The following is a 576716-nucleotide window of genomic DNA, read 5'->3' as shown; positions in this document are numbered from 1 at the left end:
CCTGGGTTGTGAAGTCGGTTAAGCATCCAACTCTTGGTTTCAGCTCAGGTCATGATCTCAGCGTGAGATGGAGCCCACATCAGTATATATATATATATATATATATATATATATATATATCAGTATATCAGTATATATATATATAAGATATATGTTTCTGTGTATGTTTATATATTAATAAAAGAACTTGTACAAGAATTTGCATAGCAGCTTTATTCTTAACAAACTCAAGCTGGTAAACAAATTCTAAAGTCTATCAACAGTAGCATGGATAAATATCCTGTGGAATATTCATACAAATGAATTACCGATATACTCAACAGGATAGATGAAATGTAAAAAAAAAAAAAAAAAAAAAGACAAAAACACATGCTGAGTGAAAGAAATATTTCATAAAAAATGCATATTATATGATGTCATTTATATGAAGCCCTAATTAATGACATCAATGAAGACATCTGTGCTCAGAAGTGAGATATACTGATGTCTGCAATTTGCTTTGAAAACTTAAAAAAGATAGATTTATTGTTGGACAGATGGATACATGGATGAACAGACATGTAATAAAACAAATGTAGCAAAATATATGTTGCAGAACCTAAGCAATGGGTATTTGGGTGTTTATTATATAATTGTTTCCATTTTTATATGTTTGAAATTTTTCATAATAAAAAATGAAGTAATGTGGGGATTTCTAAAGCACATATATAATCACTTGTTATAGGCATGTTGATTATATGTTGGATAGGTAATCAATGGCAAGATTTCAATATGAAACAAATCAAGGAATTGTGTTGATTTTGTTCCCCAATGTACTTAATCTCCTTATTCTTTGTTTATGTTTCTCACATTTCCCAATATCTCCTGCCGCTAAGTATGGCAACGTTATTTTAGGACTAATGAAATGGGAATGGAAGTAGAAGGTACCACTTTGGACTTGTAACATGGCTCATACATTTCTCTAGTTGCTTTTTCTCTTTGTTTTAAGTTAAAATGCTAAAGTCCCAGTCACCCACCTTCAACCATATAGACTGAGGCAGCAACCTAGAGAAGAAATCTGTACCATGAAATCGTTGTCTGAAATCTAATGATCCTTCGCCTGATTTTAGATAAAGTCTTATTGGAACACAGCCACACTCATTCAGTTATATAAAGTCTAGGGCTGCTTCCACACTATAGCGGCAGAATTAAATAGTTGAAATGGAGATGATATGGCCACAAAGCCTAAAGTATTTTCTATCAGACTTTTCACCAAGGTGAAAGGTACATATATATGTACGTATATCTATGTATATATACACCTTTGCTCTAGAGCATGAAAATGATTGGATCCAAGGTCCCTGAGTGAGCTCTTGGAAAAGAACTGTGACACCAGAAATGACTGGCCAGACTGTTTTGTAAGAAAGAATGAAACTTCTACCTATTTAGCTGCTGTTTGTCATTTGTGTATTTGTTCCTTTGTTGTTCTTTTTTGTTGTTGCTATTTTTGGCTTTTGCTTATATGAAAGTAACCATTATTTTAACAGATATCAGTAATATTTTTGCATATTATTTAAGTATCATCCATGCTGCCATCAATGCATAAACTAATTTTAACATCTTCTTATTAAAAAATAGTCTTAAAAAATCACCTGGAGCTCCCAGAAGTTAAATTTTGGTATTTGGCTTTTGTTTTTTTTTAAGATTTTATTTATTCATGAGAGACACAGAGAAAGAGAGAGGCAGAGACACAGGCAGAGGGAGAAGCAAGCTCCATGCAGGGAGCCTGACGTGGGACTTGATCCCAGGGCTCCAGGATCAGGCCCTGGACTGAAGGCGGTGCTAAACCACTGAGCCACCTGGGCATCCCAGGTATTTGGCATTTTGAAGCTGAAGAAAAATGACTTTGATTATGCAGATTATTGTTTCCCTCCTTTAGTGAAGTCCATTGGCTTTTGGCATTTCAAAGACAGACTTCTGGATCTCTTCCCCACAATCTAAAATGTTATTTTTTCCCATTAGACTTTTAAAATAGTTTTCAGTGGGGACAATAAATTTCAATGTCTGTCTGTTCTAAGGGGGCACTAGGTCACGTCTCTGACGAGTTGCTCAAAAAGCTTCTATTTTCCCCCCTCTTCTTCTACAATAGATCTACCTAGAGAATATCTGTTCCTCGTGTTCCAAAGACTCTTTTAGCAGACATTAAACCTGTTACAAATAGAGAGAAAATGTCCTACTAGAGAGGAAGCATCACACTTGGATCTGAACATCTGTAAGTGAAGTCCAGGCCTAGCACATAGGTCAGTGGAATTCCCCACCTCACTCTTCTCTGGGGTTCAGATCTCCAATGCATATGAGAAAGAGTCAAATTATGAGATAATTCCTAAGGTCTCCTCCAGCTTTAAAGATTCCATGACTTAGAATCTCTGAGAAAAGGCCACATATAATCATTAGTATCACATCTCCATTATATGTCACGGTTTGTTCTGTGTGGATTAGAATTTCTTATAAGAAAACATAACCAACAGATGAATTTTAAAGCATAAAAGCTGTTAGGTTTATACTTCCCACTATGTTTTGTTCAGTCTCAAACCCTTACATTTTCCTATCTACACCAATCAGCATTAAATAGAGCACCATAAGACTCCAATAAATATTTTTTCCAGCCATGCACACTAAACTGTATCACCAACACATCACAGGCATCTTTTAAAGATTAGGAAGTTAGGCCACATCATTCCGGTATTTGAGACCTGAATGTATGTCCCATTTCTCTCAAAATAAAAGTTAATGTATTTATTATACAACTACAATGTGATCTATAAGAAAACCTGCCGCCAGCTGTACTATTTTTTCCTTCATTCATTCTCCCCCTATCCTCCATGCACATCGTTGCCAGAGTCCATTGTTTGGATTTTCCCCCACAAATCCACATGGCTAACTTCCTCACTTCCTTTAAAGCTTTACTCAATCTTCACCTATCCCTAAAAGCTTATTTTAAATTTTCACTATCCCCACACCCCCCCACATTCCCAGTCCTCCTCTCCCTTCTCTAGCTCTTTCCTCAAGAGCATTCACACCACCTTATAACATACTACATAGTATACTTCTTTTGGAGTTGCTTATGGTCTGCCACCCCCCCCCCCCCCCACACACACACACACTAAAATGTAGGCTACATGAGGGACAGAGCACGTTAGCTCTTCAAGGTATGTCGAGCACTTAAAAGAGTGCCTGGCACAAAATAATTGGTTAATGGTATTTGTTGAATAAATTGGAAGAATAAAACATATTACTGAATTTATGAATTTTTTTTTCTCATTAACTGTTTACTATGCCCAATGTATATTCTTTAACTATGTCCATTTACTATATCTTGGATGCTAACAATGAAAACATTCATAGATGTTATGGAGTGAATGGTTGTATCTCTACAAAATTCATAGGTTGAAATCCAAACCCCCAAAGTGATGGTTTTAGGAGGTGGAATCTTTGGGAAGTGATTATGTCAAGAGGGTGAAACTCTCATGAATGAGAATAGTGTCCTTATGAAAGAGATCCAGAGAGCACTCTCAGCCCTTGGAAAAGTCAACCATTTAGTCTATAAACCAGTAAACAGGCTGTCCCTAGAGATCAATTCTGCTGGCAACCTTGATCTTGGACTTCCCAGTGCCCAGAACTGGAAGAAATAAATTCCTGTTGTTGATAAGCCACTTAATCTATGGCATTCTGTTACAGCAGAGCAAATGGACTAATGGGCAAATGGTAATTTTAGTATGATTGAAAAGTATTTTTAAATAATCAACATAAATGCTAGAATCAACTCAATAAAAACATTTTCAAAAAAATAGTAATCTTCTTTGTTATAATGCATTGTGTTAGATCTGAAGACCACAAAAGATGTGTTCCTGCCCTCAAAGATTTCTAAACTTCCTGATAAAACAGGTAAGTCTGAAAATCTTATTAAAGAAGACATAAGGAAGGCATAAGGGAAGGCAAGGAAGAGGTTAATGTGGTTCTACTCAGCCTTCAGATTTTGAGTTGGGATGCTGATGCTATGAAGTGGGCCTCTTTTCAAACCCATTGGCAGTAAATACTTTAGTCCTAAGAAAGTACAGGGGCAGAAGAGCGGATCAGACTGAAGGGATTTTAGTGGCTCTAAAGCCCCAGTGCAGTGTTTCACAGCTTTCCATTTGGAAGAATAGCCCTTGTTGAGCACTGAGAACATGCCTTTATTATAAGAAACAATTATCTCTCCAGCATAGAGTGCCGACACCACACACTCCCCTTCTTCTGTGACCAGTAGAGTGTGTCTCTAGTTACTGGCCACATTTGCCATCTCCCTTTAAATGGCACTTAGGAAGGTCCTGCTATTGCTTTATAAACTTTTATTTCCACATTACTCTTTGTTTTTCCAAATCATTTGCCATTAACGCTTTGAAAAGCCTTTCTCAAAGGAAAATTCTTTCAGCCAGCTTAGCCCAAGGATTGAGAGCGGTTAACCCACGATTATTTTTTAAAGTCCTCATGCTGCTTCTGCGGTTATAATGGTCCTGTTAGGGCCTCTAGATTATGTTAATATGGAAACTCTCTGAAGCCTAACAGTCACAAAGCATGCCTTTGTTCAGCCTGCTGCAACCCATGCATTTACTCCTGGCCATAAATCCAATCAGAGTGACAGATTTACACTCACTCCACTATCAGTCAGTACATTGACTTTAAAATTTGGCTCAGAGTTTTTCATTACCTCTGTGGAACTTCCCTTTCACTCCTATCAGAATTGGCCTCCATTTATACGCGCCCTCAGTCCCTACTTTCTAATAATAAATCTCAAATTCATCAACCCCCTTGTCAGGTCCCTCATCCATGGGCAGCAGAGCATTCACCTGGTGTGCCCTAGAGCTATGGAATTCCCTCACTGAGCACTCCTCTCCAAATCCCCTGAGCTTTATAAATCCCTTTTTGAGTCTCACTTATTAAAATTTTCTTTTAATATTTGATCTGCCACTGACACATGCTGCAGGCTTGGCTGATATATATATATATATATATATATATATATATATATATATATATATGAAAAGTATTTTTATTTCCCTCACCATTTGTGAGAAGAACTGAAATTTCCTCTGCATCTCTGACAGTATTTTATATTTTCCATCATTCTTTCCCTTCTCCCTTTCATTACCAGGAGAACAATTGCCCTGCAGGCTTGGGTCAGTAACCAGGGTTTAGAGTTAAAGATTGCATGTGTTATGGAATTATAAATAAACTAGTCACAATATCATTAATTAATTCGCACCCTAGAGATCAGTATAGATTCTTTCTTTTTTATTTTTTTTTGGAGACAACATGGAGTTTGGATAGAAAGGGTTCTGTCCTTATAACCACCCTCCTCCCTCACCAGTCTTACAGAACAGCTTTCTCTTCTAGTTTTATTTTAATTAATAACTATTCTGGCCCATCGTCATTCTCTTGTCAGAGAAAACAGAAAAATGGATTTTGTGGCACTAAAGGACCCATGGCTTTTCGTACTGTTCTAGTTAAAAAACAAAACAAAACAAAAGCAAAACAAGAACATCAAACTTTTGGATATAAACAGTCCTTTTCCAAAGTAGTCGGTTCCCAGGATCTGCCTGTATTTGCTTCCTCCCTGACACGCAGCCCAGCACTACGTGCACAGTAGGCATTGCAAAAATGTTTGTATAACACTGAATCGATTATTTTTATCTCAGTTCTTTTTTTTTTTAATCTCAGTTCTTTAATTTTATTTCCATTCCCCCTTGAAAAGGATCCAGTTTTCTGGTTCCCTACTTATCAGAGTACAGTTTCTCTGCTACCCTCAGTCTCAGCGCTTAATGTGCTTTAAACCCCTCATTCAATTGGATGGCACAAGCTATGACACACAAGTGCCACCACAGAAAATCATAAGCTCATATCTGAGAGATACAGAGAGAGAAAGGCAAAGAGTAAGTTAATAGGACATTGTCTGTATGTTTGGTAAATCCTGTGGAGTTTGGGGCTCTGGGTTAATATCAGAGTGCCAGGCAATGAAATTTAAACAGCAGGTAGATTTCAATAGCACAAAATACAAGAGAGAACACAGTACAGCTTGATATATTATACTGTGATTTGAAATGGCTACTGTGTAAAATTCAGCATTCCCCCTGAAACATTTTGAAGATGATTTAGGCCATTGAAAATAATGGCAAAGTTAAAACTTTTTTTTTTTTTTTTTTTTTTTTTTTAAGGTTAAGGTAATATTACTAAAGTAGGTGACATGGAATTTCACTAACTGGCAGAGTTCTGAGAGTTCTGAGGCATTTCCAGATAGAAGAAAGCACGTATTCATCTTTGTGGAGAGAAAGATACAATGAACCTCCTACAATATAAAACTTAACATATGAAGATTATTAGTTATTTTGTGGGATGGTAGTGGATTTTACATAAGAACAAAAACTTGAGGGTTCCTGTCTGCTACTGCCTGCCCTTTCACTGGGAATGCCCAGGGCTGGTGAAACACAATGAGGACTGCTTTTAGCTCCATTCACCCCTGTCCCTGGTGCCTTTCTGCACACACTTAGAACAGTACCTGACCACCTGAAAATGTTCTTACAATGTTCTTATGTTCTTACAAACATAAGCTGACTAGAAGATCAGTCTCATCATCTATTCCAGGCAACACCAAACTTTATGACTACAATATAACCTTTACTTACATAGCAATAGCTGATATTTAAAGCAAAATCAATAAATGCCAGACACAGTACTATAGCCTTTTCTGATTTCAATTAATTTTCAAACTAACTTTATGAGGTAAATTTCTTTTTTTATTTTACAATGAGAAAACTCAAAATGAGACATGCAGTTTGCCTGATATCACACACAGTTAGTAAGTGGTGAAGACAGGATTATTATCCAGACAGTATGATTATAGAGGGCTTAAAGATGATATAAACTACTAACCTAAAGCATATAATAGCATTTGTTTGGTTTATTCTTAAACAATACTTATACTGTCTAAAAAAATTAGAATCAATCTATCCAAAGAAGAAATTAAAATCACCCATAATTTCATTACAAAAAAAGTGCTATAAATATTTTGGAGGATATGTTTTCCATGTTTTAGATGATTTATATGTTTTGTGAAACCAACTTTTCCAACAAGAAAATTTTCTACTTAAATAATACTTCTATGACATAATTATTTACAGGCACACATGCACCTTCTATGAACCATATTTTATCCGATAAATCACATAGTATTAGTAGTGTTTCCAGCTTTATTTATTTGCTATTAAAGCATTTCTGTGAATATATTTATCACTAAAAATTTAGAATCAGACTTATGCTTAATTATTTCCCTAATATTTTGGATATTTTCTACAACTAGAACTTTTTACAACTACAGTTTTGCCCTCTGCAAAATTATACCAAATTAAACTTATTACCAGTATGTATTAATACTCATTTACCCACACACTAACCAACAGTATTATTTTAAAACAAAAAATCAGAGGCACCTAGTGGTTCAGTGGTTGAGCTTTTGGCTCAGGTCGTGATCCTGGGGTCCTGGGATCAAGTCCCACATCAGGTTCCCCACCAGAGAGCTTCCTTCTCCCTCTGCCTATGTCTCTGCCTCTCTCTGTCTCTCATAAATAATTAAATAAGATCTTTAAAAAATAAAATAAAACAAAACAAAAAATCTGCCAGATTGATAAAACAAAATGGCATTCCAATGATATTTTTATTTCATCAATAAGTAATTTAGAACATTTTGTCATGTTTATTGGTCTTTCATATTTCGGTGAGCAGATTGCCAGCTCAATGTCATTATTAAGGTATTTGTCATTGTCATTCATTTGCAATATCGCCTCATATTTAATAGTGTTGTTACTTTTCCATATGTGTTGTACCTATCTTTCCCATTTCATCGTTTTTACTTAATATTGGTTGAGGTGTTTTTGCCATGTGTAAATTTTCATGTCTTATGGTCAAATATCTCAATCCTCCTTTTTTATGCCTTATAGAGCTGTCTTTTTCATGCTTAGAAGTCATGGCAACCAGAAAGTTGGATAAATATTCAAGCCTTCCCTAAGGATTCATGTTTTTATTTTTATATTTACAATATTAAATCCATGTGAAAATTATTTTATATAAGATGAAGTACAATTTTTAAAGGGAGGAGGGGCAGAGGAGAGGGAGAGAAAGACTCTTAAGTAGGCTCCATGCCCAGCATGGAGGCCTCCTCCCCACCACCCCCACCCCTGGACATGGGGCTCAATCTCACAACCCTGAGATCATGACCTGAGATAAAATCAAGAGTTGAATGCTTAGTCAACTAAGCCACCCAAGCACCCCTGAAGTAGATATTTTATTTTCATCCCTAAATCATGAATCACTTGACCTAACATTGTTCACTGAATTATCTATCATTTGCCCACTAACTAGAGATGCTACTTTTATCAATTATGTAACTGTCATATGTTTTAGGGTCAGATTCTGATTCTTTTGGGCTTTCTCTTTTGTCGTCTACATAGATCTTTTTACTGACTACTAGAAAAGACATTTCAAATAGATTATTTTCAGAAAGTTCCTTGGTTACCCAGATTCTTACTTTGAATGAATTAGAAATTAAAAATTCTTGATGATTAGAAATTTTAAAAGAATGAAAATAAGAAACTCACGTATTGGTGTCCAGCCATGTAGAATCTGAAAGGAATGACTTCAATACTGAGATTTTTCAAAAATAGTTTATTAATATAAAAAGTCCAAATAGATGAGATATTCAGGCCCATTATTTGGATGATCTTATTGTTAGTACTTTTTTTTTTTAAGTGTGTAGAATTATCACATAATATAAAAATTATCCTGGGACCTACTTTAGAATTACTTCTGAAGAGATATATGAAATACATGAGAATATTTTACTAAAGTCACTGTGGCTACTATCACCTCTAATAACAAGTAGATATTATCAGTGTTGAGTAAAAGAAATTAGACAAATGTAATGAGAAATCAGTTGACTACAGAACTCAAAGTTTTCAGGTTTTTTCAAGTGTAAGATTTTAATTGAGATCAAAGAGACAATATGAAAATTCACCTGAAATAGATCTCCTGACATATCCTTTTATTTTTTTAATAAAACTTTCATAACAGAAGCAGCTATTAAAGTAATTGACTTGAATACATCAGGCTGCAAAAGGTTCCTGAGAGGTTCACTCTATGGACCAGAGAATATGTTCACACTTTGGATCCCTCAGAAAATACAACTCTATAATAAATGGCAATCGTTCATTAGAAATGATGTATTTCTCTTATTATCCATGTCGGTAGTGGGAAAGATATTTGAAATTTTTACCAAGGTTAGACACCAGACTGTCAGAGTTGTTCCAGGAAAAAGACGAGCAAAGAGAATGTGCATCTTTCAAGAGTACTTCTACTTTGCAGCCACTTGAGAAATGTAACACCTGCTGCCCCCAAAGTGTTTCCCACCTGCTAAGGTTGTAAAACAGACAGATTGGTCAGCCAGCTTAGATTTCACAGGACAAGTCTGGAGTAAATAAGCCATTCTACTTAGCTTTGAAAAAAAAAATCTTTTGTGTGTGTGTGTGTGTGTGTGTGTGTGTGTGTGTGTGTGTGTGTTTGTTTGTTTTTTTGTGGAAAAAAAATCTATTGGAAATGACAGAGTAGTTGGTGAATAGAGATTATTTTGAAGGGTGCTGCAGAAATTGGCCTTGGCCAATTTTACACAGGACATTTTAAAAAGGACACTCTTCTGTTTTATTATTAGAATGTAGGAAAATGGTACAATCTTGCCATAACCACTTGATTCTCTTCCTCTGTTATGGAGATGGAGCTTCCCAAGAAGGGAACCACTCTCATGATTCACAGCAAGGAAAGAAAAGTCACTCTTTCTTCACCATAGTTTCCTTTCATGATTTAGGAAGCTGCCAATCATTAATGTGGCAATTCTATTCCTGTTGGAGAAGAGCTCGTTCTTAATTTCCCACCCGATGGGTAGATTTGTATTTCATTGATCACTTCAAGGATAACAGTCGCAATTCATCAGGACTCAAAAATCTGCCCAGGTAAATTCCTCTTCTTCAGGGATGGTGATGATAATCAAACTAGCAATAACATTTAAAAATTGTATGTAATATTACTATAGCCAGGTCCCATTCCAAAACTTTATGCATATTAACACACTTAAGTCCCTACCCCTATAAGATAAGCACTATTATTCTTTCCATCTTATAGACAAAGAAACTGAAAAAAGATTAGGCAACCTGCCTGAGATCGGAGTAAAAAGTGCAAATGGTATAGAATTCTCACACTTCCTAAAATATAGAATGGTATTCCTCTATACAGAATAGAGAAAACTTCTAAAATGTCTCTCAACTTCTTCATGCCCTACAAAGAACACATATTATATGATTACACTCATATTAAATATTCATAAAAAGCAAATAGAGAGAGAAATATATTGAGACAGAAAGTAGATGAGTGAGTTATCACCCAGGGCTGTGGACAGAAATGGAGAGTGACTTTCTAAAGTTAGATGATGATGATGATGATGATGATGATGATGATGAATGTATGAACATTCACTTAACCATACACTTAACCAATTGAACTATACACTTAACACAGGCGAATCTTATAATATATAAGTTATATGCCAACAAAGCTTTTTTTGAAAAAAATTAAAAATCAGCACACTTTATCCCAACCACTCTACAGGAGAAGGTAACACAGCAGCTCTTCCCCAGTCATGAGGCAATGTTCTTGAAAAATCTCATCATAGATGAAATCAAAGTGGAACAATTTTACACCTAATTAAAGTAAGGAGAATTACAAAGAACAAAGTGTGATGGTGATGCAAGCATTCCCTTAGTACTGTTTTACATTCTCTAAATTAATAAACAATTGGGAAACATGCCAAAAAGAAAGTGTGCTGCATGCGTGCAGAAAAGAGAATATCAATGTCATTTTATACAGCCTGTTTAAAGCAGTTATTATGGGTAATTTACTATTAATTTGTATTTACCACTCTCTAGTTCCTAGAAATTTCTTTCTCCCACTTTTTACATAAAGCTTGTAAATGTGTTTTGTGTTGCTTTAGATAATATGCAAATAAAAAGGCATCTTTCTGCGTGTGGTTCTTCCTTTAAATGTACCAGTTCAAGTGGCCAGTTAGTGATTTGTAATTCTAGAAGTTTAAGAACAGAGATGCTTGAACAAAATCACCATAACATCGAATGGATAGCCACATGGCCAATAATATGATTAAAAAGGTAATATCAATCCCTCTGAAGAACAAATAACTTTATGTCATATCATCGCATTGAAAATTTCCTTTTTTAGCATTTGCCAACCACAGAAAAGCAGTTTCAATGATGTGAAATGTCCTGAGTCTTTTTCATCTCTCTTCTTTCAGATGTTCTAATACCCTGCTTCTCTGATTTACTGCATGCAACCAGCACTTCCTTCATTATCAGTAATATAACCCTTAGAGAATTTAAGTCAATGAGTTACCTTTTTTAGGAAAATTTTTATTTTAATCTCTGACTAATCGATCATCTTTTACTAGAGAGAGAAATCTGAGTCAACATGCATCCCTAGAAAATGTATTATGCAATTTTTATTTGCCAACCCCTGTTTCACATTGTCATGTTCCTTTATGATCCCCTCGATTAGGTTCACATCTAAGGCATCTAGGTAAGTGAGAAATTATCTTATTTTAATGTTGTTCTACCAGGATTTTCACTACCTGCTTTAGTAAACCATTCTAGGACGAAAAAATTGTTATGCTTATCTCACAATTAAATTAGCCGTACCAGAATGAATTCCAAAGACACTAGAGGAGTTTTTAAAGACTGGAGGACTGGAGATGAAGAACATAGCAGATAGTCTATGTAAATCACTAATAGTCACATAAATAGAAGCAAGAAACTAGAACTCCATTGAGGGAACAAGCATAGTATACAGGTTAGCAACATAAACTTGAAATCTAGAATATCTCCACTCTGCCTCTTGCTTCTGCTACCAGTGACTTGTGTCATTTTTGGACAAATTACTTATCTTTGCTATAACTTGCTTTCCTCATCTATAAAATGGAACTAAAAATTGTCCCTGCAACCAAAAGATAGTTATGAACACTAAATGGCTAGACACATATAAAGTATTGAAATATTGTCTGATGTAATTGTTACCTATTATTATCTTGTAGGTCATTGATTCTCAGTCCAGGAAGGGAGGCATGTGTCTGAATCACTTGGCAAGCTTTGCACCCATTCCACCTATCATTTCCCACTCCCAAGCAATGTACTATGTGATAGGGAGTCTCAAAGATTTTTAAACAGGGAAATGGCATGATATTTGCCTTTTACACAAATCTCTCTAGGGGCACTGTAGAGGAAGAGAGAAATGACATAAATCAGGAAGTCTACTGCAGACATTGAGATAATTCTCTGAAAGGAAGCTGCAGCTATGGAAATAGAAAAAGACAAAATAGTTACAAGATAGATTTATCAAAGTAAAAAAGAACAGAGTTTAATCACTTGGTGAATGTAGGACAGACAACACCCATGTTTCCTGCCCTAGGGACCAGAATGGATAGAGCTACCATTGTCCAAGAGGGAATTAGATATGGAAGAGGATATATAGCACCTGTCTTCTTCATAGCTACTAAACTAGTAAACAGGTACTCAGAAGTATACTTATTAGGAATAACTACAAAGCAGACTCAACAAGAGGGAATATTGCTTATGTCTCTCTAAAGGAAATGTACATCTTTTCCATACAGAACCCCAGATCTATCAGTTTCTCTTCTCCGAAATCAAAGGTATCTGTCCCATGCCTCTCATTAATATCAAAACCCTAGCATCAGTAAATCTAGCAGCCACAGACTCCTAAGGTTCTGCCAGAGTCTTCAGCTGCTAAGTAATGGCTCTGAGTTAATATTCTCAGTTGCTGTTTAAAACTGAAATTCAAGAGACAGTACACAATGGAGGGATGATACTGAAAATGTACACTCAGCCCAGACCCAGTTCTTTCCAGTGGACAGATAATCTTTATGGGATGAGAGAGGAATCCCAAGTAAGCCCAGAAAAGATGTGGAAAAATAGGTCATTTCAGGACTTGAGCTGGGGAAAAGAGTCAAGAAACAATGCATTTCCACAGGTCACATGTCATCCCACAATATACAAGATCAATTCATACAGCAGGGTAGCAAGATCTGAAATTCTGAGTAAGTCCAGGGGGCACTGGTACCTAGAAATTGTACACGATGCTTGGAGAAAATTGAGGTAATGTGGCACATCGATGGAAGAGCCAACAAGGTTTTTATTTTAATGATAGAATTGAATTCTGAAATTAAGCACAGCGGGTAGGAAATGGATCTAGCACAGATGTCAAAAGCTATCATTGGCTTTTGTGATAAAACATTTTTTTTTCCCTTAAGCCCAGGCTAGTGGCCTATGTAGGTCATTGATGTTGAGCAGGAAAAAACAAACATCACAAGTTGAGTGTCTTTCTGAGGAAATTTTGAAACAAGTTACTGTCATTCAAAGATTCTTTTATTTTAGCCAATAGTTCATTATCAAATAATAGTATCAGAGGTATCATATTTTCTAACAATCACATTTTACTGCAGAATATACAAAATAAGTAGTCGAAATTAAAAAACACGAATAAACTGACACCAGAATCCTAGCCAATGTCTGACATCAGGCACAACTTGCATGGCCAAGAAGATAGCCGTGATTTTGTGTTCTTGTTTATCACACAATTTGAATAATCTTTCTTCTTGTATGTAAACTGTTTCCTCAGAAATGGCTTTTTTCTCTCCTATTTTCAAGCTTTTTACACAAGAAATGTTAGAGCTATTTAATAATGGGTTTTTCATTTCTTTTTGAACTCTGTTTATCTTAGATACTGCAATCTCATATTGAAGATTGAATGTCAAATTCTTCAGGCATTTATCATTATTTTAAAAGAGGGAAGCAGCAAAGTTGAAGTTTTGTCTTTTAATCAGAATAATATTCAGTCACAGGAAATCCATGCATCATTCCCCATTATAAGGCTACACTTGAGTAAATAAAAAAAAAAAAAAAAAAAAAAGACTTCATTTGAGTTTTCATTACTAGTGAAAGCATTTACCTATATGGCATAATTCATAGGATAATAGTGAGCCCCATTGTCCCCCGAAATCTTCCAAATCACCAGTAAAACACTAAGCCACTTCATAATTAGATGTTCTGTATTTTAAGTTATGGAAGGGTCTTCTCTAATGTAATGTTATATGTAAGTAACCCTGGGAAAGGCAGTATATTAAAGCGGTTATTTTTCATACTTTTTGTACAAGTCATTGCAATTGCTCCTTGGATTAAATCATACATAAAATGCAATATATAAATAAGGTGGAACAAACAGGATTAGAAACTTGTCCATATTTCTATCGTTACCTCTCAACCCAAATTCACATGGCCCCTGAGGCACTGCTCTGAAATCTCAATGATTCCTGAGAGCAAATTTGAAAACTGTTAAGTTCAGAGAGGTAGACGGAAACAAGATCACAGTATGAGAAAGTTGGTTTCTTTTGGTAGTCATATATATTCACATGATCACATCATTACTAACTTTATTCAACAATGAACAGAGCTTCTTTACGTACCAAGTACTATGACAAGTAGTGTATACACAATGATAAAAAGATATATTTTCTGTTCTCAGGAGCTTATAGATCAAAATAGAAAATTCAGAAATAACCTCACACATGTAAGGTCAATTGATTTTTGACAAAGAAACATAAAATTCAGTGGAAAAAGGATAATCTTTTAAATCAGTGATCTTGGAATAATTGAAGATCTCTCTGACAAAAAAGAAAATTGAAAGATACCGAAATCTAACTCAAAATGGACCACAGATTTAAATATATAACCACAAATTATGAAACTTCCTAGGAGACTTAGAAGTAAATTTCTGTGCTCTTTAAAACTTTACAGAGTTTTAAACATAACACTCAAATTACTATCCATTAAAAAATGATTAATTGCACGCCAAAAAAATTAAGAACTTCTGTTCTTCAAAAAAATACTGAAAATCCAAGTTGCAGCGTAAGCCTGGTTAAAAATATTCACAAATTATATATCCAATAAAGGATGTATATCTAGAACATACAAAGGACTCTTAAAAGTCAATAATAACAAAACAAAACAAAAATTGAGCAAAATATTTAACAGACATTTTATCAAAGATGTTAGGCTGAAAAATAAGAGGATTTGAAAACTGCTCAATATGTCCAGTCATTAGGCATTTAATGCAAATTAAAATTTCAATGTGCTATCTCCACAAACCTAAATATCTAAAAGCAAAAATATTTGCAAACAGCCTTCAAGTGAATGGCCATACAAACTATGTTATTCTGCATAATAAAATATTATTTTGAAATATAAAGAATTGAACTATTGATTCACATAACAACGTTCATAAATCTCAAGATAATTATGCCAAGTGAAATAGCCAGAAAACTAATATGTATTTTATATCTCATTACTAAAAAATTCTATGAAATTAAAACTAAAGTGATGGAAAGCAGATCAGCAGTTGCCTGGAGTGGAGGGAAGGTGCAGGATAGAGGGGTTACAAAGGGATAAGAGGGGCCATTTGAAGGCACCGGATATGTTCATGATCTTCATTGAGGTAATAGACTCATGGATACAAACAGATATCAAACTGCTCAAATTATGCTTTCCAAATGTATGCATCTTATTATACATCTATTACACCTCATTAAAGCTATTAAAAATTCCACATGCATCAAAAATCCAAATACTAAATATAAAACTAAAAAAAATTTTAGAACAAAATGATTAAAAGAAAAATTACATAAGCAAGTTAAAAGTATTCTGTGGTTCCATAAAGGTGACATGCACTCATTCTTGTGGGTTCATGGAGAACTATTTTAGCTCCACCAAGTACAGACTTTCCAGGCTGAGAAAGCAATATGTGCTCATATAGTAGAAGCTCCAACTGAGTTTATACAGCAAAGCTGGCTAAAATATGACAAAGAAACATCAGGGATCAAAAACTTAAGTATTTTTCTTCCCATTATGCTTCTCTGACATTGTAAACCCTGATTTCCAGGACAACTAGATGCCAATGAGGCAAAAATATAATCTCAGAGAATTCGATTAAACACAGCTAGGCTCAATAGAAAGGAGCTGATGTGCATAGGAGGTTCAGATGCAAATCCTACTGGCAAAGACTATTTCACTGCACCATACCTTTGGTTTTGCACTATTTTTATACTTGCCTTCTTTGAAGAAGGGAAGAGGGATGGTTAGAAAATGCATAATGGAGGCTATCAGGGTACTGGGATACCAAAAAGTATGCTCAAGGTCTGATGCATAGGATTATAGATACAGATCAATCTATAGATATAGATAGATAAATTTATATAATTTATATATTATAAATATATAAATATATATATAACTACATAAAACTATATAGCAATATAAGTTCTAATCTTTTCTCCTGGTTCAAGCCTTCTATGACAAATGTGCCTCATTCTGGACTACCTTCTCTATATTCATTTGTGTCACAGTGAGATCCCTGAGTTAGTCAGAAATACCAGAAGTATTTATTTTTAAATATTGGTTGAGGCCTCCTCCCTGGACTTCAGAAAGAATGTTCAACCCCTGCCTTTAAAACGAAACAAATTTTTAATTACTGTGGTTTTTATTAATAAGTAAATGAAAGTGGATGTGAAAGGGAAAAAAAATCTTTATTCAAGATTCCAAATGTAGCTTGAACTCTTTTTTTACAAGCTATGATGGCAACAACAACAAAAAAAAGAGCTTTCTTGGGAATGTGGACAAGCAGGTGAGAACATATCTTCTCAGAGAGAAAATTAACTGGCTCCCTAAAATGTCAAATTTGGATTACTAGGAGATGAGGAGAAGCAGGTGGGTCTTATCAAATATGAAGCCCATGTAAAATACATGATGGCAGTTACCAAAGTCATAATGAGTTTCACTGTTACTGCCCACAAATCCTTGTACATATGCAAACACCCGTTGCTAACTCTTTAGAAGAGCAAATATTTGCGAAGCAAGGCTTATGCAAACTAGAAACTAATTACCAATGTTTGTTTCCAGCCAATTTTTACAAATTAAAATTCCAGCTCAGCCAAGAGAGTGTCTTATAAAATAAACTGGATTATCAATATTTATAAACGATTAATCATTAGAAATGATATCACATGCTCAAACTGTGCCCCATCTAACTTTCATCCCATTGTACAAAATGTATATTCTTCGTGCAACATTCTAGCAAAGTAGCCACAAATGTCTTTAACTTTAGGAACATCCCTAACTCTAACAAATGAACATGTATTCAAGCATTTCATATATGCCAAAAACATAAAATCTGGGTTCTCCTCTTTAACCTATATAACCATGACATTTCCATCAATTGCAAACATAGTAATTACCACTTATTACCACCAGTGTAATGCATAATCCCTAACTTGCCGTTTTCATTGCATGAGCTTGGCAGGATAGCAAAAGAAAAAATTCTGTGGTAGTAGAGCTAGAGATAATTCCACACTTTGGGTGAAATGGAGTGTACCAAAGAAGTAAGAAAGGGTAGAGGAAAGGGGAAAATGTAGAAGACACTAAGCATCTAACTAATCATTCCCTTAATTCATTGTGTGTCCTGGTTTGTATTTAAGGAAGAAAAATTGAATTTACTTCTTGCTCTTTTTGTGCCTAATATTGTCAAATAAGTTTACATTTTCTAATTTAGTTTTCAAAACAATACATGACGAGAAAAAAAAAAAAAGAGGTGAGGTGGGGGTAAAGATGTCTAGAGCTGGTCTGTGTTCTCCATGCCAGACAACCTCTATCTTTTGATTTCAAAACCAATTAGTTTTTCTCTTTTTGACTCTCATTAAACCATATAAATCTTAAGTTTTAACTCATCTCTCCATATGGCATTTTGTCCTACCTGTTTTAACCCTAAAACTTCAAAAATATTTCTTTTGACTTAAAGGAATTAGTTAGAACCTGCTAGGGATTCTATGGAAATACAAGAATGCTGTATAAAAAATAAATAAGTAAATACAATCGGAAGATTGTATTTCAACGTCCCAGAAAAACCAAACTGCACTCTGCAGTGAAGTTTGTTCGACATTAAAAAAGTAGGCACTACTGAAAAAGTTTAATGCAGAACACGGTAGAAAGATGCCTATTGCCAAGTCCTTCACGGCTCACCATAAATGTGAACAGCAAAGTGCTATCCATTTTAAAATCAATCAAGGTGATGCAACGCTTAAAACACAATTGATTTTGGCTAATTTGCAAGTAGAAAGGTTTGGAACTTGAATAATTTCTTTCCCACTTTACCTGGTTCAACAGCCTAGTCAATGAGTTGCCTAATTATTAGTCTTGTTTATTTATTTATTTACTTTAGATAATTCCTGAATGAGACAACTTTTTATTTATTTCCAACTGCCCCCAGGTAGATGAAATAGGATGCAAACCAAAATCTGAAAAAAAATAAAAAAAATAAAAAATAAATAAATCCACCGGTCAGGGTGAGCAAAGTGAGGAAAAGCCACCAATCACAAACGACAATCTCCAAACTGTGCGTTTGGAATTTGTAAAAAGTGAAAAACAATTAAGAGACTCCATTTCAGCCTCCTATTAGTGATTAGGTTGAAAAACAATGAAAAGAAATAGGAAGAAAAGCACCACAAATTCCATTAGGAACAGATTAGAATGATCTTTAAATTACTCTTTCTGTCTGCCTCCTCAGTTCAGGCAGCCTCAAGAGCTTACCACCTTTCTGAGGAATCAGCAGGCCGCCTCGGTGTCCTTTTAAATAAGCATTCATTGCATTTTTTAAAATACAATGGTGTATTTGGATGATATGATAAGGAGTCTATATTCTCCAGGCACTTGAGGTCCCTTTCATACATTTCTCCAAAGTGACTCCTGCAGGAGGGGAGGCAGCGACGTTCTAAAATCTGTCAGAATCAATCTACCCGGATGGATAAGTCTTCCCACACACCCAGCCATAGGGTGTTGGATCCTTCCTACATATGCATACCTGTGTGTGCCGAAGAGAGAAATACACAAATACCTAGGTAAAACTACATGCATGCATGCACACCGCAAATATAAACATTTGCAGACTTGAATATTTGTCTCAGCTAGGAAAATGAGAACTCAGTAAAACGTTTTCAGCAGATAAGTGGTTCAAAATATCTGCTGTTTTCAGAAATGCCTAATTAATCGTGTATCTTCCCCCCCCCAAATTGTATATTATGCAAAATAATTGCCCTACTTTCCTTTGATAAAATTACTGATTTATCTGAATACAGTTAATTTAAAATCTGCTGGTGGTAGGGGCGTTTGCACCTTTGTTTTCAATTTAATAAGGTTTTACTGAATATTCACATAATTATTAAAATATTTTTGTAAAGTTATACTTAGTGCTATTATAGCTGAAGTTCTAACAGTGTTCAAATGTTTTTCTTATAGAAATTTAAAAACCTGGTGAATTGTTCACAATTTCCATGCTGAAAGACTGCCTGTCAAACTAAAATAGCAACACAATGCAAGCCATTTTGTGACTCAGTTCTTGATTGCAGACAGCTGAGATTCAATAGCTGGAGGGGGAATTAAGGACACCATCCAGACGTCTGTAATAATTCCTCTACTTTTTTCCCCCTCACTTGAATGCCGCATCAGTGTGTCTGCCTATTTCTTGTCTCTATAATTAAACAGGACAGCAGCACTGATATACATCTTGATCATAAAAAATTTATCCATTCACTAAAAGACTAATGAACATACCAGCAGAGTTATCTGGTCTGGAAACTTTGCTTACTATAATTCCCGGGGCCCTGGTTCTGACATTTACAAATGACCCACTAAAGCCAATGCAGCTGATCATGATGACCTCAAAGTTATCTTGGTGACATGGAGCACCCTCAACATGAGGGGAGAAGCAGAAAATACCAGAACCGGTAGTGGAGCCTTCTCCATAGCCTGGACTGGATGTCTCTGAGATTCGCATCGCTTACAAATACACACACGCATGCACACACACACACTCATCCATTTATGCATATGCAATTCTTTGAGATGAATCAAGTAATTGTACCTTAATATAGATGGCCCATTTCTGCAGCACTAGGCTATATTTTCTGAAGGATAAATAGCAGACTAAATGACATGGTCAGCAACATAGCTGAATTCACAGCAGATGAGAGTTACAGGATTGTCCCGGGTCTTAAAACAATTAAACTTTCACCCAAATACATACAAGCACTCAAAAATATCACACACCTGCCAGCACATGAAGGCATGCTGCTCACATACCAGTTTTGCTCACAGCAATCACCCTGGCACCCTGAACCATACATACTCAGTCCGTTTTCACTGTGATCAACACTGCCCAACACTGATTTGTGACTTTTATCTGGAGGCATTTGATTAGGTCTATTTTGAGCATTCCAGCCAAGATATTTTTGCTTTGTCCATGTGGCTTTCAATGCCCAGGGCAATCTCCTGTTCAGAGGATCACGATCCCATTCCAAGTCCCTGACTGTGGGAGGGAACACAGATAACATTTATTTCATGCTGTTTTCAGGTTCAACCACAAACAAAAATTCTGAGGCTTCTGTGAGATGTTCCTAGCATCTTGTTCTACTGTGTCCCATGTCCTTGTTCTGCTCACCAACTGTCCCCAAGCTACCATTCAGTACCATTAGTAGAATTTGAATCCCCTGTCCTCAAGCCAAACCTTATTTTCTTACCTATGTAGGGCACACAGATACAGGCAATCATGGTCTCATGTCTGCAGGGGATGTGCTGATTGGCTCATGTGCAGAACCTCAGTACAGAATGATGACTGAATAATTCTAGCTTTTCATGAAATCACCTCATGACATTTTGTCATTTCACAAATGACAAATTCCTGCCCAACTGTGGGTGTGGAAGATTTTTCCATCAAAACCATCAACCACAGTTAACCTAATACCTGGCAAGGAATTAGAAGTCCAACCACAATAGTAGTAGGTAGAGTTTGAACTTCAGCACTCCAACAATTTGGGGTATGGACTAGATGAATTTCTAGACCTTCTAAGCATTCAAGTTAGAATTAGAACTTACCTGAGCCTTGTCTCTCTCACAATTGGGCTTTAGATGATGACATCTATTGATCCAGACAGAAACATCTAGTATGAATATCACTATGTCCTGAAATCCCAACAAATTTGATCTATAATGTACCAATATAAAAAACTGATCCCTTTCGGAAGAATATGACCATACTTCCATTCACAGGTCAGTGCCTCTATTCACAGCACTTCCTGACTTTCTAACAAAGTCTGTTACTGAAATGCCAACACTACTCATGACCAGGTCACAGGGGCCATCGCTCATTATTGAAGGGTCAGAGATACAGCTATAAGCAAAGAACATATCTCTTCCCTCACGGAACTGGTCATGTGTGGAGAAGGAAGAAAATAAAAAAGTTTTAGAAAATAAAATAAATATATAAGATCAGGTGGTATCGAATGTTATGAAGAAATACAAAATTAAAGAAAGAAAACATAGGCATACTATTTTAATTTACTCCGTGGGGACGTAACATTTGATCTCAGGCTTGAGGGAAATGAGAATGCAAATATCTGGAAAATTGTTTCAGAACAACTATAAGAACAAAGGCCCAGGGATACTTGAGCCACATGGGAGCAGTGCTATCCTAAATGACTGTAATTTCTTCATCATTTAGGACCATGTGCCACTTGGAATCCAAACAATTGGTTTGAATGGAATTTCCTTGAAAAAAATTTTTTAATAGTTTTTCTTTCTTTATTTCCAGTGTCACGCTCTACTTCAGTTCTTCATAACCTCTTACGCAGCACCATTTCAGGGGCTCATAACTGGACTCCAAAACTCCCAGTGCCTCTACAATTCAGCTAAAATTATCTTAAAAAGTAAAGATGGTGGCAAGACACTTTCTCTTGAGAACACAATGCAAATCCTGAGTCCTGGCCTTTAGGCTCTCCAAAATTTGCACTTGCCTCCCTTTGCAGACTAATTTACGAAGTGTGTTTTGCCATGTCAGCTTGCCTTAGCTGTGACTCTATTTTCAAGAATCCCCTTCTTTCATATGCTTCTAAGTTAAACTCGCCACATTTGGAAGGTGCAGTGAAGATATCGTCGTTCCTCTCCAAAAGTCCTTGCAGTGGGATATGAGAAGAGACAGGCACAGAAGTGCTGGCAAATTCCCAGCTTGTCTTCGATCTCCCTGTTCTACATGTAGCTCTTCCTCCCAACAGCCAATTCTGCTGATAGGACCTCAGGACCCCTGCCAGATGCAGCGGTGACAGGCCTCAGCAGCTCTCCTGCCCTGCCCTGCTCTGTCCTGCTCCGTCAGCAGCAGAGACCAGCTTTCCCAGATCCCTTTGCAAGTTTCTATTTGTTTACCCACAACAGCATATCACAAGTCTTGGGGACTAACTTCTCTGTAATCCTCTGCAATTTCTCTTTTCAAAAGACCCTTGACATCCCCAGCATCTCTGATTGTGTAAGGTCTTATTCTTCTCGTAAATCCCATATTCCACAAAACTCACGGTGATTCTGCCTCCTTTCTTGCACCCAGACTCACTCTGTCTGCCTCTCCCTCTTCCTCCTTCTCTCGTTCTCTCTCTTTCCCACGCATTTGCTTCCAAAGCACTTCTGTGTTTACCTCTATTAAAGGACATACTATGTCACAGTCGTGAGAAAGGGTTAATTGACTTGATTAGCTTTTGATATTTTTTTCTTCTGAATGTGATCATAAAAATCCACAGGCATGAGGAGAACACAATCCGATACCACTTGCCTCGTGTGCAAACATAGTCTGTTTCTCTAACACTGTGTGTGTTTCTATAACACTGATTACCTTATACATGATCAGGACTTTGGAAATAATGGAAGTTTGCATGGAAGTTTTTTCTAGAAAAAAGGGAGCCAGAATAGCCAGAGTAGAATTAGAACTGTCATCAGCAAAGGAAAAAGCCCTCAGTTCAGCTGCTACCCTTACAGCTGTACTTTAAGAAAAAAACAAGTACCTGCATGAGGAGCTCTTTTCCCAGAGAGGCTCGCCACCAGCTTCGTACAGCTTTCAGCTCCTGGCCCATTTCTCTTCCTCCCATTACCCTTAAATGGCAGCCCCAGCAGCTCAGGGCTCAGTTGGTCTGCAGCGTCTCAGTGCCCACAAACCAGCATTTCCAATCCATTGTTCTGGTGGTTTAAAAAAAAAAAAAAACTAACTCCAGCCACACAGAGGCTGCCTGCCTCTGCTCTTTGTGTTATAGTCCCAGTTACCAATTAATATTTTAGTTAATGCTTTAGTTAAAAAGTTACATCAGGTTTGAATCTCTGCCCAACTCTATTTTTTCCAATAAGCCCTGTTATTTTCAGTGCACAATTTTGCAGAACAAAAATTACCCAAGAACACATATGTTGTACATGGCAGAAATGCCTGATATACTGCATAAATTGTATATGAAATTATCTCTGTACAGGAGTCTCTAGCACACAACACTGATATGTGCTAAACTAATGAATGTATATGCATATTATGTGTCGTACATGTAACTGTGCATATTTATATCTTGTGTACAGATTTCAATGTTTCCTATATGAAAAAATCTTTCATTCAATTAATGGAAATGATACTGAGTGAAATTGACAAAATTCATGCTTTCACAGAGCCTATAACTTGTAGGAAAGGTAGATAATTAAAAATCAAATAGAGTCTTGTTTGTGTGACAGTAGAGGTTCAAGTTTTCTTGGAAAGCTGCTTACTGAGGGGGTCTAACCTGGTCTAATGGTCAAGAAAAATCTCTTCCTGAAGAAAGCGGTGTCTGCCACAAGATCTGAAAAGTTGAGGAGGTGTTCCGGGATTTCTTTTCCTCTGCCCACAGTCCTTGGTCACACTACTTGGAAGAATGAAGAGGTAAACCAGACACAGTGATGCTTTCAGTTTATCGAGCAATAGTACAAAGCCCCCAAAGCCGGAGCTGACCTAAGAGGGCTCCACTGGAGCTTCTAAGACCAGGGGGTTTGGGAGCCTGTTTGGCAGGCTGTTTTGATCTGATTAACCCTCTGAGCACCTGTCACCCAATCAGGTTTTTGTCATCCAATTCTCATGTGGGAAAGGGTGGAGGGCTCTTCCAGAGTGGTGTAAAATCCCTTTAAGGGTGGTTTCCTCTTGGGTTGGGGGGTTTTGTCCCTGCCTGCCTTTCTCCCAACTATCTTCATTAAAGGTAGTCAGAAGAATGGGGTGGATGGAGGTGAAAGACAAACAACAGGTGTGAAGGTGGTGAGATAAGAGACAATGTGAAAAAAAATAAAACAGAGAAGTGAAAGAAATCAAAGTTTGAAGCACTGAATTTGAGGGGAAATATTACTAAGGATGGGGTAAGAAGACAGAGGGCAAAATCCTGTGTAATTTTACCAACCACCTTAAAGAGCTGGCACTTTAATCCTGGTGACAATAGGAATTCCTGAAGGATTTTAAGGATGAGATTGTCTGAATCAGATTCATGCTTCTAAAAGATCATTCTGGCTTGACAATAAGTAAATTGCAGATACAAAATACTAAAGTTTTGGAGACAGGAAACTATTGCATACATTTTTTTTAAAAGACAATAGCCTGATCAAAGGCAGTAGAAAAAGGGATAGAAAAAAAAAGTGGCCTTTTAGATGGTAGAATCAATAGGCTTTTAGATGGTAGAATAATAGGCCTTGGCAATTAATTGATTGTCGTTAGGAGGTAGGGATTTAAGGCTAAGGTGGAATCAAGTACCCTTAGGTATTTTTGTCTGAGTAATTGCTGGGGATGAAGCAATTAAATGAAATGGGAAATAATGGAAAGGGAATAAATAGACTGTGAAAAGATGAATTCAAGTCATGGGTATGCTCTATATGAAGGTCAAAAGAAAATAGCGTGTATTTGGGTATCACTAGTATATTTGTGGTATTTGAATCTTACAATTGCCCAAAGACAGTATATAGAGTGAGAAAAGAAGAAACCCTAGGTGGATATTGATCTAGGAAAGATGTTAGGGTTCAAAGTCCGACGGCCAAGAAATAATTCTTGAGATGTCTTTGTTGCAAAAAGGTGATTTTATTAAAGCACGGGGACTGAGGCACCTGGGTGGCTCAGTGGTTTGGTGCCTGCCTTTGGCCCAGAGCGTGATCCTGGGGTCCCAGATCAAGTCCCACATCAGGCTCCCTGCATGGAGCCTGCTTCTCCCTCTGCCTATGTCTCTGCCTCTCTCTGTGTCTCTCATGAATAAATGGATAAAATCTTTAAAAAATAAAAATAAAAAATAAAGCACAGGGACAGGACCCATAGGGAGAGAGAGCTGCGCTGGGGGTCATGAGAGTGGCCCATTGTATACTCTCATTGGGAGGGGGTTAGGGATAATGTAAGCCTCCCAAGTACTTTGGAAACAAGGTTTCCAGGATCCTGAGGGGGGCTAGCTATTGTTAGGAAAGGTCATTTATTACTATTGAGTAAAAACTCAGTCGTGAGATCCTTCAGATGTATCTCAGTGGATCATATGCTTGGGGGCTGATTGCCAACATATATCTGGGGTGCTGAGGGTAGAGATAATAGAAGATTCCAAAGGAATTTTTATATGTTAAAGTACAGGGTCCTGGGGGTCAGCTAAGATTGCCTTTTGCCCATAGGAAAGTATCAACATCTGAGTCCCTAGAGGAATGTCACTCTGCCTGTTTCAAGGACTTGTCAATGGGCTGTAGGTTGTAAGGAAATTTAATAATTTCTCCTCTGCCTTTGTTTTCCACATCAGAGATTCCAATAATTAGAATGTAACTCTAAGGAAAAGAGTTTGCAAAGAAGATGGGAAGTAGGAAAACCAAAAGAGCATGGCACCCTGAAAGCTGAGTGAAGTGTATCTCAAAAAGGCAAAGTGGTCACTGAAGTGAAGAAAGGTATGCATTTGCAGAATCCATTGTGTGTGGTTTCGTTGTCTACATAGGACATTGGTGATTTTAATGAGGTCACTTTCAGTGCAGGGGTGTGGTGGAAGCCACAGTGTAGTGGCTAAGGAATGAGCAAGGAAGCCAACACTTGCAAGAGGGATGGACCATGACTAGTTAAGTGTGATGGTGAAAATCGAGAGTTAGATGGTGGTGGTGGGAGGAGGGGCGTGGAATACAGGGAAGCTCTTATAGATGCAGTTATGTTGGTCTTTGGATGTGCCTATGCTTGTCTTGCTGCCTCAGGGCATTTCACCTGGGAGGAGCAATAATAAATTAATGGGACTTCACCTCTCCTTTCCACGTCCTTGTACTACAGATTGTCGACCCAAATTTCAACAGCCTCTGACACCATTTTCTTTGCTTCAGTGCTATTTGGATTTGCTCATAGGCTGCGCCTTCTGTGCTTATGTCCTAGGTTGTCTCTTGTCCCGTGTGCTTACCACTCCTAAATATCTCCAAACATCATCATCATCATCATCATCATCATCATCATCATTATCATTAATTTGCTTATTTGAGAGAGAGAGAAAGTGAGTGCATGAGTAGGGAAGGGGCAGAGGGGGGAGGGAGAGGGACGGACACACTGAGTGCAGAGCCCCACCAGCCCCAGTCCCACAGACCTAAATCTTGATCTGAGCCTCGAAACGGAAACCCAGAGTTGGTCACTAAACTGACTGACCACCCAGGCACCCCCTAAACATTCTTGATACTTTCTGATATCTTTTCTGCCTTCTCTATTGCTACATGACTATCATTAAGAAAAATATCTTAGTGCCCCAATAAATGGAAATAGGTCCTGAATTTGATATAAGGCCTTTTATGTTAGAACTTGGGACATTTGATTATTACTGACTGTTATATTTAAAAATCACTGGTGCAAAATAAATAAATAAATAAAAATTAAAAAGTAAAAATCACTGGTGCATACAAAACATGGACTTGAATTCAGCATCTGATTCAGCACATGATTTCAGCATCTCAGCATTCTTCTACCTTAGAGTGATTTTTGTTGCTTTTTGGAGAAACCTACCCCACCAAACCCAACCAAAATTACTTACAGAAAACCAGTTGTCTCATTCTCCTCTCTGTGTCTCTAAATCCTTTTAACTCTTCCTCCCATAATGCCTAGTGGGTAAGGCGGTGCCTGTGTGTCCTACCGTGTGCCCAAGGGAGACATAGAAATTCGGTAGAATTATTCCCCACTAACCATTGCACATTCATGCTCTTGTAAGTGAAAGACATATTACTGATATTTCCCCCCACCTTAACTGCCCCCTAAAATGAACCTTGAAATCTGCTTTAAAGAAAATCAAGAATAAGTATCACTCGAAAAGGAGTAGCAGAAAATGTGCACCATATTTCTAAATATCTCTTCATGGCAAAAAATAATCATAAAAGGAAACCAGTCAAGGTTAAAAGCAGCACTGAAAAGTGATTCATTTGGTAAACAAGAGTAGGTGTAATTATCACAAAAGCAAACTTTGCTAAGGGGATAACTGTCAGAGCTCTTGCAGTAAAAGGTCTCTTTACCGTTTTAATCCGACAGGCTGAGAGTTCCCTAGTGAAAACAATTCTCAATAAAATCACAAATGTAACTACGGTATACTTTTAGAGTTTCATTTCAGCCATGGCTACCAAAACAAGCTTAATATTTACAATTCAGATGGCGCTAGTAGATTGGTTGATAATACGGATTATGAAAAATCTCTTAGCACTGTATTTTAATGTATTGAACAATACTGTCTTATCGGCAGTGACACTTTAGAGTTTTGTTTGTTTGCTTATTAGAAGCCAAACAGGCCTGACCCCTGAAAGAAACCAAGGTCAAATTTCAGTTTGAGAGGGAGTTATTCATTCAGACCTGAAAGAGGTCTGCTTTCAGGATGACTCTCAGCTCTATTCTGTGACACAACCTTACAGTATTTGTGCATCACTGCTGAAGAGACCTCGTGGGCTTTCAAACAACCTCCTCATTTGAAAAAGAAATTGAATTCGGGACAGAGGAAGTTTCAAGCCACACAAAATAGTGTTAAGCCTGACTCAATCCATGGTCTCTTAACACTCAGGCCAGTGCTTTTTTATTATTCTTATTATTCTAGGACACCTTACAATGCTGCCCAATAAAACTTTCTGTAATGACAGTAATACTCTATCTTTGCTCTATCCCATGCAAAATCCACAGGCCTCATGTGGCTGCAGAGCACTTGAAATGTGGTTAGTGTGACTGAATTAAAATTTGAATCATTAATGGTATTTAATCTTAATTAATTTAAATTTAAGAGGCCATATGTGGTTAGAGCATGCAGTGATCAGCTCCCTAAGAAATATCCAGGGTACTCTCTGTCTCTACCAGCTCCTAGTTAAACTGACAGGTGTGGGAAGGATTTGAGATTTGCCTCTTGCCTCTTTGAAATACAGGCAATGTCTTGTGTTCCCTTTTATTTCTCAGATTCCAACACCTGGCTTTATACAGAGTAGGCACAAAACTAAAATCTGTTGATGCTATAAATATTTATCTGCTTTAACAAATCCTGGGGCAGAAAAGAACACAACTTTAGAAATTGGTTCATAAAAACTGCCTACTTGTACCTCCCTGCAGTGACGGAAACCTGTTCCTTTTAAGCTGAGGAAACCTTCCAGGAGAGGGCTCCCACCCACAAACAGCTGTCTAGTTGGGGCTCAATTCACGTGATACACTCACTAGTGGTATTCAACCCCCCAGAGGACATGGGCATGAAGCAGTCTACTGCCCCCACTGTCCACATCCTAAGAAGCACATCCCTCTTTGGAATAAGCCATTTACCTATACCTAGAGAAGAAATTCAGTAAGGTCAATTGACTTTTTAAAATGGAAAAAATATTTGAAAATAGTATTGATTTTACTTTTCACATGGCCATTTAAATGGTAAATGTAAGTTTTCCTTGATTAACAACAGGAGGAAAATTGGTAGGAATGTTAGAAACAGAATGTAGCCACCGGCTGACCTTCAATTATCACTTCTTTTTTATTATAAACACTTTTATTTTTTTCTAGCTCTTATGTGGCTCCCCTTAAGACCCCAGAAACACAAATAAAATCAGCAGTCCCTGAGCATCAGGGTTTTCTCTGGTTTCTTTGATTTGTTTGTTCATTTGAGTCATTTCTAGAACAGCAGGGCCATTTGGTACCATGTGTCATGAAATAAATACCCTTTTCCAGGGCATGTCTTTCCTTTCCTGCCCTTCTTTTTCTTTCTCTTTTCCTTTAATAAATAGAAACCTTCTTAAAGATTTAAGGAAATGGATGGCTTAGAACAACTACCATCAGTCAAAAACTCTTGTTGAATATATCTCGAGGGAGCCACTTTACAAATCCTGCAGTGCATGTCAAATTCCATCGACTTCTTAAGAGGCCAAAAGGTCTTTTGACAGGGTCTCAGGATTGTTTCATCTCCTTAAGCTGTCCTCTTTGAAGCAAACAGTTTTGATGCTCTGAAAACCAGCATTTATATCTATTGCTCCCAGTCCCCAAGGATCATAATTTCTTTGAACTGTAGAATCAATGATGTTACCTAGATGGTTTATTTAAAGACAATTTTGTTGTTTCTATGTAATTTTAGTGCTGTGTCAGAAATTCTCCTTTTAATTCAAATGACTATTTTGCTCTCTCTCAGTTTAGGCTTTCGCAAATCCTATTTTTCTAAATTAATGAAAAGCAATTCTTTGTTAACTGGAGTTTGTCCTTAGCAGTTGAACCTTATGCTGTACGCCATTAGTAATGAGCTTTGGATAACTTCATTATCACCAAGGAAACATATCCCCATACACCCACAGTAAGAGAACGGCAAGGCCATTGTCAGTATTTATAATAGGCATAATCTGGCCTTTCTGATCAATGATTCAATTAATTAATTATGAGTGGAAAAATATAGATGCGTAAGTATCTTCTATGTTTATAGGCTACACTGTTACTGGTTGCAACAGCAATGAGTTTTACAGCGTTGCATTGGGAGATGATCCTAAATCACTGTGGCAATTACTGAGATTTTTTAGAGTCTGTAGTCTGCAGTACCATAATTTTCACTTAATAGGCTTAAGAATTGGCCTGTCATCCATCCTTCAGAGCCTTCAACTGAATGATTTAAGCCCAAGATACCATCCTTTAGATCTCAGGTACAGCCCTGAAGAGTGTGTGTGTGTGTGTGTGTGTGCGTGTGTGTGTGTATTCCAAGATTTGGGGCATTCTAAGCTTATGCTTAGCACAGTTTCTAAAAAGGACTAACCCTACTGAGCTTTCTAAATCCCCAAGGCCCAATTATATTTCTTTGCTTCAGCATCATTTTTCAGATGTTTTCACCACTGCTGGTGAACACAGATAACATTTGGGGTCACCAATGAAGGAATGCTTGAAAAACAGGTCATTGAATACTAAGTTAATTATAATTTATCAGTGATCACCATCATTGTTTCCTGAAGACATTAGCATTGATCACAAAATGATATAATCTCAGAATTGAAAGTTCCTTAGATGTATAATAACCTAAACCTCCTGATGCAGTTTTATCCTTCCATATTGAAATTCTCCAACTATTTCAAGACAGCTATCATACCTGCCCCTAGAGTTTTCTCTCCTTTAAGCTAAATATCCTTAGTTTCTTTCTACTGTTCTTAATATATGGTTCTTCCCCCTTCTCCCAACCCAGCCTCCATCCAACCTCAGTCACATTTCAAAGTTAATAGAGTCTTCAAAGGCATTAGCTTTTCAAGGCAGGCACATCACACTTGATTCATATTGAGCTTACAGTCAAATTGAAAATCCTGAGTCTTTTTTGCATGTGCTTCAGCTATAGCTTCTCGCATCTTATTTTATTCAATTAGACTTTCTGGCCTAAGAGCAGTTTTCAGTTATCCTTGTGAAATGCAGATAGTCTGTTGTTTCAGTTTGGTATATTCACCTGTATCTTAGTTTGAGTCAATAAGCTCAAAATGGTATTTAAACTATGTGTATCAAAAAGACAAAAGCATGTGCAATAAGTGATATGAAATTATGGAGGAACAAGGAAAAGGTCCAAATTCTTTCACTTACTCTTCTTTTTATCTACAGGTTAACAGAGATTTATTGATCACAATAAGCAGAACTGTATGGTCAGAAGTTCAATTACGTAAAGATATAGTCAAGCTAAAGTTTCTAGTGACAGTAAAAAAAATCAAAGAATGATTTTATTTAACAAATTTCAAGTCTTTATTACCAGAAGTAAGTCTCATTTTTAGGAAGACATCAAACTATTTTTAATCAAAGATTATTAGATAAAGAAACCTAGAAACTTTTATTTTCTTTCAAGAAATTATTTCAATTTAAATTCATGTTAGTTAACATACAGTGTAATATTGGCTTCTGGAGTAGAATTTAGTGGTTCATTCCTTACATATAACACCCAGCGCTCATAACAACAAGTGCCTTCCTTAATATCCATCACCCATTTAACCCATCCCCCACCTACCAGCCCTCCAGCAACCCTCACTCTGTTCTCTATATTTAAGAGTTTCTTGGGGTGCGTGGGTGACTCAGTCAGTTAAGTGTGGGACTGTTGATTTTGGTTCAGGTCATGATCTCAGGGTCATGAGATTGAGCCCCATGGTGGGCTCCACACAGCATGGAGCCTACTTAAGATTTTCTCTCTTCCTCTCTTTCTGCCCCTCCCTCTCCCCTGCTTGCTCACGTGCATCCTCTCTCTTGAAAAAAAAAAAAAAAAAGGAGTATGGTTTGCTTCCATCTCTGTTTTTATTTTATTTTTCCTTACCTTCCCCTATGTTCATCTCTTTTGTTTCTTAAATTCCACATATGAATGAAATCCTATGGCATTTGTCTTTTTCTGCCTTATTTCGCTAAGCATCATATACTCCAGTTCCATCCACATTGTTGCAAATGGCAAGATTTCATTATTTTTGATGGCTAAGTAATAATCCATTGTATATATACCACTTATTTATCCATTCATCAGTTGATGGACATTTGTGCTCTTTCCATAACTTGGCTATTATTGATAATGCTGCTATAAGTATCAGGCTGCATGTGTCTCTTCCAATCAGTATCTTTGTATCCTTTGGACAACTACTTAGTAGTGCGATTACTGGGTTGTGGTATAGTTCTACTTTTGACTTTTTGAGGAACGTCTATACTGTTTTCCAGAGTGACTACACCAGTTTGTATTCCCACCAACAAGGCAAAAGCATTCTCCTTTTTCCGTATCTTTGCCAACAGCTGTTGAGAAATCTAGAAACTTTTAATTTAGCTTACAATTATGTCAGATGAGTAGTTTTAAGACATATGATTTTCATACTGTTAGGAAGGACTGATAATCTCCATTGTAATTGTTCCAAGAGGATTTTTCATAAGCAACACATTTTTAAAAGACATTTATATATTCCCTAAATATATATACATATATATATATTCACCAAAGATTAGGTCTAATCAAATGATTACATATTCAAAGTTACTAAGATACCCATTAAAATAATCCTTATCTTAAGCAATCTAAACGTATAAAACATTATTTGCTAATTTAATGTTATGAAAAGCATATAACTATTTTAACTGGTGAACATCTTTAATAAAAAATGTAGCTGATCCTCTAAGGAAAAAGAAAGAAAGCATTAAGCTAATGTTTATGGCTGAATTCATATAATATGTATTTCAAAATCAGACGAATTCAGATGTTTATTTTATTAAATAGTTAATCTATCAATATCTAAGAATACCTTTCAGGCTTGAAATCCAAGTTTAGTTCACTCCTTGAATATGTTTCACTTTATTATTTGTTATTAGAAGCTTCAATCATCACCGATTGATTTACTTACCCGCTAACTCAAAATTATGCTAGATGCTGATATGTCACTAAAATTTCAGTGGATAAATGTCTCTAATTCCCCTATGGAAATGTGATCCATGAGGAATAGATCCAAATTTTGCAAATTAACATATGTTTTTGGGAAGTGTGTGGTGTTTTGTCAAACAGCAACACTTCCTTTGAAAAGCCAATGATAGTTGCTCTTCCTACTCATTTTAAATCTGCTCTATTCAAGTTTATATAATTTATGCAATGCTATTTGCAATATCCAGCTGCCTTGTAGTTCCATATATTTAAGCAATATAAGGAAATTTTCAGAAACATTTTTACTTTTAGAAGCACTACATTGCACATAAAGACCTTATTTTTCAAAGTATTATAAATTACTAAACAGTCCTCCTATTTGGGTTGCATTTGGAAGCAAGTAATATTCTTAATGCATAAACTATTTTCAGATATGATCTTTTGTAATGCTTATATTTGAAAATAAGCAGGCTTAAGCAAAAACAATTCCTGCTAATCATTTAAGCGAAGTGATAAAACATTTCATATGAGCTGGTAGTTCATTTGAAAGCAAAAGAAAGGTTAGCAAATCATATAGTCGGGCTTATACATACAGACAGTATAGAAAAAGATTGGTCATACATAACCATGCAAATAGGTACAAAACTAATCTGTCCTCTCTTTTCTGGGTCTTCTAGTTTCTGCTATATTGTTAGCAAAGTCCATAAAATTAACCACATTGTATTTTTTCAAACTCTTCCTTATCCATATGGTCATAATAATTACTACAATTTTTTAAGCCTAGAACTACCAAAACCAACTTCTGAGAATCCTGGAACTGTTTATAGCCAAACAATAATTCAGAAGTATGTACACAAAGTATTTTTAAAGTCAAAATTAATTAAAAATTCATAAATAATACATCTGCATTACTTTGGGCTGATATAACAAAATACTATAGACTGGATCAGTTATAAACAATGGAAATTCATTTCTCACAGTTCTGAAGTCTGGAAGTCCTATATCAGGATGCTAGCCTGATTGGGTTTCTGGTGAAGGCCCTCTTCTGGGTTGCCCATTGCTAATTTTTCCTTGTAATCTCATATGGTAAAAAGCAGGAGAGAGCTCTTTGGAGTTTCTTTTATAAAACTACAATCCCATTCATGAGGGCTCCACCCTCAGGACCTAATTACTTCTCAAAGCCTTCACCTTCTACATTCCTCCCACTGGGGATTAAAACTCTAACAATACAATTTTGGACAGACACAAACATCAGGTTCTTAGATATAGCAATATCTAAGGAAGAAGGGTAATACTATGCAAAAGTACAAAGAGAGTTTTAACTAGAGACACTGCAGCAAGATTCCACTTCACTCATGTGGAATCTCCCACACACAATCCCCTGAAGTCCTGGCAGCATGAATAAGTTGAATCACAACTAAGATTTATTGAGTGCTTCCCCCATGCCAAGTACTATGTTTAATCTGTGTGTGCATTAATTCATTGGATATGTAGAATTTTACAAGGATTTGTGTTGTCTCTAAATATGGTCAACATGTCACATTGAGACCCAGTCTGAACCCCTTTAAAAGTTCAAACTATATGCTATCTTACAGATATCTGCACCTTAGCACCTAACACCCAATGTCACAATACCACATACTCAGTTCTTATTATAAAAATTTATCATTCCCATCATTTGGTTCCTGGCAGAAAATAAATCTATTTGTAGATTAAGTAATGAATTCAATTAGAACATTCTCAGTTCAGGTCATAAAACAGCATATTTTATTTTCAAAAACGTGTGTGGGTGTGTGTATAATGAAAGCAGCGATTGTTTTTATTTTTGGTTTTGGAGACTCCTAACGATTTTACTTTCTGTTTTTTTTTGCCACATTTCCTACACTAACTATGCATTACAATAAAGAAATGCATAAGTAAAAGTTATTACCAAGTCCAGCAATATAATAATAATAACCCTACAATGAATCAGCAGTGAAGGCAGTAAATCTAAATAACAAAGTTCTGTCTTTCCTTTTCATACATTTCCATAGTAGCTGATAAATTTTTGTGAAATATTGAATTGCATCGTAAAGCTTTTGCTTCTCTATGTCCATATGCACAGAAATGCAGAAAGGAAAAAAGAGCTCATGTGATGTGTTATGAAAACTAAAACAATTTTTGACTACAAAAGAATTACCTGTCATGCAAAACAGCACTCAGGTTGCACAGCAACAGTAAAACTGTGTTTAAATAAACTACCTAGGTAACACCATTGATTCTTCAGGTCCTTAGGACCAAGAGCAGTAGCTATAAGTATTGGTGTTCAAAGCTTTAAAAGTGTTTGCTTCAGAAATGACAGCTTCTGCAGATGAAACAATTCTGAGTCCCCTTCTAAAGATTCTTGGCCTTGTAGGAAGTCAGAGGATATTTGACATGCATGGTAGGGTTTTTCGTAAAGTGGTTCTCTCGAGTGGTATATAAATGAAGCTTTTGCTAGATTTCTCCTGAGAGGGTGTGGACTTGGCAGCTGGGATCCAAGATCAGACTCCAGTACTAAAAAGATAACTCAGGCATAGAGAATCATGAGAGAGAGTGAAACCAGGCCCCACCAGCAGTGTGCAGAGTGGGGACACAGAAACATTTGAGCCAGTGACAACTGCCGAGGGACAAGCACTGAGAGAGTGATCCAAAAGGCAGGAGCATCAAAAAGTCCTCTACTACTTCTCAAGAATTACAAAAACCTTAGACTTTAGGAAATGTTTCTCATTTCAAATTGACACTTTGTAGTCCAGAGGGGTCAGTCACTTGTTAGTGTTTTCAGCTTATTGGTTCATAATTTTATTTAAATGGCATTTGTTGTTTGTGAAATATGATTTCCTGGAGCATTAAGTCCCCATTTTATAAGTACTAGAGCATAAACACAACAACGGTGTGCTGGAGTAGTGTTGATGTTTCTTTTGTTTTTGTTTTTTTTAAGATTTTATTTATTTTTTCATGAGAGACACAGAGAGATAAAGAGGCAGAGACACAGGCAGAGGGAGAAGCAGGCTCCATGCAGGGAGCCCGACGTGGGACTCGATCCCAGGTCTCCAGGATCACGCCCTGGGCTGAAGGCAGGCACTAAACTGCCTAGCCACCCAGGGATCCCCTGATGTTTCTAAAACAGATGAAACCTCCCCAAAAATGGTCTTCATAGGGTCCTGATATACCAACCTTAGGTCAAGACCTGGGTATAGACTAGAACCAAAACATTACACGATGCAGTCTAATGTCAGGAGTAGACATGGAACATTATTGTTACAGAATGAATATTTATTCCTCCCCCCAAAAATTCATATGTTGAAATCTCAATCCCAAATATGATGGTAGTAGGGCCTGGGGCCTTTGAGATACAATTAGGTCACATGGGTAGAGCCCTTAAAAATGGGATTAGTGCCTTTAAAAGTGGAGGCCGGAGAGCTAGCTTGCTTGTTCCTGCCATGTAAAAATAAGATAAAAAGTCTGCAACCTAGGGGATCCCTGGCTCAGTGGTTTGGCGCCTGCCTTCAGCCCAAGGCGTGATCCTGGAGTCCCAGTTTCGAGTCCCACATGAGGCTTCCTGCATAGAGCCTGCTTCTGCCTGTGTCTCTGCCTCTCTCTCTCTTCTCTCTTTTTCTTTCTCTGTCTCTCATGAATAAATAAATAAAATATTTAAAAAAAATAAGTCTGCAACCTGGACATGGGCCCTGGGCCCTCACCAGAGCACAGCCTGACTTCAGACATCCAGCCTCCAGAAGAACTGTGAGAAAGATTTCTGTTGTTTAGAAGTCAGCCAGTGGATGGCTACTGCAACTCAAATTGAGAGACACCTTGTCTACTTGTTCTGCTCACAGAGTTACTCAGAGCAAAAAGAAACCCTAGGCATCTTTGACTCTTCTCACAGTTACTCAGAGCAAAAAGAAACCCTAGGCATCTTTGACTCTTCTTCATTCAATCCAGGCTATTAAGTAAGACTTACTTTTCATTCTATTTTCAAAATGCTGTTCAAATCCAGCTTATCTCTATTCCAAAACCTAGTCAGAAACCTCAAAAAAAAAATCACTAAATTTCAGTAACTGACATAGTCTTTTCCATCTCTAACCCATCCTACATGATGTTAACATATTATTTATTTTCTGAAATGCAAACTGACCTATCCCTTCACCTATAATTCCAGTGCTTACAGGATAAAGTGTAAATTATTAGTGAACATTCTAGTTTTATCTCCTCTTCTCACCCACTAAAAATCCCTGAGAAGGGATGTGCTTATCTATTTCAATAATAGCAAGGAGGCCATAAGCTAAGTGAATGAAGACATTCACTTAAATGTCAGAAAGAAGGCATTTCTTATGCCATTAAGAAATGATGTTAGAGATGGAAAAGAGGAGGACATAGTGAAGGCCATGGGAAAGTGTGAATTTGGTCTGGGTATGATGGGAAGCTACTGAAAACACTTGACTAAGAGTGACTTGGCCTGTCAAGATTAAACAAGATTGCTCTAGCTACTGTGTAGCAAACACAGGGGAAGGGGTGGGAGTGGCATAGGAGAAAAGAATATCTTGGACATATTTCTGAGGTGGAGTGAAGAATTTTCTAAAGGATTGGATGTGATCTTGGGGAGATAAGATGGTAAAGGCTTGTGACAACACCCTCCAATTATTTCCATTTTCCCAACGAACTAAAAAGCAAAGTCTTATGCTTAAAGTGAGGCTAGAGAGTTGGTGTTAAGGTTTAGTGATAAAGGAAAGGGTATAAAAGAGTCATGGGGACAGTCAATGATTGTTCAACAGTACTAGAGACATATTTCAGCTACAGTCATAGATTTTTTTTTTAAGATTTTATTTGTTTATTCATGAGGGACACAGAGAGAGAAGTAGACACATGGGCAGAGGGAGAAGCAGGCTCCCTGTGGGGAGCCCAATGCGGGACTTGATCCTGGACCTGGGATCACTCTCTGAGCCCAAGGCAGATGATCAGCCACTGAGCCACCCAGGCATCCCACAGTCACAGCTCTGATGTGAGGCTACGTAGGATCATTGGGGGTTTCCATCCATATCTGTTCAGCTTCAATTATACAAAAATGGAGAAGATAGGTAAATACATTTAAATAGAGTTGAAGAGGCACCTGGGTGGCACAGGCAATTAAGCTTCCAACACTTGGTTTTGGCTCAAGTCTTGACTCAAGTCATGATTTCAAGGTCATGGAATTGAGCACTCAGCACGGAATCTGCTTGAGATTCTCTCTCCCTCTGGCCTTCCCCTCACTCGTGCTCCTTCTCTCTCTCTCTAAAACAAGTTAACAAATCCTTAAACAGAGTTGGAGTTTTGCCTGATGAATAAGACAAAGTGAGAGAAGGACAAAGGGGTAGAGAATGTATACAAAGGAGTGATTACAAGGGACAATGACATTTAAATTGGGTAAGGAAGATTGAGCACAGGAGTGGCTTAAAGAGAGTGAACAGATAAGTAGATCAATGCATGGAGTGGAAAGAATACCAGAGCTGGATATTATACTTAAATATAAGAGACAGTAAACTGCTTGAAAATTGAAATCACAAAGGAATTGGAGGTGTTATATTGGCAAGCTCTAGCATATGACCATGATAGGAGTGCCTGAGGGAAAGTTGAGGGGGAAAAAAATAATATATATATATACTGAAAAAAAGAAAGTCAAGGAAGTGAGAGACCATATTTGCTGAAAGTTTACTGCATGAATCTTGTAATCACAAGGACTTTATGACAGAATATTGGAAAGAATGATAGTGAACCAGGAGCTAAAAGCTTTTAAAAAAGAAAAAGAAAAAAAATGATACAGTGAAAGAATATGCTTTGGGGATTAGTATTTGACTGTAGACATTGGAGGTAAAAAAGTATAGCAAGTGCCTGATGATATGAGATTAAATGCTGGGAATTTTGTGAAAGGAAAAGAGAGTGTGAATAAGTAGTTCAATAGAAATATAAGAAATATATAATTTAATATTTTGTGGTAACCTCATTAAAAAGGAAAAGAGAAATAAGTAAAATTAAGCAGAATAATGATATTTAATTTAATATATCCAAAATGGTATCATTTCAATGTGCAATCAATATGCAACTTATTAATGAAATATATTACACTTTCTTTCTTTTTGGCACTGTCTTCAAAACCCTGTGTATGTTTTTCAAATACAGCACATCTCCATTTGGAACTCACACATTTCAAGTGCTAAAGAGTCGTATATGGCTAGTGACTACCATATTGGAGAGTGGAAATCTAGAGATACCAATTATATAAACATTGTGGTAGAGATTCAGAGGTTTTACAGAGTCACCAGTTCAGAGTTTCCAGTGAAATAATGTATTCAGGGAGAAAACCAGATTTCATTAGATCAAGAAAGACATTCTGAAAGTGAAGGAGGAGAATATAGGGAATTTTGTTTATGACAATCTGTGAATGCCAGAGGACACAGTGGAAGATTTTCAGGTATTAGGCAAGATGATAAAGCCAGTAATGTTGAGGAAGAACTTAGGATAGAAACCCACTCATTCAAACTTATTTGGGATTCCCAGCTAACTCCCAAAGCAGGTCTTCTTGAGCTTTCTTCTGGTTCCTAAAGGCAGTAATGGGTGACGCGGGAGTGGAGTGTAATATTTTGCTTGTTTTAAGAACCTCCTGCAATACATTACTTCCAATTTCTCTAAAAACAACAGCATCCTAGGTAGTACTATAGAAATATTAGATTGGCATGCTCCCAAGTTTTCCACTAATACTATGTATATAAATATTATATTTTATTTCAAGCCCACCATATTTGCTAAAGAAAGAAAAATAATAATAGCTACTCACACTGACAGGGTCGTTGACTCCAAGGAGAAGCTCTAAATCACTATAACTGAATGAATTCAATGATAATACCTTACCTTTATATAGGTATGGGAATAGATACAAATAAGCTAAACCCTGAAATTGCTAAGGGATGGTATTTCTTGGAAATTGACCCTAAATATATAGTTTCACTAAAAAATGAACAAACTAGAGTTGTCATCAGTTATTCTCAGCTGTTAAGCCAGCAGGTAAATAGCTGGAGCTAAGAGAAAATAACTGGGAGGAATCCGAGAAGTATTGAAAAATTTTAATGGTTCTAACACATAATGGAACTACTCAAAGGGCTTTCGAGAATCCTCATCTCAATCAGTGATTTTCCAGATAGCAGAGGACAATCATTAGCTGAAGGCCAGGAAGCTCCAAGGGAATCACTGCGGTGGATTCTGCTCTGTGTATCTATGTGTAAAGTAAACTATTGTCATTTACTTATTCTGTTATGGCCTGAATTGTGCCCCACACACCACCACCACCATCAAAATTCATCTGTTGAAGCCCTAACCACCAATGTGACTCTCTGGAGACTAGACATTTAGAGAGCTAATTAAAGTTAAATGAACTCATAAAGGTGGGACTCCAGTCCAATAGGACTAGTGCCCTTACAAGGAGAGAATAAAGAGATCTTTCTCCCTCCATGCACACACACAGGAAAAGGCCACTTGAGAATGTAGACAAAAGGCAAGCATCTCAGGACACCTGGGTGGCTCAGTCAGTTAAGCCTCCACCTTCAGCACAGGTCATGATCCCAGGGTCCTGGGATTGAGCCCCACATCTGGGTCCCTGCTCAGTAGGGAGTCTGCTTCTCCCTCTCCTTCTGCTGCTCCCTCTGCTTGTGCTCCCTCTTGCTCCCTCTCAAATAAACAAATAAAATAAAATAAAATAAAATAAAAAAATAAAAAAATAAAAAAATAAAATAAAATAAAATAAAATAAAATAAAATAAAATAAAATAATAAAATGCAAGCATCTACAAGCCTGGAAGACAGGGCTCATAGAATCAACCCTGGGGCACCTTGCTATTGGACTTCTAGCCTCCAGAACTGTGAGAAAATAAATTTCTATTGTTTAAGACACCCAGTCTCTAGAATTTTGTTATGATAGACTAATTAATGCACTCAGGAGTTTATAGTGTTTTTCTGTATCTGCTGAAATCCTGTAACGAGTCCCCAAATTTGCTCTATAGTAAAAATTGTTTCCATGAACATTCTTACTTAATTCTTTTTTTTTTCTTTAAGATTTTAATTATTTATTCATGAGAGACCAGAGAGAGAGAGAGAGAGAGACAGAGACACAGGCAGAGGGAGAAGCAGGCTCCATGCAGGGAGCCCGATGCGGAACTCGATCCCGGGTCTCCAGGATCACGCCCTGGGCTGAAGGCAGGGCCAAACTGCTGAGCCACCCCGGCTACCCTCTCCCTTAATTCTTATATTACAAACCTTCCTAGGTTAGGTCTTCTTAGGTAACATATCAAAGAATGAAATTCAAGACAGTTTGGCAAGAATAAGATGTCTATACAGAAGACCCAGATGAAACCCAAAGACAGAAAGGGTCATAAGCATCAAGAAGGCATGGAAAGCTGTCCAACCTCTTGCTCAGGCCTCATGTGTCTAGATCTGATTTGTTTTTCTCTCTCCCCTAAGTCTTTTCCACTTCTGCAGTCCATACGGTGAGTTTAGGAGTCGTACCTGGAGTTGCATATTATAGGTCCAGGCACAAGCATTTGGCATCAGTGAAACAATCAAGTCACTCCCTGTCTCTCACAACTCCAGATGTCCAATAATAGAAGTTTCATTGGCTTACCTTGAGCCACATGCTCACTACCATCCAGTCAACTATGGTTGAGGGATGGGCAGACCTACAGAATAGCCAGTGTCCTACCATGAATGGATGGACTGAATAAGGTGTCCACCACAAATAAGATGTCCACCAAGTGTCAGAACAAACCAGAGAAGTTGCCTTATCCTCATCTCGTCTTGCAGGCACCGAAACCCTCATTTTTCCAAGGGCACACAGGTTTTCAAAAGAATCAAAACAATTGCCTCTGATTCCAAGTCTGTCAACGTCATCACCTGACTAAAGTGATATATTGCCTCACCTTCAAATATTTTTAACTGAACTGAGGAATTAGCCTTCAAAATTCAAATATAGATGAAACTGATGATTATTTTAGAAAGATATATTTCATTCATTGAATTTATGAGACTGATATTCTTTCAGCAGAATCTAAGTTGTATAAAAATGCAGATTTCTCTCTTAAGTTTTAAGTTGTGAATTGTCACATTATATGTGAAGATAGCTCATTTTTAAAATGCACTGATGCTCTATCTTTGGGATAGTGTAAAAAGAAGTACATTTCATAAAAATATGAGTGATGAACTAGATACTCTTTCTTTTGCATTCCTAGGACACGCTAGCAAAGAAAAACAGTAGGGAGTCCCCATTACTGTCTCCCTTCTATTTATTACTGGAAGTCAGTGGAATTGCTTTCATTTAATTTATGTTCAGTTCTATAGGAAAAGGTTGTCATTAGTTACTGAAGACAACAATAACAGTAATAGTGGAAGTCACCTTGATAATTCCACTTAAACTCGTTTACTTTCAAAACGAATGTGATTTTATAAAACCCCATGGGATGTTACTTTTTCTAGAATGTGATATTTTTCAATAGAATTTTTAATAGGAATAATACCACTTTGAAACACATACAAAAAAGTTTTTTTTTTCCTTTTTTTTTTTTTTTGTTTTGTTTTGCAGGGTGTCAAATGGACAGTATCACAATACTTTCAATATGCTGGTTATAATACTATCCTTAGCATCTGTACAAATTTTCTAACATCAAAGATTTCTGAAACATTTTGCCCACATAATTTTTATATTATATCCTCAATTAGGGAATGGAGACGCCAGAAAGTCTATAACAAACTCTCTTGAGAAATCTATTATATACTATACAAAAGTATGTTGCCAGTCCTTTGTATAGTGTATGAGTTAATATTCTATCCAATAAAGAATTAAAACTGAAGAGGTACAGCAGAATCTCTTTTACTAGTATTCACTTTTCTTAAAAATCATAAGAAAACCATTCCACGTTCTGGAGGCACCTAACATGGCCATCCATCCCATGGTCAGTGAAGCGAACATTCTCTGTGTCACTTTTTTCTTGTCTTTGTTGGACCTTTCTATCACTCACCATCAGCATTAGATCCTGCCCATATAAGCTCTGTGCTGGATGAGAAACTGAGAAAGAGATTGTGAGGTAAAGGCAAGAAGAGAATAACGTTTTCAAATCCAATGTGGTGTGTTTGTACATGATGATGGCATATCTACAAGTCATTTTACACTATTACCACACTTCCTCAGACTTTCTCTTTACTATTCTTAGGTCTCCAATCTTTTTCTTAAAACATTACTCCTTCCCTTTCTCTTGTATGAAACCAGATGAGGAGTTGACAGGATCTCCAACTAACGATTCTACTAAATGAAAATCTTGCTCTCCAGGGTTAAAAAAAAAAAAAAAAGATGGAGAGTTTTTGCATATCAGTCCTCACCCTTGATTCCCCTCACTCACTGTCCCACTGTTGTTTTCTTCCTGGAACTTATTTTCTCTTTCGTGGACCATTACAATCCAGCATAGTCAACTGGATACACACACATGTACTCCAACCACATAGTACTCAGATCTTTGTGAATATTAGCTTTGTGCAACTGAGAAAAATTATCTACATAGCTTATGCTGTTTAATCAACTTAACATCTCTAGGCAGATTTACATTCCCATATTGCTGTGGGTGAGATATCTTAATGTAAAAGTACAAAATAAACTCTCCTAAAACTCAAAGAAGTTAGAACTCAAAGAAATTCAAAAGTCTTATGGTTCAAGCTTCTCATTTTACACATAAGAAGTGAAGCCATGAGAGGTGAAGTGATTTGACCTAGGTCTCATAGTTCTTCAGTGTGTGTAGAGGGACAGGAGAGGCGCAAAATGAGTCAATAGCTGATATGTTCACATCAAAAGCTGAGGTAAAAAATAGACTGCATGAATTAACAAACACTCCATTATTATATATTAGGTAGGTGATATGAGGCCCAGGAGGGACAGCAGCAATAGGGGTAGGTACTAGGGATAGGCAATAGGGGTAGATTAGGATCTATAGCATGTCATTCTACTAGAACCCTTTGAAACATCAAAAATAATTTTTGCTCCTCCTCTTCCTCTCACACTTAGCAGAGAAGGAGCTGAGTGTCAAACTATTCCATCATTTCAAGTCAACACTGTCCACCTGTGGGGTTCTCCTTGTCCTTGTGAGGTTATTCAATGTAGTGAGTTCCCAGCAACCTCTGCAGGAGATGGTACTTTTTGGAGGACATAAGCAAAAAGTAGTCAGGGTAAAAGTCTTGGTAATGCTCAGGATATTAAGTTGGTTGGTATGGTCACTGATGTTTGGTTTATTATCATACACTATAATTTAAGTTGTATTACATATATATTTTGTTTTTACTAAATATTTAAAATAAAATCAACTTTCATAATATGATGAAAGATTCTTATGGACAGTGAAGTTATTCAAGAATGAAAACCATAGACAAATGCTTTCAGACATGCAAGAATTCAGGCATATAATCTGCAAACCCTTCTTGAAAAAAACAATTTGAGAATGAAACCCAACCAATTAAATCATGAATACAAATACCATTATCATCTTTTTTAAAACTCTGGAAAATGGTATAGAGGTTACTCAAGAAGTTAAAAAAATAGAACTAACCAATTCTAGGGAATGGAGCCCCATTAGGCCATGTAGGGGCCTCCAGAACGTGGAATGGTTTTCTTAAGATTTTTAAGAAAAGCGAATACTAGTAAAAGAGATTCTGCTGTACCTCTTTAGTTTTAATTCTTTATTGGATAGAATATTAACTCATACACTATACAAAGGACTGGCAACATACTTTTGTATAGTATATAATAGATTTCTCAAGAGAGTTTGTTATAGACTTTCTGGTGTCTCCATTCCCTAGAGCAATTGCACTACTAGGCATTTACCCAAAAGATACAAATGTAGTGATCCGAAGGGGCACCTGCCCCCCAATATTCATAGCAGCAATATCCACAATATCCAAACTGTGGAAGGAGCCACGATGCCATCGACAGGTGAATGGATAAAGAAGATGTGGTCTATGTATACAACGGAATATTACTCAGCCATCAGAAAGGACGGACACTTACCATTTACATTGATGTGTATGGAATCGGAGGGAATAATGCTGAGTGAAATTAAGGCAATCATCATATGGTTTCACTCATAAATGGAATATAAGAAATAGCACAGAGGAACATAAGGGAAGGGAGGAAAAACTGAACAGGAAGTCATCAGAGAGGGAGAAAAAAACCTCAGACTCCTAACTACAGGAAACAGAGGGTTGAAGCAGGAAAGTGGGATAACTTGGTTATAGGCGTTAAGGAGGGCACATGATGTGATGAGCATTGAGTGTTATGCACAACTGATAAATCATTAAAGACTACATCAGAAACCAAGTATGTACTTTATGTTGGCTAATTGAATTTAAATTAAAAAAAATACTGGTGAGCATTAAGACCTCTAAAAGAACCACAGCTAAACAATTATGAGAATGATGGTAATATTTGATTTTCAATTGAATATGTAATTTTTTGTACAATCTCCTCCACAATATTGGGCCAGGGGAACTATCTACTCTAATTGCCTAGGAACTATATACTCTAATTATCTGTATTTGTTCTCTCAGGATTTCATGAATCATTCTTAGTGCAACAGGGCATTGTTTCTGAGGAAGTAGCAACTTGTGCTGCAGACTTCACTAGGTATTGTGCTTGCTCACTCCCCCTTCTCTCTCTCTCCATCCCTCTCCCATAAGTATCTACATCTGTATCTATATGTACATGTGCATGCACGTGCACACACACACACTTCATTAGTTCTTCTTTCAAGAATAGAACTCTCGTTTTTTAGAAAAGGCTTCAATTAACATCTTTGAAAGGATTCACTTCTCAACACTGTGGTTTCTAGTTCTAAATTTTCCAAACATGAGTCATCCTCTCTCATTGTGACAGTAAGGATAGATTTAGAATTAAATAATTTACAGCTTCCCACACCACCCGCCCAAGAACCTAGTCCTTTTTCTTCCCCTAAATAGCCTGCACATAATGGCCAGAGATGCTATCAGAGACCTGAAATTAACATTAAAGCAACATAGCTGTGGTACTTTTGTGCTAAGCCAAGACTGATAATAAATGTTGTCATTAGAGGCTACAAGAGCTTCTCCCCAGGAGAGCTTCATAGAACCCAATTTAATATTGCAAGGACACTAATAAATGGTTATGTCACCCCACACCTAAAAGTATCTTTCCTCTTCATTCTTTTTGCTTCTATTTGACATGGCTGATGTTAAAATTAAAATGTCTTCTTTGAGTGTGTTGTATCTTACCTGGCCAATGGATAGGCTGGTTAGTGAAAAGCACAAGATTAATTTCTCAAAAGTTACCTTTTATGTTACCCCCTTCCCACCATACCAACATAATGAATGTGTATATATTTACATACACACACATACACACATACACACATACACAAAAGCTAGCATCAATGCATAATATAAAATTCTCCTGGATGTAAGAAAAGTCAACATAGTCAATCACTGGAATCCACTTTTTTTTTTTTTTTTTTTTTTTGGAAACAGAAGTGCGAGTTTTCCCCACCTCCCTCCAAATGTTCTAAAGAACAACAGCTCTGGCCTTCTCTAGTGTCTGTAGTAGCATAGTAGCAGGATTGTTCCCTGGAAATACTCTGAAGCCCCCAGGCTCCCTTTAATCACATGGCTCTTACCATTGTTGATATTACCAATAAAAGAAAACTCCTAACAAGAATATTTATGTGCTGATTCCCAAAGAAAGTAACTAAATGGTACTTCATCTATAGGTCAAATTCTATTATGACAGAAACTATTTCAATAATATTTCCCTTATCACAAAAATACCCAGCTGATTACCCTTTATTTCAGAAAATATTTCAACAAAATTGTAGAATGAGGACCACAGTCAGTCTCCTGTAGAGTTCACTGTAATAGGACCTGATTTATTATGAGCCTGTAAATACTCTCATTCACAGAAGCCATTTATAAGCAATCCTCTTTCTCTGTATTGACAGTTTCTCTATCAGGGATAGATACATCAAAATTATTATTCTCTCTGTATCGTTCCAAAACACATAAAATTCATTGTTTTAATCAGGCCATTTCACTTTCCAATTCACAGAGTCTTATTTGCTAGGAGTCCTGTTAGTCATTAGTATAAATTAGGATGGGTCTACAGTTGTAATGATCCATGCCTTATTAACCTCCCCCGTTTATCAAGCATTGTGATTTAAGAGATATCAGTTCAGCCTACACAGTCTGCAAAATTAACATCAGTCACTCTGGAAATAATCATGAAACAAAGCATTGTAACAACAGAGAAAGAAATCCTGAGCCATATAGAGCCATCACCAATTCATAAATTTAAAACTCATGGAAAGATAAGGGAGTAGAGACCCATACACAAATATGTGTGCATCTATCCAGGAATATGCTACTTCAGGTGTGTTGGATTTAGTTACTCCAAACACTGAATTCTAAGCATGTTAAGATCTGGTAATAGGTTTTAAATGGAGGTAGCATGGCTTAATGGACTAAGCTCTAGGACTTAATGGAATCAACGAGTGAATTTTAAAACCTGGTCTGCCACTAAAAGGTTATATCAACTTTAGGAGTCACTTAAATTTTTAGTAGTTTCAGCCTCATTACTTCCAGTCAGTAACATCTGAAATATTTTCTGCCGAAATCTAGCTTCTTATCAGTTGGAAATTTACTAGGAAATGTATATCTCAATATGTGTCCATATCTGTACCTTTTTATACTGATATTTTCTCTTTACCCACATGCTTGACTTAAAGGACATAATGGTTAAATGAGACTGTACTTTTTACTTCTATTGCCTTTCACACAGTACCTTTGTAAACCCGTGGTTGCTAATGAAAGATAACCCTCTTTTCTCACTTAGAAAATGGTAAACATTAAATCACTTAGGTATTTAGACTAGAGAGCATACAAAAAAGGTGGATGTGGTCTGCCTCTTGGAAAAAAACTCTATTTTGACAATCTATCAGTCACATTTCCTGGTGTACTAATGATCAGTATAGAAAGACCACTGAATGTTGAACATAGCCAGTAGGCAACTTCCAATCATCCTGTCTCTGGATAGTCACTTTGTAATCATATCTGATTCCTCATATTCTCTGCCCTTGGATTTATGCTAACACATGTCATTGAACCATTGCTCCTATCAATAGATCTTCTAGACCAAAATAATAAAAGATGGAAATTGTAGAAAGTGAATGTGGACATCATGAATAAGACACTTCTTCTTTGCTTGTTTATAATTAATTCTCCAAAATAGCCATCCAGTACAGTTCTAGCATCCTTTCTCATATTGTGACTTGTCTCCTGGAGTTTAACATCTCAGTGGAGTAGTTATGCACTGGCCTAAATCATCTTTCCTCTATTCACTCCATCATTCATTTAGAAGGACTAGTGATACAGAAGTGGCTGGAACAGAAGGAAATCTTTATCTTTTGGGAAAATAGACATACGACCAAATATATGTTAACATAATACAAAATATAACAAGTCATCTTTTATTAATTACTTTTAAAGAATCAGGCACTTTGCTGAGTGCTTTACATGGATTTTCTCAGTATATCCTCATATAGCCCTATTGAGAAAGGTACTGTAATTATATGGCATGGTGCAGATAGGAAAACCAAGGCACAGGATAAATCATATGCTAGAAAGAAGCTAAATATGGATTCAAATTCTTGTAATTCAGACAAAAAGTCTGATATGGGAACCCAAATGGAAGTATGCTAGATAGAGCAAAGCTGCTGTAATTGTAATAAACCATATTTATTTTCAGAGAATACAGTCTTTGCATTCCAAATGCCTCCTTAATTCTGACATAGGTCTAAACCAATCTTCTACCAAACCTATCTTGCCTAAGTAGTATTATCCTGGGGATTCATTCTTTAGTAATGTGAACAGATTCCTGTCCTATTGTGTCCCATATAGAGGAAGAAGATTTGAGGAAAAGGAGAAGGTAGCTAGCATTCATTGGGTACTTATCTTTTGAAGGCACTAGGCAATATATATTAACAAATACTTAAACAACTCTAATATATAAGAATTGTCAACTCCATTTTACTGACGAGGAATTTAAAGCTTTGAGAGGTTAATCAACTCCCAAAGATAATCCTGGTTGGAATTCAAGTCTACATTTTTTTTAATTTAAAAATGCTCATGTTCTTTTCACCACCTGTAGACACAATATCCCTCCTCCCTCCTTACCATCCCCAGCATACAAATTAAAGCTATTTGCTCATTTGAAACTCAAGTTTTGTTTCCTCGTGTAGGTTCAATAGACTTATTCTGAAGGAATAATTTCACTGCTTAAGATGTAGTGTCTCAAATTTCTTGTTATAAAAAGGGTTAAGATGAGGGTTGGGGATCAAAGAGTTCATTTGACCATATAATCCCTGTTATCTATTAAAACAGATTACATAAATTGCACTCAATCAGACAAAGCTTTACCATTATTTGATTTGCAACAACAACACATGTTCACCCTTCAAAACACAAAAAGATGGCATGGGCTTTGGCAGAATTATGTGCAGATACCATAGCTAATCCTTTGAAAGAAATCCAAACTGATCACAAAGCCTTTTAGAAGACCATAATTAAAAAAAGAAGAAGAAGAAGAAGAAACAGAAGGAGAGAAAATCAGCAACGTTAAGGGAGATGAAAAATACACATGCTGATCAAATTAGTCTTGGAATCTAGTATTTAGTTGATAAAATAGCTTTATTTGAGAAACCCTCAGGAAATGAATGGGTGGCAAGGGTTAATACAAATGTGACCTTCATTAATAGAGAAGGACAGCATCAGCTCTCTGGACAACTAATCTTTTAACTGTGTTTAAGTAAGGCGACCCCTTTCAGTCCATACCCTTAATAATGCTGGGCAATGTTCCTATGTGCTACTACCAGTGCTTGATGAGAATGACTAGGAAGATCTGCCACTTTCTATAACATCAACCTTCATCAGACAGCTGGAAATGGAACCCTGACTGGAATTTTGCACTGGTGACCATGAATCAGATACATTGCCTTTGGTAGTGTGACAAGCATAAGCATGGCCCTGAGTACATTATATGTGAAGATCTTAAGAAATGAGAACTTCTTTGCTTTGATAAAACCTAGCTAACCAAAAGGCTGGCTGAAACCTCATTTTTTTCTAGAACAAGCACAGAAATTTCTTAAATCCTGAACAGTTCTCTTTTAAAAGCTGGGAAAACCAATAAGGCCCCTAGAAACTGTGTCAAGCCACAAGCTGTGCGTGAAGTTCAAAGGTAGTAAGATAAACCCAACTTGACATTCATAATTCAACGTCAGAAATCATGCATCATATGGACCCAAAACACCCTTAGGCAGTTCAGGGTGGTACAGGAGTTGAGAAGGTATATCAACTCAGAGTTGACAATGTAGGCCGCTAAAGTTTTCTGGATAACAGTACAGGGCGATATTCTAGGAATACGTTGTAAGAAGATGGATTATGGCAACTGGTGATGCAACATATCCTTGTCCTTTTGTTCTTGACAAATCTTTCTTTTGGTAAATAGAACTCAACATATCGTCAAAGGAAAGGCACTAGGCTTCCCATTGTAGAGAACCTCCCAGGAAAATTATAATGTTACAAAAATATAAGTTGGCCCTTCTTCTAAGGATAATGCTATCAGAAACATGTGTGGCTGAAAACACTCTGGACTAGGATAACAAAGACCTACATCTATGCTCCAGTCTGCCATAGATTGACTTATTTCATCATTGCATTTCATCATTCATAGTAAATGAATGTATTCATGTAAGCTTTCTTGAAACAAAGCATGGCAAATAATAAACATATATATGCATGCATGTACATATACACAAATATATAATATTGTAATTGCTACTTCAAGAGAAGCAAAAATGAAAGGGTTTTCATTTTTTAAAACTCCTCTATAGTTTTGAAGACTCCTCTATAGTTAGTCTCTAAGACCTCTCAATAGAGAGTCTAAGGTAGCTAAAAGGTATTTGAAGTTGGTAGTATTATTTACAAATGCATTACCATAAGACAGTGAGTTTATAACAATAAAAAACTATTTCTTTAAATGTGACTTTTGATACCCCAACTACACTGGGTATACATAAAATAGTAACTTTCTGGGGGGAAAAAGTGTTGGGAAATCACTGAATTCCTTAGGACATTTTAATCTAATTCTACCGGTTTAATGCTCATTAAAGGAATCACAAAATTTCACTGATTTATAAGAGAAAAATAAGTGGGATAAACCAACTGAACCATAACTCTGAATGTGAGTGAATTCAGTACAGGATTCAATCTTTATGAAAAGGAAAATAATTAAGAGAAACTTTCAAAATTGGCCTGAAAAGAATAAAATTACTTGCAGATAATGTCAACTCTTCCAAGAAAAGCAAAGTCAGACCTACTCCTCCCTGTGTAGTGTTTCAGAGAGGGAAGGATATTGTATCTCCTGAGTGAGTAGATGAATTTATAACCAGGTGAAATCCCTTCACCTGAAAGTAGGGTCCTTTATCCCACCTGTGCAAGTGGAATGACACAGATGATTATAATTGAAGGCTTATATTAGCAATGAGAATGTCTACAAGGTTCGTTATTCTCAAATAATTAGAGAAAAATAAGAAATTATTACACAGGCCCCTTCAGAAAGGTAAAAAAAATAATTCTATAGCATTATTGGGGATGTCAAAGTGATTAGTCACAAAAGATCTACTATTTATTATATACAAGTAACAGAAATTATGAGGTTGTCCTGGGCATGTGAGACCCAAGAAACATAATATACAAAATAGCAAAATGGTAAATGCAATAACAGGATAAATCCTGATCATCTGAGAAAACTAAGTAATTACATTGTGATGGGAGATTTATGAAACTTGAAAAGGAAGAGAAAATGCAAATTTAGAGTAATTTCATTAGTAAAAGGTAACTAATCCCCAAGCAAATACATCAATTATATCCTTGGTTTTGCTAGATTGTGGGCAAACTTAAATGATATTCTAAAACTGATTTGCACTAACTTTCGACCTTTGCCTAAGTGTTGATCTTCTCATTAAACTAGAAAAGTTTTTTTTTTTTTTAATCAATGCCCAGAGGAAGTTTATCACTATTTTCAGCATGTGAAAATCTGATTTAACATAGGTACAGCTCCTTACTCAAGGCACATACCTTATAATTACTAATTCATTAATTTATCCTCATTACTGTCATTTCCATTTTATGTGTGAGGAAACTAAGAGACAAAGGTTTCGGTTCACTTGTTTAATACAGCATATGGTATATGTGATGTCAAAAGAAAGACATTCCAAGAAGGTAAAACATGAATTGAATATTAGAAAACAGAAAGAAGATAGCCTGGCTGAAAGGATAGGGCATGATGAAGCCTTTCTGGGCGGATGGAGCTGCTTCTAGGCTTTTGAACAGAGACACAGAGAGTCAAGAAATAATAACATTTCAGAGGCTGAATGTTGCTGGAGAAAAAATATTAAGGTGTAGCAACAGAAAAAGTTAGAGTTAGGCTATTTCTGTCATGAAGTGTCTTGAAGACTGTGCTTGGAAATGTATACTTTTCACTGTGGATCACTGAGGAAAAACATTACTAGATTTTAAGCAAGGGTATTTGTATTTCCAAAATAATCTTTCCAGTTAAATGTTGAAAATGGTTGATAGGCAACAATTCTGAAATTAGGAAATTCCATTATAGGGTTCTTTCCTTTTATCCCCCCATCTTCATTCAGAAATAATGTGTATAACATTGTCTCAGTTTAAGGTGTACAGTGTGATGATTTGATATATCTCCATCACCTCACATACTCGCCTGTGTGTGTATGTGAAAACATTTAAGATCTACTCTCAGCAATTTTCAAGACTATAATACATTACTGTTAACTCTAGTCACCATTCTGTGCAGTAGACCCCCAAAACATATTCATCTTATAATTGGAAGTTGATAACCAATGATCAACATTTCACATTTCCCCCCAGCCCTTGGCAACCACCATTTGATTCAGTTCAAATGAGTTTGGCTCTTTTAGATTCCACATATAAGTGAAACCACACATTATTTGTCTTTCTCAGATTTTTTTCACTTAGCATAATACCCTCAAGGCTTATCCATGTTCTTGTAAATGCCAAGATTTATTTCTTTAATGGCTGAATATTATTTACCTATCTTTCTATCTATCTACCTACCTACCATTCATCATCAGTGAACACTAAGGTTATATCCATGTTTCGATCTGTTGTTAGTAATGCAGGTCAGCTGCTGGAGAGGAGCTCTTAGCACATGCACGGGCAGTGGGGTTCAGCTGCAGGGGTCTAGGCTGGCATCTTGCACTCACACCAGGCCACTCCCAATGTGTGGCTGACACTGGTAGCCCCTGGCCTTTTTCCTTACTCCAAGCCATCCCTATTTATCTCAGCTTTAATGGTCTCCATGTGGGGTGAAACTGAACTGGGTCCTTCATGCACCGCCCCAAAAGTCTGGGAAAGCTGGTTGCTCACATACTCTCCATTTCTGGAGAGGGAAGCTCTTTCCAGCCAAAGAATTCCTTCTTGGTGCTGGACAGTACTGGCCTAAGAAATGAGATGATACAAGCAAAATAAAACTGCTCCTTATTACCTTTTTGTGCAGTTATTCTCTGTTTTTTCTGTCTTTGTTTTTTTGTTCCACTGTGCTGCTGAAGTTTCTTAAGTGGACTCCAGAGCTCTCCCAGAGCTATTTTTGTTTGTAGATGATTGTCTAATTGAGGGTCTTTGTGGGGGAACAGTCTGTAGTCTCCTATTCCTTCATCTTCATGAGATCACTCCATACCATGTTTACTGATTTGCACATATAGAGCAATCCTTACAGCCCAAGGATAAATCACATTGATTGTGGGGGATGGACTTTTTAATATGCAGCTAAATTTGGTTGCTAATCCTCTGTTGAGAATATTTGCATCTATATGTACCAGGGATATTGGCCTATAATTTTCTTTTTCTTGTAGTATCCTTATCTGGCTTTGGTATCAGGGTAATCATGGCCTCACAAAGTGAGTTTAGGAATGTTCCCTCCTCTTCAACTTTTTTGAGGCATTTGAGAAGGATTTGTACTGATTCTTGGTAGAATTCACCCATGAAACCATCTAGCCCTGGGCTTTTCTTTGTTGAAATATTTTGATTAGTGATTCAATCTCATTACTCATTGGTCTGTTCAGATTTCCTATTTCTACATGACAATTTTGGTAGGTTGTCTGCTTTTAGGAATGTATGCATTTCTTCTAGGTTGTTTAATTTGTTGACATATGACTATTCCTACAGTTTCTAATGTTTTTCTTTTTTTTTTTTTTGTATTTGTGTGCTTTCAGTTGTAGTGTTTCTTCTTTCACTTCTGATTTTATCTGAGTCTTTTCTCTTTTTCTTTTTCAGTCTAGATGAGGGCTTGTTGATTTTGTTTATCTTTTCAAAACACCAGTTCTCAGTTTCATTGATCTTTTCTATTATTTTTCTAGTCTCTATTTCATTTACTTATGCTCTGACCCTTGTAATTGCCTCCCCTCTGCTAACTTTGGACTTAGTTTCTTCTTTTTGCAATTCCTTGAGATGTAAATTTACTTTGTTTAAGATCATTTTTTTTCTTAACATAGGCATTAATTGCTATAAACTTCCCCCTGAGAACTACTTTTGTGGTATCTCTTAAGTGTTGGCATGCTATGTTTCCATTTTTGTTTAAGGTATTTCTTATTTCCTCTTTGACCCACTGGTTGTTCAGAAGTATAAGGCTCTATCCATATATAGATATCCATATATTAACAATTCCTGATTTATGACAGATGCAGAAAAAGTGACAGAATTGAAATGTATGGAAAAAACAAAATCAATAGGATTTAATAAATGATTTGACTTTGGTAAGAAGGTGAAGCCAAATGTGATTACCAAAAATCTTGTTTCTGTTACTGAGTAGAAGAGCAAATTGTATAACAAGAGGAAAGTACAGATTTGGTGTGACAAAAATGGTAAATCCAGAGTTTAGGCACATGAGTCTGATAAACCTCATTGCTCTGGCAGGTGGCTTGCTGTTACTTTGTTAGCCTCTATAATTGATCTGGGAATTCAGAGCATGATTGGATATGTTGACCCCATGTGACCCTATCCTTTGTGACCCCAACTAGGGCCTTTAAAATGGTGAGCCAAAAACGTAAATAAGAACTACACTGTATTGTGGTCTCTTTAGACTCTTGAGTAAATGGCTGCTTCAGGGTCTCTCCACTCTACATGTTCAGCATTCTAGTCTCTACCATCACTGTTCAATTCATAGAATATTTGTTCAGCTCACAGCTCCTGGTAACTGGCCTCTCAGAGTCTTGAAATATCATTCAAAGACTGGAGGCACCCTTATGCTAGTTTTGGGACCACTCTCTGTGATAACTTGCTGATAACCTGTCCTGAAAATTAAAGCTGCCTCAGTAGCCCAAACTGATAAGTTTCTTCCATCCAATGAAGCTACAGACCTCAATCTGGGCTCCGCTTCCTGGACTAAAGTTTGAGAAGTGCCTCTAGGCAGAAAGCAAAGCAAATATGGAGTTTATTTTCTTAATTCCCTCTCTCTTAAGGATCAAAGTCCTAGCCAAAATATTGTCTAATATTTAAAACAGTTACTTTGTTTATTTTGTCCAGATCACGCCCTGGGCCAAAGGCAGGCACCAAACTGCTGAGCCACCCAGGGATCCCCCAGTTTCATAGTTCTTAATGTCAGAGAGTAAACCCATTATTTATTTTCAGATTCCCACATTATAAAAATTTTAACAAAAACTACTCAATTACTCCCCCCAAAAGTTCAATAGGGATTTAGATAATCTAAGGACACAGACTTTTAAAATGCAAGAAGAACAAAAGGATTTTTACATCAAGAAAAGTGTAGTTCAATAATTATGTCTCTTTAATATTATTATGTAAAAATATTAATACTAATTAAGTTTTTTAACTTAAACATTTATTTTATACCTGTGAAATGCTGCAGGATAGAAGTGTAAAGAAGTATAGTGCAGGGACTTCTCAAAAATACATATAGTCTATTTGGAAAGGACACATCCACACAAGCAAATTAAGGAAGTGATTGAAGAAGACAGGATATGAAGTAATGCATGGTGGCTGATAAAGAAAGACGAGATTAAGCTCCAAAATAGAAGGTAATGTTTATATGTAATAGGATTAATTTTCCATCATATCTCATTCCTAGAACATCCTCTTCAATCTAAGGATGGAAGAACAGGCTGGATAAAACAGGCTATATTTAAATCTTCTCTGTGTCACTCCTAGGAGTAGGGAGAGCAGGAAAAACATTACGCCAGCATTTCTCAAAGTCTGTTTCACAAAACGCATGGTATTCTTCCTGAAAAAGTTTCTAGATATTCACAAAGGATTTAAGATTCTCGAAATCAGTGAGAAACCCTATGATAAAATGCCCTGATCAACTTGTTTTAATGTAGCATCTTACAAAATTGTACAACTACAGAAAAAATTATTCAATGGTATCAATTAATATGATCTATATTGTTACAGGATTATTATGGCATTAAAATAATATGAGGGATGCCTGGGTGGCTCAGCGGTTGAGCATCTGCCTTCGGCTCAGGCCGTAATCCTGTGATCTGGGATTGAGTCTGGCATTGGGCTGCCTGCATGGATTCTGCTTCTCTCTCTCTCTCTCTCTTTCTCTCTCTGTCCCTCATGAATAAATAAATAAAATCTTTAAAATAAATAAATAAATAAATAAATAAATAAATAAATAAATAAAATAATATGAGTAATCTTTGGAACGCACTTTGAGAAATCCTGAGCTATGTTACTTAGATGTGCTCAAGGGGACTTTGTAGAGAGATGCTATTTTTTCCTGAGTCAAACTGACCAGTGAGGCTATTGAAAGATTCTATATAAAATGGTCTTCAAAACTAGAAAAATAAAGCCATTGACCCTGTAACCATACATCTCAAAAGGAGACACAAGAGAACTACATTTAAGAAGATGGACACACTGGTCATAGAGTTACTTGGAAGTCAGTGTACAACTGAGGTCAGGACATATCATTCCAGTACTGAAAATTCAAAGGTCACAAACAAGAAGACAAATTTCAGTATTTGGGTGAGACAGAGCAGTAGGCCTCTTAGTCAGCAATATTACAGAAGTTCTATCTGTACTAATGGAAAAGTCAGAAATGGTATAGTCAAAAGATCAGTATAGTAGCAACATCAGCAGCCCAGGTAGGTGTTTTTATTAAGAAGAAAATATAATAGAGACTTAAGAAATACAGAAAGATTGTAACAGGATCCACTGTTGTACAAAAAAAAAAAAAAAAAAAAAAAAGATTTCACAGCATACATTACAACCATCAGATGCATTTCTACCAGCAGAAGGGGATGGCCAGCCTGCCTGAAGAATAGTAAGAGAATAAAATAAAGAAGATTTTTCCTTGTAAGAACCATTAGCTCAGAGTTTATCCATTAATCATCAAAGGATTAGTGATTAACAAAAAGGAGTCTAACCACTATTGATTACTTATAGGTATAAATTATTTGCAAACCTATATTGCTTAGCTAATTAACTCACAGTTATTCTCTCTCATTAATTCATAATTTATTATTATTTATTGACCAATAATATGTAATTCTGATGTAATTCACCTTTAGATCGATGTTAAAATGGAAATGTTTAAACTTTGGTGAAGTCAGGTCATGATCTTGGTGCCTGGATAAAAACCCAACTTTGTGTCTAAGAAATGATAGTCAACCAGGCAACTCCCTGTGAACACCTTCCTACCTGCTAGATATTGTTTCAAACTTTACCATTAAGCAAATAAAATGGTGATGTTGAAACATCTCCTATAAAAGATGGGTTGAAAAGCATTTCAGGGTGGTTTTCTTGTGCTGAGTTTTGGGTTTATAGGTGTAAAATATGATAAATAATTTAGCTATACCATTTAAAAAACCAGACTTATGTCCTAATTATTAGTGCAATACTCTAAAACAACCATGGACCAACACAAGAGTTGTCTTTGCATAGGAAAAAGCTACACTTTCTAGGAAACATTTGTTGATCTTTTGTTTTTCATTGACTTTTTTTCAGTTACACCTGTTACGAAATAGAGAAGGAAATGTTATGCTTGTTTTTTGGTTTTTTTTTTTTTTTTTTTTTTTTTTTTTTGTAAATTTCAATCTGGCTAAATGTATCTAAAATATTCATAAAATTAAGCTGTTTCAGTAAAAAAAAAAACATGGTTTCCTAAATTGTTTACAAGAGTGACTATATGCCGATGGAGATATTTTGAGCACAAGGTGCAGCAGAATTTTAAATAACTTCCTCTCACTCCTCATCAGTGTCTATATGATTTCTAATCATTCCTCTACACATCAGCTGTGATGAGAATGAATCCAGGTGTGATGAACATGATGTTCTTGTTATTCTGAAGGACGTTTATTTTTATTTATGCCATTGTGTTTAGGTTTTTCAAGCAATATTTAGAACAAACAGGCATACAAAGCTTCTCAGTTAAATCTCTGCCAGCTCTATTTCTGAAGTGGGGACAGGATTTCTTCCTGTTTGGATAAAGGTTTCCAACTGGAATAGGATGAGTGAGTTCACAATACTAATTTTCAAATTGCCCTTCGTCTGCTGTGGAGTAAGGGAGTATTTTCTCAGTGGTTCTATCTGAAGTTCTAAAGCTCTCTAGAAAAATTGAAAAGAAGGAAATACATATTTCCCAATGTCAACTTCTGTTAAAAGAAAAACTTTTCAAGAACAGATGTCGATCCACAGATAGAGTTGTTATGGCAAAAGGAACTTTCGGTAATTATAGGTAATCACACAAACCCCCTTGGAACACAGATTCCATTTCATTTTTTGTTCCTGAGATTACAGAGACTTGGGAAAAGAGGTATTTTCACTTATCAAGCTAACAGCAGATCTTCTGAAAAGCTAAGCATAATATATTTTATTAAGCATATATTTGCTCATAAAACAAGTCATTCTTGTTTATTTCCACAAGATAATAATTTTGAAGCTCAATCCATCCACAAATCTAATGCTTTATATCTGCTGCTGTGCAAATAGGAAAAATGAACAAGAGCTAACTAAAGAAACAAAGCTGAATGTTGGGTGCCCACACCCAGGAAATGGTCATATTTGGTTGATATTTATTAAAGCTGCATGTTTAAGTCTATTAAGATGCATTTCATTACCTCTGCCATATGCAAATAGGCTTTCAAACTTTCCAGAGCAGCAGGATTTATTGTACAGTTCAAAGAATGATTGTATCTGCCTTCTGGGCTTGGTATAGTCTAATTTCATAATATATACACAAACAGGATTTGTTCTTAGAGTAATACTGGGACAATTTCAGAGCTGTAAGTCAGGTGCTTGATGAGCTCCTGAAAATATTTGTTTAGTATTCCAAATAATACATATAATTTACAGTGTTATCCTGAGATAACGAGGAAATGTTATTTCAAATAACAGCTTACTTAGTAAACATGGGTTCCAGTGGAGATACTACTCAGCTATCACGAGACACCATACATTCATTTTAGGTAAGCCCGTATCTATAACTCATGCCCCAAGAAAACTATGAATATTGTTGTGAATTGGCTGACATTCTGCTCAAATAAGATTTCTCTAGCAGCTACAAAAATGCAAAAGAATTAATTGCTTTAAAAATGATTTATTGCATTGATAAAAATTACATTTTACTTAAAGAGAAGCCAGGGAAAAATAGCTCTTAAAGGCCACTAGCAAGGTATAATCGAAATATGTTTGAAATAATTATAATGTAAATCATTAAAAATATGTCCACTTTCATCAAAGGTTAGGTTATACAAAGATGTTACTTACACATATCAATATTCACTTGAATTTTTAAGACTTTATTTTTTAATTGATTTATTCTCTTCCATGAAGGATGAAGTACAACTAAATGTCTGATACAGTTTATTTCAGCAGCTAGCTTTGAAATTTAGGTGCCTGCATTATTAGTTCTATTATTTTAAAAATTCATTAATTATCAAATCTGCATTTGCTGTTTTTTCTGCTCATCCAAGTTTTTTATTAAATTACAAGATTTCAAAATATAATTTCAATTAGTTGTTTATCTACCTGCTTTTGAAGTACCTGTCACCAATATGATTAAACATGAAAACATATTTTTCTACATACAAAATAGATATGTATATATATGTGTATACATATGTGTGCAAAATCCAAAATAAATACATACTAATCCAGTCACTGTAGAAATGAGAAAAAGATGTAACTCCTTTCATTATTAAATTTGTATCTCCTTATCATTGTTTTAGTAAATCAGGGTAGCAAATGTTCTCTACATTCTGGGTTTGTAACAGAGAACATATAAGAAGATGCCTGCTCTTAGCCAGCTTTATTCTTTTGAGGTTAGTGGACAGACAATATAAAAAAAAATAAACAAGATAATTTTAGCATCCTTAGCCTCAGTTTACCCATTGTAAAATTATTCATTCACCCAGTCATGAAATATTTATTGAGAGTTTATGATGTGCTGAGCACTGCTCCTTTAGTTATGAATAAACACACAAAATCCAGTCCTCATGTACTTATATTCTAATGGCATAGATAATAAACTAAAAAATCAGACAAAACATGTACTATGTTAAATGCTAATTTGTACCATAGAGAGAAAATAACCAAGGGTAGTCTGTAAGGAAGGGCAGAACAATGTAGGTAAGGGTGCTAGGTTTCACTTTAAATTTGGGTAGTGAAGAAATCACTTCCTGGAAGTGTGTTAGGTGAGCAAAATTCTGAAGAAGGTGAAGAAGCAAGGCCTGATTTGCTTGCTTGACTCTGGTCAAAGCATTCTGGAACCCTGGTTTGTTCCAAGAATAGTAAGAAAGCCAGCTTGACCAAATAGAGCAATCAAGAAAAATCATAGTAGGAAAAGAGGAGAGAGAGAGAAAGACATGGATTGGAGAAGAGTAAACTGATGGTGTAGAACCTTATAGACCATTCAAAGGATTTTGACTTTTAATCTGTGGAAAGTGAAATCAATAAAACATTTTGAATGGATAGATTTCACATGATCTGACACATTTTAATAGGCTAGACACCAGAACACAAATTAGGATGTTATCACAATTAGCTGGATGTGAGATGAGCATGAGACATTGCTAGCATTCCATTAAAACTGTTGCAGCGGGGGTGGAGTTACTGAATTTGGAAGGTAGTCAATGGGATTTACTGGTTACTGGATTTGGGGTATGAGAGAAAATGAAGAAACAAGGATAACCTTAAGATTATTGGTCTGAGCCCCAGAAGGAATGGAGTTGCCATTAATGGAGATAGAGAATCAGGGAAAGAACTGGTTTTGGAGAAAAGATAAAAGCTCTGTTGTGGATATATTTAAGGTGCTAAATAAACATCTGGGACATCTACATATGGAGATGAGCACCAAAATTTGGTGCTCAGGAGACAGCTCTAGGTTGGACATACACATCTAGAAATCATATTTAAAATTATGAAAATAGGGATGCCTGGGTGGCTCAGTGGTTGAGCATCTGCCTTTGGCTCAGGGTGTGATCCTGGATTCCTAGGATCGAGTCCCACATCAGGCTCCCTGCATGGAGCCTGCTTCTCCCTCTGCCTATGTCTCTGACTCTCTGTCTCTCATGAATAAATAAATAAAACCTTTAAAAATAAAAAAGTAATAAATAAATAAATAAAAATAAAATTACGAAATATATGAGGAAAGTATGACAGTCACATTGAACTATACCTCAGGACATGGCTAAAGAGGATATTCTCAGATATTTGCACTGCACCTAATCAAGTCAAGCCTTTAATATATGTTAGCTATTATTATTGTTATTCAGGATTCTGCTTTATGTACAACTACTTTTTATCCATAATTATATAACATTTAGTAACTACCAGAAACTATAGTATCAAGTCTAATTAAAATGTGCTACTACCTTGTAATTGAGGTAGTACGACACAGATTCAAAAACTGGTGGAAATAAAAATGCATTCCTGGAACTGCATGAAGATAAAACACTATATATAGTCAGTGGTTTCATGGGTATTAGCTCTGAAGCATCTCCTCCTGATAAAGATTAAGTAGGTGTGCATGCCAGATTGATACCTCCTCCAAAAAATAGGTTTAATTGTTCTGTTCTGTGGCCATTCAGACCAAACTCAAAAGCAAGTTGATTGACCTATGAAAGACATGAAAACTCTAATTTGACCATATTCTAAGAGGGTGTTAAATAAAAAGACTATTAGAAAATAGAGAAAATGCACAGAGGGGAGTGCTCCATTACCTTTTCTTTGCTTATGTTTTTCACTTGAGGACTTCCATTTAATTAGCAGGGATAAGACATTCTTAAGCATTTTCCAGTTATTTCAAAATATTACTATTTTTAAGATTGCTTTGAATCATAATCTTAATGAGCTATACTACACAAATAAGAGGTGATATTAAACAGTAATAATTGTTCTTACAACACATTGCTTTGATCTTTAAGAATGGGCTTTATGGGTAGCAAGAGATTAAGAATGCCTTAAGTCCCATTCCCAAGAAAACACTAATAGAGTCTGTGGTAACATTTGCTAGTCTTTGCATATTTTTCCTTTATGTTTCAACCAAATTTGGCAAAGCAGGTTTTCACACTCAAAATTTTGAAGTCAGTGTCAGTTGTGGTTTTCTTATTTTTCTCATGTGAATCACTGTCAAATCGTAGAGCAAAATGAAAATTAGTATTTTCTTGACCAATCATTATGTTTCCATACCAGTCCCAAGATGCAAGGCAAAAACACTGAAGTGAGCAGTCATGAACAAACCCTCCTGGGCCAGCATACTTACATTTATGTTGTCAGTTAACAAACAACTAAGATTACTAAGCACTAAAACATGTTACACAGCCACCTACACCTTCACAGACATTGAAAAGCTGCATCTATTATGTCACCTAGTGGAATAAAAAGAAAATAGCAAGACTACTCCTGTAACGGGTTTACAGTACTAGAAAAAAACTAGAAAAACTAAAAAAAAAAAAAAAAACAAAAACAAAACCTAGAAAAACTAGAAAGTCTGTAGAAGCAACTAGATGGCGGGTATAGTAGTTTCTCATCTTCAGAGAAAGAGGTCATTATTCAAACACAAATTTATCTTCAGTATTAAGATAGAGAAAAAGTAAGAATTTGGTGATTAGACTTAAGCAGGTTTTTATGTTTTTCATAAAAGCCAATCCAAGTCCCGTCCAGAGAGAAATGCGGCACACACACTAATAGAAGATATCATGCGAGCTACTTCTAATTTTATTTCTATAAGAGTTGACTCAATATCTTTTTTCCAAACTAAAAATTTTAGGGTGATTTAGGTTGATTTAACTTCATGTATTTTGAATATGTGAAACATTATCATGAATATCATTTTTTTTTTTTTACTTTCAACAAGAATCATGATTTCCCTAAGAAATCAGGAAGTAAAGCCAGATCCTAATATAGCAAAATCATGTACAGACATGTTTTGGGGTTAAAAACCGTCTTCTAAGACAATTTGTAGACTATTCAAAAAACCAGTTATTCTCAGGAATAAATGTGATTGAAATACTTTGCCATAGAGAAAAAGAAGATGACTAATCAATGTCAAACATACATTTAATTGATAGTCACAATTTTAAACCCCAAGGCTTAATTATTAGTTAAGGATTTATATTCATATTGAACACATCTTAATAGCACTTGACTCTCCAAATTCTGAACCCTATGTTTTCCTAACAGAAAATACACGTGACCCAGATTTGAAGCTTAAAACTTGCGTAGCACAATTTTCAGAACTGACAGATACATCATGCAGTTGCTTTTTTTCTTTTTAAATAAAAAGATTAGCTGGTGTAGGAAAATTTTACTTACTAGAGAAACAACCAGAAAACTAAGGAAAGAAACCTCCCACATTCCCACAGAGCCAACACAAAAAAGATGCACATATTCTAATCAATTTGTATGAATTTTTCTCTCCACCTTTCTGATGAATAGTTATGTAACTGAAAAGCAGACATAAAATCTGTCAACAATTTTAACATGATTAGTTAAGGAGAACTGCTGCTAGTTCCTTTTACACTGATCTGAAGCATTAATATAGTTAGCTTGGGCAAGCTTGTCAACCAGGTCATCTGCCTTAGGCATGAACTTGGCATACAGCATTTTTGATAATCCTTTACTCGATTCCAACTGTCAAGCGACTCTAATGCTATTTTTCTTAGGTGTCAGTGTAATTGCCCCTGACTGAGGAGTGACTTAGTTTCTTGGTGTTCCACATATCTGTAGCTTCTTGCCCAAGGGACTTGTCCTAGGCTTCGCTCATGTAATGTTTCATTAGCTATGGTTAAGCAGGAGTAGACTTAAAAAGCCTGAATATATTTTCTTAAAATGGGAAAAATAAAAGAATTGAATTTCAATTAGTCCTAAAGGTTTTTCAGGTGGGAGGGTATGGGTGGGAGCTTTTGTACATGTGTACATGGGTTGGCACTTGCTGTTTCCTCCCCCAATTGCTATTGATAAAAATAAGCAAATGATAATGACAGATCAGTACCTCAATATTAGCAGGAGCTCTGGATCCCCAGTAGGCCAAGCATAAAACTTCTGTTTTCAATACCAAATAAATCCGAGCAGATACTGCTACAAACATGAATTAAAAATAGTGCTAAGGCAATATTCTGGAAACACTCTATTACATTTACAAAGCTCTTAATCATGTCTTTATAATAGTAATGAAGGGAAAATAATTATATAGGACTGTTAAAATCTTAAAGTATGAAAGAGGTCTAAAATCATTTAAATAGGAAAATGTTCACAAAATACTGTTAAGTGAATAAGGAAATTATATAAACTGTATATATCATTTTGTTCAGAGGGGGAAGGGTAAATATCCTTTAGTGGGTATGTAAACATAGAAAACCATCTCACACATATACTCCCAAAATGTTAGTGGTTGTTATTCCTTGATAAAAGGATTTTAGGTAAGTTTTGTTCTTTCTTTATTACTTGTTATATTGGCAAAATTCTGGTATATCCATATAGTAAAATACTACTAACAGAAACAAGGAAGTAATATTACATGAAACAGTAGGACTTAATCTCAGAATAATTATGCTGATCCATACACCAGCCAGGCTGATTTTCCAATCTACAGATCAGTAACCAAAGGTACACTTACGTGTCATCTAAGTATCTGAGTCTTCTGGGAAATTTAGTGAAGGTGAAAACTATTCAGTTTCTTCCCTAATTGCAAAGTTTTTCTCATGATAATAGGATGTTATGTATTGCTAAGCTAGACTGGGAGAGTCCGGAACAAAATTAACTCAACCTTTTTAGTCAAAATGAGTACTGCTATTAGCTGAGAACTTCCTCAATCCCTTCAAAAATTATGTATATTATGTTTCTTTTTTTTTTTATATTATGTTTCAAGACCAAGTAGGATGCTGACAAAAAAATAATAGAAGTCGAATCAATAAATTAGTGTTCTACTTATTATTCCATTATTAAAACAATTTATTAATTTTCTGTAAGACTATATGCTATAATTACTGACATAAATACATTTGAGTGTTGACTCAGCTTTGGTCCTTTCTACAATACATGTGAAATTAAAACATTGTTGTACTGTTGATTTTATGATTTAGATAATTGGACTAGGGCATGCAAGCTATTAGCATAAAGGAAAGTTATGTGAATTCTATACTATTTTACAACTTTTCTAGAAGTCTAAAATTACTTAAAAATAATTTTTTAAATAATAATAATACCAAATGAAAAAAGCCAGACAAAACATGAGTTATGCAGCATGCTTTTACTCATGTGAACCTTCTAGAAAAGTAAAATCTACAGCAACAGAAATCAGATAAGTGGTTGCCCTGAACTGGGTCAGAGCAGAAATTGACTGTGAAGAGGCACAAAGAGATTTTTTAGATATGATACAAGTACTCTAAAATTAAATTGTCATGATCTTTCCATGATTTTACACATTACTAAAACTCATCAAACTGAACACTTAGAATGGGTGCATTTTGTGAAATATAAATTATATTCGATAAAGTTATTAACAAAAGAATATATACAGATATATTCATACACATTTGCAAACAAGTATATACAAGGAAGTTCATTGCAGAATGGTCATAAAAAATAAAGAAGAAGAAAACAAACACCTTGCCGATACCAAAATATCCAAAAGCAGAAGTTGAAGGTCATGGTTAATTCATACAACTGGACACTGTACGGCCATGAAAGAATATATACAAATAAAATAGAGAAAAATAACATGTGCATGTACTGATATGGAAATATTTTGAAGATGCATGAAGTAACAAAACACAAAACTATATGTATAGTAAGGTATACTTTAAGAAGGGGGGGAGTGCTATCATCTGTATGTTTTTCCATGAATATTGTAGAGAAGGAAAAAGTTCTCTATACCTCCTTAGCTTCTGTAGTTGGGCCTGAAAATTAAACTGACATAAGACAGACTAATAGGAGAAAACATATACATCTTATTTAATATTTTTATGTGTACTTGGGAGTCTTCGAAAGGAAAATGAAGACATGAAAGAGCCATTAGGCCCAAAAGAGCTAAAATGTCTTTTGAAACAAAGAACAATAGATCATGAGAATGTGACAAACATAGTGGCTTGGGCCCAGGACAGTAAATTGTGGGACAGCAACAAGGAAATATATGGGGGAAACTAATGGAAGACAGGGATTATTTCAGTAGATTTGTTTGAACAGATCCATTTTGGGGCCGACTCAAAGTCTCTGGTGTTAAAAATGTTCTCTTCCCAGTACAAAGGGGGCACCTTTTTCATAGGAAATTTCATGACCTGCTTTTAGGTAGAAAGGAAGAGGTTAGAGAGCCTTTCCGGCATCCACTGTTGCTCACATGCCTTCACCTCAAAATAGTCAATATGCCAAAGGGCATATTGTGGGGTGGTATGTTCTGGACCCCTTCAGCATAAAAGTACCTGAAAAGCACACAAAAAAATTAGCAGTAGGACTGGGGTGCCTGAGTGGCTCAGTGGTTAAGCATCTGACTCTTGCCTTTGGCTCAGATCATGATCTCAGGCTCCTGGTATCGAGTCCTGCATCAGGCTCTGTGCCAGGCATGGAGCCTGCTTGGGATTGTCTCTATCCCTCTGCCCCTCCCCTCTCTAAAATAATAAAAAAATATATATATTTTTTAAAAAAATAACAGTAGGACTAGGAATGGATAACTTATTTCTTCCAATTTAAACTCATATTTAATTTTAAACATATACAACAAAAAACAAAACAAAACACTATTATTCTCCAGTATTTACTATCTCCCTCTTCCTGCTCCTTTGCCCAGTTCTATTAAGGTTTATAGTAAGCTGGTTAGAAACTACATTTCCCAGCCTCTCTTGCAACAAAGTAGGGTCATATGACTAAGTTTTTACAGTGGAAAGAGCAGAAATCAGGCATGCAATTGCATGGGCACTTCCTTATAACAAAATTGCTTGTTTTGTGTCCCAATCTTTTTTTTTCCAACAGGCTGTGGGATAGACTTTAGCCAGCTTTGGCCATGTAGATGAGGCTAGCACCTGGGTGATAGTGCATTGTGAAGCTGAACTGAGTACAATGGAGTCCATCTATCTGATTTTTATCTATTCTTTGGAACTGTTCCCAGAGAGAGAAATAAATTCCTGTCTTGTGTAATTTCTTGCATTTTGAAATATCTTCACAGCAGCCTGGCCTATCCCCTAACAAAGACAGCATATTTTCTATTTTAAATATAGTTTAAATTTCAAATTCCAAGATCAAGGAAACCAGTATATTTTAAATTAAGGTAATCCAAGTGTCAGTGTTATTACTTATTTGACCAATATGAATATTTCAATAGTATTTGTAACTTTTATTTTCGAATGGCTTAGTAACTTAGCAGTTGATTTTTCTAACTCCTATATTTCAATTCCCAGATTGTCACTACTATAATTATACCAAAAACAAACAAACAAACATGACCCATTGTTATGTCCAAAGAAAAAGGCTAGTTCTTTTCATTTCATTTCAGAGATTTTTTTGATATTCACTTTTCTTCATTTTCCTAGACAACCCTCTCACAGGAGTATACTTCATTTTGACAGCTATGATATTGTCACTTGTTTACTTCTCATCAGATAATGGACTTTGGTATCTGATTAGTTTTACTCTATTCTTGAAAGAAAAATGACATCCCCAGGCTAACATATCTTATTGATAGCTGTCAGTAAAATAACCTTTGGCACCTTCCCAACACTATTCTAACAACTTCCACAAAACCTACTGCAAACAAGACTACTAACTGGATTCAAAAGCAGCATTCATAAGTTGCAAAAACTTCCCAGTAATTATAGTCAACAAATCTGTAAGATTCTTAATTTGCAGGAAACTTACATGGCTTGTGAATAATCAGGTAATAACAGTTCTCACAACTAATGTCAGTTTCAAAATTATTAGTATTGTGCCATTTACTCCCATGCAATTCCTTGAAAGATGAAATATTTTCTATCTAAAACTCCTTTGTATGGAGCCTGGGTGGCTCAGTGGTTGAGTGTCTGCCTTCAGCTCAGGGAATGATCCCCAGGTCCTGAGATCAAGTCCCACATCAAGCTCCCAGGGGGGAGCCTGATTCTCCCTCTGCCTATGTCTCTGCCTTTCTCTCTGTATCTCTCATGAATAAATAAAATTTTAAAAATGAAAAATAAAACTTTGTACAGTGATTTCAAAGCTTTCAACATTAACATTTAGAAACAGAAATTTGTTTCTAAAACTCAATATTCTGTAACAAGATAGACCATCACTATGATTAATCTTATAACCATAATGTATTTATTATAGGTTTTTTTAAAAGTATTTATTTATTTATTTATTTATTTATTTATTATCTATCTATCTATCTATCTATCTATCTATCTGAGAGAGAGAGCACAAGCAGGGGACAGAAATAGAGAGGGAAAAGCAGAGTCCCCGCTGAGCAGGGGGCCTGATGTGGGGCTTATCCCAGGACCTGGGATCATGATCTAAGCCTAAGGCAGACACTTCACCAACTGAGCTCTCCAGGTGCCCCTATTTATAGAATGCCTTACATCTAAAAGTAAATTTTTCCTGAAAGCATTTACATAAACCATTTCTATCCTTATCTTATATCAATTTTACCATTAACTTGTATAGCCATGAGAACTATTTCCACTTATTGGAAAAAAAGAAAAGAAAAAAAGAAACATAACATTGATGAGCCTGGTATAGGGAGTTGAGTCCCTTCATGCTTGAATAATCCAATCCAGTCTCTACAACTCATTTAAAATTTTTGAGGTTTTTGGTATTCAGTTTATTTAGGAACTCTCATCAGAAACTTTTTAAAAATTTTGGCAAAGAGGGGTGCCAGGAGGCTTGGTTGGTTGGGCATCTGTCTTTGGCTCCGGTCTTGATCCCAGGGTCCTGAGATCAAGCCCGGCATTGGGTTCCTTCCTTAGCGGGGAGTCTGCTTCTCTCCATCCCTCTGCCTGCTGCTCTGCCAGTTTGTGTGCTTGTTCACACACACACTCTCTCTCTCATAAATAAATAAATAAATAAATAAATAAATAAATAAATAAAATAATTAAAAAATAAATTTGGCAAAGAAAGATCCTCCAAAGAAAGGCAAAACCAGTGCACATTAAATAATAATGAAAAACCAATGAAAGCTATTAACCAACCTAAGCTTAGCTGATGCCCAGAACCAACGTATGGCCAACAGAGATGCAAGGGAAGGTACAGATGAGAACTGCTGAGCAATAAACATCTATAGTGAAGGACAACTTACTGAATACAGCTAATGAGATTAGGAAGAAGTGAAGGAAAGAGGCCTTAAGTTTGGTAAATTCAAATGATGGAGGAAATGTAAAATCACTATCGATGAATGAAAGTAAAAGCCACCTGGGTGGTATAATCAATTAAGCAACAGACTCTTAATTTTGGCTCCAGTCATGATCTCAGGGTCCTGAGATGGGCCCCCCCCCGCCCCCCGCTCAGGTTCTAAGCTCAGCGAGTCTGCTTGAGATTCTCTCTCTCTCCCCTCCACCCTACCCCTGCTTGCATGTGCACTCCCTCTCTCTCTAAATAAATAAATAAACACATAGATAAAATCTTGGCTTAAGTTTAAAGTAAAATGGGCAGGCACATCAGGTCTGATGCACAAGGTCAATAAACTCGAAAAACTGTCCATCATAATAGATAGTTAAACTCTTTGGTTTGATTTGCTGGGAATCATTCTTTCAGAAGGCATTTCAAAAACACCAACTTTGATGTATGCTATTTTTCTCTGTTATAATTAATTGTTGCAGAAAAGGGGGGGAAACAGGCATGAAACATCAATTGTAAAACTATTTCCAACAACAGATTCAATGAAATTGCAATTCAACAAATATTTATTTGAACATTTAGTGCTGCAGTTTTCCTCAAAGGGAAATTATAATTATTCAAGAACTCTAATACAATTAAGTCAATTGTTATAAGAAAAGTAACAACATTGAACCACTACTTTCCAGTAAAGGTTAGATCACTGTTACTTAGAGAGATACAGAAAAAACATTGGAGCAGATAGCATTTGTGACAAAAATTATGCCACTGCCTCTAGTCATTGAATTGTTTGTTACTGATTTGTGAAGACCTAAGTTAAGAGATTCAATGGGTGTAGAGACTTTTCGAGCCATTTGAAAATATGTTTTGAATATAATAACCAATTAAGGCTTGTATTTAACAAGCCTTTATAGTTATATCATATGCCTAGCGATTAGTTTTTTTGTATTGCAACTTTGGAATGTGACCAAATAGGAACTTTCAAAAAACTGCCCCTTTACCACAGAGAGGTTAAGAAGCAGTGTATTCAAGGACAGATAACAGTTCTACACAAACATGGAAGGCAGCCCAAGGTTTGTGCAATGCAAAACACCACACCTGTTCTAGGATCAAGAAGTATTATGTAGTCTACACTTCACTGAAGTGTAATGTATGTGTATAAAGGTTTTAAAGGTCAAGAGGTTGTAAATTAATTTTAGGTTATAACTCTAAAAAGTTTTGAATGCTGGGTGCCTAAGTGGCTTAGTCAGTTAAGCATCTGACTCTTGATCTCAGCTGAGGCCTTGATCTCAGGGTTGTGAGTTCAAACACCACATTGGGCTCCAAACTGGGAATGGAACTTTAAAAAAAAAAAAAAAAAAGTATTGAATGCTACAGTTTAGTTAAAGAGAATTTTCCTGAACTTAAGGCAAGAAAAGTTTAACATAAAAAATCAAACCATCACATAGATAACAGGTTAGTTCTAGTTGATACGATTCTAACCAGTGATCTTTCCTTTGTGTCCTCTAACTTTCTCATCACGTATCTATACAAAGCCAGAAGGAATGACCAATGCCAAATAGTAATGCTACCTTGTATTCTGGTATATTTCCTTATATAACCAATGATTTGAGAAAAAGCATTACCTTCAAACCCAAATTTCATCAAACATCTCAAAAAATGAGGTTTTGAACAGTTACCCATCAGGTATACAGAAAAGACAGACCAAAAAAAAAAAAAAAAGCCTAATAACTTTGTCTTGCAAGGTTTCATTCTGGCTTATCAAGAGATTATATTTGATAAGTCCAGGTAGAGGGAAGCAGGACTACCAAGAGAAAAAGAGAAAAGCCTTTAGGGGAAGCCAGATTCCCAAGGACTTATGACATGAATTGAAGCATTCCATATAAATCTCATTCAAGTGAATACTTTGGTATGATATGAACTTCAAAAATGTGTCTAAGATCCATTAGCTGAACTCAGGCCTTTCCTTGGTTCTTAGTCAAAAATAGCTATTGGAGGGTGTGTAAACTACAATGAAGCAGACCTATTCTAAAGAACCAAATCAATGATCTCCTAGATTCATTTGCTTTTCTTTTGTTCGATTACAATGTTCATAATAGTGAAGTTGCATCAAAGGATACAAATAGAAGACTTGATTAGAAGCAATCATGGAGTTTCTTGCCTAAGCTACTCCTTACTTCCTGAAGGACGAAAGGGAAAAGCAATCTGATCCTGTATCTTGGCTACCCAGTGATTTTCATCTCCATCTCCAAATCTATGTCCTCAGTCTAAAATGACTTTAAAAGAGACTCAACACAGACATTATTTTGATCCTGTACAAAAACATACAAACAACAAAAGAAAACCAAATTTCTATTTATTGCATGCTCATTTGATTAAACATTAAGATCAGACTGATGCTAAACAAAAGACAACTGTAATATATCATTTTTCTATTAAAGGCAGCTTGATAGCTTTGTTCCATTAATGGGCATGTGGCATTTTCAAGTCACCCTCCAGAGTTATTTGTTGTTTATTTTCTCACACGAAGTAGAGTGGCAGTAGTTTCTTTTGGAGAACTTTTTTTTTTTTTTTAATTTTTGTATTTTATTTAAATTCACTTTGCCAACAGATAACACCTAGTGCTGATCTCATCAGGTGCCCTCCTTGGTGCCTGTCACCCAGTTACCCCATCTCCCTACCCTCCTCCCCTTCAGCAACCCTTTGTTTGTTTCCTAGAGTTAGGGGTCTCTCATGGTTTATCTTCTTCTCTAATTTTTCCTCACTCAGTTTCTCCCCTTCCCTTATGGTACTTTTCACTTATAGCCCTCATATGAGTGAAACCATATGATAATTGTCTTTCTCCAATTGACTTATTTCAATCAGCATAATACCCTCCAGTTCCATCCATGTCGAAGCAAATGGTGGGTATTCATCCTTTCTGATGCCTGAGTAATATCCCTTTGTGTATATAGACCACATCTTCTTTATCCATTCATCTGACGAAGGACATCAAGGCTCCTTCCACAGTTTGGCTCTTGTGGACATTGCTGCTATGAACATTGGGGTGCAGGTGTCCTGTCATTTCACTACATCTGTATCTTTGGGGTAAATTGCACTGCTGGGTCGCAGGGTATCTCTATTTTTAACTTCTTAAGGAACCTCCACACTGTTTTCTTGAGTGGCTGCACCAGCTTGCATTCCCACCAGAAGTTGGAGAACATTTTTAAAACTATAGTTCTCCTTAGTATTAATTTAAAAATAATCCCCTGAATTGATGTTAATGATGAATATGTATTTTTAAATTAATATCATAATTCACGTAAAATGAATATGTGCCAAATATTTTATTAAGTCATTAACTAATAAAAATACTGTAAGATATTACAAATGGTTCAAAGAAGAATTCAAACTACTCACACATATATAGCAATCAAGAATGATGAAATGAATTTACAAATAGATCTAAATTTGATAAATATGCACAGGGCAATGATCAGTTGAACTTTACTGGACCAAACTCATCTTCATTTCTATGTTTAAGAATCATCTACAGGCAGCCCGGGTGGCTCAGTGTTTTAGTGCCGCCTTCAGCCCAGGTCGTGATCCTGGAGACCCGGGATCGAGTCCCACGTCGGGCTTCCTGCATGGAGCCTGCTTCTCTCTCTGCCTCTCTCTCTCTCTCAATCCTCTCTGTGTGTTCTCATAAATAAATAAAATCTTTAAAAAAAAAGAATCATCTATATTAATATATATTAATATATATTACATATATTAGTCAAATATAGGATAAATGGACCAGGACCAGATAAAATCAGATAATCAGGAAAGGTGTACTACCAGGACACTCAGTGATTTTTGTGTTTTGTCCATTTCAAAGCTTTTGGCAAAGTTTCTCTGCCACTGTATCAACTAAAATCTTCTGGTTTTGTATGGTGTATTTTACTGGTTTTGTTGCCATTATTTTCCCAATTCATCCTAAAGTAAAAAGAAGAGAAAGATAGTCAAGTTCCCATAAAAGTGGGGTTTCAAGTCAACTGCTTTTCAAAAAATGTAATTGCCAGGCATTTAAGAAAGGGATGTATTCTCTATGCCTAACGTGGTAGCACCCATAAGTGGCCATGGATTGTACAGCTTCCTTCTAATTCTTCACTTGGAAAATTCATTTGTTTTAATCCATTACCATTTATTGGCACGTACAAGATTTTGTTTGTTTCAGGAAACCTGCTTGACAGCCTGCAGTGTAGAAGAAAAATACAGTGGACATTTTGTTATACCACAGCAGTAGAGTGTAGAGTAAGCATATAGCTTCTCAAATAAGTAACTGGGAGTGTCAGCAAGCAGTGGGATGTTTAACCAGCAAATGGCTTCTGTGGGGAAGGCCCATACCTGACTATGGCTACTCTACCTTACGCTGTCAATTTAAAGCCCTATCTGAACACAGCTGCGGGTTGATTGGTGCCCTCTGAACAGGAGCCAGTAGTTTCCAGAAAGGCCCTATTAGGCAGGCATCAATGCTTCCTGGAAACTTGAAAGGGCTATCACAAGCCTGAGGGGCTTTCCAGTTTATTCCTCTGAGCCATGTTGGTTGATTAAGTATGAGGGTCTCGTGTGAAGTGCTTGGGAGAGTCCACACTGTGAGACGGGCAACACAATACGTCTTTTGCTGATTAACTTCCCCAGGGCTCTCGACTCAAAACCTTGCACTTGTACGCATTGCACTTAAAATTTTCAAAAGCCAGAACCCCTGAGGTCTCATTGGCTTCTATTGAAATTTGCCTTTGCTGCCAAAAATTTATCTTCTTTAACAGAGGCCTATATCCTCTCCACTATCTCTCCTTCAGAAAATTGTCCAGCTGTGGATCACACCTCATATGCTGTCCTTGTGATAGCCAAGATAAATCGGACTCTGTGTGTACGATCATCCTGATTCAAATAATTACATGCTTGGCTTAATAGTGGGTGCCAGGCACCAACGTGATAATTTCTTCTCCCCACAGCCTCACACAAAGAGGTAATTTGTTCTATGCCCCCCAGCAACAGGTGAGTGGCACAAAACATGAGCAATGCGTGCATAGAGAGAAAGGCACATTTTATGGATAAAATGGGTGACAGAGAAATGATCCATGTGCACAATTACTAAATTTGCATTAATCATTTTGGGATGGATGCTCTCATTGTATGAGTCTTGGGAAATTTGGCAGAGTAAAGCTGTTGCCTAGAGGACAAAAATAGCTTTATTCTTGCCGTCATAAGCCTGAGCGCTGGGGGATTCAATTCCCTTGCCAACTTTTTGAAACTCCAGCCCAAGGCACTAGTGTCACTGAAAGCCCTCCACTTCTTAATCAAATTCCCAGTTTTTCTTTTTCCAAAACTTGGGTTTTATTTGCTCTCAAACAACAGTATCAAAGAAGCTTGGCTTCCACTTGGCAATTATGTGCTGTTCCTATACTGGTGTGAGACAAATTAAAGCTATCCCATAGGTTAAAGAAGGTGAAATACAGCTATTAGTATATGTTTTTTTTTAAAAAAAGATTTTAGGCTTCTTACAAACCATTCATTCTAGTTCATAAATTGGCAGGAAGAAATGGTCACTCATTTGAGAGTCACTGAAACCAATGGTTAAGCCACGGGTGAAAATGAAAGAAAATCTACACCAGGAAAGTTGTATGAAGAAAACTATACGTCGCCAGCTGTGCTACAACTGCAGATAAACATTGAAAGGCTTGGAAGAAAACAAATCAAACATAATAGATGGTGAATCAGGGAACCAATCAGTATTCATACATCCACATAAATGGAGGTTATATGGTTCTATTAATTATACCTACATTCTAGATTTTACCCAGGGAACAGTTGCTTCTGTGCCCACAGACTCAGACTCACTCTTTCTTCAACAGCTAGCTGCTTCTCCAACACTCCCCCGAACTCTAAAAGCCTCCTCATGCCTCACCAACTACCCACCCCCTACAGACTCCTTGAAGATTTCTCTAGTCTCTACCTCCTATATCTGCATGTACCATCTGTGTGCGTGATCACTGCTATAAATCCTTTCACTGGATCCTGTTCTTGTTCTGGAGGCAAGTTCCTTAAACAAGTATTTTAAACTAATCTTGCTGCTCCTGAGGCCACTCTCACTTGCAAAATGGACTTCTGTTTTCCTTTGTTCTATCTGCAGATGATATCTGGAGTAAGTCAAGGGGATGTGGAGTATGCCTGCAACATATGTTATGAACTCCTACTCCAGTGTATTCTGTCTATAGCATTCCCATCTTTCAAAGTTGTTGGCAATTTTCTCCACAAAACTAGCCTAGATAAGCAACACACCCTGATGGCAAGAGAGACAGAGAGAGTGAGGAAATGCTAATATTTCACAGGAGATGTTGGACTGCTAGCCATCTGTGGTAGGCAGCGTAATGAACCCAAGTCGACCTATTCTCAAAGCTGATGCCCACAGATAGGCCCAGCTGAAATCAGTAGAGCAGCCCACCCAACACCGGTGACAGAGCCCAGGGAAAACCAGATGACCACCTATCTAAGCCTCACCTAAATTGAAAAACTATAAAATCGTGATCTAACTAAATGCTCATTGTTTCAAGTTGCTAAATATTGGGATGACTTACTGTACATCAATAGCTACGCCACACTTGCACCTCCACCATGAGACTTCACAGAGAGAGTTTGCAATCCTGGGTACTTGCATGCCTGGATTCCGTCACAGGCAGGCTCTGCGACTGCTGCCAAGTCGTTCAGTTCTGAAGCATTTCACGTGTAAAATCAGAAGCTGCTACCTTGTGTAGACAATGCCACATTTAGCTTCACGACTCCATCAAGGATAAAAGAAAGAGAAAGATTTTTAAATATCCCTTCTATTAAGAAGAAGCAAACAAAAAGTATGACTGGTATGTGCTCCACAGATTAGCACTTCTTATTTGACTGGGAAAATGAATTTTAGCAACTCTGAAAGCCAGGTTAAGCCCCGAGTTTAATATATACATGTATTTCACATCTCTTCTTATTCATATAGCACCACAGCAGAGGAAACTGAAGGAAAAAGTTCAGTAACAATAAAAATAAACAGTAAAAAAATAAAGAAAGGAGTGTTTGAATCATCAAGCATTAAGCCCGCATTACTAGACCCTTATCAAAAAATAGCACATTGTTCTCTATTTCTATATACCTTAGTAACTTTACTTTTATACTGAAAACAAAATTTAGAGAGCAGCTCTATGCTTTTTGAAACAGAGCTAATCGCTACAGCAAAATTAAATATTTGCTTTATTTTAAATGTAAGATAAACAGAATTGTATCTATGTTATCGATTTATTCCCTCTCAGTTCCAAATCTACTCTCTTGACTCTGTGGCATTGAAGTTGGACTTAACATTTCCCTGTGCCACTTGGCACCATGTCAGGCTTTGTCAATAGAGGGTGCTGGAGGGATACTGTAAGACCAAAACAGAAGAAGCAGCTTCTCGTCCAAATTGAGGAAACTCTTGCAAACAGAAAGAGTTAGGGGTCCCCAGAAAAAGAAAGAGGAGACCTAGCTTTCATGGCACAAAAGAAGTGATTTTAGCTATTTTTGTGATCTATGCCCCACTGGTACTACTTGCCCTGGCATACAACTTGCAGAACTTCCTAAGAAGTGTTAGAATTACAAAGGAATGCAAAAACCTCAGTATTAAGGATTTTCAGGAAACAAAAGGAATGCAAAAACATAGTCTCTAGAAGACCGGGAGGTAGCTTAACCATGTCGGACACAGTAAATCAGTGGTGAAATTCCAAGTGCTTTTTCAAAAGGAGAGATTGACCGAATTCACATTCTGCAGTTGTTTTTGGCAGGATTTGAATCCTCGTGAACACTCCAACAGCAAACTAACTGGAGCCAGAAACCTGAGGATACTGACCCTTCCTGGTCTTTGTGACTTCAATCAAGTAGGACACTTTGTCAATTAAGGATGACTTTTGCCCCAATGCTATACTGCACTTTCCTTTTTGAGCTCCTCCATGAATATGCATTCACCCTTAGCTTAAAACATTCCCAATTTTGTTGCTTGGGAGGTCACAGCTTTGGAAATTATTCCCTGTGATTTCCTTATTTGCTTCTAACAAAGATTATTTTGTGTGACAATTCCACCTGCTGTAGTCTCTACCTATAACTCACTAAGGAGTGAACTCCTGTTCCTTTGGTTACACTCTTATGTTGCAGCTCTCAGTAGATGGGTATATAGGTCGCCCAGTGGCAATAATCTTCTGGAAGTTTCCTCAGCTACAGTGGATGGCTCCTATGGCCCAGCTCAGTCCTCCAACAATGCAACAAGTTTCTCTGCCTGGAGCCGCCTGTTTTGTATGGACAAACTCCAGCTCTCAAATAGCAGTCAACTATTATCACATCAAAAACCTGTCATATCAAAAATGCATAACAATTAATATTTCATGTATTATTTCTAAAGTTTCAGAAATAAGACTGCCTGCTTTTCGAAGTAGGAAGCATAACTACACTATCAAGAATAAGCAAATTAAGAGTTATATTCAGGCTGACATTTTTTCTTGAAGAATATAAGAAGTTCACTGATTATGGTCAGAAGAAAGTCAGTAGTCTTATTCTTCAGTATATAAAATATCAGCCATGGTATTAGAAGGGTATCAGTGTAAATAATATCTATAGTGTCAACATTCACACAGTCTCAAAAATATTGTGAAATTTTGCTAAAGAGGAATAAATTCTCTTTAGAAACTTATTATGAACACGGGCTGGAAGGAGCTCACCATTATGTGGCATATGGTTTATCCTAGGTCAAATTCCCCAGAAGCAGAATTTAAGAAGAAGATTCTGGGTGGCCCAGGTGGCTCAGTGGTTTAGCGCCTGCCTTCAGCCCAGGGCGTGATCCTGGAGACCCTGGATTGAGTCCCACGTCAGGCTCCTTGCATGGAGCCTACTTCTCCCTCTGCCTCTCTTTCTCTCTGTCTTTCATGAATAAATAAAATTTAAAAAAAAGAAGATTCTTTTGCTAATAATATATATTAAGGAAATAATCCCAGGAGAGATCACTAAGGAAAGTGGGAGGAGGGAGGAGACAAGAGTGAGAAAGGGAAGAAGGTGATGAGGGGTGGATTTGCAGACCATGACCCAGAAGAGTACCTCCAGCCTGCTACTGCAGGACTCTGGAGTATCACACTTCAGATTTGTCCCAGCTGGCTGATCATAGTCTCCTAAAGTCAGTCATTGGCTAAGGGCCTGTTAGAAGAAAGTCCTCTTTCCCCTTCCAAGCATTTCAGGCTCCCTGGGGTTAAAGGTAGCCCCAAGAGCAACTGAGCATCTGAGTGAACAATACCGTTTGCTGCTTAGCAAAAGAAAATCATCTTTCTGGCCTTAGTATTTTTATTTCAGATGATTCTAAGAACTATCTATCTTGAACAAGCTCTACTAGAGAAAAGACCTAGAATCAAAGAAGTTATCAAAAGATCATGGATGGTGCCAAATAGTGATGACCAGAGATAGATTTAGTAATCCCATGATACTCTACAAGTCAAGATCCCTCTCTTGCAAAATAAATAGTAATATTCTAAGGAAATACAGGGAATCATATAAAAATCAAAGATTATATTCTGTTTAAGTATAACCACTGGAGACTGGGAGAGGTAAAAGCATTCTCCAGGGGCCTGACAGCCTCTTTTCTACTTTAACAATGTCACCTTATGTTATCTATTTGAGACTCCAGGCTGAACACAAATATTTAGGTGTGCTTTCCAATTTGGGTTCAAAATATTTCTCTTTGGTTCTATATAGCCTGAATCTGAATGATATCCATCCTCTGATGATGTATAAATACTGAAAGTAAAAAAAAAGTGAAGGATAAAAAAAGAAAAGTGAAGGATAAACTGCTGAGCCAGAAAACACAAAGAATGCAGAGAAACATGGGTTTTTAAAAGCTGCAGCCAAAAAAAAAAAAAAAAAAAAATTGGCAACTGATCAAATTATCTAAAAATCTGAATTCCACCCTCATGAGGAAAATATAAGGACAAGCAAGGTGGCTTCAGAATTACTTAATTGACTAAGCAAGTATATATAAGGATTACAAAGCACCAGCATCTGTATTTATGCCAGTTAATGAAACATCACTCATATCCAGAAAGTGTATATACCTGAAAATAAATCTCACTTTATAATGACGTTCCAAGAGGGTAAGATACACAAGGAATGCCAGCAATGATGTGTGTTACAGTATCAAATTACTTTTTATTTCTGGCAGATTTTACCCTACTTATGGTAAATAACATGAAGTATGGTTCCATCTTTGGCAAAGAATGAAATAGACAAATCAGATTCCACTCCTTTTCAAAAAAAATAAGAATATGGCAAGATTAATCAGATAAGCCAGAATAATCATGAAAACTCTTTCTCAAATTTAAAATAAAAGAAACATCAATGTCCCAGGAAACAGGAAGGGAGGTTGGAATAGGAAAAGATAAGAACAGCAAAAAGAAATCTTATAGTAAAATTAGACATCTTTTTTCCCCACCACTATACCCTCTCTTGCTCTCTCTCTTGCTCTCTCTCTTTCTTCTTCTCCCTTTCCTAGTGAGGAATGAATTATATACGCTACTATTTAGCATACAGTTCAATGACTGACTTTTTATACACACAGATGTATAGAGCATTTCCAGCACCCATTCTCCCAGTTAAATCCCCCAGAGTAGCAACTATTCTAATCCTTATCACCACACATAAGTTTTGTCTACTTTTCAACTTCTTGTAAGTAGATTCATACAGTGTGTATTTTTTTATCTGACTTTATTATAAGTCATTATGTATTTGAGATCAGTCATGCAGTTGCATTATAGAAGTTTTACTGATGGTGATGGAATGAATCTAAAATTAGGGTACAGGGATCCCTGGGTGGCGCAGCGGTTTGGCGCCTGCCTTTGGCCCAGGGCGCGATCCTGGAGACCCAGGATCGAATCCCACATCAGGGCTCCCGGTGCATGGAGCCTGCTTCTCCCTCTGCCTGTGTCTCTGCCTCTCTCTCTCTCTCTGTGTGACTATCATAAATAAAATAAAATATTAAAAAAATAAAATAAAATAAAATTAGGGTACATGGGCAGCCCGGGTAGCTCAGCGGTTTAGCACCACCTTCAGCCCAGGGCGTGATCCCAGGGTCTAGGGATTGAATCCTATGTCAGGCTTCCTACATGGAGCCTGATTCTCCCTCTGCCTATGTCTCTGCCTGCCTCTCTCTCTCTCTCTCTCTCTGTGTGTGTGTGTGTCTGTCTGTCTGTCTCTCTCTCGAATAAATGAATGAATAAATAAATAAATAAATAAATAAAATCTTTAAATTTTTAAAAAAATAAAATAAAATAAAATTAGGGTACACAATAGGATTTCTGTTCCTTCATTTTGTTTCATTTCAATTCCTCACTTGACTGTGTTCAGCAAAGGTGCAAATTTCCATTTTAACTTCAATATATACAGTAAACTTTCTGTAATGAGCTGGGCTAACTAAAGCTCAAAGAGAAACTTATAAGCATCACTTACAAGAAACTTACAGAACTTTAAAGTTAAGTCCTCAAAATGTATTAGTATTTAATGCATTTAAATATAAAGCATTTTGAGTAACTTTGGAACAAAGATTTAATTTACTCTAATAACTTAATAATCATTTTATTTAAGTGTATATGTACATTTAAAGAGGAACAGTATTATATATTAATACATTTTGCTCTTATGTTCAGTCTTTTGAAAATCTAAAGAACTATTAAATACAAAAACACAACATACAAATCCATGCACTTTCCTCTACTAAATATTGGAACAAAAGTAATCCCCTCAGATAAAAGGTTGATACAATCCAATAAAACAATATCAGTATATAATAAAGACGATTGGTAATGATAATGGTCTGATGATTGTTAAAATGGTGATGATAATAATAAAATTTTCTAAAACTATTGGAAGCTAAACATATGCCAGTATTTTACATGTTGCATCACTTATATCTCCTAAAAGCCTTACAGGTTATGTATGATTATTACATCTTCTTTTGTGAAAGAGAAAATTCAGGCACAAAGAGTTCAAGTAAGATGTTCAAAGTCATACCAACAATTTCAGAACCAGAATTTGAACCAAGGGAGAATGATTTCATGCTGATACTCTTAACTACAGGCTATGTTACCATATGTACCATGTTATGTTACCACTAACTGTGCTAACTTGTACCTGTTATCTTCAGCCAAAAGATAAATAACTAACAACACTAGCCAAAGGCATCTCCCGTTGGATGACTTCTCATAGGAAAGGGAACAACTGAAGATTGTTTGACACATACATGTATGTGTATACATGCATTTGGGTGTGTATATGTGAGGTGTTATAAGAATAATATGACCTCTATCTGCCGGGTTTAGAAAATCAAACACTGAACTCTACTTAGGGATTTAACAGCCTATCCTTTATCTTTTCTAAGCTTGGGAAAAAAATATTTTTTCTGTTTCCCTTCCAGGGGTGAGAGGTGGCCTTTTTACTAATCTCCAAGAGTGTTTATGAATTAATTCAAGCCTAGCAAAACCTTTCACTTGGAAGAATAGAGGTGGTTATGTTATGGGACCTCTATTAAAGAAGCAGGCTTTGAAGGTACTGCCCCGTCTCCACATGTTATTTATTCTTAGGAAGAGAACATCAAAACTGTTCCAATTCTTTTCAGAAAAAAGTGCTTCTTTTATGTGTTTTATTTTGAGAACCAATCTTCCCAAATACTTTAATCTTCTAAATCATTCTTAAAAATTTTTTTAAATGTAAAATCTAAAATATTCTCTTTGGAAAAAAAGGGGAAAGGGTTGCAGGTTGGTAGGCTATCAAAGGAACCTCCAAACAGGGCAACCAGGGACACAAATAAGAAATACTGCACAACTCAAACCTTATTGACCTGAATTTTGTGTTCTTTAACACTCTCATTGGTTTAGAAACTTTCACTGAAAAATAAACATGGGGGCACCTGGGTGGCTCAGTTGGTTGAGCATCCAACTCTTGGTTTCTGCTCAAGTCATAATCTCAGGCTCCTGAGATTGAGCCCTGCATTGGGCTCCAGGCTCAGCAGGGAGTCACCTTGAGATTTTGTCTCTCCCTCTCCCTGTGCCCCTCCCCCCACTCATGTCTTCTTTCTCTCTCTCAAATAAATAAGTCTTTAAAAATCACTTTAAAAAATAAGTGTGGGGCAGCCTGGGTGGCTCAGCAGTTTAGCACCTGCCTTCGGCCCAGGGCGTGATCCAGGAGTCCCAGGATCGAGTCCCACGTTGAGCTCCCTGCATGGAGCCTGCTTCTCTCTCTCTGCCTGTGTCTCTGCCTCTCTCTGTCTCTCATGAATTAAATAATAATAATAATAATAATAATAATAATAATAATAAGTATGTATAAAGAATTGAAATAAGATTTTTAAAAATACAGTTAATTGAAATTCATACTTAGGGAAATTTCCCAGATTCTAGGGCAGTTCGTGTTTAGTGGGAATTATTATTTTATTCTCCCTCTGAATGACAAAAAAATTTCTACATGCCTAGTTTTAAACTGTGAGAAAAACATGAATACTTCTGTTTGATGCTAACCATAACAAAAAGATAACTACTTTCCATTTTCAACATTAGATGTTTCCTTATAGCTATGTCAAGTGTTTTGGGCAGTAAATCTATTCTTCTGAAACTGAAAAGTACCCCCATCTCCTGGGTATTCACAAAAATTGCATAAATGATTACAATGCTAGTTGTAACTCCCAATATGTTCAATACAAACTTGGTGATTCTTCTGCTAGGAAGACTCATCTCAGTGAGCAGAGGCAAAATTCAAAATCTTTGTTGAGACTTCTCCAACTTTTTCAGCCAGCCCTAAAGTGAAATGATTCCACAAGTTTCAACTCAACAAACACTTCTAAGCAAATCAGAGTATAAAAGGATCATTTTTAATCCGAAGACATTTTCAGGTCATGTAAAAATTGTTTGTCAAATATAATTGTTCTCTGTCCCTTTTTAAACATCATGATGTTTGGCTTTGAAATGTATTTGACTATAGTAAAATTGACAGTACACAGCAATTTATATGTAGATTCTAAAATGGTGAGTACAAAGAGTCAGAATCTCAAAGGGAGCTCGCAAAATGTAATTATAAACTGGAACAGAAGGAATCCTTGGTTTCTGCATTCAACCTACAGATATTACTAGTAGAAATATAGTATATAATGTTGTGAATATTCCAGTAACTACTCCTGAAAATTGACTAATATTTTTAAGCCTCCTTTCCCTACCAGTGAAGAAATCATTGCTTTTCAGGCATAAATTATTTACAGAAAAATAATACTCTTCTCTTTTTCATTTAAAATCTTTTATATCACTTATATATATGTTTGAATGTTAAGCAAACTACTTTTCTGAAAGTTCACATTATGCCACTTGGTTTTTAGGAAAGACCGACATTACTGCCTATTTTCCACTAACCAAAAGAAATCCAAAGAGGATTTCACTTTTACCAAAACAGGCAAAAAACAGAAGTAGAATTTAGTATTTGTCTTGCAGCAAATCTTTACAGAAGCAGTGTATACCCCAAGCAGTGAAAGTGGCCTCACCAAGCTCCTTCGCTGGGAACTGTCCTCAGCATCTCAACATCAAGCCACCATGGCTTTGACTGTGTCTGTGAGCATCTGTGCTTTTATCTCAAAATGTTTTGTACATCCATCAGTAAGATGTATCCTAAGATATCATGGAAGTCTAAGAGAGGTTATTTTGGGGGTCTGGGAATGCTAAAAACACTTTTCCATATAAATTAATGCTCATTGTTTCCTTGCTTTATGCTACCTCAGCTTATGAAAGGTTTCATAGTACCACTACCTTCAGATAGAGAGGAATCCTATAGATAAAAATATATACAATATATCATATGTATAATACACCATGTATGCATACTGTGAAGAAACTAGTCTAAAATTGAACAGAGGATATGAAATAGAAAATCTCACATATGCACCTTACAGAAAAACAGAACTTAAGAACTGAGAGACTGATTTTTTGTAAATGCTTGATTTGGAGAAAACTGAGACTGGTCTTTGTACCAATGAATATCTGCCAGGAATCTCTCCCCATTCTCAAGCCAATGAGCTTGGACTCTGGCTGGACTTCTGCCTTTTTGTTCTCCTCCCGGTAAACACAGCCACCTCTAATTCTCAGTGGATTGACCTATAGCTTGCTACAGCATGCATTTCCTAAATTGCAATTCTTCTGCCATTCCCAAATAAACTCAGTTTCTGAAATTTGAGCTTGCCTCAGTTTATCTCTTTATTTAGGTTTACAATACATATGCATAAAATTTAGAACTCAGAATTTGTTTGAATATTATTAACCACATCTTTATATGAGGAATCTAAGGCTCATGATAATAAATTGGCCAAGGTCACATAATTAGCAAAAAGTAGAACTCTGTGCAAATGTAATCCTTCACAGTAGAAGTCCCACGCACTTTCCAGTACACCAGGAAAGAAAAAGTATCCTAGAACTATTATTTCAAAAGGTACCATACAACTAAAATATTGAACACTAGAATGTAAAACCTAGGGTTTCTGATGGCTGAAGTGTCCTGGTGAGAGCACCTCTTTTTCTACATCCTTATCCTTCCTGCCTTCAACCTGAAGTGATTAGTCAGAAAAGTAAATGAGATAAGTAACTTCTTAATACAGACCACCAGATGAAACTGCATAAGTGACACTCAGAGGTTGACTATCACTTCTGGGCAAGACTCGAATCCCAGAAGGGATTTGAACACTCTAATATATCACAGATTAAACTCACGCTTTTGAAATTGCAGTGATTTTCTCCACCCAAAGATGAGCTAAATGGCAGAACACCAGAAGAAACAAAAATAGAAACTGGATTTACCCTTCTTTTAAAATAAAAGTATTTATTCTGCAAGCCTTTCACTTAATCATCTCCCATTGAAGAATATAAAACTCCTAAGTACTGCAATGCAAGTCATGTTCAAAAAATTCTGAATATGCCCTGGTTTCAGGACATACCGTTAAGTTTCACATTATTCATCATCTTTGCTATCAGGAGTTGCTATCTATTAGATCATCAGCTAGATGACATTTATCACTCAGCCGCTGTTTACGTTAGAACAACAGACGAATATCTTTCCCAGCTGGCCAAAAGAAAGAGATCTAAGACATCTGAAAAAATGCTGGAGCAGCAATGTATCTAAAAATGTACCAATAGTTTGACAATTCCCAAAGTTGTGTTAAATGATTCTGGTAATAGCCAAGATGAAGTAAGCTCACTGTAGCCTTCAGCTCCCAATGATAGTAACCAAACCTAGATAAAATACACACAGAAACAAAGTAAAGACTCAAAAATAAACAACAGATTGAGGAGGGATGTCAAAACTTGAAGAAAGTCCAGCATAGTGGTGAGTTAATGGCTTTTTTCCCTTCTTTATTGCTTATGTTTGATCTGAGACCAAGCTGAACCCCAGAACTGACAGAGGATCAACTGCACATTGATAGGAAGCTCTCCCAGAAAAACTCCATTTTCAAAGTTCTAGGACTGGGAAAAGGAAACTCTGCACGGGGAGAAGGCAGGAGGAAAATCTGGTAGGTTTTGTTGTTGTCTGGTTTGTCTTTGATATTTGTGCATGTTGGTTTTTTTAATTTGTTTCTTTCCTACACCTGCTCTCCACTCAGCCAATGTTAACTAGTAAACATCAGGAGACACACCTAAAGCCTGAAGAGAAATTACTGATAGGAACGTAAAGTGGTACAACCACTCTGGAAAGCAGGATGGCATTTTCTTACAAAACTACACGTGTGTTTACCATACAACTCAGCATTTGCACTCTTGAGTAATCAGCCTGAAGAAATGAAAACTTATGTTCACACAAACTGCACAGAGATAGTTCTAACAGCATTGTTCATAATAGCCCCAACTTGGAAACAACCCAAATAACATTCAAGAGATGAATAGTTACACTGTGACATGTCCTTACCAAGAACACTACTCCATAATAAAAAGGGGGAAAACAAAGTAAATGCAACAACCTGGATGGAACTCAAGGGAATTATGAAGGGTGAAAAAGACAATCTCAAAGAGTCACATGTTGCATAATTTCACTCATGTAACATCTTTTAAATGACAAATTATAGAAATGGAGAGCAGGTTAGCAGTTGATCGAAGTTAGACAGCAGGTGGAAGGGGGACTGAAGACAATGGCTATGATTATGAAAGAGGCAGACGACGAATCCTTGTCAAACAATTGTTCTGTACTTAAGTATTATGATAGTCACACAAATCTATACACACATGATAAAATTGCCTAGAATAAGCACACACATGCACACACACACACGACCATACACAGAAATCAGTGCATGTAAAATGTGACATCTGAATAAGTCAGTAGATTGCATCCATTTCCTAGTTGTGATATTGTTACTCTAGTTATACAAGATGCTATTATTGGGGAAAACCAGGTCAAGGTCTATGGTATCTCACTGTGTTATTTCTTATACCATGTGTGAATGTACAATTATCTCAAAATAAAAAAGTAGGAAGACAAAACACAAAAACCGTGAGAGAAATCCTATCGAGGCATAGATAGCTAGAAATTTCCCTTGAGCATTGCTTTCGCTGAATCCCATAAATTTGGGTAGATGTATTCATTTTTATTCATCCATAAGTATTTTCTAATTTGTTTTGTGATTTGTAACTTGCTCATTTGTTGTTTAAAAGTGTGTTGTTTGACTGATGGATGCCAGAAGGGAGCAGGAGGGTAGATGGATAAAATGGGTAAAGAGAATGGGAGGTACAGCTTCCAGTTACAGAAAGAATAAGACACAGGGATAAAATGTATGACATAGAAAATATAGTCAAGGGTATTATAATAGTAGATGCTCACAGATGGCAGCTACACCTGTGGTGAACAAGGCATGATATATAGACTTGTCAAATCATTGTGTCATATATTTGAAACTAGTGTAACATTTCATGTCATCTGTAATAATAATACTAATAAAAGACGGAGTAATTGTTCTTTAAAAAGAGTATTGTTTGATTTTCACATTTTTTTAGTTTTCCAGTTTTCCTTCAGTCATTGAATCCTAACCATTGTGATCAGAGAAAATACTCAATAAAAGTTCAATCTTTTAAAATTTATTAAGACATGTTTTATAGCTTAATATTTAATGTCTTTAACATTATATTTTAAGTGACCTTCTTGTGACAGCACATATTTTGTCCAATATGACAACTTCTGTCTCTTAATAGTGTGTGCTTCATGCATTTGCATGTATTACAAGCCAATCCTCTAATTCCCATGGACTTGCAAGAGCCCTGCATAGCTAAAACAATCCTGAAAGAGAATAAACCTGAAGGAGTTAACTTCTTGATTTCAAAACCTACTACAAAGCTACAATAATCAAAAATTAATGGGATACCAGCATAAGGATAGATATATAAACAAATGGAATAGAACTGAGAATCCAGGAATAAACCTATGTCTTTATAGCTAACTGATTTTTCACAAAATTGCCAAGTCCATTCAATAGGGAAAGAATAGTCTCTTCAATAGATGATTTCAAGACAACTGAATTTTCACATGCAAAATAATGAATTTGCATTGCTACTTCACAGCATGTGCTGTACAAAAATTAAGACTTAACCAATGATCTAAATATAAGAACTAAATCTATTAAACTCTTAGAAGAAAACAAGGGTAAAACCTCATGACCTTGTGTTTGGCAATGGATTCTTTTTTTTTTTTTTTAAGGTTTCATTTATCTATTTGACAGAGAGAGAGAGCACAAGCAGGGAAGCAGCAGGCAGAGAGAGAGAGAGAGGAAAAGCAGGCTCCTGAGCAGGAAGCCGAACTTGGGGCTCAATCCTCGGACCCTGAGATCATGACCTGAACTGAAGGCAAATGCTTAACCAGCTGAGTCACCCAAGTGCCCTGGCAATGGATTCTTAACATGACACCAAAAGCATGAGTAACAAAAGAAAAAGAAATCAGCAGTTTGGACTTTATCATAATTTAAAATTTTTGTGCATTAAAGGACATTATACAAAAAGTAAAAAAGACTTACCTAAAAAATAGAAAATTTTGCAATCATATATCTAAAAAGGATTTAATATTCATAACATGTAAGGAAATTTTAAATCACAAGAATAACAAAAAAACAACCAACCAACTTAAAGAATGGGCAAAGGGCTTGAATAGTCATTTTCCAAAGAAGATATACAAATGGTCAATAAGCACATGAAAAGATGCTCAATATCACTAGTTATCAGGGAAATGCAAATCAAAATCATGATGAAGTATCACTTTACACCTACTAGGATAGCCATCATGCAGACAAAAAAAAAAAAAAAGGAAAGTAAAATAAGTATTGCTGAGAATGTAAAGAAAAGGGAATCTTTGTACATGGCCAGTAAGAATGTAGAATGGTGTAGCTGCTGTAGAAGCAGCTGATTCCTCAGAAAGATAAACATAGCAATTCTGCTCTTAGGTATAAACCCCAAATAACTGAAAGCAAGCACCCATGCAGATATTTGTTTGTTTTTTAAATATTTTATTTATTTATTCATGAGAGACACAGGGAGAGAGAGGCAGAGACACAGGCAGAGGGAGAAGCAGGCTCCATGCAGGGAGCCTGATGTGGGGTTCTATCCCAGGACCCCAGGATCACGCCCTGGGCTGAAGGCAGATGCTCAACCACTGAGCCACCCAGGCATCCCTCATGCAGATATTTGTATACCATGTTCAATAATTCACAATAACTGAAAGGTAGAAATTACCAAAGGGTACACCAACAGAATGAATAACAAAATTTGGTTTTATACATGCAATGGCATATTATTTGGCTGTAAAGAAGAAGGAAGTTCTGATACATGCTACAACATGAATGAGTCTTGAAAATACGATACAAAGTGAAATAAGCCATTCACAAAGGAAAATATTGTTTAATTCCATTTATATAAACTACCTAGAATAGGTAATTTCCTAAAGACAGAGATTAGAGATTACCAGGAACTGGGAAGAGGGAAGAGGAACAGATTTGTTGCGTTGGAAGATGGGGCAAAGTTGTGGTTCAAAGGACCAGCATGAGAGACTTTTTTGGGATGATGGATCTGTGATCCACAACTCTGCGTGTCCATATTCATAGAACTGTACACCAAAGCATGTGAATTTCATTGTATAGAGATTTTGAAATGTAACTCACCCCCCAAAAGTAAAAATGTTTTAGAAATAGTCAGTAGAAATAGAATGTTTTAACCAACTAAAATGATTGATAGGATTCAATAATTTTCCAGGAAGTTGTGATTTTTGTGGATATTCTTTACTGGGACTGTTTCCTTACAATTGGAAAATATTTCCAAATTGTATGAAAAAAATATAAGTGCTTCATTTGTGGGGACCCCTGGCTATCCATCCAGGTTATAACTATAATTTACAGAACATGCACCAGTATAGCATTCATGAAAATTGAACAAGAATATTATTAAGTGCCTCATCAAATAGAAGGAATTTCATGATTTTCTGATGGAATGGGTTGGCTCAATCTTTAACAACTGACAGGCCAACCCCATCATTATATTTAAACCTTTACTTTGTCTCAGGTTCAATTCTGTTCCTGTTAAAGGACAATGACCATTGGTCCTTTGAGTCCTGCTGTTAATCATTTCCGAAGTTATGCCACTAAAATGTTTAGTAATTTTCATAAGATTGAAGAAGTGCTCTATTTTTTCCACTAAGATAAAACTCTAGCTATCTTCTTTATTCTGTTTCTTCCTGAAGATTCATGAATCACATTATCTGTAACTATTTCTGATTTTTCGTATTAGAAGTAATCATTTTTCTCCCAATGTATTTTTAATAAGTCCAATAGTGAGGAGTATTATCATTTCAGTTCTTTCAAAGTGACTAAAGTGAATAGTGGCTATGCTTGTCATAACTGTCTCTCAGACTTTGAGTTCTTTACCTGACTATGACTTCAGCTGCTAGTAACTTCCAAAACACACCCTTTTCTTCAGAGAATCATTCCACATTCCATCTTTCAATTCCACCAACTCCCCCTGCCTGTACTACTAATGCAGAGTTCCTCTAGAACTGCCCTCTTATATTTGTTATTTGTAAATACACCACCATAGGCAAAAGTTCAGAATCAACACAATCCATTCTTTATTAGCCATGATTCCTGATCTCCCGAAATGAAACAACAACAAAAAAACTCATAACTCACAGAATTGCACTGAAGTTACAAACATTCCATTCAATGCCATATGGAAACACCACTCTCATTATTGATCTCACAATAACCATACAAAATGAGATTTGTAGTTACCAGTATGAACTTGGATGATCTGTAGTAAGTATGCCATCTTTATGGAAATCCCATTGGAAAGAAAACTCATGTGTATTTCTTTCCAGTATGTAAGATTGCTTTTATTTGAAACATTGTTCACTGAGCTGAAACCCTGCACTGTGATTTATTGTACTTCATATCTGGATTTTACAGTTATAATCTAACAGTAATCGAAGCAGAGTTATCTACATGCACTAAAGTTCTTGTAATATTCTCCCCTGTGTTCTGAGGCAAGGCCTATTACAATGTATTTACATCTTATATTTGAAATCTTTTAAGTTACACATTACATATTCACAGGTTTTAAATTATCCACATCTACTTGAAATAATGTTGACAAATCTATGGTTTCTCTTGGGTCTTTAATAGATCTTCCTCCTCCCCACCATCAGGGTTTAAACAAAGGTCCATGAGTAAAAATAATGTTTATATCTTTTCTGCATTTGTCATGCATGGACACACATATACCATGGCACTATGAGGTATAAATGTAAAATGAAAGAGGATTTAATGGGAAAACTCACAAGCAGAGAGGCAGCAGTGTTCATGACTCCTCTATCCTCTCAGCACTGAGTGGAGGGGCATGCTTGGGTAGAGCACAGTTGGAGAGCCTTTGAGCTTAGCTTCTGGTATCAGGCTGTTTTACCATTGAGCTAATTCAAAACTGCTGTGCTAGCTGCTTGCTAAGCTACCAAAAAGAGTGAGTTGGGGGCAGGGGGGCGGGGGAGAATGAGCCCCAGAACCATCCAAATTTGTCTCTTCTCAGTCCACCCCCGGTCCTTGGTGGCTCATTAAGTGTGAGTCTTTCCATTAGCTCTCATGGATACTGGTTCACAGTGATTCTTGCATAATTGTCTGGAAGGTCTCCTGCAGCTGGGACAGATAGCAAGCCACTGCTTGAAACAATCGTGAAAGACAATTTCAGCCTTTTCATCCATATCTGAAATAGGAAATCCACAGACACCAGACACTTTCTGGGGCTCCGAGGTGTTCGTGCATGACTAATTAAGGTCTGTCATTCCTCTCTGTTTATAAGTTAGGCTGTATATCCAGTTTACTTTTTTTTTTTAAGATTTATTTATTTATTTATTCATGAGAGAGAGAGCGAGAGAGAGAGGCAGAGACACAGGCATAGGGAGAAGCAGGCTCCCTGCAGGAACCTGATGCGGGACTCTATCCCCAGACCCGGGATCATGCCCTAAATCAAAGGCAGATGCTCAAACCGCTGAGCCACCCAGGTGTCCCTATATATCCACTTACTTACTTACTTACTTTATTTATTTATTATTTTTTTTATGATTTTATTCATTCATTCATGATAGACACACAGAGAGAGAGAGAGAGAGAGGCAGAGACACAGGCAGAGGGAGAAGTATGCTCCATGCCGGCAGCCCGACATGGGACTGGATCCTGGGACTCCAGGATCACACCCTGGGCCAAAGGCAGGCACCAAACCACTGAGCCACCCAGGGATCCCCTGTATAACCACTTTAAAAAATTACAAGATCTTCCACAATTTAGGAATTATTTTTTGTCATCAAGGCAATTTCTGGACATAGAAGATTTTTGTACAACCATGAGAGCAAAGTCACTATTCAGAATTATGTCTTTCCAGATGTCCTCAATCTGGACTATATATCTTATCCGTCCATTCACCAAGGTCATAAATTGTTCATCCATATACCATCGCCAAAGCAATCACCAATCTTAAAGATATTGAAGATGGCAAAAATGTTCTTCTTCAAACTTACTCAGCTTTTTACCCCCATGACCCATGACTTCTGGGTGCATTGCTGTGCAAGGCAGATATAACAGTATACAACTTTTAAAGAACAGCAGCCAGCAAGCCCAGACAGAAATAATTAATGGAGAGGCTAAAATAAGTGACAAAAACAGGGTTCTATGAATGTCTAAGCTTTTTCCCATGGGGCATTATCATCAATTATTCCCGTTCAGTTCAGATTTTAACAATTCTATTCCACTATTAAAATATACTAAGGAAAATATTCAGTAGGAGCATGGCAATGGATATGGGGAACTAATGTAATGGGAACTTGTAGAAAGAAACCAGACTCAAATTCAAATACTGCATTGGCAAAAGGAAATTTGTAACCAAAGAACAGGGTGAAGGTCCATGGATAAAGAATTATCATGAGCGGGGGAGGGGGGATTCTTGCTGAAATCAGGCCAGTGTGATCAGAAACTACCTGGGGCATAGTGGAGGATGAAGAGCTTGATTAGTTATTGAGGGTGAGAGGATACGGATAAAACATTTTTTTAATCTGTAAAAGTACATTTTTAATGGCCAGCTAATTATACCACTACATTTTTGTGGTAATACAGTATTCATTTTAGCAGTTAAAAATGGAAAATAAAGATTAAATTACAACATGGTAAATACTTGGGTTTTATACAAATAAATCTCAGGGCCACACTGTTGACATGTGATAGTGCTATGATACAACAGATAAACCTATAAGCCTACAAAATAAGTAAGCTGTAATTAAATAAGAAACAAAGTTAAAAAGAATATGTTAAACAAAACTGGTACTAGCAGGTTAGAATTCTAAGTAGCAACAAATGTATTCACTCAGCTCCTGTGTATTTCAAATTTTACAGTTAGATTAACCAACCTAGTAGGATTTCGCTAAAAATGGACAACACAGAAACAAACATGTTAGTCTAAAAATGAAAGTCCAGTTAAAAAGTTCAGGGGAGCCTGAGTGAAGTTTGGTCCAGTAGAGACTCTTTATCATATACTATACATCTATGAGGATGTTTATGTCAATTCTAGGAATGCAACTCTATCACATAAGGACCAAGGCACCCAATTAGTGGCCAAACTTGACTGGCAGGCCACAATCTTGAGAAGAGTTCAGATAACAGGTCCTTATCAGGACCATAAATTTTAGGAGGACTAAAATTGGCAGATAGCCAGGGCATTCCATAGGATTCCCTCACCTTGGCGGAGGGTTATGTCTTTTGTTTCATTTTGTTTTGTTTTGTTTTGTTTTGTTTTGTTTTGTTTTATCATCTTTTCTTATAAGACATGATTGAGTGAAGATGCTTTACAGGAAAAACAATCTTCTTTTAGTGAGAATAATTTGCCTTCAGTAGGACCCAAACACAGGCTAGCAACTGTTGCTAGATCTCAGAATAAAGTTTTCAAGTACAAAAGCCCAGAAGCCACTGAATACCAGTGGAGAGTTTTATTTGTTTGTTTTATTTTGATCTGATTTTGGTTGTTTTTGTTAAGGCTTATTATAGTCATAAGATTGGTTCTAAGAATCTGAATTTGGGATCTAAAGTAATTGATAACCCAAGGATAGAACTTGTCTTACTGTTATCTGAACACTTCTCAAGATTATGGCCTGCCAGTCAAGTTTGGCCACTAATTGGGTGCCTTGGGATGGAGATTTTAATAAAACTCCATGCATTTCCTCCAATATCCAAACAGGTCAAACAATTGGTAGGAAGCAGCAATTCCTTTACAGTGGGAGACAGAAAGACTAGCAAATTATACTTAATAGGTCATGAAATGTCTGTAAAGACAGCAGTCCAGTTAACCTCCAAAGTTAGTTGTATGGCAGAGCCTTAGAGTCTGCCCTCATTTAAGGTTCCATTCATATTTACTCACTTGTGTTTGGATGCTATGTCATGTAACAAGACATTTCACAGTGGGGACTACTATCAAAATATCAACAATATTCTAGACTGTTTAGACCTCACCTAGAAATCTACACTGTATCTAAGTTTGTCCAATTCCTGATGACACTTCCCAAGAAGGTTTGGGTGAGTAAAAACATACTGTGTTACTTGTCAAGTAATGAACAACTGATTTGGGGGATTTTTAGTTAAGAACTACGGAAAAGAGAGCATTAGCAATGCCTAAGGTTACATACAAAATATCATTCATTGGTGACAGCTATTTGTTTAGTCACTGTAATGAAATGCTGCATTACAAAACAGCAGTTCCTTCTTAAAAAAATGATTATATTTATTTATTCATGAGAGACACAGAGAAAGAGGCAGAGATAAAAGACAGAGGGAGAAGCAGGCTCCCTGAGGGGAGCCCAATGTGGGAGTCGATCCCGGGACTCTGGAATCACGATCTGAGCTGAAGGCAGATGTTCAACCACTGAGCCATGGAGGCACCCCCAGCAGTTCCTTCTTTATAAACCTCAACACTCCAGAGTAAGTCTCTAAGTACCAGTGACTTTTAATGACTTTTCACTGGCCAGAATGGGAGGTTGTTTTTACAGCTTCCAATGATACTTGTATGAGAAGAGTAAAATTTGCTGCTTCTTGTGAAAAAGGACATTATTTCAGTGTCACACCCTTGGCAACCTTAAATATTACAAGTAGATGCAAGCCATGCATTCAAACACTTGAGAAGCCACCAACAAGAGTCACAGTGAATGTACCTTGATCAGTAGGTCCAGATACGCATGTACTCATAACATGCATATTAATTAAAGGTAGGATAATACAGAAGAACAAGCATAGTCCAGAATCCCCTTCTCTGTTAGTCCAGAATACCCTCCTCCCAACAAAATGATTGACAACTTGTAAGAATGAGATTTCCTCATAATTTCCTTAAATCCAATCATCCACATTTTCACACTAATGCATTGGGTTGTTTACATTTTTCTCTGCAAATGTAGCCAAATAAATTCCAGGTATTGATATCTGCCAATCAGCCTGGATGTACTTCTGAGCAGCCCCTACCTTGTTTTATCCCAAGTATTTTTATTCTCTAGAAGTTTCTGTCTTTCCTTCCCCAGAGTGCTAATATTCTTAAATCTCTTTTAGGCCCCTTCATCCTTAAACACAGCCACTGGCCCCAGCATTGCTCCTCTCTGTAATAGTATCAACTCTCTGACCATCAGCTCATTTACATTGAATGGGACTCTTCGCACTACCCAGTTCATCCTAACCCACCCAGTCTCAATCCTGCCTCCTTCCCACCTTTTACTGACAGCTTCATTACAGCTTTATTTCCCGGGAAATCCATCATTCTGAGATTTCAGATCACGGGATTTTGCTGCCATCTTCCCAACCACTGTATAGATCTGAAAGACACCACAGAGAACCTATTGTCCTTAGAGCTTGGGATACAAAGGGTAGCTCACCTAATCTGGGTCTATGTTACTCAGTTTTGAGCTCTCCCACTTTCCTTAGTTTGGAAGGGAATATAGCTGAGCTCCTCTATTCCCCAAAACACAAAACCCAGAATGGAGTGGTATAAGTTCCCTCAAGGTTGCTTGCTATTATGTAAAAGACTCATTCACCCACCACTCCAAATGTAAAATAAAGTTCTTTTAGAGGAAACTCAAAGGCGATGAGATAGGTGGGATGGGGAATCAGAGGTCAGCTATAATTGTTAATTTGCTTTACCCAGAGGAAAAGCAATAATGGGAAGTAGTTTCACAATTTAGAGCAAGGTATCCCGCCTAAATTAAATTCTTACTCTCCTACAGAGACTGCAAAGACAGAGGCGTTATGTTCCTTGATTACATTTCAAAAGGATGGCTCTCAGGTCCTTGAGAATGACTATGTGGGGTTGTAAAACTGGCAAGAAGCTTTTTAAAGATTTACACCTCAAAGGGGCAGGGAAAGAATTTACCATTTTACTAGTTTTCTAAAGTAATTGTTCTAAGAAAGGGGAGATCAGAGACTTGGAGATTAGAAAAAAAAACGTATCTAAATTTATTCAAGCTGAGGCAAACGTTAAGGTCTTCTTGGGTACCAGATGTCCTGCCTAGACCTTACAGTCACCAGCCTGGAAACTGTGAATGAATGGACAGTTGGCTTTAAGCTCTGACTCTGATCTATTCAAGTAAATATCTATTATTCAGAGAGATACTATACGTTGAGCCAGGAACACTGAGCCTAAGAAATAAAGTCAGAAGTAATTCAGGAGTGGAGGATCCAAAAATTACCCATCTTGAATAAAACATGGGATGTGTATGACACACACATTTGGCAAGGGAGCCAAATATCAATGTGACATCTCCTGGCTCAGGACATGACGTTCTTCTGCCAGCCATTGAACACCTCAACCTTGGCATCTTTCTTCAAAGACTCTGGCATCAAAATAGTTTTTCCAGGGAGTCTGTGGTCCACTCTTGTAACAGCTGCATTCTCCTTAATTTGAGTGCCCTTAAAACATACTTTAATTGGTAGTTCAAATTCATCCTGATTAATGCCAATTAGCTGAGTCTCACACATTTTTTTTAAAATTTTTTTGCAAAGCTATCAAGTCTTAGAGACTGATGCTTTCCTTTTAGGCCACTCAGGAGGTAAGCACAAGTCAACAGGGCATGTGGATGGAGTCTCCAGAGTAACTGGGGAAAATAAAAGTAGCAGATGGGCATGTGAAATCAAGCAGAAAGGGAAGGAGAGAGGCCAACCTTCTCCCTTCCTTCTACCACATGCGCTATTACCTGGAATTGAATCAGTTGATACATTTGCCATTTTTCACCACAAAAATATTAAACACATTTAGTTTCATCTTATTTCAAATGGAATATTGAAATTCTCCCTGCCTTCAAATAACACTTGATGCTGCCATTTAGCTTTTTAAAACTGAGAAACACTCCCATCATTCATTCCCTTAAAACTCTTAATGGCTCTTCCCAACTTTAGAATAAATTCATCAAATTCCTTCCCCTAGCAAAAAGGATAATGCATTGCAAACATTTCTTCTTCCCCATTCCACATCAGTGGGGCCTTGCGTACTGGCCCCGTATGAAAGGTGGTTGCTGGAATTAGACAGTACACTGAAAATTTGCAACAGTTCTGTTCAGCTGTTCCCTGATTGAAGCTGCCCTTCCATCCCACAGAAGACATTAATCACACACTAATATCATTATTATTTGAAGCAAATAATGGAATTCTCATCGATGGAGTCAAAGTGTTTCATTTGATCTCCCTTAAAAGCAGAACATAACCTTTTTAGGGATTAGCTCGATTGCATTCATCTTTTGTCTATACTGCCTTTAGTGCAGAGCTTGGCTCATGGTTGACCCTCAATAGGACTGTGCCAATTGAATGAAATTAATTAATCGTGAATGAATGAGTGGATAACTAGTTAGAATTAACTTATAGCTCTGGAAAAGAGAAATGCAAATATGCACTCCAAGGAATCAAATTAATGATGTTAACCTGCATTAACCATGCTGGATAACTGAGTTAATGAGCCACAGATTCACCCTACACAGATACACAAAAACACCCATATATATACACGGAAAAGAATGGCACAATGCCAAGAATTCTTTTATCTTATTCTCCTACTTTTTCGAAAAGCAGGAAAATGCATTTTGTTTCCTGAAATCACTTTCCCTGACAATTTTTTTTCAGTCTGTTGTATTGATTGATCTTCATCAGTTTTAGCCTTGAAATGATAAAAAGGGTGGAATATAAACAAAGAGCTGCCTGCACAATATTTACGTGGAGAACATTCATCAGCGTGAACAGCTCTTACTTAAAGGCAGTAAGAAGAGTATTCCCCCAATGCCCAAGTACAGTTCTCAGCTTTAATGAAAAAGAGACAATTAGAACAAAGGCACTTGCTCACTTCAAGTCACAATTCATCAAGCTGTCAAAGACAATAAAATGCTACATACCTAATCTTTCCTGTTAACCATAATGTAGGCAATGCAATTACATTGTTGCAGCAAATTGGCAAGAATTAGAGGAAGAATTAATGTAAAAACCTTGTGAAATTTTCTGTTCCAGTAAATGGTGTCATTTATATTTTAAAATCTGGTAAAGAAATATTAAGTATTAAGTGAATTAGAGATAAATACTTCTTATTAAGCCCATTGTCTTGCTCAGAAGTATTGGAGTTTTTTTAAGTACATAAGCAAGGAAAAAATCAATTAGGACTACCAAAGCCATCTATTAAAATTAAAACCAAGAGAAAATTTTAGGTGAAATGGAAAGTAGCAACACAAACACTTTATAAAGCTTAGAAATACAAAAGAATAGATACATTTAATCTCAAAGATGGTCAAAATGCTTTAAGTACATTTCTTCCAAAAATGGTAGATCCATATTCTCACAGAAGAAGAAGCTAGAGACCATGAAATCATATAAATACAGAGCTTTCTCTAAATGACCTCTATTTGTGAAGCTCAGTTCTTGACGCTGTAAGGAATACAGAAAAGGAAAACAAGTCCCTTCCTCTAAAGGTGCAAACATTAACTGAGGACCTATAAATGCTGGGCCCAGGAACAAGAAAGATGAGGAGGGGCCATGTCTGACCTGGAAGAGCCCACAATCCCCTAGAGGATATTAAGTATAAAAACCCATTGCAATTTATACTGCATTCTTCATGTATGCCAAGAAAATGAAGGACATTTATTTGTCATGTCTGATCTAACCTTGCTTCAAGTCTGCAAGACCCTGGTGCATAACAGTGACAAGACTGGTTTCTTGAATTTGGTTGATATTTTATTAATTATTCAGTTAATTCAAAGTTAAACATCCATCTTTGCTGTTTCTCCTACCTCCAGTTCTTCATAAGAAACCAGTGCATATATGGAGAGGTGGGGCTTAAAGGACGAGAATTTGGACATCCTCCAACTTACATCCTGTCCTCTGAATCCTGGCTGCTCCCTGCTGAACCCAGCTCTCCTTTGCTCCCCCATCGACACCTGAATTCTTGTTGCTGTTTGGGTTCTCCCTTGGTTCTCAGTATTGCCTTGGCCATGTTTGTACTCTGCCCCACCAGATCAAGCTTCCTTCCTCATCCTCCTTCAAGCTCATCAGCCAACAGTGCCAGTCACCTGCTCATGGAGGAACATCTCTACCCATTCTGCATGCATACCAAGACCACCACTGGCTCCAGCTCCGTCTCTCTGCTTGATCAAATAGGATAGACATGGATTTCTACTCTGATATAGATGCCTCGTGTGGAATTTTCATCCTAGATTTCAAATTAGAAGTGGGAAAAAAGGGCACTCCCTCTATTCTTTTTTGTTTTTCCTTGACAAAACACTTGACTACATCTCTCGTGTCTATTCTGTAAATCTCACACTCCTCTAGAGAAAAAGAACTTTCTTACACTATTTTCTGTTGGCAGATATTTTATTCTTCTCATGTTACTTCCAAGAGGCATAAAGACACATACTTTAACCCTAATTATGGACAGATTTTAAGAAGAAGAAACACTTCCTTCCAGTAAGCAAAACACATACAGAAATTTTTTGCAAGTATTATCCCTGTTAGGACATAATCTCATCATAAGTATGGCAGAAGAAGACAATGTCAATGCTGTGAAAGAAAAACAGAATAAGGGGCACCTGGGTGGCTCAGTGGTTGAGTATCTGCCTTTGGCTCAGGTCATGCTCCCTGCAGGGAGCCTGCTTCTCCCTCTTTCTGTGTCTCTGCCTCTCTCTCTGTGTCTCTCATGAATATATAAATAAAATCTTTAAAGAAAGGAAAAACAGATTAATTTATGAGTCTGAAGAAGGTTTGGGGGCAAAAAAGAGCATTTAATTACAATGCTAAGGATGAGCACAATTTCCAAAAAATGAAATGACAAATATTAAAACCCAAAGATCTACTTATATCTATGCAAGTGTATTTATTGACTGACAAAATACAGTAAGAGTTGTACGGAAGACACAAATATGTGTTGCCAGAGGCATTTCTTCGAGAATGAACTTGCTGCTAAACTACAGCATATTCAACAAGTAGCCTTCAGTTGTTAGCTCCTCCGGGATCTGCCTCTGTTTCAGAAATCACATCATTTTTGAGCCCATACTTATTGACTGAGCAAAATGAGGGTATAAAGTCCCAGGAATTGGGCCTGACTCTGGTGGTCATTACTCACACCAAGTTGGTTGGGGTTTTGTAAGCTTACATCACAATTCAGTGACTTCCATAGCAAGATATTTCCTCTTCTCCCTTTCATAGAAGTTGATCCTTAATAAACACTTTGTACCCCAAACTCTAAATCAGCTCCTGGAGTACCCAGAAATGGGGTCCAAGTACACAGGCCATAATAAGAAGCCCTGGAGCTAGCTGACCCAGCAATGAGGACCCATCACTGGTGGCAAGTCAAGAATGTTCCTCCAGAAAGGTGGCAGGTAATGCTTTCCAAGTGCTAAAATGGGAGGCTATACCAGGGAAGGAGGGAATACATTAGTACAGGTGAAGATCAGGTGCTACAACTTAGGGAGGAACCGGCAGCTGTAAGGATAACCAGATGAGGTGGCTATGGCTACAGGCCACCAATGCTCCATTTAGGAAGGAAACAAACAGCTGAGGTTACAGGCAACCAAAAGCCAAATAGGAATGCCAGAAGCCTACAAAGTCACTCTTATCATTGCCTACAGAGGCAGTCTTATCATCTGCTTGGCAGGGCAGAAAAAGCCAAAGACCAAGTACAGGATCTAATAGTCCAGTGGTGAAATGCCCAACAACTGACAAACACAAAATGCTCAACAAAGGCAAGTCAGTTTCACTCCAGTCAGGGCTCTGACTAGGAAAACCTTGGACCCTGGCACATGAGATAGAGCTTCTCTCTGAATATGTACAGAGTGGATCCTGTGGAGCAAGGGGACAGGGGTAGATGTGGAGATGAGCCACCGCATCCTCCTTGAAAGAAGACGTGACATGGGGCGTAGACACTGGCCACCAGACACTGGCCAGCTGTTATAGGCTTCAGGTCTGCCTCAGTAGTAAAGAACAGCCTACCCTGAGGTCACACTCACTCCGGGCAGCCCATAACTGGTTACTACATGAGGAGGGGGTGCAGAGAGTTCAGCCTGATGTGCGACACTCGAGCAGGTGAACTTGCTCCAGAGCCTGCACTGGTCTGGTGGGAGCCTGTCTAGTCTGACTCTCCGTCTGCCCAGTCTGCCTTCTGCCTTTTGCCCACACAAGTTTCCCTCTCTAATATACATCTTGAATCCAAATTGCATCTCAACTGCCTCCAAGATTACCAGACTGCACTCAAACAGTTCAAATAGAAACCGGATCCAAGAATTAACGTGCAATTAGAAGGTATTTGTTTTGTTGCCTGTAGTTTATAGTAGATGCATATTCGATAGGAAGTGTTTGGGCTGATTTTGGGCACTTCTGAGAAAGAGTTTTCTCCTGTGTAAAGCTATCCAATGCTTCAGTGGTTTGTAACCTCAAGAATTTCCCCCAGTGAAATCTGAAACCAGCCCCGAGACACGGAGGGCAGAGACAGACCAGAGAAAGAATCAAGCCCCCACCGCCCAGACTGATAGGCAGCGGTTAACAGGAACTTATTTGCAAGTCTTGTGCTGGGCAGCCACGTGCATGAGGAAATCTGCGCACCTGCCCACCAGGATCTTGGCTTTCATTTAAGAACCATTACTGTGTTGAACCACATATACTGGCAAACAACACCCTATTTTCATAAGGCCGTATCCTTGAAAATGGTTCTCACTGTGGGAAGGGAGGGCAAAATGTAACTCCCAAGGATAGGAGGGGCTAGGAGGAGCCTCCAACTGCTCTCAGGTCACCACAGGGTCATGTCCTTCCAATGACCTCCTACCACACTCCACCCCACGTGCCCAACTTTTACCTTCCCAAAAGCTCCCCACAATGGTCCTGAGCATCAGTGAGGCATCTTATTGGCATGGAGGCGGCTCTGTGGCGGCCATTTGACTGCAGTGGAAGCAGATGCCACAGTAACAGTGTAAGTACAAGCAAGAGAAAATACAGAAAAGATAATGATTCCCGATGTAAGTAACCACTTTTTTTTTTTTTCTACCAAGAGTGCCATGATCCGAACCATTGATTTACTGAGTCCCCTGGGCTGGGGTTTTCATCACTCAGTGCATTCACTTGGGTCCTTAGATGATTTAGCAAAGATGATGCATTGGCAGGTTCACCAGCTATGAACACACAATATTCGGTTTGGATAATGGCATAGGTTCCTCTTTGAGAGGCAATAATGTCCAAGTCCATTTTATTTTAGAGGACAGTTTTTCTCATTAGAGATATTTCAGTGTTTTCAGTAAAGACAGGCTTTGCCAGCTATCATTTAAGGCTTGCTGGGGGAATGGAGTAAAGGCATGCACGTGTACTAGAATGCCCTTTAGACCAATGCAAGGGACAAAGAAGGTGGTCAGTGCAATACAGAATGTGCCCATCTGGCCTTGAGCAGGAAGGTTGAAAATTGTTACTTGTGGGGCAGCTTTTCCCTGTGTCCAAGGGAAGCCCATAGCCCAACCACTCACGTAGAAGCCATGGTCAAAGATTTGTGCCATACAATACTGGGCCCCTTTTGGGTCTACCTAATAAATGCTGGCACAAAGATGGGTCAGTGCCAAAGTAGTAATAATCCTTTAATATGACAGACTGACTACATGGTTCCAGTGATATCCATTCCATATTCCTGTACCATTGAGTTAGCTCTGTTTAGAGTGATTTTTCAATTCCCAACATAGGGGTACCAGGGTATTCAAATGTCCATAAGCCAGGCCATATGAACCCATCCCAGATCAGCACACAGCCATGCATAACTCTAATGGTGATATGTTTTAAGTAATATTTTTTCTGGTGATATTTTTCCAGTCAGTAGTTTGATGAGCTGCCTCTGTAGTTTGACCAACAGAAAAAGAATACTCATGTCCAGGGTTATTAACCACACTGTTAATACCACAGGCCAAGTTTCTGAATCAGCATTGACAATATCTCATGAATCAAGAGTACCGGACCTACGTTGTTCTCCCTTAATGTTCTGCTTTAGGGCCTTTCTGGTTTACAGATGTGGCCTTATAGGATATCAGTGCCTGATGTGTTCTCTGGTGTTGGAAAGATAAAAACCTATATTCATGGAGGAAAATATGCCTGGTTTGAGGTTTCTGACCATAACCATTTGTCCTCTGTAACCATTGATGGCTCTGAAGGGGTGAGGAAACTTCTGAGGGTTCCATGAATAACCCTCATTAGAGTACATTCAGCTGCACCATCAGCCAGAACCATCCCTTTTAATTTATTTCTGAGGGACCAGTGAATATTGAGCTTAACATTAGGCCTCTGATCACCTCCAACAGCACCCACTGGAGTCAGTTGTGGCCTGCACCCTATACGCAGGGTGTGGAAAGCATCCACCTGACCAGGACTAAATCTCTCAGGCTTCCACTGGAGCAGGTAGGTCATCAGGTGGCCAGCCAAACCATGCACAGTAGAGGCCAGCCTGCTGTGGCAATCATTCCCTTCTTTGTCACAGGGTCCTACGTATATTTCCTCAAACAAGTGAATTAGACTTGTGTTTTCAGGGTGTCCCTGCACTCATGTGGTAGTTCGCAAGCATCTGATGTATGTGGTATCCCTCCCGAGCCTTTCCCTACAAATCCCTGTTTTCCAAGATTCATTCCTTCAGCCTCCTGGTTGACTCACCAACTGTTGCTTTGCAAACTCTGGAATTTCTTCGATAGCATCTGAAACTGGCCGCCATTCAGGAGGGCATGGAGAGACTAAAGAAAGAAGTAGGCCTAGGCCACTCCAGACTGATAGCTGGCAGTTTTAATAAGCAAGGGAACTTAGATTCAAGTCTTATCTTTGATAGCCTCAAGACAGGTAGATCTCTGAACCTGCTCACCAAGACTGTTAAAGTTTATACAGAGGTCTTAAATGGGTTCAGTCACATATACCAACTGGTTGGTCTGAACAATACATTGCTCTCTTTGCACTTTTGAAACAGCTCCCAATGTAAGATGATGGGCACCCACTGTACATTCCAACAACAGGGGAGGAGATAAGGAGTCTCTGATTGTCCAGGTCCCACTCTTAGGTCAGGGAGTGGTCACATCTTGTCAATGGCCACCTCCAACATTCTTCCAAGTACCAAAACAAAACATTTTATTATAAGCTTCCATCTCAATTGTCCTTTGGGGTGTTTCTATGTCTTTGGTTTAGTCTTAATATACTATCTTCATTCTTAGTCTTAAGACTGACAAAACTTTGTCTGGGCCTTGAATTTTATACGATTTCACTGCCCATCCTCTCATTTACAGATATTCCAGCAAATTCCTCAGAATGCTCTGCAGCACAGGCAAGTCTTTGCTTGTTAACATTATATCCGTGACAAAGTATATGGATTCTCTCGTGTTCCTGAGATAAGTGAGATAAAGTGCATATTTAGAAGGTAGATAATGCATATGAATTGACCAAGATGAATATATATTTAATATAGCATAGCTATAACAATAATTATTATTATTTTATAACCATTCACTCTACCTTTGTTAAGGTTCAAAATAGGAAAGCCATGAAATTAGACATGATGAAGGAGTGAGTATAGAAAGAAAAACGAAGATGTCTGTGGGCTTCCAACATTAAAACGTCAGGTTGTTGAAGAGGAACTGAATGAGCAGCCAGTGAGGAAAAGGGGAACCTACTGAGCACGTGTGCCATAAGCCAAACAAACAAGAAGTACAATTAGCAGTTGATTTTGGAATGTGGAGGTCATTGGTAGCCTTGGTGGGGCATTTTTTATCAAATCAGAGTTACAACATTTTTACCAACTAAGAATTACAATTAGCAGTCGGATTTTGGAATTCGGAGGTCATCGGTCGCCTTGGTGGGGTATTTTCACAGTTGGCACTGTCGACAAACCTATTGGAGTGGATATAAGAGAAGATCAAATAAGGTCACATCTATAGCTGACTCCTTTGAAGCTCTTTGTTAGAAAGAGGATGGAGAAGTTGGAGAGTTGCTGAAGATAAAATGGAGAAACAGAATGGATGAAAAAGATGACATAAATGGCCTCTAGGCTCCCTTTGAACTTCAAGATTCATGTCATGATCAAGTGAACAACAGCAACACAAATGCACTATTCTGCCTGGCTGGATTAATTTTTTTTTCATAGGGAGCTTTTACCAAAGACTTTAACGCATAAATGCCATTAAAAAGGATTCCTAGTTTTCAGTCGAGCACTTTAAATTATGATCCACTTCCTTAAACACCTGCTTACTTATAATACGCTTCAAAACAACTCATTGTTAAACACCCAAGTTAACTTATAATATCTTAACTGGTTAAACACTAGCACTTAACTCCCAAAGTATATTTGCTACAAATTGAACATTAAGTAAAAAGCACTCAAGGCTATTTAAGGCTTTTGTGCCTTTTTATAAAGGTATGGTATTTGCAAACAGATATGGCTTTCATCAGCTGTTAGGAAAATAATCCAGAGAACAATGTTTTTAATTGGCATTATAAGATAATGTTTCTCTTGGAGCAAGAGCTGAATCAAGATGAAGATTTGGGTTAAAGTAAATGACTCCCTTATTTCCTGGGCCCATTTATTTGTATCTCTCTCTGGTTGTTTGGCCAAGTATAAGCAGGGACCCTGAAATGCAGGTTATATTTAATTGACTCTGCTAGTAGCTGTTTGCTTTGGGAGGCAGGTGAGTGTCTGAGCATCACCAGCACCCACTGCCAGAATCAGTAGACCTCTAACTACTCCTTTGACTCCTGGCAGTAACTGCATTACTACTTTCCTTTCCAATTCCCTGCCCTGCTGCCCCAAGATGAGTGTTAAATGCCCAGGGCTCAAGGTGAAGAGACTGAAGCTACGGCGAAGAGTTATCCCAATTTCCAGTGAATTTGTATTGTTAACAATTTAACTTTTCAACGGATTTTGGAGTAAAGCAATCAACTCTCTGCTGGAGTTGGGCAGGACACAAGGCTGAGTTTGCTGAATCAATATGTGGAAACCTGACTGACAACTTAGGTAATTTGATGCAGGATTTGGGACAACAACTGGAGATAAATTACTTAACACAGTTAGGAACCAAAATTGTGTTCAGAAAGAGATTCGCATTTCCCTGAGAGGAGTGAGGAGAATTGTACTGACAGGGAAGTGATGGGCAGGAACTAAACTCCTACAATGATTCTATATGCAACTGTGTAAGTTCTGATGAATCTCTTTGAACTGTGAATCAGTATTGTGAAATATATGGACATCAACAGTGGTATGAGTGCCCACTCTTTAAAGTATGGAACTACAGAACAGTTAGGGCTGAAATATATGGAAGGACTTATTTCTTGGAGAGAAAAAGACAGTATATATAAAAGCCATATTTTTGTTTCTCTGCATCATGAGGCAGTGCTTTTAGAATTCAATTTGACTATGACAACCATGTAAACATACTTTATTAAAGTTTATTTGTGCACTTAACCTGCTTGTATTTGTGTACTAAAAGAAGGTTCTTCCCACCACTCAAACTAACATCCCTCTATAATGCAGAATATTCAGTAGCTGCGAAAATCAAGATGAATAAACCTGGCCAACCCTAGAACCTATGAAGTGAAGACAAAGGAAAGGAGGATGCAGAGAGGGATAAGCTCAATTAATAATTCAGTCACGGTCACTGCCAATTAAGAAAAGATGCTTCCTCTTAATATGAGTGATCAAGCAACTGTTTGGAAGGGTTGCTTCATTGCTGCATTGCTTCAGTGAAGACTTAAAAAAGAGAAAGGTAAATGCCTTCCAAGGTGTAGGAGAGCTTAGTTTTTGACTTTTCAGATTTCACTTCCCTTTTTGAATTGAATCTTGAGATCCTTTTGAGAAATTATCTTCTCCACTATGATCTGCTGTTGCCACATTCAGTAGATGACATACACCATGAGCTAGGTCAATCAGATATTTCTCCTGAGCCAACAAAGACACCAGAGATCATTGGAATCCATACACTCTAAAAGCTATAACTCACCCAGATTGTTACTATCCCTAGACTTTTGTTGTGCTTCTTGCTTTTTGGGTCTCTGGGGCTACTTGATCTGCTTAATTTCCAAGTCCTATGTTCACATGTAGCATTCCATGAATTCTGTAATCTCCCATTATTTGGCCAATAAATTAACTTTTGCTTAATTTAACCTGAGTTGATTTCTGTCATTTGCAATCAAAAGTTTCAAAATTCATAACAAGGGGCACCAGCCTGGCTCAGTTGGTAGAGCATGCAACTCTTGATCTTGGGGTTGTGAGCTCAAGCCCCACATTGGGCAGAGAACTTAAAAAAATTTCATACACAAGATCATAATTGGCCCCAATGCTGACAATTCTATCTCAATCCTCGAATAACATACGTGTGTGGGTGTTCATGTGTGTGTATGAAAAACTCAGTATGAGTTCTCCAACACTGTGCTACATCTCAGCCACTCCCTTTAGTGTCTCTAGCAACTTGGGCATATGATGGTAGCAAAACTGACCCTTCTTCTCAGCATCTTTTTTCGATGAAATTGGTTAATAAAGAGTACAATTACAAGTGGCAAATACCTAGGAATTATCTAAAATACCTCCCTCCTGTATTATAAGTGAAATAAGTCAATCAGAGAAAGACAATTATCATATGATCTCACTCATATGATATGTGGAATTTAAGAAACAAAACAGAGGATCATAGGGGAAGGGAGGGAAAAATAAAACAAGATGAAATCAGAAAGGGATACAAACCATAAGAGACTCTTAATCATAGGAAACAAACTGAGAGCTGCTGGAGGGAAAATGGGTGGGAAGTGGGGTAACTGGATGATAGATATTAAGGAGGGCACAGATGTAATGAGGACTAGAATAAGACTGATGAATCACTGAACTCCACCTCTGAAACTAATAACACACTATATGTTAATTAATTGAATTTAAATTAAAAAAATAAATTAAAAAAATACCTCCCTCCCTTTCACTGCCTTTGTCGGATACTTTACCAAGTCTTAATGATTATAACTTTTAAATATCTCTCAGATCTGTATAGAGGACTCCCATCACTACTGCCACTGCTCTGCAAGATGATTGTTTCTCTTCTGAGATATTGCAAGTATTGCCTGAAAGTTCTGTTCATATTTACTTCTGTAAATCTATTCTTCATATATGACCACAAAAACAATCTTAATGAAATAATGATTTAAATGTATCACATCACACTCTGCTTTGAACACTTCTGTAGCCTCTCAGAAGTCTTGGGACAGTGTTCAAAATCTTTAATATGCCCTTCAAGCCAAGTACCCTACCACCCCTCACTCAGCCCTTTACTCCACGTACCATCTGTACACATTGCTCTTTCACCTCCAGGAAAGATCTGTTTCCTTCCATCACAGCATCTTTATACTTGCTCCCACCTATTTTGCCCACTGGTCTCTCCCATCTTTTCTAATTAAATTTTAAGCATTCTTCAGATGTCAGCTAAATATCTTGTCCCCAGAAACACTTCCTATCCTCACCAAGAAGATTAAATCCCTCTACTATGGTCTTTTTGGAACTATGAACTTTTCTTGACACCACTTATCCCAATAGTATTTGATTAATTACTACTCCTTTTCTCTCTCCCAACAATGGAGTCTAAGCAACATGAGGTCAGGGACAAAATCATTGGTTTTCATCATTGTTTCCCTAGAACTAAGTGCAGGGTCTGACATATGTTAGGCACTTGATAATTCATGAATAAGGTCAATCTTCCCTGTGAAAATATGAATTCCTTGAGAACAAGAACAACGTCTGATATAAGTGTCCAAAAAATCAACTATTGATGTAACTTCCATTTGGGCTCAGTAAAGGAATTCTTTATTGTAACCACTGATGAAGCTTACAAATGTATTTATTATTCAAGGTCACATACACATTTTGACCACTTTCTTATATTGCATAATTTTAAAAAGTTATTTTCAGATTCCTTTTGATTAGTCAGACTCCAATAAGCCAGGTAAGCAGTCACTAATCTTTCAACAGTCCATGATATTCTTCTTTGACAGAGAACATCTCAATCTGAAATCATCAACTTCAGCAAAACAATTAAATTTTCCATTAAAAAATTACTTTATTTGAAATGCTTATTAAAAAGCTCTTAAGATATCTATGTAAAACCTCAAATCAAATATCAACCTTGTCCCAATTAACTGCCATTGATGTATCTTTGATTTTCTGGAGGCAACCTAGAAGTATAGATTCAAACTCAAATCCCAATCCCAACCCCAATATTCACAATCCTCCCAAGAATCCCTGTGCTTGATGAGCCTTGGTCTGCTCTTATTTTTCAAAGTTTTCCATGATCCTCAAATGCTGACTAGCATTGACAATTGTTTCTGACTGAAGATGAGTCACACTTCCCACAAAGGTGACACTGTCTTCACAAAGGGAATAGCAAGTCTCTTTTTCTGGGAGCATTAGTTCTCACCTGAACTTCAGAAAGATCCAAAAACAACAAAAAATGTTTCAGTAAACCAAAAGACCTTAATATCCATTTGATATATAAAGCCAGGAAGCATATTGCTGTTGTGTATAGTTGGTATATAGTAGGCCCTTAATAAATACTTGTGGGATTAATAAATAAACTGTAGTGGAAAGAGATTCATTCTTCTCCAGTCATATTGTGTTGTGCCCTGGCGGGAGGGTTTTAAAGTTACTTCATTTAATCTAAACTAAGAGAGATAGTCCATTTTGACACAAGAAAGTTTTATTGGCCTGTAGATACTCTATTCTGGAAAAAACACACACACACACAAAATCAAAAACTACATGTCTGATCTTCTGCCTACTAAGGAATCGCCAGGGATTCAAACATGCTTTCAGAAAGCACCTATAATATCACACCTATCCCTTGTCAATCCAAACATGCTCTATTAGACTAGTTATTTCCTAATCCTTAGATTAAAGAAGATGTAGAAATATGTCTTTATCCATTACACTTCAATAATAAAACATGCTCTGGACAACTTTGAAGCACTAAACACATGTTGGGGTTCAGTAGTCATCATAGCTGATCTATCAAAGCTTACACTGATATCTAGCAACCTGGCATAATTTCATTAGAGGAAATCATCCTGGAGCTCCTTTGTGTCAGCAGGAGCCAGGCCTCCAGATCATGAATGCATTCTTGAAGAAGACATCCAGTAGGTATTCATGAAAGTAAACCTTGGAGTATTTGGCTGTGCTGATCTACAGGAAACCTGTGGACTTTATTGGTTAATGTCTGCATGGCATGAGAGTAGTTAAATTATTCATAAACTGGGTTTAAGCTTTGATTTGATCAGTAGGAAGTATGTATAGAGGGTATCTTTCAAATGTGAATTGAAAATAACCCTCTTTTCTAGGCCCTTACCAGGGCTGAATTAGACCCTATGGGAAAGCACTAGAAGAAGACTTTAACATTCTCTAATTTTATAATTCATTATCAATCAAGATTAAGCACTATCAGTGCAGATTCTCTGTTTCATAGGCCTCAACAGGCTGCTAAAAAATGTGGAGATGGGCTGCCAACCATCTCCCAAAAATAGAGAACCATTTCCTTTATAGGAGAGGCCTGGCAGCCTAGGGCCATCCCATGCTATATGCCACAAAAGGGATGATTTCACTGTCCCCATTTATCTTTGCCCCTTTCCACCCTAGATGAGGGAGGTCGATGGATAAAATGTTCAGGAGTAAGATTCAGAGTTGCAAACAGCATAACGAAGCTAATCTTTCAGCAGATATTCAAGTGTTGGGACTTTTATTCCCCCAAGACACAATATATTAACCACAGGGTTTGGAGTATTGGAAACTCCAGAAGGTTGGACAGCCATCTTGTGGCATTTGAAGCTGAAGAAGGAAGGCAAAACTAAGAGAAAGAAGTAAAAAAAAATATAGAAGATATTTAGTCCATGATGAAAATGTTTCAGCCTCAGACCATATTTATTCAATTATGTGAGTCAATAATGTTTTTCTTTTACTTACATTAGCTTGCTACATTTTCAGTTCCACGCATAACTGGCCTAAGATCTGCCAAGTATGGTATGTGGTGCTTAGATATTTTACTCCAACTCCCAAAACACAAGTCCACTCAATGAGAAAAGATAAACAGTGGTATCTGTTCCAAAAACTCAAGGAAGACCACTAGGGAAAGAGAGTCTCAGGTAGAAGTTTTCTGCTCTTCTTATTCCTTTGCTTTCTCACACTTGATGATAAGGAAGTCTTTTGATATTTCACTGTGATTATGTTGAAAGACTTAGGCCCAATTCCTACCAAAGACATGAGGACATAGTTGCTGTCAAGTACACCTGAGCCTGCCCAGGATGGAGCCAAGGCCTTAAACCTTAAACCTCCCTGTCAGGATGGAGCCAAGGCCCCAAGATCCTGGTGAAAAGGGCACAGATACCTAGAAAAATGCAGAAGAAACTAAGGCATCGGAGTTGGGAAGCAGTGGAGAAAAAGAAAGTATGTCGGAGAAAGATGGTTTCTAAATGCCCATTTTACCTAGGTACAACCTGTGTACACTGAAAGGTGGAAGGGTAAAAAGAAAAGAATGTTTTGTATCATCTACAGTCTCTGTGTGCTTTCTTTTTTTATGAAGAATAAGATTGTGCTCCCTCTACTAACAGACTGTTCCTGCAAAGCCTTTTAAATTGTGCAAGTCATAGCAAAGCAGTTAGAAAATAAACAGTCCTAGAACATGTTTAAACATTTCTTCTCCACTCTTTCAGCATTGAGTCCCACTTCTGGCACCCTTTGAGAGTGTCTTTGACTCTTTTATAATAAATCAATAAATCATTGATCTGAAGGCTATATATATCATTTTCACAAGAGAAGCTTTAAAATGAAAAAAATACCTGTTGCATATATATATGGATAATTGTAAAAAGTTATATATATATATAATATATAATATATATACGTATATAATATACATATCATACAATTGTCCATTATAAAATTTGTGCCAGAACCTATACTTGGTCTAACATATGAAGGACCCATTTTTCTATGTTTTGTGCAAATTTCTTCTTGCTTATCTGTTTCTTTAAATTAATTAATTAATTTATTTATTTTTGGCTTATCTGTTTTTATACTTCTTTTCCACCTCTCCCTGACCATCAGAATTGTTGTGCAATGAGATTTTACATAGAAATTGTGGCAAGAAGTCAATATTTCATTGTTGGTTTTAAATAGCATAGTTATTTATGATTAAATTAACTATATATGAAGCACATTAATAGCTCAACATTTTACAGACAGAAAATATTGTAAATTGTTCTTAAGGAGCGGTAGAAATTCAAATCACTTCCAAATACAGATACCACCGATTCATAAAAACTTGGAGTGCAAAGAAAGGAAATGGGGATATATTATCTACCCTGTGTCTGGAGGGCAATTGTTTTCTTCCGACTTGCCAAGGAGAGAAGTGAACTGAAAAAAAGCTGCTTACCCAAAGCTGCCATGGGTATGTAGATGCTTTTGGAATTTTTCCAGAGATTTTAACCAAATATTCAACCCATAACAAGTATTCCCTGTGGCACTGTTGAAGCATGCTGCAGTTACACATTATAAATGGAAGCCAAATCACACACTTATGTAAAATGACTGGTATAGCAGAAAAACAAGTTATGTATTTAATAAGCACTCTCAAGCTTGTAATGTAGTGAAACCCACTTGTAATTTCTTTCATAGTTGTTTTCTTCCTCCCCGCACATACTGTTCATTTTTAAAGTTCTCTACAAGGCTTTTATAAAAATCAACTTAGTCAATATAACATCACTCCAATTTCCTTTGCCCATTGCTCTGAAAAACTGTGCTCCCATTCACAAATATTAGTCATATCAAAATGCATGAAATGTGGTTGTACGACATGCCTTAAAGCATGGCTTTTACTTACAAAATATGCACATTACAGGAAGAAGCCCTCCATACATGCTTACACTCCCTATAGGCATGCTTTCTATCTTCCCAATCTGTAGGTTACTTTTACACACAAAAGCCATTTATCTGTTTTGTCTACCAAATGAAGGTTGTTATAGTTTATCATACTGACATTTACTACCCCATGATTCTGAGTGCCTTCACAAAGAAGCATAATGGGCATTTTTGCCAATTAAACATAAGGTTATTGTTAAAAATTAAAATACTGGAGAAGGCAATCAGTTCTGAAACAACTACACTGAAATTCTGCCAGCAAATTTAAGCTGTCCATTCAGAGGGGCACCTATTCATTGTGGCTTTCTGCAGACCTTTTACTAGTTGGGTTCCCTCTCTCTTGAATTGCTCATTAATTCCTGTGACATTTTACTTTTCTTTAATTAGATAATTATCTAATTCCATTTTAGCTATTTGTAAATGTGTTTTCATGCATCCAGATCCTCAGAACACATTGTTTTCCATCAGAGAGGGGAAAAAAATTATATTGATAATTAATTTCCCCCTGGGACAACACTATAAGAAATTTTCTTTCATCAACACTGATTGAAAAGAAAACAAGACAGTATTTTGCCAGTGAGTGCACATTGGCTTAGATTTATGGTGTATTTTAGATTTATTTTTAACCTTGGCTTTCTGTTTCAGCCAAAAAAGATCATCTTCTTCCTGAGGATTTTTCTCCTTTTTTGCTGATTAGCTATAGAATGAGAAGAAGCACCTGACAGGCCCACATTAAGAAGGATGCTAAGCGGTTTACAAGTCTCAGTAATTAATGACTATTTTTATCACAAAGAATATAGACTGGCTTCTTCCATCTATCTGAGACTCAATGTAAGCCCCTATAAGCCTCAATGCAGCATAATTGGTGCAATAGAGCTGAAAATGAGATGGAGGATATAATGCAGCTTCAGTAATCCTGTCTTTAGCTAAAAGGGAACAGTAGAAGCCCCTGGCAGCCTCCAGTATGGTTGCCACTAAGATTTAAAGCCAACCAGCTGTCTAGTGCTCCTTGTGAAACCCATATCACTGTTTATATCCCTAAATAGAGTTCAAATGTTCTAAATAATTATATTTATGAGAATGATTCACTGTGGTAAACAATTTGTTTCCAGCCTTTTGGCTCTAATTTGGTGTTTTCTTCGATTAGGAACAATCATGGACCATGTACTTGTGTCAGTTTTTATTCTGACCACCCTGTGCTTATAATGTGCTCTCAAACCTCTTTGGATGAACAAATGGGTTTTGCTTTCTCAGTGTTGTTATTTAAAAAAAAAAAACAACCCACTCTCTTGTAAATCATAATGCTAATAATAGGTCTGGGCACTCAATTGGGAAAATGAAAAAAGCTACACATTCATGAAGGCAAGCTAAGTGAGAGCACAGTAAGTGCTGGGGAATGTGTTCATTTTAGATTTGTGACCATCCCTTCTATAGCCCGGATGGCACTGAAATGTGCAAACCAGCCATGATCACAAATAAACTCCTGGTAGGTTTCTACAGTATGACTGGAAAGAACACTCAAAGCAAAAAAGCAAACAAAGGAAGGGGATGGAAATACCTTCTCAGAGATTCAGAGTCTCAGGTATTTTCATAATGTGTAATGTGTTTCACTCATGTTCTTCTTCACAACGCTGGCACTACCAACTAGAAAAATAAAGATTGTTGTCTTCAAAAGAGGGCTATGTTTGGAAATCTAGTAGCAGCATCTTCCATGAATATCCTATGGCAGTTACATGCCACCTCCCTGTGGATATCAAAAGTTAGAAAGTCTTTCTAAAAGCATCTCTAGAGGATATGCCAGCTATCCAGAAATCAAATGATTCACTGAAGAAGCCAAATGGAAGGAGATTAATCAGGAGCGTGGTTAGATTTAACATGATAATACAGATAAATCTAACAGAATAGAGATATACATTGTAGTTCAAATTATTACTGATCTACTATAAATTATTATATAATAATTGCAAGAATTATTGTAGATGATGAAATCCTATGTTAGGATGGAAGTCCCAAAGGCTACCTATTCCATTATCCCATTACGTATAACGTGATGGTTCCAATGTGAGTTAGAGTCTTCCAACAGATGTTTTCTACTACCCAGTTCCCAGCCTTAGTAGAGGAACAAATTCATGAGGACTTGTGGAAGAAGGTCCAAGAATGACTCCAACTGTTGAATGAAAAATGAAATTTGAATTCACTCGGCAAAAAAAAACAATCATCATAACAGAACACATTAGGTTTTATCTAATAGAGGTTAGAGATTATTTTCCTCTATTCCCATAAGGTTAAAGACTTTGGCAATCTAAATTACAGTTTCTTGTGATATAGATAGAGATGAGCACACAAAATTTCATTCCCTTTAAACATAAACCCAAATAGTATTAAGATTTGAAGTTTTTTTTTTTTTTCTTTTTTTTAGCCGCAAAGTTACAGCATCCAGGCAATATTTACAGCAGTGATATAGCACAACAGTCAAGATTCCTGGACTCTGGAACTAGATTACCTGGGGGTGATTCTTTTTTTTTTTTTAAGATTATTTATTTATTTATTCATAGAGATGCAGAGAGAGAGGCAGAGGGAGAAACAGGCTCCATGCAGAGAGCCTGACGTGGGACTCGATCCAGGGTCTCCAGGATCACACCCTGCGCTGCAGGCGGCGCTAAACCGCTGCACCACCGGGCCTGCCCCCTGGGGGTGATTCTTATTTCTGCAAATTTCAGTTGTTTTATAAACTTGGGCAAGTTCTTTACTTAATAACTAAAATGTAAATAATAAATTACCTTAATAGATTCTAAAGATTATTAAGTAAGTTAGTGAACAGAAATAGAGTATTATTTAGTAAAAGAGTAAATAGAAGCCCAAACACATAGGTCACCTTCCCAAGATCACATAATTAGGAAGTGGGGTGGAACTGGTGATTCAGAGATGCCTCCACCAGAACCTCCACACTGACTTTATAAAAGTACTGATGATTCTGATGAGAGTGATTCTGGTGATGGAAGTATAGGTGAATGTAGGGACAAGTAGTCAGAAGAGGAAGATACAACATAGGTTGTGAACAACTGAAATGAAAGATGAACATAGAAAGGATTAGAAGATCAAAGGAAGGTACTAAATGTTCCACAGCAGTGCCCACCCAGGTAGTTGATTGGAACTATTATATATTATATCAGGCACTTCCACTAAATCAATGTGAACCATTGCTTCAGGTGAATCATGTACAACCTGTATTTGCATTTAGTCCTCTTCTGCCCTGCACATCTATGACACTTTACATACAGGGTTCCGAAGAACTGCTAATCTCTCAGTCTCTTCCAACTTCAGTACAGTCCTGCAACTGGTTGGTCAGTCTATTCTAAACACCCCGGCATTCCTTTTAAGCAGATTTTCAATAATATAAAAAGTAAATATCATGTTTGCCTCCTTTTTAATTGTTTAGTTTTGTAAACTATTCACACTATTAAAAGCTACTGGCTATTCTGCATAAGAATGCTGATAATGTGGAACATGTCATATATTTGACTTATTCATCCTTCCAAAGCATTTTCACCAAACACTGTCTATGCCAGAAATGTCTTCTTTATTAAAAAAATATTATCAAATGTCACATGGAATGTTTTGAAAAAAATTATTATTATTATTATTATTATTATTATTATTATTATTTTGCCATTTGGCACTTCTGCATCTGATTTAAAATGATTTCTTTACCAGATAACCTTGGCTACATCTGACTCAGGACAATGCCCCACATTTTCTACAGGATTATCATAGTTCTATTGCTACAGTAATATTGCATTAAAATAGTAATGCACCCCAGATAGGATTCCAGATTATAAATTTTTTAAGGCAAGAAAATAATTCATTTTCCCAACCATCTTAGGATTTAATATTTTCATGAACTTATTGTTATTTGTGTTTAGAATACCTATACATCAAGCTTTACTTATTCTCTTGCTTACTTCTTCAGTCTCAGACTTTCATAGAGACTTTTGTTACATATTTTGGTTACTGCAGAATTGGAATTGATAGGTAGCTGTTAATAAAGACAAATACCTACTCAATAATAGAGTATTAAAAAATTACAGTGGTCTCTGATTGGTGTAGATGCACAGATGCCTTAAAAGAATAATACTTTACTGCTATTAGAAACATTTAGAAGAAGCAACAGATCTATCACCAATATTGTAGAGAGGATTCCTGAATCAAATGAAAGATTAAACAAGGGCTTATTAAGATTCCATAATTGAATGAGCTCACAATAGATCAAAGAAAAAAAAGTTAAAAAAAGAAGTACTAATTTTTAGTATATTTTCTACTTGATATTTGGAAATCAACTTATTAGGTTATCATTGTGTAAAAGCAAGTCTTGGACTCTGGAGACCTATGGACTTGACTTTGAATGACAGATTTGACATTTATTACTTATGTAATAAATAAATTAGTAAATTTACTTTACCCTTGGAAAGTACTTTTTTTTTAATTGGTAAAACAAGACTAATAATACCTATTACATAGGCATAATGTAAGAAATCAATAAAATAACCTTAATACTAATATAATTCTCAGCAAAGAGTGAGTGCACAATACATAGCTGCTATTACAACACCTATAAATCAGTAGAAATAAAACTTATAAACAGCCATATTACTGAAAATATTTCAAAAAGTTCTAAAATGCAGCATGCCTGGCTGGCTCAGTTGGTGGAATGTGGGACTCCTGATATTGGGTTCATGAGTTTGAGCTTCAAGTTGGGCATAGAGCTTATTTAAAATAAATAAAAAATAAATATATACAAAAAAACAAACAAGTTGTAAAAGACAATTACACTATGGCTGTGCATAGAAAGGATTCATTGATAAAATAATTAAGTCATTTTTTAATTAGATCAATGTTTATTCCTGTGTTTCAATTATGACTTCTTAATCTGTTAATATTTCTTTGTTTGTTTATGTCATCTAAATTGTTATCTTGACAGCCTTTGAAATCAGTTTAAATGAATCAAGTAATATGTTTTTGTCTTGTTTGGCAGATTTACCTTTTTGTAAAGCTATAAATTCAGAGACCATTAGCACTGATGGATTTGAAGGAAGTTGGGAGGGCAGTGGAAGGCAAATAGAAGTACTCCCTGAGGCTGTGGACTGTGGGCCGCCGGGGTCAGTGAAGGATCTCAAGATGGCTGGGTGAAAACTTGCTCTAAAAACCATTGACTAGGTAGCTTTTGGGGAGATCATACCCTGAAACCAGAGGCCATTGCCAACTCCCTGAAATCCTGGAATGAGATGCTTACCTCCAGTTTGGCTACTCTTCCTGAGAAACCACCTGCTATCGACTGGGCTTACTACAAGGCCAATGTGGCAAAGGCTGGCTTGGTAGATGACTTTGAGAAGAAGTTTAATGCCCTGAAGGTTCCTGTGCCAGAGGATAAATATACTGTCCAGGTGGATGCTGAGGAAAAAGAAGATGTGAAAAGCTGTGCTGAGTTTTTGTCCCTCTCAAAGGCCAGGATTGAAGAATATGAAAAAGAGCTGGAGAAGATGAAGAACATAATTCCATTTGATCAGATGACCATTGAGGACCTGAATGAAGTCTTCCCAGAAACCAAATTAGACAAGAAGAAGTATCCCTATTGACCTCACAAGCCAATTGAAAATTTATAAACTTGAGTTGAGGAGAAAGCCCTGGCCCTCATATTATAAACGTTGGACATTAAAAATAATGATATGGAAAAAAAAGAAATACTCCCTGAAAAGAACCTGTTTAGTACTGAATACAGAAATAAATGTTGGCATATAGAGAATAAAAGCTTTAAATAAATGCAAGGAGAAAATCAACCCTGAGATTCTAAACACTAAATAGAAAATTAAGAAGCCAAGGAACCCAACAACAACAACAACAACAACAAAAACAAAATAGGATTTATGAGAAAACTAGTTTAAACTGGGGATAATGCCTTTATGAAATACTCATTTTAAATTTATACGTTTTTATATTTGGACTATAGAATCTTAGCATGGAAGAATGAAGGGAGCATAAAGTTATCCGGTCAACCTCTCTGCCTATATCAGGACTGAAGCATTTCTAGAGCATAATGAAGACAGGCAACACAGATAGTGGACTACACAAAACACTTTCCTTGATCTTAAGCTATTTCAGGAATTATTTATTGGAGAAAAGCTACTTAATCATAACTTATAAATTACCGTCAGACATCAGTTATTTTTTTATTTACTAAGGCAGTGGGCAATAAAAACTTATATTTATATTTCATTGATTTAATTGATCAGTATCAATAAAATCAAAAGAAAAAGAAAATTAGTATCACCAAACAACAGAAATGTTGAGTAAACTGCACTCAGCCAGAATACAGAAATCGGTTTCAAGTCTTCTTAATTCATACATATATATGTTTGTATTTACTTATTTGTATGTTTATTTTTATTTTGGCAGAGTTGACACACAATGTTACATTGGTTTCAGGTGTGCAACATAGTGATTCAAAAGTTAAAGCATTATGCTATGTTCACCATGACTGTGGCTACCACCTGTCCTAAAACATCAGTATTAACCATTATCATTGACTATACTCCCATGCTGTGCCTTTTATTCCTGTGACTTATTCATTCTATAACTGGAAGCCTGTGTCTCCCACTCTTCTTCAGCCACTTGGTGCCCCCCTCCTCCTCTCTGGCAACCATTAGCTTATTCTCTGTGTTTATAGGTCTGATTCTGCTTTTTGTTTCTTCATTTGTGGGGTTTTTGTTTATGTTTTTTTTAGATTCCACTTTATGAGTGAAATCATGTTGTTTGTCTTTCTCATTCTGACTTATTTCATTCAATATAACACCCTCTAGGTCCATCTATGTTGTCTGAAGTCTTTTTTATAATCTCTAAAATCTGTTTCTGTCAGAGTTTAAGTCATAAGACATTAATAAAGCAGAAACATTTGTCTCCCTTTGATTCCCATGTTACTTAAGTTGCTTCACTACTCCATTGACAACACTCACTGTCCAACATACCTCTTTGGTTCTTCTACTCTTCTTTCTGCCCTATGGTAGCTGAAGCTTGCAGATTTAAAAACCAAAATAAAAATACCAATGGTTTCAGCCTTTCTGTATCCCCTTGTCATGAAAGATATTTCTTGCTCTGCCTACTAATTTTCTTCCTTTTTCTTAGATGATGAAGAACATTCTGAAATTCCAAACATATCTTTGTATTATTGTGATACAATATTATGGGGAAATTGGAAGAAATTGCACTAGAGGCTGGAAGGATGGGGAAGGTACTATTATAGGTGATTCAGATGTTGGGGTTTGATATTGGTTTTGTTGAAGGTAGATAGGAGAGTAACATCACAATGAGCCTTGTATCTTTTTGGGAGTTTGAGACATGTAATCAATTTATGTTGATATTTCTTTTTTGTGGCTAGTGTCTGTTTTTTTTTGACCAACACAAGACCAAAGACTAGATGCTTGAAGTGTGGCAGCATTATCTACACAACATTTTACTACCAGTTTATTGAATTCTTACAGTCACAAATGAAGAGAACTGTAAACAATGTGGAAGATGAAGCATGTTGGTACTGTTTTCAGCAAAATCTGCCCAGTATAGGATCCACCCCCACTTACCTGGCAGTGGTATTCAGCTGTGAGGTAGTGCTATTATAATGGTGCTTGGAAATTAAGTGTATAATACAGGTTGAATCACATGAGGACATTTAGATCTACCTTGGGGATTAGATTTTGAATCAGGTTTCATAGGCGCTTATGTTGCAGACAAGCTGGAAGGTCACGAGGAGAGGAATTTGAGTTAATTTCAAGTACGATGAATTACGTCATAAGTTCACCTGAGCTCCAGAACACTGCATACCATTTGCTTTGCCTACCGACGCTCACCATATGAGTGTCCATAATAAATGACCTTGTATACCCACAAAGCTCTTCCTGGCCTACTGGTTGGCACATCTGTCTGGAAGAAAAATCCAAGAACTGGGAAATGGAGAAATCTCTCTTCCGAGACTTAAAGTGGCCTAGGATGAGAGAAATTGTTGCAGCTTGACCTTTCTATCCCCTAAAAGGGTAGTGGAATATAATATAAACGTTATATTCCAAGCTCATCACATATATCATCTCCTTTAATGCCAACAATGACCAAATGCAGTATGAATTATGTTTATGTTTTATTAATGAAGAAACTATGATGTTCAGAACTAACATTTTCCAAATCACACAGCGAGTTTGTTTTAAAGCCAGGATGGGAATAAAGCATAACAGGGTGTTTTGTTTTTTTTTCATATTACAGTACATCCTTTCATACTTGCTTCCCTTTTTCTCATTGTTTTTCCATCTATAATAATATGCCTTTCTACACTTTCTACTATTTGTTTTTCTATCACAACTATTGTAAGAACAAGGGCAGTATTATCATTATTGAAATAATATACCTTATAATAACTTGTTGGAAAAAAAAAAGTCTAAAGCTTTGGTTTATATAAAACAAATTACCCTAACAATCAGGCTTTTGTCCTAAATTCAAACAGCCAGATAACTTAAAAACTAATTTTTCCCCAAGATTGCAATGTCATTAATGAGGATCCTAAATTGATGCAAATTTTCTAAGTGGCTTTGAAGCCATTAAGGAAATATTAAAATATCTTTAGTGTGGTATTGGTGTTGTATATTTTTATTGCATTATAATACTCAGAACAATTTTCAATTTATTTATGGTGCATATTGTTATTCTTGGCCAATACCCTGATTGTGACTTATAAATGAAAGTTTAATAGAATTATCTTTATTCAAAGCTACAGGGTCACTGAGCTTCTCCACTGCTTTTCTGTACTAAAATATTTACCTTTAAAGTCCTAGAAATTATAGTACGCAGTGAGAAGAGAAATATTCTTTCTACCAGGGTTGCAGAGTTTCCAAAATAAATTGAAGTAGAATCTGCATAAATATTTAAATACTCCTTGGCCTATTAGTATCCTTGTGTTCATAGTATAAGATTCATCTGTGAAAGGAATCAAAGGCTGAATTTAAATTCTCTAGCAAGATAATTACCCATTGCATCTAATTTTGAGGGTAAGTTATTAAAGAAACTGGGGTCATCTACTTGTAGAGGACAGACGTTAGCTAGAATCAAGGTATGACCCTTCCTGTCATATCTTAAGATTAATATCTTTCCCTCATGGTCTTTGTGCTTACTTTCTTGCTGCATTAACCAAAGAGTTTCCAGAGTGTCCATTGAGAACTGATGTTTATTTGCATACAGATTCTTACTGTGAAAAGTTATGTGGTCATGATGGTCATGATTCTGAAATAATCCTGGTGGGTGAATGTGGATACACCAATATTCTCTGGTGATGTTCTTAAAAGATTCCAAATGGATCAGATGGAACTCAGGCTTTTAAAGAATTTCGAATCTGTATCTACTCCTGGATGCTAGCTGCCAGCATCAATTTCTTTACTTTAAAGGACTAATCTCCTTTTAAGGAAGGGCATTAACTCACCAAAAAGGAAATGGTGTGCTTGTAATGACAAATGAACATGACTCTTCTTTTCTATTTGATAGAAGGGCACTTGTTCTGTCTAAATTGTATATTCTTTTGTAAACAGACTTTCCAGCCCTCTGGCTAGAGGAATCAATGCCCTGTGCAGATGGTGCCAGACCTTTATTCAGAAATGTATGCACTTGATTTATATTAAAGTTTTGATATTTAACCTTCTGTCTAAACCTTAAATCAGGGCCCTAGGGCAAGGACAAATGTCTTCATCTTTTTAAATTTAAAAATTTGTTTCAAACTATAGAAGAGAAATTAAAATCCCAGAATGATGTGAGTCTGTGAGCATAAAAATAGCCCTCTAGCATAGTATGCATTTATAACGAGAGTCATAATCTAAGGATCAGTCTCACAAAATGAGAATGAGAATCAAAAAGAATTAGAGGGAAAAAGTTGTGTCTATAGAAGGACATGTATAAAGCCCTATGCATATAAAAACCAAGCCAACCCAATTAAAATTCAAGCTTATTTAAATACATCTCTATACCCTGTTCTCCAACATACATACAAATATACACATAAAAAATACAATATAACCTAAAATTATGCTATTTAGAATTTTTAAAAAGTAATTACAGGACTTAACTCATACGGCAGCTAGGGAAATTATCACAGGTTGTAGCTACTGCCACCATAAGAATTGGTTTCAATTCAGCCTTTAATGAGATCAGCTATTTCTATTCATTTTCATGGGTACCTACTTCTGTAATGAAAAGGATTAATTTGAAGTTCCTAGAAATGCATCATCTAGCTCATGTTGGAGTTGCTAGTCTGCTGGCCATAAATATAAATTCTTCAAGTAGTAGGTTGACTATTTCATTAAAACTGATGATGTTTTAGTATTTCATATGCAGAGCCATGCAAAGGTTGTATAAAACAGGGTTTTAATATAGAATGTATTTGAGGAGGAAAAGCTGTTATAGAAAGGTGATTGTTAGTTACTCAGAGATGTGTAAGTGAGGGTTAGGGATGCTTCCTTTGTCAAGCAAGTGCAGAGTTATCTCTGAATCTCAGATGTCTCCTATGGATAGGACAGGCCCACAAACCATCCCCACATTTGACACACCCAATACAAAGGCAGAAGGCCTCTGTGATCTGGCTACCATTCAAATACCTATGGTATTAATTTATTTCACTTTCCCCTGAGTAAAAATAATAATGACTAGAGGGCAACATTTGTGGTTTGGGAGAAGACAGTGCACATAGTAGGGTCACCCAAACCTCTGGATGCGGACATTTCCCAGCAGTCCTCCTCCAACCCCTTAATCAATGCCTGTCAGATAGACAGCATTGGCAGTGGCAGCTCACTGTCATGCTAAATAAATATGGAGGAAGCTGCAAAACTGGCATTGGATCTGTAACGCACAAGTTCAAGTTTGTGGTTAAATTCCCAGAGAAGCCTGTTGTGACTCAGAACCTTGTGTCATGTAATCGAGCAAGGAATTTAGCCCCAGTTCAATCAATTCACTGGGGAATAAATAAATAAATAAATAAATAAATAAATAAATAAGCCAGTCTCATACAAAATCAGGGGTAATTGGTGTCCTGGACTTTTCACCAAGAGTGTTACAGACATGTTTTCCAGATTTCTAGTTTCCAGGAAAAAAAGGAGTTGACTAGGATTTTGAGAAGTGACTAGTAAGGACATTTAAATATCAAAACTTATTTATGGAATAGTGATTAGCCATCTACTTTGTTAAACTGGAAATTTTGTAGAAAAATGATAAAACGTATATTTCTTTGAAAATTCTTTCCAGAAGAATCTTAACATAGCATGAATCTTAACATAGCATTCATCATGCTGCAAGTGGATAATAACCTATAATGATTCTTGGCCCTCCTGCAGAAATCCCAGTTCGAGACCAGCATCTTCTGTGACATCCATAAACGAATGACAAGACAAGATCACTGATAATGATGTCCTGGACAGCAATCAGCCTTAAGGTACTAAGCCTATCTGGGGTTACTCTCTTCCCTTGCACCAGACAGGTGAGGAGGGAAATTTGTAAATGATGTATGAATCCCTCTGTTGTACCTAACAGATGCAGAGTGTTTATCTTCCTAAATTTTTGTAAGACTCCTGTCACTTAGATATATAATACCCCAGGAAAACAAAAGGGAGAGGAAAAAAGGAAGCTTAAAGAAATGTATCTTTCAAGCCATTGTACGTAGGAGTATTGGAGGAGGGGTGACTGCCGAGTCTGAGTAGCTTTTCAGTGAATGTGTTGATATGAAATGAAAACCATAAATTAATTCAGTGAGAAGAAGAGAATGAAAAGAATTCCAACTTCATTATTTCCATAACACAGTGCAAAACACTGACTGACTTTTTCATGCTCAAGTATTCATTCATTGGTTGTTTTGTAGGTGTCAGAGCAATTAAAACCACAATTGATAGAATATTATATGAAATCAAAGAGCATTCATTTTTTTCAGCTTTATTGAGGTATAATTGACAAATATCACCTTCTCTTAAATATCCAACTAATGTGGATTTTAACCTCTAAAAGAAAACATTTATTCAACCTACAGCTAAGCACAACAACACTTTTATCTGTTCACAAGAGAGACTTATGGATGTTAGAGCTTGAAGGATCTATACAATTCACCAAATCCAATTTGAATATTTCAAAGACTAAAGCTAGAGTTGAGAAAATGGCCCCATCTAAATATAACTTCTAAAATAAATCATGATTTTATCTCATGATATACAATGAATAAAGCAAATACACTTTTCTTAGTTGATAATTGTGTACATGAGCAGCAACCCATTCAACATTCATGTCCCCTTATGTGCTATTGTGTTTACTAAGTGGTTGAGGGTAAGGTGTGTAATAAGAGCTGGTTTATGATGTTATACCCAGTTCCCAAATATAGTGCCTCTATCTCCTAGGACTATAAACAGGCAATTACTTTATCACTCTCATCCTGAGTTCCATCCATAAAATGGGATGGATAATTCACTCGATGGCTATAAAGATTAAGTGAAGTAACATATGTAGAGTGAGTAGCATATTACAAGCACTAAGTAAATATTAAATGTCATTATATTTTCACTTCTACAAGTACAAAATGGTTTTAGTAAATGAATTGGTAAAAATCAACTTTTCCTTAATTCAGACAATGGAGCAAGCATTAGTTACAGTTTGAAAAAAGTAGAACAGAAGATTACAAGAAACTGAAGATCCAGATAACTATTATTCACTATAATTGAATTTCCATTTGTGATTAAACTTCAGTTTCTTCATAACTATGAAGATACTAGAATAATAGGTCATAACATCTGTTGTGGACATCCCCACATGTGAAAAGACTGATTGTTTCTGACTACAAGACATCAGAATACTTATAGTGCACTTCACAATTAGGATCCCAATGTCAGTTCCTGATTTCATATGTGAATACAGTGGAAAAAGCCTGGGCAATTTGAAACTCAGTGTATAAACTGTATTTTTGTTTTCCTTTAATAGCTCATTTTCTTATACAGTTAGTTATTAATTTAGCAAATATATTTTGAATAGCTACCATGTGGCAAACACAGTGCTAGTGTTAGCAGAAGATACTAAAGTTAATAAATATGATTGAAACACACATTTGCAATTTGTTGAAAATATTGAACAAGATGGTCAGCCACAGATTCTAGAGTTCAGTGGGATTTTGATAGAGATTAAGGAGAGAGAATTAGGGGCAGAAAGAATAACACAAACAAATAGCCAGAGAATGAAAACATCATATCTGATTTGTTCTTTTGTTCTTTTTGTTTTGTCAGCTAAAATCCCATTCTTTCTTCAAAATCTAATACAAATTTTAAACTGACTACTTATTTTCTCCCTTCTGTTCTTGATTGTCTTCTTCCCATAACAGTTTTCACTTTGCATGAGTAAGACTTCTCCAGATCAGGAACAATGAATTGGCAGGGTTTCCTCCTCCAGGACCTTATATAATACTGGCACATAATAGTCACTAACACACATGGTCAGGCTAGAATAAGAAGAGTGAGGAAAAATGAAAACTTGTCAAGTCGTTATTTATAAAATTATAAAATCTATCTATCTACCTGTCTGTGTATGTATGTATGTATCTATCTATCTCTCTAGATTTGGTCTCCCTCCACATTTTAGGCACAGAGCTCCTAGAACTCTTGGAATTTTCTAAGTGAAGAGAATGATCAAGGTTTCTTTTGTTATGTTAATGAGATGACTGGTGGACCTCACCTAAGGATGGCAGCTGGTTGCTTGGAGAACAAACCATGTAATTAGAGAGTTAGAATGTTCTCTCCCACCCCCAACCTCCAGGGAAGGGCAGGGGGGCTGGAGGTTGAATAAAATACCAACGGCAAATGATTAATCGATCATACATATGCAGTGAAGCCTCCATAAAAAAGTCTGGCTTTGGAGAGCTTCCTAACTGGTGAACACATGGAGCTGCTGGGAGAGTGATGCACCTGGGAAGGGCATGGAATCTCTACACCCATTTCCCATACCTGGCCCTATACACCTCTTCAGCAGGCTCTTCCTCAGTTACATCCTTTTCTAATTAGCTAGTAATCTAGTAACTACAAGGTTCCTCTGAGTTCTATGAGCCACTCTGACAAAGTAATGGAACCAGAGAAGGAGTTTATGAGAACTTCCAACCTGTAGTCAGTTCATCAGAAGCAGAGATAATAACTTAGACTTTTGACTGGCAGCTGAAGTTGAGGATGGGGGGTAGTCTTGTAAGACTGAACCTTCAACCTGTGGTATCTACTGTTTTTGGGTAGATAGCATCAGAATTGAGTTGAACTATAGGATACCCAGCTGGTATCTGGAGAGTACTTGGTGCTATGTGGGATGCCCCCAAACTTCTCACTTTGAAATTTGTACCAGAAGCGGTTTAGAAGCCAAGTTGACTTCTAGAATTTAAATTTCAATGATGGGTGGTAAAAAAAAAAATAATGAGGTATCTTAATTTGAGAAGGGGAGTATGGTGACTCTAGTTTTGATGACCTCTGAATGGCCAAGTGAAGTTTCTGGCCAATATTTGCATATATAGGAATAGAAATAAAAAGGAAGCCAGGATTTTAGAAAGTTATTTGAGGGTAGTCCACATAATGCTGTGTAAAATGAAATGAGGAATGCTCTAATAAAAAACAAGCAAACAAAAACAAAACAAAAAGCAGAAACATTAAAGAACACCTATTTAAGGGATGGAAAGAAAATGAGAAAACACATGATTGAAAAAATTAGGATAATAGCTAGAGAAGTTTATTTATTGTCAGAGGACCAAATGGTAAAAGAAATAGAAGAGAGATCAAGAAGAACAGAATTATGAGATTTTTTACTTCTGTGCTCATTGCATACTATCAAAAAATATTTGGGGTCAGAATGAAGGGCCTTTTAGCAGAAGGAAAGTTTTTTTCCCATGTTGGGTATACTTAGATCTAGGAACATCATATCACAGAACAGAGTCTATAAAAAGTAATATGATATATCAATAGCTGTACAAGGAGTGAAAAGAAAGCATTTATTCAAAGCAATTTCAATATATTACTATGATTTGCACAGTGACACCATTTTAATAGTGCATTAGATAAAGATTTTGCACTTTCTTATGACTTTATAATAGAAATTTTTTTAGAAACCTATCATTATTAACACTCTTAAAAGTCAGAAAATTTACACCAACTATCACAATTAACTACAATGGGAAATCATTCTTGATGCAGGAATAAGAAGCCTGCATGCTATTTTGGAATCAGTGGTTACTATTTTTATGAAGAAAAGTAGATGGACTTATAAAATACAGTAGGCGGAAAATCAGACTACTTACAGGTAATTTCGCCTGCATGTAGCCTGAATGTTTTGCATTTTGGAAATTGTGTATAGCTTGAAAGGGTAGGAGTGTAAAAAGTGAAGAAATGAAAATCTATGACCAGCTACCCAGACAATCTCCCTGACCTAGTTTGCTGTAAGTATGTAATTAGATGTTTAGATTATTACTTTTAACCTTTAAATTATTTCAATTCTATTGAAAGTGGAAGTCAAATTACAAATTGTAGGATCTGGTTAGTTGAGCTAGTTTAAGACAGAAAAAAATCACACTGAGCATGACTTTCTATACTGTTATATAATGAGCAAAGAAAACATTTTCCGTAGTAATATAAAGGCGAGTACATTTCTGCAGTGAAAGCAACTTAGTAATCTAGATTTATGTCCTGTGAAACCACGTAGAAGTCAGTATATTATCCTTTTCCCCTTTGGTGTAGATATTTATTCAACCATCCACTGATTCATCCATTCAAATAATAATTGGATGTTTATTATATGTCAGGCATTATGGTAGGCAGTGTTCGTATGGTTATGAACAAGATTCATCTTTTACTCTCAAGAGCTGAAAACCTAGAAGTACTTCCTAGATTTTTCAAAAATTGTTAAAGAACATTAATAGAACAACCTTTAAAACCCAATATATATGCCATACGACTACCATATATCATCCTATTAACCAACATTCTTAATTAGTTCTGTGATGATGTACCTGATGTCCATAGCATACCAAGTGCTATGCTTGGCACTTTGACTCATCCTTTAAAAACTAAAAAGCAAAAAACAACTTTGGTCTAACATTTAAAAAATGTTAATGAACATATATTTATAGGTTTTAGCTTAATAGAAAAACTTTAATGTATGCATATAACAAATTATCTCATGATTTCTCACTGTAATCAACTTTTTTAGTTAATTGGCCTACTTACTACCTACACTGCTTGCTTCTGATGGAAGGCTTTTTGCTATGCTAGCCACAGACAATCCTAAAGGTACACGGATATGGCATAAAGATGCTATGTACTAACTGCTTCTATAGATGGATATTACTTTGTTACTTTAAAACAGAGAAAGATGTTTTTACTTCCCAGTGTGAACAAAGAAATGGGAAGTTATCATTCAAATTACAAAGAACTCACAAGGACCATAACTGCTTCACACACGAACATTTGTCAACTACTTTATAAAAATGAGTACAATTTAACTTGTCACATAATACTACCCAACTTCTAGAAAATAACCAAATGTGTTATTTAAACTCAGTCTGCGCTTAGGGGAATACTTTCTTTTATGAAAACACTTTTTATTGGGAAAAATAAGAACTTAGAACCTCATAGCCCTAAGGTCCTATTTTATGCTTTCTTCTTAGAGGCACAACACTTCTCTCAGTTGATGGATAAAAAGTTCACGTAGGGGAGCCATGAGTAGGGTAGCATGTCTCTAGTAAGAAATGAGATATGATAGCTTGAAAATTGAGTTTTCTATTGAAAAAGTTGAGTTATTTAATTCTCAGTGATTCAGAGTATTGGTAAATGTTTTTACTTGGAATGCACATCCTAGAAGGTTATGTTGTAAAAATGTCCAGAAAATGGGATCTGAACACCATTTTTCTTCCATTACATACTAATAGAGCAAAGAAAAACAAATGTGTTTATATACTCTATGCTTTATTAAACTATCATGACTTCAGTTGTTGCCTATGGCATTTTTATGAGAAACTTTTCTTATTTTACTCACACTTAGGTATTTACTGGTCATACTTATTCACCACTTATTAGCTGACTTACTGACTTAGTTACAACATAAAAACTAAAATAACAGTTTAAACTCTAAAAAATGATCCTCAGAGGATGAAGATTTTCTCTTGTGAATCTCTTTGGAAAAGAGAGAAGCTCTAGTGTACTACTCATTTGGTCTAGAAAAGATATATAATTCAAACTATGACTTTTCTTTCCCATTTTTTCTTTCTTGTTTTATCCCAGTTGCTGACTTTAATAAAGTCGCCATTTTATTTAGCTATCTCCACCATTTACTTTTAAATCTAATTGTTTAAACATCAAATTCTGTCGATTCTTCCTTTCCCATTTCATTCATGATTTTCAAAGCTGCCACCCAAGGCAAGGCCCTCTTTAGTTTACACCTGACTAGCTGACATGAGTGTGCTAGGAATTCACTTTAGCTCATTTCCTTTCGCGGTCCACACCGTAGAGCATTTCCAGATGAATCTTCTTCAAAAGTTGTTTTTATCACTTAATTCTGCTTAAAGAATAAATAAAGCAATCTCCTGACAACATCATTTATCTAAATGCCTCTTTTTGTTATTCAAAGCCTTCTGTAATCTGTTCCCACTCAAGCTGATATTACAGTCTCTTCTAATCTACTTTTAATTAGTGTGGGTTTTTAATATGTAATTTCTTAACAGTAGCATAAATCCCATAGCTTAAAGCAGGGATCTGCAAACTATGGCCCATGGATCAAATCTGGCCTATTGTCTGTTTTAGTATGGCCTGTGGTCTAAATATGGTTTTGATGAGTTTTTAAAGTTTTTATTTAAATTCCAGTTAATTAACATACAATGTAACATGAGTTTCAGGTATACAATAGGGTGACTCGACACTAACATATAAAACCAGATGCTTATCACAAGTGCTTTCCTTAATCCCCATCATCCAACCTCCCCGAGGTCCCCAGTGGTATCATTTTGTTCTCTATAGTGAAGAGTCTGTTTCTTGGTTGTCTCTCTTTTTCCCCCTCTTTGTTTTGTTTCTTCAGTTCCACATATGAGTGAAATCATATGTTATTTGTCTTTCTCGGGCACTTATTTTGCTTAGCATAATACTCTCTAACTCCATCCATATTGTTGCAAATGGCTGGGTTTTACACTTTTAAACGCTTGGAAAAGAACTCAAAAGAACGATATTTCACTATATGTGAAAACTGTATAAAAATTCAAATTTCAATGTCCATAAATAAAGTTTTATTGGAACATAGCCATGCTCACTTGTTTATGTATTGTCTATGGCAGATTTCACACAACAGCAGAGTTGAATAATTGAAACAGAGACCATATGGTCTACAAAGTCTAATATATTTACTGTCTGGTCCTTTACAAAAATATTGTCAACTCCTGGCCTAAAGAATATCATGTCAATTGATAGTAGACAATTACAGCATATACGTATTTCCCTTTATTCAAAACAATGTGTGCTAGCCATTCTTATATTCTACTTTGTGAGTAATTTTAAATATGTTTTTTTTTTTTTTAATTTTTATTTATTTATGATAGTCACAGAGAGAGAGAGAGAGGCAGAGACACAGGCAGAGGAAGAAGCAGGCTCCATGCACCGGGAGCCCGACGTGGGATTCGATCCCGGGTCTCCAGGATCGCGCCCTGGGCCAAAGGCAGGCGCCAAACCGCTGCGCCACCCAGGGATCCCGTAATTTTAAATATGAATCTCTTTTCAGCAAACTTAGAAAAATGCTTTCATCAAAATGCTACTTTGGGTTTAGTAGAAAATAAGAAGGAAAAAAAGGGAAGAGAAGAGAAAACATTCACATGGAATAAGAGGAAATTTAGTGAAAGAAAGAGGTAAATAAGTAGGGCAACAGAGAATAGTTTTTGTAGACATAGGAAAATAGAATCAGAATTGTTAAGGGAAAGTCAGAGCAATATGCCTACATGTAGCCAACTCCTACCATGCTGCCTTTTCTCCCTATTAAAATAAAACCTCTACTTATTAGTTCTTATTTATTAAATTTAATTATATTATCTCAATTAAGCCTCAAAACAGCCCTAATTAAGGAAATTACATTATCCTAAGTTAAAGATGAGGAATGTAAGACGTAGAGATGCTGGCCAAAAATGACAGACCTGTAATTGTAACTCAGGTATGGTGCTATCACCCATTGTTATAACACCACACTGACTTTCATTATTTTTCAGTATTGTGCTCCTTATTCAAGAGTGTATATTTAGTTCTTTAGAAAATCATGCATTTTTAAAATTACTGCGGAATACTGTCAAATTGAAACTCAGCTTGCCTCTTACACTTAATAACCTCAAAACCTTCTTGTAAAATCCAGGTGTTGATTTTTACCTAAGAGTCTCTTGTCAGAAAGAGTAATCGAGATTTTGTTGACACAGAGAAATAAACTAGACTGGTAGGTTTCAAGGCTATTGACTGGTGATTAAATATCCATCTAACAGTGATTATTTATTGGCCTCTTAATAGGCTTCAGTCATTCTTTTCTCACAATAATCCTAAAGAGAAGGTACTATTATTATCCCTATTTGCATCAGATAATCGTATAGCAGAAAGGTTTTAAGTAAGTTACCCAAAGTTACAGAGCTCGGCAGAAGCTGATATGAATTTAAGTAATCTAATTCCAGAGCCATGAGATTAACCATTAGGCCAGGCTGAGAAAATCTTTAAAGGAGTTAAATATGTAAGACTCATGAGGACCTAAATCCATGAGACGTATATTAGTGGATTCCTTTTTCAAAAGAAAATGAATTACCTTTCCTTGATAAGGCAAGAATTTGAATATATAATAAGACTTTTGAAATATATACAACACTATTTTTGAAAACAAAGCAGCACAGCATCCTGACTAAAAAAAAAACACATGCACACACACATATATACACTATTAACAATCGCAGTGGTAAAATGTACTCTTGTGGTCAGGAAAATCCCTTGTGGCATTACGCTTACCAACTTACTAGTAAATAGACTCCTGCTATGATAAACTGCGTGTTTGGACTGGAGTAAGAGGAATTGCTTTAGGTTCAAGAAGTGTCTGTCCTTCAGGCAACACTCCAAACCAGTTTTCCTCATCATCAGATCTTGATACTGTTAACATAAAATGTTTGCTGTCATTAGTGGGCTGTGAATGGTGCATAATGAACAATCTGCCACGGGAAGCCACAGTTCATGTAGTCCCCAAACACTGATGAGCACAGAGATTGAGCTATCTGTTCAACTTTATTACTGTTTTTAAGTCGATTTCAGGATATAAGAGGTCTCTAGAATGAAGTGGAGGAAGCTCACTGCTGCTGACATACCCTTTTATCGGTAAATTGCCTCGGATATTTTATCAACACAATGCGCTGCAATTCACAGGAACTTATACAATTTAAAAAGACAAATGTTAAAATTATAATGTAATATTTAGCCACTCTTCTCCTGGAGGTCATTGTGAGGACGTGGAGTAATCACACCATAACATGAGATACTTAATTACAGAGGTACCTATTACCTCCACTGAGAAAATCATTTTTATCATAGTAATTTCTTGTTCCTAAGACACACTCCCTCCTTCCCATATAGAATGTCTGACACCAGAATGCATTTTAACATCCTGAAATCAGATGTAAATGCAAACATTTAGTGAGGTGATACCTATCCCCAAATATTGATTATAATTCTAAGGTCCATCTTACCTACAGGGCTTCTTAAAACTGAGGGATGTTGGGGGGGGGTGGGGCGGAGAAATGAAATAATCCAATATTGGTATGGTATAGAAATAATTTCTAAAAATCTAAAGAAAGCCCTTGAGTGTTTTCCACTGCTGCTTAAAATTAAGCATGTTTGTCTGTATCACATGGAATGTTCACACCTCCTCCTGACTACCGAAAGCATCGATAGTGGCAGCAACCATAACGTCTTGCCTCTCTTACTGCCAGAACCAGCACCCTGGGACGTAGTGAGAATTAAAAGTTCCCAACCTTCAACTCAGTTGATTGGAAAGTTTTCATTAGAAGTAGGTTGTACTGCGGCCCCATAACCTACATTTTAAAGCTCATTATCCTCTGTTTTAGCACTGATAAGCTGACAACTGTAAAACATTCATGAAAACACAATTGCAATCTTGATAAATGCCTCCACTGTGTAATCTATTGTGGCAATGATCTATGAATTACAATTACTTCTTAAAGTACCAGAGATTCACAAATACACATTGTTTACACAGGCGCACATGAGAGCCTACATACACGCACATAAGGATAGAGTTCTAGGCTTTAAAACTTGGCTTCAGATTATGCCTTTGTCTTTCTTTTATGATCAAAGAATTTTGCATTCCCTACCCTTCCAGTTATTTAACATGAACAACTTTCTTTCCATCCATCAAGCAGTAGTACTGACCAAGAATACAAATAACCTAAAGACAGTCCACCCTGATAGTCAGGAAAATGTGAATCATTATATGCGCCTTGGTACATTTACCAACCTGCAATGTATTATTTCCTTTTTTCTTATACGAGGTGAAGAAATTTGTAATTGGTCTCAACTAAAAGGTTTCTTATAATGTAACTACCAAAATGGTTATATAAATAAAAAATAGAAAGAAATGTACTTTCATTTAAGTTTTAAAGTTCAAAATTTAAAATATCCTGTGTAGATTCAATAATAAAGTAAATGTTCTCCGTTTACCTTAATCTTTATCGTATTAAGACATTAAACATTTAAATATCAGGACTTTAGATTATAGAAAAAGCATCTGAAAATACTTTCCAAAATATACCCCTAAAGGCCTCTAGATGGCAAGCTTTAGCAAATGTTTAGGACTGGATTCAGTTTCTTACCAATTCTGTCTAAACCACCTATTGAAATGATTTTCTGTTTAATAATCTGCTCAGATGTATTTGTGCTCTTATGGAACAATGCATGAGAAACTGAATTATAATTTTTTTTCTAAAATTTAAGCCTTTATTTTTGGAAAACCTAATTGTACCAAAATGGTATCCTAGTCTCTTTGGTACACTGCATAGCCTGGAAAAGTTTGACCTGACAAAGTATTTCAGCTGGCTTCTAAAATCAACTATTCCTTTATAATTTAAAGATTAGTTACAGTTTTTATTATAGAAGTTTCAGAGATCTCAAATAGCAGTAACAAGGTCTTCTTAGAAATATAAAGTAGAAGATAAGTGTATGAGTCTTATTAGAACCCTTTCCAACCCAAGCATGTCCTTTACAAAACATATAACACAATCAATTTCCAAAGCATGTATCTTTTTGTGATATGCCATTCATGTCTGTTTAATTCTATAATCATTGTTATTCCTTTAGTTGAGTTAAAAAATATTTATTTTAATGCCAGCTATATTCAAGAATTGTTGTGGAATGAATAGAAATAAAATTAGTAAGAGAGCTGATCATTAACAAGTATGCAAGAGGCATTGAAAAGAACAAGTCTACTTTGCATGTAATATTGTCAGCAATAATGTTGAAGTATAAAATCCAGTTACAGCTATGATACACATGTTAAATTTTCAACGGGAGCTTGAACTAATACCCTAAAGCTACCACTAGCTATGAGAAAATCCATTACTTAGTGTGCTGGATATTGGAGAACCCCGTTTCTGAAAGAGAGTTACTCCTCTATACACATAGGAACTACGATGTAATATTGGCTGACAAGAACTGGGCATCTGACCTAAGTGGCATAAACATCTGACAAAAGCTGGGACAAAGTTCTTTTCAAATTTCAACTTCTGGTTACTAGGATGGTTCCCTGATCCAAGATGAACCAATAAGTGTCTTTCTCCAAGGACTATAAAACTAGACAAAGGAGAACAAACCTCTCGCTAGTGTCTGAAGCTATGCTATACATAAAGATGTGAGGTTTTTGAGTTAGAGGCAGTCATTTTGGATTTGGATTGGAGAGGTGGGGGAGGTTGAACTGGGAAAGACAGGGAGAGAGGCAGATAGAGTTCTGAGGGTATTAGGCCCCTGATTCCAGTTTTTTGTGAGGCTGAGCTCTCTTCTTATCCTTCCAATCTGTAAGACAGACTAGAAGCTTCCATTAAGTTTGCATTTTACTTAAGCTTGCTCCAATTGTATTTTGAACACTTGAAACTAAAAGAATCTTAAGTAATCTTCTTTATGATTTTGTAGTTACAGTTTTGAAGGTAAATCATTTTAGAGGTAAATTAAATTGCTAAGTTTTAAATTCTTATTTATGCCAATATTAACTGAGAATGAACCCACTGTAAAATATGACAAAAGCAAGATATACCATCTTATAAAATCCAAGTATATTAGTTATTAGTTATAAGCAATGAAATAATACATTTAACTTAGGAGACTTCAATATGAAGAAAAGTTTGTGACTATAGAAATGTACAGACAACCCAAGTGAATAAAGATGGTAAGGTTTTGGGGTGCTTGGGTGGCTTAGTCAGTTAAGCATCGGCATTTCATTTCAGCACAAGTCATGATCTCCAGGTGGTAGTATTGAGACCTGCATCAGGCTCCACACTAGGTGGAAAGGCTTCTTGGGATTCTCTCTCTCTCCCTCTCCCTCTGCCCACTACCCCTCCCCACCTTCAAATAAATAAATAAGTGTTAAATAAAAAAAGATTGTAAGATTTTCTTTCATTTACATTATAAATGTCAATGAGTTTTTCAGGGGATACATATATGTAACATCCTAGAAAAACAAAGACAGAATTTTTATAGCTCTTGTAAAATATTTTGAGCTAGATTGTGCATGTTCAACTAAAACGAGGCATAAAGGTTGAGCCCTGGTTTGAGTACAGCTCTTCTAGTCACAAACTGGGTGTTCTTTCAAAAAATTTTTAAACTCCTATTATTTTCAAGTGATAGAATTCCTCTTTTCAACACAAAACCTTGAGATTTTTTTTAGATGCTCATGGATTTTCTCTTAATTTTGGATGGTGAAAAGTGCAGATGATTTCCACTAGGGACTCCTAAAGCCCTGCAAGTTGGCAAACAACTGCCTGAGAGTTATGTCAATTCACAGAAAGAAGTAGAGTGGAAAGACCATGCCCTGAAGATATCACTTAAGCACATGGATCCAGTTGTGCCTAAGTCAGTTCTGTTCTTTGACTACATTTATATGAGCTAATAATTTCTTATTTTTATCAAAACCTTGTGTATGGTCTCCTTAGGAACCAAAGGAGTCTTAAAAAATAGTCAAATGCCACTTTTCTGACTCATAGTTTTCAGTGGAATCTTTTATTCTTCATGGCTCCAAAGAGCAGAATCAGAGCTAGATGATAAGAGAGAAATCAAATGTGTGTGTTTTTATTTTATTTATTTATTTATTTATGATAGTCACACACAGAGAGAGAGAGAGGCAGACACATAGGCAGAGGGAGAAGCAGGCTCCATGCACCGGGAGCCCGACGTGGGATTCGATCCCGGGTCTCCAGGATCACGCCCTGGGCCAAACCACTGCGCCACCCAGGGATCCCTGTGTGTGTTTTTAAAAAATATTTTCTTTTATTTATTCATGAGAGACACACAGAGAGAGGCAGAGACATAGGCAGAGGGAGAAGCAGGCTCCCTGTGGGGAGCCCGATGTGGAACTCAACCCCAGGACCCTGGTATCACAACCTGAGCCAAAGGCAGATGCTCAACCACTGATCCACCCAGGTGCCCCTAATTGTGTCTGTTTTTTTTTTTTTTTTTTTTTTTAAGATTTTTTAAATTTACTCATGACAGAGAGAGAGAGAGAGAGAGAGACAGGCAGAGGGAGAAGCAGGCTCCATGCAGGGAGCCTGACGTGGGACTCCATCCCAGGTCTCCAGGATCATACCCCCAGCTGAAGGCATTGCTAAACCTCTGGCCCACCCGGGCTCCCCTGAATTGTGTTTTTAAAATCATTCTTGTTATGCTGATGGCTAGATGGAATTACAAATGTAGATGCTGCATAAAGATACATCAGATTACATATCCAGACATTTGTGTTCAGAAAAATTTTATTGACATATAACGATTAATCCAATAAGGTCTTTAAAAATTTTGAGAAGCTAAAAGGAAAAAGTGGTCGATACTTGAAATATGAAATCTCAAAGATATTTATTTTATAACATAAGATTAGTAAATCCAACCTAACACATATTTTCAAGTGAAAAACACAGAGGGTTTTTTCAAGGAGCTGAAAAGACCTGCACTCTGAAAACTACAAAACACTGATGAAAAGAAATTGAAGATGATATTCCACGCTCATAGATTGGGAGAAAAAATATTGTTAAAATATCTATACTGCCCAAAGAAATTGACACATTTAATGCAATTCTTATTAAAATGCCACCAGCATATTTCACAGAACTAGAACAAATAATCCTAAGATCTGTATGGAACCGCTAAAGACCCCAAATAGCCAAAACGTCTTGAAAAAGAAAAAACAAACCTGGAAGCATCACAATTCCAGATTTCAAGGTATATTACAAAGCTGCAGTAATCTATTATCATGACAATAGACAGAGGAATGGAACCGGATAGAAAGTCCAGAAACAAACTCACAATTATATAGTCAAATTAAACTTCAACAAAAGAAGCAAGAATATATAATGGGAAAGAAATCCCATCAACAAATTGTGTTGGGAAAACTGAATAGCAAAACAATGAAATTGGACAACTTTCTTATGTATACACACACAAAAATAAACCGAAAATAGATTAAGGACCTAAATGTGAGACCTGAAATCACAAAAATCCTAGAAGAAAACATAGGCAGTAATTTCTCTTATATCAGCTGTAGCAACATTTTTCTAGGGATGTCTCCTGATGCAAGGGAGATAAAAGCAAAAATAAACTATTGGGACTTCATCAAGATAAAAACTTCTGCACAGAAAAGGAAACAATCAACAAAACTAAAAGACAATCTACAAAGGGGAGAAGTTATTTGCAAAGAACATATCCAATAAAGGGTTAGTATGCAAAATATATAAATAACTTATAAAACTCAACATCCCAAAACCAAATAATCCAATTTAAAAATGAGCAGAAGACTTGAACAGACATTTCTCCAAAGACGACACACAAAAGGCCAACAGACACATGAAAAGATGCTCAACACACTCATCTCAGGGAAATGCAAATTAAAACTACAATAAAATATCTCCTCACACTTGTCAGAATAGCTAAAATCAGAAACACAAGAAATAACAATTGCTGGTGAGGATGTGGAGGAAAAGGAACCTTGTGTGTTGTTGGTAAGAATACAAACTGGAGCAGCCATTGTGGAAAAAAATATGGGGGTTCTTCAAAGCATTAAAAATAGAACTACCCTTTGGGCAAATAATCACACTATTGGGTATTTACCCAAAACATACATAGCCACTATTTCTAAGGGATACATGCACCCCTATGTTTATTCCAGCATTATTTACAATAGCCAAAATACAGAAGCAGCCCATGTTCATGAGTCGGTGACTGGATTAAGAGGTGGTCTATACACACACATACAATGGAATATCATTCAGCCATAAAAAGAACGAAATTTTGCTATTTGCAACAACACAGATGGACCTAGAGGGTATAATTCTAAATGAAATAAGTCAGTCAGAGAAAGACAAACACCATATGTTTATATGTATAGAGTTATCGAATCAATATGTTGTATACTCAAAACTAATATAAAACATTATATTAGAGAGAGATTTTCCACTTAGCTATTCCAGTTAACTACACTGAAATTACAATTAAAGATGTAATTAAAAAAAAAAAAAACACAAAGACCACAAACCTCAAAAAAGAGGGGGGGAAGGTTTAGATTATTGCAGATATCCAAAATGACTAATGTGGCTTAATGAAATAATAACAGTTTAATAATGACATTAAAGGGAATATTTTGTCTATTTTCCTTGGTTTCCCTTAATCTGTAATATAATTTTGCTAAATTCTGAGTACCAAGATATTCATAAATGGAACACTTTCAGAAAAATGTAATTGAAAGATCACATAAGGACACTTAGGTAAAAAACAGAAGTAATGCAGATTAGAAAAGAGAAAACTGTGGGGAAAGACCAAAAAAATAACATAATGTCAAAAGACCTGCAGTTTTTGGCCTGTCAATCGCAAGAGAGCATCTTGAATAGATTGCCTGATATCTCTATGGATCAGTGTCTCCATCCTTAGAATGAGATTGCTATAATAGATCATAGTGTGACTGTTTTCCCAACAGCCTGTCCGAGACACTATCCACCGTCCATATGGCAACTGTGACACAACCTTGTGTATAAGGGACCTTGGGAATTTCCTGGGTGAAATCTGAAACCGACCTCCATACACAGAGCATGAGGAGAAACCAAAGAAAGAGGCAGACCACTCCGGGTTGGGTAGGTGACAGTTTTAATAAGGAACTTATATATGAGTCTTGTCTTGGGTGGCTGGAAGATGACTAGATCTTAACTAGATCTAGAGAGACCTTAACTAGCTTTAGTTGAGTGTACCACCCAGATGGTCTCAACATCGTACCTTCTCAAGGCTATGTCCTGGAAACAACTCCTAGTGTAGGTTGTCGGTCTACTTTTTGAGTGGGACCCTAGCAGCAATGAGATCAAACCACATTTACTTCTGAGTGACTTTTACCAGCCCCTTTACAGCTAATTGGGATCGGCTTTGGCTTTTTGAGCTCCCTTTCTGCCTTGAGTCTTTCTCACAGTTTGTACCTTCCTAGGATTTGTCAGTTTCTAACAGATCTGCAATGAATTGCTCAGATCAAAAATGTCTTGTCCCAGGACACCTGGGTGGCTCAGTTGTTAAGTGTCTGCCTTTGGCTCAGGGTGTGATCCTGGGTTCCAGGACTCCATCCCACATCAGGCTCCCACAGGGAACCTGCTTCTCCCTCTGCCTGTGGCTCTGCCTCTCTCGGTGTCTCTCATGAATAAATAAATAAAATCTTAAAAAAAAGTCTTGTCCCATAAGTGGTCTCAGTATGGATATAGGCATCTCATACCAGATGCTTGGGCTTGACTCCAGACTATCTTAGCTTTCATTCCTTCAGTAAATACAACATGATCAAGGCATTCAAAGACAGGAGCATGGATGGCCTGTCTCATTCCCAACTACCTTAAAATTTGTTGAACTTTCTCTATAGATTTCCAGGAGTCCATGTGCCCTGGGAGATTCCTTTCATTGGGCCAAGCCTTTCTGTGGACTAGAAAAATTCACTCTATAAGACAGCGTGTACTTTAATGCCCTCAAGTCATAATGTGGGCACTGCCAGACAACAGGATATATGATGATATTGCTCATTTTCTCTGCCTTCTGTCTGGTCAGAGAAATACCAGTACTCTGATACTGGTAGTACCAAAAGTAGAAATACTACTTTTGTAAGTAGTTTCAAATGGTAGCACCAGGGGAAATGATTTGGTAACATTTAAAGGGAGAAAGTTCAGCTCAATACAAGAAATAAGATTTTAAAAACTGGAGTTTTCTTCTAGTTTTCTGGCGTTCAACCCTAAAATTCTATGACATGAAATCTCCATGATTTTATCCCAATGGCTGTGCCCATTCTAGCCTATGACAATTTTTCCTTTGCTCTATTTTTCCTTAGATAAAAAGCTATCGTTTTAAGTTTTCCATCACCTTTGTTTAATACCCACACAGATATTAAACATATTTTGATTTCCTCTCTATATGATATATGTATATAGTTTTAAACCAGTGATTCTCAAAAAAATAGTGTAGTCAATGATTGTTATTCCTTTTCCAGCACTAATCACCTTTCTTGTGGCAAGAAGAAAAGGTTAAAATTTAAGGGAACCATTCATCCCCATTCTATGTCCATGTTTTTCAGTCGAATCTGAATATTGGGCTGGGATTATTCAGGACTAGAGAATGTGCCCTCAATTAAACCCACCCTGTATTGAATTTCCTGCTCTTAAAAAAAAAAAAAAAAAAAAAATCAGTTAAGGGACAGGCCCATAACCTAAGCTAAGTCAATTAGTGTGAAATCAGAAAGTTGCTCTGGACCAATCAAATGCGCCATCAGGAATTTTGCTGGGAATTTGAAAACCAAGTTTTTCTTCCCTCTGTTGTAGGTGTCTGGCCCTAGAATCTCCTGACAATCTTCATATACATGACCATGAGGAAAACTCTCACAGCCTAGGAGCTTATTCCCTTAAAAATGGAGAGGAAGAATAAACCAAAACTGTGTCCTTGATAACCAGGTTGTCTGTGGATTGAACCTAATATTAAACCCATCATAGGGACGTCTGGATGGCTCAGTGGTTGTGTCTGCCTTTGGCCCAGGGTGTGACCCTGGAGTCCCCGGATCAGGATCCAGTCCCACATCAGGCTCCCTGCGGGGAGCCTGCTTCTCTCTCTGCCTGTGTCTCTCCCTCTCTCTGTGTGTCTCTCATAAATAAATAAAATCTTTAAAAAAAAAAAAACTATCATAGAGTTCAAATTTTATATTTCTTTTTATTGTTTAAGACAGTTTGAGCTCTTTTGTCTTTATCTTGTAACTGAAAGCATCTTAACGCAAGTGAGGGGAATGAAAGAAAGTCAGAATAGGCAATACATTGGTATATTCTTTGGCATATTGATTACTTTGACCTAAAAGACTTTGAGAACCAGTATATGTGGGAAAAGCTACAAAGACAGGGCACAAGTTTTCCTTTTGTAAAAGATATTTACATTTATGAAGGAAATCTCCATTTGTAAAGGTTTTTCCCTCTCCTGTACCATAACTGTGGAGAACTGGTAACAGTTGTTCATTAGAGAAGGTAAGACAAATCTGTATAACAAACCTTACTAACATCCCTTATTTACCATACTTTTCCTAACCACCTTCCTAGAACTTGCCACCCTGGGACAGAAATCCAAAACCTTTTTTCCCTTTGTTTAGCCTAAATTGATAATGAGCCCAAATTCTAACCATCCTTTTGGGCTACTCATCACTAGATGCTTCCATGTGTATGTATGATACATATGTTAATAGACTTCTCTTAGTTTTTCTCTTGTTAATCTGTCATTTACCAGTGTGTGGGTCAAGGACAAGCCAGACCAAGATGGGCCACTTTGGCATGAAGATTATTTTGAGTGAAAAAGCATTCAAAGTGGTGCCTGGGTGGCTTAGTCAGTTGAGTCTGATTTGGGCTCAGGTTGTGATCTCAGATCCCTGAGATTGCCCTACATCAGGCTCCCCTCCCCTGCTGAGGGAGTCTGAATCTGCTTGTCTCTCTGCCCCTCCTCCACCTCGTGCTCACTTGAGTGTACACACTCTCTTTCTTTCTCAGATACATAAATGAAATCTTTAGAAAAACAAAAAAAAAGAAAAGCACTCAAAACCCAGCAGATTCAAGAGAATCTCTTTACCTCCCCTACATTTGCCTAAAAAGAGTATAGATAGAAGACCTGCTCTAGGAAGAGAGCTATCACTATCGATAATTACATTATGATATAATTAGGTATGGTAGATAAGGAGGACCCTAGCAAGGCCTGTTTGACCAAAGTTCTCTGTGTCCCTTTGTTTCTCAGTAGCCAGCAAACATTTACTTACCAAATATTTACCTTTCTCATCTTCTGTGAGTTGCATTTCTTCCCTTTGAAGTGTCAGACCACTACCCTCTTCTCCTTAGTTCAAAGTAACATATATACCTCTTTTTGCTGTCTTTGCAATTTCCATGTCTGTGTGAATTCTGCATGTGTACAGGATTACATTCGGTTTTCTCCTGATTATCTCATGACAATTTGATTCTTAATTCAGCTAGAAGGCCCTTAAAGGGGACAGAAATTCTTGCTCCCCACATTCTGTCTAATTTAGCTATAGCTGGAGAAACTAAGAAGGTAGAGCAAAAATATTTTTTATTCCTCCCTTACATGACAACACTGCCCCCACTATCTTGGTACAAACCTTATACACCTGCACAGTCTGACATTTTATCTAGTGACAACATTTACAAAATCTACCAAAGTAAAGGTTGAGACAGTAAAATTTCAAAAATAAAGTTAAAAAGTCTTGCATAAAATACTCATTCACATGTCCATGGACTATGAATTGCCTGGTAAATGTGACTGAGAAAACAACAACATCTGGAGTTCCAAATGAACTTATATAATACTTACGTGTTGTCAGGACCATATTCCTCCCCTCTCACTCTGAACTTATGCCTTCTTCTCTGAAGAAACTGTGAAGATTAGTAATGGGAAACCTCACTAAAATGGAGTTGAGAGGTTAGGTGGGGGGAGCTCATTCTCTACCACTCCTAGTCAATTGCAGACCCAACAGGAAGAGACAAATTTGACCTACATAGACTTGACCTTACACATGGATTCTACTCTCCTTCTCCAGGGGCAGAAAAAAGATGCTTTACTGTCCCCAGTGCCCAAACAGCTCAGCCTGTGAGAAAGCACCACACTTCAAACTCCCACTTTACACTAATGGATTTTTAGTTTCTAGCAGCCTTCCCAATGTATTCCTTTCCTCCTCATAAAAGCACACTTCTCTTCTTGTTCCCTGGACTTGGCTACAGTCTTGCCACAGCTTGTTTGACCCAAATAAAACCTATCCTTTGCTGATAAAACAACTGGCAGTTTTTGTTTTCAAGGCTAACAAAATATATACCTAGAATATACACGTTGCTCATCTGTAACCACACATGTGTATTGAATACTTCCTGGATTTTGGTATCTCTTGTTTTTTCTGCAAGAACTACATGTGGATGGGTATTGGGGTGGAAAGGACTTTATATTTAGCCACATTCTAAGACAGTATGCCTGTGTGAGCAAACAAAAGTAGAACTCCTGTAATAATGTTTATAAGAACAATTATAACAACATAACTGAAACTACTATAAGAGATACAGATCTCATAGTCCACAGATGCAGGTGAAAAAAACAAAAACAAAACTTGTTCATCACTTAATTTCTATCTACTCTCCTCATTTTCTCTTATGACAAAACACATCTTTGCCTACTCTCTGCCTTCTATTATTATCTCCCTTCTGGGAAAGGACAAGGAGATTACAGATGCTGAATTTAATTTGGAAATGTAAAAAATAAAATTCTGTTTCAAAATGTTGTCTACCACTGTTTTTACTAGTAAAGTTCTAAGAATTGAGAATTCTGAATTGATCTGATTGCTATATGTAATGAAACTTTATCTTAACCCAATCTTAAAGCCTCACTTTACCAAAATAATATTAGTTTGTGGGTATAATTGAAAAGACAGTACTACAGAAAGCAGAATGAGTGGCTAATGGTGAAATCTCCAACATCAGTGATTAGAAGACAGGAAGCAGACTATTTACCCTATGCTAACAAAAGGATTCAGAAGAGGGGAGAGATAGAAAGGAATTTTTTTTTCAAAGAAAGTGTCTGATAACCAGAATTTGCATACAGTTTCCAGAAAACGGATCTGATAAAGCAAGAAGAGAAGGTAATGAGCTGGGACATTTCTTCCTCTCCTGCAAGTCCGTGCAACATTATCAAAATTAAACATAACCTGGCCTGGCTACAAGTCAATTGGTAAAATAAATTACCAAAAATATAATTAAGCAAGCAGAGAAGCCTGGGCAAGCTTCTTGGGCTTTTTTTTATATCAAAGCTGTAAAAATGGAGTTTCCTGGGGTCATTCTATCAAAATCACTAACAAAGCCTACATCTGGCTTGACTCTGACCAAAGATCTCTCCTCAGAATCAATTAGGACAATTACAAACTAGTCGTGCACAAGGGCACATCTGTGGTTAATTGAGTAAAACATAGTTAATCAACCTTTCTGAGTAATAAGCATGTAGGCAATCAAAATCTCTGGTGTCTGTTGGCTCTAAGTCCTGCTACTTAAAATCCAGCTCTTTTATGGATATAGGGAGGAAAATGTTTGAAGGAGGAGAATGAATGTATCAGGGTGGCTTTTCTGGCATAAGAGAGAATTGGAGGAGTCCTCTTCTTATCACCATTAAATGCTTTCCAGTATCAGAAGATGCTTTTCTTTATGTCCTAGTGAGAGCACTAGCTCTAGCACATGTAAACACAAAATTAACCAATCAAAAGCAGCTAATCTATAAATTGCATTGGTCAACAAGCTAAACATGAACCTTGATCCAAAATTCTAGCCCTTAAACATTTTTGCAAGGATCCTAATTTGTTCTCCCTCCCCTACTGATGACATAGTCTGAAAATTAAGTTTAAAAAAAAATGCTACCAGTTTATTAACTTAGCTCAGCACTCCTATTTTCAAGCTATTCCAAGAGGCAAGGCCAGAGAGTGCCTGCTTTGGCAAGATAGCAGAAAATATAACTCATGCTGGAATCCTGCATTCTCCAAATAGAACATTTCAGAATCAATCTCCAATATATCTATCTCATTTTTTTGAAGATAGCTCTGTTATGAAAAGGATAGCCAAAAACCATTTCTACTGGGCATGGGAGGAGGAGCCTAAGAGTAAAGTATGAAAGAATCAGGGTAAACCATCAAAGTCCAGAGGTAACACATTTCTCACCTCAGCTATTTGAAGAGTGAGCCCCTTGTATCTATGGAAAGACTACCCTCTAATTGTTATCTAATGCAGTGGGCAAATAAGCAAGAACTATTTTAAAGAATCCAAACAGCTCACATTCTCCTCCTGCTGGGCACACTTCTAACAAGTTGGCATTAGCACACACCTTTCTCTGAATGGAAGAGAACAAAGAGAAAGAACAAACGAGATATAAAACAGAAAACAAAAATGCCCTAGGGTTGTTCTGAACTCCAGCGGCTCAGACTAGGTGAACTGTGCTTCATCAGCACAGTGGGAAGTTCCCAAGCAGGCAGGTCCAGTGCCCTAGAAAACACCTCTGATGTGGATCTCCAATCAAACTAAACAAAGAATTTTAAAGAGAGGATTGGAAAAAAAGAAGAAAAAAGTAGCGTGTTTTTGTGGGAAGAATATTATGCTGCCTTACCTTCTCTGGAATCCGCACTCTGGCACCACACAACTGTGTGGAGCTTTCGTTCCCAGCAAAACAGGGCCCAAATTATTTATGTTTTCATTGTGTCACATTACATGAGGCTACAATGCAAAATAATCAACAAAAAGAAGCCTCAGGTGACACAGATGGTAGTACCAATTGTTTAAGGAAAAAAAAAAAAAAAAACCTGATCACAAGCTTTGCATTAAAACTACTCTGACAAATGAAATCATCACAAGAGGAAAATAGAACTTTGATTGAATAATAATTCTGAGTAAATGTCAACCTCCCCCATATCCTCATTCATCTTTGGCATTAAAAATGGCTTTGGAATAAAATGAGAGGGACGTTGTTTCTTGTTTCACATGAATAGACATTAAGTACTAGAAGAACCAGAGAGAAACAAGGAGAATTCCTGCCAGGTACAGATGCGCTCAGATTTTAGAAAATAAAGATACAGGTATGTGCTGCCTATAAACACACCATCGTATCTTCACACATGTACTGTTTCTTCGTGTTTAATATCTCAGATTAGTGGAAATAGGGGCCAACACATTAACAGAAGAAGAGAAGGGAAGAGGCTAACCTAAGCTGAAATGTATTTTCCCATTTTTTTCATGGCCCACATGAGGTGGCAGTGTACATAAAAATATCTGCTACATAGAGCACTTAGACAACCTTTTCTAAAATGTGTATGGCTGTGATCTCATGTGGAGAGTGTCATTTGGATAGCCTTCATATTTAAGATGTCGCTACAGCTCTTTAGTTTTTTGACCTTTATATTCAACAATGACACAGATGACACTGACAGTATCAAATACAGCTGTCAAGTTTGATAGATAACCCAGGGATCCTTGTAACCCTGGGTTCAAATGACCACAACCCTGCATTTACAGCTGCAGGCACTCTGGGCAGGTCTTATCTCTGCGTTTGACACGGCTCCTGCATCCTCAACGTGGATTCTCTGTTCTCTTTTCTGTCTGTCTGCTTCTAGGGAGCTAAGCCAAATACTTCTCTTCTGTGAGTCTTTTTAGGTCTTGTTGCCTGCCGTTCTCAGGCTGCCCCCCTTTCTCATGCTATCCATAAGCTATTTTGGCATCTGGCTGTCTTCTCTCCCCTGTGCGTGACTTGCCTTATGAAGCTCACTTCCAGCTGCACACTTTCCATGCTGGTTGGCAGGCTAAGCTGTAGGATTTCATTTTTCGTGATTGTTGTGGTATTTCATGTCCCTTCTGATGTAAATAGAGCACCACTGTTCAGAAAAAAAAAAAAAATTGGAGCATTCCACTTAAAGCCTTGTAAGTAGAGGTAGAAGGCTTAAAGGAGATTAATGAATTTGTCCCACTCTGGATGAGTTCCCCCAGTGGACCCAGAGTGAAAAGTTGGTATCCATGACCTGCTCTACTGCCTCATTTTTCACCGTATCAAAGGGTGGCCTTGAAAAAGGGGATACTGTTTAATAACTGCCCCCAGTGAATTCTCAAGCTATTTTAGCACCCCCAACCAAAGGTTAGATCTCTTTTCTCACCTACTGCTATTAACAATAATTTGTCAGAAGGCTTACAAGTCAGCAGGCAATACCGACAGCTTTCATGTCTGCATCTCCAAGGATTATCCTTGGCCTTGAGAATGGTCATCGTGGTGCAAGGTGATGATGTTATTTCAGTTTTCCAAATGAAGACACTCTCCTCTGTGTTTCTGCTGTGTGTGGCTGGCTCTGAATTTCTGGTGAGTTATAGTGTAGGCATAATGGTTCTGAATGTCATAAAGATGTCCATAATTTTTTGAGCTGGAAGGGCTTCCCCGGAGGCCAAATTTATATTCTAATAACATAATCCTCATTTCTCATCTCCCTAAGCAGACCTTCAGGAAAAGATGATCCTGAAGCCAAATCTACAAGCTATTTATACTTCTATACCATTAGCAATGGGCAGTGGCTCTAACACAGCCCTCAATTGTCACCCACAAGGCCATAACCTCCTGTACTAGCTTTGGATCATAATTAATTCTATTCATACCCATATCTATTTAGAAGTACCACAGTTTTGGCCTGCTAATAATTGAAAACAGATCCATACAAAGTTCTGAGACACGTTTCTAACTATTCAAATTATTTCTTGTATTTCCCTCCTAGCAAGAAAATACTTTCCTATTGCAGGCAAGAACTACCAATGACTCTGACATAGTTATTTCACCCTGCACAGTAACTGATCGAAAGCAGCCCATTCAGGGATTGTGCCACTGCTGGAGAGAGATGACAAGTCCTGCCAATTGCTACAGTCAGCATTTCTACTCTCTTCTTTACAGATGGTGGTGGCGGGCATGCTGCATCCCGAAACACAGTACCAGTGCTTTATGGGAAGAATCCTGGAAATGTCGAAGAAGCGCCTTCTTGTTTAGAAATCCTTGGCAAGGATGTGGCCAAGTCCGATGGCTTCACTATTTTCATACACCTTCCTTGTCAGCTTCTAGCAAAGTTTAAAATTATCCTCAGCAGCTTCTTGAGTTTTCTGTGTAACAGAGAGCCTGATGCATGATGGTAGAAGCCTTTAAGGAGATTGATAAATTATTACTATTCAGCATTCCTTCTCCAAAGGCCCTCACAGTGAAGGGGTAAACCCCATATCATTTCTGTCACTTGCTCCCATAAGATATTTCAGGGTACCAAATCAGGAGGAGCCCAGCAGAGGTGTGGGAATATAGAGAAAAGCCAGAAATGGCTTTTCCCTCACAGTAGGTGTGAAAGTTTGCTCCTTTTGACCCTTAACAGTCTGTCAGAGCTGATCTTCCATGATGAGTGGTTCCTCTTTGAAAGGAAGGCAACTTAGGCTTAGTTTCAAGCTTAAAAGTTTGGAGTTTGGGTCTGAGCTTTGTCATGAATAGGTTTTACTTTCTTAGCTTCTAATTTTCTATATTTTATTAGGAGATGTTGTGTGACTATCACAGCAAATCTGTCATGTGTGGCTTACAATTTAGGGTTTTTCTATTTCTGAGTTGAAAGAGCCATGTTGTTGAACAGAATGATAAAACATTAATATTTTGATATTTTTCGAGGATGTCCAGAACCATACATCATAGCTAAGAAGAGCATAGCTCATCACAAGGGAAAGAACAAGAAGGAAATTCATTAAGAAAGGTTTTTTTTGTTTTGTTTTGTTTTGTTTTGTTTTACGCACAGGAGCAATAGCATTTCTTGAGCGTGCACCTCATGCTAGGCACAGTTCTAAGTGTTTTTCATATTTTCACAACTTAATACTCATAACAAAATTTGTGAGGTACTTGCTATTATTTTCCACATTTTATAGATGAGAAAACAAGCCTATCATGAGTTAGTAGATCATTGAGGTCAAATTATTAATAAGTGCAAAAATGAGGTTAAACCCAAGTAGCCTGGCTTTAGAGCATGCTATTTTAACCATTTACTCCATACTGTCTATGGTCAACACTAATTATGGCTTTGTTTTTGCCAGGAGTATAGCTTCATTAAGATCACCAATCATCATAGGTGTGTCACTTCTGTATTGTGACAACATTGCATAATAAAACACCCAAAACTTCAGTGGCCTATAATAATGAGCATTTATTTGTCATGCATCACTGGGATTCAGCTGATGTAGGATAGACTTGACAGGGTTTGGCTGGGCTCATTCATTCTTCTGTCAAGTGGTTCTTGACAATTCCTATGCTTCTCCACAAATCTCCGCTTATGTCTTGTGTACCCACATTTCACTGTCCTAATGCAAGTCACAGGGCTGAGTTTAAGAATCACAATGTAAAGGTCATATCAAAAGTATATGATGATAGATATGGACACAGGGAGAGCTAAGGAATCAGGCCATATGTCAGTCTACTATAGTTTGTAACAAGGAAAGTGAATTGGATTGGGAGCAAAATTCTATTCATTCCCCATTCATCCAGTCAGTAAACTCCCTTCAATTTCATATAAGCACTGTCCTTACGTCTTAGGCATATCAAGGTAAAATTCAGAATTTCTCCTTCAAAAAGGCTTGTAATCTTATAGCCAAGTCAATAATTACAACACGCCATAGTGTTGCCATGAATATTATGACAACTAAGACTGAAGCTCCAAAGAAAGCCTATGTTTAAACAGAGGAAAGAAGAAAGGGCGAGTGACTGCTACGATAATGTTTGTGGTGGACCTTGAAGTGTAGGTAGTTTATAAGAGATCAAGAATATAACATCCATTACATGCTGCAGGATGTCATGAGATGAAGATATGGAAGTCAGATCATGAAGGGATTTACATATCACCCTAAATAGCTCAAACTTTATCCTGAAGGCAATAGGAGGTTATGGAAGATTTTTGAAAAACTATTAAACTTTGCATAAAAACTATAAATAATGCCTGATTATTTTTGATGGATACTTTAGAAATTAATATAAAAATAAGTAAGTGGTATCAAACCTTCTATAACATTTCTTCATTTTGAAGTCCCCAAAGACGCTGTCTTATTAATGTCTCAGAATGGGATCAGGTCCTGAATGGACTAGTTCACGGTTACTAATAGACAATATGTAAGATAAATACAAAGGATAAACTTATTTATATGTACTGAGAAATACAACAGTCACACAAACTATATATATTTGAGTTAGTGTTGGCACATTGGCTCCCAGTGGCCAAACTATATGGCCATACAATAAGCATAATTAAAGTCTGTTTTATTGATTTACTGTGAAATTGTAGTGACAGGACTGAAAAACAGAAAAGGAGAAAGATATGGGAATCAGATTTCTTGGTGAGTATGAGATCAAAACTAGTTGTCAGATGATTTCAACGCTTAATGGCAACAGGTGAGAATAGCTGTTGTTCCATCTCAAAATAAACTTGGATTATCCATTCAGATCAGAAAGACTTGAAGGCCCTCTGGCTCCAAATCTAAGGGCCAGCCTTGCTAGTGGGATATAAATAACTTGATATCCAATGACTAAGGTCCTCTTTTCATTTCATGATAGGTTACCATTTGCCCCAAGACATTGCTTTTCCTGCATTTCCATGGTTCACTGATGCCCCTTCTGTGCAGCACCTTCTTTCTTTAAATATGTTAATACTTCATCCAGAAGCCATCTGGTCTCTCATAAATCTGCTGACTGTAATCTAATATAGATTTTATCATTTACCTCTCTGAGAGCCAATTACTTCCTTCATTGTCAACATCCCTAGTGGGCTCCTTATTGTAGCTTCTTAACACTAAAAAAAAAAAAGAAAGAAAAAGAAAAAGAAAAGAAAGAAAACAAAATAAAACAAAAGAACAAGAATACTAAAGTGTATTGTTGTATTCAACAACTATTATAAAAACACACTTATGCAGTCAAATTGAAAGGATAAAAAGACATTTTATGGGTATTTAATGATGGAGCTTCACTGGTGAGTTTTGGCCTGCAATAAAAGCATATGAGTTTCCTCTAAGTTATTTAGATCAATATATTCATGAAAACATGTTTTTTATTCACCAGAAATTTTAACTTCAAGTAATGCATCTTTCTAATTATATAGTAAAGGGCAACGGATACCTCCAGGTAATCTTTGAAATAGAAGAAACAACTTGTTTGTTCTGTGATTTCTCATTCTCTTTCTTATGTTCTTTATTACAGTGAGCAAAATGTTTGAATGAAACAGGATTTTTGTTTATAGATGACTGTCTTCTGTTAATGTGGAGAAACCCTCCTGACTCCTCAATAATACTTTAATTATATTCCATATGCTTCCCTGGCAGTGAATGAAGAAAAGAAAATAAAGTAACCAATCTCCAAATTGCTCATTGAGATTGACTATGACTTCAACTATGTCGCTATGAGATAAGCAATTAAAGTAAGGTATTGCATTATCCATGATTTACGCATAGGCGATCAGAAGACAGTTTCCACTTCTATAGAAATATTACTGCTTACTTGATCTGTTCCTGTTTCTCTTTCTTCTTCTTCTTTTTAAAGATTTATTTATTTATTGGAGAGAGAGAGAGAGAGCATGAGAGGGAGGACCAAAGGGAGAGGGAGAGAGAATCTCAAGCAGACTCAGCACTAAACACAGAGCCCCATGTGAGGCTTAATCTAACAATCCTGAGATCACGAACTGAGCCAAAATCAAGAATGGGATGCTTAACTGACTGAATCACCTTGGTGCCCCTTTCTTCCTCCTCCTCCTCTTACTCCTCCTCCTCCCCTTCCTCCTCCTCCTCCTCTTCTTCTTCTTCTTCTTCTTCTTCTTCTTCTTCTTCTTATTCTTATTCTTATTCTTATTCTTATTCTTATTCTTATTCTTCCACATATGATTTAGGGATTAGAGAATGGAGGATTGTCACATTTATCAGAATGCTTTTGTTTGCAAATAATAGAAAACACAACTTACATAGGTTTAATTAGTGAAGGTACCTTATTGCTTTTGTTGCTAAAAAGTCTTTCACATAGTCTTGAACCACAGCTTAAAATGTATTACCAGAACTTATTTTATTCATTTTGTATGTCACTATTCCTTTATCTCAGTGTGTCTTTCACTCATTAAAGGCTTCTCTTCTCATAGTCCAAGATGGATGACAGTGAATCCTAAGAAATCATACTCTGCATTCCTAGCCAGTGAAAGAGAGCAGCTTTGCTACAATCTCCAAATAAATGTCCAGAGATCATTCTGATCAGACCAGTTAAAGTGCAGATCCATCTCTGAATAAATCACTATGCCCAGGGAGCCCATGTGCCACCTCTGTACCTAACAATAGAGTCAGCTTCTTTTTTCAAAATTAATTAATTAATTTGAGAGAGAGAAAAAGTGTATGCAAGAGCAGATGATAGAGGCAGAGAATCTCAAGCAGACTCAGCACTGAGCCCCAAGCTGTCTGGGGCTCAATCTCACAACCTGAAGTTGGAGACCTGAACCAAAACCAAAGGTTGCTCACTCAATCAACTGAGGCATGCAGGCACCCCTAGAGTCAGCTTCTTGAACACACAGTCTTCGTGGGAGCAGGAGATGCTCGTTAAAATCAAAAAGAAAGGAAAGAAATTCAGGAGTCCAGTAAATGACTTCATGCTCTGGCTTTAACATCAAATACACATGCGAAAATATTACTACTGCTTGTAGGCATACATTTGAGCAACATGAGTAGGGCACACAAAGAAAACTATTTCAATTAAAATTTTTTAAAAAATTCACTTGTAAAAAGGATTAGTGGGAACAATGAGAGAACTTCACTGGGCTAGATTGAGGTCATTGATGTTTACCTTCATCTACAACAGAACTCCATAACCATTTCCATCAGTCTTTAGGAGATCCCAGATTACCACTGCTAATCAATACCTGTTGCAAGCTCAGTTCAACTTTTCTTTTCATCCTCTAAGTATTCACAAACCCGCTGTCCAGTTTTGCTTATTATCTTCTGCCATCCTCCTTCTCTACACCATAAAATGATGAATGATAAAAAGCCCCTAGTCACTGGCAAGGAACAAATGGTTCACCTAACTCCAGGGTGTTGAGTTTGCATCTGATTAGGAAGTTTGGTTGTTTAAAAACCAGAAAGCATCTATTGCATGAAAATGGAGACATATTTCTGCATTGTAATACTTTATAGCTGTTTGTTGCTTGCTTCATATTTTACCTTGCTTTAAACTGCTTCTACTGAGAGATTTACACCTTAAATTTTTCCTAAAGAGCTACTAATTTTCCTGAGGTAGTGACTAAACTAAAAGTCTGAATCTCTGTCTTCGGGGCTATTTAAACCTGTTCTATCTTTATTTGTTTCCATTTGCCAGGAAGCATTTATTCTATTTCAAGTGGCACAGAAACCTTACTGGTTCCTGCAAAAGTAAGTTCTTTTGCATGTAATCTGAAAACAAGGTAAAGTGACTTGACAGGTCTCCTCTTTATCCTCTTCCAAGATGGATTGCCATTTTCCAGGTACTTCTAGCTAGGAGTGGGGGGAAATTTTCAAGATGCCCACTTCATAGCATCTAGACTTCACTGAACTGAACCAACAAGCTGTTCTGTGCATTAAATAAATTGCATCTTGGCAATGAATATTTCTGTAGTCAAGGTTGGTGTTACAAGGATTTAAGATGCAGAAGCTCGGCAATAAAAGTGAATATATATAGTCAATAGCCTTGGAAAATAATTGATTGAATATGGGTTTAAAAGCAAGTTTTACACAATCTCACGAGTGCTTAATGAAGCATTAGGTGTTTTATTCTAACGGAAACTTGACTTCTATGCTAATCAACTAAGAGAAGATGTATTTGCTTTAGATTAATACTTCTATATAACTTGATTTACTTTCAAAAGTTCCTCTTTTAACTTTTGCCAGCTTATACATAATAAAGGAAAAAATCTCGTAAGTCACTGTTAACTTTTTGAACTAGTAAGATAGTCTATTGCCCTAATCACAACATAAAACTCCTTATCCATATTTATTATAACCATAGCTGACTTCAGGAGAGCTGTTGATAGTAAAGAATGCTTAATTAATTGCATATATTAGATGAATAATTGAGATTAAGAAAAAGGTGAATGGAAAAGGAGGTTCCGTGTACGTTCTCATAATTCATATTCAAATTGTTTAATTTGTTTTCTCTGTCCTTTCTGCTCAAACTGTCTTAAATATTCCTAACTCAGAATAGAAGCCGCTGCCAGCAGACTGGTCTTTCCAACAACACATACTGATGATGCAGGGGTGCTGCCCACAGGCTTCCCCTTCAGGAGCCATACACGTACTCCCCAGTTTCTGAGAGTCTAGACTGCTGGCAATTTTCAGCCAAGTCTCTTTCCAAAATTTCCTGAAGCCAATGGTTCTGAAACATTAACTTGTATTAGAATCACAGAGAGAGTTTAACACACAGATGGCTGTGCCCCCAGACTTCTGATTTAGTAGGTCCACTGTGGGGGCTGATATTCCACCTTTCTACTAAACAGCAAGGCGATGCTCATGCTGATGTTCTGGGAACCACACTTTGAGAACCACTGCCCTAAGCTGAAAAGAGCTGCCTCATCCAAAGTCACACCTTCCTCCACAGAAGCTGCCCAGATCCCAGATTGGGAGTATAAAAAAGCCAGGCTTCCTTGCAAATGCAAATTGCATTACCATTTCACTATTCGCCTTCTCCCCCTATTGGTGTTGATCCTACATGTTCTGTGAGACCAAAATTGATCTATTTAAAATACCTATCTAACAGTTTTTTTGTTTTGTTTTGTTTTGTTTTGTTTTTGATTAGGGAACATGGGGACTGCAAGAGTAGGATAATGTAGTTCAAATAGCTTTGAGGGAGTATGAAGGAGTGCAAGGCCAATAACTGGTATGAGGTGGAGGTGGTTAGTGAAGGTTTTTGTAGTGGCCAATTCTTTGAATTGCATTAAAATATTAAAATAGTTAGGAATATGCTTGATTTTCATCACTTGGCTACATACACACACACATCTTTAAAATGCCACCCAAGCTTATGTGTATCTTTTGCATTCTCCCTAGTTCTGGGTTAATAAAACTACCAAGCTCCTACTGGCTATTGAATACCACTGGGGAAACCATGTACAAATTCATAAGGTCTGGTTCCAGATGAGCCCGGCACCCTGCCTGTTAGTACTAGAATATGTGTAGGTAGTTTCCTCTCCCACGGTCCACATTAACATTTTTTTTCTAATTTCTCCCTACCTCCTACCTCACAATTTTCTAACACTCTCAGAAGATCATCTTTTCATCACCTTACCAATTACATGAACCAGATGCCCACGTCATCCTCCATAGCCCTCTCCTTTAAACCCCAAATCGAGCCCAATATCAAGTTCTGATGAATCTGTCTACAATACATCTTTCCAAATTTTCCACATCTCTGCTTCTCCACTACTCTATTCATATTTAGTGGAGGCAAATACTATTTCTCACTCTGCTAACATTAAAGTTTTCCTGACCAGACCCAGGCTTTTGTCATCTTCAACCTGGTTCTCCCTTGGTGAAGTTTTTAAACAAAACCTTTCATTTCTCTCTTTAATGAACTCTCTCTACTGTCTTCTACCATAAACAGTCTCATGACCCACCCCCACTGCACACATATACATATTGATCTTAGGATAAAATTCAAAATCCTTAACTTGGCTTACAAGGCTGTTTACATATACATTCTGCTGATAGCTCCTGTCTCATTCTGCATCCCCACACAGTACGACGTGTTTCAATTTATACTGAACAACATGAAGTTCTTGAGCCCTTGCATAAGCCACTCATCCAGAAAAGTGCATCCAAGTTCCCAAGGCTATGAAAACAAGCAAACAACAACAACAACAAAAAAAACTTTATGGCAACAAATTTTAAAGCTTTCCAATCCTTGAGTGTATATCCTCAGACCCTGAAAGGCTGGTCATGAATCCCAGGTTAAGAAACACTGTCATAGATGCAATACTCTAATATAAAAGCAAAAAAAAAAAAAAAGAATTTTAGGGATAGAATTGACATTAAATAAAAGCAAGTCTAACTCTCTTATTTTCTAAATAAAGAAAATGATGCTCAGAGAAGTTCTGATGGTTCAGAGAAGAACCATGTGCAGTGGAGGTTAAAGGAGTCAGAACTAGGTTTGGAGGAGGGTGGGAAAAATTGAAGAAAATTTATAAAATAAAATACAAAAGAACTAAAAAAAGTTGCAAGGGTGTCACCATCGATTTTTGAAATCTGATAGAGATAAATTCAATGTGTATCTGAGGTACAGGGGACAGACGGGGGGGCAAAATTCCAAATGGTCTCCAAGACTGATGCCCTTTCAGAGGCATTGTTGCCAATGCTTCCTTGTTAAAGGCCGTGGAGGCTTGGAACGAGAGGATTTACTGACATCTTTATCTTTTTGAGTATGCTGGGCATGGCTCTAATACTTGCTGTCTCAGGAAGAAGCCTCTGTTGTATTATGAACTGGTATACACACACATGAAGCAAATATGCCCGTGCTCACAACTAATAATAAAACCTTTCACGAAGCAATGTTCTGTTATTTTCTACCTTGTTTTGTTCTATTCTAAATCATTAAGAGGAAGGATAATTATGACCTACTTAATTGTCTTCATCATCCATTAATGGGTTGTATCCTACTGTTTGAAAAATAATGTATACATAATTTCTCATTATTTACTCTGAATTTGAGGTCTTCTTTGCATTCTTCTATCCATAACACCAATAATACTTGATAATAGCCCTAGCATATGTTGCTTTCTTGGTAAATTGCATTTAGTCCCCCAACAATCCCTCTTATTAAGATTAAGCCATGCAGTAGTAGGAAGAAGATATAACATATCTTCATCAGCTTTGGCTACCATAGTAGAACACCAAGACCAGGCAGCTTAAATTTATATATATATATATATATATATATATATATACACACACACATATACATATACACATATATATATATTGTCTTACAATTCTAGGGGCAGGACGTCAGAATCAGGGTGGCAGCATGATCAGATTCTGGTGAAAGACCTCTTCCTGTCACTCAGCCAGCAGCTTCTTGCTGTGTCCTCCCAAGGTAGAGAGAGAGAGAGAGAGAAAGGAAGCTTTCTGATGCCTCTTTTCATGAGGACACTAATTCCCATCCTGAGGCCTTTTTCATGACCTCATCTAAACCTAATTACCTTTCAAAGGTCTCCTCTCCAAATACCAACCACATTAGGTTAGTGCTTCAACATATGGATTTGGGGAGGACATAATTCAGTCCATAGCATAATGTGAAGGGATACCCTTCCTAAAAGAGTCCTTCTAGTCTTGGTGGAAAGGAAGTCATAGGGAAAGGGAAAGATAATCCTTTGAAACAAAAATCCCATCTGCCTGAGGAATCAAAATTCTAGGCTAGATTGTTAAAATTACCCATATTCAAGGACAAGGACTTATTCCTCATTTTTAGATTATAACCTACAAAATTTCAAAGTTCTTTGAAGAAGCAGCCTGACAATACAAGATAGTATGGTGACATAACACAGATAGGCAGTGAACAGATCCTGAGATGGTGACACCTTCATTCTCCATAGCCTGGGAAAAGTATGAAAGAAATCTAGAGGTTTTTGGTTGACGTCTCAGTGGTTGCATGGTAGATAACCCAAAGTCAGAGAGTTTCACATCATAGTATCAGAAATCTTTGTGAGGATTTCTGTTAGAATTAACTGAGGTGTTTGTCACGGATAACAGAAGGAGATGGCCAGCATTCCAGGAATTTTCTTGTGCAGAGAGAGAGATACATTAAGACACTTCCAGAAGATACAGCAAGGACAGGAACCAGATCTGGAAACCAGGCAAGATGATTTACATCTCAACTGGCACAACCCAGAAGCCAATGGGGAAGGACGACATAACATTACATCTGTTCTGTGTGCCTAAATGTCATCCTGAGAAAGGAGTGAAGTAGGGGAGATGGAAACAAAGCATGCAAATCTGGATAGATACCACAAAGATTTTGAAAAAAGCAGAAAGAAATTGTTAAACTGAAATCGACTGTGATATATTTAATTGCTAAGTTTGTGACTTAAAAACGTGACATTATTATACTTCACTTTTCTTTCATTGCTCAATCTCCATTAAAGTATTCTGACTTGTCATTATAACTTAAGAAAATTATAAGGTGATTCCTAAAAATATAACATAGGTTATCATAAAAGCTTGGGTCAAAAACAATGTGATTTTATGCTAATATTTTTGGAACCAAGTAGTTAACTCCTCATTTCCCTTTACTTCAAAGATGGTGATAGATTGATCTATGTCACATGTGAATATTACAGGTGTCACACAGATTTTCACACAATTGTCATTTATAAAGCTGGTGTTCTTTGTATTGTTCTCTATAAAAAAAAATCCCTCTACTTTTGAAAGTCCTTCAAAATGTGCGAAAAGATAACTGTATAACAAAGGCTATATCCAAGATAAATAGTGTGCCATTTCTGGATAAATTTGTAAATCAGAATACAAGAACTCCATTTGGTCATGGAACACCATAATACTTCAGCCAAGTGTGCAACATTTAGCTATTCCTAAGTCATCACTGACTTACTTACACCTACTAGTACTTCCCGCTGTGGTAAATAGGCACTGAGGATGGAACTGACCAGGACAGAATTCCTGCCCTATCAAAGTGGATTGCCTAAACCAAAATAAGAGAAAAATTAAATAGTTACAAACATGAATATTGTAATCTGTGGCATGTTTCATGTGCTAAGGGAGTGGGAGGCAGGGTCTTGGTTGTGCAAGGGGGATGTGTAGGGAACATTAGAAGGGACATCTTCACAAAGAGGTGGGTGATAACTGGACTAAATTTTATGTTATGGAAAGGAATGTTGTGGTAATATTTTTTTGTCTTGTTTCCTGTGTGTGTGTGAGTGTGTGTTTTAGTGTTCCTTTTCTACATTAAAGAAATTTGACAGAATAAAGTGAAAATATTAGAATGAGGTAAACTGGTGCCCCCAAAATATGGAGATTTAATTTTGTGGGTTGGGTGCTATGACAGAAAAGCCATGTGAAGATAGCTTTTAAAATCCATGCAGTAGGGGTGCCTGAGTGACTCAGTCGGTTAAGCATCTGCCTTCAGCTCAGGTCGTGATCTCAGGGTCCTGGGATGGACCCCACATTGCACAGAGCTCCCCTGTGGCTGCTCCTCCCTCTGCCTGCCACTTCCCCCGCTTATGCTTTTTCTCGGTTAAATAAATAAATAAAATCTTAAAAAATAAAATTCATGCTTATTTATTTTGTTATTTATTTTGAGGAAACTGCAATATACCTTATAAATATCAACAAATACCAATGATCAGAATGACTACTTGTAGCGCGGATAAAATATCAAGCAGCCACATTGTGCACCACTTCAAATATTTTTGTACTTTAAAATATGTAGACAGATGAAGATAGGTAACCTAGAAAACTTTTTGGTGATTCAAAAATGGTTCAGGTAATGTTGATAAAATGTGATTATACATGAGTAAGACCTTGACCCAGGTTCAGCCAATCAAATTCCCTTTCTCAAGAATGACCCAGGTTCAGCCAATCAAATTCCCTTTCTCAAGAATGTTAAGTCGGAACAGATTCTATTTGGCTTTGGGTGCTGGCCTCTGCAGATCCTGTAAAATTAGGACTGGGATGATCATGCCTGCCTACCAGCTTTGTTGGGCAAGCAGTGAAAGTCGAATTTCAGAAGAGTAAAGCACAGAAGAAAGCAGAATGAAAGGGCCACATAGTCCCAAAGGGAGGGAGGGAGAGGCAAGGATTTCTGGGTTGTCCTGATTGCCTAGGTTTCAGGGTCTGGCTGCACTCCTCATGCTTGGATTTCCTGAGATATGGCAAGATTGCTCCAAGTTTTGCTGGGTAATTATGGTTGGATTTTGTTCCATCTAAGCAAATAATACACTATGTCTTTAAAATATATAGATATATACATAGAAGGTAGCTCAAGAGCAAGCAAGAGAAGGCAACAAATTGTTCAAAGCACAATATATGCAACCTCCCTATCACTTTGTGTTATTGATGCTGCTGAATGAAAAGCAATAGAATATAAATAAATTCAAATGCTGCCTTTATAGTCCCTTGGGGCATACAGTAGAGCTAAAATCATATATAATCTTAGTTGAATGAAATGGCTCCATAATTTTAGTCATATTTAGTTTAGAGAAAAAATATTCATTTTATCATCTCCATGTTTATTCTTTTGGTAAGTAGATTAAACAAAAATGCTCAGATGATCCCAGAATTTCATTTAGGATTATGGTTCTTTCCATCTGGAAAGAAGGTTGAAAGAAGAGTGGTTGATTAGTCAGTTACTTCCAGATACTTAAATATATTGAGTGTCTAACTGAATTTTCAATTATCTAGACGTTGGATATACATAAATCTTAAAAATAGAATAAGCAACTGCCACATGATAAGTCATAGATTAGGGCAGCATTGCGCATAGAAAAAACTTTGCAGAGGCAAATGTGGTCTTGATGACATCAACGAATTTTCCTATTGAGTGGCTACCCTCACGATCCTGTTCTATTATTCAGGATCTTTGTAGAAGCTCTCCTTGCCACTGGCTCCCTCTAAATTCCTTTTCTTATTAGCTCTTCAGAAATGTATTCACACAAAAGGGATTGATAGTTGCTCAGTGTAAGCCCTCCCAGGAGAACTGTCACTTTAAGCCTTTAATTAAACAGAACAATCTTTCAGTGCAGGATTTTTCAAAATGTAGTCGATAGAAAAGGGAGTATTTGAGGAACAGGGGAAGTTTCCTTGCTGCCTCTGACTGTGCCACAGAGGTGACTGTCCACTCCATTTCTCTCCTTTAACAAATCAGGCCTTGTTTGGCAGAAAAAAAAAATATGAAGCCGAAGGAGTTCTTATACCAATTCTGTCTTATCTTTGTAACCATTATTATTACTATTCTCATTCATGAATCTTTTTTTTTTTCCACATTGAAAGTTTATATATTCTCCCCTAAGGAGAAGAAGAAAAAAGTTGCATTCAACTCAATGAAGGATTAAGCAGATGGTATCAAGGAGCTATGGCACCAATGGCAATTTTTGTGAACACATATAAAATAAAATTATACAAACAATAATGGTAATGTACATAGAAGGTATGAAGCAACTTATTCAAATCTATTTCCTGCATGTTGGTCCCTTGCAAAAGTTCCATGAAACCTGGCGGTGCGGGTGCTTAAGGCAAATAATGCTTGTAGAGGGCTGAAGCGGTACTCGGCCACTGTCTACACCTGACTGTAACTGTAACAGCGGAGAGAAACTCTGCTCCGTGACTGCATCAGACAAGAGCTGGTACTCCTCTAACCCAGACGGCTGAGCTGGCAGGACAGGCCTGCGACCAATACATCACAGAGCTATAACCACAGGGGTTGGACCTGTGATCATGACTGTTTAAAAACCCCACAGCCTAAGAGCTGAGGTCTCTCTTCCAAGTCTGATCTCTGTTTCAGCCAGAGTGGAATGGGCAGCAGAAAAACCCACATCTGCAACTCCTATTGTTTTGTGAATGTTCTAAATAAACACTTCCTCAGGTCAGGTATGTGTAAGGTCTGACCACTTGCATGTGTTTTTATGAAAATAGAAAAATATAAAATGTAATATAGAGATTTAATATATGTACATCTCTATTGCTTTATCAAGTACTTACTCTTCACCCCTCAACAAACAATTTCTGTGCCAAAAACTGTGTTTCATACAACACATATAGGCACTGGAACACATGGCAAAGAGCAAGAATGGGCTTTGGAATTAGGGTGACAGGGTTAGAGCCCCAGTGTTGCTGGTGACCGACTGTATGACTTGAGCAAGTCGTACTCTCCAAGCCATACTTCTTGTTCCATACAGTAGATATGCTTGCAAGGTTGTCATGGGGATTAATGAAAACTTATGAATAGCACCTAATGTTAATATGATAGCTATGGTATTGCATCTTGATCAGTTTGTTCATATTATTACATTTTACTCTGAAAAAGAATTCTGGTAATCAGGACATGTACGTAAATTCTTAATTTCAAAAACATAGGTGATCAGACAACAAATTAAAATAATATTGGATCGGGCAGCCCTGGTGGCGCAGCGGTTTGGCACCGCCTGCAGCCTGGGGTGTGGTCCTGGAGACCCGGGATCGAATCCCGCATCGGGCTCCCTGCATGGAGCCTGCTTCTCCCTCTGCCTGTGTCTCTGCCTCTCTCTCTCTCTCTCTCTGAATAAAATATATAAATCTTTTAAAAAATAAAATAAATAAAATAAAATAATATTGGATCAGATTAAAAAATAACTCTTCAGTAAAACATGGGGGTGCTTTTTATTGAATTAGTCTATTAGAGCATAGATGCATAAAACTAAGAGTATTTTTAAATAGTTTCTTTCCAAATTCACGTTGCTAACTGTTAATTATTAGACCATTAATCAGTAGGAAATATATCCATTCTTAGTAATAAGAAAAGAGAAAGAGTGGGGGCTTCTCAGAAAGCTCCTCACACACAATTCCATAGAACACATCTAAATAAGTCAGTAGTGTGGGTGGGTTGCTAGGGAATGCTGTAACTTAAAGTACTTATTTTATAACTTAGAAAACATGGGTCCATGTGGAAATTAAATTATAGGAATTAAGTGGTCAAAGCCATCCACACGTACATATTTTGGAGATATTGCCTACTGTCAGATTGTACAAACTATCCCACTTGTAAGCTATAATAACCAGGTGATTTCTGCTTGAAAACATACCCAGGATAGAGCAGAGAGGATGTTCACTGTTTAACAGGAATGGTCTTTGTCATACCTTGCTCTAGTTACAGCTTGAAGATCCTTAAATTTAAGCAAACAAGCCCAAAGCCTCCAGTCCAGGGCTCCGAATTCAAAGATCCCTCAGGGATGTGAAGTAGCAAATTAACTAAGTTGATTTATTCCCTCAGGAATTTACTGTCTAAAAGTATTCCTATTCCTATCCATTCCTGAGGAATTTATTTCCTCAAATTATTGTTATATAATGAAGTTAACTTGGAGTCTATTTATAAGAAGGCATAAAGAAAAAAACACGTATTTTTAACAAAAAAAAAAATGCATTGCTTGCCTATTTTTATGAGCCAGACTTACTTCAAAACAGGACCAGGACATCTTTAGCATCCAGTGAGTACACTGTCAGTTAAGTTAGATGTTTTGAATACAATGTAGACTAATAGTATAAGTACAATATTTATAGGTGTTTTGTGGGAAAAAAAATAATTTAAATAAGTAGAATATATAATCCTCAATTAAGTATTTAGAAGCATAAATAAATAATAAGCAAAAAAATAAATCATCATTGTTCAATGCTTTAAGCATATCATATTTTTCCATCTTCACAAGATTTCCAATTCCGAAGATCTTCTCCATCATTTTACAGATGAGGAAACTGACACATTGTGAGCCTTTCCTACACCAGGAGGCAGTGATGGAATGTCAGTATTCTAGTTACGGTTACACCCTCAAATCAATCATCATTGCAAAGGGTATAGGTGGAAATCAAAGGACTATTGAGGAGATACATAAAATGTACTCATGCAATCTGATCATGGAAGAGAAAAGGTGACTGAAATGTATTTCCTGTTACTGAGACTAAATAAAGAAAAATGATCTAGTAGGTGGCATCTAACTTGATTGGTGAGACACAGAACAGGACTGAAGTAGTTGAGCTTCCATGTGAAGGGACATAGGCTAAACTTGTAAAGGGATTAGGTATTGTTTTTAAAAACAGTGAGTTTCACCTTGAGGCATTGTCATCTCTATTTCTTCCTTACCTGAAGATAGTTAAGCAAGTTAGTACTTTTCCCTAAATTAAAATTAAATTCATAGATGGAATATATTTTTGAAATTAAGATCTATAATAAAGAATGGATTTTACAGAGCTTCTATAGTTTTGCCACCATTTTTAGAGTACACAATTGAATCAGCTAAAGGCTTGGAAAAAATACACTTCAGGGAGCCATTTAGTATTGGCTAAAAAATACACTCTGTTTTAATGGGGTTTTGTTGTTGTTGTTGATTTTATCACTTATTTTGAAAATGCTATGATCAAGCCCTTGGAAATCCTGACTTCTCAGTTTCTTACATGGATTCTATGGGAGTGCAGAATAATTTAAGCTTTTCATCTGAGTTAGGATCTTCTGTAGTTCATCAACCTTATCTGTCACGTATATGTCACTGAAATGAGAAAAACCTTAGAAGGCAGGAAAAAAATTAAAAACAAATTAATGTGGGAAGATGATATAAATCAAGTGGTGAAGCCAAGAGTGAATTATCAAAAGATCTTTCATCAGGAGTGAATACATTTTTCTTTCTCAAGAGGAACCCATTATGTGTTTTTGTTTGCACTATTATACATCAAGTGGCATATTAAAGAAATAGATTTATTAGGATTTAGAATGTGTTTTACTCTGATAGGAAAGAACAGTGGTCCTTCAAATTTAATTTGAAAAGGCTTAAACCGTGAAAGTCCACATAGACCCTGTCTAGTAATGAATGCTAAGAAAAACAAATACTATTTTTAACTCAAAAGACATGAATGCCAATTTGAATGCCTTTAATGTCTTTTTGTTGTCTGATTGCTGAGGCTAGGACTTCCAGTACTATGTTGAACAGCAGTGGTGAGAGTGGACATCCCTGTCTTGTTCCTGATCTTAGGAGAAAGGCTCCCAGTGCTTCCCCATTGAGAATGATATTTGCTGTGGGCTTTTCATAGATGGCTTTTAAGATGTCGAGGAAAGTTCCCTCTATCCCTACACTCTGAAGAGTTTTGATCAGGAATGGATGCTGTATTTTGTCAAATGCTTTCTCTGCATCCAATGAGATGAATGATACTCTACATAGAAAACCCAAAAGTCTCCACCCCAAGATTGCTAGAACTCATACAGCAATTCGGTAGCGTGGCAGGATACAAAATCAATGCCCAGAAATCAGTGGCATTTCTATACACTAACAATGAGACTGAAGAAAGAGAAATTAAGGAGTCAATCCCATTTACAATTGCACCAAAAAGCATAAGATACCTAGGAATAAACCTAACCAAAGATGTAAAGGATCTATACCCTCAAAACTATAGAACACTTCTGAAAGAAATTGAGGAAGACACAAAGAGATGGAAAAATATTCCATGCTCATGGATTGGCAGAATTAATATTGTGAAAATGTCTATGCTACCAGGGAAATTTACACGTTTAATGCAATTCCTATCAAAATACCATGGACTTTCTTCAGAGAGTTAGAACAAATTATTTTAAGATTTGTGTGGAATCAGAAAAGACCCCGAATAGCCAGGGGAATTTTAAAAAAGAAAACCATAGCTGGGGGCATCACAATGCCAGATTTCAGGTTGTACTACAAAGCTGTGGTCATCAAGACAGTGTGGTACTGGCACAAAAACAGACACATAGATCAGTGGAACAGAATAGAGAATCCAGAAGTGGACCCTGAACTTTATGGGCAACTAATATTCGATAAAGGAGGAAAGACTCTCCATTGGAAGAAAGACAGTCTCTTCAATAAATGGTGCTGGGAAAATTGGACATCCACATGCAGAAGAATGAAACTAGACCACTCTCTTTCACCATACACAAGGATAAACTCAAAATGGATGAAAGATCTAAATGTGAGACAAGATTCCATCAAAATCCTAGAGAAGAACACAGGCAACACCCTTTCTGAACTCGGCCACAGTAACTTCTTGCAAGATACATCCACGAAGGCAAAAGAAACAAAAGCAAAAATGAACTATTGGGACTTAATCAAGATAAGAAGCTTTTGCACAGCAAAGGATACAGTCAACAAAACTCAAAGACAACCTACAGAATGGGAGAAGATATTTGCAAATGACCTATCAGATAAAGGGCTAGTTTCCAAGATCTATAAAGAACTTATTAAACTCAACACCAAAGAAACAAACAATCCAATCATGAAATGGGCAAAAGACATGAAGAGAAATCTCACAGAGGAAGACATAGACATGGCCAACATGCACATGAGAAAATGCTCTGCATCACTTGCCATCAGGGAAATACAAATCAAAACCACAATGAGATCCCACCTCACACCAGTGAGAATGGGGAAAATTAACAAGGCAGGAAACAACAAATGTTGGAGAGGATGTGGAGAAAAGGGAACCCTCATACACTGTTGGTGGGAATGTGACCTGGTGCAGCCACTCTGGAAAACTGTGTGGAGGTTCCTCAAAGAGTTAAAAATAGACCTGCCCTACGACCCAGCAATTGCACTGCTGGGGATTTACCCCAAAGATACAGATGCAATGAAACGCCGGGACACCTGCACCCCGATGTTTATAGCAGCAATGTCCACAATAGCCAAACTGTGGAAGGAGCCTCGGTGTCCAACGAAAGATGAATGGATAAAAAAGATGTGGTTTATGTATACAATGGAATATTACTCAGCTATTAGAAATGACAAATACCCACCATTTGCTTCAACGTGGATGGAACTGGAGGGTATTATGCTGAGTGAAGTAAGCCAGTCGGAGAAGGACAAACATTATATGTTCTCATTCATTTGGGGAATATAAATAATAGTGAAAGGGAATATAAGGGAAGGGGGAAGAAATGTGTGGGAAATATCAGAAAGGGAGACAGAACGTAAAGACTGCTAACTCTGGGAAACGAACTAGGGGTGTTGGAAGGGGAAGGTGGGCGGGGGGTGGGAGTGAATGGGTGACGGGCACTGGGGGTTATTCTGTATGTTAGTAAATTGAACACCAATAAAAAATAAATAAAAAAAATAAAAAATTAAAAAAAAAACAGAGGGCTTGCAACTGGCATAAAAAAAAATAAAATGAGATGTGAAAACAAACAAACAAACAAAAAAGACATGAATGGATCCTCTCCCATAAGAAAGAAAAATACCAAAACAATACCATTTTAGAATAAGCATTGTTTATTTTATCTAAACTCCTCAGAATTTATTTAGTCAGATATGGTAGTCTAGCGTTTTTGTGGTAAATCATGCTCTGTTTACCGAAAGGGGAAAGAAACAATTAAAACAAGGATGTTCTAAGCTTGTTTCTCCTCTGGGGCAAACGGATTGGCTTTACCAATGGGTTCTGAAGGATGCATCTATGTAAAATGGAGATCTCAATAAGGGTTCGAGATGGCCAAGCAATTTGGGAGAACATCAAAGGGACACAGAAATTCAGAGATAAAGAAAAATTTGCTTTTCTTTGGTAATCTCCTTGTAACTTGCTCAATCACCACACCTGTTCTTTTATTAGAGAAATAGAAATAGCCATATTGGAGTCTTTCTGGAGAAGAGTATGTGTGAAGGGTGTGTGTGGGGGGGAGGGTATGTTCACGAGAGATTGAGAGGGAGGAAGAGGATTGTTGGGGAAGAAGTGTGTAGACATCTGATTTGGTCTAATGTAAAGATTAGGGTCTATCACAAACAGGAGAATGCTCTAACCAGATATTTGCAAATGTCTTACATGTTAAGCAGAAAAGGGATTTTCTTTTCCAGGGAGAAGGAAACAAGCTAGAAAGCACCAGGTGTGGTAACGTAGGATTGGGTTGTCCTGATGGGACAGTGGATCAGAGAATGTTTTGCTATTCTTGACCAGCCTATTCTTGACCAGCTGCCCTTCGGTCTGTTCATATGCTCACTCAGGCTGAAGGTGAGTCAAGGTTCAGGTACCTGGGGGAGGAAAAATACTTAAGATACTTATGTTTAGTTAACCATCATTTTGTTCTGATTGCTCAGAGGTGACAAACAGTTCAGCTAAACAGGTTTGAGACAAAACAAAAGTCTGAAGAATCTGTCTGGCCTTGTTCTAGGTAAACAAGGGGATGTATATCAAAGTCGTATTTCATAGCCTCGTTCTCTGAAGGACATTGCTCTCCGGAACAAAAAGGGGAGGGGAATTTCTTTAATCCCCTCTGTGTTCCAGGATCACAGGGGCTGGGGTAAAACTTCCATCCTGTCAGTCTTGATGTCACTCTCAACTCAGCCTTTTTCCTTGAACTTGCCCTAAAGAAGAAAGACTCTCCCTCATCCTCTCCTGCCAGAAAGATCCTGGAAGAACCAGTTCCCTCTACCAAAGTGCTAGGGGAAAGGTCAGGAAAGAAGAAAGACATTGGAAAATCTTTACAGAGGAAAGGGACTCCTTGGGACAACAGTAGCTGAGCTGGGAACAGCCTCCTAAAATAATCGGGGTTCCACTAACAACACACAAAAGCCTGAGGGACCTATCATGTCATAAAGTCCCCTCAGCTGATCAGAGGGTCGCTGCTGGGGTGTGTGGCTTATTTCCAGAGCTCTGAGCATGGGAGGCATTAGATGCAGCCTCTGGGCAGGCTGGCTGAAGAAAACACAGCATACAAGGAGTTAAGTGGAGGTTTGAAGACTCTTCCAGGCACATGTTGGTGACCGGGTTTGGTCTGAACAGAAAGAGGTAACATCTGACAGGAGATTTCATCAGAGTGAGAAAATATATACCACTGATTCTATTATGTCCCAGAGGCTCAGAGAGAGGAGGCATCTGAAATTAAGCAAGTGGTGATACTTTTTTTTTCCCTCCTGGGAAATAAATACTGCATAAACTTGAATAAAATTCATAAACCTTTGAACTCCTTGTGTTTCATTTTCTTAATCAAGAACCCTATTTACCACCTCGATGACTAGTAAGCTCATTCTGTGAATTTATAGGCACCTAAGAGCTTGAGAAAAAGTTCTTCAAAGTAGAACACCCAGGATTGTGATAGTTATATACACTACTACCACCAAAAGCAGCAAAAATGCATCGTTCCTTACATAATTAACTCCATAAGGGTGAAAAGAAATTAGTTCTGCTCATAGTAACAAAGAGCTGATAACGCTCAATCAATTTTGCCGTTTAGGAGCATTTAGACCTTTTATCACTATTGTGATAAATTAGAAGCAGGAATGGAGTCTGTGTTTTTTGTAATTTTGCAGTAATAATGCCATTTCTGACATACTTTGTTTCTGTCATTAGGTAATATGATTTGCTTCTTAATTACATTTCTGGGTGAAGGTAAAATAACAAAGAGCCACACCAATGAATTCTTCTCCCTAGAATACGTGTTACGATGAGCCTTGGTTAATGCTAAAGAGATGGAGCGGAGAGAGGCTCAGGGAACCAGATTAGATTTTCCCTTTTTTTCTTACTTGTCCTAGTTTACAGAATGTTATTATTCTGCATTCAATAAATTAAATGTAATTACATTTTACTGTCATCTCCATTTCTCACAATGTTGCAGTGTTCATTTCAGCTTACCCAGAAGCCTTAAATGTGGTGCACGGGAAGTCAGAATGACCAAAATCATTCCCATCTGGTTTTCTGTATCCCATTATCAAAGAAAGCTTCATTTAACCGCTCTCCTAGAGGAGGAGCAGTCGTACCAGAATCATAGCACCCGTTAATGGAGATCACCTAGAGAAACTCCAAGTCTCACGCACAGTAATTTTTAGAGATTTTCCATTATCTTTTAATCAGAAATATTCACAATACCCCTCTTAGTGATGGGTGAATGATTACAATTCTAAGCTTCCCTTTCTCCCCTAATCTCCCCTTACCTGCTGCAAGGTCAGGAAAGTTCTAGTACCCTCTAGGGCCCCTCTTAAAGCTGCCCTATCTTTGGACTGTTATGGTGTAGACTTGAGCAGAACAAGGAGCACCAGAGACTAGGAAAAGACCCTCTTCCTTGGCCTCACCCCCAACCTGGAAGAGCCAGCTGAGAGCAGTACTACAGCGCAAGCTGACCTCAGTTGGCACGCCAAAAACATTTATTTAGCACTGCACTTGATGTGAATAGAAATAAAGATAAATAAATACAAGGCCCAAGCCCTCCAGAAGCTGACAACGTATTAATCCACTTGGGAAGATTTGATAAATTTATTCGCACTAAACTGTTATTAGCTGACAAGTGTTGGTTCCATCAGGTGTGATTGCAACAGGTTTCTTAGCAACACAATTTCTCTTTCCTCCATTGGAACGTAGCAGGGGGAGAGGCTGGGTTACTGGGTATTGTGCAGGAACAGCTTCAGAGAAAATCTGTCAGAGAATTATAAAGTTGCCCAACAGAGACTCCAGAGAACCGGCTGTCATTTTATTTCATCCTGGACCTTTTACAGAATTGGCTCTCTGAAATTTCCCTTAACAGATTCTCCGCCAACTAAAAGGGCAAGTATGCAGAGCTGACCTTGGAGCCAGAAGTCTCAGGAGACTCATTTTCTCATTAAGGATTTTATTCCCTTTACAAGCACCATAATGTAGCTTGAAAAACTACTTTCCTTTAAAAGCTTGGTTCACAGCCTGATGTTCTTTTCAGGGTAATGGCCATAGGATTTAGGTTCAATGGGCAGTAAGCCTAAAGGCCACCATGTCCAATGTTCAAAACATTGGGAATTTCAGGCTGGAAATAAAGTGGTCTTCTGAGTGAATTTCACATTTCAGTGAGTAGATCATGAGGTGTCCTCAAATAAAGCTTTTAGGGGAAAAAGTCTAGGTGATCCTTTCTATGAGAAATATCTGGATTTCTGTCTGTCTATAGATATTTTTAGATCTATATACCCAAAATACCATATGTGTGTATATATACACATATATAATCTCTTATATACATTTATGGTAATTTAACAGTTAAACAAAAAATGAAAACCAGACGCCAACCTGCTTACACAAAATTAAATGATAAGATATTTCTTTTTTTTTGGTCTATAATTATAAGAGAGTAAAAATATATAACAATAATAATGATAATAAAACTAGGGACTATACTACTTATGTAAGTTTTCCTGAAAAAAATTTACAATGACTTCTATAATTTAGGGAGGCCATTGAATGCATATGGGTTTAAAATATATAAGATCTGCCCTGCTGGTCAAAGCCTTGGCCTGTTTTCTTGGAATAGGATTATTTCATCTCTGAATTTATAGATTCAATAAACTATTGTTTTGGATAGTATCTTGTCTTCCTATGCCCTAATACCAAGGTATAACTCATATTAAATAAACAGAGAAGAAATGAAGACTACGGGGTGTTCTGTCCTCTGCATATTTTGTAACTTGTCATGAAATTTTTCATGACAAAATTGTTACCATGTAACGTCCAATAGCAGATACAAGAAGGCTCACTTCTCAGAGGCTCCAGAAAAGAAATAAAGTGCTGTAATTGAATATTTACATTGCCTGCCATGTCAAGTACAAAGATATGAGATAAGTCATCTCAGGAGCAGAAACCAGATGTTTGAAGGAACTTGAGGATGTCTGAACACTCTTGTGAAGGGGGCTGGATGAGTGAGGGGTTGAGATGAGATCAGCAACTAGTTCCAGTTCTTGGAGCCCTACCACCGCCAGATTAGAATCTAATATATAACAAGTTGACTATAGTTGATAACACTGTATTGTAGGATTGAAATTTGCTAAGAGAGTACAACTTACATGTTCTCACATACAAAAAAAATATATATAAATATATAAGGTGATGGATGTGTTAACTGATGAAGGGAATTCTTTCACATTATATACATTAATCATCATATCACACATACTTTAAATACTTTACAATTTTATCTGTCAATTATCCATCATAAAAATTTTTTTGAAAGAAAATAATGTGCACTGTATTTAAATATTAAAGTTATCCAGAGGAGAAAATGAAAAGATCTTGTTAGAAAAACTTTTCTTTTTTTTTTTTTTTAAAGGTTTTAGTTATCCACTCAGGAGAGAGACACAGAGGGAGAGAGAGGCAGAGGGAGAAGCAGGCTCCATGCAGGGAGCCCGATGTGGGACTCGATCCAGGGTCTCCAGGATCATGCCCCGGGCTGCAGGCGGCGCTAAACCGCTGCGCCACCGGGGCTGCCCAGAAAAACTTTTCTGATACCTAGCTCCTCAACTTCTGAAGGTTTCACTCAATCTTTAAAAAATTAAGTATTGGCACCTGCGTGGCTCAGTCAGTTAAGTACCTGACTCTTGGACTCCCTTCTGGTCCTGATCTCAGAGTCATGAGATTGAGACCAGTGTTGGCTCTGTGCTCAGTGGGGAATCTGCTAAAGTTCTCTCTCCCTTTCCCTCTGCCCCTCCTCTGCCTTGCTCACTCTAAAATAGATGAATAAATCTTTTTAAAAATTTTAAGTATTAATGAATCAGAACCAGACAAGAAGGGAGGGGCCCTGAACTTAATCAAAACAATAACATACCAAAATAAATAATGTAAGGTAGGCATTCAACAAATGTTTTTATTGAATAATAATGATAATAAACAATGTCTTTGAGGAACTTATTATCTGTTAAACACTTGGCTAAACACTACATTCATGTGGTTCCAACGTTGAAACATATATATTATAACTCATTTGATAGTAACACCTGACCTAAGCTTCTATGTGGCTATTTCTAGTCTTGGTATGCATATCCATCATATCCATATGTTTTCTGACAGAATTGCCAATACGTTTGACTATGCTACCCAATGCCAATGGGGCATTGTGTAATACATTGTATATACTTCATATAAACTTCCTTTAAAAAATAAAAATTTCTTAATTCTAGGCTACATCTAATCTCAAGGGTTTTAGACAAGAGTTGTAGACACTAAGTGCTTCCGATCACCATTGATTTAGTATTACTATTATATTTATTTTGTTGAGAAATTGAAGCACAGAGAGGCTCAGGAGTTTCTTTTAAGGTCACGCAGCTAGTTGGAGTTCTGAGCTCAATTTAGGCAGTTTGTCGCCAAGACCTATCATTTCTATCCACTATTTTATTCTGTTTCTTATATAGATGATGAAATAATCAGGTTTAAGAGTAAGACAATGGAATGCCTATGTGTAAGCAATAAAATATTTTATGAACACATATTTCTACTACACGTTTGACAGTCTAATGTGTTGATTAGGAGCTATAGGCACCTTAAAGCAAAGCTAGATAGAAGAGGAAGTTGTCAGGTAGCAGGGCCTGGGACACCCAGGAGGTCAAAAAAGAAACAATTATCGAGGCAAGTCTTAGGGACCTTTGTGTTAGAAGCTTAGAGAAACCTCAAGGCAGCTGCGGAAACGCAGGGACCCGAGCAATCAGGAGAACCACAGTCCACAGAGGTCCAGGAGAGAACTGGGAATCTCCACTTCCTTTTTCAATGTCTTGTGAACACTCCTGGATTGCAAGGCTCTGAACCAGCTGGCTACTGAAAGCCTATCCTCTTACTTCTCATTGACAGGCAAACACATTCCAAGTCAAAGAGCGATGTCACTATGGGATGCTCCCCACTCCCTGTATAAATGTCACAACGGGTGGAGGCTGGGGTAGAGGTTACAAGGGAAAAGTGAGACAAAGAGAAATAGCTTGCATGAGGTTATTCATCTTGAGAGCATCTCTTTGAAAACATGTCTTCAACCTGTTTTTCATATTTAGGAGTATATGTAAAATGATAAAAAAAAAAAAGGAAGATGAGATAGAAAGATGGAAAGCAATACCTACAGCAACAAAGGAGAGAAAAAGGGTACTTGGTTATGCGTGAAAGGGGCTGAGGCGGCAAACAGGTACAGAGGGCATGCAAGGGGAAGCTGAAAAATCAGATGCTAATAGCCATTAGATAAATGAATTTTCCAGAGAGTTCTGTTATATCATGGTATGGTATGTTCTGGCGTTATTAGGGAACTATCTGTACAAGTAAGAAAAGGGTAATTGAGTCTGCTAAGTGCTGGCCAATAGAATGGATTGCCTAAGGCACTGTCTGGAGTGGTGTCCAATTTATTCTGGGACACTCAGGTCCTGACTGGAATTAGGAAGGCAAGTTCTTAAAACCAAACAAAGATAGTATTGAAGTACATGGCAATTCATTTTCCAGCATGTTTTTTATTTTTTTATTTTTTATTAAGCCATGGTATTTGAAGATAACCCCTAGAGTATCCTAAGGACAGTGACGTATTGTGGTAGTCACATTGATCCACAGAAATGCAAAGCTATTTTGTCAAAATAAGATCAAAAGGTGATGTTAAAACAAGTTTGCTAACCTTGAGATAATGTTGGAGTTAATTAATATGTGGACTTTGGATGATTTGAATCAGAGACTGAAAAATAACTTCAGAAAGATTTAAACTCTCCTCTTCTTTACCCATATAAAATGCCCTTCTCCAAAGACTTCCAATGGGTTTCTAATATCAAGTTCTTACAAGGCTGAGAAATCAGCTAACTGGACTTTTTAATCACTGTGAAGATGAAGCATACTTGCAGAAATCAGAATGCCAATTATTTTATCTAAAATTTCTTTCAGAGAAATTACATTGTAAACTATCAAAACCCAGCCTAGAATTGATTATAAAAGATCAATGGATCCAAAAAAAAAAAAAAAAAGAAGATCAATGTATCCATACTACTATTGCTACTGGCCAGAAATGTTATTGAACAGTCAAAAATATCCATTGTTTGATATCCAATCATACATGTCACAAGTTTTTTTTTTTTTATGTCACAAGTTTTAATAAGATAAATGTGATACAGTTTCAATGTTTTCAGATAAACTCTAAGTACTCATTGTACATCAGAGATACCTTGAAATATGTTGCAAGAAGAAACTGGATGTTTTCTTGCTCTGGAACAGAAGGGAGGTGAAAAGTAGAGAAGAAAGTTATGGAATGAGACTTCTTTTAAAAATAAATGCTTCAGCATGTTTATCTAATTTGACTACTTGATATCCTCAAACTGCAGTAATAGTCTTCATTTTGTCTGCTTAGCATGCATTGTCCCTTTTTCTGGAAATGAGCAACTCTATTTTTCTTTGCAAATTAATTTAGGTAAACCTGGCTCTAATCCATCTTACTCTGAGGGATGGGAAGTAACCTATACCCAGTCAAACAGATTTATAATGAGTAGCTCAAGGACAGGCATGTGGCTGAGTCAGGGAGTTAAGGCCAAGACTTTAAGTAATAAGAAAAAAGAAAAGAAAGAAAGATTTTAGGGGCATCTGGGTGGCTCAGGGGTTGAGAGTCGGCCTTTGGCCAGGTTGTGATCCTCAGGTCCCAGGATTGAGTTTGCATCAGGCTCCCCACAGGGAGCCTGCTTCTCCCTCTGCCTCTCTCTGTCTCATGAATAAATATCTTTAAAAATATATTTTAAAAAGATTTTGTTTACTTATTTGAGAAAGCTAGAGAGAGAGCCCAATCTGAGGTGTGACAGAGAGGGAGAAACAGACTTTCTGCTGAGTGGGGAGCCTGACATGGAGCTGGATCCCAGGACCCTGGGATTATAATCTTAGCCAAAAGTGGATGCTTAACCAACTGAACCACTCAAGTGGTGCCTCAAGACCAAGACTTTTTTTGAAGAAATAATTGGAAAGAGAAGCTGAGGGCCACTGTATGGTGAGAACCTGTTTGAGAATGAAATTAACATGGAGAACGAAAGAGCTAAGAGATGGATAGAAGTGGTCATTGGAAAGAGGGGTGGGAAATGGGAAGAAGCTGATGAAGGCCTGAGGGTACTCTTCAAATATATGGAGCTCTTCCTCAAGCTGGCTCTCTTCCTCTGAATTTTTCTGTTATATAAATTAATAATGATCCTCCTTGTATTTATTGTTATTTTAAGCAAGTTTAGGATTGAGATTCTGTCATTTACAGTTAAAAATTTTAAATGTACAGAAATTGATACTTGCAGGGGGTAAAGTGCAAACTTTTGAATTAGCTGAGTTAAAGTGGAATATGAGAAAGCTCGAATTTGTCTACCCTAAGGAGATGATTGACATGATATATTATGCAGTAACAAAGTGTGGTTAAATTATCTCTAGCGATCTTTCAGGAGTCTGGTGATATATACTGTAGCTGGAATTTTAGGTCACTAGGTGTAAAAATATCAGGAAGACAACTAAATCTTTTATCCTGTGTTCTTAAAGATAAAGCACGTGACCAAATGTGGCATACCTAACCACAGGCATGAGGAAAAAAGAACACTGCTCTTATTTGTTTATTAGTTTGTTGTTATGAAATTATAGTAATCAAGACAGGTCAGTATTGGTAGAATGACAGACAAATAGATAAATGGAAGAGTAAGGAAAATCCAGAAATAGACTGATTTTTTACAAGGCTTATCCAAGCAACTCAATGGGGAAATGGAAAGTCTGCCAGCAAATGGCCAGGAAAATGGCATAGATGTCTGAAAAAATATGGACTTTTAAGCACTATCTCATAAAGTAAAAAAACAAGTTGAGATGTTCATAGACCTAAAACATTAAGCCAAAACCATAACATTTTTAGAAGTAAACAGAGACAAATATTTTCTGGGGACCTTATGCAGCAAAAGATTTCTGAGAGGAGATTTTTTTTTGAAAAAAAAAAAAAAACCCAAAAAACAAAAACCAAAACACTACCAAAAAAAGAAAAAACATGCAATGGACTTTATCTAATTTAAACGTTTCTGGTCATTAAAATATACCATAAGAGAATGAAAAGGCTAGGAAAATATTTGTAACTCATATGTCTAACAAAGGATTTGGGTGCAAAATACAACTCAAAAGAAAAACAATAGAACTGAAAATGAGCGAAATATTGGAAAACACTTCACAAAATAACAAATCTAAGTTGCTACTTAAGCCCATAGAAAGATACTCTATATCATTAGTCATCAGGAAGAGGCAAATTAAAACCACAGTGAGCTACAGCATCCGGTCAATTAGAAACAAATTGAAGGAAATGGTACCAAATGTTGGCAAGGGTGTAGGACCTCTGGAATCTCACACATTGCTGGGGGAGACAGTAGAAAGTGGAACCACTTTGGAGATATGTTTCACATTTCTTATAAAGGTAGACATTAACTTATGTCAAAACAATTCCTTCTCTAGATATTTACCAAAGAGAAATGAAGAAAAATTTACGCACCAAAATCCATGCAGGAAGGTTTATAGCAGCTCTAGTCAACTGTATCTCAAACTAAAAAGAGTTCAAGTACCCCTCAGCAGGAATTTAGAAACCAGTGTGTGTTGTAGTCATACGCGGGGTGGGAGTGCTATTCAACAACAACAACTGTAGCAACTACTGATACATAAAATGCAGTGAATGATTCTCAAAATATGTTGAGCAAAAATATCCAGGCACACAAGATCACCTAGTTCATGTTTTCCTTCCTATGAAGTTCAGGAACAGAGCGTGTTCTGAAGCAAACCCCAAAGCACTTAGCTTAGCCCTAACCCTGTCCTTAATAATATGGCTTCCCCAACACCGGGCTTTCCTATATCCAAGACTTTCTGCTGCCTTCCAAATCAAAATGTTCCATACCAACTCCACCTACACTCCCAGATTTCCTACCCTAGATAGGGTAAAGGAGAAAAGGAAATGCTTTGGTTGATGCATTCTATGACTAAAAGTTTTTAAGATGAGGGGCAACAAAGAGCCTTTACTCTGCACTGAGTAGATACTGGTTTTTTGAGAGGGCAGTGGTGAATGCTGCTACTATTTCTGACCTAAAAACTTGGCAAGAGGGGAAGACTATGATAATACTAACCTATGGTGGTAAAATAAGAGCAGTGGCTGCCTGTGTTGGGTAGAAACAAACTCGAAGAGAACTGGAGGTGACTTTTTGGGGTGATGGAAAGATTCCTGACCTTGACTGGGGTGTTGGATACATGAGTGCATACATTTAAAAAATTCATTAATTTGTATACCTAAGGACTTTTCATGGCCTTATATATAAGTTTTCCTTTAGTGAATAATGAAAATTGATGTGTTTAACAGTGTTTTTGTTTGTTTAACTGGAAAAAACAAAAAGATTTGAAGGTCATAGGTTGCTTTGTGGCTAATAATCTGTGATGCCAGCAAATCAAGTGATCGAGTGTTATAAGACTGAAAAAGCTGAATTCTGTGTAATATGTTAGCTCCAGCGGGAAGCAGGATATAAGATTGAAACCAAGGAAACCAGAACTTGAACTCTCATACCCATTCCTCTGTCTCCTTCCTGCTCGAGGAGTTGGTGGAGCAACGTTTTCACACTTGTGATGGAACAGGGCTTTCAACCTATATTAGACTCAGCACACTTGTTAACAAAGTGACTAGAATAGAAACATTTTCAGAGGCAAAAAAAAAAAAAAAACTCAAAGAATTTTACTATGTAATATTCTTAGGAAGCTCTTGGAGGATGTGCTTCAAGCAAACAAGGAAGTAGATGAGGAGATAAGAAGTCACCACTCTTAGGAACAGGGAATCCCACTGGGATCAAGGAAGGGACACAAGGAAATCTCAGAATGGTCACTGTGTACTACATGTGACCCGAATGGAGGGTGGGGTCACAAGACATCATCAGACAGTACTTTACTCAATAGAGGCAAACGCGCAGATTGGAGATCACCACCAAGTCTCCATGAAAATCTCTAATAGGATCCCCCAGAGAACCAGGCCATTTATACTTGCCGCACAAAGGACTATAAATCATACAGAAATTGCAGTGGCTAAATTACAGAAGTGCCAGTGACATAAGGCCCTTGCCGCTTTTGCCCTTGACCCCTTTTGCCATCTCCTTCTCCTCCTGCAGGAGCCAGCAAGTATGTGGCCTGGGGTGAAAGCTGGAGAAAGAGAAGGAGCAGAGCATACAACCCCTTTCCTTTAGAGCGTCTGAGCCTAGCCCAAGGCCTCCTGAGTTTAAGGCAGGAGGAAAATTGAATTAGAGGTCATGCTGCAGATTTGTGTTGGAGTGGTGGGGACGTGTTACCCAAGAGTGGTCACAGTTAACTTGCTCTTACAGATGAAAGTGACTAGAAGGAGATGGGGTAGGAGATCTGATATAGTGGGCTTCAACATGGTGATAGGGAAAAGCCATCTCTCCTCTGTTTTGAGCTTATTGAGTCTGGACTGTGCGATAAGCTACTTACAGCATCTGCTTCTTGCCTGTTATGATGATTGAACATTTAGCTTCACATTTTTGTTATCACCACCTATATCCCGTCCCTAGTTACCAAATGGACTTCTACCCTAATATTTGATTCAGTGTATTTACTGTTTACATCATCATGACTATGTGAGAGGATTGTTCAACGTGAATCCAAATAGACTACTATGATCACATTTGTAAAAAAAAGTTTGCATTTTTTCTGAGTTATATCTTGTCTTGACTTTTCAAAACTCAATCAGAAAATCAATGACTATGTTTTTAGCACAATAAAGATCCTTAATAACCTTTGGAAATGTGTGTATATTTGTTAAAAATACTAGGTATGCATCAGTTACTTGTGTTCATTTATATTGTTTGAATTTCTTTCTTTTTTTTTTTTTTACTCTTTCTTTTTGAAATTAAGGTGTTGTGTATTCTGAGTATAGTGTGGTTCAGTCCTACCATTTTGACAGTTTTTTGCTCATGCTTAACTTCTGGCCATTTGCATTGGTTTATTGAATGAAATAGAGTGAGTCTTCTTACGTAAGCTGCACCATTTTTAAACAGTTCGGCATCTACCTATTATTGGCCATAAAACAATTAGATAGATGAAAAGAAAGATAGATATAAATATATATGACAGTAAACAAATATTTATTATATATCTAATATGACTTGTGTAAAATTGAGATTAATTACTTCATGATATTATTATAAGGATTTACTGAAATAATTTATATAGAAAGTATTACTTGTCAGGTAAGTGCTCAATAAATACTTTTTACTGTTTTTAGGATAATATATCTAAAATCATTTTCTCATACTGTAGCATATTGAGAAATATGGACATATTCTAATTATTTAAGAAGTACAGAACACAATATTGAGGTTTACAAAACAAGATTTTTAGTCCTAACTTCTACAACCAGCTACCTTTGTGATTGTTACTAAAATGTTCCACCTCTGTGGGCCACAATAAACTGAAAGTCTAATATACCCTTTCTCTTTAAAGTCTACTTCAAACTCTAACTTCCATGATTTTCTAACTTTAATAGCTTTCCAACCAGGGAAGATTTGTAAAATTGAGAAAAACTAAAGGGGAAAATTAGAGGCAAGGAATAAGGCAAGAAAATGCATTTTGCAGTAGCCAATCATGCAAAAGACTCAGGCAGAAGTCAAGCAAGTTTGGGGTTGTTACCTTTAGTACTTATGGAATACTTCTCATTAGCAAGGCTTCTTTTGAAGCACTGGACTCAGGGCTGGGACACAAAAGGATTCCTGCCAATTTAGGAATTATATTGCAAATGATATTCTACATTTATTAAAATACATCTTAAAGCAATGAGTACAGCAGCTTATTTATACAACTATTGCATTTCTTTTTTCTTTTCTTTTCTTTTTTTTTTTTTTTTGAGAGAGAGAGAGAGAGAGAGAGAGAGAAAGGTGGGTAGGAGGCACATGTGCGGCAGGTGGAGGGGTGGAGGGGCCGGGGAGTAAGAATGCCAAGCAGCCTCCATGCTCAGTGCAGAGTCCATTACAAGGCTTGATCCTGTGACCCTGAGATCATGGCCCTACCAACTGAGCCAGCCAGGCACCACCAACTGTAGCACTAGCTCTAGCATCTTCAACTTAGACAGGTAAAGGACCTTAATATGAAATTCTAGAATTTGTTTTTCTCCCTTGTGACATTTAGATGCAAGTCCATCAGCCATTGGCCGACTCTGCAGAAACTGGAAAACAACTTTGGGAACCAGTTCCTGCTTCCAGGTGGATTTCTGACAGATGTCCTTGCCTTGTGAATTCCACCTCCTTACTTCCACTGCCCTCCTTGGCACTAGCAACAGGAGTCACCCAGGCACCAAATGCATCTGTGGAAAGCTATGTAGATCAGTCGATGGAAACACATCCAGATTAGGATTGCATTTCTCCCCTGACATACAAGCACAAAGTACTTCATGTGGCTTACTTTCTCTGTTTCAGGGTTGTTTGTGAAGGGCCTGGCAACTTGAGAGGTTTAACACAATGACATTCTAAACACAGGACCACAGGACTGACATTAAGGCATCAGAATGTATGAATGTATAAAAGCTGTCACCATTGAAACACTTCATTAGTGGCCACGCAAATTTTTTCTTTTTCTTTTTTTTTTTTTCTTTTTTTTTTTTTAACTTGGGATAAATAGTGTTCTAGTGAAGGGTCTGAACCATTCAGGAGTAAATCACATCTGGTCCCTTTGGAATTACACTGTACCTGCAATCAGGATTCTGATTGGAACTGATTTCAAATACTCATTTTTAGGAAGTTCTCATTAAAATCAACAGTGGTGGGCAAAAAGGTAAAATAACACATGTTTATTTCATAGGGTAGATAATTTTATCTGATAAATGCTGTGTACTCACACAGCTTTTGTACGATAAGTACAAAGCTAAATAAAAATGGAAATTATTTTGCAAGCCTTCCTACAACTTAAAAAAATGAAAGAAAGATACCTTGGGACTTATTTTCGAGATACAGATTCTTGAAATTCTTTATTCTTTTATCAGCTCTGTTGCCCAACGGGAAATCTGTACAACAGACATCATATGTCTTTAATAATGAAGCAAACTACTGTAGCTCAAATCTTTGGAGCAGCTAAAAAAACCAATTGTGTGTATGAAATGCCAGAAGAGTTTGTTTTACTAGAGCTATAAATTCAGTAACATTCAAAGGGTAGGCTCATTTCAATCGAAGGCAGAAAGGCAAAACTGATGAAAACATTTTAAAGGATAATCCATATGGACTGAATCTGAGAGAAATTTCCCATGAAGCAAATACCGTCCATATGAACCAGAGAGTTCTAGAATCTTCCCCTTTGTTTAGAGGTTCAAACTCCACAGGACTTCACCAAACAAAGTTTCATCCCTCTTGAAAAAAAAGGAAAAGAAAGATATTTTAAGAGCTTCTGGTTAAATTTCTCCAAGTGAAATGTTTTTTCCTTGATCCAATTTATATCTGCATTTCAGATCGAAAACTGTAAAATTGGAGTAAGAAAATTAGATATTAAAGATTTTGCTTCTAATAACACTTTGTTACACCAGACAGCACATTATGTGTCTTCGCTGGAGCAAGCTGCTATTAAACAAAGTAGATACATTAAAGATAACCGTAAAAATAAATGTATTTAAAGCTTTGAGTAAATATTCTAGTCATCATTTCCATATGGTCTTCTTGGAGTTTCAAATTGATGTCATATTAAATACTATCCATTGAAAGCCAAACTCAATCCGAAGATGTTCATTCAAAGTATTTCAGATTTAAACAGTGTTTAGGCCAATAGTTCATTTTTCTTTCAGAAATATTCATTCAGTTGAACCAAGTGTAATTTTCGTGAAAGGAAAGGAACATTTTACTCGATGTTTTTGTGTGGGGGATCAGGACACTGTGGACAAAGTGGCCCTGCTAACAGACCAGCTCCGTCATGAGCTGGGAATAGCTAACAGAAACCCATGACAACTGAGTGTGCATTCAGGAGTTTGAAGGATCAAATGAGATGGTGACTAATGTGCCTTCTAGCTCAGGATTCCTCACAGATCTGAAATTTACATGTCAGTTTGGCAACAAGCCTACTTCAGGGCAAAATCCAAATTAATTCAGTGCAAATATTACTCAAAACAATCCCTTCAATTTTAAGAGATTTAACAGAAAAATCCCTTTCACACACAAGTGAGCTCTTTATTTTGTAATTAGCAAATGGTAAGATCGTTTCTCCTGACTCCCATCTGTCCTGACGTCTTTAAATAGCCCAAATGAAATAACTCAATGTCTTTGTTCCAGAACTTGGTAATATTAGACAAATCCTTTCCTAAAAACTCTTGACTTTTTTTTTTTTTTTGACACAGTTCTAAAAGGCGTGCCGATTTGACTTTCTAATCTAGAACAGGTTAAAGCAGAAAATTAGAAGGGGGCATGACTGTATTGGTGGGACATCAAAGAGCAGCAAGAAATGACAAGTGACAGCCTGACAGGGAGGGGGCAAGTCAGAGGAACCGTGAAAAAACAAAATAATTACAAAGAGTAAATACAACCCCCTCTAAAAAAACAAGAAACAAAAAAACGAAACAAAACAAAAAAAAACACAGAATTTAAAAGGCAGAGCACCTGGATGCAAATGTCTCCTCAAATAGTTACTTTACTACACACTGTACAATTGGTGCACAGGTCAAGGGCTCTGAGTCACCAAGGAAACATGAAATTGTGCATCCTGCCCCAATAAGGCAGGAAGTATTTAACACCTCAGACAAAAATTCCTATAAAAATACTTAGCTTATTTAAAAAAAAAAGAAAACAAAAAGAAGAAAGCTTGAGTATTCTGGGTCAGCTTCCCAGGAGATAGCTCATTCCCAGTGATGTCAGGCCTCTGAGGCCTAAGCACATTCATACCAGAATATAAAAATTTTGATATGACTGCCAGATGCCCCTTGATAGCTCTGGTAATGAAATGTGAACAGATCATTTATTTTTCACCTGAAAAGTATCCTATGTAGATGTGGGATACATCTCTGTAGTCTGTAGTCTTTATGGACATAACATTTAATGTCACCCAAATATTTCTTTGAGTGAATATTTAAACATTTATTTTCCCCTCCTCTTTGGTTGGTCATTTATGTTGTTTGCAATGATATTGTAATTAAAGCTCCATGTCTCAGGGTGTTTTGTAACATAAGCAATGCAAGGAAAGGCAAGAGATAACTTAAATCTGAAGGACAAGCATTTGTTTAGATTGTTGTATATACAAAAATAAGAAAACCTTCCATGCTTTTAATACAATGGTGCTGATTTCATTTCTCTGTGACTTCTCAGCTGTGCCCTTCCAGGGCCATCGGCCACAGGACTGGCTTCTTCAGTGCTTACAAAATGCCTCCAGTAGTACCAGACTCCACAGATCCACAGATCAAGATAGGAAGCAGAACAGTGAACTTCCCCCAGCCCGACCTCTCTCATGTAAAAACTCAGTAGACTTCTTTTCTGTCACTCCCAGGAAAACTCCCTCCAATTTCATGGTCGTGAGTTACATAAATCCTGGTACCAGAGCCCTGTGGCCAGCAGAAGGCTCTTCACTGATTGACTTCAAATCTGGGTCCTTGAACTGATCACGAGGACATTTCCTTCAGAAAATGACCTTGAGTGCAGAGGAGTCAATACCTACATGAAAATCAGGTTACAAAAATGATGGGGGAAAAATGAATTTTAGGTGGTAACAAACATTGACTGTTACATTAAAATGGACAGTGTATGAAAGCACTTTCTCTTTTCTTTGGATTTTTTCTTTAGTATGGTTTATTATACATAATAAAAAATAATAATTTAAGTCTTTTTGGTCACAATGACTGGAACCCAGTTGAGTCTGTTTAAGCAAATGAGGAAACATTTTGGATCATGTGAGATACATTTGTATCTTGTTTTTCCAAAACAGTACCCTATCTCCTTCCTTGGGAAAATTTTTTGAAGGGAGCAGGTTTATTAGTCGTTTGCATGCTTGTACTTTCCCAGCAATAGTGACTGGTTGAAAAATGAGTACCTGATCCAGGTTCGGCCTGTCCTAGTTCCCTATCTCCCTGGCTAGATTGTGATTCATCCAGGGTATAGACATGTGGTTCAAGCCAGTTTAGGACATTTTCCCAAGAGCTTTGCACCTAGGTTTTGTAGGTGTCAGGGGAGGGTGGTGAAACAAGTGCCCTGAAGGCATTGACAAAGATTCTCTCCTCTACCAAATTCTACTCAGGCTCCCTGAACTTTTTCAATGAGGCCTCCACTTTGGGGCTTCCATGTTCATCTTTGCCTCATCTAATTTTAGCAAGAATTCTACTTATCTTTATCTGATCACCTTTGATATCTCATTGAGTTCCTCATCCTTCACCGTTCCCCAGAAAATGTCTGATCACCCTGGCCTTCCTTCATCAAGACGCCTCTTACGTTGGTTTAGCCAGAATCTTCCCTCACTCTTGATGTTTCGTCTCAGCAATTTTCCATACACACTTTGCTCCTTTTCCTATGAATTTTCAATTATCTATGCTGTATTTGGAGTTGAGGCCAATCTCTCCCACTGCAAGACCCCATTGTAATGGTTCCTTCCTTCCTTCCTACCTTCCTTCCTTCCTTCCTTCCTTCCTTCCTTCCTTTTTTCTTTCTTTCTTTCTTTCTTTCTTTCTTTCTTTCTTTCTTGCTTTCTTGCTTTCTTGCTTTCTTGCTTTCTTGCTTTCTTGCTTTCTTGCTTTCTTTCTTTCTTTCTCTTTCTTTCTTTCTTTCTTTCTTTCTTTCTTTCTTTCTTTTTCTTCTTTCTTTCTTCTTTTAATTAAGATTTATTTATTTGCAGGGGTGCCTGGGGGGCACAGTTGGTTAAGCATCCAATTTTTGGTTTCAGGTCAGGTCATGATCTCAGGGTCCTGGGATCCCCTGCGTGGGGCTCCAAGCTCAGGGCAGAGTCTGCTTGAGAATCCCTCTCCCTCTCCCACTGCCCCTCCCACTCATGCTCTCTCTTTCTCTCTCAATAAATAAACAAATCTTGTTTTTAAAGATTTATTTATTCTTAGAGAGGAGGGAGGGGCAGAGGGAAGGAGACACAGAAAGAGAATCCCAAGCAGACTCCCTATTGAATGGGGAGCCTGATGTGGGGCTCGATCCCAGGACCCCAGGACCTGAGCCAAAATCAATAGCTAAATGCTTAGCTGACTGAGCCACCCAGGTGCCCCAATTTTCCTTATTTCTATCGTAGTGAAAGCCCTCGACTAACATCTTCCTTATCATCTTTAACAGTCTCATTGAACAATTTGTCTTTTTCTTTAGCAAGATGCAAGCACCTAATTCTAATTGTGTCCAGCAACATTCTAGCCCTTCCCATTTATTGAGGTAGGCAGTTTCCAGAAATTTTGTCTTCAGTTACTTAAATAGATATCTGCTATATACTGCCAATTTACTTTCCCAAAATGTCATGACTCACCAATGTATTTTGTCATAAATCAGCATGTACTGGTTATTTAAGAGATTACAAATAAATACCTCTGAAATGCACATAGAATCACAGAAAAGTAGAAGAAGAAATCTGTTAAGGTGAAAGGAGTATAGTTTTCAGAATCAGGCAAACCTGAATTCAAAACTCTACTCCTGCTTATTATTAACCATATAATTTTTGGACAGTCATCATCAAGCTAAGTCCAAGGTGGTAAATGCATGAGGTTTTGGTATTTCTCAGAAAACTGTCTCCAATCTTTATATTCTCTGCTCCTTTTGATAATACTTGGTTGCAACAAATTTATATCTTTGGGGATTTAGAGGGTACATTTAGAAAAATGGAAGATCTACCTGTGTGAAATCACTGGCTTTGTGAAGTTCCCAATTATACACTCAAAATGTATACAATCATATAAATTTCATGTGTTAATGAAATTTTATAATAAAATAATAAATCTGATTTATCAGCATTCTTATATTGGTATCTATTTTTTGTAGATTTTTTCAAGTTAATTTGCAAGCTCGATAAGAAATATTCATTAGTATATATTCTTGAAGTTTGAATTATTTTTAAAGATTTAATGAATCATTTCAGCAAGTTCTCTTTAATTCAAAGAGAATACTTTATTGCTTGCCTTAAATTTTAAATTTATATGTATGCTCACTTCTGGAAAGCACCTTAATTATTTAAAGCTTTCCTTAACATATGCAGATATAAAACAATAGTTTTTTGAAGGCCGAAATATTTTTACATCAGAAGAGACCAGTAAAAAATGGATAAGAGTAGAAACACTGCTGTTTTTCATTTCCTTACATGCTTTGTCAGCTAAAGGTTACTTTTCAGGTCAAGAAAACTTGTACGTTAATCCCTTCTGATGAGAGAATCAAGGAACCATGTTGGGACTCTGGTTTTCTTAAGTAAAAGAATATTGTAATACTCAGAATAGTAGAGACGTGCAAACATGGTGTTACATTTAATCTAATTTCTTCCTTATCTGTATATTTTGGTTGGCTATAAGCATCAATAATCCACACACACACACGCACACACACACACACACTGACACCTATCATTATTTTTATCTGAAATTTTGTTTAACAGTTTTCAAGACCTAAGTACCTTTGTAATGCCTACACTGCCACACATAATCTGGAAAGCCTGTAGGCACACTTATTCTAGGGGTAAAACGATCAGACATTGCACAAAAGTGGACATGCAAGGGGAAGAAATTTGAGAAGTAAAAGGATTAGAGGAAATTGAAGGGGGGTGCAGAGTGTGAGGGTTGATTTGCATAAAGTGAGCAATTTGATTCTGCTTTCACTTGATCTATATTATTCCCTAGGAAGGAACACACACATCTATACCCACAAAGGTGCGTACACACAGAGCTCACTATGATTAGAGAAACAGTCACTGGCAGTTTGTTGTTTTTTCAGAGAGTGGACAGAGATATTAAAAATAGAAAATATTTGTCATTTTCTTCTCTAGATGTATTCTTGAATATAAGAATTCACTAAGATTAAAGATTGTGAATATTCTTATACTGAGTCTCGAATAGGTAAGAGGAGGTGGTAGATTTTGGCACAAATTCAGGAGTGGAGTTTTGCTTTGTTGGTATCATGGAAGGTCAGCAAGGGAGTTGAGAGTGTAAGTGTGTCACTAAGTATTTTTGGTAAAGGCAAAAACAGCTGTCATTGGGAAATTATTGATATCAGGAGTGAAGGTATGAGAGAGATGGAATGAAGATATATTGTGGTTATACCAAGACATGCCGGATTTCAAAATTTCAGAGGAGGAATAGTAGCTCTTCATGTCAGATCTTGGAGAAAGGAAGCAATGATTAAGGTATCAATATCTCAAAAATGTTTAAGGGTAATAGATAATCAAAGAATGACGGGGTAGAGTGTGGCACGAAATTCAAAAGAAGAAGAATCCCTTCTGTACAAGGGTAGGAGAATAAATGTTGGGTAATTGTAATGCTTTCTATCATAGTGAAAAAAAAAGATTTGATCCCTCTTTGGCAGTCTCGAAGGGGCTTCTGTAAAACATAGTGGGTACGCATTCCCTCGGCTGCGAGCAGTATCAGGTGAGGCCACTTTCCTGTTATTCACTAGCCTCCTACAGACTGGGTTGACATTGATACATTACTTTTTAATGAATAAATTCATTGAACAGTCAAGGTGGCAGAGCTAGGTAAACACACCGAACATTTTATTACTCATTAGAGATATTTGGTCATTTGTAAGGTTGGCATATTGCTGACTGTGTTTTCACTTCCATTCTCTTCAACTAAGTCATAACACTCAATTGTTTTTTTTTCCTGAAACTCTCTTACATTTATACATTCCTCTCAGTCCTTTTTCTCAGCAGTCATTCAGAGTTGGAAACCTGTAACTGTTTTTTCCAACTGTCACCTCTCTCCCTTTTCAATCATTTTAATGCATCAATCTGATTAACCTTTGCAGGAGGGTGATGTCACTAACTCACTTCCCTGCTCAAACACACACACAATATTGATTCTCCACCGAGTACGGTATTTAGTTTTTTTAAGTCCTTTGCAAGTGGATGTCTTCAGCATTATTCCCCCCAAACTCCCCCCAAGCATGGTCTATTCTATGCAGGCTGATGCTCCCTCCGTCCTCTGACATACAATGTTCATGCTCACATTTGTGCCTTTGCTGGTGTTGCTTCATTTGCTTCACTTGACCTTGCTTTTCTCATAGATGAGTCCAAATTCTGCCCTACTCTGTGCCCAAATTAGAACCCAGTTTCAAGAAAAAAACTTTTTAAAAAATATTCCAGCCTATTATAACTCCTCCCTTCTCTTACTTTTATACATATAACCATTCTCTTATTTTGTATCTCCAAATTGATTTTGAGCTATTTGAAGGAAAGTGTCATATACTTCTTGTCTAGGCCAGTGTGTCCAGGAACATGATATTGGTAGTCTATGTGAATCACACCCAGCTGTCACTGTGCTTTCAGTACACCACAAAAAAACTCAATACATCTCTTGAATGATTACCTTGACAGTTTTTTTTTTTTTTTAAGATTTTATTTATTCATGATAGACACGGGGGGGTGGGGGCAGAGACACAGGCAGAGCGAGAAGCAGGCTCCATGTAGGGAGCCCGACATGGGACTTGATCCCGGGACTCCAGGATCACGCTCTGGGCCAAAGGCAGGCACTAAATAAACTGCTGAGCCACTCAGGGATCCCTACCTTGACAGTTTTTAAAGAATTTCATCAACTGTTGACTACTTAGTATAATACTTTTTACGTTGCTCGGTTCTTCTTTGTATCAGAATTTGCCCCAAAATACTGCTAACGTCAGCTCATAATAAAGTCACCACTGAAATTATTGAGGCCAAAGACAAATGGACTTTGATTATAGCTGGACATTAACTTTCAAAGAGCAAGCTTTGACTATTCAATTCTTAAGTTTCCATTAAAAGACACCCTGTGACCTCAGCCTTAAGCCCCGAGAGAATCAATCTAATTTGTACTTCATAACCTAGGAAGGCCAGATGCTGGTCTACTCAGTTCTGTGGCAGAAAGATATTCAGAAGCATCTGAAGGTCAATCACGAGGAAAAACTCAAGCTCAATAAAAGAAATTAAAAAAATGAATAATTTAAAGTGATGCATAACACACCATTTCGTTGCAGTTAATTCTATTTTCCACCTCTTTACTGTAAAACAGTCCAAACATAAGAAATTCTAATTCTTTTCATACCCCGGAAAACATTTTTATGAAGAATTAAGTGTGAAAGTGACTCAGGTTCAAAAGTAATGAAATTATTCCTATGCCTCAAATTCATATTGTAGAAAATCCAAACAAATGAAATTTCTCCATTCAGGTCAGAAAACAATATATTTCAGGATAGACAACAATCCCTGCATAAATGTTATGTGACTTTTGTCTTGGTTGTTGCTACTATTTTCCTCCAATGTCTTTAGGACATTAAAGTCATCTGAGTAAACATTCTTGCTCCCTCACCTGCAAAATGAAAGAGCTAAATCCAATCAGCCCTCCTAGTTTGCGCCACTGCAAAATGGAAATTAGATTATTGTCTCAGTATATCAGAGTCAGTGACCTGCATTACACGAGCCTTTTGTAGGCAAAATATTGACAGAAAATTTAAGACAGTTAGGTGAAAATTCTCTCTTCTATTGGAAAAACTATTTGTTCACACAAAAAATTGAGCATATTCTCCTGTCACTGTGTGCAATACGTTGCATTGTGAGTTGAGAAAGGAAGGAAGGAAGGAAGGCAGGCAGGCATCTCAATATTAGGAATTGAATTTCAAGATTTCATAATACAGGGGTCCCTGACTTACAATGGTTCAACTTAACAATCTTGCTACTTTACGATGGTGTGAAAACAATACACATTCAGTAGAAATCTTATTTTGAATTTAAAATTTTGATCTTCTAGGCTAGTGATATGTGATCCGTTCCTCTATCATGACTCTGGGCAGTGGCATCTAGCTGCAGCTCCCAGCCAGCCATGGGATCCTGAGGGTAAGCAACCCATACACTTAACAACCACACTGTACCCATACAACCATTCTGTTTTTCACTTTCAGTATAGTATTCAATATATTACATGAGATATTGAACACTTTATTATGAAGCAGGCTTTATGTTAGATGATTTTGCCCAAACGTAGGTTAATGTAGGTGTTCTGAGCACATGTAAGGTAGGTGAGGCTAAGCTATGATCTTGGGTGGGCTAGGAGTATTAAATGTATTTTTGACTTACGATATTTTCACTTTACAATGGGTTTATCAGGACATAACCCCATTATAAGTTGGGAAAGAGCTGTAATATAGGTAAGGAAACAAGACACAAATACATGAAATGCTCATAGCAATGAACTATTATACTTAAATTAACAGACGTCACTAGGAAATGTTAAACACCATGAGTTCAGGGTAATTGGTGAGTTAAGAAATCAAATTCATTTCAGCTGTTGTATTGAAAACCACTACATCCCATATGCTAGATGCTCTTCATACATTATTTTCTTTAAGGAAATTCAGAGTGGGTTTTGAGCAAGCAGACTATGGCACAAGAGGAAGATTGAAGTCAGAAGACTGATGGGACTGCTGAACATGCACAGGTTAGCAGGAGCAAAGATCATTCTGGAAGTAGAGGCATATTGGAAATTAATCTAGGGCTGTACAGAGAAATTGAGATACCTTCATCCCTTCATAGCTACCAAATTATTGTCTTCCTGAGACCCCTTCACCAGTTCATTGTCAAAGGTTTAAAGGTACTTTTTTGGGGGTTTCAAAAGCATTGTATAGTGAGTATTCTTTCCTTGTGGCTTGACTCAGTACATCACTAGCAAATGCCACATAAAAGCATTTTTTATCCAATCTTTTGATAATTGTGAACTGCTATGCATCCCAGTGCCAATAAATATAAATAAAAAATATAAATATGTTGCATGCACATATTCATGTGTAGATTTATTTCTCAGCCATTTCTTGTTCATGCTCAGTCTCTTGGTTGGCTGTCTCAGTTCATGCAACTTTTCTTCTCCCTCTGTCCTCTAAGTGTGCTGTTGTCAAACTTCATTCATAGGCCAAACACCTTTTGGGAACAGTAGTTAAATCCAGAAAATTACTGTTAGAACTTTGCCAATCATGCAGAGTCCTCAGGTCTATTGTGAATTCACTTACACCTTTCATGAATATATTAGGGTTCCAATTTTTATCTTTAATACATGTACGTTGTATGTAAGTTAAGTTCTTTGATTAACCTCCATTTAGGACATTATATGTAAAAGAATTAATCTCTCTTTATCCTCATAAGCTCAAAGCTTCATCCCAGTTAGGTTTTCTCTTTTAGTCAAAAGTTTTCTTTTCCACAGGGTTCCAAAGCAAGAATGGCAAATTCACTGCTAAAACTGAAGTGCGCACATCTACACCAAACTCTCAACACAAACAGATATGGCTCATTTCCTTGTTTGTGGTCATCAAACACCATACTCAAATGAAAATAGTCCTGTGGAAGGAAAGATAACCTGTAACTTGTTCCGTCCAGTTCATGTACACAAAGCTATTAGGTGTTCTTAAAAACAAATGAATGAACAAACAAAAGGCAAAATCTCTCTTTTCACACAATAGTAAGTTTTTTTAAAAAGCTCTGGAATAATCTATTTGATAGAAAAGAAACTAAAATGAAGTTACATTGAATAATGTCAGAAGTGAATCTCATAAAGAAAAAAGCTTCCCAAGAAAAAAGCAGAAGATCCAATAGTCTGACATAATTTTCTGAAAAAGAGATAAACACATGCAGGGCTTGAACAGGCAGGCACCCTAGAGTTGTATGAATATTATTATGTATTTGAACTTGAAGATAAAGTATTTGACATTGGCGAACGTTCACTGAACACCTGTAAAGATAAATGCTTTTTTTTCAACAAACAATTGCTTGCCACTCCTTAATAAACTTGATATTCCCTATCACCCTGTCTTATAGTCAACATACATTCTCAGTTCTTTCACACCGGCTTTACACTTCTCATTCAGACATCGTTTTAAAAATGTTTCCTAACACTAAAAGATCACTTTCTCACTTAACTTCCTGCTATATCACTATCCCTCTAGGAATACTATTGTTCCTTTTTTTTCCAATTCAACTTTCAGGTAGCTAAGAACTGAAATTAAAAAAAAAAATCATAAAAATTCAGCTTATCTGTGGGTCAAAGTCATGTGATCTGACCTATGAGATAAGGTTAAAGTAATATTGAACAACCCCTTTGGCTATGTTTTACCAGCTCCTATAATGAGTATTATAAACCATTCTCAGCTCTCCACAAGTTCTCAACTAGACACCGCACTATTACTTTTCAAGGTGAAGAGAGGAGCTCCACCTGTTTCCTTCTTTTTCACCTAAGAATCTTACTTGATATCTCCTTTTTTCTCTCTCAAGAAACATTACCCTTACTCAGGTCCAAGTCATACTCAATCTGTTCTCGACTCCAGACATCTCCACTTCTTCTGAACCTATATCTTCAATTTTTCTCTTTCCACTGGCTCCTTCTCTGTAGTAAAATGTATCCTCTCCTCTCCTAAGAAAAGAGACTATGCTTTCTTGTCCAGGTGCATTACCAAACTCTCCTTTCTTTTTCTAACCAATGTCTCAAAAGTATAACCCACATTTGCTGGTCATCAACATCTACTGCTCATCTCTCATTTTTTTCCAGTCTCTTTCTCCTCCTACTCCTAGCTTTTTATTGCCGGTTTTCTCTTAAAGAATCACCATGGACATTCTAAATGGGAGATCTAATAATGGGTTTTTACTTAGAACTTGTCTTGCTTCAGTTCTTACTGTTGCCTACCTTTCGTCATTGTTGCTGTTACTTCTGTTCTAAATACTTACTTTCCTTTGTGACATGATTTTACCTTTTCTGGATCCATATTGTCTGTTAGAATGCTACTATCTTCCATTCTCTTGGTTTGTTATTTTTTACATACCAGATATGTGTCAGATCTTGGAAAGGTCTGCGTTCAGCAATTTAATCTCCTAACTTCATTTACCATCTCTTTATGGATGGCATTCAAATTTATATCTCTGGTTCCTAAATCTCCTGAAATATGAATTGAAATTTTAATAGCCTGCTGGCTACTTCCACATGGATTATTCTTCAGGATCTAAAACTTAGGGATTTCAAAATCAATATTCTCATTTTTTCCTTAACTTCTCTATCATTTGTTTCTATGTAGTTGTGTTAACATTTTTCCTCTTTACATTTTTGAAGTCGTCATTGATGTTTTTTTTCTTTTCAACGGTTACTCCCCACATCATTACAGGACTCCAGTTGATCACCAAGCCAGGTAATCTTCCCTTTGCAAGGTTCCAATATATAAGAATTTGGGTCATTATGTTTTAGCTAAATAATACCAGTTCTAAATAAGGTTCAAATTTCAGTTACCATGGTATATTTACTGTGTAATTGCATAAAGTCTGAACTTTCTGATAGCTCTTCATCATTAAGTAAGTAACGGCTTGGCATCATGGCTAGTGGCCAGTAACAACACTTCTTTCAAAGTATGTTGATTATTGGTCACTGTACGTCTGGTTTTCCATTCATGCCCAAATCACACGTAGTTGTGTTGACTTCTGTCTTTCATGACAAATCTATGGGCTATTTTACAGAAATGAAGAGTTGGAAAAGGGAATTGGCCAACAATGGTGAAAGTACAGTAAAGAAAAGGTAAGTGATAATGACGGAAGGAAAATTAGAATCAAATGCAAATGATGTTATAGAAAAACATTGCTGACTGTGGGAAAGTTGCCACCACCGACATTCGAGAGACTCTGGATATGTAGCCAGATACTCACTAGTCTACTACAGGTGGCTTACTGACATAAATGAGGCAAGTGGTTGTGATGAAAAGGATAAAGGTGTTCCAGAGGAAGTGATGCTGGCAAAACAACAACAACAACAACAAAACCTACATTCAAGGAATTTTCAGATATTTCATGGCACCGAAAGTTCAAAGCATAAAATGTTGGAAGCTGATGTAAACCTAGAAAGGGGTACAATTCACCCAGGCATAGAAAAGGTGTTTTTGCCATACAGCACATTACATGACACAAAGGCAAGCCCTGTTCAAACTACTCATCAAATGTTTTACAGAGAAAAGTCAAACACACTCATCTTCAATGTTTCAAATGTTCAAAATTACTGTGTACTAAATAAGTATTAATTTTGCTATTTTTTCCACTTCCCTTTACATTTATAATCTAGAGTAAGAGAAGTTTTAATGCTTTGATGAACATTTCGAAAGGCTGTATAACAGTGATAATTTTTTCTTTCTGGATTAGGAGGTCCTTTTGCATAGTTTCAGCGTGTACAGTCATCTTTATGATTTCTTATTAGTACGCAAAACAAGAACTGCAGACACTGTCGATTAGGTTCCAATAGTTTTTGCATGTGTCCTGTCCTGTATTTTGGTATTTTTGCTCAGGAACTTCCTTACTCTTCTCACAGAAGGGCAGCAACAGATGGCACAAGGGGACGTTTGCCAGGGGCTTCTAGGCATTCTCCTGAGAATTACCTACTTCAGTGCTATAGGCAGCTGCAATAATCAACAGCAGCTTCTAGCAATATCTGGGCATCCTCCTGAGAGTCACCGGCTTTGGTGTTGCAGACAGCCCAAGTTTATTAGTAGTGGCTTTTCTGTAAGTCTTGTATTTCTGGAGTTTCTGAAAGCCAGAAGTAGTCTTTCTTACCTTTGCTTTACCAGTCCTTTCATGTTCTTAAAATAAATCGCTTTGTATTTTTTTAAAAATATATATTTATTTACTATTTATGATAGACATAGAGAGAGAGAGAGAGGCAGAGACACAGGAGGAGGGAGAAGCAGGCTCCATGCCAGGAGCCAGACGTGGGACTCGATCCCGGGACTCCAGGATCGCGCCCTGGGCCAAAGGCAGGCGCTAAACCACTAAGCCACCCAGGGATCCCCTGTATTTTTAATGCCTGTAGTGATGTCTGTTTTCCTGACTGCCTCTGACTGATTCAATATTTGGCATCAGAAGAATATCCTAGGTAAAGAGCCACCAAAAGTTGAGTCTCTGTATTAGTTATCTTGCATAGTGAGAATTGAAGGTAATAGTGACTCCATCATTAGTGGAAAATGAGATGGTAGTCCATAAGATACGGTGAAAGACAGTTATTTAAATTATCACTGGTAGTTATCAGAATGTGAAGCCCAATGAAAGCAAATAAGGAGACTCCAGGTGCCTCTTGGAAAACAATGACATGATACAGATGAGCATGAGGACCGTGGGGACAATATCTATGTCCAAGCATACTAAGATTAAGAAAGAAAATTCTCGGGGTTTTAGAGTCACAGGTCAAAATATGATCAGGAAATTAGCTTGAAATAATCTTTCATGTCTGATAGCCTCAGGACTGAAGAGTCCAAATATCGGACTGAAAAATCGAGGCTCCAGTTCGCAAAGTTACAGTACAAGCTCAGTTTCCTTCACTGGTTCTCTTCAGTAGCCAGTTTCCCAGCCACCAACATTTTTCCCCTGCAAAGTATACTTCAGAGCATCTTCCCGAGGCTCAGCTCTCTGAATACCTTAACATAATGGGGAGTGTGGCTAATGTTCTGTACACGTGTGGTTAAGTCCTAACTTGCAGTGGGATCATGGGCAAAAGGCTCCTCTGAGTCAAAATTTTCCAAAAGTAGAACGAAGGGTTTGGTTGGTAGATTTCACATTCTTTTAGCCTTGTAATAGTCTCTTCAAAAAAGCACCATGTGGAATTACAAACATAAAAATGGGTGTCCCCCATAGCACATTTTAAAAAACACTAGAGTAGCCAATTTTAAGGTCTATTCAGCTCTAAATATTACTTTTTCTTATTTTGTAAATAATTCTAATGACCATTTCATAAGTAAAACAGAAACCAATCTTCTTAGCTTACGCATTGAAGGCCATTTAGAAACCGGTTCTAACTTATCATTCCTCCGTTCTTCTTTATCTTTTTCTTCATAGACTCTGAACTAGTAAGTCATGTTGAATGAATTAATGTGTTAGAGAATGCTCAATGTAACTTCCTACTTCTAATATACTAATACACCTTCTCTCTGTGTATTGACAGCCTTATTCACCTACTTACTGGAATCTTATACACACAAGACCTAACTCTTGATTTTTTTTCATCAGTTAGATCATTTTGTTTCACTAGAAGTGAATCATTTATGTGTTTAGCTGCATGTAACAGAAAATCTTAAATATATGAGTAAATATGTAAGGGCTTATTTTTCTTTTCAAAAAAAAAAAAAAAAAAAAAGAAAGAAAGAAATCCGGAGTAAAGGTGGCCCACGGCTGTATAATCATCAAGAATCTAGCATCTTCTTTCTCTTCTATCATCTAGCATGTAAAGGTGTCTCATGAACTAAGAGGGATGTAGACCTCCAGTCATTTTGTCTACACACCAAGGAGCTGGAGGGAGAAGGTAGAGGTTGTTATTAGGAAATACCCTAATTTTCTATTTTCCATCTTAAGAAGTCTTCCTGAAAGTTCTACCCAGCTTCTTGTTTTTGCTTGGAAGTTAGTCACATGCCTGGGAAGTGAAGTCTTTTGGCACCTGAATAATGATTCTATTATTATGGAAGACAGAAGAATGGACATTGGATAGAAAACCTGTAGACTCTGCCACAACGACAATCTATTTGCTCCTTTGAGACTACAGTCAGCATACTAATTTGTGAAATTCTATTACTTATTTATCTTTACATTCCTAGCACCTGGCCCAGTATCTCAATACATGGTTGAATAATAATGAATGAATAACAACCTTATCTTTTTTTAAACTGACATTTGGCTAGCCAGCCAGAATGTCAAGAAGGGGCCCACATCATGCTAGGACTCTGAGCAGTACCAGAAATAACTGGCCAAGGGGGACAAGAATGATTTTTATTTGGGAATGCTCCTTCAAAAGACAGAAACTAAAGCTGAATATTACTAACTTCATTTCTGTAACTGCCTGTCAATAAGCATATATTATTTTACCCATTTAATTTTTAGTTTTGTCCAATATTGAGTTTATCCTAACTTTTTACATTACCTTCATATTTCTACTATAATACATTTTAAGAGGTGTGTGTGTGTGTGTGTGTATGAAGTTTGATAAAGTACACAAAATAATTTATTATTTTTGTCACACAAGGAAAATTCATCATTTTTTCACATATATTTTAATATGTTTCACACATCATAATTAGATTTAACATTCTGCTGCCACAATACTGCATAGAAATCTTCATGAATCTAGAAAATCCAAGTTTTAGACTAATGAAATATCAAGGGAAGCTCCTATACTTCTCATTAACTCTAAGTGGTTCCTCAGCAACTAGTCACAAAATACAGAAACACATAGCTACAGACTGTGCAATCAGAACAACAAAAGCCATATTTAAAATATTTATTCATCTGTCTACCTGTCTATCTAATCTATGATCTATCTACAGATCATCTATTTACTGCCTTACCCCCAAAATGATTTAGGTGGCTTACAAATGCATACTATGATAAGTGATATAAAAATGAAATTTAAATGTACAGGTAAAAATAATCAGAGCAAAAGAAAACTAAGAGTAAACCAATTCAGGAATTAGGTAATTAAATGACATGCATACCATGAAATTTTATTCTCTTTCTAGAAGAAGTCAGCCATCAATCTGGTTCTAAGATTTCTGAGAATCTGGGGAAACTGGCTTCACAGAACTGTGAGGTCAGGAGAGGCAGACCTTAGGGATATCACAGGTGCAGGCACAGACCATTGCAATACAGCTAGTATTTCAATAATGTGAGTCAAATTAATTTTTTGGCTTTCCAGTGTATGTAAAAGCTATGTTTACATAATCCCGTAGTCCATTAAGTGTGCAGTATCATTCTTTCTAAAAAAAAAGTACATAATTTAATTAAAAATACTTTATTTCTAAAAAAAATGCTATCATCTGAGCTTTCAATGAGTTGTCATCTTTTTGTGGTGGAAGGTCTTGCCTCAAAGATGATGGCTGCTGACTGATCAAGGTGGTGGCTGCTGAACGTTGACATGGCTGTGGCAATTTCTTAAAATAAGACAACAGTCAAGAATGTCACATCAATTGACTTTTCCTTTCACAAATGATTTCTCTGTAGCATGCAATGCTGTTTGATGATTTTACCTATAGAACTTCTTCAAAATTGGTCAATCCTTTCACGCTTGGCTGCTCCTTTATCAACAAAGTTTATATGCTATTCCAAACCTTTTGTCGTCATTTCAACAATCTTCACAGCATCTTTACTGGGAGTAGATTCCATCTGAAGAAACCACTCTGCTCATCCATCAGAGTCAACTCCTCATCTGTTAAAGTTTTATCCTGAGATTGCAGCAATGCAGTCACATCTTGGAGCTCTACTTCTAATTTTGCTTCTCCTGCTGTTTCTACCACATCTGCAGTTACTTCCCACACTGAAGGCTTGAATCCCTCAGTCATCCATAAGGTTGGAATCAACTTTTTCCAAACTTCTGTTCATGTTGATATTTTGACCTCTTCCTATGAGTCAGGAATGCTCTTAATGACATCTAGAATAGTGAATCCTTTCCAGGATGTTTTCAACTGACTTTGACCAGACCCATCAGAAGAATCACTTTCTAGGCCAGCCATAGCTTTAAAAAATGCACTTCTCACATAGTAAGACTCATAAGTTGAAATTACTCCTTGATCTGTGGGCTGCAGAATGGATGCTGTACTCCCAGCCATGAAAACAATATTAATCTCATACATCTCCATCAGAGGTCTTGGGTGACTGGGTGCATTGTCAATGAACAGTTATATTTTGAATGGTATCATTTCTTCTTAGCAGTAGGTCTCAGCAGTAGGCTAAAAACATTCAGTAAAACATGTTGTAAAGAGATGTGCTGTCATCCAGGCTTTCTGTTCCATTTATAGAGCACAGATAGAGTAGATTTAGTATAATTCTTTCTTTTTTAAGGATTTTATTTATTTATTCATGAGAGACAGAGAGAGAGAGAGAGAGAGAGAGAGAGGCAGAGACACAGGCAGAGGGAGAAGCAGGCTCCATGCAAGGAGCCTGATGCGGGACTCGATCCCAGGACTCCAGGACCAGGCCCTGGGCCGAAGGCAGGCGCTAAACCACTGAGCCACCCAGGGATTCCCAGATTCAACATAATTCTTAAGGGTCCTAGGATTTGGAGGATGGTAAATGAACACTGGCTTCAACTTCAAGTCACCAGCTTCATTTAGCCCCCAGATAAGAAAGTCAGCCTATCCTCTGAGGCTTTGAAACCAGGCATTGACTTTTCTCTAGGTATGTGAGAAAAGACTGTCCCATCTACATTGAAAATCTGTTGTTTAGTGTAATCACCTGCAATAATGATCTTCACTTTATGTTCTGGATAACTTGCTGCCACTTCCAAGAAAGTTAGGTCTTTGCTCTGGATTAGACTTTAAGGAAATGTTGTGGCTGATATGATCTTCCATCCAGACCACAAAAACTCTCCCTATTAGCAATATTGCTCTTTTGCTTTCTTATCTATCATTCATGTGTTCCTTGGAGTAGCACTTTTAATTTCCTTTTAGAAGTTTTTCTCTGCATTCACAACTTGGCTAATTGGTGCACAAGGCTTACCTTTTAGACCATCTCAGCTTTCAATATGCTTCCTTACTAAACTTAGTCATTTTTAGCTTTTGACTTAGAGAGATATGTGACTCTTCCTTTCACTTGAACACTTAGAAGCCATTGTGGGGTTATTAATTGGCCTAATTTCAGTATAATTGTGTCTCAGTGAATAGGGAGGTCCAAGGAGAATAAGAGAAACGGAGAAACAGCAGGTCAGTGGAACAGTCAGAACACATACAATAGTTATTAAATTCACCATCTTTTCGGGGTGCATCTCCGAACAATTGTTTGGCATCCCCAAACAATTACAGCAGTAACATCAAAGACCACTGATGACAGATTACCATCACAAATATGATAATGAAAAAGTTTGAAATATTGTGAAAAGTACCAAAATGCTACAGACATGAATTAAGCAATTGTCGTTGGAAAAATTGCACTGATAGATTTGCTCAACTCAGGGTTGTTACAAACCTTCGATTTGGGGGGGAAAAAAAAAACACCGCCACAAAACCAACATTGTATCTGTGAAGTGCAATAAGAGGATGTATTGGAGGATTCTATTAAATACCTACCAATCAGGAGATTTCTGAATCTAGGGAAATAAAATTGTCCACTAGTGGTTAAATTATGAGATCAAGAAAAGATTTTGATGGTAACATTGACTCCTAGATAAGCTGACTTGGAAGTGAAGTGAACACACACACACACACACACACACACACAGATTTTGAGAAGAATTGTTGTACATTGAAGCACAGAAAAAGGAGAGCTATGTATCTTCAAGTTAGTGCATCCAAATGGGGCTTAAGCAAACATAGTGCTTTTTTTCAAGATATTTATTGATGTTCCTTGAGGATAAGAACCGAGCTAAACAATGTTAAAAAAAGTTTGGGAAACAATGTTAAACTAGTTTCCTTACTATAGAAATTCACAGGGTATTTAATATTTAATTTGCATTATAAACCTGTAAGGGAGAACTAAGCATGTAAGATTTTCCAAACTTAGTTGACAATTCTGGCAGATGCAATGTTATGTTTTTATTACACTGTTTCCCCTTCCTGGACACAGAAAGATCCAGCCTCCTCAGCAGTTAGGTCAGGACAACGTAACTCAATTCTAACAAGGTGGGACAAAAGGAGCACAAACTATTTCCAAACCTGGTCTTGTTTTTGCAATTCTTCAGTTTTCTCTTCTTTTATTATGACTCTGGAGGCCACATATTCCAGATAGCATAGCTACAAGATGGAGGGTTACCTGTCCTGCACTGAAATGTGATATGAGTGAAAAGTAAACTTTCATTTGTCTAGTGATTTTTAGGATTTATGTGTAATTTCAGCCTAACTTTGTCCAGCCTGAGGATTGTAGTAAGCTCTTAATTTTTGGAGGACATTCATAAGCATTTTATTTCTTAACATGAAATATTGTTCTAAGAGAGATGGTTGAAAGCTATATGTCCAACCAGCTAAATGAATGATTTTCCCTATAGCATTGCTAACAAGTTATTTCTGAAAGACATTTTACCAAGAATCCTGAGTATTGGTTTCATAATGTTTTATTTGTGCCCTTGGAGGGCATGACCCATATAAAAAGTAGAATGTCTCAGAGGAAATAATCCAATAACAACCAACAAGACGTAAGTTTTAGACATTTACTTCCACATAGTCATGATTTTAGACTTTTGCTTTATCTGTTGGTCAGGAAAGAAGATGGTGAAAAGACAATTGGCCAACACTATTTCTGTCACCTCAGAGTCATGTTTTTAGGCTCCTACGCTTGTCAGTGTTGTCAGTGTTGGTTTGTCTCCCAGGGAACACTGGATGTGATCTGTTGTAACACTACCTTTCCACTATAAAGAAGAATTTATATAAGAATTTATAATAGTGTATAAAAATTATGTAAAAGAAGACATGTCTGTTTAGGCATCTGTCTTCTTTTACATAATTTTATTATACACTATTAACTAAGCTACATCTTATTTGAATTTCACTAGTTTTTTCCCCAATGTTTCTTTTGCTTCAGAATCCCATTTTGGATATCAGAGTGCATTTAGTTGTCACACTTCTTTAACCAACTCTGGACTGTGAGAGTTTCTTAGACCTACCCTGTTTGGCATTCCTTACCTGGGGAGATATCTCTATGATGATTACTCTTATATTAAATCAACTTGGCTAAATTATGACACCTGGTCATTTTTGTTAATAAAATGTTCAACATCTTCAGGGTTGACTTTAAGTAAAGATTACTTGATTATGTGGGTGGGGCCTCATCCAATCAGTTGATGACCTTAAGAGCAAAAACTGAGATTTCCCAGAAAAGAACTCTGTTTCAAGACCACAGTATCATTTCTTGTCCAAGTTTCAAATTCTCCAGCCTGCCCTGAAGGTTTCAGATTTGTCAGTACCCATAATCATAGGAGCCAATTCCTCAAAATAAAACTCTTTATATATGTTGTACATATTATACACAGGGATATACACACACGTACATGAAATCTAACACACACAATCTTATATGCATAATCTCCTGATATATAATTGATAGACACACTAGCCCCCAAATTTTTTATAATTTTTTTTATGGTAAGACTAGAGTTACAGGTTTGGAGGACTGTATTTTTGTCATTCTCCTCACTTCATCACATCGTATCAGGAGTACATGCTACCAACATGACTCACTGATGATGCTAACCACAGTCACCTGGCTGAGGTAGTTTTTCAGCTTTTCCCACTGTGATTTATTTTTCTCCTTTCTTTGTCTTGAGGAGGGGATCACTAAGGGCAGCCCACACATAAGGGAGAGAGTTGGGGTTCAGGTTAGGGAGAGTCAAGCTCTCCCTTTTATAGGGGTACAAATTATTTAGCATTCTTCTGTGCAGGAGATTTGTCCCCCCCCCCCCCCATTAAGTTATTTATTCAAGTATTTATATCAGTATGAACTCACGGGTACTTATTTTATACTTTTTGCAGTAATATATTATTTATGTATTATGTATTATGTTGCTCAAATGGTTTCAGGTGTAGCTGTTGGGTGCCTTTCAATTGGCTCCTGTGTCCCTTTGACATGCTCCCGTTCTTTTGATTTGGGGGCACTTCTTCATTTTCTAGCACTACAAGAAACCTCAGGTTCATCTTGTATATTCCCTGTAGCTGTAGAATCAGCCATCTCTGCAAGGAGTCCTAGTTCCTTTTATTGGAGAAGAGCATTAGAAAGCAGGATCTGGGAACTGGGTTCCCAGATTTTTTATCTTTTTTTTTTTTATGCAATTCATGACAAAAATAATTGCTGGAACTTGAATACCATCAAACAGAGTGTGGGGCATTACACACCCCAGTGTGATTTCACAAGTCCCCCCATTCCCTCGTCAAAGACATTCAAATCCAATCAAAGACAAACTAATACAAATGGGAGCCAAATTTCGGCTCCTGATTTAGACATTGTCAAGGATCTGCTGTGGAATATGGCAGAGGGTAATAGGATGAGGAGCAGCACTGACGCAAGCAAGGGTAATTATAAGCATTTTGCAGAGTTTAAGAGACTCAGTGATAAGTATAAAGTACCAGCACAGGGCATGGGGTAAGAAGAAAGCACTTAGTACATGACAGCTAATACGGTATGTCTTAATATATATTTTACAGAATTAGGCATTCTTCTTCTTTTTTTTTTTAAGATTTTATTTATTCATGAGAGCCACACACATAGAGAGGTAGAGACATAGGCAGAGGGAGAAGCAGGCTCTCTGCGGGGAGCCTGATGTGGGACTCCATCCCAAGACCCTGGGATCACGCCCTGAGCCAAAGGCAGATGCTCAACCGCTGAGCCACCCAGGTGCCCTAGAATTAGGCATTCTACTGCAGTTTTGATATAACTGAGTGATAGAGGGGATTGAAAGTACATATGTTTGGGGGACTTCTGTATCACATGACTGGTTTTAATCAATAGTTGACAACGCAGCTAGAGGCATTTATGAAATGAAATTACATGTAGTATTTTTCACCATATATATTGCTGGAGTGAATGGAAAGTGACATTACAAACTCAGTTAAAAAGAAACCCTAGTGGACATACATAAAGAAGTAATAAAGGTATTTCATTCCCCTCCTCTTCTTTTTCTCGAGGAAAAATAAAAGACTCATAGCCAAGTAGTCTGAAGTGACAAATTCTAAAGGGATTGAAATACTTATGGCATTTCATCCCAAGATTTGAAAACTTCTTTAAATCCAAATAAAATCACATGTTTAGATTTGATGTTCATATTATGACCAGAAAAGTAGCCTACATTACGTAGTATCACACAAAGATCACACAATTCATTAGTTCAAGATAAATATTAGAATCAGTAAACTTTGTGGATTTTCAGTTTACTTACAAATTCTGCATGTATGACTGCATGTATTCATGGAGCCCTATATATATGTTATAAATACATATATAGGTTGGATCGCTTTATTCATGCATTTACAACTATTTCCTGTAAGACCTTAGGCAAGCATGCACAAACAGGTTGAAGACATGTCACCTAATTTACATCCTCATGTGGTAAGATAATTTAGGGTGGTAGCTTTTTTGCTAGTTTTCTGCTATGCATTGTCTTACTGTAAGTAGCAAAACAACTGTGGGAATTGCAGGTCAAGCTCCCCCTTCTTGAAAAAATTACTATTTAGTTGTGCAAACATTTATGTAATAAATATGCGTATGTCTGAGAGAGTACAGACTTTCAATCCCAAAAATGATGGGCCAAAGTGTTTCTAACCTAAGCTCTCTTGTGCAATTCTTAAGAGTTTCCTCTGCAATTAATTCCCTCTGTTAGTAGTGTGAGCAGAAGGGGAAGAAGGAAACACAGACCCCTTTAGCACGTGGTTGCCATCCCTCACTGGAGGGCACCTGTGGCTATTTCATTGCATATACACTTTCCCTTGCCCTGTTGGGTACTAGAAATGGGCTGTGAACTTCCATTCACAAGGCTGAGTTATGCAAGTGCAAAGTTCAGAGGGTAATGGACCACTAAGGAGGCAGAACACTGGCTGCAGGGGAATGGAATTCACTGGAATGTCCCAGTGCACTCAGAGAGAAAGCTAAAATAAGCAAAGGAAAGCAGCGGTGGAGGAGGATTGACATTTGGTCACTTGCATTGGGGGAGGAAAAGCAAAATGCCTTTCTCTTTAAAGCAGCCCACACATTCCTGCCTGGGGGAGGGCGGATAACTCAGTGCAGAAGCTTTGAAGGATAGGCAGGTGATGGTGAGGTAGTGTGTCCCTGACAACGAACTTCAGACTTCAAAGATGTTCACCATTCATTTGGCTGTTGATCAAACAATAGCATTTATAAAACCGATGGTTGTTGTTGTTTTTTTCCCCTTTGTCTTATTGCCCTAGATAAGAACTAAGAGTCAGTGAGTGCTTTCTGACAGGAGGCTCTGAAAGGAAGAGCTGTAACTGGAGCACAGGCCTTCTGACCATTGTATCGCATGGCTCTTGTAAAATACAGTGCAGGCTTCTAGGTGAAGTGGTCTATCCAGAATATGTGAGGGCCAAATAGCTCTCTCTGGTCTGGCACAAATCACAAGAAAAACTGTAGATCATAAGCCAACTTCTGAATGACATGCCCTGTAGCATAAGCATATCTATCACAAAATACATTTTTTCATGTAAATAAACATTACATTCTCTACACAGTTTTTGCCAAGAGTTAAAATCCAGATGTAATGTTTTAAATTACAGAAAGGCAAAAACACTTAGAGCTACTGTATCTTAATTTCTCACACTACCAATTAAGAAATGCTGCCCTTAAGTATGAATGTTTCTCTGCAATTCTCTACAAATCACCATTAATAAGATAATAGAGCAAAAAAATTAGTAGGGAGTTCATTTGATTTTTTCCCTCCTGAAGGCTGGCTTTAGTGGGGGAAATTTATCTACATTTTAATTCTAACGCATCGTGAATGATAAATGAACTCTGCTGAATAAAGGACATGACATTGCTAGGCTTAGATTTCTATTTTCTTTCATCAAATATTCTACGTAGCAAAGTTCTTAGCTCAGGGCTTGTTTCCCTAAAAGGAATCTACAGATTAATGAAACCCAAGACTCTAAAGAACCCCAGTTCAGGATATGACTCAAAAGAGGCAAAAATAAATCGTCTCAGAGGTGTGAGGCCAGTCAGAAAGCTGCTTTACTGTTTTGGTTTCTATCAGGTATATCTGCTTTGGCTTGCTCTAAACAGGAAGAGCAACAGGAAACCTATTTTATGTTGCTTTCATCACAGGATTCAATGGCTGCAGGACCAGAGACAGTGAAAAGATATTTGCCCTGAAGCCGCAGCTGAACATGAGAGGAAAACATATTACCCTTCATCGCTTCCCCGAGATCTGTCTGCATTCTCTTCTGTATTATTTGAAGAATAGGCTCCTTATTCAGACAACCTCCTGTATGATCCCGCATAGCAATGGCTGTAACCCTGATGGTTGACAAATGTTGAACCGATATTGCTAAGGGGAGTGCTCGAGTCAAGAGGAAAAAATACATGCATTCTTTCACAGTTGCCTCAAGAAAAGTCAATTTATTGTCACTGGTTATTTTTTGAACTTGAGGAACATGGTGGCTAAATCCCTCATTTTATGTTAGAGATGAATGCATCAGCAAAGAATGGGACAATGTAAGAAACATCAAATGTACAGGAAAAAATCATATGAAAGGAGTTGACCCTCAGAGTTCAAGTGATATCAAGTGGGAAACATTCTAGGGAAAATGTTTACAGTTCAGTTTTTGATTATTAAAGACTGGTATTTTCCACAAGAGCTACTGTTAAAAGATTCAACATCATTGGCATTAGGGGTAAATTCTATTTTGGATAAAAGAGTAATTACTAGCCATTCACTGATATTAAAAAACAATGGAAAGATATCTGTAATCATATGTTTTCTAGAACATACAGGAGCAGAATGGTAAAAATATTTGCTCTAAAACAGTCAACAAAGAGGACTCTCAGTTTTGGTGTGCGTGATAATCATATTAGAGGACAAAAAAATTATAAGGCATAGAGAGTAAAATTTTGTATCTCTCTGTGGTGATTGTTGAAAATGTTTCACCAGTAAAAACACAGAACTTCTCACTAGAGTACATGATGAGAAAGTTTTTGATACAAAAATGAAGACCCATATAGAGAAATGCCATATAATATTATTAGAATGTTCTAAAAAGGCTGTCTGCTCTGATAGGAAAAACACTAACAACAAAACTACATTCTATTTTGAACTCTTACTATTTTGTTTGCATGTATTATAGTTTCTACCTCGCGACATCTTTTTATTGTTCTTTTTTTTGTGGGGGGGGAGCATTTGACAAAGGCAACTTAGATTACATTATTAAATTTGAACTTTAGACCAATAAAGTCTAAAACTCATATTAGTAAAGTCAATCAATATAATGAAAACATAGCATTATACTTTTTCTGGTCTTTTTGATTTTGCCGCAGAGGTCACAAGGGAATGAAAATGGGCTCAAGGTGTGAAGCAACTTCTTGTTATTTTCAAGGAGCTGTGATAGAAAACTCCCAGTCTCTTCAAACAAAAGATATGCAAAAGTAAGAAATTATAAACTAGGACACAAAACATCTTGGTTGTACATTGTACTGTTATCAATAATGGGTATAATGTACACAGATCATGGCAGTGCTAACATATTCATAACATTCCTGTAACAGGCAAAGCAACACAGAGGCTTTCAGCAATGCTTCCTAGGATATATAATCCTCAGCTGGCATCACTGATTCTTTCAGGAAATCAAACTATTATTCTACTTTGAAGTTATAGCAAACAACATGTTTCAGACCTAAGTTATAAGAAAAATGGTAAATATATGGTAGGTTTAGCTACAGAAGTCTCTTTTACTAATCTTTTCTAGTACTGTATAAGTTTTTAATAGACAGACTTCCAAGTACTGTTCATTAGTCACGAATAATCAGGCTAAAAGCAAAAAAAGGAGCAGTCATTATTAATGTATTATTGTAAAGGGAAAATAAGATCTTTAAAAATGTGACAGACACTTTGTCTTATAAATGCATCATAATTTTTCAGTTATGAATGAATTATGTATCAATGATTTTAGACCTGTGTAGCCTTCTATTTAATGACTTGACTGGCAATTTCATGATTGAGTATCCCACTGAGTTGAGATAGTAAATTCAACTTCTACAAGTGCTCAGGTTTACAGCTGCAGGGTAGCTTGGATATCTGAATTAGTATGATTTTACATTACAAAATGGTACCTAAAGAAAACATTATTAATCCCAATGCCTAGTCCATTGGGCAGGTGTGCATATATGTGGGGAAGGTATCAGAGTTAAGATAAGCATTTTAACATTCATTCCAAATCCATCCCTGCGGTAGTACAGCTAAGTAAACATTAGCAAAGGCAATTCTGCATTTTTTTTAATTGATCCAAAGTAAAAGACATTTTCTGAAATGTTACAATTACTAATTCAGGTCTTCAGAATGACGGACATATCAGCATCCACCAAGATACTAAGTGAAGCAGAGATCACAAGACAAAACTTATGCAAAATGAAGCATGGATGAGTTTATAATGACTTTATATTATCTTTGATCCAATTCTTTTTATATTATTACTACATATTTATTACAGTATTTCTAAACACAATTTGGAAAAAAAAAAACATAGTAGCAACCTTGGTGCTTTGTATTTTAAACCAAGATATACTTAGAACAAATAAAGTCATCAAATGTTCATCTTAAAAAAGTACTGTGTACATTCAACAGTAATTATCATACATGACACATGATTCAAATTTGAACTTTAAGTATCATATATCGACCTAGAAAGTAAAGTTGTTTAAAGACATTACATATAATACTTCATTTGGGAATCGTAGCTGCTCAGATGCCTGGAAAATACAGTCTAGCTTCCTTGAAATTTCAAAAACTATTCCCCCCTGCACTTCTTAAAGCAAAATGTGACATTCATTTGCATAAACCAATATTAAATTTCAGACATCTGACGTTTCGTCTAGACAACTGTATTTTGAAAAGCTTGCACACTAGAAGCTCTGTGACAATGAGAAGACGAAAACAAGCGCACATTTTCCTGGAAGCTGAAATCCCGTGGGTTCAGTTGGGCATATCCACATTCTGCAGGATGAGGCCCACTCGGCTCGGAATGTACACCTAAGTGAACACAATCATGTCAGTGCAATAGGAAGAAATACCGGACACGACAACGTTATGTCAAAAGGACAAGATGCAGTCTCACATTTGCTTCAGGTTACGGGTTCTTTAGGAGTCTTGGGGCTCCCAGGAGGCATCTTTACGATCCTGGCGTCCACCTGAGTCTCTTTGGAGGCAGTCACCCCAGAGGGCTCTGCAGTGTCCCCCCCACCACCCCAGCCTGCAGAGGAGCACCCCCTCACCTCCACCCCTTCACCCCCCTCTAGAGGGCTCCGCATGTCCCTTCCCCCCAGCCTGCGGAGGAGCACCCCTCACCTCCACCCCCTCACCCCCCAGAGGGCTCCGCAGTGTTACCCGTCCCCCCGCAGCCTGCGACGGAGGCACCCCCTCATACCCACCCACCCTGCGGTCCGGCTCAGCTCTGTCCCAGAACCCGTCTCCCATCCTGGCTCGAGGTGGGGGACGCATCTCCTCCTCTCCCCTCACCCCTCGCTCCCTAAACCCGGCACATCTTCCCAACTCTGGTCTCTGCTCCGAATGCTCTTTGCTGTGCTAGCCCCTTAGCTCTTGCATTTTAAAAAGTTTCAGCTCCACAGAGCTGTTGTCCCTTGACAACGCTAGACAGTTTCTTCACTTCGTTTGCTATTAGTCCATTTTTGTTTGCTTCCTCCTCCTCCTCCTTTTTCATTTTTATTTTTATATTTTCCTTCTTTTTTTAATCTGGGTCACCATGGCTATGTTGCTTTGCCTCCCGGGTCCCAGAGTTCCCTTCTGTAACGTGAGGATGCCAAACGATGACAGCAGCTAACAGTTGCTCAGTACTTGTTTGGGACACACGCGACATTAGTCTATGTGTCTTTTTCTTTTAAGTCCTAGTTCGTTCAATCCTTACAACAGCCCTAGGAGGCAGTACTGCTATCACCTCCGTTTTTCAGATGAGGAAATGGAGGCATGGGGCAGCTAAATAGTTTTCCCAGTGTCACACACTTGGTAAGTGGCAGAGACAAGAGTTGAATCCGAGTTCTCCAGTTAAAGGGCATTGTAATTTCTTTCTGAACATCTAACAATTGTGATTTTTTCACATTTATGATCGGTTCTCCCCATCAGACTATGAACTTTACAAGGGCAGAAGCCCTATGTCTTCATATTTCTAACTCTTAGCAGGTGCCAGTGGGCAAAGTAGGTGCCAATGATGACTAACTAAAAGAATAAAGTGGGACCAATAAATGCATATATCATAAGATATTCTTTAATATACTTACTTATATATGAAAAAGTTTCTTATAAAATTGAGAAGTGATCTGAACTGCTTGATATTTATGTCCTATTTTACATACAACATGTTTACTATTAACAAATAGCCAAAACAGGGACACCCACGGCTCAGTGGATGAGCGTCTGCCTTCCACTAAGGGCGAGATCCCAGGTCCAGGGGTGGCGTCCCACATCAGGCTCCCTGTGGGGAACCTGCTTCTCCCTCTGCCTGTGTCTCTGCCTCTCTCTCTCTCTCTGTGCCTTTCATGAATAAATAAATAAAATCTTTAAAACAAAACAAAAAGAGCAAAAATAATGAGACTGCTGTTATTGTGACAGTATCTCTCCATTTCTAACACTGCTGGCATTTTATTATTTCAGTCATCTTATCTTTAAGGGAAAGTCTGACTGATGAGTTAAAAAAAAACTTTATAGTTTAAAATCAGGATGAAAGATGCAAAGCAGGCAGAGCTTAAGGAAGAAATAAATAAAAGAACAACAGCTGATTTTCACTGAATGAGACTATGGTATGTCCCAATACATCTCAAGGCTGCAAATGGACACAATGTTTTCCCCTAAGATTTTTGTGATAAAGAACTCTCACAACGCTAAAAAAAAAAAAAAAAAAAAAGAAAAAAAGAAAAAAAAATCAGATACACTAACATAGTTGGTTGGTTTTGAACAATAGATTAAAGTGGTTGTAAAATGACAGCACTTTAAGAAATTTATATTATGATTGTAATAACTAGAGAAGAGTTTTTCTAATCTTCAGTTAATAGTGATTTAGAAAATGATCATCATTATCTGAGAAAAATTTCACAAATGCTAACAGCCACTGGGTAGTTCAATGTCTCACGGTTTGATTTGCTTCCAGTACTCCCAAAAGACAAACATTATATCCTTGAAGTCATTAAGTGTGGAGAAACCCTGTATGTCAATGCCATAATTTGTTTCCCTGTATTTTCCTTATAATTTATAGGTTCAACCAAATCTCTCTCCAACTCTTATCAAAATAGGCAGCAGTTGAGAGATAGTGTTGTGCCCATTCAAAGGAGTTTGCCATGTACTTACTGTATTCTATGTGGGTTGTTTGGGGAATCATAGGAACTAGGAGGAACTGATCAGTGGGGCAGCAGGTTATAAGAGAATGATTCTGAACTAAGCATTTTAAAACAGAAGAGCAATCTACATTTTTCAGTAGCACCAAAGACTGGACAAAAGAATCTCAGTTCCCTTTACATTAAAAACATGTCTCTGATTTTAGATATGGTCTTATATGAATATGAAAGGATTCTGGTAAGTCCAAGGCTCTCTAGGCAGGTGCCATGAAACAAACAAGTCAGACCTAAACAAATAACGACAGGTCTCTGCTCAGTGTGGCCCAGGGATCTATCAGGACAGGTCACATCAATCTCCTGTTTGAATCCTGCAGTTTTGGTATCTACTCTGTTGGATGCATAACCTCGTAACTCATTTCATTAATAAAATACAGATGATAATTATAAACCTGTAATTTAGAAACAATCTTACCTTCTGTGATCTTTTGGTATTTTAGCCACCTCAAATTTAGGAAGAAAACAAAAGGGATGACATAAGAAGTTCAAGGCTTGCAATATATGCATTGAATTTCCCTATTTTGGCATTTGATGGTTAAAAAATGTTCTAAGAACTCTTACTAAATGAGGCCAGTCATTTTATGTAAGGAGCTTTCTGATGCCAATTCCAGTCACACTCAGAGACCTCTTAATATTATCTGCTCAAAAACCTTCAGTTGATAATTGTATAGTATCATTAACGAGAATATTGTGTAATTATATTTTTCACCACAGTATTAATTACTAGAATGTGTTTATGTTGCTCTAGAGCCCTTGCAGTATAGGCAACATGAAAAAATTTCCCCAAGCAAGTGATTTTTCTTAACTATGGCTGTTTATGGAATTTTGAGTTTTCTTTTTTATTAGGGTTCTGAGTATGGAAATCAATTTTCTTAGTGGTTAGGAAATGACTAGCAATTATAGTAAAGGATTTAAGATAATCAGAACTAATCCTTATGATGAGACAATTACAGACATGAACAGTTTGGGGGCTCTATAATTTAGTGCTAAGTATTGGCTCTGTAACTCATTTTATAATTTTAATTCTAAAAATAGTTTTGATTCATACAGCAAGTAAAAAGAAATATGAACATAATATAAGTAGGTTTAAACATAAAAATGTTTAAGCATATTTAAATATAAACAATTTATATTTAAGTACATGTACATAAAAACTGTTTAGTAGGCATATCACAGAAAATATATGCTGATCAACATATTTACCATGCCCATGTGTTAGCATTAAGCCCTAAAGATTTTATAGTTAGGATCACATTAAGGACATATGAGACAATGTAATGTATGGCCATGAATTTAATTTTTTTTTGAATTTTTTTGACTTTAATTTTTTCTAGCTATATTTATAGTCAACACTTCAGAAGGAATCAGAATGCAACAGTATAATCCAATTCATTTATTAAGAGAGACAAAATGCATACTAATCTATCCAGTTATTTTGACTACCTTAATGACTTAATCACTATGCTGAACACTCACATGGCCAAAACAACAACAACAACAACAAAACCAAAATGGATCACACAATAATCTACTATATTATAAAGGCAAAGTATTATGTTCTTCTAGGATTGCAAAATTGAGTCATAAAAAGTAATTATACAGTTTTTGAAAACAGGTGTCACAAATTTGAAAACTAAATTTAAAGATGACTTTTAAATAAAAAATAATTTTAAATTTTCTTAGAAATTGCTAAATTTAGTAATAGCACATAATTCAAGAGTGAAAACATCATTTGATGAAAAGGGCATTAGACCTTTAATAGTCTACATACACATATTCATCATAAAAGAATTACAAATTATTTTGAAAAATAAGTGTGATATATAAAATAATTTTAATTTTCACATATGTGTTTTAGTTCATAAAGTGTTTTCTAAGAAAAAATAAATCTTATTCTAATTCATTATTTTGCATTAAGAGAAAAGTGATGCTAATAAATATTTCTGTTTAGAAATCTATATTATCTAATTTAGAAATATTAAAAAAGAATAAGCTTTAAGAATCAAATTTGATTTTTTTCTTATCTGAAAAACCTAAACATGTTTATGATTTTGGATAGAGCAAGAGACACTTCCCAATTGTTAAACTGTATGTTCAATACCTAGGACAATAAAAGATACATCTACACCGAATTCCTTACTTAAACCAAAAGTCTACTTTTGAATTCCCAAATTTAGAATAAGAATAAACAGATCTACTTCTTAATGATAAGGAGTCTAACTGGCAAAATAATAAATGCTAAAATTACTGCCTTATTTACATATCACCCTTGAGACTACTTGAGTTACTATAAAAGAAACGAATTCATTTTAGGTTCAATAATCTGTTCTTCCATTTGTGCCATGGAATTTGAATTTATGAACCAGAGAAGGGAAAGAAAACCTCCCTGCTTCCAGTGCACTGACTGACACATAAGTAACATACAAGTTCCTCTATCAGAAATCAAGATATAGAGAAATGGGTGTGCTAAAATGGAGTTTTCAATAATTGCCAGTAAAGCAGAATGGAGAAATTCTGCCCTAATGCTTCTTGGCATTTGTGGGATACTCTGACCTTAGCAAACATGTCTCAACAGTAGTACACATACAGTTCTCCTCTGGCTTCATAGTTTCACCTTACGGACTATATAATAAGGAAGATGCTAGAATGGTACCTGCTGAGGCTGCAGCTTGTATGGTTATTTTAAGATTCCTTCATATTTTAAGATTCTTTCAAGCTGTATTTGTTACTATCTTTGAAGACAGATTTGACACATATTCAGCAGATCCTTTGGATTATTGAGCTTGCAAATTAAGCTTTAGTAAATACTGCAAACTTGTTTTGATGGGCAGAAATTTCATGGAGGAGGAAAGAAGGCTTTGTTTCTCCCCCTTATTCCAGGCATGTGAGAGGCAAAAGTGATCTCACAATGGTGGTGGAATAAAAGACCTGTAGTGCCTACAGTCGTGTTCAAGAAACCTGACTGGATCCCAGCACATATGACCCAGTTTAATAAAGAATTCTATTATAATGAGGCATTCTTAGAATAGGTTTGTTCTTTAATGTGATTTTCCCCCCTTTGGCTCTTCAAAGGATAAGTCTGGCAAGAAGGAACATGTTTTATTGGATTTTCTGGTCTATTTGGGCTCCCTTATTCCTATATTAAAGCCAGTAATCATTTCACCTAGAGCCCAAAGACATTTAAATGAGTGTTTCCTGAATGCCTGAAGTTATTATTTTTTGAAAGATTTTATTTATTCATGAGAGACACAGAGAGAGAGGCAGAGACACAGGCAGAGGGAGAAGTAGGTTCCCCAGAGGGAGCCTGTTGTGGGACTCGATCCCAGGACCTTGGGATCATGACCTGAGCCAAAGGCAGATGTTCAACCACTGAGCCACCCAGGCACCCAAGCACCTGAAGTTATTGAAACAAGATGCTGCTGCTGGGAAGGACAGAGCTAATTATCACCTTTGTGGACCAAGTTGGATCAGAATTCCAATGCAGGCAGTGGTTAAGCTATGTTCTATTTTTCGTGCGTTTGCAGCACTGTATTCCTCTAACTGGTATCAAGGCTTATGTGATTCTCTCCACTCCACCTGCTAATTTAGAACTGTGCATTCCTTATTTGCAAGTAAATTCAATAAGTACTTGCCAAATAATCTCCTGACTGTTGCTGCCACTGGTTAGTTGGCTTGCTTTAATTATGATAGAATATTTTTACTCTTACAAAAACTGAAAGGATGGCAAGATATTTTCTGCCCATCTCCAAAGATTGTGAGCCCTTGCCTAAGATTATAATTTCCCTCAAATTGGGAGAAAGTCTTTTTAACTATGTGTCCTCAAAGCACCTAGTATTTTGATGTGGCTTAAAATACTTAAAAACATAACTGAATAGCCATGACAATTATAACTTTAAAAATACATGTGCAATAGCATGTTGCAGTTTCCAAAAATATTGGCCATATTAATGAGTTTATGCTGCCTAAGAATCTCTTGCTGTAGAAAGTATACTATTACTGATCCTCACTACACAGGTGAGGGAAAAATGCAGCACAGAAAGGTGAGTTCTCATAGTGACTAAGTAGAAGACAGGGGGCTCGATCCCAAGTTTGCTGCCACAACATTCTGTGGTCTTTTCAATGTACTACCAGGCCTCTCTAACCTACAGAATCTTCCCTGGATACACGAAGCTTATAAAGTTTGCTACCTACGAATTTTGCCTGCCTCTTCCAAATTCCTTTCAGCCTGGTTTGATTGGTTCAAGTTCCACTTTAATGCAGCCAAGATTCCTCTTTGCAAGCTGAATGATCTTCCTTAATCCCTCAGGGGTTTCTAACTCTTGGTTATTGCAGAACTTTAAGATAATTTTCCTAAGATCTTATTTATTTAGAGAGCGAAAGCATATGAATGGGGTGGGGAGGGACAGAGAGAGAAGTAGAAAATCTGAAGCAGACTCCATGCTGAGTATGGAACTGGACTTGGGGCTTGATCTCACTACCCTGAGATCATGAACTGAGTTGAAACCAAGAGTTGGATGCTTAACTGACAGAGCCACTCAGGACCCCTCTAAGATAATTTTAAAAATTCATTTCCGAGGGAATTAGCTTAGTGCAGAATTAGCTTGGGATTCTCTCTCTTTCTCCCTCTGCCCCTCCCCCTACTCATGTGTTCTCGCTAAATAAAGTCTTAAAAAAATAAAATTCATTTCAAAAACTGTGTTTTATCAATCTTTATATGGCAAAACTGAATATTCTGACAAACTACAATAATTATTCTTTGTGGAGAAAAAATCTGATAGTACCATTAAGTCCTCCCTCTTAAAAATGTGTATGTATCTACACCTGTATCTAAAGCTATATAAGTATCCCCATCATCACCACCTATATGCACACACACAGAGGATAATACGCAAGTCTCCTGTGGCCATTACACTTTCCTCAGAACCTGCAATCAGCAATTCAATTTTGCTCATCTCTGCTCTTTTCATTTATTTTATGCCACTGTCTTTGGCAAGCGAATTCTGTATATAACATGGTTGACTTACAGAGTGATGTACTTGCCACCATTTTAGGAGGTGGGAATATATAGAAAAATGAAGGAACCAAGGGTCCCTTACAGATGCTCCCTTTTGACTTATACCTAAATTTTTGGAAAATGAAACAATTTAACAGCTGTGATAAAGCTATCTATACATAGGTTAGATACATCCTGGCCTCACAAAAGTGAAACAAATCTTAATCCAAGACCTCTCATGGTGAAAAAAATGCAGATCTGAAGCAGAGTGACAAAAGAGGAAAGGGACAAGAAAATGAGAGTTGCAAAAGATAGGGAGGGAGGAAGGAAGGAAGGACGGGGAAAGAGAGGCAGAGGGAGGGAGAAAGAAGGAGGGAAGGAGAGGGAGGGAGAATGAGGAAGAGAGAGAGAGTAAAAGGGAGGAGAGAGAGAGGGAGAGGAAAAGAGGCATAGGACTAATCAGGAAAAGGAAAAAAAAAAACAAAACATAATGTAGATATATAGACCTTAGACCTGAGCTTACTGTCTGGACGTAAATTAAACAAATTTTCCTCCAAATCTGGAGAGTTTCTAAATTCTACATTTTTAAAAAAAATTGAAACCTTCTAGTTTAAAGCAATATTCTTTCATATGTGTTATCAACACAAAGTAAAAGTTAGTCATATGATTTAAAGTTTTCCTTAGTGACATGAGGAAATTAGAAACTTTTTAAGTAGAATAATTTCAGTCTTTAATTACTACAGGAAAGAAAAAAAGATTGTTTTAGACCCTCATAAAGTTGTTTTAAATCAAACTTCATTAGAGAATCAGTAATATAGAAATCTGCTGGATGTAAAATATTATACAGAAAGTAACAATAGGGGCACCTGGGTGGCTCAGTGGTTGAGCATCTGCCTTTGGCTCAGGTAGTGATCCCAGGTCTGGGGATCGAGTCCCACATTGGGCTCCCCACAGAGAGCCTGCTTCTGCCTCTGCCTGTGTCTCTGCCTCTCTCTGTATTTCTCCTGAATAAATAGATAAAATCTTAAAAAAAAAAAAAAAGGCGACAATAGAAGGGAAATAAACTATTGCATAAAAAATAGAAAAAAAATGCCTTCCCTTTATTTTTTGAGAAATAGTTTTTAATCCTATTAATGTCCAAACTTCCTCAACTGTCCACCAAATACCCCTTAGTTTCCAACACCAAATTCAGCACAGCACCGTATTTCAGCTCACTTCTCCATCAACCCCACCGAGTTTTGATTTGGTTTTGTTTTTTGCATGCCACTTTGTTGAAGAGTTGTTTCTTTGAACAAAAACATTGCTTTAAAAATAAAGGGTTAAATGAAAATGCAATGAAAAGATCTTTTTAAAGACCTTACTTACCAAAAGAGAAAAGGGACGCTCATTATGTTTAAAATCTTCAGAAAAAAAATCGGTATTGTGGTCCAATCTCTGGTGTCCTCCATATTCTGCTGCGTCTGTATCTAGCACAATTCTGAATGTACAACTTTTAAGGAATCACAATGGTACAGTAGTGAAATGAAACACTATAAATTTGTTCTGAGATAGCAATTTAAAAGCGAGTATTCTGAACACTGCGAAATCATGATTTGTGTTATATACCCACGCCTTTTCTAACATTTCAGATATACTCATGTTTGAAAGGGGTGTTAAAGACCATCTGGCCCAAACACCCATGGGATCCTTGCTATCCTATCACAGCTTATCACATGATCATCCAACCTGGGACTGACATACCTATTAATAACAGAGAATCTACTTTTCTCTTAATACAGCCCATCCCATTCATTAGAAATTCATCTCTATAGTGAATGGAAATTTGACTTCTTGAGACTTTTCAACCCAGAAAAGCCAACAAGAATAAATTAAAAAAAAAGTAACCTTTCAAATATTTAATAATAGTTATGCTATCTCTATGTGTTCTCTACATATACATACGTATTATTAAATACATACTAAATGCAATCCCAGGACCTTTAAGAATTTCTCATTTGATATGGTTTTTTACTCCTTCTTTATCTCCAAATTCATTACAGTTTTTTGGTTCCTGGTTATCAAACTGAGGAACACAAATATGAACCAAGGGTCCGTGTGTGGTCTGAAGAGTGCAGAACCAAGCAGGCCTCCTCCTGCTAACACACAAGATCATGCAAATATACTATCCATCCATGTTACAGGTAGATTCATGTTGTAATCATGTGGTCTGCTACAATTTAAAACCTGGCTCTTCAGGTGAGTTATTAGACATGTTTTATACTGTATTTACAACAAAACAAAAGTGATGGTTATTACATTCAAATTTATTATGCTCTGAACGTCTAGACATGATATTTAATACAAAACTGCTTCAGTAAATGTACCTCAATACACTGAAATCTTACCTTTCTTCTAGCTTCAGGAGGGATACAAAGAGATTTAAGTGCTCTGTGTTTTCTTCATCTGGTACATAAATTTTTAACCCAGAGATGTTTGTATATTTTCATTAAACAATACCACATTAAAAGTACACGTGGTGACAAACAGTGACCATCATTTTCACGCCTAGGAAACACGTCTGTCTGGATAGGGGATGTAGACAAACTCCCTAAAGGAACTTTTGCTGGGAGTGGGTGGCTCCATTTCACTCAATTTAGATCAGCCTGCTCTGACTCAAATTTAAACTGGTAATTTGAATGTTAGTATTTAACAAGAGAGGGATAAAGAGAGAAAGATTGGGATTCAAAAGATGACTACTGGGCACAGGCACCTTTTAAAGTCACTCAATATAGCTGAAAATTACCTGAGTGTACCAAATCACTTAATGGCAAAAAACAGATAGTGAAAATAGATAACCGGAGACATTGTAAATAAATGAAGCCATGTGGGATGAAAGAAACAATTAAAATAAAAGTTTAGCTTTTGTTCTTTTTACCCTAGTTTGTTAAATACTTGTACAAGTATTCAAAATGCAAAAGCAAGAACAAAAACAAAACAATTCCAGAGTACTTTCAAAACTTTTGAAATATAGTATCAATTATTAAATTATGGGGGATCCCTGGGTGGCGCAGCGGTTTGGCGCCTGCCTTTGGCCCAGGGCGCGATCCTGGAGACCCGGGATCGAATCCAACATCGGGCTTCCGGTGCATGGAGCCTGCTTCTCCCTCTGCCTATGTCTCTGCCTCTCTCTCTTTCTATCTCTGTGACTATCATAAATAAATAAAAATTAAAAAAAAAAAAACCACTTGACTTTAAAAAAAAAATTATTAAATTATGAGGTAAGGTCACAGATTTTTGGTAGTAGTGTCTGAAGAAAGCAAGTATCTCATCAGAAGCAGGGGGTTCCAACCTGTGAGCTGATATTCACTGGTAGCTGTGTTATTATGAAATCTCACCGAATGAGTAATTATGTTGTTATAAGGGACTGAGAATCTATATTTGCATCAGGCACTGTCTGAAGATTAAATTATGTTATTATACACATTTGATACTGTATTTTAAATAACATGCATCTCTTTTGATTACTAAAATACAGACTCATTTAAAAAGTCACAAGTTTTAGAGTAAACTAAAACTATATATTTTTTCAATAAAGGATACTGAAAGAACAATTGTTATAAAAGAGTCCCTTTCAGGGATCCCTGGGTGGCGCAGCGGTTTGGCGCCTGCCTTTGGCCCAGGGCGCGATCCTGGAGACCCGGGATCGAATCCCACATTGGGCTCCCGGTGCATGGAGCCTGCTTCTCCCTCTGCCTGTGTCTCTGCCTCTCTCTCTCTCTGTGACTATCATAAAAAAAAAAAAAAAAAAAAAAAAGAGTCCCTTTCTTTTTGATATTGAAAGGGATTATCACACTTAAAATGGTTGGAATCTAACCACTGAATATATATAATTTGTAGTCCTAAAGCAAAAGCTTACAAAAGCCATAGTGAAAGTTTTAGAACATCAGTTTGGATTTGTTTCTCTGATGTATAATTAAAAAAAAAAAATTCTGCTGTGGCCACTTTTGGAATTACCCAGCCCTGTGTCTATCTTACTCAGGGAACATAATAACTTCCTTTAGAAAAGCAACCCTTAAACTCCAGAAGTTACAATAATTTAAAACACAAGATTAAAAGTAGTAATTGTGGAAGAGCCTCATATTTGTGAATTACTAACCATGTATTATTTGAGTATTAGAAAACCGTAAGGGACACTGCTTAGAACAATTTTACAGTGGTTATTTGAGCAACTGGATTGACTGATTTCTGGTCTCGCCTTCAAGCATTCCCTTATTCCTTCTCATGAACAAACACACAATAGGGTACCCACACAACACTCAAATCCCTGCAAACCCCCATCTTTCACTGAAGAATATCTCTCTGAAAATATAACTGAACCAACTTACACCTATTTTAAATTATTTTTTTAAATATGGTTTCCAATTCCATAGCAGACAGAATAAATTTAGCAGGATAGCTCAAAAGCCTCTCTTTCATTCATAGCTACCTCCCGACACTTAGCAGAATGTCTTTTCATAAAAAGTTCTCAATACATCTTTGAAACATTCAGGAAAATTCTGATTCACCAAGAAAGGTCAAATTCCATATCTTACATTTTTGTATTCGAGGAAAGTAGAATAAGTTATCTTTACTCCCCCACTCATTTACTAAATACACACAATGTATAAGGAACTGTGCAAGATAAAAAAAAAATGACTAAGATATGGTCTTAGTTTACATACAACTTACAGCTGTAAGGAGAGATAACACATGCTCACGAATGTCAATAAATAAAGCAGAAAGCAATATGCAATGAGAGCTGGAGCCAAGGAGGAAAAAGGTAGGATTGATTGTCTATAAAGAGTTTTCAAGGCTGGGCTAGGATGTTAAGATTTAGTTTCGTAATTAAATATGAGAATGTTGACGATTGGTGAGAAAGAGTATGACAACCAAGAAAATTAACCTGGAAGTCGGGAGTAGAATAAGATGGACAAGAAAAGGACCAGGTCAGGGAGAAAAATCAGGTGTCTTACCATGGTAAGGAGAGTAGTATGGCTAAACTCAGAGAGGATGAATGGAGAGGCACAGAAACATCAATGAGATTTGGGATGGAAAATATGGACATTGATGCACAATTTGGGGAGACAGAAGCAGAAGGGGACAATGTGTGTGCCCAGAGACACACAGCTAGTTCAGTGGCAGAGGTGGGACATACTCAACAGTCAAATGTAATCTAATTACCCTACCCTCTACACCTGGGCACCTATTCTATATGGAGACTCAGCCAAAGTCCTTTCATAAACAGTTCCTTGTTTAATTCTAAAGTTGAGATTCTTAGGATAAAAATGCCAGAATGACATGAGAGGAATACAAATTTAAAAAGCAGATAAAGTGATATTCATTTAAATGATTTAATCTAGTTAAATTCAAAAGACTGATGTTAAAAAACTGAATTCTTAACATTCCTTATGGAGTCTGGATATCTGAAGTTTATTGTATTTGTTCTAGATCCATTTTTGTTCATTAGATTCATTTGGTCATTTTATTGGTGAATACAAAATATTGGAACAAAAAGTTTACCTCGTTCAATTTGGGAAAATACAGCAAGAAAAAAAAAGAATGATGGAATTATCTTATGATGATTTCTTTTTTCTACAAGAGAGATCAAATAGGTCCTTATCCATTTGAATGTCATTTAAAATATTATGATTTCCTCTTATTTTAAATTCAAGTGCTTCCTAAGTATTTGACACAGCTATCAACAGGTTGAAATAGATAAGAAGTTTTAAGCATTATTGTATAATCTATGTCCTTAAATTTGAACCAAGAAAGAGCCATGTTCTGAAGACCTGTACTAATAAGATTAAAGCAGAGTGAAGGCATGAAGACTCTTAAATTCAATGGCTCTTCAAATACTTCAAAAGCTGCTGTGTTTGCTCAGCCACTTGATAAAGTGTCTGTTCAAAGTATAAGGATTTTGCTGTAAGAAGTACTATCATTTATATCATTCTGCACTACACTCACTTCACTCCCGCTGATGAAGCTAAGGAAATTTATTGTAAGGTACAACCCCTGAGGTTTCAAATTGAGTGACAATGAAAGGGGTTCTCCAGCCACAAGGTGACCATAAAGATGGCAAAGATGGTAAGTTACCATCTACCTTTACATCTAAGGCCTCATCAATTTTAAGATGAATTATTTTATATATCCCCAATAAAGAGAAAAAAAAATATCACTACCATGCCATTCATTGTAGGACACATCCCAATTGAAGACATGCTAAAATGTGAAAAAAATGTACCTTAGAATATATGTATTTATTATGTCATTTTCAGATCTGATTCTTTAATCAACCCACCCATATTATAATAATTGTAATTTTCTTCTGGGATCTCAAAGACCCCAGGAGAGAGAAACTATATCACAGGCAGGAAACATTCCATATGAAATTTTAGGGAACTGGTAAAGTAAAAACAGGTTGCTGGAAAGCAAAGACAATTTTATCTTTTTACCAGTCTAAAAACAATTATCAGCACAGCACTAGCTCCAGTGTTCTAACATAATCCTCTTTTTATGTATCATGAGTTGAATTTTATTTATTGCCAGCTACCATACACAAAATCTTCAGTTATAACTGTATACTATCTTAAATAGATGGCCCTTTACTTTATAAATATAGCTAAATTATGCCTAGGCAATACACTGGGCCAAACATTACATCTCTTAGCTGCTCTCTCTGGTTTTTTTTCCAAATGCAAAAGTAGCAAAGACTTGTGATGTATTGCTGTATATTTTATGAATCTGTATGTGTGTTAATGTGAGGTAGGTGTGTGTGTGTGTGTGTGTGTGTGTGTGATTTAGGCATTCCCACATCTACTTCTGTCATCTAAAATATATATATGAACTTAAAAATTCATCATTGAAAAGGAATTCTGATATTTTAATTATTTTTCCCAAACTATTTTATGGCAATGTGGCAATTGTGACTATGCTTTCAATGGAAAATATGCATTTAAAATTTTTCTTGTCTTGACTGTAGTTTTAAAAAATCCCAAATATTATATTTTTAAAACAAAATTAAAACAGAGAATAATGTGAAAATAAATAAGGGAATTTATTACTGACTATAACTAAAGTGTAATTTAAGATTTTATAAATGCCAACACAACTTCTCTCAAGAGAACACTTTTTTTTTTTTTAACTCTTATTAGTTCATATTAAAATTTTGGTGTTTTTGTAAAAAGCTACATATGCATTCAAGTTTGTGAGCAATGTCTTAATTAAAAGTTTAAATGACAACCACATGTTTTAAATAAGTACATAATAGAAGTATATTTCTAGTATATTCTAGGATGTGCTCGTTTCATCAACAATAGGTTTCTGCAATTAACTACTAATTCCTTCAAGTTTACTTTCTTGGCTGTAAATTTTTAAGAACTGTATAATGCAGAATAGCAATAAAACAAACTCAAAGAATGAGGGGCTCAAGTATTATCTACCATGTTAATTAATGATTGCTATGTTTTTTGAAACAAATTTTCATGCAAATTATTAGTTTATGCTTAGGCATGCTTAATGACATATACCAGTAAATAGCAAATTGAATGACAATAGCAAGTATCGAGTACCACATATTTCTCTATGCATATAGAAAAATTATTCTAAATGTTCTACAGAATACTTTGACTAACCCGAGGAACTTTTCTTTATCCTAGAAGATTATATAATTTGAAATAAACAATGTCATTGTTTTTCAATACTGAAGAGAGAATAATAATGAAAAAATGTGCCCACAGTTAAAGTATAATAATGAAAAAATATGCCCACAATTCTAGCCTAACCATCTTCTAAAATTGTTGCTTTTTGTCTGTGCCATTAAGGATTAGCTAAAGAACTTGTAAATTCAGTTATTTGATGAAGCAATAGCAATTATTTAGAATTGAAAAAGAAAAAAAAATAAGATTTTCTTCACCTTATAACCACCTACTTTGTCATCTAAATGAGTTTTGACCATGCAGATTCAACACTTTTTACAAACACATTGTGCTTTTGAACTCAAAATAATTTTGACTTAGGCTATAAAGAAACGTCTTTTCCCAAACTTACTTTAATATAGCCTTCAATGGAATCCATGAAATATATATAAATGGAAAAAGATAATTGGAAACTTCAAAGTCCCTAAAAAATAATGACAATTATAAGCAGTAAGAAAGTATCATCTGAGCTATGTCTTGCAGACAGACTGCAAACCTACAACAGGAAAACATGGTGGGGACATCTGTGTACTTTGGAGTCAACAATTGCATTCTAATACCAATTCTGGCAATTGCTAACTATGTGTCCCTAAGAAAGCTACTGAACTTTCCAGTGGCTCAGTTTCTCATTTGTTAAAACAGGGGTGCCCATAGCAGAGGGTTGCTGTGAAGCAATGTGTATCAAGTGGTTGGCACTGTGTCTAGTGTGGGGGAAAATTCTCAAGTTATTAGCTGCTATTTATATTATTATTATTGACCCTGGATCATTTCAACTGATATCTTAAGTGATGAAAATATAAAATGGGTCTATTTATTCTTCTACTTTTTTACACTGAATTTGGCGTCTTTTTCTATAATGACCCATACTTCTGTGCCCTTCTTTCCTTCTCTTTGTTCCACTAGGATTCAAACATTTTTCCTGTTGTAAAAAATTTGTAATATTAAAGATTAATAGGACAGAATATCAACTGTTTGAAAACTAGATGCCTTTTAAAATTTTAGTTTTTTTTTTTTTTTTTTTAAAGAAAAATCTCCTTAAGCTACTGAGAAAGGTTGAGAAGCTATCTCTGAATACCCTGAGAACTAAATACCTCCCCACACCCTCTTCGTACATGTCCTGGGTTTTTACCACATAATTAGCAACCTTTGACACACTATAAACCTATTTCATTTTCCTGTCTTCTTTTACTAAAATACAATTTCCATGGAATTTCTGTCTTCACCCATCCCACCCCTCACCTCCTCGCTACTTAGGACCTAGATTAGTAGCTAGCATATTTATTGAGTGGGTCTTTTCATTATTGGGACATAACTGTATCCTTCTTGGGTTTTATCTATGCACGCTTTTGCTAAACCTGAAGAAATAATTTAATACTACTTTGGTTATAAAAAAAGCAACCTTGATTTTCTTTCCTTGTTTTATAGAGTTAACATTTAAGATCTGTACAATATCCCTTCTAACACAATCCCATTTCATAATCTATACAGTTTTACTTGGACATTTTAAAAGATTTCTTTCCTTCTTTTTGGAGAAGTCACAATAGTAAAAACAAATGCATATCGGTTTGAAGTAGTTAATTCTTAAAGTGAATAACTGTGATTGGTACGAGCCCTGGAGATAGACATTTTGTATATGTGGTTAGTTGAACTGGATGACTGATTACACATTTACTAAAGTCAGCATATAAAGACCGGCATTATCAACCTGGTCAATTAGCTTTCTTTATACAGATGATTGAACTTAAGCATAGAACATCAAAACGAGTAATCAAAAACCATACATATACTTATATATATATGCATATATATAACAAAAATATACAAAATATAAAAATATATGTATAACAAAAATATTTTTAAAATTATTTGGAAGGGCCAGGATGTACATCTCATTATAATAAGTTCTAGCACTCTACCACCATCTGCCATTGAATGACTGCAAAGTTTGTGAACATTAAAATAATCATTTGAAAGCTGATTATCTTAGTAATCAGCTTTCAAATGATTTGGTAGTAAACATTTTTTTTTAATTTGAAGTCATAACTTACACGTATAGTTAATAGATATTCCTCTTTCTCTTGTAAGTTTCAGGCCAAAGAGAAAATCATAATACTCTAGGGTTCACTCAGTGCTTCAGAAAATTGATTGAGAATGGGCTGAGCTAGCTTCCTATGAAAAATTATAAAGAAAAGACTGCAGCCGTGTGTGTGTGCATGCATGCACCCATATGCACCCCATCACCCCCCAGTTATTCCTGAGCACTTCTGGGCACCCAGCCCATAACTCTCATAACTGTATCTAGATTAATGATTGTGAGGGAAAAGATTCAAAGTCAACATTTCCCCATAGGCACTAAAATAATGAGTGTGAGAGCTTTAAACATACATGTGACTGCTAATAAATTTATTTTCCAGGGGCCTAATAAATATAATATGGTAGTTTGCAATCACCTTTAAAACAATCATATTGGTTTAATCTTACTTGGTAAACATGGGAAGTAATACAAGCAAAGAGTAAAGTTGCTAAGTTATTTCTGCAAAGTTCATGTTTGTACCGTTCAAAACAAAATCAACAAATATTTTGGCTATAGTCAGACATGAAATGACCTATAGAATTCAAATGAGCAAAATTTCTGGAGGTTTTGAATCAATTTCTATTTAATTATTTATTTTCAAACTTATTTCAGAAATGTATTATTTAGATTTTATTTATTTTTTTAACAATTTTATTTATTCATGAGAGACAGAGAGACAGAGAGAGAGAGAGAGAGAGAGAGAGAGGCAGAGACACAGGCAGAGGGAAAAGCAGGCTTCCTGTAAGGAGCCCGATGTGGGACTTGATCTCGCATCCCGGGATCACGCCCTGAGCCAAAGGTAGACGCTCAACCGCTGAGCCACCCAGGCGTCCCTATTTAGATTTTATTTAAACTATCCAACTATTATTAAATTCCAAAGTGATGAGACAATATGGTCATGAGAGAGTTACTCGAATACAGTGATATGATTCTATGTATCCTTTAGGTAAATTGCCTGAGGCAGCCAGCAGACAAAATGTCACCAGGGATGAATTTCCTACATTCAAAATTAAGGTGAGAAAAGGAAATATATACAGTTATATGCTTCTAATATAAATCGACATGGAGGCTCGTCTCCCTAAATCTGTCGTGGACCACTGTGTGTGGCTAAAACAAATTATAGAGCTGTAAACCTGTGCTGGTAATCTGGAACTAGCACACAGATCATAACTCCCACTACTCAAGGAAGAACACAAGCAACAGCTTATCAAGAAAGCTGATGAAAGCAGAACTCTTTATCTCTCACCTCTTTGCAAAGTGTTCTTTTCTCTGTTTTATGGGATGTTTAGTCCCCAAACCCTTTTGTCCTCTAATATCCTTCAGGATCTACACTTTCCCAGTCAGCGCCTGAAAGCTGAAATACACTTAAGTTTATATCCTGGTTTAATAAAAAAAATTAAGTAGCCATCTTTTTCCATAAAAAGTTACTTTATCCTTAAAAAGTTTGTTTCTTTATTTGTATATGAGAGAGAGAGAGAGCACACAGGAGTGGGGGGCGGGAAGGGGAGAGAGGGAGAGAGAGAATCTTAGGCAGGTGCCATGCCCAACGCAGAGCCCAATGCTCCATCTCAAGACCCTGAGATCATGACCTGAGCAGAAATCAATAGTCTAATGCTTAACTGACTGAGCCACCCAGGCGCCCCCCCAAAAAGTTTTTAAAATGAGCAATTGGTTTAAAAAGATCCCATTTAAACTGATCTGTGTTTATGAGTGTGTTAGAAACTAGGAGAGTATAACACTTCAGAGAAATGACATTTAGTCAGAGGCATCATTAGCTCTTACAAAGAAATGCAAAGAAAACATAAAATTATAAGTAATTAGTGTGAGACATGCTTTACCTATTTTAATGGCATTTCAACAGGGCAACAAGTGAATTATCTGGTGCTCACATGAAAAACTAGGCTGAAATTAGGGGAAGCAGATTTAAATAGTATTTGTTCACTTACTAGGAATATGATCTTGTGAAAGTTTTTAATCTTTCTAGTGCTCATATTTAGGTTGAGGATAAGAATACTTGCCTGATCCGTATCGCTAAGATGATGTGAAGATAAGCGGACTCAATGTAAATAAAAGCATTTACACACCATAAAGTATTATGCAGATTTAATTTTTGGTACTAATTTGGAAATCATGTCCTAAAACACATGTTCTAACCCAATCAATTTGATCTAATTTCAATGGGCTAAACCAGGTCACGCTAGAGTTCTTCCCCTTGTCAGAAAGCTACGATTCCATGCTGCTGGGTATTTCCTAAGGGGCATTAACTATCACAAAATTATAGTCGGTGAACAGGGCACACCTCCAAGGAGGAGGGGTGATTAGGGCCCATCTTCACAGGGCTGGAGCTATGAGTATGAGTGAGTTGTGCAAGGAAGAAAAAAGAATAAATAACTGGATTTGGACCTGAGAGAACAAGATAGCACAAGAGAGGAGAGGGGGCTCAAGATAACGCTGCAGCATATGGAGCAAGGGGGTAAGGAAGAAAGGTGAGCCAATCATGCAAGTGTGTGGGAAGGATTTAGCCAGGAGCAGGAGACTTCATTCCAAGACTGTGACAGGACAGAAGTCACCTTGTGGTGGTGAACTGGTGAATAGGAAATGAACAAAGCAGGACCAGAGAATTGTAGGTAATCGAGAGGATTAGGATCTACTCCTCTCACCCCTTCCTTTCCTTCCTTTTATTACAAAATCTCTAAGGCACTTTTAGAGCGCTGATGAGGGCAGTAGTGATAACCACAGCAGGCAACACTGCCTGAGCTTACAGAATGAGCAGGACACTGCGGCTGAGCCTTTCACAGGCATCAACTCATTTAAGTCTGACAATAATTCTACAAGAAGGTGTTTTGCGGATGAGGAAACTAAGAAACAGAGGTTACTTCCATAACATGAATAGGTGGGAGGTTTAGAACTTGAATGCTTAGACAGTCTGGTTCCATCTAAAGAGCCCATGCTTTTAGCCACTATCCTAAGTAATGTGAACAAATTCCTCTATGTTCACACCTACAAGAACTGGAAACACTTATAACTACTGAGCCTCTGGGAGACAAAAATGTTAGAGTAAGACAACAGACTGAAGAAAATACTGTTTCAGAATCAGAAAAGAATGCTACCATCAGAGAAGCTTCTTTTTCTTTTTTCCTTAGCTGGAAAGACAGGAAGAGTGTTGAAAGGGAAGGTACTAAACTGAAAATAATGGACTATCTCCAAATATAAATGTATGAAGAAAAAAATTACAGTGATGTTTATCATTTAACAGACAAAATATTTTTCTGTTCTAATGTTCTTTAATGAAACACTTATTGTGTGTCAGTGAAAGCTAATGTGATTGCATTTCATTAAATTACACGTTAAATATTTTTTTCAATAACATCTAAAGAATACTTTCCTTATTCAATACCATATAGCAACTGATTTCACAAATAAACTTCACAAACATAATAGGAATTAATTTGGTATTTTTCTACCATTTTGCCAAGAAATACTACATTAATAGAATTGGAAATGATTCTCCCACATGGTTATAACTGAAGTCATTGTCTCCAAGAACACATTGTTCATAGCTCTACATTTTCTACTTTTCTCTGGAGAAGTGGAAATTCTACCTTTGGTTGCAGCATCCATATATTCTTGGGAGGACTTAAATAATTATAGTGTACCAGTAATTATATCATGGCTTCATTTTATGAATTTTTTGGAGAATTCAGGTACCATTTGCACATATAAGTGAAACACTGACTACTCAGTTTGGCCCTGTGAGATTCTGAGTTAGAATAGCTCAACAGAAAATAATGAAAATGAAAATACCTCATTTATAGAAGATCTAAACAGTTTTATGGCAGGCAGGAGATAGTTACTAAAAAAAAAAAAAAAAAAAAAAAAAAAAAAATTGGCTATTTTCTACTGAGATCCAGAAGTAAAAAGTAATTTAACATTCAATATTAGAAAATTTATTTTAGACACAGAATGCTCTATTTAAAAAACACTGGCGGGATCCCTGGGTGGCTCAGCGGTTTGGCGCCTGCCTTTGGCCCGGGGTGCGATCCTGGAGTCCCGGGATCGAGTCCCGGGATGGAGTCCCGCGTCTGGCTCCTGGCATGGGGCCTGCTTCTCCCTCCTCCTGTGTCTCTGCCTCTCTCTCTCTCTATGTCTATCATAAATAAATAAATACATCTTAAAAAAAATAAAAAACACTGGCATCAGATATAAAGAAAGGTGATGAATAAAATTATATAATTATTTTTCCTTTAAACAGTAGAGAATGATGTATTTTGGACTTTTTTTTTTAAAGGACTATTTTAAAGAAAAGGTTAGATATGGAATTTTTTAGGTCAATGATTTCATTGTAGATTTTCTTTTTCTTTTCTTTCAATTAATCAATCAATTAATTTTAAAATATTTTATTTATTTGAGAGAGAGAAGGTGCAAGTGCAGGAGCAGGGAGGAGGTGCAAAGGGAGAGGGAGAAGCCAACTTCCTGCTGAGAAGGGAGCTCGATGCAGGACTTGATGCAGGACTCCATCCCAGGACCGTGAGATCGAGATCTGAGCTGAAAGCAGATACTCAACTGGTTGAGCCACCTGGGTGCCCTCATTGCAGATTTTCATATTTGCAATACTATTTGCTAGGAAATGAAAAGGTCTACTAAATGAGATAATGAGTGTGAAGTGCTTGCAGAGTGCAGGCATATAATAAGTCTGTAATGGATGGTAGACCTTATTATGAAAGTCTGCTCAGCAAGTATTCTGACAATACATTTTAGTGTATTAATTTTGAGTCGTACAAAATCATGATGCATCTTATTGATAATATTTCATCAATTTTTCCTTTCTGCCATTTAATTAAATATCTACTTTAAGGGAAACCCAATAAATTCTAGCAATTTTTGTGCTTTAATTATTAATTTTAAACAACCCTAGGGGTTCTTTTGCCATTAGGTAGTTGTATCTTCCATCTATCCACCTCATCTATCCGTCTCTGTTCATACATTCATCTCTCCAACACCCATCCGTCATCTATCCATCTGCTGCTTCTGTCTGTCCATCCTATTCATCATCCATCCAACAGAAATTTAGCTTTATGTGTGAGAACCTAATACATTTTAACTTGAGATATAATTGCTAATGTGCAGGTAAGACTCTGAGTCTTACGTGTATCTCAGAGTCAATTTCCATATACTCATACCTCTTTTTACAAATTGGTAATAATAATCAACCTAAGCACAAATGGTTTTCCCCCTATTAGCAATACAATTGTTATGTAAGTGTGTATTGTTTTTAAAAGTTACCATAATGTTTCTGATTTCTTTTTTCCCATAGAAGGACAAGAAATAGAGGGCAGAGATCTTGACTGAGCTATTGTTAGATGAATTTCCGGAACCTAGGAGACCATTGCCAGACAACTGAGCTATGAAGCAAAACAAACCCAGAAATGCTGTTGAATACCGCAGAACACTGAGACCCTGGAATACTACTCAGATATTGAAGAAAAAAAAAAAGGAAAAAAGCCTCACATCTAAAACCATTTGCGTTTTAAGGGTTTGCTCATTATTCATTACTGCCTATAGTCTTATGAATATATATTAAGCCAACCTAAAACTGTTATAACTGTAGCAATATTTTTTTTTTTTTTTTTTTTTTTTTTTTTTTTTTTTTTTTTTTTTTTTTTATTTTTTTTATTGGTGTTCAATTTACTAACATACAGAATAACACCCAGTGCCCGTCACCCATTCACTCCCACCCCCCGCCCTCCTCCCCTTCTACCACCCCTAGTTCGTTTCCCAGAGTTAGCAGTCTTTACGTTCTGTCTCCCTTTCTGTAGCAATATTTTAATCATGCAAAATATTTTTCTCATTTTGTGATTCATCTTAAATTCCTGGGTAGAAAATGATGTTAAATACAGGCTCTTTCTTGCCAGTGGAGGTGGGGATACACATCTGTCATTATCATTAAATCACAGGGATATCTGGATAGTGTTTAACAACAAAAAAATGATCAAAAAGACCTCTAGATAATGTTTAAAAGTATTACTGTCTTCTTGAAACTAAAGAGGGCTAACCTGGCAAAGAATACACACCCACTTGGAAGCTAGAAAAACAAAAGTAGGACCTATATTAAATATGAAATTGTTAGTAGGATCATCTCTGTTCACATAAAGAATAGCATCATTAAATTGTAGCATAGAGTAAAAGCAAACATACATACACAAGGAAAAGAAACATGCTTGCATCTGTTCAAAGTGATTGTTGTAGATCTTCTTTGAGAAAATCTTGTATTTTTTTTAAAGTTTTTTTTAAATCAAAACATATGTAACCTAGAAAACTAGAAAGTTGAGATGCTCTATTTTTTGTTGTTGTTCAGAAATTAACCTTTATATATAAATTCTGGATGGAATATGGCATTTAGCTAATCCTAAATTAAGACTTTTGTTTTTATTTGTTGCATAAAGCATAGATTCTAATAAACACAGGGTGTTATATAACCATGCTTCAAAGGCTTCTGTAAACTAAGCAACTCACAGCAACATCTCTGCCTTCAGCAATCACACTCCAGTGAATCATCCAAGTGACCTTATTTGCTCATTAGAAACTCTGTGTACAGGTTGCAAATGTCAGAGTCTGAATTTACATTTTAAAAAGTACATCTTGAGGCAGTTTAATGAAAATATTTCAAAGATCTCAGGTCAAATTCAACTATTTACTCATCTGTTCCCTTAGCTTTAAATATTTTTGGCTGGGATTCACATATTTTTCACAAGACATACTTTATGATCACTCCTCTTAACATTTCAGTATTGTAACAGTTTGAAACGCCATTTGGAAAGGGGGCTGCTATTACACTATTATTTCCACCCCCATCTCAGCATGGTGACAAATAATTTAAAAACATTTGATTTTAGTGTTGTTTATGTTCTCAGAACAGTATGAATCTGCACATACCCAGACACACACCTTACAAACAAAGTGTGAAGGCTTAAATTTCACTTTAAATGTTATACAATATACTTAAATTGATGTGAAGGCATCAAAGGGGTCTAACTTTGGACATGGAATGAGGATACATTTATATTCTACTCTAGAATATAGAGAAATCACATTGACCTGTACATGTACATTCCAGTTTTTTTTTTTTTTTCTTATCTGGTGGAGGATGATGTCAGGGATCATAAGGAAGAAAGAATTTCTGGGGAGGAATTTGTGTGGGTTATGGTGGGTGCTGAGAGAAGTTAGTTGAAGAGAGAGAAGCTTGCCTGAGCCATGAACTTGTGTATTTGATACGCAGGATATCCAGGTTCATTTTCTTATGCTACCTATTGCCCTAGAACAATACAAAAATTATTTTAGCATTACAGAAATAGGTCATCATCAGCAATATCACCACTGTTACCACCACCAACCACACATAGGCACCCATGAACAGAAAGAGGCTTCAGGTACAGTACAAAGAACTCGAGCTTTGCAGTACACTGCTCAACCTTTGTGGCTGTGTCCTGGAGTGAAGTTAGGTAGTTACAAAGGCCTTGGCTTATTGACCTGTTCCATGAGGCTAACACAACCTACCTCATAGGGTCACTGGGGATATTAAACTAGATACTTATTAAAAATGGCCAGCAGGGGATCCTTGGGTGGCTCAGCGGTTTAGCGCCTGCCTTTGGCCCAGGGCGTGATCCTGGAGTCCCGGGATTGAGTCCCATGTCGGGCTCCCGGCATGGAGCCTGCTTCTCCCTCCTCCTGTGTCTCTGCCTCTCTCTCTCTCTCTCTCTCTCTGTCTATCATAAATAAATAAATAAATAAATAAATAAATAAATAAATAAATAAATAAATAAATAAATCTTAAAAAAAAAAAAAGGCCAGCAAGCATAAGGTCCTCAGAATAGGTCCCCTAACACCCACTTTCCTTTGTATCACTCAAAATGTGGTACCACCATTAATGTTCTTCAAAAGGGATTAGAAAGATAGGTTTGTCCTTGGGGACTTAGCAGTTCTCTGTTTGATTTGATACCGTTCTAAGCAAAGAAATGCAATGGAAGAAAGACAGTAATGATTCTGATAATATAAAGGGCATTATGTTTTTTTCCCTTTCTTTCTCTACAGCTAAAAAATGTGAAATCATAGGCAAATGATACACTAAGAAAGTGTGCTGTATCTTCATAGTATGAAATGTGTGACCTGCCTACTTGTCTAGGATGTTTAGATCTGAGTTCTGCATCACCTACATTGATATTTACTAATTAAAGAGTGTTGGTGGGTATTACACTGAAGATTAGTAGCAAAAAGACCAACATGAGACAGTGTATAAGTAAAGGGTTTTGCTGTGTTTTTTAAAAAAAATTCTAGATTATGAGCTATAGATTCTTTTTCCACAAACAATACTGTCTTTTAGCAGTCACCACTAAGACCACATTCCAAAACCTTAGTGATACAAATCAGACTTCCCTTTTAGCTTTCCAAAATGTATCATCTTATTTTGAAGTGATAGGTAAAGGTATCCTTAAAGTGTTTCTTCTACTTTACCTGGCATTATTCCCAAAATAGTTTACCTTACAACAGTTTCTTGGGAAGATAGTTACCACCTATTCTCCACAGATTTGAGTGAAAGTTGATGCCTTGCTATTGACATACAGGATATACAGGTTCAAAAAATGGAACTCCTCAAGAATTCAGATATGTTACCCATTTGCAGTTTATATTTCACAGTGACAGAAGATGTTCAAATGACTTCTTTAGAAACTTTCATTTTGTTCTGGCACCAAATCCTCTTCTCCAGAGAGTTAAAAATTTGATGAATTTCTTACCTTGATTAATATATCCCATCTTGCCACTGTGTATTTTTCACAGTGAAAAATCTGTATTCAATTCACTGGCTCAGTAGTTGGAAATACCAATGGCACAGAACACTTTGGCAAAATGAGAAAATACAGCATAGAAATCCTAATTTCTTGTACTTTCCATATCTGAAATGGTTCTATAATGCTGAGCTACAATGTCATATAAAGGTATAAGAATAAAGTCAGAAAGATGAAAGACCAAAAAGAACTGAGACTTGTAAAATGCTAAGGATAATAAAAAGAACTCTTAAAGCTAAGCTTGGAACAGAAAGAACAGCAAGAAAGCACAGACGTATCTGCTATTATGGAACATGGTACAATCATAACAATAAGAGAGAACTGTTGCCTTCCCTGTTACTAGGTTAGAGGCAAAAAACAACATCTCTATTTTTTTATGTTCAATGTTAAATTTCAGGTTTTAGGCTAAAGTTATTAGCTGAATAAAGAATAAGGGAGCTTGACATCAGAGAAGTACACATTAAGAAAAACTAAAGATTTTTATTTGATTGCAGATACAAGTAGAAAATGTGATGGCTGCCAGTATAAAGCTATTTTCACTTTGGCCGTATTAACAAGAGAGTAGCAAGATAAAGGGAGGTAATGAGGGTACTCTACATCATACTTGCCAGACCCTCCCTGGAATATTGTGCTGTTAGTTCTGGAGACATGTTGTTAGAAGGATGTGCACCATGCTGAGTGCATTTTGATCAGAGACGGGATGGTAAGAGGTCTGGAAAATATCATGAGAATCTGTTGAAGAAACCAGAGGCATTTGGTCTGGAAGAGGAAAGACTAGGGAGGCAGTTACTGTGGGCAGCATGCTAAGTGCCTTTCTGACTTGAGTAGCGGCATGTACAACAGGTGTTGGGTCCAGAGTACAGAATTTATGCATTTCTTTCAATACATTTAAAGCAATATTTAAAAAAATTAAAAAATACCCACTTTGAATTGTTTACCTTATGAAACAGTGAGATTCCTAAGACTGGAATGTGTTCTCATGATGGTTAGCTATCACATGTGGGAGGAACTCTTAAATGGTATTTCTGCACTGAACTGGGTTACTGGAGTATAGGACATCACAAATCCAGGAGATTTTAAGATCACTATAGGAGTTAAAGCTGGGGTTATAAACTTTCAGCTAATTAGGTATGGTTTAAGGTATGTTGGAGATCCTCTCCTGCTCTTCTCCCCTCAAAAAAAAATCTTTGTTATAAAAAAATTATTTCATTAAATAACCAGTCCATCAGGTCTTGTATATTTCTTGAGTTTTCAAAGAGACCATTATTAAAAGGTATGTATCTTCAGAGGAAGCAGTAACTTATGGGAATTAGTTACATACAGCTTGTCGACAGAAAGACAAGAATGAGAAAGGTAGCAAGAACAAATAAGGTCTAAGTGGGCACAAATCGGTAGAAAACAAAATCCCTATAGGAAAAGAACCAAGAGTATTTTCTGCAAGGTTTTCCTGGAGATCCAACTGATAGAACCAAGGTTTCAGGTATTACTTATATATTACTTATATGAAAGTATGGCCCAATTTTCCAAGGTGTCTATATCATTAGAGCTTTTAATAGTACAGTTTCTGAAAGGGGTCACTAACCTAAAGCATTCAGTGTTTAATACAGAGAATTTCTGTATAACAGACGCCTATAGACATTTAGATAAATAAACCAAATTTCAGAATACTCAATTTGTGACAAAGTTTTATCAAAACCAAACCAGAGGGGTACCTGGCTGGCTCAGCTGGTGACTTCAAGTCCCATGTTTAGTGTAGAGATCACTTTAAAGCAAAACAAAATACAAAAAAGCAAACTAGACTTTCATGTATAGTGTAATATTGTATCATTAAATAAAATTAACTTTGGAGTGGGTTCTACTTCATAAAATGTGCTATATTATTATTTATATTTTCACTTAATAATATTTGTTAAAGTTACATAGTTACATAGGAGATGAATGTAGCTTGAGTCAAGATTTTTCTTCTAAATATTATCATTGAAATTGTATGTATTTCCATTTATCAAAATTCTAAATTAAACTTATATTTTAATATATATAAATAAATATATATGTATATTTTTAAGTGAGTTCTGTACCTAACATGGGGCTTAAAGTCACAACCCTGAGATCAAGAGGCATATGCTCTATCAACTGAGCCAGCCAGGAACCCCCAAACTTATATTTTTTATTCCTCTAACTGGTTATTCCTCCTTGCTTTCTTGCTTTGGTATCCTAAGTAATAATACCACTACCATTCTTCCCCTTGGTCAAAATGAAATCTTATATTTTCTCTTTTACATCCCAAGTCCAAACAATTGCTGAGTTCTTTCACTCTAAGAAAACGTTCATATACCTCTTTCTATCCTATTGTCATTCCTTTAGCTCATGCCTTAATTATCTTTTACATGTACTGTAATTTCTCATAATTAATATCTATACTTCCAATCTCTTTCCTCAAGAAAGCTCTCCTACACTCTGGGTACATGAGAACTTTTCCTAAAGCATGCATTCTTATCAAGTAGTTCCACAGCTCAAAAACCTTCAGTGATTCAATATAGAACTATGGAAGAAGTCTAAACTAATTAATATAGCATTGAAATCTTCTATTATGTGATCCCAATCTATCTTTTCAGCTTTATCTCTTATTCCTTTTTAGGGTCATCATTCTCCAATTAATACATTGTGCTATTCATTATCTGAGAATATTCTATGCTCTCCTACAGCTGAGATAGCCTTCCTCATTTTTTTCTACTATGATTTTTATCTATTTCTCAAGGTCCAGGCTTAAAGGTCTTTTCTAAATCAACCCATCAATCAATTTCTGGCTCTCTGGCTGTCTCTCTCTCTCTCTCTTTTTCTTTTATTTATCTCTTCTTTGCCCATGGAACATTCTTATCCCCTTCCCATTTATTGCATGATGCCGTAGTTTGGTTCTATACATCTCTTCTCTCTTACTGACTTAGGGTCAAGGATAATGCTTAACAAAGACTGCAGGGTAGATCCCAAGTGTACTGTAAATGTATTTTGGTTTGATTATAAAAAATTATTGACTGCAAATTGATTATATTAAACTTCCAGGTAAATAGGCATTTAGTCTAGGGGCATTACTTCAACAGTTTGGAGCTGAGAGGGGTCACGTAGAGTGGCTACATACCTAGCATGTATTTGCATTTCTTTATAGAAACAGTGAGTATATCTGCTTCCTGGAACAGTGCAGCTCTTCTTTAGTGCAGGTAATCCCATCACACCGAAGGGAGCATCCCCTGTGTTACCTGAGGCACATGTGGGCCATCAGCCACAGCCACAGCCACCTCACCCAGATGCTCTGATGCCACATGACACTGTGATCTGCCGGGCAAGAAAAGGGTAGGGAACCATCTCTCAGTGCCTTCACTGAGGGTAGGGGGAGGTGCTGCCAGCTACTTAACTGGATGGCATGGGCCCCTTCTCTTTTACTGTTGGAGAAATGGTCTGTCTGGGGAACCACTTCTCCAATGACTTCACTTCCTGAGCCCACTTTCCACTTCCTGGAAACTCCAGGGTAATTCCCGTGATTCAGCCAGTCATGGCAATACACTTCTCCTTGCTAGAAATTTCTTTGGGGATATGTAACTGAATTCTGGTCAACAGAAAAATGAAAGAAAATTTGGTAAAGTGATTTTATTCTTAAAAACAGGGACACCTGGGTCATTCAGTGGTTGAGCATCTCCCTTTGACTCAGGTTGTGATCCTGGAGTCTTGGGATTGAGTTCCACAACTGGCTCCTTGTAGGGAGCCTGCTTTTCCCTCTGCCTGTGTCTCTGCCTCTCTTTGTGTGTCTCTCATGAATAAATAAATAAAATCTTAAGAGAGAGAGAGAGAGAGAGAGAGATATTGAGAGACAGAGAAAGTCTATTTGGCTTTTGTCACGTCTGAAGGTTCCATCCAGAACCATAGCTGCTCTTTGCAACTCTAGCAGGTGCCATCCCTTGGACGTTGGTGGCACCCTGAAAGTTGAAAGCAGAAAGACAGAATGAACCAGGGAACTGGATAACATTGTCACAGTGCAGAGGTCACCCTACCGTAAGACTTTTTCTTGTGTGGCAAAATACATCTTCCTCACTCTTTGAGCCAGTTGAGCAGACGGTTTCTTTTTTTTTTTTTTTTTTAAATTTTTTTTAATTTATTTATGATAGGCACACAGTGAGAGAGAGAGAGGCAGAGACACAGGCAGAGGGAGAAGCAGGCTCCATGCACCGGGAGCCCGACGTGGGATTCGATCCCGGGTCTCCAGGATCGCGCCCTGGGCCAAAGGCAGGCGCCAAACCGCTGCGCCACCCAGGGATCCCCCGAGCAGACGGTTTCTATTATTGTAGGTAGAGATACCCTGACGCATCAGACTTCATGTTGGCATCAGGCACCTTGCTCAGGTGGCAGACGTTAATCATTGTCAGAGCGTCAGGGGAGAAGGACATTGTTTATAGGGTCTGCTTAAAATTTTTTGCTGGGCTGTTGCTAGGTCCTCGATCTGGTAAGTTATAATCTTAAAATACACTGCACTTTTCCTTTTGCAACAATTATCAAACCTAGAGTTACTAATGCTTTTCCTCTTCACTAGTTTAAAAGCTACATGAGGGCAGTGACTAAGTGCACCAGGACAGGGAGGGCACACAGGCGTTCAGTAAGAAGGTGCTCAGCAATTATCTGTGAAACACGAATGAGTAAATGAATATACAAAATAACAACAACATTCTCCTTATTTCCTTTGCTCACACTCCCATGCCCTGATTCCTACTCAGTTCATGCCTTCAAAAATAAGCTACGTCCTGCATTTGAGGAGACAGGAAAGAAGAGGGGAGGAAGTTACCTTTATAGCTACTCTCTCGGTGGTGAAGGGGAAAGGAGACAATTCTTAAAGGTAACCTATGAAATAATTTCATAAAGAAAAAACTACAGTTATCTCCTGGATTGCATATTGGCTCAAAATATTGTTTTAAAAAATGTTCAGAATCATTTTAGAACCGGAATGAAGCTTAGGATTGATTCAGTATAACCAAGCAGAGCAAAGATTTACCAATCAACTATCTCAAGGCCCTCATTTTTCAAAAGAGGAACTGAGAGCTACTGTCACCAAGATCTGCACTGGTCTTTCTTATTCTTCATGATGTAATAAATAATTGAATGCAGACAGTTACATTCTACAGCAACAAAAAGGATATTTTCCTGGCAATGTCGTTCCCACTCGGTAATCAGTGTAGCTCTTGCTTGGATGAAAGTTGAAAATAAAAAGAAGACCTGCTCTCTCAAAAGCGATGATCTTATTGCCTTCATGCTTTTCACTCACATAGGCCTGCAAGAATTAACACATATATTACATTATGACATTATAGATGCTGTTATAAGCAAATTAATTATAAAATTGTTTGTGTGCTTATTAGTAACCTTGTTATTAAGCCAACAAATGAAAATGTACTATATTTTTTTGAAACTGTTGCAATTTGCCCTATCAAACTCTACACTAACAAAAGTCTCAAAAACAGCTTAAAGAGTCTAAAAATCTCACTAGCCATTGACAACTTCAGACAAAGCATAGAGGATTAGCATTGTGGCTCAGGTTTTAGAACACAGTACCTATTACATATAAAGTGTGTGTGTGTGTGTGTGTGAGTGTATACTGGATCTGTTTACAAGTGAATTTTCTTTAAGATTTTTAGTCCCCAGATCAATGAGGTAAGGTACATGAAATTACTTTAAAAAATGTAACATTGTTATTGTACTGAGATTTCTGAAGTTGTAGTTATCTTAAAAACTTTACCTTATTGTTAGATTTGTTAGATTTTGTTAGATTCAATGGCGACCTAATGTTCTTTACAATATATCTTTTTTTCTAATAAAAGGGAAGATCTGAAAAGAAATTATATCTACAAAGTCTCCCATTTTATAACCCATGTTTTATAGTAGGCAGTGAGAAGCCTTTGCTTTTTCAACACCACCCTCTTGCAGCTCCAGCTTTGAAAGACTTATTTCCATGCATATGAGCACCACCACTCTTAGTAATTTAGCAATGTGAACTAAGGCTCTAGAGTAAACAGCATGCCTTTTGGTATTCAACATTGTTCCTGTTGAAAAGGAGCATCATTTTGCTCTCTCTTCTGGAAATTGCATTACTAATAAACGTGATTAGGGTATTTGTGTCATGTAGCCAATCTTGGTGAATATATAAGTACCTTTGTTCAACCATTAAAAAAAAAAAATCATAGATACCAAAGTAAAAACACATCAACAGTAATTTCAAACAGCACCAGTAAAAAGTAAATGGATTATAAGTAACACATACTATATGCTAATTTTTGCAAGGGAAAAAAAGCCGGTATAAAATTTGCACCTGTTAATTACATTTTCTAAACTTATTGAAAACTGAGACTTTAATTCCAGAGGAGAGTCAGGCTCATGAAAAATACAAAACAGCATGCAGGTCTAACGGCATCTATTGAGATGACAAGTTAGAGACCAGTAAAGGAAGGGGCAAAAAAAAAAAAAAAAAAAGGAATAAAGAAATCTACATGTTGTCAAAGTAGTCTCTTTATGACAGCAAAATTATTTATATAAAGAAAACCAGTCAAAACAATTAAGATGTTTCCACAGCAATTTCCAAAATGGACTCCATGCTGAGCTTTTGTTATTTTAACCAATTGAAATAAAAATTACTAAATTTAACCAACAACAAACTAAACAGGAAAGTAAGCAGGGCATTGTGCTTAAGATTTTCATTATCTGTTGGAGAGACTTCAGTGACATGTTTTGACAACCTGAAGTATGTTTCAGGGCACTACACACTGAATAATAAAGTAGTGTTTAAAAGATCCGCATATAGATTTAAATCGATTGCCATTCCAAGCATGTACAACACTGGTGACTAAAACATAACATTTAGAATAAAGAGCTTACCTGTGGAGCTGAAAGCCAACCACATCTTTCTTCCAATTTATTCATATCTCTGTCAAAGTTATTTAGGAACTTATAGCGAAGGAGGTCATCGTCAGTTAAATGAAATTGCCTTCTGGCATAATGATAACTCTCATTATTTCCTTTTCTTGGGAAGTCTAACCATTCAGGATGCCCAAACTCATTACCTGTGTTAAAAAAATAAATAAATAAATAAAAATATATATATATATGCGCCTCACCCAGTAATATTGCATTTCTTATTAAGGTGACTCTGTAATTTTACATGTTAAAGTCCTTAAAATCTGTTTAGGTTATAATTTACTACTGCTGTGCCCTGTGAAGGATATACGACCAACCTCAGTTCAAAAACAGCACAGCGTATCCCAATGAGTAGTGACCGCATCTGAACTCAGAATACCAGGGGCCAGTTCTAGCCCAGCCCTGCGGCCTGTGGGACACATCTTCTTCCCCTCATGCATGAACTGAGAAAGCTATCTCTATCATACTTAAATCCTCTCTGAAACAATCTCATATCTCAGAGTAATTTCTGAAATTGCTTTTCCATAATTTCTGTAATGTATACAATGCTTTACAATTCCCCAAGGCTTTTGATCCTCAGTGGGACTCTTCATTATATCTAACTCACAGATGAGAAATCCAAAGTTTTAGACAGTTAAGAGATTTGCCCAAGCTCACACAGATAATAAGTGCAAAAGCAACCATTAAAATTTAGTTCTGATTAAAATCCAAAAATTTTAATGAGGTTCTTTCTACTTCATCCAGAGAATAGACAGGTACATTTTAAACTTCAGGTGCCAGGGATCCCTGGGTGGCTCAGCAGTTTGGCACCTGCCTTTGGCCCAGGGCGTGATCCTCAAGTCTCGGGATCGAGTCCCACATTGGGCTCCCTGCATGGAGTCTGCTTCTCCCTCTGCCTGTGTCTCTGCCTCTCTCTCTCTCTCTCAATGTGTCTCTCATGAATAAATAAAATAAAATATTTTTTAAAAAGTAAATTAAAAAACAAACTCCAGGTGCCACAGAAACCCAAGTTATCACTCTTATTATTCATTTTTCCTATTTTTTCATTTTTCCTATTTCTTTCTCAGATCTACATGTTAGCATTAGATGTGTATCTTTAATTTCAAATGTATCTGCATGTATGTGCATGTGCATGTGTGTAGCTAGGACACTTGATTTGGAACCATTTAAATATTGTTTATCACTATAATGATAAGAACCAGAAACTCAATACATTGAAAAAAATGAAATAAAATAGTAACACAAAAATATTATCCATTGTCAAAATTAAATTTAGATATTGGTTGTCTAGTAGACTGGATCCTATTGTTGTCCCTAAGATGGATTTCTAACTTTACAGTTTCTTTTTTCCCTTACAAATTAAATACTGCTTTCCAAAATCTACTTTGATTTGCCACTTTAATGCTGCAATTTTCTAAGCCATGAACTTCTCTTTTGTGTCAGAAAGTATAGCCAATATAAGAATGTCCTATTTTATTTAATTTAAAGATTTTATTTATTTATTCATGAGAGACAGAGAGAGAGAGAGACAGAGACAGAGACAGAGACACAGGCAGAGAGAGAAGCAGGCTCCCTATGGGGAGTCCAATGTGGGACTTGATCCTGGGACTCCAGGATCATGCCCTGAGCTGAAGGCAGATGCTCAACCACTGAACCACCCAGGAGTCCCAAGAATGTCCTATTTTAAAGAAGCTAATGTATTAATATTCTAATAAAAACTAGTAAACTAGGGTGTAATTCAAAATGATTTATTGTAGGGTTGCTTTAAATGGTAAACTTTGCTAAGAAACACTGGAATTTGCTTTGAACTTTTTGGGACTGTAGTCATCAAAATAAAAATAGCATCCAAACAAATATGTCTGCTGCAGTTTCGTAAGAATTCAAGTATCTACAAATATTTTGCTAAATTCTAGTATTTCAGCCTACATAACGCTTCTTGCAACTTTACCTACTATGTGACAGAGGAGGGGGATGAAATTCTGACTCTGTTGACTTGAGGATGCATTCTTTACCTCTGCCATAGGGCAGTCATAGCCAGCCTGCTCGCTCATCCACTCCACTGGCAAACTCATACACCTTCAGGATGGTAAGGAGCACATTCCTTACTGATAAGGAAAATTGTATGTTTTAAGTACTAGTGAGATTTCAACTAGTGGAGAACTTTAGAAAGACTAGAAATGATACGAGGTAGCTCAAGTATAGTAGCCTCCAAAGTAGGTCCAGGCTTTCTATTAGTACAATACTTTTATTTTGGTATGACCATGAACTCTGGGTTGACTACAGAATTAAACATTTTTTTTTTCTGATTTTATTTATTTATTCCTGAGAGACACAGAGAGACACAGGCAGAGACACAGGCAAAGGGAGAAGCAGGCTCCATGCAGGGAGCCTGATGTGGGACTCGATCCTGGGTCTCCAGGATCAGGCCCTGAGCTGAAGGCAGATGCTCAACCACTGAGCCACCCAGGTGTCCCTGGGTTGACCACAGTATTAATAAGCAATTCCTTTCGCCTTTTCTGGGGGAGAATGTTACATCACTGTCATCATGATCATCACACTAGAGGCAGCAGGCATATGCTTAATGTCTGCTTAGTATTTGTTAGGCACATGCATTGTACGTCAATTTATTCTTTCCATCTTCAGCAACACTAAAGTAGGTAGTATTATTGTTGCAAGTTTCTAAGTAAGGAAGCTGAGTCACAGACATTTATTCAGTACTGGGACCAAGAACCCAGACAGTCTGGTTTCAGCACCCTGACTCTTACTACTCCAGCATATCATCAGAAATAAATACCATGGAAATACCATGCAAATAACGACCAGCCTCCCATACATGGACAGAGACTCCAAGCTAATGGAAATGTCATGTGCAGAAGTAAGAAGGTGAGATGTAGTGAGGAGTCTGGTTTAGCTATCTATCAAAAAGGGTTAGTGGTGATAAAAGATGAGACAAACAAGATGAAGTTAAATTAGGATAGGCCTCAGAAAATTAGGACATTACATTGCAGGCAATAGGGAACTAAAGGCTATTTTCTAAGTAGGGGAATGAGAAATTCAGATGCATTTATTATTAAAACAGCTATAAAGCTGTGAAAAGACACTGGATATTGAGGATGGTTAAACAGAAAAGCTAACATGGAATCCAAAGTATAAAGTAAGAGATGACAAGATGCAGTGGGAATGAGGAAAAGAATGATTCAAATAACATGTCTTGTACACAGCTGGCAGGAATGTGAATTGGTATAGGCACTGTAATAAACAGTATGGAGGTGCGTCAAAAAATTAAAAGTAGAATTACTGTACGAGCCAATAATTCTACTACTAGGTATTTATTCAAAGAAAACAAAAACACTATATCTGAAAGGTATATGTGCCCCTATGTTTATTGGGGCATTATTTACAATTGCCAAGATAAGGAAGCAACGTGTCAATTGATAAACGAATAAGGAAGAAGTGGTATATGTATGTATGTGTATGTATGTATGTGTGAGTGCGTGTGTGTGTATGTGTGTGGGGGGAAACAAGGAATATTATGCAGGCATAAAACGGATGAGGTTGTGTCACTTGCAACATTATGGATGGACCTAGAGGATATTACGCTAAATGAAACAAGTCCGATTGAGAAAGACAAATACCATACGACTTCACTCAGATGTAGAATGTGAAAAAAAAAGAAGATATAAACCACAAAAGCAAAATCAGAAATACAGAAGTACAAACTAATGGTTGTTGGGGCAGGATGGGCAAAATAGGTGAAGGGAATGGGAGATACAGGTTCCAGTTATGTAATGAATGAAAGGCACAGCATAAGGAACAGAGTCAATGATATTATAATAGTGTTATATGGTACTAGATGGTAGCTAAGCATGTGATGAGCACTGTATAATGTATAAATTTGTCAATCACTACGTTGTACACCTGAAGCTAATGTAACATTGTGTGTCAACCATACTCAACTCAAACCAATCAACCAACCAAACAAAAAAACAAGTGACATTTCTGAGGAGGCAAACAACAGAATTTGATGACTGCCTGATGAATGTAGGTTGTAAAGAAAAGGGAATTCTGAGTGCAGTTGTAAAGTTTCAAGCTCACGTGACTGAGTAGTGCCTGCATTAACCACACTGAGGAAATACAGTGATGGGGGAAGTGTGTGGGAGGAAGATAATGAGTTTTTTGGGCATGCTAAATTTAACATCGGAAGAATACGCAAGCATTCATGGATATATAGTACCATTGATAAAAACAAGGTACTGCAATTCAGTAGAGAACTGGGGATGAGGACCGAGAGCAATTTGTTAAGGCCTCCATAAGAAACAGTGGTTGCAGCCACAAAAGGACAAAGGCAAATGGACAGCATCCTAAGGAACTGCAGGCAGAGATTAATTAGAAAAGACTGAGTAATGATGGTTAGCAAAGTCAGGGGGACATCAACAACTATATATTATTTATATTTATATTTATATTTATATTTATATTTATATATGGATGGAACAAATATATATGTTTATATATATAAAATTTGTTTATATATATAAAATATATATATCATCCTTTTTGAAATATATATATAAAATATATATACCATCCTTTTTGAAACTCTTCTTAGCCTTCTATATATAGAAGAGTTTCAAAAAGGATGGTCAGTGACAAATGCTACAAACACACACAAAACCCAAAACCCAGACCTTGCTATATTACCACCCATTTGGTATAGGAATGAAATAATGTACAGCCGTGCTTTTCAACCTATAGTATGCTCCAGAGCAAGCATACAGATTCCAAGGAAGCTTGTTAAAAATGTCATCTTCCCTATGAACATTCATTACCTGATTCATTCCCTTTGGAGACAGTCCCAGGCAGAAATCTACATTTTTATCAATTTCCCTGTACTGAAAGTAGGTGGGCTAAAGGCCATTTCCTGAAGGTAGGAGAGTACAGATTTGAAAATTGTTTATATGTCTAAGGAGAAGGCAGTTAACGTAACATGATGCCCATAGACACAGCGAGATTTGGGTTTTAATTCGAGTGAGCCACTTACAAGTGAATTTAGGCAATTTAATCTCTCTGGTGCTCAGTTTACTCATCTATAAGATAGGACAATATGTTTCATAAAAGCTCTTTTAAGATTCAAACATGGTAAATGAGGCACTGGGCACAGGGTCTGGCACCCATCAGCTTTCATGTATGGAAGCTTTTATGTTACACATGTCTACTTATTACGGATATTGTTCAGGAAAGAATTACCTACAGGGTAATAGATGAGAGTTATAATAAAGCTAAAATCAGAGTGAAGGAACTGACCAGCCCTACTGTGCAGCAAACATACAAGTAACTGGGATGAATTCAACAGGCAACTAGTGAAGTTGGCTCTTCTTGACTTAGTTTTCATAGTGCAACTTTATTCCTTCCTTTAAAGTCCTGAAATGGTACACTGATGCATTTATTCATATTTTAATAATACAAATAAATTTCCCTGAGCCTAGTGTTAATGACCTTTGAGTTATCCACTATTTTAGATTTTTAAGAGGCATAACTGAATGTGAAAATAATTTTGCTACAAGACACCCACAGGGACGGAGCAAACCAGATTGCTACGTTAGGAATCTCCTCTTCAGTCTCTTCCTTCATTATTCTTACATGTTCACCTTACAAAACCTCTGAACAAGCTCTCAAGGAGAGAGTGTATTTAAAGTATATATTTATAGTATATATATTCTTAGTATATGTATTACATAATACTATAGATAGCATGTACATTTATATACCTTACTTATATGGCATATTTATTACTTACTTTCTATATTATATATACTTGTATATATGGTATATAGTTGATTATATTCCACTTAACATTTTAGGAACCTTCTAAAACTAGAGTTCTCCCTCAGCTGGAACACTACTGACATTTGAGGCTCCCCATCTTCTGATTTCTCTCTACCCTTCCCGAAAATATGACCTCAGGTTATAGCTTTTGTTGCTTACAATCTTTTCTAACTGTCTCAGGTAGACCAAGAAGGTAAAAATGTAAATTCTCCACTGTATGGTTTACTTGCTCTCTTGGTATTCCTCCTTGGAAGTATAGTTTTCATTAGTATAGAATCGAATAGTTAGTTTGACCAAAACTACTTAGAATGGTATGAACCCATCTCACAATCTGATTAAAAGCTAAGTATCTGCTCTCCAGAAACACACACACGCGCGCGCGCACACACACACACACACACAGGATAAAACCTTAAAGGTTCACAAATTCCACAAGAAAACTAATACAATGTGAAATCACATTGTTACGATTTATCTCTAACATTCTAGCATGAAAATTCACATCCTTATGATCTATAGCATACATTAGGACTTAAGAATAGTGCAATTATAATGAGGTAAGATGTACAAATTAGAAGAGTATAAAACACAAGTATGTGACAATAAATATTAGTCACTATTATTATGGTATTATATTTTCTCTTATTTTATTATATAAGTAACAAACACACAGACATTTTTTTAAATATACACACACAATCTAAAATCTTATAAAACAGCTGCTTGCTATGGTCTGAATGTTACTGTCTCCCCAGAATTCCTGTTGCAATCCTAATCCTCACTGTGAGGGTATTAGGAGGTGGGGACTTTGGCAAATGCTTATGTCATGAGGGTGGAGCCATCCTGAATAGGATTAACGTTCTTCTAAATAAGACTCCACAGAGCTCCCTAGAACCTTCCACAATATGAGGATACAACTAAAAGTCTGGGAATGGGAAGGGGGTCCTCATTCAACCATCCTGGTCCTTGGACTTCCAAAATCCATAAAGCATGAGAAATAAATTTCTGTTTTTTATCATAAGCTACCATGTCTGTGGTATTTTGTTATAGCAGCCCAAGTGGACTAAGATACCACTGCTTTCCTTCTGGTCAATATATTATTTGTTTTCTATATCTAGAACTATAAGCCTACATTTCTCTATCCATACATATCCATCAACCCATCTATCTTATCTACAACTTGTTTTGAACAAAAATAGAGTTATATTGCTATTTTGAATTTTGATATTAGCATTTTCTATGTCAATAAGTATATCTCCTCCATGATGGTACCTCTTAGGTGCATACAACACAATTTTATTTAATCATTTTCCTCATGTTAGTCATTTTGGCTTTCTCTACTACTTTAGTATTATAAAACATTGGCAATCTTATAAATCCATCTCTGTACACTTGTCTAGTATCTCCCTAAGAAAACTAACTATGTAGAATACTTGTTGAGAAGGTAAAAAGCAGATATGATTTTAAAAGATAACATTTCCCATTTTGAACATTAATCATTTGAAGACACAGGTACAAGTTAACAAATTGTTACTGGAAATAATGTTCAACACACATGCAAAATTATATTCCTTAATGTATATGTTCATTTTTCATCATTTAAACTTAAGATTTCATTTTATTGCACTCTAAGACTCGTCCATTTTAAACATTCATCTTTTTAATAGCATAACTAAACATTAGTAACAATAAAAAAGCTTATTACATGAGATGAAGTTAAGTGCTTGGAAAAATAAAGGAAAAAGATGAAAGCAAGACAAATGTTTGGTGTTATAATCCAATTTAGGATTTTTATGTATTTTGATTTTCACTTCATTTATCCTTTGTTAAGTATAAAGTCACTACTTTAATATATATACCAATATGCATATTTATATGTTATGGAATACAAAATTGAAATTCTAAGTTAGAAAAAAGAGCTATTTAAAAAAATTCAAGATATGATGAAGACCCTATTCTATTAGAGAATTATTTATTAATCTCTATTAGAGACTAATTTAGATCTTCTGAAAATCTTTTCCTGGAGAGGCTTCTTTTTAAACTGGAAGACATAGAAAGTTGCAAACAACAAAGAAATAGATAGAAAAATTACATTAGTGATTGCAGACAAAACATTCTACAGGGTGGCTTTGAATGTTATCTCTGTTGTAAATGAGCTGACAAGGGGCAAATTAAGTTTAATGTAGACAAACGCAACATTAAATTTCATATTTGGTTCAAAACTGTAAACACAAGCATAAAATAAATGGAAGCAAATCACAGAAAGACTTTCAAAGTGACCTTGGAATAATAGTGAACCATTCTCAGACTGAACAAAGAAAACTGGAAAATGCCCGTTAGTATCTTATACTAGCTCACAGCTCACAAACCTAATGAAGAAAAATACTATCATTAAAACAAGTTAAGAATGTTCTTCTCAGCTATGGTCTACAAATTACTTAGGAAATGTGGCAGCACTTGAGACAGTACAGTGAAATATGGCCACCCAAATAAGCTTATAACTAAGGGCTGCTATATAAAGATAGATAAGAAATCTAAATGTATTCAGGTGATGGCAAAAAAAGGTAGTTGATTTGTTTTAGTATAGATAACTTGCTGGAATAGGAAACACATAATATGAATAAGTAATTTAACAAAACAAAAAATATATGTAGGTATATATATTTCTAAATTATATACAAATGTTATGTAAACATGCATATATAATATATGTATATATTCCTCAATGAATGCAACAGGCATTTGTAACTTGGAGCTCATGTATTGATTTCCTGATATTTCATGTGAAACACTGTATGCATGTTCATCTGTGTGCTTTTCTGAGGACAGAGAAAGGTTTCCTTTACATTTGCCAGGAACCTGAGCCTTAAAAAGGGTAAGTACCACTTATTGTATTAGAATATTAGTAACTAAAGAATGGGTCAGAGGTAAATTTCTAAGCTATATAAAAAATTAAAAAAAAAGTGAAAGCCTAAATTGAGAGAAGCATTTTTCAAACCTTGGGCTGGTTTATTCAACAGATAAGAAGCTTAGAAAAATCACATTTAAACTAACTCTAGCACAAAGAGGCAAAGACTGTGACATTTGGGAACAATACTTCCAAATCAAAAATATGCATTGCAAGTAACCTGGCACTAACCATCAAAGGAGATATTTCTACTTGTTAAGTTATGATTATGATCACTAATGTAATACATAGAATGTTACTTATTTCAGAATGAAGGGAAGACAGTAATTTTTTGAGCTGTCACTTGGGATACTTTGTAAGAAAATTCACAGTTCATGCCGTGATTCACTGCATTCACTATAATAACAGAACTCGGTGCTTCCAGATATGAGAAGACAGAAAGCTCTGGGTAATAAGTAACCTTAAAACCAAAACAGGGAAGCAAGTGACTAACATTGCTATAATTAATGATTCCAGAAAATTCTACCGAGTTTCTTCTCTCCATTTCCTCTGTAAACAGCACCATTCGTGTCTGGTTAATTGTGTAAAACCTCTAGGCACAAAATTCCTATTGGGATTGCTTTTCCTGTAATTAATTTTTTGTTGTTTGATGTAAAGGTCCAAACTATAAATTGACATGAAGTCAGCTGGTACAGTGATGGAATTCGAGACAATACAACTAATGAAAAAAGCCCCAGCTCTATTAGCTGAACATTTTGATTAGCAGGTTTGTGTGTTTTGTTTCTCCAAACTGTAATGCATACTAATTTTACCTAGGAATTAATTAAAGCCTATCACAGCCTCCATGCTGTGGATATGATGCAACTTCTTGTTGAAACTATGCTTATGTATATATGAGAATAAGGTATAGTCCTCCCAAGAATGTATAAAACTTTAGTTCCTACTCCTCTTAACTGTACTGAAGACCAACTCTTAAAAGGAAGTATCTGTTTTCAAATCAAATGCTTTGGTTTTCCTCTAGTCTTTTACTGGGTGTTCAACTCTTCAAAGGGTGGGGCACAACATAGAATATTTTTCCAAATCAGAGACTGTGGTATTCCTTTTTAGAAAAATCAACTTGCTATCATTCCTCTGACCCACTTTTGATACTGATTAATATGGCCTCTGAGCAGGGGCCACACCTAATTTTTTTTTGTTTCCTCCATAGTATGCTCCACTACACTAAACCTACAACAGGGGCTGCCTTAATATTTGTTAAAGTTGGATTATTCCCTCTGCAGCTGTTAAAGAGCTAACATCATCTCTTTTGAGAAATAGAAACAAAATAACTCAGATAAAGAAGATGACATAAAGGTGGCCTGTCACCTGAGGCAAGCAAAACAAAACTCATCAGTGCTGCTGAGAGCTTAAACATTAAAGTCTACCACTGCCTCTGTGCTGTGGACTTGCAGTAACTCATTGTTGATATCAAGTATATCTACATATGCACTTTAAATATTAAACATAGATTTGTGTAAGAATATATATGTGTGTGCATGTACATATGTGTATGACAGTCCTGATGAGAACAGTAAAAACAAACTTCAATGCCTATTCCTCTTAATATCCTGAAGACTATTTTTTAAAAATTAATTATATAATTAATTAATTCATGAGAGACACAGAGAGGCAGAGACATAGGCAGAGAGAGAAGCAGGCTCCCTGCAGGGAGCCCAATATGAGACTCGATCCCAGGACCCCAGGATCACGACCTGAGCCGAAGGTAGACGCTCCACCGCTGAGCCCCCCAGGTGACCCTCCTGAAAGACTATTTTGAAATCAAACGCTTTGGTCTCTAGGTCTCCAGGTTCTCTTGTGGGGTCCGTCTCGTGCACATTCCTCCTTTAAAAAGTACAAGTCATTTATTATATTCTGAGCCCTAGGACTTGCTCTATTGGTCATATGCACAACTATAATAAAAGATTATAACTTCAGAAGTACTGAAGTGCATCCTGCGTGTCAGACAACCTGTTTGATGTAGGTCAGCATGATCCCTGCCCTCATAATGCTTATAATCTAATAGGGGAGAGAGGCAGAATTGAACAAGTATAAACATACCTATTTCCTTTTGAGAGGGTATGGAGGAGAGGGCTCGAAAGACAGGATAAAAGTAAAAACAACTAAGGGTTTGTAGGGGCGGAAAGGCGAGAATACTAGTAAATCTCATGTTCATGCCTCTAACCACATAAAGATGTGGAGGCGCCTGGGTAGCTGAGTCAGTTAAGGGTCTGCCTTTGACTCAGGTCATGATCCCAGGGTCCTGGGGCCCAGCCCCAGGTCAGTGCTACACTCAGCATGGAGCCTGCTTCTCCCTCTGCATCAAACCCCCCTTCATGCTCTCTCCCTCAAGTGAATAAATAAAATCTTAAAAAAAAAAAAAAATAGAAGAAGAAGAAGAAGATGTGAAGGCATTGAGATGGTGGCACAGAAAAGTAGAGAGGACAGGCCTAGAACTCTGCTGGTATGCAGGCGGCAGGGGAATGGCCGTCTTAGAAAGTCCATCTTGGAATTCTAGAAATTACTTGTGGTGTTAAGAAACAAAAAACACCTTTGCATACTAGGCACGTAGTGGCTTTTACAAACCTGTGGGGTAACTGATGCCCCGGGAGTGGATGGAATTGCCTGGGAAGAGCAAGCAGGAAAGAGTAGAGTGGGACAAAGCCCAAGGAATCCTCCCATGGCAGGTGGGGCAGAGGAAGAGAGGCCTGGAAGGAGGCCTGAGGAGAAAAGGCCAGTGAGAGAGAAGAGGATCCAAGAAGAAACGATGGTCAGTGGTAATAGGAGCTGGTAGTTGAAGTAAAACCTAAAGAATAAATACACTGAGTAATAAGGGAACATTCATGAACTGAAAGGAAGCAATGGCAGTGATGTTTGGGGCAAAACTAAAAAATTGAAAACTGTGTTGTGAGTGCGAAGTGCTTTGTTTTTCCTTTTTGTTTATTCTAGGATATTATGACAGGTAGTATTTAACTAAATTCCTGGGAGTGGATGGTCTGTCCTAATCATAAGTAAACTCTGTATTCATGAATTTTGAATTCTGAGGTGTCTTATGGTATATAATACGGGCCATATCTTAAGACTAGTACACTATAAGGTTTCCTTAAAATTCCTATAATAAATTTACAAACTAATATTTTGAATAAAATAAAACACATGATAAGTTCCAGTTCTTCATCCCCTTGACAGGGGTGGCCTGAGTCACATGTATACCTGTTCTCCCACTCCACCTGGCATTACCAGCCATGCCTCCGACCCTGTGATAGGTGGTAAGAGGCCAGGAACGTTGCTAAAGGTTAAAGCCACTGTAGCAAGGCTGGTCAATACCCTCCTTGTGTTCTGCTCTCCCCAGTTTTCCCCTTGATAAATTATGCATAAAAAGTCTTGAGGCAATGGCCAAATGACCTCTGAGAACTTTGGAAAAAAAAATAAAATTCCAACTTGAACTATGCTTGGACCACAGCCAAATCCATCAATCCCTTTACTTATCTACAAGATTACAACTGCTTTAAATGGTAAGTTCCTATCAGCAAGGAACAGGGTAGTAGAGGAAGTAAATACTCCGGTCAAGCATACTGATGAGAAGGTTGTCAAAATAAAGCAAATGTAAAACATTTTTAACTATCAATGTCCATAAGTACAAAATAAGAATAATTTTATATTGCAAATATATGCAGTAAAAAATGAAGACACACTTATAAACCAGTTTTAGTGGAAACACTAAAGAATTAGCCTTATTATATGGAAGGGTCATGATATATCTCATAATGCTTTTATTTAAACCAAGACTATGGAAGAACATTTTAAATAAATGAAATCATAAAACTATCTTAAAATAATAAAAGCAACAGTAATTCTTGAGGGCCCTCTATGTACATGGACTCTGGGCTAGAATTCTAGCATTTCAAATGACAGTCACGAAAACCCTTCAGTTTGGGAGGGGACATTATTCCCATTTTAAGACAAAGATCAGGAAGGTAATGCGACATTCTACAGTTATGCAGGTACAAGGTTTCAAAGTCAGCATTCAAACTTAGATTTGTCTGTATTCTTTCCATGGTATCTGGCGCTAGGTACTTGAGTGGAGCAACATTAGCTGAAACCTATTACAAATACATAGACATTAGGGAAGATAATAAAAGAGCTATAAAAAGATATATAAAGATGTATATCCAGTTTTACTATGACGTATACAAATAAAGTATATTTATTATGGACCTGTGCTCCCTTTGTGCTTTGCATGTTCTGCTATCTTGATGTTATTACTCCATGCTACAGCTGTTCGGTCTCCATGAGGCCTTTTTAAAATCTTGCAGGAAAACTTTGGTGTCTGTGTTTCCACTTATACTTAGGTATATTTTTTTCGTTATTAAAGCAATTATTAAATAGTGTGATTTTTGTGTGTTCGTTGCTTTTGCCTGTCTCTACTCAACTGAGGATAGACACACTATGTTTTTATCTTTTATCCTTACTGCCTACTTTATGTAATTGTAGGCACACATTCGAGGATTTATTAAACACGTGTTGAAAGAAGAAAATGAAGGAAATCATGTCTGCTTCCTATAGCAGACTATATACTACTTAGGGAAAGTTCTAGCTTATTTTTGAATACAAAGGGGAAGGACTCAAAGAAAGTGTAACAGATGCTTCCTCACTGATTGCAAAATGAGGGCTTTAAAAAACACAGAGGAAAGTGCTAAAGGATAGAAAGGGGGGCAAAGGAGGAGTCCATCGATACGTGGGGAGAAGAGGGGATGTAAATCAGGAGAGAGAATATAGTCACTTGGGTCCTGTATTCCTGAGGCTTCCTTGGGTGCTTTCCTACTCTGAATGCCACGCCAATAAGAGGTAGAATTTCAAAGGGCTCATGTTACTATGTGTGCTTTGACCTCATGCAATTTTTGTGGCATGGTTCTGATTTAAAACAAATAATAAAAGTATAATCAAACCAAGTAAAAATGAACAAAACAAACAAGACTAAATTGAGAAAACCTGTCATTTTTGGACAAAAGTAATTTCTTAAAAACTACACATTATTTTCTTAAAAAAATTCACAGTAACAGTGGTGGACTTTGTCCTTCATTCTGAAACCATTTTGATGCTGCATGAAGCAGAAGACTCAGAGTATTCTTTAAGGGGGAGAAGAGGGAGAATGACCCACACTAAGGAAGAGAGATGGTGGGAAAGAAAAAAAAAAACGAGGTTATTTAATACAATCCTAACTGAATTTGCATTTTTCACAAGTAAATTGCAAATGCCTTAGAAAATGGTTTGCTAATGGGCAGCATTGTAAAAAGGGTAAAAGTTTTGCATGTGAATAGGGCACCAGCTGAAAGACTCCACACCTTTTTTGGTGGTAGAAAACAAGAAAACAGGAATGTGAAAAATAATATATGTATGACTACAAAATTGATTATACACATGGGATTTTATGGCTATTCTAACTTTAGGCTTAGACCCCCAAATCTAGTAATTGAGTCGAATTGTGCTATTTTTCCCTAAAATTTACCTATAATTAGGATAAGCTACCACTCACTGCCTCAGAGTTAGTTCCTTTTATCACATCCAACATACATAGTGATAGAGAGTAACAAATTTCCCTAATGGATTATTGAGAGCGAAGCAGAGACATTTAAAGGGGAAGCATATAACCACAGGAAATATGACTGGAAAGAAACTGTTCACTTAAATCCTCTGTATGGCATAACTGACATCAGGTTAATTCAATCCTGATATCATTCCAGGCTAGATAGATGAGCCTAAGAACCTCAGGCTCTTTCAAGACACAGCCTGCTACAGCTTTCCTAGGTTTCAATCTCCCACAGTCCTTTCTTCTGTAGTCAGCAACTCCAACCCCCTAGTAGAGAGACTTAACTACCTGCTTATAACTTAATCAAAGGGCCAGTATCAGTTTGCCTTTGGAAGATGCTTCTATTGCTCCAAGTTCCTGCCAACAGCTAGTTAGCCTTCTCTGCTTCCCTGCTGTCAGCTCTTGCTTCCTCTCAGGCCACTGGTGCCAAATAAATGAGAAAAAAGTTCCAGAGCAGCATGATGGCTTGCGGCGAAACACTGTGAACTTCTTCCCTGAGTAAGAAGAAAAGTTCTCAGTATTTGCACTGACTTGCTTCAGGTGTCTCCCTTTGCTCTGGCTAACCCTGATTTTGAATATCAAAAATAGAAGGACGTTATGAATTAGCCTATCAACTGTCTTTGAAGGCAATTAAAAAAGAGAGGCTTCAAAACCACACAAACAATTTTAAGGTCTTAAAAGTTAAATTATCATACACAAATGTCCCAGAGAGATTTGATACAATGTAAACTACCGCCACCTCCACTCTCCATATAAACCAGAAAATTTTCCATTGGTTTAAATCATTCTCTGCACTTCCATAAAAGTTAAAATTCTAAATGAGAGAAACAGTTTGGTAAAGAGAAGAGAACACAGAAACAAAGCAATAAATTTGATCAGCTTTGTATTTATATCCAAGAATTTCATTAAACCATTCCATTTAGAGATACTTATTATTTGTCTCTGGTTGAGGACATTTCTGTGCCTTTGAGCCTTATCTCCCAATACACAGATCTTGCTTCAATCAAAAAGATGACCCAAGTAATATGATCATGGCCAGTGTTTCCTGCCTGTACATCTTCTTTCTAGTCAGTCCTTGACTTGTAATGCTTGTTTTTGCCTCTAGAAATCCTGTCTATTCTTCAACAACCAGGTTAAATGTCATCTCCTATGTTAGAAATACATCTCTCCTTCAGTCTGAGAAACAGTTTGTATTTTTTTCTAAACTGCTTTCAAGAAAAGACACATTTTTCTAACTTTCCTTTTTGGCTCTGGATCTAAGTTTCGTCCAGTGATATACAAGCAGAATTGTTATGAGAAGATTGTTTTAAGAGAGCTGATATATATGGGAGATATTCACTTTTTGTTCTTTCCTCTTCCTGCTTCCTTGGAGGAAAGGGTGTCTTGGCAATTTGATTGGACCATACAGGAAGGGCAGCATTTTGGTTTTGTGCCTTTCATTCTGTACAGTGAAATGTTTGTACATACAGGCATACAATTGGGTGAATTTAACATAACTGTACCAAAAAGCCTAAGGGTGTAACAGATATCTATCTAAGTGAACCTCCATTCTTCAAGTTATAAAGTATTTGTATAGTGCAGAGAGAAACAATATAAAATATGCTATTTCCAAAGAACATATTAAAGTCAGTATGAAACAAATATATTGTATTAAATTTTAAACAACATAAAGAAAGCTATTTAGAAATAAATGCTACAGTTTGCCTAAAAGGTAAAGAAATATCCAAGAGACTCTATACTAAAAAGAAGATTAAAATAAACATCCAGAATTATGGCACAATAATATCTGGATCCTTCATGAACTGTCAAAGTTTTCCCCAAACTTCTTGGAGCTGAACAGAGAATCATTTAATGAAAAAAAAAAAAAAAAAAAAAAGAATCATTAAATGTGTCAGGTATTTGGGGGGGAAAAAGAAGCTTTTAACATTCCAAGTGACAGATGTCAAGACTCATGAATATTTAAATATTCATAAGTTAGAAGACATTCTAAACAACCATGTAGGAATATATACATATTTGCTTTAATGCTATTCTTGCGATCCATTATAAAAAGTTTATAGGAATAGTGGGAGCACAGAGTGATAACACATTAAAAAGGTAAAATCTACTAACTGACGTACAGAACTACAAATTCTGGGATGCCTGAGTGGCTCAGCGGTTGACTGTCTGCCTTTGGCTCAGGGCATGATCTCGGGGTCCTGGGATCAAGTCCTACATCAGGCTCCCTGCATGGAGCCTGCTTCTCCCTCTGCCTATGTCTCTGCCTCTCTCTGTGTGTCTCTCATGAATAAAGAAATAAAAATCTTTATAAAAAAAAAGTCACTTAAAAAAAGCTACAAATTCTATTGCTCGGATTTAGGCTTTCAAACACTTTTCTGACTATAAATTAGGCCATCCAATAAATTAAAAAATTCTCTTTAGAAAATAGACAAAATTATGTGTCATTACAGTATGGGAAGCAGGAGATATGGGTACAAAAGATATGAATTTTAGGACTCAATTTCTCACTTATGATACCTTGTAACTTTCTCTTACTTGTAATATAGTTAGAACTTACAAATATAATATAGTTTATCACACATTTAGTACATGTTAGACATTACTGAAAACTCTTACCATCATTAAATATTTTAATTCTTTACAAGTGCTAAATAAAATAGTTATCATTATAATCCTTATTCTCGAGATTATGAATGAGGTACAGAAAGATCAAGTAATGGGCCAAAGATGAAACAATGAGGAAGTAAAGTAACCAGGATCAGAATCTAGGCAGACTGTCTCCAAACCTCAACTCAACCATTATGTTACACTGCCTCAAATTGACATTATAAAAAGGATACTGACTTCACAGGTGTCACTGTGTGAAATCATGTATGTGAAAATGCCTGAAAACTTTAAAAGTCTAAACAAATGCAATATACATAGAAAATCATGTGGGAATGCATATAGAAAAAAGGAAATGGATAATAAGGATGCTGTGACTTAGCTACTGGCTGAATGTTAAGAATAAGGAAAAGAAAGGAACAACTGAAATGGGTCTTAGAGTTCAAACACCGGTTACTGGAAAAAGATAATGATACTAATAGTAATAATAATTTTAAAAAGGCATTGTAATTTGTAGGGGGGATGATTTCAGTTTGGGTTCAGTAATTTTGAGGAGCCACAAGATACCATGCAGAGATCTCAGGCACATAGTTTCAAAATTTATATTTGTTGTTTAGAGCAAAAGTTTTGTTGGATTTTCAGATGTTGATTTGAGAATGATCTATTTAAAGGGATGTCCAAAGTCTAAAAGTAGATGAGCTTTCTGAGAAATAAGGAATAGGGCCGACATAATAGAGGCCTGGGACGACAAAGGAGCAAATGAGAACATGGCAGGAGAAACAAGATGAAAAGAAGTGTGTGAGACAGGGAGGCACTGTTGGTAGAACAGAGAAGGCAGGGAAGGAAAACACAAGGAAAGTCAACCAAACCAGGTAAAGAAGGGAGTTCAGGGAGTGGGTGCAAAGACCTGCAAGCCAATGATGACCTTGGAAACCAGATTTTCCCCCTTTGTAGAGAAGATAGCAGGATACCTGCAATGGTCTGAGTGTTGAATATGAGAAAGCAGAGTTAGCGTACGTAACTACATAATGGAGTCTGGCAAAGTAGAGGGAAAACAGATAAAAGATTAGCTTCACATGTTAGTAACCTATTTCTCAATTTGCAAAATGTGCATTTTAAAGTAATGTTTCTAAAGTTTCTAATATTTTCTCAGATTCATTTCTTAGTTATTTTATTATAATTATTAAGATAATTAAATGTGTATCAAAATCATGGTAAAAAAAAACACATCCAGTCCAATGCCTACTGTTGACATTGCATGTTTAGCCATATCATAAATGGAAATATTTACTGTTTCATTTAACTACAATTTAAAGACAAAAACTACTTAGGTGTTGCTAATGTGTATCACCAATTTGCAGAGGAAATGCTGCTCAGTATAAAATATCTTGTGTTAAGGTCAGAAAAGAGCAAATTGCTGCTAATTATTAAAATGCAAAAAGATTTTTTCTACCAGTAAGTCATAATAATTATACTTGCCTTTCATACTTAATCTTTCCAAGACAAAACAAGGTATCACTTATGAAAATATTCTTGACTCATAAGAAAACAAGCATTTTATGTACCAAGTTTACATAGATAGAAAATGATATTGGGAACAAAACTGTTTATACAAGTGGATTTCAATATTAAATGCTAATGTGTACAATGATTACAGTATTTTCATCTCTAAGAAAGTAAATAAGTTTTACAATATGCATATAATAATATAGAGATATTAGAACTGCTTCCAATTTAAACATGTGACCTTAAAGTCAACTGATTCAATATGAATGGATATCTTTTTCTTTTACTAAAAAAAAAAATGATGGGTGTCTACAGGAAGGAAAATTAGAATTTAAAAATTTCCTTTCTTTATCTTAAATTGTATTGGCCTTTGATGTTATATTTGCTCAGGCAACTCTTGCCCTCCTTCAGTCAGTGGCAGCAGATGCTAGTAAGGGAAGGAGAAAAAAGCCAAGAAGAATACAAGAATTAAGTTGGAAGTAAACTGGCAGCCCCAGAAAGACCTGCCCACCCCTTCCCACCCCCCACACTTTCAAAAACATTTAAAACCTAAACTTGTTCATTTATAGTTAGTTGAGAAATATTTTCCAAGGGAATAAGATCTCATCAATACCTACTGGGAAAAATATGAGGCCAAAGCCTTTGTTTTATTTTACACAATAGAACATCTAGTTGCATGGGAATGGCTGAGCCAGGATTAAAATCTTACCTGTCTATACTAAAAGTAGAAACTACACATCAAACTGGAAAATGGAAATGATTATCTCTGAGATGCTATTTTAAGAAACAGAACCTGATGGGCACTACTTGAGGAGAAGCCCCAGAAGTGACAATGAAGAAGTGTTCAGTGTTTCCCAACCTTTCTGCCACTGTTTCTCTTCCCCTCCCAACTCCACACACACTGAGGAGCCTTTTCAGACATTTTGTTCCTAATAGCTTCCACCCCATGAAATTTAAATACTACAGATGGTGTTTATATGCAGAGGTGTTTATATGCTGTGATGCTCTGAAGGACAAATACTGTCAAAATATATAAGATTATCATTAATTATGTTTTCCCTCCCTTAATAATGGATTTTTATACCCCCTTCAGTGATATCACCCCTGCTGAGAATGCATGTAAAGGCATGTTTATGAAACTAGGAAGCTAGACATCTTCCTGGAAATGGGTACACATATTCTCTATGTATAGAAGGTACATGCTATCTGCCTCAGGTAGTCAAGAAATTGTTTGATTATGCGTCTTCAAAGAATATATAAAGGGATCCTACCTCATCCATGTGATCACTGCCCCTGGATTTTAGCCCCATCAAGCTCTCTTGAAGAGCTGTTGTAAAGGTCTGGATCCAAAAATACTGAGATTGACTAACAAATATCATAGTAGTAGCTTTCCAATTTTGTAGGTAAAAAAATATGTTCAACTATTTTTATTTATTCTGTTAATATTTATTCGGTCTCATTTATAAGAGAATTCGTATACACAGAATTTAAGTCTCCTACTTAAAAGACAGATTATTATTAGTTCGCATAGCTTTCAGAAGACTCTGGCTTTAAGAAATAAAATGTCTTTCAAAAAGTCAATAAATGGATTTTTAAAACTATACCAGGGTTACAAATGTTTATTTGCTCAACATGTAATAATTAAGTACCCACATCATACTACTATTTTAAAGTCTAAAGCTAGGGATAAAATAAGCTGATCTGGGATGCCTGCCTTTGGCTCAGGGTGTGATCCCGGGGTCCGGGATGGAGTCCCACATCAGGCTCCCTGTGAGGATCCTGCTTCTCCCTCTGCCTGTGTCTCTGTGTCTCTCTGTGTATCTCTCATGAATAAATAAATTCTTTAAAAAAAATTAAGCTGATCCTTAAAAAAATATTTTTAAGTGCACAGCATTTTCACATTATAATAAAGAAAAAGGAAAGACAATATAAGATGTGGGGTGAATTTTTAACCACATAATTTAATATTTTTTATTAAACTGTATATAATTGATTTTAATGATAATCCAAGATATCTAGATGTTTTGTTTGTGGAAAGGTGTGATTAAGGTTGACTAGTGTGGTGGGAAGGCAAGATCATGACAATAAGTCAGTATAACAACCTCACAATAAATTTACTTACCCACGCTATCAGTTTGTTACTAAGTGTAACATGAAACTTTAACTCATGACCCACACATAATCAAGCATGACGTATACATGGTTAAAGTATCAAAAAGGTGTGGATTATCTAGATTTTCAGACTTTTATTTTTCTCATCTCATTTCTTCAACACAAAATGGTCATCTCAGCACGTGTCAAATGATAGTGGTTTTGTGTGTGCTGATGAGGCTCAAACACCTATCATTTGTTTTTATTAAAGGTAAAGTCAAGAGTCTATTAGACAATGGTGTGCAAGCAAAGTTGTAAGGTTTGTTTCTGGGTTATTTCTCCCAAGCTATAAAATTCCTCTATAAAATTGAATGTTGGCTTATATTTCAAGAATAATCACATAAGCTTTTTAGTTAATTGTCAACAGATTTCTTAAATATAGTTCTAAAGGGAAGATAATTATTGTAGGTGTTTCTACAATATAATTAGAAGCTATATTTCTGCTTTAAAGCTATATTACTCTTTTTCATTTGTAATTTATGCTTCTACAGGTACAACCTACTTTAAACAAATGTATGAAAGTGTTTTCAGGAAAGATAAATCAGGTGATAACTCTTGACTATATCACAGAATTCTTTAAAATATCATTTTCATTTATACCTCAAATTATTTGTTATACAACCTCAATATTAAAGAAAAAATTTCCAAATGATAGTTACTGTATAATATGAGTTATACCTATACTACTTTATACTTTCAAAATTACTTAACTAGCTGGATCATTTCTGAGTTATGAAATAAAATGCATATGTTGATTCAAACTTGCTCAAAGAAACATGTCTCTTACATAATCCACATTGGACAAAAAAACTCCAAACAAACCAATATTCAGCATTCAAGTGTTTGGTTACATAAGAGGGAGAGAGAGAGAGAGAGAGAGAGAGAGAGAGAGAGAGAGAGGAGTGTAAAAATAACTTGCCTAAATAATATAATGTTATTTTTATCTTGTATTACATAATTTAGGCAGAGTTAACCACTAAATATCGCTTTCATTTTGGTTCATAATCAGCTGGATCTTAGTATCTGTGTGACCCTAAAAAATGGTGACTTTATTTTCCCCATAATCTTAAGAAAAATCTTACTTAAAAAAATAAATGATTTTGAACCCATAAAATAAATTTAAATATATTCAATTTATGGAGTTATGTGAACAGTGTGGAAAGAATTTAGACCTGCAATTTTATACCAATTTTAAAGAATTCCAGTAGCAGAAAATCTTGCAGTGCTATATTTAGTTTGAGGTGACTGCCCCTTCAAATCTATCTTTCACATTTTTAGTTGAGTAACATATCTAAACTGTGGCTCTGACTCTGTCAATCTCCTATAAAACCCTTCAGTAGCTTTCTATAACCTGGCCTCTGCTCCCGTCTATAGCCTTCTCTCTCATCATTCATGTTCTAAATTAATGGGTCCCTTATTCTGTCTCACCTTCTCAGCTTTGTGTAGGTACCAGTCCAGTGAGGGATCAGGATAGAGGAGAAAGGGATAGTCTGAACTCAAGCCACTGCAGTAAGCCTTCTCTGACAGCCCAAACCTACTCCTTTCCTGAGTATCAGTTCAGTGTCTTCTAGAATGTGCTCTGTGCAGATTGTGAAGATGACACATGTCTGTCTGCTTTGTTTGTCTCTTTCCTGGACATGGACCCCTTGAGTGAATGGCTAGGTCTTCTCTTGCTTACTCAGGTCCTTGGCTAGTGCCTGACCCAGCAGTAAGAATAAGCAAAGAGGACTAATAAGTGATTTGTAAGACTGGCTCAAACTTTGGCAATAAGTCACTTTCTCCTTTGATTCATGTTACAGATCACTACACAATACAAAATTTATTTTGCTGTTTTCCTCTTTGATTCATCTCTTCTTCGTGGATATCTCTAGTTAGAAATTTGCTAATACCACAGACAATCTTAGCACTCATTTCAGATAAAATAATAATGTTGGCTTATATGGGATGGTGTGTTTTGGAGGCAGATAGACCGAGGTTCAAATTCTGACTTCTGTATTAAAGATTTATCTTCCATTTTCCTCATGTGCAAAATGAAGGGAATCATTCTTACTTCTCAGGGCTGCAACTCAATTTAAATGAGATATAATAAATAAAGCAATTAGCATACTGCCTTGCACAGGGTAAATATTACAGACGTAGCTATTTTAAGAACAGTACGCTCAAAGATACTAATTTGACAATAGCATGAAAAATTAAGACAGATCACACAAACAATCTGCATTCCCCAAATGCTCACCGAAAATATATTCCCAAAAGAGAAACTTAAGTTTCTCCAGTAAAAAAGTAAAAAAAAATTATGTTTTCCAAGGAACTCAGAAATTATAAATTACTCTTCTCTACTATTAACTGAGATTATTGTGTATAGTTCATCTTTCTGCTTTGTTTTGGGAGTGAGCTGGGGCAAGGTAAGACTCAGATAATGATTTAAAGTTTTAGAGGCAGAGGAATTTATTTTCTAAATTCTTGTCTCCTGTTGGCAAGTGGCTCAGGAGAAAGGTTGCCAGAGCAGATTATTTGTGTTTAGAGCACTCACAATCACATTTTAAAAGATGACAACCATATAGCTCACCAGCTCTGGCAATGTAGAATCAATCACATTTTGCATCCTATGGTCACAAGGATCTTTACAGCCTGCTTGAATAATACTGGAAGAATCAGCATGTACTCTTTTAGCTAAAAATACTCCCTGATCAATTCTTTTTGGAAAGAAAATCTGTGGTTTTCTTGATAACCTCTAGAAACCTATGGAAACTTCTAAGAGACTGTGAGCCAAATAATGAAACTTAGTACACAGTGAAACTAGAAAGGAGAGAATCAGTGAAGGTAAAAAATAATCCAAGAGCCCAACACCACAGAAGAAATACTAGGAAAGCATGAAGAAAATACACACCATGGGATGGGTTGGAGTGAGTGCGATACTATTCATTCACTGGCATCTTATTTAGGATGATTCCACCAATGAGATGAGCTTATCACTCAAATGGGTCTTTGGAATTAGATTGGGAGGAAGTTTGGTTGAAGATGTAAGACTGAATTAGGAACTCAGGGCTGGGCAGCCTGGGTGGCTCAGCGGTTTAGCGCCGCCTTCAGCCCAGGGCGTGATCCTGGAGTCCTGGGATCGAGTCCCACGTCGGGCTCCCTGCATGGAGCTTGCTTCTCCCTCTGCCTGTGTCCCTACCTCTCTCTCTGTGTCTCTCATGAATAAATAAACAAAATCTTAAAAAAAAAAAAAGAATTCAGGGCTAGGTATAATGCCTGTTACATATTAATTTATTTTTACTCACATCTCCTAGCATAACATCCTATTTTTCCTTCCTTAGGAAGACAAGCTATTTGACAGAGGATCCTGGACCTAGCTGACTTTCTGGATTTAGGAGAAGCTTCTGTGAGATACTGAAGTTCATGAAGTGAGGCTCTGGAGTTCTTCCAAAATGCTTGGTAATAAATAAAGAAGGTTTGATAAAATTTCTGTATTTCTAAACATTTCCAAAAATTGCTAAAGTACTACAAATGCAACTGTTTATAACTCAGCAATGGAGCTGGTGAGGTTTACATACTATGGGTCTCCTTAATCCAGGGCTATGTAAAAGTGAGTCCAATCGATGGTGTGTCTATGTTTTGCATATGTGTGCACATATATCTGCAGTGTGCATGTGCATGTGTGTGTGTGTGTTTGTGTGTGTGCTGGCCTAAGAGCAAAGAATTCAGATGTTAACTTTAGAAAAAATTGCACTCTCTTCATGTAGCTTATTCTAAGATCCAATCCCACTTTATCATTTTGTTAGATTAGGAAATATGCTCTGCAGCCTCCAGGTACAAATTCCTATTTTTGATGACCTCATCTTGAAGAGACAGAGCTGAAAAGAAAAAAAAACAAAAAAACAAAACAAAAAAAACAAGTGCTTTCCAGTATATAGGGCTTTTATTTCTTTATGATGATATGATGATATACCTTCACTAGGAGAAAAATCAATGCCCTAGATGGTAGGTTTTGGTTTAAAATCTGTGACATGTGAGGGATCATATAGAATGGGTTTTGCATGTCCTGCACAGAAAAAAAAATTATTTTACCAACAGGTCTTTATAATGAAGATGAGAAACTAATAGCAATAATTATTATCTCCACTTTTCTGGCAGGCTTTTACAGAAATAAACCAAAGAGAAAGTTCCTGCTTTTAGAGGCTTAGAGGCAGCAGACCAGATGCATGGACCTTGCTTAGATGAAAAGCTGTGGTGGGTCCCATCCCACTGCTCTCTTTCTTTGGAACTTCAGTAGGAGGTCATCCTGCTGAATAGCAGTTCAGGAGGAGCCATTAACACGCACACATTGAGGGCCAGAGACAACCACACACATCCCAAAAGAAGAAATGCAGGGACCATACAAGTATCCTACCCTGAGACCAAGGCTGAAAGAATTAAGGACAGAGAGTTAGGTTCAGTTGCTTCTTTTTTCCTCTCAACATTCAGATTTTTAGTAGACCCTTTTCCTATTGTAAAGGTGTGATGTATTCAATTTGATCAATGTGAGCAGGCCAGAGAAAAAGGTAGATTAAGTTACATCAGAAACATTCCCTACTAGTTTAACACATGATTTCTCGAAAGTGACTCCGCTTCTAGGTTCTGATTGTCAGCAAAGATTTGAAGGTTCTTTTATGAAAAGTAACCTGGCAGAAAGAACACATCCAGTACTAAGGAGGGCATTTAAGTCACATGGGGAGACGAAGAGGAGATTCCATCTGCTAACTTCCAGTGATTCTAGATCTATTTCTGTCCCGGTGTTTTTGTTTTTTATATTTCCCTCCATCGATGGAGTGGATCTCTATGTAGTAGGTCCACATATTAAAATCACTGGGTGAGATTTTTAAAAACTACTACTGCTAGAACCTCACAAGAGGGATCCTGACTCAAATGGTTGGTGTGGGGCTCAGGCTTCAGTATTTAAAGCTCCCCAGGTAACTGTAGCAGCACTTCCTTAACTCTTAGCACAATGTCAAACTCACGGTAAGTTCTCATCTAATGCCAGCTGATACTGGTTATCAGTGTGCTGTGAATCAAACCAGAGCCATTACTTGTAAGTCCTATGCCATTTAAAATAGATGCTACTTGTGTCTCTTGAGCACTTTAACAGGGCTTCACGCCATTCACAACTGCTCATATTGAGAATTTTGCAGTTTTTCACAGCTCAGTTTTATAGACATTTACTAGTCCTGTTACATTCAGTAAACTTGCCTCAACAAGCTATGAGAAAATGCCAAAAATTAGCACTCCTACTGTTCAGGAGAGTGTATTTTGTCTTCCTATAACTGCTTCAATTCCAGCACTTAGCAGGAAGGCATTTAAATTTTTATTGTATTCCCATCTACTAGAAAAAAAGGATTTACAAGTCTGACACTAAACAATCATAGATGGAAATGTGAAGTAAGATCACACATTTGACCCTGAAACATAATGGAGCTATCACTGGATGCAGACGGACACTTTAGGACAAAATCCATCCAACTTTCCCAGGTGACTTCAGTGAGAATGTGACATACTCATTAAAGAATGTCCCCCAGAATTTCAAATGTCAAAATACAATATAATCATATTGAGAAAATCCTTCAAATTTAGTCATAGAGATTTCATTATACTGCTGAGAGAGAAAATTGCCAGTTTGTAATTATGCCTCTTTCTCCACAGGTATCATTCATTACAGAAACTAGAATAACATCACGGTAATGAGATTCCTAAACAAGAAAGTAGTAAAAACACATGTGCACCTATCAGATGACCCACATTATGGACAAAATAGAGTTTGTTCTCTATTCTCATGATTTTAGTTTGTTCGTAAATAGAGCAAGTAGTTTAAGAAAAGCATAAAATGCTGCTGATTTAAATTTTATCTATTGATAAAAATGTATTTGAGAAAGCTTCTTAATACCAACCAGGAAAACTCCAGAAGTAGCCCCAATCCTGCTTTGTTTACTTCTAGGAAATCCAAGTCTAGCCTTCTGGTCATTGATTGACAGTTGGCACCCATGACACACCACCATCTGTCCCAGCTGGCCTCTTCCCCCTGCGGCCTCCTCATGTGCCTTCTATGGTTTCTGTCCTAGAACCAGGGGACTTTCCTGTATCTTTTATGTCATCTTGGAATTCTCTTCACATCGTAGCCTTAAGAATCGCCTGAGAATCTTTTAAAAATTCCAAAGCCCAGGCTATGTCCAACACTAATTCAATCACAATTTCTAGTTTGTTTGTTTGTTTTTTAAACTCCACAGGTTATTTCAATGTGCAATTTTAAGAACCAGTTGCTTACTGGTTCTAGATTATGTGAGTTTCTTTTCCTAATACCTTCAAAATGTGTCCTTCTTTTTGACAGATGCCTGACAAAATTCCTATTTTTGATTAAACATGCCTTCTAGAAAAAAGTCACACAATCAAAAGGCTGATGCAATTTACAGCCTTGATTCAATATTACCTAGACGTCCTACTATGGTTCCCTAGTATTTTCATATCCTGGAGTGGTTTATTTCATGCTTCTACTTTTTTTCCCCAAGCATCAGTTATTCCTTTCCACTCCCAGATGATGACCTCACTCGAGAATATAAAGCTATCAAACCTGAACTTCTTCGCTTTCATACAACTCCACTTATAACTACCCTATACCTGTATCCAGAAACTGAAATGAAAATGAGTTTAATTTGAGTGAATGAATGAGCAAATGAATCAATGAGTCCCACTGATTCCAGATTATTTCTGACATTTCAGTTTAGGCATTAACATCTGATGTCATGGAGAATATGTGTTTTATGATTATGACATGAGTTTTCAGTTTTCTGGACTATTGTGCTATATTAGTGAAACATTACCAGTTTTGTTGATTTAACTCTGCTAGTTCAGTATTTTTTAAATGAGAAATTTGAATCATTTATGTTTTGAGAGTTATATGCAGCATTAATATTTCAAGTTGAATGAAGGTGTACTCATTTAGAAAATGTTCTTCTATAACACTATCCCCAAGAGGAGGAAAGAAAATGACAACCGAGAAAGCAAAGCTTCTGTTGCAGGAATAATTCTTACTTTAGTTCAAAGGCTTTCTGAACAAGTGGATTGTGAACATGACAGTACTGAAAGTGATGCATTCACTCTGCATTTGAATGTCTATCTATATGTGATAAAACTAAAGAGGATGAAGTCAAATCAGGGGGGAAACGAAACAACTTTCTTTGAAACAAAACTGGCACTTCTCAATAAAAGTTCTCAGTAAAAGGATTTGCATTCTCTACCCCCCAAAAAAGTTATTTAAAAGGATTTTCTTAAAGTTATTAGATAAAACACTTGATTACCTGAGGATGAAGAAAATATCTGGAGTTAGTTGTTCGGTGTAACTTTCTCTGTACCACTGCCTACACTTAGGATGGGGTTACAAAGAGCTTTCTGAAAAGCCACAACATTTTCACAAAAGCCAACTTGAAACTCAGGGATGGGGACATTTTAATGCAGTTCCTTTTTTAAATTTACATTTAAAAAACTATTAAATGATATTGTCATTTTCAAAATTATGATGGATTTTTTTTCATTTTGTTTGGATACCTGATTCTTAAAATTTCATTCTGCTTTGTCTGCCAGTATTTTAAACCTGCCAGAGATGTGCTTAAGGCTTAGATTTTAATTTTTGCCCTAGTTGGTATTGTAAAATGTTTATATATTTTATATTTAAATTAGTGAAATGTTGTTTCTTCTTTTTCCAGAATTCTAAACAGTCTTTAATAAAAAACAGTATCAATGCCATTATTTTGGCATTATATGAAATTAATACTCTAGTAGTCTTTCCTTATTTATGGGGGATATTCTCCAAAAACCCCTGAAATCACAGATAGTCTCAAACCCTATATATACTATACATACTATTCTTATACATACATTCAAATCTATAATGAAGTTTAATTCATAAATTAGGTATAGTAACAGATTAACAAAAATAACAAATAATAAATAGAATTATAATAATATGCCATAATAAAACAATGTAAAAGTGTTCTCTCTCTCAATAAATCTCATTGTAGTGTATCTACTCTTTTTCTTCTTGTGATGGTGTGAGATGATAAAATGTCTACACTACAGATGAAGTGAAGTGAATGACTTAAGCAATGTGACATAGCTTAGGCTACTACTGATTCTCTAACCACAGGTCAGAAAGAGGATCATCTGCATCTGGATCCAAGTTAACTGGGTGGTAAACTGAAACTGCAGAAAGCAGAACCTAAGGGGGACCATTGTTATCAGTACTTCTTCCCTAGTAGATATAGTACCCCACATGCTTGCCTGGCCACACCTCTTTATAGCAATTCCTGATGAGTCACATGATGAAGTCTGTGACTACTCCGTTTCCAGGTGACTGCATTTGGAAATAGCATTACTTCCAGCATAACCAAGTAGTTACTAGAAATCTGATCAAAATATATCCCTATCCTCATTTTCTTCTCCTTTGAATGGCTTTAGCAGTTTATCTACATGCAATGAACATATATTAGTGAGGTTATCCTATGTGTACAGCAGATATTTTTTATGTTATATTTATTTTTAGCCATCTATTAAACATTCTTAAGTAACCTGTGTTTACAAAGGGGAGCAAGACATAACCACATATTTAGTTATAAATACAGAAGAAGGTAAACCATAAAGCCATTCAGTCATCAACACCCGGTCTTTCTTACCGAAGGATTCATGATATGTTAAAGTGATGACAACCACATTTTTTCATTCAACTTTCTAATCAACAAATGACCATTAAAATTTGTTTCCTTAGATCCCACTTTTTTCATTTATTTGAAGTTTAATATTTCCAAATGACTTCAATCTCACTCTGGTATGTTAGTTCTATTCCTATCTGACTTTCTGATTTCATTGCCAGGCTTCCTTGTGCCTTTGTATTCTACATTTGTCTAACTGAAGTTGCTCATAAGTTCCACCACCAATCTCCTAATCCAGTTTCCTACATATTTATATGACATTTTCTACTTATCCCTGTCATAGTATCTAGGGCATGTACTAGTAAAAAGATACTTGTCTGCTTACTTGTCTCTATTCCCTTTTGGATTTTGAGACCTGGAGGGCAAGAACTGTTTTTCACCTCAGAATATCTGCCACTTAGTGATACTTGGTACATAGTAGATACATTTACATGTCTGAAGCATGAAGGAATTTTATAAATTGTGTTAGAACGCTTTCTAGAATGTGTTATGCATATGTTAGATTTATAGTTTAAATCGATATATAACTCAAATTTTTAAAATTGCATTTGAGTCAATCTGCCTTCTTTTTCTCTCTGTTTCTGTGTATATAGAAATTCTCTGTACAGGTATGCCAGAAAAACCTATTAAATTTTATCTAATGCCTACACAGATTAACACATGAATACCACATAGCAGATACATAATAAATGCTAACTGATCAAATATATATCCTAGAAGTCATCTAGAAATGGAAACTAGCTGAGGTAACCCTCGGACTTCATTGGACATGAAAGCTAAGTAAGGGGTTTTGGCAGCAACATTCAGTAAATGTCACTATGAATTAAAAACAAAAGAAGTGATATTCACTCTTAGTGAGGCTCACTATAGAAATGGTTTAATTTACCACATATATCAACTTGGAAAGTGTCCTTTGATTTCTAACAAAGGATTATTACATTTACTCATGTTTTAAAAATGAAATGAATTAAGGGATTCCTGGGTGGCTCAGCGGTTTAGCGCCTGCCTTCGGCTCAGGGCGTGATCCTGAGGTCCTGGGATCGAGTCCCAGATTGGGCTCTCTGCATGGAGCCTGCATCTCCCTCAAATCTGTGTCTGTGTCTCTGCCTCTCTCTCTCTCTCTCTCTCTCTCTCTCTCCTTCTGTGTCTCTCATGAATAAATAAATAAAATGTTTAAAAAAAATGAAATGAATTAAACATTTTAAGAAACTTTTACATTAAACAATATACCATTAGGCAAGATTCTAAAGAAATTCTATTAGATGGAATTGGAACATCAACACTCAGGACCTATTTATTTAATGGAATAATTAATAATATTAAAAATAGCTAATAGTAAATTTAATTTTAAATTCAACTTAATTTAAATAAAAGTTAACTATGAGCTATGTGCTTGGCAGTATTCTGAGTCTTGTAACCATATTAACTCATTTCACCCTCAAAATAGTCCTCTGTGGCAGGCAGTACTCCATTTTATCACTGGGCAAACAAAGGCCCAGGATGGCAATGTATCCTACCCAAGTCACGTAGCTAGAAGTCTTGGAGTCCCACTTCGTTTTCTTAACCACTCTGCTCTATCTTTTCCTAAAAAATCTTCATTAGTTAGACTTTGGTAGCTAATCTACATATTGATATAAGAATTTTTTAAAAAATTTTCTCAAATTGGACATAAGAAAAAGACAACCAACCAGCTGCTGTATTTTGTAGCTGTACAACATATCACGTGTCCCTTTACCCTTACAAATTGCAGTATTGGCAAAATGTGACTTCGGGACGTTCACCTAGCAGACCTTAGTACTCCTCTAACTTTTCCACAAGGCTTCTTTTGAACAAAGACATGATGTAAAGAAAAAAAAGCTATAAAGATTAAGTTAGAAGATGCATATGAAAGTGCTTTAGAAAGTATAGAATGCCACATCAATATAAATTTACTTTTATTCATATTTTTTATTTTAACTCTCGTATGATCAATGATATAAAAATATAAAAATAATGTAGCCATCCCTGCTCGCCTCTCCATTATTTGATCTTTCAGATGACTACATGGGAGAAGAATAAGAAATATAAATGTATTTATTCACAGCCAAATAAAATAATCTAGGAAACAAAAAAATCACAGCAAATATTCCTCTGCCTTAGCCAGAGTGAAAGAATTTTTTTGAAACTCAAAATTAGGAATATATAAGACAAAAAACAAGCAAAACAAAACAAATCAGCCAAACTGGTATCATTCTGAGAAAATCAGTATTGATCTTAATGATTTGTTATGAAGAGAACACATATCTAAGTGCCTAATGAATTTATATAAACATGTTTTAATAAAAAAACTATAAAAATGTGTTTTCTTCCCTTAACTCATTCTTCCTCTACTAAAGAAAAATAAAAATAAAGTTCCAGAAAGCTAACAAGTTTAAAAATGCCTGCAACATGAATAAACAACCAGGTTGTTCCTCAGTCTTGAAAATTTCTTAAATTGATCTTTTAAATATTAATTTCTTATATGCCACTTGAAAAAAATTAGTCTGCTTATAACTACAACTGGTGATTGCAGCTAATGAACTACTGCTAAAAATATTACAAGGTAATATTTTATATATATATATATTTAACTATTTATTGCATATATATACATCTACCTGATAACCTTTTTTAGAAAAATGTGAAAACCTTGTGATGTGCTAGATACTGTGACAGTTGCTACTAGTTCTTGGATATATTATAGTAAATAAGATACAGATGATCCCTATTTTCATTGAGTTTTAAATATGAGTCATATATTTAATAGTTTTTCAAATATAATTTTGTTAAGTGCCATGAAAAGGAAGTATAGAGTAATATAATAATGTGTAACAGGGAAAACTAACATAGCCTGAGGCCTTAGGAAAAGCTTCCCCCAAGAAATGAGATTTGCAGATAAAAGAATTTGGTCAGGTATGGGAGGGAGTGTTTGAATGGAATGTTTCTAAGAAAGGAGAACTGCAAATGTATGGAGCTCATAGTGGAAGGAGTTTGGTACATTCAATGAACTGAAAGAAGGCTTGCTTGGCTGGAGCAGAGTGATCTACAGGAGACCATTCATGTGAGACTTACAGGTCAGCTGGAGGACACTAGTCATTGAAGTCATTAAGCAGGACAGTGTCATGATCAGGAAATGGAGAAAAAAAATATTTAAAGTCATGATAGCTCATAGGGAAATATTAAACTTCATAAAACATCAATAATCAGAAATTATAGAGCTATTTGAGGATTATTGATTTTAAAGTATAGAGAAATGCTAGAAAAAAAAAGAGAAATGCTAGGTTTAGATAAGATAATAAGCAGAAGGAATAAAAAAAAGATGTTATATTGGTGTTAAATATTAGGAGCCATTTGTTTTAAGGATAAAAGATAAACTTCAGAGATCTCTCAGTCCTACGTCAAAGAATAATCTCAAGATTATATTTGATATCACATATATGCTCATTGAATAGACCTTATAGAAAGAGATGGTAGAAATAATGATGTTTATTTATTGCTATCTATCTATTGTTACTATGGGAAGAGTTTCCAAAACGGAACACATGCTCAGCCTGCCTTAGATGGAATATATACAGTTAAGGTGATCATTAATATGCAATCCCTATCAAAATGCCATGGACTTTCTTCAGAGAGTTAGAACAAATTGTTTTAAGATTTGTGTGGAATCAGAAAAGACCCCGAATAGCCAGGGGAATTTTAAAAAAGAAAACCATATCTGGGGGCATCACAATGCCAGATTTCAGGTTGTACTACAAAGCTGTGGTCATCAAGACAGTGTGGTACTGGCACAAAAACAGACACATAGATCAGTGGAACAGAACAGAGAACCCAGAAGTGGACCCTGAACTTTATGGTCAACTAATATTCGATAAAGGAGGAAAGACTATCCACTGGAAGAAGGACAGTCTCTTCAATAAATGGTGCTGGGAAAATTGGTCATCCACATGCAGAAGAATGAAACTAGACCACTCTCTTTCACCATACACAAAGATAAACTCAAAATGGATGAAAGATCTAAATGTGAGACAAGATTCCATCAAAATCCTAGAGAAGAACACAGGCAACACCCTTTTTGAACTCAGTAACTTCTTGCAAGATACATCTACGAAGGCAAAAGAAACAAAAGCAAAAATGAACTATTGGGACTTCATCAAGATAAGAAGCTTTTGCACAGCAAAGGATACAGTCAACAAAACTCAAAGACAACCTACAGAATGGGAGAAGATATTTGCAAATGACATATCAGATAAAGGACTAGTTTCCCAGATCTATAAAGAATTTATTAAACTCAACACCAAAGAAACAAACAATCCAATCATGAAATGGGCAAAAGACATGAACAGAAAACTCACAGAGGAAGACATAGACATGGCCAACATGCACATGAGGAAATGCTCTGCATCACTTGCCATCAGGAAAATACAAATCAAAACCACAATGAGATACCACCTCACACCAGTGAGAATGGGGAAAATTAACAAGGCAGGAAACCACAAATGTTGGAGAGGATGCAGAGAAAAGGGAACCCTCTTACACTGTTGGTGGGAATGTGAACTGGTGCAGCCACTCTGGAAAACTGTGTGGAGGTTCCTCAAAGAGTTAAAAATAGACCTGCCCTACGACCCAGCAATTGCACTGTTGGGGATTTACCCCAAAGATACAGATGCAATGAAACGCTGGGACACCTGCACCCCAATGTTTCTAGCAGCAATGTCCACAATAGCCAAACTGTGGAAGGAGCCTCGGTGTCCATCGAAAGATGAATGGATAAAGAAGATGTGGTTTATGTATACACTGGAATATTCCTCAGCCATTAGAAAAGACAAATACCCACCATTTGCTTCAACGTGGATGGAACTGGAGGGTATTATGCTGAGTGAAGTAAGTTAATTGGAGAAGGACAAACATTATATGTTCTCATTCATTTGGGGAATATAAATAATAGTGAAAGGGAATAAATATAAGGGAAGAGAGAAGAAATGGGTAGGAAATTTCAGAAAGGGAGACAACATAAAGACTCCTAACTCTGGGAAATGAACTAGGGGTGGTGGAAGGGGAGGAGGGCGGGGGGTGGGGGTGAATGGATGACGGGCACTGAGGGGGGCACTTGACGGGATGAGAACTGGGTGTTATTCTGTATGTTGGTAAATTGAACACCAATAAAAAATAAATTTATTAAAAAAAGTGATCATTAATAAAAATATTTCACAAAGTTTATGAAGTTACTGAGATTTGTTAATGTCTTAGCTGTCCATGACCCATTTTTACCCTCATAGAATATACACCAAGACTCTTTCTATCTTTCTTATGTTTAATGAGCAAATAGTAAAATAAAACAAACTCTAGTGATTAGATTAGATTAGATTAGATTAGGGGAAATAATTCTTATTATAAATTTATATTGGACCTTTCTTATTTAGAAGTTATCAATATTAATTTAACTCGGCTATTAAATCTGTCAAGTGCTTGCCTACAGGTTCTCTTACATGCTACATATAGGCCAGAAATGTTCTTCAACAAAAAGGACAGTCTCAGGAAAAGGACTTTATTAACTCCTTCCAACTACTGACACTCTCCCCCCACCACCGAGATGACTGCCTACAAACTTCCAGGCAAAGCAGTAAATTGAGTCAAGATTACTAGAATTTCTTTTTTTTAAAGGATCTTTTTTTTCTTTTCAATTATTTTTTTTAAGTAGGCTCCATGCCCAGTGTGGGGTTCACACTCAATAACCCTGAGGTCAAGAGTCATGTGCTCTACTCACTGAGCCAGCCAGACATCCCAAGATTACTAGAATTCTTGAATGCAGTGGGTTTTGGGAATTAACGATGTAGGACTGACTGCATAAACTCAGCGGCTTTATTTTAGTTCTCTGTTTAGAAAACTGTTTTAGTTTCCACACATACAAGGGAGACCTTTCAGTTTCTTTCTTTCTTTTTATTTTATTTTATTTTTTATTGGTGTTCAATTTACCAACATACAGAATAACCCCCAGTGCCCGTCACCCATTCACTCCCACCCCCCGCCCTCCTCCCCTTCCACCACCCCTAGTTCGTTTCCCAGAGTTAGGAGTCTTTACGTTCTGTCTCCCTTTCTGATATTTCCCACACATTTCTTCTCCCTTCCCTTATATTCCCTTTCACTATTATTTATATTCCCCAAATGAATGAGACCATATAATGTTTGTCCTCCTCCGATTGACTTACTTCACTCAGCATAATACCCTCCAGTTCCATCCACGTTGAAGCAAATGGTGGGTATTTGTCATTTCTAATAGCTGAGTAATATTCCATTGTATACATAAACCACATCTTCTTTATCCATTCATCTTTCGTTGGACACCGAGGCTCCTTCCACAGTTTGGCTATAGTGGCCATTGCTGCTAGAAACATCGGGGTGCAGGTGTCCCGGCGTTTCATTGCATCTGAATCTTTGGGGTAAATCCCCAGCAGTGCAATTGCTGGGTGGTAGGGCAGGTCTATTTTTAACTCTTTGAAGAACCTCCACACAGTTTTCCAGAGTGGCTGCACCAGTTCACATTCCCACCAACAGTGTAAGAGGGTTCCCTTTTCTCCGCATCCTCTCCAACATTTGTGGTTTCCTGCCTTGTTAATTTTCCCCATTCTCACTGGTGTGAGGTGGTATCTCATTGTGGTTTTGATTTGTATTTCCCTGATGGCAAGTGATGCAGAGCATTTCCTCATGTGCTTGCTGGCCATGTGTAGGTATTCTTTGGTGAAATTTCTGTTCATGTCTTTTGCCCATTTCATGATTGGATTGTTTGTTTCTTTGGTGTTGAGTTTAATAAGTTCTTTATAGATCTTGGAAACTAGCCCTTTATCTGATATGTCATTTGCAAATATCTTCTCCCATTCTGTAGGTTGTCTTTTAGTTTTGTTAACTGTATCCTTTGCTGTGCAAAAGCTTCTTATCTTGATGAAGTCCCAATAGTTCATTTTTGCTTTTGTTTCTCTTGCCTTTGTGGATGTATCTTGCAAGAAGTTACTGTGGCTGAGTTCTAAAAGGGTGTTGCCTGTATTCTTCTCTAGGATTTTGATGGAACCTTGTCTCACATTTAGAATCTTTCATCCATTTTGAGTTTATCTTTGTGTATGGTGAAAGAGAGTGGTCTAGTCTTTTTAAGCCATCTTAGATTGTAACAACTAAATGAATTGCATTTGTAAATGAAATGAAACATTAAAAAAATCACTCACTAAACTCCCATTTCTCCTTACTTTCCATGGAGACATATTTATACAGGTTCATAGGCCCTATTTTTTATCAGGATATAATTCAATGAATTGATTGTGCAAGTAAGGCCTTACTGGAATGGCTGTATTTGTGAACAATGTTCTTTTTTTTTTTTTTTTTTTTTTTTTTACATTTTTAAATTTATTTATGATAGTCACACACAGAGAGAGAGGCAGAGACACAGGCAGAGGGAGAAGCAGGCTCCATGCACCGGGAGCCCGACGTGGGATTCGATCCCGGGTCTCCAGGATCGCGCCCTGGGCCAAAGGCAGGCGCCAAACCGCTGCGCCACCCAGGGATCCCTGAACAATGTTCTTTGAGTCAGGGAGGACCAGTTGCTTTTAAGAAAATGAGGCTGATTTTACTTATGGATATAATGCCTGCAAAGTTCACTCAGGGAACTTGGCCTGCAGCCTGGTAAGCACAGTGCAGTCTCCCAAACAGGAAAGTCACTTCTGGACAGCTTAGGGATATTAACAAATTTTGGTGATCCTAGGAGCAGAGGAATACACCCAAAGGTACAGGCCATCCAGGTGAAATCCAGTGTATAGTTTATAGGTTTGGGTTTCCTAAGCTCAAGTAAAAGTCCAATCTGAGGTTCTCTATACAAATTTCCAGATAGAAATGAATTAATTTAAAGCCCTAAGGCTTTTACTATAGAAAAATAAGTCAGCCTCCCATACACATTTCCCAGTCTTTCTATCTCTCTCTAGCCTAAAAACTGGTAAAATCTCCTAAAACTTAAATGCTCAAAAGATCATTGTAGACCAAATAGAACAGAAAATACTATTAGTTAACTGCTATATTTTATCATTCAAGATCCTTTGGACAACAATGACCTTTGAAAATTCATAGTTTTCCTATTTTATATATATATATATCTCCTTTGCTTTATATTTCACATTTATAATATAAATATACTAGTGTACAATTACCTCAAAGACCAATAATCTTAGCTTGACATGTTATGACATGACAATTATGTCTTTCTTATGTTTAATGTGCAAATACTAAAATAATAAAACAACCTCTAGTGATTAGATTCAGAATAATAATTCTAAGTTTTAAAAATAGTTCACTCCACTGGTTGACAAAAGCATTAAATAAAATGCCAGCTTATCAGACTGCTTTTTATCACATATTAGTATAACAGTGATCTTATAGTAATTTAATTTGTTCAGGTCATATATGACTGTGTATTAAAGAAACAGGGCTGTAATTTTCTGTTTTCAAATCTGAACAGCCAATTCAATCTATTTTACATGATTTATGTCACATGGAATCTTAGTTAATGTTCTGAACGTAGATGGGATATGTGTTCAACTCATACTTACCCATGAAATTGAGATAACCTTCTCCACCAAGAGCATGAGTAATGAGTCGAATCATTTTATGAAGTTGTATTCCACGATCAATAACTGGAGTAAATGGGGTCAGAACACTCATGTTGGTATACATTTCAGCATCCATCAACCAAAATGCCAGTGTCTTATCCCCAACAAGTGCCTAGGGAAATAGAAGTCACTGAGATAAGTACAAAGAATAGGTACTAAGCAGTTGTGTTTTATATTAGAATAACATGTAATTAATCACGAGTTGGGAAAGAATGTAGGAGAGGTGTTTGAATTAGTATTAATTTCAGGTATTTTCCAATTGTTGCTTTCTACACCAAAAGTGAAGTGGTAAAATCAGGTGAGCTGGTCAGAGATCAACACCATCTATTTTCAAGATATATTTTTATTTTTAAAGAGCTTGGTGAAAACTCAGGATAAGAGCCACCTGAATATTAGACCTGAGGTGATGTTTCAAGTTTTCTCAAATTGGAATAAATATTTATTATAATGTTGAGAATACTACATAAATTTTAAAATAGTTTGTGTTACTATGATTTTGTTTGTTTTGAAAGAATGGAAGACTTAAAAATGATTTATATGCATATGTATTTATATTTATGTATGTGTATTTATATATAAAACATAGGTACATAAATACAGTAAAATGGACCCTATTTACCCTTTAGCAGAGGGTTGACAGGTTTTTCTTAAAATGTAAAGTTTGCTTTCTCATTGAATTTGGCACCTAATCTAAAATTAGTTTATTTTATATGAAAATATAACAGTTGATAAATAGGATGGGTAATTCAGAAACATCTTGAGTAGCAGAAGAGAGCCTTCTTAAAAATCTTAATTATTAATGGTTAAGAATTGGCTAACTAATGCAAAGTATTTTTCATTGACAAAAAATAATATATAGTGAAACATATAAGAAAGATTAAACCATAATCTCCTTACTCTATTATAATAATTTTAATTTTTAGAAAAATATTTTTTACCTATAAACCTGTTATAATTTCCAAACAATTTTGATTAAAATAACTTTTCTTTAATATACTGTTAGAAGAATGTCTACTTATTCTGTGGGTTTTGTCCTTATTTTAAGGGCCAATAAAGAATTGCCTCAGAATATGGTTCCGGGCATTAGAATTCTCAGAGTTTGATTAGATGGTAATCGTCATCTGTATTACTTGAGTTCAAATTATTTTACTTTATCAAAGTAGACTCTTTGTTCTCTGACTTAGAGGTAAGTATTTTAAATCTAAACATATAAAGTGAATGTGTACAGTTACGGACTAAACTGTGCCTTCTTCAAATTCATGTTGAAGCCATAACCTCCGATATGACTACATTTAGAGAGAGCACCTGTAAAGAGGTAATCAAGATTAAAGAAGGTCATTAAGACTGTGACTTTATTCTAATATGTGTGGAGTCCTGATATGAAGAGGAAGAAATTCTAGGATGAGTGTGCATGGAAAAAAAAGACTACTTGAGAACAGAAAGATGATGGCCATCTGCAAGCCTCTTCAGGAGAAACTAAACCTGCTGGCATCTTAAATCTTAAATCTGATAAAATTATAAATATGTATGTTTATTAAGTGAATAATACAAAAAATATACAGCAGAAATATCGAAATAATTTTGTAATAGGATCATAGGTTAAAGAGATAAACATATTTACACATAAGAATATAATCAAATGATTCAAAACAAGGGAAAAGGACAAACTGTTCAAGAACCAGTACTGTCTAATAATTATTTAGCAAATACATCATGTATACGCTGTCTCCAAACTTCTTTAACAATGAAGCCTATTTCTGAGCTACACTTACATGGTGGTATCTTATGTGCCAGATTGAAGCTGTATTTCATTGGTACGTGTGTCAGTCTGCTAGGGCTGCCATAACAAAATTCCACAGAAAGGGTGTATATAAACACAGAAATTTATTTCTCACAGTTCTGGAGGTTAGAAATCCAGGATCAAGGTGACACTAAAACTCTACCTGTTTACCTTAAATGGTCAATTTCTGCAAAAATAACAGGTTTATTGTTTAAGCTTCCATTTTCTTAATACACATAATGTAAATAATTTTTTTTTACAGATTTTATTTACTTATCTGAGAAAGAGACAGAGAGAGGGAGAGGAAGGAGAGAGTGTGAGCCAGGGAGAGGGGAAAGGGGCAGGGAGAAGAAGAGAGAGAATCTCAAGCAGGCTCCAAGCTGAGCACGGAGCCTGAGATCATGACCTGAGCTGAAACCAAGAGTCAGCTTAGAGTCACCAATAAACATAATACTTACGTTTATTGAACGTAAGGCTGGAAATATAAAGCTAATGGAAACAAATATTCTGCCTAAATGTGATGAAAGCATGAAGGATGAGGCAACTACTTTTCCCTATACAACTAGACAAAATCTTGAGGGAGAATATGACATCTGAAGCAAGGTGGCAGGACTTCATAGAAACTTCCCAGGGGCACTAGGCATTTGCAGGGGTGTGTGGGAAAGTACAGGATTGGAACAAGGTTGGCTTATTCAAGAAAGGTTGGGAATTTTATCAGATTGAAAAATAAAATGCTTGGGGAGTTGAGCAGAGAATGAAGGCAGAAACTTTGGCTTAGGCCAGAATATGAGTAGCCTTGAATGAAAAGATTTAATCAAAGATCTGGGTTGACAAAATGAGCTTTGCTCTTTGGAAAATATCTCAGGCTGCATTAGAAAGGATGAGCCAAAGCTGGACAAACAGAGGTCAGGGCAATTACTTAGTAAGATATTTCAGTGATTATGGGCAAAAATGATGAAAGCTTGTCAAAAAGCATAAAAGAAAACCTTTAGAAGGAACCCTAAAATGGAAATTAAAATTAATCTGGATCAGCACCAATATTCCTCTTGCTACAACAAAGGAAAACACATAAGAGAACACTTGCAACTGTCATTTACCATTTTTTAATTACAGTTTGGCAGAATAAAAATAGTACTTCATTTTGAAGCTGGAATTTATAGATCTGCAAAATAATTTTAAATGTTTTTCAAATATGAAAAGTTTTCACATAAAGGTATAATTCTATTAGCTGTTTTAAACTATAGATACTTGCATTTAGATATGTTTGTGTTAGATATGTTAATAAATACATAAAGAGATACAATTAATTTATACACATATTCATTTACCTGATCATGGCTCTCTGCATAAGCAATGCATTTTTCAAGGTAGCGTCTGTTTGTGAGTGTGTACACAATATTGCCCATATTCCAATCTTCGTCTTTAAACTCTTTAAGTAGCTAAATGCAAGAGAGAAAATAATTTGAATAAACCATTACTGTTCTTACCTTAAATCACTATCTGAGGGCATTCATCATATCAGTTCAAGCTTTTTGACATATAGATACAAGTGCACCCCATGTAGCAAAAATATCTTTGGTTAAACTTTCACTAAAATCACAGCTTTTATACAGACTATTCAATGACAGTGATATGGTGTGTCTGTGCGGGTATGTTTGTTTTGTGCAGATCATCGCACTTTAGGATTTTTTCGACCTTTTTTCCCCCTGTAACAACTGCTACCTCTTGGTTAATGACCACAGTGAAGTGTTATTGTACACGTATCTTTCTGTAACTTTCACAAAAGAGAGATATTCTTGCTACATTTTTAGATTTGAATAAAGAAAATTTTAGCAGGAATAATGTTGTGTTCCATTCTTTAAAAAAAAATAATAACTAAACAACAACAATTGTTATTTCAAAGTTTAAAGGCTAATTATCATGAAATAATTACCATCTTAACAGACCAGACATTTCCTTCTCCACTTCAGTTATCACTCAGTCTACAATCTGGCTTCTGCTCTATTTCAGTGCAAGTGACCGTCCCAAGATTGCAGATGACTGCCTCTTAGGTAATAATTTCTCTTCCTTAGGCAAATATTTGCTGTACAGGTTGAGAGTACTGACTCCAACCCTTCCTATGAAAGACTTTTCTTCTTAGTCTACTGGCGTGAAACTCTTGATTGTTTTGTTTCTGTTTTCTTACCACTCTAGGCATCCTGCATTTTCTTCTTCTGCCTATCCTATAAAGCTGATGTTCCTGGAAGCTGTTCCTAAAAATAACCTCTCTTTTCTAATTAATACGTTCTTTCTGCATGCATTCATTTCTCTGTCCAAAGTGTCAACTGCCCTCCAATAGGCAGAATTCTAGATGGTCCTCATGATTCCTTCTTCCCCATATTCACATCTCTGTGCAATCAATTCTTTACCTACAGTGGAGGTAATATGATGGATGTCCTTTGAAGAAACCATGAGATAGCAACTGAGTAATGTTTTAAGTTATTAGGTTTGTGGTAATTTGTCGAAGAGCAACTAATGCAAAACTAATGCAGATTTTGATACGAGAAATGGGGTTCAGGCCTTCTTGAATCTTTATTTTCTGACTTTTGCCCTATAGAATTCAGATGTGCTTAGCCATCTCTCATAATTACAGTGTGAATCACTGAGCATGAGATAGCAGACTGTGTTAGGCAGAATAATGGCCACCTATAGATGTTCACATCCTAGTGCCCACAGCCTATGAATGAATATGTTGTCTTCCAAGCAAAAGGACTTTAGAGATGGAATAAACTGTAATACATTGAGATGGAAAGATTATCCTGGATAACCTTGGATAGGTCCAAGGTAATTAGAGGTAATTAGATCCCTCTTTGGATCTTTCTCCAAAGGTGGCATAAGTTGTCAAAACAGGAGAAAGGAAGGAAGGAACTTGAATAAAGAACTAAGTCTTAAACATTGGTTGAACAAAAATTAATCCAAAATGGACCATGGATTTAAATATAAAAGTATAAAATGTTTAATAGAAAACATAGGAGAGTCAAAGAATTCTTAGGCTTGACACCAAAAAAGGTCTTTATAAGAAAAAAAGAAAGATAAATTGGACTTTGTCAAATTTAATAGACAAAGAACTTTTGTTCTGTCAAAGTCTATATGAACAGAATCAAAAGGCAATAGACTGGGAGAAAACATTTGCCAACCACATATCCAACAAAAGAGCTTAATTTAGATTATATAAAGAACTCTCAAAACTCCATAGTAAACAGATGATCCAATTAGAAAATGGTCAAAAGATATGAATAGACATTTCATTAAGGAGGACATATAGAAGGCAAATAAACACCTGAAAAGATAAGCCACTAAGGAAATGCAAATTAAAACCACAGTTAGATATCACTACACACCTATTATAGAAAGACAAAAATAGGTGCAAGGATATACAGAAACTGGATCTCTCCAACATTGTTGATGGGAATGTAAAATGGTATAGTTACTCTGGATAAGTTTGGTAGTTTCTTAAGAAATTAAATATCCAGCTACTCAAATAAATATTCAACTACTATATGAGCCAATAATTACACTTTTTGGCATTTATCTTAATTAAAATTTATGGCCATACAAAATCTTCACACACTTGTTTATAGCAGCTTTATTTATATATAATAGCCAAAACCTAGAAACAGACCTGATGTCTATAATAGGGCAACTGATTAGGCAAACTGTGGTATATCCATACCATGGAATATCATTCAGCAATAAAAAAGAATAAACTACTGATACATGCAACAACCAATATGAATCTCCAGAGAATTTTGCTGAGTGAAAAATGGCAATCCCAAAAGGTTGCATATTATATGATTTCATTTATATCACATTCTTGAAATGAAAAAAAAATTACAGAAATGGAGATCAGATTAGTGGTTGCCAGTTAAAAAGTGACTGGGACAATATGAAAGAACTTTATGGTGATGGAAATATTCTATACTTTAATGGTATCAGTTGTCAGTATCATAGATGTGAGACTATACCATAACTTTACGAGATGTTACCATTGGAAAATGCTGGTAAAGGGTATCAGATCTCACTGTATTACAACTGTTCTTACACTAACTACATGGGAATCTACAACTACCTTAATATAAAAAGCTTAATTAAGAAATTTTATATCATAAAAATACAAAATGCTTAATAAATATTTGGTTAAGTTAATGAATTCAATTAAATACTTAATTTAACATAAAAAGGTGATAAAAGGTAGATAATAAAAATGATCAACTAAATGAAAAGAGATGCTACAAATTCGGCATATTTTAGATAGGCAAGTATTTGTTCAGTAAGTGATTAAATATGATTAAATATGATATTCCAAACTACTGACTTTGAACTAATAGAAGTAGAAAGTGGTAAATAATTTGTTTTTGAACAACAAGAACACGAATGAAATTTAGCATTCAAACCTAACTCAGACCCTATCGGTAGATCACGGTGATTACCATATACATTCTGAGTACAGCTATCATTTGGATTGATACTCTTGTGTGCTTTACTGACATTTGGAGAAACAACAGTTATTTATGGAATTTTCTTTTTAAATGTACAAATTATAAAAGTAGAGGAAATCACTGAGTTTTTAAAAAATATTATTTTAGTTATCTCTTGTCTTATTAACTGAGTTTCCTGCTTTGGTGATAAAAAAGATTTTTAAATAATTACATAAAACAGAAGATGACATCTGTCTTCAGAGAATTCATGATCTAACAAGACATTATGGTCATATCCTAAACATAGGACAATACATTTTTCCATTCGTATGAGGTACTAATTCAGTACCTTAAGGATACAAGGTACTAAAATGTTTTATAAGTTAAATTAATTTTATTTTTTAAACTGTCATCATTGTTCAGAAAATGAAATATTCTTGAATCTGCACAAAAACTGGTAAAGGCTTTTCAGTAGGAGGTGAAAAAAGGAAGATTTGGCTCTTGTGAAGGGAAAAAAGTCTGCATGGAAGATTAGAAATCCTAAAAGATGGTGGGTAAAGACCCTTAAACCAAGGTGAGAGAACTGAAGATCACAGTATTTTTGTGCAAATTCAAGAATATTTCAAGGTGTACATCAACCTAGAATTATTCCCCAGTCACAGCCCACACTGGGATATTTCCTTATACATATTCATACTATGATTATGGACATAGCCACTCAGAAATGTTCTATGTCAAATCTAAGTCTATATAACAACATTGGTCTTTTAGGCAAATATTAAATAAAACAAAATATAATCCAAGGTACTTAAGCGTCATTAAATTTAATAAAATTGCATTAGAAATTATATGCAAAGTATAATGTATTCATTCCTAGGGCTTGACACATGGTAAGAATTTCTATAAGTTAAATAAAGGAGTAGATGAATCCAAATCTGTTGAGGAAAACAAATACTATGAAGCAAGTAGTGGGAATTAAGGAGTAACTTCTACACTGATGGTCTGGAGGCAGAAATGGATGCCTTAATGATGTTTAATGTGTTTAAAATAGAGAACTAAAGTTTCATAAAACTTCAATGATAATTGTACAATTCCATGTACACAGCTAACATTACATTAATATTTTTCCCTTGCCTGAATAACTCAAGTATGAATACTTTAAACTAGAACCTTTAGAACTTTAAGTACCTTATTAAAGAGGACAAGAATCAACACACTAATGGGAAGATTTAATATTTCAATTAGAATAGTTAATAATATTTATAACCAATGACCACAAATTATAAGATAAATCAAAGACATAATAAATAAACCAACATAATAATAGTATTTGCAGGAAAAATAAATCATATGAAATCTTACCTGGATCCATTTATCTGGAATTGCCATGGCTAATCGATAATCAAAGCCAACCCCTCCCTGGGAAATTGGAGAACAGAGAGCTGGCATTCCTGATACATCCTGAAACAAAATACACCAGCATTATCAGTTCATATCGCTCAGATTCTTGCTAAATATTCCTCTGACGGTAAATTCTAGGCCAATAAATAAAAACAGTAAATGGGAGCATGTATTTTTGGAATGTTTCAGCAGGATAATTGTGATGGTAGTTTCAACTATGACAGTAAAAGGCAAAAGATTTATTCGATCTGAAGAGAAACCAGAGTATAGTATATCTCATTTCCAAGTAAGGACAGCTTCAATCTCATGAGGCGATTTTTTTTTTTTCTTTTTCTTAGTATCATAAAGTAGACACAAAAGAGTAAGACGATTACTGCTAAAATAGTTTTTTAGACTTATTTTTGAGCTACTGTCTGAACATTTTCCTATTGCTTTCATCAAACACAAAAATGCACGTGGAATTTATCTGTAACACTTATTCTCTTTGTATATAGTACTGACATGGAGTGTATTTTGTGAGCACCTAGCTTCTGAGGAGATTAAAAGAAGACAGTACATTAAGAATGAAACAATAAGATGGCTTTCACTATAGTCAGCTATACTTGAAGTGGGTCTTAAGGTTATCTGGGGGATCCTCTTCATCTAGAAGATACAGAAACTGAAGCTCACTCAGGTGAAGGGATCTTTAAAGATATGTGTCTCAATGGTAGAGTCAGGACTCAGATGTCAGGCCACTTGACAGAGTGTCTTCTTCCTCTGTCATGCTACCACTAGATTACTGATAATCGAAAAAACACACAAGAGGAAAAAAAAGGTGGTGTAAAACCCCAGATGTAGCAAAAATATATTATACCAGCAACTATGGTGAAATATGAGCCACATATTAGCAACTCTAACTCTATAATATCTCTCAAATAAATCCTTTTCCCTTGCTTCATTTCTATTGCCATTGTCTCATTTAATCTTCATTACTCCTTACTTAGACCATTATGCTTCTAAATGCAATTCCCCATCTCCAATTTCCCTTCACCCAAACTGCAGCCAAATTACCATTTCTTGTTTTTAAAGATTTATTTATTTACTTTAGAGAGAGTATGAGAGCACGAGCTGGGGGGAGGGGTGGTACAGAGAGAGAAGGGGAGAGAGAGAGAGAGACAGAGACAAGCAGACTCCCCACTAAGCATGGAGCCCCACATGGGCTCAATCTCACCACCTTGAGATCATGACCTGAGCCAAAATCAAGAGTGGGACACTTAATCAACAGCCTCCCAGGAGCCCCACAAATTAACAATTTATGAGACCGTGCCCTATCACTGCCCATCAATAACTTCCAATAGCCAAAAATCAAAACATCAAATTCTTTAGCTAAAGATTCAATTCAACAATCATGCTTTAAGCACTGATGATATAATTTCCTATTTGATTATCTGCCTCCTTACTGGCTGTTAGAATGTAAGATCTACAAAGCAAGGGTTTTGTGGTTGTTGCTATTGTTGTTTACTGACTGACATGCCAAGAATTCAGAGTAGTAGAAGAGTACCTGAAATAAAGCAGGAACTCAATAAAATTTTTGAGTGAGTGAATAAAGGCACTGTCAGGAATTTAAAGGTAAATAAGACATGATATTTTACCTTTGGGATTCATAAACTAGAACCAAAATAAACATATACACATTCATTATCATGAGATGATAATGTAATATAGTTGTTACAATTGTTAACTGAGGTACACAGAAAGCACAATGGAGAGATCTATATCTTTCCACCATAATTTCTACTGCTATATTTCAAGTACTAAATATATCACTCACTTTGAAATATTTACTCTTTCCTGTGCTTGTCACAAGCTCTTCTATGCATGTCACTGCCCAAACTCTTCCTTGTATTATTATCCTTACTTTCTATAAAAGACTGTCACACACTCTGAGCTCTTTGAAACTTGACTCAAATGCTTCTTCATCTGTAACACCATCCCCAAACTCTTCACACAGAAGAGTGTGAAAAAAGGAATATATGACCTCTTTTGACTTCTAAAATAATTTAATTGTTTTCTAATGAAAGAGAGAGACATTTAAATATAGTACATAATGGAATTATTGGTAAGAAAGTGAAATATTTGTCAATAATATCTTATTTCTACATAGCACTTCATAGTTTATAACTGAAAAAAGGACAAAAAAGTGAAAAGGATGAATGCTTAAAAGAAAAAAATGTAAATGAGATTATATCTACCAAATATGTCACATTTTCACTAATATAGTAGGCATTTAGTTTGATTCTTTATAAAAACTAGTTGAATATGTATTAAATATCAGGCTCTCGTGTAATTATAGACAAAACGCCTTCCCAGAAGACTTTTCCTAAGACTGGTGATAGGCTGGTATTAAAGACCAAGATAATTTTTCTCAAAAAACCTTAAGGAGCTTTCTATATTTGTTTTAAAGGTAGTTTTAGGAAATACTTTGATAGCTAAAAACAAAAAAATTAAAAAACTATTTGTGGACACCAAATGGTCTTGACTCTTAATTCTGAATCCTAGAAAGTTACTCTGTTAATGCACATGAGACATTTATAGCTCTCTTTTGAAAGAGAAGAGTTCATGACTTTTCTTTTAAAATCTTAAAAAAAGAAAAAAAAAACGGTAAACATAAAGATCACTAAAATAAATATACTTTAAATATAAAAAATTCAATACCTACCAACAGAGCATATAAAAATGATTATGTGTTCCAAATAAAGTTGAAATACTTTTATTTTTTTAATATCTAAGGTTTGCTATGACTATTCCAAAAGGGAAAGAAAATATCAATCACAAAATATTTTTAATTAATATAGCAAAGAAAACCATGGGAAATGGTAGATACATTCCAGAAAAAAAGTCTTCAATTTTAGTAATTGTCATTATAAATAAATTTAAATTTCTACTATAGGACTTTATATAAATTACTTATGTTATACCACATTCCTTTCTTAAAAAAAAAAGTTCATGAGGATCAATTTTCACATTGAAGAGACTCCCACTAGACAGAAAAGTGATGTACTGAAATTGAAGTAGTTTTCAATTTAAGTAGAATAAATTGAAGACACATCTTGTTAAAAAAAAAAAAAAAAAAGTAAAACCAAGTAATATAAAGTAGGCTAAAGTCTCAAAGTTTCATTGGTAAAAACACTGATAATCAGACAAGGCTCCCTAGATGATGAAAGTATTTGACTTGAAATGAACGGAAAGATCAATGTAACAATTTTAAGTTTCATGTATTAAATAATTGCTTCTTTTTCTCCAGTACCCACTTTTGATTTGTACTGTCATTAATTGTTTGTAGTAAATTTTCATTTATACTGTCTCTGCTTTGAATTGTCATAAATATAATTGACAAAAGTTTTTTTTGATGTTTGACAGATAACAATATAGAAAAGACAAAATAAAAGTTTAAAATACACTCTGACATTAAAAGATTTTCGGTACATAAATTAATTAGTGAGATATAAGATATGACCAAAAAAAAAAAAAAAGATATGACCAAATGTAGGGAAGAACAGAGGGTAGAATAATACAGGTTTATCAAAATGTTATTATAGTTGTGTTTTTTATAATTCTGTATAAGAATTTATTCTAGAAATTTAGGGTCCATTTCTCTGTTCCTAGAGTATATTTAGAAGACAAAATGTAATAACTGCTCTCTATCCAGGGATAAACAAGGAAATCATTCCACCTAGTTGAAGAGTCAGGGTTTTGAGAAAAGATGTATAGAAAAAAGTCTATACAAATAATAAATACCACAGAAGGGAGATTTGTCACTACTACATTTCCATGAACTAAATGCCGACAATGTGCAAATACAACTGAACTATGACTCTTTGAACAATATTCTTGCTATTTTCATATGCCAACCACTACACTTTGTACAGAACAGTTTTAACACACTAAATTCAATTTTAATAATAATTTCTAGTAAGAGGACTCAGAAAACCAGAGGGATTTTAGAACGAAATCTAAATTAGCATAAGCATTTAACAAACTTCTTAATTTATCACATTTATCACCAAGAGGGGAATTGTCAATTATGCATATACTGAATTATATCATTACAGTGTAGCTTTGGGACAGTTAATCATGAAACTTCAGTAATCATGAATAACTAGTGAACATTTGGCAATCCAAGAGCAATAACGTAAACAAGAAAGGTAATCGCATCAGAACAAGAGAGACTTCAGAGAAGCTTGCAGGCAGTGAGCCATGCCATCTCTAATGATTAAACCAGAAAAGGAAAAATAAATAAATAAATAAATAAATAAATAAATAAATAAATAGACACACATTAATATTCAATTCTTTTCTCTGCTGAAGGTCTCACAGTGAAAGGATCTGTCCACTGATTAGGATATTTTACTTTCTAACCACTGGCATTTTCTTTTGTAACAATGGAATGATAACAAGTAATTAGTGCACACTATCTCCTAATAAGAAAACACTGAATTCTAAATAATGTGCCACTCATACAAGATAGCTGCACTATAGTGAGGCTATAATTTCAGTTATGCAATTATTGACAAGAGATTAATCGCTCCAATATTGTATGCTGACAAAATGTTCTATGTTAAAGGGGGTCATAGGGTAGAGATGATCATGGCTTTACCTCGGCTACTGTTATAGAATCTGGATATAATGTGTGAACCAAATGATTTGCCAACATGAGATAAACCAAGGCATCTTCATCTACTTGAAGTCCAAAATATTCATGGTAATCACCTGAAAAACCTTCACCTAGAAAACAGAAAATCAATATAGATGCATGTTTTAAACTTGCAAGTCTTAACTTAGCATAAATGCTCCCACCAATCGGCTTGTTGAGATCTGTTTTGTTATCATAGTAAAGTGTAATGAGCCTTAAGCCTTAATATCACGAAATATTATCATCAGCAAATATATGTTCTAGCTTAGAAAAGTTCTACATATCAAACATTCAGATTTCAGATAATCCTGCAGTTCAAGTTTTGTTTTTCAAAAGCAAACACAGCATTTTAATTGAAAATTTTAATGTAATTTCAAAATAACAACAAAAAAATGAAATGATACCAAAGGGAGTTCTAGATTTCAATTTTTAGAAACTTTATTATTATTATTATTTTTTTTTGGTAAGGAGATGTTAATGTTATTAGCTGGTTACTATTAGATCCCTTTGAAGTAAAGAAAAGCAAATATGAAAACCATCATAACATTGAGAAATAGTTTATATTTTTTAAATATGTGCTTCAATTTATGCAATGCAGATTTACTATATGAAAAAAATTTTAACATCTTCCCAATTTTCTTCTGCCTTCCCTTCCCACACTCCTAATTTTGGTTGCTTAGCACTTAATGGGGTTATACTACTTACTTTCAATTATTTGATTGTTTACTCACTTTTAATTAAATCAAATTAGTGTCCAACACCTGCCTTCTTCCTCCTGTTTCCCTATACCAAATTTTTTATTTTGACTCACTTTTTTTTTTTTCCAGTTTGCTGGATTTCATCACTAAATGATATTCTCAAATATAATTATGGAAGTTTTATTCCTCAAGCTCTTTCAAATTAATATCTGAATAGCAATTCAATTATCAAATTCTTGATTCAAATTTTGTTTCCTAAGAATTTTGTAGACATTGCTTTTGGCAATAGAAAAGTATGAGTTCAGCCACTGTTTTCATCCACACAGGTAAATTGCTTTTTCTGTCACCTGCTGAACTTCTCTTTATCACTAAATTTTATATATTGAACACTTTGTGTCTTGATGTTAATTGCTTTATCTCATTTTTTTTTTTTTTGGTTCATTTCTCTAACTACACAATTCCTTGGGAAATACTAAGGCCTCAGAAGAGAAAGTTTCTACAGGGATATTGCAGGTGTTATAATCTAGGAGAGGCTCTTTCTTGATCTTTGCCATGCTTTCCTTCTTCATCCTTTAAGTCAGCTTCTCTCCAAACTCGAAGCTACCAGTGAAACCTGTCATGTTTTATAGATACAACTTCTTTCCTAGGAACATTTCATGGGGGCAGCACCATGATTAAGAGCAGATAACAGGGCATTTAGAATATAGCTTCTTTCCTTAGCAGCCACTTTTCAAGATTTTCAGTTTAAAGTCCCTTCTTCAGGTTGGTTATTGCTGGTAAATATTTGCCCATTAAAAATAAAAATTATTTACCATATTATCTGCTGAGGGATTAGGATCTGTGATCCTACTTCTTTGAACAGTTCTTAAACTGAAGATCTCTGATCAATGTTTTTTAACTACAAATTAATGTATAATTTAATTTTAACTGTGAACACCTATATTTCAAATACACACATTTTTGTCAGTGTTTAATATGCAAAGGGACCTACACATTTACAAATATTCCTATTTATTTATTTATTTATTTATTTATTTATTTATTTATTTATTTATGTTACTTAGTTCTCATTGCAGTGATGTCATGTTCAAATTCTATGAGTGCTGCAAAACATGGTTGACTTAGGAAACATTTTATTTCTTTGGCTAGGACTTCCAGGTACTGTGTTGAATAAAAGAGGTGAGAGTGGACATCGTTGACTAGTTCCTGATCTTAGAGGAAAAGCTCTCAGTTTTTCATCATTTTCAGTATTTGCAGATGACACACCATATACAGGAAAACCCTAAAGATTCTATGAAAAACTAACAGAACTGATAAATGGATTTAGTAAAATTGCAGGAAACAAAATTAATATGTAGGAATTCACTGAGTTTCTATACATTAATATGAAGTAACAGAAAGAGAAATTGAGAAAACAATCCCATACTGTTGCACCAACAAGAATTAAATACCTAGAAATGAACTTAATCAAGGAGGTGAAATACCTGTACTCTATAAAACAATGATGGAAGAAATTAAAGGTAATACAAACAAATGGAAAGCTATTCCATGTTGATGGAATGGGAGAAACAGTACTGTTAAAATGTCTATTCTAGGGGCAGCCCAGGTGGCTCAGCGATTTAGCGCTGCCTTCAGCCCAGGGTCTGATCCTGGAGACCCGAGATCAAGTTCCACGTTGGGCTCCCTGCATGGAACCTGTTTCTCCCTCTGCCTGTGTCTCTGCCTCTCTCTCTCTTTCAATCTCTCATGAATAAATAAAATCTTTTAAAAAATTAAAATGTATATTCTATCTAAAGTAATCTTCAGATTCAATGAAATTCCTATCAAACATCAATAGCATTTTTTCACAGAACTAGAATATATAACCCTAAATTTGCATAGTACCACAAAATCCCCCATATGGCCAAAGCAATCTTGAAAAAGGAAAACGAAACTGGAGGCATCACAATCTCACATTTCAATATCTACCACAAAGCTGTAGTAATTAAAACACAACTGTACTGGAACAAAAAACAAACACAGAGATCAACAAACAGAATAGAGAGTCAGAAATAAATCCACACTTTTATGGTCAATTAATCTATGACAAAGAAGGCAAGAAAATATAAAACTGGACTCCTTTCTTAGACCATACACAAAAATAAACCCAAAATAGATTAAAGACTTAAATGTGAGACCTGAAGCTATAAAATGTCTAGAGAAAACACGGGCAGTAATCTCTTTGACATCAGCCATGGAAACATCTTTCTACATAGGTCTTCTTTGGTGTGGGAAACAAAAGCAAATTAAACTACTGGGACTATATGCAAATAAAAGGCTTTTGCACAGTGAAGGAAATCATTAACAAAACAAAAAGACAACCTAAAGAATGGGAGAAGATGAATGCAAATGATGTATTGATAAGGGGTTAATATCCAAAATATATAAAGATGTATTGATAAGGAGTTAATATCCAAAATATATAAAGAATTTATATAACCTAACATCAAAAAAAAACCAAATAATCCAATTAAAAATGGGCAGAGGATATGAATAAAGATTTCAAAGAAGACATACAGACAGCAGACACATGAAAAGATGGTCAACACTAATCATCAAGAAAATACCAATTTTATTTTTTAATATTTTATTTATTTCTTCATGAGACACACACACACACACACACACACACACACACACACAGAGGCAGAGATACAGGAAGAGAGAGAAGCAGGCTCCATGCAGGGAGCCTGATGTGGGACTTGATCCTGGGACTCCAGGATCCTACCCTGGGCCAAAGGCAGGTACTCAACTGCTAAGTCACCCAGGCATCCCCAGAAAATACCAATTAAAACCACGATGAGATATCACCTCATACCCATCAGAATGATAAAATTAAAAAACAAGAAATAACAAGTGTTAGCAAGAATGTGGAGAAAAAGAACCCTTGTACAGTGTCGGTGGGAACGTAAGTTGGTGCAGCCACTGTGGAAAACAGTATGAAGGCTCCCTCCAAAATTAAAAATAGAACTGCTATATCATCTGGTAATTCTACTATTATTTACCCAAAGAATACAAAAACACTAATTCAAAAAGATATATGCACCCCTATGTTTATTGCAGCATTACTTATAATAACCAAGATATGGAAGTAACCCAAGTGTCCATCCAGAGGTGAATAAAGAAATTGTTATTATATACACACACACACACACACACACACACACACACACACAAAATGGAATACTACACAGCCATAAAAGAGTGAAATCTTGCCATGTGCAACAACATGGATGAGCCTAGATACTATTATGATAAGTGAAATAAGTCAGTCAGAGAAATACAAATACCATATGATTTCACTCAGATGTAGAATTTAAGAAACCAATAAAATGAACAAAGAAAAAAAGAGACAAAACCAGGCTCTTAAATATACAGAATAAATTGATAGTTGCCAAAGGAGAGGTAGGTGTGGGGATGGATGAAATAGGTGAAGGGGATTAAGTATACACTTATTTAAATGAACATTGAGTAATGTACAGAATTGTGGAATCATTATTTTGTAAACTTTTAATCTAACACTGTATGTTAATTATATTTAAGAAGAAAATTTAAAAAAAGACATTTTTAAAGGAGAGCTACATATTAAGGATAACATATTATTAAATAGATACATTTCAAAGAAAGCATTATCATTTATTTACTTATAAAATGCATTTATATCCAACTTCTTGCCAAAAAGGATTAGAAGTCACTAGATAAAGGACATACACAATGGAACTAATAAAAATCAAGCCAACAATAATGGTCATTGCAAATCTGCAACTGAACTCTAAATCTAGTTTTAATCTTCCAATAAAAAAAAAGATAAAAACAAAAAATGAAATCATTAGTTGCATCTGTAATATATCAGGCTACCTACCCATTCCGTGGTGATGATAGAGCATGGATGTAACACCATCAAAACGAAATCCATCAAAGTAATATTCTTCTAACCACCATCTTATGTTTGACAGAAGGAATCTTAAAACTTCCCAGCTAAAATATTAGAAAAAAATTGAAACATTGTATATAAAAAAATAAAAAAATAAAAAATAAACATTGTATATAGTGGTTTCTTTGATTGTTATACATTGTTTGCAAAGAGTATTAATTATGATTATAAATATCTTAGTAATCATGATGTCCAAAGAAATATATAAAAACTAGAAAGCTATTATTTATTACATTTGTTTGACGAAATTCATTCTAAGAGATTATTAAATTTCTTTAGTTGCAAAATCACTTGATATCAAAGAAAGGCTGAAAAAATGTGTGTTTGGTCCAAAGTACAAGGACTCTCTTGTTCAATGCTGTGTCCTCAGCAACCATACAGTGATTACTACATAGTACTGCTTACAACAACAGCAATAAAAAAGACTGTTACTTATCTCTAAATTTTTATCAAGATTTTTCATGCAACATAACCATAGTTACATAGTTCCTCCTTTTAGAAAATATAATTTCATTATCATTAGAAAAACTACCTTCAATGTTTTCTTAAGATATTTCCTCATTCTACAATTTCAAGCATACATTAAAAATAAAAAATTTTAAAAAAGACTTAAAGTCAACCACATGATAACCAATAGTACATTTACTAGACTATTATGTTTTGTGAGGATAAAGAAAAAGGAACCTAATTACTAAAACACACTTGAGTACTAAAGTAACAAGTTTATCAAGTTAAAGAGTCCTACATCCATAAAAACAGAAAGAAAACAAGGAACTGTTATAACTCAATTAAAACACCACACAAAACAAGCCTATTTTGGACAATTGAAAAAAAAAGGCATTATCAATTAGTATTTTCTTTAGTCATACAGCTATGGTTGAATTCTCTATCTTATTATAACTCTGGTTTTAAGACTTTAATACCTCATTTAGTTTAATGGCAAAGCAGTTATAGCAAACACAAATCTTTAACCCAGTTAAAATTTATGTGTATTTTAAACCTTCCATAAATTAAAGAGCAATCTTACATAAGTGGATATTAAGTCAACACAATCAACTTCAGAAAAGTAAATGCAAACTTTGGGAAAAGATGAATTGTTCATAATTAACTGCTTTAAATAAGTTACTTTGACTTTTGCAAACTTACTGAAATAAAAAAAAAAATAAATGAAAAAACAGAAATACAAGCAATCCAGTAGATCCAAAAAGGTAGTGAGGAGGTTTTAGATTGCTAGGTCCAAGTCATGATGAAGGTAGAATTTGCTTGCTAATGTTTCTACGAATGCATATTCATTTAGGAATTAAGGGAAAAACAACAAAAACAACAACAAAAAAAAGTTTACCAAAAAGAAACTAATAAAAACAAAGAGGTATTTCACAACTGAACATAATCAAAATTAATTTATTTGTATAGGACTTTCTACCATCTACATAGTTTTTGAAGTTTTATTTAAATTAAAAAACTTATTTTTAGAGCCATTTTGGTTCACAGTAAAATAGAAAGGAAGCATGTCTATATGTTTTAAACAAAGTTGCTATGGGAGTACTCCAGAAGCATATCAATAATCCTTAGTAAACAATATTTTGAAAAGAACATACTTTTCTAATTTGATTATTCAACTGGTAATGTATATTATACCTCTGAAAGGTAAATGGAAAGATATTTTTAGTCATAAATACCCAAGAGCAGGAACAAAACCTATTTAAATACTATATATCTTGGGTAAATGAATGAAGATATGAATGTGTAAACCAGAGGTTACAAACTGTCTCTGGGCCTAATGTGGCATGTACTACTGTTTTGTCTACCTTGCACAGTACTTCAAATCCTCCCTTTGAATGCCAACTCTTCCCAGTCTCTGTCACTCCATGTTTACCAATTCCAGCCCTATTTACTCATTTATACCACTAGCTTGGGCTTATGGACAGTTGCTATCAATTTATAATATAAATATTATGGACTGAATGTTTTCTAGGTAGACTAGACACAGATTTAAATGTAAAAACTGTGTCCTAATATCTACAAAGATAAAAGAAAAAAAAAGAGCCAACAATAGTGGAATTCAATAAAAACAAAAAAGGGGGATAATGTAAACTTAATAACTGAAAAGAAAGTATTGCCCAATATCATTTAGTTGATTATAGGCAGCATTATTAATGACCTATTCATTCCTATCACTGCAAAATTTATTCTCTTCTTGACCAAAAAAAGCTCAATGTATTAAAAGAAAAAGACATATTTAGCTGAGTAGACAGATTCTTGGCATGGATAAACAGGAAACAACTCCCTGTGATAATCTGAAAAGAAACAACAATGACAATGGAACATCCAAATTTTGGAAATCTAATGGGTTAAAAAAATACTAAATCCTACATGTAAGAGCTTAAAATGTTCTTAACCTGAAACAATGTCTAATCCATATTAATAGTCCTGGAAAAAATTACTGTAAGATTGAATTGATAGGAATGAATCAAATTTGTACTGCTTTCAAAATTATTCATTTTATTATATCTTTTAAATCATGGGTGAAGCATAAAATAGCTGCATTATCTGTAAAGACAGAAAGAGACATACAAAATTTTATGGGAGTCCAAACTACCTAGAACAAAAACAGTAAAGAAATAAAATCTAGAAAGCTTTTTTTATAACAAAATATCAGGAAACACATTCAAAGGAAAAAAAAATCAGACCTAAAATTTTGAAGTTGTTAGCAGCAAATGAAAAGTAAAAAGTCAAAAATATTAATCCTCTGGTTATATACATTTTCTAAAATTAGGTTATTAAGAAGAGTTAAGTAACAACAACAATTAGTCTTATAAGAGTAATATTTTATAATTAACTTTTGTTGATTCAGAAAAAATAAATTACTAGTGCAGGAAATAAGGGGAAAGACAGACTCATAAATATGTACTCAATAGTTCTGTGATCCCAGTTTTGTGTCTCTTACCTACTTACCAGATAAATCTAGACAGACTAATTCACTCTTGGTAAGCACCGTATCCCTGATGAAACTAACTTGAAAACACAGATTGCTTGTACAAAATGAGAACTTTAGAGATCTAAACAAGACAGAACCAGGAAGACTGAGATTTGAGTCTATAAAATAACCAGACCTTTCATGGACACAATCTGGAACTCAAACTTGAAAAACAGTAGGTCATGGAGCCTATATTGTCATTGGAATGAAGATGTAGCTTCCCCACCCTTTTCTTCTTACACTCTGTAAACGTCCAATATAATATAGACAGTGTATTAACTATTATATAAATAGATTTATCCTAGGTTACTGAACTTAAAATACAAGAGGAAGGTTATGCCAGGGGTCTTCAGAACCTCCAGGTTCAGGATTCACTAACAGGACACACAGGACTCAGCATATACTTGTGATCATGGCTATGATTTATTATAACAAAAGGATAAAGAGCAAAATAAGCAAAAGAAAGGGCACAAGGATGGGGCAACGTTCAGAGGAGTCTAGACACAAGCCTCCAAGAGTCCTCTCCTGATGGAGTCACACTTCAGCCTTCCAACAACAAACTGTTACAACATTTGTGAAATGCCTACCAGGGAAACTCATTAGAAACTCAGTTCCTAGTAATTTTATTGGAAGCTGGTGACTGGGTATCCTCTGCCTTAGCAATATCAAAATCTAGATTTCCAGAAGGAAACTGGGTGTTTGGCATAAGACATACTGTTTGTAATAAGTGTTTAGGTACAGTGATTCACTGTTTTCACAGTACTGGGAATGGCAAGAACCCTCTCCAAATTCAAGTCCCCAGTGGCTAGCTAGGGGCCAATCTTGCAGGCAGGCATTTCTAAGAATAGCAATCTTAATTGTGCTATACTCTTTTCTGCATGAAGCACAGCCTAAGATATATTATATAATCCCAAAATACTTAGTATAGGTAACTGGAGAAAACTTCTAAAGTCATTTTCTCTCATGGGTATTCAGATTTCAAAGCCCAGTGGAAGAATCTAAAATACATATTAAAAATCTAAACATGTTAGTGCCTGGGTGGCTCAGTGAGTTAAGCCTCCCACTCTTGGTTTCCTTGGGTTATGGTCTCATGGTGGTGGATTTAAGCCCCCCTTGGGCTCCACATTCAGTGGGGATCTGCTTGAGATTCCCTCTCCCTCTCTCACTCTTCTCTCTTTCTCTAAAATAAGGAAATAATCTTTAAAAAATATCTAAATATGTAAGGAGTCCAGGTTGAGGCATTCTGCTCTACATGCTACCTTCCAGCATCACATGGACAATGAAGTCAAGAAGCCTGTACCTGAATGAACTAGTTCACTGAATCTAAGATTTGCCTTTTAAAGAGGACACCAGAACAAGTTTAAGGAACACAGTAGAAACACAGGTTTTTGAGAGATGTTTATTACTATTTCCACTAACATAATTTTCAAATTCTGTACCCATCAATTCCATTTTTCCTTCTTTGAGAGGGGGTGCTGAGAAGAAGAAAGGTTATGATGTATTCCAAAGTATGACTGAATTAGAAACATAACTCAACATGCCCCGTGGTAATAAATGAACTTAATCATCAATTGTATGGTTTGCCTTGATCAAAGTGTGAAAATGTCTGGCAAAGGGTACAATAAAAAAGGCAATTTACTTCTTCTACCTTAAAATGTCATCAGACAGCCCATAACACAGTTGATATATCCTGTTGATTAGAGTTCCATAAAAATATAAAGCAGAATTTAGGAGCACGGTTTTATTCTAGTGAGTTCTAGCAGGCAAGATAGGCCTTTGATTTTAAGATTTCTCCATTGATGCAAGGTTTCTAAGGCCTATTCTTGGAAACCAAAGGGCAGCCTGGTTTCCAGACACCTGGAAGAGTTAGATGCTAAATTTTAGAAGGTGATACCAAACTTTGGAGGCCAAGACTAATGTGTATGAGAAGTAACTTATTTTAGTTATTAGCCTTCTTTCTTAATTAACATATAAGTTGTTAGAAACTAATATTGTCATCTATACTGCCAAATAAATGGATTCGTTTACTTGTATTTTTTTATTAAGTAAAAAAAAAAACTGCTACAATCCAGAAAAAAGATAATAAAATGCAGCTGACTTTGCTATGAATCATAAACCATTAAAAATATTTAAATCACAGGTGTCTGGTATAAAAACTGAATATATGGCTAAATAATATATACATTTAAGAATTTCTGGCAATCAAAATAATCAGGATTCTAATTGGTGTAGCTGTCTGAAATATTCACCCTGTAATCAAGTAATGAAGATTTATTAAGGAAATTTTGTTACACAGATAACTCCAATATTAAGGTTCCTAGAAAATATCCTTAAAATAAAAAAACTGATGATTGTTTCATACTCTGCCAATGAACTTTATAATGAAATAAAACAGTCAAATTTTTGTGGTGAACAAGGATAATCAGATATAACAGTATTTATTAGAGGAAGTTACATCTTGTAATTTAAGCCTATTTGTCTAAATGTTGTTTTTACTTGTGGTCCTGAGATTCTGGGATTCTGGGATTCTGATTCTGGGATTTTCCAAATAAACAACTTTGTCCACTGGATGTTATTAAAACTACTAGTGATGTATAATTAATAGGAAACATTATTAAGGAGTCTTTAAATATAAAAATCTAAAGAATTTTGTAAATTCTCAGTTATTCCATATCTTTGAAGCTGAGTGGCTATCAAATGGTACATCATAACACCATGAACCAAAACTATACATTTTGATCTGGGTACTTCAATTCAGGCAGCAGGTTGACCTTGAAGACAGAAGATACTTTTAGACTTTTTCTTTTATGAAGAAGATATAGGATGTAGAATAAAAGGACAAAGTGTTAAATTATGATAAAAATAACATTTTGAAAAATAAGATACTCTGTTGAAGCTGCTGCTGTTGGAAAGCAGGTAATATCTACCTACTCCATTTTTAAAAATTAAAAAAAACCCTCACCCAATTTAAATTTCATTTAATTTAATGAAATTTCATTTTTAACTAAAGAAAAATGTATTTTTGTTTTTAATTTGTCAACAGAAATTATATTTTGTCAGTCATTGAAAAATGATCAATATAATCTAATGATCATATCTAAAACTAGACAGTGGTGTTATTGATCATAAAATGCATCTGGTTTTTCAGACACTGAGAATTATACTGAAGCTATTGTATACATTAATTTCAAATAAAATTAGGTAGCAATAGCACAAAACTCTAGTGAGACAGATTGTTAATTCATGTACTAAAAATCTGTAATAATATAAATTTCAGAACATAGACGGTTATTATAAGATATGATTTTGAAGATTTCTTTTCAGTATCACATTATTTTCTGTATTTCAACCCACACAACTTTATTTTATGTAAATTAATATGTTGTTTAATCATATTATATCCACTGAGCCCTGGTTATGTACATTCATTATTATAATAAATTTTTTTCTTTCCCTGAAGGCCTAAATTGTACTTAGCTTATTAAATATTGTATAAAAATTACTATTTTTAGTATTTATAAGTCCAATCAGGTATTCTCTAGGAAAGAAGTATGAAAAGACAGCATAATGTACTTGTAGATGCTAAATGCTTCCAATTATACCTTTGCTTAAAAAAAAAAAATACTTGAGAAATTTTCAAGTCTCTTTTTTCTCTAATTTGATCTATTTCTTAACAAGCTTGGTCATCTGCTCAAATAAGATTAGGAAAAAGTATACTTGAAGGGGCGTGTGTTTGTACCGGTGTATGTAGGCATGCATGCAGTTGGGGAGTAGTGAGAAACCAGAGGGATCAGCAGTGAAAGCAAAAGTGAAAGTTTTCAGTCTGATATAACAAAAAAGAGACAAATATAAATCAATAATAACCCAACCTAATAGTGACTGCCCTTGGTGATTAAGAAAATAATATATCATTTGTTTTTAAATTGGATCCTATTCTCTGCTTCCTCACAAAGACTGTTACTAAAAGTGATTTTTCAAAGCATTACTGCTTATAAAATATCCTACTAAAGTTTGGAGAGAACTTAGATCTTTTTCAAAGTAGAAGATCCAAAAAGTTGAGTAGGCAAAGGTACAGAAAGTAGAAAGCCAAACTATGTCACCCCCTCTGGTGAAGCATAGGTGAGGTATTCTGTGAAATTATTAGACATCTCATCTGAACAAAACATTGTTTTTCTCCAGAATAAGTCACTGTAAATTAACTAATTATACTTGAAAACATATAGACATAGGCACCTAGATACACACATATCCATGTCTTCAAACAAGGTTAAAAAGCCTTTTGTTACTTATGGAATGAAGCTAATTACTGCTCCAGATCAAAACAAGTGACAGTGATTTGAATGTATATACATATACATCATTGATAAATACTAAACTATAATAGGTAACCAGCTTTTAAAAGCTTATTTTAATTGTATAAATTTGGAGACATTAACTATTCATATGCTTCTGATTTTCATTTTTTCCCTTCTAATTGATTTTTTCTAATAAATTAACTATGATATTTAAGTAGGCTATTATAACACTTGTATTATAGAAAAATACATTCCTGAACTTGATAATTGCCTATTATCTTATTAAAATTTAAAATTAGGTATAACATGTTTATTTGCTTTTATTTAGCCAGATTCATTTCAAAAGATGATTTGAGGGAACTTACAGATAAATATATTTGAACATCAGCAAAAATAAATGAAAAAAATACAGGTGAAGGAGAATAAAACCTTGCAGATATATAAGCATAAAGCATCTGGTAATTGGTTTTCTTCTCCAGTCCAAAATAATCATGATTTCATAGACTATAGTAACTATAAGAAGATTTTCCTCGACTATCACCCCCCAATAGTGAATATTTTAGGGCAACATTCGAGGTTTATATAGTTTATATACAGATATTTAGATATTTAAATATAGATACTTAGAACTCCAAGTAAGTTGTTTTCAATACGCAACAATGTACTCTGTGACCAAAACCAGACAAATACTCCAGAGAGGAGATGAACTGAAGAATACCAGTAACATATCAATTAATAGGGATAGAGGTAAGGCAGGATATAAAAAGAGAGACATCTAGTTCCTCAGTAAGTGGGTGTGTGTGCACACCCATGCGCACCTGTGTGTGTGTTCTGGGGTGTTCAGGGAAAACTGGTATTAGTCATATTTAAATTTCAATCATATCCCCTTCAGCAGAGTTCAACTTTGCCCTGAACATGCTAAATAGTATATAGATCTCTAATGTATATTTGCACACATTCCTACAAATAAAGGGAACTGATTTTGGCAAGCTGGCTGGAGTAGAATAGAAGGGAGAAATGTAAATATTAAATAGGAAATAAAAAGGAATTCAAACTTCTTGAGTGTCTACTGGCTTCCAGACTCCACATATTATATACATATGGTCTCACTTTAAGTGAAGGCTGTAATATCAAGTATGTTTTATGGTTTGAGGAAACTAAAATTTAGAAAAGTTAAATAAAATGCTCAGGGTCACCCAGGTAATAGGTACAGATGAAATCAATCTTTTGAGCCCAAAACCACAATTCTCTCTTTTATAAAAAAATATTTTATTTGTTCACGAAAGACACACAGAAAGAAGCAGAGACATAGACAGAGGGGGAAGCAGGCTCCTCACAGGGAACCCGATGTGGGACTGGATCCCTGGACCTGGGATCACACCCTGAGACAAAGGCAGATGCTCAACCACTGATCCACCGAGGCATCTCTCATTTTTTTTTTAATTTTATTTATATATTTGACAGAGAGAGAGAGAGAGAGAGAGAGAGAGAGCAGAAGTAGGTGAGGGAGGGGCGAAGGGAGAAGCAGACTCCTTGCTGAGCAAGGAACTTGACATGGGATCCCAAGACCCCAAGATCATGACCTGAGGTAAAAGCAGACGCTTAACCAACTGAGCCACCCAGGCACCCCCAAAACTGCAATTCTTAAGTATAATTTTATACTGCCACATTTGGTACGACCATGAATACATTAATTCTTGTTTTGGCAATTTCCTTGGTACACCAACTTTTTTAACACTGTGTAAATCCCACATATTTATTGCTCTTATATATAGTTATATTAATTGTATGAACTTGAGTAAGGTATTTAACTTCTCCGGGACTCAGTTTTCTCTACTGTGAAAAGGAAGATAACTTCAGCACCCTCTTGAAGGGGATTAAATGAGATAATGGGATAATCACATTATTAGCAGTTTAATATACAATAAGGAATTAAGGAGAGCTCCATTAGATAATAAACAGATTTTAAATATGCATTTGTTTAAATAATAGGTTAAATATAAATTGGAATAAACCAATGTGTTCTAGTACTATATCTTTTATATTGAAAATAAATTTTCATAAAGATAAGCATGTTTTGGGTAATATCAAAACAAAACAAGCCTTATTTTTTAAGTCAGCTTTTTTTTTTTCCTGGAGTAGTGTAATATTTCCTTATTGATGCATTCAACAATTATTTCTTGAGTACCCGCATTGTGCCAGGCACAATGCTAGGTGCTGGAGGTATAGTAATGAGTATGAAATACACAGTATATTTTCATGGAGTTTGGAGTCTAATGGGAGAGATGGATATTTTACAAATAATACCATAAATACATTTAATTATAATAGTGAATAATAATACTGATGATTCTATAGGATAAATTAGACAATATATCACTCATTCAAATTTATAAGAAATAAATTAAGTTCAGAAAAGCTGCCAATCCATTTTTGACTGATAGCAGGAATATGTTTCTATTACCATCAGTCCTTTAGTATAGTACTTAACATTGATTCTTTAAAGTTGATTCTAATATGTGGTCAACAAAATCATATTTTGTAGAAAGGTATCATATTAGTCATCAAATAAACAGGTAAAAGTAAGAAATTATAAGATGAATATTTTTATGTGATCACTTTGTGACTGACCTCCCCACATAAAGACTGATTATTCTTCCCTGTTTTAATCATGTTTCCTCCAGAATTTTTCTCTTTAAAGAGAATACCTTTGGGATAGTATTCTTTCTAGCAATATACATCCCTGGGAATTCTCTACTATATGTCATAGACTCTTTACCTATCAACTTTCACTCTGTTCTTAACTCCTTCCCAATTCTTATCTTTCAGCCCAGACTCAGATCTACCAATCTTGAGAATCCATTCTTTCCCACTGCTCTCTGTGGCTCCTTTATCCCTAAACTAGCTTTCCATATGATCTTTTCTTCTCTTTCCTTTTCCTTCTTTAATCTTTCTTTTTCTCTCCTTTTACTCTCTTGTTAGCCTCTTTTCCTTTTAAACCTTCATTGAAGAAGCCAAGATGAAAGCCCATCAAACTAAACCAGCTGTTGCTTGAAATCCATTAAATATATACATATATATATATATATATATATATATATATTCATATATATATATGAATTTGAAAAGTTACAGATATTAGGTACTCTGGTTTGATGCATTTTATGAGAAAATTATGCCTTACTCCACTTAATCAAAATTAACGAAACATTTGTAGTCACAAAGAAACAGCAGTAAATTAGGAGTCAAGAAAACTGTATTCAAGCCAATTTTGCTAAAATGAGTATAAACATATAATCCCTCTGAATCTTAATGTGATAATTTTTTAAAAGATTGTATTTATTTATTCATGAGAGACACACAGAGAGAGAGAAGCAGACACATAGGCAGAGGGAGAAGCAGGCTCCACGCAGGGAGCCTGATGTGGGACTTGATCCTGGGACTCCAGGATCATGCCCTGGGCCTAAGGCAGGTACTCAACTGCTGAGCCACCCAAGCATCCCAATGTGATAACTTTTAAAAGAGCGTATTCTATTATTTGTTCTCCTAATCTCTCTCATAAACTTTTTGTTAAAGTAAAATATTAAGATAAAAAATCTGAGTTTTAGGGTATAGAGTAAATAATTTGAAAAATTTCATTATACATTCTAACAGAATCCAGACCAAAAGGTTTATCACATCAAATACTGTGCTTTAGACATTAGCACAATTCTGGATGACCTGGAAAAATAAACAATCACATTCAAAAACAAAACTAAAACTGTCCAGTGTATATCCCCTTAAGGATCAAAAAGAATCATTTGCTATTTCTCTCCTATCCAAATATATTCATTATTCAAAACCTGGCATATGCTTCACAAAATATTTTTGACAATTCTTTAAAATAATGCTACATAAAAGACAACAGGAGATAAACTGGTTCATGCAAATAATAAACTTGGTCTTCCCAACTTAACCATAAATGTCTGTGTGGTAGGAACTACGTCCTAGATATTTTTTTTAAATTAATTTTAAACAAATTGACCTGAATTAATAAGGTGCATGAAGAAACTCAAATAATAACATTTATTTTAAAAAATCAAACATTAATTCTGAAGCACTAAAAAATGAACAAAAAAGACAAACTAAACTAATACATATTACTTAAGAAATGTTATTTTCGGGGTGCCTTCATGGCTCAGTAAGTTAAATCATCTGCCTTGGGCTCAGGTTATGATTCTGAGGTCCTGATATTGAGCCCCGCATTGGACTCCCTGCTGAGCAGGGAGCTTGTCTCTCTTCCTCTACTTGTGCACTTTCTCTATCATATAAATAAATAAAATCTTAAAAGAAAAAAAAAGAAATCCTATTTTCAGAGTCAAAGAAATAGGAAATGAAAAGTAAGAACAAAAAACTATTTCACTGGAATAAATGCAACTTAAATGATGATTATGATACACCTGGACACTTATGAAAGTGGCTCTGTAATTAGTATGGCTTTTAGCAAGATATTCTCATGAAGAAAACAAATTCAGAAATTACTTAATTGGAATACTCAAATAAAGGATTACCCCTCCCCCCCACTCCTCCCCTCCCCCCCCCATTTATAATTCTTGTTTAGGGAACTTTTACATGTTTACCACTATGAAGAGTCAATTATTAAACTCTTCACTAATCATATTTCCTTATCAATGCATTATTTGTTTATTGTAAATTTTAATACACATGGGCATTTTCAAACATATTTTCCAATTAAAAAAAAATTAGAGGCTTACTCTAACTATAGGCTGGATGGACTCTAGTCAGAGTAAGTTCAGAGTGGCCTGTATGTATAGCCTACACTGGAATAAGACTGCTTATGATTAAATATTGAAAATTTCCCCAAATGTTATATAAGTCTCTGGTGATGACAACAAAAGGAAGAAACCACAAAAACATCAGTATCCTTAAGGAATCATCAGTTTCTTTTTGTTTGCTCCAGTTATAAATTTTGCATTTGCACATTGCTGCCTAGATTTTCAAAGGATCCTGCAATGATTAATTTAACAATCTCCCCATATTGCTGTAATATAGCCAAGGACTTTTACCTATATATAATTTATAATATCCATATCAAGGACAGATTAGTGGGCAAAATAAAATTTCCAACATCTATTCATGTAGAAATGGGCAAGTGCTACCAGAATATTACAACTTAAAAACACTTCTCAAACTCGGATGCTGGGTACCCCCAAAAGATATACATAAAGATCTATCTTCTTGAGAGTCAATTTCACATGATTAATTTGGAAGTAAACAAAATGAATTTTTAAAAATTCTCATAATTACAAATATATATTCAATAGTTACTACATGCCAGGCCTTACATTAAGTGTTTCCACACTCAGACATGTATAGTATAATTTCAGTTGGTGAAAATTTTTTTTTTTTTTAAGGGTCGGATATAAACATTTTAGGTCTTGTGGGCTATGTAAGGTCTCAGTCTATGTTGTAATGACTCTGCTTTTCCGGGTGAGAGAGGTCATAGGCAATATGAAAAGGAATAGGCATGCCTGAATTTTACTAAAACTTTATTTACAAAAATAGGCAACAGATTTAGACCAGAGTTTGCCTCCTTCTGCCATTAAAAGTCACTTTTTACCAGTGTCCGTATGTAACATACACACATCCACACAGCTGACTGGTGATGAAGTAAGAATTTAAACTCAGGTCTCCTTCATTGCAGAATCAAAGCAGCTGGGCCACTATGAATCTCTCTCTCTCCTGACAGCAATTGAAGGAGCTATTTAAGAGTAAAATAAACACAAATATATTCTAGAGTAAAAGCAAAGTGACATGTTTGTAAAAGCTAAAACAATAGAGTAGAAAAAACTTTGCATTTGCAATGGATGCAGGCCCTGGGAAATTAAAAAAAAAAAAAAAAACTGCTCCTCAGAATATCAGGATATCTGGTGAAAGATCTAAGAATTTAGCCTATGCTTACAAAATGAGTTTTAAAAAAAGCCACAAAATTATTTCAAAGTTTCATGATATGTTTTAAGATTCCTTTTCCAATATAATGACACAGGATGAACTACTAAAACCACTTGGGGAAAAAAAAAATATATATGTATATTTAGTTACAGTTATAGTATTAGAGGTATTGTTCCTAATGCCCAGGCACTTTCCAAGTGTGCAGTGTGATGCCAGGTAGAGAATAATGACACATAGTTTGGCTAAAATCCTATCCATTCAGAGTGACACTACCTACTGAATCAAGTTCTATCTCACTTTGAATAAAATCCAGTGTAGAGCTGATTACAAGGTCCAGTGTGACCTGGCACTGTCTAATACCATGACTTTCTCCCCTCCACTAAGCACTGGTTACAGTGGCCTTCTTTCTGATACCTCAAGCACATCTCAACTATAGGGACTTCACACTTTTGCCTGGAATTCTCTGCTCCTAAGTGGGACCCCAGCTCAAATGTCAAGTAGATTTTACTAGATAGGACATCAGAGAGGTCTTCTTTGGACACCAGGCTACTCTACCAACTACGTCTTCATTCTCATTTGTTTTGCTTACCAGTAATGTGATACAGTGATCTTTCTTCTGGTTTATTATTTGAATTTTTTGTTACGATTGTTGTTCCTTTATTTTCTACATAACAAATATGTAATACTGTATGGTTTTAAAAATTACCTTTTTATCTTTAACATAATAAATCTATGCTTCTGAAGTAGAGGTGGCCTGTTAAAACTGCTGCATCCCTGAGCCTAGCAGAGTGCCTGGCACATAGGAGCCACATACATGGAAAATGAAGGAATAAATGAGAGAGGAGAGGAGCCCAGACTTAGGCATCAGAACTCACAGCCTGTTATGCACATTGTACCACAGGTCCCTCCTGCTTATTTACTCAACATTGGAGAACCACTCATAGGAAAGAAGAGAAAAAAAAGTGTCTAGGCCTCATGGAAACTATGCAGTTTATAGTATGCTTTAACTCTTTGTAATTAAAGTTCTCAAAATTTCAGCTTTGTTTTAATTAACTTTTTGATAGACCTTTAATCATTTCTTACTATTTCTTTAGTATTTGTTATCATTTTTAGTTTATTGTAGGACAGCACAGAGAGTACAGATAAATGGGGATCACATATAAGAAGAAATGTCTTAAGCAGGAGTGTTATAATGCTGTTCATTTATGTTTTTAATAATTTATTTATATATTTACGTGAGAGAGAGAGAGAGAGAGCAGAGCAGGGGGAGAAGCAGAGGGAGAGGGACAAGCAGACCCAGTGCTGACCGTGGAGCCAGAGGTGGGGCTTGATCCCAGGACCCTGATCAGGACCTGAGAAGAAATCAAGAGTCAGTTGCTGAAATGACCAAGCCACTCAGGCATCCCTAATGCTGTTCATTTACAATTAGTTTGTAGTGGCCCCTCAAGTTCCTCAGAACTAAATCTGCTACTTTTACCAAAATTAATTCTTGCTGCTAAAAACCACTAGTTGGATACTTGTTGAATAACGGTAGGTCATTACATCAACAATGTTTTTCTGGATCAGTGGTTAACTTTTCATAACGAACCATTTATTTCCACCAAGATGGAATCTACAACCTGTGCCCTATAGTTTTCTCCTTTTTAATCACTGGTTATGGCTATGCCACATAACATTACTTTTGCATGATATGGAAGGAAAATTAGGGCAGGCACTGTAGTTAAATATACTGTGCTTCTTCCACTGAATATTGTTCTTGAGAGAAATTTTATTTAAGAAATATAAATTCTGAATGTTATTCTCTGATTAAATCAGGCATTTAGGAAAGCTTTTTATTTGAGCTACAGCATCTTTTTCCTTTTCAGAAAAGCCCTCCCAAACTACATTTTCAATACCTTTTTCAACATCGTGCACTGAAAGTCATCGAATAGGTTTCTGATATTTGCTTTTTCACTGGCATATAGAACTGTCACTGTGAACAGTTTCCACTACATTACTCAATGACACTCAAACAATAAGCAATATGAGATAACTAGGCAGTCATGATATATATTTTGTTAACTCCTGAAGATGATTTCCTCTCCTCTTTGGCTGCGGGCAGTTTCTATGCTGAGGAAACAAAGAAAGCACAGAAGAGGGGATCCCTGGGTGACTCAGTGGTTTAGTGCTTGCCTTTGGCCCAGGGTGCGAATCCTGGGGTCCTGGGATCGAGTGCCACATCGGGCTCCCTGCATGGAGCCTGCTTCTCCCTCTGCCTGTATCTCTGTCTCTCTCTCTGTCTCTCTCTCTCTGTCTCTCATGAATAAACAAATAAAATCTTAAAAAAAAAAAAAAAAAGAAAAGAAAGCACAGAAGACTACCCTAAGTATACCACAGATCTATAATGGATCAAATGCTTTATCCCTTTAATTATATTTAATTTTCTCCTTACACTTATAGTAGAGAGTAATATACTTGAAATATAGATGAGGAAACTAAAAAAGAGATGTTGAGTGACTTCTCCAAAATTACCTGGGCGGATGGGTGAAAGACTGGGACACTGGTCCACATCTGTCCAACTATCCCCCTTTCAAAACGATGCTCAAGGACTAAAACCAATTACCTCAGATTTCATCCTCAGACACAGCAAAATATACCAATGATTATAACCATAGATTTCCCTGCCTCCAAAATTATTTTGTCATTTTGCTTTCTAGGCTTTCTCTTTTTTATTTTTTTTTTGCTTTCTCTTGTTTTGCTTGTTATTAATTTCTGATAAAGTTAATAACATTTTAGGTCTATTATAGGAAGCTCATGGAGTGTACCCCAATGTGCCACTTTACTAGCTATCTCAACTTGCCTTTTCTAGAGCCCTCTTGTTCACTAATGCTTTCTTCTAACTTACTAATTACTGCCACGATATATTTCATTGTTGATAGTGTTGATTGTTAATGGTCAAACATAACTTTAGAAATAATTATGAGAGTAGTTTAATACAGATGTCAGAAATTGTAAACATAAAAATTTCTTACAACAGAACGTCAAATAGCTCAAATTTGGCACTCCAACTTTTAATTAACCTAAGAATGTGATTCAGATTCATTCACAGCCAGTTACAGGAGGGATAAATGAGACAAAAAGAAAAAGAAAGGATATACAAAATTAATAACGATATAAATGTGAATAGAGGATAAAAAAGACATGTAGGCAAGTGGAAAGGTCAAGAAAACATGGCCTTACACAGAAATTAGTATTGCTCTGAAATATAAATTTTTATCATAATTTTCTGATTTTTCCCCCAACTATTATGATGTCCCATGTTACATGTCTACCCCATTGGTTCAAAATACACCTTCTCAATCACTAGAGCAACAGCAGTATTAAGCCAGCGAAAGCAAGTCTGAACATGATGTTTCCACATCTCTCCATCACCATACAGGGATACAATTCATTGACCTTTGTTTGATATAGCAAGTTAATCAAAGAATAATTTGAAAGATGCTTTCTTTTATAGATACTTGTTAGTCTTTGGCAATGATTTATTTCATGAAAAGTGTGTGTCTTTTAAAGATGAAATAGAGGAATATCCAGTTGAAGCAAATTAATTTTTTGTGAGTTAAATATTTGTCATGTTTGTAAGATAAAGGGCTACATTTTTTCCTCCTAATTCATAACACTTCATAAGGAAAGACTTCTTTGAAGGTTTATGATCTTATTAAAACAAGAAAGAAAAAGCAATTTTGATAAATTAGAGGTGTAATATACATTTCTAATGTGGCTTTTAAGTGACAGAAGTTTGAAAGTGGCCCAGTAACCTCTGAAAGGCTATTATCACAATGGCTGGCTGAAGCAAAAATACAATAGCTCTCTGAAGCTCCAAGACTTGTTGATAACACCTATGATTGCTGGTGGCTCCACTTGAAAAGAAACGTACCACTTTCCTCTTCAGTGGTGAGCACTGTGCTCTACAGTGGGTCAGAGGTGACCAGGGTGCTTTTAAGTTCAGTTTAATAATTCTGAAAAACTGGACTGTGAGTACGGACAAGTTTCCAATTTAGCCTTTTGAAAAGTAAATGGGATCTGCTTTTCCTCTTTTAACATACTCCATTCATTCACTAAGTAGAGCAGGCGATTTAATCTAGTGACCTTTTGGAATTAAATTCAAATTCAATGATTTGATTCAATGATTCAGTGATTAGTTTTAAGATTTTTGACTAGATAAATATTCAAGTCATTTAAAAAAATTTTTTTTTATTTATTTATGATAGTCACACACAGAGAGAGAGAGAGAGAGAGAGAGAGAGAGAGGCAAAGACACAGGCAGAGGGAGAAGCAGGCTCCATGCACCGGGAGCCCGATGTGGGATTCGATCCCGGGTCTCCAGGATCGCGCCCTGGGCCAAAGGCAGGCGCCAAACCGCTGCGCCACCCAGGGATCCCTCAAGTCGTTTTTTTAATGTAATCTTTACAATATTCTCCATGGAGATTAAAAGAGGTTAACAAACAAAACACAACAAAACACTGTCATTAAAGAGTGATTTTTCCTGTTCCCTTGCTTACAAGTTATTTAGAAATCTAGAAGCCACAACAGCACCACTTCTTAATACACAACTTGCATTCTGACACAGATGCAGTCTTGAAGTATAAAATAAGTAGCAAACAACAAGGATACAACACATTCCTATACTGGGCAATGGCTAAGATACTCTGACTAAAATGTAACATGGTATAGTCAGAACCCATCTGGTATATGACATTGATTTCAGGATCCCACATTTAAGAGGGACATATACAAAATTACATTTGCTAAATAAATAAGAATTTGAAACCCTGTAATGCACAGGGGCAGAAAAACAACTGCGGCCGGGCCAGGGTTAGGGGGATGGAAATACATGCATTGAAAATAGAAAGAGCCCCAGGCTATAATATTCAAAGAATATGATAATATTCTTATCATAAGAATGATAAGAATATTACAGAATGTAGAATATTACAGGATGTAGAAAAGTGACTGGATCTGTTTTGTGAACTTCCATGGGTTACCAATTGGTGGACAGATTTTAAACTCCATATGACAAAACATTTTCTAATTGAGACACCTGTCCAAATATGAAGTGGGCTACCTAATGAGGTAAGTTTGACACTGATGAGGACATGTAAGGGCAAGCAGAATCAGGATTACTGAAGAAAGGCCTAAAGATTAACGATGATACACAGGCTTCTTCAAAATCTTGTGTCTATGAATTTTCTACTATGAGAGTTCTCTACAATGAGACAGCTCCCAGATTGATAAAGAGAGCCTCTCAGAGTAAAAAAAAAATACAAGCATACAATGAATAACATAAACTAGCAGCAGAAATACACATAACTAAGATACAGTTTATGAATCCTTTTTTTTAAATGTGGGGTTAGGGAATACCCAAATATAATCAAGGTGACCAGTATGAATTGTCAAAACTAGGATGTACCAAAAAATGTGAGAAAAATCTCAAGAAAATTAGTTTATTGAGACAAGAGCAATGATCTTCATTATGCCTGGTAAAACCAAACACTATTACTAATCCTACTATTACTAATATGCATTAGCCAGTATAAACCAACAGTGAGGAGAAAAGGAACACTCGTTAATAAACCCAAACTTTTCAGTTTTATAGGGGTAATAACACTCGTTAGACACAAATGATTCATAACAAATTTACTTTTTTTTTTTTTAAGATTTTATTTATTTATTCATGAGAAACAGAGAGACAGAGAGGTAGAGACACAGGCAGAGGGAGAAGCAGGCTCCATGCAAGGGGCCTGATGTGGGACCCAATTTCGGGTCCCCAGGATCATGCCCTGGGCTGCAGGCAGTGCTAAACTGCTGAGCCACCCAGGCTGCCCAGAAATTTACTTTACCAAGTTTATCTATCTTATAAGATCATGTAACTATTATACTGTTACTTTTATGCTCATTTAAAAATCCGTAAAATTACTTATTTGGATTGAAAAATCTTTGGAATAAAACAAAGGTAACTTACTTTATTGAATGCAAGGATCCCAAAAACTTTCTAAGGCATATAATCCATCTACTATTATTAGATTAGCATATTTTTTATACCTTTCTCTTATGAGTTCAGTGTGTTTTCTCTATAGCTCATTCTAATCTATGGGGAGAATTTTTGAACTTTAAAATTGAGGATCAGTTTTGAACCACAATGATTTTAACTGGCCTTGATATTCTAAGCCTGCATGCACACCAGATGTCCTGATTTCACTAAGTTTAAACACAAGTTACTTCTTAAAAGTAAAAAATTATTACCTAGGTCAATATGTCTTTGAAAATGAAGATCACTATCAAGTCCCTATGAGAGGTAATAGTTAAATAACCATTAACATTTTCATATATTTTCTCCCAGCCACGTTCTTTTGCAAAGAGGCTTTTAAATTTTTTTCAAGTTTTTACTTAAATTCCATGTAGTTAACACATAAGGCTTTAAATTTTTTTAAACTTTTGATTTTGAGATATAGATTACCATACCATAGGAAATAATACAGAGAGATCCTGTGTAGATTTTACTTGGTTTCCCCAAATGGTAACACTTGAAAAGCTATCATACAATATCACAGCCAAGGTATTGCCATGGATATAGTCAAGATACAGAACAATTACAACAAAGAAGCATTCTACTGATGCCTTTTTTGGTCACATATTTAACTCCTACCTTCCCATCATTATCCTTGATCCCTGGCAAGCACTAATTTGTTTCCATTTCTTTATTTGGTCACTACAAGTATGACATATAAATGGAACCAAACAGTATGTATGTGCCCTTTGGGGATAGTTTTTTCTCCATTTAGCATAATCCTCTGGAAATTAATCCAAATTGCTGTATACACCAGGCAGGTGTCCCTTTTTTATTGCTAAATAGTATTCCATGGTATGGATATACAACAATTTGTTTAACCGTTCATTCACTGAAGCATACTTGGGTTGTTTCTGGGTACTGGGCATTATTAAAAAGCTGCTATGAATATTGATGTAGTTTTTTTTTTTTTGTTTTTTTGTTTTGTTTTGTTTTGTTTTGTTTTTGTGGCAGGGGGTGGGCAGTTTTAATTTCTTTGGGATAAATGTCCTTAAGTGTGATTGCTGGGTTTATGGTAGTTGCATATTTAGTTTTACAACTATCACACTGTTTCACAGAGTGATTGCAACATGCCACATTCTCACCAAGAATGATCATCTTTTGGTATCCTCACCAGCATTGGTGTCATCACTATCTTTTACTTTAGCCATTTGGATAGGCAATATATCATTGTAGTTTTAGTGGTTAATGATATTGAATGCATTCTCATCTGTTTATTATTATTTTTATATGTATATCTACTGTTCATGTCCTCTGACTATATTTATATATGTACTGACTATATAAATGGAACATATAGTACATATGTATGTATGTAATGGCATTTTATATTTAAATTTTAATTATCATATAGTTGTTGCTAGTATATAGAAACAGAATTGATTTTTGTATATTATTCTTGCATTTTGCAAGATTTAGAAGACGTTGGAAGATTTTTGTTTGTATTCCTTGAAATTTTCTACATATCTCTGCAAATAAGGACAATTTTATTTCTTCTATTTTAATCCACCTTCTCTTCCATTCCTTTCCCTTCCCTTTCTTTTTTTCATTGGCGAGGACTTCCCTTCCAACACTGTGTTTCATAAGAACAGTGAGACCAGACTCAGTAATCATGCTATAGCATTTTTTAAATGTAAATCTTGACAAATTGTTTCCTAAAGGAATTGCAGAGAACTATACTATGAAAAGTGATGCGCAGAAGTTATCCCTACTCCTAAAGAGAGGGTGGACTAGTTCGCTTCAGAAGATCCCTACAACTCCTTAGTCTATGAATTCAAATGATACCACTGAGGATCATTTATCATATCAATTTTTAAACATGACTATATTAGTCTAAACTAAGTTCTATAGAAAAACAACCACCCATCATTTATGAAGTTTATGAGAACACTTATTATAGGAATTAGCTCATGCAGTTGTGGAGGCAGGCAGGTCCCACAATCTGCCTTCTACCAGCTGGAAACTAGGAAAGCCAATGATATATATACTTCAGTTCAAGGAGAGATGTGTAATTCCCAATCCCAATCTGAAGGCCTGAGAACCAGAGGGATCCTGCTATAACTCCCAGAGTCCAAAGGACCAAGGACCTGGAACTCTCATGTCCAAGGCGAGGGAAAGATAGACGTCCCAACTCAAGAAGAGAAAGAATTTTCCCTTTCTTCACTTTTTTGTTCCATTCAGGTCTTAAAAGTACTGGATGATACTGGCCCACACTGGTTGGGCAGAGCTCTTTACTTAGTTACTGAACTGAATGTTAATCTCTTCCAGAAACACCCTCACAGACACTACCCAAAATAATATTTACCAACTATCTGGACATCCCCCAGGTGAATTAATACAAAAATTTCACTATCAAAATGACAGAGAATAATAAACTTTGAATATTAGTGAGAAGTTTATTTTGCCTTTGACATTCTTAGCACCTGTTTCTCCCACTCTATTTCACGTTATCACCTAACTTCTCTCCCACAGCTCAGAAATTTCATTGGTGACATCTCCTACACTGTATTTTCCTTTGTATAGACAGGTTAGGGATTGGTTTATGCCATGCTGTATTTTATAACTATAGGATAAGTCCTTGAGAAAGTAAAATTACTTACTTACATCCCTACTGGAAAAGTTATGACTAGAGTCAGAGATATTTTGTTCCATTATTGATTTTTAACTTTTAGTAAATCTACTCATCAAGCACTTTTCTGGGCCTGAAAAACTGCTACATACCCAGAAACACCTTACCTAATACACCCTTGAAAATGTTTGAACTTGTATACGAGTCACTCTTCAAACACTGATTCTTTACATCAAAATAATAGGTAGAAAATTATTATAATTTTGCCACATATTTAAAGAAAAGTAATTTTTAATTCATTTATTTTTCAAAAGAAATCTTGTAAGTGGTAAAGTCATTAACAGTGATAATATTGACACACTGGTCTCTGCCATTATAAAAGCAGTATAAATAATGATTTTGTGTAGATATTTAGTATTGTGGCTAAACTATAACTGATATTCATTCTATGGAAAACATCCTTCCCATCATTAACATCTATATTAACTTGACTCAAATTTATCTTGTAAAAGTATCTTAATATATACATTAAGATAATCTATTTTTCCACTTAAGCTTGGAATGAACATAGTGGTTTATGGTCTTCTACTGTATTTGCCCATGCTGAGGTCAGAATAAAGAGAAATGAGAAAAATACATCTGACACATATTAAATATTCAATTACAGGTTATTATGCTAATTAAATAAAATTGGCAATTATTGCATATTTAAGTGCATATTTCTGTATTTTTATATTTATATAGTGTTTATAAATAAAAATAATTATAGCAGTTAATTATATGCCATGATAGGATAGATAATGAGATGGTATGTTGGAACTTATAAATATTTTAACATTTAACATATATTTCATGGGAGGTAGGTAAGATAAGTACTTGACAAAATTATGACTTTATGTGGAATGGAGAAAAACTGCAAAGCAAACAATTACGCCCATAATTGTTTGAAAATTATCTTCTAGGTCAGAGATATCACATTTAAGAATTCTTTAGGGACTTAATTAAAACAGAGTTATCACTTCTCAAAAATATAATCAAGAGACTTAATTTTGGTTGTTCATGTTTATTTTGACATTTTTAAATGCATTTTAATGTGAGAAAGCAAAGCATCATTTTACATTTAAAATAAAGTTTTTCTATTTACTTTTTAGTAATAGGTCTTTTTAGTAGGTCTCTTAGAGTAAAACCTTTCCATCATAAGTAAAACAGTAAAGTGTTAAAATGTCATGACCATTAAGATGTATACAAACTTATAAACTAAAATATCTCCATACTTAGGAAGAAGTAGACTTTATAAATGAGTTGTATATTAAAAAATATCTCATCATTTCCTATTTTTTCCAAAAAGTATTGCTTCCATAGATTACTCAGAGCATTTATAAAACTAAAATGGAATGATACAAAACATATCAATTAAAAAGTCTGTACTATGTGGTAGCATAGGAAGATGAAAATATTTTTTAAATAGAAATAATTGTTAATATCAAAAGCCAAAGGAAATGGCAGAGCATTTTGCATAAAATATCTCAAGAAATGTACAGAATACTACTATCTCAGGATACATACTTTTATTTTAGGTATAATTCTTTTTGTTTTTAAAGATTTTATTTATTTATTCATGAGAGACACAGAGAGAGAGGCAGAGACACCGGCAGAGGGAGAAGCAGGCTCCATGTGGGGAGCCCGATGTAAGGACTCGATCCCAGAACCCTGGGATCAGGCCCTGAGCCCAAGGCAGATGCTCAACCGCTGAGCCACCCAGGTGCCCCTATTTTAGGTATAATTCTAACAGTTAATAAGAATTTGCACTGAAGAGCAAACACATGATGTGGAAATCAAGTCAAAGACAGTTTGCTTAGGACACCTGGCTCACTTAGTCAGTAAAGCATGTAACTCTTGATCTCAAGGTTGTGAATTTGAGCCCTGCTAGGGCATGGTGTCACTTAAAAACAACAACAAAAAGGCAGGCCACTGAAGTGACATGTTGTCCAGTAGAAAAGACTAACATGGGGAGTTTTTCAATGTCATACCTTATTAGACCTATAAATGCAGTATTTAAAAAGGGGAAGTCCAGATTAAATCTGCTACAATGAAGAGGGAGAGAGAGCATTTAAGGGGGCAGGGACTGAGATGGTAATGGGAAGGCTTTTATGAAAGTTTCCTACAAATGGAGATAAATATTTTGTCTTGAAATAGAAGATACTCCAGAAGGTATAGTAGAGTAGGAAAAGCTTTCAAAGGAGAAGGAATAGCATGGGTAAAGACACAGAGACTCAGTATAGGAGAGGAATTCCACATTGTAGAATTTAGAGAGGTAGAAAGAGGTCAGACATTAATTAGAGCTCCCAGTTTGCCAAGATCCTAGAATTCATCCTCTAGCACAATTACTTTAAAAATATGATCCTTCCCCCTCTAGGGCTTTAATGAGATACCTCAGCACCCAGTGGACAGGAATCAAGGGGCTGAAGGAATAGGCAGTCAAGGAGACACCCAACCTTGATGCCTCAAGACACACACAGGGATAAGCCATTGTCACTACTGCCTGTTGTTCTTAAGGTGTGTACTTCTTCGCAGAGCTGGCTAAGGGCACACCTATGATGTGGGAAAGAAATGCAGCCACATCCCTATTACAAACACCTTTCAAAAATAGTATCAATTTATTTTAATACGTGTATTTTCTTAAAATTTAGAATTAGGTCCTTTTATATATCAAAAAGTTGTCATTGAATGTATCCAAGGGACCGGAGTTTCTGCCCTGGATAAAAACCATATAAGGAGCTAGGATTCTGCTGTCACACTCCACATACTATCCCAAACACATGTACACACGCACACACAGACATTTGTGTACATTTTTACATAATGCACACACATGCATGAACACCAGACTTTTCTTGACATAGCTGCAAACCAGACAATGCCCTTGTGTAGTTTCCTACTAACTGAAATTCTAACCATCTAGTGAACAATGCATTTTCTTGTGCTCAGGACCATTCAGGCATTCAAAGAATCCATCTTTGGTTAGTAGGATTAGAAACAGTAAGGATAATGTCTAAGAAATACTTGGGATCCTACTTGATATGGATTAACTGGCACATGAAACCCTCTTTTCTATGTCTTTGGGTCCCATACTTCTATCTTATGTGATCAAGTATCATGCCGTGACATCATCTATAAGGAGGAGCCAGTCTCAAGTGTGAGAGACTCTCCATTTTCACCAAAGCTGTTAGCATTCATCTGTTTAGAAGCAACTGCCACAGGCTATAGTTTACCACTGAATGATTTACCTTAGTGAGTCACGTACCAAATTTGCAGTTGAGGAAGATCACTCCAATAATACTACGAAGAATATGCTTAGTGATGAAGTGAGTATATTCCAATCAATTGTCTCTCAAGCTTACTTGTCATTAATTATACCCTCTGCTGAGACTTAATACCTAACAGATCTGACCTGAATGACTGTGACTCTTTTTGTTGTTATGATTAAGTTTCTGGAAAAATTAACTCTGAAAATTTAAGGGAAATGGAGACAGCAAAATTGTCTTTCACAAATTTATTGAGGGAGTCTTAGGAGACTGCCCTTCTCTCAACTTTAAAATAGCTCTCAGTGGGATTGAAGAGAAGGCTCCTAATCCTAGCAGAACTAGCCCTCGTCAAATCTAACCTTCTGCTTAGCCAGGACCAGGTTGGTCCTAAGAATTACTCAGGAATCCCATCAAATTTCTTTGATGAAACAATTCCCCCACTCTCTCAGATGACAATTTTATACCTCTTCTCACCTGGAATTTCCAAGACCTTTCCCTTAACTTTTCACTTGCCGCTGACTGTCTGCTTTTTTATTTAACTGGAAAAATAGAAGCAAATAGAAAACACCATCAACCTCCTATCAAATCTACCTCCCTTGCTACTTAAAACCCATTGACTGTCTCTTTGTATATCAGAGAAATTGTTCCTGCACTTTTCCAAGAGCAACTCTCCATGAGGTCACCAAATCCCATCTTTTCTTCCTTTCTGAAGGAGTTTGCACCTGTCGTTACCATTCTCTACTGACTTAGCAATTTCCCCTTCTGTCAGCAGCCCAAGTGTCCATTGATAGAGGAATGGAATTCAATACTTCATACAACATGCTGTGCTCATCACAGCAAATGCCCTCCTTAATCCCCATCACCTATTTAACCCATCCCCCCACCCACCTCTGTTAACCCTCAGTTTGTTCTCTATAATTAAGAGTCTGTTTCTTGATTCACCTCTCTCTCTCTTTTTTTCTTTTGCTCATTTGTTTTGTTTCTGAAATTCCACATATGAATGAAATCACATGGTATTTGTCTTTCTCTGACTTATTTCGCTTGGATGATACTCTCTAGATCCACCTATGTTGTTGTAAGTGGCAAGATTTCATTCTTTTTATGGCTGAATAATATTCCATTATATCTATATATCTATATAGATATATATCTCACATCTTCCTTGTCCATTCCTCTATTGAAGGACACTTGGGCTACTTCCATAATTTGGCTATTGTAAATAACGCTACAATAAACATAGGGGTACATATATATCCCTTTGAGTTAGTGTTTCTGTATTCCTTGGGCAGATATCTAGTAGAATGACAAAATTAGAATTTTAGCCCAACTATTGGGGAGATATCTAGTAGAATGACAAAATCAGAATTTTAGCCGAACTATTCCACCAAAAACTCTTTTTAGTCCAAACAAATGACCATCAGTCCAAATCAGCAGTCTTGGGCTCTGCAGATGCAGCTGGCATTATTGGACACTCCCTCCTGTTTCACTTGCAGACTCTTCTCTTAGTTGCCTTCTGTTTGTCTTCTTAACCTCTGCATGCGAGAGTAACTCAGAGCTCAGGGTTGGACCATATCTCTCCTCACCCTCACTCTTCAAGTGCTTCTGATATAATCTCATAAGTTGAAATAACTTCTTTTGAAAATATTTATTTTTATTTATTTATTTATTTATTTATTTATTTATTTATTTGAGAGAAACAGAGAGAGAGAGAGTTGGGGGGGGGGTGGGGAAAGGCAGAGGGAGAGAATCTTCCAGCCGACTCTCTGCTGAGCGCGGAGCCAGCTTGGGGCTTGATCTCACAACCCATGAGATCATGACAGCCAAAACCAAGAGTCCAATGCTCAACTGAGCCACCCAGATGTTCCTTGAAATAACTTCTCTTAACAGATATTTTTTTATTTTATATTGCCAGCCCATTGATTCCATACCTGCCCCCATACCTTCTCCTCCTTTATCCTATAGTAGGTAGAATTATTTTTTCAATATTGTCACATCATTCCTGTGATCCAAATCTTTTAACAGCTTCCCATCAAACAGAGAATGAATTTAATAAAAGAGAAGAAAACCAAAACTCCTTGTAAGGGCCTACCAGGCTTTCCATGATCTGACAACTGCCAAACTCTCTGGATCTTCCTAAAATTCTCTCTTGCTTACCATTCTACATTTCTCTTGCCTTCTCTTGAACAAACCAAGCCCATTTATTCCCCACAGAGGGACTCTGCAGTTGCTTTTCTTCTCACAGTTTATACTGGATTTTACATTGCACTCTTACATTTGGGTCTCTATTTAAATATTACCTCTTCAGAAATGCTTACTTTGACTACGCTAAAAGACAGCTGCCATGCAACATACGACTGAATTAGTTGGCTTTGGGTTTCTTCAGGTACCTGCCACTATCTGAAAATTTGCTTTGTATTGTCTGTCTTCCCCACAGATAGGGCTCTGAGGATTGCTGTCCTACTATTTTTTTACTGCCTCATTCCCAGTGTTTAGGAATGTTGGGTACACAGCAACTACTCAATACATTTTTCATTAAATAAGAACTTGCATATACCAAAAATATTTTTGATAAGTGATTCTCAGCAACAGATTATTTAATCATTAATATGTGTCCATAAAGCCACTGGCCTGTAACACTTATTTACTCATTTTAAAAAGCAAAGACCTTGAGAAATTCACTTTATGTTCCTTTATATACAGTTTATATATACACACATACATACATGCTTATGTTCCCTAAAGACATTTACAGACATTTTGAATACAGAAAAGGTATTTCATATACATTTCTTTTTTTTTTTTTTTAATTTTTTTTTTATTTACGATAGGCACACAGTGAGAGAGAGAGAGGCAGAGACACAGGCAGAGGGAGAAGCAGGCTCCATGCACCGGGAGCCCGATGTGGGACTCGATCCCGGATCTCCAGGATCACGCCCTGGGCCAAAGGCAGGCGCCAAACCGCTGCGCCACCCAGGGATCCCCTCATATACATTTCTAAAACAAAACTTCCTTTGCTTTAAAACAAATCTAACTTGCACAGCTTAAAAATGTATATTCTTGTCCTGTCTTCTATCAATTTTAGGGGTGTAGAGATTATGAGCTATAGTTAATGGAGAGATACCAAAACATTAATTTCTGACTAACCTGTATAAACATTTGGATTTCAGATGTGTCTATACACATATATACATATATACACATTTATATATACATGTATATAAATCATGAGAACACAACCTAAGTGCATAGTCATATGAGCAATATCTATATGCTATATTTATATGCCTAGTGCAATATCTATATGAATAGTGCAATATTCATATGCCATATTTACATGACAAGATAATTTATAAATACATACAAGAATCACCTTTCTATTTTCTCCAGGATTTTTAATACATCCTGCATAAAGAGTGGATAAAAGGAACAAACTTCCCTTAGGTTTGTTCCCAACATCTCTACATTTTAGGTTTATGCTCAAATGGCCTGAAAGGTTCACATTTCTTAAGGCAAATTTGTCACCACAGCCTTTTCTACCACATGCTAAAATAATTAGCACTGGAGAAAACAAAACCAAACAAGGAAGACAAAAAAGGAGGACCAAAGAGAAAACCATAGTTAATCTGACACACATCTAAATCCTCCTTTGTCTTAGAACTTTGCCCTCCTTGTATTATTATTATTTTTTAAAAGATTTTATTTATTTATTCATGAGAGAAATAGAGAAAGAGGCAGAGACATGGGCAGAGGGAACAGCAGGCTCCTCAGGGAGCCTGATGTGGGACTCAATCCCAGAACCCCAGGATCATGACCTGAGATGAAGGCAGATAGATGCTCAATCACTGAGCCATCCAGGTGCCCAGCCCTCCCTTGTATTATTATTATTAAAAAAAAAAAAGTGGCGGGAGAGAAAGGACAGAAGAAAGAAGGTGGGGAGGGGAGGGTCAAAGAGGAAAGAAGGAAGAAAGGAACAAAGGTTACTGAGGAAGAAAACAGTGCATGATTCCTGCCTTGATGGGAAAAATTCTTAAATCTTAATCAATTCAGAGATTACAATGGATAGCTTCTTTTTAAGAGTATTTGTTTCTGAATGGGGTCTTATTTTTGCATTCGCTATGCTATTTTAGTATTGTACACCTTAATTTCTTTTAGCAATTGGAGCCTATATATTAAGAGTTTTTAAAAAGAACATAACAGATAATTTTCCTTCAGCTTGTTCCAGAAATTGACAAGCATGGATAAAAAAATAAAATCTTTATTTTTTTTATTTTTGGCCATCTTCTTTTAAATATCATAAAGCTGAAATTGCCAAATGTACAGCTGAATGAGAGAGAGACATGAGAATGAGAGACAGAGACAGATATATTCTCAAATATTTTCTTTATTTTTTTAAGATTTTATTTATTTATCCATAAGACACAGAGAGAGAGAGGCAGAGACATAGGCAGCAGAAGAAGCCTATGCTCCATGTGGGGAGCCCGATGTGGGACTTGATCCCAGTACCTGGGGATCATAACCTGAGCCAAAGACAGATGCTCAACCACTGAGTCACTCAGGTGCCCCTATTATTTTCTTTAAATAAGTGTAAATCCTGAAGCAGATTGTGATATTTTGTTCTGCTTGAGGAAATAACAGTAAAGAATAGTAAAGTAATAATAAATAAGTATCATTTTTCCAAAATGTACATTATAAATAAAGAGTACTACAGGTTGATGGGTTTGGGAGTGGTAAGAAGAAATGGAAATGAAAAGAGCTCAGTGAAGTAAACAATTAAAGATGATGACAAGCACCCCTCAAGAAGGAGTAGCCACAGCTTGGACACAGCAGAACTTGAATGCCAAAGCCACACTATCCTAATTCACTCCCCTAACTACCACATGTCACTGTCACTATACATTCATTGCTTAAAGGATTAATGAAAATTTGTGTTTTACTTCATATGCAGATTTCAAAAAAGATATATTTTTTTAAGATTTTATTTATTTATTTGAGAGACAGAGATTGCAAGAAAGAGCATAAGTGGGAGGAGAGGAGGAGCATGCTTCTCGCTGAGCACTGAGCCAGATGTGGGGCTCATCCCAGGTCACTGGGATCATGACCTGAGCCAAAGGCAGATGCTTAACACCCTGAGTCACCCAGACACACTCAAACAGGACATTCTTTACAAAAATGTAAAGCTACCATCAACAATGTTTGTATGTGATGTTTTCACATGCACATTGATCCAATGGGAAATCTTCTGAATTTGGGATCAAAGGAAAAATCAGTAAGTGATAACTATTTTAAAATACAGAATGAAAATACAATCACAAATTTTAACCACAGATTATCATAAATAAATGAGGATGAAAAGAGGGAACCATGAGAATTTACACTGGTAAAGTTAAGAAGGGGCTTTTCCACTCTGGACTAGAAAATCAATAGGAGATGGTCATACAAGGGAAATACCACAGGCAGAGGGAGAAGCATGCACAGAGGTCCCGATGTGGGAAAAGCACCAGGGATGGTAAGAGATTAATAAGTGAGAGAAAGAGTATTTAAGATGAGATCAGATCCAGGCCCTTCAAAAACCTCTTAAGCCATGTTAAGATTTTAAAAAAATCTTTTCAAAGTGCATTGAAGTACTCTGAGGTCAAAGAAATTTGAGAAATTAAGTATTATTTTATAGGACTTACTTGTAGGTTCAAAATGCACATTAGCTAATTAAATATTCCAAGAATTTCAACTATGAAGAAATGTGTTGAGCTTGATTTAATTCAGGGTTTTCCAAATTTATTTGAGCTTTGAACACTCTTCATGTGACACACATTGATAATTCTGCTGAACTTTCCTCTTTGGTGGATCATTTCCCAAAGTAGTTATATTGCAACAAAGGGCACTGACAAACCTAGATGCTATTGTTACTTCATGAATTAACTGAAACACCATTTGCTATATCTGGGTATAAAGGGAGCTAAAATATTCAAAAGCATTACATGGTAGAGATAATGGGTTTCATTGTTACTCAGCTGGACAAACATTGAACAGTCTACTCTGGTAGGTTCTAAGGGATTATGCTTAACAATGGGGTTATAAGATGTATAAAACCTATATTCTTATTTGGAAGACTTCGAAAGCATAAATACATTCATCCATTTATTTATCCATCCAACAAATTTGTGTCTAAATGAGTCAAGCACTCATTGTTCTAGCCCTGAGGGCTAACAAAAAAAACAAGACAAACACTGTCTTTGCCTTGTTGAAGCTTACATTCATGCTTGGTGTAGAGGAGAAAAGCCAAATAATAATAATAATACTAATACTACTACTACTACTAATAATAATGCAATCTAGTAACTGATAAAATAAAACATATATTCACAGGTAAGAGAGCAAAGAGTGAAGGCAGATAAATAAGAGCATATAACTCAGGGTGGGGAGTAGGAAAGACAATCTTTATTTGAGAAATAATTTGGACATACTATAAAGAGGAATTGTAATTGCTAAAGGGATATATGTTCATAGATTGCTTGATACATAAATTTGAGCTCAACAACTTAGTATGGATGTGGAGCAAACAAATCATGGAAGTTTTAAGAAACAAAACTAATTCTTATAATAGTCCAGGAACTATGTTAAGATTTGCACATATTTTTAATATTTAAAATCTTCCAACAGCTCTATGAGTTAGGTTTCTTTTTAATCACTACTTTAGAGATGAGCGTAGACACTAGAACATTTTTAAATTATGTATGTGGTTTGCATTATATTTCTTTTTGACAGTATTATTCTATATGAGCCTCAGCAGGACTGTTGGGTTTCTATTTTGCATGCTTCTTTAGTGTACATCTTCCCTATAATTTCCCATTTTTCCCAATAACCATGCCAGCCAGCAGCCTGGTAGCAGAGACGGCACCCTCAATGAATCTTGCACCACCCCTATGGTCTGAAAGGGTCTGCTATGTTTATCTATCATTTTATCACTAAACTCCCTGAATTCTCTTCTTGTACAGGAGATGTTAGATACCTTACTTCTGGAAAAGTTTTGGGAAAGATAGAGAGAGAGACTATTTCTGATAGCCTTTCAACTGTAACCACACAAACTAGTAGATTAGCTCATGGCAGAATCAAGGACCAACTGTAGGTCAAGCAAAGCCCATGCTAGCTTATTATAAGGCAATTCTTAATAATAACACTTTGCCAGAAAGAAAAACATCAGGGGTAAATGCCATTCCAGACTGGGCACAGAAATAACAAGCATAAAGGTATGATCTCCACACTTATAATCATGGCCACAACAATGGTCACTCAAAACAGAAAGAAAAGAGGACTATAAGAATGAAGTAGGCCCTTCCTGAGTGAATTAGTCTAGATACTACTATCAAAAACAGCCTGGCCATTACAGTAAAAACAAAAACAAAAACAAAACAAAACAAAACAAAACAAAAAAACCCAACTCCATTATTGGGAAAGACTAAACAATCTGATGTACAATAAACCTTCTGAGACTCAAAATCAGAATGGAGTACCATAAAATATTGATTGATGAAAAATAGAAAAGATGGTCTCTGATTTCAAAGTTAATTCAACACTGTTTAATACAATGCCTTTTGTGCCAGAAAATTTAAAAATAATAATTAGTAGAAAGATGTTTTGCTTACTACACGGGAAGGGAACAAAGAAGTCCACTCAAAGTTTTCATGGTGATCCTCATTAAAAACAAAAAACAAAAAAACAAAAAACAAAAACTGCTGACAGATAACTTTAACTTAACCCTTAAAACAACATTTAAAATTTTAACATGTTTAGCAGCAATACTTCAAAGTTACATTTTCCTTTTGCCTGCCATCTTAAAATTTTCAAACAAAACATTTATTAATGACTCACATTCATTATGATGATTCTACACTGCAGTTTAATGATGCCCAGAGAGATACCAGAGTGTGGAACTGTCTGCTGTTGCACCTAAGTGGCCTTACAGTGCTGTGCTTTCCATTCTGGTTTCTGACCTTAATGGGTTTTCTCTCTCTCTACCATTGCTCTTGTCTGTGACCATTAGATGTTGATCATCATCAGTCATTTCCCACAAATGTTCCTAATTTTGTGCTTCTACCACAAACAAAATAGCTTAACATGCTTTTAAAATATAGTATGAGACGACATGAAGAAAGATCCACAGTGATTATGGGACATATTTTGGTTCATGAAAAAAAATGCCATTACTTGTTTTCAGGCCTCTAATTATGTTTCAGAGGATGAGGCTGGCTGGTTAATCTGTCCACAAGAAAATTATGACAATGATGATATGGCAATGATGGTGACAATGCAATTATCACAACTGCAAGTCAGACATGGGGGTAAATGTGTCACTAAATCTTCACAGTCGTAGGAGCAAGGTACAATTAAAATATTTTTTTTTAAGAGGAGGAAATCAAATTTTAGAAAGATTCATGAATCTGACTGTATTTACATGGTAATCACTGGTGGAACTAGTATTTGAGTCCAGGCTTCCTCCCATTCCCTATATCTGTACTGCCTCCAAATATCGATAACCACATTTACAATTTTTTTTTAGAGAAATCACAACTTAGGTGCAAGGTCTTAAAAGAAACAAAGGTCACTGCATTTTAACTATGTAGATTTCTTTAATAAATGTACATTTTGTTTTACTGAGACTGTCTTAAAAGGCACTTATTTTTTGATTCCTCTGCTACTTGAAATCAAGGAGATGTTAATTCTGAGTGATAATATCCTGCAATCAGGTTAAGTTTAAAAAATTCTCATTGCTAATCCAAAAACAAAGAATTACAAAGAATCCTGTTTATTCTATAGAAGTATCATTGTCCTTATCATATTTGACTCACTACTTAATTTATTACTTAATTTCGGAAATTTGGTAGAATCTGATATATTCACAACCCAAGGTTGTATCTTAGGGTACAAAGATAGCCCCAGTGGTCCAGGAATTATATCCATCTCAAATTATGCTCCTTTGGTCTGTGTGGTAATTTCAAAATTTTAAATTAATTGCTTTTTGACTGCAATCTCAGGGACCTTCTAGGTATGATCTGAGACTGGAATACATGATCTGGTGGGGAGACAAGAAAGAGGCAGGCTACTTCAGATTGAGAGGGGACAGTTTTAACAAGCAAGAGAATTTACGTACAAGGCTTGTCTCAGGCAGCTGCAAGATGATTGGCTCTCCATACCTGCCCATCAGAATCTTAGAAGTTTGTAGAGGGGACCTTAACTGTGCTCAGGTACACACACTATCCAGATGGTCAAAAACACTTCACTTATCTCAGAGCTTTGTCCACACAACAGTTCCCACTACGGAAACGGTGGGCAGTGTACATTCTGTACTAAGGAGCCTGAGTCTTGCATGCAGGTCTATCCGCGGTTACATCCTATTGCTTACCCCTTCCAACAATGGAGACATTTAAAAATGGAGAGATTTCTAAAGATTTTATTTATTTATTCATGAGAGACACACAGAGAGGCAGAGACATAGGCAGAGGGAGGAACAGGCTCCCCATAGGGAGCCTGATGTGGGACTTGGACTCAATCCTGGGACTGCCCCTGGCCAAAGGCACATGCTCAACCGCTGAGCCACCCAGGTGTCCCAAAACTGGAGAGATTTCAAATAAAATGTGGATGTACAGGTCACGCTGTCACAAGGAAAGTGGCAGCCCATTCAGACTGAACCTGTTTGCACCAGATTCCCAATGGCACCATCCGGCCTGCTTCCCTCAGTTGCCTTGGGTTTGTAAGGTAAGCCCTGCTTGCCTTCTTTAGTAAAAATCTGAAAGTACAACTCCAAGCTTTCCTTTTGCTCCACTTTGTATTTTAGTTTACTGTGCATTTTCAATCATTATTTAAAGTAGTCTGAACGGCTGCCTTATGGCACATAAAAAATATCATTAAGAGTTCTTTATACAGGAAATGGATTCAAGCATTAAGCTACTTGGCTCATGATCCAAGTCACCCAATTTCAAAACCCCCTACTTTATATTACACCAGATCTTTACCATTTTTTAAACATTTTTTTTAAATTTATTTATTTACGATAGTCACACAGAGAGAGAGAGAGAGAGAGAGAGAGGCAGAGACACAGGCAGAGAGAGAAGCAGGCTCCATGCACTGGGAGCCCGACGTGGGATTCGATCCCGGGTCTCCAGGATCGCGCCTTGAGCCAAAGGCAGGCGCCAAACCGCTGCGCCACCCAGGGATCCCACCATTTTTAATTATAACAATATTAATTATATATATATATAATTATATATATTTATATATAAATAAAATAAGTAAATTTTATTATAAATAAAATTTATATATATACATATATATGTGTATATGTGTGTGTGTGTGTGTGTATATATATATATATATACACATATATATAGGCTGGTGGTACCTTTTGTAGCTTCCTTCACTGAATTCAGTTTGAAAGAAAATACAACCCCACCAAATCAATACTGTGCAGCATCACTTTCATGGGAAGCAGATTTGATAGTGAAAAGCTTGTAAGATAGAGAAAACTCAAGACTGCTTTTCTTTAAATCAAAGATATTCTATAAAAAAACAATTATTTCACTTCTTTATATAATACAAACAGCTCATATGACATGAAAATGAAAAACAGTACCTACTTAGAATGTCACACATAAGTACAATGGAGAAAAACGAGAGAACAGGGGAGAGGGAATGGTGGGGAGACAAGAGGAGTCATTTTCTTATGTCAGGTAGTCACGGAAGGAAGTTCAATAATTCCTCCAAGCTGAATGTCCCTTACCAACAGTGACCCCTGAAATCATCATTGCTCCATAGAGACCAGAGGAACACACCTGCATAGCCAGTCAGCTCCATTTGCTACCCCTCACACAGTACCAGGAACAGAACTCAAGCTTTAAAAAGTTGGCTATTATGCTATTTTGTTTCCTGAAGCACTCAGAGAAAATGTTAACTCTAACTGCTCCTGAGGTTTACTGATGCTTTCAGCAGACAGAATTTTGAAAGACTACACAGGCAAACATCTGATCTTTGGAAAACAGATTAACCTGGAAGGAGACAATGAAATAAATCCTGAGGTGGAAGGCTTCTCTTACTAACAATGAAAGAAAAATAGGCCTGATCGCTAATCTATACGAATAGGGGAAAGGCCTCAAAAATGAATAATCTTTATATTACTTATAAATGTGTCCTTCCAAAATTATGAGATACCTATATTTTCTGAAAATAATTGGTTCAATACAACATGGATTATTTATCTGCAGCTTAATGCTAAGGAAATCATGTGACTAGTAAACTATGAAATATTGCTTCGTAACTTCAAAACTGCTAGTCCATACCCTAGGAAACAGACACGCTGAAACAAGTTGTTTGTTACTCTCAGATGGAAAATATTGTTTTCACTTTCTACCTGCCTGTTTAAAAAGTCATAAACAAAACAAGGTACTAACATTATAGACTCCATGTTATTTCCACACTTAAATGAATAATCATTGAATAGGGACTTTCAGGCCATTTTCACTAACATGGACCACTGTCTTAGGCTAAAGAAGCTACATTTAGAGCGATCGATGCACAGCATTTTCAAATTTAGGGCAAATTACCAAGTAGAACTGTCCTACTTTACAGTAAGTTTGGATTTGAGAATGAATGTTACAGGTGAATAAGACCTAAATACTCAAAATATTTTCACAATACCCTTGTGCACCTAAATTTTAGACTTGAGGGGAATAAACGGGGCAGATAATACGAGGAACAAAGTTCATACAAAGACTGTAAATCCTGACCCCTATGCTGTGCTCTGCATCAACAGAAACCTTTCTGCTAGGCTGAATAATCTCATAAACCCTGTGAGAGAAGTTACATTCCTACTATTCACACTCAATTCCAGGCAGATTAGATTGATATAGCAACTTTCTTAATCTCTTTTACAAAAGAGAATTAGTCTGTCTGAATTTTGAATCTAACTTTACTTTCTTTGAAATACTAGATTTAACCATTTTCTTTAATCAAGCTGAAATAAGGTTCTGGTTTATACAACAAAGAAACACGAAAAGGAAAAGAAACAAATACTATGAAAAAAGAAAACAAGACTTTTTATGGAATATTCAGCATTCACTGAAGCTATTAACAATCTTACTGTGAGATTTTAATATTCTTAATGAAGAAGAGGCTATTATTTGTTTCTTTTTAATTGTCTGTCTTTGGAATAGTTAGCTGTTTGCTAAATCTATGTCCAAAATTGTCTTTTAATTATCTATCATTTGCTTTATAAAAATCATCTTTTTTCTTTTTGTCAATTTCAAAGCAAATAGGACAGATACTTGTCTGTCTAAAAAGATGATGTATTACTTCAATTAAAAAGTATGAAATGTTTGGCAATCTATCCAAAGAAATTAAAAACATGTATTTTATTTTAGGGTTTGTGTTACATTTAAATATATTGAAAACATCATCTCTCTGAAGACATGACTCTTGGTAGATGTTTAATGTTAAACAAGTCAATAGAATAAATGAATTATTCAGAAAAAGTAGTTTATTTTTTAAAAAATCTATGTCAACCTAACAAGTTTATTTTTAAAAAATCTACAATGTTAACCTTAATTTACCTAAAAAATGGTCTAATTCAGTGATTTGTAAACTTTTTTGTTGTATGCCTTATCAGTGAAAACTTTTCAACACATTCCTCCATATATATATTTATTAATTGTATATCTATGCCACTTTTTTAATACATTAAGTGACTGTTAACTCATACACACAAAGACACTAATTTTAAAATAAAGATAAAATAATCAAGAGTCTGATTGAAATTAAGAGTCACTTTAATATGTGATGTTAATGCTTGTCCTGGCTGTAACAGCTTGCTAAAATACACAGATGTAAATGAGAGGGTCAATGGCTATGATTATTATGTTATAAAATTCCTTTTTCAACTCCCTTCATCATCTACCATCTTTGCTGAAATGTGACTTGTATATTTCAATTTTCCCTGAAGCTAGGTTATTTTTGCCAAGTAACCACAGGAGGATTCATTTATATTTATATTTAGAACCATTGGGCTTAAGATATACTAAAACTGAACCCACTTTAAAAGTTTGGGGGATCCCTGGGTGGCGCAGCGGTTTAGCGCCTGCCTTTAGCCCAGAGCGCGATTCTGGAGACCTGGGATCGAATCCCACATCGGGCTCCTGGTGCATGGAGCCTGCTTCTCCCTCTGCCTATGTCTCTGCCTCTCTCTCTCTCTGTGACTATCATAAATAAATAAAAAAACTTGAAAAAAAAAAAAGTTTGGTAAAAACTACCTCCAAGATTTATGTGTATGCAAAGAACTTTTATGACTAAAACATTTTATGTGGCTATAAAATCACAATGATAGAAATTTTTTCTTGGTATTTTCCCCAAAATGTTTTCTTCATAGCAGAGATTTAAAGACCATTACTTCAAGTTAATTTTTAAAATATCACCTGTATCCCAAAGGGAATGACTTTGGGGTCTATTTTTCCCCAAAGTTCTGATAAGTATATGCTCAAGAGTTAACCAAGCATATATACTCTGTAACACATCCTAGGACATATGACTCTGTAAGTTTTCTAGATAATACCAAACTGTTTTCAAAAGTAGTTGCACACATATACTTTTACTATGCTTTTATCTGTTATTGTAGTCTTTTTTTTTTTTTTTTTTTTTTAAAGAGAAAGAGCATGTGAGAGCAGGGAGCAAGGAGGGGCAATGGGAGAGAGAGAGAGAGAGAGAAAGAGAACCTTAAGCCAGCTCCAATCTGCACTTAGCATAGAGATCCACCTGAGGCTTGAACTCATGACCCTGAGATGAAATCAAGAGTCAGATGCTTAACTGACTGAGCCACCGAGGTGTCCTATGGCCATTTCTACTACAGAAAAAATGAAATTATTTCACCCAATGACATGGTTTTCTTTTTTTTTTCTTTTTTTTTTTTTTTTTTCTTTAAGAAACCACATAGAAGTATATGACTTTTAAGTTCTCTTTAAAATAATAATTTTAGGGCAGCCAGGGTGGCTCAGTGGTTTAGTGCTGCCTTCAGCCTAGGGCGTGATCCTGGGGACTCAGGATGGAGTACCACATCAGGCTCCCTGCATGGAGCCTGCTTCTCCCTCTGCCCGTGTCTCTGCTTCTCTCTCTGTGTCTCTCATGAAAAAAAAAAAAAATCTTTAAAAAAAGAAACTTCCAAAATTATTGTTTTATTTTATCATTTTTAAAGATTTTATCTATTCATTCTCATGAGAGACACAGAAGGAGAGAGAGACAGAGACATAGGCAGAGGGAGAAACAGGCTCCATGCAGGGAGCCCCATGTGGGACTTGATCTCTGGACCCAGGATCATGCCCTGAGCTGAAGGCAGATGCTCAACGGCCGAGCCACCCAGGCATCCCTAGAAGTTTCTATTCATGTCCTGAATACTAGTTTTTAAACATCTTTCTCCTACTAGCTAATATATCAGTGCACAATAATCCTTAAATTAAGATTCAACATTAAGAACTGATTTGGTCATGGTAAAACATCATTTATTAATATGCTAAAATTTTGTTCAGAATATTAGCAACTATGTTCATGAGGGTTTATCCCAGGAATGCAAGACTGGCCTAACATTCAAAAATCAACAAATGTAATTTACTATATTGACAAACCAAAAAAAAAGGAAAAAAATATGATACCATAGACTGCTTAAGATACAAATATCCACTCTAAACAGGGCAAGCCCACATGAATTTTATTCCACATTCTAAATTACGGAAAAGTTATTAAAAGTTTTATTAAACTTTTATTAAAAGGATTAAAAACCCAATTATTATAGTGTTTATACTATGAAGTATTTGATTAAGACCTTAAAAAGCAAACTGGATTTACTTTTGTTTCTAGAAGGAACTCTAGTAACTCAAGATAACTGTAGAGCATCTTCCTATCTAATAGTTGTTTCATCACAAAATCATGCTGATGGAATAGGATTGTACTACCTTTGTACCCAAATGTAAGGTTCAGAGATAATATGAGCATTAGCTCTACTATGTTATCTCCTTTGAGATCCAATATATCTTATCTCTGATAGAAATATTTAACAAAGAAAAGGTACTCATTTGAAGCTTTAGTAATAGTTAAGGCATAATAATTGTTTAGGCTCAACAAATCTGCAGTTGTCTTGTTATTTTATCAACTACATTTACATGCCAGATATAATTCATCTGTGCCAGATGAATATGCAAAAACAGAATCTAAAACCAAGACCTCTAAATTGTATCCATTATTTCTTAACTCTATAAACTTCAGAAACTTATAGATGACAGATCTGTCAGAAAGTTCTCTTTACCAACTAAAGTAAGGACAACCCAATCTCTGTTATGGACTGTCATTAGTAATTTAGCGGAGCTAGAAGGCAGTTCAGCCGAGTAGACAGAAAATTAAAACATGGGCAGCTCCTGATTGGAAATTTATTCATAGCAGGTAATGAAATAGTGCAGTCAGGATCTCTGGTATTACTCAGAGAGAGAGATTTAATTCTGATAACTTGATGATGGCACTTGAATCAGAGATTATAAACGGTGACAGGTTGTGACATATAGATAGGATGAAATGAGCATCAGCAACCTATCTCTACAGAAGCTGATTTTATATAAGATTATTTTTTTCAAGCAGTAAATATATAATTTCAAAAATTATTACAAGTTTTCAAAAAAGAGACTTAGGCCTTACATAAACCAGGTACCATTTTCATATGTACTTTTCCATGGAGTATAGTAAAAATCAACAAATCAATGATAAGGGGTTGAAGAGAACTTATCTTTTAAAATATGTAGTTTCTGATTTCACCTGGATAAGGAACAAACCCAAAATCACAGGCAGAGTAGCTATTCTATGGGGAGGTGGCTGGGTTTTCATGTGTTTATTTACATGTTTAATGAATTTATACTCATTAAATGCACTCATGTACAAAGAATGCTATTTATATTTACTAAGAAAAATAAGTTTTTATTTTGGAAAACGTGTGCCTTTTTATATTAATTAATTATCAACAATGACATTACTTTTATAATGAAAAGTATATTTTTTTAAAAAATTGCTTATAGACAAAGCTATAACAAAAATATGACAAAAAAGTATTTCCACATAGACAGGTATTTCAAAATTTTTTTTTTAATTTGTGAAGTGGCATATTTATTGTGTATGGTCAAAACTTGTTAGATGTGGGGGGTTTAAAACACAGCACAAAAATTCTTTAATGCTCCTGCCACTGAATGAAGGGGTTCATGTGCCTTGTCCTTGAAATTGTGTTTGACCTACAGTTTATAGCAAGAAATGAAGCTAGGTCAGTTTCTCCATCCAGACCATAAGAAATGCAAGCCATTTGGAATATTCACTATTGTAAGAAAGCTCAAGTAACCTGTGGAGTGAGCTCTAAGAAGAGGAACTGAGGCCTGCTGGCCCATCATAGTCATGGCTGAGCTCCTAGCTGACAGCCAACACTATGTCAGTCAAGTAAGTGAACCATCTTTAAAATGGACACTGAAAGATCCGCCCCTTAACTGAGCCACTCCAATTGACACAACGTGTAGAAAGGAACAGCTATCCCTCTGAATTATGCCCAAATTGCAGATTTGGAGGCAAAATAAACAACTGCTGTTATCTGAAGTCACTAAATTTTGAGCTGGTTTGTTAAGCAGCAATAAATAACTGAAAGGACAGAAGAGGACTTGAAACGTGAATGCTGATTATAAAAATGGCTTTAGTATTGCAGCAGAGCAATGTTATGTTACATATACTCTAATCAGAAGAGAAGAAAGAAAATGTAAAAGAAAAACCTTGATAAGTTTTATCAAGCTAATACAAATTTTGTTTAAAAAAAGCTTTTAATAAATAACATAAAGTATTGAGAAAATAATTCAGAGTCCTAGAATCTGTAGTATTTTATATACTGAGAAACCTAAGTATTAAAAATTATTTGTTTAAATTTGGTGATTTAAATTGTTTAATTTTGCTTTGTAGGGTTGTATCTATTTTATATAATGATGTTACAACCAATAGTATAAACCTATATAGAAAAAACTAATTCTACTAAATTGGAAAAAAGAGATATTATCAAACAGAACTATATAAATGCATTTTAAATAAAACTATATTTACAAAGGACTAAGCCTATATGACATAATGCAACCAAAAAAATTAGTCATAATATAAATAAGCCAAAACCATGCTATATTATTTGCCAAAAGTAAGCACCTGAGAAAGATTAATAGTTAATTCCATAACAAAAGAAACCAAGTATTAAATAAAATGTTACATATGACTTAACTTCTACAACAGAGATGTTTTTTAAAACAATTACGTATAATCCCTTTTATTTAGAAAATTGTATAACTTTTAGTGGACTATGAGAGCTCGAGGTACAGAAAAACACACTATAATAAATATTTTAATAAAATAATCATTTTTAACATAAAAATTCACCCACTTAAAGTATTTCTTTTTAAAGACACAGTTCTACAGAATAATTGGTTCATAACACAAAAATTTAACCATTTAATGAATGTCTTTCATAAGGCACAGTTCTATAGTATAAAGTCCACTCTGACTCATCTAAATAAGAACCAGAGAGTTCAATTAATTGTATCTTTTGCCCACAATCTACTTTTATAAGATTTTTTCAATAGTGGAGTTATACTATAGAATTAGCACAGGTTTAGTTCTTTTTACTTGTTGAAAATCTGTACTAGGAAAAGCAATGTTCAAAAAGGTGACACAGATACAAAATACCGTTACAAAGGGAATTGTATTAGCCCCTAAACACTGCCTCCTCTTATAATGAAAAACCTGAGAACCAGAATGATTAATCGATTTGTTTCAGAATGAAAGTAGGCCTGGAACCCTGCCACCTGCTTCTACCTCTTGTGTCTTTTCTCATATGTTATGCTGCTTCGTCTGGCATGAGTGAGTCCTATATGGTTATGAAATATAAAGCAATGTATACTATTCAGGAAAGAGCAAAGGAAAACAATGTCCTCCATATGAAAGTCATCTAATTTATGGTGAAAAATTAGAAATCTTCATTTTGTCAAAGTACTTACTAAAGCATTTTTCTACACTGCTCATTTTCCACACATGTGTATATTTGTGTATAATGCAACATCCAAAAGAAAATTCATTAAGCTTCTTTCAAAAATATTTATTATAAAAATTAGTTACACATTGATGCTCTGCTGGTTTTGATATTCCTGACAGCATGTTTTCATTATATTTTCACTTATAATCAATAACAGATATAAACTGATAGTATTTTTGGCTTTTTAAAATATTTTTGCCATGTAATGCTATTTAATCACCTAAAACACCCTTTATTTAAATGGCAAAAGAAGTCAGAGATGTGTTTAATCTTGTTTCAACATTAAGCCTTAGTTTATTTTTACGTAACATGGTCCTAACAAAAGGACTTACCACATTTAAATAGAGATGCTATGCAGAATAAGTAAAATAAAATATGTAGCTAGGACAGCTCCAGTGGTTCAGCAGTTTAGCGCTGCCTTCAGCCCAGGGCCTGATCCTGGAGACCTGGGATCTAGTCCCACATTGGGCTCCCTGCATGGAGTCTGCTTCTCCCTCTGCCTGTGTCTCTGCCTCCCTTCTCTCTCTCTGTATCTCTCATTAATAAATAATTAAAAAAAAATCTTAAAAAAAATAAAATAATAAATATGTAGCTAATGTATCTAAAACATTTGACATCATATCTGATGTATTACATCCTAACAGATGTTAGTTGTTATTACAGTTATATTAATATAGCTGCGATCAAGAACATGGCAATATTATTAAGATAGCAAAATATGAAGTACAATTTTTAAAAACAGATTACTTAAAACAATGCATATTTATTAAAGAGATGTACTATAGTTAATTCAACCTTAGAAAGTATTCTTTTATATACTAAAAAACATTCATATTAATCCTTTTAAATGCTATATAACCAATATGTTTTAAATGACATAAGATTAGTAAACCTGAAATTTAGTGCAACTTGCGACAAATACATATGCTATTCAAAAGAAGATAAATTCTTCTATGTAAACATTCCTTATAAAATTTTAAATAATCGGATTAAGAAATTATATACCAGTGAAAGACTACACACACAATGAACTTAGTAAAATTCCTTGAAATGTTTTTTAAACAAAGACATTTCCATATGATAGGTACCTACCTGGAGTAGGCAAACAATCGACTATCCCAAAGATCATGATTTCCTCTAGGTCCAGAATGAAAATAACAGGAATCTGTCCCGTCAAACATATTTAATCCATCTTCTGAATTTTTTGAAGCATGGCTGTGCACCACATCTAAGAGGACTGTAATACCCATTGAGTGAGCTGTGTCAATTAGTTCTTTTAGCTCTTCAGGTGTTCCATAACGGCTAAAGGTAAAGAATAAAGTAAAAGCAAAATTGTATCTTTAAAGCAAACAACCAATCATTTACTGCATATCAATTGTTTTATCAGTACAGTCCTACTTTAAATATGCAAATTCAATATGATATAATACTTAGATGCAAGTCAAAGTGGCATAATATTTTCTCTTAAACAAAATTTAAAGGCATTAGATAAAAAATAATAATTTAAATACAGCAATTAGATGTAGACTTATATTTCAGTAAAAATTCATAATTTAAGTAGATATACAGTAAATTCTGCTTTCTATACTCAGAGATTTTGATTTCCTTCTCCAAGCCTACATAGCCTGAAGAGAATGGTCATCCCTGTTTATATACTTGGCCATTCCTGTGAATGTGTATGCTTGAGGATGGGGACTGTTGGAGTATTTCTTTGAATAACCTTGGTGTCTTGAGTGAGGCCAGCTCTCCTGCACTTCCTTATTCCCAAACTGGAATGCCCGCAGGAACTAGAAGGCCAAGAGAATATACCATGTCTGTCACCACCCAAGCAGAAAACATGGGTAGCTCAAAGGCACATGTGTTTGTATTAATAGCAGTTTTCTAGTCTACATGAAATAGAAAACAAAAATCACTCCTAAGGGGGAAGGTTTTTCTTAACCTATGCAAAATCTTAATATTGGCCTTCCATAGCATCAACTTTGCCTTTTATATAAATAATCACCCAATCACCCTTGTGATTATTTGTTGTCTCATTTCTTCACTAGGCCATATTCTTCTTGAAAGCAGGAGCTGTGACCATCTGGTTTCCCATGATACAGTACAACACTTAGTATATAGCAGGTCTCCTGGTAGCCAACTCCCCTAGGCAGTAAGAACTATCTTTAAAAAATGCAAATGTTATCATTTCATATTTACCTAAAATTATACTTGCATTCCCATGGTCCTTAGGATAAGACTGTGGACTGCACTGCCTAATTTGGCTCCTTCCAATAACTTTAGATTAATGACACTTTACTGTTTTCTCTCCTTATTCCAGCCACCTAGCCTTTTTTTCCCCCTATGCAATGAACAGCGTGTTCAATGAATAAATAGCCTCAAAATTTCATTCATTCACTTGCTTTTTTCAACAAATACTTATTAAGCTATCTACCATGTGTCATGAAATTTTCTATGCTCTGGGATTTAGCAGTGAACAAAATAAATATCACTGCCCTTATGGAATTTACATTCTATTTGGAGGACTACAAATAAATAAGCAAAACACGAGGGATGCCAGACAGCAATAACTTCTCTAAAGAAAAAAAACAAAACAAAGCCACTGGTAGAAAGGGTGGGTTTGCTATCTTAAACAGGGTTATGAAGTGAAAGTTTCATGAAGAAGGCAATGTTTGAGGGAATACATGAAAGAAGAAGGGAGTAAGGCATGTGAATATCTAAAAGATAGAAGGTTTAGGGAGAGAGGGTACTGGGGAAATAAGCTGGAACACCTGGAAGAATAGCAAATAGGCTAGTATGTGGCCAGAGTGGAATGATCAATAGAGATGAGGCCAGAGAGTCAGCTAAGACCCAGATTATATGGGGTCTTATGGGCCAATATAGGGCCTTTCACTTTTAACCTGAAAGAGTTAAGGAATCATTAGATGGTGCTGAGCAAGAAAGTGACATGATCTTTTATTTTTTAATTTTTTTAAAATTTAAATTCAATTTGCCAACATTTAGTATAATACCCAGTGCTCATCACATTATGTATTTTGAAGTGGTTACTCTGGTCACTATGCAGAAAGTAGTCATGTGTATGGAGGGAGAGAAGGCCAGGGAAGGGGAAGGAGAACAAGAGAAAACAGAGTGCTCAGTTAACTGAAATAATTCACGTTATAGATAATGGCAGCTTGGACCAGGGTGATAGCAGTTGAAGAAGCCAGATTTGGGATACACTTTGAAGTTACAGGTGGTTAGGTTTTATGATAAGCTAGATATAGGAATGGGCAAAAAGGGAAGAGTCTGGTATAATGTAAAGTGTATTTCGGCCATAAGAATGGATGAAACTTGATGAGACTCCCCAACATATGTTATTCATATACAGAGGAGAATGGAAATGAGGGCTGAGACCTGGAAGTTCAACATTGGTGGTCAGGAAAAGCAAAGGAAATTTTAAAAAATTAAAAAGCAGCAAGAGAGATAGGAAAAACACAAACAGGAGAATAATAGTTTTCCTGAACACTGAAGGAAAGAAAAATGTCCTAACAAGGTACAGGAAACTAGTTGTGCCAAGTGCTGCTGACAGTTCAAGTAAGTTAACAGACGATCAGTGGACTTAACAGCCTGGAATTCATCAGTACACTTGACAAGAGCAATTTCAATGAAGAGGTGAGGAGCCTACTTGGAATGAGTTCAAGAAAGAAAAGAGAAATGAAAGATTTAGAGTTTATAAATACAGGTAATTTATTGAAGGAGAAGGACTATCAAAAGAAACAGATAAAATGATCAGTATTTTTTTCTCTAGCCTGGAATGCTATCTCCCTATCTCCACTTCATCCTTCCTCCCAGTTCACTCTTAATTATGTTCTGGATCTCAGTTCCAACATCGGTTCACATCTAACCTAAACCGATTAGATACCTCATTCTAGGCTGTTATACCATCCTGTCATTTTCTTCTTAGTTTTTATCATGGGAAGAAATCAATATGTATGATTATTGGATTAACGTCTATGTGCCACACAGTGTGAGCTCCATGAGGTGGAAGCACTGTTAAAGTTGTTCAACTTGTAGTCATTCAGGTCAGCACTTCTTCAATTACATAGGACTCCTTGGTGTCTTTCTGCCCAGAGAGACACATTCCTTGGATTTTAGCCTAGAAAGAAGGATAATCTTTCTACAGATAGTAGTATATCCTTTTTTGTGTGTGTATTTTTTAATTGGAGTTTGATTTGCCAACATATAGTATAACACCCAGTGCTCATCCCACAAAGTGCCCCCCCTCAGTGCCTGTCACCCAGTCACCCATCCCTCCACCCACCTCCCCTTCCACTACCCCTTGTTCATTTAGAGAGCTAGGAGTCTCTCAGGTTTTGTCCAAGAGCCTTCTGAGTCACATTTCTACAGGAGTCAATCTCTTTCCAGAAAAGGATGTGAGCCCTAGCAATAATGACTTCCATGAGACATGATTTTCTGACTAAAGCTTGGACCTCCAAATGTATGACAATTTTAGTAAGTTAACTGGATATTCTTCATCTGAAATCATTTTATGGAAAGCAATGTTGAATCACGGCCAACCTCTAAGGCTTGACGCAAAGCCTATGATCTCAGTCCAAAAAAAAATTCTCAGCTTCTATTAAACTCTGGTAACTCTAAATGAGGTTACAAAACAACATCATATAAAAGGTAAAAATTCATTTTATTTTTTTCCTCGAATAAAAATGGTTATATGTTGGACTTTCATTTTACCTTGAAGCTGCAAAGAAGCTTGTGATCTGGTAACCAAAACTTGCATAGTAAGCATGCTCCATGATTGCCATCAACTGAATGCAGTTGTATCCTATACAAGCAAAGGTCGAGTAGAGATTAAAAGCAATATTTTTAAAGAAAGAAACGAAAAAAATATATAAACACAGCATCCTTTTTCTAAAGACATTAAATTTTACATATGATCATTTATATATAAATGATCTGATCACTTTGAAAAGTTCTACTTTAAAATATTTTGCTTGTCTTGACCTTCTAACACAAAATTAGACAGTTAGTTCTTGAGAGTTGTACTCTAACTAGCTATTTGAAATGCCTTCATTTAACATGTAATAAATGATATGCAAATATACTCTTAATTTGACTTTAGAATATTAAAGATGGCAATCTACATATGCTAAACTTCAGTTGCACTTGTAATATTCATAGTATAGATTATGAAAGCTGAAAAAAAGTAACCAGTTGCATGCCACATACTTTTATTTTACCTTTTCCTGTTTCAATTATTTCTACCACAGAACATAAGATTTTCCAGTTAAGTTCATTCTTCCACAAGGTAGCTTTTACAAAACCAGCATTAATTCTTTTATTTTCTGCAATTTCTTAACCCATATAAGAACTCCAAAGTTGGATGTGTGCACACATGGGCACACATAACCTTAAAGGCATTTACTAACATGTTTTTAATATAAACAAATAATCAAAGAGGAAGAAACTTTTGACCTTTAAAAAAATAACTGAGATAACCATTTTTTTCTTCAAGTTTGGTAAAATTTGGCAAAATTTTCAAATATGGTTTGACTGCTCTGAAAGTTACATTGCTGTAACATACATAGAAAATACTCTCTTCTCAAAGTCCAGTTGATGTCAATACAGTCTCTCAGGTACATATTTTCGTACATTACTAATATTGGAACAATTGCAAAGTCACATTCAGAATTAGAGACTTCTGTTTAAAGAATAACATAAACTATGGGTCATAGCTGTTGTTGGCTTTTTCATTGTAAAAACAATCTAACTCTATCACATTTCCATCATGGTAGAAATATGTGTATAAACTCCCGCTCGGATTAACATACATCAATTATATATTTTATAACAATATACACTTTGTAGTTTATTTCTCTAATGTGAAATATTATTCTTATGATCAAGCACCAATCTATAGTTTTTGTTATTAATTTTATGGCATTACTCATTCTTAGATTCATTTATGTTCAGAGTCCTGGGCTTTTCAACTCAAACACAATGATGAACAAGAAAATCCTTGCTCTGTCTAGCTTCTGCAAGACCAGGGGCATAAACAATGTGTTACAATATTAAATTGTAGAACATCCCAAACACGACAATTCAAATATAGTATCTATAAAACACAATCAATATTAAATTCTTCATACCTTTAATTAATTTAAGTTTCTGGAATCTGACCTTACCATTATAGATAACTAAGATCCATGTATAACCAAAAACTTGAACAGTGAGTTGTAAACCTTTCTTCTAGCCAAAGTTTAGACTGCCTACCAGAAACAGAATAATTAAATGTGCTTTATCTCCCTGCCTAGCTGTTGGAGCAGGTGCTAATATGCTGTGAAATGATTAAAAAAAAAAAGCATTACCTATAAAAAGAAAAATAACAACTTTAAAGCATACCAAATCAATAGTTCAGCATTATACACTAACTCTCCTAGTTGTTCCCCTGAAGACGAGGATCTGTGTCATTACAGTCCAACATATAAACATCTAGAACAATGTGTCTTAGAAGAAGATGCACCATAAATATTTGTCAAGTAAATCATCCAGACTATATATATGTATATACTTTCATACAAAATGAATTCCAGTAACCTTAAAAAATGTAAGATTTTTTTCCCCTAACAGACTAAAATGAACAGGCTATAATCAATGACCACTCAAATTGATAAAAGTTCTCTCCTGTAGAAAAGTAATTATGCTTACATATTTATCTACAGTTTGGAAGCCATCAGTTCACATTACTTAAAATTGAAATTGGAATAATATCTTGAATTCTTATGCTCTATCTTATTCCATTTCTCTTTTCTATGCTATCACTATTACAGGGCAATTTGAGAAGCCTAATAAAATGCATTTCTATTACATATTTAATCTCTTAACACACACAAAAAAAGACACTTGTAATTAGCTTTTCTAATAAGAGAACAGACTCATTAAAATTTTATCTGAATAAAAATCACAGTTATTACTTACCAAGGTCTTTGATTCTTGGTAGTACATTGCATGTAAAATGTTTATAAGAAGCTATTTTTCCTTCATATGAAGAAATTCCCACATGAGATTCATAAATTCTTAGACCTCTTGGTTTCTTTGGCTTGGAATGCTTAAACTACAGAATATAAAATTATATAAAGAATTAGATCAGAAATTCAGGTATGATACTACCTGATTAAGCATGTTAAGTGAAATCATGAATCAACTCAAATAGTTTGGAACTGTTTTTGCATATAAAAGGCACTTGGCTAATCCATTAAATTTTCTCTTGAAAATAAATTCCTTTTTAGGAAAATGTTAATAGATCTGTTTTAAAAGAGTAATCACGTAATGGCTTATACCTTATCATTGAGCCTTAGAGAAAACATAAAACCTTAAAATGCATAATTATTAAATGCAAAGCATTTATCAACAAGCTCTAATAACTTAGAAGATAGAAGGGTGAGTTCAAAGATACATATAAACTTTGACAATAATATAGCCTTAAAAATAACCCTAAATAATACACCATGAGATATCATGAGATATCTTTCTTCCCTATCCCTTGCTTCAAAGCACACTAATCCTGCTTCAAACCAATGACAATGAGAAATACTCTATCACTGAGGTATCTGTGATGAATCAGAAATTATGATTAAAAAAACAACAAAAAACAGTATCCCTTTCAGGTCCGTATGTAGAGATTTCTTTCTCCATCCTAACCTCAGAAACACATGATAAAACAACTCACTTCTATATTTTACTGGCTACAGATGATGGACTCTGATATATGTATAGCATATCAGGTACACTATGATGTAAAATATAAAACTGGCAGTGAAGAGAGAAGTTGAACATTACTATAAAAGTTATGGAAGTAAAAATTAATTTTCCTAGAAATACTGGAACAAGAATTTATTTAAAGATTTGTTGTTCTCACTTTATATGGGTGTTCTGGATCCCAGTGTATCCAATCATAATTCACATTATCACCTTCACGAGTCACATACTTCGCCCATGGTGAAATACGATACAAGATCTCTCCACTTTTACTCCTAATAACTACCTAAAAAGAGAATGAGATGTTATTGCTTTAAAACACTTTGAAAACTCTGAGATAATGCATAAGAGTTTATAAGCACTGCTACAAGTAAGAAAAGGAGGCATGGTCTTAAGAATTTAAACTACTATATAGATGTGTACCCTTAAAGATGTATAAATTCCATGGACTTTACTTTCTTATCTGTTATAGTTATGATCATTAAACTCAATTCCACTTGAAATATTTTATAATTCTCTGGCACCTTCCATCATTGTCAATCAGCCATTAGAGTGGTCAATTAAAGTAAACATAAAATAGATAGTAAAAAGACAAGAATATTGTTTGAAAGCTACCGTGAATAAATCAACAGGAGGACATAATCTTACTATATATTAAAAAAGTAATGAGCTATGTTGCTAACTCTTTCATTTCATTTTTCTAGCAATAATAACATTTTCAAGAAGCTAAAGGAGAAAAATGTGTTTTGATTAACCTTTATATTGTGCACACACAAATATGCATACATACATACATACACACAGATATTACCCTGCAAATATTTTCTATCTCTTTTCAACTTCTTCTATACCCTATTCATAGTATGCTTTACCATATAAAACCAAGCATTTCCCCTTTTAGATATCCATTCTTATATTTGCCAATAGTATCACTATTGTTATCAAAAATAAAAAACAATAAAATGTAAATACACCCTTTTAGACTTACACTGAATAAAATAGCACAGATAACAAAGTGAGCCACATGAGCAGGGTTTCTAAGTGGGGTAGGGGTGGTAGGGTTTTTTTTTAAGAGATTTTTAAAAATTAAATCTTCTAAAAGTAAGTATAGGATGGTCAAAATTGTTCAGATTAGGAGCTATATTATGCCCTTAGCATTGACAGAGAATATGTTCTTGAGTCTCCTTTAGTAGAGAAAAGCTCTAGCATACATAATTCTTGGTAATTAAATATGTGTGTAACAATTTACAGTTTTGAAAGGATTTTCGTCATTATACCTTAACTCGATTCTAGAGAATATAACCCAAATATCAAGCGAGATTGAGTTGACAAAAGTCACTGAATAGCAGAGCCGAAAGCTAAATACAGAGCCTCTGATACTTACTTTCTTGCTCTTAAAGGCAACCATAGCACTTTCTACAGATACCAAAAAATAATGAATCATGATTTATGATGTAAGAGCAGGTAAGTGGTGAAAAGCAATGTCTAAGTTACATGAACAAAATTCTTTCTCCTTCATTATGCCTCCTACTTATTTTTTTTTTAAATTTTTATTTATTTATGATAGTCACACAGAGAGAGAGAGGCAGAGACACAGGCAGAGGGAGAAGCAGGCTCCATGCACTGGGAGCCCGATGTGGGATTCGATCCCGGGTCTCCAGGATCACGCCCTGGGCCAAAGGCAGGCGCTAAACCGCTGCACCACCCAGGGATCCCTGCCTCCTACTTATTGAAGCCAATGACAGCTAACTATTGCTATCATTCAAATAATTATCACAAAAAGATGAATGAATAGAATTCATCCATTTTAGTAGTGTTCATTTCAAAAGATATGTCCCTTGAGCCATATGAATTTCAGGTGTAATATACAATAGTAACATGTTTAAGAGAAGGTCTTTTGTCTCACTCATCAACTGAGAACAGGTCATGAGGAAATAAAATACAGAAATCAGTTTTCAGTAAATAACACTCTGCTTAATCCATCTATCTTTTCTCTCTTTTGCAAAATTGCTCTACAGTCCCTGTAAAGGATATTCATATACCCATAATTATTTGTGAAGGTGCCTGATGGCAGAGAGAATATTTGAAACTTTACGTAGAGCACATCAAAAATCTCCTCACGCTGAAAATAATTTTCACATTCTTTAGAACATTAATTTGCTTGTTGTTGGAAGGAACAGTCCTTTCATTGGTCTCTCATGTTCCTACGTATGTTGCTGAGTATACCAAGAATACAAGGTCCTGACAGTTATTGACAGAAGCTATTTCTCAGAATTGTGTTTGTAGCATGCAACCATGACGGAAATGTCTCCTCTGAAGATACAGAACAGGTTTGCTTATTGCTTGCTATGAAAGAATGGATTCCTCAAGATAAATATTCTGGAGCTATGATGCAAACCAACTGTGTGAGTATCATCCATCTGGATCACTTGATGTCACTCCATAAGATTTGGAAGACAAAGGGAACCATACTGCTTACTGTGTTGCAATTAATAAAATAATTTGTCTCTAACCCAAGGGTTGTATGTATTCTGCCAGATTCCATGAAACAATAACAAGTTACAAGCTTGTAGGTAGGGTAAAATCAAACTCTACACCTGACGAATGATTATTTATTTAATCATTCACTGAATGACTTCAGTATTCTTGTTTCCAAAAATGCTGTTTCTTCCTTCCCTGTCATTTTGATTAGTATTGTTTCTTAGGGTGGAAACTTCTAATATCCAATTTCTTTTTTCCTTCTCAGTAACAGAACTAAAGGGTGGGTCTTTCAATGATATAGTAAAGCAAAAGTTCCCACCAAATCTGGAACACTTATCTGTGATCATTACATAAAAGGTAAATAAATTTCTGTTCTTTAGGCCCCTACATTTTGGAGGCTTCTTTATTACATTAGTTCAATGTTTCTTAAGCACTCCCCTGTAGAAGCCACTTAGTTCATTTTTGACTTGCTGTCCTTAAATTGTCATGGCACAGCTAAGAATATTCTAGTAAATCTAAATATAATTTGAGAGGTGTTCCAATGAATAAGGAATATAATCTTTCTTGACTAAATTCTGCTCATATGTTTTGGGGGAGAGGGCAATTCCTAGATTTTGTCTTTCATAAGTTCAGATTCAGATGAAAAGTTTTTTAAGTCATGAGATAAGACTACATCATTTAATTTACAACATTAAAATAGCAAATGCTATAAAGCAAATTGAAAAGAGATAGCTTGATAGATCTTTCAACGATATTAAGTCTAACAGCTGATGAAGTAGAAGAATTTACTTGATACTACTAAATTGAAAGTCTTATACACCGCTAGTATAAGTATGAAATAGTATGAAAGCTCTGAATAGCAATTTGGCAATATGCATTAAAAAAAAAGTAATTCTCAATACTTAGCAATTCTAATTACAGAACTTTGCCATGGAAGTAATTGGAGATCTGTCCAAAGAACTATATCCCTGTCTATTGATCTTACTATTAATTGGCAAAAAGTGATAGACTAAATAATATATAGTAGTAAAACTATAGTACTGAATTATATTGAAGGTTATAAGAATATTCTTTCACGTTATGAAAAAGAATGTATTGTCTCCTAATGTAAATGCACAGAAACCCATGGACTAAAGCATTTTAATAAATAGAAAAAAATATTTAGGTGAATCTATCTATGGATAGATTATTGGTAGCTTTTATTTCCTGGTTGTATGTGTGTATATATCACTTCATTTCATTTGTGTAACTTTTTTTTCCCTAAATATCTATTTATTTATTTTAGAGAGAAAGAAAGAGCGCATGTGAGTGGGGGTTGGGACAAAGGGAGAGGGAGACAAGCAGACTCCCTGTTCAGCAGGGAGCCCATTGCAGGGCTCCATCCCAGGACCATGAGATCATGACCTGAGCTGAAATGAAGACTGGAACACTTAACTAATGGAGCCACCCAGGCATCCCTTCTCTGTACAACATTTTTGATCTGAAACAAATAAATATTTTAGTAAGTATTGTGAATACATTAATTACATAACTGCATATGCATCTATGGAGCTGTGCTATTCCGGTTGCATATAGTATGTACCTTAAATATACTGCCAGAGTATTAAAATAAAACTTCAAAAAATATGTCAAATTACTTCAAGAAATATGCTAATGAATACAATATCATGATGAGCTTTTTACAGGGCAAATGTATATTTTATAAAATTATAACATTTTGTAACATGGTAAAAATATAAACAGGCTTTTTTAATAAGTCAAAGTATCTCTTTGACTTATGGGACGTTACCATCCAAAGATATTAATCAATAAACAAGTATATAAACGAAATCTCTACCTGTGCAAAAGTCAAACTGACTTAGTGTGAGGATCCCTGGGTGGCTCGGTGGTTTATCGCTTTCTTCCAGCCCAGGGTGTGATCCTGAAGTCCCGGGATCATGTCCCACATCAGGCTCCCTGCATGGAGCCTGCTTCTCCCTCTGCCTGTGCCTCTGCCTTTCTCTCTCTCTCTCTGTGTCTCTCATGAATAAATAAATAAAATCTTAAAAAAAAAAATGACTTAGTGAACTATTTGAAATCAAATTTTATTTAGAAAATATCACTTAGAACTCAAACAATAAAAAAAAAAAAAAAAAAAGAACTCAAACAATATAAGAAATAGTTTGGTAAAACAGTGAAGAATTTTTTAAAAAAAATATATGTATACATGTATTCATTCATTCTAGGAGTATCTTTTGAAATGCTTCTTGCCAAAGATTATTGTTCCTATGGACTGGAAAATTATGACATAACATGCTCCTCAGGTGGTCAACAATTTAATATAAAAACAGTGGACATGTTCAACTGGTTAGAAGTATTAGCATACTCTGGAAAACGGCATTTGAATGTAACTTGGTTTCTTTTATTTTTTTTTTTTAAAGATTTTATTTATTTATTCATGAGAGGCACAGAGAGAGAGACAGAGATGTAGGCAGAGGGAGAAGCAGGCTCCCTCTGGGGAGCCCGATGTGGTACTTGATCCTGAGACTCCAGGATCATGTCCTGGGCCAAAGGCAGACACTTAACCTCTGAGCCACCCAGACATCCCTGTAACTTGGTTTCATGACTGAATTGTAGAATACCAAGGGAAAAGACACAGATGTTGAATATTATAATTTAATTTTCCTAAATAGTAGCGATGTGATACAAGGAAAACCTTTCTTTATATTAAAAAAAAAAGTTAAAAGCAGGGTTAATTAAAAATATAGTAATAAAAATAACTATTTAGTAGCATACAGTTTAAAGTAAATAACCAAGCAGAGTCATTTCTAATATATAAAGCAATGTTATCTCCACTTTTAAATTACCTCTAATTTATATAATATCTAATGTAATCAAAACTATATATAGAAAGCACATAAATATAATATGTTGAAATAGTACATATTATATGCTAAAATATATCAATACATATAAATATATACAAATATAATACATATATACTTTGGTATTCATATCAATATATATGAAAACATTTATAAAACAATGGGTACAGTCATACACAATGCACCATAATGAATATGAATACTCTGCCTTTGTATGTTTAAAATGTGACTGAAATATATATATGTATATATAAATATATACATTTACAGAGAAAGAGAATGATACATACATAGAAAATATACTGTAATTTATTCTTAAGTAATTTTTAGAAGTATGGGAGATGGGCTAGATGAGTGATGGGTATTAAAGAGGGCACTTATTGTGATGGGTAGTGGGTGTTGCATGTGAATGATGAATCATTCAATTCTACTCCATAAATCAATATTGAACTGTATGTTAATTAAAATTAAAATTTTTTTAAAAGTTCAGGGAACAAAAATAAAGATCAATTTTTAGAAAAAGTAATCAATGTTCATAATTAAGTAGGAAAATAAGTGATATATTCCAGAGAATGTACTGATTCTTTCAGTGAGCAGAATCCTAAATAAATGTTTTTAATATTTATAAATATAAGGTAAACATTTTAAATGCATAGATATAATTACTAAAGCTTTAAAATAGCTTAATATAATTTTAAAAGGACATCAAATCTCATTTTAATTCAACTATGGCTTTCCTACTAACCTTTGTTTTAAAAATGACATATGAGTATACTTTTTTCCATAGTTTTGTTTGTTTGTTCTTCCCACTTGGATCACTTTTAAGATTCACTAACATTATATAAGAATGAATCTCTTTGCTATTTTGGGAGGCTCAAAGTGGCCCCTCAAAAGATACTCACTTCCTACGCTCTAGATTCTGTAAATGATACTTTATGTAGCAAAAAATGGGTCTTTGAAGCAATGATAAAAGGATTAAAATGAATGGATTATCTAGAGCATCCAAAAGGGTAATCACATTAATCCTTATAAGAGGAAAAGAGGGATATTTACACACAGAGAGTAAAGGAAAAAGTAATGTGACCAAGGAAGTAGAGACTGAAGTGATGCTGACACAAGCCAAAGAATGCCAGGAGCCACCAAAAGTTGGAAGTGGCAAAGAACAGAGTCTCCTAGTCCAGAGAGACTGTGGTCATTCCAATACCTTGATTTCAGCCCAGTGATACTGATTTGGAACTTTTGGCTTCCAAAAATGTGGAAATTTCTATTGTTTAAATCCACCAAATTTGTGTAGCAGCTACAGTAAACTAAATTAAAAGGGAAAAATTAGAGGCAATCAGTTTTTAAGAATAAAATGGAATGTACTTAAATTTAATTAAATGTCAGTGTTAGAGTTAAAAAATAAAGTTATTTTAGTGAATAGTCTAAATAACATATTTTATCACTTACTAACTTCCTACTCCCTAAATGAAGGCATCTACCAATGTATTTCAGTAACCTTCACTAAACAAGTCTCCTTGACAATTCCCAGGAAAAGCAAACTCTTTCAGAATAAATGTTGCTGAGCTTCAGAATTATAGAAAAGCCTACAAAAAAAGTGGATTTGTAATATGCAGTTTTTATTGCTAGTCTACCCACATGTAATTATATTCAAAAATTGAATAAAAGGGATTACTCTATATGATGCAAATAAAATTTCTGAATTTACCATAAACAAAACCTAAAGGGCTACTTTCTACCCTATATTTGATATATTTGATTCATTAGAGATGAGAGTATTTCAATAAACAGGTAATCAGCAATAATAATAATGTTTTTTGAAAAAATTTCATTCTGAATTTTCTAGTTAGGGATATCAGAAACACTATCTGATATTAAAAGATATTTCACTGTGAATTTTAAGTTTATATTTCAATTAATTGATGGGGAAAAAAAACAAGATACCAATAAAAGTATCAAGATAGTTTTCTAATAATAATAAGTCCATAACATGTAAATGAGTATTTTATAGATATACTTTCATAAAACTACATATATTTAATTGGTAAACTTATATAAGTTAGGTTTATATGTGAACTATATATAATTGGCATTACCATTGTTTACATATTGAGCCTGCTATGGGGACTTGAATTTTGTTATGTGAATTTTTTTTATAATGAATTTTTTTACCATTTTATTTATTTATTTATTCATGAGACACACAAGGAAAGAGAGAGGCAGAGACACAGGCAGAGGGAGAAGCAGGCTCCATGCAGGGAGCCTGCCGTGGGACTCGATCCCGGGTCTCCAGGATCAGGTCCTGGGGTGAAGGCGCTAAACTGCTGAGCCACCCAGGCTGTGCTGTTATTTGATTTTTGTAAAAAAAAAATTCTGCTAATTTAACTGGATAACAAAGTTCACACATTTTAGAGATCTCCATTTTTGATCTCATAATTTAGATAATTTTATTTAATCAAACAACCTTATATAAGTTATATGCATATAAAATCATCACAAAAATTATCACCTCTTTAAAGACACATGCAGATTGGAAGTGAGGAGATGGAGAACCATTTATCAGACAAATGGATGTGAAAAGAAAGCCAGAGTAGCAATACTAATATGAGACAAAATAGACTTTAAAACAGACTATACCAAGAGACATAGAAGAATAATTATTAGGGGACAATCCAACAAGAAGACACAATTATAAATACTTATGTACCCAACATGGGAGTATCCAAATACACAAAACAGTTACTAAAAAATATAAAGGAATTGATAGTAACACAGTAATAGTTGGGGACTTCCACAGCTGTGTCTGTCTCTCTCTTTCTCTATCAAACAAATAAATAAGATCCTGAAAATAAATAAGTAAAGACACCAATGGAAAAAAACAAACTATAAGCCATGACCTCTGAAGAACATAGATGCAAAAATCCTCAACAAAATATTAGCAAACAGAACTCAAAAATACAGTAAAAAATCATTCACTATGATCAAGTGGGATTTATTCCTGAGATGCAGTGGTGGTCAATATTCACAAATCAATTAAAGCGATACATTACAACAATAAGAGAGAGGATAAGAATCATATGATCATTTCATTAGACACAGAAAAAGCATTTGACAAAGTACATCCATTCATGATAAAAACTCTCAACAAAGTAGGTTTAGAGGGAACATACCTCAACATAATAAAGGCGATATATGAAAAACCTACAGCTGACATCATATTCAATAAGGGAAAACTTAGAGCTTTTCCCCTAAGGTCAGGCACAAGACCAGGATGTCCACTCTCATCATTGTTATTCAAAATAGTACTGGAAGTCCTAGCCACAGCAATCAGACAAAAGAAAAGAATAAAAGGCATCCAAATTGATAAAGAAGCATAACTTTCACTATCTGCAGATGACATTATATATAGAAAATCCTAAAGACTCTACCAAAAAAACATATTGGAACTGATAAATGAATTCAGCAAAGCCACAGAATACAAAATCAATCTCTAGCACTACACTGTACACTAATAATGAAGCAGCAGAAAGAGAAATTAAGACAACAATCACTTTTACAATTGCACCAAAAATAAGATAGGCATCAACCCAACTAAACAAGTGAAAGACGTGTACACTGAAAACTAAGAAACACTGATGAAAGAAATTGAAAAGCACGCAAACAAATGGAGAGCTAATGAATGAAAAAGAATGAAATCTTGCCATTTGCAATGACATAGAGCTAGAGAGTATGATGCTAAGCAAAATAAGTCAGTCAGTCTAAGACAAATATCATATGATTTCACTCACTTGTGGAATTTAAGAAACAGATGAGCAAAGTGAAGACTAGAGAAAGAGAGACAAATCAAAAAACACTCAAGTGTAGAGACAGAGGAGAGGTGGGAGGGGGCATGGGGAAATCGGTGATAGGGATTAAGGAATGCATTTGTCATGATAAGCACTGGGTGATATATGGAATTATTGAATCACTACATCATGTACCTGAAACTAATATTACACTGTTAACTAACTGGAATTAAAATAAAAACTTTTAAAAATGCTTTGAAATCAGCAGACAAGAAATTATCCAAATGCATATCTGAAGTTAACATTTCACATATAGTCATCTCTCCCTATTAAACCATCTGTTTAATCACTGTCTCATTTCTTGATGGGTGTACTTATTTCCTTATCAATATTTATATTAGCCTATTTGTAGATCTTCCCCTAATACCATGGATACCTAGGAAAATATATGTATTTTTGAATGAAAAGAGAGATGAGGGTTAGCGTTCTAATCTATGAGACTTTAATATATAAAGAATGTTAAATATTCAGGAAGAATTCTTTTCATCATTAACTGTTTGCTTAGTAGTCATCAATTACATTGTTGGAGATACTAGACTCAATATGTATTAAATACATGATTGTATGTTTTCTCAAATCTTGTAATTTTTACAATTATGTATTTTGAATCTAGTCTCTATAGTTTCTCTACATATCTTCTAGGGGCTGAATTATTTATTTTTCTCCCCCACACTTTCTATCTTCCTCATTGCAAAAGCACTTCATATGATTGCTTAAGCATCACATTTTTTTCTTCAAATGATTCGATTTATCACCATATAGACTTTTGTAATTAAACTCAATAAAATATTTTTAAAGAGAACTTTAACTCATCTTATGATAGTACCCCCTATTCTAGCACTTCTGAAAATACTTCAGATATTTTTCTATTGGCATTATACCAGGTTATAACTCTGTTTACTTAATAGAATTCTAGCCTTCACTGCACATGGATGAGTCTCTTTGAAGCACACTTTTTCAGTAATGAAAACTCACTGATTTTTTCCCCTTTTCATAGCTTTTTTCTTTTATTACTGTATTGATCTTTCAGTATCTTGGAAGTTTAAATCCTATATTTTTATATCATGTGTAATTCATTTGTTTTCTAGTCTAAGACACTTAATCAATCTTTACCTGATTACAACATTTTAGCATTGTTCCTATTCTTTTCACTTAGGAGTAGTTATTCTCACTTGCTCAGGGGTATCCTTTTCAGTGCCTGCTTCCTAAATCTCGCATAATCCCTTTGGATTTTGTCTTTTTATAGTGACCTCACTTTACAGGGTTTTTGTTCAGGTAATGTACTTGAAATGAAGCAAACACTTTATCAGTTCTACTTAGTTGTTTATTTCTTTAAAGATTTGCTTCAGTCAAAAGACAAAGTAAAAATATTATAGTTGTAATACTTCTTAACTAGACTAGAAGGTTGGGAAAGTGGGGTGGAAACCTTAGGGAGTAATACTCCTTTTTACAAGTACAGGTGCGTCTGTCGCCTTAAAAATCATTCTAAATAACGATCTGCTTTTATAAGAAGCAACTACTGATCCTCATTAATTTCTTTTTTACAATATTCTGAAGTCTCTTCCCTCCCATGTGTAAGTATTACAGAAATGAATGTTTATATCTCTGTAATTCTACAATTGGTGTTAAATCAGGAGCAGAGTAGCTATGAGTGTTATGTCTCAAATGTAATCTCTTTTTGTTCTGTATATTGGTGTCCTTGATGTCAAAGTTTGGTATAATTTGATCTGATACTCCTCTGTGTCATATTACAGATTTATTTTTCATAGCTAGCATGCTTAATCTTTTCTTTTAAAGACTTTTCTTAAAGTCTTTCTTGGCTTCATTTTTTTGAAAGAAATACTTTATTTCTACTTAAGCCATTGTTACTGGATTCAACATTGGAAAAAATTTCTTGTTTCTTATGAAAGAAAGAAACTGAATTATGATACCATATTTTAAAATTAAAAATCTCTAAAAAGCTAAAATAATGGTAGTCAATGAAAATTTATCAATAGATTATCGCTTTCAAAGTTCAACTGATTTCTGTATATTCTTAATTAAGCTACTAGGAAAGATATCACCTTTTATTTTCCATAGTGTTGAGTACTGCATAATATAGGAGTTTATGGGCTTAATCAAATCACTCAATCTCTTTTCCATTTACCTCAATCTCTGAATGTTGTGGATATACAGTATATCAGAAGGATGTGATCATTTTTTTCAGTTGTTTTTTTAAATTTTAGTTCCAGTGTTGCTGGCATACTGCGTTATATTAGTTTCAGTTGTACAACACAGTGATTCAACAATTCTGCACATTAGTGCTCATGAAGATAAGTGTATTCTTAATCACCTTCACCTATTTAACCCATCCTCCAAGCCACCTCCCTTCTGGTAGCCATTAGTTTGCTCTCTATCATTAATACTCTGTTTTTTTTGGTTAGTCTCTTTTATTTCTCATTCATTTGTTTTGTTTCTTAAATTCTAGATGAGTGAAATAATATTTGTTTTGTTATTCTCTGGTTTATTTCATTTAGCATCATACTGTCTAGCTCCATCTGTGTCTTTGCAAATGGCAAGATTCATTATTTCTTACGGCTGAATAATATTCCTGTTTGTGTGTATTGGAAATATATTTATTCTTCTTTATCCATTCATTAGTCGATGGATATTGGTTGCTTCCATGTCTTCTCTACTGTAAATAATGCTGCAATAAATGTAGGGGTGCATTTAATATTTTTGTATTCTTTGGGTAACTGCCTAGTACCACGACTGCTGGATGATTTGGTAGCATGTTTTTATGTTTTGGGGGAAATTCCATACTGTTTTCCAGAGTGGCTATGTCAGTTTGCAGTCCCACCACCACTGCAAAAGGGTTCCTTTTTCTCCACATCCTCACCAACAACTACTGTTTCCTCTTTTTCATTTTAGCCATTCTGACAGGTGTGAAGTGATAGCGCATTGTAGTTTTCATTGGCATTTTTCCTAATGATGATGAGTAATGATTAAGTTTCTTTTCATGTGTCTGTTGGCCATCTGTATGTCTTCTTTGGAGAAACACCTGTTCATGTCTTCTACCCATTTTTTAATGGATTATTCATTTTTCAGGTGTTGAGTGTTAGAAGTTCTTTACATATTTTGGATATGTCATCTGCAAATATCTTCTCCCATTCAGTAGGCTGTCTTTCAATTTTGCTGATTGCTTCCTTCGCTGTGCAGAAGCGTTTTATTTTGATGCAGTCCCAATAATTTATGTTTGCTATTGTTTCCCTTCCCCCAGGAGTCTTATCTAGAGAAAAGCTGCTATGGCCAATGTTAGAGAAGTTACTGCCTGTGCTCTCTTCTAGGAGTTTAATGAAAGTGGTCCATTCTTTTGCAGGTAGCTATCCAGTTTTCTCAACACTATTGGTGAAGAGGCTGTATTTTTCTCATTGCATATTCTTTCTGCTTTGTGGAAGATTAATTGGGCATATAACTGTGGGTTCATTTCTGGGTTTTCTATTCTGTTCCATTGATCTATGTGTGTATTGTTGAGCCAACACCAGTGTTCTGATTACTAATTCTTTGTAATAGGTCTTAAGTCCAGAATCGTGATGCCTCCAGCTTTGCTTTCCTTTTTCAAGACTGCTTTGGTGATTCTGGATCTTTTGTGGTTCCATACAAATTTTAGGATTTTTCATTCTAGTTCTATAAAAAATGTTGTTGGTGTTTTGACAGGGATTGCCTTAAATCTGTAGATTGCTTTAGGCAGTATGCACCTTTTAACAAAATTTGTTTTTTCAATCCATGAGTACGGAATATTTTCATTTGTGTCATCTTCAATTTTTTTTTCATCAGTGTTTTATAGTTTTCAGAGTACAGGTCTTTCACCTCCTCTGTTAAGTTTATTTCCAGGTATTTAATTATTTTTGGTATAATTGTAAATGGTGTTATTTTCTCAATTTCTCCTTCTGCTGCTTCTTTATTGGTATATAGAAATGAAACTAGTTTCCGTAGATTGATTTTTCTATCCTGCAACCTTACTGCAATTTTTTGGAGGAATTTTTGGAGGTTTCTCCATATAGTATCAAGTCATCTGTAAACAGTGAAAGCTTTACTTCTTCTTTACTGATTTAGATAATTGTTATATCTTTTTGTTGTCTGATTGCTGTGGGTAGCACCTCCAGGACTATGTTGAATTATACTAGTGAGAGTGGACATCCTTGTCCTTATTCCTGACCTTAAGGAAAAGCTATCAGTTTTCCCCAATAAGGCTGATGTTAGCTATGGGTTTGTTGTATACGACCTTTACTATGTTGAGATATGTTCTCTAAACCTCCTTATTGAGGGTTTTTATCATGAATGGATATTATACTTTGTCAAATGCTTTTTCTGTGCCTATTAAAAAGATCATATGCTTTTCACCCTTTCTGTTTTTGATGTGATGTATCACATTGATTGATATGCATTTATAGCATTTTTGTAGGTCATATAATAGGGCAAAGTATTGAAGTGATCCTTTTGATAATGGACTGGAGGTATTAACAGAGATGACAGGAAGAAATAGTGGTAAATAACAGGAGTCTTCACAACAGAGCTATTTACTTTAAACTACCCTAGCTCAAGTGTATTTAAGTTATTAAACATAGACACTCCCATCTTATGTAGAAAAGAAAGGCAAAGGACAGCAAATAAGCTTTAACTTCCAAATCTTCTGGAGAAGGAGACAAGACCTCTGGAGAAGTAGGGAAACTTCTTTGACAATGCAATCCATAAAGTGTAGGTTAGAGAATTGCCCACCAGACTTCTCAGTGAGGCTCAGAGAATATACATGTGGGAAGATGCATGACCTGTAGTTGACTTTATAAACTCATCTGTCTATCTATATCTGTCCATGAGCTTTTTTTTTTTTTTCCCAATCAGAGTACACGGAGTCACTTAAAGAAATTTATAGCTATTAGCATATAAGCACAGGTAAAGATGAATAGATGGAAGAGTAAAAAACAAACAAAAATAAACCAAAGAAACTACTTTAAGTAGAAGAGGATTAAACATTAATGCTGACATTTAACATACATTTAACTGTGCTACTCAATAAAATAACTTAGTTTAAATGTAAATATTTAAATCAAAAAAAGATTATATACTATATACTTTACCATGAGAAAAAGGTTATGTCCTATAGGCATACCTTTATTCACTAATATTTGAAGGCTGACTTTGCCAAAGTGCAAATACTTCTATTAAATATAACGCAAAATAATATTCACCTTAACAGTTATAAAATGCAATTTTCTTCCTTTTTCTGGCACGGTATTAAAAGATCAAATCCTAAGTAAAAGCTCTGTAAAAAAAATAAAAAACAAAAACAAAACAAAACAAAAAACCCTAATGCCTACATAATTTAGAGGACAAAAGCATGAACTACTTTTATTAAAAAAAAAAAAAACAACAACAAACAAACAAACAAACAAACAAAAAAACTCCTAGGGATGAAAGTACTCAATTCTCCAGACTTTATAATCATATTTAAAATCTAGTATGCTCTGACTGAAGGACAAAAGAAGTTTATAAAATAAGTGTAAGATATTTCATAGTGCATGGATATAAGGAAAAGAAAGTCTACTAATACATTTAAAGTATTTCTAGAATTAATGTTGACATCAAGAAAGCAATCAGGCAACAGGTATTTATGGGCAGTCTAATTTTCTAGATACCTGTGACTTACTTCTATAAGCAGTAAAGCTGGAGGTAGAAAATAATATTATTTAAGTTATCTTTCTAAAATGTATTTTACATTCCCTTGTGGCTTTAACGGAATTAAACACTTGTTGAAATTGATTTATATATGCTGAACTGTGACACGTTTGAAATATTAACATTTTCTCCCTGAATTCAGTAAAGAGACTATTGGACTTTTATATGTGTCTCTGGCAGCAGTTTTCAAGCCTGGATATGCAATGAGGACTACCTGAGGAACATTTTAAAATAAAGAGTCCTATTTATAACCTGTACCACCAACACTACCTATCACCCTTGATTCTGATTCTGTGATCTGCACTCTCATGCCTTAGCAGATGAAAGCCATACCTGAAACTAACAACAACAACAACAAAAGTCCATTTAAAAATGGAAAGAAGGAAGGAAGGAAGGAAGGAAGGAAGGGAGGGAGGGAGGGAGGGAGGGAGGGAGGGAGGGAGGAAGGAAAACTCACACCAGAGTTATAGGGAATGGATTCTCTAAACCTTGATACTAATAAATACCTTTACAGATGATAAAAAGTATTTTGCAATAAGATCTGTCTCAATCTCTACTTTGAATTTTTCATTTATTTCTTATTCAGTAATAATTTACAATTCTTTTCTCACTCTTCATAGTCTAATCTCCCTACCAATTTGTTATTCTCAATCATCTTGTAAACTTAATCTCACTGAGTATGTCTATGAATGTCTTCACATCATCTACTTTTCCTAAATTTCCACTGTAGCTAGGAATGCCTTCAGAAAAGGATATGGTGAACCTATTCAAGTTTTGGATCTTACCCTATAGTTGCTACCCATTATTTAAAAAACTTCACAATTTCTCTACCATGTATCACACAAATCATTTAAACAAAACAAGATTTATCATTGCTATTTTAAATTTCATCACTAAAACTGGATGATTTTCTTTTCAACACTATGTTCTTAGGAGTTCCATTTATAATTTTTACTTAAAAGTTGTAGCAGGGACACCTGGGTGGCTTGGCGGTTGAGTGCCTGCCTTCTGCCCAGGGCGAGATCCTGGGGTTCCAGGATCGAGTCCCACATCAGGCTCCCAGCATGAAGCCTGCTTCTCCCTCTGTCTCTGCTTCTCTCTCTCTTTCTCTCTCTCTGTCTCATGAATAAATAAATAAAAAATCTTAAAAAAAAATCATTGTAGCAGATACTGTCTCTTTCAGTCAAATCACTTTCTGACATTCTTTCCTATAAACGGAGGATGTAAAGTTTAAAACCACATTTAAAAAAAAATAAAATAAAATAAAACCACATTTTTCACACTCCCTTGCAGCTAGGTTTCTACACCTAGAAGATGTACCTACATAAACCTTGGGAAAAAGGAACCAGTGCATGAGAGAAGTCATATGATCAATCTTTTTTTGCCTAAGAACACTGAATAATGCTTAAACTAATAAAATGCCATTATCTCCATAGGCATGAATAGTGGAAAACTCAAAGATAATTGACATGCCACAATTAATTAGCTCACACATTCCTTTTTATTTTTAATTTTTTTTAAATTTTTATTTATTTATGATAGTCACAGAGAGAGAGAGAGAGAAAGGCAGAGACACAGGCAGAGGGAGAAGCAGGCTCCATGCACCGGGAGCCCAACGTGGGATTCGATCCAGGGTCTCCAGGATCACGCCCTGGGCCAAAGGCAGGCGCCAAACCACTGCGCCACCCAGGGATCCCAGCTCACACATTCCTTATTTCCATTTGTATGTATACATTCAAAATCAGCCTGTTGATGGGACACAATCACAAAAAGGTGTTTGGCATGGAGAAAGTTCTTTTCCTTCCTCCTGCATATGGTTTCAAAGTTGAAATTTAAAAATTTAAATTTTATATGCAGAGTTGATAAGAATGTCACATGGAAAGAAACAGACATTGACAATACATAGGAATCCTCAGGGGGCAAAAAGAGGATTGAGAGGTAGGAATAATCTGTATCTAAATTGGGATTTGAAGCAGTGCTCTTATCATGAAAAATAAGAGGAAGATGCAAAATAAGTTTGAGAAAAGAAATAAAATAAGCAGGCTCATATGACAAAAAGTTGGAAGTAGATCTTCAAAATTGGAGACCTAAAGATTTAGAGAAAAATGGACCAAACTTTGAGATTAGATGGGAAAAAAACAGAAAACTCCTAAGATGTGTTTTAAAAGTGCCAGCAATGGGGCACTTGGGTGGCTCAGTAGTTGAGTGTCTGCCTTCAGCTCAGGGCGTGATCCCGGGTCCAGGGATTGAGTTCCACATCGGGCTTCCCGCATGGAACCTGCTTCTCCTCCCTCTGCCTGTGTCTCTGCTTCTCTTGTCTGTCTCTCATGAATAAATAAATAAAATCTTAAAAAAAAATTTTTTAAAAATTGCCAGCACTAAGACAAACAGCATAATTAAGTACAAACCTGGGCCTCAGATGGCAGCTGCCTCAACCCCTCCAGCCAAGCTGGTAGTCTGTTAAGCTTTAGCAAGCACCCGTAGCCCCTGTGATTGATCAACTAAACTTTTTCGGATTATTTATCAATAGTGCATTCTCTCCAAGAAAGAACAGAGTACTTCCACATGACATCAGGCTCTCTTGCACCATCCTCAGCACCAGAGAACCAGATCCCCTTGTATGATCTCCGAGCACTGCAATAACATCTGTACTTGGCACCACTGAGACTGCACATAATCAAGAATTGTCAGACCCCTGCACTCCCTTGACTGATTAACTGCCCTAAATCCCTTTAAAAATCTCTGGGCCAGGCAGAAACCAGAGTTGGCTCTTAGACAAGAGTCCGCCTTCTCCTCAGGTGGCTGCCCTCCTGAATAAAGCTCTTACTCCTTTCCATCAAAATTTGTCTTTTGAAAATTGGCCTTTGGCTTTTGGTAACAACCAAAAAGCTTTGGAAAGAAAAAGAAAACACCTACAGGATTAATTTCTTCAGACATTAAAACTATTCCCATTATAACTATTAATTTAAAAATAAGTTCATAAAAAAAAAAAATAAATAAAAATAAGTTCATGTCTCAGGAACAAAAGGAAAGGGTTGCCCCCAGCTGAGAAACAACTCTTTATAGCTGTTGCTTTAAAAAAAAAAAAAAAAAAAAAAAGCCCATGTTTATGGGATAGCTTACAACTGCTTCAATCACCAACCAGATATTTATTAAAAGTACCCACAGTAAAATTACTTATTTGCCAGAAATAATGTTTCAAGTTTGACAGTTGAGTGAGGTGTTACTTTCATCTCTGACTTATAGATTCATTTGAAAGAATGGTGAAAATATCCCCATAAACAAAGATTTGCAAAAATCTCCCACTGTAATTACAAGTGTAACACATTATGAATTATGATTTCATTATTACTATTATCACAAACCTCTCAACATGACTATTTGTAAATGTGACTTCTTAAGTCAATGACAGAGAATTAATTGGCCATCATAAACTAACAATATTTAGCATAATGACAGAGTAAATCCAGTTTAATTAAAATATGCAAATGTCAATAACATTGTTATTTACAAAGGTAACAAACAAAAGGCATTATCTGTATATTCTTTTTTCTTTTAAAGATTTATTTATTTATTTATGATAGACCTAGAGAGAGAGAGAGGCTGAGACACAGGAGGAGGGAGAAGCAGGCTCCATGCTGGGAGCCCGATGTGGGACTCGATCCCGGGTCTCCAGGATCGCGCCCTGGGCCAAAGGCAGGGGCCAAACCTTTGAGCCACCCAGGGATCCCCATTATCTGTATATTCTTTGACTTATACTATTTCATTAAATTCTAATGTGTATATGAAATAAGGCCTATTCTAACAGTTTTTTTCCTTAAATTCAGTGGCAGTTCACAACCATGTTTCATAAGTTACATATTTATGTGTGTATATCTCACATATATTATTGTATATTCTGCATATATTGTATATTCTATTGTATATTCTGTAGGCTGAAGTAATGTTTTCAACCTCTTAGAAATGATGATTAAATCATTAAGTTCTAACAATATATGAAAATTAAACAAATTAAAACTACCAAGTTGATATAAGACGTGTGACTTTTAAAGTAAAATAACCTACTTGATTCTTGCAAATAGTGTCTTTTTATTTTACATGTAAGCAGTCTTCTTGTGATATGGTATTGGTTAACTGAAAATCTCTAAATCTGAATCCCTTTACATTCTGTACACAAAATTGCAAAGGAGCACAAAACAAAATCTAATACCGTATCCAACAAGACCCTCAGCACTTCCTAAGGTGCAGATGCAGGCTGCAAAGAGGGCAGAAGAAGAAAATGTTCTTCTAAACAAAGGTGGTACAGGTAAAGTCCCGATTTTAATACCTCAAGAAAGCACAAAATTATTATAAAATTAGGGTAGCTATTAAAACAGATTTGTGTGATATATATACATTAAGTATACTAATAAACTTTTATTTCTTTTTGTAATAGTTTGTTAGGCCAAGGTAGAATGCAATTAGTTACTAGCTTGTAGGCATCACTTGATTAATATGAGTATCGAGTTGATTCAAGTCAGTAAAACACTAATGTACCTTTTGAGATTTGTATGATATATGGAGTGGGGAGGTTAGGTGGTGGGTAAGAGAAAGAAACTGGAATAATTTCATTTCAGAATAATCACATTTTATGATAATAAAAGGCATATAAATACAGAGAAGCAGAGTGACAGGGAGGAAGACAGTTTATAAATGCCTAGAAACACATCAGAAAGAAGACCCACGAAAACTCAGTGGGTGGGAAGGGAGAGGCCAGGCTGTTAATTATGAGAAGAGCTACTTTGCTGTTCTCTTGCTCTATGTCTTAATTGCTTTAAATTATGTTTTTAACAGACATTATAAATTATGTTTAATATTTTTGCTTTGACAAAAGAGTAAAACTGATTCTCTCGAAGTAAAAGTGAAAGCATTTCAAATACGGAAATAAAGTTTTCCTGGGTTCAAACACACATCAAATGGCCTGTAGCTCTCAAGCTTAAACAAATAAATATGTACATATGTGCAAACAAAAGTTTTACTTTTTCATTAACGTTAAAAAATTCAAAAGGAAAAATTATTCCAAAGAAACATGTTATTTTTACAATTGTTTGCTCAGAAAACTTTGTAAACTGAAAATCTACAAATAATTTAATTGCAATCAAATGCCATGCCTTGACTTTCCAAAAGAGGGAGATATAACTCCATTGCCACAAATGTATTGATTGGATGCATAAAATATATATTCAAACACAAAACTTACTGAGTTACTTAAAAACAATTTTAAGAAAAAACTTTAAATTATGTGTTTATTTTATCCATATGATTTTAATTGCCTAAAGAGCAGAGTTAAACCTATGAAAAATATCATGATTCACAGTAATAAAATGGAAGCTGCTCCAATTGTTTGACAAAACTCTCAATTGTAGAATAAAAATATATGACAGAAATCTTATACTGTTATAATTTGAAAATAACACAGATTTAGAGACCACAGATGTCATGGGTACTAAAAATTATGAGCTCTTATTATTATTTGAAAATAAGATTTAGTATCGTTCAGAACTAGAGACAGAACGCCATTTCCTGCAGTGATTATTAAAAACATGAATATCAAATGCTGTACCTGGGGGCTTCCTACTGAAAACAATGTTCACAGAATCTGCTTCATAAATTAAATCAAATCTTAAAAAATGTACTGCATCTCTTGAAAAACAAAAAGAATATAACCTAGTTTCTAGATTACAAAAAATATCAACCAATGAATTAGAAAAGTCAAAGTAAAAGAATATATGAGTTACAGCCAAGAAGACACACTAATGATGAAAGAAGGGATATTAGTATCAAATCCCAGATATTAATTCAACTTGATAACACAGCACTGGTATCATTCTCTGGAAAACTATATTCTAAAAAGGATGTGAAATTGTTCCAGGTTAAATACACACACATATACATTTAAATATGAAATGCAAGTAAGCAAAAACAGTTGAAAACAGGGCACCTATTTCTTCAGAATGCTATTTACCATATTTATTTGTCTTATCCACTTTCAATATAATTACAGTTAAAAATAGATGGTTTGTTTCTCTTAATCAGCATGTGAGCAAATCACTAAGTTTCCACACATATAATTCAAGGTTTGAGCTAGCTGATTACCACAGTTCTCCTCAACTTCAACATGTAAGTCAGTATATCTCAGAGAAGACACTGGAAGATTAACATTTCAGTTTGATTATTGTTTTAGCCGCTTATGACACTGGACAAGACACTTAATCTAGCGAACATCCACTTTCTTCAGCTAAAACTAGGAATAATTATAGTATCTATGCCTCATAGGACTGTTAAGTAAGGGTTATAAACCAAAACAAGCTGTTAAACAAATAAAATGTACCTTTAACATACTGAATACTCAAAATAATACTTTCTAAAATTTCAACAAAAATGCTCTAACAATTTAAAATCACAAAAGAAGAACAGTATCTGTGGAAGACGATTCACGGTCAGGAAACATACAAATAAAAACAACTGTATTGATAATATTTCCTTATTTAAACCTTAAGCAACTACAGATGATTCATTTTGTGATAAGCATGAGCTGGTATTTTGTAGGTTCAGGTCTTACTAATGTGAAGAGATGCATGATCTTGGGCAAATTATAACTTCCCTGAAATTCAGTTTTCTTAACTAAATCAAAAATATTTGACGAAGATGATTTCAAAGGTTCCTTCTTGTTTGCAAACTCTAGGATTGCTCATTAAAAGAGAAAATATTGTGTGTATGTGTACATACAGACTGATTTACATATGTACAGATATACAGAGAAAGAACAGGATAAGGATAAGAAGAGTAAGAAAAACAACGTATGTAAGTTCTGAGGTTATGTGAAATAGGTGCTTAATCACAGTGTTATTTCATTAAGAAGAGACTTCTAAGCCCCTTTGAAGAAAGAAATGGATCTGGAAAGGCAAAAACACAGAAAATGGGCCATTCTAGGAAGTGAATAAAATAAAATAGATATTCAGAGGTGGAAACAAATTCAATGAGAATAGCAAAACCCGATTCTAGAAGATCACACAAAACTCCAAGTAAGAAACTGGCAAGCTGAACACAAGAAAGTTTTAAACAACAGCAATTAATTAAATTAATGAAGAAAATGAAAATGCCACCCTGAGGAGTTTAAGATTGGGTAACAGCTAAAAAAAGTTACCAACTCCTTAAGGCACCAACAGTATGATAAAATATTAATGACAGATCATTAGATCATTCTTACCTTTAAAAGCTATCTTCACAAAGTCATTAGGTGGGACATGTGAAATATAAATAGATTAAACACATAAACTGAGGGACCAAGATATAAAATCAAATAGCTAATTACTAATAGTTAAACAACAACCCAAAGTGCCTGACCCCTTGCCTAGTGTTATTTCTATAAGGCCCGGTAGGTTTATTTACTTATTTATATTAAAGACTTTATTTATTTACTTGAGAGACAGAGCACACGCACAAGCAGCGGGATAGCAATGGGAGAGGAAAAGGGAAAAGCAGATTCCTTAATGAGCAGGGAGCTTGGTGCAGGACTGATCCCAGGACTCCCGGATCATGACCTGAGCCAAAGGCAGACACTCAACCAACTGAGCCACTCAGGTGCCAAAGTGAGGTAGTTTTAAGCTTGCCATCCACCAAAATCATTGAGAGCTGTTTAAAAATACACATCCCTCCTCCTTTGTAGTGGTGATACAAAAGCTGCCTTTGAAGACTACTGTCTGCTGTGGTGGGAAGGAAAAACCACTCCAGTAATTCAGACAAAAGGCAATAAAGGCCCAAGCTTACAAGTGAAGAGAACAGTATTCCACAAATCCTACAGAGGTAAAATCAGCTAAATTTCTTGACTGATTGAATGTGATGGTAATAGAAGACAAGAGATAAAAGAACTGTACCCTTACAGTTTGGGGGCACTAAGAGGATGCCAGACCCTTTGAGAATGATAAGGCAGATGAAAATTTATGCTGTTTTACAACTGTTAAAAGCCAAAGCTAAAGAGTTAAACTGTATTAATTTCATTATTTACTTCTCTTAAAAAAATGTTATTTTTAGTTCATTAGGTCAGCAAAAAAAAAAGTTCAATAAGTCTAAAATTATGGGATCCCTGGGTGGCGCAGCGGTTTAGCGCCTGCCTTTGGCACGGGGCGTGATCCTGGAGACCCGGGATCAAATCCCACGTCGGGCTCCCGGTGAATGGAGCCTGCTTCTCCCTCTGCCTATGTCTCTGCCTCTCTCTCTCTCTCCCTCTCTATGTGACTATAATAAATAAATAAAAACTAAAAAAAAAAAGTCTAAAATTATAAAAATCCTTACTTTCAAATATTTGTTATCTTCGAAGTTTAGTCTAATTTAAATTAGTATCCTTCTAGTAAATCTAGTAGAAGCTTTCTCCTCATAAACAATATAAAGCACTTTGTTTAAGTAAAGCAAATATTTGCTTGGTAGTACAGAATACATGTGTGAACTATTCTTCAATAAAGTTGAATCACATTAAAGTTAAGGATCCTTTTGCAGTGGTATCTTTCTTTTAGCATACATTCTCATTACCTATTGGCCTAAGAAATTTGTTATATTTGTATATTGCTTATAAATTATGATAAATTAAGACAAATTTTGTTTTTTAGGCAAGTTTCAAAATAGTATGTTTGGACATATAAAACACAAAATAATTGTATTAAATTAGGTGGGACATGTGAGACGATTTGCTCTGTAGTTGATATAGTTGATAACCTTCAGAAGGCATAAGCAGCAACAGCCACATTTGTTCTTGTGACTTGTTGGAGGACACTGAAAAGAATGGTCTTCACGGAAATATGAAAGGCTCTCTTGGTTATCGGATGGGCAAAAACGTGTGTGCAATATGAGAACAGTATCCAAGTTCATTCCAGTGCTCACAGTTTAATACATTTCCTATGATGTGTTTTTTCACATTGATTAGAACTTATTGATCATTCACATCCAGTCCTTGTATTTGATTAGTTTCAAAACATCTAGTTTCTCATTTCCAATAGTTCCTTTCTTCATTAAGGATTCTCTATCCATCTTCACTGTGGTAGCTTCATTTTGGTCTCAGAGTCTCCTTGATCTCTCCCATAACATTTCATTAAGATTTCCTTTAAAGTTGTACAGAGATTTTATGCATAGTTTCAAGATTCTTAGAATGTAAACTTTGAATTAGAAAAATGAATGCTCAAAAGCACATAAAATTCTTTACATGAACAGGCACTGGGCAAAGCACACAGTTTTTATAAACACTCCTGTGAATTTTCAGATATTGGTGGAGTGATCCCATGAACACACCAGCTGAGTCTCAGGAAACAGAGCATTTGTAAAGGAGGCAGACAATGCTGATTTACAGACTCATCAGATACTGCTTTATTTTATAATTTATAAAATATTTGGCCTGTACTCACAAAATCAGCAAAGATGTGATTACTGAAAGCATAACAAGCATGGCTCTGAGCACTTGTGTGCAAAAAAATATGGTTGAGATTATAATTAACCTAGTACCAATCATTGCTGTAAATACTTGCACCTTCTCATCAATTCCATGGGGTACTATTATGAATCCCAGTTTAGGGGAAGGAACTGAGATACAAGAATGATTAGCCAAAGGTCACACCAATAGCAGGTGCTGGAAACATCAAGGGAACGTAAACAGTAAGCGAACATAAATATGGAGTCCATATTTATATAAATTATGCTTTTACCACTACTCAAGGGAACACAGAGAAACTTATACTCTGAAATACAGGGAGGACTGGCATGGACATAAAGTCAAAGCCTTCCACTGGGCAGAGTGCACAGGAGGAATGTTACATGGCATCAGTATTCAGATGTATTCAGATATTCAGGTGAGAAAAAAAAAGATATTCAGGTGAGACATGGTGCACTGTTTTGAAGAATGTTATTGGGCAGTGTACTCAAAAGAGACAATTTGCTCTGTAGGAGTATTATGAGAAGACAAAAATTTTAAAAATGAAATATATTCCTTGAGAGAATAAAAACAATCACCATATTTCTTATTTATTATGAATATGAAAAACTCAGAAAGCTGAAATCTACTTGAGTACTATTTATTTGAAAGGTTTTTGAAAGAATAGTTATATAAAAAAAAAGAACAGTTATATATTTTTTTAAATGTAAACTGGGGAATACTCAAAAGGTGCAGACATATATCTTGCTCAAAGCCATAAATGGCATATAATAAGCTTTTATATTCCAAAGTCTTTTATTCAATTCTCTATATAATTTGTCATGACACCTAGTTAATAAGATAGTAAATGGACCCTTCATAAACACTGACTTAGTTATTTTAACTCCTACCCTGATGCTTTGCCTATAGAAGGATTCCCAGGCTGGCTTAACATAAAGTAACTATATGAGTTCATGTATCCTAATATTGCATAAGGGGAGAAGGGCTGAAGAAGGTCTCTATGACTTTAAGGAATTCTGCAACTGTGATTGTCTGAGTTTCACCAATTATAGTGATTTGATGGGACAGTAAAAGAGCATACTTTGAGTAGTAAGGGGAAAAAGGCATTTAACAGAGTTTCCCTTGAGTTTCTTGGTTCAATACAAAATCTTATTCAAGCACCCATTTATTGCACCTTGCCCATATTCTTCAAAATTCGAATTTAAACAGTTGTATACAACTAATCCAAAAAGAACCCAACATATTTTTTCAAGAGAACTTGAGATCTACAAAATAAACAAAAAACCCAAAGAAAGAAAACGAAAAGAAATAAGATCTGAGGACACAATTCTGTCTTTTTAAAGCATCATCAACTAGAGGCATATGCTCTACAGTAACAGAATCCCTGAGCAGTTTTCAGTGTGGTCTCCACACCAGCAGCACTGGCATCATCTAGGAACTTACAAATGCAATTTCTCAAGTTCACCCCAGACCTGTTGAATCAGACACCCTGAGCAGTATCTTTTAATACGCCTACCAGGGGATTCTGATCGACACCAAAGTGTGAGGACCAGTGCTTTAGGGTACTGTTATACAGTTGTGAACATGCAAGTGGATGGTATGCATGTTGGGAGTGAAGAGTTTATGAGCAGGCACAGATCTGCAGTATGGTCACCAGAGCAGGTGTCTGAGAGTCATAAAACTTAGAGGAGTGAGTAGAGAGGAGGTGAGGAACTGAAAGGGTAGCATGCTGACAGGTCTCTTAGGAGGATACTGAAATCAACAAAATTCTTTTTCCTTAAAATATCCTCTCAAGGCACCAGGGTGGCTCAGTCAGTTAAGCATCTGTCTTTAGCTCAGGTCATGATCTTAGAGCCCTGAGATAGAGCACTGCCATCTGGTTCTCTGCTCAGTGGGGAGTCAGATTCTCCCCCTCACTCTCCCTTGTCTCAAGTAAATAAATAAAATCATAAGCAAATAAATAACCTCAGGGTACAACTGAAACATTTTGATATACGTCTGTCCTTCCCATATTTTATGTTTTTTTCCCTAAAATACTTTTTAATCAAGATAAATTTGAAAATATAATTCTTATTTCAGTAAGATTCAGTTTACTAATGGTTGCCTTTAAAAAGTTTAACCAATTTAGCAAGTTTAGACAGCAGTCCTCTTTCTAAAATGATACCATATAAAATATTTTTAAAAGTCCTCTCATTATTATAATTTTACAGATAAATGCTGGCTCATACTTTTTCCTTATCTGATGCTCCTACAAATTTATTTTAGAAAGTGAAGAATTAAATAAACATTTGTATTTAAAAAATGCTCACCACCAATACAAAAGATAAGTGATTAGAGCCAATATTTATTTAGCTTTCTTAAGAAGGGAAGGAAAATCATTCTTCTTAAACCTTAATTTAGATTTTAAGTATCTTAAATGTACCAATCCAGTTATCCTAAGAATTCTCAGTTATACAGGCGATTGGTTTATGTGCTCAGTTTTGATATTCAAGAAAACCAGTGTAGGGCCTGGTTACTGTCCCGTTGCAAATTCTGCTCAGTATGCTTTTACATTCCACACTGATATTTACATGCAATGTTTTCATTAAAATCCTACTCTTACTTTATGCAGAAGTTGTTGTCAAATTAAAAATAGCATTAAAAGTGCGACTACCATTTCATGATAATGTGACATCCTTTAAAAAGTGGCAAAATTTTAAGCCTCATGTAATATTTTCTAACAAATTCCAGATTGCTTTAGGATTTTACTTTCACTTTACTTGTATAATGTTGGAGTTCACAATGATCTAAAACAAATGATTATAATTTTACATTATTAACAATACTAGTTATATCTTTGAGTATTATCAGCTGTCTTCTCTACATTCTTATTTTATTTTAAAAACACCACTCTTTTTCTAAGTTATAATGATTGAATCATAACTTTTTAAACATTTTAGGTTTTAAAGGATATATTATTTATAGTTGATAGTTGATCTGAGAAGTATATGAAAATAAGTTTCTAGCACAAGGTTAATTCTTCCATTTCCTTAAAAAGCTCCTTTCAAATGGCTATGGCAGTAAATGCTAATTGCATTTCAAAAGCAATTCTTTTTGTTTTTGTTTTTCTTTTTTTTTCTTTTCTTTTCTTTTCTTTTTTTTTTTTTTTTTGAAGACAGAACCTGCTGAATTTTAGTTGGACAAATGGCCCCCAACCTAAAACCACAGTTCCCAGCATTCCTTGCAGCTTGGATGGCCAATGAAACTAAGATCTGGTCAAAAAGATGTGTATAGAAATGTTGTGTTTACTTAAAAGGGAATGCCTTGACTTTGTTCTCCTCTTTCTGTAGGAAACACAGAGATAGCAAGTATTGTTTATCATGTGGGTAACATACTTCTGGGTGACAGAAGGCCAACAGGAAGTAACAAGGCCACTGGTCTAAACATACACGTGGAACAGAAAGACACAGACTATCCACAGAGCACCTACTGACTTGAACTTTTACTTCAGAGAGAAATGAATCATCTATATTGATTAAGACACTGTTATTTTGATGCTTGACAAAGCAAAATAACCAATATCTTACTTAACATGGTGACTGAGGGCAGCCCCGGTGGCACAGCGGTTTGGCGCCACCTGCAGTCCGGGGTGTGATCCTGGAGACCTGGGATAGAGTCCCATGTCGGGCTCCCCGCATGGAGCCTGCTTCTCCCTCTGCCTGTGTCTCTACCTCCCTCTCTCTCCCTCTCTCTCTCTCTCTCTGTGTCTCTCATGAATAAATAAATAAAATCTTTAAAAAAAATATGGTGACTGAGAAAGATGTCTATGTCCCATTGAAACAACCTTAATACAGACAACCAAGTGTAGTCCCAGGCCAGTAAAACACATTACCAAGACAAAAAAAAAAAAAAACCAAAAAACAAAAAAGCCCCACCAATAACAAAAATGGAACAACACGGTGGAGCCCCACTCACCACACTGACCATTCCAGGTTCATGTCACACCTTGTTTTGTTTCTTGAACCACATTTATTATGGACTTCTCCAACCATCCACTGTTTAGCCACACAAGCTTTACAAACAACGGAATTTACTTCATCCTCTATCTTTTGCTTTTCTGTGTGGATACGTTAGTCTCCTTCTTTTTTGACTCTATAATAACACCAATGTCCTTCCAGGTATCATGTCTGATCTCACCCAACCACTAGGTCCTTGCTTTCTGAGCTCCTTTGTCAGTGCCCAAGCTGACAGGTCTAGTCATAAAGGTAGGACATGGATATATGGTCACACTAGGGATAGAGACTAGTCTAGATTTTAAAAAGAAGTAAAATCCACCTTACTTTAGAATGCTCTGGCTTACATAGCTATAAAACTTAACTATACACATATCTACTGCCATGTATACATACTACATAGTGATTAGCAATATTGTAAGATCAAGCTATTTCAATCTGTGTGCATAGCTTCCTTTGAGGATCTTCACTATAATCTGCCTTCACTGTACTCTGCCCTCACATCATAGTAGTTATGATTCCACAAATACCTAACTTGAAATATATATATACTTTACATATATAAATACATGTATATTCAATATGTTTTATTGAATGTTCCTAACAATTAAAAAGGTATCAGACTGGTTTTGTTTTGTTTTCTCCCAAATCTATTACTGGCATTGCATTGCCACTTGCTCACAGGAAAACGTGTATTCTAAAAAACATATCAGAATTTGCAAAAGGTTTATCATTTAAGCGAAGGGCTATGCTTAGTAGTGTTTTTAAATAAACTTATCAAGAAGTCACAGGAATTGTAATTAAACTAATAAATTACAGCAACACAGCATAATGGTTAAGGGCATAACCTTTAGAGCCAGACTTCCTGGGTTTCAATCCCAGGTCTACCAACTATGAGCTATCAGCTAGCTAGGGGACATTGAGCAAGCGATATAATCTCTTAGTGCCTCTCTCTCCTCATCTGAAAAATGGGAATAATGATAATAGGACATTCTTGATAGGGCTGCATTGAGAACTAAATGAATTAATATTTATAATGTGTTTAAAATACTACCTGGGACATAGTAAGTTCTATAAAATAAACAAAGGAATTTTTTTACAAAGAAACAAACATATTTATAGCCTAGCTTAGCCTATAAATTCTGTATACTCAATCACTGCATATATTAAATTATGAAAGAATTATTTTATATACTAAATTCTTAAAAGAAGGAAGAGGAGAAATGAAGAAAATCAACAGGTTTATGAGATTTTTTTCTTGTGCTTGTCTCTGAAGGTGACCTTTTGGGGAAAACGTATGTTATTTGTTCTCTGAGCTGTGTATGATTAGTTTCTTCATCATACACAGACAAATTAGAAAGGCTGCTGTGGTGCCCAGAAGTCATCCGTTAAACAAAGTCAAAATTAATGATAAAATTGAGTTCCCTTTGTGTTTGATTTTCATCTATCTGCACTCAATTATAAACGAGCTACCAAAGAACGCTACCCATTAGCTGTTAATTCATAATGACTTCAGAAAGCAATCCCTATACTGCCAGTGATATCTCACTAACAGCCTCTTACTCTGCAGGGCTTTAGCTTGAAAACGGAAGGGGAAACAAAACTACATACTCCAAGCTGCTCCTCATCCTGCCATGGAAAATTCTAATGCTTTATATAAAGCTATAATAAGATTGCATCTATATATCTAAAAAAGACTTGAACCATTTTTTTCTTTCATCATAATTGATTGTAGCTTAAGCAAAATAGACCTAGATATAGTAACAGTGCATCTCACATTTCTATTTCATCGTGTCAAAAGTAAGTATTCCTCAAGGTTAGAGAAAGTTTTCAATGAGGAAAATGTCTAAAACAGAGATGATATGTGTCTCACCTGGAGAGAAATAACATACGATTATTAATTTGGGATAGGATAAGAGTGACATCATCCCATAATTGGACTTGTCTCTTTTCACAATACTCATCTAAATATTCTGACCTCTGGCACATCCCATAGTAAATCCATTTTGTGGTCTCCTAACTGACTGGTTCTGAACTATAAAGAAAAAGATTTAGGCTCCATTTATTTACTCATAGGTGATGTAAAGAAATATTAAAATTTGGGTCTTGATTGGAAGTAAAATCAAGCCCTTATTCACAGCTTTATATACTTTAATTTATATTCTGACTTTAAAATAGGAAAAAAGACTTATAATTAAATATATATGTATATATAATGTAATATTTAAAAAGAAAATTAGAAAGAAAAATCAACAATTACAAGGCAAATAGTCAGAAGGCAAGAAGGGCTAGAGGGCAAGGAGGCAAGATAATGGTATAGGCTCTGGAACTGGATGGTTATTGCAAAGGTACATTTCACTTAATTTTAAGTTTTCTGATCATGAGATAAAGATAAGCATTTCGAATATTCAGAGAAAGGCAAACTTTTTCTAATACCGAGCTGCCTAAACAATAACTCTCAAGGATCTTTGTATTACCACAAAAAATGCTAAAGACTCATTAAAACTAGCTGTGATTTCCAGATTCTAATATTTGTTCGCTTGTTTTTAACCCTGATACCTATAGGATTCTTATAAATAATAAATCTATAGGTCAAAGATGCCTAAGCTCAAAGAATATAAAGTTACTGACATACAACTTTATAAATCTATTTCACTTTCTGTATAATGTGCAAATGCAAAAATATTTCCAACAGTGGCAAATGGACTTACCTGATGGTCTGTACCTGTTTCATCCATAAAGTTAATAAACATTTATTAAGTACCTTTTATTAGACATTACTAGGTCCCAGAGACATAAAGATGACCAAGACATTGACCCTGTCCTCAAAAAGTTCACAGTCTAAAACTATATATCATCACAGTGAACAAGGAGGGAACAGGCTCCAGAAAGGTTCATGGTAGAAGGGGTAGGTGGGTTAATGGAAGTAGAGTTTGGCATTATGGAAAACTTCACCAGAAATAAATAGCACATAAATTCTATATCAAAGACTAGGAGTTTGTCAGACTATAACAGGGGAAGCCATTCCATGTATAAGGGATGTTGCCTTTGCATTTGCTGAGACATGATGCGAATAGCATTTGAGCAACTGCAAGTACTTCACTGTGGACTATATACTGGATTGCTTATGAATTGAATGTTTGTGTCCCCCTCATCCCAAATTCATATGTTGAAATCCTCCCTGCCCCCAATGTGATGGTATTAGAAGACAGAGAGTATAGGAGGTAATGAAAGTATAGGAGTATTAAATGAGGTCAAGAAGGTAGAGCTCTCATGAATGGGATTAGCATTATTATAAGAGTTCAAGAGCTTGTTTCCTCTCTCTGCTGTCCACCATATGAGAAGTTGCCAATGTGAAGCTGACAGTCTGTAACCCAAAAGGGCGCCCTCACCAGAACTCTACTATGTTAGCATTCTAATCTCAGAACTTTGAGAAATAAGGCTCCAGAACTTTGAGAAATAAGTTTCTGTGGTCTGTAAGGCACCTCATCTATAATACTTTGTTACAGCAGCCCCAATGGACTGAGGCAAGGATAAAGGCAAAGCTGGAGGTCCAGAGGTCAGGGTATGGAGGGTGTGGTAGGCCAAGCTTGAGAGTACAGAATTTAAACTAGAGGCCAGTGTTTTTCAATTCTTTCAAAACAGAAAAATTATTTAAACATAATCATACATAGGAGCCCAATGTAAAACAGAAAAAGGATCTCCTTATTTCAAGAGAGTTCTGGGGACTCTGAAAACTTACCAGGTCAGATTCTTCATACACAATGTGAAAACCCTGGCTCTAACCAAATTAGAGGTTGGAGGAGCTCATCACAAAGGGTTTAAACCAGAAGCATAACATGAGCAGATTTCAAATCTTAGAAAGATGACTATGGCTATAATATGAAAATGAACTGGGGTATTTCAGGAGTAGAATTTAGTGATTCATCACTTACATATGATATCCCAGTGCTCAACACAAGTGCCCTTCTTAATCGCCATCACACATTTAACCCATCCCCCTGCCTACCTTCCCTCCAGCAACCCTCGGTTTGTTATCTACAGTTATAAGAGTATCTTATAGTTTGCTTCTCTCTCTTCTTTTTTCTCCCCTTCCCCTAGGTTCATAAAAACAACTTTGAATCTAGATGTTCATAATAAGTAAACTTTATCCTAGACAAAATGTAAAATATAGAAGATCTCAAGCCACTGCTGAAAGAATTTCTAGGGTAATGTGCATAAGAAAAGAAAGTGTTAACAAGTAAACTACAAAAACAATGATTTATGACAAGTTTGAGTTGGCAGGTGGTACACAGCAAAAGGATGTACTTCTTCCAAGAGCATAACTAGAAATGATCCTTCAGAAACTGCAGAAGATTGAGACCCTATCATAGACCGTGACACAGTAAAACTCATTTACGAATTTACGAAATATTGATGTAAATATATGGTTCAAATGATTTATATTGTTAAATGAGATTTAAGGGAGGATAAAAACCAACGAATGGGAAGTAAGGATATGAAAAGCACATGTACATGACAGTAGGTTTTTCTTCCCAAGTATCTCTACCATACAAGAGAAAAAGAACATTCAGGGTCCAGTAACAGTAGCTAACTTTTGTCCACTGGAAATAAGATTATTTTTATATGCTTTAGAAGAGAGAACATGAATTTTTGTGAGGAAAACCATGAGATCATTAAGGGTCAAAATCCTGGGGGGGAGGAAAACACAGGTTAAAGAATAATTCTTTATAAAGAATTATAAATTATTGAAGTTTTAAGAAATGAAGGACTTGAAAAAGGCAGAATTAAAGAAAAAAAGCAAAAAAAAAGTTTAGCAATTATATTGTCTGGCACATTTTCAGACTATAATTTCCTCAAAGAGATGCATTATTATTTTTTTTTTAGTCTCCTGGTATATGATATCCTCATAAGTCAAATTGGCCACTGTCTCCTACCTAGAATTGTTAATTCCTGTTCAATCTTGCTTGACTTTATATTCTTTTATTCCCTAATTGACCCTTGACAACCTATTAATCTACATCTATTAACTCCCACAAGACCAAGCTTAAAAAGTATCTTCCTATAATCATTTCCTAACTATTAAACCTGTGACCTTTATTCTCCATCTGTCCACTTGCCCAAGAATCTATTTCTAATTCCTTGTTCTTTCTCCCTGTTATCTTCTCTCTTGGGTTCCTTTATGGCCCCATCAATATTTAGCCCAAAGAGAAGAGAAATAAATCACTGACAAATAAAAAAAGAAATGCCCCCCCCCCCCACGTATTCCACTTACTTATTCCTCTTTTTCTGTCAAAACTTCCTCAAGAAATACAAGCTTCTTCCTCTACCTTCCTCCCAGCCACAGATTGCCCAAGCAACTCATTTGTTTATGGGAAGTTTTCTCCCAATAGACAATCAATACAAAGTACAGGCATTTTATCATTTATCTTTTCACATACATCTGGGAAAACAGTACAATACATCAAGTGTAGAAAACATCAAATTAAATATATGTTAACTGAGATATTAAGAAAGAAAAAGCAAAATTTGATGAAGAAATTAATGTGGAGCAAACTCAAAGTAGGAAAAAAACACTCCCACTTTTATTATATTGTTATTTATTTTTTTGTCTGTATTTTTTATTGGAGTTTGATTTGCCAACATATATCACCCAGTGCTCGTCCCATCAAGTACCCCCCTTAGTGCCCATCACCCAGTCACCCCAACACCCTGCTCACCTCCCTTTCCACTACCCCTTGTTCGTTTCCCGGAGTTAGGAGTCTCTCATGTTCTGTCACCTTCACTGATATTTCCCACTCATTTTTTCTCCTTTCCCCTTTAATCCCTTTTTTTTTTAAATATTCCCCAAATGAATGAGGCCGTATAATGTTTATCCTTCTCTGACTAACTTACTTCACTTAGCATAATACCCTCCGGTTCCATCCACATTGAAGCAAATGGTGGGTATTTGTCGTTTCTAATGGCTGAGGAATATTCCATTGTATACATAAACCACATCTTCTTTATCCATTCATCTTTCAATGGACACCAAGGCTCCTTCCACAGTTTGGCTATTGTGGCCTTGCTGCTATAAACATCGGGGTGCAGGTGTCTCGGCGTTTCACTGCATCTGTATCTTTGGGGTAAATCCCCAACAGTGCAATTGCTGGGTTGTAGGGCAGGTATATTTTTAACTGTTTGAGGAACCTCCACACAGTTTTCCAGAGTGGCTGCACCAGGTCACATTCCCACCAACAGTGCAGGAGGGTTCCCCTTTCTCCTCATCCTCTCCAACATTTGTGGTTTCCTGCCTTGTTAATTTTCCCCATGCTCACTGGTGTGAGGTGGTATCTCATTGTGGTTTTGATTTGTATTTCCCTGATGGCAAGTGATACAGAGCATTTTCTCATGTACTTGTTGCCCATGATTATGTCTTCCTCTGTGAAATTTTTGTTCATGCCTTCTGCCCATTTCATGATTGGATTGTTTGTTTCTTTGCTATTGAGTTTAAGAAGTTCTTTATGGATCTTGGATACTAGCCCTCTGATATGTCATTTGCAAATATCTTCTCCCATTCTGTAGGTTGTCTTTTAGTTTTGTTAACTGTTTATTTTGCTGTGGAAAAAGAAAACATTTATCTTGATGAAGTCCCAATAGTTCATTTTTGCTTTTGTTTCCCTTGCCTTCATGGATGTATCTTGCAAGAAGTTGCTGTGGCCAAGTTCCAAAGGGTGTTGCCTTTGTTCTCCTCTAGGATTTTGATGGATTCTAGTCTCACATTTAGATCTTTCATCCATTTTGAGTTTATCTTTGTGTACAGTGTAAGAGAATGGTCTAGTTTCATTCTTCTGCACGTGGCTGTCCAATTTTTATGATTTGTTCAAATATGCTTTCTGGTCCTCTGTCCCTTTCGGCGTCCTCTGGAATCCCAATTAAACATAGATTTTTTCCTTCTGAGGCTGTCATTTATTTCCCTTAACCTTTCCTCATGGTCTTTTCATTGTTTTTCTCTTTTTTCCTCGCCTTTTTTCTCTTTTCTTCCTTGCCATCAACTTGTCTTCTATGTCATTCACTCTTTCTTCTACCTCATTATCCCTCGTCCTTAGGACCTCCAGTTTGGATTGCATCTCATTTAATTGATGTTTAATTTCAGCCTGATTAGATCTAAATTCTGCAGTCATGAAGTCTCTTGAATCCTTTATGCTTTTTTCCAGAGCCACCAGTAGCTTTATAATTGTGCTTCTGAATTGGCTTTCTGACATCGAATGGTAATCCAAATTCTGTAACTCTGGCAGAGAGTACTGTTTCTGATTCTTTCTTTTGGAGTGAGTTCTTTTTTCTAGTCATTTTGCTCAGTGCAGAGTGGATAAAAACAAGTTGTACTTGTTTGAAGCATAAACGCTTCTCTCTGTAGTGTTCCAGCTGTTCTCTCTTTAAGTCTCAGGTCTCTTTAAGTTTCTCAGGATGATTTGAAAGTTATCTAGGTAAGTTGGTGGGGACAGGTGACTTGGGGACCCTACTCCTCCTCCATCTTGCCCTGCCCCCCCACTCCCACTTTCTACCTCACCCATCCTCTCTAGGCAAAAAGAGTTACTCTTTAGACTGGCAAATAGACTCCTTTGGAAATTTAGATATTTATCTTGTGTTTCTACCAACATTTTAAAGAACTTCTGAAAAAAAGTAAAGAAAATGAATCAATTAACAAACCTTTATTCATATCTACAGAGGAGGACCATTTCCTGATATGCTATTTAGGTTTATTAACATTCATATTGTATTTTGCAAACACAAAGAAGTACAATCTCTGTGGTAAGGGAAGGAGCATCTAAATCTAACTATGCATTCTCTCACAAATTAGATGTTTCAGGGTCTTAAAGGTTGATTAAGTTGAACACGGTAACAAATGAAGTGAGTAGAGGATTTTCTATGGTCATAAAGAAGAAAATTTTTATCACATATAATAATATGTAAAGATATCACAAGCAAGAAATAATCAGTTTGGACAAAATCTTATAATCACAGCATATGATAAGAATACAATGACCTAACTGAGGTGCCAGAACTATAAAATATTCTTCTATCCAGTAGATGTGCTTTGCTTCTCTTTCCATTTAAAGGGGGTTTAGAAATGTGAATTTAAAACGACAAGCCTAGGGCAGCACGGATGGCTCAGCGGTTTAGCACCACCTTCAGCCCAGGGCCTGATCCTGGATCAAGTCCCACGTCAGGCTCCCTGCATGGAGCCTGCTTCTTCCTCTGCTTGTCTCTCTGCCCCTCTCTCTCTCTCTCTCTCTCTGTGTGTGTGTGTGTCTGTGTGTGTCTCTCATGAATAAATAAATAAAATCTTAAAAAAATAAATAAATAAATAAAAATAAAATGACAAGCCTAACAAATGCCTGTTGAAATTAACAGCAAAGCAATACAAACAGTATTAACAGAAAAGGAGGCAAAGAGAACAGAAATTCCAACAAATTTTGGAAGTCAGAAAGCAGTTAAAGGGGGAAGGAACTAAGGCAAAAATTAAAACTGGATACTGCAGAGGAAAAACCTGAAGAGAACTGGTCAATCTGCTTCATACCACCAGGAAGCGGCTCGGCATCCATAGGCTCCTAATACTACCATGGAAGAAGGAAAGATGCTGTGTTAAACGAGGGGACTGTGGGCTCTGGAATGCACCTTCTACCTAACCTATATAGACAAGCATATATACCTCCAGAAAACCACCTCTTACCCCTCAAACAGATGATCAGAGGTTCATGATCTTAAAAACAATGAACTAGGAAGGCTCCAGAGACAATGAGTACAGATGACAGAGGTGAGTCACATGATTGAAAGTAGGAGGATTACGTGTCTTTGTGTCAGCTTTCAAGGTGGAACCCTCCTCCAACTTTCACTGTCCTTATCCAGGAATGCCAACAGCCAGGTATAAAGTCCTCCAGTTCAACACCCCTTCCACCTGCCCCTATGGGGACCTGGAAGATTCATCTGGAAAGATCAGAGGGCAGTGCAGGTGGCTCAGCAGGTTGGCGCCACCTTCAGCCCAGGGCATGATCCTGAAGTCTCGGGATCGAGTCCCACTCAGGCTCCCTGCCTGGAGCCTGCTTCTCCCTCTGCCTGTGCCTCTGCCTCTCTCTCTCTCTCTCTCTCTGTGTCTCTCATGAATAAATAAATAAAATCCTTAAAAAACAAAAACAGGAAAACGAAAAAGAAAGATCTCAGAGAAAAATCTTCATTTATTGTTGTCAATTTAAAGGCTGGCTCATTTTCTGACTGCTCCACAGTGAAGTTCACCAGGAATAAAACCCTGTTTATGTGCATAGAATTTTCAAATGTTTTTTCCTACCTCATTCTAGAATATGACCATATAGCCATGGATTACCAGGCATTTGAAAATAGCATGCAAAATGAAAGAGTCGAAAAGAAACACGGGAATAAAATTCGAAAAAAAAAAAAAAAAAGAGTAGCAGGCTAGGGAATAAGAACCAAATTTGGGAAAAGAACATATCTATAATAATTTTCAAAAAATAGAATTATCTGGCATTTAACATGACAGAATCCAGGCAAAAGGAAGAACATAGGCATGTTATTAGAAATCTTTAAAAATATGATTATTAAAATGAAAATAGTTAGAAGATAAAGTAATTTCTTTGAGTGGAACAAAGAGTCCAAATGATGGGCAACTTGAAAGAAAAAGATAAGAAAACAAGAGATTCAATATCCAGATAACTAGAAATTCCTGAAACAGTGAACAAAGAATGCAGGGACAAGAAAACTGGCATAAAAATAACACAAGAAAGTATTCCAGAAATGAAGGATAGAGCTCTTAGATTTGTCTTCTTCTCCCCCCCACCCCCACCCCCAAGGATTTTAGGAGCTATATGCTAGGAACTGGGACAAAGACCAAATATGTTTGTCTTATTGTATCAGAGAAATAATTCACAGAATGTGACATTCACCCTTTTAAAGTATTCAGTGGTTTTTAGTATGGCTTACAAGGTTGCATGGTATATAAACAACACCATGATCTAATTCCAGAACATTTCATCATATTAAAAGGAAACCATATACTCCTTAGCAGTCATTTCCCATCCCCTCCTAGCTCTTGGCAACCACTAATCTACTTTCTGTCTCTATGGGTTAGCCTATTCTGGATGCTCATAAAAATAAAACCATACAAAATCCGACTATTGTGACTGGCTTCTTTCCCTAAGCATAGCGTTTTCAAGGTTCATTCATAATTTATCATGTATCAGTACTCCATGTGTTTATATGGCTGAATGATACTCCACTGTATGGGTTTCCCATATTTTGTTTGTAGAGACGTTGACTGACATTTGGGCTATTTCTACTTTTTGGCTCTTTTGAATAATGCTGCTATAAGCAATCATGTACAAATGAGAATTTATCTTCTTAACCAAATATTCAGAGAGTAATTTTCTAACATGTCATATCCCTGCCCCAAACTACCCCATGGCATCCTGCTGCCTAGCAATCTCATTCCAGCTCTCAATTAGCAGTTTCACTTTACTTAACAAATCTGATATTTTACCTCCTAAAATCCAAACTTTGTCTACAAATTACCTATCTCCTTTCTATTCTCAGGGAAGGTCACTTCAATAGTCTCTTTCTCAGCACCCTGAAAATTGGGGGTAGTGGTTTTCACACAAAAAAGTAAAGATAAATATGGTATAAAGTGATTTGCTCAATCTATGACTCCTGTTTTATTTCCTCTGTATCACTTTTTTTCTTTCTTTTCTCTGGCAACTTTTAGCCTAAAGGACATTGCTGAAGGACACTGTAACGTAATGGTTAAGAGTGTGGACTTTGCTGTCAGATAATCCTGAATTTAAGTCCACAGATGAGTGTAGGTCACATACAGAAATATATAATAACAATACCTTCTCTTATGGTATTACCATGAGGAGAAAAATTAACTATGAATGTAAAGCAATCTCTGGTGTTTTTCATTGTGTCTAAGAAAATTCCAAATGTATAGGAATTGGGTTCTATGTTCCTTTTCTACTTATTGATTGTGTAACATCTCAATATAACTAGAAAAGCAAAATTGTCTGGTCTGAATTGTGCTCACCTTCAAACTTATATGTCAGAGCCCTAACCCTATACTGTGATAGTGTTGAAAGATGGATCATTTGGGAGATAATTAGATTTAAATGAGGTCATGGCATGGGGGTCCTGATGATGGAATTAGAGCCATGTGAGGACACAGCAAGAAGGCAGTCATATGCAAGCCAGGAAAGGAGCTTTCACCAGAACCCAACCATGCTGACTAGTAGTCTCAAACTCCCTGCCCCCAGAACTGTGAGAAAATAAATTCCTGATATGTAAGCCACACGGTGTGTTGTATTTTGTTATAGCATCCTAGGCTGACTAAACAAATTCACTGAAAATACCAAAGGTCTAATATCAAGAAACCTCTGTTGTGGGACACTTGAGTGGCTCAGTGGTTGAATGTCTGCCTTTGGCTCAGGGCATGATCCCAGGGTCCTGGGATTGAGTTCTACTCCCTGCAGGGAGCCTGCGTCTCCCTCTATGTATCTGCCTCTCTGTCTCTCCCTCTCTCTCTCTCTGTCTCTCACAAATAAATAAATAAAATGTTAACAAAAAAAAAGAAAGAAAGAAAGAAAGAAAGAAAGAAAGAAAGAAAGAAAGAAAGAAAGAAAGAAAAGAAACCTCTGTTGTAGTCCATTTTTGTTACTGATTGGCAAGGAAAAGCCAAAATATACAAACATCCTAGACACTAAAAAGAAGACAATTCTCCTTATTGGCAGTCATTTGAGTATTAATCAGAATGAGAAAAGAAAAAAAAAAAAAAAGAGCATCAGAAAGAAAAGAAAAAAATTTTCAGTTTGCCTCCAACCCACCTTCCAGGTTTACTTTCCCTGACCTCTTACTTTTTCTGACCTGAGGTTTCACGACCTCCTCCTGAGCTACATTTTACTGATTAGGACAGAATCCCTTCACAGCCAGCTCTGCCCAGGATGCCAACCCATGTGGACCATATTCCTCAGAAAACTAGCTTCTCTTTGGGTTTGGCCAACGTGCAGTCCCAGTAAAAGATCAGAGAGAGGGAGAGGAAGGAGAGAAGAGACTACTTGTTTCTTTATTCCCCTGACTCCTTCCCTGCAAGGTTGCCACAAATTAACTGTGTGTGTGTGCTCTCAGCAGAGCTCAGGGCTTCTTTCAAGATGGCCAACTCTCTCTCCCTGTAGTTCTAGTACTTGATCCCTTGTTCCCCGTGGCCTGGGCACGGTAACAATTTGAGTGCTACTAAGCCCCCTTACCCACCCTCCTTTGAACTTTTGACTGGATCCTCTGGATACTCAACTTTGAAAACAGCCTCTGGAAAAGCAAACAAATAAACAGACAAAAAACATTATTCAAACTGCCCTATTTCTGTGTGTGTGCTATATGCTTCCTGTTGGGACATCAATCAATACACATATTTTTATTCATAAAGTACTTCTTCCCTCTAATTCAGGGGCCTGAATGTTGCTGCCCCTCTGTTAGTTCCCCTGTTACCAAGGCAGAAGAAATAAACTGTTTGCTAATATTTTGCTCTAACAGCACTTTATTTTAAAAGCACACACAGCCCACATATATATCACAATTCAGTACAAGCATCACATATCAAGGACAGCAGCTGACATACAGCAGTCAATAATCATGTTAATTTCTATGAAACAACTTGAGAAGTTTTTTTTCAATGTAACAATGCTATTAAATATTTATATTTTGAAATAGTGAACAACAACAATAAAAATACCTTTAGGTATATTAGTTTGGCTAAGTATCCTGGAAGAAAAAGTACTGAAGACATGAATAACATAGGTCTCATTTTCCTTCAGGAATGTAGTCTTCTTTCTTTATATTTCTATAGTCTTGAATATTTAATTTGCCTTACTATATAAATTTTTAAAAATTTTTTTTTATTTGGTAAACTCATAAACATACAAAGGAGTCATTTACACGGCCACATAAACAGTTAGGTATTTTCTTCCAAGGTATTCAAATGAAAAATGTTTTACAGAGAAAACAAAGCTATTATCTCAATGGTAGGTAACATTTCTTTGTTAGCGGTTACCAGACAATTCATAAGAGAAATATCCTCAAGTGAGTTATAAAGGTCAATCCCTTGTGAACTGAAATAAATTTTCAAGTTCAATTTTAAACAAGATTTTTAATTACCAAGATAGACTATCTAGGGATAACTTGAAATTGAAAAGCCAAAACCTCAAGTTAGTTGATTTTTTTATAGAAAATTTAACTCCTCCCTCAAAGAAAATCTTATACATAATTTCCCATAAATGAAAAACTAATTATATCACCATATTAGCAGCATCTGAATGTTTTCCTCAATATTTGAAAACATCTAAACACTATGAATAATATTTTGGGCCTAAATTTCTAGTTAATTATCCTTCTGGAAACTTTTAGAGAATAATAATGAAGAATGATTACACAACAGTTTACTTGATACTTGTTGAACATTTGTTTATGTTAACCATAGATTTTCAAAGCCAAGTGAAAAGGTAAAAGCTACTTTTTTTTAACATAGGATCATTTCCTCTCATCTAAGTCAAATAAATTTTTAAAAGAAAGCATACTATAGTACATAATATAGTGTACAAAACATATTAATCTGTTTGGGCGGCTATAGCAAAATACCACAGCCTGGGTGGTACACCCAGCAAACCCAACACCCAACAAAAATCCAATTCTCACAGTTCTGGAAATTGGAAGTTTGAGATCAGGGTACCAACCTAGTTACATGAGGGCTCTCTTTAGGGTTGCAGACTTTTACTTGTTTTTTGTTTTTTGTTTTTTTTTTACAATTTTTTTAAATTTTTTTTTTTATTATTTATTTATGATAGTCACAGAGAGAGAGAGAGAGAGAGGCAGAGACACAGGCAGAGGGAGAAGCAGGCTCCATGCACTGGAACCTGATGTAGGATTCGATCCCGGGTCTCCAGGATCGCGCCCTGGGCCAAAGGCAGGTGCCAAACCGCTGCGCCACCCAGGGATCCCGGGTTGCAGACTTTTATATCTTCACTAGATGTAAGGACTAGGGATCTCTCTGGACCCCTTTTTATAAGGGTATTAATCCTATTCAGAAAGCTACACCCTTATGACGTAAGTACCTCCAAATCCCCACCTACTAGTAATCATGACGTCAAACATCAGGATTTCAACATATGCTTTTTTGGGAAGGATCCCAAACATTCAGACCACAGTACAAAGTATAAAAGATTTGGAATTGGATGGGAGAGGCAAATGTTTACTATTTTTCCCTGTATATATCAATAATCATTCCTTCCTGGTAATCAATTAATTTTCCCCATGTATAAAAACAACTTGTCAAAATTAATTCAGTCACCATTTAACACAAGAAGTAGGTAAGGTGTCAGAGCTCATAAATTTTTCTAATTTAAAATGGCAAATTTAAAAAGGCAAAAAAATAAAATAAAAAAGTTAGTAAATTCAGTTCTCCACACAACCTAAAGTGACAATGAAAGCAGTACTAATAATAATTGCCTTGCCTCACAGTTTCCTAAAATCAGGCCACATAAACTATAGAAAAATCAAGCTCTTTGGCTTGATTTCTTTCAAAGACTGGGCCTAAAAATGGCTTTAATATTTAATAAATATTTCTTGAGTGCCTACTCTGTGCCAAACACTGCTCTAAGAATTGAGAATGGCTAATATTAAGAAACAAAACAGCATAGAGGCCCCTGCTCTCGTGGAGTTCATACTGACTTGGAAAGGGATTATTTACACTAAATGTAAATTCCTCTTATTGTATAACTGTAGCTGTTTTTTCTCCTTTTTCACTATAGATTAAGAACCTTGGCTGCCATCCCATGTCAAAATGTCTCTTTATTCCAGACTATATGTTCTTTTGGTAACCGTATTATGTATGGCAGTATTTCAGATATTTTCTGATATGCTTATAATTTCATGAATTGTTAAAAAAAAATCTGTAAAATAGCCATACAAATACATTTTTATTTTACTTTAAGTAACTGAGTTAATAATGTTAAATAATAAATACCAATAAAAATAACAATTCGGTCACAGGATTTATCATGATAAATGCTTTGAATGTAACCATATGTCCAAAGAAGGGGAAAAAAAAGAGACATGGAAATATTATATAAATTCATGAGCATGGGATAAAATCAATTAAATGTTAAAGAATTTAGATAACCTTTTTTATAATCAAACACCTGAAATCTGTAATCCAGGCTTTTGGACCCATCCTTCAAACCTCCCTTGAGGAGACATGACAGGCTGGCTGTGTGGGCTCTGTAAACCCTGGATACAAAAATTATGGTTAGCCAAAGTAGAGAATATGTGAAGGACAATGAGCCTGCCTCTGACAGACAGGCCCCCAGGCTAATCCAGGTAGGCATAATACAGGGGAACAGGAAAAACTAGAGCCTTGATGTTAAAGACCAGAAAAAAGAATAACCAAGAAAATCATGTCCCCAGAAGGCACAGATCTGCAACACACAGTATTACCTCCCCCATTCATGTAGCTCATCACAGAATCAATTTTATAGGTAAATATTCTCTCCACATTTGTCGACTTGAAGACAGGTTTTCATTTTTCTACTAAAATTTCTGTTCTTCAAACTAGATTTCTGCAATCACTCAATCCCTCCTTACATCACGTTTCCAAAGTCAATAATAATACAATTAATAAGTTCAGGGCTTTACCAAATAAACAGCCCCAGTGTAACTCACTCTGTTGATGACATGTCTCTTAAGTTCTCATCTATTTAAACATTTAGACTGTTTCTCCCATAATTATCATGTTTACAATCTAAAATTTTAAATCAAATTTTAAATGAAACAAAAAGAAAATATAAGTTCACATAAGAACAGGAGGGAAGAATGTACCTTTAATTTGGATCCATGAGGGACAAGTAGAGATTTATTCTGCTTTGGTGGGATATAGAGCTCCCACTTCCCATAATCCAGTTTTTTATATGGGTATGAAAATGGATTCCAATCATCTAAAAAAAAAATTAGAAAAGATCAGTTAACAACAGCATGGTAGGACTAATATTTAATGAATTTCAAGCAAAGCGTAATATGCTGCCTACTTGTACAGAATCAAATTGCCTAAGATGTTAAGTTTTCTAGGGTGTTAGGCAACATACTCTACTAGCTACTTAGGAAAAAAAGCAAGCTTTTTTTTTTTTATTTTTAAGAAATGTATTTGAAAGTTTGCCTTTTGCATCTTAAAATTAAAAATCGCAACATTTTCAACTGTCCTTCCAATTCTGTTATGTCCATCAATAAATAGAATGTAAAAGAAAATAATGGGTCCTCGTATAGAAAAAACCATCAACAATGGAAGTTAATATGAAAAAACAATGTATTCTTGGTGATTAGAGAAGGCACATCTCAGGTTAGAAAAAATTATGAAAAATAATTACAATCATATTACATTTATTCAAATCTACAGATGTAAGACAGAACTGAGTTAAAAAGCTAAAGAAATGGAGAAAAGCAAGAAAGAGAGGAGGTTACAAACTATAGGGAGCAAAGGAAAAGTAGATCGCAGATCCTGGAGGAAAGCCAAAATGAAAAATAACAGATCCATGCACATGTGAAAACAGAATCAGTAAGTAAAGGACATACCACTTAATAAGCAGTGCTATGACAATTGGCTATCCTTATGTAAAAAGAAAAAAAAAGAAAGGAAGAAAGAAATAATCTCTACCTAATACTATACCCAAGAATCATTTGAGCACAGACTGATGTTTAAATATGATAGGCAAAACTGCAAAATGTTTACGAGAAAATACAGGGAAATATATATATAATCTCAGGTATAGAAAGTGTTTTTTTAAACAAGATACAAACATAAAAATTAGGAACAAGCCTGATAAATTTGAACAGTAAAATTATAAATTTATTTTCACAGATAGATGCATAGATAGACAGAATAACATACATTCTGTGTATGGGAGAATACATTTTAATGAATATATCAAGAAAGAATATCCAAAATATATGAAAAAAATGTCTATAACTCAACAAGAAAAAGAAAACACACCAAATGAAAAATGACAAAGACATCTGACAGAGGACAAATAAATGGCCAAGGAACGTGTAATAATACTCAATCTCACTTGTAATTAGGGAAACACAAATTAAAAGAACAGTGAGACTCCATTTACCACCCGTTGGATTAGCAAAATTTAAGAGTCTGAAAATATCAGGTAGTCAGCAAGGATATAAAATAACACGGCGACTGAGAGTATAAATTGGTAAAACAACTTGGCACTGTACAGAAAAGTGGAAGATACATTCACTCGAAAGTCCAACCATCCTCCCCCTAAGGTAACAGCCTGGAGAAATTCTGACAAATGTGCACAAGACAGCATTCACAAATGCTTGGTAAAGAACTGTTTGTAATAGCAAAAGATGGAAGCCATCAAATTGTAAGTCAGACAAGTAAATACGTATACTGGTATAATTAAACAATGGAATGCTATAAGATAATATAGACTAAATGAAACTGAACAAATATATATGGGCAAATAGCTAAAGCATAAAAGTTAATTTTAAAAGGGTACAGAAGAATACCATTTATATGAAGTTGAAAAAAATATGCAAAAGAGTGTTATGTAACACTTATGGATATATATGCATATAGTAAAAATATCAAAAGAAAAGTGAGTATGTTAAACACCAAATTCTATGAGTGATCTCCACTGGGTAAAGGAAAATGAACACAGGAAGCTTCAATAATATCTGTAGTAGTTTATAACTTACGGGAGGTGGTGTATAGGGATGATTACATTATTTCCGATTTGTTTATACCTAAAATATTTCACTGTAATGACATTTTTCTGTAGTGCTATGATATTAGATTCTCAGCGGAGGAGGTAATAAAAGAATCCGGAAGCTTGTTTTATGCCATGATTTCCTTCTTTACACACCAACTCTTTCACTCCATCAGTTCCAAGGATCTTTACCCCCAGACAGTTTAAATGTTGGGGACAGAGTGGGTGTAAGAAACAATATTTATATAAAGACCCTTCTAAACATTTCCCTACTCCTCATTATTACAACATTCTGAAAATGTCTTAAGATTTATATTTAAAAACAGCTCAACAGGCTCCATTTTCCTAAATTCTCCTGCTCCTAAAATCTCAAATGTATCTGATCTACATACGGTGTGACATTCCTTTACCAAAGCAAAGAATTCAGGGCATAATTAGAAAACAAAACAAAAAAAGCTTGAAATACAAATATCTAGGTACTGTAATACTTCATACATTTACTGAATTTCTTTTTAAGCTAGTCACTTAAGACAATTAATAAACTTAAGACAAGCTGGAGATCTTTTCCTGGTTAGTTAGATCTGAAAATAAAGGGTACAGTTCATTAGTTCATTCATTAAATATGAACTGAATGCTTATCAGGCCCTGCTCAATGCCAAACTCAAAATTAGTGTTCAGAATGACAGTCACATCGTCTCAAGAAAATGTTAAACTGAGTAACAGTACACCAAAATGAATAAATTTATAATTTGCAGATTCACTAAAAACTCAACTATAAATAAGATTTTGTTACTTTGAAAGTGAATCTTCAATTATATGGGTAATTTACATATGCAGATTTATTTAAAAGCTGTTTTCAGTACTGCAAAAATCAATGTGCTTTTGAATATTACTGTTTGAATATCAGTTTAACTGGTTCTTCAACTTGCATTCCCTTGAGTTTTAAGGTCTATTTAAACAAGTATTAATATTTATATAAAGAAAATATTTTTACTGAATCACATTTTCCTTTTATAATATCTTAAAGTTCTAACTCTCCTAAAGCACATGTTGACTATTTGTAATTCTACACTGTGAATTTCTTTATCATCTTCAAGAGTCTTTTTTTTATTAACACCTCTCCTACTCATGAAAACTCAGGTGTTTACTTTTATGTTGTTTTTTTTTTTTTTTAAGATTTTATTTATTTATTCATGATAGAGAGAGAGAGAGAGAGAGGCAGAGACACAGGCAGAGGGAGAAGCAGGCTCCACGACGGGAGCCCAACGCGGGACTCGATCCCGGGACTCCAGGATCGCGCCCTAGGCCAAAGGTGGCGCCAAACCACTGAGCCACCCAGGTATCCCCTCAGGTGTTTACTTTTAATGCAGTTATTCAATGTTCTGTTATTAATGTGTATAGATAATGTTTTCTATAATATTCTCATCAAGAGATCACTTGGTTAAAATGTTTGGCTCACTGATCATGAATAAAAATTTGAAGTATTTTATCTAGAAAAGTAATATTAAAGTTTCAAAATGTTGACATATTAACTCATTTTCCTTTCTATGTCTCATTTCTCACCATAATACAGACATAGCTAGGTTCGAGGGTTAGGAACACCCAAAAGAATGTGTTTAGTTATTCTAATTTTGGTCAAATTTCAAGATCATGTTTCCTGCCTACATAAATTATTTCATTATAACATTTTTTAAGACACTTGATATTTATCAAGTTATGATGACATGACACATTTTTAAAGCAAACATGTTAATAGGTATTTTATTAATAACAGGCTAAAATTTATCATCATATTTGATAATGTAAAAGATTCTGTTTGTCCATAGACTTTAGACCAGCAGACAAAATTCAAATCAAGATATGGAAAAGAAACAATGTGTGATGCACAGTTTAATATGAACTGCAAACACACATTCGGTACAGGCCATCAAACATTAATGTAAGGTCACTGCATCAGGAGAACAGACTCTATATTTATCTCAAACCCAACAACCTTTCTTTTTCTATGTAATAGTCCTCAGTAAAATTCCTAAATGTCAACCTCCTTCAAATATTCCCAAACTCTTTGACTCACAGTGAAGTATTTTTCTTCATCAGCACTTAGCTACCTCGTTTCTGTAGAATTCTTGAGTTTCATACAAAATTTCCTTCTGTATGGTTGAAATTGTCCCAACTTACTATGTAGAGCCTTACATCTTGAATGCGGATGCTAGTGTGCTACAGAACATGGTCCACACTTTGGCCAATCCCTGCCACATAGACTTCACCCAGCAGTGATGTAGATCCCAGGTGAATGCAGCAGATAAGTCTAATAAAATAAAGCCACCACCTGTATGGCACATTTCAGTCATTTTCCATCTGAGTGGATATCCCTTATGTCATAACAGTTGTAGAATATTTGGAATATCACCTCCTCAAAACAACAAAACACCCTTCCTCATCATACAGTATTAACTATTTCAAGTTGATATCATGAAGAGTTTACATAGATTTATGCAAAGTTAGCTTGCCAAATGGAAGTTTTAGGGACTTCTCTTGTGCCAAGAAAGCATCTGTTCTGTTCCCAAGAAATCACAATGTTCAGAACTGAAGCTTCCTATGGCATTGCGCCTACTTAGGATTATGGGAGGACCGCACAGCCTTTATAGGTGGAAGACAGTGGTCCTTTCTGATGTAAACCCCTGTGACTTTTTGATCTCCTTTCTTTCTCCCCCAGATAATTCTTTCCCGTAATTGGGTGCCTGGGAACAATCATTCTTCAACTTCTTCTGGCAGCTGGTACCCTGGGGATAAGCTTATTAAAACCTCCAGCATTATTTCTTTGGGGAAATCCTCTTAATATATATTAGTTAAGGCTACCACTTCTTTTCAAAACCAAAATCTAGAATATCTACAAAGATAGATCATACAACAGAACACCTCTTAGAACTGAGTTTTGAGTGGTAGGCTCTGAACAGAGCAATAAATGGTGAGGAGGGGGCACAGCTAGGAAGGGGCACTTCAAGCAGAGCAGCCTTGCTTTTACATGTTTTATGTAGTTTTCATAGTGGAGTTTTCCACAGTCTATTTTGAGGTATCTGAATGGTTTATAATATTAAAAATAAATAGATTGGTAAATTAGTAGCTGGATTAATTACCACCAAACTGGGCCATAAAGTACACCACATTTTTTATTTTATTTCAATGAAACTAGAAATAAATGAAAATATTTGAAAAATAAATATAATACCCACCACTCAATTCTTCCCAAATAATAACAGGAGAAAAGAGAATAATCAAAAGTTATAATTATTGCCTGTTTTTTTATTTTTTAAAGATTTTATTTATTCATGAGAGACGGGGGGAGGGGGGGGGCAGAGAGGCAGAGACACAGGCAGAGGGAGAAGCAGAAGCAGGCTCCATGCAGGGAGCCCAATGCAGAACTCAATCCCAGGACTCCAGGATCATGCCCTGAGCTGAAGTCAGGACACTTAACCGCTAAGCCACCTAGGCATCCCTATAGCCTGTTTTAAAAAGAAATGAGAACACTGTGTATCAAAAACTATCTCTTATAGCTGGGACAATAATGAGAGACAATTTTTTCATGTTGGTTCCTCATCTGATCACAGAACACAAAAAATGATTCAAATGTCTATTTTCTGAATTCTCTGAATTCTGGCCATGAGTACTATTCTAGATGTACTGAAGAGAAATTAATTTATTGCATACAGTGGATCTTTTGGGCCTTAAGGCCACATTCTCTTAGTGATCCCTGGTTGAGCGAGGCTGGCATTGCCTTGTTAAAATTATAATCCCCAGTATTGATGAGGATATGGGTAATTGAGCATGCTCATGTGCTGCTAGTGGAAATATGAAGTGCTCTGGTTGAAGTGCCCTTTCCTAACTGGGCCCCCAACTCACCAGTTATTGTTCCGTTCAGAGCCTACCACTCAAACTCAGTTCTAAAAAGTGTTCTGATGTATGATCTGCCTTTGTAGATATTCCATATCCTTGAAAAATATTTGTTTTAAATCCTCCATTTATTTTTAGTTTACTTGATTTAGCACAAGTTAAGAAAATACTAATTTCCATCATGGCAATTGAGTCTGAAAACCTATCCAATTTCTAGCAGTTCTTGCCATCTATACTTGACCAAAAGTAAATGTTACTTGGGACCCAGGGATAATGGCATTTATCTTTGCTGTGACTTCTATTATTGATTTCTATGCCATTTTACCTGGGTTTGTTTTTGGTCTGGAATTGACTATCCTTTTATTTTATAATCTTTAAGTGACAGTAAAGCAGGGGGAAATGAATAGTTAAACCTAGGAAGTGGTACAATATTTGCTTAAAAAGAACATAGGAAAAAAAACAAAATAGGACAGGGAAAGAATGGGAGAAAGGTACTATAATCCATTACAATTAATCATCAGAGGCAGCAATATCATCCCATAGGCAAAGAATGCCCTTGATTATGTTTTAACTGACTAGTATATTGAACTGTATTCCTCCAGGTCAGTAAACATCTGGAGCTGAGTAGAGAGGCTCTCTTAGAGCCCATACTTCAGCTCATTCTTATGTGCTATATATCACTATGGATCACAACTTAACCCATTTCTGACTTCCCTGGGTTTAGCACAGATTTGAGCTTAGAAACTCTTCTCTACACAACTCCATCTTACACCTTAAGATATTCTACCTGAACTAGCCCCTGGGGTGGATGCATGACAGAGATCAACAGTAATCAGGAAAGCAATTATACAAGTGACCCTTCTGACCCTATAGCCACTTTCAAAAGTATACCAATGGAAGCAAAATAATATTTTCTACTATGTTCAGCAATGTAACAATCCAGGTGTCTGTGATCAAGTGATTTTCGACAAAGATGGCCAAGATCATTCAATGGGGAAATAGTCTTTTCAATAGATAGTACAAGGACAACTGCATCTCTACATACAATAGGATATATCTGGACCCTTACTGCAAAACATGCACAAAACTAACTCAAAATGAATCAAAGACTAAAATATAGGGGTTCTTGGGTGGCTCAAACTTCAACTTTTGATTTTGGCTCAGGTCATGATCTCAGGGTCATGGACTTGAGCCCTGAGCTGGGCTCTGAACTCAGCAGAGTCAGCTTGTCCCTCTCCTCTCACTCTTTCTCCATCTCAAGTAAGTAAAATCTTTTTTTTTTTTTTTTTCAGACTTAAATGTAAGAGCTAAAGCTATAAAGTTCATAGAAGAAAACACAGGGGTAAGTCCAATTCACAATTCAATTCTTAAATATAGCACCACAAGTACCAGTAACAAAAGAAAAACACGATATATTGGACTTCTTCAAAAGTAAAAATTTTCTGTGTCAAAGGACACTATCAAGAAAGTGAAAATATAACCTACAGAATGGGAGAAAATATTTGCATATCATATATCTATTAAGAGACTTAGGTCTTGAACATGCAGAGAACATTTACAACTTAAAAAGATAAATAACCATTTTTTTTAAATGAGCAAAGATCTATTCAGATAAAGATATATCTTTCTACAAGGAAGGTATAGAAATAGCAAATAAACACATGAAACGTTGTTCAACCTCATTTGTCAGTAGGAAAATGCAAATCAAAACCACAATGAGATATCACTTCATTCACAATGGGATGACAACAGTCAAAATGATAGATAATATTTATTGGTGATGGTGTGGGTAAATTGGAAATCTCATCTACTGCTGGTGGAAATGTAAAACCGCACAGCCACCTTGGAAAACAGTCTGAAAGTTCCTCAAAAAGCTAAAGATATAGTTACTATTTAACTCAACAATTCCATTCCTAGTTATATACCCAAGAGAAATTAAAAACATATATCCATATAAAAACTTGTATTTGGATGTTCACAGCATTACTCATGATAGTCAAAGGTAAACATATACATGTCAATTAATTAAGAAATAGATAAAGAAAATTTTGCATATTGATACAGTAGAATATTACTTGGCCATTTAGAGGAACTACTGATAACATGCTACAACACGGAACCTTGAAAACATCATGCTAAGTGTATGAAACCAGGCACAAAAGACCACATATAATTACATTTATATAAAATATTGAGGATAGGCAAATTTATATAAAGTATTGGTTGCCTAGGGCTAGAGGAGGGATAGAAGAATTATGAGATGATAGTTGTAGGATACAGGGTTTCTTATGGGGTGGTGAATATTTTCTAAAATTGATTGTGGCTATGGTTGCACAACACTATTTTTAATACACTAAAAACCACAGAATTGTACACTTTAAGTAATTAAGTTAAGTTATATAGTATATGAATTCTATCTCAATAAAGTTCTTAAAAATAATACATATTTTAAAGGTCAGATAGCCTTTATCTGCTCATTTTTACTGAGCTTTTGCCCTACACTAAGATCAGATTGTATCAGAGATATCAAGGGAAAGACTATGTAGGGAGACATATATAAAAATTTAATGCTGAGAAGATAAGATTGGTCAATAAGTAGAATAAAGAGTCAAGTTAGATAGCTGAAGACTTCTTTGAAGAGAAAATGATTAAACGTTTCAAGGCTTCACAAAGGTAGAACAACTTAACGATATGAGAAGATAGAGGGAAAACAGGCTTTTGAGGAAAAAAAAAGATATATCTTCTTCTGGAGCCCAGATTAGCAAGATTTATGGATTATTACCAAAATAAATATACAAGCTGCTGCTGATGTTAGAACCTACGTTGGACTCTGGAAGAGCCTATAAAGAAAATAAATCTATAAAACTATCACAAAACCCACTCTCTTAAAAAAGATGGTTTGAGCAGAGGCTGTTTCAAATGATACAGGAATGGAGAGTTTTATTGTGATAGAAGAAGTAATAAAAGTCATTACATTAACAAAAAAGAGGATGACCTGGTGACACTGGTGGCAGCAACAGTAGTTACGGATTATCCTCAGAGCTTGACATTCAATATCTAATTCAATTATCTCCAAAGTCCTATAAAGCGGTACAGATTTCATTTGATGGATGAGGAAACAAGCTCAAAGAGTGAAAGCAATAAAGCCAAAGTCCCACAGCTATTAAGTGACAGAGCAAGGATTTGAATCCATGTGAGTAGGACTACTGCTTCTGGGTACTCTTACCCTGCGGGACATACATAAACAGTCTGGACCCAGTCCGGCATCTCTCTACATCGGAAATGTACATAACAGCCCTTGGGCTGTTAACTAGATTTCATGCCTGCACTATGAATTAAAGCTCTTCATCTGGGATCTCATGTTTTAGGAAATAAATTCTGCATGTGGATTTTTCATCAATAAAAAGCTTGGCAGTAAATGTTTGTAAGCCTTGGAACAGGTAGGCAGCTCTGTGGCAGTCCCAGCAGAGAAAGAGCTGCAAGGGTCCACCAGATACAGGGCACTCTGGACCACAGCACCACTCCCAGCCAAGCAACTCACAGAGCAGGTGACTCAGGCTGCTCCCTGGACACTCAACCTTAACGGTCAGCAACAGTCCCATTGTTATCCTCAGTGTATAGTCATAGAGTGGACAACCACAGAAGAAAAAGAGAGTGACAGCAAAACAGAAAGAGAGAGGGAGTGATGGTAGGAGATAGAGAGGTAGAGAGAGGAGGGGGGAGAGAAAGAGAAAAATAAAAAATGACCCCCTTCTATTGAGTAGCTTCCAATAGGTCCACAGAGAGGTAAGCATGTATACTTCCTTCCTTGCAGCAGAAAACTTTGTTTTCAACTTCACAGAGAAAACTAGGGCCGTCAGACAAGAACTCCCTCAGCTTTCTGCTTTCAACCCTACAAACAGATACCAGCAGCCATCTTTACCTCCTTCCCTTTAGTCTGTAGAAGAGGGTTTTGCTTTAGCAGTTTTTTCTCTCTTGTTCAAGGCTAGGTTCTACATTGCATTCTTTCCTTTTGTCTGCTTTTAATTGTTTTTCATGTCCTGAGGTTTTCAAACACTCTTTCTATAGGCTTGTTACTCTTAACATTCAAATATGATGAACTGATATACTCACTAATTCTCAAATAACATCAAGGACAATGAAGAAAACCTCCCTTTTGATCCAAGTCACTGTCCTTCTCCTATCACTGATAGCCCTTTTTTTTTTAACTACTATCTCCACTTCCTCTACATCTTCATCCCCTAAAATATTCCTGAAATACTCTGTCAAATTTTACCAGTGAAGACCTCCAACCTTCCAATCCCAACTGTTTTCTTCAGACTTCAACTTACATGAGCTTTCAGAAGCATATGAAACCCCTGGTAACTTCCTCCTTGGGGGTCAGTGATTATCTACCTCAGTTGGTTCTCTCATATCACAAGATTAAAGATGGGGAGGAAAAAGAATGCATTTGAAAGCTATTTCAGAGTTGAAATTGATAAGAAGGTATTTGGTTATTAGAGGAGATAGTGATAATTTCTTGCTCCTAAAAAAGGACAGGGAATATGGAAATAAGAGAAAAGAGAGTTCAAAAGGACAAGAAATGGCCAACATGACTGCAGTAAGGTGAAATACTACGGGAAAGATACCAAATGGGTATCTATACCATAAGAGGTTTAAAAAAGGAAATCATGTCCATGAGGGTACTATTGTTTCTCTATATTTTTCTTACTAGAAAATATATATTCTGTATAGAATAAAAGGCAAAAAGTACAACTAAAAAAAGCACTCATATATGCAACTCTCTCATTAATATCTTAGTACAGAATTTTTTTTTACTATACAAGTATTTACATGCACATACATGTTTCCACATTATGAATTATATATAAAAGCATGTGTATACACATACTTTTTTAAACTTACAATTTTGTAACCTTATTCACTTACTAATAGTCAGTGTTATTTCTACCAATACATATTCATTTATGTATTGTTCCATTGTTGGAATAATGGAACAATACATAAACCATTGTTCCCCAACATGGCTGCTTTCAAAACACTTTATTTATTTATTTACTTACTTATTTACAACAGAGAAAGAGAGAGAGAGAACCAGTAGGTGGGTGGGAGCAGAGGGAGAGAGAGAATCCCAAATAGGCTCCATACCCAGCCCTAAATCCAGCTCTGGGCTTGATCCCATGACCCTGATACCATGACCTGAGCTGAAATCAAGAGTCGGACACTTAACCAAGTGAGCCATCCAGGCACCCCTCAACATGGTTGCTTTTAAATTTAGAAATCAATAGACTCCATCCCAGAGCCTTGAATCAGACCCAGGAGTAGGACTGTACTTTTATAAAGCTCCCTAGTTTTTTGCTGTGCACACACAGGTTTGATAACCAATGATCTACAGTATCATTCTAGAAATCTGATCAAGAATTAAAGAAGGGATTGTTTTTAGTTTTCTAGTATATTTGAGGAAGGAAAGATGTGAAAAACCTTATGTGCAGAGAGAAAGGAAGCAGTAGAGCGAGAAGCTGATGGGAGAAAAAGAGGTAAACAGATGTACCATAGGAAGAAGAAAAGAGAAAGGAATTCAATATAGGGATTCATAACATCAATTTCTTTTACTACCTATTGAAAGCACGTGGGAAGGATGAATAGATCTCTTCAGGGAAATGATTTGGAAGTTGAAACTCTCCCTTCTAGTAGCTTCTACTTTCTCTGAAAGGAAAGAGCAAGTCTTATGCTAAGGGAGAATGAGGAGGCAGTGAAATGAGAGATTCAGAAGAGGTAGTGAAACTCAATAGTTCCTGTGGAGGGTGTAAGGAAGGGCGGGCTGGGGGGTGTGCAAATGGTTTCTGTGGAGTGTTAAAGGCCATGCACCCCTAGAAGCAGCAGTACACATGGCTGTGTGATTATTCTTCACAGGACCTAGAAGCTGTGCAGGAACAGAGATATTAGACAATCTGATACAGATTTACAGGGCAAATGTGGTAGGCCAATGTTCAAAGAAGAAACTTGCAGGAAGATAGTATTTGGAGAAGTTGAAGCAGACATCAGAGACCTACTCATGTCAGAAGGCACCATGGATCTAGAGGTCTCATTCAGTCTGGAATAAACTGGATCATGGAGTCTGGAACAGGAAAATGCTACTATTGCAATCTTTGCACTTTTTTTTTCCTTTCACCTTTTACACAATGAATTTTGATAATGCTTTGCAACAATTCCCCCATCCCTCATCAGCAACCTCATCCCCCACCAAAAAAATCTTGATTGCTACCCCATCATTTTCCCTATGTATATCCAGACCTCTACAAACCAAAGCCACCCAAGCAGATCCATCAATACGTGAGTAAGTAATAAACGCTACTGTTGTTACATATGACGTTTGGGATGGTTTATTACATGGCATTAGTATGGCCACAGCTAACTTATGTACCAAGTAAGAGTATGTGCTACCTTTCTGAACATCCCACAAGTAGCCTAAATCTATATCTATTACAGCACTTATTACATGTGTCTGTGTTGATTTTTTTTTTACTATAAGCTATCTAAAGGTAAGGATCAATTTTTATCCATCTTTATATGTCAACATCTAGTATAGTACCTCCCTCATAATAAGGGCTCAACAACTTTTAATGAAAGAATAAATACGTCAATCTTTTAATAGCAAATTGGATTCATAAGATAACTAGGCAACTTCAAATTCACTAAAGAACAGAATTAACAAAAAAAATCATTTCCTTTTAGTTTTGCAAGTGAACATAAATAGTATTTCCTTTAATAAGATTTCATTATACACTAAGATTTTTAAAAAGTATCTCTATATTTAGGAAGTAGTATAAATGATTAAGAAGCACAAACATCTAGGTAAGTCCTTTTTATTAATCTTTTCAATTAATATGTATCACTAATTAAATTATGTAGACTTAAAAGCAAAATTATAATAATTAAAAGAAATATGAATGTATTTACTTGTATTTTAAAAGAGATCTTGATTTTCTCCTTTGTGTTCTCAATTCTAAAGCCATTATGTGTAATTTATATAATAAATAAACATATTCCAGAAGATCACCTTCTTATGAGTGGCAATATTTAATAATGTATTAATTATATGTAATATATAAAGTAAAAAAGCTATAAAACTCAGTTTTAAAAGTGTGTGTATATATTATATGTAATATAATATGTAAATATATAATTAATCTACCACATATAATTAAAATATCACTCAGGAGCACCTGCCTAGCTCAGTCAGTACAGCATGCGACTCTTGATCTCAGGGTCATGAATTCAAGTCCCATGCTGGGCATAGAGCTTACTTAAAAAAAAAAAAAAAAAAAAGTATCACCACTCAAAGCTGATTTTCTTAAATGTTCAATAAGCTGTCAATCTAACGATTCACAAAATGCCTAATTATCCCTGTCTACACACAAGTAGCATCTAAAATAGACCTCTATGTGTGATTTCTACATTTATAAAACACACAACACATAATTCATTAGGCTATGCTCCTTCTTTTCTGAAATCCCAAATCCAAGAAAATTGAATCACTTTTAAATGAACCAATGTGTTTATTAGATCTGTAGGGTGTAAGAAAACTTCAATTGCTGCTCTGTGTCATGCTGATATAGGCATAAACTCTCAGGTTAAACTTCTCTCTTTGTAGTACAAGTTTCAATTTGGATTTTAAAAAGCTTGAGGCCATCAATTTTCACATCTTTCCCCACTCCCATTTCAGAAATCAGAGAGCCAATTTCAGGAAAATACTGGCAAGTTATATGGAGGTTTAACATGTTCAAGAATAAATCTGACTTCCATTAAGGCAGTTCCATTAAAATAAAGCACATTGAAACCACTTACTATTACCAAGTTTTCTGGCTTCTAATTTAATACCCATTTATCTAAAGTCAAACAAAGTGAATAATCATGTTTTTCTTAACTATTGGACTGAACAGATTCAAAACCTCTAAAATTTGAAACAAAATCATTAAAATGTTTCTGTCACTTTTAACCACCTCCTAACAGAGCCCAGGCTCTACCTGCTTTATCCCATTAACACTCTCCCCCATCACTGGAGGGCTAGTCCACTGCACTACTTTTTTTTTTTTTTTTTTTAAGCAGAATAAGCTCATTTCATCCTCTCTTGACCACTCCATTTGCTCATTTCACAAATCCCTTGAATCTGATACTCAGACAAAGAACTATCTGCTTTCTCTGTGCCTGCCCCTGGTCTCTACTGAACACAGTACGGAGATCTCAGTTATGGGCACGGCTATCCTACTTGAGGCTATGTGGACTCAAGTTCTCTGCTACTCGGTGGACACTCAACACCAACGGTAGTCATATATACGTCCCTTTAGACCTTTATACGTCTATGTGCATGCTTTCTCTCTAAATTCCTCTTCTTAAAGTTCCCAAAGAAATGAATGAGCTACATCTCAGATGTAGCACTATCAATCAGCTAAGACAGTAAGAGCTAGATACAGAAGTAGCAACCACAGAGTAATAAGGTAGACATCTCTCCAGCTCTAGTGGTGGATTTGGCACATAGAAGAAAATAGATGTGTGCATTAAATAGTTACCAAAACTACTCATTATTGTATAGTTACAAATGTATATTAAATAATATGCATTTTAAACTACAATAGTGATATATTCATCTTAAAGTCTGTACTAAATGTTTGCTAATTATTCATTTTCTTTTTTATCATTACTACTTATCTTAACTAAGTATCTCCAAAATATTCCACAAAGTAGCATAGTTTTAAATAATTGTTTTTTTTAATTTTCTGCGATTAAATCTACAAGATTCATCTATGAGAAGCATCTATGATTCTCTTTATTGTCCTGTTTTTGCTATACTAGACATTACCATAGTTGTGTGATTAAATCTAACATAATTCAACTGACCACCTCCTCAAAACCCCCTCTTCCTCTAAAATAATCCAAGTCATGTGGTTCTTCTATAATACCTAGTTTTCATACACACACACACACTTCAATAAATTCACACACACTTGATACACATATTTATAAGTATATTTATTTATAGAAACAAAAGGTTCTCTGTGTTGTATATGTTTGTATCTAAAAATAAATGCATAATATTGCATGTTACATGTTCTGTAACTTGATTTCCACCTTTCCCTCACCCACCATATTCAATTTATCATTAGGTCATGTCATCAAACAAACAAAATTTCTTTGAAACCTCCTTGAAGTTTCAAAATTACCTTGAAAGGTGAAATTCACACAACAGGAACAATCCAGTGAAACTATATGTGGTTGATACAGCCAAATAAGTTTAGATTTGAAAGTGGTAAACCGAAGTCCAAAACAAATGTAATCTTAATGATATGAAGTTTGATTCTTCAAATACTTTGAAAAAAAATGAAAAGAAATTAAGTATATAGGAGTTCTCTTTCAAGTCAGCCCACTTTGGATTTTCTTGTCTCACACCTCATAGGTAAAGAATGTAAACCATTTAATTATTTATATGTCTATTGTATTATATATGTATAAAATGTCTTACACACACACACACACTCAACACTGATGTCTTAAAGTTTAGATACAATATTATCTCAAAAGTATAAATCAGGTTTGAGAGATATAAACATGAGTTTCAGATGTATATCATAGGAATCATATGTAATTCAAAGATACAAAATTGGGATGCTCTATTAGTTAGCAGAGCCTTGATGGAATGAATATGTGTAGAATACATGTAGATAAATCTTTCAATTACTATTAATTTAGATATGTGACTTTTGGCAGATTATATAACTTCTTGAATTTGAATTTCCACATCTGGAAAATAGAGAAACAACTCTCTGTTACAGAACATTTCCTATCACTACCCAGAAGAGTTGCAAATGAAACTCACTTTCCTTAACGCCTGTTGTCCTCAATTCTCTTCTAGTTCAGTGGCTAGAACACACAGACCAAATGGTTTGAATGAAATCCTGACTCTGGCATGGGTTAACAGGTGTAACTTCCAGAGTCTAAGTCTCAGTGTACTCTCCTGGATTGTGAGGACAGTAACAGTATCTACTTCAATGGGCTACTGGGAAGATTTATTGCAAGTCTATATTAAGCACCTACTGCACAGTTAGGTGTTCACTATCTTTTAGATATTAAGATAATAATATTGTATACATCCATCTCTTCCTTGAAACCCCTCTCCTTTTTCTGTATTAGAAAAGGACACTCTCCTCATTTTCCTAACACTGTTTCTGCTTTCATGCCTTTACCACCTCTTCATCATCCTATTTCCCTATATGTGAGCTTTCCATGGCTCTATCTTCAACTATCTATTAATATTATTCCAATGACTTCTAAACAAAATATTGAAACATTTGGTAAAGGGATGAATCCAAATTCCTTAAGAAAGGAATTATCCTGGAGAAACAAGAGTGGTTTTAGCAGGTACAGTCTAACTATCCCATAGAAAAAAAAAATTGTTATGCTTTCAACTTGAGACAATATCCTCACCAATAAGCCTAGCCAGAGAGTCCACAACTTCAAAAAGTAATCCAGCAAGGGCATGTTTTGACCATCTGTGGACAATAATATTCATGTTCTTCATTTAAACTGGAAAATACTAGACAAAGGCAAAAATTAGTTAATCAAGAAATATTTGTTGTGAATGCACAAGACGTCAGGCACTGTGCTGGGAGCTCTTACACACACATTTTCATCTGGTCTTACTTGTTCTATAGCACTGTACAGAGCAGGCTCTTCTCACATGGCTAATGATGAAGGTGTGAAACAAAGTCTAGATGAGGATAATCTATATGCTTACAACAATGAATTTCCATTTTCTGTATGCCTAACATGGCCATGCTTTCTCACTAAGCCTCTGAGAGTGAATGAATCTCAATCTTCATTGAGAAAAGATTAACAACTATATAATGTGCAATTACCTTCTGGGTAATGGTGGTATATTTATAGGAGATTGCAGTTTGTGATTACCTTACCCCGTAGAGAGGAGGGAAAGGGGGAACAAATATGGACTATTTTCTATAGAAACTTTTCCTTTAAGAAGAAAATGAAAGTTATAGTGAATAGACTTAACCTTTTGAAAGAGTTTGATTTAATATGTACAGTTAATCTGAGATATTTCTGTGCTAGTCAGCATGACCTAGCTATTAAAAAGAAAGTTTTAATTCCTGAGAAGAATACAGAGTAGATCCAAAATAAAACCACTCTTCTGACTTTGTAACCATTAGAAAAAAAGTTGATTCATAGGAGCCATGGGCCTGATGACAGACCATCCTCCATCTCTACTCCTCTGGCTTTTCTTCAGTAAGAGAACTGGCATGGCCCAAAACACAGCCCAAACCTCTGAGCCTGCTCAGATGAGGGGGTAAATGAGGTCCTGAACTACAGGATGTATTTCCAGGGCTAGGAGGTATGTTCAAAATTAGTAGTTAACTATATACAACCTTCTTTATTTAACTTATTTGTTTTTAATGCCTTGAACTAAGGATGCACAATTAGGTAAGATCACAGAATGAGCTTGGAGCATTCTAATTTCCTCTAATCAGCCTAAAACTGAATCTGTAGTATCAGAGTTCACAAATCTGGCACATGTGTATGCAAATGTGCATACACACATATGCTCATTTAATTTCTACTTTGGTAACTTCATTCTTCATATATTTCAACTTCACAACAGTTTTCAACAGTAAACAGTATTATGAATGAGAAACCAACCCATCAGGTGTTAACAATAAAAGCACCAGGAAATATAATTTTTACTAATTAAGGAGTTGTGTCGATGAAGCATTAGGAGAGTTCAGGATGCAGATCCCCTTTTGGTCTCTCTTTTTAGTTCAGTGTGATAAGTTTGGTTACTTTCTCCATCGGCAGAAAAGTAAACCATATTTTGATCCAATATACAAAGTTATAACATCCTTTCAGAAACTTTCTTTATATGTTCACTGTAATAGTTCAATTAAAATGTACCTTTTTGGGGCTAAACCTTATAAAGAATCCCTATTAAAGGCAAGTCCTGAATACAAGTTAAATACAAACTAACTATAAATTTAATTTAAGATTTTAAACCTATTTCTAACTTAAAGAAAGGTTAAAGCAATCTACTTTTAATTAAATATATCTATGGCAACTTAATTCCAAATCTTAAGGTTCTGCAACCCAATTTCTCATGATAAAAATATTACTAAAACTCATCTGCATTGAATGACAATCTTCCATTCCTCTCGGCTCTCTGAATCCATTATCTCCCTCATGGGAATGAATGCTTTGCTATGACTGATGATGAATAAGATATATAGGACAAATGATGCACTTTTTCATTTAAAAGACTAAAAAGGAAATTCACTTTAGTCTCCTTTCTGCCTAGTTTCATTAAAATCTAAATACAGCTATTCTAAGAGATTTTTTTCTAGCTCACTTCAGTTTGACAAAAAATGTCTCATGTATCATTTAAATCAATTACAGACTATCTGGAAATATACCTCAAAAGTTTCATTTCCATACTTTTGATTTAAAAATAAACACACAAAATATCACCGAACTAAATAAGCAATAAAATAAATCTTACAAAAAACCTAGTATCCTGAAAGAGTATATTGTTTATTACTAAAGTATATTCTAAGAGTTGTTTCAGCTTTAGAAAGTACTTAAGGAAATATCTTTACATAACTCTTTAATTCCTAAAATATCTTTGTAAAGTGGTATCTTTAATCATTTATTTATTTTACCTAAAAAGTCATATAGCAATGCCCACAATACTTAGAATAATATCAAAATCCCAGTTTAATTTCACCACCAGATGACATTAGGCAATTATTGCTAGTTAAAAGGAGACCACCCATTTCCCCTGCTGGATGAGAAGGTTATTTCCTCTCTTTTGCATCAGTGAACTTCCATTACTTAGCACAGTAGAAGGTGCTCATAGAAAGTGTTCAATAAATATTGATAGTTAAGGGAACGGAAGATAGGGAGAAATGAAGGTGAAATTGTAGAATTTAAATTCCATATCCTAACTTCAAAGACTCTAGATTTTTTTTTAAATAAACCTACTTTTAAAAAAAAGTCACTATATACTCACATGCAACTGTGTATTTAGTGAATTGGAATATTATTTGAGAGACACTACAACTTTAACAGAGTAAACACTTTAAGACTATATTCTGTAATTCCAGCAGGAAAAGGAAAAAAGAAAAAACTAGATTTTACTTGCTCATATTTAAGATGTACTGGTAATTGTATATACATTGTTTTTTTTTAACATTGTTTTATAATATCTTAGAAGCCTTTGATAAATTGCTACAAAGTTAATTGCTTGCTTTACGTAGACTAAGAAATAAAAGTCCCATCTCCTTTTCCCTAAGAATTCAAACCCTTTTGAAAACCTGAAACTCTTCAGCTTCTTAATATTAGCTATTAGCCTTGTTCAGGAATGTTATAGCCACCAAAAAGAAGGAAGAGAGGGTAGAAGGAAGAGAAGAATGAAAAGAGAGAGGGAGGATGGGAGGGGAGGACAGGGAGGGAAAAAGGGATAGGGAGGGTGCAAGCAAGGCAGGAAGGAAGGGGGAAAGAAACCAATGTACCAAAAATGTTTTCTTCCTCTTTGAATGGAAATGCACTTAATACACTGATGTTATTTAAAGAAGTTGTGATCACTTAGGAGAAAATAAAGTCAGAATGCCTCCAGTAATAGGAGTCCCCTCTAAATCAGGTTAAGAGAAATCTGGGTAGCGATCCTGGTTATTCTCCATTTCTCCATGCTAGTAACTACTTTAAGATCCTTCTGAATTTCTCAGACCTGCTCGAGGCCCTGAGGCTGACGTCAGTAGATGGCAGTGCCAGGACTCCCTTGTACTCCGGCAGCAAGTTGTGACTGGCCAATGGTGGATATTGGCATAGGAGAAATGGAGATATTTAACACCTACTTCATCCTTAATTCCTCCTGGCAGTGGCTGCTTTTCTCTCTGGCCCCAGATCCTGGATCCTGTAACTAGACTTTTATGACTTCAGCCTGAACTATGTTCCAGTAACCACTCCCTTCTTTCTCATACCTATGCCCAAAGAGGCAACAGCTTCCAATTCTACTTGTTCCCTTAACCCTCACCAGCCTTCTGTAATAAGCCCTTCATTAAACTCTCTCCAGTGAAACCCCTGAGCATGCCATCTCTGTCCTACTGCTCCATGACTAATAGAGAAGCTAAAATCTTGTGACTCACAACTAAAACTCTTCAACAGAAGCAAGTCTGTAAATAATTACCACCTAGAGATGACACCTTGTTCATTGGAGCCAGGCACATTTATCAGTCAATTGATATAGCAAGAATAGAGAAAGCAAATTAGAGTAGCCTGTTTTAAAAACCAAAGCAAACATATAAAATCCTATAATGTGCCCAGGGTTATCAATCTGCACATGGTTCATTCACCATCAGTCCCAATTAAGAACTTTTGTCACTTCTTTTTTCTAATTAGGATAAATAGTTCCATCCATATTTCATATTTCCATCCATAAAGCAATATCTAAATTAAGCATATATCTTCCCAGCATATCTGTTTCATCAAGTGGCAAGTATATTAGATATATTACACTGATATATATATCAAATAGATAGATATAAATATTTATCACCATGTACATTTTTAATGAGTAGTCTTTAATTATACGGTCATGGTCATTCATATAATGATAGCCTTTTAAAAATATCTTCCAAAATCTTTCAGTATTATTTTTACAAAAACAATTAAAACCCTAAGTGTTTAGTGATACCTCTACAGGTTAATTAAAAAGTTAAAAACTAATGAATGGTTCTTATGTTATAGTAAATATTGTTCATTGCAGAGCCAAGTAGAAAGCTAGGATTGCAGGCTTCTCCACAGTAAAATAACATGACCATGTGTACTCTATTAGTCTGTCTGGGTAGCCATAACAAAATGGGTGGCTTCAACAATAGACATTTATTTCTCATAGTATGAAGTCTGGGAAGTTCAGGATCAAAATGCCAAAAGATGTGGCTCGTGGTGAGGGCCCTCATCCTGGCTTGTAGACTGTCACCTTCTCTCCATGTCCTCACATGGGACAAAGACAGAAAGAGTATTCTAGTCTTACTTCCTCTTATTTTAAGGACACTAATTCCATCACAGGGTCTCCATGACCTCATCTAAGCCTAATTACTTCACCACCTTCAAACACCATCACATTAGGGGTTAGGGCTTCAACATACAAATCTACTCGAGGCACACAAAACTTTAATCCTTAGCCACCTAAAGAAGACTCTTTCCAGCATCATATTTAAATTGAGCCTTACTTTTTTCTTCTACTGCAAAGCTTGATTCATATCTTCAAGTTTTCTAAATTCCCAGATGGTTTCTCCATTCTGCCATTTTCCTCCCAGGGAACACTGTGGAGTCTTCTCCACCTGGTCCCTTCCTAACTGTCTGTTCTCTTATCCCTGTTGCACAACCTAACAAATTCTCTTTCCCCTTTACTCTTGCCTGAACCTGAGTCACGGGTTCCTGCATCCCATGTCTTCCTCTTTCTTGATTTATTCCCTTATTTTGCTGGTATCCATATGTAACATCCTAAGAAAGAAAATGCTTTGAAGATAAACTTTCTGCATCCCTATATATCTGAAAATGTCTCAACTCTGTCTACACACCAATAATAAATTGGCCAGGGCATAACAACCAAATTTCCTCCACCCCAGGAATCTGAAATAATGTTTCATTGCTCTCCACTTTCCACTTTAAAATGTGACCATCTGATTCTTTGGAGACAGTTTTTTCCTCCTTCTATAAAATCTTTCTAAATAAAGAATATATAGGTCACTTCTTTTAGGTTGCACATTGCTACTATGTGTGAGGAAAAGAAACTATGTCTATAACTTCCTCACGAAAATGGGAGTGGGGGGGAAGATGAAAAGGAGGAATATATGACACTAGCCACTAGCATCTAAATGATACCAATCCTCAAAAAGGAGGTTAATACATCATCAACATTAAACTCTACCCTAAGACTGTGATTCAGAAGATTTGTTATTTACCCTGGAATCTTCATTTACCAACACCAGGTTACTCTGCTACAAGTGACATATGGACCACACATTGGGAAAAGTTGTTTTAGATTTAACAAAGCATGATGAAGATGAAACTATTCTCTAATAGAGAAAACATCAAAATCCTGTTTAAAGTAAAGCATAACTAATTTGCTATAATATAAAAAATAGTTTAACAATATCTCCCATTACTAAGTTTTCTAGAAATTTGAATAACATAACTGAAATTCTGGAGCACCTGAGTGGCTCAGCTCAGTTAGTTAAGCATCTGTCTTCAGCTCAGGTCATGATCCCAGGGTTCCAGAGAATCAGGCTCTCTACTCAGTGGGGAGTCTGCTTCCCCCTCTGCCCCTCCTCCTGCTTGCACTCTCTCTCCTTCTCTCAAATAAATAAATAAATAATATCTTTAAAAAAAAGAACGGAAATTTTTTAATACATATCTCTTTATCACAAAAAAAAAGATTTAAAAATTCACAAAGTTAATAAACGTAACTTTTTAAAAAAATCATTGAAAATACTAAGTAATATTACTACTACTAATGGAGACAGAGCCATTGAGCTGAACCATTCCAGGGGTGCTTTAAAATATCTACAATACAATGTGAAAGGTGTCCTGTGTATTTGCATAACTCAGTGCTCCTGATGGAAGGGAAATACTATTCCAGAGATGAGAAGCCAGAGTGGAAACCAAGCTACCTATTTCCAAGAAAGAGCCTGGTAACTGCTTACACAGAAAGTAGAAGAACTAAGAATTCAAATAGAGATGAGCAAGAACAGGAACCTGGTGACACCCCTAAAGGAGAAGCAGGATTAACTGGAACTCAGAAGCCAGGGCCATTCAACAGAAGCTGGCAGTAAGGCAAGCCTAGCTGGCGGGAGCTGAGCTCAGAGAGAGAGAAAAGCAACAAGAACAAGACACAACTGCTGCTGCATGAGAAACAGGTAGTCTCACTTTAGACAGAGGAGTAGGCAAGGGATTGAGGAGAAGTCCCTGGCTTCTCCCTCCTCCTACCCTTAAGTAATCCACTAGCACCTCCCACTAAGCCAACTCCACAGAAGTGGAGGCCTAGAGAGTTGGGGAAATGTGGTGCAGAGCAAAGCAAGGTAGATAAAAGGATCTTAGGGCAAATAATGATAAGAGCATCAATTATCAAGGCGCCCCAAGAGAACTGAAAGCACATGTTCATATAAAATCTTGTACACAAATGTTAATAAATTTAATGCACAAATTGCATTTTTCGCAATAGCCAGAGTGGAAACAACCCAAATGTCCTGCCACTGAAGAATGGATAAACAAAATGTGGTATGTACATCTATGCCATAGAATATTATCCAGCCACAAAAAAAGAAATAAAGGACTGTCACATGCTACACTCTTAATGAACCTTGAAAACATTATGTAAGTGAAAGAAACTGGAAAGATGGGCACACATATTATATGATTCCATTTATAAGAAATGTCCAAAACAGGCAAATTCATAGAAACAGAAAAAAAAAAATAGATTAGTAGTGGCCAGAGAATGGAGGGAGAGGACATTTGAGACTTAACTGCTACCAGTTAGATGTTTCTGTTTAGAGTAATGGAAATGTCCTGGAATTAGGTAGTGGTGATAGTGGTACAACACAGCAAGTACACTAAAAACCACTGAAGTGTCTATTTTGAAATGGTAAACTTTATGATATGTGAATAACAGCTCATCTTTTAAAATGTTAAAAAAAAATAATGACAGAAAATAAAACACTGAGAAGTGGGAGTATGTAATAAGCCTACAAAATTTAGGTCAAACATCATTTAGTCTCCACGGTTGTTAGGCAGTGACACTGCACAACATATCACTACTGAAGGTCACTGACACTTGCTGAGAAAATGTAGTATTATTTTCACAGGTTCCTAATTTCTAAACAATGTATCTGAGTTACTTCTGCCACGATTTATAAGCAACCAAGATGGCTAAGTGACTTTTTCAGGAATCTATCATGACAGCTGGGTCTCTGGCAGTCAAAATTAAAATTAATATTTTCAATTTCACGTGGGGGACTGCCACACAACAAAGAAACAAAATTTTCCCTTTTAATTTTTTTCAAGGTCTACCCAAGCTTAAACATTCAATATTTTTTCTTAAAGAAGAAAATTGTTGGACAGGGATTGAAAATGTAAAGAATACAAGCTAGTCGTAGGAAAAAGGATGTGAAGAGAGAGCTACAAATTCAAAGCCTGGCAGTAAACAAGACAAAGCTTTAGGACCCATCAGCAAATTTCAGTTGACCTGCCTGGGACAACTGTTTGGATAAGAAAAACAAACAGTATTATACACCTTTTACAGATTGACTACGTTTCTATAAACTTCTCCACAGTGCAAAATGATGCTCAGGTATGTCGTCTGTGGCATAACAAAAAAAAAAAAAAAAAAATCAACAAATTAAATTGGAATTGCCTAAAATGTCTATCATAAGTGACAGCTTCTTAGAATAATGCAATTTGAACATAAAATGAATAGTTTAGTTATGATCAGGATACAGAGATGTTGACATATGTTATCATCAATGGCACCTGGGGCTAGATATGACTATTAAGAAAAAAAACACTTCTTTGAGAAAACATCTAACTTGATAAAAGAATATTAATTATGCACTGTCTTGGGGTAAGTAAATGGTGAGTTTAATAAAGTCACTTCAGTGGATAAAATTATGACACTTTCAAAAGACAAATGCTGATGAACAACCACAAACAAAATAATTTTACACACCTTAACTTCAGGGGAAATACCAAAACTGAAACCTAACAAAAAGTATTGTAGTATCCAAACAGCATAAATTTTTAACAGGATATTTATGAAAAACCAACACAAGATTAGAAAATTATCATTTATGTCACACAGTTCAAAATCTACCTTCTAGCATTAAGGTCTCTAGCAGCAATTTCCTAAAATCCCGGGAGGTAAGGATGCTTCCCTATAAAAATAATCCCATTAAACATTATAACAAAGCTCTCTGATTCAGCACAATTGGGGCAGAGTTGGTACATATATTGAAAATATTGGTTAAAGCAGAGAATGATAAAATATGTATAACATGTTTAAACACACACAAACAGTAAAAACAAAATTGTTTTACTTAAAATACAAATATAAATATTCACTCATACTCTGATATAAGATTAAAGCCATTTTTCCTTAGGTCCTCTGATTAGGATTTTATAGTATTTTTTATATATGAACCTACAGATACAATGAAATATTTATATTTCCAATTCTCTTTGACTTATAGAGGCATAAAAGCTAAAAGGTACAAAGTAATCTGCATGTCAAATTGTTAGATTTATATCATTTTCTCACAGTTCATTTGTGCACACTTAATTCAAAATCATTTTTTTCAACTTGTCCTTACTGAGAGTTTCCCAATACTTAATAATTTTCTTTGTTCTCACACTTAATAGTTCATCACTTTATATATTATATTGCAGAATTATAATGAGAAGAACTGGCATTCAGAGGATTTGAAGGGGGTGGGAAACTAGCTCACTACTAAACAGAACTGCATACATACAGTAGACAACAGTCAACTACCCATGTGTGCTTAGTATCCCGTGGAAAGCTGTCAGTATCATTGTGGTGAGCCTGTCAAGCAGAAGTAAATTCACTAAGTTTGGTAAGTAGACATTAGCTAAGTGAACCTCCACTGTACCTCTACTCCTTGAAAACAAATATTCTATCAGTGAAAATGGATAAAGGGGGTGAGTATATCAACAACAGGTTGGAAAGCTAGAGAAACTCCTGACAACTTTCTACAAAACGCCTGGGCTGATTATTTATTTTAAGTTTACATACATCAATGAGGCCATTTCTCAGTATTGGTGTTGGTTTGTTAATAGTCCTAAAGCTTTCTACTTCTACGTAGCAGTTGCCACCTCTTTGCCGAAATAAATATCAAGAGTCTTCGGAACACCCCAGAAATTTGCTTTTTAGAAACATCACAATCTCCAATGAGCCAAACTTATGAGAACCCATATAACAAAAACGCATTCACAGAGGACCCACAGAAAGTTGAAAGTATCTACCTGACGAAAAACTCCTTGAAGTTCCACTTGAATCCAGAGGTCAGTAGAGACTCCAGCAAAAAACCTCAACAATTAAGGTGGAGAGAAGTACTGCACCCACCTAACCAACGCCACTCTGATTACACTTACACACACACATGCATGCACACACACACACTATATGACATCTAGAGTATCAAAAAATCCAGAAATTTTACACTTTATGAATATGTGTTTTTGGGCATGGGGAACATTCATACTATTCCCAAATTTTCATGAGCCTCCATAAAAGAAGATTCTGCTTCTGTGCCCTATTGACATAAGGCTTGGCCAGACTATTTGGTTAATGTAATGGAAGTACAAATCACATTTGTCACTTCTTAGCTGAAGCTTTTAAAGCCATAACAGGAGGTCATTACTCTTTCTCTCTGTCAGGAGATCAGCATGTTGCAAACAGGGGCTGCTCCATCATCTTTGATCCTGGGAAGAATCTGACCCTTGGGACTGGTGCACAGCTGATAATTGTAGTCTTGGCTGTTGCAAACCATTATGTTTTTTGTAACATGCCATACCACAGCGAAAGCTAACACAGCCATGTTAGTGGCTATCTATCTATCAAAGCAATGGTAGATTTATTTCAAGGAAGACTCTATAAAGGAGGTTGACACCATAACTATACCTTCCAACCATAAAAAACTTCTAAACCAATAAATAATCACTAATTTTCAGATCAGTGTTTCTCCAACCATCTGTGATGATGAATGACTTACCTATATATATAAAAAAAAATCTCCAATCTATTAGACCAAATCTTATGTAAAATGCAATAAAATGATTTAAAAAATCAAAAGAAAAAAAAAGACTTTCAAAATTTAAGCCTCAATTTTTATATTATCAATAAATTCACCAAAAAAAAAAATTCTCTGTCAAACTGCAACTAAAGTTTCTAAATGCTTGCAATCCCAATTTCTGTCAACACATCACTGCAAAACAATTACAGTGCACAGAACCACACTGGTCCACAGAGTATGCTTTCAGTAGCACTGTTTCAGAGCATGGGGAATTAAGAAATACAAAGGCTTTAATGATGATATAAACTTCTGGGCAAATGTATAACTGAAAACAAAATTACAGACTAACTTTGTCCAGGAAGCAGGCAAAATTTTCCTTAATATTTTTCCTACTCTGCAAAAATATCTGTGATTCCTCTACAGGCATAAATCAGGGTGTTATTTTTTTCCTTTTTTTTTTTTTTTTTTTTTTTGTACATCAGTGATAGACATTTAGCTTATTTGAAAAGTGCCTAGCTCCCAGACTTAGTAATTTTAAATGAAATGTTTTCAGTTATAGCAAATAGAACCCAATTATTTTATATTGACATATGTAGTTTACTGCCTTTTTCTCTACTTATTGTCATCTAGCTACTGGGAAGCACCTAGTTTTCCTCAATTATATAGCAACCTGCAATAAACACAGTTTACTTCCAAAACTCCAAGAATATTTTAAATCGCATTTAATTTTCTAAAGAATGAATCTTTGCTGTATTGAAGATGATTCAAAGTTTTAGAAATTCATCTCCAAACTTTAAGTAGTTTCTAGCTCGCCCAGAAATACTTTTGGGTGGTAAGATTCCAATGCTGATGAACGTCATTATCCATCCACTGTCCTGGGTTGCTGTAGCAGCTGTAGCTGCTTAGAAAGCTAGTTTTAAACAAAATGACTGAAAGGAAAAGAAATTATTGTTTCATTTTCTCTCAAATAAATAAAAATATATGTAATATATTTAAAGTGAAGTTGTTCTCCAAGTTTTAAAAATGTGGATGGCAAAAGCTAGATCTACTTCGGTTTGGACAACACAGACTAAATCACTGGACTCAAGCAAGAGTCAACTGTCTTTTGAAGTTAATAGTAATTTATCTAATAAGAAAAAAAGACCCTTAAAATGAGAGAAGTTTTTCAATCTTGTCAATTAAAATTTCTTTAGCACTGAATAGGTATTAAAAAGGTTTTCACATTTACAATCTAATTAATGTATCCGACAACCCAGTTTAGACAAGTAAGATAAATATCATTACTTTATCCTCACTGAGCCAAAGGAAGAACTGTGTTTCAACAGTTCAACTATGATTTCAAACTTTTTTTTTTTTTTTACATATCAAATCGTGGCAATTTCCTCCTTAAAGATCATTTGTATTTAACTGCTCTAAGTAGTTGTACCTAAAATATCTTCAAATCAGCTGGCAAAAAAATACAACAGAACAACAAGAATTTACTAGCAATATTATGAACAAGCCCAGAGAAAGAACACAGAGTACAGTCCTTTTCTAAAATGATTAGAAGAGAAAGACAACACAGTAAGCTAAAGTATTTCGATTACAACTATAATTTTTCATAATACAAAATTAAAGTCTAGACATTCTTTAAATTCTTCTGAAAAAATACCACAAATGTCTAATCATGTAGGTAAAAACTCAATTAAGAAAATTTCCATTTTCAGGTATATATTAGTAATAGTCAATTTAACTATTAGCAGAAATAAAGTTTTTGTTACTGGTGTCTGAAGATCTATTTTATATTATTATCTTTGGGGGTTGAGAGAAGAGGTAGCTACAAAAGCAGTATTTTATATTTTTTTATTTTTTTTTACAGATTTTATGTATTTATTCATGAGAGCCACAGAGAGAGAGGCAGAGACAAAGGCAGAGGGAGAAGCAGGCTCCACTCAGAGAACCCAATGTGGGACTCGATCCTAGGACCCCAGGATCACGCCCTGATCCAAAGGCAGATGCTCAACTGCTTAGCCACCCAGCCATCCCAGGAATATTTTAAATTATAGTACACTTTGATGGTAAAAATATAAATAAAATTATGTTACTTTTTAAATCTCTGCCAATAGGTGAACCAATTGTTTTTATTTAAAGCAGTATTTCAAGTACGTATAAAGTAAAACTGTGTTAAAGGAAAAAGAATTCTAAAAACTGATCAGTGTTATAGTTGGAGATTAATTCTATATAATCTTTTAAGTTTATTGTTGTCAACCTATCAGTTGATAAATGTGAATACAGTCCTGAATATAGTTAAATGTTTTAAATTTTTTAAATGTTTTTTAGAACATTTTAATATGATCAGCAAAACTACCAAGAACAAGATTTTAATTAATCTTCATACGCATTTTGTAATGAAAAAAGATACTGTAACTGTTTAGCTAATTAATATCCATTTTCTTTTCCTTTTGGTTTAGTACAAATTTATGCATTAGAAGACTTAACAATAAAATTATGTCATCTATTTTTGATCCTGAGAAAAAGCTCAACAAAGAAAAATGACTTTTTTCTTGTTCAATTCTCCTTAAAGAAAAAAAAAAGTAAAGAAAATATAAATAGGGAAAAGCAAAATATAGAATTCCTTGTGTTAAAGGCATGGTTAGCTCAGTTATGTTAGGGTACATTTTCAGCTAAGTTATTATCATCAAAATTCTGTGCTCTACACAATCATAACAAATTAATGCTCACTATTCACAGGTACACTTTTTTCCAAAGACATTCTTTTAAATGCATTATTAACCTAAAAGCTTGACTCTACTCTTAATTTTCAAACTTTTTCAAGTGAAAACTCCTTAGTGAGAACAAGTTGAGATCTTATGTATACAGAGACTCTCAGACCCTGTAACTTTAGGCAGAAAAGCTATTCTTTCATCTAGATAAGAAAAGAGATTAGTCACTTAAATTTTCCCAGCATACTGCCTGTTCCAATTTTCTATCACAATTTCATGTATCTTAGTTTTTCCCAGCTCTCCAGTAAAAATAAAGGCTCATTGATTGGGATCCATGGGTGGCACAGCGGTTTGGCGCCTGCCTTTGGCCCAGGGCGTGATCCTGGAGACTCGGGATCAAATCTCACGTTGGGCTCCCGGTGCATGGAGCCTGCTTCTCCCTCTGCCTGTGTCTCTGCCTCTCTCTCTCTCTCTCTGTGACTATCATAAAAAAAAAAAAAAAAAAGGCTCATTGATTAAATCTGATGTTCTTCATGTTCTTGGACATGAAGTAAACATTTGCTGATGAAAATAATTTACCAAATGCTATCCCAAGTATGGAGAGATTTTAAATTATGTGATATACCTTCACAAAGGATAGTTTTTTTTTTAATAGAGGGCATTTTAACATTAAAATAAGCAGATAATTTTTAGTTTTCTGTTTACAAATTTTTTTAATTATTATACTTTTAATATATAAGCGTTAAATCCTAAATAAAATTTCAAAATGCAGTTCTCCAAATGCACATATGGCCCAACTATAATTACAAGGCACAATTTGTAATAAATCAGCAGTAATCCCTATGCTAGTTCCTAAATCTAATTTTCATATAGTTTCTTTCCCATATTTTTATGTTTCTAAAACCTACCTAGTGGGATTAATCTTAAATATGTGAGAGGGGGTACCTAACGCAGGTACCAAATTTTAACTGAGGTTCTTATAGTAGTTTTTGTATCTCTATGTAAAAATTAACTTGCGCACATTCTCAATCAATACTTCTCAGTCTTATAAATGGCCGGAAAAAGAAGTAATAAAATAGAATGCCAAAAAGTGCCTTAAAGATAGGTTGATATCTAAATAGTCTTTTAACAAAAAAACACTAGTCAAAGCAGTTGTATAAAAAAGATGGAGAAATATTAATGTCTGTGTGTAAGAAAAAAATTATTAATGACTATTTTAACAATAATTTAAGAAATCTCTTATCCCCATAATTTTATATAATTTCATAATTTTCATCAGGCAAACAAAACAATCTAAGTCAGCAGATCACATGGTCTTTCTCAAAACTTTCCCTGAAGTTTTCAATAACTCTGAAGAAACAGGCCTCATCTAATTTGGGGTACTGAAGTCCTTAGACTTGTGTTTTCCAATAGAGTAGCCAGTAGACACATGTGGCCATTGAGCACCTGAAATAAGGTTAGTGCAACTGAGAAACTGAATTTTAAATTTTATTTAATTTTACTTTATTAAATTTAAATTTTAAAACTATTATTCAACTCCATTACTAGCACTTTTAATAATGTTGGAAAAAACTTGGGTTTGTATTGTTAAACTGAAAATTTTATTAAATCTAAATATAGATCAAGTATTGCCAATGAAAAAATATCAGAGCTAAACGAATGCAAAAGAACAAAAATAGCACAATGAATTTTATACCGATTATATTAATATTAAAATATTTTGATATACTGGATTAAATAAAATTTTTCATTATTAAAATTCATTCAACTGTCCTTTTACTTTTTATTTTTTATTTTTTTTAAGATTTTATTTATTTACTCATGAGAGATACAGAGAGAGAGGCAGAGACACAGGCAGAGGGAGAAGCAGGCTCCCTTCAGGAAGCCCAATGCAGGACTCGATCCTGGGACTCCGGGATCATGCCCTGAGCCAAAGGCAGACGCTCAACCACTGAGCCATCCAGGTGTCCCATCCTTTTACTTTTTTAATATGGCTACTAAAAGTTCTGAATTACATATGTGGTTTACATTATATTTCTATTAGTACACTTTTAGACAACAATTATAAAACCAAACTTTTTAAAAGTCAGCTTTTTTTAAGGTATAATTTGCATGCATAAAATATACTCTTTTAAGTGTATAGGTCTATAAATTTTGATAAATGTATGCAGTCATGTAACAACCAGCATAACTGGGACATAAAATATTTTCATCACCCCAAGAAGTGATCCTGTGTAATCAACTCACAACTCCTACCTCCAAATCCTGACAACTCTGTCTTCTGTCCTTAAAGCTTTGCCAGTTCTAGAATGTTATATAAATGGAATATACTAGCATATCGACCCTTAAAGCTGATAAAATCAACTTTTAAATACTATAGTACTCTCACAACACCAAAGGATGATAATTATTCTGATATTTCCTTGTATTATGAACATTTTGCCAAGACCTATTTATCATTATTCTACTTCCAAAACTGAGTTTTCTTCCTTGTCACTATTATAGTAATTTATTTATACCACTAGAATAAAACTGAGCAAATTATATTATAGTTATTTACATACAGGTCCCTCTTCCCACTGGACTGTAAGCTAGAACCCTGCTGTCTAGACCAACTATGCTTTCCATAGGGTTTCCTGCCTAATGAAACTGATGGGGCAAATAAGAAGGCTGAGAAGATACTTGTTACAAAAAAAAAAAAAATTGAGATTAAATTATAAAAAACGGAAAACAAAAATAAAAAGAACGGAGTGATGAAGTTTACCCTTTAGATTAGATGCCTACTTTTACTGAGGTCTCAAAAAAGGATATTAGGCTCTAAACGTTCTAAGAACTACAATGCCAGCTAACCAGGTGCAAATGCTAGTGGAGATTTAACTTACACCAGTATTTTTACCAGATTGCTATTGATTTTGTCAGGGCTTCCTAACAAAGTCGGATAAATTTCGAGCAGTCTGCCTCGCACTATTTTTCTCATAAACTCTTACTTTTAGTATATGATTTTACAGAACATAGAAGTTTTTCAGGAACACATGCATTACATTTCAGCAGGAACACCAGTACCAAGTGAACATAAGGACTTAACAAATCATATAGCTCTATCTGAAAAGTCAGATATTTGTAATCATTAATTTTCATATAAATATATGAAATATAACAAATCTATGTTTTTAAATGAAATAGTATAACCAACTTTAAATCTTTCAAACACTTACTAAAGTCTCCAGTAAGAAAAACTCCTTCTGCTCCTGGGGCCCATTCTTTGCAGTATAAACCGCCATCAGCACATCTGTGGACACCAAATGATTCATAACCTCTGGAAAATTTATCAATACCACCTTCGTTCTCTCCAATGTTGTTCAAAGTCTCATTAAACCGCTTATACCTTTGAAAAAGTGCAAAAGAAGGAAGTTAGAAAATAAAATCGTCTTCCAGGAAAGCGACTGTAATTAATGCTTTATTTACTCTTATTCAGGAAAAGAAATGCTTTATTTACTCTTATTCAGAAAAAGAAAGAAAAAAGATATTAAAGAGGAATAATGTGAAAAATTTCACATATAGGTAGCAGTTACCTCATAGAATAAAACCATTCTTAAACTGAACCAATCTAAAATTTTTTGGCAATTTCATGCATTTTGGTATAAGAGAGAAAATATGATTGTTCTATATGTTCCATGAAATTTTAAAAATCAGCATTATAGCAACTTCTATGTCAAAATAGTATAATGAAGGAGCCTCCCTATGTGTCTCCCTATGTGTCTCTCTCTTCTAACCCCTAAGAAAATAAAAGAAAAATAGTCAAAAGCCAGCAAGATAAATAAAATTACCCTACAACAGGGTTTGGCACTTTTCCTGTTAAAGGGTATATAGTTGGTCCATTTCACAAATACTCAACTATCTCTCTGAAGCATGAAAACTGCTGTAGACAACATGTAAATGAATGAGTATGACTGATGCCAATAACACATTATTTTTGAAACAGTTATTGGCCAAATTTGGTCTATAGGCTGTACTCTGCCAAGTTCTGCATATAGCAACTAAGCATGGGAAGAATATGCTACATCATGTCAAACTGTAAAAGCTAGTGGCCATGAGAAGAAATCGAAGATTCCTTCCCAAGTAGGACCAAAAGTAGCACATAGTTGTTCCTGGCCCTCTCCCAGATCCACAGAGTCCATACAGCTACACTTAAAAAATGTTACTATTGTCACTAATACCAACAGATTAGAACAAGGAAGCAATGACATTTATGTACACAATGATAATCATTATGGCACTATTTACAACACCAAACCATGAATAACCTACCAGATCAGCAACTGGAAGACTAGCTGAATAAATTATGGAACATTCAAACAATAAATTACATGAGTCATTAAGAATGAGATAGAGGGGCCCCTGAGTGCCTCAGTCAGTTAACCATCTGCCTTCAGCTCAGGTCATGATCACAGGGCCCTGGGATGGAGCCCCACATTGGGCTCTCTGCTCAGCAGGGAGCCTGCTTCTCTCTCTCCCTGCTGATCCCCCTATTTGTGATATCAGATAAATAAATAAAATCAAAGAAGAAGAAGAAGAGGAGAGGAGGAGGAGGAAGTGGAGGAGAAGGAAGAGGAGGAGGAAGAAGGAGGAGGAGGAAGAAGTAGAGAGAAGTGGGTTGATATGCAAAGATGCCCAAAACAGATTGCTTTTAGAGAAAGAAGTTATAAAATAGTATTCTGAAAAGCACATATTTGCATAAAGAAAATATAGATATAGTTATGATACAGATACAGATCCATTTTCACAGGGCCTTTTTCTCAGCTCGAGGGGTGGGGTTCCAATGGCCTGAGGTAGACGGGGGCCTTAAGACTTCCTACCACCACCACAGTCACCACATTTGCTTCAATGACAGTAAGAAATGTACCACATAATCAGATCAATGGAGTGAGGTGGCCTATAGGAGTGGTAGGCGTGGGTGAAATATTTTGACCCCCTTTTGTATTTCTCTGTATTTTTATGTCTGTTTGTTCATTTATTTTTTATATTTCACATATACATGAAATCATAAGGTATTTGTCTTTCTCTTATTTCATTAGTAGCTAATACCCTCAGGTCTATCCATGCTGTCACAAATGGCAAGATCTTATAATCTCTTTTCATGACTGAGTAATATTCCATTGTGGATGTATGTACACGTCACTTTTTCCTTGTTCATTTACCTACTGATGGACAATTAGGTTGCTTCCATACTTCAGGTATTGTAAATAACACTGTAGTAAACATAGGGTGCATATATTTTTTTGAATTGGTCTTTCTGTTTTCTTTGTATAATATCCAGTGGTAGAATTAATGAATCATATGTTGTTTCTATTTTTAATTTTTTGAGGACCCTCCATACTATTTTCTACAGTGGCTGCACCAATTTACATTCTCACCAATAGTACACAAGGCTTCCTTTTTCTTCACATCACTGTCAACACTTGTTATATGTCTTTTTGATACTAGCCATTCTGACAGGTGTAAGAAATCTCATGGTTTTGATTTGCACTTCCCTGATGATTAGTGATGTTGAGCATCTTTTCATGAGCATCTTTTCATAACCTGTTGGCTATCTGTATGTCTTCTTTAGAAAAATGTCTATTCATGACCTCTGCACATTTTCAATCAGATTATTTGGGGGTCTTTGGTATTGAGTTGCCCTTTTGTATTGTATATATACCCAATACATACAAGTGCACTCACATCCACACATATGTGCACATCCATGGTTTTATAAGTATAAAAATTATATTTAATCCATGAACTAAAACAAATTAGATTTTTAACAAAATGGCATAACCCCAGTTTCACTAACAGTCCTTACTCCCGGGGACACAAACTGAACCATCCACAGGAACCAGACAGGTATCACATATATGAGAAGCTGCCCCACATAAGAAACACAAAAGTGCAAGCCTGATGAGAAAAGATGAGGTTGGCCTTAGAGTATGGAAAATAATATAGAAAGGAACTCTGGTAAGATGGTAAGTAAAAACCCCATGGAAAACAAAAGCTTCTACTTAATACCTGAGCCCATTGTTACCAAGCGTAATTTGCCAGATCAAAGTTTTCAAGAACAAAAAAAAAAAAAAAAAAAAAAAAAAAAAATTCTGAGATTTTTCTATGAACCCTCCAAATTTAAACACTGGCAATGTTTCAAAAATCCTTAAAATACTGACCTCGACCAAAAACAAACAAACAAAAAACAAAACAAAAAAGATCTATAGATATGAGATACTAATATGCAAACCCTCTCATATTCTCAGAGTTCTATGAGAATATGCGTTTTTTGGTTTTTTGTTTTGTTTTTACTTGTTACAAATTTATCATTCAGCTATAATTCTTGAGTGTATGAAAACTCTAACCCATATTAAACAACATAGTAACAACATTCAAAAAAATGATAAACAGTAAGGACCAATCAACAAAATTAAGTTGGACTTAGGGTCAAAAGAATACAAACACATATATACATAATACAAGGAAAATTAGTGATAAAAAAGATAGAACTCTGGGAGATTAAACAAATGTGGCAATAATTTTATTGTTAATATGAGCCTAATATCTTAAAAACACACTTAAGATTTAAGGTTTAAGTTAAAAAAATCATTCATAAGAACTTTCATAAAATATGTACAAATGTCTCATTTACCAAAATTTCAACAGAAACAGGATTATAGCGTTATATTACTTTAACTAAATATCTTGACTTCCCTCAAGGTCAGCCCTATAGCTTCTGATACAGAAATACACATTCCACTTTGAAATCACTGTGGCTCAAAAAAGAAAATGCCTGAGGATACAGCAAGCTCATCATGCCTGTGCCCTCTCCTACTACAGTCATCTCTCTTAATATTTTGCTATGAATTTATAGGATATTTAAAAACTAGGTCAAATTCTTAGTAACCAAAGAACATAAAATGAAGTTAGTACAGCAACTAGCATTTTGTGCAGATATAAAACGCTATAAATATCATCAGATTTGATCTCTACATTGATGTTTTTAATCCTTTTTACAAAGGAAGAAACGGAGGTACAGATAAATATGTTAAGTTGTCCAAGGTCGAGAAGGTAAAAAGCAATAGAGAGTGAAGCATCATTCATTACAAAAGGTATACTTGAAGTGAGTCAAGAGACCAAAATCTCAAATTAAATGTCACATTTTCTATTTAAAGAAAGTCCTTAAAGTTTCATTCATAAAGCTATTAATCTTTTAATTAAGAGAATCAGCTTAGTCTTTAGAAATAAAGTGTAGGCTATATCCTAACACTGTTATATACTATATGTGATTTCGAACAAGTCACTTATCTCCCTTTTCCTTAGTTTCTTCCCCTGTTAAACAGGGAAAACATTATAGGCTCTAAGGAATTAATAAAATCACACTGGGAGCCATCCCCACAGTAGCCAGCAAGTGCTCAGTAATTGTTGGCTACAACTTTTCTCTACTTCAGTGAGAAGCAATGCTGTAAAATGCTTTTTAATTTATAGCATTTATTTAGATTTTAATACACCTGTTAATTATCAGCAAACATTAAGGATTTTTTCCCCTTAATTCCAAAAGTGTTTGAGAATCTTACCATCTTTTTTCCTGCTATGGAAATTACAAATAAAGGCATACTAACACATAACACTAAGTACTCTATATTGACTTTAATGTATGGATTATGGAAAGTTTGGGGAAAAAACTAAATAGATTGTGTTGACTGGGGAAAAATGGTTATTTTACAGAAGTAGCAAGAGATAAATTGAGGGGAAAAAAATGAAACAAACTGAAATCTTTGCTTTCCTGGAAGATAGTTCATCTTAGATCAGTACTGAATTTCTAATTTCAGGCAGAGTTGAGAACATAGGAGAGATAAGTCAAGGAAGATGGATCATACATTATCTAGAAATGTCTAGGATGTAGAATCCTTTCTCAAGTGTTTCTGAGTGGTCTTGAAACCTAAGGAACCCATGGGGGAAATTCCATTCCTGCTAGCTTAGTTTTCAAGATTTTATATTGTCATTTGCTTCCCCAGGGAGACTTGGGTTAGAGGCAAGAAAAAGCACAGAAGCAAAAGCTCACCAGGAATTTTTAATAGCTAAAAAAGGAGAAATATGGTTAAAAGAGGGGTGAATGGGATTTTTGAAATAAAAAAAATAGCTTTTTAAATCAGTCTTTAAAAAGACTTCAAGATTTCTCGTAGAAACTTTCCTCTCAGGTGAAAACTATCCAGAATATGCAAAATTATCCACATATTAAAACTGTCAAGTGAAGATTTAGGTATTTGGAACTTTAAAGTGAACAGTTTATGTCTCTTAATTAAGGATAAATATTCTATAACAAAAATGCAAAATATTTATTACAGGACAAAAGTATTTATTGTGTACAAATAATTCAGTTACATAAAATAAAAATCCTTCCCTTTAGAAGCTCATTAGTGCAATGGAAGAGTGTTCAATTCACCACAGAAGACGGCTGGGATAAGTAAGCATTAACTAGAGAGTATGCAAGACACCAGAAGGAATTAGTGAGAGAAGAGGAGGTTGAAAAGGCTTTATACTGTATCTTGAAGGATAAGTAGTATATTTTGAAAGCTAAAGACAGAGAAGAACATTACATGTGTAAAAACTGGGAGGTTCTTGTTGACATGACAGGAAGCTGTGTGTAACCAGAGCAAGAGAACAGGTAGGAATCTAGAAGCCAATCAGGATGGAAAAGACAGTTTTCAACTAGACAATAAAACAAAAAACAAAACCCTTAAAGACTTTAAAAAGGAGACAATTGATATGATCAAAGACAGGCTTTAAAGGGAGCAATATGAAGGATGAATTTTGGTAGGCAGAGTCCATATTTAATGAAATGTTCATTAAAATAGACTCAATAGGGGATCCCTGGGTGGCTCAGCGGTTTAGCAGCTGCCTTTGGCCCAGGGCGCGATCCTGGAGTCCCGGGATGGAGTCCTGCGTCAGGCTCCCAGCATGGAGTCTGCTTCTCCCTCCTCCTATCTGTCTCTTTCTCTCTCTCTATGTCTATCAAAAATAAATAAATAAATAAATAAATCTTTTTAAAAAATAGACTCCATATTAAAAGCACAGGGAACTGTAGACTCTTCTGCTATACAAGATTGATCAATTAAAAGAATTTTGAGATTGGTATCATACTACATGTGGTTTATTATTTTTGAATGCTTTTCCTTATTTTTAAATGTTTAAATGTCATAATCAACAAATATATGCATTTCCATGCTTCCATTTAAAAATCCCTATCACTCTCCTAATCTCTATTCAATTAAGTGTATACACAACTTCACCTATCAGGAAACACCAGAGATGCGACCATTTAAGTAAAGGAGATGAACAAGGAGTGGCAAAATCCATCCATTTATTCCATATGTATTACTGAACATCTACTATAGATCCACTGCCATGCTAAGCACTGCAAACACAGAGATGAAAGACATTAAAACATCCATGGCTTCAAGACATTCTTCGTAATGTGTAGAAGACAGTAAAACAAAAAGCAAAGTGGGAAAGCATTACGTAGGGCATTGGTAAAGGTTTTTAACCAGAAAACAGAAGTAGCTAAAATATAAATTCCACAAAGAAAGGAAAAACTATCTGTTTTGCATGCTGATGTAACCAAACATCTAAAGTATTAGCACATAGTAAGTACTCAATGAAAAATTTTTGGTGAGCACTTAACACATTCAGATTGTGGCTAAGTAACAGTGATACAATGGTTAGATTTAGGTTTAAAATTAGAATTATTATGCTGGGATTTGAATCCCAATCCTACCTCTTGCCAGCTATAACTAAGACTAATAAATTTCCTAATCTAAGAATAATAACAGAACCCACTTCACATAAGGTTGCTTTGATAATCAAATGAGATACTACATCTAAAAATGCTTAGTATGATACCTTTGCATGAAATGAATAAACACCACTTGGACAATAAAAGTATTAAATATGACTGCTGCATTTGAGATCAACATAAAGAAGAGTCTCTTAAAATATAAGAGAGTTACAATGCACTGTAACTGGACTACACTCATGGACTCACTCTGTCCCACTGGCCATCCAGGCTTCGTGCACTCCTTTTATTGGATTGATGGAGATTGTGGCTTGCAAGCAACTGCCAGTGGAGGTCAGATTCTACAACATGGATGTGTGGAGGAATAAAGGCTTCACGGGACAAACTTTGACCAAGAAGATCTAGAAAATGGGTAGGAGTCCTCAGAGAAATCCTTTCCCCTTCTTCCTAAAGGTCCTGTGTGACCGAACAACCAACTTTGTAAAGAAATACATGATCTCGCATAAGAAGCCGATTCGTCAACTTGATGCTGTATCAAGATCAATATACAGAATCATAAAAGTGAACAGCAACCCGGAGGATGTGATGACCCAATAAAGACAGCAACTACTGCCAGGAGCCAACCTCCTCCTCAGCAGTTAGTACTTTTTTTTTTTTTTTAATTTATTTATTTATTTATGATAGGCACACAGTGAGAGAGAGAGAGGCAGAGACACAGGCAGAGGGAGAAGCAGGCTCCATGCACCGGGAGCCCGAGGTGGGATTCGATCCTGGGTCTCCAGGATCGCGCCCTGGGCCAAAGGCAGGAGCTAAACCGCTGCACCACCCAGGGATCCCAGCAGTTAGTACTTTTAAAGATGAATGCAAACCATTCTGTGCTTTAGAACTAATCAACATACACAGGTATGTGGTTTTTATTCAAGTAGTTTGTCTATTACAATTCTTACCAATACCTCTGTTTATGCAACTGGGACTTGATGTTAATTAAAATAATGATTTCACATATGGAATGAGCCTAAGACTAAATGGTATGGACCACCTACTATGTGCCAGGCATGATGGCATACTAGAAAGAACAGACTTTAGAAATAAAAGATTAGGTTCGGGACACCTGAGTGGTTCAGAGGTTGAGTGTCTGGCTTCCACTCAGGGCATGATCCTGGGGCCCTGGGATCAAGTCCCACATCAGGCTCCCCAGAGGGAGCCTGCTTCTCTCTCTGCCTATGTCTCTGCCTCTCTGTGTCTCTCATGAATAAATAAAATCTTTAAAAAGAAATTAAAAAAATAAAAAATAGGGTTCAGTTGATAGGTCCATTAGCAAATTGCCCTTAGCTTTTTTTACTTAATGATCTCAGAGGTTCAGCTTGCCCAGTAATTAAGCAGAAAGAGAATAAAGAGAGAAGAGCTTGCCCAGTAATAAAGCAGAAAAAGAATAAAGCACCCATTGATGGCAGGGTGGTGCTTACTGTTAACCTTTGAACAACATAGGTTTGAACTGTGTGGGTCCACTTATACTGCTATATATATATATATATATATATAGTTAGTACAATGCTATAAATGTATTTTCTCATCTTTACGATTTTCTTAATATTTATTTCACTGGCTTACCTTATTGTAAGAATACAATACATAATATATACAATACAGGATACATGTTAATAGATACTATTGGTAAGGCTTTCAGTCAATAGTAGTAGGCTATGGGAGTCAAAAGTTAGATGCTGATTTTTGACTGTGCAGGGATTTAGTTCCCCTAACCTCATCATTATTCAAGGGTTAACTGGATTAATTATTTATAAATTTATTAAAAATAAATTACTTATGGCATATTTCTTAAAAAAAGAAAAAAGAAATTAAGGGATTTCTAATTAGAGAATCAATGAAACATTCAAAAAAATCAAATAGTTCTAACATGCTAATTATAGTGCAATACTAAAATCTAAATATTAATTCAATGATAAGCAAGCATTAAGTGTATTAATTTTAACTTTTTCAAAAAAACCTTATTCATTTTGTATCGTATCTACAACACAATCAAATGCACTGAGCCAATCCGATAAATATATCATCAGATCACATTTAAGAACAAATAGTTGATCTCTTATTTATGATGTTATAGAATAAAAGCTGTTTAAATTTAAAGCTATTTAAATTAAATAACTTTATTCTTACTTGACCTAAAGTTAAGTGTAATTTGACTACTTTGAGTTTCAAATTAATAAAATAGATGTAGAAATCATGATTATATAGAAATCATTAACCCCTTCTTTTTTGAGGAGAGAGGGAATGGGGAGAGAGGAACATTTCAAAACTGTTAAAAATTAACTCTTAAAAGTTAGTTGCTACTATTTAAAATACGGTCTTGAAAGTAAATAGTGGTTGTTATTTATTAAATGTTCTTTCCTAATTCTGGCTCTCAATCATAGAGGTGAAGGGGTCGAGGTGAAGTTATTGCTGAGATCCTGCCAGTTCTAAATCCTACAAAACCAAAAACATGAAATATTCTTAATCAATGAAAAACTAGAAATACTCTGCTCAGTGGTGTTACTGAGCTGTATGCAATACCCTATTTATTTTAATAATAAAATACTTATTTCTAGAATCCTACATTTAAGATAATGGAAATGATATTTAATGACACAATTTAAAAAGCCTACAATATAGCCATTAATGTAAACATATTTTTACTTCTTAACAGATTAATTAATTAGAATAAATTAACAAAATGTAGCTAGAAATTAATTTTAATCACTGTGCCTTGTCTCTTGGTTGCAAATAAATTAATAATATATTGCCCTTGCATTTTACCAAGGTATGATTAATGGTCAATATTAAAATTTCTGGGGTCTTCTGGCAACGTGAAAACCTGACTGCCTAACTAGGAAAAAATATCATGTGAATGTAATAAATCAGAATTACTGAAGGTAAGCCCTGTGAGACGGCCCATCTGGTCAGGCCTGGAAGTGTCAAGTATTGTCCCAAGCACTTTGAGCAGCCAGCCTCTTTATCAGCCACTCTCTTTCCAGTCACGCTCCTGTTCACGTCTTTGCTACATGCTCTGCTGATTACCTTGGAAAAGGGCAATGCTGTAACTGTTCAACTGACCTTTCAGTTTATTTTCTCTCGTGTAATATGAAACATGAGCTAACACAGTCTTAGTCTACTGATTTCTAGGAAGAAATCTAACTTAATGTTTCAACAGTTCCTGGCTCAAATAACATTCTGTTCTGTGGTCAGCTTTCTCTTTTTGGAAAAATGATATGGCAAAGACCACAGGTTTGGGTTAGAGAGGGGCTTTAGATGATGATGGAGACCACAACCTACACAAAAAGCTATGTTACTGAGAACATATGGGCAACTAATCTGCTGGGAAGCAATTCCAATCTTCCCAATCACCACCAGAATCTTCTTCCTAACATGACTCACCGTAACAACAGATCAAAATCAATGATGGTTAAGTCTTTTCATCTCTTAATATGAATGTCATTGTTACTCAAACACTGTCAAAAGTTCTTTACTCACCAAAACAGAGAGGGAGGTTAAGAAGTCAAAAGACACAGGTTCTAGACGGAATCTACAGCATTTGACATATGAACTTCAGTTAAGATAACCACCCAAAGCTTCAACTTCCTCTGGTAAAACTGAGGAAGCTGAATTGAAAAGTTCCATCCAGGGCTAAGAAACTGGAATTCATACTCTAATCTTCTCTGATTCAAAGTTGGGTCCTAATACCAACCAAGAAAGTAAAAAACACATTTCAATACAAAGGCTATTTTAGGCATCTCCCACATATGTCAAAAAGGGTATATTTTACCATTGTGCAAGTGATATAAATATATATATATTTTTTTAGAGATTTTATTTATTTATTCATGAGAGACAGAGAGAACGGCAGAGACATAGGCAGAGGGAGAAACAGGCTCCTTGCAAGGAGCCCCATGTGGGACTGGATCCCTAAACCCAGGATCACACCCTGAGCTGAAGGCAGACGCTCAACCACTGAGCCACCCAGGTGTCCCTATATTTTTTTCTTAAAATATTTTAAGCAGCATATAAGCCATCTATGAAATATAAAACACACAGCAAATAAAACAAGAAAAAGTCTGTCAACAGAAAAAAATTATAATAAATTATAAATATCACAAATCATAAATGATAATCCCTAACCTCGTGGAGTATTTACTATGGTCTAGGTTCTGTTAAGTAGTAATTTACTTAAACTCTCACAATAACCCAGTATGAGGGAAACTACTGTCAGTCTCATGATACAGATGAAGAAACAAGAGGTTAAATAATTTTGCCAAGGTTACACAGCTATAAAGCGGGTGAAGCTGAAATGTAAATCCAAGATTTTGTTTCCAGAGTATCTGACCTTAACCATTAGCCATAATACTACCCAATACATTTTGTAGTTTACAGTTTCCCAGTTGATTAGGACTTTGTACTAAATTTGAATTGTTATTTAATATTTGCTAAATAATTTTAATACGCTAAACTTCTGAAGGAAAAAAAAATCCTTTTGTTCTAAGCGTGGTATAAATGGCCAAAAAATAAAATCATCAGAAAACTCACTTAAAAAAAATAAAACTCATCATCTTTACACTGAATAAATCCAGAAAGCATTTTTTAAATTTATTTTTTAAAGCCAAAAAAGAGCAGAAATTACAGTGGTCCTGGATTCTAAATGCCTGGAAATTTTTATTTGGGGAATGGATATATCTGTCACAATGAATCTGAATTCATTTACTAAAGTAAAATATGCAAACAGATACTATTTATACCTCTGATATATATGTTTCAAACTGGATGGTAATTATATTTATTGTAAGATAAAAACACTTTTTTTTAAGCTAAAAAATTGCTAAAGATCAGATACTGACACTTGAAAACAAATTAACAAATCCAATCACAGTTTTGAATTTATTAAATATAGCCAGATAGCCATGAACTTTATCCTTGTGTATGTTTTTAATATTTGAAACAGGATAAATGAATCAATTTTCATTTTGACAATGGCATAGAACACACTATACTAATATATATCAAAGAATCCAAGGAGATAAATATATATATATATATATATCTCCAACAAAAAAATCCACATCTTTTGCACTAAATAGCCATGAAATATCAAAGGTCTATCAAATACCCTGACAGTTCTTTGCCTTTACTGAGGGAGACAAAGGTTTCAAAATTCTGTCAGCTACAAAACCAACAGATCAAAGAGCTTTCACAGTGACTTCCAACATATTGGCAAGATCTCTTTTAAGTTAAAAAAAAAAAAATCCAAGTTTCTTTCTATCCATCCATATATCCATACTATAAATATATTGTGTGCATCATATATGCTTATATATACACATATATATTATGCATTTATAGAAAATCATATATAAAAAATACACACACATGAAAATTTCTTTTTTTTACATTCAATGACCTAAAACAGACTGAACAGGATAGATCTGCAACCATTGTATAGTTTGTGTAGGGTGGTCTGCTATATTGTTTATGTGTCCCAGTTAACTATTCCTCCCAAATTACATGTTTTATTCTTTTAAATATTTCCAAACTGAGACTGAGATTAAAGTACTTCACTATTATTGAGCTTTATTACTCTGTAAGTTTATAATGAAGTATGGATGTAAAAGAACATTTATAAATTTGACTTACCATATTACCAAGAGACCCTGCACCAAATTAAACTACTATAACCAAGACCATAATGCTATAAGCAGATCTGCAAGAAAACCCAACATTAAAATCCATTTAAGTACAAGCAAATCTGTTTAATAATGCCACCCCGAAGCTCAATTTGGTAGCTTATTCAACATCAGTAAAATGGAAGCTTCAAATTCATCTAGGACTCTTATTGCTTATGGGCCACTGTTTCCTAATTTGATGCTCCCAAAATGCTGTGGCCAGATCACACAGTGGTACTTATAATTAATATGACCTACTCATAATCAAAACTACTGGAATTGTGAACTCATAGATTTCTCATTGCTCATGGGCCAACCATTTCCAAGGCAGAGTTCACAAAGAGCTCTGGTCAAACTGTCCCAATGGTATAATTATACAGTTTTACAAATTTCCCTGCTGACGTTTTTCTCCACCAGATTATGGGTACCATAAAGCCAACGATCATCTTTTGTTTAATTTTACATCCTCAACATCTAGTACAGCATCCATTAAGGTATACTGACTGAATAAATGGTTCCCTCAGTAAATTTCACCATGAGGCATTTACAATCACAGACAATTGTCTTAGTAGCCTGGGGAGATTTCAACAATAACTGTTAATTATTCCTGAGCACTTACCATGTACCTAGCATTGTGCCAAGTTCTCTACAAGCAATATTTCATTTAATTCTCTCAATTCTATGTGCTGGAAACTCTATATTACACAAAAATGAGGAAGAACTCAAGCATCAGAGACTAAGCAACTTGATCAAGATCACTCAGCAAGTTATTGTCAGAACCAATTTTTTTTTAATTTCTTTAATTCCAGTGTAGTTAACATACAGTGTTATGGTAGTTTCAGGCATATAATACAGTGATTCAACACTCTTAATACATTACTCAGTGCTCACCATAAGTGTACTCTTTATTCCCCATCACTGATTTCACTCACCCCCCATCCAGCTCCCCTCTGCTAACCATCAGTTTGTTCTCTCTAGTTAAGAGTCTGTTTTTTGGTTTGTTTTTCTCTCTTTTTCTTCCTTTTCTCATTTGTTTTGTTCCTTAAGTTCCAAAAATAAATGAAATTTTACAGTATTTGTATCAGAAACAGGATTTTAAAAGATTTCTTTAATTCTATGTTATCTTAAAAATAGTCATCATTGTAATACAGTAGCCCAGCCCCCCTTATATACTGTTCTGTTGCTCACTGGTTTCAGTAAACTATTGTCAACCATGGTCCAGAATCAGATGATGCTCTTTCAGACTTCAGAAAGTGAATAGTAGCCTAATGTTATGTTACAATGCCTGTCATTCACCTCACTTCATCCCATCATGTAGGCATTTTATTATCCCATATAATAAGAAGAAGAGTGAGAACAGTACAATAAAATATTTTAAGAGACCACATTCACATAACTTTTATTAAGGTATATTGTTATGATTGTTCTATTTTATCGTTAGCTATTGTTGTTAATCTCTTACTGTGCCTAATTTATAAATGAAGCTTTATCATTGGTATGTATATATAGGAAAAATATGTAAATATATATTTAAATATATATAAATCTATATATATAGTTTGGTACTATCTGTAGCTTTAGGCATCCACTGGGGTTCTTAGAACATATCCCCAGCAGAAAAGGGTGGACAACTGTAATGATGTATAACAGTGGTTAATTTTTTGGCTGGACATTCAATTCAATTTCAAATTCTTTTTAAGAATTCCCAAAGTTCATGTGGAATAATTTGGCCATTGGGATTAATATTCATACATAATATCTTCAAAATTTGTAGCACCCCCATGCAAATCACAGGTATGATTTTATTGAATATGTATGCTATGTCACATATAAAATATACATTTTTTTAAAGATTTTATTTATTTATTCATGACAGACACAGAGAGAGAGAGGCTGAGACACAGGCAGAGAGGGAGAAGCAGGCCCCATGCAGGGATCCCAATGTGGGACTCGATCCCGGGACTCAGGATCACACCCTGGGCTGAAGGCGGTGCTATATCGCTGGGCCACCGGGGCTGCCCTAAAATATACATTTTAAATCTGTATTTACTGACATAAAAAGATGTTTGTAGCACACTGTTATGTGAAAAATAATAAAAGTTAATAGGTCTTTTGTTATTTAATTATAAATGCATAGAAAAGTATCGAAATGTTAACTATCATCTCAAGATAATGAAGTTATGAATAACTTTACTGTATTTTTGTCTTTATTTTTCTATTTGTTCCTGTCATAAAAATGCAAACACAACAGAACATGAAGTAAATTATGAAAGGACCTACAATTATGATTTTAAAGTGTATTGTCTAAAAAACAATTTAAAAGTTCTAAGGTAGAGTATATTTCATCTAATTGTCTAATTTAACAAAAGTTTGAAAGGCAACTTGTTGAAAAGCAAATGAGGAAGATACTGGGAAGACAACCAAATAATGAAAACTTACCATCTCTTTAGCTCTTCTACTATTCAAATCATTGTAATAGAAGGCATAACTCTCCTAAGTCAATAATATGATCTGCTACCACAGATCACTGTGCTGAAATGGAACGCACAAGGCCCTTTAAAGCCTTAAAGCTTGTGCACTGTGCTTGTGCGTTCCATTTCAGCACAGTGATCTGTGGTATTTATGATACTGATGTTTATATTAATATATGATATTAATATTTATGATATTGATTCTGCCTATACACATTTCTCCACCCCCTTTACCCATGTATTAATTCTCCTACTTTCAATCTCCAACTCCTAAACAGGTGCCTAACAACAGCAGGTGCTCCTGAAGAAAATATCTCTTGAGCTAAAAAGAAAAAAATAAAATAAAATGTAATGCCTGTCTTCAAGAAAATTCAGTTTGGTAGGGCTTCCAGTATTATTTGCTTATGGCCTCACTTCCTGAAGTATATAACCTACCACAATATTCCTGATTCTTCCTTACTTGCTCTCAAAATGTCAAACTCACCCCACAGCAGAAACTGACACACATCCTATTAAATCGAATTAATGACTTTTTTAAAAAGAAGACTGCAATATCAAAGGTGCCATGTTTAAATAAAGACTACCACTTGAAGAACAGTAGAATGAACCATTCAATTTTTTCACCATATATTTTTTTCTTTAAAAACACTGCAATACATCTTAAATTACTTCACTGCTTGTTGCACAGACAGTTCCAGTGATAGATCTATTTTATTATTGTTTGCTTCAATACCTATTTCCCTCCTTTCTTCTTACTTCCAGCAACATTCTCAAAACCACGGTTACAAACAATAAATACTAAAAGCAGTGGCACTGAAGCATGACATACTCATTCTCTTCTAAGACTGGTTACCACCAGAGCACAAAAGTCCAGCTCTGCACCCTCTAGAGTAACATTATTTCTATTTTAAAACCCCAGAGAAGACGGAGGCAGCCATGTAATTATGTATCTGCAGCCGTGCTATCTGCCCTGCCTCCTGCTTTACAGGCAGTAGGCAGTACTAGGAAAGGCATTAGTCATTCCGTCTCACAAATCAACCCAAAGTCAAAGCTCTGGTTGTGTGTTTGCTTGTTTTGCTTTGTTTTATTTTTCATCCCTGGAAAACACTGGGTTTCAAATTCCTTCCCTTTAACTTGCTACTAGAATGAACACCTAAACAATAATTGCACCCCATCAAGAACCGGGCAGCTCAACAACTGCTGAGAAAAGTATGTTTGACATTTTTCTCCACAAGACTCCATTCTTGGGTCCTGTACTGGTTCAGTGAACATGGCTATAATTGAGAGAAGTCCGAATGCAAAGAAAGATTCATTTCACAGGAAATATATATGTATATCTTTAAAATATTTTATACAACCCACTTTAAATGAAACTAGATTTGTTTCCAAATTCACACTAAAAATAGATTTGCCAGCATTTTCGTATTAACTTTCTAAATGTAAAAGATCAAAATGCTTCCAAGTATGATCATAAGTGAATTATGATACTGTTCACTAATTATTTCCTACAGTTCTATGGTATCAAGATGGGACTTAAAATTAACATATTTAACCAAAATCTCCCACTCTCCAAGATCATTTTAGTCAATAAAAAGAATCACAGACAGATTTTCAGGACAGAAAAAAATGTTTTCTGTTGTTCGAGGAGGAAAAAAAAAAACAAAAGCTAAAAGTCTCAACCAGTTACAAAATAAGTATTCCAAAGTTCAATGTCCAGTTTCCACAACTCCTCTACAGAATTTGAAAACCCCTTTGTAGTCATAACACCTTAGGTTAGCAAATAGTGCTTTAATATGCACATATGAAAATGTAGTGTCTTGCAACGGGGGGGGGGGGGGGGGGGGGGACGACTCATTCATCGGAAGCAAAAATTAATTTTTCTGAAAGTATAAAATAAAAATATTAAATATGGGGAAAAAAAGAAAACGTCTTCATATCCAAACACTCTAAAACTAAATACTAATGCCAATTTTAGATATTTACATCATACAAATCATTTACAGCCAATGAATGTATTTTAACTTCCATAAAATTCCTAAAACCCGTGTTCCTGTAAGTGCTGTCCTTACTGCATCCAACTTAAATGGGGTGCTTACCAGAATCAAGATTTTTGAGAGGACTGCCAAAATACCTGCTCCTAGACCTGATTTCTGGAGATGAGGCTCACAAACAGCCTTATAAACAAAACTTTTCCACATTACTAGTATATCAATCAGTTTTAAATGCTTACTAATGGGTAGGTTGATTGTTTCTCAAATAAGGCTACTTTAACTAATAATGAATTTTTTTTTTTTTTTGCCTCTTAAAAGAATAAGATGAAACATCAATAACCCAATTTTACCCAATGTCCCAATTTTGGTAAAATCCAAATACATTTATTTTTTCACAAGATCATATTTCTCCTTTCAGGGTAAGAGTCTCAAACAATTCATCCCCTCTTCAGGATATTTTTTTTTTTTTGTACTAAAAATTACTTTGGGACTCTCCTGAGACACATCAGCATTGAGAATATTTATATTAGAAATATCTCTTCTCCAAAGTAGGCCGTTAGTTTCTTTTTAAGTACAATGAGATGTTCAATTCTGGACAGGAAGAGGCAGAGATCACTCAAAGTGTTATATATAGAAGTTGCTAGGCAACATTGGCTTTATATGAATTGTGTTTGAAGTCTGTACCAACAGAGGGATTACTCTAAATGCCCCAGCAATACTTCCCAGAGCTTATGATGTGCACTTACCTTGGGCACCAAACAAAGTGATGTTGCCCAGCTAAAAAGATGGCCTTATCTTGGTGACTTCAGAGAGCGGTGCCAAGGGAGGAGAAGGGATATGAATGAGAGGTTTCTGGTCCCTTCTGCTCTCATTCCTAAAGCAGAAATGATGCCCATGGTGATATCCAAATCAACCAAATTACCAAATTGAGACAATTTGGTAATGGGCAAGATACTTGGTATTTTTTAATGAAAATATGAAAATGTAAACTTGCTTATTAATTCCTAGGCAAAATTCCCTTCTAACAGGTATTTTGTAATCATCATAATTCTCTTCCCTTGATGGAATATGTGTAGCATCTTCTGAAAAGAGGCTAACAGATCATATCTTTATTTGAAACCAAAAGTCACAAATTACTAATCTATTATGAGAACAGGAAAAAAATTATCAATCGTGTGGCATTAGAGATCTTTAAGCCAATAGATGGGAATTTGATCAAGCATTCCCAGAACAACTACTTTTTATGAAGTATTATCAAACCAGACATGTTAACTTCCTATACTTAAATGTTTATAAATAAGTAATTTTTAATCCCCTGCCACTGAGCAATCTTCACATAATATAAAGTTAAATATCTCAGTGCAATTCTTCCTACGATAAGTAACTTTAACAACAATTTTCAAGCTAAAATATAAAAGAGAATATGAATGTCATTATAAAGCAAGACTCTCAGCAAAAATAGTGGGGAAAAAGTAGGCAGTATATTTTTAAGCTTCTTTTGGAAGATAAATTCGTGCTGAATAAATTGAAGTGACATTTGGTTTCTCATAATTCTAGCCTGTCCGGATGGCCTCCAAAGTAACAGATTCTTAAATGTAGCCTTTTTTTCATGAAACCTGACAGCTAGCCAGAATTGTCAAGAAAAAGATTATTTTTAAAGATGCTCATATTATGATTATTTAGAATCATATTAACTAATTATATAGCAGAATTATCAATTACCTCCTAATTACCACAGAGTTACCAGTAAAAATTAGTTTCTCGGCAATACCTATTTTATGTACAGCTTGGGACTGTTAAATCATAAACATTATAAAACATTGAAAATGAATCAAAAGATAAAGTACTGAGGAGAAAAAAAGGATGATATGAAAACTTTCTGAATTTAAAAGGTCTCATTGAAAAGAAAAAAAAAAAAAATAAATAAAAGGTCTCATTGAGCAAAAATCTGCCTATATATATGTGTGTATATATACACACGCACACACGTATATTATAGAAATAAAAACATCTGCCATCCTAAATATAGCTAAATGTGTTGAAAGTGATTTGAACTTTGTAAAAAAAAAAAAAAATTTAGTAATAATGAAGTAGGAGCTCTACAGTTGGGAGTGAGGAAGAACTACAATAGTGTTAGGGAAACTGATTTATTCCAGCTATAGGATTTCTAATTACCTTGCCCATAGACCTAACTCCATGTAGATAGATAATGAAAATAATATGAAACTACCTCATTCACTTTTCCCTCAGAACAGCAGAAACAGGCAGGTATTAGCAGAAAGGAAACAAGAAATGGTCAATCTGCCAGCTGGGAATCAGCAGTCCAGTCTGGAGCTCACTGCTTTAGTTTAGCCATATACTGCAATGGAATATACAACTGAAATACATACTAATTATTATTTGGCCATGTGGGGGGCGGGGAGGAAAGAAAAAGAAGTAAGAGTCTCTGACAAAAAAAAAAAAAAAAAAAGGCACAAGAGAAAAAAGACTCCTTTGAAATTAAGTCTAAATTCTAATATCAAATCAAATCATTACCAATGTCCTCTCATACAAAAAAATACAACTGAAGAGCTGATTAAATATTTATCATTAAAAAGGTGAGGAAATTCTTTAAAGAGTTCAAAGTATGCCAGATACCTTCCCTTTGCCCCTCCAAACTCACGGTCCAAACTTTTCTACCTGGCCCTCTCACCTCAAGAAGCTAATATATGTGGTTTGCATCAAAGGAAACTCATGTCATTCTCTGCAGACAAGTGCTCTAAATTGAAAAGCAGCTCCTGGCTTACTACTACTAGGTGCTAGTGGAGATTAACCACCTTCCCACTAACATCTAGTGACTATGAGATTTGAATTGCTCATGTTAAGGGATACCTGGGTGGCTCAGCAGTTGAGCGTCTGCCTTTGGCCCAGGGCATGACCCTGGAGTCCCAGGATCGAGTCCTGCATTGGGCTTCCTGCACGGAGCCTGCTTCTCCCTCTGCCTGTGTCTCTGCCTCTCTCTCTGTGTCTCTCATGAATAAATAAATAAAATCTTAAAACAATAATAATAATAATTGTTCATGTTGAAGTAGGTATTATCTGATCCACCAAACCTTCCATTCTGGACATACAGGATGGGATTCCATTACAAAACTGAAGCAGTATATACAAGTAAACCAACCCATACAAAACAAGAGGCTCAGACTCCCAAGGCACTTGCTCCTACTACATTGCTGCCTCTCCCTCAACCTGCACATCTGGCCTCAGGCCAAGATCCCAAAGGGCCAGGAAACAGGAAGAAAAAGCTTGAGCTTGGATAATGAATGCACGTGCATAATATGCCTGTATAAGCTAGGAGGGTACTATCATTCCATTCAGCAGTAACCTTCCCAGTGAGCAAAACTAAGTTGTACATCTGGTTTTCTACTTTGAGTGGAATTAGAAGTAAATACAAGTACAGTCTGACACTGCCTTACAGGCTAGTAACTACAGGGTCTAGCCAGTAAGACATCAATTTGGAAACAAATTTAAAAATCAGTGACAAACAGGTATGTTGATTGATTTCTAGGAATAAGTACAGAATATGATGATATACATGCCAGTCAGCCATCGTCCTCAGCCCATGTTCATGTACAAAGTTGCTAGGGTGGTAGTGATGGATGCCTGCATTCATCTTCCCCTCCCCAAGTCTAATCCAGCTACTACCCAAGCTGAGTATGCAGCCAGCCAAGAGCAGGTTGTCCCAACAAAAACCCAAGAAAATTACCATTTTCTGGCCTGATCAAGTACTTGGTAGTGGGCTGATTACATTAGACACATCACATCAAGGAGGGACTCAAGGAGGGATTCAAGGAGGGGCAGTATTTTGTCCTTATAAGGATAAACATATTCTGGGTATAGATCCACCTTTGATTTACCTTATAATTTATCAGTTGTCATGTTGGATGAAACAACAGTGCTTCTGACAACAAGATATATAATATAGATAATGAGCTAATTCTTAGGCAATTTACTAGTACTACTACATGTTCTGTCACCCGGAAACAGCTGGCTTTATAAAATAGTAGAATGGCCTACTGAAGGATAAATTATGACATCTGGAAGGCAACAGCCTGAGAGGTTGAGGTATGGTCTTAGAGGATTCAGTACATGTTTCAAATTTGCAGCCAACATATGGTATTCTCTCTCTCCAGAATACAGGTCCAGGAATCAAATAGAGGATATGGGCATAGCCCCTCTCATTATCATATCTGATAACAGATACAGGAAGAATTTTGCTATATACCAACTTGGGCTTGGTGGGTGTGGAGGTCCCAGTTCCCAAGGGAGGAAGAATTCTTCCAACAAGAAATATGGTCATATTTTTGATTAACTGAAAGCTAAGACTACTCTCTGGCCATTTCATACTCCATTTGCCATTGGACCATGGGAAGACTAGGAGGAAAATGAGTTGTAGTTTCACAATGGAGGCCAAGAAGACAATGTTTAAAATCAAGGGAAATACTGGGATGCCTTACAGTCCCAACAAGATACAGCCCAATCAAAACAAAGCTACCAAGGACTCCCATAGAAAAGAACCTTGAAAAGGTTCACCATAAAGGTTCACCTTGCAAAGAACCCCATTCAGCCAAGATGGAGGGTGATTACAATAGCCTGTAGCAATTATGTTTTATATTACTTAGTCATTTTTTTCTCCTATTTTTTTTTTTCTCTGAAGAATACTTTCGGTAGCCAATGCTTTATATTTCAGTGAGGATAGGACCACTCTGACATCACCTGATGGTAGCACAGTTGATGGGACTTTGTGCACTGCCTACATTAGGATCACAAACATTTCACCTTGAAAAAGGCTGAGTGTAGGCTGAGGCAAAAGGGGCAAACTGTCCAAACATCTTTCATTTGCTCCTCCAGGCCCATTCTCCATCATTCTGCACACTGTTCTCTGTTCCAATACCAACCCATATGGACTATATTATCAGATCTCTGGCTGCCAATAGGGTTTGGCCACTAGAGAGATCCAAGAAGGGGCGTGGGGGTGGATATCAGGAGGTGGATATCAGCTCCCAGCTCCCTCCCTGCAATTGAGTTTACCATGTCCCCTGACCTAAGATCACTGCCCTTCTTAAAATGGATGTCTCTATATTATATTCTCCTAGAGTTATATTGACTCCCTTTCCCTTATTCCTTCAGACTACCCATGTAAGCAACTCAGAAGCTAAGCCCTTGTATTATCCACTGAGGCTTCCCTACCACCAATCTTCATAAATATTCACTTAATAAGTAAATCAGGCTTAAATTATACTGCTTTCATTGACATCTATTTCCTGTAGAAGCCCTGACAGATATGTCTAAAAACTTATATTTATTCTCCAAATAAACATTAATTTTTGTATCCAATTCTATAGGAAATAATGGGAAAAACAAAAACAAAGCAATAACAAAAAAATCTTTAGACATACTGATTATAACACTATTAAGACAACTGTCTACTTCATGTTTATTCTTTAGCCCAGACCTAACATAATGCCTGAGACATAGTAACTATTGAAATATAGTTGTTAAAATCAATGAATATACATAACACATGCGAAATGCATTGAGCCAGGTCAGTATGTAAAATAAAATAGAAACCTACGATTAATAAAGATAATTAACACTCAAAAATAGGACATTAGACTATAATATAATACCTTTTATATCAGGCAAACATATACAGCCAGTCCATTTCCATCTAATAGAAGTAAAATCTGAGATTCAACTATATAAAAAAAACTGACAAATGTAGTCACTTAAATTCTTTCCTCTTGTTCATAACAAAAACCTTGGAGTTATCCTTGATTCCCTTCTCTTTCTCATATCCAATCCATCAGGAGGTCCTTTTGATTCAAATTTTGTAACAGATCCATAATTCAAACACATTTTATCACCTCCACTGCTAAATTACGAGTCCAAACCACCATCTTCTTGCTCACTTGGATTATGTAACAGCCATAATTAGTCTTCCTGCTTGCATCCTAGTCTCCCACAATCTATTTTCTGTCTCCTAAGATCTATTACCCAGATATTTGGCTAAACATTATTTCTGGGTATGTCTGTGAGGATGTTTCCAGAGGAGATTAGCACTTGAACCAGTAGACTGAGTAAAGAAGTACGTTCTCCCCAATGCAACTAGGTATCATCCAATCCACTGAAGTCCTAAACAGAAAAAAAAAAGGTGAGAAATAAAAAAAATATCTCTGCCAAACTATTGAGCTACACCTTCTCCTGCTCTCAGACTGATTTATAACATCTGTACTTGTGGATGCCTGGTCAGGCCTTCAGAGTCAGACTAAAATTCACACCATCCATTCTCCTGGTTCTTAGGCCTTTGAACATTTACTGGCACTATACCACTACTGTGCAGCTTGTACACAGCAGATCAAAGACTTTTCAGTGTACATAATCACATAAGCAAATTCCTCATAATAAAATTTTCCTTTATTTGTTGGATGAGAGAGAAGGAGATTATTGATCTGTTTCTCTGGAGAACCCTAATACAGTAACCATAAAATCATGTCATTTCTCTGCTCAGGACTTTCAAGTTGTCCAAACAGTAAGAACCAACCAATCTTTCAGTAATCTACAAATACTTGTATAATCTGAGCCTTACTCAATTTATCTTTCTATGCCATCTCTTAGTGCTCTGCTGCTACCTAGCTCACTATGTCCCAAGCAGACTATTCTTTTTTTTTTAATTTATTTTTTATTGGTGTTCAATTTACTAACATACAGAATATCCCCCAGTGCCCGTCACCCATTCACTCCCACCCCCCACCCTTCTCCCCTTCTACCACCCCTAGTTCGTTTCCCAGAGTTAGCAGTCTTTACGTTCTGTCTCCCTTTCTGATATTTCCCACACATTTCTTCTCCCTTCCCTTATATTCCCTTTCACTATTATTTATATTCCCCAAATGAATGAGAACATATAATGTTTGTCCTTCTCCGACTGACTTACTTCACTCAGCATAATACCCTCCAGTTCCATCCACGTTGAAGCAAATGGTGGGTATTTGTCATTTCTAATAGCTGAGTAATATTCCAAGCAGACTATTCTACTACAGTTTCTTAAATACTTTAGGCAAACCCCTAAGGGCGTTTGCACTGGCCATTTCCTCTGTCTACAACATTCTTACACCCAATATCTACATAACTAATTTCCCTTCACATCTTTGCAGTGACTATCTTAAAAAATAAATAAATAAATAAATTTTAAAAAGCCTATATAAAACTACTGCCCCATTCCTGTATCCTTTATATTTTTCTATGTTTTCCTTTTGCCATAGTATTTATCATACAATATTTGTTACATTTATTGTGTATCACCTATCTCCTCCTTATAAAGTAAGCTCCTCAAATGTACAGATTTTAGTCTGTTTCTGTTCGCTCGTATTACAAATGCCAATAACAGCACTTAGCCCATAGTAGACACTAAAAAAAAAACTGCTGAAATAAATTCCATTCCTTTACATGAACAGAGGGTGGGAGATGGAAAGATTTGCCTCTCTTACCTAGACATTTGTTATTTTACTAAATAAAACTGAAATTTTACTTGCTTAAAAGTATAAAATTTTACTTGCTTAAAAGTATTTTACTTGCTTAAAACTTGAGGGACACCTGGGTGGCTCAATGGTTGAGCCTTTCGCTCAGGTCATGATCCCGGGGTACTGGGATGGAGTTCCACATCAGGCTTCCTTCAGGCAGCCTGCTTCTACCCCTGCTTATGTCTCTGCCTCTCTTTCTGTTATCTCTCATGAATAAATAAAATCTTTAAAAACAAAGATAAAACAAGTCAAAAGGCTCTAGAACTTTTTATGTTTCAGAGGTTTAATACTATAGAAGTTGTTGAAAGTGAGTACCCTCTTTCCAAATTAATGTAAAATTCTTTATTTTTCTATGTTTAATTAATGCCAGTCATTTGGAGAAAGGAATAAAGTTTATAGACTCAGAAATGTTAAACCAATATTTGAAAAGTATATTAAGTTAAATTGTGCAGGATTACCAGTTTAAAGCACAGAGTTTAACATCTACCATCTGGCATGTGTGAATCCTTCTAAGGCATCTAACCTGTTTGCTACTCCCTACTCATCAGATTCAAAAAGTATGGTATCTCTACTGTACTGGCACATGATGATGTTTTCTAGATACACAAATGATTAAAATCTGTATTAGTCTGAGTTCCTCGGAGATACAGAACCAATAAGAAATTATAGGTATTTATTAAGGAGATTTATTATAAGGAATTGGTTCATGTGCTATGGAGACTGAGAAGTCATAAGATCTCCAGTGGACAAGCTAAAGAACTAGGAAAGCCAATGGTTTAGTTCTGCCAGTTCAACTATGAAGGCCTGAGAACCAAGAGAGCTAATGGTATAGTTCCAATCAGAGCTCAAAGGCCTAAGAATTAGAGCTCATGGTGTAAATTCTGGTCCAAGTCCAAGTCCGAAAGCAGAAGACCTATGTTTCAGCTCAAAGACAGGCAGGGAGAAAGAGAATACTCCCTTAGTCCACATCTTTTTGCTTAATTCAGGCCTTCAATGGATTGGATTAAGCCAACCCAGAATGGTGATGGCAGTCAGCTTTACTCAGTCTACAAACTCAAATGTTAATTTCATTTACAATTTCCCTTATAGAACCTGTAGGGTAAGATTTAACTGAATACATGGGCAACCTGTGTTCCAGTTAGGTTGACAAATAAAATTAACCATCATAAAATCACTATGGGCCATATCATGACAGAGATCAAGAACACCATCATTGCACTATCCTAAAAATATAAAGGTTTTTCAGCTCTTCCTGCAAGTTGAAGAGGCCATCTGCCTGTGACTGTCCTTAATAATTGGCATAGAGAAAAAAAAAATCCCAGGTCAATTGCTGCATATGAGGTATCAAGGACTGTACTGATACCTATTTTAGAAAGCAAAACAATTGGAGCCAGTCTAATTAGGTTTATTTAGTCCACAGTTGTTCTGAGATCATTCATCAAATCAGAAAATCAAGAGAATGTTATAGGACTCTTGTATCTTTGCTGTACCATTCAAGTCTTTGAAAGTGACCCTACTTGCTACAATGTTTCCAGAGATGTAATACTGCTTAGGATCTTTCTTTTTTGTTAGTGAGGGGCAGTTCTAGAGGCTTCCACCTGGTTCTTCCTAAACAGTCCTAACTCCATAAGAGGTCAGTGTGAAAACTGTGTCAATTCCCAAGTCTGTTCCAACTATGCACTCAGGAAACTAACTACAATATCTGTCTGCCAAGCCATTTGGACCTACAGTGATAAAGATCAAGTGACCTACAGAAGCTTTAAGTTTAACTGATATGACACTGTGGCATTTATATCCCTAGGATTACTCTAGATCCTGTGTTTATTAATTCTCAAAAGTCTGAGCTTTTTCCTGGTAAATAGCAGGTCTCCTTGGGAAAGCGTTGAAAGATTTTAAATATATATGTTTTCTATATATTTGTATATAAAATATGTATTTTACACATATTTGCATATGTATAATATATTTTATATATGTGTATATAAAATATTTATATATTTGTGTATACAGCATATTTTATATGTAAAATCTATACACATATGTACATTTGAGGTTGAGATATATATGGTGGTATCTTACGTTCTTTCTCAAGGGAAATCAGCCTTTCTTTTAGTCAAATGACTTCAAGAGAAGTGGTTCTTCCTATTTCAAGTCAAGCTTCTTCTCAACATATCTAGAATTTCCCCAGTTATATGGGTCAGGTACCAATTTAGTAATCAACCAATACATCATATTCCTGAAGACACTATGATCTATTACCCACACCACACAACCCTACATTTCAAAACAATGACTGCCACTCTACGCTTGAAGCCTATTATGCTAATTATAGTTAATCAGTGAAGCCTAACACTGTCAAAGCATTTTGCTACCAGATCCCATAATCCCCACTAAAATCAATGAATCCAGTTCAAAGTCAGCATATCCCAATGACATTTCGAAATCTGTAACTACTACCACAGAGGTCTATTCCTCTCATCACTACATTTTTAAATTATTGATCAACGGTGTGGCTTTATCGTGACATGGTAGATGAGACTGTACAGGATACGGTCTACCATTCTGATCTTCCCATGCCTCTCTCCTCTTTCACAGCCTAGGAATGGCCAGGCATCTCAACCTCATTAAATGTTAGCTGTTGTTGAGCTCAAGTTCCAGTCAAATAATCCAGAAAACTGCTGGAGTCATTAAGTTAAATCTACATTAAATCCAGATTCTTAAGAATATTCATATAGAGGGGCACCTGGGTGACTCAGTGGTTGAGCATCTGCCTTTGGCTCAGGTTGTGATCCCGCAGTCCTGGGATCCAGTCCTACATCATGCTCCCTGCAGGGAGCCTGCTTCTCCTTTTCCCTATGTCTCTGCCTCTCTGTGTCTCTCATGAATAAATAAAATTAAAAAAAAAAAAAAGAATACTCATATAGATAAATTTGGCTCAATCTAAATTAAGTATACACATATCAGTATGTTCCTTCCTCCTTGGTCTACATTTCTTAGAATTCAACCCAGTACACTATTTCCAGGTTGCTGCTAATATAAATAAGCTTGCTACCTAAAATGCCAATCTTCCCTGTGAAAGGCTAGGATCGGACTCCATTATGGGCCTCAAGGAACCAAGAGGCATACATAGATCTTGAGAAGAACTGTATTCTTTTCTCTATAGAAGCAAAAATGGTCTCCATACCTCTGGTTTATTTATATTGATTTTAATACCTGTAAATCTTTTAAATCAGTATTTGTTTTCCACTTACACAAATACCACCCCAATCTAAGCTATCATAATCACTTGCCTAGAATGCTGCAATTTCCTCCTAACCCTTTGAAAATGTAATTGTTACATACCTCTCAGCCAAGGAGATTATAATTAAAATATAAAGACATTAGAAGTTTATAAAAAGATTTACTTTTTCCAAGATAAACCATTCTTGTAGACATAAGGGTGGGAGGTGAACAAGAAACATGAAGGCAAGTTCCAAATTGGCTCAGACATTGATGGTGGGGTGAACTTGAGTGTTAACACTAGAGATTAGAAACAATGGTGAGATTCAATAGGACAGAAATGAGCTGGTTGGGGGAGGAGCAGAGAGGAAAGAGAAGAATCAATAATGGTAGGTAGATTTCTACTGAATAGTACAATTTACTTAAAAGAGATGGTCATCACCAAGCGTGCATCTAAAGATCAGAGAAAAGATATCTGGGTATAGATATAAATTTGAAAGTAAATCAAAATATACATTAAAGCAATACTACTCAAACGTGTGATCCAGGGACCAGTGCTGAGACGCCAACTATGTATCACTGGTCCATGATGACATAAGTGGAGAACTTGAGAATAAGCATCTAGAAACTGTTATAGCAAATGCACAAAGTAATTCATATATTGTAATTGTAATTTTTAAAAAAGGGCTTTCATTTTATATTTAATTTTTCTAATAACTTTTGTTGAATTTTCTAAAAGTATTAGTCTTTATTAGATTAGAAATTTTTTAAATAAAAAAAATTTATATAAAAGACCAATCTTTCTCCATGGGTTGGAAAACACTGATTTAAAGCTATGGTAGTAGATGCAATCATTTAAGGAAAGAAATCTAGAGAGAAACCCTACCTTTTAGGGATTGGGGATGATTATATTGTCAACTTTCCAATCAGACAGTTTATATATTTAAAAAAAATATATTGCATGAAGCTCAGCAAAAACACCTGCATACATTTCTTCCAGAACTAGGAATTTATTTATATCTTGGTTTTATTTACATCTTGGTTATCAGGAAAGTTTTTGTATACTGGCATTTATCACTGGATTACTCTTAGTACTTCCAAGTAGGCAATAATTGCTCAGAAAGGAAAAAAAAAAAAAAACACATGTTCTATAACCTAACATACTACCTAGTAAACATTGAGTGAATTAATGCATATTTCAGGAGAGTTTGGATCTAAGAAGCTAACTTTTCCTCACAGAAAAATAATTTAATCTATTCATCAACTTAGGCAATGCAATAATGTGATCATACTGGTTGTCTAGGTGACTTGATTTTATTGAGAGTGTTCTCATTATTGACTCGAATCCTTTCCATTAGGTTTCCCAAATGGGTTAGGCCAATTTTACCCTGGCTCATCATCCTTTAAGAACTGACTCATATATCTACTCCTTTAGAAAATATCTCTACTAGTTTTATTTTTATTTTAAAACATAAACACATATCGAACCTTATACAAATTAGGCATGGCTTTTGCCTAATTTTCAAGAATACCTTACTATAGCCCATTATAAATAATTAAAAATAAAAATTAAACATTATATATTACAGTGCTTTTATTTAACCTATAACTTTTTCCATTTTTGTCTCACACTTGAATTTTTTCTTAGCTCCAAGAAAATATAATATTAAGTAATATTAGCAATGACTACTACTTATTTCAGTGTTTAGTATCTACCAGGCAACATGCTGCATGCCTTTAATACATCTTCCCACTAAAGTTAATTCCTGGAGCAAGTCTGGCACATAAGTTTTTTTTTTTTTTTTTTTTTTTGCCTCATTTTCACATGTGAAAAAACTGTGGTTCAGTGAAACAAAAAAAAGTCCCAAGGTAGAGCCAAAATTCATACCCAATCTCATCCCAAAGTCCATGTTCTTAATCTTATATACATATCTTCCCTCTTTAGAACACAAACTCCCACTGATGACCACTTCTGCAGAGAAGTTTGCTAACATATATTTTCTTGCATTAATTTCCTCCAACAGATTATAATACAAACATTTCCTTCTCTAGATTTGTGGGCATATATTGGATACTGGATAATTTTTTTTAAAAAGTCAGGTGGAAAAGTGGATGATTTTCTAATTAAAAATCTGAATTATGATTCATTTGTGATTAAATCCTGACCTGTTAAGTCTGTTCCACATGCAAAAAACTCTCTGAAAGACATCAGGAATATGATCTGAAGTAATGCAATTTCTACAGGAATGATCACTAGAATATCTCTGTTGGTTTTAATATGAGATATTTTAGCACAATGTAAAGATTACTAGAGTAAGTTTCAACCCTTATAGAGAGAAATTCTACCCTCTTAGATGGGCTACTCCAAGTGGCAATAGCACTGGCTCCTTAATTATAGAATAGCGATAAAGGCATAAAATCAACTTTAACCCAAAGATCTATAAGAATTTTGCAGCAATGTATTTGTATGCATTACTAGCACTACAAGAAAAAAGGGAAAAGAGAAAACTTTAGATTCTTATAATAAATTAAAAGACTATGATTTCATTGAAATATAGGTAAATATGTTTTGGTTAACTGAAAGAAGAAAAGAATAAGTAATAATTTGGGGGGAGGGGTGCAGAATGGACATTCAATACAATCAACAACTTCATGCACTCCTTGACCTTGCCACTCAAAGTGTGGTCCAACAGCATCACCTGTTAACTTGTCCAAATGCAAACTTGCCAGCCCCTGCCCAAGCCTACTGTATTTTCAATCTAACAAAACCCACCACAGGTTATCTGGAGGCACCATTCTTAGCTATCTGCATAGTTAGGGAGAGAAAGCAAAATCTCATTATGGCTCTAGCTATCTCATACTCCCCATTTTCAATTCCAGGCTTTATCTTGTGGCCTTTGGTTTGTTAGTGCGAGCAATTTCCCTTCCTTACCCCTCAGTCTAGTATGTTTACTAGGAAAAAGTAATCAGAACTTACGTAGTCTCCAACATGTAATAGCAATAGTGCAGTTCATGATTGTTTTGTTTTGGGCTTTTTGTATTGTTTTGGCTTTTCAAAAGGGTCAGCATTACACAAAAGTGAGCACCAGTTTAAAAACAAAAAATGCGGGATCCCTGGGTGGCGCAGCGGTTTGGCGCCTGCCTTTGGCCCAGGGCGCGATCCTAGAGACCCGGGATCGAATCCCACGTCGGGCTCCTGGTGCATGGAGCCTGCTTCTCCCTCTGCCTGTGTCTCTGCGCCTCTCTCTCTCTCTCTCTGTGACTATCATAAATAAATAAAAATTTAGATAAATAAATAAATAAATACATACATACATACATACAAACAAAAAATGCTCCCTGGCTGAAAGTTCAACAATTCTCAAATGGCTGATCTTGAATTAGCCTGCAAACACCATCATTTAAATGTATGTAATATATAATGATATAATATTACGTTATTAACAGCTATTATCATTTTACCTCTAATTGGCTGATCAGCCAAAAAATCAACTAAAGGTCACAGAAAAGAAATGGAACCAAAGGAAAGCAAACAGGAGGAAAGGAAACAGAATAAAAGGTTCAGTTAACCACAAAAATATGTCTAATATCTAATGAATGTTTATTTGTCTCTGAAATTAGTAATTAGCTTTTATTGATCATTGAGAAATTATGTAGTAGGGTCTCCACCTTTCATCTATGCATCTACCAAAAAGGCAAATACTTCCCTATTTAATACATTCAAAAACATATCCCAATCCTACCACACTGCACTATGCAGAAACATCAAAATAAGACACAAAGAAATCTAGTATAGGGATCCCTAGGTGGCGCAGCGGTTTGGCGCCTGCCTTCGGCCTAGGGCGCGAATCCTGGAGACCCGGGATCGAATCCCACATCGGGCTCCCAGTGCATGGAGCCTGCTTCTCCCTCTGCCTGTGTCTCTGCCTCTCTCTCTCTCTCTCTCTCTGTGACTATCATAAATAAATAAAAATTAAAAAATAAATAAATAAAAATAAAAATAAAGTTTATAAAAAAAAAAGAAATCTAGTATAAATTATTTGCATCCTTTCCTTCTTTATAAGTTAAATGCGCCTACAGATTTCTAAGGACTCGGCAAAGAGGAAGGTGAAAAGAAGTACCTTAAGGATCTTGTTCAAAAACGTTAAAATGAATGCTTAATTGTTGGTATGACAACCACTTGTATCTGTTTAGTACAGAGTTAGCACTATATTTATTGTTACTTTTTGTTAGAAAATCTAAAATGCAGTAAATGCTCTTAAAATATCTGTTCCTTCTCAGATCTTACATAAACCTCATTTGCATTGTTCTTATTTTTCTCCAAAAGAATTTCATTATAATTTTTTCAACTTAAGGAAATAAACAGCTTAACTATTCCTTCCCAAGGTACCCGATGAATGAATTATGTCCACCTATAACCAGACCTCTGCCTCACTTCCCACGAACCCTGGAACATTTAATGCTCCCAGTCTTTCCAATTTGACGGTAACAAATTTTGGGGGACCTGCACTATTCTTTTTTTGCCTTTCACAGTACTTAAAATGAATGGCCTCCAAAACCTACCACTCCCTAATTTCAATCATGTAGCCTTCATTATTAAAAGTGATTATTAAATTATCACTAGCCTCATGACAATGACAATGACCTTCTGCTGTATTGCCCAAAAGTGCCAGAAAATACACATGCATGCATAAACGTACACACTGTTTAAAATCTAAAAACTAATTTTATCCACAATATCGATCACAAACATTAAGAGCTAGAAAGCCTTGGGGAATTGTTATGAACTGTATGCTTGCGTGCCCCTGAAATTCATTTGTTGAAACTCTAACTCCAATGTGATGGTAGTAGAAGGTAGGGTGTTTGGGAGGAGATTAGGTCATGGCAACGGAGCCCTCATGAACAGGAGTGGCCTTATGAAAACAGGTTGGAGAGAACTTACTGCTTTTCTCTCTCTCCTGTCAAGTGAAGAAATGAGTAGAAGACAGAAATCAGCAAACCAGGAAGAGTGCCCTTACCAGACACTCCTTCTGCTAATGCCTTTATCTCAGACTTCTCAGGGTTCACCATATTGAGAAATAAGTTTTTGTTGTTCAAGCCATTCTGGTGTTGTTATAGCAGTTCAAACTGACTAAAACAGGAATCCATCACCCAAACCTGTCAGTAATTAAACAGAGGTGTAGGCCACTAATTATTCAGCCAAGAGAGTCTCTCTTTCCTTCACACACACACACACACACGCATGTGCGAGGTGTGGGGAAGAGTGAATGAATGCCAATGCTCTGGGATTTAGAAAGTTTAAAGGAAAAAAATCATACAGCACCCAATCTATTTGTGGCTATTCGCAGCTTATCCACATTTTTATCAATTCCAAGGTTACAAGTGAACTTTAATTAAAAAATAGAGTAAAATAAAATAAAACCATAATGTCATTAATATTTTTTTAAAGATTTATTTATTTATTCATGAGAGACACAGAAAGAGAGGCAGAGACACAGGCAGAGGGAGGAGAGCAGGCTCCATACAAGGAGACTGATGTGGAACTTGATCCTGAATCCGGGATCACACCCTGAGCCAAAAGCAGACACTCAACCACTGGGCTACCCAGGCATCCCACCATGTCATTAATAAATAGCAATCAGTTCATGGTACACCCATATGAACACATCTCTTAGATGTAAAATATTAAGTGCCTAAAATTTTAATATTTATCATTGTGTTTTCATCCTTAACTTTCCATTTATGAAAATTGTTGTTAATAATATATAATAATGAGTAGTGTTATAAGCTTGAGAAATATTTCGTTCAACAGTTTTTGTTGTTGTTGTTTGTTTGGTTGCTTTTTTTTTGGGGGGGGGGGGAGTTGGCCAAAGAAAAAATACTCAGACCTGGAGTGAATCACGATGTGATAGAACCTCCATTGTATTTTAAAGTGTAAATTCTGTTTTAAGCTTTTCCACTCTACTTGAGAAAGAGCAACGACAAAATTCCCAAATGTCAACACAGATGGAAGTTGAGAGGAACAGCAATGAAATTTAAAATGCAAACTATAACCCAAAAAAAGAAGTACTCTTCCTTTCTCCTTTTTAACACTATGATGACTATCCCCAAAGAAGAAAATCCCCATTTTCTGCCCTGTTTTTACACAGATATTAGCACACTGAATAGGAAAACATTTATTCTGACTCAGATGAGACACGATATAAAAGCCATTTATGCACACACACACACACACACACGATACGTATGTATCCACAAATACATAATACGTATTTACAGCATAGCCAGAGGTTTTCTTTTGAATGCCTGTTTACCAGACTTGCCCCATTAAAAACCTAAATCAGTGCCTGTAGAGGATATAATTATTACTGAATTCAGACCCAAAATCACCTCAAGAACCTCAATTTATAATGCTGCTTTATCTCAAGCCAAAATCAAGCCTGAATCCAAGCCAAAATCAAGCCTGAATTGTGATCATTTGGGATGGCAATCCAGATAATCTATTTCACTCACTTTTAAGAGACCACCTTAAAAAGGAATGTGCTACCTATTAAGTGAACTTGAATAACCCCTTTTTTAAAGTTAGTGAAACAGCTTCATGTGCTACTGTTAATACTGTTATTCAAGAACATTTTGTAGATGACTTTAACAGTTCACGTGACAAGTTAAAATTCTAATTCATTAAGAAAACAAAGTCTGGTTTACAATCTAAATAACATTGATTTGAAACAGAAAATAAAAACTACACATGTCTTCCCCTTAGTAATAAAAGAGAAATGATATTTTGGTAAACCAAAGTAATATCAGCAAATAGAAGGCTTACACATCCTAGCATTTGCTATGCCATAAAAAATAATAACAATAATAAAGACGTTCCTAGGAAATCTTTATAAAATTTTAACAGTGAAGGTGAATGAAGCCAGCAAGGATAGAAATTACTACTGGCCTGGCTGGAAAAGCATGTTGGGCCTGAGGCGAAAGAAGTTTTTTAAATAGGAGAATGTTCTGAAATAGAAAGCATGTTAAATAGAATTGCCTGAGGACGGTTAGGAAATGAAAAATTACACTAACTGCATTGGGAACAGCAACCTGATAAAAGCACAATGCACAAATTACAATCTTCTTCACAAGTAGTATTAGACATGAGAAAGGTTAAGCTGTATGTGAGAGAGGTTTTGCCCACCACAGGCCACTACATGATAGAAGAATTACTTTCAAGCATTTCCAGGGACCTTCCAACAACTATGGTAATAAATATTTCTGTATTTCTAATATCATAGAACAAGCGGGACCAGACCCTCCATCAATATCTACTTGCAAAGCACCCCCTGAATAAAAGCCTCTAATTCTAAGCTCTCTGGAAAACACCTAAAAGGCATAATGTGTTCCCTAAATATATTCTTCTCTTCTTAAACTCAAGACACACTTTCAGCATCTCAGAGATGCACAGTGAGTCAGCATGTACGGAGCAGCTATAAGGTGGAGAACATAATACTGAAGAGAGAAGGAAAACAGCATTCCATTGGAAGAATTTGATTAGCACTTCTTCATGACCACAAATACTTTTATAAACAGTAATTTTTTTATTATCACAAGGGTAACTATTAAGTATGCAAAGTAAGCAGGAGCAAAAGAAATAAACAGTATAAACACTGAAGAAACTAGCATATAGAGGAAATAAGAAAAGCAAGTCATAAAGCAAGTCATAAAATATAAAACACTCGTGTTCATTCACACACACCCATCCACAAGTCTGTCAATAGTTTGAAGGTGGTCAAGGAACAATCCTTCCAACCCTTCTCTCTTACAAGCAGAGACCAACTCAGGAATAATGCAAGTCATAATGAGTCAGTGCAAATAAGCTAGATTCTTAGGACAACAAAGTTAGGAACAGCTGTCATAGGCTGAGTCAAAGTAAGGCTGGCACATCCTGAAAGGTCTAGGGACATTACAGCACAGAGGTGCTACCTAATTTCACTTTATCAAGAAAAACCAGATTTACTTTGGCTGTTTAGTTTCATTTTGTGTTTGTTTTTGCCTTATGGGACAGATTAAATGCATTTAGCATATGAAAATATGACATAACTAAGAATCACCCAAATGAAAAGGGCACTGTGGACAAGCCGTGTCAAATCACTTGGGGAAGACATGGCTACCTAGTTGGGCCCAGTTAATTAAGTACGTGGCATATCTCCATGTTAACGTTTACAACATCATCCATTTATATTTCTCTTCAAGTATTCAGTATTTAAAAAAACAAAAGTCACCACTCAATAATTGCTAACTCCCTCTCTTAGGCAAAATCAGAATCACTATGGGAATACTTTCCTCTGTTATCAAGAACACAGAGCTGACTGAACCTCTCTCCTTCCTTAGTCTTCCCTTTCATTGTCTTCATCAGTCATACCACCTCTTTCTAGAAAAACTCTTCCTCCTAATACAATATTTTGAATACATGGAGTTAAACAATACATATTATAAGAATTCATTTTATACATTTCTTTTTGTCTTTTTCCATGAGGTTACTAGACAATTTGAAATTACATCTGTGGCTGATATTATATTTCCTTTCAGTAGTGCTGATCTAGATGAGACACTTAGGGTGGGGGCAGGAGGAGGCCCTCAGCATTCATGTGCATTTCTGAGACCTTTCTGACTGGGTGACAATCATCAAAATCTCCCTAATTCAGGAATGGGTGCCCTTAACTTACTTAGGAATTGCTTCAGTGCCTCTAAAGAATCCGCAATCCCTTCCAAATGGGTTTATCTGTTAAAGAAATATGCTGATAGGTTATCAAATATGATTTATGAACTATTTTAAAGGCTTCAGTTCTTTCATGCAATTCTTACACAATCATATTTTGCAACTGAACAATTTTTGCAACTTTCACTTAAAAGCAACAAAAACTGTATAGAGGTCATATGATAACTTCATTATAGTTTTAATGAAGATTGTTTTAACTATCATATACTTTGACTCCTTCCAAAAAAGTCTCAGACGTTGTCCACACTTGTCAAGACTCAGTCCCTCTTTTATAGAGAAATGGTTTTAAGAATTTCAGGCAACTCAAATGAACTTCTACGTGGTACATACTCCCCTTCCTTAACAGAATAGGGTATGCTTTCATCTGTCTTATACTGAATTTTACACACAAATATCTACTATAACTGCATTTATTCGTTGATCTGCCTAGTCCAAGCTCCCAACAGGGAGGAAGAAGCCTACTTTACTCAAAATTGCCTTACTATAACATAGAGAAATGCCTAAGACAATAAAGATATTGAAAACAGGTTAAATAAGCAAATTAATGAAGAAGCCTATGACCCAGATGCACACATATATCCTGGAACACCAGTGTGGGGAATAATTTTCTCTATGTAGTCACCTTCTGTACCTTATCCTAAAGACCTATATGCAACATTGAAACTCGCAATGCAGGTGTTAAGAAAAAGTAACTTTGATAGTGATAAACTAAAATCCCTTTACCAACAGTAAGTAGAAAAATCATTTTGACCATTAAAAAATTAAATAATCTGGTTAGCTACATGGGTATATATAGACTATTCATTTTCAAAAAATTAGAGCATATAGCTTAAATATTTATAGAATAAAATTTGGTCCATTACTAACTCAGTTTTAAATTGAGATTGGGGTCATGCTGTGCCTTGCTAATCATAATATCTGTGAAACAGCAGCATCAGCACCACCTGAGAGCTCCTTCGAAATGCAGATCTCAGACCCAGTGCACATAAAATGATGCATACATAAATCATAATTATTATTATTATTGTGATGATGACAACTTATTATCAGTAAAATTGGCAGACATCTCTTAGATGCTCAGCGCCTCATATTCATCACAGTGAGTAATGAATGTAGAATGAACAATCCTCAAAAGTTCCACTTATTTTTCTGCTTAAAAATGGGTAAATTTTTAGCTATCACACTCATAAATTCTACAAATTTTGCCAAATAAATGTGCTAAGAACTTTCATCTCTCAACATCTAAGCAATTTCTGTCTGGAAGTTGACATGCTCTGATTTCTATTATATTAATAGCACAATGAATCTGACAAACATCAAAGTAAATATTAAGATTGAAGTAAACCAAAGGCTAATTTCAGTTAGATAAAAAGCAGCTCATCTTAAGGAATATTAACATTACCTTAGCTAAGATTTAACACATTCATTCCTACAAGTAAAAGTATAGCAAAAATTTTTTGAAGATTTGCTTCTTATTTAAGCCAAGTAAACACAAAATGAATGAAATTTGTTCTTTTTCTTTGAAACTTGTTTTTTAATTTTTACATTTTTACAATACAGAGCTGAACAATATGTAATACTGACAAGCGGTTCTAAGATATGAAATAAGAAAAACCTTAAAAAGTCAAATTAAAATTCAATCTACATGCATTTATAATATATATCAAAAAATGTTATGGTATAAGAAAAAATATGAAAAGTAAATATTGAAAAAACTGTAACACAAGATAACATTGTCATCATTCATATATTTCAGTGATACCTAGCTAAATACTAATTTATTTTTGGGCCAAGTGACTTACTAATACAAGTCTGTCAGTTTATGATCTTCAAAAAGAATCAAATAACCATAGGCAATAAAATAAACCTCAACCCAAACCTCAAGCCTTACATAAAAATTTACTCGAGATGGGTCATATATTTGCATGTAAAATGTAAACCAATAAAACTTCTAGGAGAAACGTTAGAGGAAATCTTCAGATTCTAGAGCTAGGCAAAGAGCTCTTATACATGAGAACAAAAGCACAACCCAGACAGCAACAACAATAAAAATCAATAAATTGGACTTTATGAAAATTAAAAACATTTCTGTTAAAGACCCTCTTTAGAAGATGCAAAGATAAATAGTTACAAAACAAATATCTGACAAAGAACTTATATCTAGAATACATTTTTTAAAAGTCTCAAACTCAAAGGTAAAAAATAATAATAATAATAATCAACCCAATTAGAAAATGGACAAACAGCATGAGAAAACATTTCACCAAACAGGACCTATAATTAGCAAGTAACATTTAAAAAGATTTTCAACATAATTAGCTCTTAGAAAAATGCTAATTAAAACCATAATGATCTATCCCTATACAACTAACAGAACTTTTACTATTAAAAAATGTGACTAAAACCAAATGTTAACAAGGATGCAGACGAACTAGATCTTGCACATATATCTGGTTGGAATGCAGAATGGCACAGACACTATGGAATAGTTTGGCAATTTCTTATAACACTAACATATTCTTGCCATATGAACCAACAATCACACTCATGGGCATTTCTCCCAGAAAAGTAAAACCCGTATGTAAATATTAATATTTCAAATTTATTGAAATATTTTAATAGCCAAAAACTAGAAATAATCCATATGTCCTTCAATAGGTAAACAGTTAAGCTGTGATACATATACACACAGTAAAATACTATTCAGTGACAAAAAGGAACAAACTAGTGATCTATGCAGCTTGGATAGATCTCAAGAGCATTATGCTGAGTGAAAAAAGTCAATGACCAAAGATTACATACTGTAGGATTTAATTTTCATATCATTATAAAAAAGGAAAAGAAATGTTACACAGATGGAAAACAAACCACTGGTTGCCAAAGGTTAGAGATAGGGTAAGAGGGTAGTGTGAGTAAAAAAGAATGAGGGAGTTCCTTTCCAACTGCAGATGTAATAGTTCCATATCATCATCATCATGGTGGTGGTTACATTAATATATACTTGTGATTAAATTGCAAAGAAGTAGATACACACAAATAAGTGCATGTAAAAAAAAAAAAAAAAAAAACTCATGAAATCTGAAAGAGGTCTGCAGATTGTATCAATGTTCACTTCTTGGTTTTGAGACTGCAATATAGTTATGCAAGAATACTGCCATGGGGGCAAGCTTGAGAAAGGGTACAGGAGCCTTCTTTGAACTATTTTGCAACTTCCTATTAGTCTATAATTATTTCAAAATATTTATTTTTTAAATCCAGCCTAACACAATTTGCAGTTCTCAAAATTCACTCTATTTTTAAATGTCTTCTAACCTTTTTTTTTTTCTTTTCTTTGGCTTATTGTTTTTTGTTTGTTTTTAATGTCTTTTAGCACTAAAGGTACTCTGGACCTGCTACAACAAAACTTCAGTTATTTTAATACACTTGCTTCTATGTACTTCCTACTTCTCCATTGTATTTATGAGTAGAGGTTTACCTAATACTGCATGAATAGCATATAGTTTTCAATAAAGGGCACCTTGGGGAAGTGAAGCAAAAAAAAAGATCTGTTAGTTTCATTACATTCTTATCGCTAGCAAGCACAATTTTAAACAACCAGCATAACACTGCCAACTGAAACGATCAAGAGGATTGAAGACTCCCATGTGTAAATAACAACAACAACAAAAATATACAAATAACAAAAGTCTCAGAGATTTTTAATGCAGAAAGATGAGAGCTGGAAAAAACATGGAATTGACAAACATGAACTCATTCGTGAAACTCCAAATCCTGGAATAATAACTAACCCTCTGGAGAGAAGACTATAAAGCAATTAAAAAGCAATAGTAAGTTAGACATAATTACTCATGATCTAAATAATGGTACACAATAATCATGGGTAGTAAGATCATAATCTCTTAGGAGAGAAAACTTTTTTTTTTTTTAAAGATTTTATTTTTGGGGACGCCAGGCAGCTCAGCGGTTAAGCATCTGCCTTCGGCTCAGGGCGTGATCCTGGAGTTCCAGGACCCAGTCCCACATCAGGCTCCCCGCAGGAAGCCTGCTTCTCCCTCTGCCTGTGTCTCTGCCTCTCTCTCCATGTCTCTCATGAATAAATAAATAAAATCTTTTAAAAAATAAAAAGATTTTATTTCTTCGAGAGAGAGAGAGAGAGAACCAGCACGAACAGGAAGGGCAGAAGGAAAAGGAGAGAGTGAATCTTACACAGACTCCACACTGAGCATGGAGCCCAATGTGGGGCTTGATTCCAGGACCCTGAGATCATGACCTGAGCTGAAACCAAGAGTTGGATGCTTAAATGACCGTGCCACCCAGGTGCCCCTTAGGAAAGAAAACTAATACGACACTAGACACAGCAATGATCTTCTACTCTGACATCAAAGAAGAATTGTTGTACTCTTCCACAAATTGCTCTTCATCCTATTATCACAAACAAAACACTAAATTTGCCTATAATGATAAAATCCTATATTTATATAAAAAGTCTGTGCTAGGTATGTTGTAAGAATGACAGTTACACATCTGAAGCTTTCAAAAGAAAAACATACGAAGGTATATTGTTAAAGCCCCATAAACATATAAGTCATTACATAACGAAACACAATCTGTGTTTAAAGATTGAGCATAAATTAACTGACATCTTTTAGTTCTTCTCTCTAACCTCACAAATACAATATAACTTGAAGATAAATCAGATCATTTTTAATGAACCCAAGAATACATGAAAAAGTGCTAGTAATTGACAAATTCATTTCCTCCCAAAATATTCTCATATTTTTAAAGAGTAAAATATCTGTGAAATTAAAAGGAAAAGATAATGATGTGCCCAAGTCTTGGAGCCAGGTAGCTGAGGAGACCCAATCAGCTCATTTTGGACCAGAGCAGTCAAAAGTCTCTATATTCCCCTAAGAAAATAATCCAGAAAAAAATACTGATAAGTTTTAGAGAAATGAAAGCCATGACTCGGGGACTGATAATATTGAGGGATGTGGCTCTAGACTTCTCCTGAGATAAATGGGTTTTGCTGGGTTCTGCTCAGAAGGTTTGGTATACAGATGTGAGATTAGAGAACTACAACATATATTCTCCCCAGGACTTTTCATCTTAGGCAGAAGTAGTGTCCTTTATGGAGAAAAGGAAAGAGTTCTGGGATGCTCTGATTAGGTAAGGCCAAAGGACTTTTCTCAGAAAGATGTGAATAACTAAAAGCCTTGACTACTGAGGCTCACTTTCAGCTAAGAATGACCATGAGACAGTTCCGGTCAATAATTTTTAAAGTGAAAGACCTAGATGGAGTTTACAGGAAATCTAATGTATGCTTGGCTAAAATGGACAAAGTAAGCTGGCATGAACATGCTCCTACTGGGAAGACAGATGTGAGGTTTAGATGTGCCCCACCATCTTCTAAGCATAAGAATAAAGACCGTGGGCAAAGGAGAGTAGAGCAGAAAGATAAAGGGCTCACTGCAAAAGCCCAAACCATTCACCTCCACCTTCTTTGTGAGAAATACGAAGTTCTACTTTAATAACTCAGTTTGTGGGATTTTCTGTTTATTGAGGGTACATAGGGTTTTCTGTTATAGAGACCTACATAAATAACTGATTTTATTATGCTTCTGCAACAGAGAACGTACCTGTATAATGCAGTTATTCATAATTAAATATAACCTGTGGCTGTTGTTTACAATTTATGAAAATGAAAATAAATTAGATATGATATTGAGTAACATATGATTTCACTGGTAAAAGAAATATTTAATTCTCACTTGCTAAATATTTGGAAAACTTCAAGGTTACCTATACAAGAAGTGTACCTGTAGACTTGGTTTCTGATTCTCATATTTTAGATTACAGACCTAGAGTACATACCCATAGACTGTGACTCATTGTAATTTCTGTTCAACAGATCAACTAAAACATACATGAATATTCCATTTTTCTGTTTTTTATCTCATTGCAAAATAAACATATCAAAAATAGCTGAACTCATCAAGTAAAGAGAGAGAAAAGACAAGGCAAAATATAGTATTTAAGTTTTATTCTTACTAATAGATTATATGTTCCGATTCCACTGGACAATTCTTTCATTTTCAAACTTTTAAGCGCTGTTATATATTTTCCCTTATTTTCAAAGTTATTCCTGTTTATCAATAAACCTGATATAACCATTCCTCCAACCATCCAGAGTTCAGGAGAAAGAAAATCCCAGTAGCTGTTTGATGCCCAAGAATATGAACAGTTAGCAGTCAGATCAAAGACGAGAAAAGACAGAAAAGAAAGATCAAAAGAAGAGTGATTGTAAGCTTCTGCAGGCTAGCATTTACCTCTCTCTCTAAAGGGAGTTTTGTGCTCATTATATCCAGGACTCATCTTGCCTTCAGCTTATAGTAAACAGGCAATTGCCTTATCATTTCCTCCCCAAATTAAAGGATCAAAGTTTAAACATATTCTTTTCCTTGTATACTAGACTATAATTAAAATTACTACTTCCAAAAAAAAAAAAATATTACCACCTCCTCACCTCATTCACACAATGCTCTACTAGGAAAGAGAAAGAACCCCTAAAAGTAAAGACACCATCCAACAAAATGAAGAGTTGTGGAGAATTCCTGGTCATGTTATTTATCTGATGCTTGATTTTATGATATAGCATTAAAGAAGCTAACAGTAATAAAATCTTTTGAAAATAATATCTTAGTGAATATTTATGATGGAAGGCTATGTTGCTTATATTATTATCATCATGAAATAACTATTATTTATTCACTGAGGATCTTTAATATATCCCTAGTCCCCAAGACACTCCTAGAAGATAGGTCCCACCCAATTCTTTCCAGAAGAAGAAACTGAGGCTCACAGAGTTTGGTGAATTTGCTCTCAGATTCAAAGCTATTAGCACACATGAGAGCTCAAATTCAAGCTTCATCTCACTCTTATACTTTGCAACACACACACAGCAATATTTTTATACATTTTCCCATTTTACATGTTAGGAAACTAAATCTAGAACCTAAATTATTCTAATTACTTAAACATCAAAAACACAAGTTTTACAAATTAGTCACTATAACTTAAATAACATCAAATAAGATGCAACATAATTATATAATAAATTAATGATTGCAAACTGTATAATAATGTATGTTTAATGTGGTTTTACCTTTTATTAATGTACTTAGTTCCTGTTACTCTAAACACAAAACAGAATCTGCTGCTTTGGGATGTTAAGCACAAAAGAACCCTGGGTTCAAAACAGTGGTAAGCATCTACTGATGGGTAGACATCATAAGAGGAGAATGTACTCTTCAGTAAAAAATAAACTTACTTCAGAATGAACTGGTAGCAGCAATTCTCTCCAATGAAAACACTTTCATGTTTTCCTTTAATATCTATAAATGTATAATTGAAGTTTAATCCATGCTTTCAAATAACAGCAGCATGATATTCTTATCAGTCTAAAACTATAGCACATTTCACAGGGACTATATTAACATCTCGCTGACTAACTAGGGCCAGCTTGGTGGGAGCTGAACTGAATCCTCTAAGAAGTTATCACATAAAGAGTCATTTCTCAGGAGGTGGTACAGCAGGCACCAGAGCCTAAACTAAACCAAAATGCTCCATCAAGTCATTTTAAGGCACTTTGAAAATGAAAAGAGGTCAGAGCCTCTTGCCCACCACTGTAGAAAATTCAGGAGTAACTGGAATTGGTACAGATCTCAGCTGCAAAGGGCAAATAAATCTACTAGTACAGAAGACTGGGCAAGATACATCTTGTAATCTTCAGATTTTCCCCTGCCTTCTAGAATCACTGACATTTGACTTTCCTCAGAGCCAACAACTTGGCCAGGTACTGAGAAAAAAGTGCACCATGCGGCTTTGATGTAAAACTTCTATGCTGTGAGAATCAATTTTTGGTGTGGCTGCTGATACACCAAGTCCAAAGTACTTTGCCACTCTGATTAGCTACCAATGCAAAAGCTATTTTCATCTCTAACAAAATAGAGATGTTCACTGTAATTGTAACATGTAGTGTACTTGGGGTCACAGAAACCTCTCCTCCCATTCTTGGGCACACAATCTGACATCAGGTTCTCTAAAACTGAATACCCTTCAGTGATTAAACCTTTAGGTTCTGTGAAAGTATCTAATTAATAATGGTTTTCTTGATTTTCTCTAGTTATCTTCAACTCTTTACTCAGACATATATTTCCCTTCCCTAGACTGTCAAACATCATCCCTTGGTAACTACTGCTTCTTTTCTGTTCATCCAAGCATTCCCAACATTTTTAGCTTATCGTAAGTTGACCTGAGACTCATTGCTATGAAAAAAGAGAAAAATAAATAGACTCAGAACACATTCATTCAAATACTATACTGTTCCCTATAAACCAGGTATACTAAACAAACAATACAGAAAAAGTGCCCACCCGTGGGAGCAAACAATCTAGTAGGGGATACAAAAGGGCAGAAAGATAATTACATTACAGTGGATGAACATCCATAGGACGAGGGTGTTCAAAGTGATACTTAAGAAGTCAGGCTCCTCATCCAGCCTGGAAGAAGGTATAGGATGGGGAGAAATCAAGGAAGGTCTATGTCTCTAACCTGTTTCCAGAAGCATGTATAGGGACATATAAGATAAGCAAAGTATGCATAAAACAGAACAAACAGCATGTACAAAAGCACAGCTAGAACCATTATCTAGACCAAAACACGTGGCCTCCAACACAGAATATTCTGGCACACTTTCAACTGATATTCCTTCAACATTTGTTAAAGAACTATTTAAGGACGACTGAGTGGCTCAGCAGTTGAGCATCCACCTTCAGCTCAGGGCATAGTCCTGGAGCCCCAGGATCGAGTCCCCGCATCAGGCTCCCCTCAAGGAGCCTGCTTCTCCCTCTGCCTCTCTCTCTCTCTGTGTCTCTCATGAATAAATAAATATTTTTTTAAATCTATCTAATGGGGTAGAGGAAAATTATATTAGTAAAAAGTATATAAAAGGATTCACTTGTTCATTCATTTCCACTAAGCTAAAGGAGTCACTTCTGATAAAGATCAAAAATGTATCCAATGCTTAATCTTTTGCCTTTTTTTCAGTGATTTTTCTAGACCCCTAACTTCTTGTGAGCCCACACAAACTAAGAAATGAAAACTTTCAATATTTTAAAAGTGCATGTGTAAAATGGATATCATGTTTCCAATTTATTCTAGTGATATTTAGTGCCCCTTATAAAATGGCTCTCGGACATCTCAGCTACCTCTCCAGACCCATAGGCTCCCTCTGGTTAGATGGTACAGAGTGAGAAGGAAGGTCCAAAGATGAGGCTATAAAGGTAGACAGAGACCAGATAATACAGACTCTTGCACATCATGAGAAATAGTCTGTAATGCCTTAAAAACCATGGGGAATTATTGAGAAAATTTGAAAAGAGGGAGCAACTATGTGACTGTGCAAACCAGGCTAGAGATGCTAGAAACTTGAGTAGGATGAAAGCAGTAGAAATATAAAATGGCATGTAGTTGAAAAACAGGAGCTATAATTGACTAGACTTGGAGATAAGAAGAAAGAAGAGGTGAGAATTAAGGATAAGTGTTAAGTTTTTAGGCTTGAGTAGTTGGTAAATAAGGATACCACACACAGAGATGTTGAATTTTGTACCTCTAGGACATCAGAAAATGAAGCTATTTATAAATATGACCAAGACAAGGAGATTTGGGGTTGAAGATAGACATGGGCAGCCTCAGTATATAGATGGAATCCAAAGGATAGGGGAGAATGCCCAGGGAAAGTATACAAAGTAGAAATACAAAAAAGGACATAGGGAAGAGCCCTGAGAATCTCTCAAGTTAAACGGTCAGAAAGAAATAGAGGAAAAACCATTAGAGATAATAGAAGAAAAGCAAAAGATTTTCATGACTCCAGGGATCCACAAACTGGCACAAAATGTCCAATGCTAGAGATAAAGAGGAAAGAGGTATTCATTAAATTACCAAGAAGTCATTGTTTGTAAACTTGTTGAAAATAGTTCTAGAAAGAAAGATCAACCCCAGCCACAGTACTACTAACCATGTGAACTTAAGCATTTGACCAAATCTCAGATTCTTCATCTGTAAGTCATGAAAAATAAAAACCCTTCCTACCTCATGGTTTTGTTATCAGGATTAAATCAAAATCTAAAAATACTATGTAAACTTTAAACAGGGGGTAGAGACAAGTGTTATTGCAATTGTGCTGTTCTTCAAGCCATTCACAAATGTCAATTCTCTGCGTTCACACCCATGGCTCAGAAGTCAAATTTGACTTTCACTGGCCCATATAATGTGTCAGCAGAAGTGACTCACTCCTAAACAAAAGCTGTAAGAAACAGTGTATAGTTTAACATGTTCTGTGCTCCCTACAGCTAACATTATAGAAGCATATTTCAAACTGAAGCCTTCATCATCCTAAATCCTTGAGTGATGGCCATGAGAAGAGCCTAACTCACGATGACATGTAATACAGGGACAATTAAATGTTACTGTTTTAAAACACTAAGATTTTGAAATTATGATCACAGCAGCTAATTGCAGTATAAATAACAGATGATAAAAGGACAGCCAAAAGGAAAATCCCATCTTAGAAGGTAATCAATGAGACATAAGGGCTATCACAATGCCCTTATGTACTAATTTTTATTTCTCAGAGTAATTCATTAGTCCTCACACTTGATTTAACAGTCTTACAGTTACAGAAAAGGTAAATAGATGTACTTAACAGAGTTTCTAACAAAGATACCTTGGTTGGGAAAGAATGAGACAGTCCATCAATGACAAGAAACTGTCTCCCTCATCATCATTCTTAAATACTGTTGTTTGTGCTATATTTTTTTTTTACTCCTTAGTTAGCTCTACTCTGCCCCTGAATGACTGGTTGTATATTTGTGTTAGGCTGAAGACACAACACCTCAGTGGTTTATTAGAAATAAACAGAAAATATAAAAAGTAACCAGGACCAAACTTTATGAGGGAAGAATTTTTTATTCTTTAAATGTTAACAGTAAAAGTTGCCGCTGCCAAATGCCAAGTTACTATTTGATATGCTTAAACGCAACATGTGTGCTGGAAAATGGCAACTACTGAGAACCAAGGCCAGAAGTAGAATCCAGGTCAGAATGAGCCCACTGGACCAGCCTTTTCACCAAGAACATTGGATTGCCCCATCTTTATTCTGGCCTTTGTCCCTCTCATTAGTTCTGACAAACCATGAAAGGATCGTAACTGCTTCAATCCCAATGGAGCTGAAGTGAATTACATGAAAGAAACACTTACCAAGGGTTGTCCAGCTGTAACCTCTTTTTTTTTTTTATGGGGTGAGGAAATGTAAACAAAATCTTTCACAATTCTTCTTTTAGAAATGTCTTAAGTATCATTTCCAAAGCATAGAAACAAACTAGTATCATCATAAATAAGCACATTAAAGTTTGTCCACCATCTTTCGCTCTAAAATTTTTGACTATTTGTAAATCAAATCCAATTTTGAACTATGAAGATTATGCACTTTGAAAGCATAAACTGTAAATACTGAGAGCAATCTCACAAAGCTGTAGAAGGGCCCAACCTGATGAGCCCAGCAACAGCTCAAGCGGACTACTCTGAGAAGGGCTCTTTCAACAGGATATACAAACTCTGCAATGAGATGTTACATTGAACTTTGTGTTCCTTTTTTGTTCATAGGGAATCCTTAGTAAATGGTTGCTGGGGGGGGGGGGGGGGAGCACCCGGGGGGGTTCAGTGGGTCAAGCATCTGCATTCAGCCTGGTCCCTGATTCCAGGGTCCTGAGATTGAGCCCAGCATCCAGTTCCCTGCTGAGCGGGGAGTCTGCTTTCCCTCTCCCCATACCCCTTCCCCTGCTCATGCTCTCTCTCTCTCTCTCTCTCAAATAAATAAGATCTAAACAGTTGATGGATTAAATGCAGGTAGTAAGGGACAATGCCAAGACATGAACTTAAGATTTTTTTCCAAATTCCAAATGAATCCTGTTTCATTACCCCCAATACTGCGTCTGGCCAATACTTAACTAGCCATTTTCTACTACTTGAAAATTTGATCATGCATGTTCTGTTACCACGGACGTTTTTGTGCTGGAGTCACTTGGCTAAAAGGGCAGAAACCATTAAGTCATCATGTGCTTATCTCATAAATCTAACTACTATAACTAATATAACAACTATTGTAATCTTAAAAACTATACTTTGAAGTTGAGCACAAGACTAAAATTGTCCTAGCGACTTAATTGTCCTAAACCAATTTATTGCAGCAAAAGAAAGCTAACAGCACCTAAGTCGACCCCTAGAAGTCTGGCTTTCCTGGCCTTCCTCCCTCTTCCCCTCTGCGGGAGGGCAAGGCCGAACGCAGACAAATGTTGCTGACAAATGTTGACTCATCAACGTTGGCCCACGGAGGTGGGAAATAAAGCGGCCAAGATACACTTCCTGCTCCCCAGGAGGGGAACTATTAACAAGGGAAGAACAAAAACTGCCTGAAAGGATCCAGTTGGATGTAAAAGTCACAATATTTGCAATGAAATACATGAAAGTCGTACAGGCGCGATCACACACGCCGGGCGTTATGCACAGGGAAAGCTCAAGGGCACCCCCTCCCCCCGCCCCCGGGCATCCCCCCTCCCCCGGGGCATCCCCCCCCCAGGCCCTAGCGGGGAGCCACAGCGCGGGCCAACGGCGCAACACCGCGGATTCGAAAGCAAGGGAGGGGGAGGAGGAAAGTTTATTCAGAGCTGCCACGTCTAGTCCGGGGGCCAGAGCCGTCACACCCGCACTGCCGCAGCCCCTGAACCCAGCTCACGGAGCCGACCCGGCGCAACCTCAAACACGGGATACCCTGCAAGGTCCGGCGGTGGGCCCGGGAGGGGCCGGCGGGGGGCGGGGCCGGCGGGGGCGGGGCCGACGAGGGGCGGGGCCGGCGGGGGCGGGGCCGGCGAGGGGCGGGGCCGGCGGGGGCGGGGCCGGCGGGGGGCGGCGGGGCGGGGCCGGCGAGGGGCGGGGCCGGCGAGGGGCGGGGCCGGCGAGGGGCGGGGCCGGCGAGGGGCGGGGCCTGCGCGCGCGGAGCCCGCGCCTGGAAACGCAGCCAGCCTTTCCCTTGGTGAAGGAAGGGGGGATGGGGAGGAGCACCCCGAGGTGGCGTCGGGCCGTACCTGCGCTGGAAGTCCGGGGCGAAGGGTTTCAGGTACGGGTCGATCTCCAGAAGCCGGGCCAGCTCCGGCACGTCCGCCAGGGCTGCCGCCAGCGCCTCCTCGGAGCAGTCGGCCCGAGCCGCCGGAGCCGCCATCTTCTGCCGCAGCCCGCGTAGCCGAGCCCGAGCGCGTCGATGGGAGCCCGAGCGGGCCCCCGAGCTCTCGCTGGAGGGAAGGCGGCGGAGGCGGCGGAGGCGGAGCCGGAGGACGCCGAGGGAGCTCCGGCGGCCCTGGGCCCTTTATAGCCGGAGAGAACGGCCGTCGGCCCCCTCCCCCCGCCTCCTGCGCGGCGGGCGGAGCGGGACCCGGGGTGATCCCCGGACGCACGTCCCGAGGCGGGCGGGGCGGGGCGGGGCGGGGCGGGGCGGCGGGCCCCTGCGGCCGCGGAGCTCGGCCCTGCCCTCCCCGGCCCCTCCCGCGCGCGGCGCTGGGCTCAGGTGGGTGTGTGGTTTCCTGGCCGGGACCTCCTCCGAGTTCGGAGACCCGTGCCGCTGTCGGGGAGCAACACCCTGGAACGTGTGCCCCGTTCCCTAACCGGAGCCCCTGCGGGCTTTCCTGTCGTCGCAGGGATCAGCCAAAAGAGTTAGGATGCTGGAAAGGTCCCACGGAAACTGGGATGTTCCGGCACGATTCAGTGTTGCCAACGCAGAGAGTTGAAGCCGTGGCGAGAACTCTGACCACCATTCCCCAGACCTCAGAGAGAAACGAAAGGGGGAAAAAAAAAGCAAAACACCTTTTTGCCTTTGTTTATAATTGTAAGAAACGTTTTTCAACGATTAAACTGAAGTATCCTTGGTAAGACAGATGGTATAGGGACGATCATTAAACATTAAATGGGGGGATCCCTGGGTGGCGCAGCGGTTCGGCGCCTGCCTTTGGCCCAGGGCGCGATCCTGGAGACCCGGGATCGAGTCCCACGTCGGGCTCCCGGTGCGTGGAGCCTGCTCCTCCCTCTGCCTCTCTCTCTCTCTGTGACTATCATAAATAAATAAAAATTAAAATAATAAACATCAAATTGGGTTTCAACTGCACCACTTACTAATGCAGTGCTCCCGCAGGAAATCCCTTTTCCTCTTGGCTTAAGAAGAGAGGCCCCTCTGCAAACTTCCCCGATTGGAACTTACTTAGTTCTTTGATTTCTGCTGCTAGCTCAACAATTCTTTTTTGGAAAATACAGAATCGTATGTACGTGGAGAGAATTGGACCCACCCACCCAGGAGTCTCCAAATTGCTTTGAACCTAGGAACTGGACTCAAGCCTCTTTCCCCGTTAAGACTTGGGTGTGGAGAATCCTAGGGGCTGTGGAAAAGAAAGAGCATTGATTAAAATTGGCCTTGAATTTTAAGACCTTGAAAACACTTTTTGTGAAAGGGTTTATAAAGGACTTGATGAGAAATACCTAGCAACAGAGGACCTCAAGTGAAAGAGTGGAGGACTTGAACAACTTTCAGGAAGACGAGTCTATTTTCCATGTACATAACAACATGCAAATGTCAGTAAAATGTAAAACAACATTGACACTCAGAAACAGGTTACCCAATAAAACCACAAATCTGTATCTCCAATCCTCAACTTTTCTCACAAATCCAGATTCACTATGTGCCAGCTGTAATCTCCCCCTCTAGCTGGCTAGTAGACCTAAACCAACTATCTCCAAAATACATCCTAAATCAGTCTTATGTGTGCTGTCACTCATGCGAGTAGTCTCTCATTTGGACTAACATACCTAACTGGTTTCCTTTTTACATTCTCATCTCTAACCCCCTGTCGGGTGTTTTTTCAAACTAATGTGCATATGAATCACCTGATGATGTCATTAGAAGTGCTTCCTCCAATTTAGTTCTGGGTGGTACCTCAGATTCTGCAATTTAAACAAGCTCAGAGGCAATGCTGCTGTTGCGGGGTAGGGGCACAGTTTGAACAGTTAGGATCTCCACAAGGAATAAATCATACAACTTAGATGACATACTGGTTCACCCAGAGTTAAACTTCTTACCATTCCCTAACAATGCTTGTATAATCTAGTCCCCAACTATCTTTCCACCACTTTTCTCTACTTCTTCTCTTCTTATCTGGCTTTACCATTCTTTAAGAATACTGACTTTCTTGGGACTCACTGAGCAGTTTGTAGCCTTGGAGACTTTTTACTTGCCCTTCTCTATTGGGAATTGTCTTCATGACTCAGCTCTCCATGGCTGGTTTCTTCCCAGCATTCCTTGAGATCTCCACATAAATGTCAACTCATCTAGAGAAGCCTCTGCTTTTACTACTTAAATAAGATTCTTCAGTATCTATTACAGCATGTTCTCTCCTATGCAACAATTAACAAGATTGAGGTGTTTATTTTTTCTCTCTCTTTTATTCTTTTATGTACTGATCTCCCCCTTTAGAATGTAAACTCCAAGAGAGCTAGGACCTATTCTCTGTTACTCACTATTGAGAAGTACTTAATGAAGTCCTATGTGACAGCCAGTTCAGTTTCCTAGGTACTGGGATTAAATGGTAAGACAAGCCTCAGTTGTTACAAAGCTCATATAGAGGGTGGGAGGGGAGAGAATGTCAAATAACATATAAGAAATGCTTCTCAAAACCCACAAATGCCCAGTTGTAAATAAATGCAATAGTAATAAATGTAGCTTAATTAAAATTAAGCTAATATGCCTGCTTAGTTCTGGTGATAAAGGAAGGCTTCTCAGAACTGACATTTAAACTGAAGTGTAATGACAAGGAACAAACCATAAGAGGAAGAGCATTGCAAGTAAAGAGTTTGTGCAATGGGAATGAGTTGAGTTGATTTAGTCACAGAAAAAGAATTTTTGTGTACCTGCTAGATAGTGAGAAGGAGAATACCAGGAAGTACGGAAGTACGATGTGAGCTAGGCAGCTGTTTGATCATATAGGACCTCTAATTTTAGTTTTATACGATGCTGTTGAAGAGTTTGGGCAGAAAACTGATTTGATTTTATTTACATTTAAAAAAAGGTTTTCTTTATGGAAAATGGATTATAGGCTTACAAAAATGAGAGCAAAGAGACTATTAGGATGACACTACAATGCCTAATTGGATATGTATTCCTTTAAATGCCTCTATAAAGGGATGCCTGGGTGGCTCAGCAGTTGAGCACCTGCCTTTGGCTCAGGACGTGATCCCGGGGTCCTGGGATCGAGTCCCGCATTAGACTCCCCACAGGGAGTCTGCTTCTCCCTCTGCCTACATCTCTGCCCCTCTCTCTGTCTCTCATGAATAAATAAATAAAAACTTTAAAAAATAAATAAATTCGTCTATAAAAATGTGCTAAAACTGGATGAGGTAAAGTTTACACAATTCTATAAGATTACCAAAAGTCATTGAATTACACATTTAAAACAGGTGAATTTCATAGTGTAAAGTATACTCTATGAAGCTAGTTTAAAATTTTCTCTTATGTAAGACTGTAAGACTCTCCTTACAGTGTATATAATGGCTACCAGGTTTTGATATCCCGGTCTTCAAATGATAACCATTTATTTTTGGATTAAATTCAGCAGAGGCAATAGTCAGCTAAAGTTCCTCTCTACACCTACCTGCCACACTTCTCAGAGGACCTGGGAGGAACAGATTGTCATTTTATCCTCAGACTTGTTCACCCCCTAACCTCTCTCTAGATGGCCAAGTGGTGGGTGTTCAATGTGATGGTAATTGTCACCACCTGGAAGTCAATGTGAGGCAAACAACTTTTTTTTCAGAGTACTTAATACTTTTTAGATGATAATGATTTTCAATTACTTTGGTCACAAGTTGGAGGAGAATCAGTGACCTAAAGGTGAAAGGCTCTAACTTTTGTGACAAATCCTCTGAACTTTTTGTCCTCTCCATTAAAACTTAAACAATTTTCTTTGGTCTCAGACCTACCCAAGCAAAATGGCAGTTTTTATTTAACTCAGAGTTACAGACTTCCTTTATGCCTTTATGTCATCTCTAGTGATTATTTTTTATGTATGAAATTTTCAGTATTCTTCAACTGTTCCTTATTTTACAAACATTTTAGACATAAAACCTTGTAAATGGACTTATAATGGATTTATTCTGAAAGAAGACTGTAGTGCTTCTTTACAATAATAGCTAATAATAATAACACACTGCTTTCCACAGTCTAGGCACTGTTTTAACCATTGTATGATGGGATGTCTGTGCGTGTAAAATCCTTAGTTAATCCCTACATTTATCAAATGTACTTAAAGATGAAGAAAATTGCTTAATATAGCTAGGAAGAGGCAGTCAGGATTTGAATCCAGATACATCTTTTACAGTCTATGATTTTAAGAACTATTTTATCCTGCCTCTCAGAAAGATGAATATGAAGACAAATAAGTAAAAGGTTTTTTTTTTTTTTAAGACTTCAAGACAAGAACTGAACAAAATTTAAAACACCACATATCTATGAACTTGACCTGAGTGAAACCCAGGTCCCCAGCAAACTTAACTGGTCCACAACAAAAGAGCCAGGAAGTAGATGGAAAATAAAAAGACTTTTTACAAGTAAAATTTAAGTCACGGGACACCTGGATGGCTCAGTGGTTGAGCATCTGCCTTCAGCTCAGAGCATGATCCTGGGGTCCTGGGATCAAGTTCTGCATCGGGCTCCCCATGGGGACCCTGCTTCTCCCTCTATGTCTCTGCCTCTCTCTGTGTGTCTCTCATGAGTAAATAAAGTCTTTTGGGGAAAAAAAAAAAAATGTTTAAGTCACAAAGCCCATGGATTAAAACCTCATGCAACTACCATCACCTATTCTGGTGGCTTGAGTGGTGACTCCCCAAAAGATATGCCCATGTCCTAATCCCCAGATCTGTAAATGTTAGCTTATTTGGAAAAAGGTGCTTTGCAGATATAATTAAGTTAAGGATCTTGAGATGAGGAGATCATCCTGGATTATCTAGATTAGCTGGTTCCTAAATCCAATGACATTGTCCTTAGAAGAGACATGCAGAACAAACAGACACAAGAGGAGGAAATAAAGTGACTGTGAAGACAGAGATTGGAGTGATACAGACACAAGTCAAAGAATGTCAATAAGCACCAGAAACTGGAAGAGGCAAAGAACTAATTCTCCCTAGAGTCTCCAGAGGAAATGTGGCTCTGCTGACACGTTGATTTCAGATGACTGATCTCCAAAACTATTAGTGAATAGATTTTTGTTATTTAAAACACACAGAACTGCTGTAGGACACTAGTTGGCATATCTGGATACCACCTATTTAACAAAAATAATTTGAGGTGGCTAATAACAATACTTGGGGGTGCCTGGGTGGCTCATTCAGTTAAGTGTCTGCCTTCCACTCAGGTCATGATTCCAGGGTCCTGGGATGGCTCCCCACATCAGGCCCCTTGCTCAGCGGGGAGTCTGCTTCTCCAGCTCCCTCTGCCCCTTCTCTCATGTTCTCTTTCTCTCTCTCTCTCTCTCTCAAATAAATAAATAAAATCTTTTTAAAATACATGAAATAAGTAAAACAATACATGACAAAAGCAAATAACAAAACAAAATCTTAGAGAAAGTCTAGGGCATTTGAGTTCAGACCTTAGTTCTCTGGTTCCCAGGAGCAAAAGCTAGAAAGACAGTTTAAATTTTTATACTTCTATAAGCTTTAAATTGTCCCTTCTAGGGATCTCTGGGTGGCTCAGTGGTTGAGCATCTGCCTTCGGTTCAGGGTGTGATCCTAGATCCTCGGGATCAAATCCCATATCGGACTCCCTGCATGGAGCCTGCTTCTCCCTCTGCCTATGTCTCTGCCTCTCTCTCTATAGATAGATAGATAGATAGATAGATAGATAGATAGATAGATGATAGATAGCTATTTAGATATTTAAGTAAATAAATAAAGCAGCATTGACAATAGCCAAATTATCGAAAGAGCCCAAACATCAATCAGCTGATGAATGGATAAAAAAGAGATGGTGTGTGTGTGTATACACACATATATATGTATGTGTATATATATATATATATATTTATACATATATAATGGAATATTAGCTATCAAAAATAATGAAATCTTGCCATTTGCAATAACATAGATGGAACTAGAAGGCATTATGCTAAGCAAAAGATGTCAGAGAAAGATACCACATGATTTTATTCATTTGTGGAATTTAAGAAATAAAACTGATGAACATAAGGGAGGGGGAGGAAAATAAAAACAGAGAGTGAGGCAAACCATAAGAGACTCTTAACTATAGGGAACAAACTGAGGTTGCTGGAGGGGTGGTGGCAGGGAGATGAGTTAAATGGGATGGCTATTAAGGAGTGTGCTTTTTGTATTGAGCACTGGGTGTTACATGTAAGTGATGAATCAAAGTTCTATTACTGAAACTACTACTACACCATATGTTAATTAACTGAAATTTTAAAAACTTGAATAAGAAGAAAAATGGCTCAGTAAGTGGTAAGTATTGAGAAACGTTTTGAACCATGTACTCGGAAGCCAATTTTATATAAACACAAGGAACTTTCCAAATAGTTTCTTCTTGTGGATAGCAGTGTGACAAGGCAAGGACACAGACTTAAGAGCCAGGCTGCCTGAGTTTGTATCTCAACTCTGCTACTCACTATGTGATCATGGGAAGTCCATCTCTTTGTGCCTCAGTTTCCATTTTTTATAAAGTAGGAATGATAATAGTACCTGCTTTCATATTGAGAGGATTAAATGACTTAATACGTGTAAGATATTTAAAACTGTATGTAACATATAATAATGATTTAATAAATGGTAACATTTATATTTCTGTAAAGGCAATACTAAGGAAAGAAGAGAAATATCTTCCATATAGGATGCTTTTCAATAACTTGGATTAGTACAAAAGTAAGAAAGTGTTAAGATTTGAGGATTGTTAACACATCTCCAGGTGGAAAAAAAAAAATATGTCAGTGAAACCTGACTTAGAATGTGATGGGCACTAACACTGAGCTGAGGTCTTCTAAAGGAATCCTCTAACCAGTGACCAATATGGTCCATAGATCAATGCTGGTAAACAAATGCTTGGGACCACTTCACAAACAGAAAAATGCAGAAATTGAGAAAAAATGAAAAAATACAATATCAATTTGAAAAATATAAAATATAACCAATTCAAAATTGGATCTTGTGTTTGGTATTTTAAATTTTGTATTTCTTTGGAAAAATATTTTAATTTTATTTTAAGAAGCTATCAATCCATTACTATTCATAGGGGGAAAAGAAAAAAAAAAGCTTTTCTTTGATAAGCTTGGTGCTAGATAGAACCAGAACTATTCTCAGAAAATTATTTATCTGTGCAAATGTCCCAATGAGTACATACTAGATGCTCCCAAATCCTCATAAAACAAAACAAAAATGGAATAGGAATTAGAGCAACTTCAAACATTTTAATGAAATTACACTTTTATTTCACATGTTCAAAGTAAAAGCTAAATTATTCAAGTAGTGCCAATCTATTCAAATTGTAAGATAACCATGCCAAGTTACCTAGAGACAAAAGACAAATCATAAACTATTACAAAATTGACTAGAATAGGACCCTGTTTATATTTTTCAGGTAGAAACATCTCTAGAGTTGCATAGTTTGAGCCAACTGACAGTGAAGAAATAGACAATGGATGACTCAAAGACTATAAAAAATGACTAAAGCAAAATATCTGGGTGTCTTAATCATGCACCCAACCATACTGTATTATTCTGCAGTACATGAAGTTCTAACACTTATATAATTTTTCATATATTTGGACTTTGGATACAACTGAATTCTAGCTTCAGCTCTATCATTTATAAACCATATGACCTTGGACAAGTCACTTTCAGAACCTCAGTTTCATTTTCTATAATATATAGTAAAGCACGTCATTGGGAAGATGTGACATTAAAATATTATATCAAGACCATGACAAGAAGGGTAGCAGACCAAAGCAACTCAATTAATTTAGAGGGGAGGAGGCAGAGTTGTGCTATTGTGGCTGTATCTAATAAAAGTCACGGCAGGTAGTCTTCCCCAAGTCTGCCTTCACTCTTGTAGAACTTGGTACAATGCTGTATAGAACTTGGTACAATGCTGTAATTGGTCCACTTAAAAGGTAAAGAGCTCTGATATTGTAGTGAGTTATAATCTGATGGATTATAATGCTTTAGAGTACCGTTCTGTAAAAATTAATGACAACTTCAAGATGAACTTTTGCAACATTACATTTCTAAATTCCATATTGCCCATATTATGTTTTTTACTCAAGATAATTCTTTTTGAAACCACGTTATTGAAGAAAAAGAAGCTAAACGAAATTAAATTCAGAAAATATTGTTTTGACTGGCTACGTTAAGGGTAAAAACAAAATGAACTGTACATAAACACTATATTCTAGTTGGTAAATTTATTTTTCACAGTAGTGTGGACCAGGAATTCTAAGGCTCCTCTGCATGCATACCACAATTGGTTGAGCAAGTAAGTAAATAAGTTGTGGATAACTTGAGCCAGATTTCATGCCATCAGAGATAGAAGTTACAAATGAGTGATAGAATAAACACTGCAGTTCTGAATTTAGAGTCAGAGGTAGTGATATGAGCTCACCTACCCCCCTACACACACCTACAAAGAGATAAATGTGTGTATATGCATTTTATAATACGTATATTTCTTAGCTCTGCCTGCTGAGAGGACATGGAAGCAGTGACATCACAGTAACAACAAACATACCCAGCACTGAGATCTTAGTTTCTGAACACCATTCTCCAACAAAAAGAACCAGAGCTCCTTAAAAAAATGGTGATTCTAGGGCTTGGTAGAGAAAATGTAAGATAACCTGGAGCATTTTAAGAGTGCCAGAAAGAGAGTGTTAAGAAGGAGAAGAAGAAGAAAAGGAGGGGGAGGAGATAGAAACAACAGGGGGATAAGTCAGAAGGACAGAGGAACCAACCAGAAAGAGTCCCAGATAGAGAAGGAATCATTTGAGCAACAAAATAAATAATAGTAGTATTGGACTCTTAGTAGTACACACATACCTCATTTTATTGTACTTCACAGATACTGCATTCTTGCAAATTGAAAGTCTGTGGCAACCCTGCATCAAGCAAATTTATTGGTGACATTTTTTCCAATAGCATTTGCTCACTTCATGTCTCTGTGTCACATTTGGGTAATTCTCACAATAATTCAATTTTTTTCTTATTATATTTGTTATAGTGATCTGTGTGATCAGTGATCTTTGATTTACTATTGTAATTTGGGGTGTCATGAACCACACTCATATAAAATGGTGAACTTAATAGGTAAGTGTATATGTTCTGACTTCTCTACTGACTGGCCATTCTCTCTCTCTCTCTCTCGCCTCCCCTCCCCCATTTCTTGAGACCCAACCATACTGAAATCAGGACAATAAATGACTCTACAATGGCCTCTAAGGAGTCAAGTGAAAGTAAGAGTCACATGTCTCTCACTTTAAATCAAAAGCTAGAAGTGATTAAGGATTGTGATGAAGGCATATCAAAAGCTGAACTAGGCCAAAAGCAAGGTTTCTTGTGCCAAATAGCCAGTTTATGAATGAAAAGGAAAAGTTCTTGAAGGAAATGTAAAGTGATACCTCTGTGAACACACAAATAATAAAGCAAAACAAACAGCTTTATTGCTGATTTGGAGAATGCTTTAGTCATCTGGATAGAAGATCAAGCCAGCCAGTGTTCCCTTAAGCTGAAGCCTAATCAAGAGCAAGTCCCTAACTTTCTTTAAATTTATAAAGGCTGAGAGAGCAGAAGCTGCAGAAGGAAAGTTTGAAGATACCTAAGGCAGTTTCCTGAACTTTAAGGAAAGGAGCTTTTTCCTTAACATTAAAGTACAAGGTAAAGCACCAAATACTAATGTAGAAACTGCAGCACATCATCCGGGAGTTCCTAGCTGGAGTAATCAATGAAGATGGCTACTCTAAACAATAGATTTTTAGTGTAGGTAGAATAGCCTTCTATTGGAAGGAGATGCAATCTAGGTCTTTTGTAGTTAGAGAGGAGAAGTAAATGCCTGGCTTCAAAGGCTGACTCTTGTTAGGGTGCTAATGCAGCTGATGACTTGAAATTGAAGCCAATGCTCATTTACCATTCTGAAAATCCTAGGATTCTTAAGGATTATACTAAGTCTACTCTGACTGTGACCTATAAATGGAAAACCAAGGTTTGGATGACAACACATCTCTTTACAATATGGTTTACCAAATATTTTAAGACTAGTGTTGAGACCAACTGCTCAGAAAAAGAAAAAAAAAAGATTTCTTTCAAAACATTACTCATTAACAATGTGCCTAGTCAGCTAAGAGCTCTGATGGAGATGTACAAGGAGATTAATGCCTGTCAATTTAACATCCAATCTGCAACTATAAGAAATACTTTTAAAAAAAAAGATTTAATTTAATTTATTTATTTAAGAGAGAGAGTGAGCAAGCACAAGCAGGGGGAGGGGGAGAGGGAGCAACAGACTTTCTACCCAATGCAAGTCACTATCTCAGGACTCTGGGATCACAACCTGAGCTGAAGGCAGAAGCTTAACTGACTGAGCCACCCATGTGCCCCAAGAGTGCATTTTTACAAGGCTATAGCTGCCAGAGATAGTGATTCTTCTAATGGATCTGGGAATAGTCAATTGGAAACTTTCTGGAAAGGATTCACCATTCTAGATGCCATTAAGAACATTTGTGACTCAGTGGAAGAGGTCAAAATATCAATTTTAGAAGTTCATTCCAATCTTCATGGATGACTTTGAGAGGTTTAAGGCTTCAGTGAAGAAAGTAATTGGAGATGTGGTGGAAATAGCAAGAAAACTAAAATTACAAGTGGAGCCTGAAGATGTGACTGAATGGCTGCAGTCTTATGATAAAACTTGAATGGATGGAGAGTTATGGATAAGCAAAGAAAGTGGTTTCTTCAAATGGAATCTACTCCCAGTGAAGATGTTTGAAGATTATTGAAAAAAAGACAGTCTTTCTGACAAATGGTGTTGGGAAAATTGGACAGCTACATGCAAAAGACTGAAACTGGGCCATTTTCTTATACCATATACAAAAATAAACTCAAAATGGATTAATGAATGACTTTAATGTAAAACCTGAAACTATGAGACTCCTAGAATAAAACATACACAATAAGTTCTTTGACATTCCTCTTGGCAATTTTTGTTTGTTTGTTTGATATGTCTTCTCAGGCAAGAAAAAAGAAAAGACAAACAAATGGGACTACATCAATCTGAAAGGCTCTTGCACAGTAAAGGAAACCATCAACAAAACAAAAAAGCACCCTATTGAATGGGAGAAGATACCTGCAAATGATATATCTGATAAGGAGTTGTTACCTAAAACAAAAAGATAATTCATACAATTAGGTGACAACAACAACAAAGAACCTGATTGAAAAAAATAGAGGACCTGAAGAGACATTTTTCCGAACAAGACATACAGATGGCCAACGGAGATATAAAAAGTGCTGAACATCAGTAACCATCAGAGAAATGTATATCAAAACCAAAATGAGATACTATCTCAGACATATCAGAATGGCTATTAACAAAAAGATAAGAAATAATAAGTGTTGGTGAGCATATGGAGAAAAGGGAACCCTGGTGCACTATGGGTGGAAATTAAATCGGTAATCGGTGCAGCCAATATGCACAACAGTATGGAGATTCCTTAAAAAATTATTGCAACCCAGCCATTCCACTTCTGGGTATTTAGATAAAGAAAAAAATGAAAAGACTAATTTTAAAAGATATATATATATATATGGGATGCCTGGGTGGCTCAGCTGTTGAGTATCTACCTTTGGCTCAGGGTGTGATCCCCAAGTCCTGGGATCAAGTCCCACATTAGGTTCTTTGCATGCCCTCTGTCTGTGTCTCTGTTTCTCTGTCTCTGTCTCTCTCTCTCTGTCATGAATAAATAAATACAAATCATTAAAAAAAGAAAATATATATACCTCTATGTTCACTGCAGCATTATTTATAATAGCCAAGATATGAAAGTAACCTGTGCTTATTGATAGATAAATGGATAACACTTACATATAGATGTTATTTAGCCATAAAAAAGAATTGAACCTTGCCATTTATGACAATGTAGATGGATCTAAGAGGCTGTTGTGTTAAGTCAAATAACTCAGAGGAAGACAAAAACTGTATGATTCTACTTATATGTGGAATATAAAAAAAACAAAACAAATGGACTAGCAAAACAAAACTGAAACAGACTCATAGATAGAATAAACTAGTGGTTGCCAGAGAGCAGGTTGGTGGAGGGATGCACAAAATCAGTGAAGGATTAAGAGGTACAAACTTCCAGTTATAAAATAACTTAGTTATAAAATACATAAGTCACAGGGATATAATATACAGCAGAGAGAATATAATCAATACTGTGTAAGAACCTTGTGTGGTGACAGATAGTAACTAGACCTACCATGGTAATCATTTCATAATGAATAAAAATAACATCACTATCTTTTACACTTAAAACTAATGTAATATTGTATTTAATTTAATTCAATTTAAAAATAAATAAAATAGGGGCACCTGGATGGTGTGGTTGGTTAAGTGTCTGATTCTTGGTTTTGGCTCAGATTGTGATCTGAGGGTCATGAGACCCAGTCCTGTGTGGGGCTCCAAGCTGAGTGTGGAGTCTGCTTAAGACTCTCTCTCTCTCTCTCTCTGCCCCTCCCCCCTGCACACTCATTCTCTCTCTCTCTCAAATAAATAAATGAATCTCCAATAAATAAATAAATAAAATAAAGATTAATGGAAAGAAAAAATATATGTATAGTTCTGACAAAGTTTAAAGTTGTGTTTGATAGAAAATAAAAGTACATACATGCATACATATGTACATACACATACAGGTAAAGTGATGTTCTGGAATGGATCCTAGAATTTAAAAAAGGTGAAATATTAATAAAATCTGCAGCTTAGTTAATAGCATTGTGCCAGTGTTAGTATCTTAATTTTAATATATGCATTTGTAAAAGATGTTAGCATTGAGAAAGTTCAGTGAAGGTATATAGAAACTTTATACTGTCTTTGCAATTTTTCTATAAATCTGAAATTATTCCAAAATAATTCTTCTTAAACTTCTAATACCTATATTTCTAAAATCTTACTATTTATTAGTTTTGGAGAGAGAAAATATGCAGGTTTCAAAAACTATTGTTATATGTATTTTTCTATAATTTTAATTTTTTCTGAAAGAAAAATATTGCAATATTAATTTTACCCTCTTTGCTAATGGTATTTAGTGCTTACACAAGCTTTAATATTAAATGAAAACATGATAATATTAAGAACGTCATAATAAAAAACTTCTGACTCTTCTAGTGAATTAAGTGTAATGGATTTTTTGAGCTTCTGTTAACTGAGTTTACAAGGCTGCTGCTTAGTTATCTGGTGGCATAGTGCTCTGAGAAATTTAAAGGAACTGCTACAAGTGCCTAATTAATCCTTACAAAGTTGAGATAATCTGATTCATTAAAAGAACAATGTGTGCCTGGTACTGAACTAGAAATTTTTAATTACCATTTTGTACTTTGCTGATAACTTGATCTTCAGTGAAAAAAAAAAAAGTGACTGTCTCTAGGTGACGCGTCAAAAAGTTTAAAGCACAAAACTACAAGAAATATAGGAAATCTCAGGTAAATGACCTAGATTTTAAGAATTTCTTTTTCTTACTTTGAGGTCATTTATTTTCCTTAGACTATTTGATTCTCAAAAAAATTTTAATAAAATCCCTTTTTCAAATACAAAATTTTCATAACACTGAGTTACTTAAGCTATTGAACACTTTGAAGTTTCTTTCTAATTCAATTCTTCCACTATTTGCTTCCATCGATTTTTATTCAAATGTTTCCTGCTTTTCTGGAAATGTATCCTATTTTCAAAATTTTCTCTTTTTTTTTTTTTATTAGCAGTTGCGGTAATGCCTTAAAAATTTTATTTTAGAAAGAGAGCAGATTGGGGAGAAAGGGACAGAAGAAGAGAGAGTCCCAGACTCCTACTGAGCACGGACCCTGGGGCGGGGCTTGATCTCAGGACCCAGAGATCACCACTGGAGCCTAAATCGAGACTAACTGTACCACCCTGGTGATCCTGTAACAATGCCTTTTAAACTTGAAAAGACTCCTAGTGTTCAAAGATATTACAGTGAAACCAAGGTTATTTATTTGATATTGGTTTTAATACTAAGGATGTTTTTAGACAAACATTCTGTCTTTAGATGAAATTAATAATCTAAGTATGAATTTACCTATATTAAAACTTCTTTGGGGAACTTCTTCGGAGATAATTAATCTTGGAGATATCTCTGCATTACCTGCATTCACGAACACCTCCTAAATTAACTCTTGTGTAGGAAGGTAACATTTCCTAGGCCAAACTTATTAAATTATTTCATGAGAGAGTTTATCATTTCACCTGACTCAGTACTCTACTAGCTATACTATACTTTTGATACTAAAAAAAGTATTTGACAGGTAAAGGTTGAAATTTTTCCTTAGTGGGATGAGGTCAGAAAATTCTTTAAGATCTAAGAATAGTTCTAATATAAAAGGATTGTAGAGGAGGGATTTGAGGTATACATTTCTATGAAGTTATCACTACCTATTAAATGACAGACACTCTGGCAGTATCAGGTTTTTTGTTTGTTTGTTTGTTTGTTTGTTTTTTTCTTATTTTTTAAGCAAACAGTATTTAGAATTGAATTTCATGCTCATTAAACTTGATACTTCCTCAGAGTAGGATAATGTAGTTTAAATAAAAAAGATATACATATGTATGTGTATGTAGAAAGAAACTTTGATTCAATATTTTACCATAAGCTGGATTTTCTGCAGTAGAACTATATATAGATTTCTTAATCTTCCAATGTCCCACTTCCATTATTAAGATCAGCTGGGACTTCAGTTTCAAATCAGACAGAGTAACAAGGACTTGATTTACCCTCCTGCAGGAAACAACAACAATATCAAATCACGATGCTGGGCATCGGGCAACCAAAGACAGTGATCCCAGGAGAGAGAAAATATCTGAGGTAATCCCTACAAATGTCCCAGCTACTTCCATGAGAGAATTTCTAAGCTATGGTTCAGAGAAGAAGAATATAGGCAGAACCTGGCCTGGAGAAGTGGAGATCCAGAGAGAAAAGCAGCCTAGAGTTCACAGGACAACACCACAAAAGAGAGACCTGTATAGACAAATAACCCAGAGTCATGTAGAAGGTCTCTGATGAATATTCCCCAGAGTACTGATAGCATTTGCTTTTGAGAAGATTGCCAGAGGCAGTGAAAACCATCCAAAAGAATTAAAGCAAACAGTGCACAACATTCACACAGGCCAGGAAAACTACCTGTTCCATATATCCATGCCAGAAAAACTCATAATTCATGTAGCATTGGGTAGAGTACTCAGAAAAGCCTTGGCTTAGTAATGGGGGATAATTAGCCCTGTGCTGAGTACTTTTCTGGGGCTACCTAACAAGTCATAAAAGCAAGACTATTAAAAAAAAAAAAGCAAGACTATAAAGGATCTAATCCCAAGATCCTTTAACTGCATACAAGAACAAAGCTTAAGAATATTTACATGAATAAGAAAACTCAGAAAGTAAAATCCACAAGGTCTGGCACCCAACCAAAGCTTTGGAGACATGCAATGAAGCAGGCAGATCTGATACATACTGAAGAGAATAATCAATCAATCAAAACTGATGTAAAACTGACATCAATGTTAGAATTAGCAGACCCAAGAAATAAACATGGGTTATTTTGCCTTGAATACATGTATCCAAAAGTTAAATAGAAATACTGAAGATATGAAAAAGACCCACATCAAACTGGTAGAAGTGAAAGCTACAACATCTGAAGTGAGAATTTAGGGTACTGAAGAAAGAAATAGAAACTATGCAAAATTTAAAACAGAAAATATGGGGTGCCTGGGTGCCTCAGTCAGTTGAGCATCCAACTCTTGATTTTAGATCAGGTCATGATCTCAGGTTCATGGGATCAAGCCCCACACTGGACTCTGTGCTGAGTGTGGAACCTGCTTAAGATTCTCTCTCTCTCTCTCTCTCTCTCTCTCTCTCTGCACCCCCTACCACCACTACACAAGCACGTTCTTGCTCTCTCAAAAATTAATCAATGAGAAAATACAATTTTTTAAAAGAATGCAGGCACATCAAGTGAGTTCTGGAACAACTTCAAGCAACCTTTTAAATATGTAATTGGATCCCTGAAGTAGTGAAAAGAGAAGAAGCAAACAAAAAATTTAAAGAAACAATGGCCATTTTTTTCAAATTTCATAAAAATTAAACACCCACATTCCAAGAAGCTAAATGAGCTTTAAGCACAAAAAAAGTGAAGAAAATCACATCAACACACTTCATAACGAAATTGCTTAAAACCAGTTGCAAAGGAAAAATCTTAAAAGCAGCCAAAAAGGATATGTATACAAACAAAAATAAGGAAGACAGCAAATTTCTCATTGGAAAAATTCAAACAATGAGGGACATCTTAAAAAATGTGAAAGAAAGGACAACCTAGAATTTATTACCCAGTGAATATATTTTTCAAAAATAAATGCAAAAAATAATAGCTCAGACATATAAAAGCTGAAAAAATAATTTTGAGGGGACTTATGCTACAATAAACTGAAAAGAAATTTATCAAACAGATGAAAAATGATGCCAGATGAAAATAAACATCTAAAGGAATGAGGAACACTGGGAAAGGTAATTAGATGAGTATAAAAAAAAAAAAAAAAAAAAAAAAAAAAGAGTTTTTGCTTATAATTTACAATTCTTCAGAAGACAGTTCACCATTTAAACAAAATTACTGTGTGTTTTATAACATGTGTAAGTGAAATAAATGAAAAAATAGTAAAGACTAGAAAGTAGAAATGAAAGTAAACTGAAAGTAAACTGTTGTCATCTTCCATGTACATATAGTGATATAAAAAAATCACTTTAAGTGGAATGTGGTAAGCTAAAGATATATACTATGAACCTTACTACAATCAATAAAAAAACCAAAGAATTATAACTAATGATCCAACAAAGAAGATGAAACAGAATCACCAAAAAATACTGAGTCCAAAAGAAGGTAGAAAAGGCAGGAAAATGGAACAAAGAACAGAAAGGACAAAAAGAAAACAAATAGGAGATGATAAACTTATATCTAATATAGCAATGATCATATTAACTTTAATAGGTGCAGACATTCCAATGAAAAAGAGATTGTCAGATTAGAAGACCCAACTCAATTTTGCCTATAATAAATTCACTTTAAATATGAATATACAAAAGAGATGCTATGCTATTACTGTTCAAAATGAAGTTGGAGCATCCAAACTAATATCAGACCAAGTATTTCAAGGCAAATAATATTATCAGGAATAAAGAAGATAATTTCATAATGATAAAGGGATTTATTTATCAAAAAGACACAGTAATTATAAATCTTTCTGCATCTAATAACAGATTTTTGAAATACATAAAGCAAAAACTAATAGAAGCAAAAGAAGAAATAGACAAATACAGTATTATCAGTAGAGATTTCAATACCTTTCTCTCAGGATACAATAGAATAAATAGACAAGATCAGTAACAGTATAGAATATTTGTATAACATTTTCAATGCACTAACCTAATGGGCACTGCTATAACACGCCCTCCAATTTAAGTAGAATTCATACTCTTCCAGTGCACATGGAAAATTTACCAAGATAGATTATTATGGATAAGACAAGTCTCAATAACTTTAAAGGATTAAAATTATAAAGAGTGTATTCTGTGACTATAATTAAATGAGAAAACAACAAGAATAACATATCTGGAAAATACACGAATAATTGGTAATAAATAACACACTTCTGAATAACACGTGAATTAAATACAAAGTAATAGAATTGGAAAATTTTTTATAATAAATTGCAATGAAAACACGATATAACAGAGTTTCTGGGATGCCACTAAAGTGGTACTTAGGAGGAAATGTATAGCATTAAGCACCTGTTGGAGAAGAAAGGTCTCAAATCAGAGATCTCAGCTTCTACACTAAGACATTAGAAAAAGAAAGGCTAACTAAACCAAACTGAGTAGAAGAAATTAAAAGATGAAGACAGAAACCAATGAAATGGAAAAAAAAATCAATAAACCAAAGAAATCAAAACCGAATTTGTTGAAAAGATTGATAAAATTGGTAATCCGATAGCCAGATTGATTAAAGGGAAGGAGGGGAAAAAGGAAAGGAGGGAGGATAAACACAAGTTACCAATATTCCAATATCAAGAATGGAGGCAAGAACATCACTATGGATTCTGCAAATATTAAAAAGGCATTAAAGGGTTGTTATGAGAAACTTTATGCCTATAAATTCAATAATTGAAACAAAATAGAAAAAGCCCTTGAAAAACACAAACTACTAAAGCTTATTCAAGAAGAAAAAATTTATAAATATACATGCACACACACAAATATGTATATGTATATATATGACATCAAATTTGTACTAATAAATTTCCTGTGAAGAAAGCCCAGGTGATGTCATTGATTAATTTTTAGCAAACTTTTAAGGAAGAAAGAATAACAATGCAGCACAAACTCTTCCAGAAAATTGAAGAGTGGGGAATACTTCCCAGCTCATTCTATAAAGCCATCGTTACCATTATAACAAAATCAGACAGAGATATTACAAAAAAAAGAAGAAGACTACACACCAATATCCTTTATAAACCTATATGCAAAAAATAGTTCTTTAGAAAATTATTAAATAAATTTTAATCATATTTAAAAGGGATAGCATATCATGAACATGTAAGGTTATCTAAGGAATGCAAGGTTGGTTTAACACTTATAAATTAACCAATATAATTCACCATATGAAAAATCATTTGATAATTTCCATAAGCACAGGAAAAGAATTTGACAAAATCCAACATCCATTTCTGATCATAATTCTCATCAATCAATATGAAAAGAAGGGACCTTCCTCAACCTGATGAAGGTCATTTACAAAAGTTCTTCTGCTAACATAATGGTAAAAGACTAAATGATTTCTTTCTAAAATCAGGGACAACACAAGGATGTCCATTCTTTCACTTCCATTCAGTATTGTACTGAAAGTTCTGGACAGTGCATTTTGGGACATAAATATGTCATCTAAATTGGAAAGAAAGTACTTATTTGCAAATTATGTGATTATCTATAAGGAAACCTGGAAAAAACCTATTAGAACTAGTGAGTTTAATGAAGTTACAGAATATGAGATCAAAATACAAAAATCAATTGTTTCTGTACATTAGCAATTAATGAGAGGTAATTGAAATTTTTAAAAGATTGTAGCTGCAAGAACATTTTTAAAAATATGAAGTACTTTAGGGGTGCCTGGATGGCTCAGTCAGTTAAGTGTCTGTCTTTGGCTCAGGTCATGATCTTGGGGTCCTCAGATGGAATCTTGTGTCAGCTCCCTGCTCAGTGGGGAGTCTGCTCCTCCCTCTCCCTCTCCTGCTCCTTTCCCCTATTTGTGCTCTCATTGTCAAATAAATAAATAAAATCTTTAAAAATAAAATATGAAATACTTCAGAATAAATCTGAATTTAATATTTTTTTTCCTTTTGAGAACATTTGCCCTTTAATTTGCATTTAAAATCAGTTTCTTTAAATATTTTAGTTACAAGTTCTGAATAGTGAAGACAGAGTAGATGCTGCAGGCACTCAGTATCAGCTCCCAACCCCCTCCTCCCCCAAGCCTTGCTTCTCTGCTCAAGATCCAAAGGGGCACTAAGTGGCTCCTGGTGTCAAGTGGCCACTGCCTCAGGCCTGGATGCAGCTGGATACAAAGTGATGAAGCTCAGAAGCTTTCGTGACAAGTATTTAAACTTGCTCCAGGCAATTCCAATGATTGTACCCAGACCCAAGGGACAGTATCACCTCAGAGGTGTGTTAGCATCTTGGGGCTGGTTTCAACCACGGTCCACCCTCCCCGAGACCCCGCGTTCTACAGATGAAGCACTTAGGCCCCACTCCCCAAGGGCCATGATGCAGAGAAACAGCTGCCGCTTCAGTCCGAGTGCTTCCACCCAGGGCCTTTAAAAGCTCAAATCAATCCAAGCCAGTCCACAGCAAGCCTCCTCACCCCAACCTCACCAGGCTCTCGATCTTGGCACCACACCCTGTCCCACTGCCATGTGCTAGAATGGTTCCAAGCAGCCCAGAAAGGTCAGCACGATCACAGCTGTTACTGTGCCAAAATAGAGTTCTGATAGAAGATGGGCTCTGTTCCTGTCCTGTCTACACCATACTACCTCTGAGGAGGACTCTGTACCACTCCCTTTAACAGGGACCTACTCCCCCCTTCCCTGAGCCCCTGGCCTGTGTTCACATTCTGTACACTGAAAGCTACAAAATAATGTTTCCAGACACTTAAATATAGAGACACAACACGTTCAATGATAAGAAGAATCAATATTAAAAAAAAGAAGAATCAATATTGTTAAGATGATCATTCTCCCCATGCTAATCTATAGAATCAATGAGATCCCAGTGAAAATCCTGGTAAAGTGTTTTTAGAAATTTCTAAATTGATTCTTAAAAAATTCGTAAGGAAATTCACAAGATTTGGACTAACCAAAACAAACATTGAAAATAATACATACTACCTGATTTACAATACTTATTATAATGCTGTAATATAATGACATTGTGCCTTGGAGCAAAGACATAAATGGACTGTTGGGACAGAATTGAAAATCTACTAATAGACCCACACCAAGTGATCATTTGGTTTATGACAAAGATTTTAAGGCTCTTTGGTGCAGAAGGGATATAATCTTTGATACAAAATACCTGGATTTTTATATGTATTCCATGTGATTCATATCACTAAATAAACACAAATTTCATTAAGGAGAATCATAAAACTAAATGTTACACCTAAAACTATTAAAAGTGTAGAAGAAAACATAGGGCAAACGCTGACCTTGGGTTAGACAAAGATTTCTTTGACTCAAAGGAAAAGCATGGTCCATAAGTAAATATATTGGTAAATTTAACCTAATAAAATTAAACTTTTCTGATCTTTGAAAGATACTCTTAAAAGACTAAAATAATGGGACACTGACTGAAAGAAAATATTTACAAAGCATTTATCTGAAAAATGACTATAACCAGAATACGTAGAACTTACAAAAACAATGATAAGGTGGTTTGACTTCTGAACACACTCTCAGCTCTATCGTCTCCTGGACCGTACAAAGAGTGTTATGGAATTATCCACAGGCCAACTAGGCTGTGGTAATAAAGTCATAGATGGAAACTACCCTGCAATATTAAGTGTAATATTAAGTTAAAGCACAAGGTATTCTGGAGCTAGGAAATATCATTGGAAATGGCAGAGTAAAGCAATGCAGGAGCATGGAACTGGGACCTATCTCATTAGATTATGGACATAGCTTTGACCAGTTAGCAAGGATCAAAGCACAAGGTCTACAGGTGGCTGTGCCAGTATGTGGTTCTACTAGGGTACTGAGGTCTTTGTTCAGAAAATTTCCTTTAAGGGCCTTATACCTAAAGGAAGCTAAAGCACTATATATATATTTGTACTCACAGTTGAAGACTTGAGACAAATACATCCTTAGAGGACAGATGCAGAAGAGCCAAAAAGAGAGAGAACAGGGACAGAGATGTTTAAAAAAAAAAAAAAAAGTAAAAAACAGGATATTTACAGATAATCAAGGAACAAAAAAGATTCAAAACAGACTTCATTAAAAACTTTAGTGAAGTCAAGAAGGGGACATTAAGAGTTGATGAATAGATTATTATTTGTGACCTGTAAGAACATAGTACTAGTAGAGAGGTCAGATAGAGAATTGATGCTATGGAGACAAGGTTGGATTAAGGTTGTTCAGGTTTAAATACCGATTTTCTCCTTTAAAAATGCTGCAACTTTGGCCAAGTTGTTTAATCCTTCTGTCCCAGTGAAATGAGTATAATATAATTGTAATTACATCATAAGTTGTCAAGACAAAGTAAAAACCTTGTCATTAGTGAGTGTTCAGTAAAACTAGCTATTAAAGCCATATATTTATTTGAGAAGTTTGGCTATGAAAGGCAGAAGATAAATAGGTACATTTCTCTCTTTTTTTTTTTTTTTTTTGGATCATACCAGTTATAGAGAAAATTAACGATCTATCTTACTAGAATAAGCGATATCTCATCCTAGATCAGAATTTTTTTTTATTTTTTTATTTTTTATTTTATTTTTATTTTTTAAAGACTTTATTTATTCATGAGAGAGAGAGAGAGAGAGGCAGAGACACAGGCAGAGACACAGGCAGAGGGAGAAGCAGGCTCCATGCAGGGAGCTCGACATGGGACTCGATCTTAGGACTCCAGGATAACGCCCTGGGCCAAAGGCAGGTGCTAAACCGCTGAGCTACCCAGGGATCCCCCAGAAATGTTTTTTTTTTTTTAATTGAGATTAGAACTCCATCAGCCTTCCTTGCTTTCTGCCCTTAACTCCTATATCAGAAGATATTTCTCAGTAGTCCTGTTTCTTAAATGTCTCATCTGTTGGCTACCCCTGCTGTTCCCAACCCTATCCTCTTTCTTCTTCCACACGGGTGCCACTGATTCTCCTAATGTCTGCCCATTAACATGAAGTCACACAATGAAGGGTGTAAGAAGGCTCTACTAACAAGAGTGTAATTTGAATATAAATATTCTTAAATTATATCACTGTCAAGAATCATTAATAATTTTTTGTTATATTTATAAAAATATTCATAAGAATATGTGCACCAAAAATATATTCATTCTTGTGATTATACTATCTTATGCACTTCAAACTTCTTTACCCTGGTCTTCTAGCAATAAAGAGTTGGGGCAGAGACATAAATAAATATTCCCACAAATACTTTATGTAATCGCAATAAAATCTGGTCAACTAAAACTAAATAGTCAAACAAATAAATTTAGAAATTAGTAAGTTAGTGGATTGGATTCTGGCAAATTGTGTTCCCTGCCTGCCCTTGGGTTCATTGAGATTTCTTTTTTATGCTTATATTTCCTCTCGTTTTATTTAAATTATTTAAGATGAGTTTTTATTACTTGTTTTCAAAAAGATGTTGACTAACATACACTCTCATATCTGGCACCTTCCCATATGCATGTTTCATATCTTCCCTTTCTCTTTCAAATTCCTTAAATGAATTTATATTCTGTAATTTCATACCTCCCTTTGCAGTCATCCTAGTGGTTTCTACTGGTACTCTGCTGCCAAAACAGTCTAACCACACTTGTCAGTCAGTTCCATGTCAGTAAATCTGAAAGAATTATTCCAGTTTTTGTCTAGCTTGATTTTTCAGCAGCATTTGAAATTACTAATCCTCACTTTAGAAATTCTTTCCTTGGCTTATTTAATAATTTTTTCCCAGATTTTTTTGTGTACTGATTCAGCTGTACCTTTTTGATCTCCTTTGTCACACTTTCATTCTTCTCTGACCTTAAATGTCAAAGTTCCTCTAGAATTTCCCCCCCTCCTTCTGTTTTCTTTTTCTTCTTTTTTTTTTCTCTCTGGTTTTCTTTTCTTTTCTCTTCTTTCTTTTCCTTTCCTTTTCTTTTTTTCAGAAATGTTATCACCACATACCCAGTTACTCAAGAGAGAAGACTGGGACTCATGCAGTCCTGTAGTCATCCTTGATGGTTTCTTTTTCTTTACTGCCCTTATAAATCTTGAGTCTACCTGCAAACTGCTCTCAGATTTATCTATTTTTCTTTAGCTTCACTGCTCTGATTCTCACCATCACGGTCCCACCTGGACTTGTTGCAGTGATCTTTAAGTGTTCTCCATTCATTTGATTCCTTCCCTAAACTATTCTTTAATCTCAGTTATAATTAAAAAAAAAACTTTTAAAGAATGATTTTTTAAAAATTTTAAAGATGAAACGCCGGGACACCTGCACCCCGATGTTTATAGCAGCAATGGCCACAATAGCCAAACTGTGGAAGGAGCCTCGGTGTCCGTCGAAAGATGAATGGATAAAGAAGATGTGGTCTATGTATACAATGGAATATTCCTCAGCCATTAGAAACGACAAATACCCACCATTTGCTTCCACGTGGATGGAACTGGAGGGTATTATGCTGAGTGAAGTAAGTCAATCGGAGAAGGACAAACATTATATGTTCTCATTCATTTGGGGAATATAAATAATAGTGAAAGGGAATATAAAGGAAGGGAGAAGAAATGTGTGGGAAATATCAGAAAGGGAGACAGAACGTAAAGACTCTGGAAACTCTGGGAAACGAACTAGGGGTGGTGGAAGGGGAGGAGGGCGGGGGGTGGGAGTGAATGGGTGACGGGCACTGGGGGTTATTCTGTATGTTGGTAAATTGAACACCAATAAAAAATAAATTTAAAAAATTTAAAAATTTAAAAATAGAATTTTAATGATTTTTTTTAAAAATTTAAAGAATTAAAAAAAATTTAATTTAAAAAAATTTTAAAGAATTAATGAATTAATTCTTGCTTAAGACACTTCAACAGCTTTCTAACGGTTTTAGATAAAGTCCAAACTTTTAAAATGATTTACAGGGCTTCCCACAGTGTGGATGGTCCCCACTTATTATCTCCAACCTCATCCCTTATATGCTTCCTTTAGATTACATTCGCATTTTGTTTCCTTTGGCTCTAGCAAGTTATTAAGCTCTCTGGCTTACGGGCCCCCAAAGAGATGTACTTCCTCAAGCCTGGATAAACCATTCCCTACTTTCTTTTTTTTTTTTTTAAGATTTTATTTATTTATTCATGAGAGACAGAGAGACAGAGAGAGAGAGAGGCAGAGATACAGGCAGAGGGAGAGGGAGAAGCAGGCTCCATGCAGGGAGCCTGACGCAAGACTCGATCCCGGACCCCAGGATCACAACCTGAGCTGAAGGCGGCACTAAACCGCTGAGCCACCCAGGCTTCCTCATTCCCTACTCTCACCAAGTTTAATATGCACCCATCCTTGAAGTCTTAAGTAAGTTGTCATCTCTTTGGCTCTTGACACTGGCTGAGTCCTGCACATCTCTTTTATAACATCTATTTCACACACTTATTTAATACCTACATTTTTCTTCTATATTATAAACTCCATAAAGGCAAAGACTGAAACTACCTTATTGCCGTGTCTCTAAAACCTAGCCTATGCCAGGCTGATAACAGATGTTTAAAAATATTAAATGAACGAATGAATTTTTTTCCAGAATTTATTGTGTGAGGATAAACTGTATTATATTTGCAAACAATACTGTAAGCTTTTCCTTGAGATGAAGCAAATGCTTTCCCTAAACATAGGTTGGTGCTTGGCATTAATGGCTTAAAGTTCTATCTTCTGTGGATGGATGAAAGGTCCATTCGACCCAAAATATCTTACCTGGTAACCTATCACATCTCTCTTCCTTACTATTTGTTTTAAAACTGCCCTGTTTCCAATCATACTCATTTGGAATTCTTAATTATGGGACAAAATATTAATTGCTTTCCAAAATGTCAGTGTTAAATGTGTATCAATTTTTTTCTGGGGGCAGAATCCCACTTCTCTTTCTCTGGCCAGTTGGAAGAATTATCAGATTCTCTAATTGCTAAATGCTACCCTTGAGGATATGAGAGAGAGAATACATAGCTATTACTAGGGGCTGTAAGTTTAGCCCAGAACAATAGGGCACCCTCTGACCTTTATGTTTTGGAAGGCTAAGTAAGAAAATTGGCAATCAGAATGAAGGATGGCACTGATGACTAACTTTTCCTCCCTCACAGTTTTGTAGAACTAGTCCAAATGCCTTTGAAATGGATATATATTTTGGAGTAATCCTTTTAATATGGAATAAGAGTAGTGCCCAGACACTGCACCCTTGTGCCAACTTTTCCTGATATCTATGTCACTGGCCAACTGAAGGCAGAATAAATGAAATTAACTCTGCAGGAATAAATGGTGCCAAGTTCCATGATATAGGTTGGAGGGCACCCAAGCACAGGCTTTAAATTGCATCTTAAAATCAAGGCCAAATCAGCAAAATAACTTGCACATAAATATGATATGAAAAAAAGAAAAATGAAAGAGGCAGGTAAGTAAAATATACTGTGTTCAAAAAAATATATATATATACTGTGTTCAGTCGTTGGGACTAGAAGTACTACAAGGGAAAAAGGCACACCAATGTACATAAGCTTACCACATTTCACCAACTCTATGGTTACACCCCTTTTCCATATTTCTCATCTATGAAATAGAGGTGTTTCTTATAATTGACAATATGTCAAATTTACATGGGAATATGTGTTCTTTCTTAGTGGTGCATATAATGATGTGCCTTATACTCAATGACATCTTAGAATGATTTATTGAAATAAGGTATTTTCATATATATATATATATATATATATATATATATATATATACTGGTACCATATGTTCACTGCCATATTTTCAGTTCATGTCATAATCGATCATCTCATTTTTATTTTTGGCAGAATTTTCACATAAATTATAGCCTGTGAAAGAGAATGAGAAACTTATGTAATAGATATATCTGATGGAGAGTTATAACGTGACACAACTTCCACAGATAGCAGCAATCCAGAAAGGGCAATAAATTTGAATGGATCAGTAAAGACCCTGTATTCTAGAGAAATAAATTATTAGAGATACATAGAGAGGGGAGGATAAGTGAGGGGGTTAAGGTGGAGAAATGGAAGGGGGTGAAGAAGGAGGGCACGCACATAATACACGGATTTATAAAAGCACCAATATAGTTTTCTTCTATTTAAAGATGACAGGGAAGAAGTTAGGCAGCAAGAAATACTTTTTTTTTCTTACTCAGGACTTTCTTTTTTAAAGTTTACATTGAGTGATAACATAATTAGTTGAGTTGGAAAATGCCAAATGAAATGAAAAATCTAACACATGCTGCATATGAGTGTCTTCAGAGGAAATTCTTGTAGATTTTTTTCTTGTTAAGCAGTGTTTATCTGTGAACTGTACCTAAAGAAAGATGACTATCAAACTGGTAGCACCAAAAATAGTCAAAATATACTCAGCTGTGCTCAAGAACAGCAGAGAAAAGTAGAAGAGCACAATATTAAAAAACAAAACAAAACAATCCTTTAGTGTACAAAGAGCAAGAAATAATCACAAAGAAACCTCAGTATTGTCTTCCCACAAATGTTATTTACAGCACAGTGCACTATTTTACAAGTCACTATCAATTAAAAGTTACTTTCAATAAGGTATGGCTATGACTGGTAAATGGCTTACCCCAGTGGACTCTTGATTACGTGTGTGTATTTTTCCTGCAAAGATATGAAGATTTTAAAAATATGGCATGCTCTTGCATGTTACAAAAAGCTCCTGAGTACATCAGAATTGAGAGCAGGTAGAAACAGCTGCTGCTGCTACTCATCCTCCCCCACCCATCCCCTCTTCTCTTCCTCTTCCTCCTCTTTCTTCTTCCCAACAGTGTCAGATTAAGAACTGACTATAAGATTTTTGTTGTTGTTGTTTTTAAGTATAATTAACACACAATGTTATATTAGTTTCAGATGTACAACATATTGACTAAACAATTCTATACATTATTCAAAGCTCACCATGAAGTGTAGTCACCACCTGTCACTACACAACTTTATTACAATATTATTCACTATATTCCCTATACTGTACTTTTCAGCTCTATGACTTATTTATTTTATTTTATTATTTTATAACTGGAAGTTTCTATCTCTTAATCCCCTTTATCTGTTTCACCTCCTTACCTCCCACCAACCTCCCACCAACCTCCCTTCTAGCAACCATCAATTTGTTCTGTGTATTTAAGGCTGTTTTTATTTATTTGTTCATTTTGTTTTTGAAATTCCACATATAAGTGAAATCATATGGTATTTGTCTTTCTCTCTCTCACTTATTTCACAGGTTACATTCCCACCAACAGTGCCATGAGGGTTCTTTTTTCTTCACATCCTCACCAACACTTGTTCATTCTTTTCTTCCTTTCATCTCCTCTATCTCTCTCTCATTCTTGTTCTCTCTTTTTCTTTCCTTCTTTCTTTCTGATTCTAGCCATTTTGACAGATGTAAAGTGATATCTTGAGGTTTTTATTTGTATTTCCATGATGATTTGGGATGTAAAGTATGTGTCTATTCATGTGTCTGCTGACCATCTATATGTCTTCTTTGGAAAAATGTCTATTTATGTCCTCTGCCCATTTTTAACCAGATTATTTGAATTTTGAGTTATTTACATATTTTGGATATTAACTCCTTATTGGATATATCATTTGCAAATATCTTCTCCCATTCAGTAGACTGCCCTTGTTTTTTTTTTTTTTTAAAGACTTTATTTTTTATTTGAGAGAGAGAAAGATGCAGAGAGAGCAATTGAGAGCACAAGCTGAGGGAGATGCAGAGGGAGTGGGATAAGCAGACTCCCCACTAAGCAGGGAGCCCAACACAGGGCTCAAAGCCAGGACCCTGGGATCATGACCTGAGATGAAGGCAGACATTTAATCAACTGAGCCACCCAGGCACTCCGATTATTGCTTTTTTTGTGTTGTTTTGTTGATTGCTTCCTTCACTGTGTAAAAGCTTTTTATTTTGATGTGATCCCAATAGTTTATTTTGCTTTTGTTTCCCTTGCTAAGAAAACATATTTAGAAAAATGTGCTAAGGCCAATGCCAAAGAGATTACTGTCCATGTTTTCTTTTATGACTTTTATAGTTTCAGGACTCACATTTAGGTCTTTAATCCATTTTGAGTTTATTTTTGTGTATGGTCTATAAAAGTCCAAATTCATTATTTTCCATGTAGCTGTCCAGTTATCCCAGCAGCATTTATTGGAGACAGTGTCTCTTCCCCATTGTATATTCTTGCCTCCTTTGTCATAGATTGATTGACCATATAAACATGGGTATATGGCAGGGGTCCATTCTGTTCCATTGATCTTTGTATCTATATTTGTGCCATTATCATACTGTTTGATTACTATACTTTTGTGTAGTATATCTTCAAATCTGAGATTGTGATACTTCCAGCTTTGTTTTCTTTCTCAAGATTGCTTTGGCTAATCAGAGTCTTTTGTGGTTCCAGATGAATTTTAGTATTATTTATTTTAGTTCTGTAAAAAAGCCTCCCGTTGATTTTGACCAAATAAGCTTTAGAAGGAGACAGTGTGTTAGCATTACATGGCACCAAAAAAAGAGTGATGGTGCTCATTATCCCTAATGTTCCAGCTTTGGTTTTAATTTTTAACACTGTCAAGATATGGTTCTGTACTTCACAGTGGAGGTGGCAGATTATTGCTTGGCTGGTCCTGACGCTTCCTGGACTTTGGATCTGGTGCTTCCGTGCAGCTTATTTGCTTTTTTCTATGTTTCAGAAGAGTAGGATCACCCTGTAAGAATAGCACTTTGTGATCCAGGTAGCAGAATTCAACTTCTGTATATAGTTTCAACCCTAATTTTTGTCATTGGAAGAATGAGCTGCTCTTCAAAAATCAATTTTCCAGAATGTTTAAGATGAGAAACGGGGAGGAGGGGGGATTTCTGGATTGGCTTATTTCCTTTTAAGTTACACTTGCTGAGCATGGAGATTTTAATTTTATTTGTTGCCTTGAAATGAAATGAAATTTAGCAGTACTAGAAAATAAAACATTTGTTGTAATCTGCAGTACCCAACCTATACAAAATTGTTACTTTGTCTTTTTTTTTTTAAATCAAAATGCTTTTCATCCATAATAGCTTGGCATATATATATTCTCCTTTCCTCATCTCCATTATTGGGATAGTATCAAATAATTTTAAACATCCCCTATACAGTTGGAAATTTTAAATTTCAAATCTGTTAGCATCAATACAGAGATTAAATGTTATTAAATTTTGTAGTTTGGTTTTATTCTAGCCAAAACGTAGTACAAATGCTAAACAAAAAAACAATAGAGTAGGTGGCTAATTATTATTTGAAATAAGCAAGATCACACATACTTTCAGCTTTACTTGAACAATCAATTTTAATGGCAATTATTAAAACAAAAATCTTATCTAATTCAAAATAGAATTAATATGACATCACTTTTCAACTTGCTAAAGCTAACCTAATAGGGTGAAATTTAACTTCAGTCAACTTTTGGAAGTTTTACTTGGTAGTTCTGGAAATCAAACTAAGCTTTTAAGTGTGGTACTACCTCTACATTAGCTTCCTGGATTTGTTGAGTTAATGTGTCATTGGACTTATTCCTCAAACTGTTATTTTTCCATTTTTGAAGAGTAATGTTCTTGGCCAGTTCTGTATGATATAGACTAATGATTGGACTCTCCATCCTTTAACTGCTATATCTGTGACATAGCCCTTAATCGGCAAAGTCTGCTTTTGACAATTGAAAACATAAACATAACAGATAGGATAATGATACATACACATCAATTAAATTGATTTGAGCTTGCAATGTTGATGCCTCATTTAGTTTTGCAGACAGGTATCTTTAATCAGACAGTGCAGGAGCTACCTTTGGTTCCCAGAGAACTTTTTTAGAGCACTGAACCTCAAATACACTTTAGCACTACATTTATATTAATAGTCCGTGGTGATGCTTGTATTTAAAGAATGCTAATATTCCATTGTAATTTTGTCAGTAATCTTGAAGCACTTTGTGAATTTTGCTTTTAAAAAGAGGAAAGAAATACATCAGAGCCGTCACAAATCTCTCATACCCTCAAACCCTATTCCCCCTCCAATCCACATCTCTTTTATTAAATACCACTATGCCTCTGTAGGAAATATGAATAGTCATTGAAACTGGTTCAATGCCAGGATTTGAAAGCTGATACTTTGAAGAATGTACCCAGTGTATATTAAATGAACACCAAACTCCCTGGCAATGAGAGGAATAATATGAGACGATGACACAGTTAAATTTAGAAACAGAATGCAAAATAGCCACTGCGTTTTCATTTCAAGGTCATTCACAGACACAGTCTCATAATCCTGTGGAATTCCATCCCAGTTGGATTCCATTTCACGTGTGGTATAGTCTTTTATTTTTCAGTCTATTAAGATTTTTGAGCACACAAGAAAGAAAACCATTATTTATTAAGTATCTACTGGAGACCTGAGATTGTGCTTGATACTTCCCTTTATATCTAGTGATTACAGTAAGAATAATAGCTAATGTTTTTTGGACAACTTGCTGGGGGAAAGACAGTATACAAAGCAATTGCCACTCCTACTTATACCTTTTCCTCACCTAAAGCTAATGATTTTTACAAATGAAAAAAACTGTTTACAAAAGTTTAATAACTGATTCAAAGTGACTGCTACTTTTACTAAATGGCACAAGATCGGAACCTGAGTTTTTTTCTTTCCAGACCCATATTCTCAAAAGAATGTCAATACAAGGGTTTTGGATTCAGACTGTTTAATATGTCTTCATTTGTGAATTGCTAACAATAATAATACCTACACTAAAGGATTGTTATGAGGATAAAATTAGTGAATATAGGTTTTATATTGATAATGCCTGGCACGTGATAAACATCCAAGAGACATTAGCTGTTAGTGTTTTTGTTTAATGATAACAATAGTTATTAGGTTGTTATATTCTAAAAGATAGTGGTTTTTTCTTTACATTTTACCTTATTATATTATTAAAAATGCAAAGCACTAAAATTTTTAAAAATTCCCCTTTTATTCTAACTTCCCAGTACCTTAAAATAGTTAAGTTTGAAATATTTATGCTAAGTATTATTTAACAAATGTAGTATTTTGGGTTTCTGTGACCTATTATGTAAAATCAGCATGTCACAGATCACAATATTTCAAAAGCAACATCCACTAAATGCTTTGCTATTTGATCTTCAAACCACTATTTCATTTTTAAAATGTTCATCATCCCAGAGAAAATAAGAAATTGAACGTAAGACACTGTGTGAAACTAACTATGCTGTTAGTTGTTTGCATCACACAGATAATGTTTTGAGATTCGGACTCTGATGGATCTTTTATTTTATTTTTTAAAAATATTTTATTTATTTATTTGAGAGACAGAGATAATGAGCAGTGGGGAGAGGCAGAGGAGAGAGAGAAAGGGAGAAACAGACTTCTCACCGAGTAGGAAGCCCTTCTCAGAACTCGATCCCAGGACCCAGAGATCATGACCTGAGCTGAAGGCAGATGCTCAACCTACTGAACTACTCAGGGGGTCCCTATTTTTTAAACCATCCCTAAAATTCTTTTCTCTCATATCCTTCGTGGACCGGAAGATGGTTCCTGTATTGGAGACTTCAGTCTATTTCTCAATTGATTAGTTACACATTGTCTGGTAGCAGCCAGTCAAAAGGTATTTAGGCAAAACACCTATCCTTAAAATGGCTGTTTTCAACAATGCCTTGATGAAAGAACTTTAAAGACCGAAATGAGTCTTAGCTTAAAGCAACGATAACAGTATTTACCTGTTATTCTCTTTTACAGACCTTTGTTTCCCAGTGAGGCAGCTTGCTTGCCAAGAGCTGACCACTCCTGCTGAAGTGTTTTTGTAGCTGACATCACTCAACCTCTCAAAATAGCAGTTTTATCCAAGCTTACAATTAGCAGAAGGCTTTTGAAGTGCACTGGAACTTTAGCCAGGCTCCTCAGCAGGAGGTGGATCTTGAGAGACCTTCTTTTACCTTTGCAGGCCAGAAAAAGTGTCCTATGAATATTACTTTTTTAGTTACGGTTGTGTTTTAAAGAGGTCAACTCTTAAATGGGTTATCCAATCAATAACAGTTGCCTTAAAAAAAAAATAACAGTTGCCTTTACCTCAGTGAGGTTGGCGCTGTAAGTAGTGTGGAAATCGTTATACTCTTCACCAGCTCTTTCTGTGCTGGCTGCCTGGGGGGCTTTTCTTTCCAGATTTCCTTTTGACTTGGCTTCCTCAGGGGGAGTCCATGTGACTAGTCCTGGCCAAAGGAGGCAAGAACAGAAGTTACACAGGGCCACATCAGGGCCAGAGCATTTAATTGGCAGAGTGAGATCCTCACTAATTGTCCTTTGTGCGCTGCCCCAGGATTCCAGGTACCAGCTACAACCTGAGCTCTGAAAGTCAATGAAGAGGGGTGCCTGGGTGGGTTAGTGGTTGAGCATCTGCCTTTGGCTCAGAGCATGGTCCTGGGATCAAGTCCCACGTTAGACTTCTGCAGGGAGCCTGCTTCTCCCTCTGCCTGTGACTCTGCCTCTCTCTCTGTGTGTCTCTCATAGATGAATAAATGGAATCTTAAAAAAAACAATTAAAAGACAATGAAGAGCAAACCCCCCCCCCCAACTGCTCTGTTGTGCAGAGGGAGTCAAAAGATGAACATCTGTTGTGTTAAGCACTGAGATGTTTAGGGTTGTTTGTTACTATAGGATAACTAAGCCTACCCTGACACATGAGCACAAGAATTACAAATGAAAATTTGTGGCCCTTTAAAGGGCAAGCTGGATAAAGCAAGCAGGCAGGTTTAGATTTCATTTTTAGCCTTCAATGACAACTTTGGCTTATTGCATAATAAGGCTGCCAATTTTGTTTCAGATGAACTTAAATCCTAAAATCACATCCATGACTTATGAAGTCAATACCTAATACTTTAGTAGTCATTATGAAGCAAGCAATCACAATGAATTTTTGTACTATCTTAAACTTTATTGTAAATGTATGCATGATTATAATCTTTTCTTTGATTTTTTTTTTTTTTTTTTGTTTTTTTTTTTACTTAGAGTGAAGAACCAGAGTGAATTGTCTTATAAATCAATTATTTCTTAAACTCATTCAAAATAATATTTCTTTGGATCATTCATTTTTCTTGATAGTCTGTATTATGGAAGTCAAAGTGAAAAAAAAAAGAAACGTAATAATTACAGACAGGGGCACTGGATGGCTCAGTCAGTTAAGCATCTGTCATTGATTCCAGTCATGATCTCGGGGTCCTGGGAATGAGCCTCATAAGCTTCATGTCAGGCTCCCCACTCAGTGGGGGGGGGGCCTGCTTCTCCCGCTTTCTCTGCCCCTCCCTGCTGCTTGTGCTCACTCTCCATCTCTCTCAAATAAATTAAATCTTAAAAAATATTATAGACAAATTGTTATTTGCACAGGGGCACCAAGGTATGGTTGCTTTCCTTGCTTTGACCTGAAGTACTTCTCTCAAGCTTATTTCCTATAGTAACCAAATTATGCACCATTATCCATACATATCTAAATCTGGCAGGAATTATTTTGTGTTTTTACTATATATCATCTCCTAAGGTTCAACAATCACCTATGTTTAGAACTTATTATGAAACGAAATGCTTAAAAAATAATTCTTAGTTTTTTTCTAAACATCTTCCAACACTGAGTTTATTAGAAAAGTCACAGTTCAGCCTATTATTCTTTTGTATATATATTTTTTATTGGAGTTCGATATGCCGACATATAGCATAACACCCATGCTCATCCTACCAAGTGACCACTCAGTGCCTGTCACCCAGTCACCCCATCCCCTTACCTCTGCTTTCACTACATCTTGTACGTTTCCCAGAGTTAGGAGTCTCTCATGTTCTGTCACCCTCTCTGATATTCTCCACTCATTTTCTCTCTTTTCCCCTTTATTCCCTTTCACTATTTTCTATATTCCACAAATAAGTGAGACCATATATCGTTTGTCCTTCTCCGATTGTACTTCACTCAGCATAATACCCTCCAGTTCCAACCATGTTGAAGCAAATGGTGGGTATTTGTCCTTTCTGATGGCTAGGTAATATTCCATTGTATACATAAACCACATCTTCTTTATCCATTCAAGTTTCGATAGACACCAAGGCTCATCCACAGTTTGGCTATTGTGGACATTGCTGCTATAAACATTGGAGTGCAGGGTGTCCTGCCATTTCACTGCATCTGTATCTTTGGGGTAAATCCCCAGCAGGGCAATTTATGGGTCATAGGGTAGCTCTATATTTAAGTCTTTGAGAAACCTCCACACAGTTTACCAGAGTGGCTGCACCAGTTCACATTCCCACCAACAGTGCAAGAGGGTTCCCCTTTCTCCACATCCTCTCCAACATTTGTGGTTTCCTGTCTTGTTACTTTTCCCCATTCTCACTGGTGTGAGGTGGTATCTCATTGTGGCTTTGATTTGTATTTCCCTGATGGCCAGTGATGCGGAGCATTTTCTCATGTGCTTGTTGGCCATGTCTATGTCTCCCTCTGTGAAATTTCTGTTCATGTCTTCTGCCCATTCCATGATTGGATTGTTTGTTTCTTTGCTGTTGAGTTTAATAAGTTCTCTATAGATCTTGGATACTAGCCCTTTATCTGATAGGTCATTTGCAAATATCTTCTCCCATTCTGTAGGTTGTCTTTTAGTTTTGTTGACTGTTTCTTTTGCTGTGCAGAAGCTTTTTATCTTGATGAAGTCCCAATAACTCATTTTTGCTTTTGTTTCCCTTGCCTTCATAGATGTATCTTGCAAGAAGTTACTGTGGCCAAGTTCAAAAAGGGTGTTGCATTTGTTCTCCTCTAAGATTTTGATGGATTCTTGTCTCACATTTAGATCTTTCATCCATTTTGAGTTTATCTTTGTGAATGGTGTAAGGGAATGGTCTAGTTTCATTCTTCTGCGTGTGGCTGTCCAATTTTCCCAGCACCATTTATTGAAGAGACTGTCTTTTTCCAGTGGATAGTCTTTCCTGCTTTGTTGCATATTAGTTGACCATAATGTTGAGAGCCCATTTCTGGGTTCTCCATTCGGTTCCATTGATCTATGTGTCTGTTTTGGTGCCAGTACCACACTGTCTTGATGACCACAGCTTTGTAGTACAACCTGAAATCTGGCATTGTGATGCCCCCAGATATGGTTTTCTTTTTTAAAATTCCCCTGGCTATTCGGGGTCTTTTCTGATTCCACACAAATCTTAAAATAATTTGTTCTAACTCTCTAAAGAAAGTCCATGGTATTTTGATAGGGATTGCATTAAACGTGTAAATTTCCCTGGGTAACATTGACATTTTCGCAATATTAATTCTGCCAATCCATGAGCATGGAATATTTTTCCATCTCTTTGTGTCTTCCTCAATTTCTTTCAGAAGTGTTCTGTAGTGTTCAGGGTATAGATCCTTTACTTCTTTGGTTAGGTTTATTTCTAGGTATCTTATGCTTTTGGTGCAATTGTAAATGGGATTGACTCCTTAATTTCTCTTTCTTCAGTCTCATTGTTAGTGTAGAGAAATGCTACTGATATCTGGGCATTGATTTTGTATCCTGCCACGCTGCCGAATTGCTGTGCGAGTTCTAGCAATCTTGGGGTGGAGACTTTTGGGTGTTTTCTATGTAGAGTATCATGTCATCGGTGAAGAGGGAGAGTTTGACTTCTTTGCCGATTTGAATGCCTTTAATGTCTTTTTGTTGTCTGACTTGCTGAGGCTAGGACTTCCAGTACTATGTTGAATAGCAGTGGTGAGAGTGGACATTCCAGTCATGTTTCTGATATTGGGGAAAGGCTCTCAGTTTTTCCCCATGGAGAATTATATTCACTGTGGGCTTTTCATAGATTGCTTTTAAGATGCTGAGGAGTGTTCCCTCTATCCCTACACTCTGAAGAGTTTTGATCAGGAATGGATGCTGTATTTTGTCAAATGCTTTCTCTGCATCAATTGAGAAGATCATATGGTTCCTGGTTTTTCTCTTGTTGATATGATCTATCACGTTGATTGCTTCATGAGTGTTGAACCACCCTAGCATCCCGGGGATAAATCCCACTTGGTCATGATGAATAATCTTCTTAATGTACTGTTGGATCCTATTGGCTAGTATCTGGTTGAGAATTTTTCATCCATGTTCATCAGGGATATTGGTCTGTAATTCTCCTTTTTGGTGGGGTCTTTGGTTTTGGAATTAAGGTGATGCTGGCCTCATATAACGAGTTTGGAAGTACTCCATCCCTTTCTATTTTTCAGAACAGCTTTAGTAGAATAGGTATTGTTTCTTCTTTAAGCATTTGATAGAATTCCCCTGGGAAGCCATCTGTCCCTGGACTTTTGTGTCTTGGGAGGTTTTTGATGACTGCTTCAATGTCCTCCCTGGTTATTGGCCTGTTCAGGTTTTCTATTTTTTCCTGTGCCAGTTTTGGTAGTTTGTGGTTTTCCAGAAATGTGTCCATTTCTTCTAGATTGCCTAATTTATTGGTGTATAGCTGCTCATATTATGTTTTTAAAATCGTTTGTATTTTCTTAGTATTGGTTGTGTGCTCTCCTTTTTCATTCATGATTTTATTAATTAGAGTCTTTTCTCTTTTGTTTTTAATAAGGCTGACTAATGTTTTATCTATCTTATTAATTCTTTCAAAGAACCAACTCCGGGTTTTGCTGATCTGTTCCACAGTTCTTCTGGTCTCTATTTCATTGAGTTCTGCTCGAATCTTTATTAACTCTCTTCTGCTGCTTGGTGTAGGTTTTATTTGCTGTTCTTTCTCCAGTTCCTTTAGGTGCAAGGTTAGCTTGTGTATTTGCGTTTTTTCCAATGTTTTGAGGGATGCTTGTATTGTGATGTACTTCCCCCTCAGGACTGCTTTTGCTGTATCCCAAAGATTTTGAATGGTTATGTCTTTATCCTCATTAGTTTCCATGAATGTTTTTAATTCTTCTCTAATTTCCTGGTTGACCCTTTCATCTTTAGCAGGATGCTCTTTAACCTCCACGTGTTTGAGTTTCTTCCAAATTTCTTCTTGTGATTGAGTTCAAGTTTCAAAGTATTATGGTCTGAAAATATGCAGGGGACAACCCCATCTTTTAGTATTGGTTAAGACCTGATTTGTGACCCAGTATGTGGTCTATTCTGGAGAAAGTTCCATGTGCACTTGAGAAGAATGTGCATTCAGTTGTGTTTGGATGTAAATTTCTGTAAATATCTGTGAAATCTATCTGGTCCAGTGCATCATTTAAAGCTCTTGTTTCTTTGGAGATGTTGTGCTTAGAAGATATGTCATTTGCAGAAAGTACTGTGTTGAAGTCTCCCAGTATTAGTGTATTACTATCTAAGTATGTCTTTACTTTGGTTATTAATTGATATACTTGGCAGCTCCCACATTTGGGGCATAAATATTCATGATTGTTATGTCCTCTTCTTGGATAGATCCTTATGATATAGTGTCCCTCTTCATCTCTTACTACAGTCTTTGGGATAAACTTTAATTTACCTGATATGAGGATGGCTACCCCTGCTTTCTTTTGAGGACCATTTGAATTATAAATGGTTCCTCAACCTTTCATTTTCACGCTGTTGGTGTCCTTACATCTCTAATCAGTCTCTTGTAGACAGCAAATAGATGGGTCTTGCTTTTTTTCCAGTCTGAAACCCTGCGTCTTTTGATGGGATCATTAAGCCTACTCAAGTTCAGAGTAAACTATTGAAAGATATGAACTTAGTGTCATCATAATACCTATTCGGTCCCTGTTTTTGTGGATTATTTATTTGGGCATCCTCTTTCTTTTACAGAGTCCCCCCCTTAAAATTTCTTGCAGAGCTGGGTTCGTGGTCACATATTCTTTCAGTTTCTGCCTGTCCTGGAAGTTCTTTATCTCTATTTCTATTCTGAATGAGAGCCTTGCTGGATAAAGTATTCTTGGCTGCATTTCTTCTCATTTAGGACCCTGAATATATCCTGCCAGCCCTTTCTGGCCTGCCAGGTTTCTGTGGAGAGGTCTGCTGTTAATCCTAATATTTATCTCAATATAAGTTAGGGATCTCTTGTCTCTTGCTGTTTTAAGGATTTTCTCTTTATCTTTGGAATTTTCAAGTTTCGCTATTAAATTCCGAGGTGTTGAACGGTTTTTATTGATTTAGGGGGGGATCTCTCTATCTCCTGGATCTGAATGCATGTTTCCCTCCCCAAATTAGGGAAGTTCTCAGCTATGATTTGTTCAAATAAACTTTCTTGTCCTCTGTCCCTTTCAGCATCCTCTGGAACCCCAATTAAACGTAGATTTTTCCTTCTGAGGCTGTCATTTATTTCCCTTAACCTTTCCTCATGGTCTTTTAGTTGTTTCTCTCTTTTTTTCTCAGCTGCCTTCCTTGCCATCAACTTGTCTGCTATGTCACTTACTCTGTCTTCTACCTAATTATCCCTCATCGTTAGGACCTCCAATTTGGATTGCATCTCATTTAATTGATGTTTAATTTCAGCCTGAATAGATCTAAATTCTGCAGTCATGAAGTCTCTTGAATCCTTTATGCTTTTTTCCAGAGCCACCAGTAGTTTTATAATTGTGCTTCTGAATTGGCTTTCTGACATTGAATGGTAATCCAAATTCTGTAACTCTGTGGCAGAGAGTACTGTTTTTGATTCTTTCTTTTATGGTAAATTCTTCTTTCTAGTCATTTTGCTCAGTGCAGAGTGGCTAAAAACGAGTTGTATTGGAAAAAGGAAGAAAAAGAAAAACAGAAAAAAAATTAAAACAAAAGCAAAAACAAGGAGGGGTATCCTCTGGTTCTATATACTGTAAGTCCCTCGACTTCCCTTGGAGCTTTCCAACGCTGCTCGGCCAAGAATTTGCTCTTCCCCTGTCCTTCCAGCTGGTCTTCTGGGGGAGGGGCCTGCTGTGCTGACTCTCAGGTGAGTGCACGGCTCAGTGGGAGCCTTTTATCCTGTGAGGACCTTGTTCCTGGTGGTCCTGCTCCTCCCAGGCACAGGGTGACACCAGGAGGAATCACCACCCTGGCGGCAGCCAGTTCTCCAGCCCTGGAGTCAGCTTCTGCAGTAACTACCACAGTCTCCCAGGGGGCACTGGCCTGGATGCTCCCAGGGGGCAGGGGGTGCTGACCTGCACAATTTTGGGGCGCCTGGCAGCAGGAGGGTCCTCGCTGTCCTGCGCCCTCCCGACTCTGCCTGTCCCTGGGGGGAACCACAGGCTGGGGGCTGTGTCCCCTGGTGCCCTGGGCTCTGGGGCCTATGCTGGTGGAATCGTGCTCCTGGGGCGGCAGCTCCCAAAAGCAGCAGAGCGCAGCCCCCTCTACCCAGAGCTGCCGCCTGAACTTCTCCCTAGGCCCCACGGAGTGCCCCCTCTAGCCCTTCACCGAGCTTGGTCTGCCGTCTATGGTGGGCTCTCCCCGGGGCGCCCTCTTCTCCTTTTTTTTATTTTCATAACTTTTTTTTTTTAAGATTTTATTTATTTATCCATGAGAATACACAGAGAGGAGAGAAAGAGAGGCAGAGACACAGGCAGAGGAGAAGCAGGCTCCATGCAGGAAGCCTGAGGTGGGACTCGATTCAGGGACTCCAGGACCACACCCTGGGCTGCAGGCGGCGCTAAACCGCTGAGCCACCTGGGCTGCCCCGCCCTCCTCTCCTAATGACCCTGGGAACCTGGAAACTCTACTGCCCCTCCTGTGGTTCTGTCCATGTTCTCTGCTGAGAGCCTTTCTGTCCGGGAAGAATCCCATACGGATTTTTAAAGTTCCTGCTTCTCCAGGCTGGGCTTCCCTCTCCTGGATGCTTTCGTTGCCCAGCCTTAGCCCGGCTCCTCAGGGGGCCCCTCCGCCACTGGATTCTTTTTTAGTTTATTTTTTTCCACCTTCCTACCTTGTTAGGAGCGCAAACTCTTCTCTCTGTAGCATTCCAGCTGTTCTCTCTTTAAATCTCAGGTCAAATTCATAGGTTTCCAGGATGATTTGAAAGTTATCTAGGCAAATTGTTGAGGACAGGTGACTTGGGGACCCTACTCCCCCACCATCTTCCCCGCCCCTCCCCAGTTCAGCCTATTAATATATCCCATATTTTAATTTATTTCAGTATCATTTCCTCTATTCTAGGTTTTGCAGGCTTAGCAGCATCAACTATTTTAGTCCATTCTATTATGGCATCACTTTTTTTAAAGATTTTATTTATTTATTAGAGAGAGAGAACATGAATGATGGAGGTCAGGGGTGGGGGACAGAGGGGCAGAGAGAGAGGGAGAAGCAGATTCCCGACTGAGCAGGAAGCCCACTGCATGGGGCTGGACTCCAGGACCCTAATATCATGACCTGAGGGGAAGGCAAACTCCTAACCGACTGCCCCTCTATTATGGCATCACTCTTAATCTTTCATCCTTTTCATTATCCTTTTAAGACTATTGTGCTATCAAACATTCAAACAATGACCAAGTATCATAAATGACAGCTTATAATAATGTGGGATTATGTTATGTTCAGAAGAGGAACTAAGATTGTCAATTCTAAAAGAACTCAAATTTTTTAACTTTATAGTTTTATAAGGCTTATTACTTAGGCAGTATTTTCATTATAACCTGAACTAGCACTTTCCCTCAGAAAATATCTTCAAATATTTAATTGTTCTTTCTCATCCATGCAATAATATGCTATATTTGTCTGCAAAATGGTATAAAATCAAATTTCCTGAATTAATGGGCTTCAAAAATTACTATAACGCATAGCAAGGTACACACCATGAAACAAACCATCTTTTGGTTGTTAAGAAATGAAATCACTCTATCTTGGATGAGTCAACATAAGATGTGTGAAATTAATTTATTGCACAACACAAATTTGAAGTAAGGTACTGAAATTTAGTTTTTTCATGGGAGGGTAGACAGTGATTTCCTTCAGAATATATACCTGACTTTGATTAAAATTCTTCTGTTATGCTGCACAGATGGAAAAAAAAAATAAACAACAACAACCCAAAACTATTTTGTTTTAGATGCTAGCACTGGGTTCTGTAACAGCCTACAAGATAAGATGCAGATTTCAAAGGGTAGTACACACTGTGTGCTAATGCATGTTCTTAAAACTCCATACCGGGATCCCTGGGTGGCACAGCGGTTTGGCGCCTGCCGTTGGCCTAGGGCGCGATCCTGGAGACCTGGGATCGAATCCCACGTCGGGCTCCGGGTGCATGGAGCCTGCTTCTCCCTCTGCCTGTGTCTCTGCCTCTCTCTCTCTCACTGTGTGCCTATCATAAATAAATAAAAATTAAAAAAAAAAAAATAAAACTCCATACCACAAGGTCAAATGAAAATACCAGTGACCATTTGCTGTTTGCTGTTATGTGACAAAACAGATTGGCAATAGCTAATATTTCTACAGCTTATTTTATGCAAATTTAAAACAAATGTTAATCACAACACAAAAGCTGCGTCAACACAAACTCATTTCTACTTTTGCCTGCTGATTAAAAAGTAATCTCCCACCTCTGCTATTTTTCAATATGATTAAATAATCCATATGGATAAGAAATGATACCTAATGTATATTTAGTTATCAACTACCTAGGATTTTGGAAAGTTGAAGCAACATAGGTAGTTCAAAATTATATAAAATAAAAACTTTATCATATGTTTTGAGTGGAATGAACTGCATTTTATTTACATAGCATATGCCAAATGGAACCAAAGGAGGCAGATCAGAAAGGTCCAAGGTAATCAGCCACATATTACAAAATTGTCATGGACAACCTACAAAATAAAGGATCTATGTACAAAGAGTCATAAATGGTAAGTTTAATCCATCTATTTTTTAATAAATTTATTTTTTATTGGTGTTCAATTTACCAACATACAGAATAACACCCAGTGCTCATCCCGTCAAGCGCCCCCCTCAGTGCCTGTCACCCATTCACCCCCACCCCCGCCCTCCTCCCCTTCCATACCCCTAGTTCGTTTCCCAGAGTTAGGAGTCTTTATGTTCTGTCTCCCTTTCTGATATTTCCCACACATTTCTTCTCCCTTCCCTTATATTCCCTTTCACTATTATTTATATTCCCCAAATGAATGAGAACATACAATGTTTTTCATTCTCCGATTGACTTCCTTCACTCAGCATAATACCCTCCAGTTCCATCCACGTTGAAGCAAATGGTGGGTATTTGTCGTTTCTAATGGCTGAGGAATATTCCATTGTATACATAAACAACATCTTCTTTATCCATTCATCTTTCGATGGACACCGAGGCTCCTTCCACAGTTTGGCTATTGTGGACATTGCTGCTAGAAACATCGGGGTGCAGGTGTCCCGGCGTTTCATTGCATCTGAATCTTTGGGGTAAATCCCCAACAGTGCAATTCCTGCGTCGTAGGGCACGTCTATTTGTAACTCTTTGAGGAACCTCCACACAGTTTTCCAGAGTGGCTGAACCAGTTCACATTCCCACCAACAGTGCAAGAGGGTTCCCTTTTCTCTGCATCCTCTCCAACATTTGTGGTTTCCCGCCTTGTTAATTTTCCCCATTCTCACTGGCGTGACGTGGTATCTCATTGTGGTTTTGATTTGTATTTCCCTAATGGCAAGTGATGCAGAGCATTTTCTCATGTGCATGTTGGCCATGTCTATGTCTTCCTCTGTGAGATTTCTGTTCATGTCTTTTGCCCATTTCATGATTGGATTGTTTGTTTCTCGGTGTTGAATTTAATAAGTTCTTTATAGATCTTGGAAACTAGCCCTTTATCTGATATGTCATTTGCAAATATCTTCTCCCATTCTGTAGGTTGTCTTTTAGTTTTGTTGACTGTATCCTTTGCTGTGCAAAAGCTTCTTATCTTGATGAAGTCCCAATAGTTCATTTTTGCTTTTGTTTCTTTTGCCTTCGTGGATGTATCTTGCAAGAAGTTACTGTGACCGAGTTCAAAAAGGGTGTTGCCTGTGTTCTCCTCTAGGATTTTGATGGACTCTTGTCTCACATTTAGATCTTTCATCCATTTTGAGTTTATCTTTGTTCATGGTGAAAGAGAGTGGTCTAGTTTCATTCTTCTGCATGTGGATGTCCAATTTTCCCAGCACCATTTATTGAAGAGACTGTCTTTCTTCCAAAGGATAGTCTTTCCTCCTTTATCGAATATTAGTTGACCATCAAGTTCAGGGTCCACTTCTGGATTCTCTATTCTGTTCCACTGATCTATGTGTCTGTTTTTGTGCCAGTACCACACTGTCTTGATGACCACAGCTTTGTAGTACAACCTGAAATCTGGCATTGTGATGCCCCCAGATATGGTTTTCTTTTTTAAAATTCCCCTGGCTATTCAGGGTCTTTTCTGATTCCACACAAATCTTAAAATAATTTGTTCTAACTCTCTAAAGAAAGTCCATGGTATTTTGATAGGGATTGCTTTAAACGTGTAAATTTCCCTGGGTAACATTGACATTTTCACAATATTAATTCTGCCAATCCATGAGCATGGAATATTTTTCCATCTCTTTGTGTCTTCCTCAATTTCTTCCAGAAGTGTTCTATAGTTTTGAGGGTATAGATCCTTTACATCTTTGTTTTTTTTTTTTTAATTTTTATTTATTTATGATAGTCACACCACAGAGAGAGAGAGAGAGGCAGAGACACAGGCAGAGGGAGAAGCAGGCTCCATGCACCGGGAGCCCGACGTGGGATTCGATCCCGGATCTCCAGGATCGCGCCCCGGGCCAAAGGCAGGCACCGAACCGCTGCGCCACCCAGGGATCCCCTTTACATCTTTGGTTAGGTTTATTCCTAGGTATCTTATGCTTTTGGGTGCAATTGTAAATGGGATTGACTCCTTAATTTCTCTTTCTTCAGTCTCATTGTTAGTGTATAGAAATGCCACTGACTTCTGGGCATTGATTTTGTATCCTGCCACGCTACCGAATTGCTGTATGAGTTCTAGCAATCTTGGGGTGGAGACTTTTGGGTTTTCTATGTAGAGTATCATGTCATCAGCGAAGAGGGAGAGTTTGACTTCTTCTTTGCCAATTTGAATGCCTTTAATGTCTTTTTGTTGTCTGATTGCTGAGACTAGGACTTCCAGTACTATGTTGAATAGCAGTGGGGAGAGTGGACATCCCGGTCTTGTTCCTGCTCTTAGGGGAAAGGCTCCCAGTGCTTCCCCATTGAGAATGATATTTCCTGTGGGCTTTTCATAGATGGCTTTTAAGATGTCGAGGAATGTTCCCTCTATCCCTACACTCTGAAGTGTTTTGATCAGGAATGGATGCTGTATTTTGTCAAATCCTTTCTCTGCATCTTTTGAGAAGATCATATGGTTCTTGGTTTTTCTCTTGCTGATATGATGAATCACATTGATTGTTTTACGAGTGTTGAACCAGCCTTGTGTCCCGGGGATAAATCCTACTTGGTCATGGTGAATAATTTTCTTAATGTACTGTTGGATCCTATTGGCTAGTATCTGGTTGAGAATTTTTGCATCCATGTTCATCAGGGATATTGGTCTGTAATTCTCCTTTTTGGTGGGGTCTTTGTCTGGTTTTGGAATTAAGGTGATGCTGGCCTCATAGAAAGAATTTGGAAGTACTCCATCTCTTTCTATCTTTCCAAACAGCTTTAGGAGAATAGGTATGGTTTCTTCTTTAAACGTTTGATAGAATTCCCCTGGGAAGCCATCTGGCCCTGGACTTCTGTGTCTTGGGAGGTTTTTGATGACTGCTTCAATTTCCTCCCTGGTTATTGGCCTGTTCAGGTTTTCTATTTCTTCCTGTTCCAGTTTTGGTAGTTTGTGGCTTTCCAGGAATGCGTCCATTTCTTCTAGATTGCCTAATTTATTGGTGTATAGCTGTTCATAATATGTTTTTAAAATTGTTTGTATTTCCTTGGTGTTGGTAGTGATCTCTCCTTTCTCATTCATGATTTTATTAATTTGAGTCTTCTTTCTCTTGTTTTTAATAAGGCTGGCTAATGGTTTATCTATATTATGAATTCTTTCAAAGAACCAACTCCTGGTTTTGTTGATCTGTTCCACAGTTCTTCTGGTCTCGATTTCGTTGAGTTCTGCTCGAAACTTTATTAACTCTCTTCTGCTGCTGAGTGTAGGATCTATTTGCTGTTTTTTCTCTAGCTCCTTTATGTGCAAGGTTAGCTTTTGTATTTGAGTTCTTTCCAGTTTTTGAATGGATGCTTGTATTGCGATGTATTTCCCCCTCAGGACTGCTTTTGCTGCATCCCAAAGATTTTGAACGCTTGTATCTTCATTCTCATTAGTTTCGATGAACCTTTTTAGTTCTTCCTTAATTTCCTGGTTGACCCTTTCATCTTTTAGCAGGATGGTCCTTAACCTCCACGTGTTTGAGATCCTTCCAAACTTCTTGTTGTGATTTAGTTCTAATTTCAAGGCATTATGGTCTGAGAATATGCAGGGGACTATCCTAATCTTTTAGTATCGGTTCAGACCCGATTTGTGACCCAGTATGTGGTCTATTCTGGAGAAAGTTCCATGTGCGCTTGAGAAGAATGTGTATTCAGTTGAGTATGGATGTAAAGTTCTGTAGATATCTGTGAAATTCATCTGGTCCAGTGTATCATTTAAAGCTCTTGTTTCTTTGGAGATATTGTGCTTAGAAGACCTATTGAGTGTAGAAAGAGCTAGGTTGAAGTCACCAAGTATTAGTGTATTATTATCTAAGTATTTCTTCACTTTGGTTATTAATTGATATATTTACAGCTCCCACATTCGGGGCATATATATTGAGGATTGTTAAGTCCTCTTGTTGGATAGATCCTTTAAGTATGATATAGTGTCCCTCTTCATCTCTCACTACAGTCTTTGGGGTAAATTTTAGTTTATCTGATATAAGGATGGCTACCCTTGCTTTCTTTTGAGGACCATTAGAATGGTAAATGGTTCTCCAACCTTTTATTTTCAGGCTGTAGGTGTCCTTCTGTCTAAAATGAGTCTCTTGTAGACAGCAAATAGATGGGTCCTGCTTTTTTATCCAGTCTGAAACCCTCCGACTTTTGATGGGGTCATTAAGCCCGTTCACATTCAGAGTTACTATTGAGAGATATGAGTTTAGTGTCATCATGATATCTATTCAGTCCTTGTTTTTGTGGATTGTTCCACTGGACTTCTTCTTAAAGGGGAATTTTAAGAGTCCCCCTTAAAATTTCTTGCAGAGCTGGTTTGGAGGTCACATATTCTTTCAGTTTCTGCTTGTCATGGAAGCTCTTTATCTCTCCTTCCATTTTTGAATGAGAGCCTTGCTGGATAAAGTATTCTTGGTTGCATGTTCTTCTCATTTAGGACCCTGAATATATCCTGCCAGCCCTTTCTGGTCTGCCAGGTCTCTGTGGGAGGTCTGCTGTTACCCTAATACTTCTCCCCATAAAAGTCAGGGATTTCTTGTCTCTTGCTGCTTTAAGGATCTTCTCTTTATCTTTGGAATTTGCAAGCTTCACTATTAAATGTCGAGGTGTTGAACGGTTTTTATTGATTTTAGGGGGGGATCTCTCTATTTCCTGGATCTGAATGCCTGTTCCCTTCCCAGATTACGAAAGTTTTCAGCTATGATTTGTTCAAATACATATTCTGGCCCTCTGTCCCTTTCGGCGCCCTCGGGAACCCCAATTAAACGTAGTTTTTTCTTCCTTAGGCTGTCGTTTATTTCCCTTAATGTATCTTCATGGTCTTTTAATTGTTTGTCTCTTTTTTCCTCAGTTTCCCTCTTTGCTATCAACTTGTCTTCTATGTCACTCACTCGTTCTTCCACCTCGTTAACCCTCGTCATTAGGACTTCTAGTTTGGATTGCATCTCATTCAATTGATTTTTAATTTCTGCCTGATTGGATCTAAATTCTGCAGTCATGAAGTCTCTTGAGTCCTTTATGGTTTTTTCTAGAGCCACCAGTAGCTGTATAATAGTGCTTCTGAATTGACTTTCTGACATTGAATTGTAATCCAGATTTTGTAACTCTGTGGGAGAGAGGACTGTTTCTGATTCTTTCTTTTGAGGTGAGGTTTTCCTTCTAGTCATTTTGCTCAGTGCAGAGTGGCCAAAAACAAGTTGTATTGGGAAAAGGAGAAAAAGAGAGGAGAGAAAGAATGTAAGAAAAGAGAAAAAGCGAAAAGAAAAAAGGAAGAAAAAAGAAAAAGAGAGAAAGAAAAAGAAAGAGGAAAAAATGGGGAGGGGGAAGCAAATAAATCAAAAAGAAAAAAAATATCATGGGGGAGTGTCTTCTGATTCTGTGTACTTTAAGTCCCTTGACTTCCCCTGGAACTTGTCCGTCTAGCTGGTCTTCTGGGGGAGGGGCCTGTTGTGCTGATTCTCAGGTGTGAGCACTTGGGGGAGCTGCTCTGCCTCTGCCTGGTGCAGGGCTCAGTGGGGGTTGTTCACCCCGTGAGGCCCCAGGAGAACAACCGCAGTGGCGGGGCCAGCTCTGCAGCCCTGGAGTCAGCCCCCGCAGTAGCTCCGCAGCTTTCCGTCTGCAGGGCCTGGAGGCTCCGGGCGGGGCCGCTGATCTGCTCAGCTGGGGCAGGAGCGTCCTCGCTGTCCTGGGCTCTCCCGGGGGAGGCGGGATCCTGGGCTGTGTCCCGGCGCCCTGTGCTCCGGGGCCTGCGCTGTTGGATTCGCGCTCCCGCCCCGCAGCCCCCTCCGCGGAGCCGCCTCCGAGCCCCCCCTGCTGCTCCCGCCCCGCAGCCCCCTCCTCGGAGCCGCCCGAGCCCTCCAAGCTGCTCCCCCCTGCAGCCCCCTCCGCGGAGCCGCCCCCGAGCCCCTCCGAGCTGCTCCCGCCCCGCAGCCCCCTCCGTGGAGCCGCCCCCGAGCCCTCCGAGCTGCTCCCGCCCCGCAGCCCCCTCCGCGGAGCCGCCCCCGAGCCCCCCGAGCTGCTCCCGCCCCGCAGCCCCCTCCGCGGAGCCGCCCCCGAGCCCTCCGAGCTGCTCCCGCCCCGCAGCCCCCTCCGCGGAGCCGCCCCCGAGCCCTCCGAGCTGCTCCCGCCCCGCAGCCCCCTCCGCGGAGCCGCCCCCGAGCCCTCCGAGCTGCTCCCGCCCCGCAGCCCCCTCCGCGGAGCCGCCCCCGAGCCCCCCGAGCTGCTCCGGGTCCCCCGTGCGCGCTGCAGCCCTTAGGGACCTCGGCGCACTCTCCCGGGGCGCAGGTGTCTGTTAGTGTCCCCGGGAGCCCGAGGGCATCCCCGCCCTCCCGGGTCCTGCTCCACCTCCCCGCGAGCCCCTTTCCCCCGGGAAGGTCGGTGCAGCTCCTGCTCCTCCGGGACGGGGCTCTCCTGTCCTGGGGACACTCGCCCCGGCCTCAGCCCGGCTCCTCGCGGGCCCCTCCCCCTTGGAGGCCTTTTGTGTATTTATTTCTTTTTCCCCCGTCTTCCTGCCTTGATAGAAGCGCGAACTCTTCTCACTGCAGCATTCCAGCTGGTCTCTTTAATTCTCAGGCCAAATTCGTAGATTTTCAGGATGATTTGAAGGTTATCTAGGTAATTTGGTGGGGACAGGGGACTTGGAGACCCTACTCTTCCGCCGTCTTGCCCCTCCTCCCTATTTTTAAAAGATTTTATTTATTTATTCATGAGAGACACACACAGAGAGAGAGAGAGAGAGAGAGGCAGAGACACAGGCAGAGGGAGGAGCAGGCTCCATGCAGGGAACCCAACGTGGGACTCGGGACTTGATTCTGGGTCTCCAGGATCAGTCCCTGGACCAAAGGCAGCGCTAAACCACTGAGCCACCAGGGGCTGCCCTAATCCATCTATTTTGAAACAATTTTGAGGGAGTTTATTATATAAGCACATTTATAGGAAATGTTAAACCATCAGTCCAAAATTAAAATATACAAATTAAATTGTAAAAGGTGAGGATGGGGGAAATTAAACAAAAAAAAAATCTGTTAAATAACTTCCATGTAATTCTTTACACAAATAAAAAGCCTTGGATAGCAATCAAAAGATTGACAAATGAATATTTATGTGTTATATTAAAGCATATGTTTACTTATGTGTATGTAATTTTTTATAATTTCCATATTTTCCAGAAATTTCAGTTAACCAACCAGATTCCAATTGTGTAAGGAGAAGAGGGTAGCTAGTGCATTAAGAATGGTGATAGAGGAAAATAATAGCATTTGGGTATAAACTTAGTTCCAAGCAGAGATGGATTTGTCATGTAGCTAATAAAGCCTAAGCTTTAAAATCTCTGAATTTGGATGACACTCTTCCACAACGCTGTACCTAATTTTGTATTCATGATTCTTTTTCTTAAATAGGGTTCCCTAAATTATATATACCTCAGGTCCCATCCACAACGCTTGGATCGATTTCTGGCTTTAAGTTTTTTGGAAATTAAAGAAAAATGTAGTTGATCTCACAATGCTTATGATAGGGACATTTCCAGTTTATCAAGAATAATAAACATTTTTTCCATTGATATGCTTATAGAGAAATTTGCTATTAAATGCTTCATGTAAAGGTACTGAAAAAAATAGAATAAAGTTACAGTTGCTTGGCAACCCTGTTGCAAATGGCAATATGTCAGAAAAATGCAACATTACTTTACCTATAGTGTTTCTTTATATAGGCAGTAAAGGCATGCTATTAGAATATATTTCACATACAGTTTTCTCTTCAGGATGGGACAAAGGAACCCTGGAGTCAAGTTTGCTGGAAAGTTTGTTACGGGGGGATGGGGGGGGTGGGGGTGGGGGGAGGTTAAAAAAGAATGATAGGAAACTCAAGAGGGAGGACAGCAAATAAAATATAAAGAGATGAGCTTAAAGAACAAGCACATTGTGTATGGAAAGGGTATTACCCAGTCACAGTAAAATGAAAAGATGAACCATCTTGTGGAACTGCAAGATTCAACAGGTTGTGCAGAATTTTCCATAACCATCATGTATAAAATGAAAGCAATAAAATTTAGAGCATTAATGGTCGTGTGGAACCTGAATTTTCAACACAACTCACTGACAAGATGTTATAAAAGTAATTGGTTATGAGGCTATTATTTAGCAATAGTAATGGTTGTCTATTAAAATAACTGCTTTATCATAAATGAATTATAAAAAATAATTGTTTCATTGCAGTATATTCCTATATACCATATTAAAGAGAACAATAACTATTTCAAACAGTTTGAATATTATTTCCCAACAATAATCATTAAAATCAAGATTTATTCATCACTATATTACTGACACATTGAGAGTGTTTGACATTTACCAGTTTCTCATAAATATTTTTAGTAAATTCAAAAAAGCTCTCATGACACTAGAGAAATTTAAATGTAGTGTAGTTATGAAGGCATAATATGAGTATAGATACACTTACTCTACATAATAATTATTTAAAAAGGACTTAGTGTGTAATAAACTATATATAACAAAAAATCACAATTTAATATATTACAATCTAATATAATATTAAATATTATATTATTAATATCAACAATCAAATTTAACATATTACAAACTCTTAGCTAATCATAGTAAACATAAATTACACTATGCAACCAATAATTTGCTTAGAGAACACTGGGAACAGAAGGTGAATCTGCTGGTTTACATCACTTTAAAAAACTATCCAGTGAAACTTATAATCCCATTTCATTTTCACATATAGCAAATGGAAATACTTAAAGTCATTCACTAAACTCTAGAAAAGCACTAAAATTTGAGAAAATTTTTTATAGAATTAACAACTGAGGTATGTAAGTGTAAGAGTTGCATCAAAGGCTTTAGTTGGGAAACTCTAGGGAAGTGTTTCTTAATGATGTTAACTTCCTTTTTCTTTGTACCTTTACCTCTATACTCCCAAAGGATAGCCTTGAAGGGTAAAAGAATTCAGAAAAGAACTAAGACTATTTCTTCAGGGGCACCTCAGTGGCTTAGTTATTGAGTGTCTTCCTTTAGCTCAGGGCATGATCCTGGGGTCCCGGAATTGAGTCCTGCATTGGACTCCCCACAGGGACCCCACTTCTCCCTCTGCCTGTGTCTCTGCCTTTCTCTCTGTGTCTCTCATGTATAAATAAATAAAATTAAAAAAAAAAAAGAAATAAAACTATTTCTCCAGAAGTGTGTGTAGAAAGCAGATATAAAATGGCACAGTCATCCTCATCTGTTTTTGCAATAATTGGTGTTTACATGCTTATTATATGATAGTGCCTATTTAAGCATTCCCTGACAAAGTCAGTTTCTGACTCTCTATTCTCAGCTTGTGTCTTTGTCTAGTGCCAGGAGCTTGGGACTTTACCTTAGACATTATGGAATAAATTAAAGGTAGGGTTATTTAGATTATTTTGAATGAATCAGTGCAGAAATTCAGAGACTTTTAGTTAGGATAAGTATTTCCTATTTAAATTTCTATACAGTAAAGATTTGCTATTCCATCTACCCTTTTCTCCTTCAGGCTAGAGACAACTTCTAGATGATAAAACAAGAAAGAGTAAGAAGATAGAAGGTATTCTTTTTTGTTTTTATATGCCTTTTACTAATTAAAACAATATGGGATCCCTGGGTGGCGCAGTGGTTTAGTGCCTGCCTTTGGCCCAGGGCGCGATCCTGGAGATCCGGGATCGAATCCCACGTCGGGCTCCCAGTGCATGGAGCCTGCTTCTCCCTCTGCCTGTGTCTCTGCCTCTCTCTCTCACTGTGTGCCTATCATAAATAAATAAAAATTAAAAAAAAAACTTTAATTAAAACAATATATCACTACATGTGTTTGAGTGGTAAAAACACATTAATAAATTACCACCTGAGTCAGCCATTTCAACCTTTAAATTAAGTTACTTCATGACTAAATTCACAGTCTGGCAAAGTGATTCTTATGTGTGTATAAGCTGATTTACTACACTTTCCTAATTTTGAGTTATGGAGCATGATATGATCTTTAAGTTATATAAGTGGAACATATTGATTCTTGCCTATCTAATTAAAATTTTGGAAAACATTTTATGGAAATTTTAATTCCCATTATTTTAGGGAAATCATAGATGTTTGGGAACAAGAATAAGCGATAACAAGGTTTTCTATATTTGAGATAAAATGTTTTTGGTTTAAAACAGAAAAACTAGAAATGCATCATTGTGTGTATTTTGGGGACATAATTATTGAATCTTAAAGGGCAAGATCAGGCTCTTAAAGAGAGTTATCAGCTAAAGTAAAGTGCTGCTTAGGTGTAAGGAAAAAGGCATAAAAACATGAAAGCAAGTACGGATAGGGCAGAGAGCACACACATTGGAAATAATCTAAGGCCTAAAAGTAGGCACTTTCCTGAAGCAAATACAGAATTAATCAAAAGACTGACATCTAATTATAGGAAAGTCCTAGGATAACAAATACAGGAGTCTATGAAAAATAAGAAAATTAACATTTAATCTGAAAGGGTTAAACCTGGCAATGATTATCTTAGAAATTGAAATGGAAATGTTCCTTCCTGGCTGTAATGAATCAGCCCTAAAGTCTGAAGCTGTTCATGACCAAGGACAAAGGCAATTCAATACAACCACATAGATTTTCTCATCTCACTTGTCTGAGAATCATATATAATCATATAGCTGGAAATGACTTTAGAAATTATCCATCCCAACTCCTTTGCTTTACAGATAAGAAAACTGAGGCACAAGGTTATTACTAACTTCTAACTTCTCCAGGCATTCTGTTATTAGGGAAAAAGTTCAGTTTAGAATCTAAAGTCTGTTTTACCTGGTACAGTGTACTCTGAGTCATTCAAATATGCAGAATCACATGGACACGTATTAAAAAGTAATTTATACTTGGCTTTTGTGTATGTATTTTGAGGTGTGTGTGTGTGTGTGTGTGTGTGTGTGTGTGTAGAGGTTAATAGTCTAAATGAACAGAGAAATCTCTTTCTAAATAGCCCACTCTAATCTCAAATGACCAGGTTGACCACAAATGACCACAAATCACAGATTGTTTCAGACAAAAATTACCCTTTCTAATTTTGGTGCACTGATTTGGAAATGATCAGAAGAAAGCTGCCCAAATGGAAAATATATCCTCAGATTTTTCCTTTGGCGAGCAGTATTTTAAATATTTGTTGGGGCACCTGGGTGGCTCAGTTGGATAAGCATCTGTCTTTGGCTCAGGTCCTGAGGGATCCCAGGGTCCTGGGATTGAGTCCTGCAGGCAGGGCTCTGTGCTCAGTGGGGAGTCTGCTTCTCCCCCTTGCTCTCCCCTGCACTCATGTTCTCCCTCTCACTCTCTCTCAAATAAATAAATAAAATCTTTAAAAAATAAAAAATATATATTTACTTTTCTCCGTGGATCTCTGAATTTTTTTATTCTTCAACAAATATATAGTATATGTCCATAAACACTGATCTTTGTTTCTGGGTGCCTTGCTCACATATCAATTATAAATTGAAACAATTTGGGACAAAAACTTCTGGAATTTCCCTTGCTTATAGATTGCATACCTGCATAAACTTATTAGGATGTCCCTGTAGGTCTCGGTTCTCTTCTTGAGCTTCACAGTTGTAATTGTTGAAAAGGTTTTTTTCTTATATTTGACCAAAATCTGCTTCCCAGAACTTTAACTCACTGATAACCTTAACTCATTAGTAACCTTGAAAGTGTCTAAGTTCTAGGATTCAGTAAAACCAGGGACATATTATACACCTCTGGCAATACAGACAATCTAGCTGATAGTTTTGAGCTTTAGTTTCCTTATCTGTAAAACAGGAATGGCAGCGCAGCATATGTATATGCTTGAATGAAAAACATACTAAGAGTTTGTACATGTTGGCTCATTCCACCCACTCCCCTTTTTTCCCTTCCTCAAAAAGTATCTCCTATCCTTGAAGATGGAAATGATTGAAATAATTAATGAACAGTATGTCTGTATGTAATTAAGCATTTAATTGCTACTATATCTAAATATACGTGTTGATTTGTGGGACAGATTATAGTATACATGTTGTACATTTAACTTAGAGCCCAATGCTTTTCAAAAATGTAATAATGTTCCTCTGTGACACTTGGAAGTTTATTTTTTTTTCTTTCTCTGTTTATGGACGTGTCTGCTAACTACTCCTACTGTCTCTTCTCTCTATCCAATCAATTACCAAATCTTATTGATTATATACCAGTGCTGTTGCACATTTGATACCCTATTTTCTCTTCCACTTACAGCTCTAATCCAGGCCCTTGTTAACTCCTTCCTAGACTATAGCATTCCATTCCCAAACTGGTCTATTTGGCACAAGTTATGTCCTTCTTCAGTTCATACTATAGACTCCAGCTGGTTTAATCTTCCTAAGCAGAATTCTGACCAGGAAATTGCCTTTATCAAATACTCTCAATAATTTCTTACTTTTTCATGTTCTGGAATGAAGTCCAAGCACCTTTTCTTGGAAATTAATATCATCTAGATGAAACTTCACCCTGACTTACTCCTGTCTTACTCTTCACTGCCCTGCTTAACAAACCCTAAGGCCCTGCCAAATGTGATATTTGCTGCTTTCTTTCCTTTTGAACTTTACAATTCTCATCTCTGAGCAACGCTTGCCTATCATCTCAAATTGTCCTTCCCTCTTTCTAGAATTTTTGCCATCTTTAATTGCTTCCACCAGGTATTTCCCAAATGCCTCTCTCTCATTTGTGCTCTTACAACTCATTGTGGGCATTTAAAAACATTCAGTCTGGAGTGCCAGCTGAGGTTGGTTAAGTATTTTCCTGTGGCTCAGGACACGATCCCAGGGTGGTGAGATTGAGCCCCACAGGGAGTCCACATCGGGCTTACTGCTCAGCAGAGAGTCTGCTTCTCCTTCTCCCGCCCCCCCCCCCCATGCTTGTGCTCTCTCTCTCTCAAATAAATAAATAAAATCTTAAAAAAATAAAATAAAAAAATAAAACACTCATAATCTTTTGCCCTGCTTACATGAATATGTTTCATATGTAATACCCAGCTGAGTATTATAAACTGCTTTAAAGGTATCTGGTAAAGCTCCTAAGTTAGCCAAGTTTTAAACATGTAGATACAGAATATTTCTTTTGACAGCTCAAGAGATGCCTGTGATTTGGAACAGCAGAGTTTGTTTCATGAAGGAAGACAGTCTTTGAGTTTGGGCAGAAGAGAATTTAAGGGAAGACTTTTCATGACAAAAGTTTATATAATGGAAGGCAATTTACCCTGAGTAATGATTTGTGTTGAGGGTAAAGTTGGAAATAAATTCATGTACTTATAAAGGTGTCTTATTGTAAAGATCTTGAAAAACAGAATAGTTTAAAAAGGTAAAAGATGATAAAGTAAAAACATTACATCAGGAATCAGGAGACCAGTCACAGTTTAAATTCTCATATGTTATGAGACTTCAATAATGATTTTATTGGCCTCAGTTGCTATTCTGTGAAATTAACAGAAAAGATTCAATGGTTTCTAGTCTCTTCTAGCTTTAAAATTTAAATTTCCTTAGCCTATAAAGAAATAATGGGCTACAGTATGTTTTTGGGCAATTAATGGCATATAAAATCTATACTTAAGGAAGATAGAAAAAAGATCAATGAGGATAAAAAACTTTATAAATATAATATTTTAGCTACTTTATTATTTTATATAAGTAGAATATTTAATAACTCTGTAGATATCTGTAATCATATAAATAAAGTGTTACCGGTTAGTAAGTGTGTATCCTAATTTTTGTCAGTTTATTATTTACTATTTGAATGTTGAAAATCCTTAATTTAGAACCATAATAGTCTGGAGGGGTCACAACTGTTATGCAGACCAACACTCAAATTATCCCAGACAAATGAGGTTCTATCTTTGATTTTAAATACCTCAAGGCAAATGGCACAGTCTTTTCCCGGCTCAAATAGATCCAATTACCTCTAATGACCTTGCTACAGTTTATTGAGTAATACAGGTGCTTTTGCTGAAGTGTAGAATAAAATTTTATATCATTTTGTGAAAACTCCTGGACAAAATGAATAAAAATTACTGAGACTCTTTCCTACAAAACTATTTTTTATTTGAATATTATTGAGCACCTACTGTGTGAAGGAGATGTGCTTGGCCCCACAGAGAAGGCAAGGATGAGTAAGACAGCCTTTGATCTGAGAGAGCTCATTCTTTGCTGAGGATGCATAAAACATGCAAACAAGACAGAGCTTCTGAAAGAATGACGCATGGCAGGTATTTCATAAATGCCTTGACAAGTCAAATAGGGCAGAAGTTAGATGATGATATGTACTACTAGAGAGATGCAAAAAAGCAATGGGAACTCAATGTCTTAGGATTATCAGAAAAAGTTTGTCAGGCAAATTGTATTTGAGCCTTGAAGTTATGTTCCTACTAGAAGTAAATGCTGGAGGGTCAACAGTGTTATAGATAACAGGAGAGGAAGAGTCCAGAAAAAAATTAAAAAGGAAGGAGAGCTTAGAGTAAATTTTAGAAATAGGCAATGGCTTAATTTGACAATTGGATAAGAGAGCAGTAAAAAATAAATTTAGAAAGGTAAACGGTTAAAATGTTCTTCATTCTATAGGCAATTTGGGAGTCATCAAACATTTTTTACTGCAAAGTACAATATAAGATCTTGCTTTTTCTTCTAGCCACTACACTTTAATGTACACAGGTACATTGGGTGATTCTTTAAGGCTTAGAAATTCATGCCCTGAAAACATAAAGCAAAACCAAAACCAAAATTAAAAAAAAAAAAGATTTATCATCCTTTTCATTTCTTATCACTCTGGGCAACATTGTTAATATCAAATGGATTGGGGGCTGGCTGGGTGGCTCAGTTGGGTACACATGGGACACTTGGTTTTGTCTCAGGTCATGATCTAATGCCTCATGAGATCAAGTCCCATGTGGTGCTCCGCGCTCAACGGGAGTCTGCTTGAAGATTTTGTTTTCCTTCCCCTCCTTCCACTCACACGTGCACTCTCCCTCTCTAAAATAAATAAATCTTAAAAAAAATCAAATGGATCATTTATTGAAGTTTTCATTCAGCCCTCAAAGGGACTGTATATGGTGATTGTACTGAACATTACATTCCAGTGTATTTGAGTTTCTGTTGACATTAGATTCATTATCATTAAAAAAATAAAAAAGGCCTATGTAACAAAATTTTATAATAGAACATTCTATAAATTATATTAGCAAGGTATTTTTTCTTAACACACAAGAGAAGGATTTCTATTAGGATTCTATTATTGGCCACTTCTTGCCTCAAATTTATTTTAGAAAAAATGTTATTTCCATTTGTCAAGAAAGAAAGTACATTTTCAAAGAATGGCATTTATCATTAAATAGTTTATTTTTTTTAAGATTTTATTTATTTATTCATGAGAGACAGAGAGAGAAAGAGGCGGAGACACAGGCAGAGGGAGAAGCAGGCTCCATGCAGGGAGCCCGATGTGGGACTTGATCCCGGGACTCCAGGATCATGCCACTGAGCCAAACCACTGAGGCGCCAAACCACTGAGCAATCCTCATTAATTAGTTTAATTTTTCAAATGGTGTTGGATGTTGTATTCATTTGGTTCTGGTGGATACAATCTAAATGCATACATATATTAACAATCCAACCACATGTTAAATGTGAGTTTAACCTAAACTCTTACTCTAAACTGCATAAATTCTGGCTCAAATTTCAACTTTAAATTCTTATTACAAGTGGATCATTTTACCTTAGTGATCAAGAGTTCATTCCTCAAGCTCTGCAAATATATTTATGAAATTTAAAGCAATGAATGCCTACTATAAAATATTATGGGGATATTATGGAATATTATTGCTCCCAATTTCTCATTCCTTCCCTGTTCTAGAATTATATACTGAAGCCCTTTGCAAAGTAATTTTTCATTATCTCCTACCAGGATAGGTAGAGTATATTTTCCTACCACTCTGATGTTGGGAAACATGGGACCTGCTTTAACCAATAGAATGTCAGCAGCCATAACATGAACAGTATGTTTAAGCTTGAGCTTTTGGTCTTCTATTTATCATGAGAAAAATATACCCTGAGTAACATCTAGTCCTAGAGTGATGAGGACAAGTGAAACAGACTTGTTTCCTACCTGAAGCCTGGAGTTTAATCAAGCCTGAGCCCTGATAAGCCCAGCTGAGATTGGTAGATCTGCAGTCAATCCACAGACTGATGGGGGGGGGGGGGGGGGAGGTTGGAATGTTTGTTTTTTAAATCACAGATATGGGGCTTGCTTATTATTCAGCATAGTGTGGCTGTCATTGACTAATACATGCATTATTTTGTGGCATTTTGATAGCTATGTTTCCTAAATAATGGCAAAATATAAATGGGGTGTTAGGAACATGAGATTTGTTATAATAAGTCATATGTTAATTAAGTACCTCAAAATAAATATGTCTCAGTAAAGGTAATATAATTTTGATAACTAAAAATGCAGTCTTCTCTGGAAACCGTTTTTTATTTTTTTTTATTTTTTATTTTTTTTAAAGATTTTATTTATTTATTCATGATAGTCACACACAGAGAGAGAGAGGCAGAGACACAGGCAGAGGGAGAAGCAGGCTCCATGCAGGGAGCCTGACGTGGGATTCGATCCCGGGTCTCCAGGATCGCGCCCCGGGCCAAAGGCAGGCGCCAAACCGCTGCGCCACCCAGGGATCCCTGGAAACCGTTTTTTAAAATTGATTTACTTATTTAGAAAGAGAGAGCATGAGCAGGGGGAGGCGCAGAAAGAAAGGGAGAGAAAGAATGCCAAGCAGACTCTGAGCAGAGTGCAGAACCAAAGGGGCTTGATCTCATGACACTGAGATCATGACCCCAAGATCAAAACCCAGTAGAAACCAAAAGTCTGTTGCTTAACCAAATGAGCCACCCAGGCGTCCCCTCTGGAAACCATTTTTATTCTTATGGGCCCCACAAGAAAGTAGAAACTGAAAAAGAGATTAGGCTACACAGTATGGGAAAGCTGTAAATCATTTAAAAGTTTCTACTCTTCAAATTAACATTTTATACATTTCCCCCTCTTAAGTTAAAGAACAGCATAAAAAATTGCTTATCTATTTAGATAATTCATCATTGAGCATTGTAATTTCTTTATAATTTAGTTGTTAGGTATCATGATGCAGAGCATAAATTATCTTTGTTCTAATGGGGATTTGGAATAAGTGGCCAAACGATGTAACTACATATAAAAATTTTATGACTTTGTAACTATGTACAAATATTTGGCAAGAAAAAGTTCCGATGTCATATGAGGATATACTTAGGAATTATAGACCTAATCAAATAAATTCCTCGATTTTAATGGATGGCCTATACAATTCAAATAAGCTCATTTAATTTTTTTAGCAGGAAAAAAATATAAAGTTGTATTATATGGTGAATATTTTCATTTCAGATGTCAAAGGCATCCTGTCAAAAGCCAAGAACTATGAGTAAGTGGATGAAAATAGTTTGCTTCATAATCAAGTTGGCCTATTTTATATGGCCTACTTTTTTAAGGAGGCAATTTCCTTTCATGGGTAAGATAGTAATTGTTGAACAATTAAAATATTATTTCACAATAAAATGTGAAATAGTAAGTTCAAGGACATTAGGACCATTTCCTTTCAAGAAGACTAAAACCATTTTCTACATATTTATCTATCAATACATAATAAACTCATCAAGTAGATGTTTTCCTATAGTGCATCTGTAATTCAAATTTCTCAGTTTCAGGAAGAAATCTTCTGAAAATATTTTGAATAGGTTCTTAGTGAAATATTTTTATTAAGATTTCCACTTTAAAGTTATGGTTATGATATAGAACTGATTTAATAAAGGCTATATTTAGTTGGTTAATTCTTGGATGGAAAAGGAAGTAATTATAGTTAGACACCTCACTTTTTAAAACATATATGGTTTTCTTGGATTTTGAACATCATGGGTACTTTGTTTTTTCTTTTTGCAAGATCATAATATGCTATCTCTATCCATCCTCCAATTAAGCACAGACACTTAGTTTTGTAAATAGTTATACATATATTTTTTTAAGTAAAAATTTCAGTACTTAAAACAACATAATTAGGGACAAGGAAGATAGACTTAGCTAATGAACATAGTGTTGAAAAATAGAATTCTGAAAAATTAAATAAACTCTTGCTTTACATGTCAGTAAAAAACCTTTTGTTATTTTTTGGCAGTTATCTAGATAGACAGAAGCTTTCCCATGTATTGACAGAACTGTGCAAAACCCAATTAGCTCTTCAGCTTTACTAACGTCTGTTCTTTCCTGAAAAGTAATTCCAAACAATTCTTAAGCAAGCAGAAAGTTGTGCACATTATAAAAAGTTCAAGAATACTTTAACTTAGTTTTATTTTGGGCTTTGTAAAGGCAGACAGAAACTGTTACAAACACCAGCTTTAGACAAAATGTACAGTATTAGGCCTGGTGCTTCACCCACATTAAAAAGATTAATAGCCACACTAATGGAGAGAGACTGTATGTACAGAAAGTCAAAGGAAGAAAGCAGATGAGAAATAAAATATTAGAAATGTATGAACAAGTATATATTTCAGATTGCACGTCAATTTGGCATTTAAATTATATAATTGCTGCATTGTTCTGTATTGTCTCAAACATGATAGTCATTTCCTTGACTATGAGGTAAACTCCTTGAAGCAGACTTTATGTTTTATAGTCCCCTTGTATTCTTTAATACAAGCCAAGCCTACTGCTGAACATCCAATAAATAATTATTGATAAATTGATTAAGGTCATAATTCAGATTTGATAGGGCAGTGCAGCTTTAGATTATTGATTGCAAAAAACACATCTGTTAGGAATTCAAGCTGAGGTGAATAGCTTTAGGTCAGCTCAACATTATTTATTTCTAATTTTAAGACTGCTCTTGCTTAATTGCTACTGACTAGAATTTATAAGACAATTTTCACTCTAGTTAAAAAATATTTCTTTCCATGTAAATGTGGTCTGTGTGTTTCTTTTTTTTTAACTTTTTATTTTTTATTTATGAGTCATAGAGAGAGAGACAGAGAGAGAGGCAGAGACACAGGCAGAGGGAGAAGCAGGCTCCATGCACCGGGAGCCCGACGTGGGATTCGATCCCGGGTCTCCAGGATCACGCCCTGGGCCAAAGGCAGGCGCTAAACCGCTGCGCCACCCAGGGATCCCATGTGTGTTTCTTTTTATTATCTTTTCCTCTTCCTTTGGTTTTGTGCAAAAAGGAAAGATACATAAGAATTTCTTTCATCTCTTTCAGACACCATTATAATCTGATGGAGGAAGAAGACTACCATTTTAATAATCCTTTCATCTTCACCCTCTCACTAACGTTTGGGAAGAAAACAATTATTTACATTCAATAAAGAATTATGGGAACCCCAGCCTTCTCTTCTCCTTATCCCACATAGGAAGGAAGTTGAGCCAAAGGAAGTCATAAGGACACTCAGTTTTCATTACTATGTGACATTTCAAAGTTAGAGGAGAGAGAGGTGATACAGTGGGTATGCCCTCTCTCAGACTCAGATCTTATCACAGAGCTCCAAACAGGGATATGGTTATGGAAGGACAATCCTCTCTCCTATGGACCATATTGGATTCATAGGAAAATTCTAGTATAGACTATTGACTTTGTGGTTCTGTATATATATAAGATTCATAGCTTTGTGTTTGACATAAATAATCGAATTTGACTATAACCCAGTCTGTGTCAGATGACTTCACTGGAATTGTGGGTTTTGAACTCAGTTCTCCTTTCCTTGGGTCCAACAGTGATCCTATGGTGGACCCCCTTGCGGAGACAAAGAAAATGACCTAAGATATGTTTCCAAGTTGTGAATTATTTTTACACAATCTTGTGGAAAGGAGTAGAGTAAGATCTTTGCAAAAGGAGCAATGGTCTTTATTTAACCTGATGTCTAAAAGTATTACTGGAGAAGGTCATCTTGGGTGATTGTGTTGTTGGTTATATCTGACTCTAATTCAGGAGATATTGCTTTGAGAAAATAGTCCCTAGACTATTAGTGACATTTTCTGTATCACTAACCATGGAAAAGCTGCCATGATTTCAATGTACATGTCTTCCTTGACTTATGATAGGGTTATGCCCTGATAAAACCCTGATAAATGTTGTAAGCTGAAAATATCATTAGTCAAAAATACATTTAATATACCTAACCTGCTGAACATCATAGCTTAGCCTTGCCTATTTAGGTATACTCGGAACGCATACATTAACCTGAGGTTGGGCAAAATCATCTAACACGAAGTCTATTTCATAATTAGATGTTGAATATTTCAGGTAATTTATTGAATCCTGTACTGCAAATGAAAAAGGGAGTAGTTTTATGGGCACAGAATGGTTGTAAGTATATCAGTTCTTTACCCTCATGATTTCATGGCTGATGGAGCTGCAATTCACTGCCATTGCCCCGCATCAGGAGGATTGAGCTAGCGCGGGGAAATATCAAAATTCAAAATTCAAAGTAAGGTTTTTGCTAAATGTGTAGCACTTTCAGACAATCATAAAGTTGAAAAATCATAAGTCAAACCATCATAAGTAGGGGACCATCTGTATAGTAAGTGGCATATAACTTACATACTTGTTTGTATGTGATTTTCACATGTTTTATCTTTTGGCTTATTGGACATAGGTCAGTGAAAAGCAAGCATAGTTAGCACTAGGGGAGCTTTCTACACTTTATGTCTTTAAATTCAATGAATCATTCTCACATCCAAACTGGCATTGCACTGTTTATACTGTCTAATCAGGAATATAATTTCACAACATGGAGTTGCAGCACAACCATAGCATTGCAATTTAGCACACATTTTGTTAATGTGCTTTGTATCCCATTAAAGCCTCATCTTCACAGCCCAGTGCCATATGTTACTGGTCTAGAGTAAACCTCTTAAGCAAGAGGAAATAAAAAGGAGTAAAATTACAGTGTGACATATGCTATTGGTTATCTACCAACAATCAGTCCTCTCTTCTTCCCTAATAAAACCCTAATTGTGTTCAAGTTTAGGAAAAATGTGCTCCAGGAAGAGCTCACTTCTAGCCCAGGTATGGCATATGAAGGAGCTCAGCCATAATATCATTCCCCTTTCAACCAGGGATTCACTTGGGATTTGTGAGTAACTGAACTGTGGCCAATAGGACATGGAAGTCTGTTGCAAGACTTCTGGAAAAAGTATTTTTCCCGATAAAAGAAATATACGTAAGGAGCAAACACCTCGATTCCCTTTCCTTTCCAGCCTTTGGATGTTGTTATGAGGATTTAATGCATAGAGTTACTGCTGCCTAAGGGGTTGGGGATGTGGGAGATTGAGGACATGCAGAGCATGGCAAAGCCGAAGGTTAGAAAGAGCATAGATATTTTAAGGCATTATTAGTCTGGGGAGTCAATTCTTAGATATGCTTCTCTCTGGACTTCTTCTGAATGTCATAATAAATGTCTTTATTGTTTAAGCCACATTTAGCGGGGTCTTCTGTTACTTACAGACTAAAGCATTCCAACTGATAAAAGAAGTAAGTTAAAAGAATGCAGTTCATACCAGTGTGGTTGCTTTTCTCACAGGCAAAGGCGAGGCAAGGAAGAAAGGGTATAACTGGTTTACTAATGAGCTTTTTGTGGATGTGGTCATTTAGAGCTTGAAATGTATTTCCCCATAGAAATGTTATAAATGGTGTCCAGGTTCCCAAGGTAAACCCATAAGGCCTATTTAATCCAATAATGCCACAAAATCTGTACAGTCTAGGAGAACTGAATCACCTTGAAAAACAATGTTTCCTTTGGGACGAAAAGGAAATCAGGAAAAAAAAAAGTGAATTCAGAGATCTAGCTTGGCAAACAGAAAATCATCACCCCAAGAGCAATTAAACTGCGGACTTGTCTTTGCTAAGGATTGGTCAGTGGGACAGTTATTAACCCATATCTCAAAAGGCCTCTGTTGCCTGAAAGTCAGTCTGAGAGGGGTCAAAGGCTAGCCATCATACAGGAGCAGGGTAGAAGCTTGGCAAGGGGAAGGGTTAAATGCTTTCTTTCCTCTCTACCCTTAGTTTCAGGAATTTACCTGCCTGTTTCTATTTCTTTGCTACTACCTCTACTTTTTCTTTGTCTTTTGTTTTGCAGTTCTATGATTTTCTTTCTGCATTTTAAAGATTTTATTTAAATTCAACTAACATATAATGTTAGTTGAATTTAAATAAATAATGTACTATTGGTACATTATTTATTTAATAATACTATTTTGTACTAATAGTACACTATTGTAGAATAGTGTACTAAATAAAGTGTATTAAATAAATAATACTAAAATAAAATAAAGTGTATTAAATAAATAATACTAAAATAAAATAAATAGTGTACTAAATAAAGTGTATTAAATAAATAATGTACTATTGGTACATTGTACATTGGTACATTATTTATTTAATAATACTATTTTGTACTAATAGTACACTATTGTACAATAATGTACTATTGGTTTCAGAGGTAGAGTTTAGTAATTCATCAGTCTTACATAATACCCAGTGCTCATTACATCATGTGCCCTCCTTAATGTCCATAACCCAGAGACCCCATCCCCCCATCCCCTTACCATCCAGTGACCCTCAGTTTGTTTCCTATGATTAAGAGTCTCTTAGGATTTGTATCCCTCTCTGATTTCATCGTTTTATTTTTTCCTCTCTTCTCCTATGATCCTTCTTTTGTTTCTTAAATTCCACATATGAATGAGATTAAATGATAATTGTCTTTCTCTTACTGACTTATTTCCCTTAGTACCCTCTAGTTCCATCCACGTTGTTGCAAATGTCAAGATTTCATTGTTTTGATGGCTGAGTAGAATTCTATTGTATAAATATACACCACATCTTTATCCATTCATCTGTCGATGGACATCTGGGGTGTTTCCATAGTTTGGCTATTGTAAAAATTGCTGCTATGAACATTGATACCTAGTAGTGCAGTTGCTCGGTCACAAGGTAGCTTTATTTTCAACTTTTTGAGGGACCTCCATACTGTTTTCCAGAGTGGCTGTACCAGCTTGCATTGCCACCAGTAGTGTAAGAGGGTTCCCCTTTCTCTGCATGCCTGCCAAAATCTGTTGTTCCTGACATGTTAATTTTAGCCATTCTGATAGGTGTGAGGTGTTATCTCATTGTGATTTTGACTTAATGCCGAGTGATGTTGAACATTTTTTTTCCATTTTTTCATGTGTCTGTTGGCCATGTGTTGGCCATGTGTACATGAAATGTCTGTTCATGTCTTCTGCCCTTGATGAAGTCCAAATAGTTCATTTTGCCTGTTTCCATTGCCTTTGGAGATGTGTCTAGTAAGAAGTAGCTGGGCTGAAGTAAAAAAAGTTGTTGCCTGTTCTCCTCTAAGATTTTTTTTAAAAGATTTTATTTATTTATTCATGAGAGACAATAAGAGAGAGACAGAGACACAGGCAGAGGGAGAAGCAGGCTCCATGCAAGGAGCCCGATGCGGGACTCGATCCCGGATCCCGGGATCATGCCCTGAGCCGACGGCAGACGCTCAACTGCTGAGCTACCCAGGTGTCCCTCCTCTAAGATTTTGATAGAGTCCTGTTTCACATTTAGGTCTTTCACCCATTTTGAGTCTATTTTTGTGTATGATGTGAAGGTGAAGAAATTTTCCAGTTTCATTTTTCTGCACGTGGCTGTCCAATTTTCCCAACACCATTTGTTGAAGAGACTGTCTTTTTTCCATTGGATATTCTTTCCTGCTTTGTCGAAGATTAGCTGACCGTAGAGTTCAGGGTCCATTTCTGGGTTCTCTATTCTATTCCATTGATCTATATGTCTGTTTTTATGCCAGGATCACACTGTCTTGATGATCACAGCTTTGTCAATAGAGCGTGAAGTCCGGGATTGTGATGCTACCAGTTTCAGTTTTCTTTTTGAACATTCCTTTGGTTATTCAGGGTCTTTTCTGGTTCCATACAAGTTTTAGGATTATTTGTTCCACTATCACTACTGTTGTTCAAGATAGTACAAGAAGTCTTAGCCTCAGCGGTCAGACGTAAAAAAAATAAAAGAATAAAAGAATAAAAGGCATCTGAATTGGCAAAGAAGAAGTCAAACTCTCATTCTTTGTAGATGACATGATTCTGTCTGTGGAAAACCCAAAAGACTCCACCCCAAGATTGCTAGAACTGATACAGAAATTCAGCAAAGTGGCAGAGTATAAAATAAACACACAGAAATCAGTTACATTTCTATACACTAACAAAGAGACAGAAGAGAGAGAAATTAAGGAGTCAATCCCATTTACAATTGCACCCAAAACCTTAAGACACCTAGCAATAAACCTAATCAAAGAGGCAAAAGATCTGTACTCGGAATACAATAGAACACTCATGAAAGAAGTTGAGGAAGGCACAAAGATGGAAAAACGTTCCATGCTTATGGATTGGAAGAACAAATATTGTTAAAATGCCTATGCTACCTAGAGCAATCTATGCATTCAATGCCATCCCTATTGAAATACCATCAACTTATTTCACAGAATTGCAACAAATAACCTTACCTACTGTTTCTAATAAAGCAATTATCTTCCTTTCTTTTCTCTGAAGTATTAATAACTTGTGGCACATTCAGGCAGAATTAAGAGTGTCATGTTAATATTGCGTTTGGTTTTGTCACTCTGAACACCAGATCCTAGATGCTAATGGTGAGAAATTGTCCACTACCTAAGGTATCTATATATAAGTAGAGCTATGGGGGAGGATATTTAACTTGGGATCAAGTGGCAAGGCATTCTACCAATAGTAAATTAATTTGTGTTTTGTTCAAAGCAATGAACTGGAAAGGTGAGAGAATTCTGTTGGTTGCTTCTCCCTAAGACTCAAGAAGCGTGTTAGGTTTTGTGTTCTGAGTTATGAACTTCTTGCTTGTGGATTTCTTGACCACTCTTACATGGCAGGGCCAAGAGCTGAAGACAACTCCCACTCTTGTCTTTGTTTATTTGTGTTTTCTCTAAGCCTAAATTTGTAGAGGAGAAGGTAGACAAACTGGGGCGGGGGGGGGGCGGGTGGGGGGAGATTGGCTTTCCAGGAGTTTTCTCAGAAGCTTAGGACATGAATGAAGATATAAGAGGGTACATTCACTGAGAGAAATCCTGAAGCCTGTTCCTACTCTGAACACTTAAGATGTGTCCAGATGGGGTAGGGAGCAGTGGAGTTTAGTTCTTGTGATAGGCAATAAAAACGATTATAATAATATATAGAGTTGATCACACATAAATAATATATAAAAGGTTATATGTCTTATATGTATCTGAGGAATTCTCTGCTTTTTCCAATTTTCACCAAGTCCTGTGAATATGAACATGATTTCTACTATACTGCACTTAAAGTCTCCTTTATGCAAAACCCAATATCATATGGATTTCTTATGCACACAACTCCTTCGAGAATTGCTAGAGATTTTTAATGGATAATAACCACAAGGAGTAGGAAGTAGGGATTAGGCAAATGATTCCTTTTTTTGCTATTTTAACACTATTTTCTTTTACTTAGACCTTCACTTCTATTTCTATGTCTTAACCTGTCCAGGCTGCTGTAACACAAATACCATAGACTGGGTGGCTTAAAAACAACCAAAATTTATTTCTCACAGTTCTGAAGACTGGAAGTACCAGCATGGTCAGATTCTGGTGACAGCTCTCCTCTGGGTTGCAGACTGCCAATTTCTTGTTGTATCCTTACATGATGAAATATAGAGAAGAAAGACATGGTCTCATGATTTTTATAAGGGTACTAATCTTAATCATGAAGGTTCTTCTGTCATGACTTAATCTTTATCACCTCTCAAAGGCTTCACCCCCTAATACTTATCACATTGGAGGGCAGAATTTCAACATATGGATTTTGGGGGATACTACATCCTTAACTCCAGGAGCTACTAAAGAAAGAGACATGAATTAGTTCCTTAGAATTCTGAGAACTGATGAAAAAAAGCAGTCTTACAATTACATCTTGCAAAATTATGCTTTATACAATAAGCTCAAGAAATACATCCTCACAAAAAGTAAGTGAGAATATATTAGGCTGGGGAAAGTCCCCAGTGAGGCTTCTCCAGGATCTTATTTTTCATAGGAAATATATTTGGATCCCAGCAAGGGTCATCTGCCTCAGTGAGGTTTACCAAGTGTAATAGTGAAATAATTGTCTATTGCTGTGTAACAAATTACTTCAAACTTAGCAGGCTTAAAACAAACATATTTCTTAATTCATAGTATCTGTGAATCAGGGAGTCTGGGCAACTTTTAATGGGCCCCCCGCTTAAGGCTTCACAAGGCTGCAAAGTGTCCACTGGGCTATGTCCTCATTTGGAGAAATACTCACTTTGAAGCCTCATTTACCTTGTTGGGCTTATAGCTATATGACTGAGGCTGGTTTTGCTGGCTCTCATCTGGAGGCCACCCTCAGATCCTAGAGGACACTTGGAGTTCCTACAGGATACCCTCAGTTCCTTGCCACATAGACTTCCTCAACATGATTGCTTACTTCATTAAGCTAGCAATGAGACATCCCTTCTCTCTCTAGTCTGCTAAAACTGAGTCTTGTGTAATGTAATATAATCATGAGAGTGACCTCCTGTCACCTTTGTGATATTCTACTGGCTAGAAGCAAGTCACAGATCCCACCCACATTCAAGGATGGGGGCTTATATAAAGGCATGGCCACAAGGAGACATCAGGAAGTGGACATTTTTGAGGGATCATCTTGGAGTCTATTTACCACATCAAGATTAATAAACCTCAACTATACCCTAAAACTCTGAAATAATTGCAGTATATGACTGTAAAAATTGTCTTTAGCACATATCCTAGATCTGGATTCTGGGCTCAATTTCTTACTATGTCATTAGCATCATCTTGTACCATCATATTTCAACAACATAATCCTGAGCAGTCCGTACACAAATACAAATTAGGCCAAGAAGACATTGGACATGCAATGCTTTGCCAGGTTCCACAGGTCAGCCCTGCTTTTCTTTTCTTTTCTTTTTTTTCTTTTCTTTTCTTTTCTTTTCTTTTCTTTTCTTTTCTTTTCTTTTCTTTTCTTTTCTTTTCTTTTTTCTTTTCTTTTTTTCTTTCTTTTCTTTTCTTTTTTCTTTCCTTTTCTTTCTTTTCTCTTTTCTTATTTGTTTCATTTTATTTTTTTAATTTAAAAATTAGATTTTATTTAAATTCAAGTTAGTTAACTGTATTATTAATTTTAGGGGTAGAATTTAGTCATTCATCGGTTGCATATACCACCCAGTGCTCATAACATCCAGTGGCCTCCTTAATGCCTATCACCCAATTACCTCATCCCCCCACCTATCTCCCCTCCAGCAACCCTCATTTTGTTCCACCTAGTTAAGAGTCTCTTATGGTTTCCCTCCTACTCTGTTTTTATCTTATTTTATTTTTCCTTCTCTTCCCCTATGCTTATCAGTTTTGTTTCTTAAATTCTGCATACAAGTGAAATCATATGGTATTTGTCTTTCTCTGACTTATTTTGCTTAGCATAACACACTGTAGTTCTATCCACATTATTGCAAATGGCCAGATTTCATTCTTTTTGATGGCTGAATAATATTATATATATATATACATATACATATACATACCACCTCTTTATCCATTCATTGATTGATGGATATCTGGGCTCTTTCCATATTTTGGTTATTGTGGACATTGCAGCTATAAACATTGGAGTGCACTTGCCTCTTTGAATTACTATTTTTGTATCATTTGGATACAAATAGTACAAAATATCCTTTGGATACTAGCAGTGCAATTGCTGGGTGGTAGAGTAGTTCTGTTTTTAACTTTTTGAGGAATCTCCATACTGTTTTCCAGAGTAAAGTCAGCCCTGCTCCTGAAAGCCAGGTAGAGAGAGGGATTACTACAAGGGTCTAATCAGTTCATTGTACTTCTACCACTGTAGAGTTACTATTGAATATGATTGGTTTTCTAGTGATGGTGTATTAGGTGGTTTAGATCCTTGTGTAAACTATGCAGGAGCCCAAAGTTTATAGCTTTTGGTCACTGTTTTTACAATCATAAACCAGGACAATTATAGCCTTGCCTCCTTAAGGAATCCCACTGAGCCCAGATCAAACATATTTTTCTCTTTCCTCCCAGTGAATTCACCTTAGGGATATTAGGGTGCCAGTGGGCTCTCAGAGTTTAGACAGGGCTATGTCCCTTCATTAAATAGTTTTCCTTAATTTCTATCATCAGGGAAAAGTGGTTGAGATTTTGCATCCTTTGTTTACCAAGGGTTCCTAATGTAAATTGGTGTACCCACTTCTGATGCTCTGATTACCAAGAGTTAGGTGCAGCCCTGCTAAATCTAACAAAAGATTTATTCAGTGAGAAACGACTTTGTCTTATGTCTGTATAACTGCATAACTGCACAGAATAGAGAAGAATGGTTTTAAGATGACTTTTTTACCTCTGCCTAAACAGAGGAGCAGCTGGTACTATGCTCAGTAAAACAAATTAAAGCCCTGCCTCACTAGGCATTCCAGGCACTGCATTACACTGGTATTTTATTATATACATCTTTGAAGCAGTCTTTAAGTACTGAGTCTTTATCACTTGAATTCTATGGGAGGTTTTACTCTTCTTCATTATGCTGCCAAATGCTGGCTAGATGCTACAATTTTGTCATTGCATCTCCAGAAATCTTTGCTTGCTTTCTCTAACGCATGTTGTAGCTATAGGACTAGTGTTTTAAGGTCCTGTTTTTGGGAAAAGTCCCAACTGAAAACAACTGCCCCTCTGGGCAGAAACAAAGAGGCCGTGGCATTTCTTATGCAGCATGTTATTTCCGGTGTTACAGGTTAACTTTTTCACATAGTCCCAATATGGTTATACAAGTACATGGGACTTGAGACTTTTCTAGATCCTTTAATAGCTAAGAATAAAGAAGTAAGAAGTGGAAGTTGGCTAAAAAAAATTTTCTGGTCTTTGCTATTTATACTTTGCTTTCTACTTATGCCTCTCCCTGAAAATCCATGAATATCTAAATTTTAGGTGTCTATTTTTCTCTAATTAAATCTATGAGCATATGAATGCTGTGATAACTTTTGAGTGCCGAAGTTAGAAGAGTTTATATTTCAGAATATATCTTGACTAATACCTTTCAGGAAATGTTAATACAGCAGAGGAAAGGACCTGGTACCTTGAGGTGAAGAAAAAAAGGATAGAAAAGTAGGACACGTGTCGAGTTGGGGATGCCATTCCTGTCCTTATAAGATCTCTGTACTAGAACTGAGTGTCTAGGGTATATTGAATGGACACAGTTGTTAATTGTGGTCTTCCTAGCTACCGTTAATCTTCCTATTACTGGCTGAACTTGGGCATAAGAGATAGTCTCAGGAAGTATTAATCGAGTGGAGCAGAAAAGGAAGTCAAGAGAGAAATCCCAAAGCCACAACAGAGAAAAAGGGAGGGCATAAAATTTCCTGTAGGCATCACTCTTCACAGATAGGATAGCTGTTTTTATAAAAAGCCATTTATATATAAGAATGTAACATACCCACACGCATGCGCACGCATGCACAAGCCCAGTTAAAACTGCCTACGTACCTTTTGGCTGATACAGCTAATGCAACTTATTACAATCAGAGTTTCTAGTTACAGACAACAGAACTCTAGCTAATGAAAGCAGAAAGTGATTTATGGAAAGACATGGTAGCTCCTAAATCAGTGGGAGAGCTGAATACTGAATGCTATGACAACTCCCAAAACCATGCCGTGGAAATGGAGTACCCTCTGCTAAGATCAGAAATTTGTTGAATCAGGAAGCTGCTCTTATAAGTACTTGCTCCAGAATAGCCACCTCTGCCAAGAAACTGTATCAGTAACATGGCAGATCAGTAATACAGATATCATACTACCTGTGACTAAATTCTAAATTAGAGACTTAAGACGGTACACCTGGATAGGTGAACCTAAATCATATCTTGAAGCTTAGCTACAAGGGAATCTGGGAAATATTGTTTTTTTCCTATTCTGCCAGCCTCTGCTTGCTAGGAATCGCAACAAGTGTTGATCAAGGTGCACTGTTATATTCTATCACTCTACTGGAGGCCATGGCATTTCTTAGTAGTTAGTAGAATAGCAAAGAATCCTTATTCAAAAAGGAGGAAAGTATGACACAATTTAAGTAAAGAGATAACAACAAAACAAAACAAAGCAAATTTAATCATGACTGGTCAATAAGATCAACAGAATATGGCTTGTGACTTCTGAGCCTATACGATAAATAGCATTGCCATTTCTGCCTTGATCTTTTGGACTTCTTGCTCTGGAGAAAACCAACCTCCATGTTGTGAAGGCACACAGGCAGTTCCATGGAGAATGCTGTTTGGAGAGGAACCAATTTGCCCACATCAACTTGCTATGATGTAAGTGAGCCACTGGGGAGGTACATCAGCAGCTCTAGCCGGGCCTTCGGGTAACTGTAGCACCAGCAGACATCTGACTGCAGCCTAAAGAGTCTGAGCTGGAACACCCAACCCAACCTTTTCTGAATTCCTGACAGAAATGGAGGGAGAAATACATGATTGTTGATACTTTGAACCACTTCATTTTGAAGTGATTAGTCGCACAGCTGTAGGTCAGTAACAGAAGCTTCTTCTGTAGTGAGGCCAGGAAAGCGTCTCTAAAGACATATTTGGTAGGATCTGAACAAAGAGTAGTTACCAGCTCTTTGACACTTAAAAAGTTAAGTCTTTCAGGCAGAAGCAGTAGCAGATAGTGACCACAAGGTAAGGGAGAACTTGACTTTCCAAGGGACAGAAGAAATGTGAGTGTGTGCAGAGCATAATGAGTGGAATCAAAGAAGGAAGAAGTAGGGAGAGATAAGTGGAAGTCAAAAGTCAAATTCTTTAAAGTATTATAGGTCCTGATAAGGAATTTTGATTTTTTTCTAAGTGCAGTAGGGGTTATCAAAATGTTTTAGTCCTGCTAGTGATGTGAGGTTAGAATGGTAGCAAAGGAAATGAGTCTTCTTGATACACTTAATTGAGAAGTTCTGTTGTGACAGAGGAGAAGATACAGGGTCAAGTGATTTTTTTTTTCTTTTTACAAATAGGTACAATTAAGGCCTGTGTGGATGCTGATAGAAATGGTTTTAGAGTGAGGGAGAAATTAATGGTGTGGGAGATCAAATAAATAATTGAAGGACAGTTGTCTTTAAATAGGCAAGATGGATAAATCAGGATGAACCGAAGAGGCTATCCCTCAGTAGAAGGAAAAGCAGAGAAGAGGCCAGATACATGAGACATAGGCAGTTAGACTGATGAATCTGGAAAAATGAGGTGATTTTGTCAATTGAATCTAGTTTCTCAAGATGTTTGGTTTAATTGTGAGTTAAAATTGGGGATGTAGGAGGTTAGATATTTGTGCTGCCTATCTGAATAAATGGAACTCTCAGTTGGAATTTCTATTGCTTTCCACTTCTACAGAAAAAAATGACAAAAATAAGAAAAACAAGTTGATATGAGTTATTTAGTCCAAAAAAAGCATGGCTAGTGGCAAGGGAAGATACTAGTGGCAAGGAGGAGAGAATGAAATGAGAGAAAGTTTTCTTATCTTATCCTCCCTAAAATCCTAGAATGTTAGATTTAGAGGGAAGCTTAGATCAATAATATTTAGGCAAAAGAACACTGTCTGAAACTTTTTTTGGAGAGGGGATCTTTTCTGTTCCTTTTAATTTGGTTGGCCCAACCAAGCAGGTATTTATATTCATAAAATGAACTGATAATTTCTGTTTTTGTCACCAGTGGATCCAGCATGATCAAAACTAAAAACTTGGGACTCTGCTGAGAGGCACCAGTAATTATCTGGTGGGATTTATTCATTCACCAAAATTGGCTAAATGCTTACTTTGTTCACTGTGGTGTTCTACGTCTAGGTGATAGGAAACAACAATGAGTAAATAAGACAAACTTATTTTGGCTGGGTCCTATTCTGGCATTCATCTACCATGGAGATAAACAAGCATGTTTTCCATCTTTCAGCTACATAAAGCACTTCTGCTATAAAACATACCTCTAAGGCATACCTAGACACAGTATAAAGTAGTGTTCAGAGTGTGGACTCTGAGACCAACAAGGTTTAAATCCTTAAGCTTTCTGTACCTTATTTCCTCATCTTCACAGTGGGTATAGTGATAGAACACCCCTCATTCAGTTTCTGAGATAATTAAATTAATTTTTCACATAAAATATTTAGTGCAGAGCCTGGCACATAATAATTGTTATGTAAGTGATTCTTATGAACTAATATGAATGTATCTTCTTCATAAAATTAAAGACTCAGGTTTTTCAAATAAATTTTAATTTAAACCAGACATAATTTAGAAATAAAATGGTATGATATAACCTGTTCCCCACTCACATAATTATGTAAGGACTTCTAAGGCCAGTGTGTCTCTGTATATATAAGCCTATTTATTTGCACATTCCACTCTCCTATGGAAATTATATGTTCACAGGAGGAATCTGGTATTGGTTTTGATAATATTTTTATTCTGATAAAGTTTATTTTCATGTCACAATTTTGGAACTCTATTTCCCAACTTAGTACTAAAATTTGAGTTAGTGCTGGAACTAAAAATGTCGAATCAGAATCAAACAACCCCACAAATCAATCATTCAATAATTTGAATTCATACAAAGTGTGTATGTTGTTTTGCAAAAGCAAATCACATGAATATCAGGAAGTCTCTCCATCAACATTGCCCTTCTAAGTATAATAAATGCTTCAATTGTATTTATGCCTTTAAAACCTAGCTTCTCCCCATCCCCCACTGATGAAAAGGTACATGTTTCCATTTAAGCCTATACAGATCAATTATTTAGCTTTTTGCAGGTTTCTTTTAAACATAATTACCTTGAGAAAGAAAGATGAGTTCATGAAAGCTTCTAAGGAATTTATGAAAAAAAAAAAAAGGTGTCCAAGTTGCTTTTCATTTTTAGAGGGCTTTTTTCTCTATATATTTAAAGACTACATTATGCAGTCATTCATTCTGTAAATTAAACCTTTTGATTCCGAGTAGCATTATGCAAAGCCAGCTTATTGTACCTATTTGCAAATACACTATATTAGTGAATGCTTTCTTTTTCTTTGCCTAAATTGCCAAAGTGTGTCACAACAAAGGACATCTTAAATGTTACCAAAATAGAGAGTTTTGTGTAAGCTATGATAAGCACAATTTATGGTATAGTCACTCAAGACACCCAAAGAGATGTGAAACTATGAGATGGAAAAAAAAAAAATGAAAGCACTGTGAAAAAGTTAAAAGCACAATAACATGAATGTCATGGAAAAGTCACCTAGAGGCACCTAATCGTTGAAGCCCAACTACTAATGTGAGGAAAGTTTGATGAAACTAGGCTTTGGGGATTTTTTTCCCATTCCTACTCTTTACTTGCTCCAAAAGTAACTGTTGGCATTTCAGATTCCCTGGGGTCTTCTAAGGTGGGGCAAGAGACTTGTTGGAACAGATTCTCAGAAACAGAGCAGAGGAAATATAGTAAAGCTGAGTTGCTTGGATATTCCAGACAATTCTGTCACTATTTTTGAACTATTATTGATCCACTAACCCTCTCTCCTCTGTTCCCTTCATTCTGTTAGTTGTATTTTAATAATTACTTACGTGGGACATCACAAAATCCCAGTGATAGGACAGGCTCTGAGGAGCAGAGATGGATATGATAGAGCGAAGATGTTTCTGTATCTTTGTCTGGTCTTTAGCCACCATATTTAGCAAACAGAAAATTAAAAACAAAAAAAAGGACTTGAAAAGTGCTTTGTGTTATTCATGTAGAGGGAGGAAGTTTGCACAGGGCCAATGAATCAGGGAGAAAACACAAAAAAGAGCTGAGTGCAGAAAAGAAAAAAAAATCTTTTAAGATTTTAAGAGGAAAAGGAGCTTAGATTATGTTATCTATACTAAAGCGTTGTCCACTTAAAGGTGCTTTTGTTGAGTCAAGATACTCTCAGATACTTATACACTGTACAGATACAGAAAATATTTAAGAGAAAACACATAAGAAGCATTGTCTGATGGCTATTCCTAAAATAAAAATGCACTTCTAGCTGAATTTAATATAAATTAGATTTAATATAAATCTCAATATAAATTAAGAGAAAAAAGAGAAACATGGACTATTTATGGAGGCAAGGAGATTAAGGAACAATCTAATATTCAATAGTTTTTCATTTATCCATGTTATATATATGTGTGTGTATATTTATTTTTTTTCATAGTTTATTGTCCTGGGTGGTTTGTTCATTTGCTCGACAGTATTTACATTTCTACACTCCCTTGGAGTTCTCATATCACTTCTGCTACTCATTACCTCACCTCCTTTAACTCTCCGAGATACTGATGAGGTCTTCTTTTGAGAAGAGCATGAGATGAAAATATTTAAGTTCAGAATATGATTTACATTGCACTTGGGAATACTGTGATAGTGAAAAAAAATACAAATTCATAAACAAATCACTGATGGAGCTTCAGAATGTTTTGTTTTTTTACAGACCCTGCATGTGTACGATTTCAGTATAGTTTAACAGTGATACAGTAAATGTTTGAAACTAATTGTGCCTTAAAAAGTTTTTGTTGTTGTTGTTGTTTGTTTTGTTTTTGCCTACAGAGAAAAAGCATTTGAAGATGAAAACGGATACTAGGTATGGCGTAACTTGAGTTTTACAAGTGAGCCTGTGTTCTTCAGTGATACACTTGTTCATGATAACCTACGGGAGATGTGCAAATTTATAACAAAAAAAAATCTGTTTTCAATAAGGTCTATACAACTGACAGATAGAAAGCAAATGGAAGAGAAAAATTTTGGTCTCTGGGGCCTAGCTTGCAGAGATCTTAATGCCCACAGGCCTGAGTATGGCTGAGCAAGCCCACCAGTGGCCAGAGCAACCCCCCTTCCCCAACTGCCCTTGGCCAGTCTTCTTTGGTCTTAAGCTGTATCTGTTTACCTCAGAGTGTGGTATGCAGTACATGTATTACCATTTTAAGATAGGAAAACATTGCCCTAAGGAGCCATGACTTCCTGGGTCTGAGAACTGCTTTGCATTTCTTTCTGGAAAGGAATAGTCTTTGATTGTACTCCCTGCTGTATCTATGCCTGTGTCTAGGTCTATATTCTTATCTATATCTCTTCTACAGATATTTCTTGAGCTCACACAATATGCCACCCACAGTATAAAATAATCAAAATCTGATTTTGATGAATGCAATGCAGACAAGCAATACATAAAGTGAAGACACAATCTGCAACCAATAATGACTAGACACTTTGTCTAATTTATACAATATTTCTATTATAAAGTGAATCTTTTTATTCTTTTTTTTAAAATGCATCCCATCTTTCTTGTGCCGTAACCTAGGTAAGGTTAATATCCTGGCATTGCTGAAAATCAACCTCAGATTTTGCTTGTGCTTCAGAGCCAAAATATAACCTGAAGACAGAGTTTGGGATAAAGAGGAACAATAGCTTTGTTGCTTTGCCTGGCAAAGGACGCTTCAGCAGGCTATGGCCTTCAAAAAACTTCAAGCCCTCCAGAGAAAGGGGCTGCAGGGCTTCATAGAGAAATATGGATCTAGCCAGTTTTGACAGGAATTGTGTATGTGCTGCCAGCCTCATCAATTAGTCATTTTCAGGGTTTTCAGAAAAAAAAAAAAAAAAAAGATTCACTGAAACAAAAGGCTAGGAAGAGAGGGGAGGAGGTGCACAGAAGAGAGGAAAAATGTTACTTCAAAATTGAGCTTCGCTGAAACATTAGTGGAGCCATTTTGATTTCTGTTCTTCATTCTTTTAAGCAGTTTCACCTGCTTTCGAAATATGAGACTTTATTCTGGTTCATGTCTATGAGACTGGATTATCTGTTACTCTTAATATTATTGATTTTGGAGATCCTTATCTTGGTATTTCTAAGGAAAGAGCCAAAATATCCTGGTATTTCTGTTTGTGAAGATTCAAAAGCAATGAAGCAAGATATTTCCCTTGAATGCTGTTACTCACGACAAAGGAGCTAACTGCTTAATTCCAGGGGTCTGTTATTATTTGTAAACTGGTTCTTAAATAAGGATACTTACAGATGCCTCTTGCTCCAGATGGTACCATTTAACTGCCTGTGTCACTCATGAGTGGTTTTCTGCTTTAGCTTTAAACAAATACTCAACACAGCAATTCTGTTATCAAGAATTCTCTCTTAAAATTGGAACAAAATCCTAAAGTGCTGCATGAAGTGACAGCAAAAGCAATTTCCTTCAGCGTGGGACACATGGGTTAAAAATAAACAGAGCATAAAGGTACTGATTGGGATAAAAAAAGAACTGTAACCAAGTGGAAAGGGAAAAGATCTCTGGACTTACTCTGAAGATCTGAGTACAAATCCTTGCTCTGCTACTTAATACCTGGTACCCTGATAGGTCTCAAAAAATGTAAGGATAAGGTCATCCCTTTTACAGGATTTGAGGACTAAATAAAATAATCAGTAATCCCCCACATTATATCTGATGGATGTTGGTAGATGTGACCATGGGAAAAAACATGTTTTGTGATCCCCCCAAGAAGACGTATGTGTTCCTTAAACTTGTTTGGCCCTCAACCAGCACAACTACTTGGAAAAGTGTTCTCCCATGGAAACATTTTGGGAACTTTTACTCTAGTCACTAAAATGCTATTCAAACTTAAGCTGTTAAAATTTTAGATGTAACAGTAGACAGTAATCTGGGATCTGAATTTTACTGATTTGTGTTCTGAGGAAATTTCCTATCTGATTCTCTAAAATAAACAAACAAAAAACAAGACAAATAAAAAATCTTTTTGAGCCCACAGGCTCAGAGAATGCTAGCTATACTTCTTAGCTTTATGTTTAAAACATAACTTGATGCTATTTTGCCTCCTTCAAGGAATTTTTACTCTGGAATTTTCTTAGTATGGCTTAAACTGAAGCTCTGTGAAAACTTTAATGTTATTTTTGCATTAATTTTAGTAATACCTAAAAAGTATGTGAGTATTAGAGAAATAGCTTAAGTAGTCAGTAAATCTTGGATTTAAACCCTAAAAGCCACTTGTTTTGTGATCTTTACAATTTATATACTTCTCCAGCCTTGGTTTTCTTATATATAAAGTAGGGATAGTAACATCTACCTTCTAGAATATTTGGAAAGTACAAAGAAGGAAATCATTAGATGAAAGCAATTGACACGCAACTATGATACTTTTGAATGATAATAAAAAGTCATGCATTCCTCTATTTAAATGAAGATGTTCTTAGCAGTGGGAATTAGTAGACCACAAATTCCCGGTTTTTAAAAATTAGAAACAGGGGCGCCTGGGTGGCTCAGTCAGGTGGTTAAGTGGGTAAGCAGCTGACTTTGGATTTTGGCTCGGGTAGTGATCTCAGGGTCTTGGGATTGAGCCCCAGGGCTCTGGCTCCTTGCTTAATGGGGAGTCTGCTTGAGGATTCTCTCTCTCCCTCCCTCCTCTCACTGCTCACACTACCTCTCTCTAAAACAAATAAATAAAAATCTAAAAAAAAGTTAGAAACAAACATCTTTACTAAAACACCTTTACTAAAACAACTCTAAATGATGCAGTTAAATTTCAATTTATATTGCAAAGAATAAAAATATCTAATTTATGGAACACATCTGTATGAGAATCTTTCCTCAGATATTTCTTTCATATTTCTTCTCTGTGTCCTTTTGCATGCTCATTGTTCCTTAGCTCTTGTATGGGATTTGAATTTTAGCAGTTGTGCTTTTAAAGTTCTAAACTATCTTTTTCGCCTCATTTTATTTTATATTTTTGATGGTCTCAGGAATAATATCAAGTATATTGATTGTCTCATTTTAAAATTTTCTGCCTCTTATATTAACACTTTCTTCCACTTTCAGTTTCTATTTCATCAGTCTAATAATCACTGGCACATGTGAAAATCCTTATGAACATTGGTTCAGACTGTAGGGGCCTCACAGAGGTAAGGATGGAAGAGGTTCATAGCTGATGGTTGTGTTTTAAGACCCATAAAGAGGTTGTCATTGTACCTCAAGTACTGTTCTATTAGCAAATGGTAACCTGGAATAAAGCTCCAGCACCCACTCTGGCATCTCCAGTAGCAATGCCAGATTCCTTTCTTTTTAGAAACCTGTCCTAAGGCTTTACCCTTGAGACAAATGCTATGGCAAATCTGAGAGCAAGGAGCTCACATGGCTGCTCCATAGCCCCTCGATTAATTTACATCACAAATTGCCCCAGAGTTCTGTTTCTCAGACTAGATTATTCTGGAGTTCTGAGGGAAATAGTCACATAGGAGCAAGTCTGTATTTTCCCTATATCCTACTAATGGTTACTAAGTCTTTTAAATTTTCTCATCTATCTCCAAATATTTTGTATTATCAGAAGTTCTTTAACTTTCTGGTCAATACTATGAGTTTATTATAATTTTCTAATTGCTTCTTTCTCTCCAATAGGATATTTTTTTTTTTTTTTTTGGCGGGGTGTTGGAGACAGGGAGAGGTAAACTCCTTATCTTGAAATGGGTAACTTTAAAAGATTTATGTCTTTTTAAGATCATGTTTTTGAGTCCATACATGGTCACAATGAGAACTGTTCTCATTCTCTTTTTAAAACATATTTGACTATAACCACCCAAGAGTTTTATTTCTTAACTTTTGTATTGGTTAAGTTCTTCAACAGAAGAAATTCTTCTTCAGAGTTGAATATGCATTATTTATGTATTCATTCATTCATCAGATATTTGTTAAGCACATCATAGATACAAGATGATGAAGAAATCTGGACAAAGCCTCACTAACAGAGAACTCCACTTCTTTTCTGTAAATGCAGAACAGGTTTTCTTTATTTTTGCCCATGAGAAGAGGGGATTTGTCTTTACTTTTCTGCTTATTTAAACTGTTAGCATAGCATATGTTTAGTTTTTGTTTTAAAAATTTTGCTTTATTAGATAAAAATCTTCATTCTAACCTAGCAATTGAAAAGAATATTTAAGATTAACTATCAAGCTTCAAATATAACAGAAAATTCAAATATAACAGGTTTTAATTTCACCATTTATACCATGTATGTTCTAGAGACATCCTAATAAAATTGTTGTCATCATATAGGATATAACTGATGGCCCTAGTACACGTGACAGTTTTTAAATTAAATTATCAGAATTTATTTATTTATTTTTAATTTTTTTTAAATTTTTATTTATTTATGATAGTCACATACAGAGAGAGAGAGGCAGAGACACAGGCTGAGGGAGAAGCAGGCTCCATGCACCGGGAGCCCGACATGGGATTTGATCCCGGGTCTCCAGGATCGCGCCCTGGGCCAAAGGCAGGCGCTAAACTGCTGCGCCACCCAGGGATCCCCAGAATTTATTTTTTATAGGTTTCCCAAGACATGTAGAATTAAAATATATTTTGCCTATTTTGAAGAAGGAACTTCCTGAGATTAAAATGGGATGAGTTTCCAAGATTGTTTATGGAAATCCTTTTCTGGAGAGGTTATGGAACAATGTGTCCTCCTCTGTCTTTGGTAATTTAAATGTGATTATCCTTGAAGTCCAGAGACTAGACAAAGTAGCCTCCTATGTACGGTCCCTTTCAATCCTGTGACCTGTGCACAGCTCAATCTCATCATCTGCACCAAGTGCAGTGTTTGTGAAAATGCCAAATGCACATGAAATTACCCTGTGCATATGCAAATGGGTTTATAGGATAAGAGATAGCTTGTTAATCCTGGAGGTCTGTGCCTTTCAAACTGGAAGGTGCATGACCCCAAGGATACGGAGTGCTATGCCAGGATATATCTGAAGCTGGGTTATGCACATGGTCTGTCTTCTTGTCCTGTCAATAATGCTAAATATATTAGAGACATACATTTTGATTTTCAATTTTATTTTTAGTATAATAAACATGGATATATTATGGAATAGGAATCACAAATTGTTTCATTAATTAATAAATAAGATGTAAGTTCAAAAGAATTTCAGACAACTTTGGATTGTTCCCCCAGTGCCTCTCCAGGGGCACTCATTCACTCTCTTTTCCCATACCTTTGATGGCAATGGTCTCAGGGCTTTTATGCAGGCCATAAATGTATGGCCTGAAATACTGGTTTCACTGCCATCTTATTATCACAGCTTGAGTAACAATGTTTTTTTAATGGTAGTGGTTAATGTATCTAGATTCAATAAAATTTTGCTTTGAGACTAGCAGATTAGAACTTGATCTTTTTACAATTTGATAAAAGGGTAATATACCAGCCTCATGATCATATCTATATCTCTTTTTAAATTTATTAGTTATTTTGAGAGTTTCAAGCATTACCATCTGATTGACAGTTAAATACCAAAATGCATCAAACATGCAAAATTGTCCTTAGAACCTTTATAGATTATGCTGTGCATGGTTAGTTACCAGCCTAGCACCAGCCCAGCTCATCTTCTCCACTTTGATTGTACTCAGACTCTCTTTTTTGTGAATCTCTAAGTTATCATCTCAAGGCTTTCAAATCTGACTCTCTAGATGGTATTAAAATACCCTGGAAATCATGAAGAAATTTGAGATAAACTGCATGCATATTCAAATTACTGAAATGACAGTTTTATTTTTAGTTAATTTTCATTTATGGATGCCTCTCAATCTTCTATCAAAACTTAGATAGACAGAGCCATGAATTCCGACAATTTTTTCCATTTCTGGTGTCTCTTTTAGAGATCTTTACAAATAGAAAAATCTGAAGAAGAAAAAAAAAAAAAAGAAAAAAAGAAAAATATGTAAATACAGCTACACTTGTTAACTTCACACCTTTTTTCCCCTCAGTAAGCATCCCTACCATTTAAGTCCAAGCCAGAGCCGGATATAGACTCTGAGAGGTGAGTGGGCACATTATTTTTCTTGCTTATCCTATTTCTCTTTAGAGACTGCTGGGGAAAAATATTGATTCTCCTGTAGCTTTCCTTTTATATCTGTGGGAAACATCAGACTAATGGAATATAATAAGCCAGTCCTGATATTTCTACTTTTTGCCAAGAGTAAAAAACATTGAGATGTGTACTGTCCTGCCCAGTTCATTTTTAAGCAGTCCTCTCTCTACCCATGTGACTCAGCAAAAATAATTTCATGAATGAATTTTGGCATACTTGATTTGAAATTCTGAATCAGGAACCTATAAAAGCAAATACCTGATAATCAAAATAATCATCCAAACGTTAGAGTTGGAAGGCATCATTCAGGTCCAAATTGCTATCTAAGGTCATTCAGCCTCTTGGACATTTTCAGTAAAAAGTGTCACTTTAAATACTTTTAGCAAAAATTCATTGCCCCAAATGGACAATCACATTGGCAAATTTCACTGTTAAAAAGTGTGACCTTAAAATTAATCCCAAATCTGCCATTTTATATTTTATATCTACTGCTTCTGGTAATGTTCTCTGAAATAAATAGTCTTATCCTTCTTCATGGTGTATTTCAAATATTTGAAGAAATCATATCTTCTATTAATCTAGTGGTTTGCTAGACCTAGGCATATACCAGGTTACAAGAGCTAATCTTTTAAATTTTTAGGAAGTTTACAAACTGGTAGTTAAAACTAGCCATTATTAAAAATTAAATTATACAAACTTAAATAAATTATATTTAAAAGATAACATACAGCTCATCACCTCCTAATTAGTTTACTCTTATCTATGATTTAGGTTATTTATACCTATAGTTGCATGATAGAAATACTATATATTGTTGTACTACTGCATATCTCTTCCCAATCCTGCATTAAATGATCGCATATTGGTAGTTTGAAATTGGCCATGGTGAGAGTATTTATACTATAGAAATTAACAAATGCTAAAAATAAGGCTTTTCTCTCTCTTTTTTAGAGAGCTGCTGATCATAAATTTACTCTACATCATGGCCTCATCTCTGATCTATCATGAACATTTAATGCAATTCCTTTTATCATCTTATAACCTTTCAAAATTAATTTCTGTATAATTTTATGAGTAGCTCTACTTCCCGCATAGCTCCTTCCAGGTGTCCATTAGTTTCTATTAGTACCCAGAACCTAAACACAAAATTCAAAATGCATTTTCCACACAAAAAAGGCCAAAATTGCAAGTTGTCCCACTTACAACACAATTTTTGAGGGGCTCCCATACTATAAATAAAACAGAATCATGAAAAAACATAGTGTGTTACAGAAATCTAAAAAAAATTAGACTTTACTAATGGCACAGGCCACAGAAGTAATATAGCGACTGTAAGCTTCAATGGTCAGAACAAATGTCAAACAGTATTCTCAGTCTCACTGCCTCATTTTAATAACAATGTGGATAAATTAAATCCTTTGTAGGGTACCCAGAATGGTAAGGAATCCAGCTTTGATTTTGTTATTCTACTATAGGCTTAAGTTTTTAACTATTTTTGGATTAAACCAATACTAATATTGTTTATATCGTGAAGTGATTCACTAAAATTATTAAATATATAATAATTAGATAATACACCCATTGATAACTGCTGAGAATAGATTCTATTATAAGCTGACTCTTACCAATTAAAAAAAATAGATAGTATAGGTAAAGCATTCTTAAAATTAAGTTAGTTTCCATCTTCACATTCTTAAGATAATCCTCCATATTTTCAGAACAAGAAAGAAAATTACAATCTTTTAGAAGGGTGGAAATTCAAACTTTTTGTAGCGGAATAGGAAACATCAAAACCTATTCTTTGAAGTGTCATCTTATGTAATGAATACAACCAAGTAAATATGATAAAGCAATATAAACAGAGGAAATTGTGTGATGTGCAACAAACTAGATTAATATATTAAGGAAAGATAGAGACATGGAACTGGGGGGCAGAAATGAAATGAAAAAGATAAGGCAAAAGGTACTGGGAATTGGAGGATGAGGTTGCAAAGGCTGTGAAGGATGAGCTTAGTGAAGATATCCTATTTATTATTAAAGATTAGAGAACACACTTTTTATGTAGGAGGAGTCACTAAAGACATTTTAAAAAACTGTGTAGCAGTTTAAGCAATGGTATTTTACAAGTTAACACGGGCAATGTTGTGAACTGTATTGGGGAAGAGAGAAACTGAAAGGCAACATGGCCAGTAATAAGTGGATGACAATGCCATAGTCAGATCAAGTTGTAGAGACGTTTTGAGGAGTGCCAGTGGAAGGTGAAAGAGAAAAAGGCAGATTTGGCAATCGACACAGGGGTAGTAGCTAAAGCCATAAAACATAAACACGTAATAAGCAAAACCGCCAAGGGAGTAGTAAATATAAAGAAAATATACTTTCATCAGAATCTTAGGGTAGGGTGAAAAGAAAAACAAATTCAAGAAGAGAGTCTATAATGTCAAATATTGTGAGTGAGAAGCAGAGTAACACTTTTTTTTTATATTTTATTTATTTATTCATGAGACATACAGAAAGAGAGAGAGAGAGAGAGAGAGAGAGAGAGAGGCAGAGACACAGGCAGAGAGAGAAGCAGGCTCCATGCCGGGAGCCCGACGTGGGACTCAATTCCGGGTGTCCAGGATCAGGCCCTGGGCTAAAGGCGACACTAAACCGCTGAGCCACCCGGGCTGCCTTATATTTTCAAACAGTATTGTGCATAAGCTTCTTCATAAATATGCCATATCACTTTAATTCACATTTTGAATTGATAATTTAGACTCACTTTAAAAGACTGTGTATTATTGTTGTAAATGGAAAAAATTCATAGAAGGTCATTATAAAATTAGTAGAAAACTACTAAACCTAATAAGAGAATATTATAAGAGAATATTATATATCACTGAAAACTGACGTTTGGAGACCCAGTGGTTTATACACTATATTTCAGGGAATACAGGACTAAGAAAAGCCATTCTTTCTCTCTCTCTCTCTCTCTCTCTCTCTCTATATATATATATATATATATATATATATAGTCAAGACTTGAAGGAGTTCAGTTTTGAGGAAAAGAATCAGATTCAAGAGAATCGATAGTCTGTGAGCAGACTGAATATATCAGCTTGTCCTTGAGGTTAGCTGCAGTATAGAGAATGGAGGATGCAACTATGAGCGACAAGACCTAAGTGCTTTCTGATGCTTAAGCTGGAATTTGGATATTTATTACATTAGAGCATCTGAGAGATGATAACTTTCACCTTTCAAACATGTTGCAGTTTTGCATTCATGCAGTTGTATCTTTAATAACATTAGTTTCTATCTCCATTGGGACATGTTTCTTCCTAAAAAGACTAAGAAATAAAAGCATGTTCCAACAAAGGATGAAACAGGTAAACATAGGGCCAAGCAATAGTTCTAGATTTGACACAACTGTATTGAAAGACAATGGTTTTCTCTATTTAATGTTAAAGGATGCAATTAGAGTAAAAGAAAATTTTTTTGAAAAACACCTCTTTTCCCTTTTTAAATCCAAGTTGCTTTCTTCAGGAAAATAACCTCTCTTTTTATAGCTGTTTGTAATGTTGAGGAAAGAAGGGATTTTTTTTTTTTTTTTTTTGGCAAAAGGATATGCTGGAATGTACATGTCCTTCCAAATGTTAAAAACTTATTTAGATTTGCAAAGAAATTGTCTTTATACAATGAAAACCTCTCAGGAAGTCCAACTCCTTATTTGTTTGTTCTTTCAAGCGAAACAAATCATCATTAAAAAGGTTCAGCTTCAAATTAAGACCTTTTAGAAGCTTAGAGGGACTTGCTCACAAAAGTTCAAATCCCTTAGAAAATGGCTCATTGCTGCCTCAGAGAAAGAGAAAAATAGCTACTGATGAGATTCAAATCATTCTCTATCCTCTCTTTCATTAATTTTAAACATAATTCATAGGCCATTATGCTCTGGAAATCAAAATAATTATTCCTTATTGTAGCCTACCATTTTTCATCATTATACACACACAATGTCCAATTTCACCCCACTCGTCCAAAATGGCGCTCAAAGCAGGCAAAAAAGATTAACTCCAATCCTTACATTTGGCTTTAATTCATAGCTTTCTAAAGAGTTTTACTAGTCTAAATATGTATTTACACAATAGAATATGATGAATCATTTCTAAAGTGTAAACATACTAGTTTAAAAAATTGCTTAAATATGTATTTCTGCCTGAGCTTCCCTCAGGATGTTCCTATAAGATTTTCAGCAATAACTCCCTAATATTTGGATCACACCACTTCTTAGCAACACAAGTAATTAAAAAGGAGTGGGCAAAGGGTAGAGGTACCTCTCAGAGTAGTGAAAATATTGTAGTTCTTCACCTTTCTCCATGTTGGCCAGCCATCGGGGCCCTGTCCGTTATTTCAACTGGGATCACCTTTAATCTAGGCTGACTCAACTTTTTAGCAGGTTGTTGTTTAAAAAACCTACTAATGAAATATCTGGGCAGATGGATGTCTCAGAGAATAATAGTGTTTACTTTCTATAGATAAACATCTTGCTCAGCACGTTGGCTTTGGTTCTTGGCTAGACGTACATTTCACTGCACCATCGGCACAATCTTTGCTTTTAACCAGTCTGCAGCACCTTGAGAAACATCTCATTTTCTATTGCGGTGGGGGTGCTTGGGTGGGGGCCAGCGTCCACGCTGTCTTATGTCTGCTGTAACATGCCACTGCCGGTTCCAATTTTGGTCCAAGATGAAGTGGAAGTGAATTAGGATGGCAGAGTCCCTAGGGTATGGACATAGAAAGAGCGGAAGCAGAGGCGTGAGACTCAATCTGGTTTTTAATCTCTATGTTATTAATGATACCCATTTCTACCATAGGGTAGTCTAATCTAAACATTGCTCCAAGCAAACTATTTTGTAAATGCCACATGCTATATCTTTGTCTTGAGCATTCTCTGCAAAGTTCTATAGATATATACTTGACTTATCTGAAGTTGGAAGACTCCCCCACTCCCATTCTCTCCTCTCTCTGCACCCCCAATACTTTATAAAGTAACATCAGACACAGGCTGATTGTTCTGGGAAAGGACTTTGAGATGCAGAATTTTAATGGAGTGATTTTATTGGACGATGTGCTCTGGTTAAATAGTCATTGAAGAAAGAATAAGCAAGACTGGACAGAAGGACAAGTTGAACTAGAAAATAGTCCTAATAGACGCCTCAGTGAGTCTCATGGAAGCTCTAAAGCTGGGATGTCCCCTCAGATCTGTCTTGTATTGGGAAGGGAAGGAACAACTACTGCCTTGGTTAGGAGCCTGAGGATTCAACATTTGGGGTTCTACAATCATCAGTACTACTTGGTATCAGATGTCAAATTTGCTATGAATTATATCAGGAAATATTTTTTGCAGAAACATTTATGTTGATGCTTTTAGGACCTCAGGCCTCTGCCTCCTTATTAGGAGGGTGGTTGAATTTATTAGTTCTAAAAAACATTTATTGAGGGCTTATGAACCAAGTGTATGATATAAATGTCATCTCAATACTGAAAGCCAGGCATTATATTTTTTGTATTTTTTAGATGAGGAAATAGATTCTAAGTGTGATCAAGTGAACTGCCAAGGTTCACACAGTTACCAGGCCTGCATGCAAACCTATGTTTTCCTGCTCAATGGTTGCATTGTACACTTTTATAGACTTTGGAGAGAGAGAGAGAAAGAGAGATTAAGCAATGCTGAAGGCTGAGAAGTCCCACAGTGTGTTCCTTATATTTGTGTGAGGTGTAATTCTTCTGCTCACCTTATCGAATGTTGAGTGATACAGAAATTAGTATCTGAGAGTAGGTGCTAACATAACAAAACCTGAAACCATAAGACTTTGGGGGCATGGAGTGAGACTCAATTTTTTTAAATTGATTTATTAATTTTAGAGAGAGAGGCAGGGTGAGGGGCAGAGGGAGAGAATTCAAGAGGACTACCCTACATGAAGCCTGACAGGGGGCTTGATCCCACAATCCATGAGATCATGATCTGAGCCCAAACCAAGAGTAGGATGCTCCACTGATTGAGCCACCCACACACCCCAATCCAAAACTATTTATAGAAAACTCACAAAGTTTTTAAGAGGCTTTAACTAGAAAGCATACCATGTAGTCAGACCCAAAAAGGATATTTTAAGCTGAAAAAGGGCTGTAGGCTCCAAATTTCTATAAGCAGAAAGCAGGCTGAGAGAACTTCTCAGATTAAAATATGGACTTTTTTGGGGGGGGAAAGGTAAAGTATTTCAGAGGGAGGTGCCAAGTCACCAGAGAGTGAAGCCAGCTGAGAATAATGGATTAAGGTACCATTGTCAGAGAGCAAATCTGGGACTAATCAAGAAATGTTCTCTGCTCCTAGTGAGATTGGGAGATCTGAAAACATGTTTTTAGTCTATTTTACTCTATTCATTTCTCATTTCTCTCCTCCCCTCTTCTTTTTCTTTCCCTTCCTTCCCTTTTCTTGCCTCTTTCATCTCTGCTTGCTCATTCTTTCCTTCTTTCCTTGTTTGCCCAGCTGTAGTTTTGAAATTGCTATGAACTCAGGACTATGATTTCCGTTCTTTTCTTTTGTGAATAGAAGTGTCTGTTATAGTTGTGTCATCCCTGTCTCACCAGTGCATGTTGGTTGTGCAATGGTCAGATAACTTGTATTTTTAAGTTCAAAGGTTTTTAAGGTTAAAAGGTGTTGTATCTGATAAGCCTCATCCATATTTGGACCTAATTTAAATGATGAAATCTTGTACTTTGAGCCATCTGATGCCACGGTTGAATAAAACTTTGGGGCTCTTATTTGGAGATGAATGCATTTTGCATATGTTAGGAATGTGAATTTTGGCTAGGAAAAAAAATTCCTCCCAAGCCTAGACTTGCCACTCCTCTCATCAAGAAGTGGAATCTATTACCTTCTTGAATCTCGGCTGGATTTGTTACCTCCAGTTAACAGGGTACAGAAGAAATAATGCTGTGCCTGTTTTGGACCTATCCTTTAATGGGCCTGCAGTTTCTCTTTTGCTTTCTTAGAACCCTGAACCACTGTGTAAGACATCTTATTACTCTTCTGGAGAGGTGAGCTCAGCACTCCTAAACTATTCCAATCATCTCAGTAAATATGAGAATGAGGTCATCCGGGAGATTCCAATTCCAGCAAAGTCCCTGGCAGAATGAAGCTTCATGAGTGACCCAAACCAGATGGAGCAGAAAAAACAGCCTAGATGATTCCAGTCAATCCACAGAATTGTGAGAAATAATAAATTGTTACTGTTTTGAGCCATCAACTTTGGGGTAATTTGTCGTGTAGTAATTGAAAACGAAAGACATAAATAAAATAAATCAATGAAAGAACGAAGGAGTGAATGATTAGAGCAAAAGCCTCTGTAAATGGAAATAGATTATGTTACCTGGGATATCACTGGGTGTGTTATCACAAAGGTGTGTTACCTTTACACCTGTGATTGCCTATGGACACCAGTGGGCAGCAGAAAGGTTCTGAATCCTTGCATGTGTTGAGATAAAAGTGAGAAAAAAAGAGTGTTGTTGAGTTGCCTTCAAACGTTCAGATCAGAACAGCTTTCTTCTTTTCTGCCCCTTTTCAGGGCAATATCATGCCCATTACTAAAAAACAAACTACAAAAGCAAAACAGAACAAAACTTTATTTCTACCAAATCTTGAATTTATTTCAAAAACGAGTTAGGAAAACCTACCCTCAATAAAAGAAAAGACATGTGGGAGAAAAGTAATTGTAGGACAACAGCTAAAACAAATTCAAAGGATCTAATACACTGAAACAATCAAAATGTCATTCAAGGACTTCCTATCAGCATCCTGTGAATAAATACAAAGCACAGAATATGGCAAAGTGATAGAGAAAGCTTCCTTCAAAATAGAGGATCAATTGTAGTGTAGCTGAGGATTTTCCATTTGAAAATCGTTGTTTGGTGCCTCACTATTTTAGTGACTGGATTATGTAAATGATAGAGATAAGGAAATCCTTAGGAAGGAAATAGATAGACTTTATAGATACTACTAAAAAAAGCAATAATGAGGAATGATTTAACAAAATTCAAAGGTTTCAGATCATTTGAGAGCCCGAAACAGCAGATGGTAAATATAGTTCAATTCAGACAAACATTAAAAAAAAAAAAAAAAAAAAAAAAAAAAAAAAGATGCATAGCAATAGAGAACTACAAAAGAAGGCTGTGGAAACACAGTTCAATGTAATCACCCAGTATGCCAACCAGAAAATATCCCAAAACTTTTAATTATCAGCTTGGTGCAAAGAAATGGTCTTCCAAGATGAAGGCCAGAATAAAAAATGTGCTTCAGGTTTTTAGTCTTAACTGTTGAGGGAGGGGTGGGGAAGTGAGGATGAGAAAAAATACTTAGAAGTGGGAACAATAAAGATGCTCTAGGAAACATGAGATTCTTAGTCACAAAATCCAGAGGATTTACTTTTCTCCATGGAAATAAACGAGCATTTTGATATGTGTGTTAACTTATTTTATAGGGAATATTTTAGTACCTTATGTAAGAGACTATCTGAAAATGGCCAGGAGACCTTTATCTCCAGGTGGAAATGGATGATACAGTCTGTAAACTACCAGTTGTTTACCTGGTGGGTCCTGGTGACAGAGGAGCATCCATATACATTTATATGGTCAAATAGGCTGGAACATTTCAAGGCATCTGTTTCCATGTGGTTTCTGGATTTAGACAGGCACTTCTTATAGAGGAAGCTAAGTAGAACTTTAAAGGCTTCACTCCCATTCTGTTAATAACAAAAATCTGTCATTAGGCTGTTCTAGGTTCCACGATTTACTCAGGGACAACAGAGTTGGTTTTTCTAACTGTAGCATTTTCAGTATGTTATTAACGTGACAATCATGTTTTTTGTTTTCCTTTTTACCTTCAGCAAATATTTTGGGTCAAAATGAGGCAGGCTCATGTCATCTTGTCTTTCTTTGGAGACAATTTTGACATTAACAGTCATGTTAGTTATGTATTTCTGAATGAACCCATGATGTCATAGTGCTTTTGTCTGTCACTGTCATGGTTTGGGACTGAACTTAAAATTATCCTATAAGGCATATCTGGAACCAAGACAGAGGAGAAAGATAGTGCTAGGTGTTGAGGATGTGGAAAATTTTAAGATAGGAAAATGTTGAAGAGATGTCTACCGGGATGTCTCTCTAAATATTCAAGTATTTTATTTCCTTATTCATGAGAGGCGGAGGCACAGGCAGAGGCAGAAGCAGGCTCCCTGCAGCGAGCCGATGTGGACTGGGTTCCAGGGCCCGGGGGTCCCGAGCTGAGCCGAGGGCGCCCCGAGCACGGGCTGCGTAGGAGCGACTCCGGCGTAGGGTCCAGAGTCCGCTGATGGCCTTTGCAGGGCTCCTCTGAACTGATCCTTCTTTATTTTTTATTTCTTTTGGGGAGAGTTTACTTGCCATGAGAACCATTTTCAAGAAGATTGACTCCCCCCCCCCCCCCCACGTGTACGCCGCATCGGTGGCATCGGTACCACGGGGCGTCGCCGCAGGACAAAGAGCGCGGGCGGCAGACACGCTCCGGGAGGGCGGCCCTGAGCGGGCGGAGGGGCCACGCGGGGCAGCGGCGGGCGCGGCGGGGAGCGCGGGCGGGTGGTGCCACGGACGGGCGGAGGCCGCAGCGCCAGCGCCTCCTTCACCGACGCGGTCGGCGGAGCGGCCCGAGCAGGGTCCCGCCCCAGGGCCAGGGCTCCGCGCTGAACGTGCGCACCGCTGCCCGGCCGCATCCACCCCACCCCCGCCGGGTCCTGCTGCTGCGGAGGGTCCCCGGGCGGGCGGCCTCCCGCCTCCTCCCGCCCCGCTGCGCGCGCCCTGGCCCGGGGCCCCCGCACCCCTCTGGCCGGAGCCGGAGGCGTGGCCCCAAGTGCACGGAGGCCGACTCGAGGTCCGGGTCCACAGCACAGTCCGCTTCAGCCTCGGGGCGCCGTGGCCGCGGTGCCTGCTGCCCGCCGAGCGCGCCCAGCGTGGCCTGGATCCGGCCCTGCGCTCGCGGCCCGCAGGTGCACGGTCCCCCGCGCCGGCCCAGGACCCTCCCTGCGAAGGTGCGGAGATGCGCTCCGTCCACTGCCAGTGCCCTCCGCCGCGACGACCGCCTTTCGCATGAAGAATGTAAGTTTCCACGGTGGAAGCATAAGCTTTCGGTGTACTTTGATTCTGTGCTTTATGCCCCATCCATCCGCTGCGGAAGTGTATTCTACTTGGCCCCCTGACAATTAGCCTGCATACTACGTGCTGTTTAAACATTGACATATTATAAAAAAAACTTATAATAGGGAAAGTGACACAATATAGATATGTTTCAAGATTTATTTTTGCCTAATACAAAATAGAGATGGTCAAGAATAAGAAATCTAATTTTAGGAACTTTAAAGTATAGTTGGGATTGCTAACTAGAGAACTTCTCTTTTCTTCAGTTGGCGTGTTAGACAAGTACACCTTCTGTGCTTTCCCCACTAAAAAGACCGTGACCATGATTTCACTAAAGGCACGATTCCTAAATCATCCAATATATATATTTCTAATTCTGTGCCTGTAATAGAGCTAGCTTGTAGCTGGTAGGAGGGCAAATATTTGTAAAAATACATAAACTCTAATTTAGCACTTCCCTGTGGTTTTAAATACAATTATAAAGGCAGAAGTAATTGAATAAAAAAATTCAAATGACTAAATATTTTAATTCGAAGAGCTAAGGGAGGGTCACAGGAAAAAATCAGAGGATGCTAGGCCCCTACATTTTTTAAAAGATCAAGTGCCACTGAATTTGTAGAGTAATAGAAAGTTATATTTAGAAGTAGACTTAAAATATGACAGTTCCTGACATGGTATTTATTAAGGAACACACTTCACATATGGGAGCTGACTTTTTGCTCTAGGATGCCTTGCCTTATACCTCCTTTATATAGAACAAACAAAAAGGCTTTTTTGTACATGACATTGTGGCAGGGCTTCTCAGTTTGATTCTCTGATGTAGTTACAAAAAGGCTTTAAGTAGGTAACCACTGCATAAGTTGCCATTTCAATATTGATAGAAGCCAAATATAAAATTGGCATCAGAATTCAATTAACAAATACTAAATTCTGGGGGAGGAGCAAGATGGCTGAAGAGTAGGGTCCCCAATCACCTGTCTCCACCAAATTACCTAGAAAACCTTCCAATCATCCTGAAAATCTATGAATTCGGCCTGAGATTTAAAGAGAGACCAGCTGGAATGCAACAGTGAGGAGAGTTCGCGCTTCTATCAAGGTAGGAAGACGGGGAAAAAGAAGTAAAGACACAAAAGGCCTCCAAGGGGGAGGGGCCCGCGAGGAGCCGGGCTGAGGCCGGGGCGAGTGTCCCCAGGACAGGAGAGCCCCGTCCCGGAGGAGCAGGAGCTGCACCGACCTTCCCGGGGGAAAGGGGCTCGCGGGGAGGTGGAGCAGGACCCGGGAGGGCGGGGATGCCCTCGGGCTCCGGGGACACTAACAGACACCTGCGCCCCGGGAGAGTGCGCCGAGCTCCCTAAGGGCTGCAGCGCGCACGGGGACCCGGAGCAGCTCGGGGGGCTCGGGGGCGGCTCCGCGGAGGGGGCTGCGGGGCGGGAGCAGCTCGGGGGGCTCGGGGGCGGCTCCGCGGAGGGGGCTGCGGGGGGGGAGCGCGAATCCACCAGCGCAGGCCCCGGAGCACAGGGCGCAGGGACACAGCCCAGGATCCCGCCTCCCCCGGGACAGGCAGAGGCCGGGAGGGCCCAGGACAGCGAGGACGCTCCTGCCCCAGCTGAGCACATCAGCAGCCCCGCCCCGGAGCCTCCAGGCCCTGCAGACGGAGTTCCTGCCGGAGCTGAACCCAGGTTTCCAGAGCTGCCCCGCCACTGGGGCTGTTCCTCCTGCGGCCTCACGGGGTAAACAACCCCCACCGAGCCCTGCACCAGGCAGGGGCACAGCAGCTCCCCCAACTGCTAACACCTGAAAACCAGCACAACAGGCCCCTCCCCCAGAAGACCAGCTGGACGGACAACTTCCAGGAGAAGCCAAGGGACTTAAAGTACACAGAATCAGAAGATACTCCCCCGTGGTTCTTTTTTTTTTTTTTTTTTTGTTTTGTTTTGTTTTGTTTTGCTTTTTGATTTGTTTCCTTCCCCCACCCCCCTTTTTTTTTCTCCTTTCTTTTTCTTTCTCTTTCTCTTCTTTTTTTTTTTTCTTCCCTTTTTTTTTCTCTTTCTCTTTTCTTTCCTTCTTTCTCTCCTCTCTTTTTCTCTTTTTCCCAATACAACTTGCTTTTGGCCACTCTGCACTGAGCAAAATGACTAGAAGGAAAACCTCACCTCAAAAGAAAGAATCAGAAACAGTCCTCTCTCCCACAGAGTTACAAAATCTGGATTACAAGTCAATGTCAGAAAGCCAATTCAGAAGCACTATTATACAGCTACTGGTGGCTCTAGAAAAAAGTATAAAGGACTCAAGAGACTTCATGACTGCAGAATTTAGAGCTAATCAGGCAGAAATTAAAAATCAATTGAATGAGATGCAATCCAAACTAGAAGTCCTAACGACGAGGGTTAACAAGGTGGAAGAACGAGTGAGTGACATAGAAGACGAGTTGATAGCAAAGAGGGAAACTGAGGAAAAAAGAGACAAACAATTAAAAGACCATGAGGATAGATTAAGGGAAATAAATGACAGCCTGAGAAAGAAAACCCTACGTTTAATTGGGGTTCCCGAGGGTGCCGAAAGGGACAGAGGGCCAGAATATGTATTTGAACAAATTCTAGCTGAAAACTTTCCTAACCTGGGAAGGGAAACAGGCATTCAGATCCAGGAAATAGAGAGATCCCCCCCTAAAATCAATAAAAACCGTTCAACACCTCGACATTTAATAGTGAAGCTTGCAAATTCCAAAGATAAAGAGAAGATCCTTAAAGCAGCAAGAGACAAGAAATCCCTGACTTTTATGGGGAGGAGTATTAGGGTAACAGCAGACCTCTCCACAGAGACCTGGCAGGCCAGAAAGGGCTGGCAGGATATATTCAGGGTCCTAAATGAGAAGAACATGCAACCAAGAATACTTTATCCAGCAAGGCTCTCATTCAAAATGGAAGGAGGGATCCCTGGGTGGCGCAGCAGTTTAGCGCCTGCCTTTGGCCCAGGGCGTGATCCTGGAGACCCGGGATCGAATCCCACATCGGGCTCCTGGTGCATGGAGCCTGCTTCTCCCTCTGCCTGTCTCTCTGCCTCTCTCTCTCTCTCTGTGACTATCATAAATTAAAAAAAAAACAACAAAAAAAAAAAAAAACAAAATGGAAGGAGAGATAAAGAGCTTCCAAGACAGGCAGCAACTGAAAGAATATGTGACCTCCAAACCAGCTCTGCAAGAAATTTTAAGGGGGACTCTTAAAATTCCCCTTTAAGAAGAAGTTCAGTGGAACAGTCCACAAAAACAAGGACTGAATAGATATCATGATGACACTAAACTCATATCTCTCAATAGTAACTCTGAATGTGAACGGGCTTAATGACCCCATCAAAAGGTGCAGGGTTTCAGACTGGATAAAAAAGCAGGACCCATCTATTTGCTGTCTACAAGAGACTCATTTTAGACAGAAGGACACCTACAGCCTGAAAATAAAAGGTTGCAGAACCATTTACCATTCGAATGGTCCTCAAAAGAAAGCAGGGGTAGCCATCCTTATATCGGATAAACTAAAATTTACCCCAAAGACTGTAGTGAGAGATGAAGAGGGACACTATATCATACTTAAAGGATCTATTCAACAAGAGGACTTAACAATCCTCAATATATATGCCCCGAATGTGGGAGCTGCCAAATATATAAATCAATTATTAACCAAAGTGAAGAAATACTTAGATAATAATACACTTATACTTGGTGACTTCAATCTAGCTCTTTCTATACTCGATAGGTCTTCTAAGCACAACATCTCCAAAGAAACGAGAGCTTTAAATGATACACTGGACCAGATGGATTTCACAGATATCTACAGAACTTTACATCCAAACTCAACTGAATACACATTCTTCTCAAGCGCACATGGAACTTTCTCCAGAATAGACCACATACTGGGTCACAAATCGGGTCTGAACCGATACCAAAAGATTGGGATTGTCCCCTGCATATTCTCAGACCATAATGCCTTGAAATTAGAACTAAATCACAACAAGAAGTTTGGAAGGACCTCAAACACGTGGAGGTTAAGGACCATCCTGCTAAAAGATAAAAGGGTCAACCAGGAAATTAAGGAAGAATTAAAAAGATTCATGGAAACTAATGAGAATGAAGATACAACCATTCAAAATCTTTGGGATGCAGCAAAAGCAGTCCTAAGGGGGAAATACATCGCAATACAAGCATCCATTCAAAAACTGGAAAGAACTCAAATACAAAAGCTAACCTTACACATAAAGGAGCTAGAGAAAAAACAGCAAATAGATCCTACACCCAAGAGAAGAAGGGAGTTAATAAAGATTCGAGCAGAACTCAACGAAATCGAGACCAGAAGAACTGTGGAACAGATCAACAAAACCAGGAGTTGGTTCTTTGAAAGAATTAACAAGATAGATAAACCATTAGCCAGCCTTATTAAAAAGAAGAGAGAGAAGACTCAAATTAATAAAATCATGAATGAGAAAGGAGAGATCACTACCAACACCAAGGAAATACAAACGATTTTAAAAACATATTATGAACAGCTATACGCCAATAAATTAGGCAATCTAGAAGAAATGGACGCATTCCTGGAAAGCCACAAACTACCAAAACTGGAACAGGAAGAAATAGAAAACCTGAACAGGCCAATAACCAGGGAGGAAATTGAAGCAGTCATCAAAAACCTCCCAAGACACAAGAGTCCAGGGCCAGATGGCTTCCCAGGGGAATTCTATCAAACGTTTAAAGAAGAAACCATACCTATTCTCCTAAAGCTGTTTGGAAAGATAGAAAGAGATGGAGTACTTCCAAATTCGTTCTATGAGGCCAGCATCACCTTAATTCCAAAACCAGACAAAGACCCCACCAAAAAGGAGAATTACAGACCAATATCCCTGATGAACATGGATGCAAAAATTCTCAACAAGATACTGGCCAATAGGATCCAACAGTACATTAAAAAAATTATTCACCATGACCAAGTAGGATTTATCCCTGGGACACAAGGCTGGTTCAACACCCGTAAAACAATCAATGTGATTCATCATATCAGCAAGAGAAAAACCAAGAACCATATGATCCTCTCATTAGATGCAGAGAAAGCATTTGACAAAATACAGCATCCATTCCTGATCAAAATTCTTCAGAGTGTAGGGATAGAGGGAACATTCCTCGACATCTTAAAAGCCATCTATGAAAAGCCCACAGCAAATATCATTCTCAATGGGGAAGCACTGGGAGCCTTTCCCCTAAGATCAGGAACAAGACAGGGATGTCCACTCTCACCACTGCTGTTCAACATAGTACTGGAAGTCCTAGCCTCAGCAATCAGACAACAAAAAGACATTAAAGGCATTCAAATTGGCAAAGAAGAAGTCAAACTCTCCCTCTTCGCCGATGACATGATACTCTACGTAGAAAACCCAAAAGTCTCCACCCCAAGATTGCTAGAACTCATACAGCAATTTGGTAGCGTGGCAGGATACAAAATCAATGCCCAGAAGTCAGTGGCATTTCTATACACTAACAATGAGACTGAAGAAAGAGAAATTAAGGAGTCAATCCCATTTACAATTGCACCCAAAAGCATAAGATACCTAGGAATAAACCTAACCAAAGATGTAAAGGATCTATACCCTCAAAACTATAGAACACTTCTGAAAGAAATTGAGGAAGACACAAAGAGATGGAAAAATATTCCATGCTCATGGACTGGCAGAATTAATATTGTGAAAATGTCAATGTTACCCAGGGCAATATACACGTTTAATGCAATCCCTATCAAAATACCATGGACTTTCTTCAGAGAGTTAGAACAAATTATTTTAAGATTTGTGTGGAATCAGAAAAGACCCCGAATAGCCAGGGGAATTTTAAAAAAGAAAACCATATCTGGGGGCAACACAATGCCAGATTTCAGGTTGTACTACAAAGCT

The 576716-nt window shown here is 36.2% G+C and overlaps 1 protein-coding gene and 3 long non-coding RNA genes across 5 annotated transcripts; 2 read left to right on the top strand and 2 right to left on the bottom strand.

The window, feature by feature from the left end:
- Nucleotides 1-208886: 208886 nt before the first annotated feature.
- GBE1 (1,4-alpha-glucan branching enzyme 1) lies at nucleotides 208887-477254 on the bottom strand. Its single transcript, XM_038581192.1, has 16 exons — nucleotides 476873-477254; nucleotides 427366-427535; nucleotides 394799-394914; nucleotides 350702-350827; nucleotides 349762-349897; nucleotides 347518-347608; nucleotides 343885-344094; nucleotides 299402-299517; nucleotides 294767-294894; nucleotides 290092-290190; nucleotides 285601-285711; nucleotides 282433-282604; nucleotides 244435-244619; nucleotides 242706-242836; nucleotides 220265-220382; nucleotides 208887-211537 (listed from the first exon to the last, which is right to left on the bottom strand). The coding sequence occupies exons 1-16, from the start codon at nucleotides 477004-477006 to the stop codon at nucleotides 211481-211483; spliced, it is 2100 nt and encodes a 699-aa protein (XP_038437120.1). The 5' UTR covers nucleotides 477007-477254; the 3' UTR covers nucleotides 208887-211480.
- LOC119867034 lies at nucleotides 222087-242691 on the bottom strand. 2 transcript variants are annotated; one of them, XR_005382088.1, is made up of 3 exons: nucleotides 242354-242691; nucleotides 240662-240855; nucleotides 222087-222661 (listed from the first exon to the last, which is right to left on the bottom strand). It is a non-coding gene; the product is annotated as an uncharacterized LOC119867034 (long non-coding RNA). The 2 variants fall into 2 exon arrangements; XR_005382089.1 differs by lacking the exon at nucleotides 222087-222661 and adding an exon at nucleotides 235818-235997.
- Nucleotides 476381-478256, top strand: LOC111093498. Its single transcript, XR_005382091.1, has 2 exons — nucleotides 476381-476566; nucleotides 477479-478256. It is a non-coding gene; the product is annotated as an uncharacterized LOC111093498 (long non-coding RNA).
- A 76020-nt stretch (nucleotides 478257-554276) lies between these two features.
- On the top strand, nucleotides 554277-567873 carry LOC111093422. Its single transcript, XR_005382090.1, has 4 exons — nucleotides 554277-554312; nucleotides 557545-557627; nucleotides 560485-560537; nucleotides 567618-567873. It is a non-coding gene; the product is annotated as an uncharacterized LOC111093422 (long non-coding RNA).
- The last annotated feature ends 8843 nt before the right edge of the window (nucleotides 567874-576716 follow it).

This window comes from Canis lupus, chromosome 31 (assembly GCF_011100685.1).
Source record: "Canis lupus familiaris isolate Mischka breed German Shepherd chromosome 31, alternate assembly UU_Cfam_GSD_1.0, whole genome shotgun sequence".
NCBI classification, from domain to species: Eukaryota; Metazoa; Chordata; class Mammalia; order Carnivora; family Canidae; genus Canis; species Canis lupus.
This window is presented reverse-complemented; position numbering and strand designations above follow the sequence as displayed.

Excerpts from the sequence above, each read along its gene's own strand:
- GBE1 (XM_038581192.1), bottom strand. The coding sequence starts at position 477,006 with ATGGCGGCTCCGGCGGCTCGGGCCGACTGCTCCGAGGAGGCGCTGGCG. Across the intron at positions 349,898-350,701 it reads ATCCAGAACACCCATATAAA|TTTAAGCATTCCAAGCCAAA; the intron begins GTGAGAACAACA and ends TATATTCTGTAG. Across the intron at positions 294,895-299,401 it reads CTATCATCACCACGGAATGG|GTGAAGGTTTTTCAGGTGAT; the intron begins GTAGGTAGCCTG and ends TCTGTTTTCTAG.